This window comes from Rhinolophus ferrumequinum, chromosome 27 (assembly GCF_004115265.2).
Source record: "Rhinolophus ferrumequinum isolate MPI-CBG mRhiFer1 chromosome 27, mRhiFer1_v1.p, whole genome shotgun sequence".
In the NCBI taxonomy this organism is placed as follows: Eukaryota; Metazoa; Chordata; class Mammalia; order Chiroptera; family Rhinolophidae; genus Rhinolophus; species Rhinolophus ferrumequinum.
In genome coordinates, this window is record NC_046310.1 from 18,701,260 (window position 1) to 19,275,652 (window position 574,393).

Genomic DNA, 574,393 nt, shown 5'->3' on the forward strand with positions numbered 1-574,393 from the left:
CCAAGGCTAGACCATCATGAATGGAGTTTGAGATGATTTCCCCCTGGTCCTGGCACTCATTACGGCTTTATTTTCCTATTTCTTTCTGGTTCCTGACAAGTTACAGAAGTAAGATATGAAGGCCATGAAAGGAGTCCAGAGGAGCATAGAAAGATGACAAAGGTTGAAGTGTTTGTCTTCTAGGATCTGGGGTTTCAGGCAGTTGCATGAATTTTGCCAGAAGAGAAGGCTGAAGAGGCACTTAATTACAGTCATTGAGGAGTGATCAGGCTTTGCTCAAACGAGGTGGGACATCTGCTCATCTTATTCATTGAAGCCAGGATAATAGGGAAATGACTTATAATTCAACAAGATGCCAATTAAATAGTACAAAAACCTTCTGGTAATATATATGGGTTTTGAGACTATGGAAAATATGATTGAAGAGGATATATATATGTATATGTATGTATATGTATATGTATGTATGTGTATGTGTGTGTATGTATGTATGTATGTATATATATATATATATATATATATATATATATATATATATATATATATATTCCCAGAAAGCAGTTTCCAGGCTCTCAGCCTCACATGGAAAGGTGGTGGCTCAGCTATTAGATGGCCATCATCTGTAATCAGACAGCCATCTGCTGTGGCTAGGTGGCCATCAGCTGTTACCAGTTAGAAATTAGCCACTAATATAACTGCCGTGGCTATGCTGGTTGGTTAGTTGGTTGGTTGATTGGCAGAAAAGGGGATGGCAGACTGCAGATCGTGTGGCTCCTGTTTCCTGTGTCTCCAACCCAGCCGCCAGCGAGACTATAGTGGTATGACTCCCCTATCTATGGCTCCGTGGGTGTTCCTTTTTGGTCTCACCACATCCTGCGTTCTTGTGCGGGGAGCAGGAGCAGAGACCCTGCATGACTATATATATGTATATTTAGAAAATGTAGACAATGTAGACTTAGAAATGGGGTAAATAAATTCTAGGGGTCTTTTTGATCCTTGGGAAAACATTTATATTGAAGATATCTCATAAAGTTCCTATTATTTCTGTGAGGAAATAATAAAACAGAGCTCTAACTGTTTCAACAACATTCCCCCAGCACACACACACACACACACACACACACACGGACATAGAGAAAGGAAGCTAAACCTAAATCCGAAAGACCAATATTTAGGATTTATCAGTTATGAATGTATTTGTCTAAAGGCACCAGAGAATGCGACTTCGGTGACTAAACAAGTAGGAAGTTTTCACATACAAAGACCATGAAAGTTGCTGTTTATGTTGATTTAATGACTGTGACAATGACAAAACCAGAAACCTCGTGGTTCACTTGCCTTTGTCTTTCGTCCTTTCATCCCATGCTCCTCAGCTTATTGCAAGGTGGCCGCTCCACTCCTTCGCCCACATTCAAGGCTAGGAGGAGAGGGAACAGCAAGGGGATATGCAGGCTGCCGGTTTTCTATTTTGTCAGGAAAGGAAAAGCGCTCCTGAAATCTCACTCAGTGACTTCTGCTGAGGGCGCTGGCACAGATTGCTAGCTGCTTGTCCAGCATTCATTCTCCCACATTCCTCAAGAACAGAACCCAATTTTATTTGTGGCATCACTGTGCTCACCTAAAAGACTTTCCCAGCTTTTCTTGCAGCCAGGGGTTGTCAAGGAGCTGACAGGATGGGGTTGTTGGGTGGGGTTTCCAGGAAAGTTTCTTAGGAACTGGCTGCCAGGTGGCTTTCTTGTCCTCCCTTTCACCCTCCTCTAGTCCCCGAGTCCTGCCTGTAATGTGGCATCATGGCTGGGTCCCCAGAGGACTTCTGCAATCAATTGTAGGCATAGGTGAACCACCTGAGTGGTCCCTTTCATGGTGTTTCGGCAGAACATAGAGAAGAAGAAATGATTCCTGCTGGTACCACATCCCAGATTGATCAAAATGTCACTGTTCTGCCTCATAGCCATCAAATTTAGAAACAAACTATTTCCCAACTTTGAGAATAGTTCATCCAGGAAAAGTCATTTTCTGGCAACCCCATTCTTAGGTTTGTCAAAGACCAGGGGAAAATTCAATGGTTTCTAAGGGAAAGAAGGTATGTGAGGGAAATAATTTTAGACTTAGCCTTTTTAAATAGGTATCGGTTAACTAGAGTCCAAAACTTGTGAGTTTAAACTCAGTGGGGAGAAATTATCCATTAAGTTTGGCACAATGTGTGTACTGTGGCTGTATATCCAAGAAGCCCCCCGTGCATACCATGCTTTTCTCTCAGAGAAAGTAGCATCTGAGGCATTGCTACATTATGCAAAGTTGAGAAATTTGCTAGGTTGACCACTAAGTGACAGGTCTCATCTGAGGTGCTTATTTACTATTCAGCATACTCCATCCATCTTCATTTTAATTTCCTTTTGGAAGCCCCTGGTTCTGGATAGAGGGTGACCTGAGAGTGGGTTCTGCCCAGGAACCTCCACGGTCTCTTTGGGAGATCTTTCAGGGGCATGTCACATGGCTGCTGCCACTCCTCCTTTTATGGAACTGTTTCAACCTATGGAACCCACCTCCTGTGAAACAACATTTCCTCATTCCCATTGTCTCAGCTGGAGTATCACTCACCAGCTTCTGTGGATGTTTTGGAAATTTGGAGCCTAGAAAGGACCATATTTACTGCTGTGTTTCCTCAATATTGCAGGCTCTCGTACATTTCCTTCTGCTCCACCTTTTTCTGCAGGAGTAAGATATAGCTCTGCTGTTTCTCTTCTTTTTCGAACAACTCAGCTGTGTTTATAAGCTTTTAACTTGCTGGGTTTATCCATCATTTAATCTAAAATTTTCAGACCCCTCTTAGCACAGGTAACACCTAAATGCCACCGAGATGGCTATACCTCCTTGAAGTTCATCAGTTACCCTTAAAGTATTTTTTAAAAATTCAGTCTTTGGACAAACTGCAATACATTCAAGGCTACCCATTCATCATTTGCTCTGTAACCCTGAAAGCAGATTGGAATTTGGGCAGCGGATCTAGAACTTTCCACCTAGTCTTAGCATTAATAATTTGAAGTGAAGTCCTCCCTAGTGTCTTAAGCATACCTGGCATGCAGCTGCCTGAAATTTATAAGTTACAATTATTTTCTTCTTCCCAACAACGCCTAAAAGGCCTGGATATGGAGAGATTCTCTTTGTCATAAAGTTGAATCCTTACCTCAGCTATAACTGCTTAGATAACTATGCCTTCTAGTTCAAGGTCAAGCTGTGGAGACTAGCACTCCACTGAGCAGTGTCTTTTTGCTGAGGCTTTTGCACTGTTTTCCAAAGCTCTAGTGCATGAAGCTTTGTTTGTGTAGAGACAGCAGCTCACTGTGGGCAAAGTTGCCATAAGCTCATGTGAACCACTAAGGTGAAAAATCCCATATGGCGGTACCTCAGGCTTTGGTCACAACAGCTAAAAGCTAAATAAATGTGCAGTGGTAAGAAACAGCTTTGTGACTCAGGATAACCTCTCTAAGTCGCCAGGGTCAAAGCTGTGTGCTTCCTGAAGTCTGCACCGAAATTCCCCTGCCCTGGCCTCAACTAATGACTCAGCACATTTTATTGTGGTCTGGGTCTCAGATTTCTGGCCTATGCGATAGCTGTTGTATGTTGTTTATTCCCTCCCTGTCCAAATATTAGACAAATTGAAAAAAATGAAAAAACAATAAAATATGGTATAGACTGAAAGTTTGTGTCCCCCCAAAACGCTTATGTTGAAACCTACTTACTCCCCAGTGTGATGGTATTATATTAGGAAGTGGGGCCTCTGGGAGGTGATTATGTCAGGAAGAGAAGAGAAGGCTATAGGGAGGAGCTGCTATAGCAGAAAGCCACCGCACTCTCAATCCCCTAAGGCTCGACCTCTGGATGGGAGGAATGTCAACTCATTTGTGGACAAGTCGGAAACTGCCACAGGACCTTTCCCATTCAATTTTATGCCCTTCTCTCTCCCCTTACCTTCTCATTGGCAATCCATAATTTATTTCCTGTGTTCTCCATTCCTTACTAAACTGATAAATTTACTGATTTTTAACGAATTCAGTGAACTCTGACAAAGAAATATATTGCTTCTCTAAAGAAAAATATTTTCATTTTAAGGAGCACTTTCAGAACCGAAAAGAATTGCTTATATAGGGTGATTTTCAAGAATGATGCTTGGTGAAGAAATGTTTTTAAAAAGACACTGCTTTTGGTGAATCTGACATCACACAGCATCTGTAACTAACTTTATATAGGTGGATCAAAATATGGGGAGTATGTCCGCAGTAAGCAGATTTATATAAAGTCCTTGGATATCAAGTACAGTTCATCCATTGCTGGACTTAATTGAGATAATTTATTGGTTATTTTAGTGTAGTGACTAATTATCTCAAACAATGTGTGAAATTCTCAAAAATACACATTTTAACTTGAGCAAATATATACTATGTGGTGCTTTCCAGAAGAGAAGACTATAGGACGGGGCTGCTGTAATAGAATGCCATGACGCCCTAAGTCCCCATAGCGGTTCATTTAGGTTGTTTGGTGATCAGAAGCAGAGGAGCCTGAGACTGAGATCATATTCAGTAAAAGAGATAAGATGAAATTTCGGAGAGTGGAAAAAAGCAATTTGTATTTCAATAAGAAATGTGCCTGTAGTTTTTCCATTTAGGGCAATGTATCAGACTAAATACTTTTTTTTTTTTTTTTAGGAAAAAATCTCTCTCTTTCTCCCTGATATATATATATATATATATATATCTATATATATATATATATATATATAGATATATATATATATATATATATCAGGGAGAATATATATCAGGGTTGCTTGATGGGTTGCTTCCATATCTTGGCTATTGTGTAAATAGCACTGCAATGAACATAGGGGTACATATATCTTTTTGAATTAGTGTTTTGGATTTCCTGGGATAAATATCTAGAAGTGGAATGGCTGGGTCATAAGATAGCTCTATTTTTAATTTTTTCCAAACTGTTTTCCTTAGTGGCTAAGGGGTTAATACACAAAATTTATAAAGAACTCATACAACTCAACACCAAAAAATCAAGCAATCCAATTAAAAAATGGGCAGAGGACCTGAATAGACATTTCTCCAAAAGTACATACAGATGGCCAATAGGCATATGAAAAGATGCTCAATATCACTAATCATCAGAGAAATGCAAATTAAAACAACAATGAGATATCACCTCACACCTGTCAGAAAGGCTATTATCAATACATCAACAAACAGCAAATGCTGGTGAGGATGTGGAGTAAAGGGAAGCCTTGTGCACTGTTGGTGGGATTGCAGATTAGTGCAGCCACTGTGGGAAATAGTATGAAGGTTCCTCAAAAAATTTAAAAAATAAATAAATAAATTTTAAAAATCTCCTAATAGAAAACCAATAAAAGTATATAAAACATCTGTTTTGGGGAAATATTTTTTTATTGAGATGATACAGATATTTGTAGAGAAGTGAAAACATCATAAATCCACAGCTCTGAAACTTTTTTTATTGGTATATTGAACATAATAACAATAAGATCAAGAACATCAACTGTATTTTAGAAGCCTGTCTCGTGCTTCTTTCAAGTATTATTGCCTCCAAAGTTCACCACTATTTTGATTTCTATAATTATAGGTTAGTTTTATCTGTGTTCGAACTTCACATACAGAGAATGTTATAATATGAGCCCTATTGTATCTGTATCCTTTTGTCCAACATTCTTTGTGATTTTATCTATGTTGGAAGTATAATGGTAGTTTATTTTCACTGAAGTGAGATGTAATGAATTAATATGTTCCCACTTATTTATTCTTTTTTATTATTATTTTTAGACATGCAGAACAACAGAGTGATCAGACATTTACATAACTCACAAAGTGATTACCCCAACAAGTCTACTACCCACCCAACACCATACATAGCTATTAGAACGTTACTGACTATATTCCCCATGCTGTACTACACATCCCCATGACTATTTTTTTTAATTTATAGTTGACATCTAACTATTTTTTTATACTACTGTTGATAGAAATTTAGATTGCTTTCATTTTATGACAGTGGTTTCCAACTGGGGATAATTTTCTCCCCCAGGGGACATTTGGCAATATCAGGAAGCATTTTGGTTGTTAAAACTGGGGGATGCTACTGACATCTGGTGATTAGATTCCAGGGATGCGCTAACCATTCTACAAAGCACAGAAAAGTCCCCACAACAAAGAGTTATCCAATCCAATATGTCAATAGTGCTGAGATGGAGAAATTCTGGTTTAGCATTAGTGCTGCAGTGCAAGTACGAATTCTGTTGTGTGTGTCTTTTGGTGAATTCATGTATGCATTTCTCTCGGATAAATACCTAGAAATGAAATTCTTGGGTAACAGAGTAGGCACATGTTGAGCTTTAGATTGTGTGACCAAACGGTTTTCAAAATGGATCTTACTGATTTATATTCCCACTACCAGTACCAGAGAGCTCCAGCTGCTTTATGTCCACACTCATATGTTTGGTTTGTTTTTTTCCATCTTTTTAATTTTGGTCATTCTGGTGGTTGTATAGTCATATCTTTCTGTGCTTTTTAAAATTTCCATTTCCGTGATGACTGAAAATTATAAATGCTTTTTCATAAGTTTACTGGCCATTTAATATCCCTTTCTGTGAAGTACCTGTTCAAGAATCTCACCAATTTTCTGAATTGGCAGTTGATGTTTGCTTACTCGTTTGTAGGATTCCTTTATGCATTTCGTGTGTGCATCTAAACCCAGGACTGCTCTTGGGCCCACAACGTGCCCATGTGTATACAACCTGGCAGTGCAGGGCACCACCTTTAGGGTAAGATTTTGACCACTGGGGGATGAGAGTTGATGGACTAATGTTTTCTCTTTGTAGCTCACATCAGACAACATCCTGAAAGCATGTTATATGTTTACTCAGCCAGTGTCATGGAATTGAACAACCAGTTGTCCATATTAGAGGCCAACTCAGTTATTCATCCTTAAATCCAAAGTTAGAAGCATTCTTCCAAGACTTTCTTTGAGCTGTCTTCCCCCCAAATTCATCTTATCTCATTTTTGAATTGCTCTAAATATCACGTAGTATTTTTTTTATGAGCAGCCCAAATTTATTTACTTTTAAATTCCACCATCAACAGGTAACACTGAGTGTACATGTGCCATACTTACAGGTAACACTGAGTGTACATGTGCCATACTTACAGTACTGTGCTAAGCCCTTTATATCTATATCAGCAAAGCCTCACACACACATAAAATAATGACCGTCATTAGCTCTATTTTACAGATGATGAGAATGCCCATAGCACTTTAACAACCGAATCAATTGCATACCTAACACTTGCTGCAACAGAAAATCAAATCCAGATCTTCTTGGTTCAAAAATTGTGTTTGATGAATTGCAACCAGTGCTTCCCTTCAATTGTAGTTCTGAATCCAAGCATGATAAATTTGCTGCTGATATCACGTGACTTAAGTGTATGAAGATGGCCACCATGTTCTTTCTTAAGGCTTCTAGTCAGTGTTTCCATATCGATGATGAGGAAGAGAAGGATAAAGATGATGACGATGAATCACCGAGTCTGATTTCCCTTATAAAATAAAAAGTAGGGAACTCTCTGGGGAAACATGCCATTCACGTCGAGAGGAACAGATGGCTGAAGCGTATAAGAAGCTAGGCAAACACAACCAGGGAACCGGAGCCTGTTCCTAAGCATACAGTGGGCTAATAAAAGAAAACAAACATTTAGTAACCCATGTTGAATGAGATAACAAGAAAAGGAACCACAGCCATAGTAATAGGGCTTTGGGTAAGGCAGGGAAAGCATAAAGGAAATCTTACCCATGTAACAGTGTGGTGAGCTTCCTATTTGTCCGTCCTGAGAATTTTTAACCTCCGCTCTATTTCTGTGATTCACTGCAGGCAGATATTGGAGAGAAAGGACCAGAGGCTTTGGGGCTGTATACTTGGGTTTAATACCAGGGCTTTGCCACTTACCAACTTTGGGGAAGTTGCTTGCTTAATCTTCTCATCTGTAAAATGAGACTGATAAAAACTTGCCTTTCTGGCATCTTGGGAAAGTAAGTGCCTAGGATCGGTTCCTTGGCAAACCTGATAAAATGTTAATTTGCATGCAAGAGTTTTATTGGGCTGCTCTCCGGATCACCCCCTGTGGGGGAGGGAAGGAAACATGACTGGGATGATCAAGAAGCTGACCTGCTGTGTAGTTGCCAAGGAAACCTCAGCTGATCCAGTAGGAATTCTGGAGCTGGGATAGTCCTCCAGAGTTGTCCTGCTTGAGGCAGAGGGTCAAGCCTTTATACCCTTCCCTGAGGACCAGACATTGGACATGGGTTGTTTCCAGGGAGGGTGTATGAACTGGGCTAGATGGTTCTCTTCAGCTTAAGCAGATTCCCTGAGAACTGATACTGTCGAGGGCTGGGGAATGAGTGCTTCAGTTGTGAAGGGGGATCTGGATAGTGCTCCCAGAGTATCCACTAGAGTGGGTTCAGTCCCCATGCCATGATTCAGTAAACACCTCCTCACTTTAACTCCCCTCCCCAGAGGCTCACTGTGCTCTTCTTTAAGATACTGTAATTGGACTTCAAGCTGCCATCATTGAGGTCCACCCCCAGGCTTCGTCTTTGTTACTGGTCCCAGTCCCAGCTTCCTTTCCTGATTGTCATTTCCTGAGGTGACAGAATGCCTTTCAGGCAAGACCCAGCCACTCCATTCAGTGATGATCTTTGCCAGGTTCCTGAGTTACCAGCTTTTCTAGCCCAGGTCCGGGAGCTGTTTACCTTGACGGTCTTTGCACAAGCTGCTCATCTCTGTTTTAGTCCAGAGATTAGCTAGAGCTTAATCTCCAAATGTGAATCTGGCACAAGTTGGACAGCACAGAAAACCGCCACCAGCCAGCCAATCAGGTGGGACTTAACAAACAGGCCCATTGAAAGTATTTGCCTGGAGGGTTGGCCTTTATCCACCTCAGGGTCAGAAGAATGAGTGACCTGGTTGGGAATAACAAGCAAGCTGCCAGATGGTACTCCGCACGCAACCGCAGGTCCGACTGAGTGTTATTCTGCATCTTGTGTGAACCGTTGCAAAGTGTCAGTGCTGATTTTGATTAACGACAACTAATATTTATTGAGCCCTGGCTACGCGTCATGTGCTGGGCTAAGTGTTCCACGTGCATTTTCTCACTGAAACCGCACTGCAACCCCGTGAGGTTCCTGTGGGAAGGGGAGTATTATTTTCTCCATTTTGTAACTGGGGAAACTGAGGCTTAGAAAGAACTTACTTGTGTGGTGAAGGTCCCCGTCTTTTAATCTGTTTTCTTCACCTTTAACGTTATGTTCTTGAATGTGCTCATCATAGTTACTTTGAAACCCTTAACTGCCAATTTACTATCTTGATCCCCTGTAAGTCTGTTTATTGTCCTTTTTTCCTCTCTTGGTTTACAAGCCTATGTTCCTATGTCTTGGCATACTTACTAATTTTTTTTTTAATCGAAAGGTAGACATTGTATATAAAGAATTGTAGAGATAGGCTTCAGTTAATATTTTTCCAGAGAGGCTTTATAGTAATATTTCCCTCTGCTGGGCGTATAGAGAGGGGACTTGTAACTTGACTCCAATCAGACACTGTGCTGAATCAGGCCTCTGTTTCCTTTTTGGCTCTGTCGACATCTGGTTCTACATCTGGTTCATCCCAAATTCTATGACATAGATTTTCAGTGCTTTCCTCTGCGAGCCTGTTATATTCACCGGGGGCCTTCCCCCTAGGAAAACTTGATCTCTAGTACTTATATCAACATCACAGTGAGACTGCAGAAAGCACTGCTGAGAATTTCCGGGGATTTCTACTCAGGTTTGTAGCTTCCCAAGACATTCAGCTTCAGAAATAAGTAAATTCCTAGAGGAATTCAGTTTCAGATTCAATTTTGACTCTTCCCTACTCACTGAAATGTTGCCTCCTCATGTTTCCAATGTTGTCTTTCTAGGCCTGTGAGACTTACATAGCTTTTATGTGATTTCGGTCGTCCAGCTGTGGTCCCTTGCTTGGGAAAAGCCCAAATTATTGGCCTCTTGGCTTGCAGTTAGAACTGACAAATGCCCTTAGTTGCAAAGTTTGTACCAAACTTCAGCTTACCTTTCTGCAGTATTTCACGCTCCAGAAATTTGGCTCCTATAATCTTTTCTCCTGTGTCAGTTGTATCATGCTGTTAAACAGATGTTTTCAAATTTGTGTTGGTGTTTTCTAAACATTTTCCTAGTGACTATGGGTCTGCTGCACGCTACTCTGTCCTACCTGGCAACAGAAATTTGAGTTTCCCTTGCTTGAAGTAGAAAAGGTTGATCTGGGATGTCTTCAAGAAGGCCTCTGCTTTTCCTAAAGATCAGAAAGCAGGGAGATATTTTAACTTAGTGTGAATGTTGAAACAATTGACTTAAAAAGAAAGGAAAGCAATCCCAGATTGAGTTCAGAGAAAACTGTCACGAATGAAAAGAGAATGAAATAGGTAAAGCATGGAATAGATATTAAAATAATTTAAAATGTTATCACATGTAATGAATGACAAACTGTAAAAGGTATCGTACCCCATTCTTTTCACTTATATTATGAAATAGTCTTGAACTATAGTAATAATTGTTGTTTGGATATATGTATAGAATTGCTCAGATGGGTACCACAAAGGGTTAGGTAGTAAAGCCTAATGACGTGATCTTATTGAATTCTTTGGGACTTTTTAGGTAGCAGTAGAACATTACTTTGGAGAAGTGACAAGAATTTAACTAGAGAAGCTTTCTGTTAGAGAGTTCACCAAGGCTTCCTGTTTCTCCATAGGTAACTCCTATGAGGTATTTATCTTATAAATACATTTAATGGTGAATGATGTAAAGGAAAAATCCTGTAATGGTGAAATACCTTACACTTTGTAGTTCTTCAAATTTCTCTAAGTACATCTAAGGCTAGCTCTGCTTATTGGTCATGAAAACTTGTGTTTGTGGTTACACACAGGGGTTGCGATATGGGTCTAGTGCTATGCGTTGTGTCACACCCAATTTCATTTCCTCTAAGTGGAAAGAAGTGAACTGATTTTCCCTTGCTTCTCTTCCAGTCCCCTGCCAACGATGTAACCAATGGAAGCATTCTTATCTGGTTTCTTTTATAAGAAGAGAGTATAGTTCTAAGACACTGAAACAGTTCTTGGTTTGAGGTTGATGTCTGATTGTAACACTATTACCTTGAAAAAAACTAATTTGCAGTTTTTGAGGTACTGAAGTCTATGAATAAATGAGAGAGCTCCTGGAGAGTGAAGAAAAAGTCAGCATGATTGAGGTCCACTTGTGATTATAACCTTTTTTGTTATTGCTAAATGTCTAGAGCTAAAAGTTACTTATAAACGATCTGCATATATAAAATTCATTATCAGCTGTTCAGTAGTATGTCAGATATACAATTTCCATTGGTTGTTTTTTTATGATTTTATAGTAATTAGTTTCGGTGGAATTTGCAGGAAAAAATATGACACAAACCCATTCCTCCTCTAAGGAAAATACCTCAACATGTTCATTCTGTGAAAATATCTTCCTACAACTAGACACCAGGATAAACATTTAAATATTTTTACGGGTTGACTTAAGCTCTAGTACCTTACTTAAAATGGACTTCATGGTAATTTCCTTCCAATCATGTAGTCATCGATAGAATTAAAAAAAAAAAAAATTGGCCGACTACGGACTTAGAAGTCATCTAAAACGCCTGTTCATTTAACAAATAAAGATACTAGGCCCAAAGCAGTGAAACGGACTAACCAGACACACAGCTGGTTGGTGGTTGGTGGAGAGGTTGGAAACAGAAGGGAGAGCTATCCAGTATCTTACTACCTCATCACATGTCCTGTGACACAAGGCCTCTTTCTCACAAGATAGCTACACAAATCTCCACCTCTCACAGTAACCACTTGTTTTTTCCTTATCTTATGTTAGCTTCTTAGAATAATTCTGTCATATGTTCTGGGTAATTCAAGTAAATAAAACCTATATTCAGAAGAATTCCAGAAAATGACAGTTTTTTAAACGTAATGTTCTGAGTATACAATCCACTCTCATGGTTTACAATTAAAAATGTAAAAACCGTTATACTGTGGAAATCCTCTATGCTTCCCTGTCACTCAGCCACTTAATTCACCTCCCCGTGGTCAACCTGTGTTGTTAGATTTTTGTGTAGACTTGCAAATATATTTTATGCACATGCAAGGAAATAAACTTTATTTCTTTTTACCTTTTTTTTTTTTGTAGGAGTGTTTAATGTGATAATAAACAAATCCAAAATGTCAGTGGTATATCCCAAGAAACTTTTGCTCAGGGGTCAGTGGGTCAAGTGTGGCTCTGCTGGGTCCAGCTGGATGTGGCTGGGTTTGAGCCAGGTCTGCTCCACGTGTCTCTCATCGTCGGCCTCTAGTTGAGAGAGCAGCAGCTATCTGGGCTTGTTCTTCTCATTACAGATGGCAGGAGCTCCAGGTCTTGCCAAACTACGAGTATATGATACCTCTCAATCCTTTGCTTGCAAATGACACTTGGTTATTTCTCCTGTCATTGGTTAAAGCAAGCCACATGGTCCAATCCAGAATCACCAGGGTAGAGAAATATATTCCTTACACAAGGTAGTAAGTAGGAGTGAATATTTAATAATTAATTGTTACCCTGGTGTGGGCTTACATGTTATATACTCTGTATTTTTACTTACTCTATCTTGGAGAGATTTGCATATCAGTACGCAAACTTTTTTTATTTTTTTTATTTTTTATACCTACATAGTATTCCATTTATGGGCATCCATAATTTAATTAACTGGTTCTCTATTGATGGGCATTTTGACTATTTCCAGCCTTTTACTGTTACAAACATTATTGCAATGAGTAATCGCAAACATACATCATTTTGCATATGTGCAAGTTCTATCGGCAAGATAAATTCCTTGAAGATGACTTGTTGAGCTCAAAGACAGATATTTAATTCTGGTAAATATTAATATTGGTAAATATTGCAGATTTCCCCTCCACAGACATGTGTATCCATACACATTCCTACCAGCAATATGTGAAAGGACCCGTTTCAATACATTTTTACTAACTCACTATGTTACCAAGCTTTGGAATCCTTTTCAATCTGCTGGAAAATAACAGCTCAGTGTTGCTGTTGTTTTGGTTTTGGTCGTTGTTTTGTTTTAAAATTGACCTTTGAAAGTACACAATTCAGTGAGATTTAGTATATTCACATAGTCACACAAGCATCGTGATTTTAGAACATTTTCATCACCCCGGAAAGGAACTCTGCCCTCATTCACATCAGTCATTCCCCATTCTCCCTGCCCCTACGCTTTGACAACCACTAATGTCCTTTGTGTCTCTATGGATTTGCCTATTTTGGACATTTCAGATGGAATCAGATAACATGTGCCCTTTTGTGGCTGGGTTTTTTCACTTAGTATATCGTATTTGAGGTTCATACATTGAACTCTGTTATAGCATATATCAGTGCATTGTTCCTTTTCATTGCTGAATAAGCCTACATTATATGGACATACTACGTCTTGTTTATCCTGTCACCAGTTGATGGGCATTTGGGTTGTTTCTGTTTTTTTGTTATTGTGAATAATGCTGCTATGAACATTTGCATGTAAGTTACTGTATAGACCTATGGTTTAATTTCTCTTGGGTAAATACCTAGGTGTGATAGTTCCAGTTTAAAAATAGAGTTACCATAAGACAGAGTCTGCCAGGGGTATACAAAGATTCTCATTTTTCTACATCTTTACCAGTACCTGCTATTATACGTCTTCTTTTATTTCAAGCCTCCTAGTGGATGTGAAGTTTGTGGTTGTGGTTTGATTTGCATTTCCCTAATGCTAGTGATGTTGAGCATCTTTCCATGTGCCTATTGGCCATTGGTATGTCTTCTTTGGCAAAAAATCTTTTGCCCCTTTTTAATTGGTTATTTGTCCTTTTATTGTTGAATTCTAGGTTATTTATGTATTCTGAATACTGATCCTTTATTAGATAGATAATATTGAAATATTTTCTTCTATTCTGTGGGTTATCTTTTTACTTTCTTAAGGGTATCCTTCAAAGCACAGAGTTTTTAATTTTCAAGAAGCCTGATATATCAATTTTTGTTGTTGATGCTTGTACTTTTGGTGTCATATCTACAAGGCAATTCTCTAACCCAAGATTATGAAAATTTACTCTTTAAGTTTTTCCTTAGAATTTTAGAGTTCTTACATTTAGGTCTATGATACATTTTGAGTTACTTTTTGCAAATGGTGTGAGTAGAGATCCAACTTCATTCTTTTGTGTATGGATTCTAGTCGCCCCAGCACCATTAGCTGAAGAAGCTATTATTTCTTTGTTGGATAGTCTTGGCATCCTTGTTAAAAATCAATTGGTTATAGGTGCATGGGTTTCATTTGGGACTCTTAATTATATTTCTTCGATCTATGTGTCTTTCCTAATGCTAGTGCCACAGTATTTTGGTTTTCATAGTTTCATTGAGATAGAGAAGTATGACTCCTCCAACTTCGTTTTCCCTTTTCAAGATTGTTTTGGATATTAAGGGCCTCTTGAATTTCAATATGAATTTTAGGATCAGCTTATAAATTTCTCCAAGAAAGGCTGATGAGATTTTGATAGGAATTACACTGAATCCATTGTCAGTGTAGTTTCAAATTGCATTTGTCTTGTGAATTATGTAAGGTATATTTTTCACATTCTTAAGCCTATTTTTATTTTTATTTTCTCAACTGAGAACTCATCATAGACTTGAGTGTCAGGTTCAATTCTGTTCTTGTAGCACTCAAATTATTTGAATACAAGATGAGAGGATGGGCCTGTTTCATAGCTACACTGGAATATAGACTCCTACATACTCTGCCATGTCCCCGCAAAAGGATTAGATGCACTGGTATTGTGATACAGGATGCTTCTGATTTAAACAATAGGACCCACATTTAAATTAACAAGAAAAAAATCTGTTCCGTTTTCCCTGTCCTCAGAAGACAAAATGTTATTTATTATAATGTTCATGGATTAAAAAATATCCCAAAATAACTTTCATCAAAATAGCCAGATAACTCATGCTTGGAAGAAAGTAATTTCACAAGACACATCAATTTATTCTTAATGTATATTTTTTCTATTAGTGTCTTTTTCTTCAGGTGTTTTATTTCCTTGTTCTCCATGGACAGAATTTTGTAGAATTTTTGCCCTCTCTGTGTGTTGAAGGAATTTCCTCTTACTTTTGTGTGTGTTATTTTTCTCTTCTTCTCTTGCCTCGTATGAGTTTATAATAATATATGTTTCTCTTGTACTTTCTAGTTTTCTAATTATAATTTATAGGTTTTAAATTTAGTCCAATCACGCTCCTTGGAAGAAAAAGGCTTAGTGATATAGCTATGTCTTGATTATAGAAACAAATAACTTCCAGATGTGTCAAGTCAAAGCCAGATAATCCAGTGTCACCGTAAGTCACACAGTGATGGAAGGATAGAGAGTATCACCCCACCATATTGACTGAGGGTCAGTGGTCAGTGGGTTTTGCTTTCTATGCTAGGAATGAGATTATAAGTACATGCCTTATAGAGCTTTTATTCCACATATAAAGACCTTTTATTCTATTCCTCTAGAGTGCTGAAAGGGTGCATTTTTCATTCACTCCAAAATGGCTCTCAGTGCCAATGGACATTAATCAATTCTAGATCACTAAAGGGCTCTGCAGATTACTAAATGGCTCTGGCTGTCCTTGATAACACATTATAGAAATGAATAAAGCAGTGGCATTATAATGGAATTAAATTAATGAGAAGGTAAGATGACCATGCGTTTTAAGCAAGTTTTCTTTAAGAACCTACTGCTGTTCCCTTTCAAATCTGCTGTCAGGAGCAGCTAATGTTCTCCATCTTTCCAGGCTCTCTCACCTCTTAATTGTAAGTGGTCCTTTATGGTATCCCATCATTATTTTTGGTGACAGACACAGCTTTTCTAAACATTAACCTAGCCTCCCCTGCCACCTGGTGACAAGGCATAGAAAGAAAAATGAGAATATGTTATAGAATTTAAATGTGGTTAAGCATGGCATTTCCACTCAAGAATGATCTGAGTGGAATTTTGCCTGTATTTAGTTAATTTCTTTAGTGTTCTGAGGTCAATGAATTTTATAAATGCGGCTGTGAATCATCTTTGCATCACTTAGACGTGGTGCTAAGTTCAAAGACTTTTCATGGCACCACTATTAGCAGAGAGCACTGATATTTGCGATTTCCAGTTAACCATGTTTGCTGGCCCTTTTCGCTTTAGTTGTTTTAGAGGACACGATTTTCTTCAGGTATGGCGAAAGCTATTGTATCAGGAAATTGAGGAAAGAAAGGAACTAACCTCACAGTTATTCCCACGTCAAGCTTACTAGGTAGGATTTATTATCTCACCTTTTTCAGATGAGGAAACGGAGGGTTCTGACACAGTAGAAGAGGGCTCTGCATTCTAGTCCAACCCCAAAGCCTGAACTTCCTCTTCCGTACTCACTAACCCACCCTTGTGGAGGCTGCATGAGGGACCTACATTCAGGATACAAAGGAAGTGGGCTAGAGTTTCCCTGGCCTAAGAGACTCTAGTCCCTCCTGTTCCATATAATCACATTTTTATTATGTTCTCTATAAGGTTTTGGGAAATATTTTTCAATTCCTTTACCTTTTCCTGGACAGAGGCTGTTTCTCACACTCCTAGCCAAGTTCACTGGAAATGGGCTTTTTGTCAGAAGAGGCTAAGCATGACTTATGTTGAGTCTATGCTTTCTGATGCTATATTAGCATGGCCAGAAAACGGGAGGAAGAGGAATATAGACATAGCTTAGACCAAAATAGAAAACAACAACAACAACAACACAAAAACAAACTCAGTGTGCCTGGAAATTGATGGCCATATCATGTCACTTTCATTGCTGAGGGGACTCATCAGAGCTGGAATGAAACCTAAAGATCGTCTAGTCGAATCCACCCACTTTTTCAGATGTACAAAATGAGGCCTACTGAGGTCAAATGACTTGCCCAAAGTTATGCATTTGGAATCTCCTAACTTTTAATCCAATGCCCTTTCCATGAGACCATAATTACTTCAAGGCTGTGAAATAGTTGATGGCTTTCTAGTTTCTTTATTTTCAATCTGATGTAATATACATTTTATATATACTACATTTAATTTTCTAACTTGGACTTTTCTTGAGTAAGGAATACATCCTTCATATTTTATGCCCTGAGATTTTGGGATTTGTCTGTTATCATAGCATAGCTTGCCTGTCCTGAATAACATATACGTCTATTGAAAATGATCATACATTATTTTCTCCCTTAATGTATTTACTGGTATTTTACATTAAAAGATTTTCTGATGTTGAGATAGCTAGTCCTTAGATTATGACGTAGCATATAGACATGATGTATTTGATATATACTACATGTAATAAACTATTATTTTTTTACTTCTTGACTCTAGGATCACAAGTGAGATTGGTTTGTCACATGCTTTTCTTGTCCTGTTTTGACATTAGGTTACTAGATTCATACGTTGGCTGATTTTTCTTCTTTTTCTATTCCCTGAAGCAGCTTGTATAAGACACAGATGATCACTCCTTGAGTTTTGAGCAAAGGTGACTGCAATGCAAGATGAACTTGGAGAGATGGTAAGGGTCTTATAGGCCACACAGTAAGAAGTTTGGATTTTATTCTAAGGGAATGAGGAAGCTATTGAAGGATTTAAGCTGCTGAGCATCATCATGATCTGTTACACATTTTATCCCTCTGGCTGTTATCTGGAGGATGCATTAAGGTGGTTAAGAACGGAAGCAGAAAGACTAGGTAGGAGGCTAGTTAAGTCATTTAGGTATGTGATGATGATATGGTGACTTAGACTAGAAGGTGGTAGAAGAGGTGGGAGAATTGAATTATCTTAATATGATACTTATTTTGAGATATATTTATAGGACTTGTTAATGGATTATATAAAAAGAGTAAGGAAAAGGGAGGAATTGCAGCTTACTCAAATGAATCTTAGAATTTTGCTTGTGTAATGGGAAAGAGAATGTCCTACTTACTCAAATGGGGAATTCTGGGAAAGGAATAATTTGGGATGTAGGCTGGGAAACGAGGAGTTCTGTTTTGGAGTTGTTTAAGTAGAACTGTATATTAAGTGACCCAGTGAAGATGTAAAATAAATAGTTAAAAATGTGAGTTTGGACCTCTGGGGAATAAATCGGGACTGGTAATATAAATTGCAGGACTGGTAATATAAAATATAAAAGTCAGGACTGGTAATATCAATTGCAATATGCATCATCAGCATATTGATGGCATTTAAAGCCATTGAACCAGATGAGGTCACCAGAGGACAAAGAAGCATCTGGGGCAGGCAAAGAAGGTGAGCCAGGAAGAAACTTTCTCCAGGGCTCTTGAGTGTTCCTATTTTGGGTCTTGATGAGCCTCCATCTTCTTAGGCTATGACGTTCATTCCGAAACTGGTCAGGCACAGTGCAGATGCTTAATGAATAGAGGATTGAATAACTTGGACAAAATACTGTTATTTCTGGGGTAGATGCTTGGGAATCAGCAGGAGTTCTTGCAGGTAGGTGGCTTCCCAGACCTCCTTCCACCTGCAGTGGCTCAGTGGGGAACTTCAGGTCCTCTTTAAAGGATCTCCTAGCATGAATGCACTGCTTTTGGTCAGGATAGAACAGTGTGTTTGGGAGTCCATCTTGTGCTTCTTTGGAATGGGGAATTAGGTATTTAGATGGTCGAATAGAATCTGGTACATATCGCGTATGAGTCCGAGGAGGGAGGGAGAACCTTAAGTTAGGATGAGTCTGAAGGCCTGTAATGTTGCAGTCCTCACCCAGGGCATGGGTTGCTAATCAGTCATAGTGTTCTTTCTCCTGATGCCTCAAGTATTGTCAACTTTTCTCAACACATGCAACCAAAACAGAAACCTTTTTCACTAATCAAGGAATAGACTCATGCTGGATTTAAGAGCTATGGTGTTTGGGGAGCTCAGTGACAAGTATTTAGTAACCCAAAAGGACCAGAAGAGGTTGCGTGAGGGCCTTGGCCTGTTGAGCTGGGAGGGTTTGGCTCCTGGGTGGCCATAGGCTACACTGAGAAACTTGGAAAAACCTTGTTTTCTAAATATCTAATTAATGGGCTCTACTATTCAAAGCTAAATAACATTCATTTTTATACCTGGAATAACCCATGATGAGAAAGAAAAATAATCCTTTCTAAAAGTCTAATATTTAAAGAGAACTGGAAACACCCTGTGCCAAGTAGATTAAAAGCTTCAGAAGAGATGGTTCAAGTACCATAAGAGGAAAACTTGCACAGCACAGAGAGGAAATTAATTCGGGTTGCTAAGCTCTTTACTGTATTGCTATACAGTCTTTCACTTATAGCATCATTCTTCTTATAATACTCGAAGTTGATGGACATAACTATTGTAGGGTCAAGTTCCTAAATGTTTTTTTTTTTATAAATTACAGAAGTGTATGTATTAAGTAATTTAAGTCAACCTTTCAGTTTCTTCATCTTTTGTTTTTATGTTGCCATTTCTTTTTATAAACAAGTTAGGTTGATAGAAGTTCAGTAGTGCTAATGCTTGGTGAATTGAAAAAGCTAGAAAATATTTATAAGTAGAGGTGATAGAGAATCAAAGAAAAGGAGGATAAGAGAATTACACAGTAAGGTCTTGACCTGGGGTGAGCAGGTGCCCTCTTACATGATAAAATTAGCATCTTCCAAGGACATATGAGCTGCTGACTGGCAGATACATTTAAGACAACTGTGTAGTCAAATCCAACCTCATGACAATAGATAGTAAATGTTTCTGGGTATTCAGCTTTTCTCATAGTCACACTTCAGCGACAACCACTCTACCCAATGTTCAAAGCTCAGTGAGTCCTCTCTCCTGCATGAGGTCTCTCCTGGTACCACCAGAGCCCAAAATGAACTCAACAAAAGAACTGACTTCTGATCTGTCATTTTGATTATTTCATGTCAGTCTTCTCTCAAGGTAGACTAAAATCATTTCACATCCTTCTATGTCATCTAATTTTGTAGTTAAATAATATAGGTGGGAAGTAATTTGTGGTCACCGGGACCAGCATCCTCAATGTAACGATAATCTCTTTAACAACCTCGGAGACTGGGGTCATTTAGCATGGTCTTAGCTCCAGGGACGTGCAACTCACCTCCTTGAAACAGCTGTTCTGAACATCCCTAATTGTTAGAAACTACTTCCTTGTATTGAATTGAAATCTATCTGCCTGAAACTGCTACTTATTAAATTTAAATTTATCTGCTGCTTGAAAGATGGTTTGATTCTGTTTCCACATGAGAGTCCTTTGACATTTTAAGATAATTATCACAAATCACTCAAGCCCTTTCATTCATGGACTAAATATGGATTTCTTCTGGTCATCAGAGTGGCTCCAAGCACCTCTCCATCCTTCCTTCTTTCCTCCAGATTCATTTCGTCAGTCACTCCCTCAGTGAATAGCTACTGTGCTCCTGCTGTGTACCTGGTACTATCCCAGGCTCTGGGTGTGGAACAGGGAGTGATAAGTAGTGAAAACAAGACAAAACCTCAGTGCTCATGGGTCTCAAATAGCAGAGGTGACTGCGAGCGAGTAAAAGAAGGTTGATTCTGGAGGTCTGTGTCCTTGGCAGGTGATATCCAGAACATTCTCGTTGTGTCTGCACGGAGCAGTGCTGTGACAGCCCCAGTTTCTAATCCTTCCATTCATTCTGTCAATATGTCACCACTATATTTCTAACTATGCACTTTGAGATTACATTATCTTTTTTTTTGTCAGAGGTGTGCTTTTTTTGAGCACTACGGAGTTCGCTTTCCGCTGCAAACAAAGCAAACAAATCCAAGTGTCTCTTTTATTTGAACTGATATGCAGTCATATTTTATTCATCCTGTATTTAGTGCTAATCCAACACTCTCACCTAGAGATTAGGCTTAACTTGTATCCGTGCTAAGTTTCATCTTGTTTAGTTCAGTCCATCTGTCTCTTCAGTCTGCCTTGATCTCTTTGGGTCCCACTCCCGTTATTTGGTGCATTAGCGATTCTTCATAGCTTTGTGCCATTTATAAATTTGGAGAGTGTGCTATGTGTGCCTTTACTTGAGTCACTGTACACAAGCTCAATTATAACATGGAAATTCTAAGGTCAGAACTCTGAATCTTTCCTATGGGGTCCTCCTTTCTGGTGTGTCCTGATTAACTAATCGGTGCTCTTTTTGCTGACCTTATTCAGTCTGTTAGGAATCCAATTCGAGCCCCCATCTTACCATCATGTTTGAAAAGCTATTACAAAAAAAACTGTCAGATGCCTTACTGAATAATATATATTGTTCTCCTACAGCCCCCATCTGGCAGTCTAGAGACCGTACAGCGGGATGAGACTAGACTGCATGATATGTGATCGGCTTCTTGTGATAACCACTTTTCTCTTTAAGTTTTCCAAACTCACCATCTTTCTGATTGCTTAAAGCCCAAAGTTCGCTGTCTGGGTAGTAGGTTCTTCACAGTCTGGCCCCAGTTTGTACACCAGCTTCATTTCCACCAACGTCACTCCCTCTCTTTGAAACCAGCTGTACCAAACATTTGTCTATATTCATGTTTCTGAAAGTCAGCACACGTTACCCCACGCATCTGAAATGCTGCTTTGCTGTTCCTCCTCTATGTCTGTTTGGAGGATTCTTACCACTTTTAAAGACCATGCATGATAAAATGTCCTCAACTCTCATCTCTGTGCTTTCCTAACATGTTGTATGCACAAGCACCGAACACATCGCAGTACAGTGATTTACCCATCTCTCTTATCTTCTGCCAGACGCTTGTCTTGGGAAATGTCTCTTCATCAGCAGAGACTAGCAAGATGCCTGGTGTGTTGTATGAACATTTGTTGAACTCTATCATAGAATTTTACTATGGACAGGCTCTGGGTACCGGTTCAGTTTGTACATTCGTCTTCTCCCTTATTTCCGCAGATTGGCTCTATTTTGTTATCATCTTTTCTCTACCATGCCTTAAAAGTTGCTGAGAATTTCATTTCCAAATTCTCTTAGTGGCAGTGACTGGAACCGCCTGGGCTCTGGAGACACTCTTCAAAACAATCGAGTGCCCTTTTACTATTTTTTCCTTATCCCGAGTCTCGGTTGTCTCTTAAGATCAACATCGTATAATGTGAGAAGCATCACATTTGGAATCTAAAGACTGGGGTGTAAGTCCTGGCTTTAACTCTGCTGAGCTGTGTGACCTTGAGAAAATAAATTCATTTTACTGAAGCCCAGTTTCTTCAGTTGTTATTTGAGAGTTATCCCTTCCATTTTTATCATTTTATTACTCTAATCATGTCTTCGATCATTTCCAGTTTGAAGACTGTTCGAGGCTATGAATTTGGAAACCAAATAAGAAATGAGGTTGTCTGTGTTTTTCGACCTTCTGGGGTCTGGACCAAATTGACCCCCATCCAGCTGATTGACCTCTGCTCCCCTACATTCCAACACCAGCTCTGTCCAGATGTGGCCTATTCTTGCCATGCGTAGGCCTCCTGCAGGGGCACTTTCTTTGATCTCTTGTTATGCCATTCTGTTTCTGTCACCTGGTTTTCACTACATTCTAGATACCATACACTGCCTGTTCAATGGACTGTTCTCAATTCCTGTAGCTACAGCTGCCCCTGGTGTCTGACCAGCAGAAATACTTCTCCTTCTGATAGGGGTAATATGATAGCTATAGACTGTCTTTCCAAAGACTTCATTTGCTTTGGAATAAAAAGATTTGCACAATAGAGCAAGAGAAAGCAGATAATATGAGTTTTGCTTTACATTTCAGGAAACTGAGGCTTAGAATGGCCAAGTCACTTGCCCAATGTAAGCTAGATATTAAGTAGTAGAGTCAGAGCTAAAACTCAGATGCTCTGTTTCTTTCTCCTGTCCTGTTCTACTATGCCCAAAGGGCAGGAACAAAGTCGCAACGCTTTCTTATTCCTTCCCAATATTATGCTCATAATATGTGCTCAACTAATTTTCTAAATAATTGAAAAGTGTATAAATGTAAAAATTGTGCCATTTTGGAAATAATCTAGATCAGGATTTAAAGATTTCAACAGGAAGGAGAGAGGAATAAACTTCTGACGAGGAGAAATTTTATTTTTTTATTTTTTTTCTTTGCCGGCCCTCTGACATTGATACAGGAATTCTAATTAGCAGGAAAGTGGTCATAAAATGGACAAAAGTATGGAAAAGTGAAAGAAAATTCATTAATGAGGGTATTGTACTATAAATAATTGAGAATTGACTACACAGAAGGAAGTATTTTTAAAAACCTGTCATTTGGGGTAAGATTTCTCAAACCATTTTGCTTTTTTTCACCCTGCTTATATCAATCGCAAATCAATTATCCCATAAAATGCCAATGTAGTATTGTGAAAAGTGTAATTCCTTCAACATTGTTCTCATCTTTGCACTTGCCCCTGTGTGGCTTACAATTTTTTCAAACAATAAAAGCCTCAAATTAATAAAATGCTTTCCCTTTGAAATTCAAAATGCTTTCTCCATGTTACCATTTAATTAATTCTCAAAGCATTCCTCTCTGAAGTGGGCGTGTGGTGGGAAAAGAAATTATTCTTCCCTTTTATGACACATGGAAACAGATTCGAAGAGCAGATCATTTCCTTGATGCTAATTCAGTTTTGTTCGGAGTTGTAGACTGGGTTATTCTAGTACACCTAGTCTTCAAATGGAATCATGGTCATGGATATTCACTGAGTAAATCAGCTTTTAATTATTGGGTGCCAACCCCACGTCAGATCCTGTTCTAGACCCTGGAGATACAGCAGTGAACAGACGAGGAGAAACCCCTGAGCTCACAGAACCTAATTTCTTCTAGGAGAGACAGCAGCAAACATAGTCCATGAGTAAGTTGTACAGTATGTACGAAGGTGATAAATGTTCTGTAAAGCAAATAAAGCAGTGTAAGAGGAAGGGGAGTGCAGGGAGTACATAATTTTAAATAAGGTATATAGAGAAGTTTGCATTGAGAAGGTGCCGTGTGAGTAAAGAATTGAAGAAAGAAAGGGAGTGAAATCTGAGGGAAGAGCATTCAAAGCAAGGGGAACAGCCAGCACAAATATTCTTAGTGGTTGCATGCCTGGGATGTTTGACGAATCAAGGAGGGCAACGTGCCTGGTGCAGAGAGAGTGAGCAGGAGACCAGCACTAACTGAGGTCAGAAGAGGTAACCTGATGTCAGATGAAGAGGGCCTCACAGGCCTTTTGACGATGTCTTTTACTTTGGAGGATTTTAAGAAAAGAAGTGACATGATTTACGTTTAAAGTGATCACTGGCCTCTGTTTAGAGAATAGACAGAGATGGGAATGGATGGAAGCAGAGAAACCAGTTATAAGGCCATTGCCTTCATTCAGGAGAGATTAAATTGTGACTCAAATCAGGGTGAAAGTGGAGGAAATGGTGCAAAGTGACCAGATTCTGGGTATAGTATTTTGCAGGTAGAGCCAATAAGATCTGCTGATTGGACTGGATGTGAGTTGTGAGAAAAATGGAGGAATTTTATCTTGTGAACTAGACTGGAAACTCCTTGAGGGCAAAAGTCGCCTTTTTTATTTCTTTATGTTCTTTATAGAAATAGGACAACGTTTCACGTGCAATCAATCAGTCAATCAATATCTGTTGAATGAAAGGAGGGAAAAGCAAACCTACCGCAATAGTTCACAATTTGGGGTTCCTGAACTCTTAATGATTTATAAAAATAAACATTATTGTTATGGTTAAAATCATGCCCTCCCTCTTCACCCCTTCCCCCCACCCCCCCCCCAAAAAAAAAGATTATGGCGGAGTCCTAACTCCTTGTACCTTATTTGGAGATAAGGTCTTTATTGAGGTAACTGAGGTAAAATGAGGTCATTAGAGTGTGCCCAGATCCAGTATGGTGTCTTATACAAAGAGGAAATCTGGAGGCAGAGACAAACGTGGAAGATGCTATCTTTGAAGAGACACAGGGAGAGGCGGCCATCTATAAGCCCAGGAGAGCACCCCGGAACACACCCTTCCCTCAGAGCCCTCGGCAGGAACCAGTCCTGCCCACACCTTTTTGGACTTGCAGCCTCCAGAATAGGGAGAGGGCCCATTTCTGTTGTTTAAGCCACTCAGTTTATGATCCTTTGTTGTAGCAAACTAACACAACTATTTTCAGTATTTCAAAAATAGAAATAAAATTTTAATTTTTCCAAGATAAGACTGCTGAAATTAACAGCAACAATAACAAACCTTACACGTCATTGTTTGGGTGGAATTATATTTACTTGGTGGAGTAACAGTTTTTACCTGCTACTGAGTTCTGTCTGGAATGGAAAATGAATGCATTATTACATTTCCAATTTAATTTATTTGACAGAAATATCATAAAATGTAGGGTCCACAAGGAAAATGATTTAAAAAAAGGTTTTGAATGATGACAGCTGAGAATCACATATTTATATATTTTGGGAAAGAAAGAAACAAAAAGAAAATCCCACAATATCCATGCTGTTTTTGCTGTTTACAATACAAAGTCCCCATTACGTAGGAGGAAAGTACAAAAGAAAACAGGTCCAAATCTTATATTCTAAGATCCAGATGAGTTTTGAGAGATGACCTCTGGTCCAATTTCCTCAGTTTATATGTGAAAAATGTGAGTCCTAGAAATGTTAAGGTGATAGACATAATTTTGTTTCCAATACACAGTAACACAAATTCTGAGTTGTCTAATGAGGTTTAACAATAACATTAGAAGAAATGGTGAAATATGCTGTTCCTTGAATCTTTCTCCGGGTATTTGCCTGGTCATAGTAAGTAGACATAAGTAATCTTGAGTCATAACTGCCCAGAGAGAAAGGTGTAGAGTTAGGTATGTGGAGGGATGGCAAGTGGGAAGAGAGATGAGACAGAATAGAATAAGACACATCTTGGTGGGAGACCTGTGGATTTTGTTGAACTCATACTGTTGCTAGGAGTCACTTTTGCATAATTTTTTCATAAGGCTTTGGAGTCACACAGAAGTATGTTTGAATCCAGGCTCTGATGTTTCGAAGGCATGTGACCATAGTAAAGTGTCCTCCCTGGAACATTGGTTTCTTTGTATACTTTGTAGAGTAAATTTGTCAGAAATGGTGAGAAGATTTTTTAATGTGTTTAGAGACAGTAGAAATCCAATAAATGGTGGTCTTAACTACTAGTAATTTTCCTAATGGGGTTCAGAATTTCTTGCTTTTGTGTCTTACCAGAAAGCCTTTCCCTCATCATCTCCACATGCAGATATCCTATCAGTCCTTGAAAAGCCCAGTTTGAATGTCAACGCTTTCCTTCCATCAGTTCACATACTTTCTATCATCCAGTTTTGTACATTCTGTAGTTATCGGTTTCAAGGTTTTATCTCCCTAGCTTGCATTTCTTGTGGAATAGTGGAAAGCATAATGAGGACTGAGATTTGAACGCTACCAGCCACGCAGTCAGGGAGGTAGAACCACTACGAGTATAATGGAGTCAGGGTGTACTAGGGGAATAAGAGCTTACGCAATTGTACGGGAAGTTATTTTCCAGAAGTAGGAATTAAAAAATATGAGAAAAAGCACTGCCAGACGCCCAGAGGCCTTGTGTGGATGGTCAGCTTGAAGCTTACAGGAGAGTCTGGTAAGCCAGGCCCACATGGTGCCGGAGGGGACGATAACAGAAAGCTGGTAGAGAAGTCATTGGAAGCTGTGGTCTTTGCATGGCACTGCCTTTTAGGTCCCCATTAGGGGTTTTGTGAGGAGTGTGGGGCTATTGTTGCTCAGCAGGGCTGAGGATTTGGAAAAAGATCTGGTTGTGGAGTGGGGGAGAGCAAGAACATGCTAGAACTTTCCAGGACTCTGTATCACCACAACAAACTACAAAGACCTTCAGAGAAGAATAAGTGCTGGCGCCCTCTGATTTCCCAATGTTGCACAAATTCCTCCTTTGGCCAGCTCTGCTCACTGGCATACAGGAAAATGTAGTTCCAGCTAATCAAGTTGACACAGCACAATCCACCACAGCCACTGTTGGTTATGTGGGTTGTATTGGGCAGTTTACTTAATTTTCTGATCGACATAAAAGAGATAACAATTATAACAACTTCTGCAGAGTTTTTGTAAGGATTGAATGAGATAATAATGTAAACAATGTATTCCAAAAAATAAAAATTACTTATATTATTGTTATTACACACACCATCATTTAGTTAACTTGTATCTATTGTGGGCCCAAAACTGTACTATGCCTGATAGACGTAGCTGTGAACTAAATAGACAATATCTCTGTTATTATGAAACTGAATCAGACAGCAATCAGATATTCAAATAGAGATATGAAGTAGGCAATTGACAGACTGGATTTCAGGGAATGGGTCTAGGTTAAAGGTATACATTTGAGAGTTACTAGTATTTAAGTATCTTTTAAAGGTAAGAGTCTGAATTAACTCACCTAGAGAGTGCACATAAACTGAAGAGAAAAAGAGGCCCAAAAGTTGAGATTAGAGGTACTCCCAAAATTTAGGGGTGAAAAAGCTAAAGAGAAACAAGCAATGAGGCTGAGAAAGAACAACCAGTAATGTAGAAGAGAAATAATAATGACTAGTGTCCTGGTAGCCAAATGTAGCAGGTTTCCCAGAAGGCGAGGGGCATCAACTTGAACTTCTATTGAAAAGTCAGTTCATCAATAATGAATTCCAACAATAATATTATATATATATATATATATATATATATATACACATATATATGTATATATAGGTATGTATACATTTATAAGAGGCAGAGTACAGCATTGGGAGTGGAGATAGTGGAAATGGGATGGCTCGGTGCGATGTCAGAGAGATAGTGGATGTGGGGGGGTTCCACAGTGTGAGGGATATAAATGATAAACGTCTAAGAAAAAAAAAACAAGTCATAGACACAGACAATAGTTTAGTGGTTACCAGAGGGTAAGGGGGGTGGGGGGTGGGAGATGAGGGTAAAGGGGATCAAATATATGGTGATGGAAGGAGAACTGACTCTGGGTGGTGAACACACAATGTAATTTATAGATGATGTGATACAGAATTGTACACCTGAAATCTATGTAATTTTACTAACAATTGTCACCCCAATAAATTAAAAAAATAAATAAATAAAAAAGAAAAGTCAGTTCATGTGATAACTGAGAATGGACCATTGGTTACCAACATGAAGGTCATTACCAGAATGGAAGAAGTTCAAGATAGAATGAGAAGAGAAGTAGTTTCTGGTGTAAAAGAAAATTTTTGATTGTAAAACAGGGCAGTAATAAATGCAAAGTGTATCAAGGGAAAATTTCTGCACATACATTATCTGTATATAGATATAATATCATATCTATGTGATGGATGGACGGATCCCTGAGCAGCAGGGCATTTTTTTTTTTACACACCATGCATAAAATAGATAAAGTTGGTTCTATTCTTTGCGTTGATCAATGGGAATGATCCTTTAGTGCTGAACTAGGGCAGGGTCCCCTAAGGCATAGAACCTCTCTCTAGAGATGCAAAGAAGAAAACCTGCCTCCTTTAAGCAGTTCCTCCTTAAAAGGAAACGGTCAAACTGAGTGAGCACACTCAGTTATTCTTTCCAAATTCACTAATCCAATGCACAGCAACTTCCCAGGAGTAGACGGTGCAAAGGGGGAGAGAGGGGCTGCAGGAGGAAAGGTCGCTTTTGGCTAGAGCAAGAATGTTAAGGAAATATTCAGAGAAGTTGAAAAAAACAATGGCGATTTTGCTGAAAAAGATGATAATTTCCAGAGCACACAATAGAAATATTTTAGGAATTGGGGAAGAGTGAGAGATGGGTCAGACTAGGGTGTGTGTAAAGGATTTGGGATAGTAATCCTTTCCCTATAGTATTTAGAACCGAGGATAGGTGTTTGGAGTGATACCTGACAGCGTCTGGGCGGGGCTGGGGAAAAGCATTGGTCCAGGGCTCCTGTGTTTGGTTGGAACAGCTGTCCTGTCCAGGGGCAAGTTCTCCTTTGTTTAGACCTGGCGGTTAAAAAGGGACCGGCTTCCTTATCTTCTGTCTTTCCCCGACAACTGGCCCAATTGAGGAAGGAGAACTTCAGATTTTTACAGCTTCCCAACCCCGCCCCGGAAAGCCAGACACAAGCTTCTTTACTGTCACTGGAATAAAACTGATTATTCTCCATCAGGTCATTGTAATCCTTACAGAAGAGTTAGTGGCAGCAGCCTGGAGGATAATTCTGGGGCACCAGCACCCCAGGCCCTCTTTGAAAATCGCTGAAGGATGGGAGTAGTGGGTAAGAGGAAGTTCCTCTGAGCACCTTCTGTCAGAGGGAGAAGCCGGGCATGGGGGACGGCCCTCCCAATTCACAGGTGGCAAGATTTTTCACCTCAAGTCGGCAGCGTCCAAATCATTTCCCGTTTCTCCAACTTGGGAGGACACTGAATGACTCACTTGGTCCTGGCCGTTTCTTTCACTCCCAGGACGTGTCAACATCTCTGCATTCTCGTTATTGAAGTATAACGGTAATCAGTCAACTGCTTCCCTCGAACTGCCAGCGGAGTCATCAGGCACGTGATGAAACCTGCTGGCTGCACTGGGCTCCATCCACCCACCCACCCGCTCCTCCGTCCGTGGCCTTCCTCCCTTCCGGCTCACCCTCTGCCTGAAGCTCGGACCTCCAGGCCTTCAACGGCGCGTACACTTGGGCGGGCGGGCTGGTCCCCGCAGGGGCGAGAGCGTGGGGAGGCCCGGGAGGCCCGGGCAGGGTGGCCGCGCCGAGCCGAGCTCAGCGGAGCCGACACCTTTGGACGCCCCAGTCCCACGTGACTGCCCCCTCCCCCCTCCTCCCAGTCGCGCGCACGGGCTGGGCTTCTCGGCTCCCGCGCGCACTCGGCTGGTCCCAGCGCCCAGAAGGAGAAGCGGAGGAGGGAGCGAGCCGACCAGGCGGCCGGGGGAGCGGGCGCGAGCGGCAGGCTGCCGGAGCCGCCTGTGCACGGCGGCGGCGAGGGTGGCGGTCGTCTGAGCGGCGGAGCCGGAGCGGCGTGGGTTCCGCATCCGCCAAGTGTGATGAAGCTGTCCTGCTCTGCTGCTTGGCTTGCCGCTAGCTGACACCGCCTGCACTCCAGCCTGCCCGGGAAGGGAGAAGCCGTGGGGCCGTGACCTTGGCCAAGGAGGTAAATAGGGGAGGTGGGAGGGGAGGAGGCAGCGCCACCTCAGACCTCCAGGTCCCCGCCCTGCACCCACCCTTTCCCCTGAGCTGCGCGGCCATCCCCAGGAGCCCTGCGCCCCAGCGGAGCTGTGGGCGCTGCGCTCATGCCGCGGTCCACGGTGCTGAAACTGCTGCCCGGTTCTGGCGGCGGCCGCGGCGCGGGGCACAGGCTCGCCTGCCATTTGCTGCTGCCGGGAGAGCCGAGCAAGGCAGCTGGGGCTTGCTTGTTTTCTTCTCTTGGGCTGGTTGCTCTGAGGCTTCTCAGTTAGGTTGCTACCCATGGTGACCAAGGTAATTGCCTGAAGGGTTGAACTCCCACCAGTTCTTGTCGCCGGGATATATTCTGGTGCCTTCTTGCAAAGATTGGGCAGGATTGCGTCCTGACTTCCAAAGCAAAGTAGGGAGAGAGGAGAGGAACCAGTGGCTAGCCGCGCAGGCAGGTGAAAGTAGGAGAAGCTACCCTGGCTCTGTGTGGAAGTCCCAGGGGAATAAAGAGGAAACAAGTGCTGGAGAATGGCGCGAGGAATGGACATCGCTGAGGCGACTGCCTGTAGAGAAACTAGACAGACACCTGGGAAAAAGTGTGCCGCACAGGGTGTCGCCCTATTGGGGAAACATCAAGTGGACACACAAACATTGGGAGAGAAGAGAACTCTCTGTAGTATGAAAATGGTCACCGTGGGGCTTTTTGTCGGGTGAGCACCAAACACTTTTCAACACGAGTATTCAGAAAATCAATTCCCTTTAAAACCAGAGCCAAGTGACTATTTTAACTAAAAGGTTGTCATTTCTTACAGTTCCCTGGGGGTAATATAGGTCTAAATTCATTAAAAAAATAATCTATTCCTGTGCCATTCCCTCCAACCATCCCCAGCGTGTAAGCGTGCTCCACGTGAGGTGGGTGTTAGGGATGGTGAAGGTGAATCGAGAGAGTGAACCCCCTTACCCACTACCATTCGGGTCTCACTGAAGTTCCTCTCACTCTTTGCAGCACAGACTGATAATTCCTGTACCCCAGAGCGAACCAAGTGTGGGTGACATGGCCCAAGGGAATAACTACGGGCAGACCAGCAACGGGGTGGCAGATGAATCACCCAACATGCTGGTGTACAGAAAGGTAAGAATTTCTTCACTTTCTTGGAAAAAGGGGAAACTTCTATCTTCCTTGCTACCACTCCCCCAAATCAAAGTATATGTCAACTTTCTGGCCCGGTGGATTCCCCAAATCACCCATGACTGCACACCTTAGGTGAGGACCATCTGATATTCCCAAGTGTGCACACACAGTGCAGTGGTGAGGCCAGTCAGCTCTGCACTCACGCGTCTCCCTGCTGATTTGACAGAGTTTAATCTGCGGTCAGCCAACAGCCGCACATTGGAGCATCCCACATATTTTGTTTGTTACGCAGGTGATTTTATAGCATCCTTAATCATTTTTAGAAGCTTTACCTTGTACTATCCCTAAGTATTTAGGTTTAATAATAATATAGACGTATAACATTAGAAATGAAAATAGACCACTTTGCAGTTTTGTGGCAAGAGTGAATGTGCCTGTGAATGCCTGGGTGATTTAATGATTTTGCTCCCAACCAAACAATTCTAGGTTTTTTTGTTTTTTGTTTTTGTCTTAGCCTAAATTATTTTTTTACTTTGTGTTACTTTTATAATTCTGCTTATGGGTATTTATGTTCTAGTGCCGTATGTCCATAAAGTAAATCTTTATATTCCAGAGGTTTTTTGTTTTTTGGTGTTTTTTTTTTTTGCCACAAACTGGTCTGGCAGCCTATGCATTTTATAACAAGACTATCAGCAACAAACTTCTAGTATTGAGCCATTGTAATAAAGATACATTTGAATATTGTGCATGCTTCAGAGTAGTTGCTTAGGTAACGTCATTCTGGTTATAATCAACAATATTACTAAAATTGAGGATACTGTATTTTTTATTTAACTTTTGTACCAATCATTTCTATCGCATTTTGTTCTGGTATTACTTTTTCTTTAGCACATTATCTGTGGTGCTTGTCGGGCAAGATTTTTTCAGTTACCATTAGCAATTGTTAAAAGGAAATTGTACCTTGAGACCAAGAAAATTTTTAAAGACTTGGATTAGCGTGACCCCATGGAACAGTCAGGATGAGCTTGCATTTGTTCTTGCAGCTAGAGGATCAGGACTGGTTGTGAACAAAGATGAAAAGCAATGTACCACCTTGATTTGTAATTAATCAAAACTTTCCTCATATGTGGCCCAGGATCTTTAAAAGGAGGTGCTGAATATGTGTGTCAGGGAATGCTGTTATTGCTTTAATGTGAAGATAGATGGGCATCTTGACCCAATACTAGCTGTTTATTTTTCTAGCCTTACAGACAGTACTAAATTATGTACCTGGAATGCAGTTTTATGTGAGTCTGGAACAACACAGTATGATAGGCAAAAAAAAGGAGATGAGTTTTCTATTTTAGTCTTAAAGCATCCCAACTGGATAAAGCAAGAAAATAACCTACTTGAGCCTAAATTTTTTTATTGTTTGGTATGACGGAATTTTGTAATAGGCAAGATGTGAGAATTATAAATTCTATCTTATAGGTGTGTGCAATGTGGAGAGTTGGACTTTTGGATGTAAAATTACAGTAGTCAGCTACTTTTGTTAGGTTAAACACTACATTCTCTCTCTGTTTCCTCATAAAAATGGGCTTGAATTGATCAGACAACTAATTAATCTTGATTAGGAATAAACTTAATACGACATCAGTCTATGTGTGTTATTTAGCCAATTATCATTTGAATAAATGAAAAACAAGGCTAGGAGTTTTAGAAATAGTTATTGGATTATTTAGTGTATCTGACCTTCATGTTGATAATTTTCAATTTATTGTATAAAATGTATAGCAACAAATTGCTATTGGTGATGCTTGTAAATTAATAGACTGTGATGACGTCAGGGAGAGAATGTAATGCCTCATTCTTTTAGACGTTACTATTTTGTTAAGTGTAGAACTGCTTGTGCTACTTATTTTGACCTCCTTTCATTAGCTCTTTGTTTAGGGTTAATGAAACATATAATTTATTTTTAGAAAAGATTTCCTTGATAAATCGTTATTGGAAAAAATAACTCAGTTCAGCAAATGGTACTCATAACGCTTAACTATGGATTGCCTGTTTATCCTTTTACTCTCTAAGCATATACTATTTGTTTTCTTTGTGATATAAGTAATAATGTATGAATAAGTAGCACATAGTTTATATAAAGAAACAGTGTCCTTGGTTATCATTTGCTAGTTACCAAGTCTAAGAGTCCATGTCCATATGCACATGCTATGTGACAAATGGATTTCATGTGACCATTTTGTCTCTGTGTTTTCTATTGTATATCTATCTCATTTCTATCACTCAATATCTTCTCAGTAGAGGCCAAATTTTAATGCAAAGAAGAGCAAAGTAGTGGGAGAGGGGCATAAATTGAATAGATGTATTAGGATAGTTCAACTGCTCCACCTGCATAAAAAAATTAAGCACTATGTTACAAATGCCTATTAATCATGAAGTCAATCCAAGGTTTAGAAAAGAACTTTTAGTCCCATAGTACATTATTCAATAACAGTGGAAAGAATGCATAGAGAAATGGCTGTTTTACTGATTCATAACAATTTTCCACTTCTACTTCACTGTTGAAACAGGTCTTGCAAGTGGCTTCTGAACTGAACAATTTCTCCTCCTCCCACAAGCCACCTCTCATTTACTTCCAGGATTCTGATGATTTACACACTTTAAAGATATGTGTATGCTGTTTCCATTTTACCTTGATAGGCTATGAATGGCACTTAGAACATTCCTAAGAGGGATAGGAAACGGTGAATGGGTACCAAAGTGAAATACACAAAAGAGAGCTGGGATGCGTGTGTTTCTTCTGTTCATCTGATATCTCTTCATTTTGATTATCAACATATGGATTGTATTTCCTCCAAGTAATGGGAAAATTCCAGGTTTTTTTTTTCCATAAAGAATTCCATAGTAAAGTTATGGGAAAATAAAAGTACAACGGGTAGAGCTATAAGACCTTCCAGGCAGAGTGAGTGCCACCATGGTGAAGAGTACAGGGGATAGTAGTGCTGCCTCACAATCGGGATTGGCACCTGCAAGTCCGTCTCAGATGTTTGCCGGTAGCTTTCTGGTTTAATATGAAGAATCTCTGTGGGCTTTATTTGATGTCAGAGGTATATTTAAAAAAATCCGTATGGACAGAATTTGCCTTACTAATTTTCTGATTTACAAGGCTGCTTTTTTTTTTTAAGCAAGTGATTGAGTTAGAGTGGTTATGCCATTTTATGTACCACTTGAGAACACCTTATTTAAAAGCTTGTGAAATACGAGGCTTGACCACTTTTATTCCTGGGATTTCCTAGGCTCCCTTTAGACAGTCCTTGATGAGAATGAAATCCGAAGTAATTAATTTCCTTAAGACTAGACCCACCTAGCTCCAATTCACATTGGATTCAGACTAGCTTCCTGAAATGTTTGTAGAAATGACAATTCAGAATTCAGTTTTGCTTTGGGTTGTGGGCTCAAACACTGCTCTTGTTCTTGGTCTGCTTTGGGCAAATTCCTGGGGGTGGTACTGTCTGAAAAGGACGGCGGACCTACCACCCAGGGTACAGAGAGGCACATTTCAAATTTGCTGTGTGGCCAACAACATACTGTCCACTAGACAGCATACATCACTTTTTGTCCAGAGGCTGACATTTCTGCATTTGAAAAAACAAAATATCTGGGGCACCTTGGGGCCGATATTTTAAATTGGCTGGCATGCTAGCTTCTTATGAGCAAGAATGCTCAAAATGACCAATAACTTTTGATATTACTGCAGCAACCATTTATGCTCCCGCTGTCATAAAAGAAAATGAAAATGTTGTCCTCATTCACTATCTGAGTGGAACGAACATGTTTTTGGGAATAGTGAACCTGTGAAGTTCACTATGCATCTCCCCTCACCTCACCTTTCCCCACCCATTCACTCTCCTCCCCTCTCTCTTCATCTACTGTCTAGTCACTCTCTTTCCATTTGTTTCTTCCTTCTTATTTTATTTTATTTTATTTTATTTTTCAAAAAATACCTAAGAGTGGAGATACAATTTTCCCCTAAGATGCTACTCACTTTAGTTGTAGAAGAGAAAGCTATGTCTTTTGGAGAAGAGAGCGATATCGTCCTTGTTTGAGGACCTGTTATGCACAGCCACTCAGATAGGTGCTTTTAACATTGGCACCATGTATGCCATGGGGTCCAAGTTAGTCTTCAAGGATTAAGACGGCACTATTCTTAAAGAGCCAGGCAGATGGAGCCACTGGCCCTTCTTACATGGACGCCCAATGGGAGCTATCAGTCTAGTAGGAAGATCACTAATGCTGACGGGCTTGACCTAGACATTGTCTTTGAAATCTGTTTCTGAGGTCAGTCTGTTCTGTGAAAATAGACATGCCTGCAAGAAAAGGGAGTGATTTGTTTCATCATTGGAAGAGACTGAGCTGTGGACATTATCGTCTCCTAGTAGTGCATTAGGTGATATTTTTCCACAGAAACTCAGTGCATTTGTTTCTTCAGGATTGTCCAATCTGCTCAATCAAGCGGCTGTCAATATACCCCCTCAAACACCATTATAAAAAATAACGTTTGACATGTTGAGCCTTAGTTCCTTTGATCCATCTGGTTTTAAGGTGTTAGTAGAGCGAAGAATATTTACAGGTGATAACAAGAAAAAATCCCATTAGAAAAGGAAGGAATGTTTGCAAATAGTCTCAAACGCCCGAGCCTTTAGCCTTCAGATTTCTTTTTTTTTTTAATTTTTCAATTACAGTTGACATTCAGTACTGGTTGGTTGTTAATTTGTTGATGTTAGGCATTCTGACAGGTGTGAGATGATAGCTCATTGTGGTTTTAATTTGCATTTCTGTGATGATTAGTGACATTAATCATCCTTTCGTAGGTCTATTGGCCATCTGTGTGTCCTCTTTGGAGAAATGTCTATTCAGGTCCTCTGCCCATTTTTCAATTGGATTGTTTGTTTTTTTAGTGTTGAGTTGTATGAGGGTTTTTTTAAAAAATAAATTTTGGATATTAACCCCTTATTGGATGTATCATTGGCGAACATCTCCTCTTATTTGATAGACTGTCTTTTTGTTTCGTTGTTTTGTTGATGAAAAAACTTTTTAATTTGATGTAGTCCCATTTATTTGTTTTTTTCTTTTGTTTCCCTTGCCTGAGGTGACATAGCAGAAAAAAATATTACTCAGCTCAATATCAGAGAGTTTACTGCTTATGTTTCTTTCTAGGAGTTTTATGGTTTGGGGTCTTACATTTAAGTTTTAATTCATTTTGTGTTTATTCTTGTACTGTGTTTCCCCAAAAATAAGACTGAACCGTAAAATAAGCCCTAGCATGATTTTTCAGGATTACATCCCCTGAACATAAGCCCCAATGTGTTTTTTGGAGCAAAAATTAATATAAGACCCAGTCTTATTTTCGGGGAAACATGGTATATTGTGTAAGAAGATGGTCTAGTTTCAGTTTTTTTTGTGTGTTTCTGTCCAGTTTTCCCAACACCATTTATTGAATAGACTGTCTTTACGCCACTGTGTATTCTTGCCTCCTTTGTCATAGATTAATTGACCATAGGCATGGGTTTATTTCTGGGCTCTCTATTCTGTTCCATTGATCTATGTGTCTTGTTTTTATGCCAGCACCATGCTGTTTTGATTACTACAGCCTTGTAGTATAGCTTGATATCCGGTATCGTGATACCTCCAATTTTGTTCTTTCTCAAGATTGCTGGCACTATTCTGGTTCTTTTGTGATTCCACATAAACTTTAGGATTATTTGTTCCAGTTCTGTGAAAAATACCATTGGTATTTTGATAGGGATTGCTTTGAATCTATAGATTGCTTTGGGTAGTATGGACATTTTAACCATGTTAATTCTTCCTATCCAGGAGCCTGGTATATGCTTCCAATTATTTGTATCTTCTTCAATTTCTTCTTTCAGTGTCTTATAGTTATCCAAGTGTGGGTCTTTTACCTCCTTAGTTAAATTTATTCCTAGGTAATCTTTCTGATGCAATTATAAATGGGATTGTTTTCTTAATTTCTCTTTCTGATAGTTCATTATTAGTGTATAAAAATGCAACTGATTCCTTAATGTTAATTTTGTGTCCTGCTGCTTTCCTCAATTCATTTATCAATTCCAGTAATTTTTTGGTGGAATATTTAGGGTTCTATCTATATAGTGTCATGTCATCTGCAAATAATGACCTTTTTCCTTTCCAATTTGGATGCCTTTATTTTTTGTTTGATTGTTGTGCCTAAGATTTCCTATAGTATGTAGAATAAAAGTGGTGAAAGGACATCCTTTTCTTGTTCCTTATCTTAAGGAAAATGCTTTTAGCTTTTCCCTGTTGAGTATGATGTTAGCTGTGGGTTTGTCATATATAGCTTTTATTATGTTGAGTTCTGTTTCCTCTTTCCCACTTTGCAGAGAGTTTTTATCATAAATGGATGCTCGATTTTTTCAAATGTTTTTTCTGCATCTATTGATTTGATCATATGACTTTTATCCTTCATTTTGTTTATGTGGTATATTATGTTAATTGATTTGTGGATATTGAACCAACCTTGCATCCCAGGAATAAATCCCACTTGATCATGGTATATGATTATTCTAATGTATTTTTTTTGCTAAGTTTAGGTTGCTAATATTTTGTTGGGAATTTTTTGCATCCATTTTCTTCAGGGCTATTGACCTATAAATTTTTTTTTTTTGTTTTTGTGTGTGTGTGTGTGTGTAATGTGTCTTTGTCTGGCTTTGGAATGAGGGTAATAGTGGCCTGAGCTTGGGAGCCTTCCCTCCTCTTGAATTTTCTGGAATAGTTTGAGAAGAATAGGTGTTAATTCCTCTTTGAATGTTTGGTAAAATGCACCTGTGAAGCCATCTGGTCCAGAACTTCTGTTTTTTGGGAGTTTTTTTTTTTGATTACTGATTCAATTTTGTTAGTTGTAATCAGTGTGTTCAGATTTTCTGTATCTTCTTGATTCAGTCTTGAAGACTGAATCAGTCTAGAAAGACTGTATGTTTCTAGGCATTTATCTATTTCTTCCAGAATGTCCTATTTGTTGGAGTATAGTTGTTCGTAGTATTTTCTTAAATATTTTGTATTTCTATAGTGTCAGTTGTCACTTTTTATTTTTCATTTCTGATGTCATTGATTTGGGTCCTCTCTCTTTTTTTTCTTGATAAGTCTAGTTAAAAGTTTGTCAATTTTGTTTGTCATTTTAAAGAACCAGCTCTTGTTTTCATTGATCTTTTGTATTGTTCATTTAGACTCTATTTCAGTTATTTCCACCGTGATCTTTATTATTTCCTTCCTTCTACTCAGTTTAGGTTTTGTTTGTTGTTCTTTTTCTTATTTCTTTCAGTGTAAGTATAGATTGTTATTTGAAATTTTTCTTGTTTCTCGAGGTAGGCCTGTATTTTTATGAATATCTTTCTTAGGACTGCTTTGTATGTGTCCCATAGATTTGGGGTCATTATGTTTTCATTTTAATTTATCTCAAGGTATCTTTTGATTTCTTCCTTGATCTCATTTTTAACCCATTCATTGTTTAGTAGCATGTTATTTAGCTTCCATATGTTTGTGTTTTTCAGTTTTGTTCTTATAATTGATTTCTAGTTTCATACCATTGTGGTCAGAGAAGACATTTGCTATGACTTCAGTCTTCTTAAATTCATTGAGACTTACATTGTGGCCTAACATGTGGTCTTTCCTGGGAAATAGCCCGTGTGCATTTGAAAGAAAATGTATATTCTGCTGCTTCAGGATGAAATGCTCAATTAAGTTCATCTGGTCTAATATGGCATTTAAAGCTACTGTTTTCTTGTTGAGTTTTTGTTGGGATGATCTATCCATTGATGTCAATAATGTATTATAGTTCCCTACTATGATTGTATTCCTGTCAATCTCTCCCTTTGTGTCAGTCAATATTCGCTTTACATATTTAGGTGCTCCTATGTTGCATGCATAAATGTTTACAAGGACTATATACTCTTGTTGGATTGATCCTTTTGTCATTATGTAATGTCCTTCTTTGTCTCTTATTATAGCCTTTGTTTTAAAGTCTATTTTGTCTGAATGAATATTGCTACCCAGCTTTTGTTGTTGTTGTTATTTCCAGTTGCATGCAGTGTCTTTTCCCAGATGTTGTGAGGGCTCTTCTTCCTAGCACTGGTGTTCCAGGCTGGGAGCCTGTTGTGGGGATGGGACCCCTTGCTCCTCATGGGTGACCTCTGCATCTGAGATATTCCTCCTGAACCTGAACTGCCACGTGCAGGTGTGGGGCCAGCCGGTTTTGTGTCTGTGACCCTCCTCTCAGTCTCCATGTGGCTTCTTTATATCCTCATTTATAGGACTTCTGTTCAGCTAGACTGCATATGGTTCTTGAGGTTGATTGTTCTATAATTTACTTGTAATTTTGATGTGGTCATGGGAGGAGGAAAGCACAGCATTTACCTATCCAACCTTCTTGACTGAAACTCTCTCAGAAATCTAAATGAGAGTGTTGGATGGGATGCAGGCATTGGAGAAGGAGAAATGTCTTACCATTTCTGAAAAATTTCAAAATGGAGTGTCTATTGTAAATTGTATTATTTAAAAGCACCTTTCTGGACAAGGGATGTTATCTACTATAAATGTGAATTTAATCTGTCTGAATCGAATGCAGACCTTTTTCCCTTAGTGACACAAATAGTGACGTGTGTTGAGATGGAATAGGACCATCATCTATTATATTTTCACTGAGAAGTATACAGAGACATTTTATGAGTAATAATTTAGTGATGAATTTGGGGTAATAATTAACTTGAGTTCAGAGCAGAAAAGCCTTCCATTGTTGAGTTTTTCCCTCACCAGTTGTTGTTTGTAATTGCTTTTCATGGGAAAGATAAAGATTTGTGGCTTGAATTTTATTTTCTTCATTTTTCACCTCCAACCTACCCAAATCTAATTGATCAGAGGAAAGTGCAGATGTACAGCAAATAAGTTCTATCAGGATTTTATTGCCTTCTTAATAGCCTTGTGGTTCTACCAAATGATGGAAATCAGGGTATTTTTAGGCAGTGTGGGTGATGGAATGTGATCATTGCAGAGAAAATGGAAATATTTTGGATTTGGACAGTTGGTAGTGACTTAATAAATGTTGTCTTCTTGAAAACAAGATTGTGGAAAATAAGTGACACAAATAATTGGCCCTTGCTCCTGCTTTCATAGCAAGTGAAAAGGAAGCACTTAAATGTCAGGGTTACAGAGGCTTCTATCTTACAAAATATCAATCTAATTATAAACTCATTGTAAATGATGAAGTGGGTACCCAGTTCCTTAGGGAAAAAAAAGGTCCTGCTTCTCTCTCTTCCATTGGCCAAGACAATATAAAAATTTAACTTACTCTTTTTTAAATTCCCTTTGTCTTGTGTCTTATTCAAGTAACAAAGTTCTCAGGACGTTGGGACTCTAAAAGGCAATCGTGAACTTCATTCCAGCTCCATTAAAACTGCCACCTGATCTAGGCTGGACAATTATTTTGGGTAAGGGGCCCATCTCTAGACATAAGTTGTTATTTTGTCTTCTGCAAAAATATACAGGAAAATGACAGCTTTGAGATAGTAGCCTAGTTCTTAAGAATAAGTCTAGGAGTCTTCTTATTTTAGGTCTTTTCTAATGATTGGCAAGTTTTCTTAAGGAGTCATTGTGCCGAAGTGGAGAAGCATGTGCACTGCAGCTGGGCAGTTTTGATTTTAATTCTTGGCTCTGCCACTGTTGAGCTGTGCGGTTGTGAGTTAGCAACCTAACTTCTTTCACTTCAGACTCCTTACCTACAAAATGATGGACAATCAAAGTGTTTCCTTCATAGAGCTGTTTGATGATAATCTTAATTAATTTAAATTTAAGTTTAAATAGTCTTATGGGGCTTGTGACTAATGTCTTTCTCACTAGCATCAAACCCAAGAGAAGAGATAAAAGAATATGATGTACTTAGCTTGGCACTTGGCAGACAGTGGTTGCAACAAAGGAGGGCTCAACACATGGTTTTTTAAAAGAATAAAACAGAAGTATGCTTTCAAAGGAAGACGATAGCCTCATAAGGAGATGGTAGATATCATAAATGACATCAACTGTCTACTCAGTTAATTATTTCATCCTACGAAAAATATCAGTGGTCTGAAGAGGGTTGCTTTTCCAAGGTTAGATGATAGAGGCTGTCTTTCAGTAGGACAGAACCTGCATATGCCACGAATATACCAGGGCCTCAGACAACTTGCTGGTAGTGAAAATATTTCAGCTAATTTCTATCTTGTGGCATCTGAGAGCTGCATGTTAGCCATTCCGTGCATACCAAAACTGCAGGAAAACCAGGAGCTTCTAGATAAAAGGGATTTAAAGTAGTTGGAATCTTTGCTGAGAATTTAAACTTGGGGTATAAGGAATCCATTTTTTTTTTTTTAAGCTCACTTCTCTTTCTTATGTCTCCGAGTGTTGAAAGGAAGGCAAACAGCCCACAGGGAAGTAGTAGTGATGGATGGACAGGGCCTTCGAGTGAGAAGAGTTGTGGATTCCAATCTACCCCTGCCCAGCTGTGTGAGCATGGGCAGGGTTCTTAACTTCTCTTAGAGACTACTTTACTGTCATGGAGATGGTGAAATGAAATACAAGTGAAAATGCCTGATTGAGAATGATGGACAAATAATACTTATGGACTCTTTGGGAATTGTGGAAATTACCAAAACTCCTTGCAAGAATAAATTTTGCGAAAATCTTCCTAACAAACCTTCTGCTTGTTGAATGTCCCATCGACGTAGGCCATTCAGAAGTCCAACTGACATGATTTCCCCTGTTTGGTAATTGCTAGACGATGCCAAGAACAATGTAAACGTACACGACCGTTTTTGACCACACAAAGCTTTTGAAGGTCAGACAAACTGGTTTATTGGAATGTTTTTCTCTAGTACAGAAATCTAAGGCAAATTTTCACCCGTAATATTTAAGATGATGTATACCAAAGCGCGTTGAAGAAAATTAAGTACCACATAGAGAGAACACATTATTATTAATATTAGCTCTCGCTGAACTTTTCTAGATGGCATTTCCCCAGGAAACTAACACACACCTTTTGTCACTTGCTCTCACTTTTACAGTTAGTATTTTGTGTTTTGACTTTTGGTTTATTGTTACTTAGAATAGTTGCCATTTATTGTTGTACTTACCCTGAGCCATGTCCTTTGTGTATATTACCTGCTTCCCTTCAATTATGTTTCATGTTGGTCAGTAGCACCGTTTTCCCCGAAAATAAGACCTAGCTGGACAACAATCAGCTCTAATGCGTCTTTTGGAGCAAAAATTAATAGAAGACCCGGTCTTATTTTACTATAATATAAGACCCGGTCTTTAATATAATATAATATAATACCCGGTCTTATATTAATTTTTGCTGCAAAAGACTCATTAGAGCTGGTTGGCTAGGTCTTATTTTCGGGGAAACACAGTATCCTATTTTCCAATAAGAAAGTTGAAACCCATGACTCATGCCAACTGAACGACTGCCCGAGATGGCTCAGGATTAGTGGCAATGCTGGTGAACTCGATGGGGGACATACCTGGCTTTTACTGCTGTGTTCCCAGCACCTGGAAGAATGGCCATAGTAGGTGTCCCTGAACATTGATTGCATGAATGTAGAGGTGGATGAATGAATGAACAAATGAGAGAACGCTTGGTCCAAAGACCTTTCACTGTGTTGCTTCCGGTTAAGTTAGTGAATGTCTGGGACTCAGAATTCAGCTCTGCCCACTACATATACCTTGAGCCTTGGTTATGATCGAGCACTGTGGTAGGTACTGGGGACAGAATTGTAGACAAGGCAAAGAGGGTCTGAGCCCTCATGGAGCCCTTTTACAGTGGCACAGTCAGATGTCAAACAACTTATCGTAGGGTGATTCATGCCAAGAAAAGTGAAGAACTGGGTGATATGAAAATTTATTTATTTTCGAGTCATCTGATTTCTAAAATAAATATTATGTTGATCTGTAGCTTCTATTTGCAGTTCTGAGCGCCTAGCACAGTGCCCAAGGTCTTACAGCCTCCGACACTTAATGAGTGCTCAGTAAGTGAACTAAATCGAGATAAGCTAATGTTGAAAATCCTCAGGGCTTTACTGACACAGGTGAGGCAAAGGTGTTGATCTTATTCCTTAAAAAAAAAAACCAAATGTCTCCTTCCATAGGCCCTTAGTCAGGGACCCCCAATTCTGGCAACTCAGGACCGAAGAGGCTGTCCTTAGCTAGCAAGAAAGGGGAAAGAAACACTCCTGTAATTAGAGAAAGTATTTGTTAAACTTAAGGCTTTGAAATCAGACTCCTGGGTTAAAATTGACTTAATACCTGTGAACTTGAATCAAATTACTTTGCCTCTTTGAGTCTCAGTTTTCTCATCTGTAAAATGGGGATAAGAATAATAATGGGTTATTATGAGGGTTATATAAATAGGGCATGTAAAGTCTGGATAAGTAGGAAACATTCAATATATGTTAACTATTACTTCTGAAAGCCAAGAAAAAAAGGAACTGCATGTCCCTGTAAATGGAAGTGATGATATCTAAGGACCACTTCCCTTTAAAATTTTTCTTTCTTACATATATTTTAGAATTTGCTGCTCTTCATTGGCTCTTGATAATTTTGTTTAGAACTGTTTCATATTGTGAAGGTACCATAAGTAGTATTTAGAAGTGTTTAATTATGGCACAATTCAAACAAATACAAGAGTAAAGAAAATAATATAAAGGCCCTTCATGTACCTATCACATAGTGTCAACAATTATTAACTGTGGGCAAATATTGTTTTATTTATACTTCCCCACTTCTGCCATCCCACAGTTAACTAGTTTGAAGCAAATCTCAGAAAACACATCATTTAAGATATAAATTCTTTAGTATGTTGTACATAGGGTTCTTTTAAGGAAGATAAAGGTAAATGAAATGATAATTTATTACTTGTCTTGGATCCTCAAAATAATGACACCTCATACTCCATGAGCTTTTAAATTTTTTTTCATATTTGCTCAAATGGGTATATCATTCTTTGTACTTCTCTATTTTGTTGTTGTGGTAAAACACACATAACATAAAATGTACCATTTTAAACATTTTTAAGTACACAGCTCAGTGGCAGTAAGTACATTCATATTGTTGTGCAACTCTCAGCACCATCCATCTCCAGAACTTTTTTACCTTCCCAATCTGAAACTCTGCACCCATTAAACAACAATTTCCCATTCTTCTTCCCTCAGCCCTTAGCAACCACCACTCCACTTTCTGCCTCTATGACTTTCACGACTCTGGTTAACTCATATAAGTGGAATGACATAGCATTTGTCTTTTTGTGACTGGCTTATTTCACGGAGGATAATGTCTGCAAGGCTCATCCATGTTATTGCATGTGTCAGAATTTCCTTCCTTTATAAGTTCAAATAATATTCCATTGTTTGTGTGTGTGTATGTGTGTGTGTCCATATATATCTATATCTATATCCATATCTATATATATATCTCTCTATATATGTCTCTCTATATATATATATCACATTTTGTTTATTCGTTCATCCATTAATGGACACTTGGGTTACTCACACCTTTGGCTATTGTGAATACTGCTGCTAAGAACATGGCTATATAAATATCTGTTGAGTCCCTACTTTCAATTTCAGAATTGGAATTGTTAAATGATATGGTAATTGTATTTTTAATCCTTTGAAGAACCTCCATGCCATTTTTCATAGTTGCTATACCATTTTACATTCCCACCAGCCGCGTGCAAGGGTTACAATTCTCCATATCCTCACCAACAGTTGTTATTGTTGATAATAGTTATTCTAATAAAGTACTGTCTCATTGTGGTTTTGATTTGCATTTCTCTAAAGATTGAGCATCTTTTCATGTACTTATTTGCATACCTTCTTGGGAGAAACCATGAGCTTTTAAAGACAGATTAAATTTTTCTCAGGAATGGTTTGGACCTGAGGACTGTATGACCACTTACATTTCTGTCTAACCAAAATTTTATTTTTGTTTTGATTTCTGAGCTATCTTTATAATAATGGCAGATCTTTAAAGTCCTTTCTGTCTTTAGCATCCAGGTTTTTAGTAACAATGAAATCTCAATGCTTTAAAAAATATCCCATACGCTGTCAAAATTAGAAATTAGAAATTCTCTCTCTGAGACTTTTATTTAGTCTCTTTGCCCTTTTATTCCCAATGTGTTCAAGTTTGGACAATAGTAGTGAATATAGAGTATTCACTCTATTCTGCCTGTAAAAAGAGAGATTTGTTTGATTAAAACCAGAAAAGGTACTATCCTTTTAAGTGAGTGTAGAAAGATAAGTTTAAATGAATCTCTCTTTTCCTCTTAAGTCTTGGTTTTATGCAGGTGTTTATTCTTTTCGTAACATTTCTTTCGGCTGATTTGAAGATGCCTTAGCATTAAGACTCAATATTAAGTGTAAGTTATTTGGGATGGGAGTTTTAATGACTTCACTCAGAAGCAGTTTATCTGTTGGAAGAAGATCCCAGCTCTCCCCATTAACTAGCATTGTATTACATACTTAACACTCTTGTGCTGTTCTTACGCTGAAAGTTTATAAGAAACTAATTAATTTACTTGTGCCATATTAATTTGAATCAAAGCTCACTGTCACTTTTTAAAACTGTGGTAAGCTCTCTGTCCTTGATTATTTCTTTTCCTCTTTTTCTGTAGTAATAGCACTCTGCATTTTCGTCTAGGCTCATGGCCCCTGGAATAAAGATAGTATTTCCCAGGCTCCCAAGCCGCTAGACATTACCATGTGATATATTCTGGCCAAAGTGATGTAAACAGAAGAGGTACATAAGGTGTCTTGGAAGTGTCCTTAAAAAAGGGGGATATATACTTTTCTCTTTGTTTTTTTCTCATTTTTGCTGGCTGGAATGCAGTCATTTTGGCCTGGATATGGAAGTTGAGAGTTGGGGATGGCAGAACACCAAAAACAAATGAATCTGGATCCCCGATGATTACAGAGGCAGCATGTTGACCTGACCTTCCTACATAAACTTTTATGTTCGAGAAAAATTAGCTTATTTCTTCTTCTTTTTAAAAAATATGATTTGATTTTTTTAGAGCAGTTGTAGGTTTACAACAAAATTGAGAGGAAGGCACAGACATTTCCTATATACCCCCTACTTTTCCATAATCCCCCCCTTTATCAACATTGCTCACCAGAGTGGTACAGTGTTAACAAGGAATAACCTACACTGACACATCCTAACCACCTACAGTCCATGGTTTACTTTAGGGTTTGTGGTACCTTAGGTGGGTTTGTACAAGTGCATCATGAGATATATCCATCATTATAAAATCATACAGAGTATTTTCACTGCCCTACTTATATCTTTAAGATATTGTAATTTGGGTATTCTGTCACTTAGAACCACATCGAATTCTAACCTGATCAACAACTATATCCAATGCCTTTTATTTTTTATCTAACTCAATAGGACTCAACTTTTATTTAAAACATATGTTTCTTGTTTTATTTTAAAAACAATCGATTTGCTCTCTAGGAATAATTCTAGTTTCTTTTAAACAACTTAATCTAGAATTTCTGACTTTAATTATGCATGCGGTTCAATTTAGTTTAACAAATGTTTATTGGACAATTCTTAGGTGCAAGGTAATTTATTAGAAGTGTCAGGGGACAAAGAATCAGGGATGACAATAATGGGTTCTTTATCAGCACACTGCTAAGATTGGAGGATCAACAGATTTACAACTAACTTTCAGTGTGTATATTCCGTTTTGAAACCTAGCATTTAGCCAGAGGGAGCCATGGCCAATACTGCATTCTTGCATGACTTTCTGCCCTGGCTGTGTGTGTGCTTTATGTTCAGTTGTTACATCATGGTAGCACAACATGTAATGGAGTAGTAAGAAAACTTGTGCATGAACCAATGGGGCTTCCATGTTGTGCTGACATTATTCCTTGATTTACCAATTGTCTCTGGGCTATTTTTTGCTACATAAATATACTGTGTATCATATGTACATAAACACACTGTACATCAAGTGACTATTAAACCTCTCACTGATGAAGTGGGAGGCCTGACAACTCAGAGTGAGAAACAAAATTACTGTGTTTAAAAACAAAGGTGTTATAGGAAAAAGAGGCAGAGGAAATGAAGAATGGATAGAGAAGGGAGAAAAGGGGAGGTGGATATTTTGAGAACCTACCTTACGCCAAGTTTGATTTTCCTAACAGTCCTGTTCTCCCGTTCTCCAAACGGGGGAAATGAGGCCCAGAAAGGAAGAGGGTTTTACCTAAGAGCACACAGATGGAAAATGGTGGTGTTAGGATGTGAAATCGTCTGCTTAACTCCAAATCCTGTGTTTTCCAAACTATACCAGGCTACTTTTACTGGAATATGGAATCTGGCTCCCCTCTGTGGCTTTGTGAACTTGAGGGGATCTGTAAGTTCCCGATCCTCTTTTTCCTCACATATAGAGGTGCTAGGAACAGCCACTTCAGAGGATTCTTGTGACAATTATATATGATAACACATGTGGAAGTGCTTTGCAAATGTTAAAACATGCAAGCGAGAAGGCGTTTTATTTTCCCACCACAAAACTTCCATCTCTTTACATCAAAAATGATTATAAATATCAATGTTTTTTAAGATTACAGGCTTAATAGTTTATATAGTCACAAGTTAAAAAAAGAGAAAGGGGCGGGTTTCTGGGAAGAGGCAAAGCTGTTTGGTTCTAAAGCAAAATGCATCTGTAAGTTAAGAACACTGAAGGAGGAACCATTGATTCCAGCTGCAGACACTGTTGAAAATTAACTGCAAAATCAAACAGATGGCATCTCATTGCATCCCATCTAGGGGGGTTTGGCAGAAGCAACAACATTCTTGCCTGGCTTCTTGTACTTCAGAGACCATCTTTCTCTTTGTTCCCACTTTCCTCCCATTTTCCCACATACCTTGTATGACTAAATGTTTGATATGATGGAGAATGTGGGGTGGGTGTATACTCTGTAAATATAATTCATAGGATACAGAGAGTCATATAAAAATGGGGCTCAAGAAGGCACAGTGCTAAAGGAAGTCTTACAGTGCCTCTGAGACGTTAAGCAGGTACTCTGTATAGCATTTCATTTCTTAGTTCTAGCAGGACAAGTGGTTTTAAAGCTAAATCTGATGTGACTTCAAAATGTTTCAGTCTCTACTCCTCAGGTAATGCTAGTAATGTCAGGACTACTGAGAAAAACTGGTCTGGGATAAGGATCTTGCTACTCGTACTAGGTATTTTTCTCTTGAGATAAAAAAAGGTTGGATGCTGAAAACGAAAAAAAAAAAACAGTATAAAGAAGAACAAAAATCAACCATAGTTCCACTGCTTAGTTCTTTGACATACATGTGTGTATAAATATAAATAAATATATAAATATAAGCCAGCGTAGACAGGTTTTCACATGTCTCCCAAACCCCAGATTCAGTGATGGTGTGTTGGCAGATTGAAATGAGGCGTGGGAGGAGTCTTTACATCAGGGGAACTGGCAAATGCTACAAATCAGAGCTTCTTCACCCTCTTCCCCTGGAACACTGATTGTTACGCATTTACCAGCACCTCTCTCTCTCTCTATCTCTCTTATTTATGTATTTATTTATGTATTTATTTATGTATTTATTTATATATTTATATCTTTTGAGCACTTTAAGAACAGGACCTAGGTCTGATTTCTCTTTGTGACCCTATTAAAACGTAATGCATTGCCTGGTAGGTTTAGTGGATATTTACTACACGTCTGACAGATTAAGGACTACACGAAGGAAGGAAGGGTTAGAATTGTGGCTAAACTTTTTACAACAGATTTAATACGTTTGTTGACTAATGTATAATTAATAAGTAGTTCTGCAAACCAAGACGAAAATGGCAGTTTTGCAGTTTGCCGTGTAACTTGTTGAATTAATAGCAGTCACATTTGCTCCAGTTCCAGGAGCGCTGAACAACCATTTAAGCTCCGGAGAGTAGAAAGTACATGAACTAATCGGAAGTCCCTGGTCCCGACGGCTCGTCAATACTGGCTGTTTGGTTTGGACAATCTGTGTGGGTCTTAATTCCTCAGTGTGAAGCAAGCATGCATTTATGTATGTAGGGGCAGGTATGGTTGATGTAAAGATGATTTCCAAGCAGAGCTAAGTTCTCAAGATACGATTTGGGGTGCTGGAATAACTTCCACGCTCCTCCAGTAACCTAAGAGGTGCTATTCATCTCTCAGCATTACAGACCCTCCCTGACAAGTGAGCTGTCCTTAGTTTCTTGCTGTGCTGTTTAATTTTGCTTGGTGTAGCCCTACTTGTTAGTGGAGATGGGAATAATCAATGTACAGGAAATTAATTGCCCCATGGATATTATTTTTGATTGTTTGGAATATCAGACTGGCAGAACCCAGCACCCTGCCTGCTGATTGTTAATGACTCCTAATATGTCATAATTTAATAATGCTTGTGGAAATAAATGTTTGCTTTCTTTTGTATTTGCATATCTTGAAGAGTCTGCGTAACTTAACGGATGATTCTTGAAATGATTTTCTAACTATAATAGAACTACTGGTGATAACTACTACTTGTAGTTATCCTGTGGGAGGATTATCCTTACTGTGTGTGGCCGATGAGAAACCTCAGTCAAATTGTCTAATCCCCTCACCTTCTCCCTTATCCCCACCAACCCCTCCCATCTAGCAACCCTCATTTTTTTCTCCGTATCTCTGAGACTGTTTCTGATTAGTTTGCTCATTTATTCTATTCTTTCGATTCCACATATAAGTGGGATCATATGGTATTTGTCTTTCTCTGTCTGACTTATTTCACTTAGCATAATACCCTCTAGGTCCATTCATATCATTGGAAATGGTAAGATTTCATTCTTTTATATGGCCGAGTAATACTCCATTGTATAAACATACCACATTTTCTTAATCCAGTCGTCTACCGATGGGCATTTTGGTTGTTTCCATGTCTTGCCTGTTGTGAATAGCACTGCAATAAACATAGGGGTGCATATATTTTTCGAATTAGCATTTTGCAATTCTTTGGATGGATATCTAAGAGTGAAATTGCTGGGTCATAAGGTAGTTCCATTTCCAGTTTTTTGAGATACCTCCATACTGATTTCCATAGTGGCTGCACCCATCGGCAATCCCATCAGCAGTGCACGAGGGGTCTCTTTATTTCACATCCTTGCCAGTACATGTTGTAAAGATTTTGTAGGGTATCCAATGGACACTTGCCTTATTCGGGAGACCATTTCATGAACGGAGTAGATGCCTGATCACTGCACTGTACACCTGAAGCTGAAGCTGAATAATAATGAATATCAACTATAATTTAATATATATATGTGTATGTATATATATATATATATACATACACATATATATATGGTCACAGGATGTGGAGTACAGCATAGGGAATAGAGTCAGTGGAATTCTAATAGCTATACATGATGTCAGAGGGTTAGTAGATTGGGGGAAGAGGGTTATCACTTTGTGAGGGGTCTAAATGTCTAGCTATTACATTGTTTTGCACACCTGAAACTGAAAGAAAAACACCTCAGTCTGACTCAGCCAAGATCATGGATGGCGGGACATGAACCCAGGTTTGGAAACTCATACAGGAATTTGTATTCTCCCAGCCCACATCTTTTCATATATCCCAATCACCTAGATGTCGTTTTGAATACAACTGTTAGAGTGGACTCAAAGTGAAGACCAGGGTGGTCCAAATGGGACATCCAGTCGTCGCTAGATTAGCCATGGCAGATGTTCGCATGTGAAGAAGCAATCTTTGTGACATTACTCTCACCTCAATAACCTCATCTCACCAACTCACTGTTTTTCTATCAACATCAGTAGTCTAGCAGTGAGAGGCAAGTGATGGAAAAGCTGAGGGAGGCAAATGACAATGTTGTAGTAGTCAATGCATTTAAGGAGCGTCTGGGTCTGCCTGTTGATCTGCTCTAGAGAGTTTTTCTAAACTTCAACTACTGAATTTCCTCTCGGAAAAAGACCCTTCCAAACAAAGTAAAACCTTGTATTTGTTATCCTTCCTCCCCAGCCCACCTCACTTCCCCCCGACGTGGGAAGTGAGTTGAGACAGACTGGAAGGCACAGCTTACGAATGAGACATCACTGTTCTCCATTTTGGAATAAAACTCTCCATTTCTTGTAGGAAGCAGTGAAAACAAAAGCTCATGGGGAAACAGAGCTGTGTATTGCATTCCCGTAATGTCAGACACCCTACTCTATGGTTCAGAAGTTGAAATATTATTTTTTCTTACTCCTCTTCATTTCAATGTGGGGGGAGTATTCAGAGGCTTCATTTTGTTGTCATTTAAACTAAACTCTCCAAGGAAGGTCAAGCCATCAAGAAGCAGAAACTTCTGCTTCTCATTTGCTTACAGGTATGAAAATAAGACACGTACATTGCAATTAAGTTTTCAAAACACTGTGCACAATTAATTAGGTTTTCTCTTAAAGGAGAATGTTCCATTGTTTTAGATATTTCGTAGGCGGAGTGTGAACAGCCTGTGGAAGTTGTCTAATTCATTTCTGCCTCCCCAGCTAGTGCCAGAATTTTGTCTCCTTTGTGTCACGTCTCTTAGTTGAAATAAGTCCACGTCCTCAGGAGGAAGTCATGGTCAGATACCTACGTACTATCAATGAGTTTCTTACATTAATAGAAAATCTATTTTTCTGGCACTCTTTCCCATGGTTCTAATTCACATTTCTGGATTTACATAAAATATATCTAAACCCTCTTTCACACAAGAACACTTCACCTGTACAAAGACATCAATCCTGGCTTCCCCCAAGCCTTCTCTTTTCCAGGATTAATGTTTCTGTTTCATTTAGCTTTGTCTTACAGGATGTGGTTTGCAGATCCATTTCCCTACTTGTTGGCTTTCTCTGGACAAACTCTAACAGGCTCATGCCTCAAGTAACTCTAGTCCTATGCTTACAGTTTCCATTACTATACCTCATGTGATTACTTTTTAAAACTGCATGGTATGCTGATAAATGTTTAAAAGTCAGTCCCATAGAAATGTAAGGACTGGAGTGGAGACAGAGGGCGCAGTGGGTGGAAGGGAGGTTCAGCGTGAAAGTAACCCAAGAATAATTTTAGAAACCAGATTGTACTCTCAGTCCATTACAATTTTCACCTTCCTCGGCCAACAAAATCCCTCCTCCATCTGCTCTACTCTCCGAGCATATTATTAATGTTTCTGGTATGACACTGATCATTTTTCCTCTGTACATTACCATAAATCTTTGTGTGTGAATGAATGAATACCAACTTTAGGACTCCCTAAATTTGGATATAGACTGTGGCTCATTTTGTTTCTCTATAAAACATGGCTGGTCAAACTTCTAACTGACTGATAAAATTGCCCTGTGTTCTACCCATAAGCAGTTGTTTATTTACATCTTTCCTGTTAGGAAGACTATAGATTAAGTGAAACTCGTAATAAATGCAGAAATAAACAGCAAAACTGATTGCTAGATTCCAGACCTAAAACTCAGTCTTCCAGTATATAAAAGTGAATAAGTAATAGTAACACTAATGGCAGTAATAAGAATATGAGTAACAACGACGTGATAGTGAACATGTGCTGTTTCTTTGCCATTTGTGAAGCATTGTACTCAGCACTTTGCACATATTATATATTATATTTTAATCTGTAAACTAGTGACAGATTTGGAGAATGTAAGGAATGTGCCAGAGCTGAGCTGCATGTGGCAGAATCAGGATTCAAACCCAGATTTTTTTTTTTAAGCTTGTTCCCGCAACCATATATTATAATGCAATCAATTCAATAGATTCTCAATAAAGTTTCATTAACATTCGTTCACCCTTAAATGAAGCTAAGAGGTATTTCAATTCAATAGTAATCGCAATGGATGAATAACTGACCCAGAATAATACCTTCTTTCTTAAATTGGACTTTTTCTCATTTTTGATAGAGAAGATCTGAAGTTGGCAAGAAAATACTTTGTATATTTAAATTCCTCTTCCGTTGGTTTTTAACATCTGCTGGAGAAAACATTTTTTTTTTTTTAAAGGCAAAAGTCTACTAAAGAAGAACACATTTAATATATGAGTCATGAAAAAGCCAAACTAAACAGCTAGAGATGAAATGATGGACCAATGAAAAACGATGTTTTGGCTGCAAATAGAAACAGGGTTTTATTTTGCTTTATAGTGTGGAAGAATGTGCCTTTAAATTTTAGAGTGAAATAGAGTTTCCATCAGAAAATTCAACCACAGGGGTGGTTGACTAGTGGAGAGGAGGACAGTGGAGCTTATACCACCTGTTTTCTGGACATTCTAATTCTGCTTTCACATGGATGTTTTCAACAGCTCTTTGTTTTACCAAACGCCTTACACTTTTAGAGCATGTTGAGCTTTCACACAAAGGAAGACTCAAAGTATTTTTCAAAAAAGCTACTGTATAGATAGACCCTCTTCAAATTCTACTTTGGTGTTTGATTACTTAAACACGAACACTGGCTTTATGTTTAAATCTGTTAAATAAATTTTATGAAATTCCATCAGATTGGTTCTCCATCATATTGGCTTTTTTTTTTTAATTTGGCAGATTATATGGTATATTCTCTTTCACTCTCAGTTGTGTGACATGTGCAATTCAAAGCTGATCACAGCAGAGGACAGAGTCAGGAGGCTTCACTTTCGTTAGAAACTTGTCACCAAGTTTTCATTTGCTTATGAACCAGTATTTCCTGGTGTACCGCTGTAAAATCTAATTTTAAAACATGATGTATCTTTTGTATCTACATCTCATCCATCAGGAGCACACAAGATACTTTATCAAATGTCTTCCAAGATTTCACTTAAGTTCTTAGAGCTAAAGAATATCTTCCTTTTGTCTAGTACCAACGGCAGCATGACATTGTCCAGAAATGAGGGAGCCCTGGGAACCTACTCTTTAAGTGGTTACTGAAGATTTTTAGCCATTTGATGCTCATATGGAACAATATTAACGGGAACATATAGTATGCTGACATCACTAAGCCCTGTGTGGAAGGTTAGCTCTTTATTGTGTTCCCACCACCATGAAGTCTCCTGTGAACTATTTTGTGGAGAATGATGCTGGAAGGAGACAGGTCTTTCACCATTAGTGATGGGCACCCCATCTGTGAAGACCTCCAAGCAGCTGTAACTGGGTTCCAAAGCCTTTGGACAGTTACAACCCCTTATGCAACCAAGTGTACTTTGCACACCTCCTTGCTTTCATTGGCAGAATGTTTCCCTTCCTTCTCAAATATGCTTTTCTCCCTCGTCTAGGGATATTATCTTTGTATTCTGTCAAGATAAATTTGGAAATGATTCTGTCATTCCCTTGACATCTGTTGATTCCATTGTAACTCAGGAGTGGACCTTAAGTGTCAAAGATTTTGATGTGGATACAGGTTGCATTCAACCCCCTGAGAACATTAGGGGATAAATGACAACCCCAAAGTTAGCCAATGAGGAAGGACAGACTGGTTGCTAGTGACATTTTATAGATAGGCTTTGTATTAAATGTAAACATAGGAAGTACATAACAAAAATAGTTTTTGTCCCTTTATGTTGTTCATAAGCAAAATGAGAACTATTACTGTTTATGGAGATAAATGGTGATGACTTCTATTTCACATTTATCCTTAATTTTTAGATGTGGATTGATGCATAGCAACTCTGGAGGAAGAAAAAAAACATTATATCCCTGGTAGACCAGTTGCCTAAACATCAACTTTGTTTTCAGGGTGTTTCCAGAAAAGAAATCACCCCATTGTAGATTTATTTTGGAATAATTAATGAAAAGATAAGAGCTGTTTCTGAAATATTCATATAGACACCCAAGATTTAATAAACCTGAGTGTTGCAAAAAGACAGCCTAAGGTATTAAAGCATCCCAGACATTAGCCAAACCTGGGAGATGAGAAAGCATGATGGAGTGCTTAGCTGTCAGAGATCAGCTCAGACAGCCAGGATACAAATGGGTTACGGAACATATGAAAATTAGATGTGAGAGCAGGCAAAAGGTTTGAAATTCAGACAGATTAAATCAATATGTCAAAAATCAAATTAAGTTAAACTGCTAGCCATCAGTGCATGGTTATATGAACTCACATTGGCACAATAACTTGTTTTAAAATCTACCAGGACAGATATTAATGCCAGATTAGATGTGGACCCAGGCCTGTAGTTTCTGGTAGTTAAGCAGCTGTATCCTGGCTTGGAGTTGGTGAGTGAGTAGTGGTCTTTTCAGACACCTAAAGAGTGGCAAAATGTTGGGGATACAATGAACCACATAGTTCAACAGTTTTATTGTACATAGGAGGAGACAAATCTGCTTAGAAGCTAAGTGATTTGTCCCAGGTCGCTAGCTAGTTGCAGACCCGAGGTTTGGAACACAGCCACACACCACATATGAAAGGATGTTAACATGAATAGATTGCTGTGAAAAACTAGGGTAGGCTCTTTTATTTACTTTTAACCGCCTGTTAGTGAATCCTTTAGCCACACATAGATTTTAGATTTTTCTGTGGCAGTCCTGACTTCATAAAAATTTTCAAAAGAGCCATTAAATGCAATATCAAATTTAATTTACTACATATACAAACTGTAATCTTTTATACAAATAAATCTCCAAATTCAAATATAATTGTTCAAGCCATGTGTCCTTATTTCTGCTTTGAAAAATGTGGTCACTTTAGCTTTACAATCTGTGCTATAATGTGATAATTATGCCCTAAGAAACCTTTTTCTATCAAAAACCGAGTTATGAATATAATTATTTAATTGGGAAATGATATCAAAGAGTTTTAGATTCCTAATACAGACTTGTTTTCCCTGTAGTAAGTTCAGTAAGAGCTATCAAAATACCTGTAAATATGTAGCCGTAAGACCTAAACACATCTAAGCAAATTTATTCTTGATAACTTCTAACTTTTACTCGAGTAATGGCCTTTTTATTGTTTCCATCACCAGCACTATCATCAGCATAGTGTTCTTTCACATTGTTGTCACTTACCACTGAATGAGACAGCCTCTCAGACAGACGTACGGTGGGGATCTAATTCTTGATGCTCCTAGTTCTGTCATTACAACGATGACTCACATAATGGAACTCACGCAACAGCTGGTGTCCATCTACTTGGTCAAACTTACGCTTCTTCTTGCCTGTAATGTATTATTTAATCAGGAATCCCATAATGAATATGTTTTTACTCTTCAGCTGCTTTGTTCATCTCCTTCAACCTTGTAATACAAATATGTCCATGCCAAGAAGATGAAATCTTATGAAACTTATTTATGATGCTGTATTTTCTATAATCTATTGCATCTTCCCTCAAACGCTAGGATGTCCAGAGGTCATGTCTGTGAACTGCATTCTATAGAATACAAGCGATAGGATGGCAGGTATTATAATGATCTAAATGTATGTATGGCTTGATCCTACCTTTTCTACTAGTATTTTTGCTTCCCTGGGATTTCCTAAGTATTGAGATTTCATGTATCTTTGTAATTGACCATATATATATTTTAAAATAAAACATGATATGAATAATTCAGGTAAGCTTCAAATACATGTTTTTGCAGAACAAGTTGAAGTACCAACAATACATGTATGCAAAATTTGGTAAAGCTGCTATGGGCAGACCTATTGATACATGGAGAAACACTCTTAACAGAAATGAAGAGAGGAGGATGACAGTGGGAGAGTTCTGTACGTTTAATAAACAAGTGTGCAAGTGAGGAAGAGGCCAGATATGTGCAGAGGGCAGACTATGCCCTTACCCGATTCTTTCTGGTGGGTCCTAAGAAGAAAGCAAACCAAGAGTGGTGTTTCTCTGCTCCTCACTCAGAGGTTGATGTAATAACACAACTGGATTGAGGGATTTCTTCTTTTCTTCAATGTTTTCCAATTAGCAGTGAAACCAAAGACGAGGCTCCTGGATACACCTCTGTTTGGTCCAAATCTTAAGGGCAGGAAAATTGCGGTTGCCAGTGCTTTGAACAGTTTCGTGGCTTTCCCAAGGTAGCCAATAGCCCTTGAGGAAACTGACCTTTGCTGGGGGAGGTGGCAAAGGGATTACTTTGTTTTATCAGTATGTTACCCTGCACTGTAGTTAACAGTGTGCCCGCTAGAGTAGAGGGTACATGGGACATAGTGAAAAAAAAAGTAGTGGTTGTTTCATGTCATCCTATTTACCTGGAGAACTGAGAAAATTACATTTTCTTCTTCATCAGTTTACATATATTCCCCTCCCTCCCTCCCTCAATGCTTGTGCTGATTTAAAGAAAAAAGTGATAATAGCTTGTGAGTAGAATGTTCTAAAACACAAGAGACACATGCACACAAATATCAAAAATCCGTGCTTGATGCCTTGGAGTCTGCGAAATGGTCTGTGTGTGAAGGTTCCCTGTGACCCAAATGGAGTGAGAACCTCTCGCCAACAAGCATGTGTTACTTTCCTCTAGTAATGAAGTGAATGTCAAACAAGATTTATTTGGGATCAGGTTCAAGGGCGCACCTGTGATTGGTTGTGGGTTATGCCTACGTGAAAGTGCTTTGAAGCTATTCAGATCCTTTAGTTTTTCTCCTATTTCCAATTCTCTCATTAACAATATAAATCCTCGATATTACTGTCCAATGGTCATTTTGCAATTTTTTATTTACAGCTTGTATGAGTGAGTGTGGTGAGCCATACTGTAGACTTTAATCAAAAAAGCAGTACTTATTGTATGACTTTTTTCCCCTTTTGCCAGTTTTATTGCAATATAATTGACATATGGCATTGGATAAGTTTAAGGTGTGCAAGGATTTGATATATGTATATATTACAAAATGATTTGCACATTAAGTTTAGTTAACATTCATCACCTTACATAGTTACAAAGTTTTATCCTTGTGAAAAGAGTTTTTAAGATCTACTCTCTTAGCAATTTTCAAATATAAAATGCAGTATTGTTAGCAACATGACATCCCCAGAATTCATCCCCTTATAACTAGAAGTTAGTACCTTTTCATCACCTTCACCCAATTCCCCCACCCCCCTCTACCTCATCTCTGACAACCACAAATCCGATCTCTGCTTCGATGAGTTTGGGTTGTTTGTTTTGTTTTGTTTTGTTTTGTTTTGTTAGATTCCACATATAAGTGAGATCACGCGATATTTGTCTTTCTCTGTCTGACCCACTTTGCCTAGCACTGTGCCCTCAAGGACCATCTGTGTCATCGAAAATGGCAGGGCTTTCTTCCCCTCTGTAACTGAACACTGTTCAACCACATACACACACAGCATCTTCCCCATCCATCCATCCACCCACCGTTGAACACTCAGGCTGCCTTCATGTCCTGGGCACCCTAAGCAATGCTGGAGTGAACATGGGGGTGCAGACTTCCTTTGGGAACCTGTTTCCTTTAGGCACACATCAAGAAATGGAACCACTGGACCACATGGCAGCTCCATCCCTAATTCTCCGAGGAACCTCCATACTGTTCTCCACAGTAGCCACATCAGCCCACATTCCCACCGACAGTGCGTAAGCACCCCCACGCCACCAGCACTCGCCATATCCCATCCCTCTAACAGGCGTGAGGTAACATCTTACCACGGACTTCATCTCTACCTCCCTAATAACCAGTGATGCCAAGCACCCTTCTGTCCACCTGATGAAAATCTTCTCTGGAAAAATGCCCAATCATTATTGTATGACTTCTGTGAAACCAGTAGGTACAAGGATCCCCTGCTAGTTAGGATCACAGTGATCACTCACTAAGACTTAATTGGAAAGGGCTACATTTCCCCTTCTCATCTGGTTTCACTTTGGTGTGCACAAGAACCTGGCATTATAATGAGTAGAAATGACACCCTTCTTAGGAAAGTTGGTTACACTGAAAGAGAGAAAATAGTCATTGTGTAAATGATTGGTTTTTTTCTTAGTTACTAGAATTCTTTTAATCTTCTTAGAATCAAGTTATTGATGGGGGCTTATAGACATTAAAGTATATGATATTGAACAGTTTCAAATATGTTCACCAATATTTTCCCCATATCAGTACCTTGTTTATGAACTTTATTATAATTTAAAAATTCCTCTTCATTGAAAATTGTAGCTATATATTTTTAAAATATAGTCATAACTTTATAGTAGAATGCGATGTGTTACAGTAGAAATAAAATTACTCTGGGATCACAGGGAAACTTATTAATTCCGAATATAAGGATAAGATATATTTCATAGAGAAAGAGCTTTTGAGCTGAGCCTTAAGAACGAGGTCACACCTGACCTAGACATATAAGTTAGAAGAGGATTCTAGGCAGGGGAAAAAACAGCGAGAGAAAATGAATAAACATGAGAAAGGGTCATGGAAGTTGGTGGGCAACAGTAGGGGATGGTGCCAGGAGTTGAGATCAGATGGTGAAGGGTTGTAATGATCATTATAACAGAATGTAGCCTCTATTCATTAGACAGTGGTGCTCCATAGCAGAGTTTTTAATTGGGAGTGACTATGATTTAAGAGACTCTTCTGAAGCAATCAAAGGGTGCACATGAGCGAAGGCAGGAGGTTTAATGATGAGGCCTTCATAAAATCCCCAAGAGAGTAACGAGTGCATAAATTACAATATCTGCAGGGAAAATGGAAAAAGGAGTATGGGTTATATACGACATCTAGAATCAATGGGTGGTGGCTGAAAGGCAACTAGAGAATCTAAGTTATAAGGAAAAAAAGTGTTCTAGGTTTCTGCTTCCATATTTGTTTTCTTCCATCCCAAATTGTCTCCAAAACCCTGTCTCTATGTTTAAAATATTAACTATAATAGTCTATCTATTTAAATGAACAAGCTGGTGATAAGTAGCTAGAGAGTTAAATTTAAAACTCATTTATTCCTCTATTAAGCCATTATACCCGTGTGGGAAAGAAAATCATCATCACCTCCATCATCATCATCATCATCATTATCACCATCAAGACTGTGATCATCTAACAATAATTGAACGGTATCTGTGCTAGCCACTGTGCATTCATCATCTCACGGATTGCTCATAGTAGCCCTTTGAGGCACTCTTATTATACCCATTTTACACATGAAATATATGAGACTTAGAGATATTAAGTAACTTAACTTACCTAAGGCCACGTACAGTGGGTAGTAAATGGGGGAGCCAGGCTTTGGGCTCAGGCAGCCCATGCTTTTACATATTACACTGTCTCCCTATGCATCTTTGCCACAGGGGTATCAAGAATAGTTTCAGTTATGTTATGAACTCCTGGAATCTGCCCAAATTATTTGGGCATATCATGACTGTATTGTTTTGGAGTTCGGGTTATAGTTCAGGACTTTGTAATCAAACTGGTTGACTGGAAACAGACTCTCAAAGCATCAGGACCTTGGATAGCTCTTAGGGCTCTTCTTTATTGGTAACTGCTTCTCTTTGGAATCTTCATTTGTCCTTTTTTTACTACTGATTGATCCTCACTCTGTACTTCACCTTTTATACTCGCTTATAACACGAACTGACTCTTCTGATTTTCTAATTCCAAATTTTTGAGATTGGACTCTGATAGCCTCGTTTATCTTTTAATACTTGGGTATAGGTTTGTCACTGCCTATTCTGTACATTCACTGTCCTTGAGTGAGGGCCCAGTTTTTATTCCTATAACTGGACTTAGGGAAAGGAGAATACTGTGACATTAAGGCCTAGGCCTGCCCTTTCAGCAGGGGAGGGGAGGGGAGAAAAAGGGAAAGGATAGGCGGGGAAGGCAGGGTCTGACAGATACCCATTTGGTTTAGAGGATGTAGATGGTGTGTCTTGCAAATGCATGACTACTTAAGTGAAATAAACATCACTGTGTATTAGCCAAAACTTGGTGTATTCATTTGACACTTAATATAGTCACAGAAACATATTATCAGGAAACTTTATCACAGAATCAGATGCTTCACTTTTTATCTCTCTTTTATTTCCAAATGAAATATCAGAGTAGTTTGAAGTATATGAGAATAAATATGATGTTTAAATGATTAAGTTAACTAATTAAATTCTTTGGGTTTTTGTTTGCTACTTTGATAAGATTTACGTATCTTTTTCTTGCTGTCAGAAGAATTTAGAAATTATTTTATTTCCCAGTTCTACCAAATTGATTTGTATCCTTCAGAGTATTCTAAGACTGCCGCATAAAAATTTAAGGTCTGAGCAATATTTGTGACTCATTTGTATTTGTTCCTACCATGGAATTAATGAACTATAATACCTTTATCTTATATTTTATAGAATATTTTTTGCTAGAAAAAGGTAGAACTATTGACAATATGACCACATAGAACTGATACTTAAGGGCTTTATCATGTACTAGCCTAGCATCTTCAATAGAAGTCATATCAGCATTTACCATTTCATGCCATATGGGCCTTAACGTTTTCTGTGGTTGGAGCTTAAAGAATGTCTGAGGGGTTGCTTAGCATCAAGGGCAATGTATGCAGCTAATAATTAAATTCAGGGTGGCAGATAATAGTAAAATGTTTAACTTGCATTTATATAAGTAGGATATTCAAACATCAGTATTTTTTCATTATCTTTTTTTATATGAGACATAAACAAGTGGCAGATAACCTGCTATCTCTATTCACTAAAACAACTGATACCACTTATAGGGTGAATAGAGAGTCAACCAATATCTTACAACATCTGAACTGTCAAATGATGGTAGTGGATATGTGTGATTATGTGAAGAAATGAAATAATCCTGGAATGTCTTCTGAATAATTATTTTAAAAGATCCAGTCATTGACTTATAGTTCTGTAATTGTGCACCTACTATGTGCTAACTGCTATTGGAGATTATAAAAATAAGTAAGATATGGTAGAGGTGGCAAGAGAGATATAAACCAGAAGAGTGAGAATGCAGAGGACAGACATCATTCTCAGATGACATAATTTGGGCAGGTTCCATAGCGGAGGATTTTGAATGAGTTGGGTTTGAACAGGTGAAATGGGAGGAAGGTTAGTCTAGTTGGAAAAACAGTGGGAACAGACATGGAGGTGGGAGAGTTCTCTGAATTCTCAGAGAACACCATAAGGGCTTTTGAAGATAGAGTATAGAATTTGCAAGGGTCATGTGGCTCATTACTAAAGGAGGTAGATTGGAGCCATTTTGCAGAGACTTGACTTTCTTCCACAAATTGTGAGCAAAAGTTGTGTACTTTTAATATATTTTTGAGCTGTGTTTTAAGAAGTCTGGCTCTATGTGTGGAATATACTAGAGAAGACTACTTAGGATTTTGGTTATTAGTTCTAGGTATACTTTATTCTTTAAGGTTGTTCGTAAATATATGATCTGTGTGGTAATTCTCAGACAGATTTGAAGCAACCAAAATCTCCTATCTTCATGTTGTTATGTATAAATGACAATATTCTATGGTTTGAAGTAGCTATTTTAGGAAGAAAAGTTTGAAAGAGCCTGAAGTTGAAGTAGTTAAAAATCTCTCTTGTGACTCTGAATCAAAATGAAGATTTTCAGTATGCTTTTGGAAAGTGAATATGATGTGTTCACCTAATTTTATGTTTGTGGAACCTCATGGAGGCAAAGTAGTTGGCTTTGGTGAAAGGGAGATTGAGTTCAAATTCAGCTTGGACTGAATTGCTTGGAAGCAGAAAGCTATGGAGACAAAAAGATTACTCATGCTTACTAGATTTTTAATATACTTGTAGAGACAAATCGATTATTTCTTTGGAAGATAGGAAGGGCAATAATTTTCAAAGTTCAGATGGCAAAAAGTGCTTCTATTATTCTGTAACAATTTGATCCAGAAGGATTTCTCTCTGTCATGGTGTAATTTTAGGATAAAATTATTATCCCCTCCTCTCAATTTTGGACCTAGAGATTGGTTTTGGGAAATAATAAATGGACACCAGTTTTAAATTTTAATATAATGTGCATAAAATTCCCTTTTCCAGATCTAGATTTCCTGCAGTAAGTGACACTCAACATGTCTCCCAATCCTCCACTGTGAGCTAGTGCTAGTAATGGTGGCTTTTGTTGTTTCCTCTCTATTCAAGTTATATAACATTTGGTGTTTACATTGATTATATCACTCAGGTAATTGTCCAATCCAATCTCTATTTTGCTTTGTGTTGTAGATACAGCTGCATTTTAATTTTATACATTCATGGAAAAAAGAAGGCTTGTTCCCACGCACATACCATCCCTTGTTGCTACTGCTTCAGAAAGTGCATATGTCAGAACAAGGCTCATCACCTTCTACTGTGATTGTAGATTTACCTCCGTCTCCATTAGTCCCTACGTTTGTTGAGAGAAGGGCACTGTCTCTCCTTTCTATATTCCAGGGCCTAACACAGAACTGTGCCATCAATAAATGTTTATTGCCGAAATACTATTAATTAATGGATTGAGCTTACATAAATTACTGTAACCTTTTTTAATATTTTTTTCAGTTAGAGTTGACATACAATGTTATATCGTTTCAGCTGTACAACATACTGATTAGACATTTATATGACTTATGAGGTGATCACCCTGATATATCCAGTACCCATCTGACACCACATCTAGTTATTACAGTATGATTGACTATATTTCCTACAGTATATTTTACATCCCCGGGACTAGTTTGTAACTACCAATTTTACTTTTAATTTCTTCCCCTTTTTTACTCATCTCCCTCACCCATCTTCCACCTGGCAACCAACAGAATATTCTGTGTATCTATGAGTTGTTTCTGTTTTGTTTGTTCATTTATTTTGTTTTCTAGATGCCACATATAAGTGAAATCATATGGTATTCATTTTTCTCTGTCTGACTTATTTCACTTGGCATAGCACCCTCCAGTTTCATCCATGTTGTTGCAGATGGCAAGATTTCATTCATTTTTGTGCTGAGTAATATTCTATTGTATATGTGTACCACTTCTTTATCCATTCACCTATTGATGGTCATTTAGGTTGCTCCCATATGTGTGCTATTGTAAATAATGCTGCAATTAACATATGGATTATATGCCTTTTCGAATTAGTGTTTTGGGTTTCTTCAGATAAATACCCAGAAGTGGAATTACCTGGTCCTTCTTTGTCTCTTGTTGTAGACTTTGTTTTAAAGTCTACTTTGTCTGGTATAAGTATTTTTCATTTCTATTTTCATGGAATATCTTTTTCTATCCCTTTACTTTCTGTCTCTATGTGTCTTTCAATCTGATGTGTGTCTTTTGTAGGCAGCACATGTGAGGGTCTTGTTTTCTTATCCATTCAACCACTCTATGCCTTTTGATTGTTGCATTTAATTCATTTACATTTAAAGCTATTGTTGACAGATATGTAGTTATTGCCATTTTATTATTCATAATTTTGATCTCTTTCTCATCCTCCTCCTCTTCCTCTTCTTCCTCGTCTTCCTCTTCCTCCTCCTCCTCCTTCTTTTTCTTCAAGAAATCTCTTTAACATTTTTTGAAATACTGGTTTGGTGGTGTTGAACTCCTTTAGATTTTTCTTGTCCTGGAAGCTCTTTACTGCCCTTCGATTCTAAATGATAGCTTTGCTAGGTAGAGTAATCTTGATTGTAGGTCCTTACTTTTCATCACTTTGAATATTTTGTGCCAATCCCTTCTTGCCTGCAGAGTTTCTGTTGAGAAATCAACTGACAGTTTTATAGGAGCTCTCTCCCTTGTAGATAAGATAACTAATTGCTTTTCTCTTGATGCTATTAAGATTCTCTCTTTGTCTTTAACCTTTGGCATTTCAATTATGATGTGTCTTAGTGTGGAGCTCTTTGGGTTCATCTTCTTTGGGACTCTCTGTGTTTCCTGGACTTGTGTGTCTATTTCCTTCCCAGCTTAGGGAAGTTTTCTGTCATTATTTCTTCAAACAGGTTTTCAATTTCTTGTTCTCTTTTTCTTCTGGTACCCCGATGATGTGAATGTTGGTACACTTGATGTTCCAGAGACCCCTAAAAATATCCTCCTTTTTTTGGACTTTTTTTTCCTTTTTGCTGTTGTGGTTGGGTGTTTCTTGCTATCTTATCTTATAAAATGCTCATTTGATCCTCTGCTTCATCTAATCTACTGTTGATTCCCTCTAATGAACTCTTCATTTCTGTTATTGTATATGTTTTTTTTTTTCTGATTGATTGTATTTTATGTTTTCTATCTCCATTTTTATGTTTCCTGTCTCTTTGTGAGTTCTTACTAACATTATTTGGCATCCCTATAATGAGTATTTTGAACTCTGCATCTGGTAGATTGCAGGTAGATTTTGTTTAGTTCTTTTTCAGAAGCTTTGTTTTGATCTTTCATTTGGGACATGTTTCTTAGTCTTCTCATTTTGGCTGCCTCCCTGTGTTTGTTTCTATGTATTAGGTAGAACTGCTGTCTCCCGGTCTTGGTGGAATGGCCTTATGTAATAGGTGTCCTGTGGGGCCCAGTGGCACAGTCTCTCTGGCATCCTGAGCTGGTGCTCCAAGTATGTCCTTTGTGTGGGTTGTGTGTGTCCTCCTGTTGTAGTTGAGCCTTGATTGCTATTGGCACGTCAGTGGAAGTGCTTGACCTTCAGGCTTATTGGCTGTGAGAAATGGCCATGACTACAGTGAAGGAACTGTGTACGGGGTTGACCCCACGGAGCAGAATTCACTTAATGGGGCTCTGGTGCCTGCTGAGTCTGTTCTTTGGGTGTGTCATTTGGGGAGGTGATAGGGTGGTGTTCTGATGTCATCTGAAGCTGATCACAAGATGTATTGGTTCTCGGGCCTCTTGGGAGCAGCTCTGATGCAGGCCAAAGTCAGCTGCTGCATGTGCCTTTCATGGGGCCACTTAGTATGAGCTACAAAGTGATCTTCAGATGGTTGCCACTGGTACTGGTATTGGAGGTGGCTGTGAACTGAGGCTGGCTACTACTAGTGATGGGCTTAGGGCTGCTTAGCAAGAGGTATGGGGCATGCTGAGGCCAGATGCTGCTTGTTTGTGGTTTTTGAACCTATGAGTGATTTTAGGAAAGTCTGTAGCATGAGCCAAAACAGGCCATTTGTATGAAAAAGCCACTGGAAATGGCTATGGTGGGCCAGCAAGTTAGCTGAGGTGGGGTCTCAGGGAACCACCAGGGCAGGGGAAACAGTGTTAGTTAGGTTGATGGAGACTCAGATATGGTGCCTGACTGCACATGCAGGTTGGGTGGGGGAGGACTCAATAAAGGAACGATGGATTCTGCCAGCACTTCTGTCTGGGAGAGAACTGCCCCTCCAGCTCTCGCCCTGAAGTTAGATACTTCAGTTCCTCCCCATATGTCTCTGGTGCCTTTTGAGCTGTTGCCCCTGTGCTGGAACTCAGAGCAACTGAGTCCATCAGCAATAAGTCCATGCATGTGCCCTTTAAGAGGAACATCTGGGACTCCAGCAGCCCTCAGTCTCACTCAGCCACAATCTCTGCTGGTTTTCACAGCCAGAAGTTGTGGGGACTTCTCTTCCCAGCACTGGAATCCTGGGCTGAGGTTCTGGGTGTATGGCTAGTACCCCTTGTTCTTTAGGGAGAACCTCCACAGCCGAGATATTGTTTCCAATTTTTAACTACCACACGTGGGTGTGGGACCAGCCTGCTCCATGTCTCTGCCCCCCCACCTGTCTCAGTGTGGCTTCTTCTGTATGTTTAGTTATAGGACTTCTGTTCAGGTTGCCTGCAGGTGCTTCTCAATAATGGCTTTTCTGTAGTTTCGTTGTAATTTTGATGTGGTGGTAGGAGGAGGCAAGCACAATGTTTTCCTACTCTGCCATCATGACCAGAAACTTAATTGTAACTCTTTATAAAATGTCAAAATACCTCCTTGGTTTAACCACTCTTGTCAAAGTGTGAAACACTTATGTGAGAGAAAGAACAAAGATCAACCATTTGTTTAAATTATTGAAATGTCAAAGTTTCTTGTCTATTCATTTGTCTCTTTATTCAGGAAGAGCTATGCTAAGTCATTTGGGAATAACACACTTTTTTCATTTTTTACAGTGTGATAAGTGCTTACAGTTTATGAACGCATACAGGACTTTGTCCAAAAGATGAACATTTATATTGTGCTGGGGAGCTCAAAAAGGTTTCCCAGAGAAGGTGATGTTGAGTTTTGAAGGAAAGCTGGGAGTTAGTTACTTAAAGAACATAAGGAAGAATACTTAAGATATCAGGAGGAGCTTCTGCAAGGGCTCAGAGTTGGAGTCAGTGTGATGCTTCAGTGAACTACAAGTAGTTCAGCATATCTGGGAAAAAGGCTGGGAGAGTAGTTAGATTTTTGGGGACATTTCAAAACTTAAAAAACTTTTTTCAAAATCAAATTTATTGGAGTGACATTGGTTAGTGAAATTACATAGGTTTCGAGTGTACAGTTCTATAATACATCATCTGTATATTTTATTGTGTTCACCACCTAGAGTTTTTTTAAAAAATTGCATTATAAAATATTTTCTTAAGGATATTTAATAAGTGAAATGAGATAGGATTGTGTCCTGTCTCTTTCTTTTCATCTATCCTTATTAAAAATAAATCTTTCTCTAATCCCATAGTGATACATGATAATTATGGAAACTTGCACAACGTAGAAAAAATAAAATAAAATAAAATACTAACTATAATCCCTCCATTCAGAGACACTACTGCCTTTAATATTTTGGTATACTTTCATATATATATATATGTATATATGTATATATATATATTTTTTTGATGTCAACATTTAACAGATACCATTAACAATACTTTTATGTATTTTTGTATTTTTTCTTTTATGTTAGTATTTCATATCTGTTAGGTTTGTGCAAAAGTAATTGAAAAAGGTTAAAAATAATTGAAAAAAAAACCACTATTACTTTTGCACCAACCTAATACATTTCATGGATGTAGAACATGAAAGTAATCATAGTCAAGTAATAAATTATCATTAAATGGCTTTTATTTTAGAAAGGGAGAAGAAGGTTAACATTCATTGAAAACCTACTAGGTTTTTCATATGAAATATTATTAGTCCACCAAGTTAAAGTTGCCAGAGGGATCTAGAGTACAATCTCTAGAAGATAAGACGTGCCTATTATGTGCTATCAGGTCTACATGGATTTCCTGTTGCAGCTTGGTTGTTCACTTAATCACTTTAACAACCTAATGAATCATTTGAAAAATCACAGATGAACCAAATGTCTTACTTGAGGAATAATTTATAGATCAATGCCGTTCATTTGATCATCTGTTTCTACTTCTGTGTTTAAAAAAATTCAAATGCCATTCATTTTAAAGGGTTAAGCCTATGCAGCCTTTTATAAGTGAAGCAGATAATTAAATAACCAAATACTTATTGCTTTATAATGATTAAAAATAACACAAATGTTGATTATCTCTGCTTTTCAAACAGCACTCCCATATTGAAAGTCTGCATGATAGAAGCACTTAAAGCTGGCAAGTGCATCCATGCATCCAAGAATACTTTAAAATGCTGTCAAATATAAAATTCAACTTTTTAAATGGAGAGCTATTTGAGGCCATCCACTTGATACATTCCAAACAAGTCTTATTTTATATTTAATATATATTTATCATTATTTTATTACTAAAATAGAGATACTTCCATTTGTGTTTGATGCTTGGGTTCCAGTATTGACTTAATAATTTTAAGTTTTTGTCCATGTTTATGTCTTTATTTGCCCTTTTCTATCAGAATTATAACTCTGGTTATAAACTCTTGATGGCAAGGGTTATGTCTATAATAAATGGATAAATGTAATATACAAGGAATAAACATTATGCTCACACTCTCCATTGAGAAGGGGAAGTATGTTAGGAGAATCAAGATGATCAGAGATGGCTTTTATGTGGAATGCACAAGAAGGGATTTTATTTATGTAGGAAAACCAAGGCCTTGAAAGGAAATATCAGAAGAGCTGGAGTGGAATATGAATCAGCATTTATTGCCAAATGTTATCTTCTGCTTTAGCAAAGATATGATGATATTATTGTCCTTGTAAGTTATATTCAGGGCCTAAAATATATATCCAACAACTGCAACTGATTAAGTGTCCAAGAAACAAAAGTCTGAAACCTTGATAATCCAAGAAGTTACATCTATAATGTCAACAACTCAGATGTTGATTCCATGACATTTTATAAAGGGTGTGTGTGTATAGCCACCGATGGTCTCTACTCCTCAAACCCTCATCAAACCCCTGAATCCTTGGTGGCTGGAGTGTGGTCCTTAGGGTGGTGGGTTCCTGGGTGAGGTATTAAGAAGCCTGGCTCAGGGTTCAGGGTTTGATTCAGCTGAAGGGTTAATAGCAGCTTCCCTCAGGCACATTGAGAGATATAAGAAAAGACAAAAGCAGAAAATAGGAGGCAGATCTTTTCCCCACATTTGGTTCCAGGTTATCCTAAGAAGTAGCTTACTAGAGACCAAGCTGCAGTGGTGTTCTGGCTCTGACTTGTGTCATTTCATAACAGCCAATCGTTAAATTCTCAGGCAGTCTCTGTGGGTTGTTAAATACAGCCATTATTAAGTATTAAATAACATAAACTTACAATTCAATAAATTGTATTAAAAGGAGGTAGTAAATACTCAAAACTCATCGCTTTCTTATTATTTTCCTACATTTTATTATTATCTGTTCTCTTAAGGTTATTTACATTGTGTAAATAAACTCATCTCTTCTCAACTCTGGGTTCCACGTGATATATTGGAAGCTTGAAATCAGTCACATTGGAAGTATTTACACCACGAAAATCAGCAAACAGTACAAATCAGTGCTTGCTGATTGTTTTATTGACTGTCTAGACTTCAGAAAGTGATGGAGAAACATTAACAATGCAGATATAAACTTAAAAATACATCGTGTCTGTAGCTGTTGTAGGGAGAAAGTTTTCTCCTGATATTTGAAAAGTGTCACCTGAGTCAACAAAAGAAAGTTGCTCACCTCATTGATAAAACCGTAAAGTTTTGGTATTCATCTTCATTATTTTACTTGTCTTATTTGTTAACATAAGCAAAAATATCAAGTAGCATTCATGCCGCATATAGACAATATGTTTATTAGGAAAGGGTATAAGTTGGGATACAATGCCATTTATCTGATCATGGTTAAACTTCACCCCCAGTTGGCTATGATACAGGAGTTGGGCAGAAACTAGTAAAAGCATCCTGTGAGAATCAATTGGCTGTAAGAAGTATTGTATATTTTTTTTTTTTTGGTAAATTGTGTGGTACACGTTCTTTATATCAGTATAATTTATAATACACTTATGTTTATTGAACATACATTTTAATGTCTAGGCACACATACATTTTTTTAGAGGGCCAGGTGTTAATTATTAGCACATCACTGCCAAACTTGAAACCAACAGCAACACCAACTACCCCTTAACCAAGTTTGGGGCTGTTTTTTCGTTTTTTGGTTTTTTTTTAAGGAGGGCACAGCTCACAAGTGGCCCATGTGGGGATCGAACCGGCAACCTTGGTGCTACCAGCACCGTGCTCTAACCAACTGAGCTAACCGGCCACACTGTGGGGCTGTTTTTTGACATTTTGATTATGAGGCTGTGGAAAAGCCCCTTTTCCTCCTTCCTCTTGATGATTAGAAATGTATTTCTTGGACTCAAAGCTTCCTGTCTGTCTAAAATGTTAACATTCTTGAGAGACATGACACGTTTTTCCTTATTAGTCATTTATACCATAGTGTGCTTGGATTTGTTATATTGCTTCATTAATTAGGGAGCCAGGGATATTATTAATAGTAAAAAACCTCAGAATGGGAAGTCAGAGGTCAAAGGTGAGTTTTATCCACTTTACTATTTTGTCCAAGGCCAGCAAAAAATTTAGAATTAGAATTACTTATGAATACTGGTCACAGGAGAGTTTCATGTCTCTTTTGGGATAGTGGTCTGCTTCTCTTATCAGGGTCTTTTCTGGTCAGCTAGTTCTTTTGACATTTCACAGCTCAGAACCAGGAAAATGAATAAAATAGGTATTGTTGAAATGTATTTTAGCTGAAATGATCAAAAATGACTCATGTTAGATAATATATTCAAATCTTTGGTACCATGAGAAAATGAGTCATTTTTGATTATTGATATATTTTTTTAACTCTTGAATTTTTGAAATGTATTTTCTTTTATTCTGGAATTCCAAGGCAGTAAGGTATAACTATTTTCAGACAGCAGAAGGTTACCAAGAGAACTCTGCCAGAGGAAATACAGAACTCAAAAGAACCAGTTTAAGTTAATTATTTCTAAAAGATAGGACGCAAAGTCAAAACATTAAAGTCCCTTGGTAAATGAAATAAAGTGTTTGTAAGACTGACCACTATTCAATTGAACATAATTCAATGTGAGGCATCTCTTTTTAGTCTTAGGTTGAACCTTAGCTACTATTAAGTAGATCTTGATTTCTGGCATCCCCTCCACTTTCCAGCCCCAAACCTGTTGCTGCCATCACCTGTTTCTAAACAAAATGGTACTACCATTGACACCAGTGTTTCAATAAAAAATCCGGAAGCTATTCTTGATTCTATCCTTTTTTTCACCCTATATTCAATCTGTCATGTTCCCCTGGCTCTACCTTTAAAATATATGATGACTCCATTTACACTAAACCGTTCCCACAGCTGCCATTATCATCTCTTGCACAGACTATTGCTACCTATTGTCTATTTATTCTCTGTACTGCAGCCAACTGATCCGTTAAACATTTCAATTAGCTTATGCCACATTGTACTCAAAACCCTCAGTATATGGTAGGTCCTTGCTGGCCTCCAAAGCTCTGTGAGGCCTGAGCCTGGCCATTGTTCTGACCATTTCTCTTACCAAGTTTCCTACCAAGGTCTCTCTCTGGCCCTTTGACACAACTGCGCTGGTCTCTGTACGGGTTTAGAATGCGTCAAGCTCATTCTACCTCAGGCACCTGCTGTTCTTCCATCTGCAACTGTCTTTCCCCAGATATTTGCATGACTTGTGATTCTTCTCAGCTTAAATATCAACTTTCCTGAACCTTCTGTTTAAGGCAGCCGGCTTCCCCACTCCCTGCATCATTTTTGTTGTTGTTGTTGTTTTTTACCCTCCTTTACTCTTTTTCAGCATTAATCATTACCTGATATTATATAACATTACATGTGATTTTTAGTGTTTATTGTCTGCTTTTAAGTGAGGACTTCCCTGACCACCCAATTTAATAATGATCTACCTGTCCGTTTCCCGATAGCCATAATTACCATTAGCTTCTAATCTTATTCATAGCATATATCACCTTCTAACATTATATGTAACATGATATGTAACTTATGTATAATATTGCGCTGTTGGACACTAGAGTGTAAACTCCATGAGAGCTGGTACCTTTGACTGTTTTATTCATGAGTGCATCCCCAGTGCCTAGAATAGTGCCTGTCACATAGTAGGTGCTCAGTGCATAGTTTCTGAATGAATAAAGATCGGCAACAAAACTTTGTTGAGTGATTGGAGAATGAAAGGAAAACCTCTCTATGGTTACTAGTAATCTAGGGATCTTCATTTCCTCATCGAGCGTCCTTTGTGGGTCTCAGAATTAATAATATGTTAAAGAAGTCCTGGTTATGGGGAAGTTCACTATAGAAATCCTTAATTTTAAAGTATCCAATGTCCGTCTGTTTGCTGGTGAGACGGGAGAGGCTGCTGTGTCTGGCCCCTCTGGCGTATCAGGACAAAAAGAATCGGCTGATTTTCTGTTGGTTATCTTGGGGTTTTTCTTCCATTTGGGGGACACATTCCATGACGCAGTGACACTCATTTGAAACTGCAAACTTATTCCAACCCAATTGATATATTAGGGAGCAGTTTGTATATAATGCACATTTCACATTTACGGTGATTTCATTTATGAGCGAATGAAGATCATGGCACCTGGCGGAAGTGAGCCATACAGAAATAGTTAAAGAGCACACTTCTCCAACCTTGACCATCTACCTCACAGTCCAGAACTGTGTTATGAGCCCCCCACCACTGTCCTGTGTTATCACTTAACTGGTTTCAGACAACCCTCTTTCCACAACTTCACCATAACACACAGGTTGTAGCCATCTCCACGCCCGCTTCTATTAGCCAACATTGGGTCTTTCTCAAGATGGAGATTATGTATTTAAGAAATTAACATGTGAAAAACTGCTATTGTTTTTAGTAGAATTGTATCTTTGTTTTTCATGTGTCACAAATCACGTTCTTTAGTGTTGTGCCCCTAACTAGGTCTTTTCCCCATAAACTCGGTGATTTTCATTGCACAGTTTTACATAGTGTGTAATTGCTAGGAATCCCTAAGTTGTGTTATAGCAGACCCAGCTATGTTTAATAATAATATCCTATAAGGGTGTTATACTTTGCAATCTGTAGTTTGCATTTTTATCTAAGTTTTAAAAATATTATAACTGTTCTTCAAGGAAGATATTTTCTAAGTAAAGGATCAAAACATGAAAAAAAATGAGAACCTTGTTGAGGGCCAAAAATTACTCAATGTCAGACCTGTGATCAAACCCAGGCCTCTGTCTCCCAGTGCAATTCTGCCCCACAGACTCTAAGGACTGAGACGAGAGGATGCTGGCTCATTTCTTTATTCTCTGATCACTGCCTTGAAAATATGCATTCCATATTTCTCTGGGAAAAGCATTTCTGATAGCCAAATGTACACCTTGATTAGGCAGTGAAGTTAAAGAAGTCACATAAACATCTTAGATGAAGGATTTTTAAATTGCAGCTAACAACAGATTAAATAGGAAAGAGGACAATCTGATTTAGGCAAGGGAAGCATTTAACAGCTAAGGGAGGATGATTCTCTCATCAGTTACTCCTATAAGCTCCTTTTCATGAACAGTCATTGGCCCCCTAAGAATTTTATAATGCCATGATTTTGTCCTGGATTTTGGTTACCTTCTTGACTATCATGGGTGGTCCGTTGGTAAAAAAGACATATTCTTGGCTTCCTGTGTTATATGACTCTTTTGCCCCTCTCTCTTTCTCTCTCTGTCTCTCTCTCTGTCTCTGTCTCTCTGTCTCTGTCTCTGTCTCTCTCTCTCTCTCTCTCTCTCTCTCTCTCTCTCTCTCTCACACACACACACACACACACACACACACACACACACACACACACACACTGCTTCTTCATCCAGGTCTTAATTTATACTATTTCCTAAGATAAATACACTTAATGGAAAATGGTTGACTAGACGAAATTGGATGGGTTTGCTACCAGGAGTCAATTTCTCAATTGTTAACTTTTTTCGTAAAGGGAAGAATGACTTCAAGCATTGGTCTCTTGTTCTTATTAAAATGAAAGTCCTTTGAAAAATATCTACCTTTTAGACACCAGGAAGAAGAAAACATATTGGCTGGCTTGGAAATATGCTTTATAATAACTTCATAGAATTACTCACAGGATAGCATAAATGGCATTTCGGGGGTGACATGTCTCTTATCTCACTCTGGAATGCAACATATTTTTGTGAGTAGCATTGACCATGGTGTTACAACCCCACTCACTGAAGTTTTTAAGGATACTTATGTCAGTATGACAAATGGATTCTTTTAAATTAAGTTAATAAGAATCTGAACATTGTGTAGTGAGCTGTTAAACAGAGGCAACCATGGTGATTCGTGAGTCTGTGCTATTTCAATTCCCACGTTAAGTGCAATGTTGTAATATGAGATTCATTTGAACATTTGCATTTTGCTTTGCCTCCTATGCCAGAGAATCAAATGTCACAATATGTATCCTTTTCCTAAATTTTCAGTGAACCAGTACTCCTTTATAGGAAAAGACACTGTAAAGCATAACATAACACAGTGATCTTTAGTATTATACATACATTACCACATATAATATTCTAGTAATGCTTTGAAGGATGAGTTTATTGTCTAAATCTTCCATATCCAGTGGCAAATGTCAGATGCCTACAATTTTAATGCCAGATTCCATGGCACTTAAATAATGATTTTTGATAATGAAATTTCTTTACAGTAGCAGCCCGCAGTATAACCAAGGTGACTGAAAGATTTTTGTTCCATACGGACCCCTTAGGTTGTTTATTCTTGTCATTTTCTATTGAGTGCTTTCATACCTTGAATATTACAGGAGAAATTGTCAAAAAGTAAGCAAACGAAGTAAAATGACTGTTTCTAAGCCCCTTGTTTGTCCATTTCCTCACTTATTAGAGACGCTCTGACATCGGTGATGTCTGCCCTTTTTAGAGAGGCTGATGGAGAGTGAAAGGACAAAGGAAACCTGATGCTATAAGAACCAGGCCATGCAATTTAGGTAATTCCAAACATTTTTAGTTTAAAAATCTGCATTAGTTTGCTTTCCCTTAAGCTGTCATCTCACAGGGCAGATGTCTAAAGTGTGATACTTCATCCAGGTGCTTAATACCCATTAGTGTAAAAAGACAATATCGCTTTGTTTTTACCCCCATTTTTCCTAGCAATTGACAAGTTAAACAAAACTGAAATATAAGAATATAGCTGAATTTTAAGCTGATATTTTGGTGGTTCCATGTTAAATACTAAAATGGGATCCCAGCTATTTTTATCCTCAATGGACTGTAGGGATTTGATTGGGAGTTCTGGCTGGCTGTGTTTCTCCATTCTGGTCACTCTGCCCTGGGCTGCAGGCTAAAGAAAGCACTCAATGCCTCCTCGCCCATTCTCCTCCTCTCCCTAGCAACAGCAATGGCGCTGTTTCTAAGTGGCATCATTGTCTGAAACAGCCCTTGAAAAAGAATAAAGATCGCTGTGTTCAAAGTTATTCTTAATTTCCCTTAGGTAAGGCTGTGTGCATCCATATACACATTTTAAGCATAACATCCTAAGAGTGAAATCAACCGTTGGAAAGAGGTGAAAAGCTGAGTCTAAACATGCAGCTGAAATATTCATTGAACACAGTTCCTTATCTATCTGTACTTGAGACCAAGGGAAGGTATGACTTTTGCCAAGGACACCTAGTGCATACTGTGGAGCTTTAGATCAGCCACTCCTCTGGGAAGACATCCTGTCATTCATTCAATAATATAGACTATACATTGATGTGTGTCAGACACCACAGCTGCTGGGAGACTTAGCAGAGACATAAAGCAAACAAGGATCCTGCTCTTACGGAATTTCTATTCCAGGGTAGAGCCATTCATATCTTGATAGAACTCATGAATAGGGTCTAGAAAAAGGCCTGCCATATAATGGCTGATCAATGACCAGCACCTTCCTCCTATCTTTTCCTCACCTAGATTTTAATTTGCTAAAGGAAACCTATGTCTTTGAGTTGGTTTGAGTGAATAACTAAAGCTCTTTTAGCAATTTGTTGAGATCTATTGGTGAGTTAATAGAAATATGTTTGAAAGGCCTCTTCTCCGCCTTTGCTCAATAGGAAGTACCAAGATAATTGATGCACTCAAAACAGTCTGATGTTTATTTTTATACGATATGAATTTGTTATTTATCTCCCTTGACAGTTGGTTACACTGAATTTCCATTAGAATCTCCTTCAGTTTGGCATTATTAATAGGTCAATGAATTTAATGAGTTTTTCTTTAACCACTTTTAAATTCATTAGGATGGAGTAGAGAGAGTGCACTGTTAGGGCCCACTCATAGTATTTTGGGTGTTCTTAAGACCCTCTCTAAATGACTCATTCATTGAATTGCAAATAGAGATTGGACAGGAACAAGAATGTTTTCTATGGTAATATTTATAACGACGCTGAAAAATAATATCTAAACCATGAGAAACACAATAGAATCTTTCAGTAAAAATCTATTCAAGCAAAACACACTCCACAGGTGAACAAATACTCATTTGCCTGCCAACGGCTTTGATTTCATTTTTGTAGCCTTTCTCCCGTACAAACCATCTCATTACCTTCTTGTTAGTGTTCTGTGAAAGAATACACTGGGACAACCAGTCAAATAATATCTGTTTGCTAGTTAACCTCTTCTGTTCCTAACTAGGTGTCCAGATGTGTGTGTGCGTGTGAGTGTGTATGTATGTGTGTGTGTGTGTGTGTGTGTGTGTGTGTGTGAGAGAGAGAGAGAGAGAGAGAGAGAGAGAGAGAGAGAGAGAGAGAGAGAGAGAGAGATGTTTTCTTGGAAAATATATTAATCTATCTTCTCTTTTTTCTGGTATGAGTTCTATGCTCCAAGACCCATAAACCATTTCCAACCTCATTTACATTGGAGAATTATAATGACCTTAGAGAAAGTCGCTTCACCTTTCTACATCTTTTCCTATACACACACACACACACACACACACACACACAAAGAGGGTGGGGAGAGTAAAGTTTTTCAGAAGCCCTTCGAAGCCCTTCCAGTTATAAGATTATTTTATTCCTTTCATAAATGTCTCAGGTAAATGTCTACCCCACGTTCTCTGCACACATCCTCTAATATCCTGACACACTCATTAGAAGCAATGGCCGTGTCTGAACCTGTGAGAATATGGTGATCACTGAGATGGAATTTGATCTAAAAACCCAAGATTGAATATGGCATAAGTTGAGTATCAGTTTTATATTAATAGCTGTTTCTCCAGTTTCGTGCTCTTTTTTTCTAAAATAAGTTAGAGAAAACTAGCCAGTGGGGTTAGAAATGCTGCAAAAATATATACATTTGTAAATTATTTCATTAAAATTTGGAAAAGGAAAGTTGCCAGTGAAAACAGTTTAAAAACTCATAAAAGAATCTACCAGAGGAAACATGAACTGTCTTCAGAGAAATTAGGCAATTGTACCACTCATAAACAGAAGGTCTGAAAATGTTAAAACCTTAAATTAATATACAATATAAAGTTTATTGTAAAATGTGGTTGTTAGATAATGAAGTAACTTTTTTTTAAAAGACCAAGAGCATTACAACAGACTATAAATACAATAATTAGTCATCATGTTTTAATTCATGACATACCTAAATATAGGTAATAATAAAGTATGCAATTAAGTAAACCTTTGACACTATTCCCAAGACCTCAAACCTCACATATTTGCAAATACATGATTTTCTTAGACTTCACTTTTAAAAAATTTTGAAGCTGGCACCATAACTATCTTTAATGTTCACTATTATCGTTCAAAAGTAAATAACTGTATTGTTAAAGTAACTGTATATCTAATAATAAATATACAACTCAGAGCTTTTTAAGGTAGGAAACCTGGATGGTCAGTTTTTCTCTCTTCATACCTTCTCCCAACCCCACCTTACCCTCCTGCTGAGTGATTCCTGCCTCAGCCCACTTTACAAACTTTTAACCATCAGGCACCTCCTGGACCCCTTACAAGTAGCTAGAACCACAACTCCAAGCCGTTGAGAACTTTTGTTGGCTGTACTTCAAGACAGATCTGATGTTTCACTTTCAGGTTACACCCTGGTCTTAGCTATGACTGTGGCTCTGTGGGGTCGGTGAAACACCTGACTCATCTCTCTGCTTCCACACTTGCTTCTACAGGCTTTTCTCTGCACAGCAATCAGAGTGATCCCATTAAAATGTAAATTAAATGAATGGTTGATGAATGGAAATTTCTCCTATAGATGTATTCCAAATAAATAAAGGACAGATAGGTGGTAGGATGTAAAATGTTATTATTTTGAAATGTCATCAATTGGCTATTGCCAGCACAAAATAAGACCTAGCATGCATTACTGTTCCTCCTGATGAAAGTACTTTTTCTACACCTGTGAAGTCGTTTTGTCCAGAAAATGGGCCCTCAATCTCAGTTAGCCCACTTGATTTTACTGCCAATTTACAGGAGACAGAAGAACATCTTAAGTGAAACCACAGTCATGCAACCAGCAAAATCTAGACTGTGGAGAACTCTACAGGATGAACAATCCAGTTCTTCAATAACAACAAAAAGAAATGCAAGGAAAAAAAATAGAGAGATGTTGGAGGTCCTATGGATTAAAAGAGACTTAAGAGATAGAAGCAATCACAAAGTACAGATCTTATTTTGATCTCTACTCAAACATACAAATTGAAAATAATTATAAGTTTACCAAGGAACTATGACTGCTGACTGGACATCTGACGAGACTAATACAGCATTGTTAGTTTTTCAAGCACGAATGAGGGGTGTGTTGGGAAATATTTAATAATTGAATTTCCAGGGATAAAAGCCTTGATTTTAATGTTTGTTGATTTCCATGGTATTCCAGGTCCATTGTCCCCTCCCCACCCATGGCCAATTTCAAGTTATACTGCAATGATGTTAGAAAAAGCTGCCTATATTTTGGAGATCCCAGCTCAGATGCTTATGGTTGAAAAGGCATGATGTCTGAGGTAGGGTGAGGTAGGGAATAAAATGAAAGAGTATTTTAGACTGAGTCATAGATATGCTGGGGTTGTTAGACATTTTCCTCTACTTCACATGTTTTAAATATTCTAAAACAGAAAAGATTTTAAAAAGAATTCATTTCTTCTACTGAAAATCTTCCAGGGACCTCCTATCTGAGTAGAAGCCAAAGTCTTCACTGTGATTTAAAAGGCTACACCTGACCCTCTCCCTTCACTCTGCTTCACTTGTCTGGCCTCCTTGCTGGTCTTTCAATGTGCTAGGCCTGCTCCCACCTCATGGCCTTCGTATTGGCTGCTGTCTCTGCCCAGAATACTTTCCCCAGATGACCACAGAGATCATGCCTTCACTTCCTTCAGGATTTGCTTTGATGCCGTTTTCCTAATAAGGTCCCCTTTTAATGTTCCGTTCTGCCCACAGCCCCTTCCCAGCGCTCCTGACCACCAGCATTTATCATCTAACATACCATATATATATTATGTACATATTGAAATCAATATGAACTTTACTTATTTATGTACTTAGAACAGTGCTTGGAATGCAGTGGTTACTCAAAATGATTCTTTATGGAATGAACGAATGAATGAATGGATGGAGGTGACATCCATGAATATTACAGAATTTTTCTTTTCCTTTGCTTGACACTTCTGAATTATTACCCACACTGACTGCAATATTTAAAACATATTTTTGGAAGATTGAGTTGCTGGAAGCAGTTTTTGATATTGATAAAAAATAGTGCAAATTCTGCTAGATCCTCTTTAAAACATCAATGTAAGTTTATTTCTATACCAGAAATGCAGAGGGAGAAAACTTTTATGAGAATATAATAGGTATCTTTAAAATAAAATCAATAAGCTTCAAGAGGAAAAAGAATGACAGTTTGATTAATTTATTTTCAAAATGGCTTGCCCATTGTTTTACGGAATTCACAATGTTTAGATACGATGCTAATTCTTTTGGATTGTAGCCAGTTTTCTTGAATCGGAGTGTCTTCCTTCCCCCATTTATCCTACAGCATATACTTAGATAACTTAACATGCTTCTTTCCCTAAGAGTTCATTTGAGTGGGTTTGCCTTCATACTCCCTAACCATCATCCCTAAATGTTCAGGGGAACACCTGTGAGAGCTTCAAGGAAGAACAAAAATTGTTACATTTTGGGCTTTCAAGCAAACACTGATAATTCTTTTTTCCTTAAATTAAATTTATTGGGTGACTATGGTTAGTAAAATTATATAGGTTTCAAGTGTACAATTCTGTAATACATCATGTATATATCACATTGCGTGTTCACCACCCAACCAGAGTCAGTTCTCCTTCCATCACTATATTTTTGAACCCCTTTATTTTCTTCTACCATTCCCTCTCCCAGCTTACCCTCTGGTAACCACTAAACTATTGTCTGTTTCTATGTTTTTGTTTCTTTATTTGTTTGTCTTGTTGCTTTGTTGCTTTCAGTTTTATATCCCACACATCAGTGAACTCATATGGTTCTTCACTTTTTCTTTTTTTTTTAAATTAAAATTTATTGGGGTGACAATTGTTAGTAAAGTTACATAGATTTCAGGTGTACAATTCTGTATTACATCATCTATAAATCCCATTGTGTGTTCACCACCCAGAGTCAGTTCTCCTTCCATCACCATATATTTGATCCCCCTTACCCTCATCTCCCACCCCCCACCACCCTTACCCTCTGGTAACCACTAAACTATTGTCTGTGTCTATGAGTTTTTGTTTCTCATTTGTTTGTCTTGTTCTTTTGTTGTTTTTGGTTTATATTCCACATATCAGTGAAATCATATGGTTCTCTGCTTTTTCTGTCTGACTTATTTCGCTTAGCATTATAATCTCAAGATCCATCCATGTTGTCACAAATTGTCCTGTTTCATCTAACTGCCAAATAGTATTCCATTGTGTATATATACCACAACTGCTTTATCCATTCATCTATCGAAGGACATTTTGGTTGTTTCCATGTCTTGGCCACCGTAAATAAAGCTGCAGTGAACATTGGAGCACACTTGTCTTTATGTATAAATGTTTTCAGATTTTTTGGGGTAGATACCCAGGAGAGGGATTGCTGGGTCATATGGTAATTCTATTCGTAATTTTTTGAGGAACCTCCACACTGCCTTCCATAGCGGCTGCACCAGTCTGCATTCCCACCAACAATGTATGAGGGTTCCTTTTTCTCCACAGCCTCTCCAACACTTGTTATTATTTGTCTTGTTGATTATAGCCATTCTAACTGGGGTGAGGTGGTATCTCACTGTGGTTTTTATTTGCCTTTCTCTGATGATTAGTGATGAGCATTTTTTCATATGGCTATTTGCCATTTGTATGTCCTCTTTGGAGAAATGTCTCTTCAGGTCCTCTGCCCATTTTTCAATTGGGTTGTTTTGTTTTTTTGTTGTTGAGTTGCATGAGTTCCTTGTATATTTGCATATTAGCCCCTTATCGAGGCACTGTTTGCAAAAATTTTCTCCCATTCAGTTGGTTACCTCTTTATTTTGTTGATGGTTTCTTTTGCTGTGTAGAAGCTTTTACTTTTGATATAGTCCCATTCATTTATTTTAGCTGTTACGTCCCTTGCCTTTGGAGTCAAATTCATAAAATGCTCTTTGAACCCAAGGTCCATAAGTTTAGTACCTATGTTTTCTTCTATGCAGTTTATTGTGTCAGGTCTTATGCTTAAGTCTTTGATCCATTCTGAATTAATCTTGGTACATGGTGACAGACAGCAGTCCAGTTTCATTCTTTTGCACTTGGCTTTCCAATTCTGCCAGCACCATTTATTGAAGAGGCTGTCTTTTTTCCGTTGTATATTTTTGGCTTCTTTGTCAAAAATTATCTGTCCATATTTATGGGTTTTATTTCTGGGTTCTCAATTCTATTCCATTGGTCTATGTGTCTGTTTTTCTGCCAATACCATGCTGTTTTGATTATTGTTGCCCTGTAGTACAAGCTAAAGTCAGGAAGTGTGATACCTCCAGCATTGTTCTTTTTTCTTAAGATTGCTTTGACTATTCGGGGTCTTTTGTGGTTCCAAACAAATCTGATGATTTTTTTGTTGTTGTTCTTTAAAAAATGCCATTGGGATTTTGATGGGGATTGCATTAAATCTGTATGTTACTTTGGGTTATATGGCCGTTTTAACTATGTTGATTCTTCCAATCCATGAGCATGGAATGTCTTTCTACTTCTTTGTGTCTTCTTCAATTTCTTTTAAAAATGTCTTATAGTTTTCAGCATATAGGTCTTTCACATCCTTGGTTAAGTTTATTCTTAGGTATTTTATTGTTTTTGCTGCAATTGCAAAAGGAATTGTTTTTTGTATTTCTTTTTCTGAGATTTCATTGTTAGTATATAGGAATGCAATGGACTTTTGTACATTGATTTTATAGCTGGCTACTTTACTATGTTCATTGATTTGGTGGAGTCTTTAGGCTTTTCTATATATAGCATAATGTCGTCTGCAAAGAGTGACAATTTAACTTCTTCATTCCCAATTTGGATGCCTTTTATTTATTTCTCTTGCTTGATTGCTCTGGCGAGGACTTCCAACACTGTTGAAAAGCAGAAGTGATGGGGCAGCCCTGTCGTGTTCCTGTACGTAGAGCAAAGGGCTTCAGTTTTTCATTAATTATGAGATTAGCTGAGGATTTGTCATATATGTGGCCTTTATTATTAAGGTGTTTTCCTTCTATACCTATTTTATTAAGTGTTTTAATCATAAATGGATGTTGTATCTTGTCAAATGCTTTTTCTGCATCAATTGATATAATCATATGATTTTTGTCCTTTATTTTGTTTATGTGATGTATCACATTGATGGATCTGTGTATGTTGAATCAATCTTGTGCCCCTGGGATGAACCCTTTGTGGTCGTGATGAATAATCGTTTTTTTTTTCTTTTTTAATTAAAGTTTATTGGAGTGACAATTATTAGTAAAGTTGCATAGATTTCAGGTGTACAATTCTGTGTTACATCATCTATAAATCCCATTGTGTGTTCACCACCCGGAGTCAGTTCTCCTTACATCACCATATATTTGATCCCCTTTACCCTCATCTACCACCCCCCGCCCCCCTTACCCTCTGGTAACCACTAAACTATTGTCTGTGTCTATGAGTTTTTGTTTCTCATTTGTTTATTGAATAATCGTTTTAATGCATTGTTGCATTCGATTTGCTAGAATTTTGTTTAGGATTTTTGCATCTGTATTCATCAGAGATATTGGTCTGTAGTTTTCTTTTTGTGTGTTGTCCTTACCAGGTTTTGGTATCAGGGTAATGTTGGCCTCATAAAATGAGTTAAGGAGTATTGTCTCTTCTTCAGTTTTTTGGAAGAGTTTGAGTAGGATTGGTATTAGATCCTCTTTGAAAGTTTGGTAGAATTCACTAGTGAAGCCATCTGGTCCCAGACTTTTGCTTTTGGGAAGGTTTTGGATGACTGATTCAATTTCATTACTGGTGATCGGTCTGCTTAGATTTTTTAATTCTTCATGGTTCAGCCTAGAAAGGCTGTATGTTTCTAAGAACTTGTCCATTTCTTCTAGGTTATTGAATTTGGAGGCATATAGTCCTTCATAGTATTCTTGGATGATCCTTTGTATTTCTGTGGCATCCGTGATAACGTCCCCTTTTTTATTTCTGATTTTGTTTCTTAGTGTGTTCTCTCTTTTTATCTGAGTGAGTCTAGCCAAGGGTTTCAATTTTGTTAATCTTTTCAAAGAACCAGCTCTTTGTCACATTAATTTTTTATTGTCTTTTTGTTCTCTATTTCATTTAGTTCTGCTCTGATTTTTATTATTTCCTTTCTTCTGCTGACCTTGCGTTTCATTTGTTCTTCTTTCTCTAGTTCTTTAAGGTGTAACGTGAGGTTATTTATTTGGGATTTTTCTTGTTTCTTGAGATAGGCCTGTAATGATATAAATTTCCCTCTTAAAATTGCTTTCAAGGGGGGTGGGGAGGTGGGAGATGAGGGTAAGGGGGATCAAATATATGGTGATGGAAGGAGAACTGGCTCTGGGTGGTGAACACACAATGGGATTTATAGATGATGTAATACAGAATTGTACACCTGAAATCTACATAATTTTACTAACAATTGTCACCCCAATAAATGTTAAAAAAAATCTAAAAATAACACACAAAAAAACTGCTTTCACTGCATCTCAAAAATGTTGGTAGGATGTATTTTCATTGTCCTTTGTTTCTATGTATCTTTTGATCACTCCTCTAATTTCTTTTTTGTCGTTCTTTAAAAGTATGTTGTTTAATCTCCATGTATTTGTGTTTTTTTCTGCTTTCTCTTTGCAGTTGATATCCAATTTCAAAGCCTTGTGATCAGAGAATATGCTTGGTATGATTTCAATCTTTTTAAATTTGCTGAGGTTAGTTTTATGTCCCAATATATGGTCTATCCTTGAGAATGTTCCATGTACACTAGGAAAAAAAATGTATAGTCTGATGTTTTAGAATGAAGTGCTCTATAAATGTCAATTATGTCCATTTCATCTAATGTGTCATTTAGGGCTACTATTTCATTATTTATTTTCTATTTGGATGATCTATCCAAAGCTGTCAATGATGTATTTAGGTCCCCTAGTATAATTGTCTTTTGGTCAATTTCGCCCATGAGTTCTGTTAGTAGTTGCTTGGTATATTTCGGTGCTCCCTGATTGGGGGCATAAATATTGATGACTATTATGTCTTCTTGTTGTATAGTCCCCTTTACCATTATGAAATGTCCATCTTTGTCTCTTGTTATCTTTTTCACCCTGAAGTCTGTTTCATCTGGTATCATTATGGCTACACCTGATTTTCTCTGGATACCATTTGCTTGGAGTGTCAATTTCCACCCTTTCACTTTGAGTCTATGCTTGTCCTTGTAGCTGAGATGTGTCTCTTGGAGACAGCATATGGTTGGGTTTAGTTTTTTGATCCAATCTGCTACTCTGTGCCTTTTTATTGGTGAGTTCAGTCCATTTACATTTAGGGTGATTATTGATATGTGACGATTTCCTATCATTCTATCTTTAGTTTTCTGGTAAGACTGTGTCTCCATTGTTTCTTTGCCTTTTTGTTGTTGCCTATTATTTCTGTGTGGTGGTATTCTATGATGTTTCCCTCTGTGTCTTCTTTTATTACAGTATATATTGCAGTTCTGGATTTTTTTTGAGTAGTCACCCTTAAGTTTATGTAAAAGAATGTTTGATATTTAGAGTATTCCATTTTCTTCAGCATGCCTACTTTCTCCATTCCCATGTTCCGGTTCAGGCCTTTACTCTCCCCCTTTTTGTGTTTTGATTGTCACAAATTGTCCCTGTTGATGGTGGTCGAATAGCCTCCTTTAGTATTTCTTGTAGTGCAGGTCGTGTATTAGAAAATTCCCTCAGCTTCTGTATGTCTGGAAAGATCTATTCCTCCTTCATATCTAAAGGATATCTTTGCTGGGTATATTATGTTTGGCTCATAATTTCTCTATTTCAATAGTTTGAATATTTGGTTCCACTCCGTCCTGGCTTGTAGAGATTCTGCTGAGAAATCTGATGATAATCTAATGGGCTTTCCATTGTAGGTTACCATCTTCTTTTCCCTGGCTGCCTTGAGGATCCTTTCTTTGTCGTTGATTTTTGACAGCTTCAATACAATGTGCTTTGGAGAAGGCCTGTTGGGGTTGAGGTAATTAGGTGTTCTATTTGCTTCTTGGATTTGAGGATCCAGTTCTTTCCACAAGTTTGGGAAGTTCTCATCCACTGTTTGTTTGAATATACTCTCTGTTCCCTTCTTTCTTTCTTCTCCTTCTGGTATGCCCATTATTCTTATATTGCTCTTTCTGATGGAGTCAGAAAGTTCTTGTAGTTCTTTCATTTCTTTTAAGTCTCAAGTCTCTTTCTTCTTCCATCCGTGTCATTTCTAGGTTTCTATCTTCAATGTCACTGATTCTTTCCTCCATCTGGTCAACTCTACTACCAAAGTTGGCTATTTCATTCTTCATTTCTTCTATTGAGTTCTTAATCTCTAGAAATTCTACTTGGTTCTTTTTTAAAATTTCAGTCTCTTTGGTAAAATGTTCATATTGTTCTTTGATTGTTTTTCTGAGTTCATTAAACTGCCTTTCTGTGTTTTCTTACATCTCATTGAGTTTTTCAGAACTGCAATCTTGAATTCTCTGCCATTTAAGTCACATATTTCCATATCTTTAAGTTCATTTTCTGGAGACTTTTTACTTTCTTTCTGAGCTGTCTTGTTGCCTTGGTTATTCATGGCAATTAATGATTTATTGTTTCTCTTCCTACACATCTACTGGAGTGGGTTCTGCAACAAGTTGATAGGAAGAGGTCTTTCTTTTGTTTTCCAGTATGTGTTGGTAGAATGTTTTATTTTTTCTCTGACTCCAGCCTTTTTTTTCTCTTTCACACTGTAGTGTTATGTTTTCTCTGCACTATTCCAGCTTCTCACACTATGGGGGGATTCCCTGGAAGGTGGGCTTCTCCTCTGTTAACAGTTCACCTTGGGAGATGGGCTTCTCCTTTGTTAACAGTTCACTTGGGTCATAGGGCACCACATCCCTGTGGGGATGCGGAGAGCTTTTGAAGTTCCAAAGCTCTTCTGCACCAGATTCAGAGCCCATATGTTTCAGCAGTTCTGCTTACTCCTGCAGGGATCTGCCCAGATAGGTGGGGACAGGGGCAGGGTGAGTTGTGATAGGTGGACCAGAACAATGGCGGTGACCACCACAACAGCCAGTCCTGCCTCCACAGCTCCCTCCCCTTTGCCAGAACTAGTTGGGCTGCGAATCTGTGTCTGCAGACCACAGTTCTGAGAACTGCAAATATTCTGTTCTTTTGATCTGACACTGCTACTGTTCCGCTTCTAGCACTGGGCATGTGGAGGCGGGGCTAGCTCTGAGAGAGTAGGGAGGGGGCGGCTAGTCTCAGTGCCTAAGGCTTCCGTTCTCTGCTCTGCAGTGAGGGCTTAACCCACAGTTTTCAGCCTTCTTCCCTCAGTCTTTGCTCCGAGGTCTCTGCCATGAGTGTTGGGTTCAGGCGTGTTATATGCTGTCTCTTCAGCCCTGTAGGCCATAAATGGAGCCCTAGTAGTCCGAGTTCTTCCCTTTCCCGCAGCTGCGGTAGTTCCAGGATGCAGTGAGCTCGGAGCACTGAGCTAGGTCTGCATCCTGCACGTGTGCAACTCTGTATCCACACTTCTCCCGTCCCTCCTCCCCTGCTTGCGCAATTTACCCACCTTTAAGTGAATTCAGTAGTGAGCCTCTTCATCTTGCCTGTCTGCTGTGCAGGGAGTCCTTTGTGGAGTTATAGTTGTTCAATTTGTTGTAAATTTCAGGGAAGATTTCCAGAGGCTCACCTCACGCTGCCATTTTGATGACATCCGGTTCTCGACTTTTTCTCTCTGACTTATTTTGCTTAACATAATCTCAAACAAAATTAGTTATTTCAGTGATCCAGTAAAAGGAGTGCTTCAGTGTAGAATTTGAGAACCATGGTTAGTTCTTTGCTTAAATCACAGCCATCTGATCATCGAAGGGCATGTTTTCACTCTGTTACACAACATTCAATGGGCTACTTAGGCTTTGGCATATGAAATGACTAAAAAGAAAGGTTTGGAAAATAAGCATATGAAAACATGCTCAACATCATGTGTCATTAGGGAGAGGCAAATTAAAACAGCAATGAAATACCACTGAACCACTATTAGAATGACCCATATCCACAATGCTAACAACACCAAATGCTGGTAGGGATATGGAGCAACAGGAACTCTCTTCATTGCTGGTGAGAATGCAAAATGGTACAGAGATTTTGGAAGACAGTTTGGCAGTTTTTATAAAACTAAACATACTCTTACCATACAATACAGTAATCACTTTCCTTGTTATTTACCCAAATGATTTGAAAACTTCTATCCATACAAACACTTGTGCACAGATATTCACAGCTACTTTATTCATAATTGGCAGAAACTTGGAGGCAACCATGATGTCTTTTAGTAGGTTAATAGATAAACAAACTATGGTAAATCCAGACAATGGAATATTATTTAGCTCTAAAAAGAAATGAGCTATCAAAGACATGGAAGAATGAGCTATCAAAGACATATTACTAAGTGAAGTAAGTCAATCTGAAAAGGCTACATATTATATGATTACAATGATATGACATTCTAGGAAAGGCAAAATGATGGAGACAGTAAAAAGATCAGTGGTTGCTAGGGGTTTGGGGGGAATGATGAATAGATGGGATACAAAAGATTCTTAGGCAGTGAAGCTACTCTATATGATACTGTAATGAATATATGTGTCATTATACAGTTGTCAGGACCCATTTAATGTACACCAAGAGTAAACCCCTAATGTTAACTGTAGACTTGGGTGATAATGATGTGTTAATGTAGGTTCTTTTTAAAATTAATAAATTAACTTATTTTTTACTATTAGTTTCAGGTGTACAAAACAACATAGTGGTTACACACTTAGACCCCTCACAAGGTGATAACCCCACAAAATCTACTACCCCTCTGACACTGTATATAGCTATTACAATACCATTGACTGTATTCCCTCGGCTGTACTTTACATCCTATGACTATATATATTTTTAATTATAGTTGATGTTCAGTAATATTTTATATTAATCTCAGGTGTACAGTGTAGTGGTTAGGCATTGATATAATTTATAAAGCGATCCCCCAATAAGTCTAGTACCCATCTGACGCTATACATGGTTTTTATAATATTATTGACTACATTCTCCATCCTGTACTTCCTATCCCCATGACTATTTTATAACTACCAATTTATACTTCCTAATCCCTTCACATTTCTCACTCAGCTTCACAACCCCCCTCCTACCTAACAATCATCAGTTCTCTGTTTTTTACTCTATGTGCATTTTTGTTTGTTCATTTATGCTGTTCTATAGATTCCACATATGAATGAGCTCATATGGTATTTGTCTTTCTCAGTCTTATTTCACTTAGCATAATATCTTCTAGGTCCATCCATGTTGTTGCAAATGGTAAAATTTCATTCTTCTTTATGGCTGAGCAATACTCCATTGTATAATGTACCACATCTTTATCCATTGATGGGTGTTTTGGTTGTTTCCATATCTTGGTTATTGTGAATAATGCTGCAGTAAAGAGGGGTGCATATATTTTTTTGAATGAATGTTTTGGATTTCTTTGGATAAATACCCAGGAGTGGAATTGCTGGGTCATAAGGTAATTCTATTTTTTATTTTTTGAGAAACCTCCATACTGTTTTCCATAGTGGCTGCACAAGTTTACATTCCTACTGGCAGTGCACAAGGATTCCCTCACTACATCCTCGCCAACAATTGTTGTTTGTTGATTTATTGATTACGGCCATTCTGATAGGTGTGAGCTGATACCTCGTGTTTTTTATTTACATTTCTCTGATGATTAGTAATGTTAAGCATCTTTTTATATTTCTGTTGGTCATCTGTATATTCTCTTTGGAGAACTGAGTATTCAGGTCCTCTGCCCATTTTTTAATTGCATTGTTTGCTTTTTGGTGTTGAGTTGTATGTTTTTTTTGTGTTTTTTTTTTTAAATAAATTTTGGATATTAAACCCTTATCTGATGTATCATTGGCGGATATCTTTTCCCATTCAGTATGATGTCTTTCATTTTGTTTATGGTTTTCTTTGCTGTGGAAAAACTTTTTAGTTTAATGTAGTGCCATTTATTTATTTTTTCATTTGTTTCCCTTGCCTGAGGAGATATATTAGTAAAAATATTGCTAAAGGTAATGTCTGAGAGTTTACTTCCTATATTTTCTTCTAGGAGTTTTATGGTTTTAGTTGTTACATTTAAATCTTTAATCCATTTTGAGTTTATGGTATATGGTATATAGTGTAAGAAGGTGGTCCATCACTTTTTTTTGCATGTATCTGTCCAGTTTACCCAGCACCATTTATTGAATAGACTGTCTTTACCCCAATGCATATTCTTGTTTCCTTTGTCATAGATTAAATGACCATATAAGCCTAGATTTATTTCTGGGTTCTCTATTCTATTCCATTGATCTATGTGTCTGTTTTTTTGCCAGTATCATGCTGTTTTGATTACTATGACCTTATATAGTAATATAGTTTGATATCAGTTAGTTTGGTACCTCCAGCTTTGTTCTTTTTTTTCAGGATTGCCATGAGTATTGAGGATCTTTTATGGTTTCATGTAAATTTTAGGATTTTTGTTCTAGTTCTGTGAAAAATGCCATTGGTATTTTGATAGGGGTTGCATTGAATCTTTAGATTGCTTTTAATAGAATGGACCTTTTAACTATATTAAGTCTTATCCATGAACATGATATATGCTTCTGCTTATTTGTATCTTTTTTAATTTATCGCTTTAATGTCCGATAATTTTCTCAGTATAGGTCTTTTATTTCCTTGGTTAAATTTACTCCTAAGTATTTTTTTTTCAATGCAATTATAAGTGGGATTGTTTTCTCAATTTCTCTTTATGATAGTTCATTATTGGTGTATAAAAATGCAACCGATTTCTTAATATTAATTTTGTATTCTGTTACTTTACTAAATTCATTTATCAGTTCTAATAGTTTTTTGGTGGAATCTTTGGGTTTCTCTCCATATAGTATTATGTCAGCTGCAAATATTGACAATTTTACTTATTCTTTTCCCATTTGGATGCTCTTTCTTTCTTTCTTCTTTTTTTTTTTTTTTTTCTGATTTTTGTGGCTAGGAGTTTCAGTACTATGTTGAATAAAAGTGGTGTCGTTTAAGGCCATTGTTTTCTTGTTGACTTTCTGTCTGGAAGATCCATCCATTGGTGTCGGTGGGGTGGTAAAGTCCCCTACAATGATTGTGTTACTGTTGATCTCTGCCTTCATGTCAGTCAAAATTTGTTTTATATATTTAGGAGCTCCTATGTTGAGTGCATAAATGTTTAGTAGGGTTATGGCCTCTTGTTGGATTGATCCCTTATTCATTATGTAATGTCCTCCTATGTCTCTTATTATAGTCTTCATTTTAAAGTCTATTTTATCTGATATAAGTATTGCTACTCCAAATTTTTTCTCACTTTCATTTGCATGAAATATCTTTTTCCATTCTTTTACTTTTAGTCTGTGTGTGCCTTTCAATCTGAGGTGGATCTCTTGTAGACAGCAAACAGACAAGAAAACAGACAAGAAAACAGTCTTGTTTTCTTATCCAATCAGCTGCCCTATATCTTTTGATTGGAGCATTTAATCCATTTAGATTTAAAGTGATATGGATAGGTATATAGTTATTGCCATTTTATTATTCATATTTTTTATTTTCTTTTGTTTTCCCTCTTCTTTTTAAAGAAGTCCTTTTAACGTTTTTTTGCAATACTGGCTTGGTGGTAGTAAATTCCTTTGCTTTTTCTTGTCTGAGAAGCTGTTTATTTCTCCTCCAAGTTTAACTGATAGCCTTGGTGGGTAGAGTAGTCTTGGTTTTAGGCCCTTGGTCTTTATCACTTTGAATATTTTCCCTTCTGGCCTGCAAAGTTTCTATTGAAAAATCCACTGATAGTCTTATAGGAGCTCTCTTGTAAGTAACTAATTGTCTTTCTCTTGCTGCTTTTAGGATTCTCACTTTGTCTTTAACATTTACCATTTTAGTTATGATGTGTCTTGGTGTGGGCCTGTTTGTGTTCATCTTGTTTGGGACTCTGTTCTTTCTGGGCTTACATGTCTATTTCTTTTGCCAAGTTAAGAAAGTTTTCAGTCATTATTTCTTCAAATAGGTTCTCAATCCCTTGACCCTCTCTTCTTCTTCTGGTACCCCGATGATGTGAATGTTGTTATGCTTGATGTTATCTCACAGGTCCCGTAAACTATCTTTGCTTTTTTTTTTTTTTAAAGATTTTATTGGGGAAGGGGAAGAGGACTTTATTGGGGGAACAGTGTGTACTTCCAGGACTTTTTCCAAGTCCAGTTGTTGTCCTTTTAATCTTAGTTGTGGAGGGCGCAGCTCAGCTCCAGGTCCAGTTGCCGTTGTTAGTTGCAGGGGGTGCAGCCCACCATCCCTTGCCAGAGTCGAACCAGCAACCTTGTGGTTAAGAGGATGCGCTCCAACCAACTGAGCCATCCAGGAGCTCAGCAGCAGCTCAGCTCAAGGTGCCATGTTCAATCTTAGTTGCAGGGGGCAGAGCCCATCATCCCTTGCGGAAGTTGAGGAATTGAACCAGCAACATTGTGGTTAAGAGCCCAATGGCTCACGTGGGAATCGAACTGGCAGCCTTTGGCATTAGGAGCACAGAGCTCCAAACACCTGAGCCACCAGGCTGGACCCCCTTTGTTGTTTTAAAATTCTTTTTCCTTTTTGTTGTTCCTGTTGGGTGGTGTTTTCTGCTACCTTGTCTTCTAAATCGCTGTTTCGATTCTCTGCTTCTCTAATCTGCTGTGATTCCTTCTAGTATATTCTTCATTTCAGTTATTGTATTCTTTATTTTTGACATTTTTAAAAAATGGTTTCTATGTTCCTCTTTATGCTTACTATCTTTTTGTTGAAATTCTTACTAAGTTCCCTCATCATTCTTATAATCGGTATTTTAAACTGTCTCTGGTAGCTCCATTTCATTTATTTCTATTTCTGGAGGTTTCTCCTGTTTGTTTGTTTATTTATTTATTTATTTATTTATTTATTTGGGACATGTTTCTTTGTGTCCTCATTCTGGATGCCTCTCTGTGTTTGCTTCTATGTATTAGGTAGATCTATGTCTCTCAGTCTTTGCAGGGTGGCCTTGTGTCGTATGTGTCCTATGTGGTCCAATGGTGCAGTCTCCTTGATCTCCGGCGCATGTGTTCCAGGAGTGTCCCTTGAGTGTGTTGTGTGTGATCTTCTATTGTAGTTGAGCCTTGACTGCTTTTGGCACATCAGTGGGTAGGATTCATTCCCAGGCTGACTGACTGAGGATTGGCTATGCTCACAGTGTATGAGCTGCCGTGTGGGGGCTGACCCCTCAGAGGGGATTCACCCCCACAGCTCTTGTGCCTGTTGAGATCACCCCTTGGGTGTGCCATTGGTGGTGCTAACCAGATAGTGCTCTAGTGTGGTCTGAAGCTGGTCTCTGGGTATGTTGCTTCTGGTGTCTTTTAGGCGGAACTCCCATGCAGGCCAATTTCAGCCTTGTCTGTGACTGGCCCATTGCTCCTGATAGGAGCCACAAAGCTATATGTGGTTGGCTGCTGCATGTACTGGACCTGGAAGTATGTGTGGGTGGCTTCACTGTTAACCGAGGCCAGCTGCCACCAGCTTAGCAAAAAACCCAGGGCTCCCTAGGCCTATTGCCACCTGCCAGCTGTTTGAAAGGCTCACTCTTGAAAGATCCTCCTTAGGTGCATGGGCTGAGCTGGTTGACTCAGTGCTGAGATTGTCCCAGCAATGTAGGACCAGGTGGGTAGGGTGGGGTCCCAGGAGTTATGAGGCATGGCTGATGGTTTTTACAAAGTTAATGTGGATTCAGTTTTTGTGACAGTGCCAGACCTGTTACCACTTCGCAAAACACCCTTAGAACACTGTAGCCTGCCCTCGCTAGATCTCTGAGAGCTGCCCAAGATAGGCTGTGCTGCACGTTTTGGATCAGTGCTCACCACCAAAATTTCTCTGGGCTGCTACATGCCGTCTGCTGCTGTAAAAGGCTTGTGGGACAGGGCAGCCACCCAGGCACTGAGAGTGCCCCTGACAATACAGCTCCAGGTGAGCAGGGCAGGGTTCCAAGGAGCTACAAAGTGTAACTGGTTGTTTTTACAAAGTTATGCAGTGCTGGTTCTTGTACCAGTTCCAGGCCCATAACCACTTCCCCCAAATGCCCTGAAGACACCACTACCAGTCACCCCATTGCTGCTGGAAAAGGCTTTCATATAGCTTGTGGGGCAGGGCTAGCTGCTCAGTAGTCAAGAGTGTCCCCAGTGATGCAATACTAGCTGTGTGAGTGGGGACCAAGTGCATTACTAAGGTGATGAAGATTTTACTAGACCAATGCCATCTCAGATTTGGCCCTTTGGGGGAGGGCTTCACATAGAAAAGACGGTGCCCTCCTGTAGGTTATACATGAGTCAGGCTCCACACAGGGATAATGGCAGTTACCCTTGCTCAAAGTCACAAAACTCAGCCTTTCACCGTATGTCTCTGGTGTTCCTCAGGTTGTCGCCTCTCCCCCAGAGCCCAGGTGAGTGTTTGCGAGTGAGTGAGTCTGTGTGGGCCCTGTAAGAGGATGTCTGTGTTTCCAGTCGCCTTCCATCTTACCTGGACAGATGGACGGACAGAGTCCTCTCTGATTTTCACTGTCAGATGTTATGGCAACTCCACTTCCTGGCACAGGAGCCCTGGGCTGGGGAACCCAGTGTGGGGCTGGGACCCCTCCCTCTTCAGGGGGTACCTCTCCCACTGACGTGTCCCTCCTGGTGTTCAACCAGTACCAATGGGTTTGGGATCAGCCTATTTCACATCTCCCCCACTTTTACCATTCGCGATGTTGCCTCTTCTTTGTATTCTTAGTTATAGGGGTTCTGTTCAGCTTCTTTTTAGATGATTCTTGAGGTTGATTGTTCTATAATATAGTTGTAATTTTAATGTGATCCTGGGAGGCAGCATGCATAGCTTTTACCTAATCCACCATCTTGGACCTTCTTCTCTGTGTAGGTTCTTTGATTGCAACTAATGTTCCACTCTGGTGGGGGACGTTAACAATGGGGGAGGCTCTTTGTGTGGGGAGGCAGAGGGATATGGGAACTCTGTGTACTTTCAGCTCAATTTTGCTTTGAGCCTAAAACTACTGTAAAAACTAAAGTCCATTAAAAAGAATAAATAAAGGTCTATTAAAAATGGGAGTAGAGTACCTAGGTAATACCTTAATAGGACTAGTTAAGGAATAAAATGAAAGTCGTGTTAATACGTCATTATACCAGGTCTATTGATTTGCAAATATAAGCACAAATCGACTTCAGGAATAAAATTGAAGCTGTATTTTGAAGTTTAGAGTGCTTTAGATCTCACAATCTTTTCTGTTTTCTGCAAAACGATGCTGGATGTGTAGTGATATTGCTTGAAATCATTTCCGGAATATTCCAGTTGCCATAGCAGCCAAAGCTGATGATGGAATTTATATACAAAACCCTCAGAAAACAGATTTGCTAAAAAGTCTTTGGAGTAGCTCAAGATAGTTGGTTTTTTCTTAGCTCACCTTCACAATTTTCTTTGCTTGTAAGTTCTCTGCATTTATTCTAGCAACTAAAATAGTAGTGTTTTTTTGAGCTAAAAATATGTACCTATCATCTACATGACACACATCATGATCAGTGTGGTAACTGGGCAGAATAATTGAAAGACTTTCTTGCAACATATGGAAACTATTAATAAGCCTAGGAGTGTCAGAGGTTAGAAAGGGAAGCTCAAGGGTGTTCAGAACTCTATTAGTTCAGTTTCTTTAGCTCTTATTTCTCTTTAAACATGTTATCATTTCTTAGGGACTGATCCTATATTTAAGCTGGTACACAATCAAATTAAAATTAATGTGGAGTGAGGTGTGCTTTTCATGTCTGCAGAGATCACTGTACCAGCTCTGGACTGCCCTGAACATGCAATTTGCAGACTCTTGAATAAATAAATAAATATATATATATATATATATATATATATATATATATATATATATATATATATATATATATATATTTATAGTTGATTCAATATTGTAGTTGATTCAATATTATTCAGCTTCAGCTTCAGGTGTACAGAGCAGTGGTTAAGCATCTACAACATCCATGAAGTGGTCTCCCTAGTAAGACAAGTGCCCATTTGATACCTTACAAAATCTTTACAACATTACTGATTATATTCCCCAAATTGGCAGACTCTTTATCTGTTGAGTTATGTGATGGCAAACATGTCCCCAGGCTTGGGCACAGCTCAGATTACCTTATTACACTGGTTTCTGTATTTTCTAAAAGATTTTCCTCAAGTCGCCAAAATATTGTGAAAGGAATCAAAACAGTGGACACTAAACACTCCATGATTCTGTGATCTTCTTGAAGATGAGATGATGAGAGTCCTGGGACTGTGAAAGAGCTTGACCTTTACTGATAGCGCCACTACCAATTAACATGGTTTCCCTATTAGCTGGTGCTGCCCAAGTGTTTGTTTAATCTTCGACATAACATAGAAAGGAATAAGCCTTCTTTGAGGAGAATTCTGTGTGAAATGCTTCTTCTGGTCTACTCTCTGTAGGCGTCAGAATTTTCTTTAATGTTGGGTCTTGGTTTCACTTAGGCTAAGCATCTCTTTAATACTGGACCAGGGTATGGGCAACTGTGCTGAGTGCTATAAAGAAGCAGTGAAGGTGCCATCAGGGAATGTATGGAAAAACCTGATTTCGTTGGAGGAGTGACATAGGGAAGGTCTCCCTGAAGTGGAGATGTTTAAACTGGGATCAGAAGAGTTAGTCAGTGTCAATCAGGCAAACCCTGCTTGGACTAACTGACTTTAGTTCAACTTTTCATGCGTAATGTAAATTCCCTTATCAGGGTTTTCAGACAGACTACTTACCTGGCTTGGATCCTCTGCTCGTTTGTAATTAATTCTTTTTGCGACTAGCCACTTAATATAAGTCTTCCCCAGTAATCCACAATCAGGAGATTTTTTTTTTTTTTTTTTTGGTCATCTGGATTTCAGTAATTTTGAATTATTTTGTGATTGCTCTTCTTTGTCCCATTGGATCCTGTCCAGCCAACTTCTCCTGTGAGGGAAGCAAATTAATATACTGATAGCAGATCCAATGGGAAATGAATGAGGCTTGGTTGGCCAGAAAAATTTTTCTGTGCTGCTTCAGTTCCCTTCAATAAATAATTTTGGTGATTTTTCTGATTGACCTTTTTCAAAAAGGTATCAATATATTGATCTGCCATTTATAGGAACAGCACACCTCTCCTTCAGTGTTTGTTTTAGGTCTAGTGGTAATTAAACTTTGCAACGTATTAGAATTGTTCTTTCACCATTTCCTTGGACACCTTCAAATGGAGGTAGGAGCCACTTTTGGCACTGTGATTTTACTTTCTTTCATACTTCATTAAGAAGGATTTCCATTACTTGTACACTTTGAGGAGTTACAGCATTTTTAAAGTGTCCTAAACCTTTCAGGATCAGAACACTTCAAAAATGCTGTAACTCCTTAAATTGACTAGTTATTGAAGCCCAGATTACTGGGGGAGTTGAAGATTTATCAAGTCAAAAGCTATTTATACTCAGAACTGTAATTGTTTCCATATCAAGAATTCAGCCATGCCTTTTACAGACCTCACAGCAGCTCAAGCTTTATCATGTCGTTCTTCCTATTATTAGTCAATTATAGTGTTGGATTTTCACCTGGTGGTAATGCCGCTGGTGACAGGGTCATTCTTATTTGCTAATGAATTCCCAAATTTCTGAAATGAAGTGTTTAGGATTGCAGAGTTTATTATTGATTTTTCTCCCAGTGACGCTGAACAATCAAAACCACATTCAAGCTAGATTGGAGAAAGCGGATTGGTTATGTATTCCTTTACCTCATTACAATAATGCACATCCTCTCCCTACATTGGTAGGGCATTCCTGTTGTATCATCTCTGAATTTAATCCACTCATCACCATAATTCAGTTCTAAAACGGCTGCTCTCCTTGGAGGATTCGTGCTCATAATTTATCTGTCCTCTCCATCCCTCCTTCTACAAATTAATTCCTTAAGCATCCGTTGAGCATGTTTTATGAGCCAGACATTGATTTGGGTTCCAGGGATAAAGCAGTTAATGAAAGACACAGCGATCACTTTCTTGATGTAGTTCACACCCCGAAGTGGGAGGGGTGAGACAATGAATAAGAGAAATCAGTAAAATACACAGCGTTTCAGTTGGGGATGAGGGTCATCCAGGAAAATAAAGGCTCAAAATGGAGTGCTGGTGGGCAATTGAGATTTTATATCAGGTGGCCAGGGGAAGACATGACTGAGCAGCTAACCTATGAGTACAGATGTAAAGGAAGTGAGAAGGCACTATAGGGAGGGAGGAGCATCCAAACAGAAACAGCACCAAGAAGGAAACATCTAGAAGAGAAAGGATGCTTAGCATGGTCAAGGTGATACACCAGAGGGGTTGAAGTGGAAAGACCAGCAGGTAGAGGAAAAGAGGATGAGGTCTAATACGTAGTGACAGGAGTATAGGCCATGCAGGGCTCTGTGGGGTACCCCAAAGGCTTTTGGCTTTTTCTGTGAGGGAGATGGAAAACCCCTGCAGCATTGAGGAGAGGAATGACATGATCTGATTTACATAAGAACAGGTTTACTCTGTGTGGAAAAGAGATGGAAAGGGATTTGGTTGGAAGCAGGGCGACCGGTTAGGAGGTTGTTGCAATAATCCTTGCAGGGGATGATGGTAGTTTGCAGCAGAGTGGAGGTGGTGAGAAGGAGAGTATATTTGTAAAGCAGATCTAATAGAATTTACTGATAGATTGGATGTGGTATGTGAAAGAAAGCAACAAGTCAAAGATGGCCTAAATTTTTTGACCCAAACAACTGGAAGTGTAAAGTTCCTATTAAGAGATATGGGGAAGACTGGAGAAGTGCAGGTTTGGTAGAAGATCAGAAGTTTGAGACAAGGCCTCTTTGTTCCTCCCTTTGTCAATAACTAAGGCTATTTTCAGGCATTCCTAAATCCTGACACACACACGCACACACACACAGGCACACACATACACACAGCGGTATTCCTAAATCCTGACACACACGCATGCACACACTCTTTCTCTTCCTTCTTCCTTTCCTCCGTCCCTCATTCCCCGCTGAAAGTAGCTGGTGGGTTCCCAGTAGTTAGTCTCATTTACTACTGAATAAAAGGACTGGGAGAGGGGAGAAAATAAGTGTAGAAACAGTTGCTTTTTTAACATTTGAATTTTGGATGAAGCCCTGGAGGGCCAGGGACTTGAAGAAAAACATAAATTATATAACAACTCATGTTTCATTTTAAAGTAATATAATAACACAAGGAATGAAATAAAAAAATAGCTTTAGCTGTAGCTGTTCTGATGTGTCAGTATGTGTTTTTCTCTTTAATGTCAGAGTTGAGATCTCAAGCTAGAAGCCATTCCTTTTGGGTTTCACATTTCTGAATCCCCTTATTTCATCCCTAAGCGCTGGGATCCCTTCTGCCTGGTTTTATGTCTTGTTCCCAGGCCTGTCTGATAGGGACCATATTTGCTTGTTCACTACTGTACCCTTAGTACCAAGAAGAGTACCTGTTGAATTTGTTCAATGATATGTCTTCTGCCTTAAAAAGTTTTCTGGTTAAAACAGATAATCCTGTCATTTGTAATTGGGATTCCTTTGCGTGAGAGTTTCATGTTGAGATTGGGCTTCACTGAGAAGGAGTTCACTGAGATATGGGTACATGAGCTCTTTGAATGATAAAAAAATTCTGTGCTGCAAAATTTTCAAGCTGTAAATGGAGTAAATCTTTAAGATTCAGAACTCTCAGAGGTACTAGCCTGTCAATGGTTTGGTAAACTCCACTTTATCTGGTCATGCTTACTTGTTGGAGGAGGCTCAGCTAAAGATGTTAATTTAAGGAAAATTTAAATAAATAATAGTACAAGAGGGTCATAGTTATAGCAAAACTTGTGAAGGTTGGGATGTGTCAGTATGTGTAAGTATGGGAAATAGTTTATTTTTTTTAATTAAAGTTTATTGGGGTGACAATTATTAGTAAAATTACATAGATTTCTGGTGTACAATTCTGTATTACATCATCTATATATCACACACTGTCTGTTCACCACCCAGAGTCAGTTCTCCTTCCATCACCATATATTTGATCCCCTTTACCCTCATCTACCATCCCCTTCCCCTTCCCCTCTGGTAACCGCTAAACTATTGTCTGTGTCTATGAGTTTTTGTTTCTCATTTGTGACAACATGGATGGATCTTGAGATTATAATACTAAGCGAAATAAGTCAGACAAAAAAGGCAGAGAACCATATGATTTCACTGATATGTTGTATATGAACCCAAAACAACAAAAGAACAAGACAAACAAATGGGAAATAGTTTTAATCTAAACATCCAGTTGATGCTTGCAAGTATTCTTGTACATGTCTGCTCGGTGGCTGTCTAATTTATCATGTGTATGTTGCAGGCAAGATTTTGCATGTCACAAGGTCATGTTCAGATAATTGGGATTCAGGAGAGGCCTACACTGCATCAGTGGTATACATTTCAACTGAATATGTTCTAAGAAACATAGTGCTTTGATTTTAAACTCTCAATTACGCTGGACTGCTTCTCAAGCAAGATTTGTTTATTGTTTTAATACTATTATTAACAATAATTAGGTAACATAGACACACATAATTTTAAATATTATCTACTTTGGCTCATGGAAATGAAGAAACGGAGAATCAATTTAGGTGAAAAAGAGAATAGACAAAACAGCTGATCTACGTCCTCATCCCAAGCTGGCCCGTGGGGACCAGGTGTGATAAAAGACCCACCTGGTTTGCTTTTGTAGGGAATTTTAGGTGTGAAAATTTCCTCTTTCATATTAAGAAAAAGAGTCAGTTTGATGAAGGAATGGCTAAAACTGTGACTTAAAAAAAACATCCTACTGGAGTTGGTAAATATATATTTTTAGTCCGAAAATCTAAGAATTAATTTTTCTCTCTCGCCTGCTACCTAAGCACATGGCAGATTTCAGCATTCCTGTAATTATAGATAAATACCCGAAATCAGACAGTGTCCACAGACACCTGCAGCCAGGCTGGGTTTCACACAGCAGTGGCTGAAGGAACAACGTCATTTCCATGCAGGCCACAGGCTGGGGTGTAATCAGTGATGGGCAGAGGTAAGACACAACCAGTGTGCCCTGGTGGCTGTGGCGATGTCCCCAAGCTGGTAGCCTCCAGAGATGAAGATCCCCAGCCCAGGTGGATGAGACAGAAGCGATGTGATGCTTGGGGTGTGGGACTCCAGGTGGGCTTTCAACGTGACAGTTCCTGCAGAGAAATGTCTATTCTAATTACGTAAGACAAGGCGATTTCATTTTTTAATTTTTACTTTAAAAATGCTTGTGTCACTTGAGTTCCTAGTCACCATTTCCAGCAGCCATTTCTCAGGGCTCAGCCTCTTTGAACTTTGTTTACCATGTTTACCATGGAGGATGTTGCGTGGCATTCTCAACTGCTTTTCTATGGTGCTGGAACAAAGGCTTGTCTTTCTGTTTGCTTCTCCTGGCTCTGTCAGCGTGGACTTTTCTTCTCCTACAAAGTGTGGTCCTCCGACATTGTGGCTTATCTTCCCTTTCTGACTCCTCTGCATCCCTTCTCTTTCCTCCTTCCTCTCCAGCACTTCATCTCCTTTGTTTCCTCCTCCTATCTGACCAACTTTTGCGTCTGTATAGAGGATTCCTGAATCCACATCACCAGCCCATGCTTCTCGCTCAAGTTGCAAATTCACATTTCTAAGTCCCACTCAGAATCTTCTCAAGAGACTCTGTGAACACTTCAAACGCAACATGTTCAAAATAAACTCACACTCCTCCCTCAATTTCTGTGAATAATACAGGTCTCTAACTAGTCGCCCAGGGTCAAGTCTCCCAGGCCATCTTCTTCACTTTCCCAGGTCGTTTGCATCCTACCATTGTTTGAGTCTTGGACCGGACACTCATCACCACATCTTCATCTTTGTCCCTGAGACCACTCAGTGCAGCTGGTATTGCCTGACACTTCGACAATTAGAATAGCCTCTCACTTCTAATTGCTTGAAGATACTCCTTGGTGGAGTAATTTCAAAAACACAGCCATTCTTGATATTCAAAATTTGTGCTGTGGACAAAAGAAAAAGTTAGTTTCTAAGGGTGGCATTCAAGGCCCTTTGTGGTATGACTCTTATTTCTATTTCCTGCTTCACCATCACTGTTTCTGCTCACATACCCAGTGCTCCAGCCACTCTCAGGCCTGGGTTGTGTTTCCTTACAACTTGTCTTTGATGATTTGTCCCCTTTGCTTTGAAGACGCTTTCTTTCCATTTCTGTTATGTTTGCATTTGTAAACGCATCTATTTTTCTTAACACATAGCAAGTTTTAAATCATGAAAGTAACCTCACAGAAATGTTAGAACACAAGAGAAAAATATTAGGAAGGAACTGAAATTCTCGCATAGTATCTCAGATGTAAGAACTATTATATCATTTAAGTGTATTTTAATATGTATATGTACAACACATGCAAAGTTTTGCGATATCAATAAACTCTGTAGAGACAAGTTTTACATCAGCTCTTTTCACTTAATATTACATTGTATATATTTCTGGAGCATTAAATGTTACTCGAGAACACATGTGCTAACATCTGCAAAATACTATAGTATGGATGTAGTGTAATTTATTCAAAATCTTCTGGTTTGTGTAGTAAATAATTTTAGAAGTATATTTTTTTCTCTCTGAGTTTTTAGAATGATTCTCCCTATACTGTTTTTAGGACACATAGTTCCTTTCCTCCCTCTTTCCTTCCCTTCTCTCTTTTTCCTTTTATTTCCCTTGGAGTGAAGAGGGTTAGATATAGGTTAGGTGTTTGGTAGCAGGTGAGGTGGCTTGTCCATGGATCCACGCCTCTTGGTTTGAGCACTTAGAGCATCTTCCCAGACACACAGCCTTTGCTGGTGGTGCTGTGCGCAGCTTCCAGCCCTCTGTCTTGCACTGTTTTGTTAGATTAATGGGTTGCTCTTCTATTCGCAGTATTAGTCTCTCTGCTGGACTAAATGGACAAAGTACATGGAAATCCACAGCCCAATAGCCCCTGACAGAGGGCTCTCCTCCAAACTCCACTGCACAAGCCTCCCTGTAGCATTTTGCTTTTTGGGATCATACCCTCTTCTAGGGAGTAATTTATTCCCTAAATGACCCTCTTTATATCCTCCTTCTTTGTTTTGGGGAGTGAGTTTCTGTGAAAAGCTGTAGAAGGTAAGAGGCCAACTTCTGACTCTCTTGGTGGTTGCGCTGTAGAGGGAGGCTCCTAGTACTTTGGCTGGAACGTGCAGAATGCTCTGAGTCAGAAGGAGAAGAATAAAGCATGCCCTGAGCTTCCCTTAGGTTGGCAGTTCTGCCCCATTTTAGGCAGTCAACTATATTGTGCTCCAGGGGTGATCCCCAGTTCGGCTTCACAAATTGGTGACCTGTGGAAATCCCTCCAGGGTTCTTATCAGAGGGCTGTCTGCCTTAACGTCTATCTTTTTCTGTGTTAACATGTATATTTGAGTTTTAGACTTAATAAAAAACTATAAACACATGTGCTCTATAGGCACCCGTCACGGAGGTCCCTACCTGGTCCACAAGGCCCACGACAGACGCATCTCCATGAAGCTGGTCCTTACGTCCAAGGGAACGTGGCACCATCTTGCTCCCTATGTTTTTGAAGCACCTGATTTTTCTGCTCTCAAACTTATTTATCCCATTTGGCATAATCGATGTATATATCATCCCTGTTGCCAGCCTAAGTTCCTTAAGGTTAAGGAAATGCCTTTTACCCTGCCACTTCCCCAAAATAAATCGGTACGGTGGGGCAAGTGGAAACAAAACACGAGGGTTCACTGCATTAGGTCACGTGCATAATATTTTGCTTGTGCTATTTTATTCTGCCGTTATACTCTGGTTAATGGCATACATGCCTGCAGATCTTGTAAGTTCTAATCACACATTGAAATGTAGGATTCCCATCTACAAGTGTTTATCAATGACAAGTTCATAATCCATCTAACCAGTCAATGAGGTATCTAGTGTCATCCCCACTGGCAGTTGAGAAAACTGAGCTTTGTGGGGCTTATGTAATTTATCCAGACTCACACAGCTAGAAGGTGACAAAACTGGTAGCCAAATTCAGATCAAACCAATTATAAAGCCTCTTTGCCATCCTCCTGCACCTCTTCTTTTTGGAAATTTATTCTGAGATGTTCAGTTAATGTGCAAGTGAGTACAGTGTTTATTATTCTAGGGGAGTTCCTTCTCTTTTTTAATTAATCAAGCAACCTCACTTGGAATGAGAATAGGCCAAAATCCCCTTCCTACTTAGCACAAGTGAAAAATGAAACAAATCCTTTTTATTTTGCACTCTGAGATAGTGGGACGAGGACAGAGATATTTGGATCTCATGTCACCATGCTATAGCTATATTTTGGTAAGCTTTTGTTAAAGAAGTTATTCACATATCTTAAAAACTCAATCTGTTAGTGGACCATGTCTGAGGGAAGTTGGCACACATTCTTTGGAATGCCACGTAAGTTTCAAATCATCTAAATCATACCTTTGGCATCAGCTCCTGCTATTTTCTCTCCTGATCATTTTTCCTATAGAGGGGCTGGGTGAGACATTATTACACAGGGGTGAGACATTATTTCTTCTCACAAACGCCTGTACATATGAACCCTACTTTCGAATCTGGCATTTGAGTTTGAATTTGTATGCCTCTATGCAACTAACTAGAATATGAAAGTACTGCGATAGAGAATGCTTTAGCCTTTGCTCAGATTCTAATGCTGTCTCCCCAGTGAGATAAGTGCCACAAGAGAAGATTCCCGCTGAGCTAGACTAAGTGATGGCGCCAAGACCTTCTCCGTCCACTAGGCGGTGCTGCTCTACCTCACCTCCTTGTCCCACTTAGGTAGCAGCAGGCACAGTCAGGCATGCCCTCGGTTCTCCTCCCTGCAAGCACTGATTAATCGAGCCTGTTCCATCTCTCATGTACCTGAGAGAGTGAGGTGATGAAGGCTTCCTCAGCTTGGAATTGGTGCTCAGGAGCCCAGGGCCTTTCTAACGATTCTTTGTGGCCACTCCATAAATATGTGTCCAATGAGTGTTAGGTACGCCTTTTCCTTAAACACCTCGTTAATAGCTACCTTGTTAGAGAATCTGCATCTATAAAGTCGAATGAGAAAACTTCTTCAGGTTACATAGAATCTCGCTGCGGGGAAGGGTCGATGAATGCATTCGTTTTTACTGGAGCACATGGTAGGTGTTCTGATAGAAGCATGGGCCGGCAATTAAGGGAACGTAGACGGAGGACAACTAAATCAGGCTTCTGGATCCAGGTGCGTTTCCCCAGTCATAGGACAAGTGGACTCAACTTTTACGTTCATTTGAGCATTTGCTAAATGAAAAAGGTTTACAGGGCACAAAGAAGGGGAAAAATTATGCTAAGAAAAATACAGAGTTACGGAGATGTGTGTAGGGACCGCAGTTAGTTTGAATTGACTGAGAAGGGGGGTGCATTAGATACTGATGCTTGATAGAGAGGCAGGAGCCAGACCATGAAGGGCTGTGTGCTAAGTATCTCACGGAAAGGCTGACTTGTATTGTCCTGGGCACGGGGGCTGCTCTGAGCCCAGCACCCCCCAGCGGAGGGGAAAATTGGTGTCATGACCTACTTTGCATATTAAACCTTCTCCAACCGAAACAACAGCAAAGAATGGTCTGGGCATGTGCAGAACATCAAGGGATGTGTGCAATGAATAAGCGAATAGATTGCTTTGGTTTGCACTGGCGTTTAGTGTCAGAAGAATTTAGTCACTGGGTGGCATCCTCATGGTAGTTGTGTTCCAGAAAGGCTTATTTCCTGCTGAACAGCTGGAGGGTGCATATGGAGACTCTCCTCTGATCAGATGAGGAACAGCAGTTCCAGAGGTGAAGAGGAGTCCCCTTCCACAAGAGGCTTTGGGCCAGGCACAGTGAAGAGACTCAGGGATTTCCAGAGATGGATTTATTCCTTTACAGGATTTTGCAACTGTTAGGAACCCTCAGTTTGAAAATGAAGGTAGACCTTTGGACTTACCTTACTTCTTGCTAGGTGACAGACAACTTTGATATCTGCAGCAATGCAGATCAGATTCCCATCTGAGGTAACTGGAGATCAGAGAGAAGGTTTCCTTCTTTGACTTCACTGCCCCCACACACTTAAATACATTCAAAACAGAACATTTCATAAGACTCATGTCCTACAGAAGGCCTTCTTGAAGGAAACAGCAGGCATGCCGGTCTCCTCCCCTGCTCAGAAATAGAGAAGCCTGAACCAGATATGTGGGAAAGAACTAGGGCTTTCAGTAGAACCAGACTGAAGTTAAATCCCAAATCGTCTCATCTCTAGCCATGTGATCTCACGCAACTCGCTTTATGTCTCTTAGCCCAGTTTTCACCCATGTAACATGGATACACTACCTACTTCGTGGTTAATGACATATCAAGTGTTTGGCCACATAAAATATGTGTTCTGTCGATATTCACTTTTTTCTCATTGCCAGAGCTTCACAATTTCTATGTTGTGAAATTTTTATTATTTCTCATAAGTTTGTACATCAAGTAAAATATTTATTGATCTGCAATTAGGTGACCCTGATTTTCTAGGAGAGTTTCACTTTCAAACGATTTGTCCTGTGTCATATATCTTGACTTTTTAAATCCGAAAATATGGCCAAACCTGACAGTGATTTCCTTCAAAACAGGGCAGGAACCTGATTTCCAGCAATGCATATGATATTTTTACAGAAGAAGTTCATCTGCTGTGTGTGTATGCAGTCAGCATCTATAGAAATAAGGATAACCAGAAGGATCTTCCTTTTTCTAAGATCACTATATGAGGCAGAACAGTTTGTGGTTATAGAAAAATAAAACTGGGAAAATGGTTCATATGCGTCAGACACCATACTGGTGACCCCATTGCCACTTACCCTTTATGCCCTGAGAGAAGGGTTCTCCTACCTTCATTACGTTCATGGGCGAGACCATCCTTTTATGCTGAGACTCCAGGAAACATCATGACTTTCCTCAGCATTGATCAGTTTAGAATAATTTTGTGATGTCTCCATGTGTCACAGTCCAATGGCTTTTAAAAAAATATATTGTAGTTAATTGTAGTTAAAGCTTTGAGCTTTAAGGCCAGGTTATTTCATCATGGCATGTGGAAATCTACATTGTACAGGCTGCCGTAAAAGCGTGTTCCGATGTGTGGAGTCTTCTGCACTGAAATCTGGATGCCCCTTGTGGGTTGTGGTAGGTGGTGTAGGTCACCAAACAGAATAAGAGGACTGCAAGGGGCATGTTTATGGGACTGTGAAGTGGCTTTAATGTTGTTGCTCTCCTTTGAGCACAGTCGTCTTACTAGAGACTTCCAGAATTTTACAAGAGTCAGGCTGGCAGCAGTAAGTCATAGGGGGCCGGCTCTTATTCAGGGAGCTGAAAAAACCTGAGAGAAGGATCCCAGTTTGGGTTAGATGGAGAGAAGAAGAAGCTCAGAGGTTGAATCAGACTGATTCTTGGTGAGGCAGTTTGATATAATTTCTTGGTGACTGAATGAGCTGGTAGTCTGTGCATTTAGGCTTGCTGACGGGATGACACCACAATCCACCCCTTCGTTCTTTTTTATTATAGTGAGACTTCTTCCTGGTGGTGTTTGGATGGAAGAAAAGAAAGTGACTCATGTACGAAATAATAGGCAACAATTTCACACTCTTTTATTAGAGCTGATGGAGTTAGTGTGATGTGCTAGAATGGAGACTCTGTGTTCTAGTCTTAGTTTCACCACTAAGAAGCAGTGTAACATAGTCCAAGGCACTTAGTTACCTTGTCACCTGTGAAATGATCCCTAAGGCTCTTCCATATCAGTACTGCCATGACTTGAGATGTCAGAGAAGGTCACAGAATTGGAGAGGTTTTGTTAGAAGGATGGAAAGGACTGGGGATGAAAGCAGACAGAAAGGAAGTGACCTAAAGGAGGATATTGGAAAGAATGATTGCCTTGAAGATAGTGCAGCAAGAAGTTGGTAGCAACAAAAAGGTTTGAATTCAAAAGGATGTGATCAATAAAAGGATTATGATTCTATTTGCAGTTATTTTCGGGTTATTAGCTCTCATGATAGACATTTAAAAATAAGGGATGTGATTGATCATTTTTATGCTTATAGACCTGAACCTTTTAAATTTGGTGTATGTTTGTGGGTAAGGTGTGGGGAAAGGATGGGGCATGTAACCCGGAGGACCATGTTATATGGAGGGCACTCCCAGCTATTGTAAAATACTCAAGAATCCAGTCCTACACGGAGGGACCATCAAGACCCAATTGGCGCTTCCTCAGTAGAATGTATTGAGAAGAGTTCTAGTATACCATTTCAAGCACTGAGTCTGGAGCTAAACTTCTTGGGTTTGAAATCTGGCTCTGCCACTAGTATCTGTGTGACATTAGACAGGCTACTTAACCTCTCTGTGACCCAGCTTCCTCAACTGTAAAATGGAGATGATAATAATTCTACTTCAGAGGGTAATCATGAAGATGAAATGAGTAAATGTACAATACTTAGGACAGACTTCTAAGAGGAAGTAGACATACTTTTCCTTATTGGGTCTTTTAAATATAATTAAAACCCCTGGACACTATAGATAAATATCAGAAGACTATGAAAGGAGGAGAGAAGAAGGCAGACTGTCTAGAACTTGAAGACATGAGGAATGAATGATACATTAATGAGTTCTCTGGGTTTTCCTTTTGCCTTATACCGCAGACTTGGAGTCGAAGAAGCCAACAACCCGGAATTGCCAATGTGCACAGACAAAAAAATGGTTCCAACACAAGCCTGATCTCTATGTTTGTGTAGAAAATCTGAAGAAATCTATGAAAAAACTCCTAGAACTGTTAAGTAAGTTCAGCAAGGTCACAAGATACATGACATATATCTAAAAATCAATCATATTTCTACATCATTGCAATGAAAATGTGGATACCAAAATTTAAAATGCAAAACTATTTACGATTGCCAAAGATAAAAATGAAATATTAGGTATAAATCTAACAAAACCCATTTAAGTCTTGAATGCTGAAAACTATCCAATACTGATCAAATACATAAAAAAAAATTCATTTAGTTGAGAGACATACTATGTTCATGAATTGGAAGACTCAACATAGTAATGATATCAGTTCTCCCCGAATTGATACACCGTGTTTCCCCGAAAATAAGACCTGGTATTATATTATATTATTATATTATATTATAGTAAAATAATACTGGGTCTTATATTAATTTTTGCTCCAAAAGACACATTAGAGCTGATTGGTTAGGTCTTATTTTCGGGGAAACACAGTGTAGGTTTAACACAATTCCTATCAAAATCCAAGCAAGATATTTTGTAGATGTAGACAAGTATACTCTAAAATTTAAATGAAATGCAGAGGAATTAAAATAGCTGAAATATTTTCAGAAAATAATAAAGTTGGAAGAATCAGTCTTCTCAATTTCAAGACTTACATAACTATAATAATCAAGACAATGTGGTATTAGCAGGGGGATGTATACATAGATCAATGGAAGAGAATAAGAGTAACCAGAAATAGACCCACAGAAATATGACCAACTGATTTTTGACAAAGGTGTACAAGAAATCCAATGGAGGAAAGATATTTTCAACAAGTAGTATTTGGGCAACTGGACATTCATAAGCAAAAATGTACCTAAACATCTTATCTTTCTCACATCTGATACAAAAACTAAATGTAAGTGGATCATAAACTTAAACATAAACTGTAAAACTACAAAAATATTAGGAAAAACAGGAGAAAACCTTTGTGATATACAGTTATGTAAATAATATCAATATTTGATATCAAAAGCATAATCCATAAAAGGAAAAGTTGATAAAATTTTTATCAATTTTTATCAAAAGGAATAAAAACTTTTGCTCTCTGAAATACCCTTTAAGAGGATACCCTGTTAAGAGGAACACTGGTTGTGACATTGTACAAGATGTTACTGTTAGGACAGATTGGCTAAAAGGTACAAGGCGTCTCCCTGTATTATTTCTTACAACTGCATATCTATTGGCAATTAACTCAAAATAAAGTTTTAATATCAGAAATACCTAGGATATAGGTATGTGGCACATAGCTAAGTGCTCAATAAATATTAGTTACTATTATCTTAGATAAAAGACCATTTCTCCCCTACAACTTCAGCACGGAGTATGTTTACACAGAATACATTTGGTTTCTATGTCCCCTCAAAAAGCAAATATAGAAATAGGAAGAAAATACGAACCAACACCCATTCTTCTCTGTAACTGGGCCCTACCCTTCCTCCTGAGCTCTGAATGGAGCTCTGTTGAATTTTCCTGGATACTGAAGGCAGTTACATTTTTGTCCTAATTCTCTTCCATGTTCTCAAGTGTTTTTCTGCGCTGCTATATTATAGAGAAGTTCTGAGTTCTTACTGCCTTCTGTATTGCCCATGGTTTCCTATGGTCTGTACAAGAGAAGAAACCACCTCGAGTGGGCACTAACAGTGTCCCACTATGGGGACAGTGTGTGTATTGGTGGAGGCCCCCAGGTGAATAGTGTGGGTATGTGTTCTTTTTATGGTGGAGGAAAAGGGAGTGCTGATCCTACTTTTTTTTCTCAGAAAATAAGGAGACTGGAAACAGGAAAGATAAGATCCATTGTCAATGACTAGAAGGAAGGCATCTGCTACCCCAAACCACAGTGTACAAGGAAGGGTGGATGTTTGCACTAAAAGTCAAGGATCCATGTGCAGAGACACTGAGTCAGGATGCTCAAAATCATACTTATAGACAAGCCAACAGAGCACAGATCTTCAAAGTAGGTGAAAGACCTGAGGGACAAAACAATTATCCACTGTGGGGAACAGTGGTGATGAGGTGTGTGGGTTGGTGAAGGAAGGATGAGTAGTGGGTAGAAGAGTGAGAAATAACACCGACGTGCTGTAGTTGGGAGCCGGATGGATGAGTGAGGGGCTGCACTGTGGGCAGCCTGGCAGCTGCAGGAAGAACCCTCCCCCAGCCCTGTGTCACAGGAAACCTCTCCAACAACCTGCAGATACCTGCCCCAGGAAGAACTCACATTGTTCAAAGACAAGTGGTAAATTATGGGGGTGAGGGAGAGGGAGAAGAACCAATAACAGGTTCTATACAAAAGTAACATAGAAAAGATGGGAAAAAACAAATACAAATGGCAGATGGAGAAAGTGCACCTCAAAATTGTTCCCTAAACAGAACAATATTTGTATTTTTTAAAGACAGAAATAACTTCCATAAAACAAAAACCTAAGTCATGCATAAAAGGGGTCGTGGAAGTTGTGGTGAGGCAGTGGAAGAAGGTGAAACATGAGTTGGTCAAGATCAGGAAACAAGTGAAAGAAGAAAAAATAAACTCATGAAATATGAAGGCTTGCTTGGAAGGAACACAAAGGAAATTGGAGATTATTGAAAATATGGTGGTGCAAGATGAAGAAATCTTAGCGGTCTACCGTACATCATGGTGCATATAGTTTACAATACTATGCTATACTGTAATTAAAAGTTTGCTAAAAAGGTAGATCTCCAGTGTTTTCATCATAAAAAAAAAGTTTAAAACGAGGGCAGTAAGAAACTTTTGGAGGTGATGGATATGTTTATATCATAGATCGTGTTGATGTTTTCTTGTCTGTATAGTTATTTCCAAACTCAAAAGTTGTATACCTTAAACACGTACAGCTGTTTATATGTCAACTGTACCTCCATAAAGTGGTTTAAAAATATGGTTAGAAATAAGAATGTGACCGCATCAAGAAAAGTAAGCAAAATGAAGACATGAGCACAGGGTTAAAAAGATTTTAAAAGAAGGTAAATATGAACGACGAACAAAGTGAATCAACATACACACATTTGCTATTCCTGAAGAAGAGAATCAAAAATAAAATGGAAAAAAAATCTAAAGGTGCAATTCAAGAAAACCTTTCATAACCCAAAGAAGCCTTGAAGCCAGCATTCAAGTGCCAAGAAATGTTGACACGTAATAATCAAAGTAGATATGTATCCTAGTAAATTTACTAGACCTCAAATTTGAAAAAAAATAATTCTTTGGGCATAACAAGATGAAAAAGTTGAGCTCAGCCATAGATAGTTCCATAAAATGACCTACAGCAGAAATAGAAGAAACTGGAGCACTGCCCTACACTGCTCTCTCCATCTCCACAAATTGCAGCAGTCTTGTTAATAGCAAAAGAATCAAGAAAAACTAAATGTCTGTCAATAAGGAACTATTTAAACATGTTATGAAATTAAATTATAGTATGTGCATGCAATAAATGATTCTATAGCTATTAAAAGAATACAGCAACACAAACAGTAATAATATGCAATGATTTCCAAGATATATTTTGAGCAAAAACACAGTGAGATGCTACTTTGTATACATTTTAGGACATATTTTTAAAAACTGATAACCAAGATGGTCATTGGGCGGAGGTAAACGGAATCTCTCTCTCTCTCTCTCTCTCTCTCTCTCTCTCTCTCTCTCTCTCTCTCTCTCTCTCTCTCTCTCTCTCTCTCACTGTGTGCATAGACTAGCTGTGAAGGTAAGGAACTGACAAAAGAGAAATAGACTTGTTTATTCAAAGTATCTTTTCTGCTAGAGCCTGAGAATTCACATTAGAGTCACTCCTCAATTTTATTCATTGTCTTTCATTACAAGATGCAAATATTCATAGACCAGGTAGGAAGTTGGGAGAAAGGGACCATTATAATTTTTCTTCAAAATACTTTTATCAGAGAAAATACTCAATAAACACTGACTGTCTGGACATTCAGTAAGCTAAAATGAAGCAACGGAAGAGGATGTTTAAGACAATTCATAGTGTTGCTTGAGTACGCAGATCTTACCATATTGTCAGCATTGGTCCTTAAAACCATTTAGCCAAAGGAAACAGGGAATTGAGCACTTCCAGCACATTTCTTACTCTGCTTTAAGAACTATTTTTCCTTCTGGGCCAGAAAGCTATATCTGTGCCTATGCACAGAATCATATTAACCTTTTAGGCTTTATCAAGAGCTAAATGTACTAATGGGAAGAGTTGCCCCAAGTTAATTGTGTTTAGGCTAAACCTTTTCATAGAATATTTGTGAGGTCCGGAGAATCTTCTGTGTTCTGACCCATTTGGAGTTGATCTTAAAAATCACTTACTTCAATCATTTCCAAGTTGTTTAGCACAAATCTCACTGTAACCTCTGTTCCCACGACCAACACAAAAGTGACGATAGAACAAAGTCTTTAAAATGGGGGAAGGCAGTAAACATAATTGGATCCTCTCAGTATCTCACATACAACCAGCATCGCTATTTCTCAGCCATTAATATGGCAAATTTTGGTCATAATTTAGCCCACACGAGCCTGTACCGGAGATTCAGTAAAAGCTTCAAATGACTGAATCCATTTGAATTATTGGTACTTCTACTAACCAAATAGACATCTCTTTTGCTGATTTTATTTTGTTTCCTACTGTAACTCTGAGAAATGTACATACAATTGATGGTTAAAACTGAGTGAAAAGGAGCAGCTAAAAAAATGCCCCCTGGAATGGCAGGGCTTCGGCTGTGGCTGGTTAAAGGTGTGCACGCACGATTCTCTGCCAGTTGTTGCCAAGTAGGGCTCTGTGAGATCACTGACAGGACTTCCCTGATAACCTTTTATGGATAGATATCCTGCCTGCTCTTACCTCTCCTTTTCCATCTGGGTCCATTAGTTCAGATGTACCAGCTGACCGTAACCGCTGTAAGGGAGAGAAAGATGCTCTCCCGGGTGACTGAGATTTCCTACCACAGCGGGTTTTAAAGAATCAAGTTAACACCTTAAATTACCATAGGATGCAAATCGGAAGTCAGCATACTCCCAAGGCAACCACGTCTGAGAATGTCTCAACAAGTAGCCTGTTTGGGGTGTGTTATAACATGCATTTTTACAGAAGCAAATGGCTCATTGCACATACTGTTCCTCCTAAATAGTACCTTTCCTCAGAAAAATTAGGCAGTTTTATTGACGCGTAATCTGAATTAGCAATGTCTTGTCAGTTCTGCTTCAAAGCATGGTTGCTGGACTATGGGTATTAACGTGTAGCTGTGGCCGCATCTGAAGTGTCTTCCTAAAAATCCACTCTTTTTCCCTAACTAGGGCTGAATGGAGGTCAGCCATATTCAGTGAAGGAGGTCTGAAAACTTGTTCTGCTGAGCCAACCCTGGCTTGCCCATGGTATTTAATACCATAAGTGCACTCAGAGTACACTGATTGTTCTGACCCTTGGTCCTTGTTTCTGTCAGCAACACCGAGTAGCTATCCAGATGCTACAGGAGCATGTCTACTCCGCCAAACTTCCTACGTTAGTACATCAAAGTTATTTGAATAATCAATAAATCCTTTATAACGAAATGTCTTCTCAGTGCTCTGGTTGTGATATGATCTGAAAGCACACATTTAGAAGGGGAGTGGTATAGATAATTCAGTATAATTTCTCAGCTTAATATGAACCAGGGGAAACCTAGACTTGCAATTTTCCATAGTTAATCATGAGCCTGGGAGGAAATGCTAAGTATTACCACAGGGCATTTTCATGGGCAGTAATGAGGTTTTACTTGTAATATAATTGTATTCATTCTAAACCTGGAAAAGTCATGAGTAATAGACCAGTTCAACCCTCCCAATTAAAAAAAATTTTGTTTGTAACTTAATTTCTGTATTTTTCCACTTAAATATATTAGAGTTTACTTTTCCTTTCTCAGTTAATGTCATAATCATATCCACATATAATAAATTACATTGATTTTTCTCCATCTTTAAAATCTATGCAGCTATCCATGTTAAAAATCATCATAAATAATATTCCAAGTACAAAGTTGCTTAGAATGGCAGGATTTCTAAAAATGATTTAAATAATTCTGTTATTTGTATATTTTTGCTTCTTAAAAAAATACAGTGCAAGTCTGGTTTAATTAATCTTTGTCCAGTTACGTGTCTGGTTAATACGACCACTTTGATATTTAATTAATACCACTCTTCTATTTTTACACATTCAACAAATATTTGACTGAGTAGCTACCAAGTACCAGCACCAGCTCAGTTGCTGAAAATATAAAGATGAAAGAGACATGACTATATCCTCCAGTTCTAGATAGACGTAGGAAGTGACAAAAGCTATCACTCCCACTCTAATCTGGACATCAAGCTATATACTACACAGCATTATAGTCTTTCAAACCCACCAGAGTTGAGTATGCAAAGAAAACCAAATTAACTAAATTCCAGAAAGTGACAAGCCACTTCTGTGAGAGAAGAGACCCACAGTTGCTTTCTTTCCTCGTGGATCCGTAGAAGAGGAAAAATCGACCACAGACAAAACCAACCCAACTTTTGACAGTTGCCATGTGAGTTGGCACGAAGGATTAGAATCCCGAGAAACTCCAGACAGAGCTAATCTGTATCCATTGGCTGTCTCTTTCCAGGGACATTCACCAATGTGCAGAGGTACAATGACAAATGACGTAATCAGAACAGGTTTGCTGAACTAATTTACCCCTAAGGTATGAGGGCCTTTTCTTAAACACAAGTCAGAAGGACACCGAAGCCTAGGGGGAAGGCAGGAGAAAGGAGCCAAGTCTCTCTCAGGCATTTTAGGCTTTCACCGAGTACTGCAGCAGTTCTCTGAAGGCTGGGACAGGGAAGGAAAGCAACCCCATTAGAGTAATCAAGGACTCTACAGAATACGAGGCCTTTCAAAGGCTGGGGGTGAGGCAGTAGTGCTAAGAGAGATATCTTGAAGAACACAAAGCTGGAAATGGGACTGGAGAAAAAAAGAGAACTCCTTAGAGACCAGGAAAAAAAAATGCTGGAGGATGGGCTGAAAAGCAGACAGATTTCTCAGAGCTTGGAAATTTGGTGGCTGGGCTGTAAAACAGAATAACATTTTCAGACACTTGCCAATGGCCCAGTCGTGGTGAAGGAAAAGTCCTGATTATGTCTTTAAACTTTTGAAATTGGTGAATAACTGAATTTCACTAAAGCTAAACTAAGCTCAGACTCATCTCAATTACAGATTAGTCTAATTCAGCTCTGAGAGAAGAAGGAGTGTATTCTTTTCTGGGAATTATTATTATTTACTTAAGTATCTAATAGTATTTTACCTACAATGTCTGAACCACAGTAAAAATTCATGAAGTGTGCAAAGAAACAAGGAATGTGACTCAACGTCAAGAGAGGAATGTCAGTGAAATAGACAAAGGGATAGACCCCATGATAAAATTATCAGATAAAATTTTAAAAAGCCTATTATTATATATTAAAGGATCCATGGGAAAGTGGACAATATATGTAAACACATGGAAAATCTCAGCAGAGAGAACTATAAAAAAGAACCAAAAGACCATGCTAGAAACGAAAACTATAAATAAAAAAGATAGAATTAATTGATGATCTTAATAGAAGACAGGACACAGCAGAGAAAAGGATCAGTAAACTTGAACAAGTGAATAGAAATTATCTAAACTTAAAAATAAAGACAAAAATACTGAAAAAAATGAAACAGGCACCATGAAACCTGGGGAAAATACCAAATGGTTTCTTCATAGGTAATTGGAGGCTTTGGGAGGAGACGAGAGAGAAAAAAAATATATGAAGAGATAGTGGCTGAGAATTTTTCAAAATTGATTGAAGACTTCTACCTTGGAAAAAAAGCTAGAATAAGACTGAATATGGATGGGGCTCAGAACTCCTTTTCAGATTGGGTGTTCAAGGAAAGCTTATGTGAGATTCCATAATTTGGGCAGAAATCATAAGCCACAGTAAAATACAGTTACGAGTCCTCTAGAGTGAAGAAACAAGTGCAGAAGCTCTAAATTGGTAGTAATCCTGCTGTGTTTGAGGACAGTAGGAAGCCACTGAAAGGATAGCTGTAAGAAATAATCTGTTAAAGTGAGCAGGAATAATGAGACTGTGTGTGACCTTGAATAGACCATTGCAAGGAGTGTTGGGCAAACCTTGCTGTGGGCAGCCGTTGGAGCTGAATGCATTTAATGGGAATAGTTTGGACTGTAAGAACACTGGGACAGATTTTCACATCTAATTCCTTTTTTTTCCTTTTGAGACATAAATTGTTAATTCAGGAATGATTATTTACTGATCTCTCTAGTCAAGTACATCAGGAAGCTTTGAGGTCATTCTTGGGTAAGGATCATAATACTTTTAAAGGTTATGAAATCTGTTCACAATGTTGGACTTTTTAATGAACATTAGAAGAGACATCTTAGTCAGAAAATTCCCACCAGCAGAAAACACACAGATTCACTTTCCACATAGGTCAGAAGTGACGTGATGGATGTTTCAGCCATTGCGGTGATATTTAAAATAAGAACCATGCAGAAGTCAGAAAGGATGTTCTATGTCTGGGCAGGGAGTTTTATTTCTATGAATGTTGCTTCATAGTCATTCTGAATGTCAGATCTTCTGTATTTCTTATGGCCTAGGGCACTAACCTCCTCTGAAGGGAAAAAAGCAAACTCACTAGAGCACCAATTGGTGCTTATTTCTTTAAACTAAGACAGGCACTTAATATCTGAGTTAGAGGTGCACTTTTCAGGGCCATAAGGATGGAAAAAATTGCTTGAGTTTTTCTCTAAGTCACGGGAGTGTGACTTACATTTTGCCTGTTAAAAAATAAGTTTAAGTAGGTTTAAGTGAAGTTTTGTCCTAGTAGAATTTGCAATGCAAAAACCAAATGGCTCCAAGATTATTAAAAGAGAAGTATTTCTGCACCCCGAGGTGGGTGGAAGGAAGGCATTTCTGTTGCTCCCCGTGTCCAATGTAAAGGATGGTGCTCGTCAGGCCAAGAGCATGGACTTGCTCGTACCATCAACTTTTCTTAGTCCCACGCTCCCCATAGAAGTTGGTCCCATGGGAGAAGGCACACCTTTGTAAAGCTAGGATTAGTGGGAGGAGTCAGGGAGGCAGGGCAGCCATTCATCAATGGAGCCACTGGAGTCAGGCAGCCCTGGGACATCAGGCCTCTGAAAGGGGGCGAGGCTTAGGCCAGTTCTGACGGCAGTGAGGTGCATTAACTAAGATTTCATAATACTCAAGGTCCCTGGGTTTATTTTAAAAACCATGTATCTGCTCCTGTGTGCTATCCAGCTCATTTCACTTGCTGACAAATGTACTGCCAAAAGCCATGACGTTTAGAAAGAAGGAGCTATATTTAATTCAGCTTCATTATGCCTTAAGGTTGCGAACCAATTTGTAGTCCACAGCCCTAAATGGCTAGGGTGATGTACAAAGCAGGATTTGATCTTGTATTGTTCAGGCAGTAAAATTCCACTGGAAAATCCATAAGTCTAATTTGAAAACCTGACAAGACTAATTTGGGATACCTATGATGCATTTAGATGGAAGAAACGTATTTATGGTTCAAAGACTAGAATATCTCCCTCTTGTCCTCAGAACCACTTTTCTATCTGTTTCAATTTCTCTCCTTTTTAATTTCCCTGACTTAACCTTCATTCTTCTCTTTTCCTTGTTTTCTAAATCTGACCGGAAGCTAATATTGACACTCAAGCACAAGGCACATTTCTGGCAGTTATTCTTAGAAAATGCTTTGGAAAATTATGTGATAATTGTATTATCACTCTTACCAGCTTGTAAAATTGATTGTGATAAAAATGTCCAATTCGGTAGAAGGCCTTACTTGAGGGTCCCCTGGAATGGACGTGTGGGTGAACCCAGCCCTCTTTCAGGTTTATTTTTACTTGCTGGCATCCACAACTTTGCTGTGAGTGCCCACCAGGTGGTGTCTACCCACGTTTCTATAAAATGTAGCATTGGACTAGAGTGTCATCTCCACAATCCTCCTCCAGTGCTCATCTTTATTTAAAAAGAAGCCCAAGATTCTGTCAACTCATCCATTTTCCTTAAACTATTAAAACTCATCTCCTGGGAACATGAGATAGTTAATTTGAGTTAGAAAGAGACTGGCATGGAAGATCAGTATCACGCTGTATAATCAGCAACATTTATAGAATAACTACTGAAAAAATTCCTTATATGTTTATCTAAACACGTAAACAGAGAACCAACTTTGTAAAGGAATGGTGCAGCGTTCTGTGATAGTTGAACATGGTGCATTGAATACACGGTTGTTCTCGTTCCCCTTCCAAAAGTCCATGTTGATGCCCGTAAAAGGCATAAAAGACATGGTCAGTAGCAAAGAGGACAGGTGTCAGGAGTGGTCTAGAAATGCCCATATTTTGGGAATATGTACAGAGGTTGTAGGAGTGGAAAGTGATTTTGTAGAGAGAAAGCTGTAACTTACTGCTACAGATGTCTTCCAGCAACACTCCACAGATTCCCAGAAAGGCACATGATTGGAGGCTCAGGTACAACAGATAGCAAGGACAGAGCCTGAGGCAAGATTACAGGAAAATCTGCACATGGAGACTTTAGACCTCCATGTTCCCTCATAGTTTCGGGCAGCCACCCCTACCCTTGCTTCTGTAGGAGCATAGAACTCTGTAACTGGAGAAAATCTGGCCTGAGGGAGCCTGGGAACACTGTACGGCTGTGGTTTTCAAGCAGGGACTATTTTGTGCGCCACCTGCCTCAGGGGCTATTTGTCAATGTCTGGAGAAATTTTGTTTTTCACTACTTGGGGATGCTTCTGGCATCTAGTGGGTAGAGGCCAGGAATCTGCCAATCATCCTGCAATGCACGGGGTGGCCCTCTACAGCAAAGGATTACAGCCCAAGACATCACCAGTGCCAAGGCTGAGAAACCCTGCGCTGGGGTGAGGAGAGGCCCAGGGCTGAGTGTAGGAATTACGCTGGTGTCTGCTTTGAACAGTAGGAGCCCCGGTTCCCTTCCCCAAGCTGCCCTTAGAATGCTGAATGGCAGGCAGGAGCTCAGATGGTTCTTTTTTGCAAGAAAGAAGAAAAAGCCTTTAGAGAGTGATTTTGGGGGCACACTGCCGATCATCCAACATTGAGGTTTCAGCAGCTGACGAGACCACCAATATACACACAGGTCCAATCAGCTTGTTAACATTTCAGTTTTGCATATGAATGACAGGAAATAACTGTAGAAATGTTTTAGAATCAAACATTTTAGAAACATTGCCACAAAGGCAATACGATAATAAACAAACTGAAATTAAAATTTAAAAAGTGTAAACAGAGGAAACAAAAAGTATAGAAAATATCACTTCAATAATACCATAATTAATATCCTTAAAGAGATAATAGAAGATTCAATATATTCTACACTAAGAAGATAAATCAAAGACTAGCAAAGAGAAATCAGAGCATAGGAAAGAGATTTTTGAAATTAGGAATATGTGTGCTAAAACTAAAAGAAGAGGCCGAGAAATTGAAATAGGAGCAAAAATATACAAAAACTGGGCGCTACAAGAAGTGTTAGAGAGAACAGAAATAATAAGGACAAATAAATGAGTGAAAACAGTAATGTGAGAATAATTCCCCAAACCAAACCAAACCAAACCAAAGAATATGAGTTTCCAGAGGGAAGTAGCACCACAAATTGAAAGAAAATTTAAGGCAAATCATTGTGAACTTTTGGAACACCAAAGCGAAAAGTATAGATCCAAACAAAGGATCAGGACTAGGCATGGGATCAAGCTTCTTAGAAGCACCCTGACTCCCTAGAAGTTCCTGGAACAATCCCTCCAGAGTCCTGACGAACAGTGGCTTGAGGTGGTCACAGACATGTAACTAGGATTCTAGCCCCAGTCAGACCCTCCATGGAAAGTGAGGAAGGAATAAAGACATATTTAGATGGGCAAGAATCCCACATCTCCCTTCAATGCATCCCCCCCTTTTTTCTGAGGAAGATACCAGGAAAGGGGGGCGGGGAATGAGAGAAATGGACCTGGGGTCCTGGAAGCAAGTTCCCAACCTCAGGGAGTCTCTGAGGTCAGGTGCAGAGCACCTGTGCTGGGGAGCACCCAGTCCAACCTGGAGAGGAAGGCAGAGGCTGTGAGGTGGAGGTCTCCAGGGAAAGAAAAATGGAACCAAATGATTTCCTGATTTATGGGATTAGTGAAGCACAGGTTTTAACTCAAGATCTGTGGAAGTTTTAGGGAAAGGAAGGAAGCATACCTGTCTTGGTTTTGTTGTATTTTATATCTGAATGGCATTGCTTACATGTTTTAAAATAAAACTGTATTCTTCACTATGTTTCTGAAGTTTCTAACCAATGCTTAGAAAATATTAGGTGTGCAACAAATAAATACTAGTTGAATGAAAGAAACGAAGGAAGGAAGGAAGGAGGAAAGGAAGGAAGGAAGGAAGGAAGGAAGGAAGGAAGGAAGGACGGAAGGAAGGAAGAAAAGAAGAAAGGAAGGAAGAAAGGAAAGAAAGAAAGAAAGAAAGTTTCAGATATGACACAAAGTGTAGAAGGATACAGAAGACCACACAGAAGCTCTGTTTTCTATATTGAGGGAAGATAACATGCAGGTGAAATCATTATGACTCCAAATAAGAAAGCTCAAGAAATGAATGAGTGTTCAACAGTGACAAAGAACTGGATAGAGCTTTTAAATGAAAGGAAACAGAATGGAAGGAATGGAAAGATTTAGCCAATTACAATTCTGGTAAGGTAAGCCTGATAAAAGCCACTTTCAAAAATCAGATAATGGAGTCAGTGTGGGATCTTGACAACACTCCGTTCCCCAATACTAGGGGTTTAGCTATCAGACTTCACAAGGCTTTCCAATTATTCTGAAAATCATGGACACCTGGCATGATGCCAGAGCCATGCATAGAATCTGCAAAATAGTTTTTAAAATAGGTGAATAGCAGTGTTGAAAATTTGGTGTTGATCCTCAGAACTAAAACATGATTTAAATGAGATAGGGGCAGAAGAATGGCAGATGTCAGTGAGGCTCTCAAAACTCTAATAGAGAATTTGAATTTTGTCACAGCTCACAGTTCCCCTTGAGCTATCCACAAACTCCCCTACAGGTCAACTGTATTGCAGCCTCTGGAAACGTGTGTGTGTGTGTGTGTGTATGTGTGTGTGTGTGTGTGAAACCAGTCTGTCTTGTACATTGAAAGGCAGGGAGGAACAAGAGGGAGCTAAATACATATTGCTCTAGGTTACTACTCAGATAACTTGGGGTCGAGGTGACCTGGATGCTAATATTCAATCCACGTAATCAATGTTCTGTTTTTTGCCTGAGACTACGTGTCCATCCCAGGTGTGCCATCGACTCGTTTATACGTGTTTCCCCTGTGCCTCAGTCCTCGTGTGGTAACTGGGCCAAGTCCATTCTTTCTTTTGCTTGTCCAACCCATACAAACCCACAGTGGGGCCCTATCTCCAGCCCCAGCCCCCTGGCTCGGACTGTGTCCTGAGAATACTGTGTTTTCCCGAAAATAAGACCTAGCCAGACAATCAGCTCTAATGCTTCTTTTGGAGCAAAAATTAATATAAGACCCGGTCTTATTTTACTATAAGCCTGGGTCTTTATGATGTAATGTAATATAATGTAATATAATGTAATATAATGTAATGTAATATAATATAATACAATATAATATAATATACCAGGTCTTATATTAATTTTTGCTCCAAAAGACGCATTAGAGCTGATTGTCCGGCTAGGCCTTATTTTCGGGGAAACATGGTAGCTGTTGATCTCGTAGGACCACCTCTGGCTACACCTCCCACAGCAGTTCTCCACCCGCCTACTGAAAACCTGTCTGCATATTCTTGGTCTCTGCTGCCTTCCACTCTCCCGGATGCCCTGTACCCCAGAACCTTCTGGGTACTCACAATCAACTGTGTGCTCTAACTTTGCTCACGAACGCGTCTGTTTCGCTTGCCTTCTCTTAGCTCCACCGGTGAGGGAGAGAATCCCATGTTGTTAGGGTTATGGGGATGGCAGAGCACACAGCATCCGACCCCGGATAAATTAGATCAAAAGCGGTGCATTAAGCACATACCCTCACAGCCTTGTGGAAGAGAACACTGCCCCCCACATGGAGGCTGCACTGTGGGTGCAGAGTGACCGAGTAGGGGACAAGAGGTTAGGGTGACCCCTGGTTTTTATGGGAGGGTGTGACTGGCTTGTTGGAATTCTTCCATGGGCTGGCAGCCTACTGTTCTGGGATAAGCGGGGACCGTGCCTGTTCCCCTTGATAAGGGGACCTTATCTGTGGGAGCATAAGAGGAGGGAGCTTGCAGTTAGGCCATTCCAGGCTCTCCTCATTTTCCCCAGATGTCAAGACACGTATAATATTGGGCCTTAATTGTAGGCCTTAATTTTAGGGTCCTTCCTCTGTTTGTGCTTATGTCCACCTTATTCTTTCTTACCCCTACCATTGCGTTTGCCTTTTCCTCTATAGTGGCGTCATGGGAGAAAATCAGTCCACATCCACTGCTTTGATCTACTTCATTTCATAGCTGAGGGAGCTGAAGCCATGGCATGCTCTGATCCGTCACGTGTGTTAGTTAAGACCAGGAAAAGTATTCTCGAAAGATCACTGTGAAGTTTTACAGTTTTTCCATCAATAAATAGCATTAATGTCATAATATTTTTTAAAAAGACATGTTCTTGAGAGAAATTATCTAGTGTATGGAAATGAAAAGAGTCGTCAAATACAACTTAAAATGGTAATAGCTAAGAAAATAATGCTATTGGATAAATTCTTAAGACTTCTACAAATTTAGAGTGGTGTTCAGTGGCCACTAATAAGCAACCTCGACAACTTTTCGGATTATCTATTATTTCTTATAATTTGGAAAAGAGTGATTTTCTTTCCCCCTATTTACATGCACAGACACAACACTTGTTTGAATTCCTGACAGGAAGCCCTGTGACTTCTGACCTGTTCCTGCAGCATTTTTTCATGGATGTGAGAACATCTAGGCCCGTTTTCCCCTTTCTGTCCCCCAGAGTTCACAATGTCAAGATTTGCAACAATTTGCAACATTTCAGTAAACTCCAAGGGGCAAGCATTTTGGAATCCTATTTGCTGCTGCATCCTTATACCTTGGCACATACGAGGCACCCTATCTATGCATGCTGAGTAATGAGTGAATTAATAAATGGTGTCTATACAAATCCACCTGCTTCCACAAGTCAGCTCCTGGGATAAGGAATGTGGAGCCCACCTACTGCAGGTCTCATCTGTCCATTGTGCACTTGACAGACGGACAGATGGCCAGATGCTCTCACATGTGCTCTTACAAATAAGACAGGGAAGTGCCAGAGGCCAGCTGTGGTGGTTTTACCCCCTCTGCTCTTCCCATGTTCTCTGGAGCCATTCCAGGGCAAATGATAAATTCCTATTTGGAGGAATTGCGGGAAGTGTCCCTAGTACGCGATGTTATTTTAAATAAATTAGACAAATATTGTGATATATTGGTTTTCTTCATGAAATGCGAATAGAAACACCACAAGCAGAGGCGGCCTCATAGATATCAACTCTCTTGAAGAAGTGTGGTATCTCTGTTTAGAAATTGAGAGGTGAAGGCTCAGGGAGGCATCATTTGGGAATAACTGACCCGTAGATTCGAAAGCCTATGATCGTATAACCATGTTGTGACGAACGCCAGCCGCCATGCATGATATGGCCATGGTTCTGAACTACTGATTCAGAGATCAAGCTCATTTTCTCTTCTGCCAGAAATCTGTATTCCTGCAGGGCTGTACATTAAGGACAGGTCAAACAACCTCTCTCTTTAGGCTCATTGAGATGACTGATTGTGCCCGTGAACTTTTGGCAGCTTTTTGTGTTGAAAGGCATTGCTGCCCTGGGTATGATATTATTAAGATGAAATATTCATTTATTTCATTGACAGTGAGATATTTTGCAATTCCCATCCAGAGGCCATAGAATGCCTGGGTCCCCACCAGCTGAAAAGGGATCCAAACTATTTTAAGAATTATAGCAGTGGGACCTTAGCCATTGACACACATATCTCTCCTGTAGCCTCTGCAGTACTTGGGAGCCCTCCAGGGAGGCCTCCTTTCCTCTCCCTTGCCAGACATACTGTGAATCACCAAGACATTGCAAGGGGGCAATGAAGAATTGGGTGGGGTGGAGGGCTCCAGCTATGTAGATGCAGGTCTGAAATTCAGACTTTGAAGATACAAAAAATGTGTCCTAAGGTTGATAATTTTATTTCACTTGAAAACTACTTTTTCCCACCTGTTTTTCATAATGATTGCTATTTTCCCTGACCCACCACGTTGTATGTGTACAATACATATTTATTATTTTCATTTCAATCAGAAAATTACCCTCATCTTTCCATACCATCAAGAATCAGGAAAAACAGCAGTTTTGGTTTCTTGATTTCCTAATCATCATTTTTTTAAATACAGATCTAGTATCACTAGATGAGTATTTTTCTCTTCTTGGTTACAATTAACATCATGGCTACTGGGCCTTATTTAGCATCTGTCTTCTAGGTATAAAGCGGTAGAATAGAATTCTAGAGCTGGAAAAGATTTCACTGACCATCTCAATTGTTGTCCTCATTTTTGAGAGGAGTTATATGAAACTAAAGCAGAAATGAAACTAGAACATAGAGTTTTGAGTCCCAGTTCTGTGCTGTTCCCAAGACACTTTGGGGCTGCTGTTCGCGTGGCATGACTTGAAGAATTCTGGTCGGGCATTCTTTCCCAAACACCAGCTCCCCTGCCTGCCTGTTTTAGCCAACTGTAGATATTTGCTAGAATCACACAAGGAATTAACAAAATGAGACATAGGGTGAAAAAATGGTTTTAGGGGGAAGAGGGCAGCAGGGTGAAGGAAATGGGCATTAGAATGGTTTGTTTCTGACTTTCACAATTGTCTTTCATCTTCCCCAAATACTATCTACCTTATATTACCCTCTATCTTCATATTAGAGAAGAGGAGCCCAAGGTTCAGAGAGGTTAAATGCTTTATTCCAAGGTCTACACACTAGGGAGCAAAACCCTCAAATCCCCCTTCCCCCTCAAATAAACTTTATCACACTTTACCCTTTTGCCTTACCTAAACCTGAGTCGAATATCTTTTGATTTTGAAGCACAAATACTTGGGTTGAATGCCCTGTAATAAAGGAGGTGTGACACTTTGAAGAGAAGTATGGCGTTTTCAGGTAACATAAGTCACTGATATATTCAACCTAAGTGGACAGCAACAGTTAGATAATGTTAAATGATGACTCAAGCATAAAGCAAGTGTTTGGAGCCACCGTGTCTATGCCCAACAGAAACGAAGAGTGGTGCCAAGTAATCATTCCATACCCTCCAATAACATACAGTGTACTTGTGAGAGTTTCCTACAAGAAACTCTACAATGTTTGATAGAACACCCTCTGAGCATTATAGGTGCTCAAAGAAGAGTGAGACCAGCAGAACCACGGTGGTTAGAAGGACTCCATAGTGGAGGTAGGGCTTTCAGTGGAGCAAGCAGTCAGAATTTGGGTGGGTATAGGACAAATCCCATATGAATGGGAGACAGTGTGGTGTAGTTGAAAAAGCATAGGACTGGGAGTGAGATCACTTGCACTCACTCTAGTCTTCACCAATCAACAAATTAATTATGGAATCATGAACCAATACTATAATCTCGACCCTAAATTCCAAAATGATGGACTAAAACTAGATGACCTCTAAGGCTCCTTCAGGGGCTTATATTTTACAATTTTAAACTGGTCTAATTAAGTGGAGTGGTGTCCGTTGGGGCTGGGGCGCTATGTCATGTAATGCAGTGATGCAGACAGACGGGAATGTCGCAAGGACCCAGTGTCCTGCCTGCTTTGTCCTGGACATTTTCACTCTTGGGCATCAGAAACGATTGTTGTTGCTTGTGGATTAATATTGTAGTGATATGTAATCTGTTACCAACTTTCTTCTTTGTGGTTTCTTTTTAGTCCTTATGTTTATCCCATCTTTACACTCACCATTGCAGGCAAATTAGCGGGTCAGCTCCTTGAAAACAGGGCCATGCCTTATTAATACTTGCCTGCTGGTGTCTGCCACACATGTGCTGCTCAATCAATATTCGCCAGGTAGAATTAAACAGAATATTTAAAGTGCTTTTCAACTTCTTGAGAAATGAAAAAACTTTCAGTAGTCCTTAGAATTGATGCTAGAAACTGAGAGGAGAGAGAATAAAGAAGGGAAAAATGATGTTGGTTTTGTGGCCAAAAAAGACAAAAAAGAAAAAAGAAAAAAGATATTGGGGTTCCTGCCTCTATCTCCCTATACTTTTCCTGCTCTGTAACATGGTCCCGTGGTGCAATGAACAGTGCCTACACTCTTGGCGAATCGCCATTCCTATTTACATGTAGAAATAAAGGAATGATGGTATAGATTTAGGCTAATGTCTGTTTTCTTGAAGTCCTGTAGGATAGCACTACAGAAATGTGAATTACCATGTTGCTCAGCAAATTTCATTGACGTAGAAAATTTTCCTTGTATCTTGCTTCTCATAGGTCAGTTGAGTAGACCCCTCCCACCGCCCATTGCATATTTTGCTTGTTAAAATTCAGGCTTCCGTGATGCTCACGGTTTTTAGCCCAAGTCAGTTCAATTAGAACCTCCCACGGCTTGTCTTGTTCCTTGTTAGACCTATAAGTGGTCTGATTTGTGTGACCGTGGTTTTTGCTAATGTAGAGAGACATAGGTTAAGGAGAACTTGTGGCTACCTGGGAAAGAGTGTTGCATTTTATGATTGCTTCATTTTATCTACTTCATTCTGTTCCTTTAAAGACATGACATGCATGCAGGAGTACTGAAAGCCTGCTGCAGCGCTCACTAAGTATTTAAGTAAATTCATTACCTTGGAAAAGTCACCGAAAGCTTTAAACATTATAAACTATGAAATTCAAAAAACTAAATTCTGCCACTAAACTCCTTCGATTACTTCTTGTGTCTAAAACATATAAGACTTTTCGTCTAGGATAGTTTTCGCATTTTTCTCACACCTGCATTCCCCGTCAATTTGTTTTATCTACTTTGTGTGTAAGGCTTTTCCCTCATTTTCCCAGGGGAAATGGGATTCCCTGAGATTATTAAATACTTTAAGTAGCTCTACCTTCAGAAGAAAAGGGAATCCTTTACAGCTTCCATCAATCAAAATCAATGGGATGGAATGAAAAAAAGAAATACATCTCTTGCCAACTCAGTACATGAAAATTATCAGAGATAATCTCATTAGATGATCAATAGACTTTTCTTTAATTGTATCTGAATTTTTTAGGAATTTTAAATTTTGGGGAGATTGGAATCTATGTCTTTAAATATACCACTTAAGCCATTCTACCTGCACAGTGTTAAAGATTGAGAACTTTCAGTCACAGTAAAGGATACAGGTTCTGTCTACTTATTTAATGATCGATCTAGTAGAGTACAAGGTAATTCTAATTCTAGCAGACACTTTTTGCATGAAATCCAGCAAGGCATTTCAGTTCTCTGTGCCTCTGGTTCCTTATCTGTGAGCTATAGCACAACTTTCCTTTCTTTGGTGTGTGCCAGCAAGTGGAGTGAGAGGAGAGTGTTTCCTTATTGTGCACTTACTGAATTCAAAATTGATGTTTTACTTACACTTTGGGCAGGCTTTAATTCCCCAAAGGAAAATGCATTGTTTTCCCTTAAATTGGATTATAAGTATTTTAAAGACAGAGACTTGTACCTTCCCCCATATTACCTAAGACTGTACAGGGTAGCCTCCAAAATTGCAAACTTTTATTGTGTAGATTTGTTTATTTTGGCACAATTTCAGTTGATTGTTTTAGCCTTTTTGGAAAGTTTTCAAAGTTTTCATCAGGAGACAGACAGCAGTCTTAGAACAATAATGTACACATGTATTATTCCATTATCAGTTTAAGAATATTGGGGTCTCACCCTATGAGAAAAGTTTGAGACTGTCCTTGCTATAGACTGAATGTGCCCCTCTGGCATTCATGTTTGCACAGTGGGCCCCCAAATGCTGTTGGCAATTTCTCTTCACTTCCCTCATCCAGTTGAAACATAGGAATTATTGTCATGTTGTTCCCTCAAGTTCAATGCCTATTCACTTTTCTGTCCACCTTTAGAATGCTTTTCGTGGTAGTGTTTCTCGTCATAGGAAGTTACTTCCTGGAATTGTTTTTGGTTCAAGTTGAACAACACTGTGGACAAGTCATGGGCATTGCTACCTGCACCCTGTCTATCACGTGGTGGGAAGTTTTTAGGTGGTGATTAATGCCAGTCTCTCTCTACAAAACCTGGTTTCAGGAATGAAACAGTAGAGATATATTGTCGTTCTCAGGAGAAGCTCAAAATATGTTTGTTTATACGTCATAGATTTGGACACGGCTGATGCAGAACCAGTGCTACTCTGGTGGCAGTGTTTCACGTTTATCACCCAAATGAATTGAAAAACAATAATTGTATAAAGAGGATCAATGACAGATGTTGCTCACTTATTTAGAAAAACAGTAAGAACATTAGTAAACTAGTTCTTAAGATTGTACATCCTCAGGTTTAGACAGGATCTTAACAGTCGTCTTCTGTTCTCCAAAAGGCCTCATTTCTTCAGCTATAAAAGTAATGATGGTGGGATCGTTGGACAGGATGATGTACCAGTTCCGAAATTCTAGGATGTTATGTTATGTTTCAGCACGGAGTTGGTTCTCATCCAGAGTTACTATCTACAGTATTGTTTGTCTTCATGAATTCTCCAGTTAAACTGCATGAACATAGAGACAAGACTGTGTAGAAACTGATTGGATGCTCAGACTAGGAAGAAAAATAATCACTGTAGCGTTCTGTCTCAAGGCTTATTTCTGATTTGGGACACTACACAGGCTTTCCCCAAGTTTCTGGAAAGTCTAGAATTTCAGAGAAGGAACACTGCTAATTTCTCAACAAAACAGTAAATCCCAAGCATAAGACAAGCATGTGCTTCGGAGGTGGCAGAGCAGACTCGACTTTCTGCCCAAGGCCCATGGAAAAGAACCTCTATCTTCCTTAGGAATATACTACACCAGCCTTCTGTCTAGAGAAAGTGAACATGCCATCATATCTACCCTCAGAGGATTTACAATTAATTTATTTGTAGCACTAATTGTGGATGACTGTGTATGTCCGGGAGGTGGGGAAGTACTGGGCTCAGTCAAACTCAGGCAAGAGACAATTAAGTATGATCTCAAAACCTCCTTTCCTTCTGAATTCTGTGTTCCTCATAGAAACGGAGCATCCCATCACAGAATTTCTTTACAGGTTTCTGGGAAGGAGCGCCTAAATGAACTGAGAATCCACTGGACTGTGTGTAACAAATTGCCCAAGTATGAAAACATCACTCTGTGATGTTTCTTGAAGAGAGAAAACCACAGGACATTGTTCAGGGGAGTGTTGGCTCAGGGGCATGATAAGTTCTTGAGAAGTAGGGGCTCTGCCTTCTGGTGTTAAGCTTGCCATCATCTGTTCCAGCTGATTTCATAGTCATCAAGAAAGGTCTGTTTCAACCTATGCTTGTGAACCATAAATCGTGTCTGCAGGGCCATGCTCTGTTGCCTCACCCTGCAAATCTGGGTGTGGCTAGTGAGGCTTCTTTTGCTTTTAACAGAGCCCCCAAATAATTTAACTCTTCCAGTGGCCAAAGAATTGCCTCTCGATGATCTGAATGTTTGGAACTTGAGTATATACATTCTTGAAAAATTCAGGGCCTCCTGCTAACTGGAGAATCCCTCAACTGGGAAAACCTCCTTCACTCCAGGCAAACTTGTATGCTTAACCCTCAAACTACTTCCTTTCTTTACTTTTCCCCTCACAGTCATATACATTCTCTACAGTGAGGGCATAATAGTAAACCATTCTGGCAGAGGTTCTTGTCTTGCTGAGCAACAATGATAAATGCAAGATATGTGAATAATACAGCGTGTCTTTGAAGCCCAAGGCAGTTGTTGAAGGCTCCAAGTACTTCTTCATTAGCATCAAATGTAAAAATTAATTGGACGCAGCCGGGGATTAATTTTTATCTGTGACACTGGTAGTATAGTCTTAGTATCAAATAGTTATTTAATGTCTCCAAAATGCTATAAAAGTGTATAGAAACTTTCAAATGATTCATGATTTGGCACAAAGACAGGGTTTGAAAATGAAGCTGAATAATATTGTATGTCAACTATAATTATATATATATATATATAGTCACGGGATCTGGAGTACAGCACAGGGAATAGAGTCAATGGAATTGTAATAGCTATATATGATATCAGAGGGGTGAAATGTCTAACTATTGCATTGTTTTGTATACCTGAAACTAATTTTTTTTAAAAAGGAAAATGTACTGTAAAGTTGGCTTTAACATTTTTATTTATTAATTTAACATTATTATTTTAAAGAAATAACGGTAGATGGATGTTAGCGTATCAATCAATGACACCTTGAGGGCGGATACTAAGTGTTAGGGATTCAAAAGTGAGCATGGCTAGTCCCTGCCTAGGAGACAGACATGAAAATAACAAAAGCAGCAGAATTGCTCATTATTCAGTGGCCCTTCCAGCTAGCTACAGGGCTCAGACTCCTCATTTGTTGAACTTCCTCATGCTACCAGTATTTCTTGCTTTAAACAAGTTGTTTTTCCCTCTTGAGTTATAGAGTTTTATATTTATTCCTTGACAAATGACAGACACCATCTGACAGATGTGCAAATACTCTGAAACAGCCATTTGTCAAAATGACTAGCGCTATAAAGCCACAGTGCTTACTCCTAGGTACAGACGGATCCTGCAGGAGAGAGGCCTGGAAAACAATGGGAGAGGCAGAAACTGAAGGCAACGCTTGCTCTATCTTCCATGGTGTGTTTCTCAGAACAACATTTATTCTCACATTTTACAGTGCTTTAGTCACTCTATAGGAGGGGAGTGTAAAAAAAATACACACACACACATACACAGTTGGTGACTCCAGGTGTTATTTCAGGTTGTAGGTCAAAAGTAGAAAGGTGTAAATAATCAACTGAACAATTTTAAAAGAAAAAGAACTGTGTTTTTTGCACTGGATGTTTGCGTCCCCCCGAATGTACATGTTAAATCCTAACCCCCAGGGTGATAATACTGGGAGGTGGAACCTTTGGGACATGATTCGGTCATGAGGGTGGAACCTTCCTGAATGGCATTAGTGCTCTTCTGAAGGAGACACCACAGAGCTCCCTCCCCTTTTCCACCAGGTGAGGATACAGGGAGGATACAGCCAGGAAGCTGGCTCTCACCAGACACTGAATCCGCTGGTGCCTTGAACTTGGACTTCCCAGCCTCCAGAGCTGTGAGAAATACATGTCCATTGCGCAGAAGCCACTCAATCTATGGTATTCTGCTATCGCAGCCCAGACAAACTAAGACGGTGCTTGCTTTTGGCTTGTTTCACTAGTGTAAGGTTTAATATACACTTATTTTCCCCTCCAACAAAATTTGTGTGATTTTTTTAAAGTGAATTTTTATTAAATATGAAATAGAAAATGATAGTGTAAATACGTGTGTGCTGTATAGAATAACACTTCAATACACACCTATGAACTTGCCATCAAGATTAAGAAAACAACTTTGAAAGCTTATTACTTTCCCCCTTCATTACAAAGTGTCCCTTCCCTTAAATTTTGTATTTATCATTCATTCCCTAGCACTTCTTTACAGTTTCACCATGTATATTTCCTTTCTGAAACAATGTCGTTGGCATTGCATATCTCTTAATGTAATATTAATAGAATCGTACTCTATTCTTTTTTAAAAATTAACCATTATATTTATGAGTTAATTCATAGATAACTGCCATATACTACCTCATAATTTATTTATGTACAGATACGCCACCAGTTCTTTTTCATCTCAGTTGCTGAACAAAATTTTCCAATGTCTTTCTATCACAAGTAGTGGTACTAGGTGCATCCTTGCATGTGTCTCCTAGTACACGAGTCCAGGAGTTTCTAAGACACCTATCTTGGAAGACATTGCTGGATCATACATTATACTTATATTCAGAAGACACAATATTATTAGTATCTCAATTATCCTCCAAAAGATCTATAGATTTAATGTAATAGCAACAAAAATCCTAGTAAGTGTTTTAGGTAGAAACTGACAAATGGGTGCTAAAATTTATGGACATGTAAAAGTCCTAGAATTGCCAAAACAACGAGGAAAAGGAAGTCAGAGTTGCAGAATGCACACTACTGATTTTAGGACTTATGATAAAGTAAGCCAAACAGCGTGGCTGTTGGTGTGTGAAGATAGACAATTGGATCAATGGGACAGAATGGGAATCTAGAAATAGACCCCATATGTAGGGTCGATGATTTTGAGAAAAATGCTAGGACAATTCAATGGGGGAAGGATAACGGGTAATCTTTTCAACAAATTGTGCTATTAACAATTAGGTAGTCGTAGGCCAAAAAAAAAAAAAAAAAAAAGTGAACCTGCACTTTTTGTACCATCGATAAAACTTAGCTTGATAAATCATATACTAAAAAGTCTAAACCTAAAACTTATAGAGGAAAATCTTAATGTCCTTAATTTTGACAAAGTTATGTTACGTCAGCACAAAAAGCACTAAGTTAGACTTCATGAAAGTTGAAAATGTTTGCTCTGTTAAAGATCCTGTGAAGAGGATGAAAAGACAAGCTTCAGACTAGGAAACATGTTTTTTCAAAATACATGTCCAAAAATGAACTTTTAACTAAACTCTATAAAGAACCCTTACAATTCAATGAATTCTAATTAAAAATAGAAAAAAAAGGTTTGCCCCATTTTTAAAAGGCCAATATAATATCCCCTAAAGAAAGAATGCATATAAGTCAATAATAAGAAAATAATATGATAGAAAAAATGTGGATAACATGTAAATAGACAGCAACAATAAAAATATAAAATGGGCAATAAATTAATATATTTAACCTCATTAATAATTAAAGATGCAAATAAAAGCAGCTCAATATTTTTCATCCACTGGGTTATCAAAAATTAAAATATCTCAGTAAGTTTTGGCTAAGGCCAAATAGTAATCTCAAGTAATTCTGATGGTGTATATTCATAGAATCTTCATGGAAGGCCAAATGCTAAATGTATATGAGTATTCTAACTGCATTTTTTGGACTTGACAATCTTACAATCAGAAAAGAATAGCACATCTATTAAAATATATTTACCATAGCTTTTTTATATTAGTAAAATTGTAGACACAACTTAAATGCCCATTAACTGAGTGCTAGTTAAATAAATTATGATCTATGCATACCATGAACTATGTAGCCAAAAATTGTGATTGTCCAGTTTCTCCCAATTTCATCTATCCATCTATCCATCTGCCCATCCATCCACCTACACATTTCTCTGTGTGTATGTGTGTGTGTATGTGTGTATGTGTGTGTGTGAGCCTAGAATTATGTTGAGTCCTTGATATACAGAAAATTTCCTTCCTGTACTATGTTTCTGCTCAGCTCCATGTTCAGGTTTCCACCTGTGTCAGCTTCAAATTCAAACCAAAATCATATTGCTTCTGTAGTGAATGTAATTTGCGCATAACAATAATGCTGCGACCTTCCACTTGAATTTGCTTAGTCCTAGATTGTTCATATTCTGTCCAGTCAAATCCTGCTCAGCACTGCGCTGGCTTACCTTTGACTTAGTAGCAAGGTATCATGTATACTTCAATAACAGGTAACATGTGTAGTTGAATAAGATAGGAGGTCTTGTCCACAACCAATATATTTATAAACTAGAAATATAAAATCAAGCAATAGACACCATACTCTACATGTGATGGGTGTCCTTACTTCGGGACAAATGACAAGGTATTAACAACAGAAACTGGGAAGCTTAGATGGGTCATTATATATCTATAAATTTGCTCCATGGCTAACTCTACACACCGAGGAGAAATAAAAACCATGAATTGTGAAATTGCATATTGTATAATATTTCTGAATACATTTCACTTTTTATTAGTTTCCACATGAAAAGACAAAGTGAATGATTTCTCCTTAAGTGATTGAATGTGTGCCTTCATGCACTAGTCAGTTTGTTTTGTGGTAGTCATGCATTTAGTTATTCAATTATGTTTCTAAAATGCCAGCAATATAAAATACCTATTAGGGACATCTGTTGTTTTGGGGTGTTTTGCCTGCTTCTCCCCTTTCCTACAGCATCTCAATGGAAGGCAACTCCAGGTACTTGGCTTCATACTAATAAAGGTGGAGGGTCCCAGAGGCATCTTCCACAGTTGGCCCATGAGACCCTTTGTCCATGGACTTAAAATCCTGAGGGATGTATTGGTTGGAATGCTTTGTGGGTGAAAACAAGAGATGAGCCAGCTTCTAGTGGATTAAGCAATAAATATGTGATCTCACCCGAGAGATTGGAGGGAGATAGTTGGTGGGGGAGGACTCAGGTACATCACCTTTCCCTTTAGCTAGCCTCATAGGATTGGCTGTTTGTACTCTAGTTTGTCATCTCATGGTCCCTAAGTACAGACATTATACATTCATGCAGGCACACAAGAGCATATAAAAACAGAAAGTGAGGGCAAGCCAGAAAGCCAGAAACTCTCTCTCTCAAAAAATGAATACTTCCCAGGGCACCCATGAGACTTCCCCTTATGTCTTATTTTCCTACACTGAGTTAAGGGAAATGAGGACAACGGGTAGCTGGCATTCTCAGCCACTATCCTGGGAAGCAGATTCAGTCAGCAAGGAAGAAAGGAAGAGACAAATACACACACACACACACACACACACACACACACACACAGAACGTGCCAAAAAATGTATATACAATTTAAGAAAGGAAAAAACTGTATTAAAATTATGCTGGTGGTAACCACTTTGAGCATCTCCTGTAATTGCAGAAGTCAAATATGACTTGTATTCGTCTTTTGTTATCGGTATATATTGAGTATTACAATTTTAATACAGTTTTTTCTTGTTTTAAAATGTGTATACATTTTCTTGGCACCCTCTGTGTGTGTGTGTGTGTGTGTGTGTGTGTGTGTGTACATGGAATCTTCCACAATGAGAATGAATAAAGAACAGTAAACATTGCTAGAGCTAATTCATTCATTTCATTGGCCACATCAACAATAAACCCTGTAGCTGATATTGCCATGGAAACCTTATAGAGCTGCCTGGTTCCTGTCTGTTCCAAGTTTGTGATCTTGCAAATTCCCAGATTTAAAGTATATTTTCCTTTTTGCTTCGGTTAGCCAGCTTGCACTTCACAGTCAAAGGAAACCTAAACGATGCAAAGAATACCAAGTTTGAAGTCGATCATCTGGGTTCGGACGTCAGCTCTGTCATTTGGTGTTTGTGTGACCTGGAATTAGTAATGCTGCCTCGCTGAACCTCAGCTTTTCATCTGTGGAATCAAATTGTTAAACAGCTTGCATGCAATTGTCACTGACACTTCTGATTTTGTGAGATCTATTATTATGTTCAATTACAGGCCTTCTGTGTCTTGAATATCCATGGAATCATTGAATAAATTTGCTTATATCTACCACACACAAAAATAAACAGTTTATTAGTGCCATGGTAAGTAAATTAGGATAGAAATTAGATTTAAAAATCTGAGAGGCTTCTGAAGGACAAATTGTATACCTAAAATATCAGGATTTTAGTACCTAGGAAATAGATTTGATAATCCTATGTATAGCGTGGGATTAGAAATTGGCATCCCATTGTGTTTTTTATTTGCATTTCTCTGATGATCAGTGATGTACATTTTTTCATATGTCTGTTGGCCATTTGTATGTCCTCGTTGGAGAAATGTCTATTCAGGTCTTCTGCCCATTTTTTAATTGGATTGTTTGTTTTTTGTTGTTGAGTGGTTACCAGAGGGTAAGTGGGGAGGGAGGTGGTAGGTAAGGGTAAATAGGGATCAAATATATGGTGATGGAAAGAGAACTGACTCTGGGTGGTGAACACATAATAGATGATGTATTACAGAATTGTGCACCTGAAATCTATGTAATTTTACTAACAATTGTCACCCCAATAAACTTTAATTAAAAAATATTTTTAAAAAAAAGAAATTGATACCCCTGAAGTTTCCTCCCCACTTTTGCTGCTCCTCTGCAGTAAATCAGCAAGTATCAATCACCTGCAATATGTAGGCACTACACCAGTTACTGAGGCTGTAATAAACTGTGGTGTGTATGTTTGGATTAAGTTTGGCGATAGCTAACGGAGGCCCAGAGAAACCACAGCTTAAGCCAGGGAGAACTGTATGTCCTTCGCATGGGAAGCCCAGGAGTAAGCCATCCAGAGTGGTATATGGAGACCGGCTCTGCTTTGCTGGGTGTGGGCCTCCATTACCAAGGTCACCTCATGGTTAGGATGGCTACTCCAGAATAGCTTCAGCTATCAGGTCTGATTCTAGCTAGCAAGAAGAAAGCCAAAGAGAAAAGATATACATTGGCTGTTTCTTAGGGAAGATCTCTGGGAGCTGCCTTGTGCATGGCTGCGCACTTGCCACAACATAGTCACACTGCTGCATCTAACTGCAAGGGAGGCTGGGACATAGTACTCTTTAGTTTTTTGCTATGTGCGTAGTGAAAACTTAGGGGTTCTGTTACTTTGGAAGGCGAAGGTGGATATTGATGAACAAGTTGTAGGCTTTGCTATACATAGTAGCTCAGTTTCTCAAGAGGTACATGTAAGCATTTAACTAAAATGCAATATAGGAAAAAACAATAATAGGCTTCTATTTTTAGAATCTCAGGAGCACATAAGAAGCTCTCTCTCTCTGTGCATTTCACAGTGGAAGGTGAGTGGGGGGCAGGTAGAGAAAAATCAGGAAAGGCTTGTAAGATAAGGTGATATATAAAGTAGACTTGAGATATAAGTTAAATTTAAGCAAAAAACATAGGGTTGCAGGGTGCTATCAAAAGTTCAGTGCTAAGGAAACAAACACTCTTCGTTATGGATGATAGGAAATGATGTTAAAGTAGCAGGAAGAGATGGTGCCATGGAAGTCTTTTCATACCATCATATGAATTCTGTAAAAAGATTGTAAGACTGTATTCTATAAAAACCAGGGGTCTACAAAACCAATTGTGTTTCTGTATACAGCAATGAACAAATTCAACAATGAAAATAAGAACATAGTTTCATTCATAATAGTGTCAAAAAACCCCAAACACCTAGGAATAGATGTAACAAAACAAAAAAAGCACAAAATGGTCACACTGGAAACTATAAAATATGGGCAAGAGAAATTGAAGATCTAAATAAATGGAGGTAAATTAAATTTTCAGTGATTGGAAGACTCAATATAGTCAAGGTAGTAATTCTCCAATTGATCTATAGATTCAACACAATCTTTATCTAAGTCCCCATAGGCTTTTTTCTTTTTCTTCAGAAACTGATGAGCTAATCCTACAGTTTATATGGAAATGTAAAGGACCCAGAATATCCAAAACAATTTTGAAAGAAGAAATTTGGAGGACTTGCACTACTCAATTCAAAACATATTATGAGCCTACATTGATTAAAGGGTGCAGTGTTGGCTGAAGAATACACATATAGATCAATGGAACAGAACTAAGAGGTCCAAAAATAAATCCTTATATTTATGGTCAATTGATTTTTTTCAACAAAGGTGTCAAGGCAATTAAAGGTGATAAGGACAGTTTTGTTTTTTTTAAACAAATAGTACTGAGACTATTATCCCCATGTAAAGTGGTGAGTTTATATTTTTGCCTTCCATCATGCAAAGATTAACATAAAATAGATCATACAACTAAATATAAGAACTAAAATTATAATGCATGTGAAAGAAAAATTGATAAATTGGATTTTGTCAAAATTAAAAGCTTTTCTTCTTCTAAAGGCACAACTAAGAGACTGAAAAGATGAATCACAGCCTGAGAGAAAATATTTATAAAGCATGTATCTGATAAATACATGTATTCAGAATATATAGAGAAATCTTACAACTCAATACTAAGACCCTTCATTTAAAAAAATGGGAAGAGAGCTGAATAGAAATTTCACCAAAGACCATACATCATATGAATAGCCATTAAGCACATGAAAAGATGCTCAGCATCATTTATAATTTATCATTAAGAAATTACAAATTAAAACCACAATGGGATAGTAGTTCTTACTCACGAGAATGGCCATTATCAAAAAGACAGACAATTACCAGTGTTAGTGAGAATGTGCAGAAAATGAAACCCTCATGGATTACTAGTGGGAAGGTCAAATAATCCAACCACTTTGGAAAACAGTTTGGCATTTTCTGGAAAAGTTACATATGAGCTACAATGCAACTCAACAATTTTACACTTAGGTATTTACCCAAGAGAATTGAAAATATATGTCCACAGAATATGTACCCACATGCTCATAGCAGAATTATTTATAGTAGTTAAAGATGCAAATAATTCAAGTATCCACGGTGAATGACTAAACAAAATGGGGTATATAAATACAGTAGAATATTTATACCAATAAAAAGGACCAAACTATAGATACAAATGACAACATTGTTCTATGTGAAAGAAGGCAGATTTAATAGATTACATTTATGTGAAATGGCCAGAACAGACAAATCTACATAGAGCGAAAGCAGATAGAAGTTTCCTGGGGTGGGGGTTGGAAGCAGGCTTCACTGAAAATGGACACAAAGAATCTTTTAGGGGTTATAGAAATGTTCTAAAACTAGTTTTGTGGTTAGGGTTGCCCAATATTGCAAACTTACTGAAAATCATTGAATTGTACACTTAAAATGGGTGAATTTTATGGTATGTAAATTATACCTCAAAAATGTTCTGAAAACAAAACACAGTGTCCTGAATTAGAGTGGTCTGTGGCCTGAATTAGAGACACAAATCAGAAACCCTGGGAAGACTTAGTAATGTATACCTCCCTCCTCACCACCATTATGGTGGTTCTGATTCTCTATTTGGAGTGGGATTTTAGGCATTTATTTCATGAAAATGCTCCCAAGTGATTTTGATGTGTACCCTTAGATGACACTATAGGAGGGAGACACTGAAGACTTGCAGTCAGGTGAGAGCCACAGTCACATGTATCTTTGGGGTATAGAACAATGGCAGTTTAGTGGAGGATGGATTTGAAGATGACTTGACTGCAAGACAGATGTTAGAAGCTTACTGTACTTGCTCAGGGAAAAAAAAATGATAGGGATCCAAACTGGAGAAAGTTCAAGTGCCTGTTTCCTTATATGGAAAATGGGGATAGTAAACTCACTTTATTAGCCCTTACTTCATAGAGTTGTTGTGAGGATTAGAGGAGTTTTTAGGGGTATGTGTAATGTGCTTGGAACAGCTCCTGGCACAGAGCATTGTATAAGTATTTGCACATATTATGATCATTATGTATCATTAGCAGCAGCTTGCAAGATGCCTAAGGATCAAAAATCTAAATTTGGATGATCAGATGAGAGTGGTAATTATGATTCTATAAGAGAGAAGTGATATTCAGTAGGACAAGGGATCACGATGACACAGGAGAGAAGGGGACAGGCAGAAGGATGGGACTCGGCATACCTCAGTCACTGTGACAGGGGGAACACTGGCATGTGTGTAGGGCAGGTGTGCTTGTCGGTGGGGAGGCAGGGGGGTCTGGTGATGGAAACAGGCTTTTAGCTCTCCCCACACTGGATCTGCTTACCTCGCTGTGCTCTAGGAAGGAGAAAGCAAGTTTGGGGGCCAAAATGGACGTAGTAGTGACCGTGAAGAAGCAATTCAGTGCTAAATAAGTTCTTGTTTCCATATCTTTTCAAATTTTACCTCTGATCATTAATACTTTTATTTGTTCTTAGTACCCTTTCCTGTTCCACTTGATGACTAGTCTGGAAATCAATACTCCTTAAATTCTCCACACTTGCGTCTTTTTCCTTAAGTCAAAACTTTCTCACGTTGTCTTTGATGGAACTAGATCTGAAATGGCTTTTATTTTATGGATTAGTTCATAAAATAAACTGTATGGCTGGGCAAGAGGATGACAAAAATGCCCCTTGAGGCCAGATGGGGAAGACTCTGCCAGTATTTTTGCATTTTATAAAACAAAAGAGCATCTATTTATTTATCCCTTTTGAGGACATAAAACATAACAGGCTGTTTGATGAAAATTGATAGTACCTGCTTTAGTTCTAATGAAAAATTCATTTATTGCCATAATATCTTTATAGACATGAAGTGTCTTCCTCTTAATGATTTTTCTATAACTCTAGTGATAGAATCACATTTTGCTTCATATTAACTCTGGGAAATTGTTGGGGACAAACATAAAGCAGCCTGATCAGGTGACTGTTTATACTAAAGACCAAAAACTATAGCATCTAGGAGCTGACATCTTGGGGAGTTAATAAAATGAGGTCTAATTTCATAAATAATAAAGTTATTGAAGAAATAAAGATAGAACAGAGAGAAATATTCCCTTCCAGAATATAAAGAAGTGAAAATTACCAAGAACAGATAATGTTTGTATAACAAGCTACTTTATATAGTACGGTTGGATTACTATAGGAATTCTAGTTATGCATGATTTTTTTTAAAGATTTTTATTAAAAATATAGTTAACATACTATATAGCCATATCTTGGCGATTGTAAACAATTCTGCAATAAACATATGGATGCACATGTCCCCTTGAAGTAGTGGTTTTGATTTCTTTGGATAAATATCCAGAAGTGGGATTACTGGGTCCTTCTTTGACTCTTGTTAAAGCCTTTGTTTTAAAGAGTGTTTTGTCTGGTATAAGTATGGCCTACCCCAGCTTTTAAAAAACTTTTTTCTTTTCATTTTCATGAAGTATCTTTTCTCATCCCGTTACTTTGCATTTTGTGTGTCTTTCAATCTGAAGTGTGTCTTCTGTAGGCAGCATATGTAAGAGTTTTGTTTTCTTATCCATTCAGCCTTCCTATGTCTTTTGATTGGAGCATTTAATCCATTCACATTGAAAGAAATTGTTGATAGATATGTAGCTATAGCCATTTCATTATTCATAATTTTGACCTTTTTTTCTGTCAAAATTATGAATAAAAAATCCTTCCAAAATTCCTGTAATATTGGTTTGTTGGTGATAAACTCCTTTAGCTTTTTCTTGTCTGGGAAGCTCTTTATCTTCGTTTCTAAATGATGGTCTTGCTGGGTAGAGGACCATTAATTGTAGGTCCTTGCTTTTCATCATGTTGAATATTTTGTGCCAATCCCTCTGGCTTGCAGTTTTTGTTGTGAAATCAGTTGACAATCTTATGGGAGCTCCCTTGTAAGGTACAAGTTGCCTTTCTCTTGCTACTTTTAGGATTCTCTTTTTGTCTTTAATCTTTGCCATTTTAATTATAATGTGGCGTGATGTAGGCCTCTTTGGGTTGATCTTGTTTGGGACTCTGCACTTCCTGGGCTCGTATGTCTATTTCTTTCACCAGGTTAGGAAAGTTTTCAATTATTATTTCATCAAATAGCTTCTCAATCCTTTGTTTTCTCTTGTCTCTGGTACTCCTGTGACACTAATGTTATGCTTGACGTTGTCCCAGAGGTTTCTTAAATTGTCCTCATTTTTATTTTATTTTTTTTTTCTTTTTGCTGTTCTGATTGGGTGTTTTCTGCTACCTTGTTTTCCAAATTGCTGATTCAATCCTCTGCTTCATCTAGTCTGCTGGTGATTCCTTGCAGCACATTCTTCATTTCAGTTAGATAATGAAATGAATAACTTCATTTCAGTTATTCTTCATTTCACTTCATTATTATATTCTTCAAATATGACTGGTTCTTTTTTATGGTTTCTATGTCCTTTTTTATGCTTACTATCTCTTTGTTGAAGTTCTCACTAAGTTCCTTGAGCCTTCCTATAACCACTGTTTTGAACTCTGTATCTGGGGTGTTGCTTGCTTTCATTTCATTTAATTCTTTTTCTGGAGTTTTCTCCTGTTCTTTCATTTAGGACACATTTCTTTGTTTCCTCATTTTGCCTGCCTTTGTTTCTACATATTAGGTACATTTGCTGTATTTCCCAGTCTTGGCTGGGTGGCCTTATGTAGTAGGGCCGAGGCACAGTCTCCCTGGTCACCTGCTCTGGGTGCTCCAGGAGTGTCCCTTGTGTGGATTGTGTGTGACTTCCTGTTATAGTTGAGCCTTGATTGCTATTAGCAGATCAGTGGGTGGGATTGACCCTCAGGCTAATTGGCTGTGGGGTTTTGCCACATCCATAGCTTATAGGCTTCTGTGCAGGGGGCTTACCTCACTGAGTGGGATTTGCCCCAGTGGGCTCTGGTGCCTGTTGAGACTGCCCTTTGGGTGTGCCACTTGTGGGGCTAATTGGGCAGTGCTCTGCTGTGGTCTGAAGCCAACCTCTAAGTATGTTGGTTCTGGGGCCTCTTGGGAGGGACTTTGGTACTGGCCCAGGTTACTCACTGCCTCTGACTGGTAGAAGACTGCCTGGTAGGGGCTACAAAGTGATCTGCATTCTTTTGCTATCTGTGCTAAACCGGGAGGCATGTGGGAGAAGCCATGCTGTGAACTAAGGACATCTGCCACTAGTACTGGGCTGAGGTAGCTCCACAACAAGCCAAGATATTCCGAGGCCTGCTCCCACCTGCTGGCTCCATTAAAGTACAGCCACTGATAGAGCCTGATGAGGCACACATGTTGGGTTAAGCAGGGTCCAAGGGAGTCACTAGAGTGGGAAGAGTTGCGTTTACCGTGTTAGTGAAGATTCTGGTTTGGTGCCAGTGCTGAGCCTAGAGCTACTTCGCAAAAGTCTCAGAGCACACCAAGGCTAGTTGCCACCTGCCTGGGGCCTGCAGACTCTCATAGTTTTCCAATAAACAGTACAATGTGGGTGGGGCTGTCATTTAGCTGAGAAACTGCCTCCAGTGTTGAGGGAGTTGGGTTGGGTGGGGTCCCAGTGAGTCAGCAGGATGGAGTCACCAGGCCAATCAGATTCAGATTTGGCCAGAGGGGGCGGGCTCAACCCAAGAAAGATGGCGCCCGTCTACCAGCTGCCGAGGAGCAGGACCCCTCATAGGGAAAAATTGTGACTGTCCTCCAGCTCTTGCCCCGAGGCAGCACACCTCAGCCTGCCTCCGATGCCTCCAAGTCACCATCCATCCACGCCTCCACTGGAGCCCAAGGTGAGTGCCTGCGAGAGTCTGAGAGTCTGTGCGTGGGCTGTTTAAGGGCATGTCTGCATTTCCTGCAGCCTTCTGTCCTATCTGGATGGTCGGAATCCCCACTTTTTTTCACGGCCAGATGTTGTGGCAGCTCTTCTTCCCAGCACCAGTAACCCAAGCTGCGTAGCTGGTGTGGGGCTTGGGTTCATTGCTCCTCTGAAGGGGAACCTCCATGGCTGAGATATCCCTCCTTATTCTCAACTACCACACAGAGGTTTGGGGCCAGCCTGTTTTGAGTCTCCACCACTCCTACCTGCTTTGATATAGCGTTCTCTTTATCTCCTTAGTTATAAAACTTCTGTTCAGCTAGACTTCACAAGGTTCTCCAGGTTTCTTGTTCTGTAATTTAGTTGTAATTTTAATGTGTTCCTGGAAGGAAGCAGGCACAGTGTTTATCTTTTCGGCCATCTTGAATCTCCCTAGTTATGAGTGATTCTGATGGAGAGATTTTCATTCAAACACAAGGACACATAATTCTCAAGGAATCAGAATAAAACAAATGATATTTGACCCTATGACTTGATTAAGCATAATTTAATTTTAGTTACAGTCTCAGAAACTGCTTAGGCATTGTACAAGTCCTGGGGTTAATATCAGCGCTCACCCGTAGTACAGAATGTGAGTGAAGGGTGGGCCCATATTTTGTGAAGGCTCTAGGGCATGCCCAGAAATACTTTCTAGAAAATGAGTTTGTGTGCCCAAATTAGGTGTGTTTTCTCACTACGTGGACTCACATAAAGTAGGAATTTCCAAGCATGATAAGGCCAACACTTCAGGGAGAAATTCAGCCTAATATTGGAGAAACTGTATAGTACAGTGAAAAAAACTTAAATATGGATGAATGGAGGTTATTGGTTTTGTCAACTGATAAGACTGATGATTTTGTAGCCAAAATTTTGACTCTTGAGCAGCAGCTCTTTACACTGAACTGTAGAGGTAATTTGTTTGCTGTTGTAGATCCACAACAAATATTCTGAAACAATTAACTTCTATGGTTTTTGATGTAGGAGGCCAAAACCCATTGCTCCTCTGTTTGTTCATTATCTCTGTCTTCATAGATAAGTTTCATGAATAGCCCCAGGATTTGAAGTTTTGCATTGGCAAATTTATTTTAAAGTGATTCTGATGATTTCCCAGAAATTTCTCCTGCGCGCTCCCTGTTATGATAATGGTGGGGTTCCGAGACCAGTCAGGTACAATTCTGATAATGAGACACATGTTTTCCTGGGGAGGAAGAAAGAAGGTCGTGGCCTACTACACCGTTTGAAAAAAAGCTCTTTAAATATTTTATTAAACCATCTTTGGTGGAATCCCATTTCTGTCTCTTCAAATATTTAGAGCAGCTCAATTAGCTTTGGAAGGCATTTTCTGAGAGCTTTCAGCCAGCTCCTGGCCAGACAGATGGCATCAGATGACTGTAGTGTGGAGGACGCCTGACCTCCAAATGAGAGTGAGTAGATGTGGAAGCTGCATGCATGAGGATTCTTGGCTAGAACAGAGCTTGCAGCTGCCAAGAATTCAAAGGTCAGAGAAGAGGTTTAGAGATTTCACTACTGTGGGAAGTTTCCCACTGTCTGCTTCCTAAGTTAATTTTCTCAGAAATGTTCTGGCTGCAATGTGCTTGACTACAGCTACAGTATGTGAGGACACAGCCTCTCAGAGCAAGGCCTGATGGAGGAGTCAGGAGACCATCTGTTCTGGCTTTATCAGCAAGTTGAAATGGAGGTAGCAAAGGGAAATGGTATTTGAATGCTTTCTGATTACTGCGCTTGGCGTTTTCCAAACACTGTCTTAGAAAACCTTACTAAGTAGGTATTGGTTTTCTTTTTATCTGTTTAAACGTTTTACTTAGATCCAATTTTAGACTTACAAAAAATAGCAAAAATAGTACAGAAAGTTCCTATTTACCCCTCACACAGCTTCCCTTAATATCAATATCTTACATCATCATAGTTTAATGATCAAAACCAGGAAATTAACATTAGGGCAATTCTATTACACTATAGCCCTCATTCCAATTACAGTGTTTTTTCCACTATTGTCCTTTCTCTTGGTATTCTTCCTTTTTAGATATAAGGACATTGAGGCATTAAGTAAGTTTGCCTAAGGATATAATCAACCAAGGTCTGATTCTAAAGCATGTGATCTTTTTTCTACATCATGTTTGGTCTGCTATTTTGGAAAGAGCTCTGGACGCTGAGATTCTTCAGGAAATATAGGTTATTCTCCTGGATATGCCTTTAACTACGTATCTCCACCCAAGTCATTGTTTTCTGTCTCAGTATCCTCAAACGAATTTTAATGATCAGTTCGCTGCTATGATTGTATAATTCTCTTTATGATCCTGTGATCTAATTGGTTTAATCTTCCTGAACCTTTGGTTTCTCATCTGTTCAATGGGCTCAAGGTCCATAATAACCTTCATAGAAAAAACAAACAAACATTTGTTCTGGCAATTTGTTTCTATGTAACAAACCCCTCTAAGCCTAGTGGCTTTCATTTATATTTATTTTATTTGATTGTGTTCATGGTTTCTGTGAGTCAGGAAATTATACAGAACAGAGTGAGTTGTGGTTTTTTTTGTATGTTTTTTTTCCTGCTTTGTGATGTCTGGGGTCTCAGGTGAAAAGTCTAGGGGGTGGGGAATCACTTCTAAAATAGTTCCTTCATTCTCATTTTTTGGCATCTTGACAGGATTTGGGTGGGAGGCAGGGCTCAGCTGGGACTATGGACTGCAGCATAGTAAGCAGCCTTTCTAGTCTCAGGGTAGTCAGATTGCTTCTTCGGTAGATGGCTTCTCCAGAGCTAGTGTCCCAGGAGAACCAGGCACAAGCTCCATGGCCTTTCTGACATAGCCTGAAGAGTCACTCGGTGTCACATCCACCACGTTGTTGTGGCTACCAGCAAGTCGTAAGTCAGCCCAGATTCAGGGCGAGGCAAATGGGACTTCACCTCTCGAAGGGGGATTAGCAAGGTCACAATGAAGAAGAGCATGTAGGATGGGAGATATTGTAAGGAGCATCTTCGGAAAACACCATCTGCCACCACATTAAAAACATAGTGATGGGGGGTGGGAGATGACGGTAAAGGGGGTCAAATATATGGTGATGGAAGGAGAACTGACTCCGGGTGGTGAACACACATGGGGATTTATAGATGATGTGATACAGAATTGTACACCTGAAATCTATGTAATTTTACTAACGATTGTCACCCCTATAAATTAAAACAAAACAAAACATAAAGATGATAAAGAGTTCCAAGTTAAGTAGATTTCCTCGGGGTACCTGTTTAATCAAATCACTATTGCTTGTTGCCTGTGCCTTTCATTTGATAGATATCTTTTATTGATCCCAAAACTGGCCTTTTGCATAATGAATTCAATAAAACCTTGTCCTGGGCTTTCAGGCTCCACTCCAATTGCCTGCTACCTAACAGACCTTACCTTCTCCCTCTACCCTTGCCACAGGGTTTATTTTACCTGAGATGGATTTCATCCCATTCCAATATGCAGCGCCCTCAGCGGTTGGCACTTGCTGGCTGGGCAGCCGGACCAATCTCCTTCATCTCTGTGACCTCTCCTCTGAGGTGCGAGGCGTTCAGGGTAGATGGTTGGTACTGTTCCCTACAGCATTCATATTCCTCATTGTGAGTGTGTACGTGGATGTATCCTTGTATATGGGTTTTATTTTGTTGTGGCAGACCCCTCCTTACACAACTTTTCCGCAGCTGGTGAATGTGAGTTTTAACATCCTTGGAATTTCTCACCGGAACTAACCTTCGTATTGTCAGTTCACAGTCATTGCTGCACTCAGATTCCCGTCTGCCTTCTGAAAGCGAAAGCCCCACATGTTCTTAAACATTTGAAAGTCCACATAAGTAACATAAGAAGGTCATGGCAATTTTTTATGAAGTCATCTGAGCAAATAAAACCTGTTTTCAATCACAATGTGGTTTCTAAAACTTTTCAAATCTCAGAATTAAAAAAAAAAAAAAAAGCAAAAACAACAACAGCAACAACAAACCCCCCCAAAACTGCATGCAGAATAAATTGTTAATGTCAAGAGTTTGGAAAAGTACTTATTTGCTGTTCCTAACCAGAGTGATGATGGCTTTTAATTCCTGCTTATCCTTCAGTGTTAGCGCAAATGTTCCCTCCTCATGGAAGTAACTAGGTCCAATTTGCCTACATAAATAATTCCTAGGACCTTATTCTTTTCCTTCATAACATCTATCACAATTGTGATTGAATAATAATGGCTGATTATCTTTTGCTTTTGCGTAACTCATTATATTCCTCATACCTAGTACACTGCCTGGCCGCTAATAGCTGCTCAGGAAAAGGTTCACTGGATGAATAAAGAATGGGAAGCATTGTTTCTTAATTAAAGAGTATTGGGGTGACAATAGCTAGTAAAGTTACATAGGTTTCAAGTGTACATTTCCATAACATGTCATCTATATATCACATTGTGTGTGCACCACCCAGAGTCAGTTCTCCTTCTATCACCGTATATTTGATCCCCTTTACCCTCATCTACTACCCCCCTTACCTTATGGTATCCACTAAACTATTGTCTGTGTCTATGAGTTTTGTTTCTTTATTTGTTTGTCTTGTTCCTTTGTTGCTTTCAGTTTTATATCCCACGTATCAGTGAAATCATATGGTTCTTGACATTTTCTGTCTGACTTGTTTCGCTTAGCACGATAATCTCATGCATTCTCAGTCCTTTAGAGTGAGACAGAGCACCCATCTATGAGCCTAACCACCAGATCCTGTGAGACTTACCTTCTCCCGAGCCTGATTGGAGCAAGTGCTCATCACAAGGATACTAGCCTCCACCAGCCCCCTTCAAGGTACCTGCATGTAGTGACAGTAGGAAGCTCATTGTTTCATGGAATGTTTAATATTCCTGGAACATATTTTATTTGTGTTTCTCACCTAGAGTATAAAATGGATTTCCTCATTGTTTCTTTCATTTTCTGAGGGAGCTTCTTTATTTGGCTAATGCCATTCTGTTTGTTTACAAATGAGTGTGTTAAGGAATTTTAAGAGACTTAGGGTGCTCTTAATCCCCCATTCTTGGTTTGAAATCTAGCCACTGGAAACTTTCTACTGGCCCTACTTTTGGGTGTTGCTGCGAATATTCGCGCCCTTGAGGAAGTTTCCAATGTTTCGTTCAATGGATCCACTTTTCTTTACTCTCACTACCATTAAATGGCACTCTTTTCTCAGTGACAGCAAAACAGAGCCAACGTAACATGGGAACTGCAGTTGGGAAGTTGGCATGCACGGTGTTTATGTCTAGCTCAGGCTGGACTGTTACACTGTTGGTATCTGTACCTAACAAGTTAGAAATAACTGAGCTCAAGAAGTATTCATACTTTCACCCTCTCTGTCAACATGAACTTTAAGATGCTAAATAAGTCATATGCTCAAAGAGAAGCGTGGTGGAAATATCATAGTCATGGAAGGCCTGTGAGATCTCTCTAAAAGGCACATCTCAAAATTTTACATCCACAGCCTGTTCATTCATTAATTCATTCACTCAGCCAATATTTGTGGAGCAGATCCTATGTGCCAGGTGCTGGGGATACAGCAGTGAACACGAGACGAATCCTCCCTGCCCTCAGGTGGCCTGCCCCATTTTAGAGAGGAAGCTGAGCATAGAATTTGAAGATTTGTTAAAATTCTTATGATAGATATCAGCGATGCAGTCAGACATATTATACCTTAAGATGGTATATTGGCTACATGTCTTTTTTTTGAGAATTGCATGAGTTATTTGGCTCATTTAAATTCAATTCTTTTACTTTTCCTTGAACTGTAGGGACCTATCTAAAATGTGTCTTTCCCATATTGCACTTTTCCCTCAGTTTTCCCCTATGCTCTGCATGCAGGACCACAAACAACTTTTCTTTTGGTCTAGGTCATTTCCAAATCAAACTTTTATTGAAAACATATGATATGCCTTAGTCATACCGCTTGCTATACTCAGTGGGGGACACAATCGCCGTGGGGAAGATGAGACAAAGCACAGGCAGAAGAAACTAAATGGAATGATTGACCATGGTAGCTTCTAAACAGGAAAGCCATGGGCCTCCATCTTATTTCAGGAAGCATTTTGTCCACTGATAGATTTGTGGCATCTATATTCAAATAAGGTGAATATTTCAGAGTTAATCTCATAGTAAGTCTTCATCAAGCTACAACTGACCAAATTATTGCTGTGAATTTCTCTAACTTTAGTGAGACTGTATATTTTTCAAAATGGCTTTGGAAGTGATATACTATATAGAGTATATGTTTTGCTCACCAGTTATTAGACAAGGCATTTCATAAAACATCTTTCCATGGGAATCCAAGATATCTTAGGATTGGATTGGGCCTTAATTATCTTCTATCTTATTTCCTTCTTGTGCAGAATCACAATTTCAGTATGTACTTGAACATTCCAGTGACGAGACCTCACAAATGTGATAATAGAAACAAAAATACCCAGCATTTTATTGCTTTTACAAAACATATTTTCTCATTAAATTCTCCAAACAACCTTGTTTGTTCTTTTTAGAAGAGCACTAATTATTGGAAAGTCTTCTTTATATCAATCAGAACTTTCCTTTTTTCAACATCTAACTTATGATCCTGATTTAACTCTCTGGTGATAAGCAGAATAAACTTCTTTCATCTAGTGATAAGCATAATTACCTCTTTCACATGACAACTTTTATAATATTTGAAGGCACTGTCATGTTCTCTTTCTCCAGTTATTCTTCCTGTCTACTCATCAAATTAATTTTACCTTTTTTTTTGGTCAAAGTTTAGTCCTCCTATTCTTTTCACCTATTCTTTGGAGGACTTGCTTGCAGACTCTGTAACAACCTCATTATACCTTTCTGAACACAAATTTACTGTCATCACTAAACTGGGTGCTGGGGAAAATGCAATATTCCAGTGTGTTGCGCAGTGATATTCTTCTTTTTCTGGATCAGGACGTTTTCTTTACATTAATGGGAGGTGTTATAGCTTAGAGTTGAGAATAGGAATTATGGAGTCAGCCCGATTATTGGTCAGATTGTAGCTCCACCCCTTAGCTGTACGACCTGGAACAAGTAGCTTCTCAGTTTGAGCTTTGGTAAAACGTGGGCATCATAGTATTTATGAAGCAGTTGTGTTTTGAGATATGTGTATAATCTTCCTATTCTGTTAACAACAACAATAGTAATATAGCTCGAGAACTTTGATGTCGACATGCACTTCATGCTTTTCACTTATATTAAGCTTTTCACTAACTTGATTTCTCTTGCACATTACTTTGAAGTCTGGTCTCTGATGTCCTGTAGACCAGTGGTTCTTCAATTTCTCTGTATTTTATACTCACCTAGGGAACATTTAGAAATTCCAATGCCCAGGCTGTACTCCAGAAAACAATTAACTAATACTTTCAAGGGGTGAAGACTGAGCACCAGTATTTTTTAAAGTTTTAAGATTTTTTTTCTTCTGCAGCCAGCTTTGAGAACCACTGCTATAGAACTTTAGAAGATAAAGGGAGCTTAAATACTGTCTAATTCAACATATGCTATATTAGCTAGATTAAGTAATGCTAACAAACCAACTGTAAAAACCAAACCCAGAAATCTCAGCAGCTGAGAAACACGAAAGTTTATTTCTTACTTACGTCATGTCCGATGTGGATGTTTCTAGTTGTCAGGAGGGCTTCAACACAGGAACACAAACTCCTTCCGTTTTATGTTTCTACTCTCCTCTAATTCTTAGAGTTTTTCCGAAAAGTCATTGTATCAGTCAGGGTTCTCTAGAGAAACAGAACCAATAGTATGTGTACAGACACACACACACACACACACACACACACACACATACAGATTTATATTTATAAAGGGATTTACTTTAAGGAATTGGCTCTCACAATTATGAAGGCTATCAAGTCTAAAATCTTCAGGGTGGGCTGGCAGGCTGGCAACCCAGAGAAGAGCAGATGCTGCAAGTCTGAAGGCCTTCTCTTGCTCATGGCAGGTCACCTTTTGTTTTATTCAGGCCTTCAACTGATTGATGAGGCCTATCCACATTAGGGAGGGCCATCTGCTTTACTCAGGGTGCACTGATTTAAATGTAAATTTCTTCTAAAAACAATTCCCAGAAACATCCAGAGGAATCTGGGCACCTATCTGGGCACCATGGCCCAGCCAAGTTGACACATAAAATTAACTGTCAGAGTCATGCATAAATTGTTTTTATCAACCGGACCTGAATGTGGCATTTATTACAACTGTTCGTATTCCATTGGCTGGAACTCAGTCACATGTCTACATTAAAAGACAAGGGAAGCTAGAAAATGAAGCTCAGGTGTGTGCTCAGTCAGTAAGAGAAGAATTTGGTAAGCATCTAGCTAGTCCATGCCACATCTGCATTTGAGAAATAGAGAAATAAATATTAGCTCTTATTAACTAACAGAGGGTTGTGTTCTTGTTTCTTCTTGAACTGAAGTGCAATCTTATTTTTTTCTCTATATGTTTTTTTAGCTTTTCCCTCTTTCTCCTTTTTATATCAATAGAACCTCAATCCTTAATATACTTCTAAAGAGTATTAACAATATTAATAATATTAACAAATCACGTTGTCACTACAGGAAGAGTCCACCTGCCCCAAGATTAGAACAATCTTCTGATAACCCAGCGGGGTTTATAAATACTGAACCAACCCACATTATTAGAACTTCTCTATCCCAGTCTGTTTTTTAACTTTGGCCCCAATTTGAGAGGTATTTCCCCCATTTCTTATTAAAAAAAAAAAGAAATAAAAAAGGAGGAGAGAGGGAATATGACAGGAAAGAAAAATAATTTTCTTTCAGAAATAGACTCTACTTTCAAAGTTTTGTAACCCTGGCTACACATTAGTAATACCTGGGGAATTTTAAGAGTATTCTGTGTCTGGACGTCAGACATTTTAATTCAATCAATTTGCTATATGTCTCAGGAATTGATATTTTTAAAAAGATTTCTAAGTGAACGTGACCGGGGTAAGAATTATTTCTTTAGGCCAAGAGTTGCTTCTTTGCAAAATTCCTTTATTGGCAGGATTATAATCTGAAATTGCAAATTTGGATATTTATTTCAATATTAAATACTGTAAAGCATATCTAGATAGGTAGATAGACCTAGATAGATATATACTCTTTCCAGTGAGCAATATAACAAAATATAGCAGATCATATAGCAATCAGATGAAAGAAAATTAGATGACAGGAATTCTAAAGTAGAAATTTACTTCTTATTTACAAATCAGGTTAGAAATTAACAAGTATTCTTGGTATGGAATTTAGGGGCTTCTTGTGATATGTATAACAGATAAATGTGCACTGCCATCTAAATGGCAATTTTTGAATCCAGGTGATTTTTATGAGGAAGCACAAAGGAAGCTCCCATCTTCTTTTATTAGCACGACCACTCTAACAGGTGGCTTTGAGATTTAGCTAAACCGAGAATGAAAACAAAGGGCAGTTTTTGACATAATTTAATTTTATTTCTATTTGGCTTTTAAAAAAGGAGTATAATATGAATAAAGATATGTATGTAGCAGGCAAAAGGTGAACAAAACAATTCTCCCCTTATCTGCGTGAAAATTTGCTTTTCACTTATTGTCCTAGCTCTGTTTCCCTGAAACTTATAAAGATGGTTTGGGTCAATTTTGTGAGTAGGCAATATTATAAAATTGTCCCCTGATTGATATCGCACCTTCAGTGGGACACCTATAAATGCCGGATAGGAAACCATAATTTTGGTTTCAGATTGTGACTCGAGTAATCAACACGTCCGTTTTGAGGTTGTTGGAAGCTATGTCCATGAAGTTATTTTAAAAAGATGTGATGTATGTGGTTTATAAGTCAAGATACCTCTCTTACCTGTCAGATGTGAATCTAGTGGCTCTCGAACTCCTACTACAAGGACTCCCCCAGGAAGAGGAACACTTGATGCTTTCCTGCTAGCAAGCTGTGTCTCCTGTCCTATAGCTTCTTAGACTGTGGTTCTCAAAGTGTGGTGCCCCAGGCCAATAGCTTCATTATCCCCAGGAAACTTGTTAAAATTCAGATTCTGGGACGTCACCTCAGGACTATTGAATTAGAAACCCCAGTGGAAGGGAAAGGATAGGGAGCAGGAATCTGTGTCTTAACAATCCCACCAGGTCCTTCTGACGCATGCTCAAGTTTGAGAACGATTTCTCCAAGTGAACTTGATGCCAAGTGTGGCTGGTGGTAGTCTTCTGGGTCTGAGTGTTGAGTTGAACCTACAACGATGATTTTCTCTGGTGGGCATTGTGCGGGAACTCTACTCAAAGGTGAATCAGGGGAATGCACTTGTCTTCCCAATGGATTAGAAGTGGTTTCAGCATTTACTGAGGGCTTAGTTTGGCATGTATTTCACGGATCATAATATAACATAAAGTTCCTATTTGTGGTGAAACTCACTGACAGTCACTTTGACCTATTAAATTCCATTTCCTCTAAAGCAAAAGTTCTCACTTGGACAAGGGGTAGGGATGGAGGGTGAAAAAAGATACTTGAGACTCTTGCAAGAAACACATCTGTTCCCCTGCTCGTTAGAGTCCATAAGAATTTGAGTAAGGAAGAGGACACAAACACCTATTTGTTTGTTTCACCAAGTATTTAATTCTCATGTGAATCTTTCTTTTCATTAATGCCTCAAAAGATAGTAATACACCAGCTAAATGGCTAGCTTTGTTCTTTTGAGTTTTAGAACTTGCAAAATTGATTGAAAACCATCTGAAAGCTTATACTGTAATAGAGAATTCTTTATTATCATTTTCAATATTACCCTCTTGTGTCAAGTTGTAATAACCTTGAATGGCTTGATCTGAAATGACTCTGGTTTAAGGGAAATGTAATTAGCCTAGGCTTAACCCATACATAGTTAAATGAATAATTGGTGCCAATTGTGTGATTAGAAAGCCCTTGAAGTTTAATTGGAGCCTTGATTTTTGCCAGTGAGCCACTTGAAAAGGTAAAAGGAAAATTTAAAAAGTGCATTTAAGATGCTTTTATTGGCATAGTGGACTTTCAGTCTCAGTGGGGTCTCTTGATGATCCCAGTATGGGTTCTTTGAAATCTCCTGCATTACACAGGACTCAGAGGTTTAAGTAACTCCGACTGTATTAGTCTACTCAGGCTGCCATAGCAAAATACTACAGCCTGGGTAACTTCAACAACAAACATTTATTTTCTTATAGTTCTGAGGCTATAAATCCATAACCAAGGTCCCAGCAAATTCGGTTTCCAGGGAGGACTCCCTGGCTGGTAGACAGCCACTTTCTCACTGTGTTCTCACATGTTCTTTCCTTGGTGTGTGCTCATGGGGTTGGAGGAGGAGGAGAGAGAGGTGAGGGGGAGGGAGAGAGAGCTCTTACCGATGTCTCTTCTTATAAAGACACCGATTCTATTGGATCAGGGTTCCACATTTCTGACCTCATTTAACCTTTATTACTTCCTTAGAGGTTCCATTTCCTAATACAACCATACTTGGGGTTAGGGCTTCCACATATGAATTTTGGAGGGCCACAAATATTCATTCTATAACACCAACTCAACTGCAAAAGTCCTAAGGGCAATTAAAAGTTTCAAATAACTAAAGGTTTAGATACATCTATCAGAATTGCTGGATGTAGGCTTGAAAGAAGTTGTCAGGATTCTGTCCTTATCTGTCTCTCAATGTTAATTTTCATTCTCAGGCAGACTCTCTCCAAGAGGTGGCAAAATGGTCACCACCAGTTCTAAGTTTATATTCCACCACCTACCTGTGTGAAAGAAAGTTTCACCTTACCAATTATTTTGTTCAGATTCCAAGGATTGTGTCTCTTTTAGTTTATTTAGGCTATAAGCTCTTTCCCAAAGCAATCACATTGACCAGGAGGCCAATTGTTCAGACCTGGGTTATGTGGCAAAAGCAAGGTTTGGGGCAGACATGTCCAATAGAATGGATAGAGAATAAAGGAGGAGAAGTTACCTAAAAAATCTGTATGCTGTTGGTGAAAGGAGAACTCATTCTTGGCAAGCAGAAATAACATATTCACCACACTTCCTAAAGAATGGACCTTCCCTAGAAAACTGCATCTCTTTTCCCACAAATATGGCTGGTATTGATAGAATTCTATCTTAGTTGGTATGTATTTCTTCTAAAAGTGAGCTGTATTTAAGTGACTTCACAAACACTATATGAAGGCTTAATTATAGTAAGTTATTATCTAATAAGTTGTATTTTAAATTCTAGAATTAAACTAGCAATTATTTCTTTTTTTTTTTTAAAGTTCAGTGAGGCTCCCACTCTTTAAATGACATGGGCCATTACTAGTTTTAATTCGTATAATTCTCTAATCTTCTATTCAAAATTCCTGTGCTAACATTGATGTTTTTTCTTTCAAGTAATTTTGGAAAGAAGTGAAATTCAGTTATCTTATGAATTTAATTTTTCTTTTGTTAGCTTCACTTAATTTATACATTTATAAATTATATAACATTCTATCTTTACAAATAGAGCTAAAAGATTAGGGATTTTAATAATGCCAATTTTCGGAGTTTACTCTTTTTTTTTTCTATTAGGGATTGAAAAGCACATGCTCTTTCTCACTCATATGAGAAATAAAAGGTTCAGACACTGGCTATATACCAACTGATAAGGAATATATAACAATGGTTATGACTGCACTGATATGTATTGGTGAATAGAAGCCATAAATAAGGTATCCTCAAGAAGGAGTTTACAATCCAACCTGGGAGTTTGTCACTCAACAGGAATGCAAAGCCATCTCAATTTTTTGCAATAAAGGGCAAGGTTAGTACTGAAATCATAAACCCTGAAGTGACTCGGGGTAATTATTTACTCTGTGAACTTACACAAGTTGCCAGAAGTTCTGAGCCATGCTACCTCATTTGTAAAATAAAAATAACAGGATCTATCTCATGGGGCTGTTATGAGAATTTATAAAGTTAATGTATATTAAACATTTATAGAAGAAACTGGGTACAGAGTAAATATCACTGGTTATTACCATTTGGAGAGAAGACCATATGGACTGTTTTTAATCTATTTGAAAATAAGTTTGTTCAACATAACACAACACATGTTTAAAAAATCCATCTGATGAAGACACTCTGGTCTTAGTAATGGCAGAAGAGCTTTTGTAAAACTAACCCTTCTGCTGATAAACTCTGGGAACAATGATAAACTCTGGGAAAATTAAAAATAAATTCAAGTCAATGTAAAGCAACCAAAAGCAGACAGAAGTTACAGGGCATCCAACCCTGGAAACGAACTACACTACTGTAGGTTGACATTTTTAAATCTTTTTCCCCACTAATACTTCCCAAATCCCATATCTTGGGTGGCTAGAACTGGGGCACACAGTTGAAATCCTTTTAGCCTGAGGAGTTATAAAACTAAAAGTGTTTGGAATAGCCACCGTAGCTGGAAATTGAAGGAAGAAATAGTAGAAAAGACAGAGAAATAGAAGGAAGAGCTGAAAAATATCACGTAAACTCTCCCAAATCCTCACTTGATCTCCGAACTTCACGTGTGTGTGTGTGGTTTTTTCTTTTTTGCAAATCTCCAAAGAGCTCAAGGGAAAACCACAGCTGGAGGGTGAAAAAGCTTAGCAGATAATTCTGCTTCTTTCCAACGCTAAGAGGTAGAGTTTGAAATTTGAGTCCCATCAAGTTAGAGAATGTTGACAAACATGATGGCCTTTCCATTGGGAACCTATAAGGGCCACCCCTTAAGAATAAAATCTACGTAGCCAGATTGAGCTATTTGGCCTAAGACTAGGCGCATAACCAAAATAGGCATAGCATCATGAAACTGCAATCAACTCTCAAGTTGGTCAAGCTGATTCACCGGTAATTTAACAGCCTGCTAGTACAAAACTCCAAAAGAAGACAACAGGTGTTTTTTCGAGTGAGGCTTGATTTCATCAATCTAGTGGGAGAGACAGGATAACCTGTCCCAGAATATAGCATCACCAGGACTCCTCCGAAAAATCACTAAAAAAGTTGCCAAAATTACTTCCAGCAAAGGGCAGCCCTCAGATCTTCACCAGGGTTGATGCTGTCGGTTTTGACCTTTAGGAGACAGCCAATTTTGGAGAACAATCTAACTTCTTTGGTTGTACACTCACATAAAGCATTAGAACACAATAGGAGTTTAAGGTTTAATAACAATAAAATGAACACCATAATCAAACAGCCCCGTACTTAGCCCAGCAATTCTTACTTTTCTTATCTACTTGATGAAGACGCATCTTGAAAGGTATACTTCAAGGAATGAAATTCTGTAATTTATGCTTTTACCAAGGTTTCTTTTTAAGTTAATGCCAAATAATTCTAACATTGAGCATGTTAAATCTGTTACTTGGAGTATGGATTGAGTTAGGAGTAAACAGACTGCAAGTAGATATTACTATTCCTTATTCATGAAAAGAAGTTTTATTCTAAGTGTTCTTTCTCATTGAGTATTAACAAAAAGGAGAAAAACTGATGTCCTAAACTTTTGAGATACATTTGGCTCTAGTAAGTATTTAGACATATTCATTGCATATCTGGAAGGAGAAATAAGAAAGCATAATTGGTACATTTCCACCTAGAAAAACTGATTTTTTTACCTCTTATTAAGGGATTGTTTCAGTTTCCGTTTTATTACTAATAACTTGAGCCCCTTTAATGCAGAATTAACTCCTTCACCACAAACTTAAGAGTTTATGTTCTTACCTCGTTTATTTATAAAATATATCCTACAGATTTCTGATGATTTTTATTAAAGCTATATGCAGTGAAGAAAATGTTGGCAAAATAAGTAAGTTTAAATGTTTTATGGTAAGATTACTGTGCGAAGTGACAAGTTAGCTGCTGTTTATTGTCTTTATAATACTGAAATTTAATTCAACATTTATAATTTCAAAAAATAAATGAAGACAACAGATTCTAAAATTGTAAAATAAAACATCCATAATATCACGATACAATAAAAAACTACTAGACGTTGTCAAGAAAAAAATAATCTAATAAAAATAGATCTATGAAAAATACTGATACTGGAATTAGCAGACAAATACTTAATTAACTATCATGAGTATATATTGAATCTATAGGAAAAGATAGATACAATAATAAAGAAATGGAGAATTTGAGGAAAGATAAGAAAAATGTAAAAAAGAAACAAACCAAATAGAAATCCAAGAACTGAAAAATACGCAAGCTGAAATTAAAAAAAAAACAACAAAAAACATTGGATGAGACTAACAGCAGACTAGACATAACACAAGAAACAATATATTTGGTGACAAATCAGTAGAAATCATTTAAAATGCATAAAGAGAAAAAAGGTCTTAAAAATGAACAAATTGACAATGATCTGAGGGACAGTATGAAATGGTCTAACACACTTTTAGTCATACAATGTAGAGCAGAGAGAAAATGGAGAAGAAAAATAATTGAAGAAACTTTGGCTGAAATTTTTCCAAATTTGCTCTAAAACAGTAATGCACAGTTCTAAATAAGAATATCAGACAGTGACGATAAAGAAAACCATACGTGGGCACATCTGCTAAAGTCCAAAGGTTAAAAGAAAATCTTAAAGTCAGTCAGAGAAAAAAGAAACATTATATTGGGTAAAAATGATAAGAATTTTTAAAGATAGCTCACATGTTATTAAAAGCAATTGAGGCCAGACAGAAATATAATTTTATCTTTCAAGTGCTGCAAAAAAGCCCTGTCAATCTAGAATTCTATATTAAAGAAAATTATATTTTTTAAAATGAAGGCATAATAAAAAATGAGATAATTTGTTACTGGATGGTCTCCAGTACTGTGTTAAATACAATTCTTTCTTTCGACTGAAGGGAGATGATACCGGATGGAAACTTAGATCTACAGGAAAGAAAGAAAAGCAAAGAATATTGTTGATACATAGATGAATATAAAGACTATTTTATTTTTTAAAATTATTTAAAATCAACTGAATATTTATACTTAAATTCATGACAATGTATTTGGTGTTTATAACATAAATAAGTACACTTTTAAACAAAAGCAAAAGGATTGGAAGGTCTGTAAATGAAATTATACTTTTGAGAGGTTCTTACCTTATGTATCAAATTGTATGATATTAATTCAAGGTAAACTGTGATAAGTTAAGAATGGATATTCTAATCATAATGGCAGCAACTAAAAGACTAGTAAATGAGGAGTACCAAAAAATTCAACAGTGATGTTGAGTGTAACTATGAGAAGGGAAGTAGATGTTTGACTAGTTCTTATACAGACTTCAGTTAAATTTCTCTGCTTCCATTTCTATGACTAACTTTCACTTTCTTCCTGATATATATGGTTCATTTATACATGAGTTGCAACAGCCTGAATCGGATAACTTGATTTGCATTCAGGATTCATTCTGATTTGTATGCAATGAACGTAAAGTAATGATTGCAGCAGAAAGCATTTCAATGCTTTGCCACTGCAAGTGGGATTCACAGTCAATAATGAAACTGCAGTGTCTGATGACCAAGGACAAGCTTGTAAACAAGACATTCTCAATGAATGCTCTTTCCTCAGAAACATTCTAATAGATAAATAACGCAACATCCCAAATGTGTTCCACATTGGCAACCCACAGCATTTTTCTGAAGGTTATTCTCAGGTATATTTCAACAGCAGGCTGGCAATAATTGAGGATAAGTAGAAAAAATAGTAATAATAACACTCAAGTTAATATAAAGATCAGCCCATTTTCTCAGTTACTGAAAAGGGGCTTTGGGAAAAGGTAAAAGACTTGCCTAATAAATGGAGCTGCAACCCACGGAGCACTTGGAGGACATGTTTATTATGAAAGAGACATCTGTGATCTGGGACACAAACCAGCCTGGCAACGGCTTCTGTTTGAGTTGGGGACCTTGGGTAAGTTGGGGAAATTGTGAAGGTCTCAGTTTCTTCAATTGAAGTGAAAGAATGGGTCTGGATGACATCAAAGTTCCCAAGATTCTGAATCAGGTACAACTGAGCTCGTCTTCCTGTGCAGACAACCAGGAGCTTCCTCCACGAAGCCCAGCTTTTCTTCAAACCCCACCCCCCCCACACCCCTGATATCTTCAAATTCAACCCCTTCTTCAAATACTCATTAACAGCAGAGCATTTAACTAAGCGAAAGGCCCTTCTAAGCATGGAACGCTGTGTGACTCCCCAGGTCACATGTCCAGGAAGCCCTTGCTGCTCCCTGGGCTTTGGATATGAACACTTAGCAGTGAGGCAGATTTTCCCAAATGAAAACTGTGCAAATGTTGCCCATTTGATGTTGAAATAGTTATACACCATAACTGTATATACCTGCCTTCTCATAGTACAAATCTGGTATCTGACATGTTAGAGAAACGGTGATAATGGTTAACCATAATTTTTTTTTTGACTGAGTTAACTTAATGACTAGGAATGATACTGATTTTCTAACAGAGTTTGCTTTTAGAGCACTTTAGGATACATAGCAAAAGTGAGTGGAAGATACAGAGATGTCCCATATACCCTACGTACCCACATGCATAGCCTTCTCCGTTCCAGTCTCCCCCACCAGACGGTACATTTGTTACAACTGATACACCTACATGGACACATCATCGTCATGCAAAGTCTATACTTTACATTAGGGTTCATGCTTGTGGCTTTAGACAAATTTATAATAACATGTATCCACCATTATAGTAGCATATAGAGTAGTTTCATTGACCTAAAATCCTCTGTGCTCCACACATTTGTTCCTCCATTCCCCTTAACCCCGGGCAACCACTGCTCTTTTCACTGTCCCATAGTAAAAATGTCATACAGTTGTAATTATACAATATGTAGCTTCTTCAGATTGGCTTTTTTTTTAGCTGAGTAATATGCATTGAAGCATCTTCCATGTGTTTTCCTGACTTGATAGCTCATTTTTTTTTAGCACTGAATAATATTCCATCCTCTGAACATACCACAGTTTATTTATACATTCACCTACTGAGGGATATCACGGTTGCTTCCAAGTTTTGGCAATTATGAATAAAGCTGTTATACACATCAGTGTGTAGGATTTTGTGTGGACATACGTTTTCAATTCCTTTGGACAGATATCAAGGAACTTGATTGCTGGATTACATGGTGAGAGTATATTTAATTTTGCAAGAAACAGTCAAACTATCTTCCAAAGTATCTGTACCATTTTGCATTCCCACCAGCAATGAACAAGAGTTCCTGTTGCTCCACGTCCTCACCTGTATTTGGTGTTGCTAGTTTTCTTGATTTTGGTCATTCTAATAAGTTTACAGTGGTATCTCGTTGTTTTGATTTGCCTTTCCCTGATGATATATATATGTGTATATATATATATTGGGCAATATATTTTCATATGCTTGTTTGCCACCTGCATATCTTCTTTATGAGGTGTTTGTTCAGGTCTTCGGCCCATTTTTTTAATTGGGCTGTTTCCTTATTGTTGAATTTTAAGACTACTTATTTTGGATAACAGTCCTTTATCAGATGTTTCTTTCCCAAATATTCTCCTAGCCGATGGCTTGTCTTTTCATTATCTTGACATTGTTTTGTACATAGTGGAAAATTTTAATTTTAGTGAAGTCCAGCTTATCAATTCTTTTGTTCATGGATTGTGCCTTTGACGTTGTATCTAAAATGTCATTGCCAGACCAAATTTCATCTAGATTTTCTCTTTTGTTATTTTCTAGGAGTTTTATAGTGATACTGGTTTTTTATACTTGTATAACTTGTTACATACACAGAATGCTTTCCACCTAACAGAATTATACTGGATTCTTAGAATCCTGTGAAAAATACAATTATTTTTTGCAGATTAAGCTATGAAGGCACTGAGACAGAAAAATCATTCAAAGACATTTTTTTTAAACTCTTCGTCCAGTTTCCTTTCTGTAAGACTGTGACACCCCATTATTTCACCTCCCTGAATTAAAGCTTGATGGAACATGAAGACACTTTTAATTTAGAAAGTCTAGCATTCATTTGGAAAGTGTGATTCCTTGTAGAAGATTGATTTGACTCTCTTGTGTAAATACTGTGTTTCCCTGAAAATAAGACCTAGCCAGACAAGCAGCTCTAATTTGTCTTTTGGAGCAAAAATTAATATAAGACCCCATCTTATTTTACTAAAATATAAGACTGGGTATAATATAATGTAATGTAATGTAATGTAACATAATGTAATATGGTAATTTATGTGAAGTCTCGTGTGGACAAAATAGAGAAACATTATTCTCTTGTTCTGAGCACTATTCTCCAACAACCTCTAAGATCCCATTAATTTTTTTTAAAAGATTTTATTGAGGAAGGGGAACAGGACTTTATTGGGGAACAGTGTGTACTTCCAGGATTTTTTTTCCAAGTCAAGTTGTTGTCCTTTCAATCTTAGTTGTGGAGGGTGTGGTTCAGCTTCCCACAAGGAATGGTGGGCTGCGCCCCCTGCAACTAGCAACGGCAACTGGACCTGGAGCTGAGCTGCGCCCTCACAGCTGAACCCATTAATATTTTTGGCAATCATATTATACTATTGATTCATTTTAAGTTACTTTATATCTTTGTGCCTCAGTTTCTTCACCTGTAGAATGGGGATGACAATAATTCAAGAGTTTTGTGCAGATTGAATGCATTAATAATGCATTTTAAATGATTAGAGAAGTTTCCAGTACATAGTAAACCCTTGAAATACAAGTATATTAGCTGCTATTATCATGATTATACTATCACTATTATTAATGGTCAACTAAAACTCCTAAGTCTTTTTTTTTAAATTAAGGTTTATTGGATGACAATGGTTAGTAAAGTTACATAGGTTTCAAGTGTCCAATTCTGTAATACATCATCTGTATATCACATTGTGTGTTTACCACCCAGAATCAGTTCTCCTTCCATCGCCGTATGTTTGATCCCTTTTACCCTCGTCTATCACCTTCCTCCCCCCTTATCCTCTGGTAACCACTAAACTATTGTCTATGTCTATGAGTTTTGTTTCTTTTTAAAACTCCTAAGTCTTAAATGTACTGATGTTCAATCACATTCTCTCCATCCTTTCTTGTGGGTTTTTAATTTTATTTTTAAGGTCAGTTTTGAGTTTACTAAATATCTTGTTAAAAACTCATTATGCCACTTTATCTGGACCAAGATGGTCTTATCCAATTCATGCTGTGTTCCTCTAGGCTGTGTGTTATTTCATATGTGATAAGTGTGTCATCTGTGTGCCCCAGGCTGTCAAGTCACTGGTAAAAGTGTCAGATTGGACAATGACTCACGCAGTGCCCTGCCTCGGACCACTGGAGGCATCGCTCTGGGTTGACACTGATTTGATTTGTTTTCTTTGGGGATAGATGTACAACCAGTGAAAAGCCCACCAGAATTTATCATTCAGCCTTATTTTGTGAGAAATAGATTCTGCATCCAAGGCCGTGGTGTTGATGAGGGCAGAATCCCTGCCTTGGAAGGGGCTCCCAGCTTGCAGAGTCCCAACTTTGGCTCCGTGATTTCTTCAGCAAGTTCTTTCAGTACCTGATAATGTACTTAAAACAATCGAGGAACCTGTTCCCTCACCTGACTATCTCTCTGTTTGTTGTGGTTTGTAATCTCTCAAGTTTTCCTCCCCTGTGGGCCAGACAACATAGGCCGATTGTAAAGCACGAGAGTATTGGCTGAAGCACAGCTTCCACAGGGCCGTGAGGACATATGGGGTCCTGTTTCTGATTCTGGCATGGGCTGCAGAGGGACAGATGGATGGAATAGGGAAACCACAGCATACTCTTCACCTGAGATGCTCCTTTTCGTCATGGCAGAGGAAACTACATAGGGACGGAGCCAACTGGGAAGGGCTGAGGATTAAAATTAGACCCGCTCATTGTCACTAAGGCGGCGAATCTGAGGCAGGTGTTGGAAATTCAATCTACTAGGTCACACACACACACACACACACACACACACACACACACACTCAGCGTAGCAGGCAGAAAATGGTGTCCTTCTGTCTTTCGCGATCCAAATCCTGGTGTGGTTTAAGAATGCCTCCTGGTCCATTTTTATGAGTGGTGATTGTCTCAGATGTGGGCATGAGATGCGTGGTGTGGGGCGAAGGCCAGATCAGAAGGATTGTGTCCTAACTCAAATGCAAGAATTATTACTATTTTTATTTTAGAGAAAAAACAAAAGGCAAAGATATTAGGGTTTTTACTCAAAATCCCAAAACAAGGGAAGTAGTTTGCCTTTTAATATTGAGCATTGAGCCATTATTATTATTTTTTTTTTTCAGGTGGGAGCAATTCAGTGAGCCTTCCATTTGGGTATAGTTTATGGACAATTAACTGCTTCTGTATGTGTGTATGTGTTCAAGATCTGGAAGAATAACATATATATATATATATGTTGAATATATATAAATTATATATAAATTGTTAAACATTTTTACTTGAACATTGCACTTGATTATTTTGGTGGATTCAATTAATGAACCCTTTTGAATAAGTCCATCATAACTCTTTGCTATTACCATTTTAATTTCATTCCCAGCTAAAATTTTCTTGCTTGTTCATTTGCTTGTTTGTTCTCTGTCGCCTCCTGCTAAATATGGCTGCATGAAGACAGTGACCTTGTCTGTCTCATATTCCAATGCCTGGAATATGTGGGTGCTTAATAACTGTTATTCCATGAAGGAAAGATCCGATTTTGTAGCCATCTCTATGATATCAGTATGCAAACTATACACACATTTTAAGTGCATGCTCAGTTCTTGACACAGTGGTGGAAAAAAATACACGTTTCTTGATCTTTAGAAGGTTAAGAAAGGAAGAAAGAAAAAAGAGATGGAGGGAGGGAGGAAGAGGGAAGGAAAGAAGGAAAGGACTTAGTCAGCTTGGGTTGACACACTAAAATACCATAGACTAGGGGGCTTAAACAGCAGAAATGTATTTCTCACAGTTTTGGAGGCTGGGAAGTCCAAGATCATCAAAGTCCAAGATCAGGATGCAAGCCAATGAGTTTCCTAATGAGACCTCTTTTTCTGGCTTGAAAATGGCTGCCTTTTGACTGTGTTCTCATATTGCCTTTCCTTTTTTGTGGCATGTGGAAATCTCTCTCTCTTCCTTTTCCTCTAAGGGCATTAATCCCATCATAGGGACTCATCTTCATGACCTCATGTAACCTTAGTCTCAAAGGTCTCATCTTCCTTTACTATCACATTAAGGATTAGGGCTTCAATGTATGATTTGGGGTAGGGTCACACACACAGATATTCAGTCCATAACAGAAGGAGGGAGGGAGGGAGGGAAAGAGGGAAGGAGAGAGAGACAGAGAGAGAGAGAGAGAGAGAGAGAGAGAGAGAGAAATAAGACTGAGCCATGTAATGAGACTGGAGAATAATGGTAAATTGGGTGGTCACATAACTTCTCCAAGGAGGTGATATTTAAGTAAAGAGTGACATGTCGAGGTAAGAAGAGAGTTCCAAGCAGAGTGATAGGTAGTCCAAATGTTCCGAGGAGAAAATGGATCTGTGTATTTGAAGAACTGAAGACCAGTGAGATGAGCACGTATATGAAAAAGATGGTGATGAGGAATAAGGTTGGGTACCTAGATGAGAGTTCCAGAAAGCATAGACTTGTGAGTCAAGGTAAGAAGTTTTGTAATTTATGCTGAGAGCATGGGAAGCCAATGAGAAGTTTTTAGAAGAGGAATGAAACCATCTGACTGGGTTTTTACAAGTTCATACTTTGGGTTATGTGGCAAATGGATTGTAACTGAGTGAGAATGGCGGCAAGACACCAGTTAAGAAGCCATTATATTCATGCCAAAATAATGGCGTGTGGGACCAGCGTGGTTACATTGAAGATGGAAAGAAATAGATTCTAGGTGTGTTTTGGAGGATGAGTCAACTGAATTTGCTAATGGATTGGACATGGGGGCATAAAAGTGAAAAAAGGGAAATAACTGCTTAGCGTTTTGGCTGGAACACCAGCTTCGAAGCTGTGAGAAGTCAGCAGTCTCCATACCTCCTCCAGGCTGTAAACTATCAGGACCCTTTACCTCATGGTACATTCTCGATACCTTATAATGCTTTTTTAGGATCTTCTTCAATTAAGGTCAAGAAAATATTTAAGATAGGAGATTCTATAAATACTGATTTTTTTTCCTCATTAGTTAATGAGTTCATGAATTAGCAAGAAAGTTCAAAACTAATGACTGAAATGAATTTAGGATCCTATCTCTGGATTTTATTATTGATTCTTGAGTTTCATGACCATAGATTAAAAAAAAGATGAACCTGTTAATATTATAATTTTATTTTAGTATATCTATGTGAATATATATATGTATGTATACATATATATGCTATGTGCATATATATGTGGCTATTATATTAAACACAATTCTGGCAGCAAAATATTCAAATATGAATATTAGTGTAAAACATTTGAAAACCCTCAGGTGAACTATTTCATTATTGATGCAGTTTAACTATATTATCTATTTTATAGCTCATGTATTTGTTGCTCTATAAAAAGCCAACTTAAAATATTAGTGAAAACTTCCATTTTCCATCATTAACATTTCTTTTAATAAAGTATGCCAACTGTTATTTTGTTGTTGTTCTTTATTTGTGAGTTCCACAGAGACAGAGACAGATATACTTCTTTTATTATTAATATTTATCATAAGAACTCAGTCAAATTGTTATACAATAAACCCAACTAGGTTGTGGGTGTGTGTGTATGTTTGCACAGTCGAGAGAGTGGATCAACATAAATAATTCAAATTCTCAGATTTCCAAGAGCTTGAAATCTTCTTGGGATATATATATAAACAACCAATTATAGAAATTATTCTGCAAAGTATAAAAGAAAAAATTGAGCTTGGAGTCACTAAGTACTGAACTCTGCTTCTGGTTCCTCCATTTGTTCTGTCTGCTGTAGTAAGAACTGGCTTGAATCATTCAATCCTAATAACCCCCAATTTCTGACTTCTAAAATACAAGGTTGCTATATGAACTATGCTGTATGAAGTGCCTCGTGGAATGCCTGGCACAAATTATACACAAAGTAATTTTGCTGCTAAGTTTTAATGTTTTTTTGTTTGTTTGTTTTGTTTTGTTTTGTTTTTAAAGCTGTGGCTTCTTAAATGGATTGTGAGGATCAGAGAAGGAACTTCAGCTTTCTTTGAAGGCGACATATTGTTTTAGTGAGTAGAAAAGAGGCAGAAAATTAGAAACAAAAGCATGGTATTAAAGTGCAGGAACAGTGACTATTCTAGACTTGAATGCAATTTGTATGAACCTATTTCATGGTGGTTAGTTCTGGAAAGGAGTCAGATTGTCAGTCTAAGGAGTTTGGTCTTATTCTACCTCTTATGTAACATGACTAAAGCAAAGGACTGTCATGGTCCGATATATATTTAGGAAAATAAGTCCATTAGAGAATGGGAGATGAATTGCACAAATGAGACTGATGACTAGCAGGCGAGGCAGAAAAATCTTGGAATAGTGTAGGCAGGAAGTGAAGAAGTGAATTAGAGAAGTGGGGGAGGAACTGAGGAAAGGGGGTATTTCAAAGGACGTTACGATGGTAGAATAAAGGCTTGGGCAAGTAAGCCAGAGAAAATCGATCATTCCAAAATTTCTTACCTGGGTCACAAAGTGGTAATCAAAATAGAGACTGTGAATTTGGGAGAAGGTATTGGGGGGAAAGATGACTTCCTCTTTGTTGATTAATTTGCAGATGTGCTTTATTAATAGGATTTGAAATGCAAATAGCCAGCAGGCAGTTGGAAATCTTGGGGAGAAAAGTCAGGGCTGGGATTTACACTTGAGAGTCATGGCAGTAAAATGATCAGATGAAATGGACGAGGCAAGGAGAATTGAATAAGAAGGTGCAAAGTGGGGAGAGTTGACATCAGGATGGAATCGTGGGCAATGCCCACATTCAAGGGGTGGGCAGAAACTAAGCAATGATCTAGTGTGATTGGATAAGATTCATGAAAGTTCACAGTCATGGAAACCAAAGGAGAGAGGGATGTAGGAAGAAGAATTTTGTTGTCTGCAGTATTGCCCTAGGACTGTGCTGTGACACAGGGGGAGGATGTGTTGCTCTTCGTTTCCAGATGAAGAAAATTATCCCAGAAAGGATGTAGGGAAGAACCTCAAGTCACACAGTGCATTCGTATTAGAGCCAAGGTTAGAACCTGGGTTGCTTGACTCCAACCTGAGTTTGTCCATCTGAAAGATTTTCCAAATGATTAAGTCAGATGAAATTGATCTGAAAGTTAGTTACATTGATGTGTTCAGTTTGTGAAAACCCACTGAGCTTTACATCTGAGAGATATGTAGTTTTCTACTCATGTACATCAGTAAAAAGCTTTATTTGTTTTTTTTAAGGCATGGGAATGAGATAAAAAGAACATCCTGTGGAAAGGGTAGGTAATATTTGAGTAACTCATCAATGTGAGCCTCTTTAAGTTTTGTTATTATTTTCAGTTCTGAATCACCTCTTAAAATAGTTTATTTTAGATTCAGAGTATAACTTATTATCCACACATAAGATTCACTTCTGTGGTTTCCTTAACTGAAGGAACCAAGGCTTTGGAATTATTACTAATAATCTCAATAAAAGCATTCTAAACATTTATTCACTCTTTATACGCAAAGGGTTTTCACATTGTATACTTTTATTCAGTCTTCATACTGACGAAGAGGCAGGCACTTCTGCCACCCACATTTTGCAGATGAAAGAAATGAATCTTAGACATGCTACCTGAGCTGCCTAAGGTCACACAGTTAGAGCTTGAACTCTGACCTGTTCTGTGAGACAGCTTTTCCTTAACGGAGATTCAAAACCTAATTCTGACACTGACTTTGTAGTTTTCAGTGAAAAACAGCATAGCTATGTTTATTGTTAATATGTAAGGGCTAAGAATTATCAAGAGAAACATGGTAGACATCTGTTATTATTTTCATCCTCAGCATCTTTTTCCTTTTCTCTTGGAAACAGTACCCCCTTTTCTTTTTGGGGAGCTAGCCTTCTATCATTCTATTTGGTTCTTGTGAGGTTGCCAGTTATCCACATTTCACCCCTTGCCCCAACTTTAGGAGCGGGATGTGACTTGTGCAGTTTTAACACCTGTTCTCCCAGGGGTTTATATTCTAATGACAGAAGTGACAAGTTCTTTCATTTGGGGAAGCTCATAGGCTGAGACGATGGAAGCCTGAAGTATCTTCAGCCATGCTCAGCCTTCTCCTTTCTTCACTGTTGCAGGAAGCACATCTGCAACAGTAGAGAACCAGGTAAAGACATAAAAGAACAGAAGGGGGGGCGGGGAGAGAGAGAGACAGAGAATGGGGCTATTTAAGCCATAGGCACAGGCATAGGCTTACTTATTCATATTTTTACGTTTTGTTGAGTCGTTTTGGTTAGCTTGTATTTTTCCAGGAATTTGCTCCTTTTATCTAAATTTTTAAATGCTTGGGCACACAGCTGTTCAAAATACCCTCTTCTTATGTTCTCAATGTCTGTATGATTTGTAATAATCTCTCATCTTTTGTTGTTAATAACATCTATTTTTGCCTTTTATTTTTTCATGATCACTATTGACAAATGTTTATTAGCTATATTAGTCTTTTCAAAGAAAACATCTTTTTTGTTATCCTCTCTATTGTTCATTTGATTCAGTTATATTGATTTATACTTTTATGGTATTACTTTTTATTGTTTTATTTTAATGCTTTCTTTGCATTGAATTTGCTTTAAACATTTTTTTTTATGTTGATGTTTAGTCTTTGATTTTCAGCCTTTATTCTGGCTCATATATTTTTTAAAGGATATAAATTTCTCTCTAAGCATGGCTTTATATGAAACCTCATAAATGTTGAGATGTAGGATTTTCATTATTCATTCAAAACTATTTCCTAATCCCCCATGTGATTTCTTCTTTGGCTTATGAGTTGTTAAAAACTACAATCTATTGTACAAGTCCATGGTGTTTTCTAGTTATTTTTTTACCCATTTCTAGCTTTACTCCACTAGGATCAGAAAATATACTCTATAATCTAAAACATTAAAATAATATGTGTCCCATTATATGTTTAATTTAGGTAAATTATGTACTTGGAAAGAATGGTATTTTATAGTTATTGATTACAATGCTCTATATGTGTCAGCTATATCAAATTTGTAATCATGTGTTTTATTATCTTTTCTTTGTTTACTGATTGTTTTTGTTGCCTGGTCAATCATGTACTGAGCTATAGGTACTCTCCCACTATAATTGTGAGTTTATATATATCTCCTTTTACTTTTGACAATTTTATTTTATATAATTTGAGGCTGTTTATTAACTGTGTACAAATTTTAAAATATTTTATCTTTCTTATGGATTGACTCTTTTATCATTGTAAAAAGCCATCTTTATCTCTACTGTGTTTCCCCGAAAATAAGACCTATCCAGACCATCAGCTCTAACGTGTCTTTTGGAGCAAAAATTAATATAAGAGCCAGTCTTATATAATATAAGATAATATGTTATATTATATATTATAGTATATGTAATATAATATATAATTATATATAATCTATATAATGTTATATATAATTATTAACTATATATTATTATTATATATAATTATATAAAATATATAATATATAAAATATTATATAAAATATTATATATAATATTATATATATTATATATAATATAATATTATATTATATAATGTAATATCAGGTCTTATATTATAGTAAAATAAGAACAGGTCTTATATTAATTTTTGCTACAAAAGACACATTAAAGCTGATGGTCCGGCTAGGTCTTATTTTCGGGGCAACACTGTAGCGGTGCCTTTTGCAAATAGTCTACTTTGAGATTAACATAATCACTTTGTTGAGTATTTTTATGGTATATGTATTTCCTATTTTTACTTTCAACTTTAGGATATTCTTATATTTAAGGTGGGTCTCTTGTAAGCAGTAGAATCCAGCCTGAAAGTTTTTGTCTTTAATTGAGTATTTCATCCATTTACATTTAATGTTATAATTGATATATGAAGTTTAAAACCATTTGTTTTCTAGTTAACCCACTCTGTTCTATATGTTCCCTCTCTTTTCTTATATTCCTTTGTATGGATTCAGTATTATTTATTTTTCTATTTCTCACCTATATTAGCTGGTGAGCTATGCATTCTTTTACCACTATTATTACCACTTTTGCCACTATTATTAGTTACCCTAGTTTATAAAATGCATAAATATTACCATTTTTACCACTACCAATTCAATACAAGAGCTATAGTTCCCTTGAATTCCAGTTGCCCACATTCTAAGTTTTGTTCTCATGAACTATAATTTTCTACATATTGAATATTTCACAAGATATTATTGGCATAATAACACACTATTGTTGTTAACACAAGCATTTTGCTTTATACAGTTCACTATTCAGTTACATTTATCCACACACTTATTTTTTACTTTACTTGTCATTTCCTTTCTGCATATCCAAGTTGTCATCTGATATGAATTTTCTTGTTCTTAAAGAAGACCATTTAGTATTTTCTCTGATGTTCATCTGTTGATAGTGCATTCAGTTTTTATTTGTGTGAAAATGTCTTTATTTTGTCATTTTTTGAAATACATTTCAATGGATAGTTTATTACAGATTAGTAGCTTTCCCCATTCCAGCCCCCAGTTCTTTAATAATATCTTTCTATTGTTGTTGACTCCCTTTGTTTCAGTTGAGAAGTCAGCTCTCAGCTCGCAGTTTCATTGTCCCTTACCTTACAGTTAATATGCTTTTGTTCATATATATTCTTTTAAGATTTTCTCTTTGATTTTGGTCTCCAGCAGTTTTGCCATAAAGTACCTAGCTGTGTATTGATTCTGTTTAAGATTCACAACATTTGAAAAATTAGTGATATATTATTTGATCAATTTTTGAAAATTCTGAGAAATTATCTTCCAAGTATCTCTTGTGCCCCATTTTTCTTTCTATTCGTCTATTGATATTTCAATTACATGTATGTTAATATTTTCATTGTACATGTCCCATAAATTTTGCGTGCTATTTTGTTTTTTACATTTTTTTCTCCTTTTGGTTTGAATATTTTCTTCTGACTCATCCTTCAATTCACTGATTTTTTTTCTTCATTCAGTTCTGTATATTCTACTATTGTATCCGTTCATAAAATTCTTAATTTCAGTTCTAGAATTTATATTGCCTTTGTTTTATTAGTTTTTAGCTCTTTGCTGAATTTTATCACCTTATTTAATTCTTGAATCACAGTTATTTTGAGGTTTCTATCAGATAAATACAATAATTGGATTTCTCATGGATATTTTTATATTTTCTGTTTTTTCCGCCTTTTGTTTTTTTGTCAAATCTTTTTAATATCCTGTTACTTTTTTAATTGAGTGTCATATATTGTAGATGAAAACTTACAAGATAGTTTGAAGCTTAAGTGAACGTTCTTTTTCCAAGTAGGAATGAGATTTGCTTCTGGCAAACGGCTTGGTGAGATGGATGCCAATCACTGTAATCCTTTAAGGGATTGAGCTTACCTAAAGGTTTTCTTAAGTTTTTGTTAAGGCTGAATGTGTCCTGTTTATGTTTATTGCCAGGCTGAAGCCCTCTGGGGTCCCTAATGATATCCTATCTTTACCCAAGTCTATTATCCAAAGAAAGCTGTGAACTCAAATTTTTGTTGCTTTTCCCTGTCTATTTTTAAATACTCTGCTCAATCTCTAAGTCTTTCAGCAGTTGCTTTGGGGGTAAATACAAATTAAAACCACAATGATATATTACTACACACCTATCAGCATGATAAAATTAAAAATAGCAACAACACCAATTGCTGGTGAGAATGTGGAGGAACTGAAACACTTGAGTCTTGCTTGCGGTAATGTAAAATTTAGCCATTTTGGAAAGCAGTTTGGCAATTCCCTAAAAACTAAACATGCAGTTATCATACTACTTAATTCTTGTACTCCTGGACATTTATCGCAGAGAAATGATAACACATTCACACAACATCCTTTACTCGACTGTTATAGCAGCTTTATTCATAACAGCTCCAAACGGGAAACAATTCCGATGTCCTTCAAGGGTGATTAGTTAAGCAAATTGTGGTACGTCTATACTGTGGAATACTACTCAGCAATGAAATGAACAAATACTGATACATGCAACACCCTATATGACTCTCCAGAGTTATGCTGAATGAAAAAAAGCCAATTCCAAAAGGTCACATGTGTGATTGCATTTGTATGTTCTTGAAATGACAAAATGATAGAGATGGAGAAAGGATCAGTGGTGGCCAGGACTTAAGGAGGGGATGTGGTGGGAGGCAAAGTGAGTGTGACTATAAAAAGGCAGCATGAGGTGTCTCTGCCGTATCAATGTCAGTATCCTGGTTATGATCTTATACTATAGTTTTGTAAGAGGTTTCCATTGGGGCAGACTGAGTCAAGGGCACATGGGATCTTTCTGCATAATTTCATACAGCTGCATATGAATATACAAGTATCTCAAAATTGAAATCCTGATTGAAATGTAATAATTAAATAATTGTAAGGAAAAAAACGAAACCCATGAATACCTTGAGTGAGACAACCACTTGCTAATTCCCTTAACTTTATCTCATTTCTACTTCATTAATGCAAACCATTTCCTGTTCTTCATGCATGTTATCTCAGCCTGCTCAACAGGATGATGGGCCACTTGATCATGGAAAGCATGTTTTTTATGTGCCTTTTCCGCCAATCTTCCACAACTCGTAGCGTAATACTGAGCATGTGGAAGTGGTCCTCGCTTAAAGTTTTTGGTAGTTGGGTAAGTAATGGAAATAGAAGGTATGATGACAAAACCCTCTTACTTCAGTGAGTTGGAAATGGAACATGAAGAATAATAGAGTAGTTTTGTTTTCTTATTCACCCTGGAGGAGACCTACAAGATAGGTAAGGATTAGATTTGTAGAGCAGGTACATTTTGTAGTTTTCGGTTGATAGTTTGAATTCTGCTGAATTTCTAAACGTTTGAAGTATTTTTTTTTTTATTTCATATACTTTTAAAACATGTATTTGAGGTAGTAATGGAAGGGATTCCCGTTACTTCTCTTTCTAAATAAGTAAACAAATTTATGGCGCCATCAGTTATTTCAGAGGTCGCACAAGTCAGTCTATATTAGTACTAGGGCATTGCCTCAGTTTTCAAAGTCCGCCACCAAGGTGATTCTTACTGTTTCTGTCACTGATTTATAATCTTAAACATGTTTTCTTTGTAAAACTTGTGAGGAGGATTAATAAACTTATGATCATGAGATTCCTAGGATAAAATTTCCATGGATAGAAAGCTGAAAAGCGTATTCTTTTATGATAATGTTACAACACTTTGCAATAAAGAAAAACATCCTTATAACTGAGGTTCCCTTTTAATTCCTGTACATATTTTATGTTTACTAAAATTGAGTACTTTTTTCTGAAAATATATTCAGAAAACTATTTAAAAAGTGGATTGGTTATATAAGTAATTAACATAGTCACTTGTGAAAAACATTCTGCATAATTGTTTTAGGCCTGCTTGTGATTTTGTGAGAGTGAAATAAAAGGACTATAATGGAATTATGGTAAAAATCCAACCCTACAATTATCTTCAGATAACGTTGTAATGTAATCAGTTTGGTAGTAGATCTTTGTTAGTTCATATCCTGTGATCTCACACCAAGTTCAGTAATGGAATTAAACTGAGCAATTCCTTTGTGGGATGAATGGAAACTAGATACTTAAAGGTGAAGCCAGCCATAGGGAATAACTTTCAGGTTCCTTTTTCTTAGAAAGGAGGCAAGATAAATAGCAGTATGTACTTGGTAAGGTTAATTTCTTTAAAAAACACTCTCCATTCCTGAAATAGAGCAATTGCCATGAGGCTGAAAGATGTAATCTTTGGCATTCCATATTATTGAGCTGTACCACATACAGAACTGACAGTGAAAAGAGCCTTCGGTTATTCCAAACAATTAAAATGCTTTCTCTAAAGATCCCTTCTCCCCTGAAATGGTAATATTATATTGGTATTCAATGATTTTTCATCCTGAAGGTAACACTTGAGAGAAAGTATATATAATCTCTAATTTTGAGTTCAAATATTAGCTACTTCACTTATTAGCAATGTAGCCTTGGGCAATTCACTTACCACTCCACACTTAGTTTTCCTCATCTATGAATAGGGAGCTACTGTCTACCTCACAGGATTGTCAGGAGGAGGAAATGAAATGACAATACAGTGCCTCATTTCCAGTAGGATCTTGTAGATGTTGAACCTAAATAGAGATCTTATGTAATACTACAAACTCCCCTATTTATTCTTTATTGTTTCCATCTTCACGGCTTCCCTTTTATCTTTATTAAAACAATAACAATCACAGAGTTTATACTGGGTTCTATCCTCTGTATTATAAATTTCCAATACTTGGAAAACAATTTTATCTCAATTTTCTCCTCTTTAAACTATGCAGTCTCTTCAGCATTATGGAGAAGTCTATGGAATTTGATATTAAGGGAGCTTAAGTATCTACGAGGATAATATGAGTGAATAACAATAGTTAACAAATGGAGTTGACACAAAGACCACAAGATCCATCATCTGTCTGCATTTCTGTTTCTTTCAGTATGGAGTTTATTGTCGTAGTCATTTGCTAATGCTAGATAAGAAGCATGATCAGGAAATGGAATTTGAGGGAAAAGAAGATGAAGAAGAGCCAGAAGAGTCAGGTAAAAATGCTAGGAAAAACCGTCTCCGATGAAGGATCTCGTGATCTGTAGATGACTAGGACTTAATCAAAATTAATAACTTTTCCACTTCAAAAGAAATCTTGAGATTATTACGCTAAGTGAAATAAGTCAGACAGAAAAAGTCGAGAACCATATGATTTCACTGATACATGGTATTTAAAACGGAAAACAACAAAGGAACAAGACAAACAAATGAAGAAACAAAACTCATAGACACAAACAATAGTTTAGTGGTTACCAGAGGCTAAGGGGGGGTGGGAGGTGGTGGTAGATGAGGGTAAAGGGGGTCAAATATATGGTGATGGAAGGAGAACTGACTCTGGGTGGTGAACACACAATGGGATTTATAGATGATGTAATACAGAACTGTACACCTGAAACCTATGTATCTTTCTTAACAATTGTCACCCAATAAACTTTAATTAAAAAACAAATACACAAGAACAACAACAAAGAAAATTATAAGACAAGCTGAAGATTAGGAGAAAATGCATGCAAAACTTACATACCTGATAAAATACTTCTATCTAGAATATATAAAAATTCTTATAACTTAATAAAAAAGGAAAACACCCCCAATAAACTGACAAAAGCTTTGAATAGACAGTTCCACAAAGGCGATTGCAAGTAGCAAATAAGCCTCTGAAAAGATATTTAACATCATTAATCATTAGGAAGATGCAATTAAAAGTACAATGAGATGCCACTATACACGCACTACAATAGCTATAATTAAAAACAAAGACAATAGCAAGTGTTGATGAAAATGTGGAGAGACTGTAACTTTCATTCTTTGCTGGCAGGAATGTAAAATATATAGACACATTGAAAAACAGTTTGTCACATTCTTAAAAAGTTCATCATAAATAACCATATGGTACAGCAATTACACTCCTCGGTATTCTTCTCCCAAGAGTGGAACCTATATCTACACGAAGATTATATGTGAATATTCATGGCAGAATTTTTTTATAAGATCCAAAATTTGGAAACAATTTGAATGTCCATCAGCTGGTAATAGATAAACAAAATGTGATATATTGATGTAATAGATGTTATTTGAAAAAACAAAGAAAGAAACAGTCTACTGATACATGTTACAACATAGGTGAAGCTCAGAAACGTTAGGCAAAATGAAAGAAATAAGACGGCAGATCATATATTGGACTATTTCATTCATATGAAAAATCCAGAAAAGGCAAATTTATAGGCCAGAAAGCACATCAGCTGTTGCCTGGGTGGAGGTGGGGAACAGTAATTGCAAACAAGAACAAGGAAATCTTTGATGGTGTTGGAAACGCTCTAAAACTGGATCATGGTGACGGCTGCACGCTCTCTATATTTTCTATAGATAGGTGAATTGTATGCATGAAGTGAATTTTAAATTACACTTCAATAACACAAAATTTTTTAATATGCTGTCAATTTTTTATTTCACAGATTTTAATGGAGTTTGTCTGAAATGCATGCAGTTGTTCTTATCGTCTTCCTTTCCCCTTACAGAGTAGAATTGCATAATACCTACATTGAACTTATGACTGACTTTGGAACCTGACCGTTGCTAAGATGCAACTCCACTATTTTATTTCATCTCAAAGCAACAGACAAATCGCAAAACATGCATTAAGATTATAGATTGTTTTATTCATTTTTTAACTGAACAGTAAAATTCACCGTTTTCCCATTACACTTCTATGAATTTTGTCAAACATAGAGTCACATAATCACCACCATAATCAAAATATGGAACTGTCCCATCATGCCCCCAAATTCCCTCTTGCTATCCTATTATAGTCGGTACTTCTTTCTCCTCCAAGTCCCTGGAAAACTTTTATCTGTTTTCTGTCCCTATATTTTTGCCTTTTCCAAAATGTCATATAGTATGAAGACTTTTGAATCTGGCCTCTTACACTTGGTATTAACACATTTTAAATTAATCCACTGTGAGCATGTGTCAATATTATATCCATTTTTATTGCTAAATCCCATTCTATTTTATGGATGTATCACAGTTTATTTATTTATCCGATATAGAGTATTTGGGTTGTTTCCAGATTTTTGAAATTATGAATAAATCCTTTATAAACTTTCATGAACAAGTTTTTGGTGAACATAAAATTTCTTGGAGTAGGTAGGTGTGGTTTAATATCTATTGCATAACACCCACTTCTTACCTTTTCAATATTTGTAGGGTCTATAGTGATGGCCCCCTTTTTATCCCTAATACAGGTGATGCGTATCTTCTTTCTTTTTCTCTTCATCAAACTGACTAGAGGTTTATCAATTTTATTGATTTTTTTTTAAGAACCAGCCTTTATTTTTTTCTATTGGTTGCCTGATCTCAGTTTCATTAATTTCTTCTCTGAACTGTTATTTCCTTCCTTCTGTTTATTTTGGGTTTTACTTCCTCTTCTGTAGTTTTTTAAAATGAAAACTTAGATATTCCTTTTTAATTTAGGTATTTAATGCTATGAATTTTCCTCTAAGCAGTGGATGCATTCCACAATGTTTGGTATGTTGTTTTCGTTTTCATTCAGTTCAAAATATTTTCTAATTTTCCTTGTGACTTATTTTTTTGGTTCATGGTTATTTAGAAGCATGTTTTCAAATTTCAAAACATTTGGTGATTTTACAGCTGTCTTCCTGTTATTGAACTGTAGTTTAATTCTGTTATGGTCAAAGGACCGGTATGAGTTTAATTTTATAATTTCTTAGGTTTGTTTTTTGACTCAGAATATGGTTCAGCTTGGTGAATGTCCCAAATGCACTTTAAAAAAATGTGCATTCTGCTGTTTGGTGGAAAGTCCTATAAAGATCAGTTATGTTAAGTTGGCTGGGACAGTTGTTCAGCTCTTATATATCATTACTTATTTTATATTTTTTCTGTTGATTACAAAGAGAGAATTGTTGAAATTTCCAACTATAATTGTAGATTTTTCAATTCTATCAGCTTTTGCTTCATGAAATTTGAAGCTTTGTTTTTAAGTCTTCACAGAGATTTCATATAAAATAGGAGAGCGTTAATCCTACAGACAAGTAAAAACAATGGAAGTCTTTGTTTATTCCTGTTTCAGAAGCTACCATATGACCCAGCAATTCCACTTATGGGTGTTTATTCAAAGAAAATGGAAGTACTAATTCAAAAACATATATATACACCCTATGTTCGTTGTAGCACTATTTACAATAGCCAAGATATGGAACCAACCTAGGTGTCCATCAATAAAACAATAGATAAAGAATATGTGAGACACACACACACACAATGGAATGTTACACAGCAAAAAAAAAAAAATGAAATCTTGCCATTTGTGACGACTTGGATGTACCTAGATGATGATATTATGCTAAGTCAAATAAGTCAGACAAAGAAAGACAAACACCATAAGGTTTCATTTCTACATGGAACCTAAGAAAAAACAGAACAAAAACAGACTCATAGAAACAGAGACCAAAAGGATGGTTACCAGGAGGTGGGGGTAAAAAAGATGAGGGGGAATTTAATCAATAATATTGTAGTAAGTTTGCATGTTGACAGATGATTACTAGAATTAGTGGCGGGATCACATTGTTAAATATAAAAATGTCTACTCACTGTATTGGACAACTGACACTTATATAACCAATATAATGTTTGTATACCAACTATACTTAAATAAAAAAAAGAACTCTGCCAATAAATAAATTAATTAATAAATAAATTAATTAATTAATAAATAAACGCCTTAAAAAAAAAAGGTAGAATCATCTTCGTGCATAAACCACATAGGCACAGTTTTTTTTACTTCTGTCCTTTAGACTAACTTGGTGGTTCTCTAACTTTACAGTTAAAAATCCTACAGAACTATAGACAATTTTATGGCGTGAACGAGTTCAGGAATATACGAAGACAAATTTGACTCTGATGTTTTTTTCTTATGTACTTACTGTGGAGCCCAACCTCATTTAGAAATGCACCTCCGCATGATGTTCTTTCTCCTTTATTCTACTTGGGAATATGCAAATCAAAGATTACTTTGTCAGCAAACTTCTGTGAACTACTTGTTTCCCTGGTGGATGAATCTGACCTCCCGTATCTCTTCACTCGTGTCTCTCTCTATCCGGGCACCTGAAATTCTATTATATTTGCTATATCTATGAGTTGCCTTCCAAGAATAACTTAATCATCTGTTTCTCCACTGCTTCTTATAGCAGCCTGACATGTGGTCAGGTACTTCGGGGTTCTTTTGTTTGTTTGTTTTTGTTTTCGTTTTTCGTTCCTTAAGTAGCTAAAGAAATGAATGTAAATTTCCTGTCTTCAACAAAGTGGCTACGTATTTTGTTTTTCTTGGCTCTTCATCTCACTTAATAATTGGGTAGTCATGGTCCTTAGCAGAATACTTCACTAAATAGATTGTTTGCTAATTGATTAACCAGAGCTGTTTATGCTCTTTGATTGTGTAGATAATCCAATCAGCTGCTAAGTCACATTTGTCATTTCTTAGTTTTTTCTACTATACCCCTCTTTGCATCTCTGTTGATAGATGCAAGTTGCATGGAGATGCCACAGTCTTCCTTATAGTACCAGAAGTCAGCTACTGCAATGGGTCTTCTGCTCCGTCCATCAGCTTCTAGGTAACACTATGGCTTCTTTTACCTGATGTCTCTTTTCTGACAATGATACCACAGATGTGGCAAGTAGTGTTTCGGTGATCTCTAATAGGAAAAAGGGCCCAGCCACCAGACTCAGTTCTGAGTTTGGGTTTCAGGTTTTAGATAAGAAGTTACTCACAAGCACGCGGTAGAAACCCAGTGTTATGAGAGGATTACCAAAATGAAAACGAATGAACAGAGGACCAGAGCATATTTGCATACATGTATCCATTTCTTCGTTCAAAAGGTATTTATGGGAACCTAAATGTGCCAGGTGCTATGTTGGAAACAAAGTTGTTCATCAGACCTGGAAAAACGGCTCAGGAATGGGATGCAAACTCAGATCAGAATAGCAGCAAATGTAGTTCTATGCTGATGCTTGAAAGTGTGAGCTATCATTTAGAAAGCATTCATAGTCATACTAATATTGATGTAACACCAATTACATGCTGAGGGTTACGTTCGCTAAATGCTTTATATGTATCACTTCATTCAGTTCTCTCAACTGTCTTGTGAGGTTTGTATTGTCTTCAGTTTTAGAGTTGAAGAACTTGATCATCAGTCACAGCTGTGATACATGGAGTATGATTTAGTGTTCTTGGGCTGTTGTGGGGCTTACTGAGTTATTTATAACAGGATGGGCCAGGCCGGAAAGGTCCTTATCCTGTCTGCTGAGATGGAGCAGACAGCAGCTGAGGTGAAGCGGCTGTGGGTACTGATGTCAGGGACCCAGTTCAGCAACTTGAAGTGACTTAGTCAAGGTCCCAGAATGATGGCACTGAAGGAGAGTGAGACTTTGCAGCCCTGCTTTTCTTACAACAAAAGGCCATTGGCAGATGCGGGTAAATGGGATCCAATATACGGTGATGGAAAGAGAACTGATTCTGGGTGGTGAACACACAATGTGATATATAGATGCTGTGTTACTGAATTGTACGCTTGAAACCTGTGTAACTTTACTAACCATTGTCACCCCAATAAACTTTAATTTAAAAAAAAAGCCATTGATTGTAGCGCTGTATGTAATATACTAATACTTTTTGGTCTGTTAGGATATAGAGCATTATTTGTTCCCCCACTGTATAGTCTCAGAAAAACTCTTTCAGAATTCTTAGGCTTCTTTTCTATCATTCTTCTTATTCTCCTGCAACATCTTGCCACCATCATTATGGCTTCTGGTAGCAGTTCTGACTTTTCAATCAGCAGCATTTGATCTGCTGTAGGCTAAGAAACAGCAAGATCATAATACTCGCTGGCATTTACTGCACATCAGCTATCTGGAAGGCTCTGAATTAAGTCCTTCATATGCTTTATCTCATTTAAGTCTTATTACTATGGGAGAAGTACGACTTCTTTGTTTGTTTTAACAGATTTTAGTTTTTCAGCAATTTCAGATTCTCGGCACAATTTAGAAAAAAGATTCAGCGATTTCCTACATATCCCCTGCGCCCACACTCGCGTAGCCTCCCCCACCAACAACCTCCCCCACCAGACGGTCCATTTGTTATAGTCAATGACCCTACGTGGACACATCATCACACAAAGTCCACAGTTTACATTAGAGTTCACTCTTAGTGTTATACGTTCTGTGGGTGTGGACAAGTGTGTAATCACATGTACACACAGAGTCTGTGAAAGCTGAATAACTTGCCTAGGATCACACAAAAAGTGAGTGTTGTATGTGTCTGACCCCAGAGCTGGAGAGAGCTCTCGACTGCCCCTCCCGCTGCGGCCCCTTAAGAAGGATGACTGTGGAGAGTTAAACACGTGAAGTTGGTGGCAGAGTCAGGAACCTCCAAGCCCTTTGACTCCTGATCTACTGCTTTTTCTGTAACAACGTTCTGCTTCTCCATTGAGATGTTCTTATAACAGAGTCATTATAGTAGTAGAAACCTTATTCTCTGCTGGGAAACACTGTCCTACACACAATCTCTTCTTTAGAGATTTGTTTCTCAGCGTTACACTTCCTTTGGTTGTCACACAAGCAAGTTGTGTCAAGATGGGTTCCTTATATATGATGCTCTGGGACTAATGATTTTTATTTTAAGGGAGAATCGCGCGCACGCGCGCACACACACACACACACACACACACACACACTTTATGTCACTGCGTTTATCTTTCACTTTCTGTGTTTACCAAAAATTTCACTAAAGATTTTATCCACCTTGTTTATGAGCCATACCAATGGATGGCTGACTGTTAATTATATAGGATCTCATAACATTTTATTACTTTCTTATTATTGCAATGTTAGATTGTTATCTAGCATTTCATATGATGAAAGGTATCTACCCAACTGGAGTTTAGGACCCCTGAAGGGCTGGAAGTGTAGTTTATGTTCCTTTGTATTCCTCATGGAGCCTATTAGCGTGCCTTATGTATGACTGGACATATGTTTTCCAGTTGACCTATCATTAAAACTGAGTTATACTAATAACACACCAAACTTCTTAGAAGTCAACGGGCTGTGATGTCATATCTTTCTGGAATTTGGTGGAGAAATGGACTAACGTGCTTTTTAGATTGATCATAAATCATTAGAATTACTGTGCTGACAAAACTGTGGGTCACACGTTGTCCAGCTGAATCTGTGTGGTAATGAATCAGGTGCTTGTGGAGACTTAACTTGCAGTGATATTATGAATAATGAAAGGCCTTTGGAGTGATTTATCCGTTTAGGAAACTTTACTCGGTTGTGCCTGCCTTGTTCCAGTATGTCAACTGGGAGTGCTAATCACCATTTACTCGCCTTAACCTGCAATGACTCAAAACTTTGATTGATGGATGACTAAATCACCCCATCAACCAAAGGTTTTGAGCATATACAAAATGGTAGACATTTGTTTAATGCTTGGACTTTATCTAGGAGCATATCGGGCTTTTCCTCCTCGTAGAGCGTAGAGTTCGATAGAAGCAGCCAGCGAAGCACCGTGATCGAAGGTAGTTAATGTGTGTCTTCAGGCTGAGCTACAATGTAGTATATACCTTTAGAATTCTACACAGTAAGCACTGAAGATACATAGAACAGTTTGGCTGCACATAAATCTTATGATAGGATATATAACTGATGCACAAGTTGGAAATGGAAATGATAATGAATAAGACGTTTATTTCTATGATTCCAAACATCTGGTACAAATAAACTGGTTAAGTTTTAACTGGATTCTAGTATTAGGTCAGTAAAGCCTAGGAGGTAGTCTGTAGAAACTGTATCAAAGGAATATGATATAGTTGGAGGGGATAGAAACAGCCTTATCTTAGGCAATATATCAGCCTCATTATCCACTGTTGCCCATGTCTTTCTTCTTCAAACACTTTATTTACTTGGTTTCTGTTCCTCATATCGTTGGTGTTCCTCCTACATCATTGGCCCTTGCTGGCTGTTCACCTATCAACCTCCAAATGCTGAACTCCCAGGGTTTGGTCTTGGGCTCTCTTCTCTTCTCTACGTTAGTCTCTCCCTAAATGATCACAGCTATTCCCACAGCTTTGTCCATCCAAATGCTGATAATTCCCAAGTATATATCTCTAACTCTCAACTGTCTCCCAGACGCTTGACTTATGTATCCAACTACCTATTTGACATCTCCGTCTTATTATCAGTAGGCATCTCAAGTGCAGTTCAACTAAATTGAACCTCTGGATTTCCACCCACCTGCACCCGTCTCTTCCTTCCCAGTTTCCAGTCTAAGTAAATGACACATCCATCTGGTCAGCTGCTTAGGCTTCAGAATAAGACCTAGGGCTTGGCTTTGATCACCCTCTTTCTCCCACCATCCCCACCCCATTCCCACCAGGAAGTCTTGTTGACTGTATTTCCAAAATGTATCTTAAATCTACCTCCCCACCGCCACCCTCAGGCCAAGCTATCATTACTTTTCACCTGAAATTCTGCACTAGCTTCTTAAACATTCTGTCTCCATTTTGGCTTTCCTGGAAGCCATTCTGTACTCAGCATTCAGAGTTGTATTTTAATAACTTTATACCACTAATCACATAAACACATTCCCCTGTTTAAACTTCTCCAGTGGCTTCCTATATTTAAAATAAAACACAAATTCATAAATGTAGCCACAGATGATCTGGCCAATATGAACCTCTCCAACCCTATTTCCTGTTGTGTTCCCCACCCCTCTCTATGCTCCAGGCTCACTGGCATTCTTTGTTCTCCTTGAACATGCCGCCAATATTCCTGCTTCAAGACCTTTGTATCTATTTTTCCCTTTATTGAATATCCTCACCTGGCCCATCACACTCTGACTCCTTGTCACTCCATGTCAAACGTGTGTCTTCAGACAGGCCGTCCTCGGCCAGCTCTATGAAGCAGCCGTCCACTCAGTTACTTTATGACATGATCTGATTTTATTTCTTGCACAGCCCATTCCATTCATTAGCTCTCACTACAATATAAGCTCCTTGAGGACGTGCGCTCGTATTGTTCATTGTTCTCTCCGAGCTAGGCAAACAGAGCACACCTCAGGGGCTCAGGAAATACTCCTTGCATGAATCACTTAGCTCTATGCAAGGCCTCAGAGTCCTTTCCAGCTTGGGGAGATGGTGACGTGTCAGCTCTAACCATTGCTTTTTTAGAATTTGACAGGCAGAGATACATAGAGTCCTTTTGCTGGAGAATGCCTCACATCCAGTCTCAGTATTTCTCAGAGGATGGAACCAGCCCAGCAGGCTACCAGAGGAGCCTGCAATAGACTGCATTCTCCTGGGTCTCCCTCAGGCCGTAAGCCTTCAGAGCACAGTCTATTTCTCTTCATGTCGGTGATATTATGATTGGTTATCTCCAAGGCCGACAGTATCTTATAACAGGGAGACCACAGAATGTGTGAGCTTGAGTACCCAAAATGCCGCTCCTTTGTGTCTTCATATACATAAATACAAGCCCCAGTCCCCTGTTTCCTGTCCCATTGGCTGAGAATAAATCTCAGACCCTCACAACTACTGGATTTAGGATCCTCAGCCAATTAGAAAAATTCATCTGAATGGACACTTGAAAGACAGTGATTCCAAAAAAAAAAACCAAGTGTTTTTCTCCGCCCCTTGAAATGAGTGTGTAAACAAGTAAACAACTAATAACACAAGTTTTCTCACTGTGTCCTAGGCAGCTTTATTCTTTCCAAAGCTCAGCTCTATGGCACTACTTATCCCCTCATGAAAACTTTCAAGACTTCCTATTGCTTACATGTCCTCTCTTAGGATAACGCTCAAGGGCTCCTGAGTTCAGCCCGTGACTCCCTTGTACAACCTTGTCTCCCATATTTTTACATCAGAGGGCAGCAGGATAACAAAAAGGAGCTGGGGTCAGGGGTCTCGGCTCTGTCACTTTCTAAGCACCTTGGCCAGTTAACTAGTGAGCCTGAGGTCCTATTTATAAGGTGGCTATAATGATAGTCCTTGTCTTACATTGATAATACCCACCGTATGACAACGGACTAAGTAAGATACTGTATGTAAATCACTTATCATAATTCCTGGTAAAGAATTACTGTTCTTTAGATGTTAGTTGTGCTTATTCGTCCACTATTCCTCTCAGCTAATTGGTCTGTGAAGTTGACCCCATACATTCTTGCATTGATGTGTTTGTTTATGGCTGTTCTTTTTCCCTACAAGGCCCTCTTTCTCTTCCTTTCTATCACCCCGCCACTAAGTAAAATTTAGCCTTCTTAGACATCTGATCTTTCCATGTTTAAAGTAACCGACAGCTTAAGGCTCTCTCTCAACTCTGTCATGGATTCCTCCCACCACATGGCTTGACATATTCCCTTCTGTGAATTCTCATATTTCTCTACTGCCCCCTTATGGTACTTGATGACATTTTGTCTAGTGCTCTGGCATTGAGGCAGATGGCCACTTTCCTTACTAGTCTGCCAGCACTTTGAGGTCTGTGAAAACTCATAAACCTTGGACCAAAGCCTGGTCTGCCCTCTGGAGAGAACTTCTTCCACATTCATGGAGCAGTGAGTGACGAACTGGACACTCACTCAGAGAGCTCATGAGTCCGCACAACACTGGTGATGCCCAAAGCGACTCTGTTGTGACAACTAACTAATCTCCCACCCCTCTTCTATTGTTTGCTTGTAGTGATGGTATAAAAATGCTAGAGGATCTTACAGGAAGTAAGAATGCCTTCTATTCCTTATGTATCTTCCTTCTGGTACTTTCTGTGAATTGTAGTCTAGAAACACATGGGAGACATTTTGCCTCTCAAATACACTGAAAAAGAACGCTATAATTTGCTTTTCAGTTTTCGTAGGACCACAGATCCACCCTTGATAGGAGCACTCTTCCGACTGACCACAAGGGTGTGGGAGAAAGGGAAGGAGTTGCCCCAGTATAACTGCTTTTTTGCTTACTTTTTGAAAATAACTCAAGATTGTGATGTGTTCTAGCTTTGGGTCCACCACTAATTAGATATTTTCGGATATGTAAAATGGAGATTAGTAATAGTTCTACCAAATAGAGTTTTTGAGATTAATTAAATTACTTTATACAAAGCTCTCAGCCCATGTCTGGTGAAGAGGAGGGTTGATTTGAAATCTTAAAAATAAAAGTGTCCCTTGGGTGCGCCATACAATATATTAAGTTCTCAGTATTAATTGCTCATTCTAATTTTGTGGATCTGAACAAATCAATTTTTATCTGGTGTTGGGAACAGAAGATTCAACCTCTGACAAATTTGCATGTTAGGCAAAGTAAAGATTTTCAGTTCTAAAGTTGCCTCTTGCTTTCTGGCTCTGATTCTCACCTATAGAAACCACTTTTGTGGAACGTAATTAAAGTGATGGAATGCTTCCATGCCAGATTTTCAATTTTTTAAAACATGATACCTCAAGGAATGCCCCAAGTTCACCATTTCACCTAAAGATTGGGTCCCGTCTTATTAATTTCTTAGGATGATTAAAAATATTGGGAACTTCTTCAATATAATCATAGGAAAGTTGTGATCTCATGTTTTTCTTGAGCAGACCTCAAGGTGGATAGCAAGTGCTATAAATGCTATCGAACATATGAAGTTAATCCACTTGTGGATGACTTGTATCCCTAAATGGTCAAATTCTCTACATAATGTGGGTGTAAAGATAAAACTGATTCAGGAGCGTGAATGGTATTTTATCACTCATATTTCCTCTGTGATAAATATGAGTAGCTGTTGTGGCTAAATGGCTGAGTGTGTTCTGGAAGGATGGGAATGTGGACGGACCCCTATGGTCCAAGCTGTATGTTTTACTGTAAAACTAGGGGATTCTCCAGCTTGATGGGTGAGAGGGCAGTGTGAGGGGCGGGGGAGGTAAAGCTGGTAATTTTCAGACTATCATAAAAGCAGCTAACCTAAAGCCAAATAACCACTTTTCTCTCAGACCAATCAATCACATTTCCTGTATGCTTTGAAATAAAAACTTTTGGCTATTAAAGTCTTAAAATATGTTTATATACATTATCATATTTGATATTCACAACAACTCTGTGACCTAGGTAAGACAGGCATCTTTATTTATTTATACAGAAAAAGAAACTGAAAGTCAGGCAATCAAAGTATCCAAATTGATAGGAAGAAATGAGCTGGAGTAGAGGTCTATGTGTGGAATCCACAGACTGTGGTTCAAATGCTAGGCCTGCCCCGTATGAATGGTGACATTGCCAAGGGAGTTAAACTTCTGAGTCTCAGCTTATAAATCTGAAAAATGTAGATAATAACAGTCATCATGTATGAGTTAATACAAGGAACATAATTTGGAAGCTGTATTTAAGATACCCGGGTGGTGTAATAACCTCTAAGGAAAAAAAAACGAAATGGCTTATTTATGCTTTCCTATCTCAAACCAAACAGTTATGCCAAGCAATTTCCTTAGCTCCCTTTTGTTGCAAAAAATTAACAGAAAAAGGCCTGATTGCTATATGTATCCTAAAATATGCTTGTCTTTTGTGTTCTTTAAAGGAATATTGCAATTCTGGGGAATAAAACAACAACAACAACAAAAAACAAACCCAACAGTCAGTTACTGGTAAATAATATCCACTGTTTATTTCATTCTCTCTGAACTTTGAAAATAAAATTTCCTTCCCTGCTGATTTTGTCCTTTTCTACTTGACAGAAACAGATGACTCATTTCTCAAGGTTTGAAGATAATAACAATTTAAAGTTTTCAAAGTCACCTACAAATTAACCGACATCAAAATCAAGGCTAACTTTAGACACACACCAGATTTGCTTTGTCCTTGGGTCATCAGATCAAAATCCAGAGAATTCTGTCTAATGTAAGGCCAACTTGCTGTCCACTAATCATTAAACTATGAGTAGTACCTTAATTTTAGTCAGTGAGCTTAAAAAGAGGTACAAATTCCAATAATCATATCCTATTCTTTACCCTCCTCTTTTTGTTAAGCATTAGCTTTCAAGACTGTATTTTTTCTATGAGTGAATGTGATTATTTCAAATCCTGAATATAATCTCTCTCTCTCTCTCTTTTGTTTTACCATTTTATCTATGTAGTTTGTATTTCCTTATCAGTCAGTGTTCGTTCTTCCAAAAGTATAATCAGTGATGCCAGGAAAGACCGTGGAATCTAGATTGCCACCAAAGCTGTGCTTTTTGAAAATAACTTGGCAGACTCAGAAAACAGAAGACAAAACCAACAAGTATCTTGACAGCACAGAAAGGATTGTATAAACAAGAGCAACAATGGCGAAGCAACTTCGAATACACACTGAGTCCTGGGAGACAAATCCTAGTTTGCTGAGGGCTCATCTGAGCATAACCAGTTCAGTTAATCTTTCTTTCCTACAGTTTCCTTTGTTAAATTGTAAGGATAATGCATTTTTTTTTCTGGGTTAAGTGAGATATTTCAACAAGAGCACAAACACTAAATGTGCACAATATCAATAGAAATCTGCAGGAAAAAGGAACATCTCATTGATCCATTTGCTGCATATGCATTAGCGTTGACTTTTTTTCACCTACTGTGTGATTAACAAAACATTACAAAGTTGTTTAAATTAACTAATACTCTGATGAACACATAAAGCTGGAATCCTTTCCATTTCATGTACCTATGTCACTCACGGATTAGGTATAGAAATAATCCACTTCTCAAAATATTCAAGGTATCCCCCACATGTGACTCAATGACAGGTACTAGAAAGTTATTTAAAAACCTGTAGAACTTACTTATTCCTATAAAACTAAATGCTAGAGGATTTCTGACTCATGGTACATGATTGTAGATTTATATCCATTTTTAAAACTTTCTGACATTTTAAATTGTGGGTCGTGCTAATGCTCAATACGTACTCGTATGTGTTCAACGAATGAATAAATGAAAGAATATTTATCAGTGTTACAAGAACTCAGTCGTTGACATGACTTGGATTAAGTATGTTGCAGGTCAGTCATTTGCACAATGGGGATAACGTTTGACTTATGAAATGAGAAAAAACTCTGGAAATTACTACAACTCTATGCAAATGTAACGTGATACTTTAGTTAGTATGGTAACATTTGATTTTTTCCAACGTTAGGACACGTTTGATGAATGAAATTTCAAGGCATCACCTTTTTAGGCAGCATTAAAAAATAACAAATTTGGCAGAAATGTTTCTGAACTATGGTACATGTCTCTCTCCTTTATCAAACAGAAAATAATGAACATAATTTAACTTTGCTTTAATGACTTACGGTTATTATTGCCAAGTGAGCTGCAAAGCAATAATTTTTTTTAATTATTAAAGTTGGTAGGACTGATGGCTCCGACATTAAATGGCTCCAGAGTGCTTTGCTTGTCTAATTGTCTAATTAGGTTATTGCTATCAACTGTAACTTCTCATGATCCTGAAAGGATGACAGTATTGCTCCTGATCTTTAGTTCTCTGCAGGCTTGCGTAAGATAGGATTTACAGGAGAAAGCAGGACTCTACGCCTGTGAAGAGTAATACTGCTTTACCTGAAATGCAAAGTACATGATTCCCCCCAGGCCTGGAACTGGAGTGATCATCTGCGCGGTAATGGCAGCATGACACCTTCCCTATCTCATCGGCAGTCACTTTCTGTTCTATGCTCTGATCTGCATCTGCCCTTTTCACGTCAGCCCGTACTTGTATTTGCGTAATCGCTCTGCCCGCCTGCCTCTTCCTTGACAGCACGGTAAACTTGGGCAGAAAGCAAACTTTCTATTTCCCCCCACGGTGCCTCACATACACAGTAAACTTATAGTAACTTCCTACTTGTAGAAATAAATTTATAAGAGGTTTGCCGGCTTTCTTTGTCTCTGCCTCTCCCCACAGGGCTGATGTGTACCTCTTCGGGAGTGGGGGTGCAAAGTTGTCTAGAACCAAAACATATTACAGGATAATTGTTTCTGATTTTAATATTCAGGGATGATTCATTTTGGTTTCACTTCTAAAATGATATTTAACAAAAAACATTATCTATTTGATACATAAAAGGGAGGGAAGTGAGAAAGAAAGGAATATAAATGAAGTTTATTCATTATATTGAATCTTTGGAAATTAATTGAAAGGAAAAACCTGAGTGGTTCCTGGAATGCCTTGTGCACAAAAATCAAAATGGTGCTCCCGACACACTTTGTGATGAAATTCCAGAAAACCTGTACATGAAAATGTTGCTCTGGTCTTTATTAGTCAGCTACCGTAGTGGTTCTTCTGGGTTGATGAGGCTCTCTGAGAGGAGGGCCACAACTGTCCCCCAGAATCATTGCAGCATTTCATGAGCGATATCACTAAACGACCAGTTGAGATTTGGGTATGTTCTTTATTATTGCAGCTACCTAGTCTCAGCTGAGGTAATGTGAGAAAAAGGCTGGTTGAGAACCATCCAAATCATTGAGGATGTGACTTACACACACACACACACACACACACACACACACACACACACACATGCAGGCGTGTGTATACGCACGTGCGAACATACATAAAAAGGAAACAAACCAATTTCCTATAAAGAAACTACATATATGCATCACACCCACATTTGCTTCTGTTTAATAGGTAAATTCCTCATTCACTAACTAAGAAGTGATCAAGTCATCTTGCATTAGTCATCAGTAAAGTAACAATATGCTATTTTCAGTTAATGCCTAAAGAAGCACAGATATATACACACATACGTACATGTCACTACACATTTAGATGAAAAAGCTTGATTTTTTTCAAGGAGCATAAATGTAAGGAGCATATGCATATATACATATATGTATGTATATATATACACACACACATATGTTGTTTTATGTTTATATTTATATATGGGCATATGTAACATGTGTTATGTGTGTGTATATACTTGTATATGTATAGTTTTCCACAGCTGAAGAACAAATGACCACAAACCTCCTAGTGACTTAAAATAATGCCTATTTATTATCTTACCGTTTCTGTGGCTTAAAAGGTCTGGAGTCTGGGAACAGCATAACCTGGTCCTCTGCTCAGGGGCTCACAAGACTGAAATCAAGATGTCAACAGGCTGTATTGTTACCTGAAGGCTCAACTAGGGAGCGATCCACTTCCAACCTCCTTTAAGTTATTTGCTCAAGTCATTTCCTTTCAGCTGTAGAACTTATGGTGGTTGGCTTCTTCCAAGCCAACCATCGAGAGAGATGTTTGCTGCTTCAAGTCTCTGACGTCTAAATGCTTTCAGAAGGGTCTGATTAGGTCAAGTGTATGCAGGATAATCTCCTTTTTGATTAACTTAGTAAGGACTTTAACTACATCTACAAATTCTCTTAACCTTTGGGATAGAACATAACGTACTCATGAGGAGGGTGTTATTGGGACCACCTAGGGAGTGTCTGTCGTGTATATGAGTATATTCCCCAGAGAAATTTCAATCCTTCAACAAATTTGATGGAAATGTACATCATTAGTATTACCTGTGAGTCATAGATAATATTATTTTATTTTCCCTTCCCTTCAGTCTCCTCATCCAATTTATCAAAAGGTACTAGATTTTATCTCTAAACGTATCCTAAGTTTGTCCGCTTCGCTTCACCTCCACCCCACCATCTTTGGGCAAGCTACCATCTCCCACATGGACTGTACTCCCGTCTCTCATTTCCATCATTCCTCACAGAATGGAACACGTAATGTAAAGCAGGTCCTGTTGTAATCCATGCATGGACCTCTCTCATGGGTTGCTAGTGCATTTAGGGTAAAATCTAAACTTCTTACAATCAAATGCTATATTGGTTAGTATTAGATTATCTCCAAATAACAGAAACCCCAAATCAACAGATGCAGTTTGTTCATCTCCCAAAGATCTTGAGGCATGCTGTCTGAAGGCGCTGTTCCAAGATTTTTTTCAGTTGCCCAACCTCCTTCCAGCCAGCACTAGTGCACCACCCTGGGGTATGGCTCTGCTTCTCTTTATTCAAAATAACATTTGGGTAACAGTAGGACCCAGGAAGGGACAAAACAAAGGGAGAGTCAAAACATATAACATTTATCTGTATGGATGTTTCCTGGATAATGTCACACAACATTTTGTTGATATCAGATAGAACTCGGTCACATGGTCCCACCTAACTGCAAACAAAACTAGACAATGTGATATTTATACTGGGTGGCAATATGCTCAATTGAAAGTTGATGTCTTTATTACCTTAAAAGATGGGGAGAGTAGATACTGGAGGAAATCTAACAAACTTTGCCTCACGGTGCCCCTGGCCACCCAAACATCTGTGTGTGTTCTTTACTTCACACATATTACATTCTCCTTCTCTCCCCAAAGGAGGCAAGCCCAAAATCCTAACCAGTTACTGCATCCAAACCACAGTCCAAGATACCTGGGACATTCTCATGGTTTCAACAGTGTTTTCTTCTTATTTTGGTGACTTATATACTAAAAGACAAGTTATCTGGCCCCAACCCCAACCCCAGCTCACCTCACATGGACCAGTGGCTTAGGAAACCCTACTGAAAACTCTAATTCAGAGAACAGGTGAATGGGAAACAAAGGCCAGGCACTGTTCCATAGAAATGATCACATCCGAATGGTTAGGAATAGGAAAGATTTCTTGCTTGGCAGTAGAGCATCTTTCTTGTTGCGCTAATTCTGCAGGCCCTAGTTCTGTCCTCTGAAAGGGACTCCATCCTTCACTGTGTTTGTGCCTCTGGCTCAGCCTCTAAAAATTGGTCTGAGTGCATTATCACCTATGACCTGATCCTTGGGAGGACATTGGGGGACATGCCTTTCTTAGGACTGCTCAGTTGGTGTTAGTTTTGGGTCCCAGGGTTCTCTTGGAGTCTGAACATCGACACGCTTTTGCAGACTGGGAGTGTAGTTTATTTGGCAATGCCGTCTTTCAAAACCTTAGAAGGCTTCTGATCCATTTATTCTTCACAGTCCCATCTGCAAATAACTACAGCCAAAGGCTCTGTCTAGGCAATTTTTAAATCTCACATTTCTGGCTCCGCCCATCCAGTCTATGTTAACTACACAGTGACTTCCTTGAGACCTTCTGAAACAATAGCTTAAGCTTTTCCCTGTCATCAGGGCTTTTGTAAGACACAATCCCTATTTTTATTTCCTGTTTCAGCTGCACCTTGGAGCTACCCTAGAATAGCTGATTTGATCTCATCTTATTCCATCTCTTTCCATTCTGTGGGCTCCATCCACAAGGGTCTTCTTTCAGTTCTCTGGATATGCAGACCTCTTTTCCTGCTCAGGGTCATTGCCAGTTGCTGCTTCTCCTTGAAATGTTTTTTCCTCACTCATCTTTTTGTTCTTTCTCCCATTCTTCAGCAGCTAACTCCATCTCACTCTGAGTTCCCAAGTTCAAATATCACCGATTAAGAGAGGCTTTTCTATATGTAAATAAATCCCCCATTTTTATTCTCTATTTTGGCTTCTTGTTTCCTTCATGATGTATACCCAATGGATGATTTTAAAATTTGCTTTCTGTATTGGGTGAGTAGTATTCCCCATCCCACCCCACCACCAATTCATGTCCACGCAGAAGCTCAGAATATGACCTTATTTGGAAATAGGATCTTTGTCGATATAATTAGTAAAGGATCTTGAGATGGAATCATCCTGGGTTTAGGGTGAGCCCCAAATCCAGTGACTGATGTCTTTACAATAAAAGGAGAAGACACAGAGGGACACAGAGAAGAAGGCCACGTGAAGACAGAAGCAGAAATGGGAATTATGTTGCCATAAGCCGAGGAATGCCAGAAGCCACCAGGAGCTGGAACAGACAAAGGAGAATTTCCCCCTAGAGCTTTTGGAGGGAGCATGGCCCTGTCCACACTTGATTTCAGACTTCTGGGCTCTGCAAGTGTGAGAGAATAAATTTTTGTTGTTTCAAGCTGCACAGTTTATGGTGATTTGTTACAATAGACCTAGGAAACTAATACACTTCTCTTTTCATTTGATTTCATTTTTTTTAATGACTGTTCTCTAGTATGTTGCTTCTCAGACGAGGCTTGTTAAAACGGATTGCTGGGCTACACCCCAGCATTTCAGTTCCAATAGATCTGAGGTTCTAAGATGGGGCCTGTATTTATATTCCTGACAATTTCTCAGCTGATGCTGATTCTTCAGGACATGGGGTGGGGGGTGGGTATCAAACTCTGAGAACCACTGCTCTCAGGTATGAGCTTTGGAGGGTGGGGCCCGATTTGTTTTTTTTTTTTCAACATTGTGTGTTCAATCCCTGGCATAGAGGCTGACACATGGTATGCAATCATTAAATATTTATTTGTTAAATGAATATTAAATTGGAAGGTTAAGAAAATCATTTTTGTATATGTTACCCATCCAACATTTTCTATTCCCAGAATGAGTGCCGGTTAAATATACATAAATATATAAACCACTGTGTCCAACAATCAAGCGCTACACAAATTTAGTGCCTACCTCGTGCTGTACTATGAATAGCTAGGTCTCCCAGCTCTTGATCAAAATAAGTCCATCAGGTGATGAGACTTTACATATAGAAGGAGCGAGCTCTTTACATGGTGGCAGCTGAAGATTTGAATGGAACAGGATGGAAATTTGACCAATGTAATTGCGTGTGAATAGCGTAGTTCAGTACTGGGGTTATGGGACTGGTCATTTGAGTTAGATGGTTTCCAGTGATGCGAAAGTTATGTAAGACCTTACTGGCAACTCTGAGAACAGTTCTTTACAGTCAGCCTCCTATGACAAAAAGTTTCCTCAATACTAGAAATTATTGATCCCAAGTACATGGGCAAAAACCTGCTTAGTGGGTGTGCTTTGTTTGGCCTGCACAGTGTTTTTTAAATGCGGGAAACTTCACAAACTTCTGATACCTGGCTTCTCAAGAAAAGCCTTTGGCAGCAGTCTGCGAGATCTTATTACCAGCTGTCCCGTTTCGATGGGTCTGGGGCTTCTCAGAGTGACAGTGACCCCACTGCTCATCTACTACCTGGCTTTTGTTCATTCACATCCCTTGGATGGCTCTCTTGTAGATAACTGAGCTTTCAACCTGTCATTGTGTTGTGTAACAGACATTTTAACTAACGTGCTGTGTATCAGGAGCTGAAATTGGATATAAAGAGATGATTAAGAACTCTACTCCTCCAAGTACACATGGTCTATTGGGAGAGACAAGCACTGAAGCAAATCATTATAATGGTGAAAGAGTTATAATAGAGGTTTGCATGAAGTATTATAGGAGTTACTGCTAATTATTGCAAAGAATCAAAAGAGAGAGGGGAAAAAGGCTCCAAAGGGTTTTGTTTTGTTTTATTTTTCTTTCTTTCTGTCTTTCTTTTAAAATTAGTTTCAGGTGTACAAAACAATGTAATGGACATTTATACCCCGCACAAAGTGATAATCTTCCTCCCCCAACCTACTTCCCCTCTGACATGGTATATAGCTGTTTTAATTCTATTGACTCTATTCCCTACGGTGTACTCCACATCCCATGACTATATATATATATATATATATATATATATATATATATATATATATATATATATATATATATATATATATATATATATATATTAAATTATAGTTGGAATTCATTATTACTCAGCTTCAGCTTCAGGTGTACAGTGCAATGGTCTGGCATCTACACAGCCCTGTTGTTCTTTCTCAGATAACATACCGTAGATGTGGGGAAGATTAAAAAAAAAATGCAGAATGATTTTCTACAAAGTGCATGATTTCCACTGGGCTTTCCCTTCGCTGTATATTTTTTCCTTTTTGTATTTTGTTTATTGAAACCATTTAGTTTGTTCTCTTGTCTTGTTTTTATCACTGTGGATAGCAGTATGATAACAAGGCTATTGATTTTTTTTCCTTTCTTCATGGTGTCAAGCACATTATAAAGTATTTCATTTGAGATGACTGATTTTTCAGTGTCACCAGAAACAAAAGATAATAAAAAAATAATCAAAATAAGGACCACCACCACCATCAGTATGCGTTGCATTTCACCAACACTGCTTTGGTTTTAGCTAACTCTGGTCTACAAGACACTCTTCATCAATGACTTGTTTTACTTTTTATCAGAATTGTCATTTTTTATGTCTGAATGTATGAAGCATGATAATTACCTGGGTAATTATGACAGAAGTACTATTTATTGTAGGATTTGGCATAGAAACGTTTGCAGAATGCCTCTTTATAATTCGGCATGGTGTATACTCGTACGCTCCTTCCTACTTGTGACTTTGGCCCAAATAATTTTCATTACTTTCACGGAATATGCACCCAATTATGTGTGTTAATTACTGGTGGAAAAAGAACTATGCCCCAGGACCATCGCCTGGAGAGGAGAGGTTCTCAGGCTGGATATCTATAGATTTTTGTACATGAGACTATTTTGAATCATATAGTGAGATCTACCAACAAAGAATTTTCACCAATTTGAAAGCAAGATATCCAGTGTAATTAGTAGGTCCGGGAATTCCAAGATGTCCTTAAAGTGCCTCTCAGTGTCAGCCATTGGACTTTGTATGACTCTCATGTTTTAACCATATGTCTTCCATTCCTCCCACACTAATACCTCTCTTTCTCTTTACTTCTCTGCAGTCCTATTCCATATTTCCACTTTCTCACAGTATATTCTCTTGCTCAAGGACGCTTAAGTTACCTTTATGTCTCTCTTTTCTCTATAAAAGTAAATATTTTTGTCTCTTATGTAAGAAGGTAGTGATAAGAATTAATCTGATCAAGTTCAAAAATATATTTTATTTTAATTATATAAATTATTATTTATATATTTATTTGTTAAAATATATTTTAACAAATATATTTTATTATCAGGTTGTTGCAACCAAATAAAGACCATCCTTAAAATGTCAAAGAAATATGGCTAACATTTCTTTTTTTTTTTAATTAAAATGTATTGGGGTGACAATAGTTAGTATAGTGGCATAGTTTTCAGGTGTACAGTTTTGTAATACATCATCTATACATCACGTTGTGTGTTCACCACCCAGAGTCCACTAACATTTCTTGAAAGTCAAGCTCTTGAAATATGAAACGTACCAAGCATTATTTTGTGCTTAATATGTTCAGAGAGGTATGAGTTCATTTAGTGTGAAATATTTCTTTAAAAGTTAGTGTCATCTGATGTGTCTGGTTTCTCTGAGAACCTGGAGTGTATCAGTGTGGTAAGGCGATCCTACCGGGCGTTTTGTTAAAAGCCCTCTGTGCTTTTCATGCTTCCACGTTTCCCTGATCCTGTCCTCCCAGGTCAGTGCATAGGATGGATTGTTATGACTAGAAGTGACCACCACGTTTAAATTTTCAACAGACCAGTGTGCTTTGATGTTCTGCTGGCCAATCCACGTGCTGCTGATACCTCAGGCAAACTCTAGAAAGATAATAGGAAAGTAATTGGTAAAAAATAGTTTACCCTCCAGATCACTATTCTAGTGTGTTGGAATAAAACTCCCAATTTGATTTGATTTGTCTTTAAGAGTTTTGAATAAGAGGCACAAGGGAAACTCTCGGGGTTGCCAAGGCCTGTTTCTGTGTTGTTCCCAAGAAGTTGCTGAGCATGATTTCAGTGAGGTCAACCCAGTATGCTCCAGGGACCATCAGCCTGGCCCTACAGACTCAGGGACCTGATTTGGTTAGCACAACTGAGAGTTCACCCATCCCCCAGCATGCAAATACGGATGATCCCAGCTCATAAAACTGGACATAGAGCAGAGTAGAATTTACTAATTTGCAGGCAAAATTGGCAAGAGAGGTGCAAAATCATGTCCTCTAATCAATTCAAACACTCCATACAGGTAAAACCCATAAGAAGCCAAATTACAGATGGAAAGCTGGTTGGTGACCATGTATTTGAAAAGAGGAGTGTTATGCAGTTATCTCCACAAAGCCACATTTAGCTCTCAGACTGAAAGAGTTGAGCTTTATCACCCTTTTTCCACTGAAAGGGTTGGAAGTTCACTACAAAGGCTTACTTCAGGTCCCTTCTTTTCCTGGCTTTCTCTGATTAAGTCCCTGTCTATCCCATTGGCTGTGGTAAGCCACAGTATCTATGCTTTCCTGGCAGAGGAGCCAGTGTGTCCTTAAAGGCACTTTGCATATATCTCTTCCCATCATATAGTTTTCATAGTGGTAAATCCCAAGACAACCTAACTACCATCTTTTACACGTTTTTTGGATATAACATTGTTATTTCCAAGGTACCGACTTTAGGTCTGCATTCTAAACATAAGACGGCTTTAATGAAGGCAGCAATTATCAAAGGACTGGAACCTGTGGTTTAAAATCACTTCTGCACTCCCTTAATTCAAATAACTGCTTTGCCATTTACTGGCTGTGTAAACTTGGCAAAGGAATTTACAACTTTAAGCCTCAGTTTTTCCATCTGTAAAATGGGAATAATAATAATGCCTGTTTAGTAGAGTAGCTATAATTACATGAGGTGATATACACACAATGTTAAATAAATTTCCTGGCATTTATTGAGATAAGCATTAAGTTGAATGTCAGTTATTATGATTAATAATAATATAGTCCATGCCATTTCTGTAAACATTCTTAATCTTGTCTTAAAAACACCATTCAGATTAAGGGGCTTGGCTAGATCTGAATGGAGATTTTGGTTCTGTCAGTGCAGTGAGTTCCCTGTCAGTAGCAGAACTTCCGGGATCCTTCTGATGGCTACTTATGGATGCGTTGATAGCTATATCATGTCTCATGGCTAAATAACGTCAAAAATTATCTTTCAGTTACTCTGATTATCTTCATGTGAAGACACAACCTTGGAATGATGTGGTTTCTATTTTGGAACTTCTACTGAAAGAGGGTGTTTTGTTTTACGAAGATTTCTTCATCATTTCTTCAGATTGTGTGCTATTAATTCATGTCTAACCAAATTCGAAATGCATCATCCACCATATTCCTTCTGATTTCAAACAACTAAATGTGGCAAACAATGCAAGTCCACTTCAGAAAGTCTTATTATAGGCAGCAAGACCTGGATGGTTTGATAAGGACAGGAAAAGAGAAATCATGTTTAAATGAAAACAGCTGGAACTATGCAATAAAATATGCAACTCTTCCATAATTCCAGGGCAGTATAGGTATCAAATTGACTAATCACTATTTGAATTCTGAACTGATTCATTACCAATGTGAAACAGCTCTTATTTTATAGGTATAATTGATAACACGTATGAAGAGCCTATACATAAAACTCACATTGATTTTGTGACTGTGATAGTTATAACGACACTTTCAAATTCGAACACACATTCCACATCCAAGTTCTTGATTGTTACTTATTTCACCTCTTCCACATACCATTCAGGTGATGGGTCACTCATCTTCCCTCATTTGGAAGAACAAAGTAACGTCTATCATTTATCATCTGACATGAGTTTTATATAGAGGGTGAGATCTTATCCAGAGCTCTTTGGAATTTTAGAAGAAAGGTGTTTTGTCGATCTTGCGAGTTGAGTTGTGGTCTGTACCACCAGACGATAAGGCAAGGATGATGGAACATTGGTTTTCCAAAGTCCCCTCCAGGAAAATGCCCAGCCCCAAACATTTCCAGATTGAAATCTTACATCTGAAAGGTTATAAAAGGAAGAGCTAAAATAAGAATCTGGGGTTCATATTACTTGGTAATATGAAGTTTTAAGTGCTCTATTAAGGTATGACAAAATGGCCCTAGGAAAAGATTTTCTTCCTGCCATATTGACTTAGGTACCCTCATTTCCTGTGCCGTTGGCTGAGAACACCTCCTGCCCATCCTTCATCCATCTGGCTGCATGATGTTTGTCCTGCATAGACTTAATATCACCTCCTCTTAAAGATGCTTTCTATAGTCGCCTATTTTCAATCTGACTTAGGTGCCTTTTTTCTATGTTTCCTTCTTTGAGTTCATAATGCTTTGCTCGGTGTTCTTATTAACCAAGCAGAAATACATCACTTCTTTTTCCATTTTTGAGTGTATAATAGATACCCAATATTTTGTTCAATAAGGAATAAATGAATGGATAGATGGAAGGAATGTTAATTATTGCATGTAGGAGTTAGAAAGTTCTTACAATTTAGATTATTCTAGAAGGATGAGTAGGTATCTGTTACTAAAATAAGAAAGCCAAGGGTAGTCTTTATAAAATGAACAGTGTATACAAAGGACATGGGGTTCATGAAAATACAGGGTGAATAGGGGGAAGAGTTAATGTTTTGGTATATAGTGAGGCAAGTGCCCAAGATAGAGTGGAGTCAGGGGGGTGACAGAACCTAATGTTGGATGGTTCAGAAGAGATTAAATTATGCAAGACTTTTAAAGCTGGAATAAGCAAAAATGAAAGCCTTGTGCCCTCTTAGGTAAGCCAGTGATGTAATAAAAATGGATTATATGTTCACAAACAATATAAAAGATAAAATAATTATTCTTTTGTGAACTCTGATTCCGTAAAGTTCAATATACCTTGAAAAATAAGAACAAGCATAAGCTCCTGAGTGTTGTTTTGAGAAATATTGCATAAATAAATTGATGTATGGAGACACAAATAGATGGGTTCATAGACAGATTTGTAACAAAATTATTTTTATGATTTGAAGTGCATATGGGAACCCCAGACATTTCTGTATTTAATTGACCTTTAAGGTGGCCTTTCGGATTGAAATCTCATTTCTAATCTCATATCTTTGACCATATAATTTCAGACATCTGAAGAATAAGTACTGTTGTTTCAAAACCACTGACTCCCAGGAATGAAGTATAACTCTGGAACTGTTAGGGAAAAGACAAAAGATTTTCTACCTTAGTTTGGGAAGCAGATCTAAAGCACGGTTTTTTAAAAAAAGATTTTTATTAAAAATATAGTTAACATATAATATTATATTAGTTTCAGGGATACACCAGTTGTTCAACATTTATATACCTAAAGAAGTGATCACCCTGGTAAGTCCACTAACCATCTGACACCATACCACGTTATCACAATATTGACTATATTCCCCATGCTGTACATTATAGCCCCATGACTTATTTGTTGTATACCTGGAAATTTGGACCTCTTATTCCCCTTCACCTCCCCCCCTTTAAAATTTTTCAATTATAGTTGACATTCAATATTATTTTATATTAATTTCAGGTGTACAGCATAGTGGTTAGACATTTATATAATTTAAAAAGTGATCCCCTGACTAGTCTAGTACCCATTTAGGTAGCATTATACGTAATTATTACCATATCATTGTCTATATTCCCTATGCTTCACTTTACATCGCCATGACTTTTTTGTAACTCTTAAACAATCCTCTTTTTTTTGGATTCTTTTTTTCTTTTTGCTGTTCCAATTGGGTGTTTTCTGCTATGCTGTCTTTCAAATTTCTGATTTGATCCTCTGCTTCATCTAGCCTGCTGGTAATTCCTTGCAGTGCATTCTTCATTTCAGTTATTGTAGTCTTCACTTCTGACTGACTTCACTTCTGACTTCATTTCATTTATGGTAGTCTTCACTTATGTCCTTTTTTATGCTTACTATTTCTTTGTTGAAGTTATCAACCGTTTCTTGAGCAGCCTTATAGACATTGTTTTGAACTCTGTATCTGGTGGGCTGCTTGCCTTCATTTCGTTAGGTTCTTTTTCTGGAGTTTTCTCCTTTTCTTTCATTTGGGAAGTATTTCTTTGTTTCCTCATTTTGGCTGCCTCCCTGCACTTGTTTCTATGTATTAGGTACATTTTTTACATCTCCCAGTCTTGTCCAATTGGCCTTATGTAGTAAGTGCCCTATGGGACCGAGGCGATCTCCCTGGTGACCTGCTCCTGGTGCTCCAGGAGTGTCCCTTGTGTGGGTTGTATGTGCCCTCTTGTTATAGTTGAACCTTGATTGATATTGGCACATCTGTGGGTGGGATTGACCCTTAGGCTGATTCGCTGTGGGGTTTGACCATGTCTACAGCTTATGGGCTGCTGTGTGTGCTTATGGGCTTACCCTACTGAGTGGGATGCACCCCAGGGGGTTCTGGTGCCTGTTGAGACTATCTTTTTAGTGAGCCACTTCTGGGGCTAATTGGGTGGTGCTCTGCTGTGGTCTGAAGCCAACTTCCAAGTATGTTGTTTCTGGGTCCTCTTGGGAGGGTCTCCAGTGCAGCCCTAGGTCACCTACTATCTGTGACCAGCAGGGGACTACCTGTTAGGAGCTACAATATGATCCATGGTTGTCTGCTGTCTGTGTTAAAACTGGATGCATGTGGGAAAGGCCACACTGTGAACCAAGAATGCTTGCCACCAGTACCAGGCCTGTGGTAGCTCTACATAAACCAGGACATTGCAAGGCCTGCTGCCTCCTGCCAGCTCCCTTAAGATTCAGCCACTGATAAAGCCTCATGGAATATGCAAGTTGGGTGAGGCAGGGCCAAGGGAGTCACTAAAGTAGGAACAGCTGTGGTCACTGGATTAATGTAGATTCTGGTTTGGAGTCAGTGCTGAGCCTGGAGCTATTCAGCAAAAGTCTCAGAGCACACAGAGACTCAGAGCAAAAGTCTCTGCCTCGGGCCCACAGACTCTGTTTTCCAAGAAAGAGTGCAATGTGGGCAGGGCCGGCTGCTTGCAGAGAAAAGTACCTCCATCACTGCAGGAGTTGGGTGAGGCAGGGTCTCAGTGAGTCAGCAGGGTGGAGCAGTGGAGCTCACCAGATCAATCAGATTCAGATTTGGCCACATGGGGGCGGGCTTAACACAGGAAAGATGGCGCCTGCTTGCCGGCTGCCGGGAGAAGAAGCCCACACAGAGAAAATGGCAACTGTCCTCCAGCTTTTGCCCCGAGGCCACACACCTCAGTCTGCCTCCCATATGCCTCTGATGCTCCTCCGAGTCAACTGTCCTTCCACTGTCCCTCCACCGGAGCCCAAGGTGAGTGCCTGGGAGTGAGAGAGTCTGTGCGTGGCTGTTTAAGAGAGTGTCTGGGTTTCCTACAGTCTTCTTTCCCACCTAGATGCATTGTTTTTCACAGCCAGTTGTTGTGGGGGCTCCTCTTACCAGCATCAGTACTTCAGGCTAGTGTTGGGGGCTGGGTTCCCTTGTTCCTCTGGAGGAATTTCTGTGGCCAAGATGTCTCTTTATTGTTGAGCACCATACGGAGGTTTCGGGCCAGCCCATTTTGCATCTCTGCCCCTCCTACCAGTCTTGACATGGCTTCTTTATATCCCTAGTTATAAAACTTCTGTTCAGCAAGACTTCAGATGGTTCTCCAGGTTTATTGTTCTATAATTTAGTTGTAATTTTTCCTTCCATGGAAGGAAGCAGGCATAGTGTTTACTCTGCCATCTTGGATCTTTTTCTAAAATACTCTTTACACTAAAACAGGTGTCATAATTGCTGGTTAAACTTCTGTGTTGCTTGCATGTTAAAAGACATATCTATTCATTCTTCTTCAACACCAGAATGGCTTTCATTTATTTGAAAAATATTATTTTTCCAGCTTCATACTTAATGCAGATACTTTGACCTGAAAAGATATGAAGAAAGGTTAGAGTCTGAATTGTGGTCTATAAATCATTGTGTAGTTCTGTGGAAGGTGTTTAATATTTTGTGAGAAGCTAGGTACTTATAGACATGTGTATATGTAGGAAGTCTATGTGAATACTTAAATTGGGGCATTTACCAGTAAGCAGATGTGTGATATTTTGCCCATGGAATCCTAAATCATATGGCTCAGGACTCAGCCAATGTTTTCTGTAAAGGGCCAGATAGTGTAAATGCTTGGCTTTGTGGGCCTTATGATATCTGTCACAACTTCTCTCCTGTGGAATTATAGGGCAAAAGTCGCCATTAGACAATATGTAAATGAATGAGCATGATTGTTTTCTAATAAAACTTTATGGATGCTGAAATTTAAATTTCATATAATTTTTATATCATGAGATATTCTGTTTTTATACTTTTCAACCATTGAAAAACCTAAAAAATTTCCTAGCTCATGAGCCAAACAGGTGTCAAGCCAGATTTGGCCTGTGAGCAATGTTTGCTGACCCCAGACAAACGTGATCATTTCTGCATCCGGAATGGCCATTGGAATCTTTCTGATGGATCTACTTCCAAGCCATATGGATGAGAAACATCGCTTCCTTGGAAACCAGCTTTTACTTAAGTCTTGATGAGAATGATTCTCACCTGAGCTCTTAACTACTTCTTACAGCAGGTGGTTTACCATGTGGAGCAAACCAAGGCACACGCTGTGAATCATGGAGGGAAGGCGGTGTGGGGAATCCCCTCGCTTACTTTCAAAGCTTTCCTAGCCTCAGCTCCTCTCCCTTTTTACTAACTCATGTCAGAGAATCGGAATTTTTGGAAGCTAATGCCAACAGGGCTCCTAGAGATAGGCAGAAGGATGTTCAGCAGGAGCAGAGTGGCACTTGTTTCCAGTTTCCATTTTTGCTGTCTTTTCCGTTCCATTCCGTTCTTTTCCTTTTTTTTTAACAAGAATTACCCGTGGCATAGGAATGCAAGATGCACTGATGGACATGCCAGTCCTAACAGCTGAATGACTTATAGCATGGTAGGGATTTTTAAAATATGTGTGTATACTCACAGATATGTTTGTATATATATACGTAGATATATATATATATATATATATATATATACACACATATATACGTGTGTGTGTGTTTGTGTGTATGCATGCGTGTCCAGGAGGCAGACTGTGTCAGAATTTGGGATATGAGATGCTATTTAAGAAGTATCCTTGAGACCAACATCTGGAAAGGAACAGAAGGAAGCTGGAGGGAGGAGGAGAGGGAGAATCTGGGCTAAACACAGGCCTAGCGGCAGAGACCTCTTGGGGAGCTCTGAAATAAGAATTGCCTTCAGGTTTGTCCCAAGTTAGGCCAGAATAGGCAGGTCTTTATGTCCTCAGGTTGATTGTGTCATTAGATTGTGGGAAGGACATGACCTTGAGTGAGGCAGTAGCTGGGCTATCCCTGAGGTGGCTAACAGCTGAAGGCGGTGTACTGACTGCTCTCTCAAACCTAGGCTACGAGTTCTTCAGTGAAGGCATCTATCTATCTACCCACTACCTGTCTCTCCACCCAGCCATCCATCCATCCGTGTATCACTCCATCTGGAGTGTATGTGTGGGGGGGGGATGTAACTTTAGGAATTCTTCTATTAGAGATCGTAGCACAGCACCTAGCACTTGAAATAATTGTCTGGGAGGATTAAATATGATTGATTTCTGACTACACATCATAAGCCCTGTGGTATTTAGTCACATAGGCAGGACTAAGAAGTAATTGAGGCTTAGAGAAAAGAAGAGGGGACTCAAAAATAAAGGATTTCTGATTCTCAGCTTGTGATCCATTTGGCCTTTTCTAAAAACTAGATAATACCTAAATATTAGATTTGAAGAATCATTCTACATAAAATACAGCATTCATTTGTAAGATTAAGTATCTTCATTTGTGTTTGTTTTTCATGTTCTCAAAATAGAAGGTTACTGGAAATCTCGTTTTGAGGCCGAGGAAACAATTTTACTTTAAACATACATATTTTAAACACTTATTTTAAACATGCTTTATTTCCTAGTTAACTGGGCATTCTAGGCCATTTGCATTATTTTATTGCTAATGAACATAAATTTTGGATAATGTGCTTCTCAGGGCTTTCTGAAAGTTCTCAAATTTCTTGGCCTCTCGTTGGGCCCTGAAGAAGACAAAACATGCCATATTTATTTTTTCCTTCTAACAAAGTAATCAAATAATGCAAATCTTCATTTTATCGTTTGAGGATACATAATTAAAATGATTGTATTGCAATATCAACTGGTTAAGAGTATTTATTTTGTTTTCAGTACTAAGCATGAAATTTGTCTTTTAGAAGTTTATTTTGAGATTAGTGACTTTGTGTTACTGTTCTTTTTTATTGCCTTTATTTTGATTTTCTTTTTTGTATCTGGACAACTCTTATTTAAAAAACATGGCTGCTTGGACAATAATTTTTTTTTGCAAGTTATGTTATTGTTGATTACCTCTCCATTTGGGGTGGTCATTTATTAGGTGTCCCCACGTCCCATCTCTGCCATCACTGACAGTGAAATCAGGTGAGTGACCCTGAGCTGTCTATCACTTTTCTTTCCTCTTTGCCCTTGTCATCCAAAATATCTCCAAGCTCTGCCAACTTTACCTCAGTGTGAGTGTTCCAATTTTGGCACCTGCAATACCTGCCTAAGGCTAAGTGCTAATTATCTCATACCTGAAATATTTTAATGGCTGTTGGCCAGTTTTCCTGGCCGTTTGTAGCAGATTCATTTACAAGAGTGTTCTAATTACTTTACCATCTCTGGAAGCTGCCCTGTTTCTCACTGGCCTTTTCTTAAGGATCCCCTCCCGCCAGCCTGTTATCACTTATGTCCTGCATTCACCTCTTCTCTTCCCCTTGGGCAGCCGGCCTCCTAGGAAGCTATACTGGCTTTCCCTCTGGGTCTGTGCTGCTACTGTTCCCTTCGTCTGAAATTTTTCTTTCCCCATCTTTTCCCTGGGCCTCATTACCTTTCTGCACTTGGGACCCTGCTCAAATACCCTCTTCACAGACCAGAGTTCCCTAACCACCTGTCCAAAAGATAAAGCCCTTTATTCTCTGTCCTCTTGCCCTCCTTTGTTTTTATTCATGGCACTCATTAATATCTAAAAATATTTTATATACTTATCACTTGTTTTTTGTCTGACATTATAATGGCAAATACAAAAGCAGAACCTGTGTCTGTCTCCTTCACTGAGTGTCCCAGGCCCCTACAAGAGGGCATATAGGTCCTTACACTGACCTTCTGAGAAATTATACATTGTAATAAAAATTAAACATTTTTATCATGTATGTGCAAGTGCTTTAGAGAATTTAAAGTATAATCAGTTCAGAACGTCCATCCTTAGTTTTGTGCAGCAGTACTGCACCCTGAAATGCTTCCCACCCTTCTCCCTTCCAAACCATGTTTCTTCCTTCTTTCCAAGCTCAGCTTAAGACTGGGCTTCTCCATTAAACTTTTCTGTTGCTCTTTGGAGGCTGATATATAGTGCCTGCTTTCCTGCCCATATTCTGGACAAACGGAGACACAGAGCAATAAGGCCAAGTGGGTCAAATTACCACCATTGTTACTGATAAAGGCTGCACTGGGGGATGTGGTTTAGATCTGCAGGCAAATGCGTTACCTAGTGCTGAGCACCCAAAGCAGATCCACTCCCCTGCTCAGCCACAGGCAGCAGTGCACTGGGCCAGGCCCCTCCGCTGTTAGCAAAGGCTTCCCTGGACCAGCAGTGCAGCATATTTCCATAACACATTTTCCCTTTAAACCTATTGTGAATCTAACCACTTCTTTGTGTGTGTGCGTGTGAAGCCATCTGATCTTCTATGTGTAATTTCTATAACTCTGTTGTTCACCAAATTGTACAGTACCCCATTATTATGTGTGTTAGAATGTGATGCTCCGGAAACACTCCCTGGTTATTTCAAATTTTAAAGTGGATTGAGCTGAATGGCAGAGAGCTTGAAGGCAGTCAGTGGGTCTCATGGTTCCTGAAGGAATGCAATGCCATCATTGCAGCTGTCACACTTCTGACACTATTCTCAATGATACTACTATTCTGTTATCAGCCTGATAAATGCATATAATTTTTATCTTACAAAATGAACAAAATCCATTCGTGGGTTTTTGTGTAAATCCACAATTCCTGTTCGTTATCAGTTGATGTTTGAGTGACAATTTAATGGGAAACATATCATCTATATCACCCTGAGCTTCAATTATAGAACTCATAGATCTTTATAAACAGAAAGATGCACTAACTTATAGTCCAGGCATATTGAATAAGTGAACTGATCAGCAAATATCAGGAAATAAGACCTTTGTTTCAGTCAAAATAGTTTAAGGTGTGGAAACAAATAACCTCCAAATCTCAGTGACTTAAAACAAAGTTCTCTTCCTTACTCTCATTACATGTTTGCCACATGCACCTGAAGGCATTTCTCATCATCATCACCCATCAGAACAGTGCTGGCTACTGTGCTGGAAGGAAGAGTGGTTTCACACCAGCAAATATGTAAAATGCTTGGTGGAAGTGGCACACCTTTTCCACTCACATCTTATTGGCCAGAGATGGGCGCACAGCACAATTCAACACAGGGGTCTAACTCACATCCTCCTAACGTTTCCCCAGATAGTGGAGAGCCAGATTTACTTGGTGAAAGCATTGGGGATTATGTCAACATTGCTGGTTACACTGAGTCAGAGAGACTAAAACACACTATACTGTGGCTGAAAGCATTTGGAGTGGTCAAGAGGTAATGAAAGAGTTGCATTCAATGACAAAAACAGCAACTGCTAACGGTGAAGTTCTCAATATTTCTGAATAACTTGAAAGAGGCTTTACTAGAGTACCACTGCTCTATCTTCAAGGAATAATAACATTTTCGATACTGATGCAAAAAGACACTACCTGGGATCTATATTTCTCTGTTTTAAAATACACATTGTGAGATTACACATTATACGGTATTATGGTATGATGTTTTATTGATATTTTTAAACTCGGAAGTGTTTTGTTCCAGAGTTAAAAGTTAAATTATCAAGAAAAGTATCAAACATACATGGAATTGATATCCAGCTCTTCACTTCACTTTCTCTTCAGGACCTTGGCCTGTCCTAAGATCCCCTTTTCTCAACTTCCAGTGAGCTAGAGATATGGATACCTCCCTTCCTCATTTTCCATTAAGTCACCCACTAGATTTCTCATTGGAATCAATGCGAATGCTACTTACAGGGCCAAGCATTAAGTCATATAGGCAAATAAGAAGCAAGTGCATGGAATGTTCTAGAATAGCTTTGTTGATGAGGTGAATGTGTAGAGGCATAGTTTGCAAAGGTGGCTCAGTCCCTAGTCTAAGGTAGAGGAAGTTTTATAGACAACCAAATGGCATCCAGAGTTGGTATTCCGTTCACAATCCTACAGATGTTAACGTGAAAACATCTCTCCCTCTGAGACAATTTTTTTTAATATTAATTTAAGATGATTTCTACTTGATATTTTCCTGATTCTTCTAATGAAGATGTTTTATTATAGTGCATTTTCTCACTAATTAGAACAGCATGCCAGTAGATTGGAGTCATCTCATTAGCTGTAATCCAAGTGTCTTGGCAGCCTGGAGTCCATCTCTAAATGGGTTCCTAGTCCACCATCCCCTCTGTCCACTTGACATCTGCCATCTTCAGTGTCCTTGACAGCATAAGTTGCTTCAGTGTCATTGACAGCACCTGCTTTACAGGGCACTGCCAGAATTGTTTGTCAGCTGCCATTTCTTCCTATAGATTTTTAGACAGGAATTAGCCAGGCCTGAGTCCAAGCCCAGGGGACACATATCAAGCTTCCCAATCCTTTCTCTAGGAAAGGTGAGTGACAAACTCCCAGGCACTCCCTATGGGATGGGGCTTATAGCAAAACTTATCAAAACAAACTCTAATCTTCTAATCTACCATTTTGAACTCTCAGTATGAATATCAATTTTATATCCTCAATATGACTGAGAAATTGAGACATAAGTACTTTTTTCCTGACCATCTTGTTTTCAAATCCCGGAAGGTAAGGACTTGGGGCTTCAGGCAAAACTGGCACCGAAATAATTCCATTTTAATATCTATCATACAGACATTTATTCTCAAAGTTCTTGGCAAGTTAATGTAGAGTGAAATCATATGGTTCTTGACTTTTTCTGTCTGGCTTATTTTGCTTAGCGTAACAATTTCAGGATACATCCATGTTGTCGCAAATGGCACTATTTCATTTTATGGCAGAATATTCCATTGTGTATATATACCACATCTTCTTTATCTAATCATCTATCAAAGGACACTTTGGTTGTTTCCATGTCTTGGCCACTGTAAATAAGGCTGCAATGAACATCAGAGCACATATATCTTTACGGATAAATGTTTTCAGATTTTGGGAGTAGATATCCAGGAGAGGGATTGCTGGGTCATATGGTAATTCTATTCTTAATTTTTTGAGGAACCTCCACACTGCCTTCCATAGTGGCTGCACCAATCTGCATTCCCATAAACAGTGTATGAAGGGTTCCTTTTTCTCCACAGCCTCTCCAACACTTGTTATTATTTGTCTTGTTGATGATAGCCATTCTAACGGGTATGAGGTGATATCTCATTGTGGTTTTTATTTGCATTTCTCTGATGATTAGTGATGTTGAACATTTTTTCATATGTCCTGTTGGACATTTGTATGTCCACTATGGAAAAATGTCTATTCAGGTCCTCTGCCCACTTTTTAATTGGATTGTTTGTTTTTTTGCTGTTGAGTTGTGTGAGTTCCTTATATATTTTGGATATTAGCCCTTTATCGGTGGTGGTGTTTGCATAAAATCTTCTCCCATTTGGTTTGTTGCCTCCTTATTTTGTCAATGGTTTCTTTTGCTGTGCAGAAACTTTTTAGTTTGATATAGTCCCATTCATTTATGTGGTATACACAACTGAAAACAAGGGAACCAGACGAACAAATGAAGAAACAAACTCATAGACACAGACAATAGTTTAGTGATTACCAGAGGGTAAAAGGGAGTGGGGGGTAGTAGATGAGGTTAAAAGGGATCAAATATACGGTGATGGAAGGAGAACTGATTCTGGGTGGCGGACACAAATGTGATACATAGATGATGTAATACAGAATTGTACACCTGAAACCTATGTAACTTTACTAACAATGGTCACCCCATTAACTTTTAATTGAAAAAAAAAAAAAGAAAAACATACAGTGAAAACATGCATCTCTATAAATAGGTTAAATATTGCATTAAATGTAATTTTATTGGTCACTATAGTTGCTTATATTTCCAAACAAGTTACAACCATTTCACTCTCTTTCTTCATTTTATAATCCACATTATTTTTTCTTCATATGTATATATATATGTATATACATATATGTTTATATACATATATAGATATATATAGATATATTCACATGAATGTAATTCAAAGACAAGAGAACGCAGCCTCCATATAACATCTGAACATTATACCCTTGGTCTGTGCATTTCCCATGTGCAGGGAGGAGTATAGTGGTTTAGAAGAAATACCCATTGTAAAGCATTTATGGCCATTACACTTGGGCATGGGTATGGGTCTGGTTAACGGAGAATTAACAACTACGGTTGATTAATAGGACGTGGCCTGGCCATTCTGCTCATATATAAAACTTACTCTGGAGAACAGTGCCATGTCAGTATGATAGAGGTGGATAATATGACAAAACAGCAAATCACATCAGTAGTTTCAGTATAAAAAAAAAAAATGCTCACTTTTCCTACTTTTGAAGTTAATTGGTTACATTTTCCACTTTCCACTTCGTTGTTTGCTGTATTTATATCCAAAGTAAACACTTAAGGAATACATTCTACTTTTTGTTCAATTAGAACCACAGATATTTTTGCTAGATGGGACATTAAAGGTCATCAGGCTTAATGAAGAGTTACATTCAATGATAAAAAATAGAAGTTGCTATTTGCAAAGTCCTCTATTTTGTGAATAACTTGAAAGAGCCTTTCCTAGGGTACCACTGCTCTATCTTCAAGGAATAATAACATTTTCAATAATGAGCAAGAAGACATTCCAGTGATGCCCTGTTGGAGCATGGAGGTCTTTCAAATGTCAAAATAGTTGTAGTTTTTATATGTGCAATAAAAGCAAAAATAAACAAGTCGGAATATATCAATCTAAAAAGCTTCTGCATAGCAAAGGAAACAATAAATAGAATGAAAAGGCAAACTAAAGAATGGGAAAAATATTTGCAAATTGTATTTCTGATAAAGGGTTAATATATTCAATATATATATAAGGAACTCCTACAACTCAATAGCAAAAAAAAAAAATCCAATTAAAAAATGGGCAAAGGAAAAATGAACATTTCTCCTAAGAATGGCTCCAAATATGGCTATTTAAGAAAAAAAAAGGAAAGGTACGTTTTGGTAACAATGTGGAGAAAAGGGAATCCTTGTGCATTGTTGGTGGGAATGTGAATTGGTACAGCTGCTATGAAAAATAGTATGGAATTTCCTTAAAAAAATATAACTAGCATATGATCCAGCAATTCCACTTTTGGGTATTTATCCAAAGGAATTGAAATCAGGACGTTGAAGAAATATCTGTACTCCCATTGCAGCGTTATTCACAATAGCCAAGACATGGAAGCAATCTAAATGCCCATCAATAGATGGATAGATAAAGAAAATGTGGTATACACATGCAGTGGAATATTATTCAGACTTAAAAGGAAGGAGATTCTATAATTTGTGATAACATGGATGAACCTGGAGGACATTCTGCTAAGTGAAATAAATCTGACACAGAAGGATAAATACTACATGATACCATCTATCTGAGGAATCTAAAGTAGTCAAATTCACAGAAGCACAGAGTAGAATGGTGGTTACCAGGGGCTGGGGCACGTAGAAGTGAGATGTATTAGTCAAAGGGTACAAAGTCTCAGTTATCCAAGATGAATAAGTCCTGGAGAGATCTATTAAACAGCATAGAGACTATAGTTAACAAAACTTCATTGTATACTTAAAAGTTTGCTAAGAGGGTAGATCTTATGTTAAGTGTTCTTATCACACACACAAAAAGAATCATCTTAAAAAATAAAATAGATTTAGGACAACCTTAAAAAAAGGAATAAAGATAAAATAAAAGCTTTAAAAAAGAAAGTATATAATGAGCAAAAGCCATTGTAAATTCAGTAATGCTTTTAAATGATACTGATTTTCTTAGGCACAAAAATCTACATTCATGTGAAACTTATTATATGTATGTATGTATGTGTATGTGTGTGCACATATGACAAATAGTGTATTCAGTTTTTAATAAGGCTTATAATATATGTGGATTTTCAGATTCTTTACACTAACTCCAGGCTTGACCCATTTGATTAGGAACCACCAACGCTGTCTGTCTTTATGATTTATCAGATGAGGAAAACATCAGGTGAACCGAATATGCCTCCGACCACACATAGTGGAAAGACTGTCATTTAGCATTAATTGTCATTTAGCATTAATATTATTATTTATATTTCAACTAATACTTATCTGAGTCTCTTTTGTGTCAGGCATTGAGCTAAGTGCTGAGAATAAAGTGATGAAACATAGCCCATGAGAAGTTAAGACATACATAGGGAAACAAAAGGGTTTCTAACTTATACTGACCATAATTATCAGTAGAACCTCCTCATTACCACCTGGCTAAATAGAAGTGAAGTCAGTAGAAAATTTGAAATAACTATGTAGTCAAGTAAAGTTGTTCTGCCACTGGGCATGTAGATATAGTTACAGCCTCTGAGGTCTAACATACTTATGAGAACGTAGTAATCACTCAATAAATATTTATTGAATGGACAAATGAATGAATGAGAAGAAAGTAAAGAAGGGACAAAAAATAGTATATATTTTGAGTTCCTATATGGTATTGTGTTGATTCCTTACATATATAACACTTAATCTAGATAGGATACTTAATCTGCCAAAAAAAAAAAAAAAAAGATCAAAATTCTATTATTTTTTGGACTGATTCTCAAAATAAGTTAAAAATACATTTTAGTGGTACCCTGAATAGCAATTACATGTTGAAAATGTATGATTTACTGGTAGTATTGGCAGTGCTGTCTGAATCATTTATGTCTATCATTATTAAACCTTTTTCTCTTTTTCCTTAATCATAAAATAGCCTGCAGGCTTTTTGCTGCTATGGCGGACAGCTGATTTCAAATACAAGGTTATCATCCCTCTGCTGGAAGGGGAGGAGGGTATCTACCAATACATGAAACAAATGGATGAATCTAAAAACCATTACGCTGAGTGAAAAAGTCAGGGATATAATCCCATTTCTAGGAAATGTCCAGAAAGGGCAAATCTATAGAAACCGAATTTTGGAGCATTTTTAATCTTCAGTGATATTTCATTTCTCTTTTCGTCCTCGAGTTGAGTGTTATTGATGATTTTATATCATTTTTTTTATAGGGAAAGGCCTGGAGTTGGTACTTTGCTTATTATCAGGTGCATTTGTTTAGCCCTAAGCTGGATTATGAAGATTTGTGATTTTTTTCAAAAGCATATTTTGATGGTAAAAATCCCATAAAGCGGTTTAAGAGAAATAAATGCAAATAACCCCCAAAGCTTTCGAGGAAATGTAGAAGAAAGATTTATGAAGAGAACTGGAAGCAGTAAGTAGAAAGGGTGGACATGAGTTGTTTTTTATTTTGTTGTTGTTGTTGTTGTTTTGTTTTTTTGAGATGACTTCTTAAAATGGGGGAGGTAGGTCATAAGTAAGATAAGTGAAATAAAGAGGAGGCACAGCCCCTGCAATTATATTAATTATTAAATTCTAAGTATCTATGACTCTACTATCACTGCATCAAGACAAGAGAGGTGGCACTTTTAATAACCAAATTCTACAGAAGCGGGCAGTGTTTGACTGGGGCTCTCCCTCACCATGTCATGCTGTGCTTCATGTGGCCTCCAGACACATGTGAGGTATTTAGCTCCACTTGCCTAGTTGTGTTCAGCCTTTTTTGTGCCATTACCAGAATAATGTCCTACTCTCTGTCCTGTGCTCTCTTCACCTCCTCTCTAATGCCTCCCTCATTATTTTGGTTGACTGTGACACCTCCCCTTTTGGACGCCTGTCTCATTAATTATCTGTGTTATAACTTTGGCTCTTGATTATATTAAATTTAGGGCCTGGCTACATTTTATTTTGTTATTTTCTAATTTCTTGTGTTGATTTGTATTATCTTCTCAAATGATAGCATTCAGGTTTCTCTTGGGTACAGTATAAGCACACTTCTTTGTGACCCGGTGGAAACTGATATGCTGGTAAACCAGTTCTCTGAAGAAAAAAGGCCCTGATTTGTAGCATTTGCCAATTTCTGTGGTATAAGTACCCCCGCCACAGCCAATTTCAAGCTATCAATTACTTACCAACCTCTTACTCGTACACAATTCCTGAAAATTTAACCATCAGCCGCAGCCCACACTGCAAGTAGTACAGGCCATCAGGCCTTGTGAGTCAGCCCTTAATCATAAAAGACACCTTTGTGTATTCATATTCCCTAAAACAACAATAAAAGAAACATAATAAATAAAGATACCAATAACATTCTACGTATGTTAAATAGGCGCAGTGTTTGTAATTCAGCTGTAACTCATTAAAGTTATTTATTTGATGTAGACTCTGTGCCACCGTCTGATTTAAACTCTAGACATGTGACGACCAAGGAAACATAACTGCTCCCCTCAAGGAGCTCATCGTAGGAAAGAGAGAAAAGTGAAAAGAAATGCCAATAAAATACAGTCTTTGCTGGTAGAACACCTGTCCCAGCCGTGGGGGGAGGAGGGCCTAGGATGAGGAAAACCTTCCAAAAGGAATGATCCTTAACAGAGCCCTAAGGGACCATATATCCCTTAGAAACTGCCCTCCTCAGCTAACTGGCCAGCAGTTAAATGTAACAGGCATTGCTTTAAGAATTAGGTCTATAACAGAATTTTATCTTTGCTTTAATGGACATCAAGATGATCCAGGCACCTAATCGACTAGTAGAAGGTTCATCCTCATGCCTTCTTTGAGGCCTTCCTAGTTCTGACATATGAAAATGATTCCTTTTTTATGCAAAGGAAGGAGAAAATAGTCTAGATGCCACAGCATTGGGAAAACTAAGTAAGACTATATGATTCCCATTTGTACTTTTTAAACAAGGGTGTTTATAAATGCACTTGAGCTGGGATGATGGGTAGTCCCCAAACCAACTGAAAACGAAAACAAAGTAGGAAAAAAAACTATCTAATTTTTGTTGTTGTTTTTCTTTAATTGCTTCTCGGCCTTTGGCTAAGATCAAGTGTAAGAGTAGAGAGTACCGGCATTTTCAGGTAATCGCATGGTTTTGTTCCTTCTCCGGCCGAGGTCTCCCAGTTGTAGCTTAATAGGCTTTGTGACTGGCGCTCATTTCCAGATGCCCAGTGTACCACACAGGACACTCACTGTTAAATCGAGCGGTGGCTCTGTGAGAAGGACAGTGCTCTGGAGTGACACACACCTTTACACTATGTCTCCAATTATCTCTTCACCACCAGAACAGGTTTTCCCAAGAAAACTGTCATGAACATCTATGAATAGTGTGGGGACTTAACGTTTACAAAGAAGGACACTTGGACCCTACCTCAGACTTGCTCAGAGTCTGAGAATTGGGCCTTGAAGTCAACATTTTTTATCAAGTTCCTGAAGTGATTATTTACAACATTTAGATCTTAACATAGTATCCTACACTGCAAACTATCAAGAACTTTTTTTTAATTTTATTAAATTTATTGTGGTGACATTGGTTAATAAAATTATATAGGTTTCAAGTGTACAATTCTATAATACATCATCTGTGTATTGCATTGTGTGTTCACCACCCAAAGTCAAGTCTTCTTCCATCATATATTTGACCCCCTTTACCCTTTTTATTTCCCCTTCTACCCTCTTTCCCTCTGATAACCACCATGTTGTGTACGTCTATGAGTTTTTGTTTGTTTGTCTTGTTTTTTCATTTATTGCTTTCAGTTTTATATCCCACATGTGAGTGAAATTATGTGGTTCTAAACTTTTTCTGTTTGACTAATTTTGTTTAGCATGATAGTCTCAGGATCCATCCATGTTGTTGAAAATGGCAGTATTTCATCTTTTCTTATGGCTGAGTAATATTCCTTTGCATATATGTACCACATCTTCTTTATCAAATCATCTATTGAAGGATAGTTTGGTTGTTTCCATGTCTTGGCCACCATGAATAGTGCTGCAATGAACATAGGGGTACCTATAGCTTTATGGATAAATGTTTTCAAATTTTCAGGTAGGTACCCAGAAGAGGGATTGTACAAATTTTCTAAACTTTTATTTTGAAAATTTTACAACATTCAGAAAAGTTGAAAGAAAATACAGTGGATACTTACGTGGTATCTAGATTCAACATTTGTTAAATCCCATGTATTAGTTTCCTATGGCTGCAGAACAAGCCACTAGTCTTAGCAGCTTAAAAAGCACACCTTTATTAGAGCCTAGTCCTGTAAATGAGAGGTTCAAGCGTGCTCAGCTGGATTTTTTGCTCAGGATCTCTTAAGGTTAACCAAGCTGTTGCTCGGCTGCTCTATTATTAGATTTTTAAACAACAAAGATTTATTTCCCATATCTCTGGAGGCTGGGAAGTCCACAATCAAGGGGCGCACATATTTGGTCCCTGGCGAGGATCCTTTTCCTGGCTACACCCTCACATGTCAGAGAAACAAAGAAGTTCTTTTCCTGTTCTCATAAGGGCACTAATCTCATCATGAGGGGCAGCCCCTCGTGACCTCATTTACACTTAATTACTTCCCAAAGGCTCATTTCCAAATACCATCACACTGGGGGGTGGTTACGGCTTCAACGTGTGGATTTGGGGGACATGGAAACATTCAGTACATAATAGTCTCCAAGTTCATTCTGAGGTGTGGCTTGAAGAGCATGAGAATTTCTTCCAAACCTGTAACACAGTGACAGGAACTCGGTCCTGGGATGAAGACAGTAAGGAGCGTGTGTCTGCGTTCATATCAAATGTTTCCTGGTGTGGGAAGCCCTGTTGTGCATAGCTCTGTGCTTTAGAATCATTTCAGATAATCTTACAACCAAATATTAAAGAGTTACAATACATTTTATTTCTTGGTGGTGGTGGTGGAGGTGGTGGTGGTGGTGGTGGTGGTGGTGGTGTGTGTGTGTGTGTGTGTGTGTGTGTGTGTGTGTTCCCTATAATTTTCTCTTGACACCTACCAATAAAGTTAAGAATACGACCCATGTTAAAATATTTTTTTTATTCTGGTAATCAAGATGTTTGTCTTAATTTACCTATTGCTTATGCTGCAGAATATGCCAAGTTATTTTATCTCTGAACATAAGAAAGGAGAAAAGTGCTCAATGGGCAGGGAAAAAAATCAAGTGGCTTCACCTTTTTTCTATAATGCAGTTGTAAATATTTTGCAGGATCTTTGTTGTCTGACAGCTTTTTCGCAACAACCATGGGAAGTTTTGTAGATTTAAACTTGTACGATAAACCATTTCATCCTAAATTCTGTGATAACGTCTTGCTCCTGCAGTGCCTTTAAAGTCTTAAGCAAACTAAAACTTTTATGTTAAAGGACAATTTAAAAGACTCCTTATTTGTAAAGAAAATTGATATCTCTTTTCTCAAAATCTTTTTTGGAAGTTGACCATTTCCAAAAATGGCTTTAATAACAGGTTTTGGCAGGTTTAAAAGCTGCGATGTTAAATTGAAAAGCAAAAATAAATAAAATAAAATAATATTGTCCTTCTTTCCTAAGGTCATTCAGTCTTAGGTTCATTGGGAGATGTTGAAAGACAGTTCATAGAGATGAATTTGGGGAGGGTCTCTAATGAGAAATTTTCATTTTTGTACTTGGCTGCTTTGCTCAGTTGCAAATTAACAAACTATTTACTTCTAATTAGATAAAATAATAAACTCACTGATAGCATTTCATTCTATTTTAAATTTCCTTTTATTGTGGAAAAGTTGGTATACAAGATTACACATATGTTTCAGGTGTACAGTGTTATAATTTGATATTTCTTTTTACTGCATAGTGATCAACACTGTAACTCTACTTATCATCCATCACCATTCAATTGATCCCCTTACCCATTTCGCCCTCCCCCCTACCACCTTCCCTTCTGGTAACCAACAATCAGTTCTCTCTACCTATGAGGGCTTTTGTTTTGTTTTGCTTTGATTTTTATTTTGTTTTTGATTCCACATATGAGTGACATCATACAGTATTTGTCTTTCTCCATCCGACTTATTTTACTTAGCATAATACCCTCAAAATTCATCCATGTTATCACAGATGGCAAGATTTCCTACTTTATTATGGATGAGTAGCATTCCATTAAATGTATATTCCACATCTTTTTTATCTGTCCATCCGTAGTTGGAAGTTTTTTCCATATCTTGGCTATTGTAAATTATGCTTGAATTAGCACAGGGGTGTATATATATTTTCAAATTAGTATTTTTTTTAATTCTTCAGCTAAATACCTAGAAATGGAATCATATAGATAATATGGTAGTTCTATTTTTTTATTTTTTGAGGAATCTTTATATTATTTTCCATAGCAGCTGTACCAGTTTACATTTCCACCAACAGCGAGCGAGGGTTTTCTTTTCCCTACATCTTCAACAACACTTGATATTTCTTGTCTTTTTGATAACAGCCATTCCAAGACATGTGAGGTCATATCTCATTTTGGTTTTAATTTACACTTCCGTAGTAATTAATGGAGTGTAGCACCTTTTCATGTGCCTGTTTCGTCTATATGTCTTCTTTGGAAAAGTGTCTATCCAGATTCTCTGCCCATTTTTAATTGAATTGTTTTGTTTTCATGTTGAATGTGTGAGGGTTTTTTTGATACTTTTTAGATATTAATCCCTTGTCAAATACATGTTTTGCAAAGATCTTCTCCCATTCAGTAGGTTGCCTTTTTTGTTTTGTTGATGGTTTCCTTCACTTTGCAGAAGTTTTAGTGTAATGTAATCCCATTTATTTATTTTTTCTTTTTGCTTTTGTGTCTATTACCTTTGGAGTCATATCCAAAAAAAAGAAAAAAGCCTCTAAGACCGATGTCAAACAGCTTATTACTGCCTTTGTGTTCTTCTAGGAAATTTATGGTTTCAAGTCTTTAATCCATTTTAAGTTCCATTGTATGTATGGTGTAAGATAGTGGTCTAGTTTCATTCTTTTGCCTATGGTTGTCTAATTTTCCCAACCTGCCATGTACCGAAGAGATTGCCCTTCCCCCATTGTAAGTTCTTGGATACTTTGTCATAAATTAATTGAGGAACAGAATTTTAATTTATTTATCTTAAATTATTCTCAATTTAAATCTAAACAGTTACCTGTGACCAGTGGCTATGGTATTGGACAGTACAGAATGAGATGCTTGATTAGATTCAAGATAAACATTTTTGGCAATAATACTTCAGAGATGATGTGGACTTCTTATTGCTTTTCTTTTCTTACTTGCTTCTTATTTATATTCTCTCTCTCTCTCTCTCTCTCTCTCTCTCTCTCTCTGTCTCTCTCTCTTATTGTGAACTCTTGGAAGCTTTTTCAAGCTAGTTTGACTCCTTTGCTATAGTTTAATTAAAAGTAGTTTTGGGCACAACACGTTATCCTAACTTTACCTTGTTCATACCTAGACTTAGAATCTGCTGGTTCTTTATCTGGTGGGGAATGTATTTAGAGACCAGGACTATGGAACTAAATTTGCTACTGTGTTAATGTTTCGAAGCCTTTTCAATAGTAAGAACCATGCGTGTGGGGGGGAGTATGGATGTATTCTTCAGTTTACACTAGTTTTTTTTCAATTAAAATTCAACACTGTAAAAATTGAATGGGAGAAAATTAATATTCTTTTCTTCTTATTTTTTATATTTGTACGTCTTTTTCCATTATCATCATGGTTGTTAATGTCATTGACACATATACTTGGTGTCCCTATTGTACAATATGTACCAAACAGGTATACTAATTCAAAATTAGAATACAAATACCGTGTTTTCCCGAAAATAAGACCTAGCCAGACCATCAGCTCTAATGCATCTTTTGGAGCAAAAATTACTATAAGACCCGGTCTTATATTATAGTAAAATAAGACTCGGTCTTATAGTAATTTTTGCCCCAAAAAACGCATTGGAGCTGATTGTCCGGCTTGGTCTTATTCTTGGGGAAACATGGTATTACTATGAACAATAAACATGCTAATAAAATGTAGGACATATTTTCAGACATTTTTTGCCCTTAGTCTTATGTGTCATTGAAATAAACAAACAACTATAATCAAAACTTATTTGAAATAATTATTCATACTGTGTGTGACCAATTTGTAATATATTAATAATATAATCAATCTCATTTATTTTTATTTATATTCAATTTTATGTAAAAAATAAAGTTTTATTTTGCTTTTTTAATTTAATTACTACTATTATAACTATATCGTTTACTCTTTACCATGTGTATAGACAATATTTTAGTTGGTCTTGCAATTTTTGCAATGCGTTACATTTCTATGATGTATTGCAATGTAATTGTAGTATTTTACTATGTTTTCCAGAGCTTTTTCTGTAGAAAATCCATTCTTATTATTTGTATTATTGACTAATTTAACAATAATACTGATTTTTTTACTTTGAGATTGCTTGTTCTCTGCAAAATTTTGGGCTAACATATCCACCTCAAAAGTGGAAGCATCTCTTCTCACAAATTTGTGCCGTGGGTTCCCATGGTCCCCTGCACTCATGACAGTTGTATTTATTCAATTGTGTGATTATTTTTTCTTTTGATTAAAAAAATATATTGATTGAAAGTTTGCTCCTCATTAAACTTTTTGTAAACTCCATGAGAACAGCGGTCCTTTTCCACCTCCCCCAAAAGCATAGACCTGACCCAGTATATGTGCTCTATAAGGGATTATCGAGCTGATACATGACGGAACATTTGTCTGGGCTCCACTCTACATGTGACCCTCTAACAAAATTCCTATGCATTTATGCAAGTCTATGTGACCGTCTATCAAAATTTCTATGCATTCCTGCTTGAAAAAAATTACTTTTCAATTATCTCCTACTTTTCAGTTATCTCTGTGTATGACATATAAAAGCAAGTATACAATTGTCTGTTATCTTGAGGCTCTCAAAACAGTTTAAATTGTGTTCATGGTCATTTCTCATTAATGAAAAAGTGGCTAGAATCCCTGGCTTGTGAATGGTGACAGTCCTTTGAGAGGTACATATCATTAAATAGACTGCCACTCCTTTCCTTCCTTTTGTTGAATCCAATCCATTACATTTTCTAGTTAGTATGGATGATGGTACCACATTTAATTTGCTGTATTTTTAAGCCTCATCTATACTTAACAGGATATGTAATGTGGTTCAAGCTGATGCAATGAGCCAGACCATTACCAAAGCGCTTTTCATCCTCTGCTTGGTTAATAAATATTTCCTCTGCATTTTATTATGGCACAGCTAACAAAAGGAGCCAAACGCTTTTTTGTTGTTGTTGTTGTTTCTTTTAAAAAAAAAAATCAGTGAAGTAACATTGGATGTTGGACACAATCAGCTCCAGCTTGTATATTTTTATAGTGCTTAGATTTAGAATAGTAAAAAAAGAAAAAGTGCAGGCTGTGATGTCGTGAGAGAAAATTCTGGTAGATCCATAACAGGTTAAGTGTCTTTTCTTTTTCCTTTTTAAATATTTTCCTGCTCTGTTCCCGATTCCCACACATATATCTAAAACGACAATCTCTTCCTCACATTTTACCCATCTTCTAAAACAGTAGTTCTCAAAGTGTGGTCCCCAGACAAGCAACATCAGCCAGCATAGCCTGCAAAATTCTTAAAAGTGCAAAATTTCAGGTCACACTCCAGATGTACTGATTTGGAAAGTCTGGGGGTGGGATCTTGCAATCTCTGTTTCATTGAACAAGTCTTCCAGGTGATTCTGATGTAGGCTCAAGTTTGAGAGCTACTGTTCTACAAAACACTGAAAGAGCATCCTCATTTTGCTCCAAGTGAATGAGCCGAGATTCACATTCCCTTACATTTCCAAATAACCACTTGGCTTCTTTTCCTGTGTGCTGTGTTTATTTTAATGACTCATTCATGAATCTGGAAAGGTGTTTTTATTTTTACGGTACATAGAGTAAAGTCTAAAGTAGAAAAGCATATTTTGCTCAATTTTTTAAAAAAGTGAATTATGTCATTGGCATAAAGATGTCATTCTTCAAATTGGCATTACATAAATCTCTATAATTCAGTTAATGGAGCTTCCTAAATTGCCATCATCACTCTCATGTTACAGCCAGCTCTCAGAGTAGAATTATCCTGGCTTCCTTTGTTTGTTTGTTTCCACTTTGTAATTAAGTCTTTTTTTCCTATTATTTTTCGTTTAACTGCTATTAACACCTATGTCCAAAGACGAATGGGACAAAGGAAGGAGTTGTCACTTTTAGATTATATCTGGAAGGGACAATATAAAACAAATACACCCAATGCAAAACAAACAGTGCTCAAGGAAGTTAAGTGGCTTAAAAATCCAGTTCTTCAATGATTTCACTGAGTATGTTTTGCACTGTTTGTTGTTAGCATTTCTTTTACATAGGTAGGAAAAAGATTTTAGAGTTACTGATTTTTAAGAAATATATATTTTTTGGCATGAAGTCATAACTGAACTTCATCTTTGCATTTTTTTATCTTCTCCCTTCTTATTAACAGACATGAACAATTGAAAGCTTCCTGCATGATTTGTAGAAGTAATTACTTGCTCAAATGTTGCCAGCAGAATAGCAGTTTCATTCCAGGACATTTTTTTGCATGTCAAAATGATTATAGTTCTTAAAAATAGAAATCAACAATGGTCCATAGTACAATGAAAAGCATCCGTACAGAGCTTAGTGGTTTTTGTTGTTGATGTTAATCACTTAAAATGGATAATTAACTCTCAAATTAATCCCTGGAAAATTGAAGGAACATCTGGTGAAGTGCATTATTTTGGATTTTTCATAGACAAGTGGTTACCGAGTGGGTACTTGCTGCGCTAGAAATATTTTAACCTCCACCTCCTTATTTCTTCCTTTTTAAAGTCAGCAAAACAATATTCATTCTAAACAGAAGTGGAATAGCTCCACCCCCCATGACACTGGCAAGCTGAAGACTGCAGTGGCTGGGCCGTGAGACAGCACCTTTCTGACTGGGTTCTTGCCCTGGGTTCACAGAGGTGCGTCAGTGATGACACTAGTCAAACACTTGTGGTTCTAAGATACCCAGAAGAAATCCGGCTGCATCATGAATTTGATACGCTAGTAATTCTTGTGAAGCAATCTTAAAATGATATTAAGAGATCTTTGGTACACGTTGGTTGACTACCCGAGGCATTCTCCCTGCCCCATTGCTAACACACCCCAATTTTACGTAGGCATTCATGCCCCCGCGTGCTTCAGGGCAGTGCAAGGCATGCTTAGAAGAACCAGTGTCGCCTAAGTGACATGTGCCCCACCCTAGACTACTGACTTCTGGGCAGAGCCCAGAAATCTGTGTTTAATAAGCTACGCATCCCTGGTGCACACTCAAGTTTGACAATCACTGCTCCTTTGGGGGTTGATTACATTTATTCCATTCTCTTTGGCAGTGATTGACTTATGAAGCACACGGCCCAGGTAGCCCCATTCTGACTGATTTAACCTAAAGGGGTTTCTTCTGTGTACCTGCTGGGAACACTTTTTTGCTATTTACGGAAGCAAAGGTAAAAGGTGTATTCTCCCCCCGCCCCCTTTTTACTTGTTGTCCACGGACGTCGGTATGTGAAAATGTGATGCCTGGGGATGCCAAAGCCCTTTTGTGACCATGAAGGTTGCATACTGATGACATAAAATGGAAATAAAAAATGAATCTGTTTTAGCAAAATCTGAAGTCACCCAGCCTTGGGACTTCTCATTTTGTAGGATTTTAAAACAAACAAAAAAAAAACTGTAACTGCTTAAAGCATTTTGAGTTCAGTTTTTTGGTGTGTTTGTTTTTGTTTAATTTGCTTGTTTGTTTCTAGTGGTGATGAGCCTCTAAGGTATACTTGAACACACAAAGTCATTAATGACACTTTACAAGGAAAACTTACGGTTGATTTGGATGTTAGTTAAGAGTGGAGGCTGAGGGTAACAACTCACCTCTTTTTATGTCACTTCAGTTTTGAAAATTCTTTTTTTTTGGGGGGGGGAGGGAGGGAGGAAGAGAAAGAGAGGGAGGGAGAGAAAGGAGGAAGGCAGGAAGGAAGGAAGGAAGGAAGGAAGGAAGGAAGGAAGGAAGGAAGGAAGGAAGGAAGGAAGAAAAAGGGAAGTGAATAGTATTAATAAATGGAAATATATTGGATTTAATCTTATGCTTTGGATTCTGCAATGCTGGTTTCTATAGTTAGACAATGTTATCATCCCAACAAAAATCAACTCAGGGTTGCTAAATAAAGGATGCACAATTTGAAAAGAAGAAATAATTATAGCTCACACTTATGTGGTGTTTCTTTGTACCAGGCACTTTCCCAAGCTCTCTAGTGGGTGTATGGGGGACTGGCGGTAGGAGGGTGTAAACTCATGTACCCTCAAAATAGCCCTATGGGGTGGATAATGTTATTTATCATTTCCATTTTTTAGATGCTGAGATTGAGGCACTAAAATGTTGACTAGCTTTCCCAACATCAGAAGCTAAAAAGTAGCAGAGTTGTGATTTTTACCCATAAAGTCTTATTCTAGAGCCTGTGGTGTCTAGAAATATCAGGGTGTCTAAAGCCTACAACATAAGTACAAATGGGAATAGCTGAAGTTTAGCATTTTTGAGAGGAGAAGGAGCAAACCTTGAAAAGTCTTTGTGAGCCAATGTTGTCTTCTAAGCCTAAAAAGGGTTTCTGAGACTCGGGCTCCCAGCTGTGCTTCTCCCCTGTGCCCTCTGCGGGCAAGCTTCGGGGTCATTTTCCCACTTTTATATCTCGGCTCCATCTGCACATTGGCGATAAGGGCCGTTTTTCCTTACTTTGAAGGGAAGCTGTGAGGATTACTGAGATAATGTCTGAAAGCATTTTAGGTTCCTAAGAGGGAATAAGATCTATGCAGTAAAGGCGATTTAATGTATGCCTGTCCTAATCTTTTATAAACTAGATGGAGAGTGTGAAACTCTCTGTCAGTCCCAGGCTGCTTCTGTGCCAGGTCAGTGAAGAAGACCCTACTCAGAGCAATAAATATTCCTGTACCTAATATATTCTAAGCACCTACTATGTGTTTAAATGACTTTAGTTTTGAAAAATGGGAAGATCACTTTATTCTTTTAACAGCTGTCACGAGAACTTTTTTAAAATAGAGAACAGACTTTGTTGGAAAAATTCCTCATTGAACCTACTGGGATAAAAGCTGGAAGCTGGATGTGGGGGACGCGGTTCTGCAGGACAGCAGAGTCAGAACCGCTGGTTTTCCATAGAGGAGAGGAGCACGGGGTCAGTAGATGGGTGTGTGCATCTGAGGTGTCTGGATGATGGGGACGGGAGGGCAGACATGTCGAGAAATTGGATCCTTGCAGTGGGATGTAGCCTCTTCTTGTTATCCCCCAAATATTAAGTAAATTCTAGAAAACCTTGAATTGAAGTAAGGAACATTATTGTGGAGACCTGAGTGAATGGCTGAGTTTCAGCTCAGTGTGATACAGGCCCAGAATAATGACCTTAGGTTTAGATAAAGCTGAGCTAGGAAAGGAACTAGCAGAAATCTCAGAGTGTCTTAAAACTTTACATTGTGCATCGAATGTTCAAAGCCATCCTACATAAACATCAAGGACATAGAATCCCAGCTGACATCGAGGTTCTGGTTCACAGAGCAAAAGAAAAGCAAGCCTGTGCCAAAAACATATTTCAGATCCCAGAAAACATTCTCTGTCTAATATCTTGGGAGAGTGCAATACATTCGTCTCTGAAGAAGGCCTCCCACATCTTTATATAACCCAGTTTCTTCAGGCCTCACCAGTTTAATGGCACAGAGAAAATGAGTTGATCAGTAATAATCCAGTCTCGCTGGCCCTTGCCTCTACCTACAACTCCCTGCCGTTTCCCATCAGTTCTCTCCGAGCACCCCTAGGAGGCCCTGAGGTGTGTTTTGTGTGTTCACAACATCAGGCCAGCTTCCAGGGGGACGTTCATGGTTCTGTTGGGGACCAAATGGTTCTGACCTGTTCATTGAGCATCTTCTGCCACAATTTCGGCCCCACACTTCTCAATCACCATGCTACAGGAAGTTGAGGTCGTTTTCAAAACATTACTGCTGGTTCCTACCTGATGTTACAGCTTAATGGGAGATTATTACTATTATTTTTTTTATGTGTCACCCCCAACCGCCTACCTCAGCCTTTCATAACAGTAAAACAAAAATCTAAAGAGAGAACTAGCTGTCCTCAAAACCTCTCTTCCCGTCTGTGGACTAATGCTTTTATAAAGCTTGGAGGTAAGAAGTACCTTCTCTCCACTTCTAGTTCTTATAAAAGGTGATATTCTCTCAGCACACCCCGTGCTTATCCCCTTCCCTGTACTGACTCTTGGCCTGACAAATTCGTGTGATTGATGTCATCAATTGCTTTTGGAAGAACAGCTGAGCATACTCTGTCCAGCTCTACCTTTCTTCTTTTTCTTGGAGTCAAGATTCTTTGTACAGGAGAACAAGTTCTTTGCTTCTCTAAGGACAAGCTCTTAGAGTCAGGGGGCAGCACAGTGCTTCCATGTCTGGGGGGATAAATCTACCCATTCTGGGGTGAAGTATTACCAAGACTATTTAGAGTCAAACCCTAAAGCCATGTTCTCTTATCTGGCCCCTAAGCCTTAGGTTGATTGTTTTTTTTAAGGCGAACACACTTGCCAGGGCGTGGGGGTTTATTAGAGTGGAGGAAAGGCTGCATTCCCCCTGCTTAGTCCAACCATAACTCTCTGAACCGAGGCAGTTGTTTCAAGGACAGAAGGGAGCAACTGTTTTTGAGAGGCATCGATGAGATAGAATCATTAGAATTTGGAGGTTGAATAGATATGGAAAATGCTAAGGAAGAGGGCACTGTCGAGCCAGACTAGACGTAAGGTCTCAGCTTTAAGGGTATTGCTGAGGTTAAGGGCTGAAAGGTTACAGCAGGACAGGCAGGCCTGATTGAGGCCGGCCATTTTTATGTCCTCTGGGGTTTGTGGGCATTCATGACAGTAGCCACACTGAGTTTCAAGAGGCCTCTGTGATCACACAAAAGCAGGAGTGTTTTTGTTATTATTACTCACTCATTTCAGAGTTATTTATCAAGCATGTAATGTGTACTATATGCTAGGTATTTGGATGGCAGGAAGCAGTAAAAATGCTAAGTAAGAGCTATAAGTCCTAACTAAAGATCACATATTCATTCAATTGTTTGCTCTTGATTCGTTTAGGTTGCCAATAATATGAGTGAAGTGCCAGGTGGTTGAATTATTTTAGCACGAACCCACTGAACAGCTTCTGTGAAGGTGACAACTGTATTTGCACACTTGTAACATGGAATTTACCAAACATGATGCTGTACAGGCTTTTGAAAAAGTCATAAAGGAACCCTAGAACAGAATTTAATCATTACCTTTAGGGAAGGGATTAGCAGTTATAGCACAGGGAAACCAGCATTTAATCTTTCTTCTCTAAATCTCAAAGTTGCAAGTTGATCATGACTTGAAATTTATGGCAGTGTGGTCGTCTAGAAGCTTCCAAACAACTTTTTTTCACCCCGGATTTTTATACCGAAAAGTCAAATCATAGCCTGTCACATTTTATATATGGCTGCACCAATGATAGGGTTTCTTTTCAGACAAATTTTCAAATGACAGTTTTATTGTTGCTGCTTCTTCGGGACTTGCTCTTTGCTATTTTGTCTTTTGTTGTTTTTTTAATTACCCTAACTTAGACCCATACATCCCTCGGGGTCCCTCCAAGTGTTTCCTCCTGAGCATTAGCCCTTGAAATTCTCCTATAAAACAAGGGTCTAGAGCTCCACTATTTTGGAAGTGCTGCACACCAAAATCCTGTCTCAGAGATCTTTGATGCAAAATAGAAAAGTACCATGTTTCCCCTAAAATAAGACCTAACCAGAAAATAAGCATGATTTTTCAGGATGACATCCCCTGAACATAAGCCCTCACGCGTCTTTAGGAACAAACCTCATTATAAGACCTGGTCTTATTTTCGGGGAAACACGGTAAGGTTGCTGGAAGTCTTCCAGTGGAGGCATCTGTTCAGAACACATTTTCACCCAATATTTCACAAACAAATAGGCCACTGAATCGCTTTTCCTGATACCATCTATGAACTGTCCAGATTACTGTTGTTCTGCTCTCCGGGTATCCTTCAGAGTCAGGAGAAACATGGGGCCTCGACAAGGATATTTAATGGAATAAGAAATGCTCTATATAGTGGGATGATAATTGAGACAGTAGTGTTTACGGGGACACATTTTCCGGGGATTAAAGTCCTCTTCTGGGGTCTAAGTATTGGTGTGGTGGTCTCTGCCTCTAGTCTTTTTCCAAAATTCAAACCGTGGTGTGATGCTTTCTTATTTAATCTGACATGTGCCTGACTTACTTGCCTCTGCTTCCATCCTCCACATCCCATTTCCTAGACTATGGACACCACGCTCCACAGCCTGCTGCTCTAGGAGCAGGAATGGCTCCTTTCTCACTCCACGCACTGTCCTTCTTTGCCTCTATCTACAGACCCGGGTTTTTCTAGGTCTGAGGCCAGCTTTGCCCATGAACTAAGCAAGGAAAGGTAAGGAATCCCAGGGGATCTCTGGCCCACTTGCTCATTAATTCAGCAAATATATTTTGGACTTATATATGTGCCAGGTAATATGATTTCTCTTCAAGTTATGCTTTCTACCCATAACAACTTCACAGTCTAATGGAAGAGACAGATAAACAAACTATGAATATAATATCAGGTGATAAGGCCTATGATAGAAGTATATGCAGAGCGAAGGGTGTGGAGGAAGGTATCTCAGCCACAGACACTTGAGCAAGCTCTTATAGGATAAGCCAGGTGTGACCAGACAGACTGGCCCTACCGAGACCCAGAGGGGAGACTCCCCTGGGGAAATTACTGAAAACACCAGCGTAGGAGAACAGGAGGGGATGTGGATTGCATGAAGGTGGAGGGAAGGGCTTCTTATACAAAGCTGAGCACTTTGACATTTATCCCAAAGACAAGCGAGAAACACTGAAGTATTTTTCAACAAGAGAGTCAAATGATAAGATTTTTGAAGGTTTAGCTTTAGTGTAGATTTTCAAAACATACTACTGTCTGACCACAGCATGGAGGAGAGCTTTGAAGAGGTAAAGACTGCATCCACAGCCTGGTGTCTGTCTCTAGGAAAAGCAGTGTGCCATCTTTTGAGTAGCAAGCCGAGCTAGTCTTCTTTTGTATGGAACATCATTGTTATGTGAAAGAATGACTAAAGGGCCAACTCTGTTGTTTCAGACATGGGTACTTGGCAGATTTATTTATTTATTTTTAATGAACAAAATGAGGTTGTCACTTCACAGAAAAACAACTGACAGTATTAACTGCCAATTACAAAGTTCAGGCTTTTGAGTGAAAGTTAGAATTTTGGAAAACTTGTAATTGTCATGGTGCACATGACAGCTTCCTGATATTTAAAGACTTTTCTCATTAGATTAGTGATGATATTAACAAATGTCATTTCTGATATTCGTATTGTATCATGAAATGTGTCAGCATTAGAGAGAGCTGCATAACTCAGGGAACCAGTATTTTCCAAATGACCAAGGTACTATATTCCTGGGTAAAAGATCCATTTGGAGTGCAAAATATACTGATGGATTTTAATGTAATAGAAGATGAAAAGTTCATCTATAAGGTTTTAGAGTTGGCAGCTCCACTAACCGTGAAGAATATTCTACCTGTGTATTTTGGGGTAGTGTCAGAGAAGAGTATCCTCAATTGTCTGAAAAGGCTATTAAATATCTCTTCCTTTTCAAAGTGTTTTCTGTGGGGCCAGATTTATTTCAACCACAGAACATATTGCAACAGATTGAATCGGAATAGATATGAGAACCCAGCTGTTTTCTCCTAAATCAAACATTGAAGAGATTTGCAAAAATGTAAAATAATGCCACTCCTTTCACTAAATATGTTTTGGGAAATATAGTTATTTTTGTGATAAACATTTATTTTGACACATAATAGATTTATTACCATAATTTTAAGGAAATATATATACACACATATATATGTTAGATTGCTTAGTTTTAATTTAGAAAATTGTAAATATTAATAGATATAAGCCATTTGACCAAAAACTTTTTAGGGTTCTCAATAATTTTCAAAAGTGTGAAGTGTTCCTGAGATCAAAAAGTTTGGGGACTATTGGATTAAACAACTCTTTCTAGAAGATAGAAGATTTGGTTTTAAATGAAATGAGATAAGATGGCGGCTACAGGAAGACAGAGAGTTTCTTTTGTTTGTTTAATTTTGGGGGTGGATCTTAAGGATAGAAACTACTCATTTATATTTATTTCCTCATGGAATACATTAGTACTTTATAAACTGCAAGTTAAATTATATTTCATTAGTTGGTTCTAAAAGCAACTGAGAATGTTATAATTAGTACTTTTATTTTGGAATAGGATGGAAAATGCCATACTTCATTACTCATAGTAAGGGTACGTATTTTTTCATAAAACTTTTGTTTCAATTAAATCTATGTTTGTAGGAATACGTATGCTTGTACTGAGTCATAATGAAAAGTGTCTGTCTTAGTGTAGGTTGCTGTAAAAAGTTTGAAAGCCTTTGCAGGAGAGAATTTATAACATTCTTACAAATGATGAAAGGTTTATTAGCCCATCTTCTGCCTGGACTTGACCTCATACTCTTGATTCTTTGCAGCACTGGCTATTGTTCCCAAAACCATTCCCTGATTCCTTAGTCAAGTGCCTTTTTGTCTTTGTTGTGACCTTAGATTAATCTGCTTTGAATTATTTTGCAGCTTTCCTTTCCCTATGGTTTTCCCTCTGTTGTCCCTGTTCTATTTCCAATCACACGTGTGTATGACACTCTTCAACTTTATCCTACAGATTACAACTCCCCAAGTGATCTGTTCTGGTCAAATTAACCTGAAACTTTCTCACTGCTGTGGTTTTGCTTGCATCCCTCTGCTCAGTTTGTCTGATTAGTAATCAGTGTTCAAAACACAACTCAAAAGATCCGTCCTCTGGAAAGTCATTCCTCATGTCCTTTCCTGTCACAAACCACAGACTGCAATAGACATTTAACATTTTGACATGGTAGATGCACAATAAATACCAACCCCTTTAGTGAAGCGTTTAGAAAGAATCATTAAACATTTGTTTCAACGACTGCCATATGGATTGAAAGACGTGGGTTCTGTACAGTTTCAAAAATTCTATAAATTCTAGCAGCAATTCCCAGCAAATGGATGAGGGCAACCAGAAGTGGAAGTGAGAGCATTTCAAAGTCTTAGTTGAAACGCAAGGGATTGTTCTCATTGTACACAATCAAAAAATTTTCAGGGTGGTGTAAGTCTTTTCCCCAAATTTCCCCTGAGAGAAGGCTATGTTCCAGGGACATTTATATTTTATTTGAAGAGAATATTGACATTATTTTTTAGCAGTATATTTCTTTCAAATATCATTTTCTATTGCCATGCTCTGCAGCGTGACTCACTAGAGGGTTTGCTTGTTTCCAACTGCGTAAACTTAAGTCTATCACTTCAATTTTCAGAGGTTTAGTTCTGTCATCTGTAAAAGGGAGTTAATAATAATAATTTAATTATCTATATTACATGGTTGTTAAAGTCAAATTAAAGAATTTATATAAAAGCAGTGTGTAAATTTTATTTTAGTAGTGTATGAACCATTCTCTCTTGCTCATTAAAGAAGGTCAGATCTGATGCCAAAATTATCTGCAGCCGTAGGAGGCCACCGCCAAAACCTGCTAGAAGAGCCCGGTACCTTTTTCTGTGGGAAAATCACATTAACTGAAAAATCAGTATGTTTTCTTAAATATCGTTTGTAGAGGAAGCTTATATTCCTTTTAAAAGACAAGTTGGCGTAATAACTTGATGATCTCTGAACAATGAGTACGTGGGGGTCCAATGTATTTTTTTCATTTGTGTGTCTATTTAAATTTTTCTACAATAACAGTTTAAAAGTTACATGTACAATGCAAATTTTAGACTAGTCTAAGTATAGAGCACATAAGATTTCGTATGATGCCACTTTCTAAGGGCACAGGTTTCCTAGACAGGACACGTTTATTGTCACTCAGGTCAGTCAATACCTCACATCAACTGGAAAGATACCCGGATGGCCCTTTGGAAAGAAGGGATAAGAATGTTTATACTCCCCAGCGAAAACTGAACCAAAACAAGGGACAAGGGCTGGCAAGAAGAAGAGCAAAACTCAGACGAAGTCATACACTATAAGTACACTGGAAGACAATCATTTTTGCCTCACTGGGGCCTGAATCCATTGTCAGTGACGCTGTGAATGACTCTCCATTAGAGAATTCTTGGTATCCAGGGTTCTCAACAACCTCTGGGCTATTTTTGAGTATATTTTATAAATGTTTCTTGTTGGAGTGCCCTTAAATATAATTTCCAGTAAGGATCTTACTTTTTTTTATTTGAAATTCAATATTATTTTGTATTAATTTCAGGTATACCAAATAGTGGTTACACATTTGTATAATTTACGAAGTGATCCCCCTGACTAGTCTAGTGCCCACCTGGCACCATATATGGTTATTACCATATGATTGCCTATATTCCCTGTGCCGTACTTTACATCCCCATGATAATTTCATAATTACCACTTTGTACTTCTTAATCCCTTCACCCAACCCCAAACCCCCTTTCCATCTGGCAACCATCAGCTTGTTCTCTGAATCTATAAATCTGTTTCTGTTTTGTTTGTTCATTTATTTTGTTCTTTAGATTACACATAAGTGAGATTATATGGGATTTGTCTTTCTCTGTCTGACTTATTTCACTTAGCATAATAACTTGCACATCCATCCATGTTGTCACAAATGGTATGATTTTATTCATTTTTATGGCTGAGTAATATTCCATTGTATATATGTACCCCTTCTTCTTTTTCCAGTTGTTTATTGATGTGCACTTAAGTTGTTTCCATAACTTGGCTATTGTAAATAATGCTGCAATGAATACAGGGGTGCATATATCTTTTTGAATTAGTGTTTTGGATTTCTTTGGATAAATACCCAGAAGTGAAATTGCTGAGTCATAACATAGTCCCATTTTAAATGTTTTGAGGAACCTCCAAATTGGTTTCCGTTATGGCTGCACCAATTTGCAATCCCACCAGCACTGCACAAGGATTCCCTTTTCTCCACCTCCTCGCCAACAATTATTTGTTGATTTATTGATAATGGCCATTCTGATAGGTGTGAGGAGATATCTTATGGTTTTTATTTGCATTTCTGTGATCATTAGTGACCTTGAGCATCTTTTCATATATCTATTGTCCATCTGCATGTCCTCTTTGAAGAAATGTCTGTTCAGGTCCTCTGCCCATTTTTAAATTAGATTGTTAGTTTGGTATTAAGTTGCATGAGTTCTTTATAAATTTTGGATATTAATGTTTTATCAGCTGTATCACTGGAGAACATCTTCTCCCTTTTGGGAGTCTGTCTTTTTGTTTTGTTGATGGCTTTTATCACTGTGCAAAAACTTTTTCGTTTGATGTAGTCCCATTTGTTTATTTTTTCTTTTGTTTCCCTTGCCTGAGAATTTATATCAGAAAAAAATATCACTATGAGTGATGTCAGAGAGATTACTGTCTATGTTTTCTTCTAGGAGTTTTATAGTTTCAGTTCTTACATTTAAGCCTTTAATTCATTTTTGGTTTATTCTTATATATGAGGTTTGACAATTAAGTTCGCAAACTTGTTACAATGATGTTGCTAACTTTTTGATATCAGAGGGATTAGTCATTATAAATTTGCACCAACTGGACTAATAGTTAACCAAGTTTACTATTTGGAAGTATTGAAAAGACTGCGTGAAAAAGTTAGGCGACCTGAAGTTTTCTCCAATAATTCATGGCTCTTGCATCACGACAATGCTCCAGCTCACACGGCACTGTCTGTGAGGGAGTTTTTAGCCAGTAAACAAATAACTGTATTGGAACACCCTCTCTACTCACCTGATCTGGCCCCCAATGACTTCTTTCTTTACCCGAAGATAAAGAAAATATTGAAAGGAAGACATTTTGATGACATTCAGGACCTCAAGGGTAATATGTTGACAGCTCTGATGACCGTTCAAGATAAACAGTTCCAAAATTGGTGCTGGCATCAGTGCATAGCTTCCCAAAAGGAGTACTTCGAAGGTGACTATAGTGATATTCAGCATTAAGGTATGTTGCACTTTTTCTAGGATGAGTTCACGAACTTAATTGTCAGAACTTTGTATGATATAAAATGGTGGTCCAGTTTCATTTTTATGGATGTATCTGTCCATTTTTTCAAACACCACTTATTGAATAGACTGTGTTTAAATCATTGTGTGTTCTTGCCTCCTTTGTGATAGATTAATTGACTATATAGGTGTGGGTTTACTTCTGAGCTCTCTATTCTGTTTCATTGATCTATGTGTCTCTGTTTTTAAATCAGTACCATGCTGTTTTGATTGCTTTAGTCTTGTAGTATATTTTGATATCAGGTAGCATGATACCTCCAACTTTGTTCTTTCTCAAGATTGCTGTGGCTATTCAGAGTCTTTCATGGGTTCATAGAAATTTTAGGATTATTTGTTCTAGTGTTTTTGAAAAATGCCATTACTATATCAATATCTATTGCACTGAATCTGAACATTGCTTTGCGTAGTATGGATATTTTAACAATGTGAATTCTTCCTATTCATGTACACCATATATGTTTCTATTTATTTATTTTTCTTCAATCTCTTTCTTAAATATCTTATAATTTTCCAAGTACAGGGCTTTTACCACCTTGGGTAATTTATTCCTAGGTATTTTATTTTCTTTTGATGCATTTGTACATGTGATTGATTTCTTAATTTCTCATTCTAATAGATGGTGATTGTTGTATAAAACTGCTACCAATTTCTGAATATTATTTTTTACTCTGCTAATTTACTGAATTCATTTATCTGCTCTAGTAGTTTTTTTGGTGGAATCTTTAGAATTCTCTGTCTATAGTGTAATGTAATTTACAAATAATGACAGTTTAATTTCTTTCCATTCATTTTGATGCCTTTTATTTTTCTTGTCTGATTGCTGTGGCTAGGACTTCCAATATTATGATTAATAAAACTGGTGAAAGTGGACATCCTTATCTTCTTCTAGATCTTAAGGAAAACACTTTTAGCTCTTTCCACTTGAGTATGATATTAAGTGTGGATTTGTCATATATATCCTTTATTATTTTGAGGTATGTTTCTTCTAGTCCCATTCTGCTGAGAGTTTTTGTCATAAATAGATGCTGAATTTTGTCAAATGCTTTTTCTGCATCTATTGATGTAATCATATGACTTTTATCCTTCATTTTGTTTATGTGGTAATTGACTTGCAGATATTGAACCAACGTTGCATCTCAGGAAAAAAATCCCACTTGATTACGATGTATGATCTTTTTAATGTATTGCTGAATTTGCTTTGCTTATTTTGTTGAGAAATTTTGAAGCTATGTTTGTCATGAATATTGGCCTATAATTTCTTTCTTTTTTCTTTTTTCTTTTTTTTTGTAATTTGTCTGCTTTTGAAATCAGGGAATCAGTTTTTAAATTCTTTTTTTTTTATTTTTGCTGTACTCATTGGCATTTTCTGCTACTTTATCTTCCAGATCACTGAATCGGTCTTCTGCTTCATCTAATTTAATGTTGATTCCTTCCAGTGTATTCTTCATTTCAGTTATGGTATTCCTCATTTCTGACTGGTTCTGTTTTATGATTTCTATTTTTTTTTTATTGCATTCATTGGGGTGACATTGGTTAATAAAATTATATAGGTTTCAAGTGCAAATTCTATAATACATCACCTATATATTGCATTGTGTATTCATCACCCAGTTAAATTTCCTTAAATCACAATATATTTGACCCCCTTTACCCTCCTCTTACTTTTTGTTGAAGTTCTCACTAAGTTCCTTGAGCATCATTAAAATTCACGTTTTATACTCTGTATATGGTAGATTCCTTGCCTCCATTTTGTGTAGTTCTTTTTCAGGAGTTTCTCTCTCTCTCTCTTTCTCTCTCTCTCTCTTTGCTTGTTTGTTTGTGGGTTTTTTTTTTTTTTCCATTTAGAGCATGTTTTGTTGTCTCCTCATTTTGGCTGCCCTCTGTGTTTGTTTCTATGTATTAGGTAAATCTGCTATGTCTCTCTGTCTTGGCATAGTGTCCTTATGTAGTAGATGGCCTGTGGGGCCCAATGGCACAATCTTCATGATCACTTGAGTCTGGTGCTCCAGGAGTGTCCCTTGTGTGAGTTGTGTATGTCTTCCTGCTGTTTTGAGCCTTGATTGCTGTTTGCATGTTAGTGGGTAAGGTTGGCCCTTAGGCTGACTGAATGTGTGTATTGGCCATTCCCATAGCATACAAGCCTGACCCCATGGAGTGTGTTTTGTCCCTGTGGGCTCTCATACATACTGTTGTGGGTGTGCATCTTGTGGAGCTAATCATGTGGTACTCTGTTTTGGTCTGCAACTGGCCACTTTGTGTGTTGGTTCCAGTGTCTCTTAGGAGAGGCTCTATTGCAGTCCAAGTTCAGCCACTGCCTTTGACTAGCCCAGCACTTATGGTAGGAGCTACAAAACAATCTGTAGTTGGTAGCTACCTGTGCTGGGCCTGCAGGTGCATAGAAGAGACCATGTTGTGAACTGAATCTGGCTGCCACTAGTACCTGGCCTGGCACCACTCTGCAAAAGGGCTCCCAAGACCTACTGCAGACTGCTAGCTGCCAATCAGGCTCAGCCACTGAAAGAATTTCATGTGATATACAAGTTAAATAAGGTGGGGTCTCAGGGAGTCACCAGAGTCAGACGAGTGGTTGTCACTAGTTTAATGCAGATTGGATTTGGCTGCATGGGAGAAGGGCTCAACACAGGGAAAATGGCAGCTGTCCCTCCAGCCCTTATGCTGAAGCCACACTACTAAGCTTCTCCCTGTATGTCTCTGGTACCCATCAAGTTGCTGTCCCTCTACTGGAGCCCAGGGTAAGCACCTGTGAGCAAGTGAGTCTGTGCATTGGCCCTTTAAGAGGACAGTTGGGTTTCCATCAGCATTCCTTCTCACCCAGATAGACAGAATCCCCACTTTTTTTCACAACCAGAAGTTGTGGGGATTCCTCTTCCTGGCACTGGTACTCTGGGCTAGGGAGCCCAGTGTGGGGCTGGGACCCTTCGTTCCTCACAATATCTGTCCCAATTCTCAGCCACCACACAATAGTGTGTGCCAGCCGGTTTCGCATGTCTTCCCTTTCTACCAGCCCAAATGTGGCTTTTTCTTTATATCTTCAGTTATAGGTCTTCTGTTCAGCTAGTCTTCAGATGGTTCTCTAGGTTGATTACTCTTTAACTTAGTTATAATTTTGATGTGGTCATGGGAAGAGGCCAGTGCAGCAACCACTTACTCTGCTGTCTTGACTGAACCTCCCTAAAAGACACTCTTATGACCCAGGAAATTCCAACGGATTTAGGAGTTTTATGTCAAGAACTCGAGTCAAATATCAAGTACAATAAAAGATGCTCTTCGTGTTCTTATCACTTAGGACATTACAAAGGTTTTAGGAGTCCTGTGTCAGGAACCAGGGACAGATATATATACATATATATAAATATTTTTTTTTCTATTATTTCACACCTATGGTTTGAAAACATGCTGAACATGCCATTAATGTTCACCTTCCCAAAGGGATCCACGTAAAAATTCATATATGTATAAAATGTGTAGTAAGATTTTTTTCCTCCTGTGTAATTCTAGTCCATCCCAGTTACCTCTTTCTTCCCTTAATGATACCTCCACTCTATGATTCTTTCACCTGAAATCTTTTTTCTGTTGAGACAACTGTGTATTACATAATTTATGCTATGTCTTATTTTCACCTTCTTTTTTGTAAGGGTAGGTAATTGTCAGAGATTAATTCCTATTTTCCTTGCTTTGCGTATATCGTTATTGTTGCCTTGGCAACATATGTATTACACAGCATGTGATACTGTACTTTGTATTAAAGAATGTTGACTTACAAGGAGAAAAATGCTGTGGAATGAAAGATGTTTAAACATGGGGTTAAACATGCATAAAGGACTCTGAGATCTTTCCCAGCCTTTTAGATTAATGGATGCTTCTAGTATTTATGTCTGTTTCCTCAGTATTTTCTATCTACACTTTAGTCACATTCACTGGAAGAAATAAAATACATTTAGGAACTGAGTAAGTTAATAGACATGAATGAAAAAAGAAGAGAATAATTTACCATGTAATCTCACTCATATGTGGAATCTAAAGAACAAAATAAGTGAACAAACAAAACAGAAACAGACTCATAGATGTAGAGAAGAAACATGTTTGCCAGAGGAGAGGGGGTTGGGAAACTGGGTGAAAAAGATGAAGGGAGTAAGAAGTACAAATTGGTAGTTACAGAATAGTCACGGGGATATAAAGTAAAGCATAGGTAGTATAGTTAATAATGTTGCTACAACTACGTATATTGCCAGGTGGGATCACTGCATAAATTATATAAATGTCTAACCACTATGCTATACACCTGAAACTAATATAAAAAAATTATGAATGTCAGCTGTAACTGACAAAAATAAGTAATTTTAAAAAGAATAATTTAATTACAAATTTTATATATACATTCAATCAATCCTATCTTCTTTTCTTAGGGATACAGCTGGGTTTTTAGCATCACATGGTATTATACGTGTGCATAACATTCAAGAAAACACTTAAGAGGTTATAAAAAATAATTTTTGCTCATGAGTCACTGTTATAATGAGGCTCATTTTTGCACCTAAGTGCATGTATTGCAGGGCAAATTAGCCCCCAGAGATCTACCAGTTGAAAAGATCATGTATCTTACAGAATCTGGAGGAGGGGAAACATAGTTGATGTAAGGACTGTTCCTTCAAATGAGTATTAAAAAGGATTCCATAATTATGTTAGACACACATATATGAATACTATAATAATGTTTTATGACATTACTATGTTTGAACTATTTTTAGGGCAGTGCATGTGCTTTGGACAGCAGGAGAACGCAATTAGGTTTTCTACCTAATGTGGTGAAACTTCCCAAGCCAACCATAAATTATGATACTGAGTTTGCCACGACCTTCTGATGTCCATGATTTAATTGTAAGATAATAGGCGTGGGCCACCTAGCAATAAGTAGGGCAAATTCCTTTTTTTTCCCCCCATTTTCTCATGAAATTGTTGAGAATTGTTGTCAGGAAGATGGCAGCCAAGGGTTCTGATTTCTTCGGCATGAGAATTATGTTTTCATAAGAAAAACAAAATCATGGGGGATATAAAAGAAATAGTTATCAGACTACAAGTTATACATTTGTGTGTCTAGGCTTGGACCTAGTTTGCTTAGAGATTTTGTATAAACTAGTCCACCACGCATCCTAATTTTTCTCTGAGAGTAGAATGAGTGAATAGTTGCAAAAAGCCCTGTGTAGAAAGCTTTTATAGATGGATCATCAAGAAGGAGGTGATTTTGCCAATCCCTTATGCAGGTAAAGGGTGAATCAGAAAAGTCAATCTTCCATTCTTTAGAGTTCACTGTTCAGTGGGTTAGAAAGATCAATGTGGCTGTTCAAACGCCTCTGAAAAATAAAATCCATTTTAACTTTGTAGTGCCTTGACTTGCCAACACTAGCAAAGGTACAGTGAAAGGGGAAATTCTTTTCCTGTTGCCTTTCTGAAATTTGGTCATCGATCTCAAAAAGAATTGTAGGAAATTGAAATTTAAAAATCAATCTATGGAATAAGTAAACCAAAGAATGTCACACAGAGAAAAAGGTCAGGCTCAGCAGCAGCAAAAACCAATTTAAAACTTTGAAAAGCATGAAATATAAGGCAAACAGCCAAATCACCAAACCTGTATTGATTTTTAGTGTGTGCATCTGAGGTAGATAAGCCTTCATCATTGGTACGATTATGCTTTTGTCATTTTAAAGTGCTTTTGCCTTACTTTCAGGGTGTAATCCTTTAAAAAAAATTAAATGAGAGTCACAGACAGGGGATTAATTCTTAGACGAAACAGGCAGGATGAATGTAGCCTTAAGAACTAATTACGGTGGTGACTGCAGGTCAATCTTTTGATCACTCCTGGTAAAACAATACTAAAATGGTCTCAGAGACATCTCTGAGCCTCCATTTTACAAAAGAAGTGGCCATAAAGTACATTACTTAAGTAATGTATCTTGGTATCACATCATTAAAAATGTGTGTTTTCAGCCCTTCTGCCAAAGCCCTCATGTTTCCTCTCAGTGGAAGCAGAGCACAGCTACTGCTTGTGACTCCAAAAATAGCAGTCTCTGCACTGACAGTTAGGTCATGTCCAGAACAGCACTCTCAGCCAGGGTTTTCTGAGAATATTAAGCCTTAATTGCCTGAGGGGTCCGTTGTAGGTGATAAATTAACCTCTCTTGTGCATTTGGAATGCCACTAAGTCCTCCACCAACCTTGAGCGAATTGAGAAGATAATCACTAACGTCGTATTCTGAAGGGCTTAATTCTCTTGTGGAATCCCTGTGGAGAAAGAAGGCTGTGCAGTGCATAACTTCATTTGACATTATCCTTTGTATTTTTACAAAAGAAGAGTCCAATACAGGTGAATTTGCACATCAGTAGAACCCCAGAACAAGCCTATTTTCTTCATCCTTGGAAAGGACCTGCCACCTCTGTCTGCTGAGCCCTGCCAAGAATGTTCAGATTCTAGGCCTTAAAGCACACAGGTGGGCAAAGTTCTGCTTGGTGCTTCCGGGTTGGAAATAGTGCCGCACAGGGTGAACACAGACGTCTTGTCTCCCTAACTCAGAAAGTTGGCAATTAATGCTGTGAGAACATGTGCCTCTTACATTTCCTTACTCAGTGCACCGTCCCTTCTGGTCTTGACTGTTTTCTGTATCTGAAACCTCCCTGATAGCGATTGGACTTAGAGAGCTTAATCTCACATTTATAGCTCTAACCAGGCTAAGGGGACACAAAGGACAAAAACTAAATAATAAACAGTATGAGATCAAAAGAACCTGCTCCTTGTTATCTTAACTAATTTTTACTTTACTACCCAATGCGTGATCTTCTGAAATCACGTTTCAAGTCCACTTAAGAAGACCAATGCTCAGTGACTGAAGGGTAATATTTATAGTAATAGTAGTTTTTGGAAGACTCATACACATACGAGTGTATATCATTTGACACTCATTGATCATGAGAGTTAAGTAATATTATCTCCGTTTAATGAATAAAGCCAGAGACTTAAAATAGGTGACTTCCCCAAGATCATTTAAACAATATGTCATCTAGCTGAGTTTTAAACTCGGCCTCATTTCCTTATTTCACATTTGGAGTGACTTGTAAAGCAACCCGTATTGTCTCTAGACACTTTGCTAACTCTGGAGCTTTATATGTTCAAATAAATTGTGAAAGACAGCTTTGGCTGACTTTTTGCCTTCCATCGTTCCTGACATTGTTTCCACGTTGTGCCAAGTGTTGTTATGAAAATTTTGTAATGACACAAGACCGTGTAATAAGAACTTACAAATTATTCTCTTAAGAATCTCTGTAGATTCCTACAGTAGAAATAATGAATAGATGACGATGTCTTGCACTGAATTATGAAACATGGCATCCATATTTCCATGCTTGCTTTTATTAGTTGATTTCTATACTGCTACCTTCCTAATTCTCTAGCCAAAAATATAACAGATGTATGCTGGATGATACGAGAACTTTTTAATTAGGCCGAGAGGGAGAAAGGAGGGAATAACATAAATTCAGGTTTTGATTGCCTTTCTTACTATTTAAGCGTGAATGTTCACCTTCAGTATGGTTATATTTCTGACACTCCTGGTCACAAACATGAATATGTGGATGGGTAGGCTTAAGTTCATTTTATAGTTTGTGGGTAACTCCATGATGAAACCAAGTTATAAGAGATAACTTTTCAAAGTAACAGTTGTAATTAATCCAATGTCACCTGATTTAAATCTCATCTTTCCTTTGTAGCCATTTACATCTCTGTCATTCATAGATTTATCCAAATGTTTTTGAGGCCATTCAGATTTTCTGTAATTGAGTGATGAATTTAATGACTGATAATTTTGACACATTTTTTTCTAAGAGCTCAAAAATATTTCACAGGTGACCTCCTTGTGAGCAGTAGGTATGAATGTTCTTAAACTATAATAGAGAAGATTTAAAAATGTAATGATTCCTGAGAGCAAAGGTACTTCGGAAACAATGCTGACCAGATTTCTCCTGAGGGATAAATCTGAGAGATGAAGAATCATTAGGTAAAAGGGAAAAAATGAAGGGCAGTCACGGAAAGCTGATATAAGCACCTTTTGTTTAAAAAGTTCCCAGAAATGAAATTTGCAACTGTGTAGACTATTTATAGAATCATGAGAGTGTTCTAGGGCTTCAGCAAATGTGGCTTACTCTGAATCACTAAAACAGCATGATGAGAGAGCTTTCTTTCTGCCAATCAGTTAGCCTGTTGATCTGAATCAATTTATGTAGATGACAGAGATGCTATTAGTCTATTGCATAAATTTGTTCTTTTTCTTTGGTTTTCAGTGTAGGAGGCAGAAAGAAGTAAACTTGTATTCCTCTTGTGCCAAGTTGAAGGTTAGAAATAGGGAGAGTTTGTTTCATATGTGTCTGGAAATGCGTCTGTGTTACCCAGTCGCCAGCAATCTTTGTCATTATTAGGTAAGTTGGGCAATACAGAGGGAGGTACTCTGTAAAAACCTATGAGAAAAAATTGGCTTACTTATCATGGAAAGGGAAATGAGATATTCAGGATCAGAATTTATAGATTTATGTACCATGACTATGATAAACAAGGTATTAGTCTAGTCACTGAATTTTGAAACTCTAAGATGATGGTGTGTCTTTTAAACTTAAGTGAGGCAAATATTAAGTAATAGGAACCGTGACTTCAGGTAGCAGGTAATTTACATACAGAATTTATTCCCCAAGCAGCTAGGAAACTCAAACAGCTTCAAAAAGATTTGGATCAATTTATAAACAATAAATACCTAAATGGCAACAAAGTGAAGCTAAGATTTAAATCAAAGGACTAAAACAGAGTAATTCTTACATTTATTGTGAAGCTATTATACTCTGACAATATTGTAAGACCCCTTTCCTTTAGTGAGACTGTGTGAAAATGCCATGTTCAGTAGAGAGGACCTTGGCAGCTCTTGCTGGTCCTTCCTGCTAAATCTCAGAGGATTAGTAAATCCAGGGCATATTCTGCATTCTCTCACCCAAATATATGGATGCCTTTAGATATTTTCTAAGACTTCATTGACAATTCATTTAAGAGAATGACTCCTCTACCTTTGCTAAACCCTGGAGGTTGCTGAATTTCAAGTTAATTTTAGAAGCTGAAATATGAGAAGAGCTTATCTGAAATCATGCACTTGCAGCAATGAGAAAGGTCAGAAGAAAGACTTTTCACTTATCAGGAATTCTAGTCTCTCCAAAAAAGGGGCTGATGATGAGACAGTTGATTCTGTGTACCAGGGTTATAATGAGGTATGACTAATTTAAAAAGAATGGAAACAATTTAGTTCATTAGCTCTGTATTTAAAAGATGGGGGAGGGGAAGGTAATTTCTAAGTGGACCAGTTTAGTTGCTGAAGACCATTGGCAATTGATCAGAATGTTTACATACAGTATATTTTATCAGGCAGTTGGGGATATTTGACCCCAAAATATGTGGCAGCAGATGTTTGAATAAATGACTTAAAGCATAAGACTTTAATCCTATTAAAATGAGAATTCTCAAATAATCCAAAATTTTAATTAAAAAAAAAAAGGTAATACATGCTCATTGTAAAAAAAAAACAATACAAAAATATATAAAGTGAAAAATAGAGGCTTTCCACTACCAATTCCTCATGGTCCATGCACCAGATAGTAAAATAGCAAAGATCTCATTATCAAAACATTTACAATGTAAAGGCAATGACAAATAGGTATAGAATTAACTTACACATAAATCATATAAAGGAAGGTGGGAGTATATATCAAAAAAAGAATTACAAATAAAGTTCGAAAGTAGCTATGATTATATTCAGTTGGGATGAAAGAGATTGGCGAATAGATCAGAAAGGACTTCAGTAAGAAGCTAAACTTTAAAACAATCCTGAAAGGATAGCTGAGTTTTCCCAGATGGATGGAAAAGAGAAGGACACAACTGGCAGAAGGAATAGTATATGAGAAGGTAAAGCAGGGAGCGATTACTGAGCATGTTTGCAGCGTGAGGTATAGTGATGAGAGTGGCAAATGATAAGGCTGGAATGACTGGTGTGGATGGATCTTACTGGTGAAATCTGAACGGTCATTTAACTTACAGAGAATTCATGGGGTTTACAGGGCAATCAAAACATAAACAGGTGAAATATTCGGGCTTGTTCCTGAGTTGATTCTGGGATTCTTCAATTGAGTGGACTGCTGTGGGTGCAAACAGAAACTATTTGATGTGGATGCAAATAGGAGTCCATTACAGAGAGAGAATCAAGTAGACTACACATGAACGAAGTTGAAGACCAAGGTAGAAATGGGATTGAGAATCACTAAAGAGGCAGCTTTCAAAGACATTAAAATAGGATGTGGGGCCAGAAGAAGGACTCTAGTCAAGAGTCTTGCTCATTTCCAACTGGAAGCTAAGGATAGTGACTCATTTAGCCGTTTGCATGTTCTGCATCCTCCCTCCCTTTTCCTCTTTATCCTGCCCACCCTGTAGGATCAGCTTATTCTTATTTTTCCCATGAAGCTTTTTCATAGTATTTTAGGAGGCACTGACAACTGTCCTACTGGAACTCTGATATTAGCCAGTAGGCCCCTTTGGAAAGTTCAACAAGTGACATGTGAGAGGAACAGAACACCCTGAAAACCTGAGTTAACTCCGTCATATATATCTAATACCTTTGACATTTTCTACTTTATGGGCAAATATTACCATGGCCAAAAGGTACACATAAATTAGCCAAGTAGCTTGTTTGATCATGATATTTCCTTATTCTTCCCTTATAGCTGTGAAAATCCCTCCAGTGGATTTGCTTGTCTGTCCCATGGTGCTTCTCCACATCACTTTTTGTCTTCCTTTGGTTTTCTTTCATTTTTCGGTAGCTTCTCTTTCTCTCTCCCCCACCCGTGCTGCACACTGCTTCTCTTACGTTTTTTTTTTTTCCCCTATTACACAACTCTGTTCCTCTGTCTTTCAATAGATTTTTTTCATATTAAATAAAGCCATGGTGAATACCGTTGTCCTGTCTGTCAGCACCCCTTCCACTGCCCTCTCCCCATTCTCCCAGAATTTATAAAGCAGATTTTTGGCCAAAAATCCAGGTGTAGGAATGTGAGGGAGCAGAAATTTCACTTTAGGTTCTTTGACTATAAGCTATAAAGATCAGAAGGTAAGGACAGCCATGTTTCCTGCTCTGTGCTTTGGAGAGCTAAGAGCTCTGGGCCTGAGAGAAAAGGGAGGCAGACACAGGAGAGGAGCCAAGATGAGAGGCAGAGAGATGCCCTGAAGGGCAGCTGTGCCTCTCATATTCTGCTCTTTGAGTTACGTGAAACATCCTTCAATGCTGTCAACATATTTCCTTGTTTGTGACAATTTAAGTTGGGATTCTGTCACTTGAAACCTAAGTAATCCTAACAAATACAAAGAGCATCGATTTTTACTTATCTATTCATTTATTTAAAATAGGAGGGATATTCCTTGAGATGGAGGAGTGCTTTATTAGTGCTTTATTTAAAAACAAATGAAAATAATATCCATAAATCAGAAAAAAAAATCTCTAAAATTGCAAAAGCATACAATCTCTAGTTTTCAAATTAATTATTGCTTTTGTAAAAAATAAATCTGTATTCAAGATGAAGTAGGACAGATTTGCATGTAACTCGATTTTACAAGGTTATGTTATTTAGTCATAAGCACTATAGCGATCATTTCTCCCATTGTTGTAGTTACCACTTAAAATGATTGCCTACAGTAATTGGAAAGTATGTGCATGTAGGGAAAAAAAATCATTCCAATACAGTCTGTCATTTATATTTCTTTTTCTTTCTTTTTTTTTTTTTAATTAAAGTTGATTGGGGTGACAATGGTTAGTAAAGTTACATAGGTTTCAGGTGTACAATTCTGTAATACATCCTCTATATATCACATTGTGTGTTCACCAGCCAGAGTCAGTTTTCCTTCCATCACCATATATATATTTGATCTCTTTTACCCTCGTCAACCACCCTCTCTCCTCCCTTACCCTCTGGTAACCACTAAACTATTGTCTATGTCTATGAGTTTTTGTTTCTTCATTTGTTTCTCTTGTTCCTTTGTTGCTTTCAGTTTTATATCCCACATATCAGTGAAATCATATGGTTCTTGACTTTTTCTGTCTGGCTTATTTCGCTTAGCATTATAATCTCAAGATCCATCCATATTGTCACCAATGGTACTACGGTATTTCATCTTTTCTTATGGCAGGATAGTATTCATTGTGTATATATACCACATCTTCTTTATCCAGTCATCTATCAAAGGACACTTTGGTTGTTTCCATGCCTTGGCCACTGTAAATAAAGCTGCAATAAACATAGGAGAACATATATCTTTACGGATAAATGTTTTCATATTTTTTGGGTAGATACCCAGTAGAGGGACTGCTGAGTCATGTGGTAATTCTATTCGTAATTTTTTTGAGGAACCACCACACTGCCTTCCATAGCGGCTGCACCAGTCTGCATTCCCACCAACAGTGTATGAGGGTTCCTTCTTCTCCACAGCCTCTCCAACACCTGTTATTATTTGTCTTGTTGATGATAGCCATTCTAACTGGTGTGAGGTGATATTTCATGGTGGTTTATATTTGCATTTCTCTGATGATTAGTGATGTTGAGCATTTTTTCATGTGTCTATTGGCCATTTGTATGTCCTCTTTGGAGAAATGTCTATTCAGGTCTTCTGCCCATTTTTTAATTGGATTGTTTGTTTTTTTTGTTGTTGTTGATTTGTATGAGTTCTTCATATATTTTGGATATTAGCCCCTTATCAGAAGCATTGTTTGCAAAAATCTTCTCCCATTTGGTTGGTTGCCTTTTTATTTTGTCAATGGTTTCTTTTGCTGTGCAGAAGCTTTTTAGTTTGATATAGTCCCATTCATTTATTTTACTTTTACTTTTTTAGGTTTTACTTCCTTTGCCTTTGAAGTCAAATTCATAAAATCCTCTTTGAAGCCAAGGTCCATAAGTTTAGTACCTATGTTTTCTTCTATACAGTTTATTGTTTCAAATCTTATGTTTAGGTCTTAGATCCATTTTGAGTTAATTTTGGTACACAGTGACAGTCTGGTTTCATTCTTTTGCACCTGGTTTTCCAATTCTCCTAGAACCATTTATTTAAGAGGCTTTCTTTTCTTCATTGTATGTTTTTGGCTTTTTTGTTGAAAATTATCTGTCCATGTTTTTGTGGACTTATTCCTGGGTTCTCAAATCTATTCCATTGGTCTGTTTGTCTGTTTTTTTTGCCAATACCATACTGTTTTGATTATTGTTGCCCTGTAGTACAAGCTGAAGTCAGGAAGTGTGATGCCTCCAGCATTGTTCCTAAGAAGGATTGCTTTGGCTGTTTGGGGTCTTTTGTGGTTCCAAACAAATATGATGATTTTTGTTTTCTATTTCTTTTAAAAACACCATTGGGATTTTGATGGGGATTGCATTAAATCTGTGTATCACTTTGGATGTCATTTATATTTCTAAATGCCTATGCTTAATCTTGGATTAAAATAAGAAGTTAGAAAGCTTTTTTTTGAACTTTTGATTGATTGACTTTTCTTTCAGAACCACAGAGTACAAAATGTATTTACTTCATACAAATGTTTCATTTACAGTCTGGTTGTCTCTGTAAAATTATTGGCGTAACGAAATCAATATTACTGATATTATGATAAAGTCTGGCAAATACAGCTACAAGTAAATTTAATTAAACTCCCATCATTGTTTAGAACATTAGGGAACTAGAAAGGTTTCAAGGTAGTGATTTTGTTTTCATCAGTATGTAAGAGTTCCCTGTTTGACATGCCCCTCTTGAATAATTTGCTAACTCTCCTCAAAGATGTACCTATGCAATATGCTCTTTCATTCTGTGGAGAGTTTGGATAGAGATTGTTTAACCTGAGCTTATTTGAAATACATCACACATTGAAGTTAGCATCTAAACTAGTTCAATGAAAAGCTAATTATGGATTCCTGGAAAAAGGGTGCCTTTCATCTGAGAGCTTACACATGACGGTGAACTGTCTAGTGACATCTACAAGCAGGAAGACAGCCTCATAAACAGTCACTGATTTATCCTCATGTTTTCAAAGAAGAAATTTCTCTAATAAACAAGTGGAAGAATCTCTGCATTAAAGGAAACAGAAATAATAAGAATGTTTTAGCTTATAATACATTAAGCTCTTCTCTTCCACTGTTTTTGACTCAGCCTGTTAGTTTTCACCAAATGTTAGATTAAAAAACAAAACAGAAACAAAAACAAAAAACATTTCAAATATCTGAAGATGAAATCTTTAATCAATTTAACTTGAACTTTTGCTTTGGATCTCTCAGAAAAATAAAATATGTACCATAAATTAAAATTCAATGTCTCTCTTTTATTTTGAGCTTCCTTTATGGGCCAGCACTTTATATTTTAGCAATACAAAAATGGGTAAGATTGAGATTTCCTTCCTCAAGAAATTCACATCAAAGGGGAAACAGATAGTTACAAGATCATAACAGTAACTGAAATGTGAAGGGTATCAAAAGGGTATACCTTTGTAATAGTGGTATAAAAATTTTTGAACAAGTTGAGCCATAGATATTCTCAAAACTACTTTGCAAGAGACAATTGTTTTACTCTTTTCATACACAGAGAATTGATTTGCAGAGAAAAAAAGATTACTTTTGCAAAAAGTATTTCATCTCAATTCAGTTCTATTTTTTGATTCTCTAATAAACTTCAAGAGGCAAATTCATCAAAAAAGATATGAGAGCAGAGACATTTTCATTCTGTCAAAAATGGATGCAATCTCATTTCCCCCTTTCTTCTAAGTATTATTTTTTTATAGTTCATATAGTGCTTACTTACATGCAAAAATCATTCTTCCTGATAGTTCTTCTGTTCAAATGCCCTATCTTTCAGAGGACAACATAAACTCAGTCTTCTATAAGAAGTCTAAGAGCTTGTATATAGGTATCTCTGTCCACTTTGTGATTGACAATTTATTGCTTCTAATAAATATTTGACATTTGACCACATGTGTTTTTGTCAACTGGATTATAGAAGAATGAAAGGGCCTGTGGCTTACAGTGATGAGGGCAGAAACTTGTAATGATGATAATGATGGCATTGACCATGACAGAATTATGGGAAACATTTAATTAGCATTGTTTCATTAATCATCACTTGTAATAAGATGTACCTATTGGTATTATGGTTATTATTATTAATTAATTTCACCTTACAGATAAAAAAAAAACTGAATCTTAGAGTGATAAAGTAGCTTATCTGTTTCATTCTACTATTTGCATTGAATTTTACATGTGCTCCCAGTTGGAAGCAAATGCATTTGTAAAAGGTCCTGTTGAATTGTATAGTTTCATCTGTTTGTCTCTTGATAGGGAATTAGCTCTTTGAGTTAAGTGATGAGACTTATCCAATTCTGAACACTGATGATGATTTGCAGACTTCAATAATTGTTTAGCTAGGAGAAAATTACAAATCATCTGCTTCTTATTTGAAAGATTAAAAAAAAGACTCAGAGAAAGCTTCGGTCACTTGAGGCATGTCCAACTCTCCTGTTCATAGTCCTGTGTTCTCTTATCCCAGGCTCAGTTTCCTCACCCTCAGAAAAAAGGCTTATGAGATGTAAAACACACTCCAACCCTTTATAACTCAATGGTGTCCTTATGAAGATAGATAGATGTCAGATGATAGATAGGTAGATCTTCTTTTGGGATGCTTGAGATATCTGAATCTTTGGCCTTCAATTGTCCCAAAGAGTTTTAACGTGTATCAGAGTTACTTTTTTTAGTTTCACATCCCTTGCTGTCTAATTTGCTCCATTAGTTTGTCTGCTTCTAGCATTCTCCTTCTCACCCAATTTGCTATTGCTAATAATGAGAAAGCAGATCATCAAGCATGTTAAATGCATGCTTAATATCACAAGAGAGTCTGAGTGAATGCGTAAGGGAACTTCAGTAAATAAGATAGTTGTATTTTTATATGTGGCCTTTGTGACGGATTTTAGCTTCTGAAAATGAGGCTTGTATTTCTTTTTGTCTTTGTTTTTTATTTTGTTTTTTGTTTTGTTTTGTTGTTTTGTTTTTCTCATTCTCGGCCATGGTACGTTTCATGTATAAATCACATCTGAATAAATATAAAATCAGTTGAATACATTTCCACGATCACATTTCCAGTCGAGAACTCAAATCTTAGTTTTACATAGGGTTTTAAATTTTTCCATTGTGAAAATTATGGCTCTGAAAAATTGAAGATTTTAGAAACAAACCAGAGAGGTCACTTTCAATTCCCAGATCCCCAATCTCACTCCTTTGTGATCTAATGAACTGAGAGGTGGTGTGACTTTGCAGAGAAAACACCTCTCTACTCATCATGATGCACCTTAATTCAGCCCCAACCAGAGGTGATTGTTGTCACATCCTGAGGTGCAGAGGCGATTAAGTGGAAGTCAGAGAAGTTCCCATGTCTGTCTAATCCAGCCTGGTTTAAACCATTAAGCTGATAATACCAGGGTTTACAGGCTGATCTGATACTAGGCAAGGGAAAGCAGCTTATTCTTCATTTCTGAACATTGTGTCAGGTGAATGAAGAGCAAACAGTGACAAAATAAAAAGTCATCAGGATACGTCTTTTTTCCTGTACCTGCAGTTAGATGAGATCTTTATTACAGGAAAAGAACTAGGTATCTGGTTATTATCGGGGTCTTTCAGTGGCTTGATAAAACAACAAAAACATAAAACAAACCAATAAAAAACTTTTCTTTTCTCCCTGAATTCTGAACCAATTGAGAATCACAACCAGAGTCAGGCAGATTGGGGTCACAGTATCACCTTGATGGCTGATAAAGCTATTATTGAAGAGTGTTCACTAAGCTTTAATCCTGAAACCCAATTCTGAACAGACTTGCTCATCCACTAGGGCAGGCCTCTTTGTGTCAGCAGCGTTGGATGTGGATTTCCCTGAGATGGGCCCTGCAGACTAATTTCTCATTCCCAACTCTTCTACCTGATAAGTCAGCCCAGCTGCCCTGGAGTGGCGGTAAGAGGCAGGAGAATTAGGAGCTCCAGCCACACGAAAAAGCAACTTGAAGAATGGAGAATAAGCATCCCCAAGTGTCAGAGGTGTGCGTGGACACTTGAAGTTCAATACTCTTTGTCTATCTATGTGCTGTGCTTTATGCATGTTGTTTATTTAACCTTAAAGTAGTTTACCACATCTCAATCCCAACCCAATCTCATGAATGTTGTAAGGAGTTATTATAAATATTATTATCATCATTTTACAGATGAGGAAACTAAGCCTTGGAGAAGTTACTTAAGTTACTCAAATAACATGGGTGATAATGAGAAGAGCTTAGGGTCAAATGCAGAACTATCTTACTCTAAAACCCATCCTTCCCACATCCCGTTATTTCTCTCGCTAGTAAATTCAATAGTACTTACCCAGGCAAATAAGATTTGTTAGTTGAAAACCATTATGAAGCTGCCTTGATGGGAATTTCATAAGTAATTCATTGATATGCATTTTAGATTGTGATTTTTTAACTTTGTCTTTGAAATAATTTTAGACTTCTAGAAAAGATGCAAAACAGTACAGAGAATTCCCATATGCCCTTTAACTCAACTTCCCTTAATGTTAACATCTTATATAATTATAGCATGATTATCAAAAACAGGAAGTTGACATTGGTACAACACTATTAAGTAAACCAAAAACCCAACTCAACTTTTACCATTGTTGTCAATATTAACTGTGAATTTTTTGAGGGCAGGAGCTGTATTATATTTATTTTCATATCCGTAGTGCCCAGTGGTGAGTCTGGTCTAGAGTTAGTGATCAGTAACTGGTTGTGGAATAAGTAAATGAGTGAATAGGAACTGAGTTTCATTGTAAAACTTGTGTATGTTTGTGTGTATATGCATCCCACAGATTTAGAAGCACATAAGAAAAGTCTGAAGCTGTGATTTGAATGAATGTTATTCAGAACTAAGTTCGACAGTAGACTCTGTAAAGCACAGCCCTTTAAAACTACGAAAATATTTTTAAAGCAAAAGCAAATGTACTAACTAGATTGAAAAAAATATATATATACAATGGAATTCGCTAAATGGGCAGAAGGCTATGGTGTTACATTCATTTTTATGTGTGCATGTGTGTGTAGGTGTGTGTGTGTGTGTGTGTGTGTGTGTGTGTGTGTGTGTTTCACATCACACTTCAGTAAATGTCTGAGAAGAAAAGTAGCAGTTGCTGGCAATCAGTCTTGCGTTTCTAAGCAGGTTTTAGAATCTTATCCTAAACCAAAACACAGAAACTATATTGCTTGAAGAGGAAATTCAAACAGATGTTTTTAGGGCTTTTAGTTTCTTTCTTGAACTTATTGATAAGTTCAGTAGAGATAATAATATTAATGAAGTGTGACATTTGCTATGACAATGATTTCTGACAGCTTCAAAAATAAGCACTGTTTTATGTCAAACTTTATAACCAAAGAATGTAAAACCAGAAGGAGAGTATTATTCAAAGCACAAAGTTCATGTTAGTAACTTAATGGACCCTAAAAATGGTCATTTTTCTTGCTGTTTTCTCCATAATCTTTTAAACAAACTGAATATATTAACGTGACAAAGCCTAGAAAGGCAAGAGTATGGCATTATTCTTAGCTGGGCAAAACTGTCATACAAAATTATTATGAGAATTGACTTTTCTCAAAAAGTTCAACTTTTGAAAGGTTTTCATTATCTTGTTGTTATTTAGATGGAAGACGTCATAGCACGCATGCAAGATGAAAAAAATGGAATTCCTATTCGTACTGTCAAAAGCTTTCTCTCCAAGATACCTAGCGTCTTCTCTGGTAAGTTTGCATTCAGTATAGCTCTATTTTGTCCAGAGTCTTTCATAGAACTATTTAAAATCTATTCTAACTGTTCACTATTGAAACCTTCTAACTCATTCTTCAATAACTACTTATAAAATGGTTATGCCATATTCTACATCATGCTGGATACTTGAAATGATAGTAAAACAAAACTGAAAAGCAAAAATCATGACCCGACTCTCAGTTTCAAAGACATAATGAACAAATGTGAAATAACAGAAAACAATATGAAAATAAAAATGTATGAAACAATGTGATGTAGATTATACATAGAAGTTAGGAGGGCAAAAAGAATCAATGAGGAGTCAGGAAAAGGTTCCTGAAAATCAGTGACGAACTGAGTTTGAAAAAGAAGGAGTCTTATCAGCTTCAAGACCACTACCACCACCAGCTGTGTGTGCGGAACTGGGAGTGACCAAATTACAGAAAACAGGGTAAATAGAGAAGAATGAATAGAGTTGAGTCAGATTATGAGGGTCTTTGATAGCCAACCAGAAAAATATAATTCTGATACATGGGGAAATATGGAGACATTTAAAATTTTTTTGCAGAGAATGTTGTGATAAAAGTGTTTAGGTAAAAATTGGCATTCAGGAAAGGCCATTGTCTCTTCCATAGGTATAAGGCTCTTGTAGGAATAGTTTTCATGCCAAGATTCTGATATGTGGTAGGAAGAAATAATGAGGATTTGTGAATGACTGCATATACAAGATAAAAGAGGACACGACCCAATATTTTGTGGTGTTTATTTTTTAATTGGGTGACTGTGAGATAAAGGAATCATTCTCAGAAATAGGGAAACCCCACAAGCTTGATTGAAAGTGACTAGAGAAAACCAAGAGAGAATGTAATAATAGTTAGAACTCTGTGCCCAGGCTCCATGAGGCAGTGAAGGGCCATGCTTGGGGCCTGAGGCATGCTGGGGCCTGGGCTAGCAAGGCTAGGAGATGAGGTGCGGTACGACAAACAAAAGCCGTGTCAGCAAGTGACAAGCGACGAGAGTAAGGAGCATGGTGAGGAACACATGGAGGGGATGTGGTTGACGGGATTCATGAACAGGAGGGGTGATGCTTCCTCATGAACAAGGATCAGAGGAAAACCAGTGATCAGGAGGCCTTCTGCCTTGGTGAGAGGGCAATAATTAGGACCAGAATACAGTGCCAGAGGGGAGCTGAGCACTGCATTGCTCTCAGAAGAGCAGTGGGGAATGCTGACCACAGCCTGGCCCATCAGCTCGCTCCCCTGAGATTCTGAGTTTCCTGAACTTCGGTTAAGTGTGCGTGTGTCTGGCCCTGAGGTGAGGTCAACTTGGGGGCTGGATACGTCCAGGTGCAGAGAGAAGGAAAGGAAGCCTGTCTACCGATTGAGGGAAATGAAACACAAGAGGAACAAGAAGCAGGTGATGAGGCAGAGAGTCCTGGGTTCCTGGTAGCCCTGCGGTCATTGTCCCCATCATCAGAGGTGCAGGGCTGCACGCTGCACACAGTGCCCTGGGGCTCCTTGGCCCATTCAGGCCTCCACACGAAACCATGTTCTCCACTTCCTGTTCCTATTTCAAACTCTTCCTACATCTGGAACAGGTTCAGTGGAGGTTTTTAGGAATGCAAATTTCCAAACTACAGATATTCATATTCATTGGGACTGGAATACAATCAAGGAATGAGTATTTTTAAGCTGATAAAACATATATGTAGGATTGGCATCTGCTAGTCTTAGAACCATGTCAACTATGGTTTCCTTTCCTTTAGGTTTTTTTTTTTTTTTTTTCAGTTCAATGAACACTGACTAAATACCCACTAAGTTCCAGTTACTGTACTGGGTTTCAAGGGCAGATATTTTCATTTTAGTGTGGATTGCATAGACATTGGCACTAAATGTTTGGCTGGTATGATCAACTAAAGTGAGTTCTGTTTGTAGAGGTTAAAAAAGTCAGTTGTGGGAGCAGAACTGTTGAAACACTTTCACATTATAATCGGATCTTCAACCAAGAACCCAAATTTCATGTGCTTACCTTCCAAAAGAAATAATGCTCTGAGGTTTGGGTAGAATAATATAGAAGCCTTCCGAGTAGGCAGAGACATAATTATTTGCATACTTCTTTTCTTGACTTTTGCAAAGTTTCAATCAAGGATATTTACTTCATAACAGCTGGTTGTGAATTACCTCCTTGGACTGAAGAATAAACCTACAAAACACAAGAAAATTGAAGCTTAAGCCACATGGCCACTGTATTCTTCAAAATTAATAGCTACATACCACAAATATTAAACTAAGAAAGCTAAAAGACTAATCTCCCAATTCAGAACTAATAAAATGCATTATTATGTTAATGTGACAAACTCAGGAAATCACAGGTTTAAGCCTTCTTGGCTGAAAAAAGTACATTCTGCCTTCTCGTCTAAGAAGGGAATCAGGCTTCAAGTAAATTCACAGATAAAAGAATAAAAATAAAGGAATAAAAATTTATTATAAGCTAAGAGAAAAGTTAAACGATAAAAATCCTCCACAATTTTTATTTTTCCAGTTATCTATACCAACTTTAAGATGGATATTTTTAAAACAATATTTGTAAATTAGAGCTCCTTTTCCAATCTGCTTTTATTTTTATTTTTTTGCAACAGCAGTAACTCATGACCTTTTAAAGTCTCTCGATTGCTTATGAGAGGATTCATGAAATGCATTTATTCTATAATAATATACTAAGAAAATTTTGCCTTTGAAAATAGACTTAACTTTTTTCCTTTTTTAAAACAATTAGATATGTGTTACCTGTATTTTCCTGTTTTCTCCAATTTTTAGGAAGTTCATTGCTAAATTGAACATTTCATTTCATTCGTATTTGCTCACCTGACTTATCACTGACATATGTACCTTCCTTTTTCTTATATTTGGGTTCTTTTTTTTTTTTTTTTGTCTGTCTTTTATTGCTGCTGTTGTTTTAATTTGGTGTGGAGTAGGGGAGGGGAGAGCACGCGAGGGAGAGAGAGAGAGAGAGAGAGAGAGAGAGAGAGAGAGAGAGAGAGAATAGTACAAATTACTTAGGGGTGTCTACTGTGTTTTAAGGCGTCATTTTGCTAGAATCCTCACCTTTCAAATGGAGCTATATCTTGCCTCTGAACTGAAGCTCTCCATCACACTATAAAATGAAAGCTGAAGTTCAAATATTACTGCATGAGATTTTCATAAAAGTGTTCATGCAATTTTTATGCAGTCATATCCTCATGTTGGAAAAACATAACTATAAAGCTAAAAATCTATTACAGATTTCTCTGCGAGTTTTCTCTGAATGAAACAAGCCCACAGGTCTTATTCTTACATGACAGCTGTTGCTCTAGAATTCATATCCTGTATCTTACAATGTTTATTCATCTTTCATCTGAAAATCTTTGGTAAAGCAAGCTAAGACACTTTTGTATCAGTTAAAAATCCTTTGTATTTAAACCCTAAATGGAAGCAGAATAGAGAAGCAAGTTCTTATGGACCACACAATTCATGAATAAAAGAGAAAATAATTAATTTTCCATTTTTCATGACATTTGATCAATTTCTGATATTATTTTACAACTATAGCGTTTACGTTAGCCACATGCTTATTTGAATGAATTAAAACTGACAACAGAGGTTTTCAGTTGCTTAACAAGATGTTGAAATGTGGGGGGTTGGTGCTTTATATCTAGAAAATATATCACATTATAATAATATTGAATATTATTTAGACGTAGATTTTTTTTTTAATTCACAATCATGGATGCTTTATAACAGGGGTGTCCAAACTGCGGCCCGCGGGCCATCTGCGGTCCGCAATCCATTGATAATTGGCCTGCAGAAAATTCCAAAAATATATTTAGTTTACTTAAATATACCAGGTGAGGCAATACGTACTTCACCTGGAGTGAGTGGCCCAGCTGTTTGTGTATTTTACTGCATATGGCCCTTGGTGAAAAAAATTGAAAAAAGTTTGGACACCCCTGCTTTATAGAGTTTAAATATATAAACACAAAATAAATAGGCTTTAAATCCTTATTAGAGAAAAATTGTTCCTTCAATATTTAATGTTTCAAGAGTTTGAATCAGCCATTGGGATTTTCTTTTTAATAACAAAGGTATTTTTAATAAGGGTTTGTTGTTTTGATTTTATATATTAAAATAACATTACTTACATATTATATATAACAATCACAATAACAATTTTGTGTTATATATGATATCTTTTTTACTTTGGAGGACAATATGAGTAATTTGGGAGCCTTCTATGTAGTTATTGGCTTTTAATATATCAGTTATATTTCTCACAACACTTCAAGGTAATTATTGTTTATCTCTATTTTATAGAGAAGGAAATGGAGGTTCAGACAGTTCAAATTTTTGTTCAATGTTGCACAGCTTACTAATATTCAAACCAAATCGGTCCAATTCAAGAAGATCCCATTCCCTTTTCCCTATCACCCTGGGTTGCCCCCCTCCACCCCCCCAAGTGCTGTCTTTTGTATGTGCCTGTGTTGTTTCATCATAACAAATGAATATTCAGAATCGGAAGGATTCTGACTATTGGGAATTCCTGCATTTGTCTCTCAACAAACCGCCCTCCCCTCCCCTTTCCAGATGGAAACTCTTTGGAGTACTTGTCAAAAAGACCTGAGCTTTGTCTCAGGGTTACCTCTGAGGACTTGTGTGACCTTGAGAAAACAGCTGCAGTTTTTTCACCTCCAAAATTTGGAGGTTAGACATGATGATCTCCAAGTTTCCATATAAATTCTGTAATTCAGAGAACTCAGAAGGGAAAAGTGTGGGAAAAGGATTACTGGAAGAGAACACAATACACTAGACTGTTCACATGATAGCTAGAGTGATAAAGCACCAATGGAAATCTTACTGCATTTTCCTTCCCTCGACGGTGCCATACGTGGCTATAGCTCAAATTACAATCTTTATGCACCTTTCCAACTGTACACCTCCAGTCCAGATCTTTTCGCCGAACTCTAGTGCATTCACTATGTTCAACTCCTTATGCAGTATTTCCACTTGGATGTTCCAAAGGAATTTCAAACTCAACAGGTCCAAAATTAAATACATAATCTTTTCCTCAGCCATTCCCTGTTTTCTGTCTCAGGAAAGATGGCCCATGCCAGAAATGCTGGAGTCACCTTGACCTCTCTTTCTATCGCCCTTTCTTCTCATAGCAATTTCTTTATCACATCTGATCATTGTTTTTTCTTCTGAGCAGCCATCCATCTTTTGGCTTTTGACCATCTACTCTTGTATTGCTGTAGTCCACGCTATCATCTCCATTCAACGGAATTATCGCATCGACTCCTAACTGGTCCCACATCCACTCAGCACTGCATCCTCTCTTTCTCCACAGGGCAGTCACATTGGCACTTTCAAGGTGCAAATCTGATCCATAGAAATGATTTAGTCATTTTAGGATTAAGTCTAAAATCTTTAACAAGACTCCTAGGCAGCAACATAGTTCGATCCCTACCTGCCTGTCCAACCAGTCTCATAGCACGTACCCTCTTGCTCTTTTGGTTCTAGACACACAGGCCACTTTTCGTGCCTGACACTTCGCCTCTTGCCATGGGTGCTTTCCACCACGGTGCTGTTTCCCCTGTCCCCTTTGCTCAGCTTAGACCTACTCATCTCAGGTCTACCCCAGCTTCCTTTCTTCAACACACTCATAAAGCTGCATTTTGTTTCTTTCAGCATACTTTATTCCACTTGGTAGTCATAAACTCATTAGTGGTAGTATTTGATTAATGTCTGTCTTCCAGACAATACTACAAATTACAGCAAAATTCCATATGTAACCCCAGCAACAACAACAGTGTCTAATATAGCAGGGGTTTATTAAATATTTGTTAGATGTGTAATATTAATTACAATTTTAGAGGAAATATTTGCATTCATATGGATGGTGAGAGTATTTATACTACGGTGATCATCTGGCTTTGTCAATATACATAAATTATTTGTATTTTTAAACACCTTTTGTCAAAAAAAATTCTTGCCCCTTGAATTGTGTTCAAGTAAAAAAAAATTCTATTCAATTCAATGAAATGATCTTTGTTTATAATATCAGTCACATGAACAAGAACATAAGCATTAATTCTTTGTTTCTTTAGGGTGGGTAATTAGAGCTGGCTATGTCAAAGTTTCTATAGATTTTTTTTTTAAATAATAGATGAGGTCTTTTTCTCTCTTTTTTTCCCTTCTACAATTATTTTTCAATTACAGTTGACATTCAATATTGTTTTATATTAATTTCAGGTGTACAGCATAGTGGTTAGACATTTACATAATTTAAGAAGTGATCCCCTGACTAGTCTAGTACCTACCTGGCGTTATACATAGTTATTACCATATTGTTGACTATATTCTCTGTGCTTTACATCCCCATGACTATTTTGTAACTACCGATTTTGACTGCCTCTATGTGTTTGTTCCTATGTAATATGTAGATCTGCTATGTCTCAGTAGTCTAGGAAGGATGGCCTTATATAAGAGTTGTCCTGTGGATCATAGTTTCTTTGGTCACCTCAGCTGGTGCTCCAGGAGTGTCCCTTGTGTGAATTGCATGTTCCCTCCTATGCTAGTGGAGCCTTGACTTTTCTTTGCTCATCAGTGCATGGGGTTGACTCTTAGGCTGACTGGCTGTGAGGTCTCACCACACCATGACCGTAGTGGGAGCTGACCTCATGGAGCCAAATTTGCCCCAGTGGGGCTGTGGTATCTGGCAAGAGCACCCTTTGTGTGTGCCATTTGTGGAGCTTATTGGCTGGAGCTCTGTTGTGGTCTGAAGTATATTGGGTATATTGGGTATACCCAATTAGGTATACACTGGGTATATTGGTTCTGGGACCTCTTAGGAGGGTCTCTACTACAGACCAAGGTCAGCTGCTACCCGTGCCCTGTCCAGGGCCACCTGCTATGAGCTACAAAGTGATTCAAGTTTGGCAGTTGCCTATACTGGGCTTAGAGGTGCGTGGCAGAAGCCACACTTTAACCCAAGCCCAGTTGCCACTCTTGCTAGGCCTACAGCCACTCAGCAAAATGCACAGGGCACACTGAGGCCAGCCACTGTCTGGGGCCTGAAGAACTTGGAGAGTTTTTAAGAAAGCTTACAGTGTAGCCACACAGCTGCTGACAGAGCCAAGGGCAGTATGTAAGTTGGGTGGAGCTGAGTCTCATGGAGTTATGAGAGTCAGCTGAGCAGTGTTCACTAGGTTAATGCAGACTCAGATTTTGTGTCTGCTTGCCCCTGCAGACTGTGTAGTGGGAGGGTTCAATGCAGAGACAACAGCAGCCCTTGTTCTGAAGCCAAACAATTCAGTTTATCCCAATATGTTTCTGGCTCCTTCTGAGTTGCTGTCCATTTGCTAGAGCTCAGGGTGAGTGCCTGTTAGCCAGTGAGTCTGTGTGGGAGCCCTTTAAGAGGGCACCGGGTTTCCATCAACTTTCCATCTCACACAGATTGATAGAATCCCTGCAGGTTTTCACAGTCAGATGTTGTGGGGGCTCTTCTTCCCAGCACTGGTGCTCTGGGCTGAGGAGGCCAGTGTGGAGCTGTGACCCTTCACATCACTCCAAGAGGGATGAGATATCTCTCCTGATTCTCAACCACCACATATGGGTATGTGGCCAACCTGTTTCACATCTCCACTCTTCCTACCAGTCTCGATGTGGCTTCTTCTTTATATCCTTAGTTATAGAACATCTATTCAGTTCATTTTCAGGTGGTTCTCTAGGGTGATTGTTTTACAGTTGTAATTTTGATATGGTCATGGGAGAAGATGAGCACAGAATATACCTACTCCACCATCTTGACTGGAACTCTCTTATTTGTTATTAATAAATTATTCATCCCTTAGATGCTTACTGTGTTGTGAACACTTTGTCAGGCCTACAGATACCAAGAAGTAAGACATGGCCTCTGTCCTTGAGGACATCACTCTCTCTAGTGAGGAAATAGATGAATAAATAGGGTGAGATAAGTTCCACGATGGAGGTAAACCCAGAGTGTTCAGGAATGTGTGGAATCTAACCCAGGCTCCTGGAGTCAGAGACATTTCTTTGAGAAGGTGACATTCTAGAGTCATTATAAAGGATGAGCCAGAGTGAGCTAGACAGAAAATGGGAAAGGGTATAGTAAGCTCAGGGAACTTCAAAAATTACAGAGTATCCTTCACACAAAGGTGAGTCATTTGGAGAATTTAGAGAGATCTGCCTAGAAAAAAACGCAGAAGATAAAAGTTAGAATTCAGAGCAATAGTTAGAATCATGAGGAGTTAGATTTTTATTCTGAAAAAAGGTAAGGGGCATTTGACAAATTTTAAGCAGGAAAATGGCATTATAAAAAATTTTTAGTACACCTTTCTCTGGGAAAAACTGTAGAGCAGGAATATTAGTTTGTAGAGAATAGAAACAAGAATGGGAGCCGTGGCTCACAAACTAGAGTGGAGATTATGAAAGTTTGAATCAAGACAGTGCCAGGAAAATTTATTTTAAAAAACAGAACATATAAGAAACTTTAAGGACTTAGAAGTGCCTTCATTACCAATTCAGAGTCAGGATTAAGGGTAGGTGGAAGTGAGAGGGTAAATGAATTAAGGGAGAAGGCACTGCCAACAATTGACAAGGTCAGATTTATGACCTTGATAATGAATGCAAAATGATGCCTTTCACAAATGAACTGAGAAACACAGGGGATTCTCTCTCTCTCTCTCTCTCTCTCTCTCTCTCTCTCTCTCTCTCTCTCTCTGTCTCTTTCTGTCTCTGTCTCTGTCTCTCTCTCTCTCCATGGAGATGATGGAGAGGGGATGACAAGTTTTGAACCTGTTGAATTTCATACATTCATAGCACAACCGGATGAAATGGCCAGCTGAAATGTTGGATATATACAGCTGGAATTCCTGAGTATTCAGCAACACCAAGAGTAGATGAGATCTACTATTGGTAGAATTGTTGGTTAAAAACTTTGTAGATGGGATTCCTTTTGGCGTTATGTGTAGAATGAGAAAATCAGAAGACCAAAGACCGGCCTTTGGGGAACAAAAGCAATTAGGGGGTGAGGAGAATATATGGTTTATTCATGCTTGCTCCTAGGTCTTGATCAGCAGGATTGTTGGGCTAAGTTTACTTGGAGCAGCAAGGGAGGTAGGCTCAAGGTGAACCGTAAAGATCTTGTGTGAGTGGCCCGGAATTACTTACTGTCTGGAGAGCTAGTGCTCAGTGGATAAAGATTCCAGTGGCTGTCTCTGGATCTTAACAGAGAGGATCAATCAACACATGAATCTAAACTCTCCACGAACCTGCTTTATTCAAAATGGATCACACTATGGAAGAGTGTGAAGGGGTCATCATCACTGTATTCATTATATATAAGCTTAAAACTGATGCTTAACCAAACATCAGGTAATAGCTCTAGAAATATCCACCACCACAACCCTACACTCTACAAATTTACCTCGCCCAAAACGAAACAAGTTTACCAGATTTCATGATTCTTTAGGGTATTTGGATGTTCTCAGATTCTGGGCATTCAATATTTTCAGTTATTTGAGATCATGGTGAAGTAAGCCTTCACCTATTGGATGAGTTTCGTTTTCTTCAATGGATTGACTGGGAAATTACTGTGTTTCTGACATAAGCCACAGTAGGAAATAAACCAGAATTCTCTTTACAGTTCTTTGTGAATGGTGTAGGTTTTCATTAAACTTGAATTGTACCATACTTGTGAAGCAGCCCACTGAGATCAGAAAAGTCTGCAGGACTGCCCATGGCAGCTATCAAATAAAATGCTCCTTTTAAATCAGGTTATTTAACATGTTTGAAGATTGGACGTAGTGAACTAATTCTCAGGAGCCAAAAACGCTCGTGCCTGCTCCAAATCACCAAGATCTATAAATAGGGGGATAAATGGTCAGAAATCAATAAGGAGTTCTAATCAGCCATGTCTGTGTTTCATGTATTTCTGTTTTTTGTTTTTGTTTTTGTTTTTGCCTTTTATAAGTTTGAGAAGGTTTTCTATCATAGGAATGTTGATAATTAAAGAGGTGAATCTCTTTGATGCGTTTCTTTTGCAACTTAAAAGTATTCCTCATCTAAATTTGTCACCTATTATTAGCAAGGGCAAAGTTTGTGGTCAAAAGAGAAAGAGTTTACTAACAGTCCTTATGTGTGTGGGTTTGGCTGGCCTTGAGTCTTTTCTTTTCTTTTCTTTTTTAACTACTTTACTGAGGTATGATTAACATAAAAACCTGGTGAGTTTGGAGATAAATATAAACTGGTGAAACCATCATCACTGTCTATGCCATAACTATACCTATCCATCACCTCCTAAATTTTCCTCCCATCCTATTTTTAAAATTTGTTTATTGGGGGGAGAGAACATTTAGCATAAGAGCTACCCTCTTAACAAATTTTGAAGTACGCAATACAATATTATTCACTTTAGGCACTATGTCATACATAGAGCTCTAGGACTTAGTCATCTTATATAACTGAAATTTTGTATCTGACTAATATTTCCCCATTTCCTCCTCTCCCCAGCCCCTGACAACCACTGTTCTACTCTCTGCTTCTGTGAGTTTGACTATTTTAGATTCTTCGTATAGGTGGTGTCATGTGGTATTTGTCCTTCTGTGTCTGGCTTATTTCACTTAGCAGAATGTCCTCTGGGATCACCCATATTGTCGCAAAAGACAGGATTGCCTTCTTTTTCAGGGCTGATTAATATTCTACTAGACTCAAGTCTTAGGCTCAGAAAATCATCTTTAATTCTCTAGAATCCATTCTGACCCTGTTTTTTTTCCCTGTTCTATTCGTCCTCTCAGCAAGTTTGATAATAAATGAAGCCCTGTCTAGTGACATGTTGAGTTACTCCAATGACATAGAAATAGGAATTGTTACGTTTCATATTACTGGCTATGGAATCATTATTCATATTTTATTATTATTTTGGTCCTCTAACAGTATACATAGTTCTCAGTGAGGCCTGTTATTTTCAGCTACGTATATGAAAATTAAGCAGTACACATGAGCTGAAAAATCAAGTTACCTTTAAATTTAATAATTTCATTGTGTCCTGCCTCTTGTCCCATAGTCTTGCCCTAAGGGTTATATGAATATTTATTAGTGTCACAGAGAGATGATCTATGTCGACTTAATCTTACCTTGTGGGTAGCTGCACAGCTAAGGAGAGAAAGGAGCAGACTTGGTCATAGGAACCGGGACAATGCAAGTTTTATGATAATAAGGATACATTTGCATCTAAATGTTTTTGACAACAGCTTTCAAGACGCCTCATGTGACTTAAACCTGACTATGTTTGGAGTCAATTTAAAGATAATACGAATAAATAATGTGGAATATTTTTCTTTTGAGACTCTAAGACTAGGTAATTCTAAGATGCTTCTAAGAGTCTAAGATTCTCCTTTCTGAAACTGATGTCTTATTGTGACATAGTTTCCGTTTACCTTTGGAATGGCTATCATGGATTTTATAGAAATTCAGAAAGAAATAGATTGCTTTTGAAAACAATTCTAAAATATTTTGGCAGAAATTAGGCTTACAATATTTTGGCTTTATAATAGCCCAGAGAAAATTGAAGAATGCAAAAGGGATATTTATGAGCAGTAAATAGGAAAGAAAAAAAGTTTCTTAAAAATATTGGCAGTTCTTAAAGTTCAACTCTGAAAAAATAAATTCTTGGACAAAGACAAGAAATGTTAACTAGATCTGCAAAAGACATGAACATTTGCAAAAAGCCAGTCATTTTTTTTTTTTGGTCATCTTCTTGACACACCTCTCTGACAGTGATAAAGCAACTGGCCATAGTAACTGCACAGTTAAGCAAGCTGGAGAACAAGAGGAAAAACTTAGCCATCATATAATCAAATAGATATTTAAATTCCCTTCACTGTGAGAAATTCTTCTGCCCTTCTTGATTGTCATTCTTTCCTTATTATCAAATAGCGTCATGAAGTGATTAGAAATAGTAAAGAATACTAATCTCAGACACTTGGACTTTCTGATATATGTTCTAGATAATTCTCTTTCTAATAGCTAACTGCCACTGAGAAATTATAAAGTTAACTATTTATTGGGCTGTTAGTGTATTTGTACAGAAACGATTTATTTTAAATTGTGATTGGATCCATTTGCTATGACCAAGATGAAAAGCAAGCTCTTATTTATTTTATTTTCACCAGAATGTTACAAGAAACAGTGAAAATTCAGGGATATCCTAATGCTTTACGCTTTAATTTTAATTTTAGTTTTCTCAAATCATGCAGACTAGGGCCAGGACATGTTTTCTCTTTCATAACTGTAGATGGTGGTGCTGTTTCCCTGTAGTGCTCTCTAAACATCTAAATTTGTCATTATACTTTAAGTGAATATTACTGGGATTGGAGTTGATTTTGTCCTCAAAAGCTCCATTCCAGAGAGGGAAAATTCTATCCAAATACATAAATATTTCTGTCAATGTCTACAAATAATAGTCCTCTCTATGAATTCTGTTGATTTTCTGGAATAGTTCTGTTACCCTATCTTTTACTGTGTACATCATGGCTTCTCCTTATGATGTCTTTTCTAGAGGAAAGACTTCCGAACACAGCCAAATCATTTTATTCTTGTATTGCCGACAGTTCTAAATAAATCTCTGAAGATGAATTGTTCTACTTAGGATTATGAAATGAACTCAAGAGTAAATATTAACAATGGGCAAACTACATAATTTCCTGGACATATGTCACTGTGCCTACAAAATACTGGATTTGTATCTGTAAGGAGCTCTCTAAAGAGACTCCAAGAGCCATGAGGATGAACTTCTATTATAGTCCTGCCATCCTGTCTGGGAATCTGACAGCGTCCACGGTTCAATGTGGGGTGAATGCAGACACATAGTCAAGGTTTTATGAAGAAATATTGAACGTCACTAATATGTAACTTCGTTTTTTGGACTTTCAGAAAAGGGACAATTGATATACTTTAGAATTTCCAAACTGCATTTCTACAAAAAAGGACTATACATGGCACTGTTGGGACTATTCTGACATGCTTAAGGAGAAGTATAAAAAGCAGAAAACAGTGCAGTCATAAACAAACAACTTTCTGGAAATCTGGGGCATCCCAGCGGGTGTTGAATTTTATCTTAGCATTTACATGTTATCTTTATAGGCATCCGGACTCCTGAGATTTACAGATGATGTGAAATTGTACTAAAAAGTGAAAATCCCAGCCAAGAAAGAAAACAAGAAAAATTCAAACATGAAACACCAGGATATGTGAGGTCCAGAAATTTATCAAGAAAGATATTGTTTAGCCAAGTAGAAAGTAACACATTTATAAAAAATTACGCAAAGTTGAGTCCTGGGATGATGAGTTCAGCACTAAGAATTAAGACCCATGAGAGGAACCAGGGAGTCACAATAGTCTAGCCCTTAAAATCACCGCTCTGTTGTGCTCCTTTGGTCAAAACACCGTGAGGTCTCAAGTATGGTGTTGAAACAGAAATATATTTGAAACCAAATGAATATAAGCTCATCAGCAGTAGAACCATTTCGTGCCATTTTTTTTTTTTTTTATCCAACCTCAAGGTCGACTTAACAGAGTTTAAAAAGATTCAGTACAAGGACATCACTTGAAAAGGCAGCTTTTGGACACAGAAGAGACATTAGCACTATATATAGCACAAGTAATTAAAAGGTGGAACTTGTTACCGGTCATATATTAAAAACATAAGCACTAGTTTCAAAAAGAGTTCATTAACTATAGATAATAAATGCACAAGAGATTGAACAAGAAAACAATGCGCTCTTTGGGCTCTGTTCTCATTTTTGCTGTAGACATTACTGGGCAATGCAATATTTCTGTGTGTGGCACACAGAAAATGAGAAATAAATGGACACATTAATATAGTTATCACGATTAACATCATGACTTTTATTACCACCTTAAGATGCTCGGATTAGGCCCAGATCTGGACATTCTTCTCTTCCCTACTAAATAGTGAATCTGTTGAAAGACCAAGGAATTACCTGTGTTGCATGCTCTGTGGCCTCTGGCACCTGATTTTCTTAGTAAGCACTCAGAACGTTTTTGTTGAATTTCTGTTACTTTCATCCAATAGTAATCATCCCCCCACATTTTCAAGGTGCCTTATACCTTTTAACACTCTTTAATGCGTCCTATTCTTTATCCCTCACAACAAATCACTATCTGTATCAAACTGAAATCTTCTAGGGAGATAAAATCTTGGGAATTGCTCTTTGCATATCTTACCATTTGAACTTAAGATCGCTTCATATTTGATATTGATGGTTTCCTTAAATTAATCACATTTTTGACTTTCTTAACTAATTTCTTTTTTATAATGTCAGTACTCAGTGGGTTGTGTCATTTGGGCAATTGCTGAAAGAATAAAATAGTGCAAGTCAGAGGCAACCTTGCACATTTATCGTGGGAGATTTAACCGATGCAGACATATTAAATTTGTATTTTGTGGTTATCTACTGTGGAAATTATTTTTGCACAAATGTTGACTTTTCTTTAAAGCAACAGGCTTGAAAAGCTTAGTTTTGTTCATTGGTGAGTTCTTTTCTAAAATCCTAGAAATAATAGGTTCCTAAAGAGAAGCCCATTACAAGGGAACTTACTCCTTTGAATTAATATGTGTTACATTACATTAACATGTATTAATTCAAAGGAGTAACTTAACATGTATTAATTCTTTTGAGAGGAGATCGAAATTAACCCTAGAAATAGACATTTGGTTAGGATGACACTTAAGTTTAGTTAGGATGACACTGGAGTCTTCATGATCCCCAAGAATAAATAACTCTTGATGACCGAATGGCTAGTCTGGATGTGTTTTTGTGAAATAATGAATTAGTACACAGCACGTTCGAGGTCCATATTGAATCCACCGTTTTGCACTGACTTTTTATCTTGATGACACCATTTGGTTTTCTCTTCATAACTCTCTCTGTCAGAACATATGGACAAGGGCCACAATTCCCACCTTTCAGGAATTCTAGGATAGAAAACTGCTCCGTCCTTTCTCCTATCCATCCTCATCCCAGGCCAGCCTGTATTAATCATTCCTGTCTTTGGATTTTCCTAGCACTATGTTCTTGTAATGGAATGTATTTTCCATGACATTTTTTCCTTAATGGGCATGTGATATGGTTCTTAAGAAAGACTATAAGTACCTGGAGAAGAAGCAGAATCTCTCATTTCCCTTTGTATCCTCTGTAGCACACAGAGTCGGGCACCTGGTAGACACTCAGCAAATGTTAATGACTTCTCATAGGACAACTGATGTCCCGGACATTCAGTTACAGCCACAACGAATTTCACTTCTGAATACACTGGCAGTGGAAAGAGCACACAGTCTAATTATTTGCTCTGTTGGCATCCAACACTGTACGATGCTTTTATCTCAGCTGGGAGCTCTAGAAAGATGGTAACGTTGCTTTGTTGTCTATTACTAGCTTAGATGAGTTTCAAAATGGAGTATCAGGAAATTGAACATAATTTTCAGATTTCTCCAGAGTCCAAAAACACTCTCAGTTTAAGTTTTATTGTTTGGTTTAAAGTTAGTTTTTAGAACATTTGACATTCCCATGTTCAAATGTAAGTATTCTTCAATGCCTGTCTGAAACAGTGAAGAGAGTATACACCAGTGGTAAAGTGACCTGTATTTTCATTCTCTTTCTCGTTTTGCAAAGGACAACAATGTATGTTAAATGACAGCTCTGGCTCTGGTGTACATATGAATATAAGTGTGTTTTGGTCATTACAGCTATCATAGCAACTACTGGCATTCAACAAATATTAGATCTTTACATGTATTATTTTATGTATTAGTGTCCTTCCAAAGATAAGTGAAGGAAAGTTCAGAGACGTTAAATAAGCGATACTGTTATAAGCAGTAAATAAGCAGTAGAGCTGACCTTTGAATCTAGGTTAATCTAGATTCCATTATCTGATTTGATCGTCTGATTCCATAAAATCATTAAAAAGCACAGACCACTGAATTATTGCACATGCGATATATATTACATATACACGTATAATATAAATCATAATTTGATTCCATAAAAATAATCTGAATTCTTTATCCTTCCTTGTTTCGTTGGGTATTTAGCTTGTAAAATACCCCTTCCTATACAGAGAAATCAATCCAGCAAGAAACTTTTGAAGGTGAGGTGACGTGGGTCATAATCAGGTGGCTTTTTTGGTTTTCAAACTTGATTACTTTGTCAGCATCAGTACATTCACCTCAGTACACTGGTGTCTTAGCCACTGAGAAAGTGTTGTGTTTATTTAGGAGACATAAGCAGACAATGAAGAGAAGAAAAGCAGCATACTGCAGTGCTGAAGGAGAGCGGTGTGGTAGAAGGAAACAGAACAAAAACAAATAAAAACAACAAAAATAAACAGAACAATGGCTACAGGGCTAAAGAAAGAACTGTATAGGCATACTTTGGAGATATTGCAGGTTCAGTTCAAACCACTGCAATAAAGCAAGTTGTGCTCCTTTTACTAGTAGAGGGTCTTGCCTTCAATTTGTAAAATATGCAACATATGTGAAGTGAAGCAAAGTGAAGAGCAGTACAGCGAGGTATGCATCTACTTGTGTAAACGTCCATGCAGACTCATCACTGCTGGGAAGGCCCTGGGCCCATTTTCATTTTCCCTTCACTTCCTGCTGTCCCCTTCCAGGGACTCTGAACAGCAGACACAGGAACAAACAACCAAATGTTCCCAGAACCTGGGCCAGATCTTGGCTCGTCCAGGATTCCACAGCGGTACGCCCATTACTTCTCTCCAAATACCACGATTATCATATTACACGATTTTCAAATTTGTTCTTATTATTGATCATCACAGAATGTATTTCTATCCCAATTAGCCATTTTTTTCTCTTTCATTTATTCTTTGGTTCAGATTTCTACTAACTCATGTCATTTGCATAACTGCTCAACCTGTTTCCAGGGAAACAGTTGTGCTTTCTGCATAAATATAAGATTGTGTCCTAAGTCCCCTTTGTCACGTTTTGTTACAAAGAAATAATTTAGGTAGTTGTTTGTTTTTAGAAGTCTTCTTTCAAACATTTTTCTCATGGAAATCATGTACAAAATTATTGTTCTGAGCCAATCCCATTTTTGCTTTCCCTATAAACAGTACTCTACAGAGAAAAGAGAATAGTTGGTTTAAGAGGGTTTGTTTGGACCAGGGAGAGTCAAAAGAAGGAAACTTACAAGGTTGGGGTTTCGGTTTTGTCTCTGTCCTATGATGTGTAATAAATTTAGAGCATGATCTCAGTCTTAAACTGGGGATTTGGGGAATTATTTACAAAGGTCAGATTTCACCATGTGAATAAAAATGACAATTTTGAAAGCTACATTCTTTTATTTGCAGCATTGGAGTTCCTCAGTGAGCAAAGTTTTCCCCTGTGTTTATTGCAGAGTGCCGAATTCTCATGTGAAAGAACCTAATATGCAAAGAATTGTCAAGATGTAAATAAACACAATGGACTTTTAGGGGCACCACATACCAAGTACAAAATGCTCTTCCTTTAAACGGAAACTGTATACTCAGACTACGTCTTAATGAATAGACACTGCATCCAAAGATCACTTTGATGTTATGCTGGGTCTAATTATTATTGATACAAGCCATCATCCTGCAGGGAGTTTAATCTTTAATAATCATTCCAAACTAACTACGTAGTGAGAATGCCAGTATATCGAGCTTCGGATTATCTGTTCAGAGATTGCTCAGTGAGGTATCAAACCAACGAATATTTATTATAGCCATACTAAAGTTCCAAATGTGAGAGCAAAATTTCACATTGGAAATAATGAGGCATGTAAGACAGCATATTGTGAAATGCCGAATTGCTCATGTCTACGGGGATTCAAAGTGGAGGGAACTATTAAGGAAGGCTGGGATGGTCAGGGAAGGAGTCATCAAGGAAACGGAGAAAGATGTGGAGGCAAATGAAGGGCATCCCTGGAGAAGTTCAATCTGAGAAATGTAAAACGCGAATCAAATAGAATCGTTTGTTCCACCCATCAGGGCAGAGACAGATCCCTCATACTGCAGTGGCTTCTCTGTGGTGTCCTACAGCTGCCCTGTGCCCCAGTGTGACCTTATGGTGGTTCGAAGTGTTAAGCCATGGCAAGCTGACACCTGAAAACGGACAACTTCAAATGGATGTGGAGCAGATTTTGCTGGTGGATGTGTCACTCCAATGGCCAACCTCGAAGACACATTCAAAGGAGTTGCACTGAGGATTTTACATGTGTGGAAAGCAGAGCTTGAGTAAACTTGACGTAAAGGATCCCTGGCCACTGGTCACTTTCACCCCACTATTAGTGGTATCTTAAGAGGAAAAACTAATTTGGGAGTTTTTTGGAAGGACAATGTTTATGGCCCATACATCTTTATGAGACCAAGTGCTTCTAGTGACCTTTCTCCCTCAGAATAAATTCCGTTTTTGAAATCTTCCAGGACCCATCTGTGGAAGATACTGAGATTACAGAGGCCTGGATTGCATGTGAAAGGCCTGCTTTTTCTCTTCCTCCCTCTTTTCAAATACTTGGCAATAAGGGGTTAATGAGTCCTAGGTCTACAATGTTAGGTTTTAAAGCTTTTCATACCAGACCTATTTTCCTCTTAGCCTAAGCCTTAGAGAACCCCAAAAGGGAGTTTAAAATACCACTAACATTTTCTTTCAAAAAATTTAAAGAATCATCCTCTTTTGGATGAGAGCAAGGACGTTTTATTTAATATTTGACTTTCCCCCCTTCTCTTTTTGGCAGCCTTCAGCTGCACTAGTCTCATTGAAGTCACTCCAGGCTGAAAGCATTTATGAAAAAATACCAGAAAGCTAAAAATAAGTATTCTACCCTTTCTCTGGAGGTTATTGAATATTTCTCTTAACCTTTCTGGTCAGGTGGCCTTTTAGCAAGAGATGTATGTTAACTGTTGGTGGGGGCAAATGCAATGGGAGATCATTAAATAATTCAAAAATAGCTGTACTCACAACCACGCATCATCACCAAGCAGTCTGGCTGGTTCCAGAACTTAAAGAGTTTTTGAAAATGGTGATACAGCCCAAACTCCAAGGCCAGTACATTTACACTAATTAGTAGTTGGCACCATCTACTTGGATTTCTTTTGGGTAAACACTTCACCCTACTCTCAGTCCATGTGGTTTGAGTGGGGAAACCTATTCCCTGGATCAAGGGTGAGGGGAAGGAATGTGACTCAGGCTTGGCAAATCAGAGATGTGTGGCTGATACTTTTGTTAAAACCATTAGGGAAAGACTCTCGCTTCCTGCACACTGTTAAGCTGGTAGGTGTAAACCTGAAGGTGAAATTTGTCTGAAAGTGAAAATAGTGCAGAAGAGAGCAAAACCATAAAGTAGAGTGAAATTTGGTCCTGATAGCAACTTTTTCAACACCTGGATCCAGCTGTACCTGAAGTTTATCAACTACTGAGCCAATAAACTCCCACCTTATTTAAGTTGGCTTAACCTGGCAATGAGTTCTGAATTATACGTTCTTCTTTATTATCCTCAATCCTCATCTACTTCCAAGGGATTCTTTGCATCTGACACCAAACTTGGTTATTTTGATTCTTTCTCCCCTTTGGATGAAAATTTCCTTTTAAAGTTGCATGTTTTTATTTTGTTTGTTTGAAAAACCAAAATAAAACATTTTTTTTCTCTAAAATTAAAATGAGCTCAGATACAAAGACAATTAATCGTCTGTTTTTTATCACTGAGGTCTATGGCTTAGACTTGACTTGCCACACGGTTACAGAGCTTCAAAGAAGAGAGATGGCATTTCTAAAGGATGTAAAGGGTGAATTGATTCCACAGGGTATTGTCCACTAACTTCCTAATTGTTTGACTGTAATCAGGTTTCTGTGGCTTTTTCTTCCTCCCAGATGCTAGAAACACTGGGTGATGCACACTCTTGTTCCTACTGTAATTTTGCAGGTTCACCACTTTCTGAGAGAATTTCAGCACAATATGGACCACAAGAAGTCAGAGTTGTGTTTTATTTGCCCTCATATCAGTGTCAGTGGTCTTGGTGTTGAATATGTGCTCAGAAAACAGTTGCTGAACCAAACTCGTTGACCTAATTTTGTAGACACAGCGTACGTTTGTTTGTCCTATGTGGCCACCTCTTTAGTGATTTCTCACTGAGCGCTTAATACAGTCAGGTTCTGTGAAACACGTTGATGATACAAAAATGAGGAGGCATATTCTGGACTTTCTCACTTTACATGGAAGACTAACTAACATTGAGTTAGTCTCCTATTTTCCCCAATCCCACAGAAGTGTCAATAAAGGAAGGTTTAAAAGGTGTTAACCCACAATGACAGGAGAACAGACATAAAAGAAGGAAACACTGGGTGACAAATGTGAATAACTTTTTCGGAATAAGGAAAGTGATGGAAGAGACATTAAGTGTCCACACTTAGCAGAGTGGACAGCTATAACCCAGCTTCCAGCAGGGGGCACCAGTGAGAAATGAACCAGTCTGTCCTCCAGGACTCAGTGCTGTGGGAGACTTACTGAAGAAAAGGGCTAACAAGAGATGGAATTATTGAAGCAATGGATCTAGAGCAGCTGAATTCCCTGGTCCCTCCCTGACTCTGTGCAACCTCCCAGTAAAGTCGCAGAGTTTATTGACTGGAAATACTGGGAAGTGCCTGACTTGAAAATCCCAGGTGGAAAAGGCAAATAAGTGCAGGTCTATATTATTGAACTCGGGGATTTTGTCCCCTGTTCCCGAGCCTACCTCCAGGGCACTGACCATCATGTGCACACTTCCCAGCGGAGAGCGTAAGGAGTTCCCCTCTGGAGAAAGTCATTGGCCCCGGAGCAAACACCTTCCCACACTGGTATCTGTTTCCATCGAAAGGGATTTGGAAATATAAGGGAATTCCATATGGGAAGACAGGTACACGCGCACAGCACCTGGAGGAAGGCACTGATTCAGCTTCAGTCATTCAGCAAGTATTTCCTCAGAGCTGACAACAGCCCAGGCTGTATGGAATCAAGGTTACCTGCAGGTAAGAGAGTTTCCGAGACTTACTAGAAAGAGAGGGGTACTCTTTTTCTGAATTTAGAGTGCAAATGATGGAACTGAAAATCTGTCTACCTGCAGATCCCCAATAATTTTAAACTTTGCTATTGTGGGCTTTTCACTTACATATAGTAAAATTTTCATTGGAAAAACAAAATGGTTCTCAGGGTACATAACTCAAAGATAACTTAAGATTTGTATAGCTTTTCCTTCTCTAAAACATTTTTATGCATTGCATTTTTCTTAATATATTTTCTTGAATCACTGTCAGCTTCTTACATTTATGATTATCTGGTCATCTTCTTCTAAGATTTATTTTTTATTTTTATTTTTTTTCGGTCCAGCATTCCATTCCTATTTCATTACTTCTAGTCTGATTACTCCTTGAGATCTTATCCAGTTCTGTATCCCCATACACAGAGATGCTAAAAAAAAAATGCTTGTTATCATTTCTGTATGTCTGTTATTGAGTTTGTTATCTGTTTTTTTGTATGTCTATTATTGAGTAGTCAAGATGCTAAAAAAATGCCTGTAATCATTTTTGTATGTCTGTTATTGAGCTTGTTAACATTTTTTGTATGCCTATTGGGCAGCCAAGTCCCTAATCGGGAGTGTCAGTTCTTAGTGTGGTGTATTAATCATGATTTCATTTTTCGTATTTTCTGATCTTTTGACATCTTGAGATCTTGCTGATTCTGGTCAACACTGCAACTCCCAGGGTTAGCCAGTTTCTAGAGGTAGTAAAGGACTGGACTGTAGGTTCAGCTTTCATAGGCAAATCAACCAGTCCAAAGCCCAGAGCCACCCCACCTCCTCTATCTGGCTGTCACAGAGTTTTACACTGGGCCACAACCCCTTATCTTAACCGTCCCAGGGCCAGGTACCTGCTTACTCCGTCTGGCCTGGCCTTTTCCGTGAAACCACATTGAGGCTCTTGCCCATGTCTCCCTCTCACTCTGTCTCCCTCCTGACGTACCCTGGTGCTTCCCTGTGTGGCCCTCCACGGCATGCCATTCCTCCTGCTGCAGGGAACTGTGGGTAAGAACTTCTTTCACGACCATCATTTCTGTGACTGCGCTTGATACCAAATCTGATTACAACCAAGTCCAAGTACGTTTTAAAACACTTGGCCTGCTCCATGTCCAAGATTTGGCTGGTAAAGAACACAACAGGCCCACGTGTATTCAGAGATTTCCTTTACACAGAGAGCAAAAGTAAAATCGGCACGGTGTCAGTTCCTAATGACCCTGCTCCCACACGACACCACCAAACTAGAGGGACCTGATGACACATGACACAGGTGGTGAGCCACTCTGTAGCTGAGAAGTCAATTCCACAGTGCAGCTGAGTCCAGAGAAGGATGCAGTGGAAAATTCCATGCCTCAGTGGAACCAAGGAGGTGGACAGGAAAGCCTCACAGCAGCCTTCTGCAGGACAGAGATCCTGCAAGAGAGCGGTGCAACAGCCCCTTTCAGCTCTCTACTTTTGCCATGTTCCAGGAAGGACCGCAAAGAATATTCTGCTCAGACATGGTCCAGACTGCAATTGATTAAGCCTTGCCTGCAGGGTCTATGCGGAGACATTGGCGGTCACCAGCTGCTCCATTTACACTTAAGGTCTTCGGGGGATCTCTGCGTAGCATTGTGGTACTTTAAGAAAAGCTTTAGTTTTACCTCTACCCAACTGACCCCATCAGATGTGCTGTATGTTTATCAGATGTATTTCAAAATGTATTTACCTCTGATGTATTTCAAAATGTATCTATAATCAATATTTAGATTGTGGGTCTATACTGAGAGATGTTATAAATACTACCTTCTAGTTCTAGCCATTCCTTAAACTAATAATTACAACTTTTATGCTTTTTGTGTGATTTTAATGCGGTAAGGAACTCTTCAGTAAAAGGAGAACACTAATTCAGTATCACATAGCACTTCATTTTCAAAGTGAAGACCCTCCTTCCTTTCTTCTTCCTTTCTCTTCTCTATCCTTCCCTCCCTCTTTCATTTTTGCCTTCACTGGAGAAGGTGGTGTAGTCCCTTGTTCATCTGTGGATGGAAGGAAGGGCTTGGTAATGTGATTTAATTTACATTAGAGAGTGAGTGAGAGTCAGGATGCAGACGGGCATTCATCCTAGATTTCTTGTTTGGACCTTTGATTATTTGCTCTTTGCATTTGTCTGATGAGTTCAGTCAGATAAGGAAATTAATATGGATGGACCTGGAGAGTGCTATGCTAAGTGAAATAAGTTAGACTGCGAAAGACTAACACTATATGATCTCACTTATATGTGGAATCTAAAGAACAGAATCAATGCACAAAGAAAAAAAGAAGTAGACTCATAGATACAGAGAACAAACTGATGGTGGCTGGAAGGGAGGGAGGTTAAGGGGATGGGTAAGAAAGGTGAAGGGATTAGGGAGTACAAATTAGTGGTCACAAAATTGTCACGGAGATGTGAAATACAATATGGGGGCATAGTCAATAATATTGTAAAAGCTATGTCTAGTGTCAGATGGGTACTGGACTAACTGGGGGGCGTCACTTCATGAGTTATGTAAATGCCTAACCAATGCACTATACACCTGAAATTAATATAAGATGATATTGAATGGCAACTATATTTTAAAAAAATATTGTCACGGGACGTAAAGTACAGTACAGGGAATGTAGTCGATGGTAGTGCAATAGCTATGTATGGTATCAGATGGGTAGTAGGAAAAAACGTACTTGGAAATTTAAGTCGCACAACATGCTTTCATACACACCTAGAATATTCTTAGTAAAATTATACTTTAAAAATAATTTATCCCCTAAGGATTATAAGGTAAGCACAACAGATTTTATCGTCATTTCGTAACAAAGTCTCTGAAGATCAGAGAGCAAATATGTCTTGACCAAAATCACACTGCTAATGATTATGGAATAAGATAGGAACAAAGGCCTGGAATATTGTTATTTAGTTATAATGATCTTTAATTTTTAATTGCATACATGTTCTCTATGGCACTATTATGGCCTGACCTTCACATTTTGAAGGCCTAACCTCCCTAGTACTTCAGAATGTGACTGTATTGGGACACAGGGCCTTTAAAACAGTGATTAGGTTTAAATGAGCCTTTAGGGTGGGCCTTAATCCATTCCTCGTTATGAAAAGAGAAGATTAAGACACAGAGACCAGGAATGGATGAGTACAGAAAAAAGGCCACATGCGGACGCAGTGAGAAGACAGCATCCACAAGCCAAAGAGAGAGGCCCCGGAGAAACCAAACCTGCCAACACCTTGGTCTTGGACTTCCAGCCTCTAAAACTGTGAGAAAATTAATTTCTGTTGTTTAAGCCACCCTGTCTGTGGTATTTTGTTATGACAGTCCTAGCAGAAAACTAATAAAATACAGGCACAAAACAGAAACTGAGGAATTTAATAATTAAATCAGGTTCTATCATTTTCTTAGCCTAAACCAGCCTCTGTTTAGGACCTGTTCCTAACAGAAACCATAGAATGTCTACTAAATTAATCCTATGAAAGGTGAATGGGTCTCTTTTTATATAGGTGATAAGTTTCAAAATATCTGCCAAGGTATGTTAGCTCTGAGAAATACCCTGTAACCTAAAATGTAATCAATCCAGTCCCAAACCACCTACCTACACAGGGAGATAGAAGAGTGTGTTCCTTCAGTTATAAACTAAGGTGAAATTCTGATGGAGATAGGAAAAAATTAAAATTAGTCAAGAATGCTAGGCTTTTATGGACAATGCCTCTTGCCACCAAGATTGCTAGAGAACACATGTTTAGCAAATATCAGAGGGAAAAAAGACAATCAAGCATTTTTTAAATTTGGTTTTCACAAAAAATGTGAACATCATGGAAACACAATATTCTTGGCAAACTTTTTGAGAAGCAGTGGGCACTTTTTGATCCCCTTTATTCATCCCTCTGAGTTATGTAAATAGGGCACGTTCTCTCCCATTTTCTTTTCTGAGCAGAGAGCGTCCCCCGTTGTACCCAGTGGCTAGTTACCCAAACGTGACCTCCTGTTGGGCTGTTCTGTTAATGTTTTCCTGCACTGGCTTGCCAGATTCCCTGCCTAGAATAAATCTTACCCATTCCCAGCCTGCCCTGCTTCTGCTCTGGGTTTGCCCCTGTGCTTGCTCCCCAGTGGGACAGCTCTGCCTCCAGAGTGGTCACCCGCTTTGGCAGGCTCCAGTTGTCCTTCATCAAGCCCTGAAGAGGCATCTTCTCGTGACACGCACAGCTGTGTGGAAAACATCTTTTTCAACTTGGTAAAGTATTTTGTGAGGCCGTCTTTAGGTCAAGGTGAACTTAGAAAGCAATTTTGCAAAGAAGCTAGAAAGCAGTTGCTCGACTAACCTTGGAAACTTCCAATTCCCCAGCTTACCGAAGTGACAGGTCATAAACGAATTGATTTTATTCAGCCGACTCTAATGGCTTCTTGGCTGGAGGCTTTTTACATATCTACCAAGCTGTGGAGAATGTGCTGTCTGTAACAGAATTGCAAATTATCAATAAGCAATTGATCAGTTTATCTGTCATGAAAGTGGCCAGTTCAGCTGCTGGTGGTGAATGGTTTTCTCACATTTCTGGACGTTGAAGTCCCTCTTCATGTGCCCTCGCCAGCTCTCTCCACCTGCTCACCTCACCTTGGGGTCAGGGAGCCGAGGTGAGCAGACAGAACACTGCCCTGCTTCCGATGCCCCTGTATTCTTAGAGACGGAGGATTGGTTCCTGTGCCTCTGAACCTGCCTAACGAGTGCCACTGGACAAAGTGTGTCTGACGCTCAAGTTTCTCATCAGTAAACTGAGGATAATAACACAGTTCTTATAAAGTTACAAACATGAAATGTGTATATATATATATATATATATATATATATATATATATATACTGTATTTATTTACTGGAGATTTTATATATGAATATATATATATATACACATATATAAAATCTCCAGTAAATATAAGGTAAAATCATGATACATAAATTCCTCCTGATACGGTCTGATTTTTTTTTGCCTGTCATTTTCTTTTGCTTCCATGTAATTTTCCAATATTCTGTTCCTATCAAGGGCACTTCTTTTCTTCAAAGTTTCCTGTTTATTAGTTAACTATATTACTGATATTCTGTGCACTTTGCCCACTTCTGGATTCAACTTATATTGCCCAAGCTTACCTAGGAAGGATGCAGTGAATTCACTTCACATATAGTGCTATGTCCATATCCTTACCTCAGAATCATTTTTTTTTCAATCCTTGCCAAATCTGTCACTACATCAGCAATTATATTTTCATTGATTGTCCATATGTTTTAATTATATTTTTTCAGTTACAGTTGACATTCAGTGTTATAGTTTCAGGTGTAGAGCATAGTGGTTAGACACTTATAAGATGTACGCAGTCATCTCCCCAATTCGTCTAGGACCCACCTGGCACTATACACAGTTGTTGCAAGATTATTTACTATATTCCCTATGCGGTACGTTACATCCCTGTGACTATTTTGTAACTACTAATTTGTATTACTTAATTCCTTCCCCTTTTTCACCCAGCTCCCCAAATGAGAATACATTTTTATTGTTTGCAGCCTGGAGTGCTATTCAAAGTATTTAAAGCTGGTCTTGCACAGACACTGAGCACTGGCCTTCTCTGAGGTTCAGCTGTTAGGCTGGGTGGTAGGACAAGGCCCCCCAGGGTGCAGCTATTCAACAACCTGGATAGAAGCATTTCAATGTGCTGATAGCTCCAGTAGCTATATTCACAGCAACGGCACTTTGGATGAACACGTTTCCAGATGTCTCAGAAATAGATCAGCAGAAGCTAAAGTGCGTTTGTGTACATCCCCAGCATCCTTTGCAGCCGTCCTCGTGGAAGCCCGTACCGTTTCAGTAGTACAAGAGCTGCATGTGAAGAACGGAGTAAGAGCAAAAGGTATTATTATACTGTCCCCTCTTCCCCAAAGAGATCTGATGCCATTGTGCAATTTCTCCTCTTCATTAGGGTTTTCATTCATGTAATGTTTTTATTTTTCTCTTATTGACTTTATATAGGGAGGGTTTACCAAGATGTAATGGTTCCACTTGTAATTTGTAGCAAATTTTCACCTCTGACCCTTTATTTCTCCGAGGTATTAGAGTATCTCTGGGGTATTGCAGTATTTCAAAGCACTCACTATTAGGAGCTAATGCTTTTAAATAAGGCATAGGTCAATATTACATCTCTGTAGACATTGCAGGCCTGGGCAAATCAGAGTTACCAATGCATTGCTTACATACCAGTGCACTACTCGTTTGAAAACATCTATATATCTCTGATAATATAAAGAACATGATATTGACCAAAGTTGAAAGAAATATCTCTTTAAACATTTTTTCCCCTTGCCAAGGCCATGCTTTTCTCCACTTTTCATTTCCAACTCCCTCCAGAGTAGAGACGCTTCGTATTGATTAAGAGTATCGACTCTGAAATCATACTCCCTGGTTAAAACCCACCTCTTCCATTCATGAACCTGAACCTGCGACCTTGGACAAGTTATCCATCTCATACTGTGCTTCTGTTTCTTCCTGGGCAAAAAGAGAGTGATGCAGCTTTCAGAATTAAATGAGTTAATACGGGTATGTAACTCATTACTATAGTATCTGGCTGATGGTAAATGCTCAGGAAGTTTTAGCTGTGGTTTTTAGCTATCACGGAGCAGAACAAGGAAAAAAAGCTAGAGGAAATCCATAGTGTCGCTATTTCTTTAGCTTTGGTTCCAATATGAGTCTTTAAAAAACGATTAGATTAACAAATAGTATAGTTAATAACAAGTCGTATTTAATTAGCATATATATGTATAGAACCCCGAAGCTCATAGTAAACTTTATTTTCTCTGGTCTTTATTTTCTACTGATCTACCCACTGACTTAATGCGGTGAATACAGTGTCAGCTTCTTTATTAGCTTCATTCCACTATTGGCTGCAACAACAAAGCTCCGGAGTTGCTGTCAAGTCTTCTTTGTAATTATTCATTTATTTTGCAGATGGTGTTCTTAGAAAAAAGTTATCATTTCTCAGTAGGTTGCATTAAGCTAGGATCATGGAATATAGAGTTATAAGGTTGGTGCAAAAGCAACTGTGGTTTAAAAGGTTAAAAATAATTGCAAAAACCGCAATTACTTATGCACCAACCTAATAAATCAGGTACAATCCTTATACTTAAGGAGTTTCCATCTAGTGGGGAGAGAAAGATACATAATGGTCTCCATAGCACAGTGTCGTTCATGTTACAATAGAAGTAGAAAGGGGACTCAGCTAAATCATGTCCCAACACATAATAGAGATCATTCCTTTAGCGGCATTTCACCAGAAAAAGGGAACGTTAAGGCTTAAAAACACTCAACTGGCAACTTCACACAGCTGATCAGCATTCAAGCCCTTTGGAAAATCCAAAACCCCTGATGCAAAACTATGCAAAGTAGGACACAATGTATTTCAGTCCAGGAAGGAAACATTTATTTTCTTCTCTTTCTACCACAAATGGAAATCTTGCATAAGGTGAGTTATTTGTTTCACTGAACCCAGAAGTTCCTTACCAGCCAGGTTTGTCTGAAGATTCTATCTTATTTCCTCCCACAACTAGGTAAGGGGCAAGCAATTCAGTTTCATCTCGACACCCAGGAAGTCTTGCAATAATTGTCTACATGATACCTCTAAATAGATTTCAGTTTTGGTGTTCTTGTTTCTTGGGCGTTCAAGTACCTTAATTGAAAAGCGTCAGTGAGTGTCTGTAAGTGGGTCTTAGATGTGATGGTGATTACCTGAGCAAGAGAAGAGAATTAGACAGTTGGGCTCTTCTAAAGACATGAGGGTCCTTAGGAAAAAAGAAAGAAGGCTGCAAGAATTATGTATTGAGGGCACAGTGTTGTTAATTGTAAATATTAAATCAGGATCTCACACTGATTTTTTTTTCATTAGTTCCAGGTGTACAAAACAATGCAATAGTTCGACATTTCAACCCTCACAAAGTGATAACACCCCCCCCCAACACAATCTATTGCCCCTCTGACATTGTATATATATCTATTACAATTCCATTGACTCACATTGATTTTTAATAGTAATGAACCTGGAATCTGAGTAGGGAGAAGGAAACAGAAGTGAGCTATTCAGCTAACCACTTAACCACAAGTGTCCTGCAACTCTTTTTGTAGTGATCACCACGGCAATTCTAGTAACCTTCTGTCACCAGTACAAAGTTATTATTATATTATTGGCTATATTCCCTACATTGTACATTACATCCTCATGACTTTCTCATTTTATAACTGGAAATATGTACCTCTTACTCCCCTTCACTTTTTTCACCCATCCCTCTATGCCTCCACTCTGGCAACCAACAATTTGTTCTCTTTATATATGAGTCTGTTTCTATTTTGTTTTCTTGCTCATTTGTTTTGTCTTTCAGAGTCTACAAATAAATCAAGTAATATGGTATTTTTTTTTTGTCTGACTTATTTTACTTAGCATAATACCCTTTAGGTTCACCCTTTCAGTAGGTTACCTTTTCATTTTGTTGATGGTTCCCTTCACTGTGCAAAAGCTTTTTAGTTTAATGTAGACCCATTTGTTTATTTTTTATTTTGTTTCCCTTGGCCAGGGAGACATAGCCCAAAAATATATCGCTAAGGCTGATGTCAAAATGTTTTACTGTGTATGTTTTCTTCTAGGAGTTTTATAGTTTTATATTTTAAGTTTTTAATTCATTTTTAGTTTATTTTTGTGTATGATATAAGATATTGGTTTAGTTTTTTGTTGTTGTTTTTTGTTTTTGTTGTTTTGTTTGTTTGTTTTGCACATATCTGCCCAAGTTTCCCTACACCATTTATTGAAGAGACTCTTGCCTTCTTCATGTAAACCCAAATAAGCATGGGTTTATTTCTGGGTTCTCTATTGGGTTCCATTGATCTACATGTCTGTTTTTGTGTTGGTACCATACTGTTTTGATTACGATAGCTTTGTAGTATAGTTTAAAATTATGGACCATGGTACCTTCAAGTTTGTTCTTTCTCAAGATGGCATTGTCTATTTGGGGTCTTTGGTGGTTCCATATAAATTTCAGGATTATGTGTTCTAGTTCTGTGAAAAATACCATTGCATTTTGATAAGAATTGCATTGAATCTGTAGACTGCTTTGGATCATATGGACATTGTAATGATACTAAATTTTCCAATGCAGGAGCAGAGTATATCTTTCCATTTATTTGTGTCTTCTTCAATTTATTTAATCAATGTCTTATAGTTTTCAGAGTACTGGTCTTTTACCTTCTAGGTTAAATTTATTTCTAAGTATTTATTCTCTTTGATGCAATTGTAAATTGGATTGATTTTTTTTTTTAATTTTTATTTCTCCTTCTAATAGCTTGTTATTGGTGTATAGAAATGTAACAGATTTCTGAATATTCATTTTGTATCCTACAACTTTACTGAACTGATTTTTTAGTTCTAATAGTTTTTTGGTGGAATCTTTATTATTTTCTATATGTAATAAATAATGAATTTTACATTTTCCTTCCATTTTGGATGCTCTTTATTTCTTTTTCTTGTCTCATTGCTGTGGTTAGAATTTCCAATGCTATACTGAATAAGAGTGTTGAGAGTGGGCATTGTCATTTTCCTGATCTTTGAGGAAAAGCTTTCTGCTTTTGACCATTGAATATGTTGTTAGTTGTGAATTTCTCACATATGGCTTTCATTATGTTGAGGTACTGTGTTTCCCCGAAAATAAGACCTAGCCGGACAATCAGCTCTAATGCATCTTTTGGAGCAAAAATTAATATAAGATCCGGTATTATATTATATTATATTATATTATATTATATTATATTATATTAAAGACTCAGTCTTATAATAAAATAAGACTGGGTCTTATATTAATTTTTGTTCCAAAAGATGCACTAGAACTGATTATCCGGCTAGGTCTTATTTTGGGGGAAACACAGAACATTCCCTCTATACCCACTTTTTTGAGACTTTTTATCATAAATGGATATTGAATTTTTGTCAAATGCTTTTTCTGCATCTGTTGAGACGATCATATGATTTTTATTCTTTGTTTTCTTAATATAGTATTCATGTTAATTGATTTGTACATATTGTACCACCCTTGCATTCCTAGAATAAATCACACTTGATTGTTATATCTGATCCTTTTAATGTATTGTTGAATATTGTTTCCTAATATTTTGTTGAGAATGTTTGCATTTATGTTCATCTGGATATTTGACTGTAATTTTCTTTTTTGTAGTGTCTTTGTCTGGTTTTGGGATCAGGATAATGCTGGCCTCATTGATGAGTTTGGAGGCATTCCTTCCTCTTCAATTTTTTGGAATAGGTATTAATTGAGTAAAATAGGTCTTCTTTTTTAAATATTTGGTAGAATTCACCTGTGATGTGTCTGTTCCTGGACTTTTGTTAGTTGGGAGTTTTTCCATTAGTGATTCAAGTTTATTACTAGAACTCAGTGTGTTCAGATATATACATATATCTGTTGAAAAGGAAGGAATGCTTCCAAACTCATTCAATGAGGCCAGCATTATCCTGATCCCAAAACCAAAGATACTACAAGAATGAAAATTGCAGTCAAATATCTAGATAAATATAGATGCAAAAATGTTCAACAAAATATTAGCAAACAATATTCAGTAATACATTAAAAGGATCGTGTGTGTGTGTGTGTGTGTGTGTGTGTGTGTGTGTGTGTGTGTATGTTAGGTCCATGTTATCTAATGTGTCATTTAAGGCCTGTTTCTTTAATGATTTTCTGTCTGGATGATTTATCCATTAGTATAAGTGGGATGTTAAAGTCTCCTACTATTATTGTCTGACCGTTAATCTCCCCATTACATCCGTTAATATTTGCTTTATATATTTAGATGCTCCTATGTTTGGTGCATAGATGATTACAAGTATTATATCCTCATGTTAAATCAATCCCTTTATCATTATATAATGCGTTTCTTTGTCTCTTTTTACAGTCTTTGTTTTAAAGTCTATTTTGTCTGGTATAAGTATTGCTACTTAAGCTTTCTTTTAATTTTAATTTGTGTGAAATACCTTTTTTAAATCTTTCACTTTCAGTCTGCATGTGTTCTTAGATCTGCAGTGAGTCTCTTATAGGCAGCATATGTACGTTTTTTCTTTTTTTGTCCATTTAGCTACCCCAAATCTTTTGATTGGAACATTTAGTCCATTTACATTTAAGTTAATTATAGATACGTATGTTCTTATTGCCATTTTAAAAATGGCTTCCAGTTGTTTTTGTAAATCTTTCCTGTTCCTTTCTTATTCCCTTGCTTTCTTCCTTTGTGATTTGGTGACTTTATTCAATGTTATGTTCAAATCTCTTTTCCATTATTTTTTACATGCAGTTTTGGTCTTTTATGCAGTTTTGGTTTGTGGTTAGCATATATATAACAACCTATGTATATGTCAGTCTATTTTAAGTTGATGATCGCTTAAGTTCAACAGCATTCTAAAAGCATTTTTATTCCCCTCCACTTTTTATGTTTTTGACATCATATTTTACATAATGTGTGTGTGTTTGTATGTATGTGTAACCCTTAACTACTTACTGTAATTACAGATGATTTTACTACTTTTGTCTTTTAACCTTCATGGTAGTTTTATGAATGGTTGATCCACTACGTTTACTGTATGTTTGCCATTATTAATGACATTTTTTCTTTCATATATCTTCTTATTTCTAGTTTTGGCCTTTTCAACTTAAAGAAATGTTTTTATCATTTCTTGTAATGCTTGTTCCATGGTTATGAATTCCCTTAGCATTTGCTTGTCTGGGAAACTCCTTATCTCTCATTTAATTCTGAATGATAACCTTATGGGTAGAGTATTCTTGGTTGTAGGCTTTCCTTTTTATTATCTGAATATATTATGCCACTCTCTTCTGGCATGCAGTTTCCTCTGAAAAGTCAGCAGTTAGTCTTATGGGAGTTACCTTGTACATAACTCTTTGTTTTTCTCTTGCTAGTTTTAAGATTCTCTCTTTACTTTTAACATTTTAATTATGATATGTCTTGGTGTGAATCTCTTAACATTCATCTTGTGTGGGACTCTCTATGCTTCCTGGACTTGGATGTCCGTTTTCCTTGCCCTGTTAGGGAAGTTTTCCGCCATTACCTTCAAATACATTTTCTGTCATTTTTTCTCTCTCTGCTCTTTCTGGGGTCCCTATAACATGAATATTTGTGTGCTCGATATTGTACAAAAGTTCCCTTAAACTATTCTCAGTTTTTAAATTTCTTTTCTCTTTTTGCTGCTCTGATTAGGTGATTCCCTTTACCCTCTCTCCCAGATGGCTGATCTATTCTACACGATCTATTCTGCTTCTGATTCCCTCTAGTATATTTTTCATTTAAGTATTGTATTGGTCAGTTATGGTTGGTTCCTCTTTATATTTTGTATCTCTTTGTTGACACTCTCATTGTGTCGTCCGTTTTTCTTCCGAGTTCAGTGAGCATCTTTATGACCTTTACATTGAACTCTGTCTGATTGATTGCTTATTTCCATTTTGTTTTGTTCTTTTTCTGGCGTTTTATCTTGTTCTTTCATTTGTAGGCTATTCCTTTGTATCCTTATTTTGCCTGGCTCTGCTTTTTTCTATATGTTAGGTAAATCAGCTATGTTTTATGGTCTTCAGAGAGTGGCCTTATGTAGAAGGTGTCCTGTGTGGCCCAATGGCGTAGTCCTCCTTTGTGATTTGGTGACTTTCTTCAGTGTGATGTTTGAATCCAGAGCCAAATGCTCCGGTGGTGATTCCTGTGTAGGCTGCATGCACCCTTTTGTTGTAGTTGGGCCTCAACTGCTTCAGTTGCACTGGCTGGTAGTTATTCCGCAGGCCACTTATCTGTGTGGCTCAGCTACAACTGTTGGGAGCATACTGGTGTGTGGGAACTGGTCCCCTGAGGTGCAAGCTGTATTGGAGGGGCGTTAGTCCTGACTGGAGCCATCTTTCAGTTTTGGAGGACAGAACCACTTGGATGCACTCCAGTGCCAGCCAGGTCTGCCTGCTGGGAGCAGCAGGTCTGAAGCCAGTGTGTGCTAGGGCCACCTACTGGGAGGGAAAGGGCTGAAGCTGCTTAGGAGGGACACTGGTGTGAGTTGAGGCCATTCACAAAGAGTGGCAGGGATGGAGTTACTTGGTAGGGGTCCCTGCCAGGGCAAGCTGATTGGGTGCGGGGGCGGGGGGGCAGTGGTCCAGAGCGAATGCTGGGAATGTTGGGGCAGAGCAAATGATGTTGTAATGGAGAACATCAGAAATAGTGTCTGCCAGTGCCAGTCCAGAAAGATAGAAGGAGTATAAGAAAATGGTGCCTATCAGTGCTCCTGTTTCCAGAGAAGGTTCTAACAGACCATTACCCCTTTGGTACTGGCCCTAAAATTAGTCAATGTATATTTTTCACGTATGACCCAAGTACTTTCAAACTGCTGCCTCAGTGCTAGGACTTCAAGTAAGTGAGTTTGTGTGCAAGCCCTTTAAAAATGTTGTCTTGGATTTCTTTGCCTCTCCCAGACATAAGCCCCACTGGTTTTCAAAGCCAGATGTTATGGGGCTCCTCTTGCTGGTGCAGGTCCCCAGGGCTAGGGAGCCTGAGGTGTGGCTCAGACTCCTTGTTCCTCAGGAGGAACCTCTGCAATTGTAATATTCTTCCTGCTTATGGGTCACTGCACTGGGGTGTGTGTCCTGACTAACCCATATCTCTGTCCTTGCTACCCATGTCCATGTGGCTTTTTCTTTATATCCTTAGTGGTAGAAAAGCTGTTCTGTTAGTCTTCAGGTCATTCTGAGCAATAGTTGTTCTATATGGGGTTGTAGTTTTGGTGTGTCCATAGGAGGAGGTGAGCTCAGGGTCTTTCTACTCCGTCATCCTGACCTCTTTCTCTGAATCTGGATTTTAAATAATCACTTCAAGTCATGAGTGTTTTGTCAAAAGCACTGCCCTGAAAAATGCACAGCCTGCCTCTTAGCTTATTTCCCTCAAGTATCAGTTGCCCGATTTTTACAAGATCTTCTAAGTTCTTCAATACAAGTAAATTTTACTTGGATTGCAAAAGCAACTGCTGATGTCATTTCTTATTACACCATCATTTGTAAATTTCATAAAAACCAGAGTAGTGCCTGGCACATAAAGGGCTTTCAATGATATATGCCAAATTAATGGAAAAAATGAATGAATGAGGAGCATAATTTCAAGGAATTGCTCCATCTTGAAAAATAGGAAAAGACACAATACACAGTCCAATTTAAAAGAAAAACAAATTGAGTCAGGGTGCTAAGACATTATGGAAAGTAAAAGTCATGGATCAACATCTGACTTTTTATACCTATGATTTCTTTTTAATGATGATTTTATTTTGAATATTTACAGTAATTTACAGTGAGATTAATTAACCAGTTTACTGAAACTCAATAAAGCACTAATGTTGAAATCCTATTCTCTACCCATTTGTTATTTCAAGGCGGCTTCTGGAAATAGAGGATGGCATCAAAAGATAGGCAAGGCAGTTGAAAGTAGAAAGTCTTAAATGATTATCATATAAATAAATCATCTACCTTTAAGGAGCACCGGTCCTAAGTTTAAAATAGCTGCTGTGGGGCCTACTGACTAAATCACTTGTCTCCTGCTCCTGCGATTTCCATGCTACGAAGCTGTAATTCTGCTCTGAATCTCTGTGTAGAAGTCTTTAGTTCTCCTGGCAGTTAGAGCCCTAATCCAAGCCAGAAACAAGACTTTTTCTGCCTTTTTACATAGGATTCCATCAAGTGATTGAACATCTACGTTGTATTCACCGTGAACCCCGTAATGGTATGTCTGCTTAGACTGCAGCACTATGGTTCAATGTTAATGATCTCATTTCTTAAGAAATCTATTTTTATTTTTGCTTCGTTTGCATCCCTGTAGTAACTACTACAGTTATACAGTTGGGATAATCCACACTAGGTTTATATAAGTAAAGACCTAGAATTAAAGACCTGCCAGTTCTTTGCTTATTTATTGCAACTAAACATCACATCAAAAAAACAAATGAATAAAAACAAAACGCTACTTTATATTCCTATATAAAGTAGAAATAAATGCCTCTGACTACCTATCACTGATCTATCAGTGTATGAATTCAATGAAGGGGACAATACAACATTTCCCAATCAGATGCTCCATGCAGTAGTGTTGATAAACATATTGTGGGGAGAGAAAAATCTGCCCTACATTCAAATATGCTTGTGAAATAAAGGTTTTAACAAAATAAAATTAGGCTATTTACCGACATGCTACTCTTTGACAGGATAGTGTTCATTTTGCATTTCCAAACCAGCGCTATATAAAGCAGTGTTTCTTAAAGTTATCTCCAAAAAATATAGAGTCCTTTTCCAGAACACCGCAGGATCAGTGGTCCAAGGAATACACTTTAAGAAATATTGCCTTTGCATTCATAGGGGACAAAGAGCGCCTGAGAAAAAAAGTAGACTGCGTTTGTTTATTTTTCTTTTCAGAAAGAGCTGAAAAATATTATCAGCCTCAGGAGACAATTCAGTAACTGCATATTCTGAGGAAAACAACTTTAGTTTTAGGTCATCTATTCTGATATTGCTCCCATATGAAATGCTCTAATTCTTCAAAACTATTAAATTCTGTCAAGAGGTTTAAGTAATCTGTGCCTCTCCTACCTCACTCACTCTGATCAAATTTTTTACCAGTCATCTAACGGTGAGAATTGTGAGGAAGTAAGGCTACATGAAAACTAGGTGATGAATCAAGGAACATTTGGGACTGTACAGTGTGGATATTACAGGACAGTGTGAAACAATGAGAAATGGAATGCATTCAGCTAAGAAGTTTACAGTCTTGGTCAAATTACATCAATTAGGATTAGCCATAAATATCTGTATTCTTTGGATGTGTATTTATGAATATACAATTCTAAACAGTATGAATTGGCCACTTTTCGTTAGAAGGAAGAAAGCCCTTTACACGCATGTTTTTATCCTCTCTGAAAGACTTCTTGTAGGAGATAATTTTAAATAAGGCTTTAAAAGATAGTGATGATGCAAGCTGACATTTGTTTAATGACTGAGAGAGGTGCAGGTAATCATTGAAGGAAATGCAAAAATAGAAACTGTGAGCAAAGTACCCTTACTGGGATGGACAAATGTTCTATGATTCTTGATTGTTGGGACATAGCCAAGCATGGGGCTTGGAGCCAGATATCCCTCAGAGGTAGTCTAGACTGGCAGAGAGGAAAAGTTCAACGTGAAAGGTATATAGATAACAGACAGACAACAGGTGGTCTAGGTTAGCAGGAAGTATTAATTAATTAATATTAGAAGATTTAATTCAAGAGTGATGGGATGATCCCACCGCAGGGATTACCTGTCTCCCCCAGCTTCCCAAGCCTTCAACTGGTTAATTTGTCCCTTAACACCTACCTCAAGCATCACTTCCTCTAAAATGCCTTCTCCTCTCCTGTCTCCTACCTGCCCCTGCTTCCGTTGATTTCATTCCCCTTCTGTATGCTGCCATAGCATCCTGTTTATGTCTCTATCTTAGTGCTTATTAGGAATGGATTAAGGCTTTTAGAGGCCCTTTATATTGGGAGGACAAAACTATTGCATAACATGTGATAAAAATAAAAGTAATATGAAGTAATATAAAGTTAAGGAAGTCCGTAAAGCTCCGACTTTTTCCATTGGTGCCAGTTTCTTTTTATATCAACTATTTCAAACTTCTAAATTTTTTCACAACATCCGTAGTGTCTTGCTATTCTGATAGCCTAAGTATGAGTTTAGTCATCCTGTTGGTGAGTACTTTTTTACTTAAATGACTCATTTGCATGTTTATTTAAACCAATATACAGTGAGCTCTTGAAAGAAAAGTGATTATGACTCATTCATCATTGTATTCCAAGCATGTCTCAATAAATATCTGTTGAACTAGACTTAACTGAACTTTGATAGACAAGAATTTGGTTGCATTAAGTCCAGAATATCAATGAATAGGCTTTAGGGTAACTTCTCAGTCTCTAGCTTTGGGCCATACTCCAGTCCTTAAGAAGGAAATGAGGGTGGGGGGATGGATGTGGTGTAGGAAGGGAAGAAAGGAAATCACTCCCTTTCCTAAAAGACAAGAGGATGAGACAGGTAGTAAGATGTGAACGTGGGGTTCAATATCAAGGCTAGAAAAGCAGCAAGTGTGATTTGATGCTGAGCCTGCAAACGCTAGGACACTGTTCTTTAAATCCATACTACTCCCCACTTCCAGCTTAAGTCAAGAATGGGTTCTAGAAAGTAGGATGCTAGAAATTAGGTTGAAAATATTGGCATGTTGATTGATTGAATTCTTTTCTCAATCATATTCTTTGATTTGTTCAACAACAGCCTACTCTATGTCAAGTTAAGTGCTAAGGAAAGAAAGATTAACATTGACATACAAAATTTATAACATAATCACACAAGTTACCTGGCTTGGTCAAAGTGGTGTTTATAGCAGTTTCTCATTGTAAATGGGTTAGCATTTGCTCTGACTGGTTGGCACTTATATTATTACCAGTTAGTGGATATTTTGAATATCACCTTAATTTATAATAAGTAGTTACAATATAATTACAATACAGATATCTATTTTATAAGGGTCACTTTAGCTGATGTGTAGAGAATAAAGTTTTCCTGAAAAAATTAAGAATAGAACTACCATATGATCCAGCTTGTCCACTTCTGGATATTTATTAGAAGAATATGAAAACACTAATTCAAAAAGATATATATATATATATATATATATATATATATATATATATATATATATATATATATCCCTCCTTATGTTCATTGCAAGATATAGAAACAACCTAAGCATCCATTGATGGATGAGTGGATAAAGAAGATGGTGATCTGCTGGGTGCCAAAAAAATGTATATACGTGACTTGTATTCATCTTTTGTTATCAGTACATGTTATTATAATTTTAATACAGTTTTTTCCCTTTCTTAAAATGTGTATACATTTTTTTTGGCACCCTCTGTATATATATGGAACTACTCAACCATGAGAAAAAGAATCTTGCCATTTGTGACAACATGGATGAAACTTGAGGGTATTATGCTAAGTGAAATAAGTCAGAGAAAGATAAACACTGTATAATTTCATTCATGTGGAATCTAAAACAAAACAAAACAAATTAATGAGCAAACATGCTCATAGATACAGAGAACAAATTGGTAGTTACTATATGGGGAGGTGTGTGGGGGTCAATTGTATGGTGAAGGATGGTAACTAGACTTTTGTTGGCGATCACTTTGTAGTGTCTACAGATAGGTGAACAAGAGTGTGAGTTCTGGAGTCAGACTGTCTAATTCAGACCATCTCCAGAACCTAATTACCTGTGTTATTTATTCTCTCTCTGCCTCCTTTTCATATTGCACCGTCAACCCTGTTGTTCAGAGCTCACTCTCTAACCAACTGAGCCATCTGGCCACCCCTCCAGAAGCTCAGCGGCAGTTCATTGTCTTCAGTCTAGTTGTGGAGGGCACAGCTCACTGGTCAATGTGGGAATCGAACCGGCAGCCCTGTTGTTCAGAGCTTGTGCCCTAACCGACTGAGCCATCCAGCCACTGCACCTCAGAAGGTTTTTCGTGAGGATTCACTGAGGATTAATTTAAAATAGCACTTAGAGTGCAATAAATATCAGTAAATAGTAGGAATTTTTACCTTAACCCCCTCTTATTATAAATGAGAAAACTGAAGCTAAAGAATTTAAGTGGCTTATCTAAATATTTCAGCTACTTCAAATTAGATCTAACTGCATCTCATTTTTGGATCTTACCTACTTTCAGTGAACCATGTTCCATCTACTTTCAATGAAAATTTAGAGAAAACACTTACGGTACATATTGTCCAAAATTATCAATTTGGCCTATTCTCCACAATGAGCCAAAAAAATTACTTAGTGTCTAAACTAATGTTAACTAAATCAGTAATGCCAGAAAAAACAATTCACTGTCTTGGAAGTAAATGACTATAAATAGATTCAGGAGTTATTTTGATCACAGGAATGGTGAGCACATTGGTGTGAACTAGGAAATCAATAGGGAGGAAGGGCTAAAAAAGGTGTCTCCTTATTCTAAGCAGGTAATACACATAATAGTGAATAAAACAGAAATGAATCTATTGTCAGTCTCTTCTAATTTTAAATAAATGGTTTTATGTATGTGTTTGTGCAATTTTAATAATGATTGCCCTGAAATGAAATCACTTTTAAAGCCTTTTAAATGACTAATGATAACTGTTTATCCTTTCCACATAAAGAAAGGAGAAGCAGGACCCCGTAATTAACAGTTTATGTGCTAAAATGAATGGCCTCTTGGACTGCATACAAAGCCAAAAGGAAGGAGGTTTGAATACTAATCTGCCTGCTTCAGCTTATCTCAGTGGAGCCCTGAGAAGCCCAGCAGACGCTGCAGGTCTCCCCATCATTGCTTCCACAGAGAATTGTCTTCAGTGTCCTTTATTCATTCAACAAATATTTATTGAGCACCTATTGTATGCGAGACGATATTCTTTGTGTTAAACATAAACTAGAAAATCTGACAGATGTAATCCCTGAATTCATGGAGGTTAACATTCTAATATAGAGATGCAGAAAATAAAGACACAAGCAAGTAAGTTAATGAAATGAGATGGCTACAGTGTTGCGGGGAAGCTTCCACAGAGGGATGGGACAGCCATGGGGTGGCATAGGGAGGAAGTTACTCTTAGGAAGTAACACGTGGATTGAGGTGAATAATAAGAAAGAACCAGCCACATCAAATGCTAACGATAAATCATTCCAAACAGAAGGAATAAAATGTACACCTGTCTTGAGAAAAGGATGAGCTTACCTGATTGAGAATTTAAACGAAAGTGAGTGAGGCTGTAGCAGTGAACATGGTAGAGTGTTGTGAAAAAAGATTGGAGAGGTGGTTATGAGCCATATCATGAAGGTCAGGGGTTTGTAAACATTAACATAACTTATATTAAGAAATATGTTTTGCTTTGCAAATGCACACATTGCCTACATATGTAAACTTAAAAGGTATAGCAAAAAAAAAAAATACCACTATTACATATGACGCACTCTGGTATTTTTTATTCTGCTCTCTATGTTTTTTTTAATGGATGTCATGATCTGCCGAACAAATATGGATCGTGATTTACTAGAGGGGACTCTTATAGAACATAGAAAGTTTGAATTTTGTTTTATTAGCAATGGACAACCACTGGGATGTTTTAAGTAGAGCACAGATTTAAGTTTTTGAAAAGATAACTGCTTGTTGGACAGTAGGCACGCAAAGTGAAAGCAGGGAGACCAGGTAAGAAGAGGGTGACGGGTTAGACAAAGGTGGGGATGGTAGAAAAGGTGAGAAGTGACTGGATGAATTGGATACAGTTGCCGATGAGTGTGTTGATGAATGGAATATAAACAATGAAGAAAAGAAACAAGAATGACTTCTAGGTTTTGGGCCAGGCACCTGGCTGGAGGTTGGCTCTCTTAATGAATCTGTGGGGTGTTGGCAAAGTAACAGGTCAGAGACTGGAGTTAAAAGTTTTCTTTTATACATGTTATATAGTTTAACCGTCTATTAGACATGGAAGTGGAGCTGTCCAGTAGGTGGGTGGATCTTCAAATGAGTTTCTCAAAGGGAAGGTTGGCATTGGAGATATTAATGCAAATTATTGGTATGATCCATGCAACTGGATGTCTTCACCAGAGGAGACAATGCAGATGGAGATGAGATGAAGACAAAACTCTGGGAAACTCCAGCATCTCAATTCTGACCTAAGAAAGGAGTGACCCAGGAGTTTGGCCAGGTGTGCATTGGAGGCTTTGTATTTTAGACAAAGTTACCCCGCAATCTAACTCCCTCTGCCTCTTCTTTTGCTCACTTCTCTCCCTTTGCTGAACAATCACAACCAAATCCCCATTTAGCACTTAGTGGCACTTTATATTGTTCTGGGATCATTTGTGAATCCTCAGTTTTATGTATTCTCTTCATAACTTTGTTGTAAGTTTAACGATATCAAAGACTGTGTTCTACTTCTTTTATTTCTGTCGTAGCCATTAATTCAATGCATATTTATTGAGCATTATTGCTGTAGGTCAGAGACCATTTCTGAGCCAAGAAGAGTAGACACTTAATATACACATTTTGCATCAAAAACTCACAATGATAACAGTGAGCACCTTATCGCTAGATAAAATCCCGAAGGAAGAATTATTTAAACATATTCCCAGTCGATCCAGAATTAATAGGTGGCCAAAGGGCACATGGTAATATAATGGGAATTTCCTATGTTCTTTGAGACAAATAATGATGGAATTTTTTTCAATTGCCAAAATTAACTTTATAACTTTCCTACTCCCCAGGGAAAACCCTGGGACTTGTCCAACATCTAGGGTCAGTGTAGTCAGTATTCCCTAAAGCAAACTGTGCAGATATCTACCAGGCTGCCGTGGGGAATATCCTGCAGGTAACTGAGCAGAGGTCTGTTTGTCCTACAGGGTGGGTGTCTGTCCAGAATAACCTCGCTATAGATACTTGAGATAAAAGTTGAGATTTTGTTTTGTGTGCCCAAGAAACGAGGAGAGAGGGTCTAAGAACAAGGAAGGCATACTCTTTTTAGTTGGAAAATTTACTCGGACCCAATTTTCACTGAGTTCTGGAAAACCACTTCACTGTACAACATCAATCTTCATTTTATTTCTGAAAGTCTAAATGTATGTCCAGGGGAATTTTCCACGTCATTGCTTTGTGATAATGGATTTCTCTTTCAAAGATCGTATGCCTTTAGAAAGATGCAGTATAAACTTTGAGACACCTGGAATTTAGTCAAATATATGACTATGTAGGTGTCTTTCAAATAAAGCAAAAGATGGTGAGAATTAGTGTGAAAAAAATTGTCTTGTTCTGGCAGACTGATGACATGATTAGGTTATATTTAATTTCAGCTGTACAGCTGCTTTCTACTCATTTTCAGAAATTGGTGTTCTATTAAAAAAGAAGATATTCATACTATGCAATAAAATTCAACTTTTTTGGGCCAATTCTCTTGAGAATTGTTTTGTATCAGGAGAGAGCTATTAATTTAATACTTTTTCTTGGGAATTGCTAAGAATTAGATCAGGTTTATTGTGAGATCCCTAAGGCCAAATCAACTTGGCAAATTCTGAAATAAGGTAGCTGGTTTCCAACTCTGACAAAAAGTCTCAGAAGGAGGAGTAATTTCATTTTTTTTTTTTTTCAATTTTCTATCAATGCCAAATTTGTCCAAATGTTAGTAAATGTTGGCTGGGGATATTTAGATCACCTCATCATAAAAGGGTATAATCCTAGTCCAGATGAATTTGGATCTTATTTACTATTTTTATATTAATGTGTTACCATTACAAAAAAAATAGTCAACCCGTGTATCCTCAAAATGAAAAATAAGAAAAAAGTATGAAGGGTTTCAATGGAAATAACCTGATGAGATAATAAAAACAAGTCTTGTCTTTCTTAAAATGCCTGTTTTCCTTCAGATCCCAACCACTTCAAATTCAAACAAAGGTGCCAATGAAACCAGTAGCTAGAAGGAGCTCACGTTGCCATGACAAGATAACTGCTCGGGGACAGAGGCATCTGCAGTGTCCTGGTCTTATGGCACTGGGGTGTCTCTGAATGGTTCCAGCAGGTCGTCCCCAAAAAAGTCAGAACTGCATCAACGAAACAGGGAATAGCTGGAGCTCTGTGGTGACTTGACTGGTTTGTGTGAATTACTAGAATCTGGTTAAGATAAAAGGAAGGGAAATTAACCTTCCAAGGTAACTTAACACTCACGACAGGAATGATGTTAGGTAGAGATGTGAATATGATTGACACCAGTTCTTTTTGAATTTAAATGATGACTAGCAGTGCTATGAGGACGAAGAGACACCAGAAACACACTGAGAAGAGAGAATCCCAAGTAATCTCAAACTTCGCAATACAAAGAAACATTGTAGAATGGAATGAAACAGATCTGTGTCTGCATCACATCTCTGTACTTCACTAGGTACATGACATTGGACAAGTGACCTAACTTCATTGAGCTTCTGCTCTTGGCTGCTTTTCTGTTGTTCTCTGGTCTTCCTTGGACCAGCAGTTGCTGCCTTTCCCACTTGGCCTCTGGGGGTACCCTCTGATGGAGGGGCCACTTAGACCTCCCCCCTAATATTTGCAAGATATGAGCACAGAGACCCTCATAACCTAGGCTTAAATATTTAAAAGTTATAAATCAAGGTAAGAATGTGTCCAATAATATATCTTCTACTCTCCCATCTTGACAAGTCTACCTTCATAATGACCAGCAAGGCAAGATCCATATTTTCAATTCTTGGACTGCTCAGAGTTCCACAATGGATGGAATGGACGCTGGGAGAGCCAGGCTCTAGGCCCCACTCCCCCACCTTCAGCCTACTCTTGCTTCTCTTCCCACCTCTTTTTTTTTTTTTCCTAAAAACCAAGCACCCTCATAGACAAATGTGTGGAAATTCCGTTCTACATGTCTAAGCTCTATTTATACCATCTCCATTAATAGCCACCCCTTAAGGCTGGTATGTACATATAGGCTGAGTAATCTGCCATCAAGATGGAAAACTTGGGGAAGGAAAATTGGGAAGGCTGGTAGAAGTGGGATCAGGTCTGTTTGGGAAGAATATGGCTGAGAATTGGGGGCACAGGCACCAGGTGAACCCAACCCCTTAACTGTTGGAAACTTTCCCCCTTGTGGGTTTGGAGAGGTGGGCTGCAGCCTGATGAAACTACCAAGGGTCCTTAAAAATAGGGCCTGGTGCTGGGCCCCTCTTGTCCAGGTCTGAGGGAGAATCTCTTGCTGGTCCTAAAATAGATCGTTCAGTTAATATTAAGTGACCCACCTCCAGTACCACAGATCTCAGACTTCTGTCCTAATGGCCTAGAGACAAACCAGAAGCATTGAAGCTACTGAGATGTTCAACAATCTTAGCTTTCACGTGATCAAAGCTTTCTTTCTGTATAACTTCATTGAGCCAAACGTTTTTATTCCCTCCCAAGAATTTCTTACAGTCCGTACCAGTATTCCCTGGTGGGTCTGCCCAACAGTTTTCCAGATGTACGCAGATGGATCATCATCTTACTTATGGCATTCCTCTTTCTTAGTTTTCCTACAACATTGAGATATAACCTATTACAAAACTTGTCCATAGTAAATTGTAATTAATGGAGGGGGAGCCCTGTTTCCTGATCACCCATTATAGAAAGATAGTTGAGACATTTTAATGAAAGGATGAGTACTAAAATGTCTCTTGAGATTTGAGCTGATTAGATAGTCCATTTATTTTCAAATGTGCTACAAAGGTAAAGAAATTTGCAACTGAAAAAACATTTCATTTTAATGCATCTACCGTGCTTCCCTGAAAATAAGTCCTAGCCAAACCATCAGCTCTAATGCATCTTTTGGAGCAAAAATTAATATAAAACCAGGTCTTATTTTAAATAATATAAGACCGGGTATAACATAACATAACATAACATAACTTAACACCGGGTATAATATAATATAACATAATATAATATAATACCGTGTCTATAAGATAATATAATACCAGGTCTTATATTAATTTTTGCTCCGAAAGACTCATTAGAGCTGATAGTCCAGCTAGGTCTTATTTTCAGGGAAATAGGGTACTTGTAAAGTACTTGTAAAGGTGGCCTTATTTGGAAATATGCAGATGTGATCAAGTTAACATGAGATCATTGGGGTGGATCATAATCCAATGTGACAGGTGTCCACATATGAAAGGAGAAGAGACACAAACACAGACACAAGAGGAGAGATCACCATGTAATGACAAAGGCAGAGACAAGCCAAGGAATGCCAAGGACTGTCAGCAAAGCACTAGAAGCCAAGAAGAAGCAAGAAAGGTTCTCCTACAATTTTAGGGGTAGCATGCCCCCTGACACCTTGATATCAGAGTTCCAGCCTACATAGCTATGGCAATACATTTCTCTTGTTTTACGCCACCTTTGTTAAGGCAGCCTTAGAAGGCTGATACGGTGGCTTAGAATGGGATGGCAAAGACAAGAAAACCTGAAGACTTTATACATGCCATCTCCTTAGAGGCATAAGACGTTAACTCAGAGGGGAATGAGGACACCATAGTTCTGCGACAGTAGGTGACTCCGCAGGTGATAGGCTTGTGGTATATCAGACAAAATACTAGATTTCTGGTGTCCTGACCCACAATTATTGTGTACTTTTTCCACTTGAGTAGGTGGCATCTCCACTTAGTAAATGTATTAAATAATCCTGAATGACAAGTACAGAGCTATACAGTTGCAGAAATTTGATAAATGTTATTTGATATGGATGCTTTTTTTTTTTTTTACCCAACAAAATAAGGTGTAAAATTAGTGGCAAACTTTCCAGCCACGTTCAAGATGTTATAATAATTTGGCATTATTTGAAAAATTTAGAAAATAAATTTGCAACAGATTTATTTACTGTCTTCCAGAGTTTGAATAGAAAGAGGGCACCCCGTAGCATTATTAATAATACTGTCACAGTGACACCATGACCTGTGGGTGAGAGGCCAGAAGGCCTTGCCCTCCTGATGAACTTCTCTCTTCAGATTTATACAAACATAAACTGGAGCTGGGGTGAGGGACAGTACGAGGAAGGCAGATTCATTTGCTCCTTAAGAAAATTCTCTAAAACTTTTTAAAAATTTTTAATAATTCTTATGGTAGCATAAGAATTGATAATAAAGTTGCTTTTATATTTTGTTTCTATGACTCATTAAGGTTACCTATGAAGGAAACTAAACGTAGTTTCCAAATTGTTGACTCTCCTTAGGTTATGAACATAAATAGACTTAAAGCAGAGACATGGTAACACCATAGGAACACTTTTTTCTCGAGTCAAAGGAATGTCCTCTAGACTCTTTCCCTCAAACTTGGTGGTTATCCCACACACAGACATACAACATACTACCATGGTGATTTATAGAGATTATTCACAGGTCACTGAAAATTGTAAACAGTTTTTTGATAGAGAAGATTTGAATGGTGCGTAGCTTTCAATGGCTTGACTATTCAAGTGTAATGAGTTAATTTTTTACTTGAGAGTGCTTCTCTTGAATTAAGAGATATGTACTAATGGTGAATTAAGAGATACATACTAATGGTGAGTTCTAATCTGAGTGTAGAATTACCTGTTTGAAGTACATTAGAGAGTATAATAAAAGATATAATTTAAGCATTTGAAGCGTATGCATTGTATTATTATGAAACATGTTTGTCAAACCATGGTGGAAGTCTGAACCCAAGTGAAAGATGGAAAGAAGGAAGAAAGGAAGGAAGGGAGGAAGGGAAAAAAAGCATATCATCTAAAGTTCTGAATGAAAAGATCAAAGATGAGACGAAAATAACCAAAAATTAAAAACTCAAAGTAAAGAAACAACACTACAGAGCTGAGTCAGTGATAGGGAGAGCAAGACTGAAAAATCAGACAGAGAGAGAGAGGGAAGATTGAATGAAACTACAACTGACCCCACTGCAGTTCTAGGAAAAGTTCAGTAAAGCTGGAGATTCTCAAGCTAAAATCACAAAGTGCCCGATGTCTCCCTGGAATGGCTTTTTTTTTTTTTTTAGTAACCCCTTTGTAATCAGGCAGTTGGTAGTAACCCAGAGGAGGTGTTGCCTCAGAGCAAATCTCAAAGGAAGTGGTTCTCTCTATAACATCTATAATATCTCTCTTTGCTCTGACCAATAGATAATCAAGACCATAAACACAGCCTTAAGTCCCTGCAGCCCGCTGAACCAGGCAGATCTAAGATTGACCTTCAGGCTTGGAGCCCATTGGTTGCTCAGAAAATTTGCTGCTGCTGGAATGACCATTGGAGGAACAGCAACATTTCCCCTCCCTCATCCTGTTCCTTCTGAGCTCATTTGGGTATCTAGGAGTAGTAAACTGTGTGAGTTATAACGACACTACTGGTTACTACATATCCCTTTCATGGGGAATCACTAGATTGAAAAGGATAAAGAGGAAGAGAAAAAATTAGTGACTAAAGAGAAGCATAAAAACCTTCTGTTTACAGAGCTGAGGTATAGACCATTGGAAGTTACCTCCCAGGGAGAATTCATCTTTACTCATGGCACCTGGGCACTGAGAGTTCAAAGATCAGTAGAGTGTGGCCTGGCCATGAGTTAAGAGTTGCAGTTTAGTTAGAGAGAGAGACATATGTTCAGATAATTTAAAATCATGTGGTGAGTGCTAAGACCAGAATTATGCAGCGGATATTATGGGAACCCTGAGGAGTTAGCTTAACCCAAGCAGTCAGGGAAAGTTTCTTAGAGGAAAGGACTTCTCAGCTAACTCCTCATGGAGCTCTAGATTTTATTGTTTTCTCAACATTATCTTTTTTATTATTTTTTACTCGATAATTACTGTCTCTGGAAAATATCTTTACATTTTTACCTTTTAAAGCCCAATGCTTCTTTTTTTTTTTTTAAAAAAAAAATATTTTATTGGGGAAGGGGAACAGGACTTTATTGGGGAACAGTGTGTACTTCCAGGACTTTTTTCCAAGTCAAGTCGTTGTCCTTTCAATCTTAGTTGTGGAGGGTACCGTTCAGCTTCAAGTTGTTGTCCTTTCAGTCTTAATTGTGGAGGGCACAGCTCAGCTCCACGTCCAGTTGTCATTGTTAGTTGCAGGGGGCGCAGCCCACCATCCCTTGCAGGAGTCGAACCAGCAACCTTGTGGTTGAGAGGACGCGCTCCAAACAACTGAGCCATCCGGGAGCTCAGCGGCAGCTCAGCTCAAGGTGCCGTGCTCAATCTTAGTTGCAGGGGGCACTGCCCACGATCCCTTGCAGGACTTGAGGAATTGAACTAGCAACCTTGTGGTTGAGAGCCCACTGGCTCATGTGGGAATCGAACCGGCAGCCTTCGGAGTTAGGAGCATGGAGCTTTAATCGCCTGAGCCACTGGGCCGGCCCGGCCCAATGCTTCTTAAGCAGTTTTCTGCAGTGAATTATAAATATTCACTAAAATGTGTTCCAATCCTATTTTGGAGATTGGAAAGCACTGCATGGCTCTCACATTTGCTCACCTTTCCTATAAAGGTATAATTATTGTTAAGTGGACAAACTGAGAGTAGTGAGATCATAAGTAAGAAACTGTTATGAAAAATGAAGTGCTTTAAAAGGTAGCCCCAGCTCTTTAGAGAAGTGATTTTCTGCGAAGTCCATGTGGATAACAATAAAAAATAAGTAAAATGTTTTCTCCCTCCGTAAAGCTTACAACTTGTAAGAGATAAAAGAACATACAAGAAACAATAACATAAAACAAACAAGGGCGCAATTATGAATAAATTTCATTTCAAAAGTTATTGTCAGTCTGTTAGATATAATGTGTTTTCCAATAATGATAGTGCTATTAAGAAAATTCCATTTTTTAGGCCAGCCTGCAAAATTATATAAGTCAGCTTAAATGTAGCACTAATAATCCCAGTCAGTAATTATTCCAAAATCCTCAGGTACTGACTGTAAGGAGTCTGTTGATTTAGGTGCTTGTCAGGGGCATGGCGGAATTAGCGTCAGGAAGAATTTCTCAAAGGAAGCACTGTGGGTTTTAGACTTCCCATCTGTAGGAATGACACTAGATTTATAAAAAGTTCAATTAGCATGAACAATTGAGTTCAGATGAAACAATTAAGGAAAGGAAAGTCAGTGAGAACAATATGCACTGAGGGTGGGGGAGAGAATTTTCTAGAAGTAGTTCAGCTTCTTTAACAACTCCAGGAGTCACTCTTCTTAAAAAGTTTAGGCTTCATTGAAGATTTTCCTCAACTGATCTACTCAGTCGTCTTTCACACTTGTAAAACTTTCTGAGTATTAAGAAATCTCAGAAAAACGTCCAGAAAAAAAATTATAATTTTATACCTATGTCATGTTATCCCTCTCTTAATATGATATGAAACAATCAAAAAATGTAACGCAATACTTTTTTTTTAAATGCACATTCACCCTAAAGGATGCTCTCAATGACAAATCACATCCTTCCAATATCACTAAGCTGCTGAACAATTTGTATTAAACTAAAAGAAAGACATGAGCATTTGAAAGGTATTTTCCATTTGGAGGTATCACTAATGAGATACCAAAATATAGGGTGGCTGAATGGGTAAGGAAACAGGCCCCAACATATGCTGCCTGCAAGAGACTCACTTCAGATCAAAAGACACATGCAGAGTAAAAGTAAAGGGATAGAAAAAGGTACTTCATGAAAATAGAAACAAACGAAGAAAAACTCAAGTAGCAATATGTATACCAGACAATATAGACTTTAAAACAAAGACTATAACAAGAGACAAAGGACCCAGTAGTCCTATTTCGGTATTTATCCGAAGAAAACCAAAATGTTGTCTCGAGGGGACATGTGCATCCATATGTTCATTTTAGCGTTGTTTACAATGGCCAAGATGTAGAGGCAGCCTGGGTGTTCATCAATGGATGAATAAATAGGAGGTGGTACATATATGCAATGGAATATTGCTTGGCCATGGAAGTGAATGGGTTCTTGCCATCTGCAGAGGCATGGATGGACCTGGAGGGTATTGTACTGAATAGAGTATGTCAGACAGAGAGACAGATGCAATGTGAATTTTGCTCATATGTGGACTCTAAGAACAAAATAAACAAATAAAATGGAAACAAACTCATAGATTCAGAGAACAGTTTGATGATTGCCAGATGGGAGCAAGATTGGGAGTGGGTGAAAAATGGGAGGGGATTAAGAAATGACAAATTGGTCATTGCAAAGTAGTTATAGGGATGTAGGGTATAGCGTAAGGAATATAGTCAATAATATTGTAATAACTGTGTATGGTGTTGGATAAATAACTAGAACCAGGTGATAGAAGGGAGAGAGGGTTAGGAGGCAGGGCAAAAAAGGTGAAGGGATTAAGAAATACAAATTGGTAGTTACAAAATAGTCATGGGGATGTAAAGTAAAGCATAGGGAATATAGTCAATACTATGGTAATAACTATGTATAGTGCCAGGTGGGTACTAGACTAGTCAGGGGGATGATTCCTTAAATTATATAACTGTCTAACCACTATGCTGTACACCTGAAATTAATATAAAATAAATATTGAATATTTACTATAATTGAATGTCCACTTTCACCACTTTCATTCAATATAGTATTAAGAAGAAGAAGAAGTAAAACTGTCATTATTTGTAGATGGCATGATACTATATATGTAATTTGCCCTTTATTTTCTGGGAATTTTAAAGACATACAGTTTGACAGAGATGAAGGTACTTAATTGACCTTTTTGAATGATATATCCAAAAACATGTTTGTATTCCAAAATGAGAGTCAATCTTAAAAATATTGCATCTTTGGGCATTATTTTTTATTCATTTACTTATCAAAAAACTCATTGCCCATTTAATCATAAGACAATGGGCTGGGGTGCTTTGAGCGGCATAATGGGGAATCAGGCAGAATATGTCCTTCAATAAGGTCAATAAGTAACTTACATCTATATCACAATGTGGAATGATGTTTTTTTTTCCATTAAAGAATTTTTCCATTGAAGAATTTACAGAGGAAGAGAAAATCTCATTCAAGGGAAGGAGAGCAGGATAATCAGGGACATATTCAAAGGGAAATTGCATTTTTGCTGGGATTTTGACAAAAGGTAACATTGAAATAGTGAATTCATGTAAAGGGTTTGGAATAATGATAGACACAGTAAATATTTAGTAGCTGTCAGTTGTCATGACGATTACCATGACGATGATGATAAAGATGATGATGACAGTGGTGGGCAGTGGTGACGGTGACTGTGATGCTTATGGTGGTGGTGATGAGGGTCTGATGGTGGTCTTGATATTGGCGATGGTGGTCCTGGTGCGAGTGGTGATGATAGCGATGGTGATTTGGCTATAACTTTTAGGGGAAAAAAATAGTACAACCATAGAACTCGCAGTTACTGAGAAACGTCATAGAGAAAGCAGACTACATAATTATTTTGAGTGTATTTTGAATGTTACCCCAGTTCTAAAAACTTTCCTAATCATCCCAACCAGAAATGATGTTCCCTTCTTTGGATTCTTCTTTGAAATGATCTTAGAATATTTTTGTTATTGTTGTTGTTATTGTGTGTGTGTGTTAATATCCTTTATCTGATGCTTGTGCTCCATGATAAATGCACTCTGTGCAGACCTGAAGAAATTCTGCATCCCTGTTTTCCTCCATATTTTACTGGAAATACTAGGTGTGAACTTAGCCATTCCCTGTACATCACCTCACATGATTTCAGAGCAAGTTCCAAGCTACACACTACCTGATGCCTGTATGCTGTGACCTGTTCTTGCTCTTCTAGCGCCCTGCCATCAAACACCACCTCCAAAAGAGATGACGCCTTTCCTCATTGTATCCTGAGACCTACAGCCCCTTTTGCACACTGAGGCCTCAGCATAACATTCTCCCTCAGCCCGTACAGATGCCACAGCATAAAATTCTCCCAGTCCTGCCTGTTCAGTGCTTTCACTCTTAACATAGGGTCTCTTCTACCCTGAGTATCTATTACTATTGATTCTGAGAAGAGCTGGACGGTTAAAAGAAGGGGATAGGATGGATGTCTTTAACCTCCTAACTGAGTATTGCTCCACGCTTTCGAAATCGTTTTCTATCAATACTATAGATGTTTAGGGATTGATCCATCATCGTGCTGGTTTTAATTATGTGCCTCTTGTTCAGTCTATTTAACATACTATGTTGGCTCCCTCACTTTTCCATATGGCCTCAATAAATTCTATCTGAAGGAACAAATCAGAACTCATTTTTCTACTCCATGCATGATACAGCATCAGGCATCAATGAGTAAGTGCTAATTATAAAACTAGTTGCATTCTGTTATGTAACCGACATAATTTTTTAGCAAGAAGCATGACGCTTGGTATTTTAAAAAGTATTTATTGTGGGGTTTTTTTTTTTTTTGGCTTTTTTTTTTTTTTGCGACAAGCTGTGTAACTGTCTCATGACTCTTTATCAATCAAATGGACCTTGTTAGCTCTAATTTACACAGGGACACAGGGACAATAGTGTTGTAACATCTTGTTCTATCACGCTTGTTTCCAAAACAAGCCTTTTGCTTTATTCAATGCTTGATACCTGAAAAAGATACTTGTCTGTCTTCACCTGCCTGGTGATACATGACAGTTACTCTGGCAATAGTAATACAACTGCAGTAAAGATCTAAAGATGTTTTTTAAATTCATACAATGGCTTGACATTTTAAAGTCATTGTGGAACATACAAGCATGTGAATAGGGATTATTTTTCACAAATGTGCAGGCCAAGCTAAGAAAATAATACTTTGAAATTACTAAAGTTGTAGCCAAGGGTGGTGACATGACAAAATGTCTGAATTTAATTCTTAATTTCATTTGTGTCCCTTGGTTCCTTCTTTCTATAAAAAGTGTAATGATTCATTTATACTTACGAGCAAATGTCAAAAACATGGGGAAGATTTTCATGATTTTCTAGATTAACAGTTCCCAGAACAAGTCTGTGAACATGATCCTTTATGAGAAAATTCCTTGTTCAAATAATTGTGGGATATGAAGTATACTATATCCTACTTTTTGGAGTTCACAATGTATATTAGCATTTCTTTTATTTGAAGTTTATTGGGGTGATAATTGTTAATAAAGTTACAGATTTCAGGTGTATAGTTCTGTATTACATCATCTATAAATTCCACCACCCAGAGTCAGTTCTCCTTCCATCACCATATATTTGAACAAGACAAACAGATGAGGGTACATTAGCATATTTAAGGTTCTGAGAAGTTCTGTAGTAAGAATATCTTTTTTTGTATTTCTTAACCCAGCACTTCTAGCACTTTTGAGTAGATGACAGTAAATTCCCTCCGTCCTTTTTTTTTGCAGGCAACCTCAGTTGCAGTTTAGAATGTACTTTAGAAATATGTGCTCTAGATTAAGGATTCCCAGAGGTTTGGATATTAAGAACAAGTAAAATTACATAATATATTAGGGGACTGTCATAGAGTTGCTAACCTTATTTTGCCAAGTAAAAACATAAAAAGAAAACTGTAATCTGATATCACTGTAATTTTTTAAAAGGAATGACATTTTATTACCCCCCAACCCCCCAAAAAATCATTTAGAAAGGGCAGTACAAAATAAACTTTTAAAAATTAAATATATTTAGCTTCATAAAAATTTAATATATCATTTTTATTTTTCTCACTCCATTTTGAACCAACAAGAATTTCATTAGGAGCATATAATACATATCCATTGTTTTCACCTATGGAGCATTCCTTTCTTCTGTAGACATCAGAACCCCCGCTTTTTCATAAGAAGAATCCATTCAATGTGGTTTATTTGGCGATGTTGTGGGGAGCTCTCTGTGCTCCTTGGTCAAAGGGGTAGGGTGTGACTTGCCGCCATCCCCTGATCACAACCTTAGAATGTCAGCTTCTTTAGAGATATGTGCAGAGAATTTTTTAAAGGGGAGCACTTTTGAAATGTTACTTTGGCTGCTATGTGGACAATGGCTTTAGAAGAAAGAGTGGAAACTAGGAGACCCAGTGAGAGGCTCCAAGTAGATTCCAGGGGAGCAATGATGTGACTAAGTTTATCACAAAGGATCTGACAGTGAGTCAGGGTTTGAGATTCTTTTACTGAGAGACCCATAGGAGTTGGTGATGGGAGCAATGAGGAAGAGAGAGATCAAGGAGACTCTAGGCTTGGACAACTGGATGGTTCCATCTACTGAAGTCTGTGTGTGTGTGTATGTGTATGTGTTTAGATATGTGTGTACCAACTTAAATTTATTCCAGTACTCTGGGGGAGAGTAGAACCCAACATCTATCAATCAGTATCAAATGCACCTGTTGTCTCAACAGACTATGACCTGTGAAAGAGAAAGGAAACCACCTCGAAGCCTCAGAGTCAATCCGGTTTTGCCATTGTCTCGATAGAGAAGGAGGTAAAACATGATCCCTAGCTTATTCCTTTAAACAAATTTCCAAACATCAGTGAGAAAGGGACAACCTAAGAAGAGTAAGCTTTACACTCAGCATAATAGTTTAATCAAGTGCTGTTGGACAAACATGGAAGCTGTAATGCATTGTACGTCATTCAAGAAAGCCTTCAGGAGAAAGCTGCAGAATCATCACCAGTACAAGGGAGGTGTCTGTTATTTGTGCCTCTCTGTTTCACATATTGCCACAACCGATTATATTTAAAAATTTGAATACCACCAAAGTGAAATAAAATAAAATGAGGCTAATGCAGTCTTTTTGGCATCTGCTGTTTACATCAGACCCAATGCACATAAGCAACTGTTTCTGTAGAGTATATTTGTATGGTGTATCGATGCTGTGAAATCGGGAGTTTAGGGACAATCTGTCAGTAAGAATACATCGTCCCCTTTAGGTGGAATTATTCAATTTAGCAGTAAATAGATCAGCACGCTGGGAAACCTGACAGTAAGTAAGACCCTGGGATGCAAGATAATTGAGTAATCATGGTGTTTATTCTTGTTCTGATGTTGTAACATTCATCCTGAAGGCTTGAGATACTAAATTTCTTGTTTTGCACAAGCCACTGCACTCAGAATATTCTGCTCAAATGGCAACAACAGACTCTATAGCAGATGTGGGCAAATGCGTTTCCAAAATGTTTGACTTGCCACAATTGTCTTAAACCACAATTCTAACCTCCATGTCAGCTTTTTTTTTTTTAATAAAAAGTTAGTTTGGGGGTATACTTAAAATGAATGAATATAATTACTCTTTCTTTAAACTTTATAAAAGAGCACTGAAAATAAGTGTTGATGTCTGTGCCTGAAACTAAAAGAAATTGGGTGCAATCTATTTTCTTAGATTGTTACTCTTTTTTTGTGGTAATTTTGGGTTAGTGAGAAAATGGTTGGATTTGTGCCACCTTGTAGAACATTATCCTCTAGTTTCTGCTTTTTTTTTTCCCCATTCGAAAACCTCGCCCTACAGCCCCACTGAGTCACCTCCAGAAATCTTCTTATCCCCTGGATTGAAGAGGTAGAGACCTCTTCAATCTTCTCTTCCATCATTCTGAAAGAAAAATCTGTAGCAGCCCAACAGAGCAACTGCTGTCCTACCTGCCCACGGTGGTCAAACCCCTTGCCTGGAACATCCTTTCTTCCTCTCTCCACTTTCCTAATTTCTAGTGTCTTACAGATCACATCTTGTATCCTTTGAAGTTCTTCTTGGCTTTCCCAGCTCATCCTTCCTTTGGCTTTTCTGGATCATAGTTGGGTAGCACTTGATTGTAATTGCCATTTTGTGATGTATCTTGTTATGAATTTGTCGTGTCTCGCTACCCATTTTCTGAGCCCCTCAAAGAGAAGAATGTTGTTGTTGACTCTTTTGTGTCTTTTTACTCATCCCCTCCTTTATCACCTACTCAAAGATATCTGTACTCTCAGCAAAGCTAACCATGCCTGTCTAGGTTCTCACTGGTCTCCACCTTCTTTGCCTGCATCTTACTGGACTTTTATGCATCTTTTGGCTGGAACACTTTCTTTGGTTGGATGCGTACCATGATTTCCTCACCGTCTTCTATCTTATCCTCAATCTCCATTACTGGCTCCAAATCTAATATTGAAGTGACTCCCGTGGCACAGGGCTGTGTACTACGCTATACTTTTCTTCTCTGTGACTACACAACATCTCTAGCTGTATAACAGACATGATCCTGCAACATACCTTTCTAGATACTCAGAGTGCAATCGTATTTATTTCTACAAACTGAGTACGCGATCCAAACTCACTCCTAGCAGACAACTTAATGTATACACTTTCAATTCAATGAGGTAATTTCTTGGCTAAAGGGAAGATTATTAACACCCCAACACACACACACACACACACACACACACACACACACACACACCTCTAGTCATCCCTCTCACTCGCAGCATCCTTTTGGTATTCTACATAGTCCTCTCCAATAGCTCCATCAGGTAACCGAGTTCATTGGAAATGACCCCCATGATAATAATGTTCTTATTACGAACTGTGGTATCCTCCATTCAAAAGCGTTCGCAATTTCCCATTTATGACATGGTTTATCTTTCTGGTTCTCCAGGCACAGATAAAGGAAAAGGGCAACCTTCCTTCCCACAAATTTGGTTTTAGTGATTTACAGTGATACAGAATATATGAAAAGCAATCTGCCCCAGCCCCAGAGCCCTGGGCACTCCAAGTGGTTCATAGGGTGAACCTGGTGTCAGACTGTGGGTTCAAATTTCAGCTTCCTAGCTGCGTGACTTTGGGAAAATGACAGCACGCCTGTTTTACTTCTTTTTGGAGGCTGTAAACCAGGGATAATGATAGTATCTAAAGCAGTGGTGTCCAAATTGCGGCCCACGGGCCAACTGCAGCCCGCAATCCATTTGTAATTGGCCCACAGCAAATTCCAAAAATATATTTAGTTTACTTAAATAAACCAGGTGAGACAATACGTACTTCACCTCGAGTGAGTGGCCCGGCTGTTAGTGTATTTTATCACATATGGCCCTTGGTAAAAAACGTTGAAAAAAAGTTTGGACACCCCTGATCTAAAGGGTCATTGTGAGGATTAAAACGCCTAACACATGTAAGGCCTCTGAATCAGTCATGAGCACTTCGTAAGCATTCAGCAAAGATCACAGAGCACTGTCTAATCACCACTACTACTTACTAACCACTGACCTACGTTCTCCAACCATTGTGGAATTTCACTTTCTTTGAAAGCTGGTATCCTCAACTGCTTGTGTACATCAGGTGATTATAGCATAGGACTATTTGGAAGGAATTAAGAATTCTCTGCTTAAGGTACCTGCCACTTCTAAGGAAGTGGCATAGTGTTATTTGAAAGTGGATTTTAATTATTTAAAAAACGTATTTTTGTCTATTCTTGGAAAACCACCAAAAGTTATAAAAGAATCATAAATTATATACACCAAGAGAGAAAATAAAATAGAATCATATAAAATGCTTAATCTAAACAAAAGGAAACTGTAAAACAGGGGGGAAAAAAGCAAAGAACAAATACAATGAGTAGAAAATGGTACAAAGAGAGTAGATTTTAATCCAAATAATATCAATATCATTTTAATGTCAATAGTATAAAAGTACCACATAAAGGCACAGATTGTGAGATTGGGATAAAAAATTAGACCCAACAATACACGGTCTATAAAACAAAAAACCTACTTTGAATATAAAGACTCACATAAACGCTACATAGCAGGAAAGAAAAAGAGATTCTAGTCCCAATTCTCTTCCTAAATCGAAGTGCATTACAAAGTCACTTAAACTTTCTGGACTTCACCTCCTAATTTATATTTGTTTTCATGTTATGAGTTTGCATGTAAAATTTTTGCTGAGGAATTTAAACTTGGTTTGGTATTAAGTAGGCTCCAGCTCTTCAGAACGTTTCGTACACCATGTCATCCCAATCTGCCTCACACCCTACACGTGATTTCTGCCATAATCTTACGGGGTATGTCTGCCAATTTTAGGTTAATCATTTTTAGGTGAGCATTTACCTAGTAACCTTATAAGTTAAACAAATTCAGATCCAGTTATGGACTGAATAAATGGCTTTACTAAATTACATAATTGTCTTAAAAGTCTGTGAATTTGTTTAAATGGGAGTTAGTGTTGTACAAGACACAGAAGAACTTCGTTGATTTTCAACTTGAACTGACAACTAAAACAAAGGGAGTCAGAACAAGTCAATGTCTTATTCTACTCTGACCTGATTCTTGTAACAGATATTATCTTAGTATTAGTTACCGGAAAGAAAGAAAATACTTGTTCTTAAAAAATAAAATATCTAAATGAAATTATCCCAAATATGTAATTGCCATTTATTTAATTAAATTAATTTGCATAAATTCAGCTGATGGTGATGATAATGTACCAAAATTTTGAGGAAACTAACATGAAAATAATGGAGGTTGCCATTTATTCAGTACTATCAGTCATATAAGATTAATCGTTTAATCTGCAATTTACAAGGCCATAACTTTCTGGGAAGCAAACACAACTGAAACCATGTGCTTAGGTTTTAGTACCTCTATAAAATGAAGCTATGATGGTCAATGAATTAAAGTCTTATATGTTATATTTCTTAATTGTGCAAGTTCACATTAGGGAAATTGAATACATTTTACTTCTCTAGCAACCAAGAAAAAATGATGAAAAGAGTAACTCTGAGAATGAGAAGTTTAATTGACTGATTTTTGCGTTCTACTTTGTCTTCTAAGCTGTAACAGAACAGTGAGCCTGGAAAGTATGGAGCAAAAGTATAATAAAACTTAAAATTTCAAGTAAAATGCAAATGCATTATTAAAAATCATGGCTTTTCCTCAGCTTCTAACATATTGGTTCAGAAGATCTTGAACTTTCTCTGAGAGCCTGGAGATGAAGAATGCAAAATTTTGAAACTATAGCTCTTTAGATTTTGAGGTATCTTGAATTATCAACATGAGAACGTTTTTTAACTCATAATTCAGTGCTCATAAATATATGGGAGAATGAAATGGTCTTCTGATGTCTGGCAATTTTTTTAGTTTTAGCTCACATTATTTACCTATATCCCCGGTGGACGGGATTATATGTCATTTCCATAAAAAGCGTGCCTTTTTTGCCAGCTGTGGAGCCTGCTGTTTTTCTTGTGGGGATCTCATCTCATCTCTCAGTCTGGGGAAAACCTGCTTTTTCTTCAAGGCCAGCTGAAATGCCTTTCCTAATCAGGAGACAAGAATTGTTTATTTCTTCCCAAGATTTTCAGTTATTTTTACCACTCAGATCCATATTCATAACTACTTTCATGCCGTAGTTATTTATGAACATGTTTTATTTCTTTCATATGATTGTAGGCATCTGAGTATCATGGTGCTTCCTGGAAAATAATAAATATTCAAAGAATATTAATGAATAAACAAATGAGTTGAGTAGTTTCCATGTTTAGGAAAGGACTGCGCAGTTACATAGTTGGACGAATAATTTCTGCTGCCTTATTCCTGTGATATCATCACTGCAGTCAAAAGGAATGGAGAGAACTTTCAAAAATTTACTTCTATGGATACCTATATATAAGTAATATAGAGTGCATCTGTCCAATGGATTTAAAATCCTTAAAGTGTTGTATGACCCATTAATGTTTAAAATTTGATATTTAGATAACATGGATAAAAGGCTACTATTATAAATATATTTAGATGCTATCTAGACAGTGATTATTGGACAGTCTCAAGTTTCATATATTGAGGGGTGGGTGTAAACAGAGCATGCTGAAGAAAATAATTGTTGTTTTCTATATTTGGTACCATCATGCAGTCTAGACTTTGCATTTTAAGACTTAAAACTCAATAAGTGTAGCAAATGAAAGATTATGAGAGAAAAGAGAAATTGTTTCACCAAGAAAAGAAGTAAGAAGAAAATTTAGGCTTGGTGATATGAATCTGCTAGTCGATAGCTCAGACTTGTAGAAACAGCGTCTTAAAGTCTTTTCTCTAGAGCAGGCTGATCACTACCATTTCTCAAGTTAATGCCCCGACACTAGTGAGGTTACCTGAGAAGGACATTCTCTTTGTATCTCTCTCTCTCTCACTCCTTGGAATTTTACTGAGAGCAGGACTTAACAAGGCTAGTTACATTATCAGGCGGAAAAGTCCCATTAATATGCCAATTCTCAGAAGTGACATTACCTTGCTTTGTCCCCTCCTGTCATTACATCTTTTACTAATATGGTATGGTAGAGACACTTTAATTACGTCATGTAGGAACTGGATGTAGGTAATGTCTCCATTGTTCCATTTTAAGGTAACAGCTTCTTAAATCCATTGACAAGGGTCATTTCATTTTGCTCTGCATAAGTGAGAAGAGGCTTATTTATTGAGCTGGATTTTCTCACCAGCAGAGAGAAGGCAATAGTCAAGCCTTCTGAGCTGTGAAATGGAAAGTCGTTTTCCTTTCAGATTCCTTCCTAGTGCAGCTATTTAAAATTAGCTACCACAACACAACAACGATGGGCAGAGTATACTTCTTTGTTATTTCAGTATAACCAATCCGAACTTCCTCACGAATCCTTTTTCTATGCATGGATGAAGGGTCAGGAAGGAGGATAGTGAGAGACTGCATATGTGACTTGATCTTTCCTATTACATATAACTAAATCACTTCCTATTTATCCTGTCACTTCCTGCTGACTAACTGTCATTTGGTAAAGTTTCTTCCCAAGTCTCCTTCCCTTCTCCTTGCCTTTTCTTGGATGGCTTTCTGGCGCAGCCGTGTAGGTTACATGACATCATGTCTGCAAAAGGGGCCTTGGACCTCTGACTGACTTCTGGTCCTTGTTTGCTCCTCAGGCTCTCATGCTCCTTCACTGAGGTCTCTTGTCCTACTGTGTCTTCGGGCCTTGCCCTCTGCCCTGGCTGCAGCCACAGTTTTTCAGTCTTGGCACAGCATTTGGTCTATTCTTTGGGCCAAGGAGAAGGGAAGGAGACTTGGGAAGAAACTTGACCCAAGTGACTATCAGTGCAAGGCATTCCTCTCTTCCCATCGCTATCACTGAGTCCATAAGCGGCCACCCCCATCTACAGGTCCCTCATTCCACACTGTAGAGAATCCTCATAGGCAACTTAATTATCATTTGGTATCCATGCCCCAGAAATAGATCTCTTTCACATCTCAGAGGTCCTCCTCGGGCAAACATGGCCAAATGCCGTTGTTTCTCTACTGAGGCTGCTCTGCTTTGGTGTCACCCGTTCATTCCATGAGTCTGGACCCTCTCCCAGTATAACAAGGAAGTGGTACCTGCGTCATTCTGCCTTTCAATCCTCAACTCTATGTGGATTATTCTAGAGTGATGAGTTCTGTTTTTCTGTGGCAGTCTAACAGTATTTTCCACTGAATATTGTAATCCAAGAACTCAAACTATAACAATAAGCAAACTCCTTTCATGTTTTTAGATTAAACCAAAAGGATTATCTCTCCCAGGGAGCATACACTCTCAGCTTTCTTTTACATGCTTTGCTGGAAACCAAACAAACTTTCTTTTTAGATCACTGGAGTTGTGTACTCAGTTGTAGGTGAAACACATAGTTCTGGTTTGAGGCCAAAACAATCTTGTGCTGATTACACGTGATTTACAAAAACCATGCCATTACACAGATTTCCCAGGCATAGCAGGCACATGAACAGAGCAGAAACTCATGTGGGAAGGTGGTGGTGGCAGCATCTCTGATGAAAGGACCAAGCATTTGATGGAGCTGTCACCTTTTCCTCAGGAGCCAGTCTGCACATTTTCCCTGTTATGACATTTACATGCTGAGATTCCCAGATGAGACCCATTGATAGGATCAGCAAGAAACTGGAGCACTGACTAAGAGAGACTGAACTTGAAAGTCACAAAACCACGAGGGGACCGGTCTTATGAATGGTAACTAAATGCGGATGCATGTCTAGAAGAGAAGTTAAGCTTTTGATCTCTGGATTTTAATTTAATTTCTGCCTCTCGGCCTTCTGCTCTGGAGAGGAGAGCAGAATACAATATCCTAAAATGCAGTTGCATTCTTGGCACATTACAGATGATCTGTAATTGTTCCTTTGTAGGTGTTGAACCTGCCCGAGGGAGACCACGCTCAGAGCAGACTTCTCAATTCATTTGAGACGTTCTCCTGATGTGTTTGGGTTAGGAACCGGAATGCATAGCTCATTAAATATTTTCCCTTAAATGTGTATTTTGTTGCAAATGTTAATCTGCTGAGGGGTCCCAATTCTTTTGTTCTACAACAAACTCCCAGACTGTGGTCTGCTATGATCATCAAATATTTATTCACATACCAACAGGGTAATGACCTCAGAGAAAAGCTGCCTTCAGATCCCCAAGTCCAGAATCACACCAAAACTCGTATCCCGTTATTCTGAGCACTACCCAAATGCCATCTCTCTTACTCTACTAGTTTGCTAGGGCTGCTGTAACAAAGTACCACAAACTGGCTGGCTTACACAATAGAAAAGTGTTGTCTCATAGCTCTGCAGGCTGAATGTCTGGGATCAAGGTGTCTGCAGGGTTGGTTTCGGGGAGCCCTCTCTCCTTGGCTTGTAGGTGGTATCTTCTCCCTGTCTTCACAGGTCTGTCCTCTGCATATGTCTGCGTCCTCATTTTCTCTTCTTACAAGGACACCGGTCGTATTAGATAAGGGCCAACCCTAATGACCTTATTTAACCTGACTTACATTTGTAAACATTCCATCTCCATACAGTCACATTCTCAGGTACTGAGAGTTAGGACTTCAACATAGGATTTTGCTCCTAACATTCACTGAACTCCATCCACTTTTACACTTTCGTCTGACCCAATCCTTCTGCTTTCCAGTCACTCCCCATTGCTGGCTCTCCTTCCAACCATTTATAATATGTCTTCCAACGTGCCTGTTCAATGATAAAGGTAACAGAGGTACCCACTTCCCATTGCTGGGTATACTGTCATATGTCAGTCTGTCCCCAGAGTACCAACTGACGGTGCCAGTTCTCACCTCCACGATGACTGGGGAAATCTGTGAATGGTATTTCCCATTGGAACTATAACCTGCAAAGCTATTGAGCAGTCTTGAAATTCAGATCGGTGTAGACTCTTTTACCATAGAGCCGAACGAACCTTCTGTGTTCCTTTTGCTCTTTCTCTGATATCTGGCAGCTTCTTTTCCCAGATTCTCAAACACAAAGCCCCATGAAGTCACTCAGAATTGATTTACATGCCTCAGGGGATTCAGGTCCTTGCTACTCAAGGACCAGCTGCAGCAACATCATACCTGGGGAGCCTGTTAGAAATGCAGACTCTCACAACCCCCCCAACCCCCAGATTAATTAAGTCAGAATCTTTATTTTAAGAGTGTGATTCCTATGCACATTACAATTTGGGAAGTGTTGGTCTAGGTAACTTTCTAGCATCTCCATCATTCAAAAGATGAAAAACTAAAGAGATTTTTTCTCAGTTTCTGACTCTTGCTTATGTATAGAAACTTCCTTATGGGTTCAATTTCTTTGTTTTCCTACTTTTAGAAAAATTTTTGAATTACAGCTGACATTCAATATTATATTAATCTCAGGTGTGCATAGTGGTTTGATATTTATGTAATTTACAAAGCGAATCCCCTAATAAGTCTAGTATCCACCTGATGCCATACGTAGTTATGACATATATCTGACTATATTTCCTGTGCTGTCAGTCTCTTTGTAGAGGTCCTTCTAGGTTCCTGCCCTTACCAGGGATTTGGTCTTCTAAGGACACTGCTTTCTTTGCAGACATATACAGCGGAGGCTGAGCATTTGCCCATGTTTCACACATTTACGTATTTGATGTGGGGCAGAATTTCCCTAACTTTATTATCAATTCAAAACTTTTGGCTCTTTTCTTATTCTTCCAACAATTTTTCTCAACTCCCTAGACCGTAGAATGGCCTTCGGGGCTTATCCTTGTGCTACACACACTGTGAAAACCACCCGCTTTCTCTGTGACCTTGTGCTTGCATAGCTGAGTGCTGCTAGTGAGTCTCACAGCCCAAATCACCACGCTTTCCAACCTCACGGTCCCCGGTACCTGTCAACAGCCCTGTCACTAAGCCCTTGTCAGCAGCCTGTCCCACTTCTCATAGCAGCACTTCTAATTTCTCAGGTCTTTCTTCAAATTCTAAATAATACAATGGTCTCAAAACATTGTCATGCCTCCTGCTTCATAGGAAAGCTTGAGACATGGACATAACATTTCCCACACCTTAAAAATACTTTCATTTGCTAGTCACAGTCTTTCTTTTCACATCAGAAAAGGGTTTTGACTCACTTCCTGTTTAAATCAAATCCCTTGTATTTGGATTCTAATTCTGTCCTGTCTCTCCTAGGACCTTCCTCATCTATAATTCTCTTTCATATGTGTTTTTTATTCCCACCTTCTAACTTTCAAGGGATAGAAATACTATATTCTGTGTTTGTAAAAAGCAGGTGGAAAGTATTTACAGAAAACAAACAAACAAACAAACAAAAAAAACCAAGCACAAAGAGAAGAAAATGTAAGTCCACAATAATAAATCTGTACGAACATGGATAGCATTTTTATTTGCAGTTGACCATAAACTAGAAACAACCCACAGGTCTATAAACAAATTGTGGTATATTCATACAATGGAAATGACTCAACACTTAGAAGGAACACTGATACATGCAATAATATGAATATCAAAAATAGTACATTGAGCAAAATAAGCCAGGCACAAATAAGTATTATTACATCCTGTGAGATTTTGTTTTATAAAGTTCTATGACAGGCAAAACTAAAACGTGGTTATAAAAATGAGAATCCTAGTTTTCTCTCTCAGGTCATGGGGTCGTCTAGACCAAAAGGGATCATGAGGGCATTTACAAAGATGATGGAAATGCGCTGTCCTTGTAAGTGGTACATACATTTGTCAGAACTTATCAAATTTTAAACTGAAAATCTGTGCATTTGGTGTTTATAAATTATGCCTCAGTAAACGTAGGGCTTTGCATTTTCGTTAACTTACCCTTCTGTATTTTGCATTCATTTTTGAGCAACCTCACTGAAGTCATTGAGAAATTTGAGCCAATAGTGAGAGATTGGAACAATCTCCAAGGAGAATGGGACAGGATGCTAACCGTGAACACGAGTGACTGATGAGTCCTCTCTATCCTTCTGTCTCAATCCATGTTAGGTACCCTATGGACTTGTTCCCAGAGAGGACTGTTCTTAGGTCTATCCGAGCACTTACCACATTGCAGGATATTCTCCTGTTTCCTTGCCCCAAGTACCATTCCATGAATTCTTTGAGAATGAGCATCATATTCTTTTTATCTTTTCTCTCCAGTGTGCCACTGTCCCCATCATTGCATGGCAAGTACTCAGGTTGTGGAGTGAACAAATAAATGAATAAGCAAATGGGTGGAAAATGAATTACTGAGTACCAGTAAGAAAGGCTGGGGTAGGAGACTAAATTTATAATGGAAACGTAGAGCTGTGTGGATTCTTCCGGATTTCCAGCCTCGGTATTGGAGTAAAGGCATAGCATCAGCATAGTCCAACTTTCTTCTCTTTCTGCAGCTACCTTCCCTTAGTAGGCAGTGAGCTTCTTCTAGGTAGAATGATGCTTCTCTTTTGTTATTCTCTCACAGTCCCCAAAAAGAGTGCTAAATGACTCTGGTTTAATGAACAGGTGAGTGGATTCCCAGGATGTTTTGCTGGAGGCAGGTGCAGGAGTGGGAGGGAAGCTGTTTCATGAGGCTTTGGAATAGGGTCATGTTTTTTGCAGTAATTACGTTTTGGTGCAAACTCAGAATTTCCAATTAGGATGAAACCCTTTAAGGATTCTGTTATCCTCTTTACTCAAGTTCTTTTTTAAGAGTCAGTTTGCATTCATTAAAGTGCATTCCTATGCTCAGAACACCAGAATATCAGGTTGTACTGACACTTTACTTTACTTTTTTGGGTTATTACAGACAATGATGAAATGAGCATATTTGTGTGTGTGTGTGTGTGTGTGTGTGTGTGTGAGTGCATGGCTTTATGTACATGTATGAATACGTCAATAGAGCAAACTTTTAAAATAGTGGATTTGCTGACCCATCAGGTAAGTGTTAGCTATAATTTTATGAATATTTCAAAATTATCCTGCAAAAAGACTGAACTGACAAGTGTATAAAAATTTGGTTTCTGATCCCTTCCTCAAAATTGTCTATTATGATACTTTTTTTTTTCATTTTGTCAATGTGTCGAGTGAAAATTTTTATGCATATGTTTTAATTAGAATTTATTTAGATACTATTGATCATTTAATATGAACCATTTAATTTTCAGTGAACGTCTTGTTCATATATCTGCCTGCTTTGCTCATGGGTTGCTAGTCTGTCGTTATTTTCTCAAAGTTTTAAATTTATATTCACCCATTCATTCACCAATGATTTATTGAATTATTATTATATGCCAGACACTACTTTAGACACTGAAAATACAGCCATGTCTTCATGGACCTTAAATTCTACTGGAGGTTGAAAAAAACAAACATGAAATCTAGTATCAATAAATATCAAATATAACATCAAGATGAAGGCAATGTGGAAGAAATACTTCCCTTTTCTGATTAAGTACAAAAATTTCACAGTTCTTTCTTTCATTTATTTTTACTTTATTTATATACCTTTTCTTTTTTCTGTGTAGAATTTTTAAATTTATATGAATTCATATTTATCTGTTATTTATCTAATGGCGTCTAGGTTTTGTATTTCCTTAGAAAGCTTTATTCTTACTATTCTATTTCCAAATTAATCTAATTTCCTTCTATTTTATAGCTAATTTCAACTTCTGCCTCTTGTATTTGGCTTGGAGCACTTGTTTTAAATTCCCTCAATTTACTTCTTATTCTTACTTCACAGAAATGTTCTTCCCAAATTGAATGGAAGAGACATTAACGGATTGTTGTTGTTGTTGTTATTGATGTATGGCTATACTATCGTAGGCCCTAGGCTATTCCCTTTCACATGACTAAGCACAAACACACGCAGTCAGAGAATTATTTCTGTAATACTGTAATGTCTGGACCAATACTGTCCAATAGACTTTCTGCAATGATGTACATCTAGATCTACACTGTCCAATACAGTAGCCATTGGCCACATGTGGTTTAAATTGAGCACTTGAATGTGGCTAATGCGACCGACAAGCTGAATTTTAAATTTAATTCCATTTAATTTTAATGGCTCCATGTGGCTAGTGGTTCATGCATTGGACATCAAAGTTCTGGACCATTCAGTGGTGAAAAAATGTTTTCATCTTACCACTTGATTCACAATGAAGGCATAAGCAGGGCAGTTTAAAAAACCTTTCTCCTTTCAGGGAGGAGGATGGGGTAGGGAGGGAGGGAGTAGGGAGGGAGGGGAGGTGAGGGATGGAGGATTGCGGGCGGTGGAGGTAGGAGGGGCTTATTTCGTAGGTGAGCCTTTTGATGTTTTTCTATCTCTCGTTATAGCTGTCTATCTAGCAGCTCTTATCTCTCTCTCTCGATATCTACCTCCATAACTCCCTCCCTCCTCCATCCTCCCTCCCTCCCTCCCTCCCTCCCTCTCCTTCCTTCCTTCCTTCCTTCCTTCCTTCCTTCCTTCCTTCCTTCCTTCCTTCCTTCCTTCTTTCTTTCTTTCTTTCTTTCTTTCTTCTTCTTTTCTCTTCCCACCTTCCTTCCTTTCTTTCCAGCTCTAGTGAGCTTTATACTTATTGAGATATAATTAATGTCTAGTAAACTAGTCTTAAAGTGTAAAATTCTATGGACTTGCATATAAATACATCCCTAAAGCCATCACCACAATTAAGGTAGTAAGCATTTCTATTGCCCCCATAGAGGTTTCTTCATGCCCATTTGAAATCCATCCTCTTGTCTTTTCACCCCACACTATTTTCAGTCACTACGGATCATCTTCTTGTCAATCTAGATTAATTTTCATTTCATATAATTTTGTGTAAATAGAATCATATGGTGTGTACTCTTATTTGTCTATTCTCATTCAGCATAATTATTTTATAAATTAAAATGCTTTGCCTTCTATCACATTAAAATATAATTAAGATGTGATACATATGTATAATGGAATATTGCTTAGTCATAAGAAAAGATGAAATACTGCCATTTGCAACAACATGGATGGATCTGAGATTGTCATGCTATGCTAGGAGAAATAAGTCAGACAGAAAAAGTCAAGACCCATATGACTTCACTCGTGTGGAATATAAAACTGAAAGCAACAAAAGAACAATACAAACAAACAAACAAAAACTCATAGACACAGACAACAGTTTAGTGGTTACCAGAGGGTAAAGGGGAGCAGGGTGGTAGAAGAGGGTAAAGGGGGTCAAATGTATGGTGACAAAGGAAGATTTGACTTTGGTTGTTAAGCACACAATGTATTATAGCATTATACACTTGAAACTGATGTAATTTTACTAACCAATGTCACTCCAATAAACTTAATAATAAAAGCATTTGGGAAAACAAATACATATATATATATATATATAAATTAAAATTTCAATACTTTCTCTATCTTTCCCTTACAAAAAACACAATAAAAATTTTGGAAGTGATTATAAGAATGTGTGAAGCAATTAATGAAACAGTTCCCTGAAAGAGAGTGAGCAAGGCAGGAGCCCATCTGAATTATGATCACTCAGTTGATTCCATTGACAATAGTGTACCAGAAAGTCAAGATGTCAGATGACTTAAACTCTGTTCTTGCCTCCTCTCACCACCGCATCAAAATTACAACTAAACTACAGAACAACCATTACTGAGAATCACCTGAAGTCTAGCCGAACAGCAGTCCTATAACTGAGAATATTCAGAAGAAGCCACCTCAAGACTGGTAGGAGGGGGAAAATGCAGAAGGGGCTTGTCCCCATACCCTTGTGTGCCAGTTACAAATTCGGATGGCCATCTTGGCTGTGGATATGTCCCCTGAGGATGAAGGTGTCCCAACCCCACAGTAGGCTCCCCAGTCCAGGGATTCAGTGCTGGAAAGAGAAGTCCCCACAACTGCTGGCTATGAAAACCAGCGGTGATTGTGCCTGAGTTAGATGGAGGGTGGCTGCAGTCCCAGGCATTCCTCTTAAAGGGCCCATGCCTGGACTTACTCTCTGAGGAACTCACTAGCTCTGAGCTCCAATGCTGGGTCAGCTGTTTGAAAGGCACCAGGGACAGGCAGCGAGGAACTGAATTGTCTGACTACAGGGAAGGTGCTGAAGGGGCAGCTTTCTCCCAGACAGAAGTGCTGGCAGAGACCATTGTTCCTTTACTGAGCTGCATTGCTGGTGGAAATGCAAAATGGTGCAGCCATTTAGTTTCTTACAAAACTAAACCTCCTCTTATCATATAATGAAATGATTGCATTTCTTGGTATTTGCTCAAAGGAGTTGAAAACATGTCCACACAAAACACTGCACATGAGTATTTATTACAGCTTTATTCATAATTACCAAAATTTGGAAGCAACTAAGATGTCTTACATCTTAGTCAGCTTGGGCTTAGTCATTATAAACTGGGTTTATAAACAACAGAAATTTATATTTCACAGTTCTGGAGTCTGTGAGTCTGTGATCGGGGTGCCAGCATGGTTGGTTCTGGTAAAAACCTTCTAGGTTGCAAACTGCTGACTTCTGGTTGTACCCTCACATGGTACAAAGAGAACAGGGGAGTTGTCTGGCCTCTTATTATATTTCCTTTTTGTCCCTAAGCTTTAAAGGTATGACTGATAAATAAAAATTGTATATATTACAGCATGATTTTTCAATTTACATATACATTATGACATGATTACTACAATCAAGTTAATTCATTGCTTCACATCGTTACCTTTCTTTGTTTGTGGTAAGAACACTTAGGATCTACTCTCAGCAAACTTGAATTGAACAATGCAATTATTAGCTATAGTGCCCATGTTGTACGTTAGAGCTCCAGAATTGATTCATCCTACCACTAAAACTTTGTACCGTTTGACCAACATCTGCCCCATTTTCCTTACTCTCTAGTCCCTGGCAACCACTGTTCTATTCTCTGCTTTTATGAGTTTGACGTTTTTAGGTTCACATTGCAAGTGACATCATGCAGTATTTTTCTTTCTGTGTCTGGTTTATTTCACTTAGCATAATGTCATCCAGTTCATCCATGTTGTCACAAATGGCAGAATTTTCTTTTCTTTTCTTTTAAGGCTGAATAATATTATACAACATATATCACATTTGCTTGACCCATTCATCTGTCAATAGACTCTTAGGTTGTTTCCATGTCTTGTCTCTTGTGAATAGCGCTGCAATGAACAAGGGCATGTAGATAACTGCTTTGAGGTACTGATTTCATTTTCTTTCGGTGTATACCCAGAAAAGGAATTGCTGAGTCATATGGTAGGTCCATTTTTAATTTTTTCAGTCATCTCCATACTGTTTTCCCTATTGGCTGTACTAATTTACATTTCCACCAATAGTGCACAAGAGTTCCCTTTTCTCTGCATCCTCATAAGTACTTGCCATATACATATATACTTATATATATATAAGCTATGCTAAAAGGTATGAGGTGATATCTCGTTGTGGTTTTGATTTGTATTTCCCAGATGATTAATGTGATTAAAGATGTTGAGTATCTTTAAATGTATCTGTTGGCATTGGCCATTTGTATGTCTTCTTTAGAAAAATGTGTATTCAGGTCCTTTGGCCATTTTTTAAATCAGGTTTTCATTTTTTTACTATTGAGTTATATGAGTTCCTTATATGTTTTGGATATTAACCCCTTACTGAATATATGGTTTGCAAATATTTTTTTCCAATTCATAGATTGTCTTTTCATTTTGCTGATTGTTTCTTCTTCTGTACAGAAGGTTTTTAGTTTGATATAGTCCCACTTGTTTATTTTTGCTTTCCTGAGCTTTTGGTGTCATATCCAAAAAATTATAGTCAAGGGCAATGTCAAAGAGCTTTTCTCTTATATTTCCTTCTAGGACTTTTATCATTTCAAGTCTTGCATTTAAGTCTTTAATCCTTTTTGAGTTGATGTTTATGTATGATATAAGATAGAAGACTACTTTCATTCTTTTGCATGTGACTATCCAGTTTTTCCAGCAGCATTTATTGAAGTCTGTCTTTTCCTCAGTGTTTATTCTTGGCACCCCCACTCAAACAATGGTATATTATTCAGTGCTAAGAAAGAAATGACTATCAAGCCATGAAAAGACATGAGAGAAACTTAAATGCATATTACTAAGTGAAAGAAGCCAATCTGAAAAGTCTATCTACTGTATAATTCCAATTATACAACATTCTGGAAAAGGTAAAACTATGGAGAGAGTAAAAAGATCAGTTACTAGGGTTTAGAAGGGAGAGTGGGATAAATAAGTGGAACACAGAGGAGGGCAGTGAAATTATTCTGTATATTACTATAATAGTGGATACATGTCATTATAAATTTGTCCAAACTCATAGAATGGACAACACCAAGAGTGAACCCTAATGTAAACTGGGAACTCTGATAACGATGTGTCAACATAGGTTTACCAATTGTCACAAATGCACAACATTAATAAGACATGTTGAGAGATTGTGCATGTGTGAAGACAGGAGTTATATGGGAAGTCTCTGTACCTTTTCAATATTATGTGAACCTAAAACTGTTGTGAAAAAATAAACAGGTTAGCAAACAAGTACTTGCTAAAAAATGCTTAATAAAATTACCAAAAATGTAGCTCTGAGCATATTAACTTTATTGACCAAACGTAGTAAACTGGAAGTACATAAATAAATATCATCTACAACAGGACACATGTATTTATTTATATAATTTTATTGTTGTTTATCAAAATGGAGAATTTCTAGTTTAAAAGGCACTGTTCAAAATTTACTTCATTTTTAACTGTATTTAAGAATCACTATTAAATGTCTATGGTCATTTTGCAAGATGTCCTTGAACCAAAGAAATCAAATGATTCTTAACTTTATAGCATTGAAAGTATAAAGTTTATTTAGGTAGCAGTGACAGTTAAAGAATCCCAATACTATCTCAAAATACACGAAAACTCCAAGGTGTTCAGGACTACTATATTCTGAGTTTGGTCTTTGGGAAATTCACTTTGAATCCTGACTAGTAGTTCTTGACTCTCTACCAGGTACTGTGCTCTAGTCCTTGAGGAGTTTATAGTCTAGTGATCCATATATAGACAACAACTATTCGATGCTATAAGTTGAAATGGAGGAGTAGACACTGTGCTGTGAGATTCAAGAGTGGATATTTTAATTCAGTATAGAAGAGGAGGTGAGGAGGTAATAACCAACACAACTTTCAGGAGAAAGTGACACTTGGGCTGTGTCTTAGATAGAAGAAATAATTCCAACCAGAATAAACAGTCTTTGTAAAAGCATGGAGTATGAAGCATCATTCTACTTATGGTTAAAGAATTTCAAGTTGATTTCAAGTTATAAAGTCCAGAAGAGAGAAGGGTGTGACTTGAGGGGTAGAAAAGAGGCAAACCATGGAAGGCCTGCATGCTGTGCAAGTCCTTTAATCTATCCAGGCACAACAAGGTTAGGGTTATTATTAGTGTTAGTGTTAGGGTTAGGGTTAGGGTTAGGGTTAGGGCTAGAGCTAGGGTTAGGGTTAGGACGTGAGCTAGGGTTAGGGTTAGGGCTAGAGCTAGGGTTAGGGTTAGGGTTACTGAAGACTTTTCATGTAAATATGTATAATGGATTTTTTTTCTTGTTGTAGTTCTGGAATTTTTTATTTATTGAATTTCAAAGCATTTAATATTGAAAGCCAAGGCAGAGATTTTAAAGGAAACCTATGTGAAATACCTAGCGTATCTTGTAACAAAAACTCAGTAGATGTTAATTTACTCTTTCATTCTCTTGTGGCGGTAAACTACACTAGAGGAACTTTTTGTCTATCAATCAACATTTTCTTCATCTCATCTGTGCCTCATAGGGACAATTAGACAATTGGACGTAACCTATGTATAGCTTTAGAAAGATATGTTGAGGACAAGTATCCTAGACATTTCTTCATACAGGAGCAGCTAACATATGGGATAGATTAATTAATTAACCAATCATTTATTATTCATAAATTCCAATATATTAGCTAACTCAAAATTCATAGTTATATCTTCACATTTTACATTTTACTTATCACTTATTTCATTTTTTGGGGAGCCTAAAGAACTGGAGAACCAAAAAAATAAGTGTAATAATTTTTTTCTTAAAGGGATTCTATATTGTGGGAACTAAAAAATAATTAATTATTTTCTTCCCACCTTCAAGTTCTTCTAGCTGGACTAATCATCAAATTGACAAAGACAGATTAAAAGGAGAAGATCAACTTTTTAATACATGTGCATAGGGAATTCACATAGGCATGAAAATTTCAAAACCACTTAGGCAACATTAAGTGTATATGACATTTTGGACAAAGGAGAAAGGAGGGGAGGGGTATTAGCTTTCAAGGGAGAATGGGCAATTTACAGATACTTGAGGAAGAGGGGGACATACATGGCAGGAACATTCTTGCTGGGCAACTAGGAAACAATGGGACACAGTGGGTGGGTATCTAGCTAACAGGAGCCTGTCTGATGTCCTCTTATTTAACATACTTAATTCAAATTAGGCTATGGCAGCATTGTAAGATTCCCTTCCTGAAGCAGGTTTCTCTGAATCTCTTAGGCAAGAAAGGAGGGGTGGGGGTGGTTAAAGGTTATTTCTGAGTGTTTTGTTGTTGTTGTTGTTGGTTGGTTTGTTTTTTAATAAGCAGCTTAAAATTAATATCACAAAAAGCAACATTAGGTGGCAAAATTTTGGTTCCCTTCACTATATCCCAATCCTGAGGACCCACTGCAAACTTATTCTGCTCTTGATTTTTCAGTGCTCTTTATTGCAATAAAGCATGCATCAAGAAACAATTTTTTCACTTCCTTCACCTAATTCTGTGGCATTTCCCACACTTACTCTCAGCGTTTCGTACAAGAGACACAAGTGGTGTTTGTCAGAGCATGATTTGGTAAAAGCTCCTCTGGCTGATACTAATCATCTTGATCTCTGGGAGAGGGTAGGAAACAGTTCTTAGGGTCATCCCAATTTCCTTTTATGCCCTAATTATTGTCGTTTTTGCTTCCTTGCTGTTTTTGCTGCCTATCTTTAAAGCTTCTCAGGCTTTGAAGCAGCACAAAATTCTTGCTTTGTGTGTTAAAAATTCAGACAAATTCCCATGATCTTAGTTAAATATCTGCCGAAAAACAATCAAGGAATTTTACCCCATATCTAACTTATTTGCATTGTGCTTTGCCAGAAAGTAGGGAAATATAATTTTACTCTTTCTGTCTTCAGAGCACAGTGGTAGTAAATGCTATTAATGTTTGGACTGGGGATCCTTTGATTTGCAGATGCAAAAGACCAACATTTTCTGTGTTTCTACTTTTGGGGCAAGGGCCATAGAACTCTGAAGAGCAGAACCTGGAAAGGAAATGTAGTCAACAAGATAATATGCTTTTTGTCATCACATTTACAATACATTTAAATGTCCTCTTTTCTACATTTTAAAAATGTAGACTGAGGCTTAAAATGTGTCTCAGATTTATCAAAAGGAGTAATCTCTGTTTTGATATTACTCTCCCGTTAGTCTCTAGATTTCAGGGGAGTTATCAGCTATGGAAAATTGGAAGAAATATTTTTACATCATACATTTAATCCCATTCCAAACTGTGATCAGAAGGTAATTTTAATGCAATGACAACTGGATAATCTTCTCTAAATATAGTTGACATGTAAAAATCCAGACATAACAAAGTCAATTGGGTGTAAGTTATTAATTTTAAAAAACAAATTCTTTACTTTAAAAAATACACACTCATAAAAACCCACAAATGCATACATACCATGAGGTTCTTTGGAATTCTTTTAGTGCACCTTACATGTAGTTTTACTCACACCCACAAAAATGTATTCACACTCTGCCTTTCAGAAATATAATAATTTCATAGAACGAAACACATTTATATTTATAACAAAGCAGAAGAGCATGCTCATTTCATTCAAAATTTGACATGTTTTTGAGTTCCACGTCTCCTGTGTCTTGTGCTTTTTTTGTTATGAAAATGTAAAAGCTGAAGAACTGGAAGGAAGATGTAGCTTATACCTATTGTTTTGTTTGCCAAGCGCCCATTCTTTCTGGAAACTGTTTCCATGTATGCCTCCCACCAGCACAGCTACGTTAATGCACTCTGGTTTCACATTTCTTGCCACAGTTGATTGATATAGGAATGCGTGCCTTCCCCAAGCTGAGACCCTCCATCAGAAAGGAGGAATTGTGCCGACAAGATTTAGTCTCATACTGCCTGCTGCCTTCAGAGGAGGAGATGTACACCCAGGACCTGTGAGCTTTCACTACCCACTTCATGGATGGGAAGCAGCAAAGGCTATTTTTAGAGAAATATGTCCAGAAAGGAACCAAGATATGAGCAGGAGAGAAGTTTCCGACATTGTAAAGAGTCCTGCTTCTCTTTTCCTTGAAACCCAAATGCATTCCTTTCCTTTGGTTCAAGGTATCTTTTAGTAAATTTCTTCATTTATTTGTTTATTTTTTTATACTTTCCTCAAATATTGTTCTTTGTAATCAAAATCGCTTTCCTACAAGAAATCAAAATTTAGTATATTAATTCTTCTTGGTGTATTAATCTTAGATATTAGTAGTTTTTTATTTGAAAGTATCAATGGAGAGTCCTCAAAAATATTAAAACTAGAACTACCATATGATCCAGCAATTCCACTTCTGGGTAGTTATACAGAGAAATCCAAAACACTAATTTGAAAAGACATATGCACCCCTATGTTCACTGTGGCATTTACAATAGCCAAAATATGGAAGCAATCTAAATGTCCATTGACAGATGAATAGATAAAGATATGTGTGTGTGTGTATAATTCAACCATAAAAAAGAATTAAATCTTGTCATTTGTGACAACATGGATAGACCTTGAGGACATTATGCTAAGGGAATAAGTTAGACAGAGAAAGACAAATACTGTATAATCTCACTTATATGTGGAATCTAAAACAAGCAAACAAAAATCTGAACTCGTAGATATGAAGAACAGATGGGTGTTTGCCAGAGTAGGGGTAAGGGGGCAGCAAAATGTGTGAAGGTAGTCAAACTATACAAACTTTCAGTTATAAAATAAATGTCTTAAGGGTGTAATGTACAGCATAATGACTATAATACTCTACTGTATATTTGAAAGTTGATAAGAAAGTAGCTCTTGAAAGTTCTCATCACAAGAAAAAAAATTTGTAACTATGTATGATAATGGATGTTAACAGGACTTACTGTAGTGATCATTTCACAATATACAGGAATATCAAATCATTATGTTGTTCACCTGAAACTAATATAATGTGTGTCAAATATATCTAAAAACAAGACAGACAAAGAAAGAGAGACAGAGAGAGAGAGAGGGAGGGAGGGAGGGAGGAAGGAAGGAAGGAAGGAAGGAAGGAAACATCAATGCCCTCCATAGCTCACCAGAAACACACCTGTGATTGAACAAATCGAGTTTATCACCCTTCAGTAGGGGACAATGCTCACCCTGGGAACCAAGAGGTGTCTTAGTAACAAAATGCTGAAAATAATATATACAGCATTTGAACATGGAATGCCTTATTGAATGAATCTTCAGACCTGACAATCGTTTTCCAGTTGCATTTAAGATGGGGCAGGATGCGTCAACAAGCGAGAACACAAGTAATCATTAGAAACAAATCATTATTCTGAGATATCATGTTTCCCTGAAAATAAGACCTAGCCGGACCATCAGCTCTAATGCGTCTTTTGGAGAAAAATTAATATAAGACCCAGTCTTATTTTACTGTAAGACCGGGTATAATATAATATAATATAATAATATAATATAATATACTACCGGGTCTTATATTAATTTTTATTCCAAATGACGCATTAGAGCTGATTGTCCGGCTAGGTCTTATTTTCAGGGAAACACGGTAGTAGCAATTATTTTAAAGATTAAGGAAAGTTTGGTTAATTCTTTCAGCTTTACAAAATGGTACAAGGCTAGCTTCAAAAAAAATCTTTGTTTTCAAATATAATAGAAATTTGTCAGTTTTTAAAATTAAACTGAGTGGAAATTAGTTTTGCATGAAGAGTTTTAAAAATTATGACAATTAGAGATACACTGGGGTTTCATAAAATGCTGGATGGGAATTACTGTTGCAGCTGATTTTTCGGTGTGTTGAATCCTTTGTGCATAGAGTATATGTTTATCAACATCGAGCCATACCTCCAATAAATATTTAATGGTGGTATGTGTTTAGCACTTGGAAGAGAATGGAGGGGAATATTATGAGTAAGATGTTTCTCCCTCAAGAGACTCACAGAAGAGTGACTCTGCTTCACTCCACATTCTTCCCTCTGTGTCCCCAAAATTTCAGGTCTACAGCCTGACTTCCATAGAAACTCAATAAATGTTCCTTATTCCTATTTAATGATGATGATGACAAATATTTAGTGTGCCTGTTTCAAGGAACTAAGAATAATGTTGGAAAAAAATATTGTCCGGATATGCAGATATAATGTCTTATTTTTAGCTCGAGATCTTAAGGACAGTTATCCCCTCCAAAACATGATACTATGTTATTTGCTAATAAAATATATTCATATTGCCAACACTGAGGTTTCAGTGAGATATTTGGGCATTGCAGAATCTACTCATTTTCCTGAAAGAACTGTATTTTAATGTTTAATGTCTTGCTTCAGGAATATTTGGGCTCCTTCCATTGTGATTCGGAGGTAGAGTTTTCATTAATAACTTTAGCAGAAATTACAAAAAGAGTTTAGTTTTGTAAAGGATACAAACCAAAATTGTAACATTTTGGTTGCTTGCAAAGTCTTCATATATCATATTTATAAAAAATTTCATGGTGTGTGTGTGTGTGTGTGTGTGTGTGTGTGTGTACCTCAAATTCAGGTTCAGGGTATGGATAGCTGTAGTCGACACTTGTAGCTAAGGGTGTGCTGTAATCTGTAAAGGGAACATGGACTGCAGTGGAAGTGATACAGGCTCAGAACAGAACCTACTCCAGGTCTCGTCCCTCCACAGAGGGGCAGACTGAGGAAACCCCTTTACTACGCAGGGCCATACCACAGATGAGGAAATGATATTGATGTCTCAGTGTCTTTTATTTATTTGCTTTAATTATAGATGGAGTGGTGAAGTGATAGCCTTGGAAGGGGAAAATTGTCCTTGTGAAGGTTGATTACAGTAGCTGGAAATTACACGCCAGTCAAACAGTATTTGTGTGGCAGATGCCATCCTTCTGTAAACTCTCCTAGGGAAAGATAGAGAAAGGGCTATCTTGCTGTTCATTCCTCCCTTCTTTTAACATTTACTGATCACTTTTTACATGTCAGGCACTGGTTTGTGTGTTTGGAATCCAAGGAGGAATAACACACACCCCTGCCTTCAGGGAACTTATTCATGCAGCTCTGTTGCAGCCTACTATGTATGCACCACTCTTTTCATACATAATTTTGTCATTTTATGCAGAAGTGAGAAAGCCACATTTAATAGAAATGACCATCCCAGGTATATCAACTCTTCTTCCTATAACTCTCATTTCTGCTCTTATTTTCACCCTTCAGTTCATCTGCAATGCCGCTGAACTGGAAACCTTGAGTTCCTTTTTTAATTCTCCCACTGACCCAAATCCTGAAACAAGTCCCAAATTCTGTTTTAATTCGCCCGTACACTGAACTAGTTCAGGGCCTTATCCTCTCAGTCCTGGATCACAACCAGTAGAAATGTTGGACAGCCTGCTTTCTTTCTGAATGGTCTAAGGCGCACCACACACACTGCCAGTCAATGTCCTTCAGCTTTGTCATCTCATCTACTGTTCACAGATAATTGCTGGTCTCTTACTCTGCTTAATTTACAGGAGAAGGAAAAAAAAAAGCGACCTTCCAAATTCTTTAGCTTGGAATTCAAGACCTGCTGAACGCAGTGTGAACTTTTCTATTAGATTCAAGTTCCTATTACTCCCAGCACCTACTAGTATATAGAAAATGTGTAATTAGTGGTTTTTATTGACTGTTAGCCACAGTTTAACTTTGGCATAGGTCCCTTCAGCAACTAACTTTCTGTCTTGTTCATTTACCAATATCTACCTCAAGCATTACATTTTATGTAGACTCACCCTCATTTTTTCCATATGGAGTGAAAGACATAGTCACTCATGTATTTTTATTCATCACACATTATTAAGCTCTTCCCATGCTCCAAATAGATGAAGATAACTATGATACCCCGCTTCAAGTTTCTCACTCTAGAGCTTTAAGCAAGTAAACAGTTGCAACGTTGTGTGATCAACACTGTGGTACAAAGCCGCACAGATTCCAGTGAGGTTCCGTGGAGCGTGTTATAAACTTAGTAGACAAAGTTGAGGGTCAAGGGAAGTTTGGTTGTGTCGATGAATCTTGAGTGTTTTGAAACTAGTGGAAGGACATTTCAGTCAAAGAGAGAAGTACTTTAAAGACACAGAGAGTTGAAACACACAGGAGTGTTCAAACACTGACAAGCAATGTGGCTTGGCTTAAGAATAGATACAGGATGAGGTGGAGCAACCAGAAATGAGAGACTATACAGAGACTGTTTTATAAAGTATTAGTTATGCCATGCTAAGAATTGCGCTTGACACAAAGTGGGCATTCAATAAACATTTATTCAACGAACAAATGAACAAATCACTTTATCCACTACTGGTGTATTAAATCTTCATGTTTAGATATTTCATATTTAGTAATTTCCTGGTTTGCACCTTAGCCCATTGAGGAAAAGCTATATATTCACACTATGTTTTCACTACTCCATATATGGCTGATCTTTAATCTGTGACTGTAACAATTAGAAACATTGCTACTAATATGAGTGCTAAAAGTTGAGAGTTCTTAAAGTTAACATATATAAACAAATGTTCACATAAATTTGTGTTTTTCTTTTTTCTTTTTCTAGGGTCAGACATTGTTCAGTGGTTAATAAAGAACTTAACTATAGAAGATCCAGGTAAATAAATCATTTTCCCATTGATAGAATTATGTTCTTTGTGGTTTTTAAGAAATATGTTTTCTCAGGGCTAATCTGACAATGAAACAAACCTGAAAAATTATAGTTAGACTTAACTATGCTTTTAGCATTTATGCAAATTTTATGATGGTCAACATATATTCTTCTAAAACTTAGTGTATATTTATAATTTTTCACATATTTAATATTCCGTTTTATAAAATTTGATTCAGGTGATTTACGATTGTTAGAATGCATGGTCTCTAAACATGTTCATAAATAATTGAACTTATAATTTATAGCAAGTGATTATGAAGTAATGAAATTTCCCTTCATAAAACACATAAAAGTAAATCTCATTAATTTGTAATTTTGTCTTAACTCCATTTTTGCATGCGGTTTGAAAACAATGTTATTTGTAATTCTGATTTTCTATCATGCCTCCGTGATTTTCTTTAATGCTCTTATTTAAATCATGGATCCATTCACTGTGGTGGCCATTATGTCTATTTTTGCAGTACTGAGCCAATTTCCAGACTTTGAGAACAGTACTACATTGCCTAGAACAAATCCCTGCATATTTAAAGCATTTAATGACTTTTACATAATATCTTGTAGGAGCCTTTGCATGTGGCAAACAATTCACATCACTGAAATGAAAATATGATGTATTTTGTTTAGAGAACATAATGAGAAAACAAAACAACCCCCAAAATATTAGAATTACAGTGACTGAGTATGACATGGCAGAGAAAGAGGGCAATGCAATAACTACACAACCCACCGTCCCTCTGATTAGAAGAGAATTCAGCATGGCTTTCGCTCCCACCTCTGGTGCTTACCACGTCAGAGTGGTTTAAAAATAACTGTACATGAAGATGCAAAGTTTTATCATAAAATGTAGCTCCAATTCTATACGTAAATGCCAGTATACATCCCCTACTTTTTTGGTCCATGAGCATTTAAAATACTTACCCTAACAGGTTAAATGGGATTAAAACAATTAAAAAAAGGTGAAGGAGCTGTTGTCAGCCTCATATTATTACTAAGTGAAAAGAGGAGATAATTTTTGGGAAAGGAAGGCACATTCTCACCTAGTTTACATTTTAGCTTCACTTTAGCGGCATGCCTGACTTTATAAACTGTAGCGCCAGACAAAAGACCCCAGTACAAAAAACAGATCAGCACGGTCATTGATAACCAGGAAACTACTGATTTTCAAAGAAGATTATTGCTCAAAGGGTGAAGTGGATTCAAAGAGTATTTTTATTTGTAAGCCACGACTGAAAGTGTACTTCAGTGAGTATGAGCAGCAGGGAACATACACAGATATAATAAGCTAGTACGAAACAGTTGCTTATAATTTGTATGTGTGATATCATTATAGCTATAACGTGTAAAAAACTGATTTTATTTGCTTGCTTAATAGTTTAAGGATGTTTGAAAGCTTCATTTGAAGGTATATGAGAGGATAAAATCAATCACACATATTTCTTTTGTCATATTTATGACAGGTTGAAAAATTTGGTTTGGGTTTGTTGATTTTTTTTTTTTTTTTAATGAACTAATTCAACCTCTACAGATTGAAAGGCTGTGTACTAGACTTTAAGACAACTAAGAAGCATTGATCATTGTTCTGAAGATATAACAGATTTTGTACATGATGATGAATCAATCTGGCATCATGATTCTAATTAAATACGTTCAAGAACATAGGTGACGTTATGAAAGTTACTTTTATGGCTGCCTATATGAAATTAATCAAACCGTTTTGGAATTGCTCATACAGAGAGACTAAATAGTTATTATAATGTCTGGTCTAATTTTAACCCTATACATTCTCTGAAAATATTTAAAAATAAGAGAGAAACCCATGCCAGACTTCTATCTTGTGGTGGCTGAGTGATTGTTTAAAGACCTCTGGGGATTATTTGAAGCTGTAGATAACAATAATTTGTTGAAAGAGGATTTGTGGCAAGTTGGAAGAGACTAATGACGGGGTATAGGAGCAAGTGCTGATGAGTCATTTGGAGACAGGGGAGAGGGTTGCATGATCTTTAGGGTTTTATCCAAGACCAAGGAGTCCATATTGTTGGTACACTTAATGTTCAATATTTCATTAATGAATACTTAATAGATTTTAATTTCCATTACAGCAATTCAATGGACATTTGGCTGAATAGTTTCTAGAGATTTGGTACTATTAGACAATTGGTTGTAATGTATTACTCATTTAAAATAGAGCTATATTTGAACTTTTCATTCAAATTTAGGATTATTTTTAGTTATGTTTACATCCACATATGTACAATTACATATTCATATAATACACACAAGATTAGTCTAAAATTTTTGTTTGCTTGTACCTCTTGGGTCCGTTTTCACAATTTATATTTTTCTAGGAAAAATTCATTTCTTGATTGTCTCATTCATACTTGCATTCATTTAACACTCCTTTTCTGAATTTCTGCTATGGGACAGGCACTGGGAATACAGGATGAACACTCCCTCCTTGAATGACTTGATTGTCTTTGGCTTCCAGGGTAGGACCCTCATGGCTCTTCTTTGTCACTTCCCACATTGTTCGGCCCGTCTTCTATGATGGCTCTCCACTCCCCACCTAATCTGTAAATGTTGGAATGTCCAGATTTCTGTCCTCGGTGCCTTTCTTTTCTTCATATACACACTGCTGCCGAGTGACATATGCTGAGGACTCCTAAGTTTATAGCTTTCATGTTTTTCCCCTTCCTAGATCCCTGTAATGTCTTCCCTCTCTTTGAAAGTCAAAATATAGGTACATAATTGTTAGGGGTTTATACTTTTTGGGTTTTGTTTTTGTTGTTATTTGTTTTTGGTGTATTTGTATTATCTGTTGAATCATTTAAGTCTGTTGATGAGTATGGCGCTCTATACTCATCTATCTGATGCCTACGTCACCTCTATCCTGAAGGGTCAGTCTCAACATGACCAAAATAGAACCCTAATTTACCTCCCTCAAACCTGCTCCTCAGATCAATTACAGGCTTGAGTCTTCTATCCAAGAACATGCTGTGTCTTTCCATTTGGTCAAGTTTGCTTTGTGGTCTTTTAAGGTTTCCTTGTATAGGTTTTGTATATTTCTTATTAAGCGTGTTCCTAGTTATTTTATTTTGTGTTACTATGTGGGTTTTCCTTTCCATTATATCTAATTTGGTTTGGGTTATTGTGTGTATATGTGAAAAGTATTGATTTGCGTATGCTAATTTTATGTCACTATTTTACTAAATTTTGTTTTTGTTAGTCTTTTTAACTAATATATTGTGAAGCTAGAATGCTTCTTCCAGAAATTTATCAGGATTGTATGTTGGTGTTCAGTTCCTGAGCCCTTGCACATGTTAACAACTCAGCTAGATATAAAAATAGATGAGACAAACTTTCCTCTTTAAAACACTGTAGATATTGATTCATTGCTTTCATATATTCAATATAGGAGCATACATATATATGAAATTTTCCATATATATATGTAATGTTTCATATACATGTTTTTCCCTTGCCTACATTCCTGTAATGTCTTTCCTGTCTTTGAAATTCAAAACATAGGTACATAATTGCTAGGAGTTTATACTTTTCTTTTTTTTATGTATTTGTATTATCTGTTGAATCATTTAAGTCTGTTGATTCAGGTTTTCTTAAGTTGAAGAAAAAGAATTTCCTGTTCTATTACTTAAGCCTCATTTTCTAAAATGGATATAATATTTGTACCTACTACTTAGTGCTTTCCTGAAATTTAAGAATATATATATATATGTTATTACTGTACCTATTACATAATAATTGCTCAGAAAGTATTAATAATTACAGTTTTTAATTAATTTTTGTTGTTTAATTATTTTTCTGTTTATTTGTTCTGGTTTATTCTTTGAAATGACATTTAGTAGTATGTTTTATTTCATTTTACACCCCAATTATCATTTTGTTTTTTTAATTCTTTTCTTAGCTATTTTCCTTCTCCATCTAGGTAAACTTATTAAGCTTGTATATTAGAGCATCCATTCTAATTCCCTTCACTGGCAATTAAGTTCCTTATGGCTGTTAATAGAGAATAAATATATTATTGCATTTTTAATTATCATCATTTTTCTTATTTTCTCCAGTTCTCTATATCTGCCCTTTAGCAAGTTCCCTTCCAGTCATAGCATGCTGTTTTATGAGTCATCTTTCATCTCTTCTTTTATTACATCAATCTCGTTTATTTTTTATATTTTAATTGCACAAAAAAATATACAGTCATAAGTTTACTTCATATCATTTTATGTCATAGGAACATTTGTAGTTTTATGAATTGTTTCCCGATTTATTCTCCTCAAACCTAAAGGCTTCTACACAGGACTGATATTTGGTTATTGACAAGGTGGGTGGATTGTCCCTAGATAATTCAATACCATAATTTCTCTTTTTGGAAGCTGGAACTACTGTGCTTCTAATATTAATTTGCATTATTAGATTAGTTTTTTGTTTGTTTGTTTGTTAACAGACTGAGTATATTGGGGAATGAGCAGGAACTGTGAGCAATCCCAAGCCTCAGGACTTCGTCGTGATACCATACTGACTCTGAGTGTGATGAACCCATGTGCCTGGGCCGCATTTCCACCCTGTATTCTGCTGTGTCAGTTGCCCAGCTGCATGCGAGCTGAGGCCATGCCTGATTTCTCTGGCGTTTGTCCTCCACAGTGTAGAGAGAAGCTGTTCACGGTTGCACTGTTTCTGTTGGTACAGCCCCACCTTACTTAGCTGCTTTTGGATGCTGTTGATTAACTTCAGTGCACAGAATCTAAACGAGTTTGCTGCCTTCTCTTCTGTGTTCTCACCTTCCCACCACAGGAGGTTTTAAGAAGACTTCCAGAGTCTTCTCTACTTAGCCCTGTGGTGCTTTCTCAGGAGGGTGTTATAATATGATCCGATATATACTATATTGTTAGACTATTGGAGGCATGTGCTTTGGCACCCTTCCCGAATTTTTAATGCTGATGTAGGTTTCTATTTGTGTGTTTTTATTTTGTGGTTGTTTTTCAATTGATAATTGTAAACTGCTTATGTTGCCATGGTGCCAGAAGTTAATAGTTTCATTAACACCTTTCAACTAGAATATTATCTATCATCTATCTATCTATCTATGTATGTATCTATCATCTATCTCTATCAATCTATTCTCTATCTATCAATCTATTATCTAGCTATCTATCTATCATCTATGTGCAAATGAAAAACAGAATGAATTGCATTAGTCTTACAGTTAGAGCTTAACTGATAGATTCGATAAGGCGGTACTTTGATTTCATAGAAAAATTGATGCACGTCAGTTGTTGGACACCGGCAGGGAAATGAGAGGAAGAATTTAGTTGGTGAACATCTATCCACATTGTTATCCACTGGGAAGCATGTCGTCCACCACCAATGTCTTCATTTGGTCATTCACTCAGTTGCTTTTGTTTCTCGTTCCCATTTAAAGGGCCTTTTCCTGTGTATCTACACCCTGCTTTGACCAGGTTCAGTTTGGGGACACCACAAGTAATCCTGTCTCAAACTGGGAAAGTGTGCTATGCTTCTTTAGACCCTATGGTGCTTTACTTCCTTACTCTCAGTTGTGTGAGAGTAATTCTGCTGCCTTTCTGTTATTCTGAGGTATGGGATTCTTTGAGGCTCTTCAGAGCCCTTTCTGCCTGGACGCACCACATAGTCCTTGCAATCTGATCCACCTAGGTCCCCAGGTCTTTATTTGGGAAACAAGGAACAGGTAGTCTCTACTCTTGGAGGCAGTATTTTTTGCTTGTTTTTTTCTCTTTGCTTGAAGTAGTATTTTATCATACCAATTGACTTTTTCTGTGTAACAAACCACCCTCAAAACGTAGTGGCTTAAAACAGACAATGATTCTATTTAGCTCATGATTCTATGGATCAACTGATCATTTCTGGCTTGGTTCTGCCTGGCTGATTTCTGCTGGACTCTCTGTTGGTAGGCTGTCAGCTATGTACATCTCATTCTCTCATCCTTCAGCCTGCTAGCACAGGCTTCTTACCCTGGTGTATTTAGGGTTCCAAACACAACACAAGTTTCTTCTTATGTCACATTTACTATTATTACAGCTGCCAAGGCAAATACCATGGCCAAGTTCAGAGCTACTCTATGGAGGGACTAGCTAAGACCATGGATGTAGATGGATGAGAACATATTGGGGCCATTACTGCAACAATGTTTAATATATACATATATACATATATATATATTTTTTTCTTTTTCCTCCTCTGCCTTTCAAATCTTCCCTTCCATGATATGTCTTACTATCTTTTGGCTTGAGTTTGCAAAATTCATCCTCCAGAACCTGTTTATATTTTTCTTAGTAAGTATGCTTTATGTCTAATACCATGCCATATTAATTATGGATGATATTTTGGGCAAATCTGAAAGGTTTAATAAGGTTTGCATTCTTTACAGAATGATTGACAGATATCAATAAGGACTTGACATCACTCTGCTCAATTATAATCCTGCCTGCCTGCCTCTCACTGGAAGGTCACCCTTGCCATGCTCTTGAAGTGAGGTTGACCAAGGTGAGAGGTGAGAGGTGCCTCAAGACTCTCAGTCTTATTAATAGCTATGATTTGAGATGATTCTCACTATGGTTTCCGGATATCAAAGCATGTTATGTCTTTCTGTGTTCCCTGAGGGTTTGGTCCACCTTTCTCCTTCTTGCTATCAGCCCATGGTTCTTGAGACCCCAGTATTCCTTGAGAGGCATCCTGGCATTGAAGATGGATCATGGACTGTGCAGGCAGACTTGAGCTCAAATACTGATTCAAATACTTACTGACTATGGGAAATTGGGCGTGTTACTTGATTGATTTCTCTCTTTTTACCCCTTTATTAGCAAAATGCTTTTAATATTATTTTTTTGTGAAGCCTAAGTGACTCAACATGAAAGTGTGCCAGAATCTTGGTTTTATTTTTAATTAGGCTAGATTTGTCAAACTCTGAACATTTGCAAGCACTTTTAACTACATTGAATCCTTTAAAAATGCATGCAGTTTTTATACTAGCATTCAAATTCAACCTATTTCATGAAGCCTTCTCTCCATAAGTTAGCTCTCTTTGTCTGTTCTTGACCATAAATATTTACCAAGAATATTTACATTTGATACTACTCAATTTGTTGCTGAATTTTATTATCTTTTATTCGATATTCACGTGTTGATCTTATTGCTTCCATTGAATCTGAACAACATAATGGCAGAGGACACAAATCTTCTCCAGCCATTGACTAAAGTGCCAAGGTCAACCCGTTTTCAATAATCACTTGATTTTTTACTAATGGGAATCCACTGAAGTGATACGTTACGGTAACCAATGGTTCAGTATGTACTTTCCTAAATAGATGGGGGAAAATGAGCAGAAAGAAATTTAAAATGAATTGTTCTTCATATAAATAAAATCCAGTGTAAAAGGAATGGCTTAAAGTGCAAGTAGAAGAATAAGATTGGGGATAAATATGGATTCATCCAAGATAAAAAATTAATTTTGAAGAGTTGTAAAAATTTCTTCCTCTAGAAGTAGTATTTTTTGTAAAAGTACCTGTGAAAATTGAGATGCAGACAAGTCAATCAGATGTTTTGCTTACACATCATCAAACTAGATTGAATATCTTGTCACTGGATTAATTAAATCAACCCATTATGCTCACCACTATACAGAGTCTGTCATTCGCCTTCCAATCTCGCCACAAGTTTTATGGAGAAAGTATCTAAATTCTGTTAACAGATATCATAAAACTCTGCTACAAATGACCTAGTATTGCATGGCTTTGGCTAGTCTGCCAGTGAAATCATAGCCTGAGGAACATGAGGATATATCAGAATTGAGAAAGCATAGAATGTCTTGTTATCCTTGATAATGTTTTGTACTTGCAAAGCATTTTATGCTGTTCCAAATCATTTTACATAGATAATTTCATTTGATTACCATAACAATATCATGAGTAGCCAGGCAGACATTTTGTTCATTTTACATGAAATGTCAACTGAGAAAACTTATGAATGCCCAGAGTCACAACAAAACCTGTTCAAAGAAATAAAACCTTCATCTCCCAGACTCTAGCCTGTGTGCCCACTCTTTTCTGCACAAATTATTTCAGACCTAGTGCCTGCTTTTCCATAAGGGGTAGAATCGAGAGAGGAACCTGCACCCACCAGACCAGATGGCCCATTATGGAATGTCTTTTAGAATAAAGTAATTGATTACCTTGGATTTGGTGTTATATTTACCCATTGCATCCTGGGCATATCCTTTGTTAGAGCTGTTTTCCATATATTTCAACTCATCTGTATTACAGGCAAAAATAAAAAGAGATCTTTTTTGTAGGCTCTTCAAGTTGTTTCAAACAACAGTTTTACTTGGGTGGAAGGAAGATAGAAGCATTTAAAACACTCTTGCCAATAATCAAGACCCTTCTGAGCCTATAAAAATACGTATTTTATGATTCATTCTGCTATCATGTCAGTATGAAGTAAATAAAAGCGACCCCTTTATTATTTACTATTCCCCTGATAGTAGTGAGCCATTACATGACAATTTTCTGGGTTTCGAAGGCATCATTTAACACTCTGGTGATAATATGCAGGAAATCATAGATTGGAGGCATCCCATACACCTCTAACAAAGTTGATTAGTTTTATTTGGTTCAAGATAATAGGTATCACTCAAGCACACATCTTGCAAATGTGCATTTTCTGTTATAAATACAGCTTAAAGGGAAAAGAAATTAATAAAGTCCTCACATCTTTGAGCATCTGCTCCTAACTCATTTTCCTGCTACTGTTGCCAGAGCTCTGTAGTTATGTACACAGGAAATATTATATGATGTTCTAATTATTTTCCTGTGAGATGAGCAAGGCCATACTTTCCTCTATGTATTCATTTCAGTGTGTTATTAGCTTTTCCTCAGAAGAGAGAAATCATTCCTTTGGCATATATTATATATTAGTATGTATATTAGTACCCCAGGTGTTTTTTTTTGAAAAGTCATGGTATTTTGTGCATTTGATATTATCAGGAACCTCTTTTTTGGTGGCCTTTGCCCCTTGGGAATACTCTAGCAAGAAAATGAAAAGTCTATAAATGTTTACTCTAGATATCTCTCATGCAAAGTAACCAACACCGACGGGTACATTCCAATACACCCAGCCTGCTGGGATCAACTGTCTCATTTAATGTATTATTTCCTACACTTCTTTCTCTCCCCTCCATTGGTTTGTTTAGGTTTTGTATTTGCATTGAAGTTCCATACTTCATAGTGGAATAAGTGACTGCTGTTTTCCTTTGACTAATACTATAATTATGCAGTCGCTTTACACAGTTAAAACTCAAAACCCAGAATGTACTGAAAAGTCTTCATGAAGTGCATAAATCAAAGTTTTTGTTGCCAGAATAAGGGTTGTTACGACCAGCATATCTGTCACGTTTTAGCCACAGGCAGGCCATGTTTCCTGTTGAATGAGGCTTTTCGGCTTCTGACTGCCTTCATCTCTCACCTCGAGTACTATAGTGCAAAAACAGTAGAAAAGAGCTATAATACATTAACATTAATTAATTGGGTGCCCCCAGGGACCATGCTGGGTGTCTTCCTCTGATTCTTGTAAATAGGAAGGAGACATGAGAGCCCCAATATACTGAAAACCAACTGTATGCCAAGCACTATGTTGAGAACTTGATATGTCATTCAGTTTTCAAGAAAAAAGAGAGGAACTTCATGAAGTGGATAGTAGATCAGAAAATTAAGAGATAGAACCACTATTCAAAACCAGATACATTTGCTATCAAAATATGAATACTTTCAGATCAATTCAAAGAGTATCAATTTCACGTTACGAATGGTCGGTGAGAGCAAAGATGAGTTGTGGAGCTGGGATTCATGCCTGATGTGTCAGATGGGATGCAACAGAAGGAATTTGTTAGAGATCCAAGAGGTGCCCCCTGGCAATGCCACTTTCCTCTTTTGGTTGGTGCTGGCCAGCAGATGCATCTGTAAATACCATTCCCAGAGTTTTGTGATCTCTCTCATTCTATGTGATTGGATGAATTTCTGTATGTTATTTAATTAGACTTGCCAACTATTAAGGAAAATACTAAAAGCAGCTGGGAATCTAATTGGAATTGTTGTCTTTTCTATTGTAAAACTTGAACTAGCATAATGATGCCAGGGTTTAATATACTGTTAAAGTTTTTAAACTATACTTAGGAACATTTCCTGTCATAGCAGAGCTTGCTATTTCTATCCTATTCACTAGAACAAGCAAAAATAAAGACTACTCCTTAGACCAAATGGAAAAGCACAATTGCCCTGAAGAATTGTCGAATTCTTCTGTGGCTGGTTTACTTATTTGTTTTTTTCTTCTTTTTAGGTCTTCATTTTCTATTTTATTAACTTTTTTGTGTATATATGTTCCTTTTATAAGCCAGCTTGAATTTTTTCGGGGGAGGGAAAGGAATGGAAAGCAGGGAGAAAAGTAGGAAGGAAGGAAGGAGTTATAAAGAAGGGAAGAAAAGTAGAAAAGATTTGGCTAATAAGGCTGAGAGCATAGGATATCATATGAAACTATGCCTATTCATCACGATTGGCCACTTACAAAAGGACAGGGAAATGTAAGTGATTACATATGTTAGCCCCCGGAAGCCATAAACAATTGTGTAAGATCTGTCTGAAAAGTTGGGCCTCTTTATCTTTTATGAAAGATAGCAGAGTATTTTTTATTTCGCACTGAAGAATGAATTAGATTTTTGCCCGTCTGTATATGAGTTGAGAACAATGCTAGTTGTTCTATTTCTGTGTCACATTTCATGAAGCTTTTCCTTTTATTACAACTAAGAATGATAGGAAATGCTAGCTATAGTACTACAGAAAACAAGGTAAGAGTGCTGATAGAAGCTTTGTAATCTAAATATGGTCCTACTATGGCCCAAATGTACTCATCATTTCACTTACCATTGGGTTGCAAACCACACATAGAGATTACTTCTTTCACAATAAAAAGATTACCCGTTTGTAAAATAATGAGTGTAAGAAACTCAGTGTAACCTATAATATGATTTTTAAATTTTGAAAAATGTCCCATAAGCAAGGGAGACTTCATGTCTAATAAAACTAAAATGCTTTTAAAATTTTGCATTTTTATATGCTTATTCAAGTGATTGAGGCATCTTGAATTATCCAGAATTCCTTTTTCCCGCTGTGTTCACTAGTACTTGTGCTTTGAGACCCGTTAGATTATATCGTACACGCCACGTGGGACTCTGATTATGTCTATTTGCATGAGACACCTGCTCAGGTTGGGGTTTGTGTCCTTTTCTATAAATAACTGCACTTTTGATTCAGTTTTTAGAAGGAGGTCTGCCAGGCTTCACTAACACTTTGATGCTACTGAATGGCCATGGAAAGAGTAAGTGTCACATTCAGACTCTCGAGGGTTACTTGTCTATTTCAACAGACATGACATCGATTCTTCTTCTGCTGAGGTTCATCCATGATAATGTCAGTGGTCTGGGTAGTTGTGGGTTTCTGTGTGAGCAGTGGTGTGTCCACTGCTCCCTTCTGCTCCTGGCACCGTCACTGGTGAACTTGGCTTTCACTAAATGATCCGATAGGTCTTTCTTGGGTATTTCCTCAAGTGTCCCCTAGTAACTGCTTGTTAGGTGGTTCAACAGGCCTTGCTTAGGGATTAAAGTCATATTTCATATGAAGTGCCTTGTAACGCACATCTTTCTCTGAAAACGTTTTGAATTAGAAACACGTCAATATAAATCCACCATAAGTAATTTGGGAAGTATGGGAAACAATAATGAGAAGAGTGAGAAGCACTCCTAAAAAGCACCCTGAGATAGCCACGGCTAAAACTGTGGCACATTGTCCAGTCTTCTTTGAAGGCGTGAACTCTCAGTAGCTTTATTATTAGAATAAGTCCCACTTCATGTTTTCCCTTCCTCATATCTGATAGTTTTCATGGGCCACTAATGAACTACTATCATATGTCCCTATGCCCCCTCCTGTTTGTGAGGCCCACATCCCTGACGTAGCCTCCATTGCCCTTCTGAGATTGCTGTGTCCTGGCAAAATGACCTTCTGCTACCATCGCTTTGACTTCAGCCAACGGCACCACTCCGACTTAGAGTATTATGAAGCCTGTCCCTTTTCACAGACTTCCCCTTTCTTCTCCCAGACTCTAACTGTTCGCAAGATGTTTTTGAGCTTCAGGAACAATAGAAGGAAAATACATCACAGAGAGTAACTATCACACCTTCACAAACCAGATCTGTTCTTGAGTCCCTTGGAAGCCATTTCTTTGTTGTTCTCCCCGTGTCTGGGGACAGTGGCCAACAGCCCGAACACTGAAAAATCTTTCAGGCCTATTCAGGCCCAGAGTCTGGGCTAAATTTATTCAATGAGAAAAGGGTAAATTTTTCCTTCATCCTACTCTTGTTCACAGTTTCTGAATTCTCATATCTGACTCTATGATTGACCTCTTCCTCAGACATTTTAGGATTGACCTTTTCCAAAGGCATGTTGACATAATACCACCCTTGTTGACAGAGGTGTAGACTGTCGTCCATTGTTACTTGCTGGTTTTCCTTCAGGACATTTCTTGAATCAGAGGCACATAGTCACTAGAATATGAGCTTCATAAGTAGAAGGAGTCTGTGTCCTTTGCTCTGTCTCTGGCATCTTTAGTGTGCCTAGCATCTATTGGGTGTTCACTAAATATTACTGAGTTCACTAAATATTATTATACTTAACAAAGAAAATATTAACCTAAAATTGGCTGTTTTTATCTTTCTTATTTCCTTTAATGCTGTATAAGGTACAGTTTCATATTCATGGTTCAAGTTCCAGATCCTAGATTCCCAGGTCCCTTCGTGGCACAGAAAGTGTTTAGTTGTAGAACACAAAATGAAACGCAGGATTACCAGTCTATAGGTTTCAAATAATCTCTAATTAAAGGCAAAGATAGATGTTATCTAACTGCAGGAAAATATATAAAATGTCCTGAAACAGCCTAATAAAGTTGTTTTTATTCAGTGGAGAAATGAGTTTTATGAGTTCATTACAAACAAAACATGATTTATTGGTTGAAATATTGTAGCACTCTGGAAAACCCAAGCAAGAGTTTATAGCAAGGACATAAGAAGTCTCATAAATATAAAATGACAAATTCGTCAGTTGTAAATTTATCTTTAGGCCTAAAATAACATCGTATTAAGTGAAATAACAGCTTTAGGTTATACTTATTTTTTCCTTGAGAGTTTTTCAAAAATTTTAAAGCCATTGCAAAGTATCCTGATACCCTGCAGATACTCTATCTTTTTAAACATGTTTCAAGGTCAGACCATTTGCTTCCAGCGTAGAAAAGTAGCAGTTGTAGATATTTCTTTTCCTGTAGTTGAGAGTAAGTGAGTAGGTCAGCTTTTCTGGAATATCAGATTTATGCTGGAGAACAGTAGAAAATAAGACAAGTATGGTGGCTATTTGGATCACACAAAGCCCCAAATTGCTCTTCTGATATATTTCCACTCAGTCTGTCAGTCTAGTGTGCAACAAACAGCCATTAAGGAAGAAGACTGTCTTGTTTCTCTACAATAGGCAAATCTGCATTGCCTTGCCTTTTTATAAACATTCACCCTAAGTATTATTAATAATTTCCAGCCTCAACCATGCCCCCAAATTTCATAAATATGCCTAACTAACAGATGTGCAATGGCAGTGTAATACATTTTTGGTCACTGATACTGTACCGTAAACAGGAACAAATTTTTCAAAGTATGAAAGACTTTCTAATCCAATGTCTTAACCTGCTTTTGAGCACACTCACACTGTTCCACCAACCCCTTTACAAGAGGAAGAGGCGCAAACAGTCAATCATACAAGCCTGGCCCCTGAGAAGGAGGAACTCACAGCAGCAGCTGCTCACACCTGCCATGCTCATGATCCATCTGCCAGTCCTGCCGATTCCGTCACATGTTCACTCACTCTAAGAAACCCTGGGAACATGGCTTGTAGGGGCTGCCCCTAAAAGTTCAATGAGGTTGTGTTGGTGGGAACACTTCTGTAACTAGTAACGGAAATGAGTCATCTTAGCGAACAGTGGATTTCAGGCCCACGGTGTCACAGAAAAAGGTGCAACCAAATTCGCAGTGATGTGAACATTTTAAAAAGAAAGAATGGGACAGAAAGATAGTTATTGTTTAGATTGTATTGTACAAGTGATGCAAAATTCTCTCATCATCTTAAGCAAGACCTCTGTGGAATGTTATCTTCTGTGAGTAATGAGGGCAGGAGAAGCCTGGGAGAGAGTTCATTGAAAAGTACAGAGGTTATTGAAGAGTTGGGGAATAAACGTATGGGAATAATAAAATAATAAATGTTTTATTGGAGATGCAAAGAAAGGAGGATAATTCAGTGCTTTAATCTTTTCAACTCTGAATTGTTTTATGTGATGGTGACTGATTAGATGTTCTGGAAGAGGACAGAACCACGTTTTAGACAGCAGATGACATACAAGGCCACAGAGCAAGTGTCTGGAAGGGAAAATTATTTAAAGTTGATATGGTGTCAGGAAAGGCAAAGGGCTGCTTTTCCCAAGAACTTTAGAAACAGATTCAGTATTTCTTCATCTCTGATGTGCAAGCGGTAAACAGAGTGATATATTTTCTCAGGCTAAAGTGAAATGCCTTCTTGGTCGGTCTTCAAGTAAACAATCTGAAAATTCTTCTGCCGTGTGATGCGGTGATAAAATAGTAACAAGAGAAACCGAATTTGCAGATCGGACCATTCAATGCATTTTAATAAATCCTAATGTGCACAGAAAAATGTGCCCATTTCTGCATTGGAGGTTCAGTGGTGATTACTACACTAATGAATGAGTGGCTACCTCTCTCTCAGGCAAGACAGACATTGGAGAAATCATTATATCCACAGCAAAACAATCAGCACAAATGATCTCAAGTTCCTCTAAACTTGTCTTTCCAATGGATCCACCAAGAGAGTGTCTGTGTTGGGTCAGTCTCACTATGTTCCTGTTTCCATCTGAATTGTGCACATGATATTAAAAAACTACGTGGGAAAAAAAAGAGAAATCACTCAATGCTATAAATTATTGCTACCAAGATGTCATGATTTCTACCCCCAATCAAGCCTTCAAGAACATTTTTCTCCTATTCATAGTCATATTTCTTATTCAGTGAGAGTGATTATTTCAAGTCTTCATATCCCATCAGTCTCCTATTATGCTTATTCTCTATCATCCTCTATGAGTCCGTAACTTTTCAAAGAAAATATAAATCAAAGAGGAAATTTCTCAACTTTGTAACTCCCTCTGCCTCCCCCAAACACCCTATCTACACCCATTCTTGCCTCTCCCATCTGCACTAGGCTTCTCTGGGCTTATAATCGTATCCTATTATCACATCACTTCAGGGTTCTTGTTGTATGCTTTATGTTTCTTTTTTCTATCCTAACTACCATATATTTATTGGTTTATTCACCACAGTGCTCTCCCATCATAAAATATTCCTATGTAGATCTATGGTACACTTTATGCTCCTGTAGCTCTGCTGTTTTTACAAACTCAGTTGCACTTGCTGTCCCTAATTTCTCTCTCTAATTAATTTCTCAATTCACCAAAATCTTGCTTGTATCTTCCACTTACAAACTGAAGCTTTATTCACTATGGTCAATAATATTCTTCTTGTAACTAAATTTGATTATCACTTCGCAGACCTTAATTTGACCTCATTGCAGCATTTTTTTATTCCTTCTTATCTTTCATTATTCCATTCTCTGGTTTGCACCAACTTAATAGCCTCCACGGATTCCTCTATTTGCCTTTTAACTGTCAGAGTTTTGGAGACCCAAACATGGACTTTCTTATTTATTGGCTCTACACAGTCCGGGTATTTCTGAATTTTATTTACTATTGGTGTAATAACTGCTTACAAATGCACACCTAGAATCCCTTCTGAGCTCCTGACCTATAATTACAACTGTAGATCTTCATTGCATTTTTAACAGGTATCTCATATATTCAACACATTTAAAATTGTCCTTGTCATTTTATCCCCAAATTGTCCTTGTCATTTTATCCCCATTTTATCCCCAAAAGTAGAGACTTTTCCTCCTAAGGGTCTCTCAGATCTGTCCATTTAGCTCCATCCCCACTCCTCTCTCCTCTTTCCAGCCACGGTCGCATCTCTCTGGGAACTACCGGAATCTTCCAGCTCGTATCCATTCTTCCCTTGTCCCGCAACCATATATCCATTTCACTGCATCTAAAATGATCTTTCCAGAAATCAGATGTAAGCATGAACCTTCTAAATTTCAGCAACTCTAATAGATCCCCCATTGCCCTTGGAATAAAATTCAAACATTTTTAGCTTGAATATAAAACCTTTTTTGATGTAGCCATTTTTATCATTGCATCTGCTCAGATCCCAACTCTTCGCCCCATGTTGGACCTTCCAGCCACTGGATTGCTCTTTGTTAAATGACATTATATTCTTGAACACAACAAGCATTTGCCTGTGCTTTCTTTTCTTGGAATATCTTCTTTGCTTCATAGCTCCTGTTTTCTCTTTAGGATTTGAGTTATGTATCAACTCCTCCAGGAAAAGTTTCCAAGTTCCCAAGATTCATTGGATGGGTGTCCTTTTAATGTGTCCCTGGAACATACTATGCTTACCCCACTGAAATTCTTCTTACATCATGTGGTTGAGCGGCCATTTATTTGCCTGTTTTACCTATTAAGTAGATCATGCACTCCAGAGGACAGGGCTGGTACCTTGTTTAGTACTTTTCCCAATGTACTGAATAAGTGAATGAAGAGTATACATTTGGTAACCAAAGCTTTGAAATTACATAAGCTTGTCAAAGAAGAAAGAATATAGAAAGAGTAAAGGAAAACAGGAGTCAGCAAAGATAGAATTCAAGAGACTACCTCACAGTAGAGATTGGGAGGAGAAAGGCAGAGAAGAAGAGTTTGGGAGCCAGACGGAATGACAGCAAGGTAGATAAAGTGATGGAAGTCAAAAGAAGGTTCCAGGAAGAGAGATTCATCAGTAGCTTGTTAAGGAGAGAAAACGGAAGGTGTCAGAGGAAGCTGTGGGACTTTTGTACGAAGAAGCCATTGATGACCCTTTTGTGAGAGTGTATTCAATAGAGTTTTCAGTGCAGGAGACAGGGTGCAGGGAGCTAAGGAAAGAGTTGTAAGTAGGAAGTGGGGGACACAAGTGAGTAATACTGTTTCATGAAGATTGACCTTAAATGGAAGGGGAATAAATTATAATAGAGTAGTACTTGGGAAAGTAACAAAACAATGTTTTGGCACCTCAATAGTTTGAACAGTTTTAATTTGAAGTACATGAAAATACACATTAGCATAATAATAGTAAATTTCTAAAGACGCTACTTAAAGATAAAGTGAACTCTGAATTTATAACAGATTTTTTTTATAATGCAGTTATAAAATAATGATGTTATTCATCTATAGAGTATATAAACCTGGCACTCATGTGTTGATATTACTATTGTACTATCTCAAAGAAAGAAGGAGGTGGCAGAGGAGATTAAAAAGGGAAGCAAACTATTTCTGTGAAACTTTCATTTCTCTGATACAGTATGTTTCCCTACCATTGCATAATTGTTAACGGAAAGATACAGTGTTTTTAAAAATTCTTTGATGAGCAGTATTTTTCTATCAACTCTGCTCTCTTTATGTTCAAATTGATTACACTTACGTGCACTATTTTATTACTACAGCTATTTTAATCAATAAAATCTAAGTGATTCAAATAATTAATTGTCTTATTAATTATTTGAATAAAAAACTTATGGAGGCAGCCATTTGTTATTCATAGCTTTTGTCTTTTTTCTCCCAATTTCAAAGTTTCTCTTAACACTCAAATTCAAATTCTGAACATGCTCAAGTATTAATATAATTAAAATGGATTCTACCATCCCACATATCTTTATTCATGACTGCACTTCATATACTATTTCAGTCAGATAGTTTTGCAATTAAACTGAAGTTCATTAATAACATTTTTTCATGTGAAGGAAAGATATTTACATTTTTTCAGCATCGTTAGGTCTCAAGCTCTGTTGCTTTTATAAATAAAGTCTTCTCATACAGAGTTCAATTCAGTTAGTTTCCTCTAAAACCACTGGGAAAGTTTCAGCTTAGGAATTTTAGCATGGCTCCCTGTAGGCAAAATTAAAGGATTATGCTTAGGTTCATTTCTATCAGCTATGGAAGGATGGATTCGGTCTCCTGAGTCTCATCTCAAATACTATTAGTCTGCTGAGCTTTTTAGTTGATTATTTAAAGTTGGATTTCTGAAAAAGAAAGAAATTGATGTCTTAACCATTTTGCATTCCAAATGTATCTAAGCATGTACTTGAATTTTAAAATATGGACTAGCAGGTTGAAATAAGTTTTGTGCTAATCCTAGGTGTTCATTAAAAAGAGAGGATGACAGTTGATGTTTCTTATCCTCTATTGTTTTAGACGTTTAATAAATCTTCAAGGCTTCTTATGGTAAACAGTGTGATTTTTGATGCAAAATAACAAATTTGAAATCTTTACTTACAAATTACATACTTTCCTCTTATTTATTCTTGGAGCTACAATTGGATGTGTGGCTTAAATCAAGATATTGACTCTTTTAATTCAGTCTGTCAAAAGTAGTAAAAATTCAGGCTTTAATCATATCTAGGAGCAAAGCAAAGTGGGCCTTTTTATAAGCATCGAAGAAACACTCCAACATAAATATTTTCTTTTTTAAAGTTAAATTCACTTTCCCTGACTTTATTTTCAATACAAATGATATATTCCACAAGTACCAGGGGCAAAGTGCATGACCAGGGAAATAAAAAGGGCTTAAGCAGAGTTCCTGTCATTCAGGATACGTATGAAATGATTGGAGAGACTAATACCAGAACACAATTAGTTACAGTTAAAGATGTCAGGCCTTGGGGACTCCTTGGAAGGAGAGCTGGCTCCTGTGGGAATCAAAAAGGATTCATGGGGGGAGAGTGTATTTGAGTGTTCCCAGGGGATTGCCTAGACGTTCATCTATCTGGTGAAGAAAAGCAAAAAGGAGGCTTTCTGGAAATAGATGCTAAAACAAAACAAATAAAAAAATACAGGACAGTACCAGTGCGCTCTAGATCACTAAGTGATCCAGGTTGACGAGAAGAATGAACTAGGAAATGGGATGTAAAGACAGGGTGTGGGCTGGATGAGTTCCGAGGTACAACGTTGCAGAAGAGAAATGAAAGTTGTCCTGTAGGACACCATTAGGGAGTAAGTTGGGCGATGGGCAGAAGGTGGAACCTTTGATCCATTTAACTTGGAAAGTAACAAGACCCACATTTGTTTGTTTCTACTGTGTTCCAGATATAGTGTCATCTATTTCAGCTGCCTTATCTTTAATCCTTACAACAAGCACAAGGTTAGACTTTGTTCTTTAAAAGATCAAAGGACAACATTGTGGAGAATAGATTAGAAGGCAGCCAGGCTGGAAGGCCTTTGGGGAGGTGACCGAAGCATCTTTTATCTCTCCTTTTCTATTGACTTCATTCTGCGTGCTCGAAAGCAATTTCAACTTCCCATGGTATTGAATAACACTCACATTGATTGCTGTCTTCACTTTCTCTCTCTCCCAGTTTCTTTTGTTATTAATATTTTGCATTCGTGTGATACGTTTGTCACAACTAATGAACTAATATTGATACATTAATTACTGAAGTCCTACTTTATTCAGATTTTCTTTGTTTTTATCTAATGTCCTTTTTTCTGTGCCAGAGTCCCATTCAAGATACCACATTACATTTAGTTGTCACATCTCTGTAACTTGCTCTAAACTGTGAGAGTTTCCTTGTTTTGGTGACTTTGACAGTTTTGAGATGTAGTGGTAAGATATTTTGTCAAATATCCCTGAATTGGGATTTGTTTGATGTGTTTTCTCACGATGAAACAGGGGTTATGAGTTTGTGGGAGAAAGATTACAAACGTAAAGTGTCATTTTCATCACATCAGGCAACCATTGATCTGTTTACCATCTTTATTGTTTTGTCTTTCCCAGAATGTCATGTGAATGGAGCAATACAGTCTATAGCCTTTGTAGACTTGCTTCTTTAAGTTAGCAATATGTATGTAATGGTATACAGTATATACTTATCACTGATAATGGATAAAGGGATCTTTCCCCTTCTTTTGCATATTGTGCTCTTTGAAAAAAAGTTGTTAAATGTAGACTGAATTGAAAGAGTAGGAAGTTATGCTCCACCTCACTCAAAGGTGAAGTATATACATAAACTACTTAGAATTTATTGGCAAAGGAGATCTGTCTATTCTCTCCATTTATTTCAGCATTAACTTATAACAGCATGAACCTACAAATACTTTTTTATATTTTTGGATATACTCATAGTCTAATACTACTTAATTTATTTTATTGCAAAAATTGTTCCATCTTTGACAATTGGAACTCTTTCAGTTGATTCTTGTGTCCCTTTGGCATACTCTGACTGTGGGAGTTTTGGTTAGTTTAGCTGGTGTGGTCTTTCTGTTTGTTTGTTTTCCTTTTTAGCTTTAGTTTTGTTTTTAGCCCTTTTTTACCTTTTTGATAGGTACTCTAGGCTCATCTTCTATATTTCCTGCCCCAGTCCTAGTTTCAGCCATTTCTCCAAGGAGCTTTAGTTCCTTTGACTGGACAAAGGTATTAGAAACCAAGATCTAGATGTGCTCGTTGTTACTGAGTGTAGTTTTATTTTTTGTATATTTTTTTAGGTCCTCTCCATTGACAAAGTAAGAAAATACATGTGTGTACTAACCCATGTATTTATAAAAATTTTTACAGGTAGCATCTGTATCTGTATTGAAGCAAAGATAGTAAATATTGATGTTTCCAACTCTAATCCATTATCCATTTTTGGTAGATTGTGTCTTTCAAGTAATTGATTTATTTTACCTCAGTAATCAAACTTGTGGGTATAGTATTGTTTATAGTGTTCCTTGATTATTTTTTAACGTCCATGACTCAGTGATGATGGCTTCTCTCATTTCTAATATTGGTAATTTTGTCTTCTTTCCTTCTTTTTTTTCATGGCTAGAAGTTTATCAAGTTCATCGATCTTTTTCAATAACCAGATTTTGGTTTTGTTGATCTTTTTCTCTATCGTTTTCCTGTTTTCAATTTCATTGATTTCTGTTACAATTTTATTATTTTTCTCTGCTTGTTTTAGGTTTAAATTGCTCTTCTTTCTCTAGTATCCCTTGATGCTAACATGTAATCTTAAATTATTACATATTTCTCTTTTTCATGCATTTAGTGATATAAAGCAGTGTCTTTCTTACAGCTCATATATTTTGATAAATTGTATTCACATATTCATTTCGTTAAAATATTTCTCTTCACACTTTTTCTTTGACCTATGGGTTACTAAGAAATGTGTTGCGTAATTTCAAGCTATTTAGATCCTTTTCAGCTATCTTTTATTGATTTCTAGTTTAATCCCATTTTAACCTGAGAATATACTTTGTATGATTTCTATACTTTTAAATTTCTTATGTTGTGTTTGTAGCCCACAATGTGGTCAATTTTGGTGAATATTCCGTGTGTGCTATAAAATAATGTGTATTTTACTTTCATTGAATAGAATATTATATAAATGTGAATTAGATCAAGTGATTGATTGTGTTCTTTAAGTCACCTGTATTCTTACTGATTTTCTACCTGTTTGATCTGTCAATTACTGAAAGAGTGGTATTGAAGTTTCCAACTATAATAATAGGTTTCTGTATTTCAGCTTTCAGTTCTATCAGTTTTTTCCTTACATATTTTGACACTGCTGTTAAGTGCATACACATTTGGGATTGTTATGTCTTCTTGGAGAATTGACCTCTTTTTGATTGCACAATGCCTTCCATTATCCCTGATAGTATTGCTTTTTATAAAGTTTACCTTGGCTGAAATTAACAAAGCATATATATATATATATATATATATATATATATATATATATATATATATATATATATAAAACTATATCAAAAATTTTTGATTAGTGGGAACATGTTATTTGTTCTTTTTCCTACTTTTAAAGACATATTTGAGTCTTTATATTTAAGATGGGTTTCTTATAGACAATATATGTATAGTTGAGTCTTGTGTTTTTTATTTGTTTGTTTTTGTTTTTTGTTTTTTAATGCTCTCTGACAATCTTTTTCTAACTGGTATACTTAAACCATTATATTGAAAGTGATTATTTACAAATATTCATTACTATATACCATGTTCATATCTGTTTTGTATCAATTGCATCTGTTCTTTGTTTCTTTTTTCCTACTCTTCTGCCTTCTCTAGTTTTAAATGAGCATTTTATATGATTCAATTTTATATTCTCTCTTAACATATTCATTATATTTATTTTTAGATTCTTTTTTAGTGGTTAACCTAGAGTTTACAATGTATACTTTAACCAATCTAATTCCATTTTAAAATAATGCTATACAGATTCATATGTCATGAACCTACCTTATAACTGTATTCTCAATTCTTCTTTCCCTTCCTTTATAACATAGTAGCTTCGTTCATTTTACTTATTCCTATGGTATAATCACTTAATACATTGTTACTGTAATTAATTTGAACGATTATTTCAGACACATTAAATTATGAATAAGAAAAATAAAAGATTTTATTTCACTGTCGTTTATTCATTGCCTGATGCTCTCCCTTTATGTATATCCAAGTTAAGACATATATTATTTTCTTCTCTCTGAAGAACTTTTATAAATATTTCTAGCAGTTGAGTTCCACTGGCAATGTTTTCCCTCAGTGTTTGTTTTTCTGAGAAAATGTGCATTTCTCCTTTACTTTTAAATGAATTTTACTGGATGCAGAATTCTAAATTGGTAGAGTGTTGTTTTCTTTCAATCCTTTAAATATTTCCCTCCATTCTCTTTTTGCCTACTTGGTTTCTGATGAGAAGCCCACTGTAATCCATATCCTTGTTTCTCAATAGGTAAGTGGGAATTTTTGTTTTAGTTTTCTGGCTTCTTGTAAGATATTTTCTTTTTCTTTGGTCTTCTGCAATTAGAGTATGTATGCATAGGTTTAGAGTTTTTGGCATTTGTCCTTTTTAGTATTCTCTGAGTTTCTTGGATTTAGGGTTCATGTCTGTCATTAAGTTTGGAAAGTTTTTGGCCATTGTTATTTCAATATTTCTTCTCCTATACTCTTTCTTCTCCTCTTAGTATTCCAGTTATACACATGCCAAACCTTTTAATATTGTCCCACAGTTTTGGATGCTCTGCTCTATTCATGGTTTGGGGGTTTGTTTGCTTGCTTGTTTTTTCTCTTTGAATTTCAGTTTGGAAGGTTTCTATTGATCTGTCTTCGAGCTCACTGATTCTTTCCTCAGCCTTTCGCAGTTTACTGATGAGTCCATTAAGGCATTCTTCATTTCTGTTACATTTTTGATTTCCAACATTTCCTTTTGATTCTTTCTTAGGTTCTCTCTGCTTACATTACCCATGTATTCTTGTATGTTTTCCACATTTTACATTAGAGCCCTTAACATAATAATCATAGTTATTTTAAATTCAATGTCTGATATTTCCAACTTCTGTGTCACACCTGAGTTTGGTTCTGATGAATGTTTTGTCTTTTCACATTGTTTTTTCTTGCCTTTTTGCATGCCTTGCAATTTTTTTAATGAAAGCTGCACATCTTACATCAGGTAATAGGTACTGAGGCCTTCAGTGTACTTATTTATGATAATCTGGTGAGTAGTTGGGCTGTGTTAATCTAGCAAGTAGCTATCATTGATACAGGCTTTAAATTCCTCTAGTGCTTTTGGTTTTGTCCCTATTCTTCACTTTGGGCTTCTTTGACTACTTCACCTCAGACAGTGTCTGTGTTTTACATCTCTTTAGAGTGCCTGGAGGCTTGGGTGTGGTGGTAAGGTATTGGGGAGTAAGAGAATTCTATACTTTTTCAACTAAATCTCAGTGTGTTAAGAGGCCTGTCTCTTGGAGTTGTGACCTTCACAAATGTTCTCCAGTGGTATTCAGTATGTTTCTGTTTCCCTTGGTTAGGTGATGTAGGAAGTTTAGAGGGGGCTAGAGTGGGAGGAATGCCCTTTACCATTGGGGATAAGTATTTTCCCCTAGAGTATAGGCCTGTGCTATGGATAAGGCCCTGGCCATATATTACAATGATTACATTCCCTCCTCCTTCCAGAGCCAGGAGGAGTCTTTCTTGGGCCTTCACCATGGGAATATGGTGGGATTCCTAGAAGCATAGCTGTAAACGTTTGAGGCCCTACAACGATGAAAAGCCACTGGTGTTCCTTACTCTCATGCTAGTCCACACTTAACCTCAAGCTTTTTGTCGAAACTGCTATTTTAGTATTCCTATCAGTTTATGTATCCAACAGCTCTGCTCTAAGTATATCTTGGCTGTATCTCTGAATGAGACTGACTCTGCAGCATTTGGGGTGGAAGTTTGTCCTACAACTTCAGTTTTCTGATTAGTTCAAGAAAAGTAGTTGATTTTCAAATTATTCACTTTTCCTTTATTGTAAGGATGACAATGACAACTTTTAGTCTCTTTACATGTCTCAGTTGAAAGTAGAAATCATTGTTAGTTCTTTTTAAGCATGGTATTTTCCACTGCATTGTCTCTTGAGGATAGAGGTAGAGAGAATGTCATATTCACTTTTGTATCCATGGGATGTAGTTAAGTATGTGAAACCAATTGGACACGGAGTCTATTAAATGGATGGATGAATGAAGATATGAAAACTCATAAAATAAATTGCTGAAGCCTGGAATGAATCAATAATTGAGCAAAGCACTTAGGGGAAATAAGAAGGGATTATAGTTGTGTTAATTATTCTGTAAGATAAGACTAGAAAAGAAATTGAGAATGAAGGATGAGAAGAATTGAAAGGTAGAGCATTGTTTAGGAGAGCTGGACAGAAATTGAAGGACTTCAGTCTTCACTACTTTCATCCTAGTATCCTTCAATGTCTATTCTAACCCACCTTTTCTTAAAGCCTTCACATCCAACTCTGGATGTCCTTTTTCTTTTTTTTCCCACTCATGCTATATATAAAATGATGATTGGTTTTAGCTCAAATTCAATGTAATGTAGCACAATTAAAATTCAAGCAAGATGCCATTTTTTCCAGCAAATGAAGAATAAGGAAATAAATAATAATATGAATGGTTAACTAACAGGTTTAAAGAGATGCCAGCACATTTATAAATTAATTTTATAATATATAGCAACACTTTTAAAATATATGTAACTTTTGACTCCATTGCTTTATTTCTAAGAATAGTTCTACGAAATAATGTAAGATTTATATATTCGTGTTTGCTAATGTAATTTTATTTACTTGTAATATTCTAGAAAGTTAAGGCACTGATAAAAGAGCAGATCAAAAATAAATAAACAAACAATGGAGCTTCATTGGAGAAGATAATAATAAATAACAAATAGGTAAATATGTAATATAGTAAAGGGTAGTGAGTGCTATGAAGAGAATCAAAGCAAGGTAAAAGGGATATAGAGTATGAATTCTATTTTATACTCTGTAGTCACGTGTGGTATCTCTGATGTGTTGACTTTGACTAGAGATCAACTAAAGGAAGAAAGTGGGATGGTCAGCCCTCTGTAGAAAGAGCACTGAGCATTCCAGGCAGAGAGAACAGCAAGTGCAAAGCCTCAAGCTATCCACATGCTTAGTATGTTTGAGAAAACTCAAGGGAGGCTGTGTGCCAGAGCAGGATATGTGAAGAGGAGGATAATAAGGGAGGAAGGCAGGGAAGCAACTGGTGGCCAGATCATGTAGGACCTTATAGGCCAAAGTGAGGAATTTGAACTCTATTCTGAGACATATGAAAAATTACTGAAGGATTTTAGTGAGAGTGACATGATTTGATTTACATTTTAAAATAACCACTGTGGCAAAGAGCAAGGTATGAATAGAAACAAATTTGAATGGAGTTCAAGTGATTTAGCCAAGAGATGATAAAACTTTCGACTGAGGTGGTGGTGGAGGAAGTGGGTGTTAAGGAGGCAGATTTTAGATTCGTAAAATAGAATCATCAGAATCTGCGCCTGGACTGAATATGGTAAATGGGAGAAACATAAACATCAAAGATAACCCAAGTTTTTTGGCCTGAGAAGCTGAATGATAATCACTGATGTTAACTGAAATGGGAAAGACTATGAGAAGAATGGGTTTGAGATGAAAGTCAACGACTCAGTTTTGACAAGATAAATTTGAGATGCTTATTTGATATTCGAGTGGAGGTGTCACATAGACTGTTGCAAATACTATGTAGGAATTCAGAGGAGAAGTTAATCTCTAGCTATGTGTAATGACTGTGTTTTAAGAATGTTAATTAAATAGGTGTTTACGATAGTGAGAATTATGAAAATTTAAATATCCAGAACTGGAGGATTGCTAATATGCAGAAGGGCCAGGCAGTCTGGTTCAAAGTCTGTGCATATAATCACTGCTCCATAAACTGTTGTGCTTCCTCTAATAGGGGCAAGTGTGGACGTGTTGTCCCCAAAGATTACGAACCAATTAATGGTCATTTTTTTTTTTATCATTCATCTCCTGTACAGCATCAGATCTTGATATCCTACACTGAATTTCTTGACTTGAATTCTGGCAATAGAGCTGTCTACTCTACAAACTTTATTAGAAGAATCTTACAAAACCATATATTTTTAGAGGCTAATTGATATTAATCCCTTAAAAACATCTGGTGTTTCAATTTCGGCTTATTGCACAAAAATACAGAAAATTTTTTGGAGGAGTGTAAATCTATTTATGAGTTCATCTGTATTTTGTTATGGTTTCTGAACCTCCGTTATTGTTACTGTTATACAGTAGTCACAATTTTGAGTGCGGTATTTAAAATTAATATCAAACTTGTGATGGAAGGTTGCAGTGATTTTAAAATAGCAAAAAAAAAAAACTTATTTTAATATGTTTAATTTAATAAATTTACCCCTCGAGTGTCCAGACTTTGTTCCTTGCAAGAAATCATCTTTATTGATTAGATGAATGGCATGTATTGTCTATTAGAAACAAATATTTCTAGAAGTCGCTGTTTCCTGGTTAGCTGGTTTCCAACACATGCATATAGACACAGGCAAGAATAGAAAACAAGTACATGTACTTACGCAAACTGGGATTTTAAAGAAAGAACACCATGCTGTAAAGATTGTTGAAACAGTTGCAGACATCGGTCTTGATGTCCTACATTCCTCCCTCACTTGAAGCATTGATTTCTGTAAAATACAGGTAAAAGGAAATTACATCTGGCTTTGTTTAGAAATTTCATAAAAAACTGTGACTGCTTTTGTGATCAAGACTATGGCTTTAAAATTACTCTTATACTTCAACACAGTTTAAATATCATTAAGGAAAAGTGATTCTAAAAAGAGGTACCCATTAGCAGTTATTTTCATAAGACTGTGTTGCTTATTCTTTAGGAGTGACATTTGATTTTCAAACCTAATGCATTCATGGTATGTTATTAGCTATTCCCATATGATGTGTGCATTTTTTCAACTAGCTTTTGAAAATATATGAATGGGACACACATATTAATCTAGTTCCTATTTATTTGAAATAAGTATTACGTTTACTCTGAGCACACAAAACTCTAGGGTTACCATGGCAACCCTAGATCACCATGAAGATTGAGTTTCAGGCAACTGAAATTCAAACTAACTGTTGTATTTCATATTATACTTTTTGTTGTTGTTGTTGGAATATTGGGGCATGAACATGGCAAGAGTATCTGAGGCAGAAACAAAAATCAATTTTCCTTTCACATGAAGAAGCAAAACAAGGATTATAGGCTCTATGTCACAACTTCCAGCTTGAGTGTTGCTTGCGCACCATGCCGTAGAAGCAGAGTAGGGAAGGGTTTGGTGATTCAGCCGAGCATTTACAGATACTGGCCCTAAGGTCCAGAGAAATGAGATGACTCACTCAAGATGTGCAGCTGCAGAACTAAACTAGTATTAGACTTCAAATCCCATGACGTGCAGTTGAATATGTTATTCCATGACGTACGCAGGTCCTTGTTCAGTAGCATATGCTGTCTCTGATTTCAAACAACATGTACTATGGAAACCCCTATCCATTAAAGTTAACTCAGTGCCCTACCTTCCTTCCAACTCATTCAGTGAGACTAACTGGTGGGAATTTTGCTGCGCTGAATTTTAGAGGGAGTGCTGCTTTCTACTATAATGTATTATTGCCTCAGTTCTTGGGGTTGTTGTAGTTTCCTTACACTGTTCTCGGATGAACCCAATGCGATTTTTCTCTTATACGAATACTATTCTACGCATTTATCTCACATATAAATCTTGCTGAAGTACGGCTCATTTTGTACAATGACGGAACTGCTAGTTATACAGATGGATATACAGACAGAAAGGAACCTCCCGATATCATATAGTTATATAACATAGATTTTAAACCAGCGCTCCACATTCATATTGCATAGGTCTCTCTTTTTTTAACTTCTATAGTATTCTCCATATTTTAAAAATTACTTAACGTGTCGTACTTGCTGATATTAGGCAACTAGACTGTTCTATCCTGTGTGTGTTATAAAGGCCATTGATTTATAATCATGTTACGCTCAGTGCCAATTTTTTAATTGGTTTATTTTATTTTAGTCCTGGGCAAGTATTATGCTTCCCTAAGAATTCATCTCCATTCTGACTCCTGTCACTGTGCTTTTGCTGTCACTGTTATTTCTCAGCATTGTCAGGCTAAGTGTGACCTTGCAACAGCTCCCACCCCTCTCCTGAACCCGGAGGGTTCTCACTGACCTCTGGCATTTTCATGTTTTAGATTATAAACCCAGGGAGCAGAATATACTGGCTTTGGGAATCTTTTCCTATGATTGGGATAGCAAATCGTTGGGCTTTGGGCAGTGTTCTTTGCCACCCAGGGGGAAGTGTAGGTGTATTCCTGAGCAGAGTCATCTTGTGCACGCAGAAGACGCCAGTTTGACAACCTGGACGACCTTAAATAGTGTTGAACTGGAAGTGTTTTACCTGACCTGCAAGCTGAGATTAGCTCCAGCTACTAGTTTCCCCATTGCCTATTGTGCTTGACTAAGTGCTACGGAATGTGATCTTTCACGAGCATCCGCTCACTGATGATAACTCACGTTTTTTGGAGCATTTTTACGTGGCAGGCCTTATTTTACGGGCACTGCACATGTTATCTCAAATGATCCTCACCACAGACCTTTGACATGAGTATCTTATCAGCCTCGTTTTACAGAGGAGGACACAGGCCCAGGGAATATACGTCATCTGTGCAGGTCACAAGGGTAGCAAATGAGGGGGTTGGGATTTGAACCCCGGCAACAGGCTGGCACAGCCTGGCTGCTTCCCCCCTGTACTCTGTCTGCTCCTTCATTTGGAAATATCATTTATTTGTATTAATTGCTTGGTTCATTCCTCAAAGTTGGTTTAAATGATGCTTCTGTTTTTATGTCTTCTTAATAAAATATATTTTACCTTATCTATATCACTGTATTATTCACCTCCAAATCCTGATTTGTGATTGCTCTAATAAAAATCAGCAGTAGTTGATTTTTCTCTGTGGAAATCATGTTGAAGATAAAAAGAGGAAAGCCCAAATATTTATTTCTTTCACTAACTCCTGCTATTGAGAAAAAGAGACGTACCTCAGAAATTCCTAAATATAATGATAGTTCACTTTTATTTGGCCTTGTTGGAGAATAAAATGTTCTGCATTTTATGTGATTTTTCCACATGACTTACCTTTCCAAGTGCCAATTCTAAAAAAAAAAAGTATGGTATTTTTAAGTATTTCTAAAATGAGCCCTTCCCTGTCTTCTTAAACAGAAAATAACAAGTTCAACAAAAATCTTTCCTTTATGACTCAGAATCATCATGATGAATGCCTATTTTAGTATTTAGTAACTTACCTCTGTCTACTTTTTAGCTTTTCTCTTTTCTTGGTAACTTACCATCAGCTGTCATTTTCTCTTTTTTTCTGTTTTGATTGGATTTAGTTCTAAAATACTTCTCCCCATACACTAATCATATTTACTACATCTAGTATGCCTTGTGCTGATAATGCAACAATCACATTTGCTAATACATACACATAAAAGTAAATAATTCATGACAGGAATAAAAAATAGAGGATTTAGTGAGTATTTTATTACTATTTTCTTGACTCACAGGCATTTTCCCATCAGTTCAAAATTATGGCCTGTACTTGGGAGGGACTGAAGTTGCCAGGAGTTGGGACCTCTGGACAAGGAAAATATTACTGAGTTTTGAAAATATGTTGTAAATGTAGAAAGTATTTCTATGTATAGAAATATAGAACTGAATACACAAGCCTCCTTTATAACATGCTTTTAATCCTATTAACTTTCTGAAGTAGTTGTGACCCAAAGGCAAATTATGTGGTGTAGAATTACTTTTGCTTTTAAAGGAATTTGATAATTCCATTGCTTCAGGGGTAGGGCCAAGTGATGAACGCATCAGGCTTAACAAAACTGCACGAGACTGGTCACATAGTAACAGTTGTTTGGAAACGGGATTTTATTTCTCAGTTTGTTCATGGTTTAAATATCCAAATGAAAAATAAACTGACATCTTAGGGTAGGCTTGTTGTTGAAGTTTATTTAGCTGTGTGGGTGATGCGAATAACACATGTACAAGATTAATTAGTGATTATTTTGCCGAGAAGCATAGTGTTGCGGGGCCATCTGGTGTGCCATTATTGGGAAGGCGATCTTGATGGATTACTCATTAAACTTTCAACACTTTGTTCCAAGACTGTCAGTGGTCCTCCGGATTCTTATTAGATGAAAACTGTGCTGAGATTCAGGAGCAGCAGGACCATCAGGAAGTGTAACTTCATGTTTATCACAGACAATAAACAATTCGACCTTGACAACATGACCTCAAGTCCACGCTAAGAACCTTCAGTGACAATTATGCCATTTACGCGTAGATCACTATTATCTTTCTCATAATAAGATACCTACAACAGTTCCACCTCAAAAGCTTATGAAAGTGTTTTGAAAAGATGATGAACATTCACATAATCTTGGAAGAGATGCGCAAGCTCCTCATCATCACAACATAAAATACCTGGTTGAACATTTTTCATGCAGAACTGTGTTTTTCATATTCTTTCTGTGTCTTTGGATCATAAATGTATGTATTCACTCATTCAGCGTATATTGATTCAGTAGTTACTTTTGCTGTTGCTATTCTAAACTTACAGTCTTAAACGAAGCAGAAAATTTACCCCAACTCCCTATTTCTTTATCTGTGCATTTCTTCTGTCCTGGTGCCATGTTCTCTGAGGCCTTGTGATGGAGCAAATTATGTTGTATAGAATTCCAGAGCATGTAACTTCTATAATCTCAATCTCTCTAGGTTACTATTTGACCAATGACCTCAAAATCATTTTATAAGCTTTGCTAGAAGTTGAGTCCTCATAATATTAAGTTAAATGGTTTCATTTGATGTCTACATTTGAAATGTGTGTGACCCATATAGAAACTGAGTTTTGATCTTATTGATACCCCCACAAATATACACCTACTGAATCAAAGCATTTTAAAAATTTGTCAAAACCAGTTATTCCTATTAATAAAATAATAGAGCATGACTATATCTTGGTAGAGTAGTAAAATAAGGATCAATAAAAATGATCAGTATTCAAATTTAAAGAAGGTAGAAGTTACTAATGGATTCACTCTATTATTCTAATCAGCAAACATTTATGCAAATGTAATTATGGTAGTGCTACATGAAGAAAACCTGCCGAATACACCTAGTCCTCTAGAAAGGTATGATCTATCACAGAGTTAGTATCTAAAATGCATGAAGGTAAGAACATGCTTATGTTCATTTGCTTCTGATTTTCTTGTCTGCAGTTTACCTATATTTACTTTCACTACATTTTTCTAATCCTCATCAACACGTTAGCACTCAACATTTTTGTTATTGTCTTTTTGTTTTATTTTGGTCACACTCTTTCCTATGCTTAGAGTTCAGAAGCTCTTTACTATTTATCTCTGGACATCACAGTTTTCCTCTCTGGACATCCACAGTCTTGTATCTATACTCTGCAAATTTCTTCATGTGCCATAACTCAATTTCTCTTTCTAGAAAATAGTGATGATAATATTTTCTTAGGCCACAGATTGCTGGGAATAAAATGAATAAAGAAGGCGGTGATAAGATACTAGGTGGGCCACCTAATTTCGAAATCCTAAAATGGATATAATACATTGCTCTCCCAAGTGCTACCTGACCAGAGCTCAGAAAAAGACCAAGGCTGTAAGCACCCACTCACTATTGTGGGCCAGGAATCCTCAGAGATCCTCTAGCCATTTTAATTTTATAGCTAATCCACAAAAAAGGAGGTACAAATGACTAATGCTACTTAGGACTGTCAGCTTCCTTCACTCAACGTAATCAAAGGCAAAATAATGAAAGTGGATTTCTTGAAAGTACTTTGGAGACAAGTAAAAATCATTCAGTATGTAAATAATGAAGCACAATAACTGTCATCTACTGAGTATCTTCTATGCACAAGGTACCATCCAACTTCTTCATGTGTATCCTTGTTTGATTCTTATACTACCCTGCAAGGGGAATTTGTTAACCTTTATGAATAGATGGGCAAGGTACAGAGAATTTAAGTAACAAAAGCTAGTGGGTATCTCCAAAGTATTTTGTCTTCCTACAACATCACACTAGCTCCTGAATTTTAATAAGAATCTCAGAATATGTGAGTATATAGTTTTAGGCAGCACAGGCTTTGAGAAGTCTTTGACTTTGAATTAAAAGTGTGTGCAAAATGATGAAAATTGTGTGTATATATATATTTTTTTCATCATTCATATATATGTATATATATATATGTATATATATATATACATATGTATAATATTTTTTCATTTAAAAAACCCTCTTTTGTAGAAAAAGATCATTCTGTGCAGGAACAGACTTGAAAGACTTGAATTGTCTCATTACAGGGCAAGGGATGGAGGGGTAGCTTTTTTCCAGACAGAAGTGCTAGAAGATACCATTGTTCCTTTGTTGAGCCCTCCCTCCACACAGCCTGCAGGCACAGATGGATGCCAAGTATGAGCCTCCATCAACATGGCTAATGTTGATCCTGCCCTGGTGATTCCCTGAGACCCTACCCAATACAACTTGCAGGACCAACCAAGCTGCTTCCAGGGGCTTTTCTATGCAATTGCCCTGTCTTGGCCTGTGCTAGGGATGTTTCTAAAAATCTCTCAAAGGTTCACAAAACCCAAACAAGAAGCATCTGGCCTCGGTGTGTCCTGTATCTCTTGCTAAGTGGCCCCAAGCATGGCACTAGTGGCAGCAAGATTTGTTTTGCAGCTTAGTCTCTGGCAGGAGCTTTCAAGCCCTGAACAAGTGGCAACCATCTGCAGATGGTTGTATCTCATACACCCATCTCATACTTTGTATCACTTTGTACCTCATACTAGGTGGTCCCAGGCAGGGCATAGGCAGTGCCATTATATATGTTATGGGGCCCAGTGGCATAGTCTCCTTGGTCACATTAGCTGGGTGCTCTAGGGTATCCCTTGTGTGGGTTGTGTGTGCCCTCCTGTTGTGGTTGAGCCTTGATTGCTATTGGCACGTCAGTGGGAGGGATTAAACCTCTGGCTGATTGGCTGTGAAGAATGGCCATGATTACAATAGAGGAACTGTGTGCATGGCTGAGCTCATGAACCAGGATTCACTTTAGTGAGGCTATTATGCCTGTCGAGTCTGCCCTTTGGGTATGTCATTTGTGGAGGTGGTTAGATTGTGCTCTGGCCGTGGCTCTTCTTAGTCTGCACCAGAGCTCCTCTCAAGAGGCCCTAAAACCAACAAACCTAGTGGCATCTTAGTGACTCAGGACTGGCTGGATTGTCACAGCTCCCCATCATTGATGGCTGGAGTTATAGATAGATCCACATAGTCCTGCCACTGCTGTGAGAATCCTAGGGTTAAAGAACCATTTTAGCTACTTGTATAAGAAACTGAAATAAATCATAAATAAATTGTGTAAAAAGATACACAAACATAGATACGTCCAACATTTTGGGTTTACTATATCCATATATGCTTATATTAGACTAAAAATGTTTTGGATAGTTTTATATTTTCTAGACTTCAAGTTAGCAAACTTATGTTCCTGCACAAATGCAGTGATAACTCTATTAATCAAAAATTTTAATCCTTTTGTTGGAAGAAATCGTTGGCTGCTATAGATGGAGTATGACTATTACAGTATTATGTCCCAACTATTTCCCATCCTTTTGGGTAAATATAATGTTTTCGTTGTACAGTAAACCTCTTCTTAGTCCATATCTTGAATACTGTATATAGAATAGTAAAAGCTAGAGCAGTTAGAATGATCACAGGACTGTAGGCTTACTCAGTGGAGCATAAATGGTTCTAGATGGCTTAACATTCCCTGTTAGCATCACATAATAATGGTTCGTGTCACTAGAAGAATCGCGATGGTATTTGAAATTTATCACACAGGCCGGGGACAGTGAAAGTGGCAACACATTTAAAAGTTTAAAGTGCTATATAAATGCCGAATAAAATTGTTTGTGGATATGAGGGTGAACATGAAGACAGAGCAAAATATGTTCCATCTATAAAATGAAGGAGTCAGATTCTATGATTTCAGAATAGTATTCCAGGTTCAATATTCCATAACTTTATGTTTTCGTGGGCTGGTCATCACAGGGTGAAGTTAATCACTGCACAGTCACTAGCAGAAACCAGAGACATCTCTGTACCTTGTTAAAAGAGATGAACAAAGAAGAAAAAGTACAAAACAGGTTTTTCAGGATGTCGAGAATTTGGATGAAAGAATGTGTTCAAAAGAATGTGCTCAAAAGAATTTGGATGAAAGAACGTACACAAGCCTACACTCCTGTAAATTAATAATTTAAAAAGTTTTCTTTGTTTGTTTTCATAAAACAGTGGAGGCACTCCATTTGGGAACATTAATGGCTGCTCACGGCTACTTCTTTCCAATCTCAGATCATGTCCTCACACTCAAGGATGATGGCACCTTTTACCGGTTTCAAGTAAGTTTAATGAAAATATTCTTTAGCAATAAAATAGAAGACTGTATTTTGTTTGTTAATTGTTGGTATAGAAAATTTGAGAATTATGACTTATTTGACTTAAGCTAGTTAGAATCTAATGGTTAAATTTAAGACATAAAAACAATAAACAAAGACGGAGTGTGCTCAGTAAGATGATTTATGAAAGATAAATTGTGTCATGATTTATTTTTTATATAAAAGGTTTAAGAGAAATTCAGGGAGTTTCTTACTGGAATTCATGAAGATAGGAGAGTTCTTTATCAGTAGATCACATTAAGCTACTAGGAAGGAAATTGAGAGATGTAACTAAATTTATTATACTCTGGACCCCACCTGTGATCCAGAATCATCTTTAGTCCAAGTAAACTCTTAAAGAATGCTTGAAGCTCCAGGATATAATTTAGCTAATTATACAAGCCCTCTGCGAGCTGGTATCTGAGGACCTTGTATAAGTCTCTGAGAACTGATACGCGTGATGCTTTACATGTGTATACTCATCTGAGACAGGATACCACAGATAACTTGCAAACCAACAAGAGTCAGTCTAGGTCATTTTCAAATAAGACAGTATTATTCTGTCAGGAAAGGACTGTGGACTCTTATTTCAGTCATTGAGCATGCAATTGACACTTGAGTTCACAGTGTTTTATTTCAAGAGTATTCTACATTTCATTAGATAGATTGTGGTTCATTAATAACTGACTAGTAGATTCTAGCCTATAAACATAGGGCACATAAAATGCCAGAGTTCAAATGCCAGCTTAATTCCTATCGGGATTTTTAGAGGATTCTCTCCGTTGTCCACCTATCAAATATTGGGGAATTCTTCTCGATTGTTCTGAATATTATTAGATGCTCTGTATCTAAATCAATGATTGTTCAGGAAGTTGGGTGCCTAAGAACTTGCTTGGGGAAATTGAGAACAAAGAGGGGATATGTTTTTAAAAAGTGTTCTCAAATATCATTGTCCCCTTTAGAACACTCTTAGTGCTACTTCCTTTGGACTCTTGTATCCAAGGCAAATAATCATAGGACTTTTTGGACTGAATAGCTAGGGGATAAAAGTCTCCTAAAACTGTGATACTGACTTAAGTATTCAAGGTCTTTAAAGTACTTAAATTACTTAGTTTTAAAAGGCTTTAAAAGAGTAGAACATTATACAGATAAAGTTCAAGTAATGGTAGCTTAAAACAGCTTATTAAGTTAGAGTAGCTAGTGTTCCTAAGGTTAACATTTTAATAAATAAAATTATTCGTGATTAGCAAACGAGTTATTTAAGCATTACTAGTACTGTTTGATTTTTAAAGGAGTTAATTTTCTATTGCAGGATTACATTTTCCATATATTTTATTTTCTCATAAAATTCTCGTAGACTATAAGTAAACTTTGTAAACACAATTCTGAATGAAAGGGTTTTTTTCATGTCTAAATATAAACTTTTATCCAGCTTCACAATTCTACAAGTAAAATTGTGCATGCATAAAAGAACATACCTATAAGGGAGGCATTGAATAGTCTATCTCTTGAGAATTATCTAATTCAAAATTTTTTTTTAAACTAGCTCAGACAAGGCCAAAAGTTAGTGATGATGACTTGAATTAGCGTAATTTGTGAACTTTAACTCTGCTCTTGTGATTCTCAGACTGAAATTAGTAGGCAGACAAGGTTTAAATGTCTTTGTCTTGCTCACGGGTCAAAAATGAGCAAAGCTGAGAATGGACAACCATTCATTCTGGAGAAAAGGAGAGACTTTTTAAAGGGCTTTAGAACAAAGTAAGTGAATGGGTTCAAATGAGAAATGAATTACATCACTACTAGATATCGATAGAAGGTCATCAAGTTCAATGTGCCTAGATGGATGATAGATAAATAATCTTTTAAATTACACTAATTAATGCTAAATAGTAAATAGTAACTATTTTAACAATACATCCACATTTAAAATATGATCTATATATGACATATTTGTAAGTCTAATAATCATAGAATCTTAAAACCAGAATTAAAAAAAAACACACAAAAATCAAGAAAAATTGAATTCCTGCTGTAATATCTACCAAGGCATTAGTCAGTCTATATTTAAACAGTTCTAATAATAGAACACACGTATTGTTCAAGGTGTTTACTTCCATTTTTGTGTTGGTTCCAAGAAGCAGAAAGTTCTTTATTATGTTGAACAGAAATTCAAATCCGTGGAAGGATTTTAAAAATCACTAATTAAAATGGAAAACTTGCAATATCTTGTTTACAATTTTTCCACTGAATGATTGACATTTTAGCCATCATTAGAAATCTGAACAAGCTTCAGGGCATGAGTTTGAGATAAACAGAACTCTTAATTTAATTTCAGTGGCATGCAACAATATGTAAATTTGTCTCAATTTTTAGTACATTTTTAATCATGTGATTTTTGTATTAATGTAAACTCACAATTATCTAATTACCCTCTCTTAGCTAATTGGAATTGAGATCTGACATGATTTTCCAGGTCCCTGTCATGACTTTCACCATATTAATATATGTGCCAAAGATTATTGAGCAATGATTGGACAGTTTGGGATCAGTTTTATCATAGCTAAAGAAGCCAACACCGAAAAGCAGAGAAACTCATATATTAAAATATCTTGAAGTCTATGTGAACTGTAAAAATATATTTTTTGATTCCAGAAACTATAAGAGTTTGCTATTTGTCAAATTGCCTTTTACTATAAATCAAAATATTTTTCCTAGGAAAAATCTTGCAATATTAGTGAAGAATGTTGGTTTAATGACATTTCCATATATTACAGAATAAAATAGCATCATTCTTTTATTTTTACATTCAGGAATTTCTCACTAAAGTAAATGATAAAAGAATAAAGAAAAAATCATAAGAATGTAGCAAGAACATTTTTTTGTAGTTTGAAAGGGGAAAAAGTATATATCTGACCAATCTGACTAGAATAAGTATTTTAAATGTAAGATAAATAGATGTGCATGTGTGTCTGTGTGTGCTTGCACGCATGTGTGTGCATACAGTCATGCACATGGACACACACACACACAGACACACTCACACACACAACTCCCCAAACAAACAAGCAACCAAAAGGGAATAATGGACTCTATGAGAAGTATCTCAAAAACTAGCAGCCCACATGAAAGCAAGATTTTAATTGCTTTGTCCCCCAATGTTTTTTCTAGAATCCTTATCCAATTTTATTTCTAAGGAATCAAATCCTCAAAGATTCATCTCCCACAGGACACAGGATCAAGTGGGATTCGCATGAGAAGCGGGGGCGGGGGGCAGTATAAAGCCTTGATATCCTCCTTGTCTACTGGTTCAACCTTTTATCCCCCTAAATTTCTGTTGCCATTTTGTTCACAAGTGTACAGAACTAATGTTAGTAGCGTTCTTTATGATGCTGCATCAAATGCTAAGAATGACTAGAGAGGAAATCAGAATTCCCTGTGAGTCTTGAACAGCTTGGAAAGGCTGTCCACAGGAAGAAACACTTGTCCCAATTATCTTTTACCCTTTCTTGAGAATCCCGTTTCTATAAGGTAGAATCATCAAGCAGTAAATCAGTCATTACCCCAGATATGCTCGTTACACGTAGATTATTTATATAATTAACTAAAAAATGTAATTAAGTCCACACGGTTGATGTCTGCAGTCACTGTTCCACTGAGTCCTGGGGTCATTGTCATCCCAGAAAACAGGGTTTGATGGAGTAAACAGATGACTATTGAATGTCCTCACAGTCCAGAGCCAAGCACATCCAGCTAACAGAGATAGAAAAGCCATCGTAGAAAATATAAAATATCAATGATCACAATAGAGTTTTCCTGATCAGACATTTTATTCAGAGGTTCATCAGAATCAGATTCCTGTTTATTGTTAATCACATCAATCAGCTAAGACATTATTAGTTAAAAAAATGACCTCTGGTTTGTACAGTTTAAAAAATTTAGAGCAATAAGTGTCTTTATATAGAAATTGTTTTTGAAAGTGAGGAGAAAATGTTGTTTAAATCTGGTTGGCTAATGTTAAGAGTTGCATTATATAATAAATAGAGCCACGCAAATAATTGCTGGACCTAAGGGAAAGATTTTGATGGTTGCGCTTTTGGATCTGTCGAAGGTGATGCTGAAATACACTAATCATAGAAAACAATTTGTTATATTTAAACATGTTTTATCCTGAGTCTTCCTGAATATCATACTCTGCTTTCAGTCTTTGTGGATTCAGGCTTTTTGTTTTAATAGTGCAATCAGACCTTTTATGTATATGTCAGTTGGCATAAAACTGCAGCAAACGTAGGACATTTGAAATACCCACAGGTGCTGCACAGATCTGGAGGGTGAATAATTGCACAGCCAATGCGTGTACAAGAAAAACTTCGCTGTGCCTCTCTCTCTGAGTACGTGTTCTGTCTTACAAACGTATCTTTAGTGAACTATTCTAGATAATTGCTAAATATAAGCACAGCTCATAAACCCAAAACACTTTTAATGGTTTATGTGTCTAACCTGGGTTCTACTTCTTTTCATTCCACAGACACCATATTTTTGGCCATCAAATTGTTGGGAGCCAGAAAACACAGACTATGGTCAGTGCGATATCTCATTTCATTTTTGGCAGTCAGTATGCCTAGATGTATATGGGCTTGTATTTTATTGTTTTGTCATTGAGGAAAAAAAAGCTACAATTCTCAGTATGGGATTAATATCTCTAACATTGAATTTATGAATGGCCTTTTTTTTTTTGGAAAGTCACCAAACCTGGTGGTAACTTTTTCCATGGTAGGGTGTCCACTGAGACTATTAAAGGATAGGTTTTCTTCTGAATAGGTTAAAGAGCCATAAACACGCTTTTAAAAAGGTTGTTATTATTTTTCCATAGCACCTTGGTGCTCTAGAAAGAGTAACAAAAAAGCTCAGAGACCCAGAGTTCTACTTTACCTCTCCCACCAGCTATGTGAATTGGGGTATGTCCATTGACTTTCTGAGGCTTAATTTTTCTCCTATTATATCAGGAATCCTACGATTCTATAAGGGGAAGTTTGTGTTAAATATGGAGAGGTCAATTACAAACAAAAGAAAAATTACAAAAGAAAATTTAATAGCAATGAATCAAGTTCAGTGAACTTAGAATGAACTTGATTCAACAATCGTGATTTCCATTAAGCTTTTCAAGGAAATAGACTTCTAATAAGTTTTCATCTTCTTACATCTTCCTGAAGTGACAAGCGTTCAAAGATAAGATTGCATGGGTTTTTAAATCTAATTTCTACAAATATTTATTGAGGATTATTTCCCTATGCCAGGTGCTATAATAGGTGCTGGGATACCGGAGGTAACCTTGGCTTCATCTACATGGTTGGGTAGACAAATGGTTGCATGACATGGTTGCAGACTAAATGAGGAAAGAGAATTGCAGAGCAGGAGTTGCTGTGGAGTGCCAAGTAAATATAACAGTGGTGTGTGCAAAATTACATGGAAGTGTAACAGAATGAGAGATTAACTTTAGTTGGGGAATTCCAGAGTAATTTCACAAAAGAACAGAGCATTTGAAGTTGTATTTTAAAAGAGGATGGGAGATTTTTCAAGAGACAGGGCAGAGAAAGCATTTGAGGCAGAGGGACGACATATGTACGTAAAGGCAGTGAGAGGATTAGAGCAATCCAGCTTTGTTTGATATTGCTCTGGGAGAGACATCATTGTAAGAAAACTATAGGAAAATCCATGGCACACCAATGGAGGTTTTTTTTTTCCTCTGTGTCGTTTCAGAAACTTGAATTTGTAGTTCCTCTAAGAGCGGTCAGTGCCAGTAAAAGCTTCAAACTAACATATTTCATGGAAAATAATCTAAAAATCAGAATACTGATAAATTAATAGAGAGAATAGATGATTTCTTTCCAGTAGTGGTAATACTGATTTCTTCATTCAGAAACTTACATTCCTCAAAACTAAGGCTCTTGGCGAAAGAAGTTATTTAAAAACAAACAAACAAGGCACTGCCTGTTTCTGGATCTGAGTTGGCAAACTCCTGGAGCATTTTGTCCAACTTGCAATGATGCCTGGGGATTGTTTCACTAAAGGATATAAAATTCTAGTGGAGGGAACACTTGGACAGCTGAGAAGGAGATTATGGAAAAGTCCCAGATGTTAGAGACAGACAGACCTGCCCTCGAATACTGTTAAAACCACATACCAACTGTGTGACTTTAGGAAAAGCATGCAACATCTATGAGCCTCCGTCTGCTCACTTTTCAAGCAGAAATAATATTGAATTTCTAAAGCTGTCGAAAGACTCCAAATTAATATGCCTAAGAAAACGGGTATTGCTCCTCTCATACTCAATAAATCAAAATCATTTTGAGCTCATCATCAACTGCCTCACAGATACACTACCTCTGTTACTCATAGAAAAGCAAATTCTTATTCTCAGTGTTTCTCTCTATCCATCTTTTGTGTTTTTCATAAATATGTTAGTGTTCACAATTACAGCTCATGCTTCATCACAGCAGATTTATGTTTCAATGCAGAGCCTGAGGAAATGGCATGGCCTACACAGAGGGGCATTTACAGAACATCCCTCAAAGTAGGTTGTTCAGCTTTACATTACCTCTTACCAGTGTCCATTTCAAAGGGAGTCATCTAAACTTTCTCCCCAAACCTAGAGTGCCGGCAATTTGTTAACTAACTATAGACATAGTCTTTAACTATTATATTTTGGTTTTCTCCTTGAAGAAACATATACCTGTTTGTGTCTAGCTTGCTTAGATTATATACAAGCGAAAAATAAAATAATTATTTAGTAAGAGATTATGGGGAGAAAAAGAGGAAGAAAATTGGCAATGATCTCAGACACTCTACTAGTTCTGTAGACAGTGAACTTCATTTGTGATTTTTCTCTTTAGGTACAAATAAATCGTAGCAATCTGAATTATCCAAACTTGAATTTCCTACCTCCATTTGGTTAAGCACCCTGTTATACAAAGCACACGCCTGCTTATAAAGAAAATATTAATGGCATGATGTAGTTATGCATGAGGTCCGAAGCATAGTGATTGCTTAGGCTATCTTTTCTAAGACAACTTTGGGGCAGACAGGAGTTTATTGCCTGAAGCAGGTTTAAAGAGTGGTTTCTTTTACTCTGTTAGCATCCTAACCTCTGTTTCCATTACCAGTTAGAACTTACTAGGTAGGTCCTACAGAAAACAAACTTTACAGCTCAGTTTATGTGGAGAAACACTTTTTACGGTCATCTTGGTCTTATAGAAAAATAGAATATGTTGATCACATTCAAACTAAGACAAACCAGTATGGACTATATCTCTATGGACATCATTCTTTGAAAATTAAATTGGGTACAATTTTTGATATTTTTTCACCCAAGTACAAGAAACGTTCCTCCATCTCACTCAGCCACAATCTCCACTGGTTTTCACAGCCAGAAGTTATGAGGAGTTCTGGGCTGGGCAGTCTGGGGTGGGGCTGAGACCCCTTGCTCTTGGGTTGGGGAGGGGATAGAAACTCTGCAGCTGAGCTATCGCTCCCGATTTTTAAACACCACACGTGGGTGTAGTAGGACCAGTCCTTCAGCGTCCCCTCCTGCCAGTTTTGATTGGGCTTCTTTTGTATATCCCTTTTAATATACTCTTAAATTCAATTTGCTGATCCTTTGTTGAGGATTTTTGCATCTTTCGTCATCAAGGATATTGGCCTGTAATTTTCTTTACTTGTGGTATCTTTGTCTGTTTTTTGGTATCAGGGTAAAGCTGACCTTGTAAAACGAGTATGGAAGTATTTCTCCCTCTTTGATTTTTTCGAAGAGTTGAGAAGGATGGTATTCATTCTCCTATCAATGTTTGGTAGAATTCACCATTGAAGCCATCTGATGCTGGGCTTTTGTTTATTGGGAGGTTTTTTAAATTAGTAATCAGTCTTTCCAGATTTTCTGTACCTCCATGATTCGGTCTTGGTAGGTTGTATGTTTCTAGGAGTTTATCCATTTCTTCTAGCTTTCCAGTTTTTTTGGTATATAATTGTTCGTAATAGTCTGTTATGAGGGGACAGAGGTTAGAGCAACAGGACGACCAGTGCGTCGCTAACAGATGTTGAGTTTCTTGCCCAGGACGAATCAGGGACAAGCAGAGAATTCCTGGCTCCGACAGGAAGCCAGTGCGTCTCCATCTAGAGCAGGCTGATTTTTAACAGGCAATACAGTTTGAAATGACATTTTCCCACCCATTCATGCTATACTTTAGGGGTGAATTTCAAGTATTCTTATTATGGCACATTAAGGTAGGGTAAAAGTCTCTACGGCTCCATTATCTTACCCTAAGTAAGTTTTAGGTAGCAAAAAGTAAAAAATAAAGTGGCACAATATAGGCAAAATTGTGTAATAGGGGTGAGAATATATAAGGGAAACAGATCTATCTTGTTCAGAAAAAGAGGTATGGATAATTCCTGTGAACTGAAATGTGTGTGTGTTGTTTGCTTGTGAAATTATCGGAAGCTTATACTCTAGGAATGCCATTGATGCGTGTATGCATCATGAAACACCATGAGATTTAACCCAGCAATTCATAAGAAACTAGGTTGAGGATTATGTAAAATAAAAGGTAGTTTTAATTTAAAGTCATGAACATCAGTCACTGAAAATCATGACCAACTCAGAACACTGAGGATGCAGTAGTAACAACATATCTTCCTGGAAAATGATAAAATATCCTCCTGGAAATCCCAATTATCTATGGATATGTGCGTTCAAAACTTTGTGACATTGCCAAGTATTATATAATGTGACATTAAGACTTGGTAGCAAATTCTGAATTAGAGGTCTCCATAATTTCTATTAACAGGAAGAATATTTGTTTCTTTGTAAGTTTTACTAAAGAAAAATGATGGTGGCAATGATAAAAACAACAACAACAAAAAATGTTCTGACTCCCTTGGAGACCTTTTGAAGAATAAATAGTGAAAGGGAAAATTAAACTGTAAAAAAATGACCATTGGGGACATCATTTTTGGCATGCATTTTATGAAGTAGCAATATTGTTTCATGAAGACTCAATTTGCTCAAGTCTGGCAATTAAAGCTGACCAGAGTGTCTTGGTTAATAAGTCTATCAACAAGAGAGGCGTTATTTTTTCATTGTTTTCACATTGAGTGGCATGGGGAAAACAGATTTCACTCATTTATTAAAAGACAAGATTCAGTTTTTGGTCTTACTTTGAAATTTTCTCAACCTGGGAACTTAGACGTGGTGTCTTTACACCCTGGATGGTAAATATTCAAAATTGTGTGATTCTGTTGTTAAGCTAACAGAAGCTTTTTGTGCCATAGTGCTGAAACAAAACTACTTCTACGCCTAAGCGATTTGCCCTACTCCCCCAAAATTTCCTTTAATTAAAACCTGCTTAAAGGAAGATTTGCACAGCTGATTTATAATATCCTTGAGTGAAGCAGGGGTGGGAGGATTACAATATTTTGCTTCTAAATTCTCTTAACAGAGGGTTTAAGATTTATACTGCTTTAAATCACACTAGACAAAGGCCGTCCTTCAAGAGGAAAGTCAAACAAGACAGTAAACTTGAGGACCCCATCCAGGCTTTGGATCTTCTGTAAGCATAGCAATTGCACGTGCTAAAAGTCTCCTCTGCCTCAAATTGTCAACGTCAGTGTTAAACCATGACTTCCTCCAGTCATGAAATGTCAGAGCTGGAGGGAACCTGAGAGATTACCCCATTCAGATCTCTGCTAAAGATAAGGCAGCTGAGTTCCAGAGAGTGGCAGGACTTGCCAAGCCAAGGTCACACTTCTTATTATTGGCCAAGTTGAGAGCACACTAAAATGGTATGCAGGCAGGAAAACCCTTGAATCCCTACTTAGCAGAGTACTCAATGAAGACTTTCAATAACTTACTCTGAAATGATTGCACCTTCTCTGGGGCTATTAAGTATACCAAATGTTCTCTGCCATTGTATTTCTATCAAATTCAGGCAAGCTGCATATTCGGTGATTCACCTGGGCTATGCTTTAGTGCTAAATTTGAAGCATCAGGTTCTTGTTAAAGAAGTTTCTCTTTAAGCCAAGAGGTATTTTTCTAAGCCTTCCCAGTCTCCTGCTGTTACGTTCAGATTTCTCTGTAAAGCTTTAGCCAGCTCCCACCTGTTATAATAATAAAAGTAACAGTGATAATACATTGTACTCCCGGGTCACTGCACTATTTGTCAAGTTCCAATACTATACCCCAGGGTGATTCCATGGAATGAGGAGCAAAGAGCAAAGCTTGCAAAGCCTTCTTAAACATATTTCTGTTTTAGATATATTGTGCCAGCTGGAGAAGAACAATGCCTCTACTTAAGATATAGCAGGACCTAGAATTTCTCTGCCCAACTGCCTATTACGACTCTCAGTTCAAACCACCAAATGAAATATCTTATAGCTAAAATATACTGAGAATGGCTTCTGGGAATGGAATCACCAGGACACTACTTAGCGATTGCTGAGTATACTTTGGAGATAAAATCCTGTTCAAATGCTGGTGCAGTTCAAATGCTGGTGACCCTGAGAGGTCACATAATGAGCTCCATGGCAGTCTGACCAAAGCACAGGTAAACGATACACAAAGAGTTATCAAACTGAATCGTTCCATAGCCTCTTTCCAAAGTGACCAGCACAGCTTTGGGGTGAACTTTATAGACGTTTGCTTAGGGATCCTGGTCTCTATCTGGCATTTCTGTGCCTCAGACCACTACAGTGAGTGGAGCATAAGCACGGAGGACTTTCCTACTGAAATCTGTGCCACTATATGGGTTGCAGCACTATGACAGGTGTCAGAGGGGCACTGGGAAATCAGCAGCGCAAAATTCAAAGTCCCAACTGACGTTTTCACTGATTAATTTTATTTCATACCTGACATGACCAATTCTATCAATGAACTTCAACAAATCCTAACTAAATATCTTAGTGTGTAAGGCGTTGTGTTCATGCAATATCCCTGGTCCTCGTCAGTTTACAGTCAAGAAGAGGGAACAGGCAGGGTCCAAAAATGAACGTTACGCTTCACCGTTTCTCCAACATCACCTTTTCCTGACCTTCAGCTCTTTGTCTAAGACATATATCAGCTCAGGACTTAAAGTCCACACCTCAGCACTTCTACCAAACACCCTGAATGCATTGCAGTTTGCTTGCCATTCTTTGTGCATGATGCACCGGGAAGGGTATGAGTTTTGGGATCAGACAAACTGTTTCATGTCCTGACTCAGCATTTAATAGCTGTGACCTTGTATCAAGGACTTAACGTTTTCAAGCTTCAGAGTCCTCATCAGTAAAATGGGATCTCAAAATCAAATCCCATTTTATAACCAACAGAGTATCAATCATAAATTGTTACTCAAACAATAGTTCCCTCCCTTCCTCTTTCTGGACATTCCCCTAAACTTCTTCTTTTTGATGTTCTTATTCTCTCCTTTGAAGATTTTGCAAAATCTTAGTTGGCAACAAAGGACTTGTGTGTAGTCTCATTACATTTGACATATATCATGTTAATGGAGCAGACAGAGAAGAAAATGAGGGTTGCTTTCTCAGTTATTGCTGGATTCATGAACATAACATTTTTTTTCTTACTTTCTAAAAAAAATGTGGCAAGCACCAATTAACATAGAATGCTGTGGTAAGAGTTTTAAGTGAAATTTGATTTGCAAATCACATTATTCTTGTCTTGAAATATCATTGGTTTCCTTGGAAACTTTAAATTGATTTTAAAGTGTGCATTCTAAGTTTTAAGGTTCATAACCATAGTGACATGGATCATTTTAGTACCCCATGGTCTGCAATTCTTTTGCCCTCTGAACCAACAAAAGTATTAACTACTGGTAATCTTTAATAATAGGCACCCTGTTATACTGTAGTATCATTTATAATGTTTGTATATTTAGCAATGTGTAAAAGATTTCAAATAATGTGCATCATGAACTAAAGCTGGAAAGAATCTGAATTGTATTTTATTCAATATTTTAAAAAATATATTCTAAGGCTAATATTTCACATTATCCAGCTTCATTGGATAATGAGCATTATTCTGTCAGGCAATGCACGTGAATTTCTCTTGCCAAACCCCAAGAGAAAGAACAACTTCAATTACCCAACTAACCCATAATAGAGAACACATTTTATTTTAAAGCAGGTTTTATAACATTTAGATTCCTATTGCTCAGTCTGTCTGAGCAATTAGAAAGTGACAGGATTTAGAGAGAGACAGAGATAGAAAGAGAGAGAAAAAATAGATGACATCCTTTTGTAAAACTACAAGTGAAAAGCATGTATTTCAATAAAAATACTCAAGTTGGGACTCTAAATATTTAGACTTGTTCCAAAATTCCAGAAGAAACTTATTGTATACTCATGTGTCACATATGGATATATATCTGTATATTGAAGAGGAGCTGTGGACCACACAGTAGGTTGTTATTTCTTACTTTTAGTTCACATGTTAGTTATTATACTAACAAAAATTCAATGGATTCCATTGTCTTCTCCACCCTGACCCCGCCCCCCGCCGCCTCCCAAAGAGAGGGAATAACCTATGTTTATTGGACATAGGTTTATTTTTTTCTTGGAAATTAGACCAAGAAAAAAAGAATGAGAGACAGGAAGCAATGATGACAAAAGAAATTGATAAATGCCTAAATAAGCACTGATTATTTTTAAAATGATAATTTTAGAATATAAATCAAAGAAGAATTAAAATGACAGACAACAATATATCAGCTATGAAAAACTTCCGTATGTCATATGTTTGGTAATTTAAGATCACACTTCAAATTAATATGCTCAGGGAGGAAATCACAATGGAAATTACAAAATAGGACTGTGTTACATTTTCCCATGGAAGTATTTGCTGACTTTTCAAGGTGTTCAGGGACTATATTTCCTCAACTATTTTTTGTGTAGTCTTTGTAAGTATCATGAAGATTTACCTATTAAGAAAAAGCTTTTATATTAAGAAAAAATTTTGCAGTAAGATTTCACTTTTTAAAAATTATAATTTACAAAATTTCTCAATATGCTTGTTATTTTCATGAACTATAGATTAATGATAATTGTAAAAAATATTGAAATCAGAAGAAATTTTTATAGGAACCTTATGATTGTAAGAAATTTTTAAATTTCAATTAATTTACAAGTATATTGTTGTTACAGGGAAGAATAATGAGTGATCCTTAGGATAAATACTGTAGGGACAGTGTAATTGATACATGAGCCCAAGAAGAAGAAACAATAATGCAAATTTCTCTCACAGAGGAGTTAATTTACATAATTTCTTTGATATCTAGAACACATTGAGTACATTTAAAACAAAGGTTTAATAATTTCATTTTAAAATGTGGATACTTACAACATTCCAGAATTGCATGATTTGACAATATTTAAATTTATGTTGAAAAATTTTAGAGTCCACATAAAAATATGTTTTTCTGTTTTTTGTTTGTTTGTTTTTTTTTGGAGGTGAGTGCATGAGCGAAAGCATTTAAAGATCACTCTTCTATAGAGGACATTCTTGAAATAAGGTTGAATAGAACACATTTCACATAGAAGGATATTAAGACCTATTCCAAAAAAATTTCCAGAGAAGTATGGTTAAATATTTATTTTCATATACAATGGGAGAAATATGTGTTATTTTAACATAAGCTAAACAAGGAAAGAAAAAGGAATTCAATTCCTAAATGTCTATCTGCTGTTTTACCTGGAAGCTAGAGCTTATGTCTTAAGTATTTCTTTTATTATTTTTCTTTTTCTTTTTTCTTTAATTAAGGTTTATTGGGGTGACAATTGTTAGTAAAGTTATATAGGTTTCAGGTATACAATTCTGTAATACATCATCTATACATCACATTGTGTGTTCACCACCCAGAGTCAGTTCTCCTTCCATCACCATATATTTGATCCCTTTTACCCTCATCTACCACCAAGAGTAGGTAAAGGATTTCTTTATGTGTAACTATTTATCATAATGGATTTATGCCCATAGTGCAAAGGATAAGAAAATCAAAGAAAAACTGAGTGACATAGAAAGTTCATGGTTAGATTAGTACTAATTGTCCTTTAAGACTCAGCAAATATATCACCAGTTCAGAAAAGCCTGCTTTGACCTTCCCTCCGCCCAGATTAGAGGTGGTCTGCTGTCTGGGTCAGTCGCTGTCCTTTTCACTGGATTGAGAGCCACTTGAAGGGTTGAGAACTAAATGCAATTTAATTTTGTATTCCCTGTGCCTAGGGCAGTATATGGAACTTCAGTAGGTGTTCAATAAAGATTTATTGAGTGAATGGATGAATAAATAAATAGTCTTGATTCTTAGAATTTATTATGTGGTCCAGTGGCATAATACTTAGTTCTAAATACAACCATCTACGCTCAAATTTGGTAGTAAGAAAAAGCTATAGGGTTGAGAACAGCACCATTTGAGATGACCATTTCTGAATTTCAACGAGGAGCTTTGTGCTTGTCCCTTAAGGCTCTTCGCTTCGGAAAATAATACTGAACACTTACTTTCATAGCTTGAAATTACAGTCAAGCAGGCATACAAATGTAACCGTGGCCCTAAAACCTCTAGAGAGATTTGAAGGTACATGATTATAAGATGTCATAAATCTATCAAATTTAGAATTCTTGGTTTTAATTCCGTATTTTAAATGGACATATAATTGCTGTGAGCCTCAAAAGAAAATGGAAGCCAAGTATATGAGATAAACATAAGATATGCTACAGGAACCATTTACATATAATTATATGATGCATTATACATACTCTAATTTAATAAACTTATATGAGCACTAAATAAGGAGGCAGTCTGAGGAAATTTTACCACAAACAACCACCCCCAGGGGCAATCCCTTGCTGGGTGATGATAAGATCCTCTCATCCCTTTGGAGTCTCTGGGATACTCTAGGAACTTGTCCTAAAGCTTCTGCTTGAGCCTGGCTCTTTTATTGGCTAGCTCTGAGCACTTTAGCTAAACTCTTTTCCATCTTGAGTCTTACGTTTTGTATCTAATAAAAAAAAATAGTAAAAAATAAAAAATAGTTTTTTAACTCATTTTTGCTGTCAGATTTGAAGGAGATAACATATATGAAAGTGAATTGTACACTAAATTAGCTGGAATGTAATTGTGATTATTCTCTTAATCTACGAAATGTTTAGCAAAGTATTAAAAATAATTATTGTTTACCTACATATGTCTCTTCCCAATTTAACATAAGGAACTAGGAGACTAAGAACATTGATTGAATTATTTATCTCTGTATCTTAGTACCTAGAGTGTTACTTGGCACAGTGAATGAATTAATGAACAAATGAATGCATTTAACTTAATGTAAAATCTCATTCTACACTTGAAAAAATGCATCCATTGTGATTTATTACTTAATATATTTTGGCTACCCATAGCTTAAAGAAATGCATCTATTACCAAGAGATTCTGTACATAAATTGATTTGCTAACATAAATGTTGATTGTTATAAAAAATGAAGTTATTGCTGAGGTTATGAAGCCAAATACCAATTTATTTCTAAAACTCATATGCTCTTTTGTATCTGATATAACACTTAGAATTATAATCAGTCTTGACTAAAGAGCTGATAATTCCCCTGCAGATACATTTAATTTTACATTTTAATAATATATTGTAAGTTTCCAAAAGGTTTCACATTGATCATTTCTTTCAATTTTCACAAACACCCTGTGAAGTCATAAAAAAAAAAAATACATTCACATTCTCATTTCTCAGGAATCTGGCTCAGAGGACAGATGACTGTAAGTCACCCAACCACGAACAATCATTAGTTTACTGACTTTTGAAAATGATTGCTCATTTGTTCATCTGTGGAAGCTCTGACTTTTACGCATTGTATGTTTTCTTGGGTTTGTGGAAAATTTTGATTCACTTATTTCTTTATAATCTTAACTAGAATAATTCTAAGCCCATTTATAGACCTGAAATGCTGTTCTGGTCACAAATCACTTTCCCTAATATCCTTTAAGAAATCAAGAAAGCATGCTTGGAACCTCTGGGGAAGTTCCAAAGGAAAGGCACCTATTAGAGACTCCAAAGGAAAGGAAAGGTATACAATAAACAGGTAAAGTTGAAGGGTAAAAATTAAAGGTAAACAGTTGTTAGACGTTAACCAAGCAGGTTCCTTAAATATTTATGCAAAGTTCTATCTCACTCTCATCCTTTTTTTAATGCATCAATAAGGCTACATTAATATTCTTTCCTTGTACTACCCTGAATATCCTAGGTCTCTTATTTCAGTAGGCAGATGAATGAAACTGCTCTCCAAGTTACTTTCCCTTTCAGAATATGCCCTTCATTCACTTTGTTCTATTTTTCCAAAGAAAATGGTTCTTCCCAGATAATTTGTTTCAAATTTCAGCTCAGCTGCTTATTAGCTGTGTACTTGAAATGTTATATAAAGTATCTCAATGTCCTCATCTGTAAAACAGATAATAATACATCCACCTCCTAGTCTTGTTTGGAGGAGTAACTGGCTAATTTAGATAGCATTAAAACAGTGCCTGGCACATAGCAAGTGGTAGATAAGTATTAACTTATTATTTCATTATCATGTTTGTTATCCTTGTTATTATCTTCAAGCTATTATTAATATCATCATTATCTTCTAAAAAGAAGAGAAAAGACCTCAGAGGTCATCATCATTCTGTCAGCCAGAAACCACTGTTTCGTTTTATGAAATCTACTTGATGCAGAGCTTAGAAGAGGGCTGCCCAGGGGGCAGGCAGACCACAAATCTGCAAAGCAGCTTTTGTTTTGGCAAATAGGAGAAGTGAAGAAATAAGAGATGGAAACTTTGAGAAGGAATTAAACACACGTTAGCCAAAGTTGCTTTTAAAATCAGCTCTTTCTACTCTATCGACTGCTTCCCTAAGCTGCCCCCAACCTCCAGACCCAGGGCTATTTTCAGATTTGCCATCATCTAAGGATGTTCTGTGCTCAAGTTTCCAAATCACCATGAGTCATATCAGATTGCTCTCTATTTAGGTAAATAACAGAAACCAGGTGGGTGATTTTGGAGCAAAACAGAATGTATTTCCACCATCATTAAGATAGCAACTATGTTGGGGTGGCCAGTTAGCTCAGTTGGTTAGACCATGGTGCTAATAACACCAAGGTTGCTGTTCGATCCCCACATGGGCCACTGTGAGCTGCGCCCTCTGTAATAAAATAAATAAATAAAATAAAATGAGGGACACTTGAAAAAGAAAAAAAAAACATAGCAACTATGTTCTGTTGTTTTCTATTGTATTATTATTATCAAACATTATGCTATCCACTCTTTTGTAATCCATTTGCCTCATATAAGCTTGAGTAATTTTTTAAATGTAAGTCACATCATGTCACACTTCTCACACCCCTCAATAGTTCCCATTACACTAGGAACCACACCTCAGGCCATGGCCGGATCTCCCAAGTCTCCTGGGACCACTTCCGTTCCCCCGCCCCCCTCCTCTCCAGGCTCTGGCAGCCCTGCTGGTCTCCTCCTGATCCTGACCTTTTCCTTGTACATAACCTGTTCATTTCCTGCACAGGGTAGTGATTTGCTTTTTCTACTGCACACCCTTTGGGCTCTCCTAGGATATGTGTGAATTCAACTTTCCACATTGATGAGCAGAGGTCAGACAGTAGGCATATAATGTGAGTCAACGGTCCAGAGTGATCTAGCCAGTAATGTAGGATGCCAATCTCATCCTTCTTCTGGTTGTATTATTATTCCATAACATTCTACCTATGTCTTTCTCCTTTTATCTGAGAAAGCAAGACAAGAGAGTGGGGAGAAAGCAAGTTTATGTATCCAAAAATACCATTCATGACTGGTTGAATCCAGATTCAATGAACACAGATTAGTCATTCATTTGAAAGCAGCACAGCCCTTTGGAACTGTCTAATATTAGGTTTCTATTCCTACTGGATGACCTATTGGGGTACTCTTGGAAAAGGTGCTGGTCCTCAGAACCTATTGCTTTGTTTGATAAATTTAAATAAGAAAGAGAAAAATTCAGAACACTTGATGAAGTATTATGGGGAAATTTACTTGATAGTTAATATTTTAATTAAAACAGTGGTTCAGGAATGTCATGATAAAAGATAAATTTCTTGTTGTGCTACTTTTAAAAATAGATATAGTATTGGTTTAAAATCTACTAAATACTATAAGCAAAAGAGGTAATAATATTATACATGGAAAAACAAAAAGTTAAGAGTTACTGTGCCTAACTAGCAGAGCCTCTGAGACTTTTGTACATATCTTTGTTATTATAGAAAATATCCACTTTAATCACTGCCAGTTATAAAAATAGTCACTGGGATATAAAGTACAGCATAGGAAATGTAGTCAATAATATTGTAATAAATAACTGTGTGTGGTGTCAGATGGGTGCTCACTTCATAAGGTACATAAACGCCTAATCACTATGTTGCACACCTGAAACTAATATAATATTGTATGTCAACTGTAATTGAAAAATAAAAATAAATAAAAGTTATAAAGTTTCAAAAATAAAATAGATTTAAAAAATAAAGAAAAGAAAGCAAAACTAGAATAGAATGAATGAATCATTAAGACAGTCTGGAAATTAGAGGATGGTGCCACACATCATTCCTTTGAAAGATGTACTTTTTCTGTAATCAATAAAATTTACCCATATGGAAAGAAGATGGTGATATCAGACTGATAGTTTCTTTTCTCAAAAATTAAAAGATCTTTACAGAGTTGGATGAAATTCCGACGAACCCCATTAAAGATCCACAATATTGATACATGATAGCTAGAGACATGAGTAAGTCTTGGGAGGGCAGAGAAAGGCTTGCTCCATCTTGGATCAAGGTTTCTTAGGCATAAATCCAGCACCAGAAGAGACAGTGTGATGCTTTGTCTGAGGTTTTGTCTCTGACCTAGATTTCATAAAGCAGCACAAACTCTCTCAGACATTTGGAGAGCAAGCTTAAGAATAGAGGGGAGAATAGTTTGATATCAGGTAGTGTGCTACCTCCAAATTTGTTCTTTTTTCTCAAGATTGCTGTAGATATTCAGAATTTTTTGTGTGGAATCTTAGAAACAAAATATACTAGCAAATAAAACAGAATCAGACTCATAGATACAGAGAACAAACTGATGGTTGCCAGGTGAGTGGCGCGTTGGGGGGTAGGTGAAAAAGGTGAAGGGATTAAGAAGTCCAAATTGCCAGTTAGAAAAATAATCGCAGGGATATATGGTACAGGAGAGGGACTACAGTCAATCAGGACAGGGTGCCAGGTGAGTACTAGATAAATCAGGGGGATCACTTCATCAGTTATATAAACGTCTAACCACTATGCTATACATCGGAAACTAATGTAGTATTGAATGTCAACTGTAATTGAAAAGTAAAATTAAAAAAACAAAGAAGAGAGGCGAGACGCTGGGATAAGAGCAATATGGCGTCCTGGAAGGATTGTCGCCACTGGCCAACAGCTGGAATGGAAATGCAGGGTTATCAGCCTTGGTCTCCAGCTCAACGTCACCACTGCAGTGGCCTCACCCCAAAATGAGTGAACACCCGCCAAAGGAAAACAGAAATAAGAAGCGCACCCCCCGTGAGTAATATCCCTCCCTTTTGAAGGATCTGGGCTGTAATAGAATCCTTTTAGCACATTTGGGTTTTCAGAAAAAGTACACAAAGTTTTCTTATTTAATTTTCCAAGAGAACAGCATTTTCTACATTCCCTCGGTGATCAAAATAATTGTGATAAAAATAGCTTCCAAATGGAATGTGAATACTATAATTAATTTTTAAAAACTATAACAGAGCATTCAATAAATTCTAGTCACTAAATAACTAGGAAGACAGAAGGGAGTGAAGATATATTAATTTTATCATCATTTGTGGAGAAAAGCATTAGGCAGTGTTTAATTTCTGAGGTTAAAATTCAAGAAATATATATTCAAACATTTATTTAAATATATAAAAATGGCCACTAGTTGAACAGTAACAAGTTTTATTACTTCTAAATTATTAAAGTAGAAATTAAAGAAAACTCACTCTACAACAAAAGGTAGAAAACAAAGGAAATGCAATCATACAGAGAAAAAGAAAGGAGGAAAGGAATACCAAACGTAACTATTACAAAGATAAATATAAATATAGAAATATGTCTGTAAAATCTAACGGTATCTGTCTGCAAGGAAAACAAGGAAAACAAACTCTTTCAGTTATAATAAATGGTGAGGCAGTATATACCAAACAAATAAGGTAAGAAATGAAATTAGGGGGTGAAACATAGATCAAGTGAAAAATAATCCAGGATAAAAAGTATTAAAAATGGAGCCAAATCACTGAAGGGAGAAATCCATAGAAATCTTTACATTAAAATCTATGTCATGAAAACTGTTGGAAATATAAGAAAACAGATATAGAAACATAATGAAAAGTGTTGGACTATAACACTCCACTCTCAAGCTAGAGTGGCAAAAATTCAAGTCTGGCATTAAGTTAGGTTATTCATACATTGCTGGGAAGATATGAGTAGAAGCTTGGCAATGTCTTCTAACATTTAAACTGTGTCTGTCACACAAACCCCTAATAGCAATTCCAGAAATACATGCTAATTGAAACCCTCATTGAATCGTTATTTGTAATACCGTGTTTCCCCGAAAATAAGACTGGGTCTTATATTAAGGTTTGCTCCAAAAGACGCATTAGGGCATATGTTCATGGGATGTCCTCCTGAAAAAAAATCATACTAGGGCTTATTTTCCAGTTAGGTCTTATTTTCGGGGAAACACAGTAATATATAAATGGGTCTTATGCCTAACAAGAAGTCAAATTCCCTTGGAGAAAACTTAGCAAAGTCATAAAAAGCTAATTCACAAAAGAAAAAAAAAATCAAATGGTCAATAAATACTCATTAATGTTTTCACTCAACAAATAAGTTTTAGGCATCTGCTTTGTGCTAAGTACTGTTCTAGGCATGAACATACACTGGTGAACAAAACCGGCAAAAATTTCTGTGCTGTTGAAGCTAACATTCTAGTGGGAGTAGCAGGGCGAGATGACTAGTTACTAAGCTAACTACAGGAGTGAATATGTGAATTGCATACATACTAGGAGGTGAAATGCTATACAAAGGAAGACAATGGGAAAGGGGCTGGGGGATGGGTGGGAGATGTCCCTGAAAGAATGCCAGTTCAGCTCTGAGGGCAGAGCCAGAGCTTTCCAGAAAGGGAAAGGAGCAAAGGTCTGAAAGGGACCTTTAGCTGGAGGGAGGTGAGATGGGAAGCAGTTCAAAAAAAGAAGAGATTGAACATAGTGACAATCTGATTTATTTCTTAACAGAATAGCTGATTGCTTTGCTGAAAATAGATTCTCCAGAGTTGGAGAGGGTAGACCATGAGTATGTCTGAACTTTGTGGTATTCAGTTATAATGTTCAAAATGCCTGAAAGTTTCATCTCCCAGACTCAGTAATAACACTTCTAGAAAACTAACAATTGCTAAAAAAGAAAGATAAATACATACACACATACATACATGTATACACGCACACATATATGTTTGCAGAAGTATTAGTATATGATCGCAAAATGATGGATATAATTCGAGTGGCCAACAATAAGGGCTCATTTAAATAAATTACCATGCATCTCAGCACTGGATTATCATAAGATAATTTTTAAAAATATTAGAGAACAGCACTTACTGATATGAAAAGTTACAATATGACATCAAAGGAAAAAATCGGATAGCATATGTGGTATAGTTTGAGCATATTTTAAATCTATATATGCAATAGATTCTTGATATAAATACAGATATTCATGTGTATATTAGTGGATGTATATAGAAAGGACAAATCCAGATTATACACCAAAATAGTGACAGAAGTGAGATTATAATCTAAGAAGTGATTTTTTTACTTTAATATCTATATTTTTTTGCACTGTCTGAACATTTACAATGAAGGGTTAAGGATTTTAAAAAATTAAATTATTTCAACTTTGAAGTAAAAAATTTGTCCACACTATTTTGAATGGCAACGTAGTATCGCATTGAACAAATATGCATGATTTCCATGCCCATTCCCCATTGTGTTTCTATATTCCATATCTTGGATGCTTAAGTCTCTGTGCTTTTGTGTTATTTCCTTGGGTTATATTCTCAGGAAGAGCAACTACTGGAACAATGGCCATGAATGTTTTATTACTCATTGTCCAAACCCTTTCTAAGATTTCCCTGTTTATATGCCCTCCCATACTAGGTTATTCCTACTCTGTAACTTCTTTGCTGTCTTGATGCGTGGAAAGTGGGTTTTGTAACAGGATGTTAAACTGGAAATCCATCCAAAGTGTGAAGTGGATCAAGAGCAGATGTGAAAGTGCTATGCTAGGCTGACATACAGATTATCACAGTAGCTGCTGTTGGCTCACACTGACAGCTGTAAAGATAAGATGTTGGCTGAAGAGTGGTTTTAGAGCTGTTAGGACATTGAGAGTCATGGCCCCCAACAGCTGGGTGTGGGAGGAGTGGGGGGAGGGGAGGTGCTCCTCCCATTGAGCCCAGTGACAGAGACCTCAAAGGGCTTCTGACAGCATTTGACACCTACTCCTGGGGACAGAAGGGACCCTGAGCTTCCAGGCCTCGTAATTACCACGGGCAAGAGATGGGCTGTGTAGCTATGGATGGAGGAGTTGAAGAGGACATGGCTATGTTCTGTGGCCTTCTGTCAGGGCGAAAAGTGCATGAATGTTTCTCTCAGTCATGATCCAAGCCATGTGTGAGAGACAGTACTGTCTCCGAGGGCAGCCTGGAGGGACAAACAGCTTTCTAGAGAGAGGCAAGACTATATAGCCCAAGGGCTGTGGCACTGATCGGTCCCAACAAGGACAGTGCAGGTGAGGGATCCCCAGCAATGGGGAAAGAGAGGTTCTCCAAGGCATCCACACAAGTACCCTGAGAAACACAATAAGCTTTAAGCCTCTGCCAAGTAGAGAATGACAACATGGTGATCAACTAGGCACGTCAGCACTCACCTCTCCTCTCCCTCATTCCATTAGATGCCTTGGTTCGCAGTACTTGGTTGGGGACACAGAAGAAAACAGGGGAGAAAGAAGCCACTCCCACTTCTTTGACCCACAGAAGCTGGGGGAAAGGAAAAGACCTCAAGACTTTAAACCAAGCTCGGTGTTTCGACTATTACTTAGGATAGACATTCTTGTTAATCAATTGGGACTCAGAATTTCTCAAGAGTGACAAACAAGATGGTGGCAGCTGCTTGAGTTTTTATTCAGAGAGAAGGGGTAAAAATCAAACCACAAAGTAAACATTAAAAGATAAAACTATACATTGTGTTACTTTGGTTATAAGTTGGGTATTTTTACAATATTTATTTGACAATTGTATGTGTAGTCTTTACGAATTATATTTATAGCTTGTCCATATTTCGATGTTGGGATCTTGGTGATTTTCTCGCTGACCTCTGGGACACAACTCTGTATCCTACTGTTATGAACATCAGTGTTTGTGTAACAGACTACCTTCCAGAGCTTTCTGAAATTAAATTGAAAAAAAAAATAATGCTAGCCTTCACTTTCTTTTCAGTTAGACACGTGATCCAGAAATTTTGAGTTTCCACCTAAATCTAAGTCGCATTCAAGCCAAATTCCATAGCTATTTTAGCTACATAGCTATTTTAGCTGAAGTAGCACTTGAGGCCTTCTCAAACTTCTTCCCCTTAGTGACATAACCTCTTATTAAATTATGTGTATGTTTGACCCTTGTCTCATTATAGTCTCCCAGGAAACTACTGCGCAGAGATATATTTAATCTTGAAATTGAAATTAAACCCTTGATAATGGAAAACATTTTAATTAGAACTCCAGAAATGGCTTTTTTTAGTTGATATTTTCAATATTTTGGCAGTGCATTAAAAATTCAAGGGTTCTGTTAAAAATGACTCACACTTTATACCTGGGCCATTATGCCATATAGAGCACTTTTGGTGCCTAAATAATTAGGGATCAGGACAAAAACACTTAACCTGAGCCATAGTTTCAACTATGCCTAACTACACTCGTTTTTCTGTCGTTGATAAATGGGGCAATTTCCTGGATTTGAAACCCTCTTTCATCTACTTGGACCTCCCTCCTTATCCACATCCTGCCCAATGTCGATACTCTCTACTAATAAAGAGTAAAAGTGTCAACTGTACCTGTCAACATACTGCACTAGTGAGTTTGGGCCCCTCCAGTCATGACCATATCCACAGTGCTACCCACTCTGCTCTCCCAGCCTTTCTCTTCTTTCTCTTTACCAAAGAGACTGTTAGAAATCACTTGAGTTAATCTGACTTCTAAATAACTCCTTCTGAAAAGATTCTACTCATTCATTTATTCATTCTTTCACTCATTCAACAAATACATGTGAAACAGCTACCTTATACCTGAGGCTACCTGTCCACAACTTTGTTTCCCAGGAATTTAGAGAAAAATGCATTCTAGGACACCTGTATGAAATAATGCATAACTTCTTACTGATGAGCCATCTAAAAAATACCACCCTCCTTTTGCTTTTTGTCCATTAGTTTAGAAATCAAGGGGTCTTACCATGTTTCCCCGAAAATAAGACCCAACTGGAAAATAAGCCCTAGCATGATTTTTCAGGATGACATCCCCTGAACTTAAGCCCTAATGTGTCCTTTGGAGCAAAACTTAATATAAGACCTGGTCTTATTTTCGGGGAAACATGGTATTTTGAAAAGACCAAAGATTAAATAACCAGAATCAATAAAGCAAGTAGAGGATTGCTTTATCTTATATTAGGGAAAATGACAAAAATATTCTGGTAATCAGGACTGTACCACAGGGCTCTGATATTATTATGAGAGTCTTGATATTATTATGAGAGTCACTGATAATTCTGAAATAAATGAAGAAATTGTACTGCTTGATGACCATGCTGTTGTCGTCATCCTCTCTTGTTCGGTCATCCATCCTGTAAATCTTCTGCCCAGATGGGCTTTCCCTGGCACCCGAGGAGACTGAGTTTCCAGGAAAATGGAATTAATAGGTAGTTGTATTGTAGTTAGGTAAGATGATATACTCTCTTCTCTTCTAGTGACTAAACGATTGATGGCAGGCCCTTAAGAAGTGATGCAAAGAAGATGCCAAGAAACCTTCAGTTTACATTAATAGATTCTTTCACTTGAGAGTAGGATACCGAAGTAATTGAATGTGCCAACAATGATTTCCAATCCAGACAATTTCTTTTTACAAAATGGTGTTATATGTATATCTGGATGTTTAAGTTTATTTGATGTCTTCTTAACAACAATTGTTTTATTTTTCAATTAGAGTTGACATACATTATTATTTTCTGGTGTACAACATAGTTATTAGACATTTATATAACTTACAAGGTGATTACCATTACCATGATAAGTCTAGAACCCATCTGAAAACATATATAGTTATTATAATATTATTGACTATATTCCTTATGTTGTACTTTATATTCCTATGACTATTTTGTAGCTACCAATCTGTACTTAATCCCTTCTCCTTTTACACCCATCACCCCAACCTGCTTCCCATCTGGCAACCATCAAAATGTTCTCTGTATCTATGAGTTTGTTTCTGTTTTGTTTGTTCATTTATTTTTTTCTTTAAATTCCACATATAAGTGAAATAAGATCACACTTGTCTTTCACTGTCTGACTTATTCCACTCAGCATAAGACCCTAGGTCCATCCATGTTTTTGCAGATGGCAAGACTTTTATACCCGAGTATTATTCCATTGTATATATGTACCACCTCTACTTCATCCATTGATGGATGCTCAGGTTGTCTCCATATCTTGGCAATTGTAAATAATGCTGCGATGAACATATGGTGTCCCTTCAAGATAGTATTTTGGGTTTCTTCAGATAAAAATCCAGTAGTGGGATTACTGGGTCCTTCTTTGTCTCTTGTTATAGCCTTTATTTTAAAGTCTAGTTTGTCTGGTATAAGTATTGCTACACCAGATTTTTAATTTTTTGTTTCCATTTTCATGAAATATCTTTTTCCATCCCTTTACTTTCAGTCTGTGTGTATCTTTCAATCTGAAGCAAGTCCCTTGTAAGCAGCATATGTAAGGATCTTGTTTTCTTATCCATTCAGCCACCCTGTCTTTTGACTGGTGCATTTAATTCATTTACATTGAAAGTAATTGTTGATAGATATGTAGCTACTGGCATTTTATTATTCATATGTTTTTTCTTCTTCTTTTTAAAGAAGTCCCTCTAACAGTCCTTGTAATACTGGTTTGGTGTTGATGAACTCCTTTAGTTTTTTCTTGTCTGGGAAGCTCTTTATCTGTCTTTGATTCTAAATGATAGCTGGGTAGAGTAATTTTGGTTGTAGGTTGTTGCTTTTCATCGCTTTGAATATTTTGTGCCAGTCCCTTCTGGCCTGCAATATTTCTGTTGAGAAATCAGCTGACAATCTTATGCAAGCTCCCTTTTAGGTAAATAACTGCTTTTCTCTTGCTGCTTTTAAGGTTTGTCTTTAAACTCTCTTTGTCTTTAAACTTTGGCATTTTAATTATGACGTGTCTTGGTGTGGGGTCTTTGGGTTCATCTTCTTCGGGAGTCTCTACAGTTCCTGAGCTTATATGTCTATTTGCTTCACCAGGTTAGGGAAGTTTTGTGTCATTATTAGTCATATAGTCTAATAGTCAAATAGTCTGTCAATTCTCTGCTCACTGTCTTCTCCTTCTGGGACCCCAATGACGCGAATGTTGTTACACTTGATGCTTTCCCAGAGGTCTCTTAAACTGTCCTCGCTTATTTTGGATTCTTTTTTCTTCTTGCTGTTCTGATTGTACCTTAACTTTTAAATTGCTGATTTGATCCTCTTCTTCATCTAATGTACTGTTGATTCTCTCTAATATATTCTTTATTTTAGTTATTGTATTCTTCATTTCTGACTGGTGCTTTTCTATGTTTTCTATCTTCATTTTTATTTTTAAATCTCTTTGTTGAAGTTCTTACTGAGTTCATCTACTCTGCCCCTGAGCTCATTGAGCATCCTTATAACCAGTGTTTTGAACTCTGTGTCTGGTTGATTTTTGTCTCCATTTTGTTTAGTTCTTTTCCTGGAGCTTTGTTCTGTCCTTTCATTTGGGAAATGCTTCTTTGTCTCCCCAATTTGACTGTCTTCCTGTGTTTATTTCTATGTATTATATGGAGCATCAATGTCTCCCAGTCTTAATAGTGTGATCTTATGCAATAAGTGTCCTGTGGGACCCAGTGGCACAGTCTCCCTGGCCATCTGAGTTGGGTGCTTCAGGGATGTCCCTTGTATGTGTTGTGTGTGCCCTCCTATTGTGTGCCCTCCAGCCTTGGTTGCTGTTTGCAAATGAAATGGAGGGATTGACTCTCAGGCTGATTGATTTTGAGGACTGACCATGACTACAGTGGAGGAGCTATTGTGCAGGGACTGACCTTACTGAACAAGATTCACTTTAACAGGGCTCTGGTGCCTGTCCAGTCTGTCCTTTGGGTGTGTCACCCACAAAGGCAGCTGGGTGGTGCTTAGTCCAAAGCTGGCCACTGAGCAGGCTGGCGCTGATGCTTCCTGGGAGGGGCCCCACTGCAGGCCAAGTTTAGCCACAGCCTGTGCCCTGCCCTGGGCCACCTGGAATGAACCACATAGCAATCCACAGATGTCAGCTACCCATGCTGGGCTAGGAGGTTCCTAGGAGAGGCCAAGCTAAAAATCGAGGCTGGCTGCCTCAAATGCTGGGCCTAGGGCTGCTCAACAAGAGATGTGGGGCCCACTGAGACCAGATGCCTCATGTTTGGGTTTTGTGAACCTTTGAGAGATTTTAGAATGGTCCTCAGCATGAGCCAAGGCAGACCATTTGTTTGGAAAAGCTACTGGAAGCAGCTTGGGTGGGCCTGCAGTGGCTAGGTTACATTCTCTCAGTATCACCAGGGAAAAGCACACGGTATTAGCCAGGTTGATGGAGACTCTGACATGGCAGCCACCTGCATCTATAGACTGGGTGCAGGGAGGGCTCAACAAAGAAACAATGGATTCTTCCAGCACTTCTGTCTGGGAGGAAGCTGCCCCTCCAGTACTTGCCTTGAAGCCAGACAATTCAGATCCTCTCATATATCCCTTGAACCTTTTAAGCAGCTACTCCAGCACTAGAGCCCAGGGCGAGTGAATCCATCAGGAAGTGAATCTGTATGCAGGCCCTTTAAGGAGAATGCCTGGGACTACAGCTGCCATCCTTCTCACTCATCCACAATCTCTGTGGGTTTTCACAGCCAGAAGTTGTGGGGACTTGTCTTCCTGGCACTGGAATCCCTGGCTGGAGACCCTGGTTTGGGGCTGGGACCCAATGCTCCTGAGAGGGGACCTCTGCAGCCAAGATATCCCTCCCAATTTTTAAACACCACATGCAGGTGTGGGACCAGCCTGTTCTGTGTCTTCACTCTTAGCAGTCTCGACGTGGCTTTTTCTGTGTATCTGTAGTTGTAGGGCTTCTGTTCAGATAGACTTCATGTGATTCTCAATGATGGTTGTTCTGTAGTTTAGTTGTAATTTTGTTGTGGCCCTAAGAGGAGGCAAGCACAGCATGTACCTAATCCACCATCTTGACTGGAAATCTCATCTGTCTTATTTAAAAGGGTTTATTTTTTCTCCTTATTTTTGAAGGAAGCTAAAATTGTGACAATTATTAAATAAAAATAAAGAAATGTTTCCCAAGTTTCTAAACATGTTTAATTATTTATAGCACCATAAATACCACTATGTAACAGTAATAATGTTACAAATTATTTATTTTTGTCTAAAAAAGATAAATAAAGAAAATTACAACTTCAACTTGGGGAAAATGGTGACAAAGACCAATATGTCTTGATTTGTAATGCTATATTTTTATTTTTATGCCTCACTGTTAATAAGTTGGCAAGAAATTATTGTTTTTGTTTTTTTCCTTTCAGCGGTTTACCTCTGCAAGAGAACAATGCAGAACAAGGCCAGGCTGGAGCTAGCAGACTATGAAGCTGTAAGTGTTAGGACTTTCTGGTGAACAAAGTCATAAAATGAACAGGAATAAGGCCCATGGTCATTTCTGGGTGCTCTATTAACTTTCTACATTCGTGAATGTAGAAAGGATTTTAAGGATCAGAAATGTTTAAAATGTAGAAACAATGTTTGAAATGTAGAAATGTTTAAGGATCAGATTTCCAAGGGATCAGGTAGCATAATGATGTAATAAATCTCTGACAGAATTGTACACTTGAAACCTATGTAACATTACTAGCTATTGTCACCCCAATAAACTTTAATTAAAAAAAAAATCTCTGCTTGCTTGATTTCATCATTCTCATTGAAGATGGTGAAATTCTAAATATACAAACTCAGAGTAGAAGGGCGAAGCATATCTTATTTGCAAAAATTAACTTAAGTGTAAACACTTTAGATATATACCTACATATAGTGGAGATATACAAACTGAGAGAATTAAAGAACACTTATACTGGCAAAATTTTGCAAAGCTTCCAGGTTGGTCACCATCAGCAGATAAAATTAATCTGATGTAATTTGTTCAGACAATTGCTATGTTGTGATTTACTGAATTTGAAACCCTGTCTAGAAATGGGCACTAAGCTGCCAAGGGTTCACATTGTTGTCAAGAATTGGCTAAACTGATTGAATCAGAGTAAAAACATGTTACTTTTCCTCTTCCTCAGGGAAGTGGGCACAGGAAAATCCAATGGATTATTCTTGAGCACTTTTTTAATAAAACGTAATTTTAGTATTTTGGACTTTTAGTGGTGTGCCCTACAGTCACTTATTCATAAAAATTACTATTTGTAATAGGATTCCCTGTTTTCTCTATGACTATTAATATGAAGATTGGCTGCATCCGTGAGAATGACTTATCACTGAGAGCCAGAGTATACTTACTACTTTGGAAATTCTGTATTTGTTCTCTTGATAAAACCATATGGTAGATAAACTAGAAGGGAGTAGTGAGGATGAACACAGGAATGTCTTCACCTGTGGTTGATTTTTCAGGAGAGCCTGGCCAGACTGCAGAGAGCATTTGCCCGGAAGTGGGAGTTCATTTTTATGCAAGCAGAAGCACAAGCAAAGTGAGTCCTTGTGAGTCTTTTGGAAGATTTGTTCAAGTTTTGGCCTTGTTTTCACAGAGGCACTACAATTAACACAACTTATTATTCTTTGTTACAATGTTGACAGAGTGGACAAGAAGAGAGACAAGATTGAAAGGAAGATCCTTGACAGCCAAGAGAGGGCATTCTGGGACGTGCACCGACCTGTGGTAAGCAAACGTGCCAACATGGTCTCGAATTCATAATCTCAGCTTTGGAAAGGGAGGGATGCCCGAGGAAGTAAGAGAAGAATGTGGTAAGCCCATCATTTATCCCAGAGCCCTGGTTAATTACTTAAGAAAAGATTGCCACTTTTGTGTAAGATGATCGGAATTCAGTACTGTAATATTTAATTTATAAGACCATGACTTTGCTTGCTTACTCACTCTCAGCATTTGAGATACTTGATACTTTTATACACTTGAAAGAAGACCGGGATAAAGAGGTTTTGCGTGGCTTACTATGTACATTTTTCTGTATTTATAGTAAAAGTATCAATCAAAATGTTCCTTCCCTAATTTTTCTTTTTAAAAACCTATTAACAACCTGCTTTGGATGTCAACTTTCATTGATAAGCATTTTAGATGGCTCAGACTCAAATCAGTTTGTACATTTAATGATGTAGCTGGTCTTTGGCTCTACATGCAATAACTTAGCTGGTTTTCGTACACAACAGTGTTCAACCATGTGTCTTAGTGTAGCAAATAATGAATGACCTTGAGTAATACCAGAAAACTTTGTGTGAGAAATTAAACAATGAGCGTGCATAAGACAGCATGTCTAATCTCCTATATATTTCTTTCTATTTTGACACTGTGTCTTCATCTTCTATATATTTCTTTACACCGTCAAGGCATTAGAGAATAATATTTACATAGGTATTATTAGAATAGTTGCACAGCATCAGACAAATCAAGATTGAGGAGAATACCTTAAAATTGTTCTCTCAACTACCTTCAGGTTCTGAGACCAAAATACATCTGTCTTTCAAAAGTTTGTTTTCATATATACGTACTCCAGTTTCAGATAGCAATGTAATTCTTTGATTCTTTATTGAGTTTTTCCCTCTTTTGAATTTGTAAAAGATTAGAATTGAGATTTAACTGGCTTTCCTACTCAAAAGTCAGCTTCAGTTTTATTGCAAACGGTGAAAAGGGATTATGTAAGTATTGCAAGGCTATAAAGTAGGATTTTTGCTTGTTTGTTTGTTTAAAGCAATCTCTAGAAATTGGTCAACACATCGTCTCCATATTGATCTGCTTTATGCGCCTGCACCTCTAGCGGCCCATCTCCAGCCTCCTGGTTTGATGGCCTGCATTCTCCTGGCAACCTAAGAAAACTCACTTCATGCCAGCTCCCCTGCACTGCCCACATCCATTCCATTGCAAACACTCATGCTCTCAGAGCGTGTACAGTAAATCCTCATTTAACGTCATGGATAGGTTCTGTGACTCTAAGCAAGACGATGTATGACAAAGCCAATTTTACCATAGTCGAATGGATAGAAACAAGCATTGGGTTCCTAGGGCACCTCCTCAATGTTCTCATGAAATGGTGTTGAACAAACGATGTTATTTAAGGATCTCCTGTAAAATTGCTCCCACCTCAGGACACTCCCCTGCTCCATTGCCTAAGAATTTCTCAGCCAGTGTCTTGCTCTCCATGTGCCCTGCCAGGGAAGGATCTGTTCACAGTTGTGTTTTCTCTGACCACTGAGAGTCAGGTTCTCATGCTCCGTGCCTCCCCACGGCAGGGAGTACATACGAGTAATCTCCCGGGGGATCCCTTGCTGGGCCTCTGACTAGAAAGTCATCCCAAGTGACACCTGGAGGCAGAAACCACCCGGGAGCCTTTGGCTGCATTTCCCTGATTCAACTGTAGACACTTAAGAGTGAAATGGGCGTGTTTTTGCAATGGTCATTGCTTCTTCTCTAAAGGAAAAAAATAACAGAGCTTCACGTTTTCTGTGTAGCTTCACTCACCTACCCTCATCCAACACTACCTTTAACTAATTTTTTTCTTACATTACAACTGTGTGTCCCATTGGCCTTTTTAAAAAAAAAAAAAAAAAGTTAACAATTTTGAAGTGGCCCCAAGTGCGTGTGATGTGCTGACACTTGTCTACAGGTCACATCAGCCATCCAGGCGCTGCCTTGTATTTTGTTTTTAGGGTTCTGGGCCGTTAGTGAGGGTTAATTCACAAAGATGATGCAGGCAGGAAGGTTAGCAGAAATTCACTCCTAAAAGAGCTGTTATTGGCTGTTTCCTCAGCAAATTTCGTAAGCTATCTCTCTCTTCATTGGCTATAATATTAACTAAGCAATGACAAGAAGAGCTCTCTGAAATAAATATTCCTCAAAAAAAAAAGTGGTAGAGAGAGAAACAACAATATGTGATAATTTCTGAAGATGGCTACACTTCTGTGCTTATCCCTAGAAATTAATTCTGCAGCTATTGTCACGAACACTAAATCTATAGATTTAGAGCTGAAATCTTGTATCTCATAGTTGAAGTTTTACAGCTATTCCTATAGCTGAGTTTCTGCCGGTTCTGACTGTGGCAGACCCTGGTGGTAGTCATCTTGTCAAATTTAAATGTCTTCCAAACAGGATCAGTGAAACCAAATTTTGCATACTGACACCAAAATATTTTCACCTGAGCAACCTAAACTCCTAGCATACCTATGTGTAGGAAAATACCAGACAAGCTCTCTGAGAGGTTTAATGCAGGATTTGTGGGGCCTACCATTGCACATCACACCTCAGTATATGGGAGACTGGCCAGTGTGTCCTCTTCCATTTATAATCATGTTGGCCAATGACCCAGCAGCCAAAGGGAATGGAGAGACCTGTGGCAGAATGGGAAATACAGGAGCTTTGGAATCAGGTAGACATGAGTCCATCATTTACTGTGTTTCCCCAAAATAAGACCGGGTCTTATATTAATTTTTGCTCCATTACGGCTTATTTTCAGGGGATGTCTTATTTTCACATGTACAAAAATCTGCATTTATTTAATTACAGTCATGTCTTCTTCTTCTGGTACATCGTCATAACGTACTAAATGTGTCCATCTGGCTGAGATCTTAACCGGGGCTTATTTTCGGGGTAGGTCGTATTTTTGAGGGAACACAGTATTAGGCCCATCTTGGAAAACTATTTACCTTTTCTGAGACTTGGAAGCCTCATTTATAAGGTGGAAATATACCTACCTTGCAATGTCGATGTGAATATTAAATGAGGTCATATTAAAGATAGCCGGCATATCATTGGACCTGTGGAAGACAATAAACGTTCACCTTCCTTTGTGAGGAGATGCAGAGAGGAACATGAAAAAGGATAGCACAAGCAGAACTGAGCAGCAGTCCGTCATGCGAACGCAATACCTCTGCATCGTCGTTTTCACCAATGTCCACCCATCTAACAGAATACGATCAAGGAGAATCAGACCTTCCCTTTAGTTCCTAGGTCCCAACCAGAATCCTTTCTGAGACCACTCCCCTAGCAGTCTCCTGCCCTTTCACCCTCATCATTCCGTTTGTATATACAATACATGAGGTGGGCTGACCTTGACGTCACTCTGAGGTTGTCGCCATGGCGTTGACTGCTTCTCACCTTCCGCTAGGGACATGTTTTCCTCACCACTGGTCCACATGGTGGTTGGTGCTCATTGACAGCAGTTATTGATGTTGAGGCAGCTAATCTCTGGGCTCTCTCTCTTAGCATCTATCTCTTGTTTTTGAACTCTTTGTTTCCCTTACACTTCCATTTTTATTCCGGCCTTTCTTCAGTCTCCTACCTTTAGTCAATACAAGAAGTACAACAACGTGATCTTCCTTAACGTTTATCATCCAGTCTGATTTTATGAGTCTGGAATGAGCCTGATTTTGTTAACTTTCCTTTTCAAGGGATTATTTCCTACCCACTTGTGGAACTTCTTGAACTGTATGGGGTGTAGCCTTTGTCCACCAAATTTTAATTTAAGTGTGTCAGTACTGTAGCCATCTGCCACTGCAACAACTAATCACTATTTCTATCAAAAGCCATATCTAACCTCATGAAACAGAGTAAAACTCAGCATGTCACCCTACCTGCAATATGTATCATTACGTAATAATACCATTAATTCTGTATCCGTATGTGCCAGGCACTCTACTAAGTCAGAGCATAAAACACAGTCCTTGATTTTTTAAAACTTACGTCCAGTGAAAGCATTTTATGAACATGATCACTAACCCAGATAAGTATGACTGCACCACCTGTTTTCTGGGGCAAAATACAAATGCTCACGGTATGAGGTCTGACAATTAAGTTCTCAAACTTGTTGCAATGATGTTGCTAACCTTTTTTTGATATCAGAGGGATTATTCATTATGAATTTGTACCAACTGGGCAAACAGTTAACCAAATTTACTATTTGGAAGTGCTGAAAAGGCTGCATGAAAAAGTTAGATGAAAACGACCTGAACTTTTTGCCAACAATTCATGACTCTTGCATCACGACAATGTACCAGTTCACATGGCACTGTCTGTGAGGGAGTTTTTAGCCAGTAAACAAATAACTGTATTGGAATATCCTCCCTACTCACCTGATCTGGCCCCCAATGACTTCTTTCTTTACCCAAAGATAAAAGAAATATTGAAAGGAAGACATTGTGATGACATTCAGGACATCAAGATAATATGATGACAATTCTGATGGCTATTCCAGAAAAAGAGTTCCAAAATTCCTTTGAAGGGTGGACTAGGCGCTGGTGTTGGTGCATAGCTTCCCAAGGGGAGTTCTTTGAAGGTGATCGTAATGATATTCAGCATGAGGTATGCAGCACTTTTCTAGGATGAGTTCGCAAACTTAGTTGTCAGACCTTTATATTGACATGACTTGCCCATCGACACACAGCTAGCAGTGGCAGAGCCAGGCCTGGAACCAATGTATATCCTACCGTATCGTCTAATTCACTAAGGAAAGGGGAGTAGTGTGGCTCCAGTCAAATAAAACAGCTGCAGCAAAAGTAAGAGCCTAACTACACACATCCGTCTGCAAAAAGAAGGGGTAAATAGACAGCGATGTTCCACATGTGACATAGCTATGTTTCTAGTGTCTTATTATAGGTACATTTTACTTGTGTATTTTACTCATGGATTTGAATATGTTTCTTTAATTTCTTTTGCTGTTTTCAAAAGCCCAGAGTTCAGGGCATTTTTCAGCTCTTGTAGGCTGTGCATCCCTGATCTAGGGGAACCCAACTACCACATGCAGAACACCCCAGTCAGGGATGGTACACAATATGCACAATAAAGGTCAAATTCCAACAGTGTTGCCCTAATAAATACTCTCTCTTATACTCGGATAGAATAATCTTGTGCCACGTATGTGCTTTTTACTTAAGAAGCATCTAAAAGTTTTATAAAGAAATAAATATATATCTAATTTATATAAATTATTAGTACATGAAAGAAATCAGAAAAAGCACCATTATTTTTATTTTGGTTTTGAAAAAGACTAATTATAACAATAAGAACTAACCCACTAAAAGTTTTAACTCTAGAAATTGATATTCCCCTTAACATTAAAAGTTCTTTATTTGTTAAGGGGAATATCTATATCTATATCTTTCCATTTATATCTATCTATCTATCTATCTATCTATCTATCTATCTATCTATATATATATATATATATATATATATATATATTTTGCCAAACCCAGAAAATGGAGTTATCCTAACAGTACTTATTTGTTGAATATTTATTTAATTTCATTTTTTTCTTGTACTCTCCTACAATTAAAACCTTTCGAAAAAAAAGAGAACAGTTAATCCTTATAAAGCTTTTATTAACTTAAGTAAAGATATATTACATTTTGTTTGGTTTGCTTTGGTTTGATCTGGTTTGACTCTGTCATTTATTTAATCAAAAATAGGTTAAAACTAGCCAGAAATGTAGCGGGGGAAAGGAAATTTCAAAAAGCAACTGAGAATCTTTATACTTTAAAAGATTTTAATATAAAATATTACATGATGTGAATTTATGCTTAGAACTGTAGAAAAATGTGTAATATGATTTTTACTTTTTAAAAACCACGAGCTCACTTAAAGCAGTATAATTGTTCTATTGCACACACTACCTTTATGAAGTAAATTGAGCTTCTCTAAGCATGTTCATGTTTACTCCAGAAAAAAAAGGGGTGTGTGTGGGGGGGCAGGCGAGTCATAATATTGAGGCTCTCAGTTGTCAAGGACTTCAGATAGAATTGCCAAAAACTACTCGAGACAATAATGGGAGCAATACACTAAATTGTAGTAAATGTCAATAATAATTTGGGATTAGGGTTGATTTGTGTATTTAATGTTTCAGTATTTTTATGAAGCCTCTTCCAGGGCTAATGCATTAATTAACCTTGTATTAATATAAAATTAACTTGTATTAATAGAATTTTACTAGTTAATTTGAAGTAAAATTTCTGCTATCATAGTGCTAAAGGGACTTAAATTTGGAGTTCTGTGCCCAGTTCTAAAAACTACATTTTTTAAATGTGCCTGAAGCTTAGTTACGAGGTAAACAGTAAAGGGACAAAGTCAAAAACAAAATGACAACAAAAATTGGTGAAATTATTAAAGAGATTAGTGATGCTGAAGATGAGAGGTCCCATGAAAAGGTGTCTTCATATTTTGAGATGTTATTAGGTAAAGTTGGAATGAGACTTATTCTTATGAGAGCTGACAATTAAGTTCGCGAACTCATCCTAGAAAAAGTGCTACATCCCTCATTGCTGAATATCACTACGGTCACCTTCGAAGAAGGTGGGAAGCTATGCACTGATGCCAGCACCTAGTCCACCCCTCAAAGCAATTTTGGAACTCTTTCTAGAGTGGTCATCAGAGCTGTCGTAATATTACCCTTGATGTCCTAAATGTCATTTCAATATTTCCTTGCTCTTTGGGTAAAGAAAGAAGTCATTGGGGGCCAGATCAGGTGAGTAGGGAGGGTGTTCCAATACAGTTATTTGTTTCCTGGCTGAAAACTCCCTCACAGACAGTGCCGTGTGAGCTGGTGCATGGTCTTGATTCAAGCCGTGAATTGTTGGCGAAAAGTTCAGGTCGTTTTCATCTAACTTTTTCACACAGCCTTTTCAGCACTTCCAAATAATAAACTAGGTTAACTATTTATCCAGTTGGTACAAATTCGTAATGAATAATTCCTCTGATATCAGAAAAAGTTAGCAACATCATTGCAATAAGTTCACGAATTTGTCTCGCCTCATATCCACAAGATAAGATATTATATAACCATTCAAAATGAGTGTTTCAAAGAACTTTAAAGATATGGAGAAAAACTATGCTGAAATATGAAATGAAATTCTCTGCATATAAAGTTACATGTACAATGATACCAATTTTGTTAAAAAAATATGGGGACTGTAGTCGATAATATTGTGATAACTTTGCACGGTGACAGATGGTTACTAGACTTAGTGTGAGGATCCCATCCTAAGGTCTATAAATGTCAACTCACTATACATACACCTGAAACTAATACAATATTGTATGCCAACCGTACTTTAGTAAAGCATAAGAAATATAGATACCTAGAGAAACAATTAGGAGAGGATATGCCAAATGTTGATTACAATTATTCTGGGATATTTGCTACCATAGATAATCTTAATTTTCTACAAGGAGTTTGCATGACACCTATACTCTGAAAAAGTATACACTATAAAATATTCTTAGAATTATTAGACTGACCCATAACATCCGGGCCAAGGGAAGTCAGGTTTCTGCCATGCTTTGAAATAGTGAGAACACAACCTGGAGTGTGTATGGTATCTCACCTGTGGCACTGCGTTCAGGGACTATTAAAATGCTGCCATCTTTTGAGCAGCGTGAGCAGAATAATGTGTGTGGGCGTGGAGAGAGGTGGTCAGATGTATGAGATGAAGTGAGAGGATCTGAGAAATTAAGTTTAGGACAGAGAAGCCAGATGCTACTACTTATCTGTTTTAAATATATAAGCAGCTGTCATTAGAAGGAGGAGAAGTAGCCCACTTTGCTCTGGATAAAAGGAAGTAGATTTTTTTTTTTTAATGAAGAATGATTTCATCCTTTTAATTGTTCAGTGGATGGCATCACAGAACAGAGAGAGCTCTGTTTTCTGAACAGTCCAGGGTTGTGTCATAAGGGTCACCTCTCCTGGGTCGTTGCTTGGACCTCCCTCCACACCTAAGATTCAGTGAGTGCTTCTCATCAGATGGTACAATCGGAGAGTTACTGATTACAGGACTTCAGACTGAAATCTGAGTGCGTAATATTCCAACCAACTTAGTGAAAAGAAAGGATACATAATTCTTTTGTATCAATTCAAATTTTAAGTTTAGTGTGTTACAGATTATACATGATAGTAAACTCACTACAAATAAGGGAACAAGAGAGGAACAAGAGCTTGAGGTTTAAATTCTTTTTCCTTGGTTGTTCCTTGGTTGTACATTTTCCCCATGACCAATGTCTATCATTTGCCTGTGAAAATAATTATCTGCATCTCTTTTAGCCAATGATGTGGTATTTAGTAAGACTAGGGTGCGATTTTCACACATGTGAAAGCAATCACGTAAATTGTCTCTACCCAATTCGGCCTCATAGACAGAGATATGACGTTTCTCTGAAGTAATTCCAGAAAGCTTAGATACATTCTCACAGAGAACATGACTGGATTTTTAATATGTTCCATAATGAGCATGGATTTTCATATATTTTCCATTTCTAAAATAGCGTGCTTTGAAATTTGATATATATCGACTGCTCCCTTTCTTTTTAGTTCAAAAATGGAATCAATTTTTTGCGAGTAATACTCTGTTTTTCCGGCTGTTGTTATTGTGAACAGTGGTGTTAAGTTGTTAAATATTTCCATTATTGGCTTCATTAATTCAAATATTGGTAATGTTGATAGTTTTTTGTGTTAATCTGGACCAATAAGTTGAATCTTACATTTGAGAGAGTGCTATCATCATAAAAAGAATACCATTTTTGCTATAATTATTTTATGTTATTGATGTAAGTAACATCCAGACCTGTAGAGAATTTTTATAAGAGTTTATTTGAACCAAACTGATAACATATGTGGGGGAGCAAGATCTCAAATGCTCCAGAAAATAAATTTTGCAGCTTCTTGTTATTCATTTGAAATTAAGGAGGGAAGGTAAGGAAGAGGACATGGAGGTGGGAAAAAGCAGGGAGGGGATTGGATTACAGGACAGTTAATGAGATTATATGCTGTTTTGAGGGTGGTTATAGCTTATTTCAAAGGTGTGTTAACCTAGATGCACAGAAACAATGGACCAGGCTTGCTTAAGGCAAAGAGTAACCTTTTTCTAAAGAAGTTATATTCCTGGATGGTGTTGAGGAGATTAAACGGGGGTGACTATCCCCCACGCCCTGCCCCATTAGGAATTGATGAATTTCACTCTGATCGTAAATCATAAAAGGGGTTACTTTCCGTAGAACCCCTTTTTCATCCACAATATTGATAACATGTTTAATTATCTTGAGAAAAAAAATTCCTCCAAATATTTCTGCATTCCACCACAGTAATTTCTGCTAAGACTATTCTTTAATTGTAACTTGGATACATTCTCCAAGGTAAATAATATTTTCTTCAGGAGGAAATATATTTAGTATTTTTTTGTCCAAGAAAACCAGGTCTAGAGACCTCTTAAAACACGCAAGTCGTTATATTATCTTATTTATTCATACGATGTCCTACATTTTATCTCTTCATTTTAAAATACCTAAAAATGTGCTAGAAAAGATTTACCTGATTGTGTGGTTGTTACCCTCACAACCTTCCTTAATGCTTCCTATTTCGCCACCCTGACAAGGGTAATTATAGACTTGCAGTCCCCGTGACCGAAAACTGGTCTTTTCCTTCATCAAGTCTCAAGTTTCTGAAAAGTGGCACTTAAAGCAACAAAACCCTTCAGGGATCCCTGAGGCTGAATGGTTGTTTCCATGCCTTAGACATGGGAAAAGTGTGTTTATATTGATGATTTCCTTTGTGTCCTGGGTAGTTCTTTAGTTTCTTTTGAGGGACGAGAATGAGATCCTGCATCCTTGGGTGTTGCAGCTCCCTTCTCACTGAGCAGAGGCAGCACTGGGAGAACCATTACCTCTGAAGGAAGATGGGCAGTAGATAGTTACAGCTCAGAGAGCAGTCCTCTTAACAAACATGCGCAGTATTGTTCTCTTCTCCTCTTTACAGATAAGGAATCTCAGGCACAGGACATTTAACTTACTCATGGGAAACACCCAGGGAAAAATGAGTAACTTCCCGAGGGAGCTCAAAATTCAGGATTAAATACTATCTTACTTGGGAAGGGAGAGAGGGATGTAGGCCTCTTGAGGGAAAGTAAATGATTTATATGAAAGCGGAGTGGGCTTTTAGAAGAATAGATGAGAGATATAATTGTTTGTGACAAAGTTTGTTTAGGAGTGGTGACTTCTGGTCTCCTCTCTGTGATAAGAGTTTGTCTTCAACTCCCTATGGTGCCGGGTGGCTCCTAGACTAATGGGAGGGAATTGATGACAAGTTTCTTTTGGAAGACCTGTCTTTAGGCAGGTAAGAGGAGTCTAGAGAAAGCTGTGAAGTGCTTACAGCTCAAAATAATCAACAAGGAAAAGCAACATGTTTTGGAGTGGCATCTTCTACTGCCCTTCACTCTGTTGGGTTGGCATTAATTTTAGCCCAATTTCACAGATAAGGCAAGTGAAGTTCAGAGAGATGGCATTTTGGTCTGTTTTCCTCTCGTTTAGGAGGTGCCAGGAATGAACCCGGGTCTTCTTAATTGCACCACAGTGCTCTCTCCTGCAACTCAGCTGCCACTCAGAGCCAGGCTCTGAGGTTAACATGACAGTTCATGAAGGAAAGCAATTAGGGTGAGAGAGTTAGGACTTATAATAAACCAAGGAAGAGGAAAAACATTATTTGTTCAATGAAATAAACTTAAAGGCACAGTACAGTAAGTCTTTTTAAGGCATATGCCCATCTAGAAATCTCACACCAGGTAATTATAATGGAAAACTTCAGGGCGAAGGAAAAAAGAGAGAATAAGGAGTATCATTATTAGATAGTAGAGAGTCCCAGCAGAGTGAGGAAGTGGACGATGAGATAACACAGATAAAATGGGACAAAAACATCATCCACGTTGAAGATCTCACCTGTATTAAGATGTTTTGATTTTAGTGTTGTTTTAATGTCTGTCAAGACTAGTTCCTCCAACCCCCACTCCACTTCTTACTTGTTGCTCTTGATTTTATATTTTTCCTAGTTATTTTAGCATATGACCTTTGTAACCAATTGTTTAGCTTCAGAAACAAACAAACAAACAAACAAACAAACAAACACCTTTTGGCATTTTAATTGAACTTGTTAAATTTATATAAAATGTGAAAAAAACTAACTTCTATATGAAGTCGTGTCATCCTATCCATTGATTCATATCTACTTTTGTGTCTTTCAGGAGCACCTTAAATTTTTTTCATGCAGCTTGTACACATTTCTTGTTAGGTTTCTTTCTTCTTTCAGGGGAGCACAGATTCAGGAAGAAACGCAAGTTATGTCCTGATTACAGGATGAAAACAAGGGGATTTTATGAGAAAAGGAAGGGATAATTACATAAATAAAAGAAAAGGAATTTCTGTTGGTGCTAACAGGCTGAGATACCCTTTAGCTATGATGGCTGGTGACCTATTCTGTCATCTGAAAGCATCCATAATCATCAGTCCTTGTGGTCAGAATGTCTGATTTTTCTGTTAGCTTTACAAACAGTTGTTTAGAAGACAATCTTGGTTTGGCCCCGTCCAAAGGTTGCTTTGTCTATTTCAAACATTCCTAGGTTCAAAGAGCAAGAAGTGCAGCAGTTTGTCTGGAATGGCTGCTGTGGCTCCATTTTAAAGTGGCTCCACTTATACCAACTTTTTACACTTTGATCTTTAGCTTAATAGAACATTGCTGCGTTCTCATGTCTGCTTCTCTTATGAATCCATTTCTACATCACACGTGTAATTTCTGGGAAACTCTATTGTATACCCTTGAGCAAATGACAGTGAAAAAGACAAATAATGTCACAGCATTTTCATCAAAATTATTCGATCTTGTAGTGCACTGGAGATAGAACTACTGGTATAGTGTTGATTTTTGTTTTGTTTTCTTAAGTAGACATGGTTGATGAATTTTTTCTAAAGCTCTTTATGTTGTTTTCTCCTTACATGTATTAATAATATATGAGTTCTATTAATGGATGTCCTAATGTTGAATGACCCTTGAAAACTCAGAATAAACTCAAGTTGTTCATGAGGTTTTGTTTTATTAATGTGATATTGGATTTTGTTTTTATTTATTTATTTATTTATTTAGGATTTTGACATAGACATTCAAAAGAGGGACTGGCTAGGCTAGTATTAGACTTCCTTTCTACGTCTGTAACAAAATCTTTACTGTAAAGAATGGCAATGGTATTAATGTGGGCATCCTTGTCCACTATTTAGAAATGCCTAATGCAGAATTCCTTTATTTCTCTGATGTAGAGCCCTGTAAATAAGAAAGGGGTAAGGTAAAGCAACATTTTACCGTGAGCTCAATGTCCATTACATAAAACTCGACAGAGAAAAACATCATGCTTTCACTTCTATTCCCATTCCTCTCACCATGCCTAAGCTCTACACCCTCTGGCTTCTCTCCATTTGTATTTTCTCTGTCTCAACTGCTGAGGGCTTGAAGGGAAACTAGCACAGCCACACAATTTGATGTAGTGCATCCAGAAAGCAACGTTAGCTGAAAAGACTTGAGTCAAATACAGTCATACCCCTGATTTGCAGTTTCACTTTCTGCAGTTTCAGTTACTCACAGTCAATCACAGTCTAAAAATATTAAATAGAAAATTCCAGAAATAAACAATTCATAAGTTTTAAATTGTGTGTCATTCCAAGTAGCATTATGAAATCTTGTGCTGTCTCACTCCATCCTGACCCGGGCATGAATCATCCTTTTGTTCAGCATTCCCACCTCACTTCATTTAATCATGTAGGCATTGCGTCATCTCACATCATCACAAGAAAAAGAGAGAGTAAAGAATAATGAAACATTTTGAGAGAGAGAGCCCACATTTATATAATTACAGAATATAATTATAATTGTTCTATTTTATTAACAGTTACTGTTGTTAATCTCTTACTGTGCCTAATTAATACAGTAAACTTTAACCTAGGTAAAAACATAACAGGAAAAAACATAGTATATATAGGACTCAGTTCTATCAGGGTTTCAGGCATCCACTGGGGTTCAGGAATGTATCCCGCATAGATGGGGAACGACTATATCATCTTAATGCCTAGGTGTGTGATTTTACTAAATGTCTTCAAGTTTCAGGCCCCTCACTTATTAAATGTGGGTGATAATATCTACGCCATAGGTCCATTGAGAATACATTGAGATAATATATGTAAATTGCTTATAGGTACCTGACACATAGTGATTGTTCAGTAATTGGTAATTAAAGTGACTTTAGCAATCATGCTTTCAAAAGGAGACGACAACGTAAGGAGTAAGGTAAGGGAGTGCAGAAAAGTTGGCAGATAGCTTTGCCTAGGTATTATCAGGGAATACTTTCGGGAATCAGGAACTCTGGACTTGAGGTTTGAAACTTATGTGTAGTAGTATCTATTTCAGCATAACAAATTACCCCCAAATTTAGCAGCATAAAATAACAAACATTTATTATTCATGCATAGCTTCTGGGGGTCAGGAATCCGGGAGGTGCTTCCCTGGCTTAGGGTCTCTCGTGAGGCAGCAGTCAAGCTACTGGCCTGGGCTGCTGTTGTCTGAAGGGGCTGGAGAATCTGCTTCCGTCACGTGGTGGTTGGGAGGAGGTTTCCATCCCTGACCACACAGACCTCTACATAAGGACACTCAAGGCATCACTTCCCCCATGACACCCCAAGGTAAAAAGAGCCCCGAGTCAGAAATTGTAGTCCTTCGTAGCCTAACCTCAGAACTCTCACTTCTCCCACAGTCTATTGTTCACACAGACCAACTCTGGCACAGTGTGGGGACTCTACAGGGTGTGAATACTCAGAGGAGAAGATCGTTAGAGACCATATTGGTGGATGACGACCACAGTAGAATTTGGGCAATGGAAGGAATTTGGAAATCAGTTGAAAAGAGGAAACTAGACCATGAATAAACCCTGGCGGGAATAAAATCTCTGTTGCGTGGGTCACCCATGCAAATGCGAATGGAAACTCCTTACCAAAAACCAACCTCTAAGCAGAAGGAGGAGACACAGAGCTCCAGATCAATGAGGGGAGGGCTGACCTTACACACTTCTCACAATTGTGCCAGGTGATTTCCTTACCAAATCCCTAGAGGAAGAGGACAAAGGACTAAGTCCTAAACTAAAGAATGCCTCTCCCTCCCCCTATTAACATCTAGGCAAGTTATTTAAACTTCCTCAGCGTTAATTTCCAAATATTTAAGACAGAGCTAACGATTCTTCTGACAATATTAAGTAACATTTTAGAGAGAAATAATGAAATCACCTTCTCCATAAATGGTTTTTATGACTGGCAATGAGAGGACAGGTGTGAGGTAGTAACTGTCCCCTAGAAGAGTACAAAGACCAGGCCTCACGTGCTCCTCTTTCTATTCAACCCAGTCTCAGGCACGTAGTAGACCCTTGATGGATGTATTTTGAATTCAGGAGAGACTTGATAATACCTGTTCTCCCTCTTCCCTGAATACAGTCTTTTGGATGACACGAAACACACTGGCTTAGCTTTAAAAAGCACACAGGCTCTGATATTTGGACCAACCAAGGCACCAGGGACCAGATTTGAGCCAACAGAACTTTGTCAGCTATCACGAGGTTCATGGATGGCTGGAATTGTTCCTGCTCTCCGGGTACTTACTGGGCCCGCTCTGTTCAGATGTATATCATTCAGCTGAAACACCTGTGAAATGCATGCCACATGGGTCCTCTCTATAAAATGTAAGAGAACAATACGTGGGGATTACTGCTGAGGATAGCAGGGACATTGATTAGAATGCTTAAGGCAGTTTCCAGTTACAAAACCTTTTACATTTATTAGGTCACTTACTCTTTACTGAGACCTTGGAGGGTGGGTAATGATTGTCGTTAATTTATAAGCAAGATAGAGGAGTTGACTTTTGTTGATTATACAGCTAAGAGTCAAATTCTTACTTTTGACCAAAAACCTGGCATTTACCCCACAGTCCCATGCTATCTCTATTAAAGAGTATGCAATCTTTTTTTTTCAATTTGTAATGCACAGCAGGATATTTTATTGCGTAAAGGCCAGATTTGTGCACAACTAGGTTGTGTGTGTGTGTGTGAAATTATTTTGTAGGGGTAGAACACTTTTCCCTTCTTGCCTTCTAGGTTCTTTGGCTGGTCTAATAATTAAATTGACATAGGCAGATTAACAGGAAAAAAAATTCTATGCAAATGGGAGCCCCATAAAAATATGAGTCTCCGCAGCAGTCAGGTAAATGAAGGGGATAAGGGATGTGGGGTCTCAAAGTGGGGGGAGACAATTTACAGGAAGCTAGAAGAGCAGATGTTTGATGAACAAATATTTGCCATGCTATGCAAGGAAGGCTGTTGGATATTAAAAAATAAGTTATTTTTGGTAATAGATTTCTTTCTGGTTCAGGTCCCTGATTTAAGTTCTTTGCGGCAGTGAAGGGGGAAGTAAAAAGTTCTTCCTGAGTCTGCTGGGCTTCAATTGTCTTCAGCTCTAAACAATCTACACTCCCAAGTGGTACAATCTGAGGTAGCGAATTCTGCTCCCTCTCAATTTAAACTTTTCATGTGTTAGATGTCTACAGTACCTTGCACATCTGCGTTATCACTGAAGCAAGCAAAAGGCAGTATATATGTCCATTGTCACAGCATTTCTGAGAGGCGGCTAAATATTGTCAGCCATGCTAGGCTGCTGGGAAGGAGTCACAATGTGGAATGTGCCATGTGAGTTCAACAAGTGTGAAACCTAGAAATCCCCATGTCTGATTCTGGGCTTGAACCAGCAGATATGGTATTCTATAGACGGGGGTTCTGGGGGGCTTGCCTGTAATTTTATACTGCATGCATAATTTGCTTGCATAATTTTATGGGCTCATTTGGAATTTGTCCACTGGAAAAATTGAATCAACTAGGTATTCCATCACCAAAAAGGATCTATTCAGGAAAAAGAACGCATTTCAATCCAGTACTTAGAGCACAGAATGAATTTCCAGTTCCTAGTCTTTATGCCATCCCTCCCTTAGAACTCCAGATAAATGTTTGATGTCACCTACTCTGACCCACTTAATTAGTTTGTATAATATTTATGTCCTGATAAGTTTTCCAAAAGATATGATGAGAATCTGTCTACATTTCATTTGTTAGCTTTTATACTTCCTACCTCACATATCCAAAAATCTAATTCTACTGAAAACTCAACCAAGAAATAAACTCCAAAAATCTAAGCCAAAGTAGTTGTTAAAACTCCCACATTCTTTGTGTGTCTTGTTCCTTTGATGCTTTCAGTTTTATTTCCCACATATGAGTGAAGTCATATGGTTCTTGACTTTTTCTGTCTGACTTATTTTGCTTAGCATGATAATCTCAAGGTCCATCCGTGTTGCTACACACTTAATTCCCGTGCTTTGTTTGATGAGACACTGTGTTAAAGTGGTATTTGTCTGGTTTCCTGACTGCTGTCAGAACCCAAGTGACAAATTAGAGGATGATGGTCTGGAGCTGGAAACAAGGACACCAAGAGAAGCAAAAAGTGAACACTGACAGGGAGAAGTCCGAGACACTCTTAAAAATGGCATCAAATGACATAAAAAAGCTCAAAAAACATTAAGAGTTAGAGCAATCTAGCCTCATAGGCATTGCTGTCTTAAGGGTGGCAAAAATAAGTGTAGTTCCAAGTAATGACCTTGAATCAACAAGAAAAGATTGCATTGTTTTGGAAATAATTGTGTAAGAATGCAGGGATGTTTTTCCTAATGGTAGGAATAAAATTAAGTTTTGGCTCTTAGAGATTACATACACAATCTGAAAAATAACTTTCTTTGAAGCCCTCTTTTATGACACCACTCAATAAAGTACTTATTTTTTTCTGCTTTTGGAAACCAAGTTTCATGTAATAGAGGGTGTCTTTGAAATGCATCTTCTTTATAGAGGTCTTGCTAAGCTTACGTGTGTTTCAGGCAGCCTTTCTCTGTGTGTCTGGTCTGTAAAGAGAAGTAAACTTCTTTTCTGTTTAGAAACATATGACTTAGGAGCTTCCTGTATCCTTTGTAATTCAAGGCTATTGAATTTAGGCTGCTATTGTAATTCAAGGGTAATTCCAATATATGATAATTTTCATGAACTTGCCATATTTAGCTGTCTCATTGTTATGTATTATAACAATTATTGTAAGCCTTTTGAATTTACTGTGAGTTATTTATACCCTTAGGAAATTTATTTGGTTCTGGTCTCCCCTTACGGGGCACCATTACATCATGAGTACTAACAAAAATAATATCTACAAAACTAAAGATTGGTTTCACCAGTTCAGTAACTAATCGATTTTCTGGCACTCAATTTTTACACTGGGGAAATTTTTGTTGCCATTAGAGAGCTGGTCTAGGTTTCATTCCTTCATTCCTGCATTCAACAAACACCGTAAGTGTTAAAATCAAAAACTTTAAAGCATTTGATGGTAATTAAGCCCATGAACCAGGAATCCCAAAATTCTGTATTGCTATTCACCCTCTCATGAATGAGCTCCTAGAGGAGCAACAATATAATGTGAACCAAAATGTCACTCCCCTGATGGTTATGAAATTACCTTGGATGCCACCCCAGAACCCTACAGTACAGGGCAAATTTCGTGTGTGTCTTAAATCTAAGGGTTTTTTTTTTTATCCCCCAATTGAAAATCTTTGCATATCCTCAAATTTCAACCAGCATTTTGTATGGAATAAAAATAGAAAGGGAGAGAGATCAATGGCTCGTGCGAATGGCAGGCTGAGTGTAATAAGTACACGTCTGCCTCAGGCCTTAGTCTCTCCCTCAAGGATCTCTTTTACTCAAGGTAAGTATGACAACTCAATCTCTACCCAGTGTTTTTTTTTTTCTTTTTTTCTTTTTAAACAAAGCAATTCTAGCTGGGAATATTTTAAGTATTTTAAAAGTGAACATGAAACACGAGAGCAATGTCAGCAATCACAAAAACGCTACAGGCAAACTTATTTATTCGAGTCCTCTTGGTAGCTTGCTGAGAACTGTGGCAGTCTGTTTGTACTTGTGTCTGCATGACAACTGCTAGTCTACAAAAGGGGATGCACAGACATTTCCTAGATGTTAAATGGAAGTGATCTGATTTCAACCAGAGCAGGTTAGGAGAATGAGGTAGGACTCACCGGAGAAGACTTTTAGGAAAGTGTAGCAGAGGCTCTGAGTACCAGACTCTCAGTCATTGACCATCAGGTATTAATGTTGTACGTTCAGCAATATGCTCCATATTTCCAACGATGATGCTAAAGGAAGGGCGATCCTTGTACACACATTGATGTTGGCAATGTTCTAAGTCATGAATCTTGATAGTGACTGTGTAAAGAGCTGCATTCCAGCTGGAGAACTCAGTAAATACTAAAATTGTATGTCAATACAATCCAGGACTCATCCTCGATTTCTGTCTTTGTTCACATTTATTTCTTTCCCAAGTCTTCCTCATTTCAGTAAATGACACCACCTTACCCATTTGCCAATCACTAGTTGACTATTCTCTTTCCCTTGGCATGCTCTTTGACCCAATCCATCAGTAAGTTTAATTGATTCTAACTTCAAAATGTGTCCCAAATACAATATTTCTCTTCATCTCTAATGCTGATGTGCAGATTCTGTCACCATCATCTCTTGCTTACATTATTGCAACAATCTAACTGGTCACCTTGTTTCCATTTTTGCCCTGACCCCACGGTGATAATCCACTCCCAAAGTACTCATTAGTCCTGAGTTGTTTTTATTTTATTTTTCAGTAGACTTCATTTTTCAGAGCAATTTCTGGTTCACAGCAAAACTGAGCAGAAAGTACAGCTAGTTCCCATGTGCCCTCTGCCTCCACACGTGCACAACCTCTCCCACTGTCCACTACGGCACCAGAGTAGTTGCAATCAATGGACCTACATTGACAGATCATTATCACTCAGAGGCCACAGTTTACATGAGGGTTCACTCTTTGCATTGTACATTCTATGGGTTCAGACAAGTGGATAATGGCGTGTTTCCATTATTATAGCATCCACATACTTATCCACATATATTGTATCCACATACATTGCTCCACTTGCTCTCTAGTGTCTGGTGTTCTCAGTGTTCTGGATGTTGGCTATTCTAGTAGGTATGTAGTGGAATTTCATCAATGTTTTAATTTGCAGTTCTCTAATGAGACATGATGTTGGACATCTTTTCATATACTTATTTGCCATATGTATATCTTCTTCACTGAGTTATCTGTTCAGATCTTTTACCCATTTTTTAAATTGGGTTGTTCATTTTCTTATTGTTGAGTTTTAAGAGAGTTTTGTATATTTTGGATAACAGTTCTTTATTAGATGTGTCATTTACAAATGTTTTTTTTCCCAGTCTGTGGCTTGTCTTCTCATTCTCTTAACAGTACCTTTCAGAGAGCAGAAGTTTTTAATTTTAATGAAGAGCAACTTATCAATTATCTCTTTCATGGATTGTGCTTTGGGTGTGGTATCTAAAAAGCCATCACCAAACCAAAGGTCACCTACATTTTCTCCTCTGTTATCTTCTAAGAGTTTTTTTAGTTTAGCATTTTACATTTAGATCTATGATCCATTTTAAATTAATTTTTGAGAAGGGCATAGTGAGTTGTTTTTGTTTTTATTTTAAATATAAATCATACCAAGTCATGTCCCTACTTAAAACACTCCAATGACTTTCACTTATGTTTAGAATTAAACCAATGTCCTGTTGAACCAATAATTACATATATATTCAAAAACCTTAATTTCCCAGAAACATGCCTTTTCAAAATATTTCCAAGAATATGCATATATCTTACTATCAGCTCTATTTGCCACTTCATTCTTAAATCTTCATTCGTTTGTCACTTAGGACATTTTTGTACGCAGTTACACATCAGCTATGGTGATTGAATTTAAGGAGAGTTGTTCTCCATTACTGACTCTTAGTTCTGCTCTTCAGTGAAGGGTCCTTAAATTATCCCACGTTTTCCTAAACATAAGTGTGCCTTCTGCTACAACAAATAAGAATGAAGTATGTCATGAGAGGAATGAAATGGTATTTAGATTCCTTTAAATAAAGTATCATCACACCAAAAATTCCAGCTTCTGCTTTGCAACTCATTAAGACACTTACGTGAATGCTATGGCAGTAATATTTCTCAATAATATTCACCTTTTGCTCTTTTAGGAATGAATTCCAAGGCATCAAATTCTACTTTTTAAATAAATAGTGTTATTGTATTGTTACAACACAGCTTAATTCTGTTGAAAATAAATTCACCTTTAACTCACTAGACATAACTTATGAGTTTTTTGTAGGCCAATGTAAATACCACTTTATTATTCCTCAAATCCAATACTATGTACTTAATATTATGTCTGGCAAATAGTACATATTTGAACATTTTTATTGAGTGCCTATTGGTAATGGTAACATTATTTTTAGCTTATTGGGAAGGTATGTTTAATAGTCAGAAAACCAATTTATGTATAATATTCATGTGGGTCTGGTGCCAGCTAGTGGTACATATTATATATGCTTCTGAAAGATAACTGACTTTTTTAAATAACCAAGGGCAACATGATCCTACTGAGACCTAAAGTGCTTACAAACAAAAATTTTAAAAATATTTATCTACCATGTTGGTGAGAACCAACAGAATACACATGAGCATGGATGTATAAGGTGTTCTGTCGTCAGGTGATGCCCTGTGCCACTGTCTATCCAGTCCTATGCCCCCCACATTGTGACAATTCACGTGTCTGTCATCTTCATTATATTCGGAGATTATTGAGGTATGGACCGTGCCTTCATTTCTGTATCTCGTTGTTTATACAAACTCTGACACTTAAACACAGAAAGAAATATTTCTTGAATACATCTAAACAATTCAAAAAAGTATTGCCCTATTTTGTTAACCATAGAGCCTGATTTCTGAAAGCAGTTATTTCATGGGTCATCAAAACTAGATCAGGAACTGACTTGTTCAGAAATATAGTAGACACTTTTGGGCATCTAAGCCTTTTTAATCTTCAGGAGTCCCCTATTTAAATTAGAGATCAATGATCTGTTTAACTATTAGTCCCAAGGGGTTCTTTAGAAATGAAAGGGCGCTGGAAGGTCACTGAGACATGCTGCCAGTTTATTATGTTAACCATTTAGCCAGTAGCAACAAATTTTGAACTGGCAGATTTTATTTGCCTGAGATGGGAGCAGAGCTATGGAACATTATCTCAGGGTTCCATCTCTAATAATGTTTACTTTTAGGATTGATACTTTCTTATTAATTTGCTCATTAATGGTGTTAATAATTGGTTCAAATAGAATTTTACGTAGATGTCTGCTAATAGCTCATTCGTTAAATGGCCATAATCTTGAACTTTGAGGGTGAAAATTGTAGTTCTCTTTGGGGCTGCAGTCAGATATGTCCATATGAGGGATAAAAATAACTAACTAACTAACTAACTAACTAGCTGACTAACTAACTAACTAACTAACTAAATAAATAAATAAATAAATCCTTTCCACTTCATGCCTGCAGTGGTTGACACAATTTCTGAGACCATTTGTCAGTGATCCCACCTGGTATGAAGTAAGATGGATTTAGAAGTTCATCTTATTACAGAATGAGCTTTCAAGTTCAATTAGTTCATACTCTTCAGATGTATTAAAAAGAATACATTTTCTGTATTTTCTGTAATTGGTCTAGTTTCCTCAGAAGACCATGTAAAGGATAGGTTTCAATGTGTGTGCTCTGCATGATACAATTCTATCATGTTAACTCAGTCACTTCATGTAGACTGAGTCACAAGTAACTCAGTCACTTTGGGATAAATGATCACACTTCTGGATCTCTTCTTTCTTTCCCTATCGCTATGCAAGATTGTTTTTGGATAGGCGTTTGGGACATAAAGGGGCTTCCGTCTCATCTTCTGGTACTTACTGCAGGAGTGTGTGCTCCTTCCTTATCCACATCCTCCAGGCATTTGCTCCCAGCATAAAATCCTTGCACACTGCGGCCTTTGTCCCAACCTCAGGCTCCCATCCACCCGCTACTCTTCTCAGAACTTCTGTGCCCATTACTTCCGGGACATGTGACATATTCTGGACCCCTTGCCTGCTGCACGTGAGCCTTGGGATCTTTTATCTCAGCCTCATCTTTCTTGCCAACTCCTGCCCGACGGAAAGGATTTGTGTTGGATGTGATCACATGTGGGGCTAACGGGGGGAGGGGACTTGCTACCCCACCCCCACATTCACAGGCTCCCTTATACTTGTCTGAACATTTCTACCACTCATCTTGGGGTTTCTCCTTCAGAGGAGAAAAATAGGACACCTGTTGAGCTCTACATCTTTATTTCTCTTTTTCTCCAGGTGATGGAAGAACATGCCTTCCTTTTTATATATATCTTTATTATTCCCACCCCTTATCAAATAGAAGAAAAATCTCTATAATCTATCTTGTCATGCTTGGCTCTGGATATATTGATAAGAACTTAAAGAATTTCAGTGTCTCCCCTTCCTAACAGACTTAGGCGTGGAAGGCTGCAAGGAAATATATATTGAATAGGAAATGAAAAGACATTGCTTTAATATTTTCAAAACATTATCTTTGTTACATCTAGATCAATGGTTGTAGATCCTGGCTGGTTATTAAAATCACTGAGGGTCCTTTTAAAAATATTGGTGCCTAGACCAGCCACAGAAAAATTAAGTCAGAATATCGGATGTTGATCAATCTGCAGCTGGGATAGTTTATGTAAATTGCTCAGTATCAATTAGTAAATACAGCCAATCCAGGTGGGTGCTCTCTCATCCTCCTACACTGCCAAGCTGACTGTGGTGTTAAACCAACTATTTCTTTTCCTAAAGTGATAAAGGGGATCAAATATATGGTTATAGAAAGAGAACTGACTCTGGGTGGTGAACACACAATATGATATATACTGTAGATGATGTAATACAGAATTGTACACCTGAAGTCTATGTAACTTGACTAACAGTTGTCACCCTAATAAACTTTCATTAAAAAATAAAAAAATAAAATAAAAAAAGTACGCAAACCAAATTTACAATTTCTGTAATGTTATAGTGCAGTGTGTGTGTGTGTGTGTGTGTGTGTGTGTGTGTGTGTGTGAAGTATATACATTTCACATGCAGCCTATGTAGAAAACAAATCAAGAAAATTTGCTTTTCTCGTGCTCTTTTTTGTTCCTTACAATATTACGGTGGAGTTTTGTCACAATGGCTGTGATACTAGGAGAGGGTTCTTTACGGAAATGTCTTCCGTCCTCATTATAGAGGGAGCGAAAACCCTTGTTTGCCAGTGGAGAACAGCTTATTTCTCGAATCACAACAGCGCTGCCTTTTTGTTCTTCCCTACTAACTCCATCACAACTGCACGAAAGCCTTTTTCCACATTTGTAGTTTCTCCGGAGTCACTTTCAAGGATATCTGATGTTTAAATGATCTTGGAATCTGGGGGGATGGGAGAATAGAGTAATTGAGCAGAGACACACAAAACAATACTTTTTACTAGTACCAGGGATGCCTACGTCTTGTCCAAAACTTGAAAATAAATAGAATCCGTGTTTTCTTCTGCTTACTCCCATCAGTTCTAAAGGAAAAGCAATATGTAAGGACCTTTCTAGACATAAGGTCCTCATCTCCTTTCTGCTCTGTTTCCTGATTCATAGTCCTGTCCTCTCCCACCTCCTCACTCTCTTCCTCTCCTTTTCTTCCTCTTCCTTTCTACTTCCCACTCTCCTTACCTCTTCTCTCTCTTTTCTAACTCCCTCGCTCCACCTCTCTCCTCCTCCAAACATAAAGAAGCTTTACAGTTCGCCATTTCTGTGTCACAGAGCATAAATCCAGCCAAATGATACCCCCGAGGTTGTCCAGAAGACCAGGAGCGGGCTGCCCACACTCTTCCTCCAACAACACCCCCCCCCCCCGCCCCCCCCCCCCGCCCCATTTAAATAGGTTTCAACTGCGTGAGGGAAAGGAAAAAGAAAGTTGGAGATTTCTCTTTTAACCACAGCCTCCTTTGCACATTGTCTATGGAAAACAAATATTCCCAGTCACCGGATTTCATGAATCTATATTATAAACAAATTTATTCCGGGATTTGAGCTGCTCACCTGATTGTAGTTTTCTAACCTGGGGAGCAAGCAACCATCCAATTACAGTGTCTCCTCATCTGGCTGGTACACTGAGTGAGGTTGTGTGCAGGTACCACCTGGGGCTAATGCCCCATTTGGCCTTTGCATACCCTTGTTCTAAACCTGTCCGGTTTTGCAGCTATCAATGTCCACACTCACTTGCACATGCAAACTCACGTGCTTCTTTTTCCTGTTTCCCTGAGAGCTCATTGAGAACGGTATCTGAAGGGCATGTGAGCAGTAAAGAGTGTCACGTATTTTGTATAGACTGCTGCTGATAGGAATGATTGTGGCCATGTAGAGAGCGGCCAGTGGCCGTGTCGTCACGGCCTTTCCTCAGGTTCTGGAGAGCAAGTCATGAATGCGCTGATCAAAAACTTCACATCCCAAGATTCCTTTGTCTCTCTGTTTTTCCATTTCCAGCCTGGCTGTGTAAATACCACCGAAGTGGACATTAAGAAGTCATCCAGAATGAGAAATCCACACAAAACACGGAAGGTAAAAATCAGTGTTGGTTGGATGGTGCTTAGTAATGAGCTTTGCACGGTTTAGAGGACATTAGTCCTAAACATCTTTTGTCCCATTTCATAGAGTATCTTCAAGTATTTTCCCTGCTCTTCCTTGTGGTTTGGCTAGAGGAAAATCTGGGAGTTTAAACCCTGGTCTTCTGTCAGTCCTTCCCTTCTCTCCTGGAGAAATAGCCCCGTCCAAATGCATGCAGGTGACTGACAGGACTGGCTCTGACAGGAAGGGACTAAGGATGCTGAGGAACCCTCTTCTCTCCATCCGAGACAAGAGTCATCAGCACAGGAAGACATCTTTCAGAGTCCAGCAGATGAGTGAAAGTAGATGGAGACTATCTGAGAAAAAGTGATGCTAATGACAGAAAAACATTTTTAGGTGAAAGTCTGAGGGAGAAGAAACATTGTAAAGAGGTGTAATTATAGATCTTACATGAGGACCTCCTTTTAACATCACAATTTAGTGACAAAACCATAAAACAGTGATTGGGTGCCACGTGTCTGTTATATGAGAGAGTGCATAACAAACAAAACAGCTCTCCAGAATTTAATGACATTTTCAATAATTTTTGAAGACACATAGCAGTAGTACCTACATATTTATAAAAGTAATACATACACTTAGAAGTCATTTTTATCATTCCATTAAAAAATTGCTTGATGCACATAAGAACTTTTGGCTGTAGCAATCACTCTGAGGACACAGTCCAAGGTTGGCACCACTGGATTAAAGCCATTTCCTGTGGCTTTTTCCTTAGGTAACCATAGCATTTCCCGGGTAGTGTCCCTGAAGTAGGCATAAAACATTTATTTTGTAATCTTAGTATCGTGTCTTTCTTCTTCCTCCCTAGAAACATATGTACCATTTCAAAGTCCCCAAAGTGTTCAAATAACCGTTTCTTTCTTTTAAGGCAGTTTACCTTGATGTAGGCTAAAGAAGCTATAGGAAAAGTGCCACAAAACCCATTTGGATGTGCTACTCAAAAGTATTGCCCCTAGGAACTCTGAGAGAAAAAGGCCAAGCCAGACCAAGCAGGCCCATGGCGTTCTCTCTCATGACAGGCCCTGCTCGTTCCTTTCAGCCTCTGCTCGCAGCACAGCATTGGGGACCAACATTGTGGAACAGCATCCAAATGTAATCACTTCTCCAAAAGTGCATTAAGCTACCGCTTACTACTTTCTAGATTTTAAAGAGTTACTCCTGTAATATCTTCTTGTGTCAAGTTTCCCCAACAGCCACCGACTGAGGTGTGCTCTGATTCAGAAGAAAAAATAGATGGATTAACGCGATAGAACGTAAACGTAATAAAGCAATCATTCACACTCTCTTTTTAACACTATTCTCAATACTGATACCTTACCAATAGTTCACATGGCAATCCTTCTTTTAGAAAATTTCAAAAGCAATAATTGACAGTGCTGCTCTTCGTATACCACCAGGCCTCATTTAATACTGGGAAAACACAAGGCATAGCAAGGAAAAATGCTGCAATGAGATGGAATCCTTGAGCTCTGTTTGTCTCAGCTGCGGTGTAATTTCCTGTGAATTAGTAATGGCAGAACACAGCACTAAAGTCCCCAGAGAAAAACTAAAGTTCTGAAGAATGCTCAGCACGTAGCATGCATGCCCTTGGGTTTAACAGTTTGAGAATATTGTCTTTCTCACCTTTTGATAAATATAGCTTCCCATAGTCAGAAGTGTTAAATGTGCTAGAATCTACACAAACAATGTTATTCTACATAGAAGACTATGGGGCTCTGTGCCACATACTGGTTGTCTTTTAGAATTATCACCACGGCTACTTTAGCTCATCTTTGGCTAGGAAGTCGAATGATCCATTCAATCAGGTGTTTAATAAATCTCTACTTGAAGCCATGCAAGTACTCATCTTTAGGTATTTAGCAGTCAGTGGGACAGGCCTGACCTTGCTCCCATGACACATGATCTAAGTAGAATGCATACACTAAACAAGCAGACAAACAAATGTCTGTACATATATAATTATATAATTTCATTAAGTGTTATACATGTATATGAGTCTACTCAGGCTGTCATAACAAAATACCACACACTGGGTGGCTTAAATAATAGGGATTTATTTTCTCACAGTTCTGAAGACTAGAAATCCAAGGTTAAGGTGCTGGCCAGGGTGGTTCCTGGTGAGGGCTCTCTTCCAGGCTTGCAGACAGCCATCTTCTAGCTATGTCCTCATATAGCAGAGGTCAGGATAGGAGAGAACAAGCACGTGGATGCTCTGGTGTCTCATCCTCATGGATTAAGGCCCCACCCAATGACCTCACCTAACCTTTATTACCTTTTTATAGACTCCCATCTCCAAATCAAGTCACTTTGGGGAGTAGGGCTTCAACATAGGATTTTCAGAGAGAGACACAACTCATTCCATAACATGTTATCAAGGGAATTTAAATCATTTGTGATTCTAAATTGCCACAACACTTTTTAAGTAATTTGACAATAAGTAGCTACCTGTTCCATCTTCCTCTGAGGGTTTCACAGCTTTGTCCCAGACAGAGAGAGAAGACAGTTCTGTGGGATTGCGAGCCCCAGACAGAAATGGCAGAGGCCAGCCTACCACCTCTGGAAACGGCCTTTGTCTTCGCTGTGAATTGGTCTGTGACCTTTGCTCCTTCTCTTAGCTCTATGATCACCTCTGTCTTATGTTGCTGCTGGTGAGGAAATGGAACCCCTGGGTCCTACTTCATCTTTAAAAACAGATACCGCCCTTAGCACAGAGAGTTGTTACTCATTTCTCTGGGATTCAGCTGTAATGATATTTCTTGACTATATGTATATAACAAGAATAAAGAGCCCAGTAAACCCCTAACACAATAGTCTAGCATACGTACCAAGGAATGCAGGGTTTGGAGTGTTATATTTAATTGTTGAATTCAAACATATGAAGAGAAGACTCAGCTGTATATCTGATTTGAGATATTTTTAAGTATTTGGGATTAGTGAATTTTTAAATGTATCTTTTTAAATTTGTCTCTACTAAAATACGAAGTAAGAGGTAGTATGTAATCTCCCTCCAGTCTCTAGGAAGGAATGGTAATGTAGCATAATCAGAGAGAAATGAACCTAAGATAAGCAAAATTTAAGGAACACTGTGTGCCTGATAGTCTTCAGACTGCTTCTAAAATTTTAACTATATTAACTATATTAGTCTGTGTATTAGCCAGTGTTCTCCAGAGAAACAGAACCAAAGGAATGGGGACACAGAGATAGATAGAGAAAGAGATAGAAATAGAGATAAAGATAGAGTGAGAGAGAGAGAGAGAGAGAGAGAGATTTTAAGGAATTGACTCGGTGACTGTAGAGGCTTGGAGAGCCCCAAGCCCAATAGGGTAGACCAGCAGGCTAGAGATTAGAGGCTAGAGAACCAGGCAATAATTGCAATCTGCTAACAGAATTCCCTCTTACTTGGAGGTCTGTCTTTTTGTTCAATTCAAGTCTTCAACTGATTGGATGAGGGCCACCACACTATGGAGGGTAATCTGATTTACTCAAAGATACCCATTTAAATTTTAATCTCATCCAAAAGAAACATTGTCACAGAAACACCTAGAATAATATTTGATCAAATATTAGCACTGTGGGCCAGCCAAGTGGATACATACAATTAATCATCACAGGCTATTATTCCTTCTATACGATAATACCTACAGAGATCCTAGAACATAAAACCTGAGGACCATGACAAAAGCATTTGTGCATATGTGACTGACCCACATTTCAGTTTGCTTCCTGTAACTTCAGAACCCATATTTCAAAGCAGCAGTATATGTTTCTTGTTCTTGTCTCGCTTTCTTTTTTCTGTCACCTTCATTTGGACATTATGGCACCTAATATTTTAGTTAACAGCTAATATGTACATCCTAGAAGAACAGTTATATTCTTCTGTTCATATTAGTTGTCTATTTTTTCTCCTATGAATACAGTGATTATAGCTGTTTATACATAAAAAGAATGGCATTTCCTATTTCTATATGCAAAATGTGTAATTTTAAATTTCAATGTGTTAGATAAAAGGATAAACTACTCATGCCGTGTTTACCTGAAAATAAGACCTAACCGGAAAGTAAGCCCTAGCATGATTTTTCAGAATGACATCCCCTGAACATAAGCTCTAATGCATCTTTTGATATAATACAATCTTATTTTCAGGGAAACACGGTCGGTATCTTAGAGTAAAACAAAAGTGTTCCAAGTAAGGAGTACAGAAAGTTACAGGAAACAGAAATTCTGCACAAACCAGCCTGAATAAAGAAGGAAGTATTCTAGGATCTTGAGAGTCGGCAGTGGCGGAGCTGGCCCTGGGTGTTCCGGATTCAGGGCCTTGAACGTTGTCCGGTTTCTCTGTCACTCTCTCCCCGGTCTCCTTTCTCTGTTCTCTCGCTTGCCCTGCTGCCTGGCTTCTCCTCAGGCATTGGACATGGTCACAATCCATTCTCTAGCTGAGCTGAGCAATCCAGTGGGGAGAGAAATATTCCCCCACCATCACCAGTTAGAAAAATCCCAGGGATCACACTCCACATACAAAGGCATAAGAGCTTCTGGCACTCTTTAGTTTCTATTTTAAAGCCCCCTCTGCCTGCCAAAAATAAAAATATAGGGGTGAATTTTTCTTAGATCTCTTCTAAAATGCGAAGTGAAATCATATGAACAGATTTATGTAGAAAGTCAAATCTGTTTCATTTAATGAATAACTTATCCAGTATTCATTTGGATGGTACAATATTTCCCTGAAAATAAGACCTAGCCGGATCATCAGCTCTAATGCATCTGGAGCAAACATTAATATAAGTCTGGGTATTATATTATATTATATTTTAAGACTGGGTCTTATATTATATCATATAAGACCTGGTATTATATGACATTATATTATATTATTCCCGGTATTATATTATACCTAGTATTTTATATATTATATTATATTATATTATATTATATTATATTATTATATATATATAAAACCTGGTCTTGGGGTGGCCGGATGGCTCAGTTGGTTAGAGCGTGAGCTCTGAACAACAGAGTTGCGGGTTCGATTCCCACATGGGCCAGTGAGCTGCGCCCTCCACAACTAGATTGAAGGACAGCTACTTGGAGATGATGGGCCCTGGAGAAACACACAATTCCCCAATAAATTAAAAAAAAAAAAAAAAAGACCTGGTCTTATGTTATATTAAAATAAGACTGGATCTTATATTAGTTTTTGCTCCAAAAGACGCATTAGAGCTAATGGTCTGGCTAGGCCTTATTTTTGGGAAACACAGTACTACATATGAAAAGTCCTGATCTAGGCACCATGAGGAATAATAGGATGGGTTGATCAAGACAAAGCATCTTGATTTAGTAACTATTTTGGCTATTAAAACTCAAAATGGAGCCCAGTGAGTTAATTTGATTTTCCCCCAGCTGCAAATACTGATATTTAGACAATTTCATTCCTTCTCCTCTCTAGCCCTACGTGTTGCTAGTTCTAGTCCACCAACCCTTTGCCAACATTTTAATACATTTTCTTATTCTAAAAAAGTCCTTCACATTTCAAATAATCCTCATAATTTGTCTGCCAAAATAAGGTCAATTTTCTTAACTCCTTTGTTCATCAAATAAGCTTTGTACATACAATCGCACTATTCAGGGTTATTTTCACTCTGGCCAAGAATCAAAGCTATCAGTGGTCCCCAGAAAATGAACAGCACCCTGATTGGTAAAGGAGAGAATTCCTGATGTTTACTTGCATAGAAGACATTAAATGAAAACTCCAGAGTCACCTCAGAGCCAGTAGCTAGGATGCTGGAAGACTGCTTTGAGGGACACCTACCGCCCAGTGGTTTGGGTCTTATATGGAACTTCACAAACACCATGTGAAATGCTTACATGTTGAAGTCATCATAGACATGTAGAGACAGAAAACAACTTGTGGGTCATTTTACTTCTAGAACACCATAAATTGTGGTATTTTTCTAGTGCTTTTTATTTATTATTTTTAATCCTAACCAAAAAACTTACTGTTAAAACTGTTAGCTATCCTGTTTTATAAGCATTTTTTACATGAACTATAGATTTCTATGAAAGAACTCAAAGTAATTAAACCAAGGTAAACAAAAATGGAAAGTTCAAGCCTTAGGGTCGTTTTTAATTCTTCTTATGAAAAATGAATGTGACATACCTGAAAAAAATAGCAAACGTTGTAAAGTGCAGTTATTGCATAATTGGTGATCTTTTAGTTGCCTAATTAAAAACAAAAATCCACCTCAACTGTTATTTCAGAGTTCAGAAGGTTGTCTTATTTAATCATGTTCAAGTGCAATTAGTAATAGTTCATGGAGGCCTTTTCTGCTTCAGCGGAAATTAAGTCTCCTTGGACTCCAGGCCCTATGCACTTGTTATTTTCTTTTCTAATACTTATCACATTTTTAGTCCCATAGTTGTGTGATTGCGTAACTTGTATCCCCTCCACTAGATCATGAGTTCCAATGAGGAGGAAGCATATCTATCTTTGTTTACTTCTATTAGGTTGGTGCAAAAGTAATTGCGGTTCCAAAGTTTAAAAACAATTGCAAAAACTGCAATTACTTTGGCACCAATCTAATAGATCCCTAATGCATAACACCAGCTATATCCAGCATATAGTAAATGTTGAATGAATGAATGAATGAATGAATGAAAGGACAAAGTTCAATTCATTCAATTCTGTCCTATTAATAACTAATTCACAGCATTCATACTATTCTTTGGCTTTAGGAATTGGGTTCCAGGAGGTTGGGGCTAGAGCAAGAGAGGGGAGAACAGAGGACCTACCAAAGATAGTCTGAGCTGGATGATTCGGATAGGTTAAACCCAAGTCAAAATCTGTTAAAGAAGGGAGAAGAGCAAGATAATGGAGAGACATACTGGAAAAATCAAGTCCAAGTGGTCAGTGTATAGAACTAACAGGTTAACCCTAAGAAGAGAGAGAGTCCACGTGAAAACAGGTCAGAAACAAACACATTTCAATTTAGAGATACCGGAAAGGTTGGTAATGGTTCTGAAAATTTGCTCATTAAATGTATGGATCTACTCTCTTCTGATTTCAAGAGTTTCTTTTCACACTTGCCTAGTAACTTTAATATTTTGGGCTCATCCAGTTTTAGTATGTCCTCATCCTTTATCTTCAAGTCCAAAGAAAAAGTGCTCTCAGCGCCCCCAATCCCGAATTTGATGAGCATGCTTACCGTGTTCTCTCCATATAAACAATTGTTTGGGCAAAGTTAATAATCTATTCAAAGTTAACAATCTTTTTCAAAGAGCCATGCTTCTATGTTACATTCAAATGACATTTATGATAGCAGTGCCTTTTGCGTTTTGAGGAGAAGCTTAATCAAATAGGTAGCAAAGTTACCTTACTGAATATATAATGCAAAATGGTATTTTGTCCTAACATATTTCTTTTTAAATTTTACACAGTCTGTCTATGGTTTACAAAATGATATTAGAAGCCACAGTCCTACCCACACGCCCACACCAGAAACTAAACCTCCAACAGAAGATGAGTTACAGCAACAGGTGGGTCAACCTCTAAAGTTACCTGTTAATGGTTTACAGAGTAGCAGCTATAAAAACCAGATGTGAATGTGAATCTGTGGTATTTTAAAAGATTACTTGTATTGTCTGTTTCATGGAGAAAATTTGCTGTGAAAAGGTAATGAAATTGTCTCATTTTAAGATACGTAGTCAAAACTTTTCCATATTCAATTCCCCAATTCCTAAAAGTCGCATACACTAATTTATAGATGCCTCCATTATCAAGAGTTACTTTGCACCCCAGAACTCTTAACGGATGAGAAGCTAAGAAGTTGGCGATATTGAGTCATATGTTTTCCATGTCCAATCATGTGGCGTGCTCTTCACACAAGAGTGCCTATTCTTGTTCCTACAGTACGGATCTGTGTATCTATAAGCCTCTTGAAGTTCTCCCTTGTCAACACTGGGTCATGCTATATGTCACTTCTTCTTTTACCAGTTGATTAATACTTTTGTCTCCAAGTAACATTGCAAACAAAGCAAACACCGGTGTCTCATATCAAATGATAATTAATCTCTTGGTTAGTTCAGTCATGAGGCTTTTACTCCTTTTTGATTCTTTTCCCTTATATTTGATTGCAATATGATTTATCAATAGTGTAATACATACTTTTTCTAGTATATTTATAATCATCATAAAGGAAAAATAATTCAGAGAGTTTTAAATTAAAGTTTTCCATGTGTGATTATGTCCATGTGAGTGTGTGTCTTGCAATGTTGATAAAACTATTCTCAAAATGCACATTGCTGCTGCTTTGTTAGAATAGTATTAAGAAGAAAGATTTATTTTGAAATTACAATAACAACAATGCATTTATTTTCTGACTTTAAGGGGTAAATATGATTCTGATTTGGTTATTCACCAGAAATAAATGTTTAAAATCTCTTTAACATTTTTTAAATAAAGTTACATTTTGTTAAAGCAGACAGAATGTTCAAATTCATTGCTATTCTAAAGTGATATTGGATATGTTTACATTCAAACAGGTTTGAGTTTTTAACTCTTTCATAGCCCTTTCATTTGATTGTTTTTACAGACATTGAAATTTTACTGACTTAGAACATATTCTTGGTTGGAATTGCTCAATCTACCAGAAATCAGAGTTGAAAATTGTGAGAATGTTACTACTTATGTGACTACTTCTTTAACTCTCTTTTCAGATAAAATATTGGCAAATACAGTTAGATAGACATCGGTTAAAAATGTCAAAAGTTGCTGATAGGTAAGTATTTCCAGATGTCCATATAAATTTTAAAGTTTCATAGGACAATTAAATGTGTTAAAAATTGTAAGGGAATTATTACTGGGAAAGGAGCTGAGAAAAATAACTGGAACCCTATAAGAAATGTTATTTTGTTTTTCATTTTCACACATAGAAAACGTTCAAATAACTGTTTTGCTGTAGTTTAAATAACAGAATGATCATTTTTGTCTTACTCTCTAGAGCTCCAATCCTTGTGCAACCAGAATCAGATATAGAAGATAATTCTAAGGAGTTGAATCTTTTCACTCCTGCTGAGAGAAATGATACTTTCAACGTATGAAGTTACCTTTTGGCAACTCAGAGCCTTTCTATAAATTCATAATAACATTCACACTACTGAGTTATTGCATGACTTCAGAGCCTTTCTATAAATTCATAATAACATTCACACTACTGAGTTATTGCATGACTTCAGAATTTGAATTAAACTCAAATTTTAGGTATTTTCCATTTCTTCGTTTCGTTTCTAAATCTGTTCTTAATGGCATTCATGTTCTTTACTTTGAGACATTGTCAAGTCCTTCTTCAACTTCTTTCCTCTCCTCCCTCTCTCTCTCTCTCTCTCTCTCTCTCTCTCCTCTCTCTCCTCTCCTCCCTCTCTCTCGCTCTCGTCCTCTCATCTCTCCTCTCCTCTCCCGTCACCCCTCTCATCCTCATCTCTCTCTCCTCTCTCTCTCTCTCTCTCTCTCTCTCTCTCGTTTACTTTTAAATACAGACTTAAAACAATGTTTTTGGCCAGTGATTCCATTTTCACCTAATTCCTACAAATACTTTTGACAAAAATTCCTTCTTAACCTCTTTTCCAAGTTGGCTAAAATCAGTTCAGCTGTGGGTAGACTGGTTGACCAAGGATTGGAACTGACCTTTAGGATGTCACACACTGAACTCTTTCCTTTTGCTTCATTTTGATGGAGGGATATTGACTCATATGGCTTAGGCTTGTGGAAAGATGGAATCCTTAGCCACATTTGTCTCCCAAGAAGCACAAGACGTTATTGACATGTGAAAACTGCCATTGGATTTCATTCTATAAGCAAGCAAGGATTCCTTGGCCTGATAGTTTTGTATTGTGTCCCTTACTTTGGGCTGGATATAACCTTAACCAGAAAACTAAGGAAAATGGAAATGTTTCTTCTCTCTAGTCTGCTAAGTTACACGGAACAGTATTTAGAATATGACCCGTTTCTTGTGCCACCTGACCCTTCTAACCCATGGCTATCTGATGATACTACTTTCTGGGAACTTGAAGCAAGGTAAGTGGCATTTTCTCTTCCCTTTGAATGTTTCACTTATTTCAAGGTCGGGGTGAAATGGGAAGACTACTATAGCTGATTAATCATTAAGGTGATTTTACTGTGTCTCATAATAAAGTTCGTATTCAAAGTAATAGTTTTTGAACCTTAGATATTTGTACTTGTATGAATATTTGCATTTCCTGAAGGACTGGCACAAAATTACAGATGTAAGGCTTTTAAGATAAACTAGTCAGAGCTGGGATTTTCAGTTCTTTAAATTTAGGTCATTGTTGTTAGCTTCCTTGAAAATCACACATTGTCACAAAGGCCTATGCATTCAAGTAAAATGAATGCTAAATCCATACTTTCTGAAGGCCAGTACAAGTATGCTATTATACATTCAATTTTAAAACAAAATGGCCTTACCATAAACACTCTAAGAAAAACTGACAAGAGACTGACTTAAGAAAACCCAAGCACAATGTAAGACTCCCCAGTTTCTTTCATGAGGTAGAGAAATTTATATTATCAATCTTGACAGAGTCAAACAAAGATCATTGCATATCACTCTGCAGACTGATATCCTGTGGTCTGTGGCACTGCTCTAGGTTGGATTTATGGACCTTCTCTTTGTTTTGTTTACACCCAGTGGTTCTGAAATGCTTGACAAGTGCACGACTGTTTATCTATGAGTTCTAGGTGTGGAAGCTGGAACCCCAAAATATTGTTACTCTGCCAGGATTAGGATACACATTTCATTGACAGCAAAGTCATAAACTAGGATTTAGGACTTTTGGTTCCCAAGCATTTTCTTCCAGTGACACTGCATTTTGTGGTGGCTAAGAAATTGGGCTCTGGGGTCAGAATGTCTGCAATATTACCTCTTATTACCTGTCTGACTCTGGCAAGTTATAACCCTCATTTGTGCCTGGATTTCTTCATCTATAAAATGAGAATTATAATAGTACCTACCTCAGAAAGTTGCTGAACAAAACTAAGGAAGTCCACCTAGAGCACTTTGTACCTGATGCTCAATAAACATTAGACTTTATTATTGATGCCTAACTTAAACCTCACTATAATTTCATGCAGAGTCATCAATCAGATTGTTTTTCCTGAAAGTTAAAGATGAGATCTTAAAGGTATATATGATTCTTAGGGGAAATGTAATAGCTGAAAATAGTGCTTGTAATGAAAGGAATATATTTGTTTTGTTTTATCTCCTATAGCAAAGAACCAAGCCAGCAGAGGGTAAAACGATGGGGTTTTGGCATGGATGAAGCCCTGAAAGACCCAGTTGGGAGAGAACAGTTTCTTAAATTTCTAGAGTCAGAATTCAGCTCAGAAAACTTAAGGTAAGACATGTTCTATAGATCTTATGCTATAAGCCAGAGGTAGCTGCCTGTAATATGTCTGGTTATTTAAGATTTAATAGGCTTACTACTCTCCCACCAAGATTACGATGACAATATGAACCCACTGAATTTCTGCCACTTGATGGAGGAAAGAAAAAGGGTAACCCAGGCAAAGTCAGCCCAACCTTACACATTCCTTGTAATGGTTTATTTGTACAGTGTCTCCTGATCTATTTATTACATAAATTGTGGTTCATTTGAAATGGACTCCATAAAGAAGTGTTAATACCTAGACTAATGTTTGGCAAAGTGGAAAATGGCCAACAATATTTCTGTAGTTAAATTAAAATATCACCTATTTATCAATATTGGTCTTCTTTGCGTATCATTTCCCAAGTAAGAGGTAGACAAAGAGATGGGGTGCCTGTATCAAGTAACTTGAGGCACAACTAGGGGGGCAGCTCATTTACTTTGCACATTAAAACACAGCCAGCCTCCGGGCCATTGAGAGCAACACTACCTTAAGCTGTCAGTGAGACGGGGTACGCATTCGCCCATCTGTTGTAAACATCATCCTTCCATATTGTTGAAATTTTTCTAACTTGAAAGACACCTGGAAATTAAATTTTTTAATGTGAGACACTGAACTATATTTTAATGGCTCTGTTTAAGATCCCTGAAGTGAGTGATAACTTTCCACTACATGAAACTGTTTCTCCATGAGCTGTTTCATTCATTATTCTTTTGAAACATGATACCCTAATTTACTTACCCCATGACACATGCAGTCCTGTGAAATTCATTTACTGAAAGGTCTCAGTATTCATTTATTTTCATTGGAACTAAGCAGTGCCAGGCATTGTCACATTCTTTTCAGGGGATTTAGCAAATACCAATAACAAAACATTTGGAAATATGTAGGCCTTTGACAGATGTCCCATGGATTAGCATGATGACCACAGAATATGATCGCATTTGTGTGCCCGTCATGGATTGTTGGGATGCAACTTCCTATTTTCTTTCAAGTTTATGAGAACCCTTCTCAAGTTTATGAGATCAACAGTTGCTGAGAATTTTTATTGGGCCTATTAAATAACAGTTGATATATTAAGGTCACATCATCAATTACTGAGTAAGAATGTATGAAAACATAGCAGAGGTAAAGGATATCTTTAGCATTTTAATGGATGGAGAAGTAGAGTTTCCTCTAATTGTCTAAGTTTTTTGGGAAAAAATGCTGACGTTATGGGTATCGTGATGAAGAAATAAACAAGTTATGAGCCTCACCAGTATCACCTAAATAAATAAAAATGGTTCCTGATCTCATTAAAATTATAGCCTACTGGTGAATATGGAGAAGAAAACAGATCATAGCCCAAAGCGATGGGTGTTTAGATTAGAGAAGGACAGAGGGATAGCTAATCCAGAGTTGGGGATCAGCAAAGGCATCCTTGGGGAAATGGCCTCTAGGCTGTGATCTGGACGACAAGGAGGTAACCAGGCAAAAAAAGGAAAAAGGAAGAAGCTTTGGGGCAACGGGAATAGCATATGTAAACTTTGTTTCATGAATTAATTGAATCACTGCTGATTCCTTAGTTCAAGCTTTCACTGTTTTTAATCTCAATAATTCTATACCACACTGGGTTCCCTGCTAAGTAATTACATATAAAAATATTATATATTTTGTATCTATATGTGGTGTATATATATATATATATATATATATATATATATATATATATATTTGTGTGTCTATCATATTCCTATTATGTTTCCCTACTAAATTTATATAGATAGATGATGATAGATATCTATATAGATAGATAATAGATAGATAGATAGATGATAAATAGATAGAGATAAAATTCTTGAACACATATTACATGCCATAATATGCTTTCTACCCACTACTTTTGTAAGTATGCCTGTGGTATTATCACATATATAACCATCACAACAAAAAAAATGAAATTTAAGTATTCTCACCCCATTGTACAGAGAAGCAAAATATGTTTGGGGGAGCTTGATTTAACCATGTTGTTCAAGTCAGATTGCAATAATTGCGCCCTAGGCTTTCTATAAACCAATACTAAGTTCCTATCCACTGCTCTCCAAATCTGAGCCCCACTGCTCGTGCCTCAGTGTCTGGTCCCACAGCCTGAGGGAGACAAAATAGTAAACTGCCAGGGCTAACTGCGCTTAGATCAATCTCAGTGCGTCTTATCTAAGCCACATACCGCTAAGCACCTGTTATTTATGGAAGTGTGGCCGGCCCACATATGAGCATTTTCCTCAAGTATTAGCACATAAAAAAAGCCCAGAAATACTGCTTCTCGATAACTACTTATTCCTCGGATGCAACCTATGCTCTCCTTGGGTCTCTGTTTTGTTCCTTCCTTTTTTAAGTTGAAGTACGTAGCATAGAGTAAATATTAAGTAACTGTGGTAACATGAGTTTTATTTTTGAGCTCCAGAAAATGCATCATGCACTTCAAAAGTGCCCTTTACATAATTTATCCTATGTAATCACACGGAAACGTGCTGAGATCGGCATTATCACCCCATTTTACGGTTGAAGAAATCGAGGCTCAAAGACATTAAGATGCTTGCTCACATTCCAGCTACTGTTTAACACAGAGAGTGCCCTTTCCATTCTACTAAGTCATGACGATGATTACAGCAGTAACACTGAGGATAAAAGAGGCTATGGTACACTTAGGGAGACATTCGAGGGATGGTTATAAGCACATCACCTGCTGCAAATTATCTGGGGGCAAACCCAGCTATGTCACTCATGCTGAGCAACCTTAAATAAGTGACCTTATCTTCATATCCTCAGTGTCCTCTTCTCTGAAGTGGGGGACAATAGTGGCACATCCTCTAGAGAGTTGTGGGGACTGCATGAGTTCACAGAGTTAAGTCACCGAGAATAGCATTTGCACCTACACCTCAGTGTAGGTGTTGTCATTCTTACCTCTTCAACCCTTTGGTGTTTTATCCGTATGTCCAAGTCCATTTAAGATGTCACCACGTCTGTAGCAGTTTCCTGGAACTCCCTTTTACAGCCCTGTGCTCACCCAGCAGGGGGGCTCCTTCATGCCCCGCTTCCCAGACTGTACCCTGAGAGCCTGTCATGTACTTCCTGGTACTGACGCCACCTAAACGGTTCCTTTTTCCTCTACGAGTTCTTTGAGGACAGATTCTTTCTCTTGATGTGTGCCCAGTGTGCTGGAAAGAACTTGAATGAGCCGTGGTTATAACACTCACGCTCCCTCAGATTGCATATTCCTGTTCGACTGCGGTGCTGAGGTCTGTATTTGAGGAGGAAATGATCTCAAGCCTTCCCTTCTGAAAACAGAAGTGGGAGTTTCATGCTGAAGGCACGGTGTAAATGGGAGTATCTACTGTTACCTGGGAAAACGAGACCTCGAATGTAAAGTCACTAGAATGGGTAGTATTTGATATTCGAATTCTAGCTCCGCTGCGTATTTCTGACCTTTCATTAATGCCCACATTAAAACGTAACTGTTATGACGGACTGCTCATGACCTTCTCTTAAGACTATATCTGGAGTGGCCTCTGTCCCTCTGTCTTTCCATCTCATGGTTACACCTACCACTAGGGCGATGGCAGTTCCTGTTGAGGAGAACACAGACTTCGTAGTTCCTCTTTCAAGTATATTTTATATTAACAAATTATGACATACATATTCATCTGATTATCTTTATTTCTAGATCTAATGAAAAAGATATAGAGAAAATTTAAAGAGATAAGATCCTTTAATACAACGTGACCCTTATTTTTGGACTTTCTATTTGCTCTTATCAACCCAAACATTTATTTCCTTGTATGATATGTATTCTATAAAGAAGTATGTAAAATATATTTCTATATTTAGAAGTAAGTCAATATGTATTTATTTTTCCAGAGCTCCCAAAGTGCCGTGAAGCCTCTGCAAATTTAAGCCTTTCAAACAATTGCATGTGAAAGCTTACTGCTTCTGTCATTCCATAACTCTGAATTAAGTAGTCTAAAATTAGTTACTTGCCCTGATTTCTCGAGGTAGGGCCTGTTCTGATCTTTGTCCAGACCTCTTTAAATTCCAGTAAAGCTTCACTTTAATTCCCTTGCCAGGTAGAGCAGAAAATCCTCTTCGAACTAACCCTCATTGCTCAAATGGACGAAAGAGACAAAGAATACAGTGTAATGCACACGTTATCCGCCAATCGTATGCTGTGTGTCACCCACCCACACTTCCCTTCCTCCCTAATAAATGGTTCTTTCTTATGACTACTTTGCATCAATACAATGAAGATCGCATAGAATCAGGGCTCTGGCAGATATGCTTTTAACATCAAACACTTAAAAGAGATTGTTTTCAATATTACCTTCTGAAAAATGTTAAACCTTTGAATACAACTAATAAAACAACTCAGTAAAGGCCTGCTATAGGAAGCCTTCAAAGCGAGTTCATTATTATGCATCATTGTGAATTGTAAGATCACTCAAAATTATACGAATTTTCAGACTGAGATGTTGCAGTAAATGCTGGTGTCACATTTTGCATAGGTTCTGGCTAGCAGTGGAGGACCTGAAAAAAAGACCTATTAGAGAAGTCCCTTCCCGAGTGCAGGAAATATGGCAAGAATTTCTGGCTCCAGGAGCCCCCAGTGCCATTAACTTGGATTCTAAGAGCTATGACAAAACGACCCAGAATGTGAAGGAGCCTGGACGATACACATTCGAAGATGCTCAGGTTGGTACAGGGGTGAGAATCACATTATATCACAAATATGCTACTGAGAACTTGACATTGAGATGCTTTCATTTTATTTCCATTTAATTGACAGTATTGTCTAATACCAGGGGTGCCCAAAAAATGTATACACATGACTTGTATTCACCTTTTATTATCAGTATATATTGATTATTACAATTTTAATACAGTTTTTTTTCTTTCTTAAAATGTGTATACATTTTTTGGCACCCTCTCTATTTCAGTTTAGGTAATTGTATGTAAAATGACTCTAATTGATCTAGAAAAGAACAGTGACACTTTAGAGTAACGTGTTTTTAAAGCCTAGGAATGTTTTGTAAATTTGTGTGTTTTTATGTGAAAATTTGTTGAAGGGTAGTACTTGAAATATTTGAAAACTTTTGGTTTATTTCTACTCTTTTGTCACCCAATATGTGAGTAAGCATTTATCTAATGATGGCCCCACCTCAGTAACACATAGTTGAAATCTTTAAAGTATCTTCCCATATGGAGATTCTAACATTCTGACATTGCTAAATTATTCAATATTACAATAGTCAAACTAACTAAATGAGCTTAAAGTTAAGTCAAACTCAAACCAGTTTGCTCTGATGATAAAATTAAATACTTAAGCACTTATTCAAGCACTTATTATTTTTCCAAGAAAAAATTTTAGTGTGCAAAAAGAAAAAAAAAAGGAAATTGATATTAAGATATTAACTTCCTAAGACAAATTTTCAGTGTTTTTCTCCAACTGGATGTAATTGCCTCGTTAGGAACAATTTGAATCTTCACTTTCTCTAAAAAAATATTATTATGCTCAAGAAGAAAAATAAACTTGTAGTGAGAGGATATTATTTCCTAATGATGTGTTGGAATTGGCTTTTAAATCAGAACATGCATACTTCATAATTTCTTAAACAATTTTGAGAAAAGAATATTAACTCTCCAAAGTATCTTGTATTTTAAACAACAGTGTTATTAAAATAAAATATAGAAGATGAAGAATGAGATGCTCAAATGCCCTTTTTAGTCTCAATAGAAAACACATTTCTCCTTGGCTTTGGTTTAAGGAAACAAGCCACTGTGTAGAAAACTAACACAGGTTCAAAGACCTCACCAAATGCCCATTCTCCTTAGCTCTGCCATGGTCTTTTGTATGGAAATAATTACATTCTACGGAGATACCTGAGAGAGAGCAGGATAAAAATTCTGGCCATATTGGTTACTCCTCTGCTTATTTATCTTTCTTTCACTTCAAGATAAAATTTCAAACATTTTTCTAGAGCCAATAATGTGTAAAATGTTGGGAATGAGCTTCCTGACCTGAGGCTTCTCTTTCAATTAAGCTCAGATGTTTAACTCCAGTTTATTTGTGTTTTTTTTTTTTTTTTTTTTACCATATCTTCAAATATATTATAGAAATTCCTTGCCATCGTTTGAGAAGAGACACAATGTATGGTTAATAAAGCAGATTCAGGAACTAAGTGGCCTGGATTCTTATCTGAGCTCTGCTCTGTGACCTCTTGCAAGTACTTCACTTCTCTGTGCCTCAGTTTCTTCATATTTAAAATGGATATGAGAATAGTTACCAACCTTGTGGAAGTTTTGTGACGATTAAATGTACTAATATAGGCATGCACTTAGAAGTGTGCCTGGATACTCAAGTCTATTTCACCACTTACTATGCACAACCCCATATTCTTCGAAACACTGAGCTTCCTTTATTTCTCACCGCAACCCTACTTTATACATCAGAAAATTAAGGCTCACAAATATGAACCAATTGGTCTCAACTTGTACTTTGTAACTGATAGACCTTGAGCAAGCTAGTATCTGGATCCCAGAGTACTTGACTCCAAAGCAAGAAACTGCTCTACTTTTCCACCAACAATCTCTGTCTGATCAGTTCCAAATTATCATACTCTTGGGGATGAAACGTGGACTAGGTGTTGAGATTTAATCTCGAATGTTTTGAAGTGTATTCAGAATAACTCCAAATTATTGTCGGTGTGAACCCGAGTCATTTCTAAAAATATGTATTTTCTCTAAAAAAGTAGAGATTGGCACATCCAGATACTCTCCGATTGTGCAAAACTCTACTGCTCACTGCTACTTCACTAGACTGGAAAGACCAAGGAGCATTTACATTCCCTTGGCTGCAGTAAGCCAGAGAAGCTCCCTAAATTGGGCCAACAATACTGAATTGGATAAATACATTTTTTTCTTGACTTCTTTTTCCACCAATATTTATCAAATATAGAACATTCCAGGCTAATTAGGATTAAATTATTATTTACCTAATTTGTCACCAAATGAATAAAAAAAGCACACAAATTGGGAGACATAGCCAATAAATATCACAAAATTGATTTTTGGACTTGTGCTCTGGCTCAAAGTGATGTGGATGACCATTTTCCATATAATTTGCACCACAGAGAGATCGGCACACCATATGGGCAGTCCGCACCCTCCAGGGACATGTGATGCCAAGGCATCTAGGAGAATTACTCAATCATATCATTCACTTTGGGCCTGAAGTAATTTTAAGAGATAGCAGATTCATTTATATTCTCAAATGATATGTAAATCAACAACTTGATTTGAAATCACTTTATGACATTCTGTCACCCAAAGTCCATTTTTTTAAACAACTGGATATGATTTACATTATTTGCAGCTCCTAAACCAGTTTAATCCTTGATCCATGAATAAACTAATAAATGTGAAGATCAAAGTGTGCTGGACACATAAGCTATTCCACCAACATCACTATTATTATTTCTAGCTCCTTCCAGATTTTTTTTGAACAGTATGTTGTATTCTTATCACAGTATCTGATTTTTTTTCTGAGAAATAATAAACACCTCAACCATTATTTCTTTTTAGGAGCACATTTACAAATTGATGAAAAGTGATTCATACCCACGTTTTATAAGATCCAGTGCCTATCAGGAGCTTCTACAGGCAAAGAAAAAGGTATTGGTTCTCTGTGACATTTGATGTTGTTCTCAGTCATAATGATTTGGAATAGTTACCTCCCCGGGGCCCAGGGTATTGGACAAATGGTAAGTGAACACACTCCGAAACCCTCCCCCAAACCTTTGCATTTTATAAGAGTCATTTAAGTTGTTTGTGTTTCTGTTTGTCGATTGCTTATTTCTTTTTTGATCATTTCTGTAGATGTTCATGCTTTATACAGCTTTTTAGAAGTTCTTTTCATGTTTCATGCTAGTCTTCTATATGCCACATTCAAGGCAATCAAAAATTACAATAAAAAAAGGAAAAGAACAATGTCATTAAGTAAAATACTTGAAGAAGGTGGTTTTTTGTCCAGTAAACTAGAATGTGTGTTTTAGGTGACATACGCCATAAGTGAAAATACTCATTTTTTTTTTCAAGGAGAGTTGGCAAAGTGTAGTAATGTTTGTTTCTAAATATTTTTCACTTGGTATATAGCCTGAGTCCCTTGGTATTCCCATAATAAATTTTACACACTAAGGTGGTAGCCAAGAACATTTTAGCAAAGTTGCAGTAGGCTTCATTATTCAATTAATGTTTATAATCAAAGTCTCTTTATCAGTAGCACCTTATGTCATCAATATAACAAAGAGGGTATGGAAAATCTGGATATAAACATCAACATTACTCACTATTTCTTGATGTTAAAAGCCTTTGTAACTTCTTGAAATTCTGAGCTGAAATAGTAATTTTGTATAATTCATGATCATCATTTAGGCTAACGGGATTTTTCGAAGTGCATTCATTGCCTTTACAACTGGAAATAGATACTCTGTAGATGCAATGTCCAATACTGTAGCCATTAACAAGGGGTTATTTAAACTTAAATTAATTAAGATTACATAAGATTCTAGCGAAATTTGAAATTCTCAGTGGTCACAGCCAAAGGCTGCTGAAATATTAGACAGCATAGAATGAAATTTCCATTCTTTCAGAACGTTCTTTTGTATAGCAATGTTTTACAAAATTAATTGTTATCAACAAAATCCAGGCCTGATAGAAAATTATGAGGAAATTCTGAAGATAGGATACTAGATCTTCAAATATTTAGACTGAAAATGTCAGCATAAAACCTTCACATATCTACTTCATTTTAGTGTCAGTTCATTTTGCTTTGTTTGCACAAGAAGAGTTTTGGTGTTAAAAATAAAATCCCTAATAAAAAGAGAGCCCGTGTCCTGTGACAAGAGGCTTTCCTTGGTGGTTCTCCAAGCCCAGGCTCTGTGATTTAGAACATGATCTGGTCTTGCATCATTTCATCATCCTGTCTTTTTCTGCTCTGTTTTCCTTGCTTCCTTTTTTTTTTTCTTTTTCTTTTATGCTCCCTATTTCCCTTTGCCCCACCCCACCCCACACATGTAAGTCGGGACACTCAATGGATCGCAGAACATCCTTTGAGAAATTTGCACAGAACGTGGTAAGTTCTAGTTTTTAAGGAATAACAAATCATTAAGTTCAGTTAAGAGATTTTCCCAATTTCTAACCCCATCGCCCACCTTGAATCCTTTGAGGTAGCAGCAAAGGTATTGCCTTTGTTTGAATTCAGAACTTCGTTCCTCCTTATCTTTCTGTCTCAGCCCTTTCTAGAGTGGATAAAGAAGTCATGCATAAAAACTACATGTATTAAACTAAGGTTTGGAAAGAAGTGTATATTATATACATACAACGAAATAATTATTTTTTTATATTTTTATTTTTATTCAATGTATCCCTTTCTTTATTAAAGATAGTTCATGTGTTTCTATGCTCTTTCCCGTAGCTCTTCCTAAGGCTTAAAAGATTAAGAGCAATGAGGGTTCCATGCTTTCTCCTTCTGCACGGAGAAAATGACCTAATAAGCAGGTTAAAGCCAAAGACTTGGTATGAATCGTGGTGGGGGACAAGATATGCCCCACCAAAAACCCCACTACCATGCCTCTCTTAGTCTTTATGTTTCAGGAAGCTGTTAAAAATTGTTGCATAAATCATTTAGGCAACCAGTCGTTTTTCTACCACTGTTTTCTTAGTATCGTGCCATGTGTTTTGGTGATATATTTGTTTGTGGGATTCTTTCTTTTTGAATTTTCTTGGTATTGTGCCAGTGCCTTTGGAACTTTCTGACATTGTGTAAGCTCCAACTAAAGCCTTCACACATTTATTTTTATAGGGCAGAAACCTCCCTATTTTCCCATGCCATAAAAACTGTACACCAACCCTGAGGGGCAGCACTAACCTGTTATGAAAAGAGGTAGAAAAATCTTGGTTTCTACTCAGTTTGTCTGCATCGTCTGTTGAGTTGTGTGGTTAGCTCCATGCTGCTGCTGCTGTGTGTGTGTGTGTGTGTGTGTGTGTGTGTGTGCGCACGCCCTGTGGCTTTTGCTGTGATGGCTAGTTAAGTGGAGTTGTGTGTGTTAAAATGTAAGCAAACTGAATTCAACAAAGATATGGTTTTTGTTTTTAGTTTCCGTCAAAGATCTTTGTGGTGGGGAATGTTAATTCTATTTATGAATGGCCAGTTGTGACTGTGTACAGAGTAGTTGAAAAACTTTAAAAAGCAGTATATACCTTGAACATTCAATGTGATTGCACAAATTAAAGCGATGGAAAATGAAGGACTCTGGGAATTAATCACACTATTAATCAAAATTTTGGCTGGCTCTCTGTGACCTTTAATTTTTAATAAAATTTTCCTGATGATGCCTCATAAGTTACCACGGGAAGATAAAGACAATGTAAAAGAAATGTCTCAAGATTTCAGTGGAGAAAGTGGCACGGTGCTCTGGGTATTGTTTAAGAATTGCTTCAAATTCATCCTTTTCTAATATAATGCTGACAGAATATTGTTCTTGAGATTGGAATGGAAATTTCTGTGATAGAATTAAAAATAATAATGCAGCGTAAGGAAGATGAAAAGGGGAAGCAAAATGGTTCTCTTTCCTCCAACACCATCCCCAACTCTGACAAATTTCCCCAACTCTTAAAATAGTACCATATTTGTATGTTTTTTTTTGTTTTTTTAGATTCCACATATAAGTGAAATCATATGGTATTTGTCTTTCTCTGTTTGACTTATTTCACTTAGCATAATACCCTCTAGGTTCGCCCAGGGGGTCAAAAATGGCAAGATTTCATTTTTTTATCCCACATCTTCTTTATCCAATCACCTATCAATGGGCACCTCGGTAGCTTCCATATCTTAGCTGTTGTAAATAATGCTGCAGTGAATATAGGAGTGCACATGTCTTTTCAAATTAGTGTTTTCAATTTTAAGGGAGTGGAGGGGAGTGGATGGAAAAGGTGAAAGAGAATAAGAGGTACAAACTTTCAGTTAAAAAATAAGTAAGTCAATGGTATGTACCGTATAGCACAGAGAATAGAGTCAATACTACCGTGATAACTACGTACAGTGACAGCTGGTTACTAACTTATTGTGGTGATCACATTGTAAGGTACATAAATGTAGAATCACTGTGTTATACACCTGAAACTAATATACCATTGTATGGCACCTCTAATTTTAAAAAACTGCACCACATTGTCACACACTGCAAACTTCAAGAAGGGCTCAATAAGAAATAAAGGGAACAGAGGCTTAATCATGTACACTGTCCATCAAAATTTACACCTCATGCGCCAACTACATTCCTGACATTGTTCTATGTCTTGGGAACATATAGAAGGTGTATACTTTATTTGCTGAAATGCTTAATGGTATAAACAAAATGTTATGATGTAGAGGAGAAAGGTAAACAATTTCTACTTGGTATTAGGGTAGTGAGGGAGAATGGACAATGAGAATTCTCAGAGGAAGTTACAATTAACTGGATAAATAGGATTTCACTAGGGCAACATGGTCAATCATCGTTTGAAGGAGAGAAGGGGAAATTGAAGAAATTTCCTGGAATTACTGAAGAAAGACAAGTTGAGTAACTGATACGCACACATCTACTGGGGGGGGGGGGTGCCAAAAAATGTACACACATGGCTTGTATTCCTCTTTTGTTATTGGTATACATCAAGAATTACAATTTTAGTAGCTTTTTTCTTTCTTAAAGTGTGTATACATATTTTTGGCACCTTCTATATATACACACAACATACTAATTTTCAGATAACCTCCAGAAGCAATTGTTTAGGGTTAATTCTTTTTCATCCAGGAAAAGTAATATTTTTTTATTGAATATTTTGTTTGGGTGATACTCTAAATGGAGTTAGGAAATTAGGAAGGCTCTCTGATTTCCTCAATAGATTACAAATGATTATATTTATTTTATTAGTCATGAGAAGTAAATTTCTATCTGGAAAATTATGTATACACAAAAATAAAAATGAATATAGTATATGCTTCATTAAATCTTATGGTGGTTAGCTTCCATTAAATTTCACTTCGATTCTCATTTCTTATTTTTCCTTGTTTCAGTGTTTCTACATGTTATGATTACTTTTAGGGTTGGCAGTTGTGTTAGGCATCCTAAGTACTTACATAACACATTTTGTGGGATACCTTTATAGGATCAATAAAATAATTTAACACAAGGTAAAGAATTTTATTATAATCATATAGACATAATGGAGGAAAGAGGGAGTTTAAATCAACATTTTAAAGGAGTCCCATGTGCAGGTTGTTCTGGTACAGACAGGGAGACTACAAGATGGACAGTAACCAAGAAAGAAATGGAATAGGGAAAATACAGGTCAACAAGTGTGTAGACTGTGAAAGGGACTGGAAAAAGTAAGATGACAACACTAACAACTTGCAGTCATTGAGTGTCTGCCATGTACCAGGCCCTGCATTAGGCACTTTATATTATCTGTTTTAATTTAATCTGCCCCTGCAAATCAGGTATTATTATATTCATTATTCTACCCATTTTACAGGTGAGAAATCTGAAGGATCAGAGGTGATACATAATTTGCCCAGAATCACACCGTTTATTAGAGAGATGGCACTGACCGAAAATTTATTTTGTTCCCAAATTCTTTCTCTTCTCACTAATCATCTTGCTCCTTGATATTTTCCCACATGGTAAAAGATAAATAAATCAAATCCTGCCACCTGATGATTTGCTCCTCTGGAGTCTGAGTCCATTTTTAATTAGCGTGTATTTGTAGATGTTTATTTACGTATTCCAGCATATTTTTATAACCCAGCTTATAAAAATAACATCACTGTTTTGTTTCACACAAGAGTCAAAAATGTTTTGCTAGACAGATCTTCCCAATACCAGTGGAACTTCTTCTGTTGGTTACTGTGACTAATAAACTCTTTGTCACTTTAGAGAATAATTGTAATAAACGCTAACAGTTGCATCACACTTTCCAATGCTCCAAAGACATTCATTCCTTGTTCTTTGTTTTGTTGTTATTTACATGCACAGCGATGTTGGGAGGTGATCCCGCAGGTGTCACCACTCTTTCACACAGGAGCAAACTGAGGAATAATAAGGGGAGGTCACTTCACCAATATCACGATTGTCTAGTGTTAAAATCAGGACTGGAAGGAAGACCTTTGGAAGCAAAGTTTTCCAACTTTAAATCCATTACTCTATCAATGACTCATTTTCTTTCCATTATGCCCAACACTAGAGGGATAAGAATAACTTACATTTTTGTGTTAAGCCTTCACCTTGGCTTGTTGTCTCAAGAAATCTCATTTCCTATGATTTACTCTTTCATTACTTTATTTTCCTTGCCATCAAAGGAGTCTCTTAAGGTGTTTCCAGGGTTGCTATGTTCTCTCATACCTTTAAATGTTATTAGGTTGACTTCATTCTCTTGTGACAAAGTTCATATGCTGTTCTGATTGTAAGAGTTTTTTTCTTCCTCTGTCTCCATCATCAAATCTGACACCATTTCTCCAACCATTAAATCACCATAGCATCTATCCAACACACAAACCTTAAGGGAGAACAGATAGGAAATAAGGGGAAAAACAGGGTAAGAGGATTGATCAATCGCTCCTTCAATCAAAAGTCAGAAATCAATGCCAAATGTATTCCTTACTTCCTCTCCTTAGTTTGTAGAAGTAGAAATTAAATCAGCCTGTCTCTGGGTTGGAAAAGTAGAAATGAAAATTAGAGAATGTTAATGGAGAAAAAAAGAAAATTAACCTATCTCAATAAAATTATCTGTATAGCCTTTAAAAGAAACAGCAGAAAAGATATAATGACCACCTTGAGTATCCCATCCCCTCTATCTGGTGCACTTAGGCTTATAAGGAGACTGCAACAAATTACCAGAGGAAGTTGTGGAAACCCTGTGAGAGAATTTTAACAAAAGGACTGAGTCGGCTCTGAAATCAGTTGATCTTTTGGGATCAAATCTGTATTTAACTCTGTAGCTCATTAATATCCATATTGGTAAGAACACATGTAAATATGAATCCTATTACTTGTTTGGAGTGTTAAAAGGGAGAACCATAGAATTCTTAGTTCTTTTCAAATGTTCCTTTTGGTTAAATCTAATTAAATTCTTTAAGCCCGTCATGGAGTTGCTGACTAATACACCTCATGCAGATTTTATATAAGCAGCAAAATGTGGTTAAAAAAAAAAAAAAGCCCAGGCCTCGACGCTTGATGTGTTAATATTTAGAATTAAAACCTAGTCCCATGCTTTCTTGCCGCATTAATTTTTAGAAATAGGTTAAACTGCTGAACTTCATTTCTTCATCTGCAATCTCTCTATCCAGAAATAGCTCCACTTTGCATATATATATATATATATATATATATATATGTAAAATGAGATTATGCTTTAAATATATTTTTGAAATATACTTTATTTACATAAATTGCATCATAAATATCTTCCAGGTCATTTCATGTTTTTCTGTATTACTCTGCTTATTGACTACACAAAATTCCTCTGAATGGAAATGTCCATAATGTATTTCCCAGTCCTCTGTTGATGGGCATGTAGGTTATTTATTTATTTATTGCCATTATAGATCAAAGTGTGATAAACATCCTTAAAGTTAACTGTTGACTTTTTTTCTTGTAATATATTCATAAACAATTGAATTGCTTGGTTACATGGAATGAAAAATTATAAAAGCAGGGGTGTCTATCTATTTTCTCTCTCTTATCTTTACTTTTCCTCTAACGCAAGAGCATCACTTGTGTTACACATTAATAATAGGCCTCCCTTACCAATTGGTTCTCACTCTGTCAAGAACTGCAGTCACTTTCACTGTCGCCTTACACCGTTGTTTCAAGACTGTGCATTATTCCCAGTCCCTGGTCAAATGATTGTTTAACTTGGTTTTGATTCAATGCAAAATGTAGCATGAGTTTTCGCTCTATACCCTAACAACCACCGAGATTGTACACTGAATGTTTCTTCTCCACGCAGCATAACCTATAAATAGTATAGATCCCAGGTTTGGGAAATATCTCCAGACCAGCTCTGGAGCAACGCTAAGAGCAGGGCAATGCAAGGTCAAATCTGCTCATGGGGACGCCTCAGCTGCTCATTTGGTCTGGACATTGGTTCCCCTTAGGACCAAGCCACGGCACTCCTGGCTGGGCGCTGTAGACTGCTGTTGGGGCTTACAGGAAGTTAGTGTAGACAAGCTCTGTAGGTAAGGATCCCGGAGCACCTCAAAAGAAACTTGATAAACTTGTTTGTTCACCATGAATAATACCAATAGAGAACACCGACCTAGTGATGTAGGATCTGCTCATTTTTATTATTGTTCTCATATACTGTTTTACTAGTTCTCATTCATTCAACACACATTAAGTTTTGTCGTTGTGACAGGTTATATGCTACTCCTACTTGGTGAACAAGACTGCCTGTCCTTACTTTTATATCCCTGGATATCATGTTCTTCCACAATAAAATAGAGACAAACTTTAGAGTATTCAGAAAAGTCATTTTCTAGACTGATTGATACTAATGAAGTTGCAGTAGAATCCGACCTCCGTGGAGTTAGTGAGGTCCTCGCTTTATGTAAACATTCCTGTAGTGAAACAGACCATCCACCTTCACTTCAGAATGTTTCTTTTTTGTTTGTTTTGTTTGTTTGTTTTAAGGAGGGCACAGCTTACAGTGGCCCACACAAGGATCGAACCGGCAACCTTGGTGTTATTAGCACCATGCTCTAACCAACTGAGCTAACCAGCCGCCCCTTCAGAATGTTCTTTTACAAGCAGATCAGGAACTGTGAGAAGGAAGGTTTGGTTTCATATCTTTGTACCTGTGAGTTTACCTTAAGGAGGACTTTGTACACATTCTTTCCTGGTTGACGGCTCTAGATTTTATTGTTGAGATTACAGGTCTATTCGTATAGATAAACGATGTTAGAGAATTCTCAGAGCACCTTCAGTAAATATAATTTATAAACCGGTCATTGGGTTTTCCCACCACAGATAATACCAGTAAACACATAAAGAGAGTCTGGTCAGGGAAGAACCATTTTTTCCTCTTGTTTCTCTTATGGACCTGAAACTCATCTCATTTTTCATTTTGTTGTTGGCATACATGGCTATCCATCTTGTTTTATTAAAACTGAAACTGCTCATAGTGATAAGTTGCCCGAGAAAACAATTTCAGGTTCCCTGCAGCATGATGTAAATCGATTGGTGTGAAATGTATCAGACTACATAGCCTATTTCGTTTGGACACTATATCTTTATTTTTTCCTAGTAGCATCATTAGTTCTTAAATTGCCACTCAAGTTCTATAGGCTGTGAATTGCATAGTGGATTTTGGTCAGAGAGCATCCAGTACAATCCTGGGGGTTCCTAAGGAATGTTCCAAGGTTACTGAGTGGACAGGTCCCAGTGGGAAACGTCCCCTTCATGGCTCATATGCCAGAGGCAGATGTTTGAATAGCATTTCCCAAAGTACTGTTCTCCTATACCTGAGGCTTTAGGTTTACACCAGTGGCTAGGGGGCCCCAGCCACCTATGCACCTGGAGACCATCTTAAGAACTCTGTGTAACAAGTTAATAACCCAATAGTACCCATGGATCTATCCAAGCACTACCGGATTCTTTTATCTAACAACAACAAGAAACATAGTTAGAGAGCACCTAGTATGAGTCAGTCGCTTTGCTCCCTGTCTGAGAATACATAGATAATGAGACATAGCCACTACTCAAAGGAAGCTCGTAGTTTATAAGAGGACAGATATGAACAAAAATAACTAATTTGGGGATGCCACTAATTTGGGGATGTGCACCCAAGTTGGCTCATTCTTCTCATGAGAGTTAACTGCTTAACGAACAGAACTAGCTTCCTACTAGCTTATTCGTGTAAATCATAGCAGTATGTTTTAAAGCAGCACAGAATTGGCAACAGAGTTAAGACCTAAGCAAGAGTTTGCCTACTAAATCGCTGGGCAGCTGGCCCTGAAGGGCAGAGAGAACAAACGTAGAACCAGGAAGAGGGACTGAGGATTTCACAGACTCAGTTGAATTCCACATAAGGACTGTCATGGAGGTTTCCAGTTAGAGCAGCATCATACAGAAAATGGTTATCAAGAAGATAGCTTGTGTTCTGGATTTATACAATGGGCCATCTTCATCCATGCAGCAGATGGGGGTGGAGGCCAAGTTAAGAGAATCTAGAGATAGGAGGACATCTATGCAGGATCAGCAGCTACTGCGTTAATTCACATTTAATAATAAAAACAAGACCCTGGGGCAGTGAAATAGAGGAAGTGAAGGAAGAAGAGTAAAACTTTTAGCACCAGTTAGTTTACAGGTAGGCTAGAACAAGTTTGAGCCAAGTTTACTGAAAGAATTGACAGTAGAAAAATAAACTTCAAACTGTCTTAATCAGAATTATGTAATATTTAATAAGAATAAATATAATTATATAATTATATACTAATAATTATATAATTTAGTAAGAATTATATAATATTTAATACATTATTTTACATTATCACTTTGATTTTATTTGAAGATATGTGAACTTGAAGTATTACTCAAATGGTACCTGAATCTTATATTAAGGTACAAAATTGTAGCTGATAAAGCAAGAAGATTTGGAAAGTTTGTGTGTGCTTATATAGTTAGCATTACAATGTTTGACAAGTATTTGCAGCCAGTCACCTCTAAAACTCAGCATCAATCTCAATTACCTCATTGAGTTTAAATGGAATTGAAAAGAATCACTACATCGAATTGAATAGAATTTCATCAACAGTCTAAGGGCAATATGTTTGCTTATTCTTTTTATAAATTTGTTTTACATAGCTAGGACAAATATGAATGGAACTTAAATTGATCAAGAGTGGGCTCATTGTGATGTCTAAATTTAATTTCCATTAAAAGTAGATTCATATGTTAACTCTTTCTAAGTATGAGGCCACTTACTAGACAGTCCTGTATCATCACCAAAGCCATCTATTTCTTGTTTTCCCTTTCCTAGTCTAAAGCCATATGATGTACCATCACATGTGTTCAGCAGCGTTCCTTTATGAAACCTTTTTCAGAAAAGAAGCCATTTTTATAGTGATGATAACAGTGGGTGTCATTTTTACTTTATTTATTTTTACCATAATTTATGCTAATACTTAGAGGCAATCACTCTAAAACAGGCAATTTAAAATAGCTAAACAATAGACATCACCATGTAAATTGCATACATGTTTATAGATGTATATATATTAGGTTTATATCTACAGACACCCTGCTGCATTTTCTTAGACATTTGGTGCGCACGATGTGGCAAGCTTGGATTGGCCAAAATCCCATATTCTCTGCATTATGCATCACTTTTTGACAGCTAATTTTGACATTGTTTCCAATGATGAGGATCCACGAGTAATAAGAGCAAACATTGGACCATCCTAAATACAGTAATTACACCTGTCATTCAACCAGAAGAGACCATTATTAAAATAGCCTTGTGACAGTTGTGGAAAATTAAAGAAAAAAAAACCTTTGTAACCTGCACTGATTATTATTTCTGAAGAAGAAAAGTTCAGCTGTTTTTTTTTTTTTTGGAGAGGGATTATCAAGTCATTCTGATTAACTTACTTCGGTATTAAAATTTTTTTCCATCCATTTCATCAGCAATAATAAATATATATGTGTATATATATATATATATATATATATATATATATATACCCAAATGACATGGCTGAGTTACAAAGGAGAATAACAAGCACACATTATCAAGATTGTTCACTTGAAATATACATATTAATATTTTGGAGGAACATATTTATAATACCAGAAAGAAAAAAACTATTAAGAAGTCTTAATCTTTTCTGTTTTAACAGTTAAGTCCTCAAGGTACTTCGGGGAGATATTGAAACTGATGAATTGTTTTGGAACCTCAGAATTAAAAAGGAATTTAGAGGCCTCAGATCCCCAAGGCTCAATCCCCAGCTCATTCCATAAATATCTTCTGTAGACTCACTGATAAGTGGGCATTCAGCATTTGCTGACTCATAAGTTCCAGAGATATGGTACCCTTAGATGGCAGAGGTGGTCTATTCCATCCTTTAGAAATGTTCTCCTTATTTTCAGCATAAGCTACTTTTCTTTAGCTTTCAAGTATTCATCTTAGTTCTGTCTTTTGGAGCCAGGCAAAATAATGTAAAAATATCTCTGGATCTAGACAATTGTTAAATTACTGGAAGGTGTGATTATATCAACTCCTCAATTTTTCTTTTTATTTCCTTTAGTTAAAATCTCTAGTTTGCTGTTCTTCTGTGTGGTTCAACTACTCATATCCCATATCTCAATATCACCAGGGACTTGGAAAAATGCAGACTCTGTGACCTCATCCCAGACAAACTGAGTTAGAATCCCTCTTTCTTCCCCTCCCCCTCTTATTCTCTTCCCCTCACCCCTTTTTCTCTGATTTGCATTGTTTACAAGCACCTGTGAGCAATTGAGTTTAAGAATCATGATCAAGGTAGATAGAAGCTTTCTACCCGATCTCTCCTTACCAAAGATCAGTGGTTCTCACTTCAGCTACAGGAGAGTCACCTAGAAGTCGCCTTATAACAGACGGCTAGACCTCATCCCTCAGACAGTCTACTGAAGTAGTTTTCTGGTAAGACTGAAGAACTTTCGTTTATAACCAATTCTCAAGTCATGCTGATATTACTGGTTTTGAGACCACACTTTGAAAACTGCCCTAGACTAACCAATTCCCTCCAGTCTCTCCACTGATAGATGCCAAGGGCACACCTAAGGTCACAGCTGAGAGACTACTCTTCAGGGGTACCCACACATTTTTGCAGCCACCAGTTGAAGTATATAGTTAGGAGTGTTCCCATAGCTGTTTATCATAATTGAATTGATAGTAATTACATAATTTATTTAACATTATATAAGCAGCTGAAATTTCAGTATGAAAAGAAAAAGAGGTTTCTCTGAAAACTAAGCTGACTATTTAACAAGACTTTATAAAGATGTCTTGAAAATGCAATGGCAAAATGGGTTTCTCACGTTTTCTCCCTTAATGATTTTATGTTCTGTTGCCATCTTGGCTGCTCACCTCCTGTCTTTGCTCCAGTCCTTCAAAAGAATAACTGAGCACAATACTTGAGAAGTGACCCAACCATCATAGATGGGGAAAATCATCTTCCCAACAGGAAAGAAAATAAGAAAGAGAGAGCATATCATATAACATGTACAATCCAGCCTGAAAATTGAATCTACTTCTCCACTTCAGCTCCCCGTCCCAGCAGCCATGTCCAAATGTAATCATTTGGGGCTTAAAATTAAAAAAAAAAAAAAAAAACCCGACAAAAACAAGAACAAAGTAGGATTTTTTTTTTTTCCCTCATGAGGACAGATTACATCTTCCCAACGGTGGCCATTGCTGATTTGGGGATTATTGTTTCTTTATTCAGGTTAATGTAAGTTTGGTTCTTTGTCCTTCTTTCCATGAAATGTTATCTTGTGAGTTAGAGCTTTACATAATTTTTGGAGCACCTCTTGTTACCCAGTCTTTTAAACAAGATTACCAAATTTTCATCAGACTGCATTTTATCAGAGTTCCATCAGTTTGATCATGTAAATTACTAACTAAAATGCCACGAAGAACAGGGAAGAAGGTGGAACTCCGCTATTCCAGTAACTGGCACACCTTGAAGGTAGTTGTTTATTTAGTTATAAACCTTACCTGCTACATGTCTTCCTTAGTTCAAGAAACTTTGTTTAAAGCAACCTCCTATTCTCAAGTCCGGTAAATGCTTTTTTAAAAATGAGTGAATGATCATGTACGTGAAAGAAATCTAATAGAGTTTACATGGGGAATTCTTTGCAAACAAATTGTCAGAAAAGCAATATGCCATTAGAAAAATGAGTACAAGACTTGAACAGTTTTAACAGAAGAAATAGTCAATAAACATACGAGAAAACCAAAGAATCTATTTTTATTAGTAGCCGAGCATAATTCAAAAAACAACAAAATAACTTTTTTTCTACAAATAGGTTAGTTTTTAAAATGAAAACATCTGGTGTTAAAAAGGGGGTAAGAAAATCAGACTGTCAAAAGCTTAAAAAATCTCTTCTCGTTTTCAATCAATAATTCAACTTCTAATAATGCAATCCTAAGAAAACCCAGATGTTCACACACATACAAGAATATTCATTGTATCCTGTAACTGCCAAATATATAACACAGTCTGAATATACATCAATTGTGAATTTATTGAATACATCAAGGTATATCTACCTGATGCAGTAATTAAAAATCAGATTTTGGAGTAGTGGCTTTCATTTTTATTTTCTTTGCCACCCACACTGGACATAGTAATATATATGTACTTGTGTGTGTGCGTATGTACACATTGTTGCAGTTACTATATAAACTGTACTTGTGTAGTTTTATGTATGTGTAGAACTAAAATAACATTTCAAACACAATGTGTTTATTATGTGCAACACATTCTGATATATTCCAATCTATTCTATAATATTTAATGTTTTAATGTTAGTAGCTTCTTTCTTACCCACTAAATGATGAATTGGAATAAAACATTAGTTTAGAAGAAATTAATATGGATAATTGACTAAAATATAATCATTTAAATATATACGTTACTCATAATATCCATAACATACAGTATAATTTCAGTTTTGTAAAAAAATAAAATGTAAAAAAACATACTTTTGTATAAAAACGTAGAAAGATATATTAGTATTTGAATAACTGTATTTGAGGTAATGTTTACTTCTTCTTTACATTTTTCTGTGTTTTCCTCATTTTCTCTAGCGGACATACTCTACTTTTATTTTAGGAAAATACTTTTAGCTTAAGAAATGAAAGGATTTGGCTTTACTTGTTCTTTCTTAATCCACAAAGAAAGCTAGTAATTAGTATTTAAATGTAAATGTGTTCATAAACCATCTCTTTTTAGTACATAATAGAATTTTTTCAGTGTTCAACACTAAATACACCAGCCCAAACTAACTACATAATCCTTTCTTCCTTCTTTCCTTCCTTCCTTGCTTCCTTCCTTCTTTCCATCTACCTTTCCTTTTTTCCTTCCAAATCTCAACAACTTGAGCTTACCTTTAACTTGCTAGGAACTCACACTCTTCACAATTTTCCTAAAATAATTCACTGTTTCAGTAAACTCACCTGCAAGTCTACCTAGGAGAATTGGTTTCATTTAAAGTAGGGAAGATCTTTCTAAACACCTGGCTTAGCTTCAGTTCCTTCTTAACACCTTTCCAATTAGCTTTCTTGATGGGGACAACCAGGGCAAAATAAGAGTTGAAAAGACCCAGATTCTGTCAGTTAATTAGTGAATATTTATGGCGTACCAGGGTCCCCCCGTCCTCGCCCCTATCGTGCTTCTCCTCCAAGTTGAAAGTTCTTTATCCCAAGACATGTGAATCTTGTTACTCTCCTTTCCAGAAGTTTATTCCTAAAATGTGATTTCCAGCCAAGGAACTTAACTCATGCAAAGACTCAAGTACACATTTGGGGACTTCTTTAATATTAACCTTGTTTAATAGGTGTCAATGGCTTCACCAGCCAGGTGACTTAGAGAATTACACAAATCAGCATGTAAATTCTCTAGGGCTTATTCTAAGAGCAAGAAAAAGAGTCCAGACAGGGGGAAGACAGAAGAGCTCTGGGGACAGTTAGCGGAATTCATCAAAGACATGGGGGACAAACTCATCTTTGTAGAATGGGTGGGATCTGAACAGGTAGGTAGCTGCATGGATAGGTGACCGGAGCTGAGAGAGGAACAGGTGGATAGGCCTGCCAAAGAACCCTTTTGTGGACTGACAGTAGGCAGGTTGAAAGGCCAGCCAAGCCAGATTATGAAGGATTTTAAAATCCAGGCAGACACTTGTATTGATAAGTGAAACAAGGGCATTCTTCAACGTGAGTAGAAGAACATGTTGATAACATCCTTTAGTTCAGGCTCTCATAGAGCATACCCTGTCTCGGGTCCATCTCATCACCACCAAATGGTCAGCTCTTTATTACATCGCTGTGGAGCTGAGCATCTGTGCAGTCGACTGGGTCACGTACACCAGGGGAAAGTCAACGACAAGATTTGCCCTTTCTTGTTTCTATTCTTTCCCCGTTGCCTTTGGAGCCTGTTGGAGACATTCTAGAATGTACTTCTGAATCTACAGCAACATCTGGTAGAAAGTAGAAGGCAATGGCAGGAAACAAACAAGTAGGAATGGTAAGAGAATACAAGAGCTGAGATTAACATGTTTTTTAAAAAATCCAAACAATGCTGACAATTCCCTACTCTTCTCTTCAAGCTCTTCCATGGCTATCTTCTAAAAATCTGTTTCTTTGTTTCTCCTTGGTCTGTTTAATGTCCTATAGAGTGGGAAAGATGGCTATTTATTTTTACGACAGTAATAAAACAAGTGGCTTAGTCACCCAAGTAGTTTCTCTCTTCTTCCTCTATGGATTAGTGTCTGCACAACTTCCTCTTACTACTTTAAGACAGAGAAATATTTTTATAATCAGGTGAAATGTGTCACTACTGATAGTTAACTTGGAAAAGCTAAGAACAAACACATAGGTTGTTTTATGTGGGGGGCTTATTTTTCGCATTATAACAAAATCTCTATGCAGCATTTAAGATGGGAAGGAGTTTGGTGGAGGTGAAGTTTTGTTGTGAGACACTAGAAAACGCCTCTTTGCTAATGTGGTAACTGTATTGTAGATTATAAAGACACTCTGTATTCTCTTAGGTACCAGCTAAAGTCTGAAGTTTATTCTGTCTGGGAATTACCTGTGCGTCTTCATCTGGCATATTGTCCACTAACCAGATATAGTATTACAACATCGCATAGGATCTTGAGTTTTTGTTTTGTTCTGACTTTTTGTCTTTGTCTTTCTCTACAGATTTCTGTTTCCAGTGTAATCTATTTCCTTTAGAATCTGTCGAGAAAGGGTATAAATCACGTAACAAATGTGTAGTCATTTGATTAAAAATAAGCATCATTCATACAGAATTCAGTTGTAAACAGTTTGATAAAAATTGCTATTGGTAAGCGTTTTTTAGCCTTTTTCATTTCCATAATTAAGACGTTAGAACTTAGCTATAAACATTTCTCAGATTCTTCAACTTAGAAATATTATGAAAAGATAAATTGTCAGGGGCTGATTCCATATAGAACCCAAGGAACTGCAGTGAAAAGGATTGTTACAAAATGACTCAGGTGCAAATACACTCTTTCCTACCTAAGAGAAAGATCAATGTTCTTTTTAATTTAAGGTTTTTCCCACAGAGTGAGCGTCCACTATTTCTTTGGGCAGCAGAGTAGCACCTACGCTTTTTCCTTTCCAGAACGTAACCAAGGCAGGACACACCCAGGGTTTACACACAGATCCACATGCTCAGAACTTCAAATCTCCAGGATACCTTGCTCGTCCATGCTATTTACTGCAGCCCCAGAGCAGGGCTCTTGAGTCTTTTTTACTGTTAGTTATTCCCAAATTTGCCTTTTAGTTGTCTCAGTACACAAAACAAATAGCCTCGTTACACATTCGGTAAGTCCATATCACACAAAATGTTTTATTGGGTGACTATTTTAAGATGCATGCATAAGTTTGTCCATTTCTGTGCATCTGTTTTTCTATTATCACAAAAATCCCAGGTTTGCTATAGGCCTGTATTTCTCTGTGGGCTTCCATGAAAGAGTGGTTTTTAATTATTTCCTGGGACAACACCCTAGCAAGCTAATCTTGTACCACACTCCCTTTTTCTTAAGGAAGCCCTTACCGGGCCAAGTACTAATAGCTTCAAGCATATTTGGGAGGAAAAAAATAGAAAGAGAATCATGTTACTATTTATTACATTTACAAAGATGACAGTAGTTTCCACAGTCCAAATAAAACATGATTATTATATCTAAATTTCAAATGGCTTTCTATCTCAATGTAATGATTTCATTCTTTTCCCCAACTGTTTGAACCAAATTCCATTAATCTGTAGTTTTAAAAGAAACAGTTTTACATTAATATCTTGCCCTTCCTCCTGTACCGTGTAAGAGTTCACTCTTATGCCTTAACGAATATGTAGTTCTCTCCATCCCACAAATGGCATTAGAAACAGCAAATACTTTTTAAAAATACATTACTCAGCTTCAGAATGAATATATGTGCACATTACTAGCACAAGAGAATACAGTAGTAAACATAGGAAATAGTATAGTCTTCAAGTACAGAAAACTAGTTTTTTTTTTATTCCAATATCGTTTGCTTAACTGACTGCCCAGGTTTGGGATGGAAAAGCAATGGAATTTCAGCTTCAATTCATTAGCCATTCTCCGCCCTTCTCTGAGTCAAAATAGTGAATTTGGGTCTAGGTGTCCTAATGAGAAAGCCTGTAACAGCACTAATAATAGTGGTAATAATAGAATGAGATGATAGGTAATATAAACAGAGCACATAGAATGTTCCAAGAATGGTTTTAAGCAATATACTTGTATTACTCTTCAGCAAAAGCTTTTAAAGTGGATGCTAGTATTATCCCCATTTTATGGATGAGGAAAAAAACACATAGAAATGGTGTCAAGGAGAAACAAAACATTTTGTTTATTAGGTCAACATATAACACAAAGTAGGGTGTATTGTTAACACTATGCTTTTACTGTTATTGTTTTGCCCTCCACAACGTGGTTAAAGCTAAATGAGAAAGACCTTTGCTAAACTTTGTCATCCTTTACTATTAGTTACTGAAAGCTAAGTTCTGAATCCTTTTCCCAAAATTAAAAGAAAACGGTGCTTGGTTTTCACTGCCACTGCCTAAGGCAACAACAGGGCTTTGCCAATTATTGTGCAACATGTAAAGAAAGCTTGATTCTTGAATTATTAATCATTTCTTAAGCATCTGGTCCTTTTCCCACAATGTGGCCCTGAGTGATGATTTCTCTCCCGGCACCATATCACCCATTTATTAAACTCTGAGCCACATTAGGTAGTAAGTCAAAACTGACTAACTTAGTACCAAAATATTATGTTTCTTAAAAAATATTTTGATTTTCCCTTATTGTTTTAACCTCTGAGAAGTACAGGTTCCATTCAATAAGTGGGACGTCTATGTTTATACTAAAATATATACAATAAGAGATGAAACGGAAATCACCAATTGACAATCTGCTATTCTGAGCAGGAATTTTAAATTTCTTACCTCTCCAGAGTACTTGTAATTAACAGGGACAGGTTTGGCTTTCAAGATTTCCCCCTAAAATGAATATGTATTCTAGGCATTAACACAATATGTGGAATCAGTGTATATGGGATTTTTCTGGGGTTGGAGTTGGAGGAAATCAGGTGGGAAAGGACAAGGAGATGTCTACAGTTTGAAGTAGGGAGCAAACAGACTTTTATCTTCGGATATGTAATTGGCACGTTTCTCTCCATTACTATATAGGATAAGGGACAGACTCCATCTTGAGTTTCCACCAATCGCACCCTCAAAAATTCATTTTATTTAATTAAATTATATCTTTGCATATCTACATATTTATAAATGCAACACTAGTTCCAGCAGTTGAACAAGAGCACATTCACATGGCTGTCTTTCAGAGCAGCTTACTAAGTTTTGTTGTGACATGTTTATAACCAGTTGCTAACCTAGGTGTCGCATCATTGCTAAGCCTCGATGGAACGTGTATGGACATGTTTTATTTGCTAATCTGTGCTGTGAACCCATCAGTCTGTTTGCAGTGGGGAGGAAGTGGGCAAGAGGGGTGGGAGAGGGTGGAAGGAGGGAGGATCATTTTGTTTGATGTGTTGGGGGCGAGTGGGGGGGGAGGGAAGTTGGTCATGAAGTTGGAACTGAGATGTCCCTAAAGGGTTCTGTTTTCACCCTTGCACAAAAATCAGCTGCAATAAATAGATGTCACTCAAAAGCAGGTTTTCAGTGATCATACTGTTTTCTTTTCTTTTTTTTTATCCTTCTTTATATTTTTTCTCAGGGGAAATCTCTCACGTCAAAGAGGTTAACAAGCCTTGTTCAGTCTTACTAAAAGGATCAACTTGCAGCATGGAAACAGACTGAGTCGTTGCATATACTTTGTAGCCCTTTGTGGTTCCCTGGAGCAGAGGACATTAAACCAAGATGTTGCATGAGCAAAGGACCTGAATTGTTCTTTCTTTGTGTGCATTAAGACATTGCCATCTCCAAGGGATTCTACCATCTCAATGCCTCCATTTCAAACGTTGTCTGCTTACTTCCTTGTACTACTCTGGATCTGTGTCTTTTCCTTTTTATCAAGGTCAAGTGAAGTAAACCTTTTATTTTTTTTTCCCTTTCTCTCCCTTTTCCGAAAGCTTCTGCTAGACACGCAGTTCACTGAAATTTCAGTCAGTCACAAACTGGAAGAATTGTAAAAGAAAAAAAAAAGCATATATTAATAAGTATACATATGGCTTCACATTTATTAAACAATAATTTAGCACAGAAAGTTTCATTTCACCAATATATTCACAGTCAGAAACAAGCTCATATCTTCGTCCGTTGTCTGTACATTCTCAGTTAATGTTTCTTGCATTTATTTTTATACCATATTTAAATAAGAAACACCTTTTACTCCAAATGTATTAAAGTTGATTCCTTCTCTGTAAATTTGTGTATGTTTATATTGTTGGTTTACCTTTCATTAAAAGATGCAGAATCTCTTTCTTTTGTAACTTTTGACTTCCGTGATAACTGAAAACAAAAATGCTGAGAAAGCATTGACAAATCTAGAGTTGCAATTTAAACTATCATCCTGAAAGTTTATTTCAGGGTTTCAAGACAAGTTTGGATGGTTCAGCAGCCAGGAACAGATTGAAAATGTTTCTTTTGTGGGCTAACCCAAGACCAGGGAGGTCATTTTTCTTGTGTTGTGAAAAAACAACACAAATTGGCCTTCCATACTTTCAGAGCTATTTACAGGTCTTTCTGCTTCATTATGAATGGGCATCATGAATATTCTATTAGAATTAGGTCTGAGTGTGCCTTTCCAACTCAAGAATAATTTTTGTTTTAAGTATGATTCTAAAAATTTCTTAGGTCAGTAGCTCTTAACTGTTTGGCGGTTACAAATTCCTTTGAGAACATGATGGTAATTATTAACATTTAATGAGTGTTACCTGCTACTGTATTATGGGCTTCAAATGCCCGTAAAATTCTCACATTGAATCTTCACAGCAGCCCTATAAGATCATTTCTGCAATTTTGAGAATAATAAAGGAGAGAGAAGTAACGGGTTCAAAGTCACACACAAGTGGTGAGTTGGGATACAAATCCAGTCCGATTTCAGAGCCCACTATACCACACTGATCCATATGTCACACAACTTCTTTTGGTAAAAGTTAAGTGAAAATCCATATATAATCTCACATAGGAAACATTGGCACTGAATTGTGGGACATTCACAGAATACCTTCTGAAACTCATCTATGGACCCCAGGTAAGAAACCGGACTCCCTTTAATGTTGGACGTTGGATCACTGACACAAAGGCTTGCCCAGCCAGGAGATGGGCCTTACCTGTTTGTGTTTGCATCCACCAAGGTACTGCAGTCTCTGGTTATTAAAAAGAGTGTGCAACTAAAGACATTTATGAAAGAGGTCTTCCAGAACTGCTTCCGAAAGTGGCAAGAACGATGGGATAAGTGTGTTCGAAGCAAAGGGGGAGTATTTTGAGGGGTATTAATGGCAATGTGTCTTTTACTGTAATACATTTTTTTATTTAAACATTCACCGTATTTGTTGATCACACCTCGTATTCTGAATCCTCCTCTCACTCCAACAGAAATGGTTTTAAAAGATCAAAATTGACAAACCCATTGCTGCTTATGAAAATAAGAAAGGGAGTTACCTCCTGCAAGAAAATAACCAAAGGAAACGTGTTAATTGTCAAAAATTAAAATCACTTGGCACCAGAGAACTGGACACAGATCTAAGCAGAAGGTGCAGGAACAGGGACCAGGATTTCTGAGCTCTCCATGGCTAGAGACCCAAGTCACACTACCTTCTGGGAGCTCAACACTCTCCCATGAACAGACTGGGGCAGCTTTGCACACTTCCCAAGATTACGAGAACTAAACCATTTCCAGTGTCATCCCCCATACATGTGGGATGAGTGGTGTCCTGCCGTCAGCATATACAAGGCAGCAAACACTTCACACATGCAACAGTGTTCCCTGAGTATAAAATCCATCCTGGCCTGGAGCTGTGAAACAGGCCATGGTTTTCCATGAGAGAAAAACATGGAAGAAATGTGTAGAATGTGAGCTTACAAACAAGAGTCATAAAAATACTTAAGAAGATAAACATTGTGAATGATGTAGCAAATGGAAGAGCTTATGCCAAAGGAAGTCGACAAGATCAACCCAAAAAGTATCTCAAAATAAGTATTTTTAAATCCTTAAAATGATAAATTATGTAAACATGAATCAAGAAGAGATAGGATAATTTTGTTTCATTCACACCTACCAGATACATAGTGAAACTTCAGAACATTAATGATAGAATATAGAAAAAATATCCCTGAAGTTACCAGGAAGAAAAGAAACATAAGTCTCACTGACATGATATTTATCTTTAAAAATGTGGAATGTCAGGAGTTAGTAGAGGGAAACTCTGATTTTATGTTATTTTTATTAATTTTTATTTTTTTATTATTCTTAATATTTTTTTTATCATTTTATTTGAATAGGTTTAAAAGGTTGAACTCAGGGAGAGTAAGGTGAGGTCTGAACATTGTAGTGAAGAATTTCCTTCCTTCCTTTCTTTCTTTTTTTTTTTTGTTTGGTTTATTTCTCTGCTTGTTTTCTTCCTCCTTTCCATTTATTTCTGATTTTAGAATTCAATATCTAACTAAAGAATCATCCAAGTGTAAGTGTCAGTTGCCAACAACTACAGACAGGCCATATTTTACTTTGCCTCAGATTTCATTGACAAAACCAGCAAAGAATGGACTCTATCAAGAGAAAAAAAGAAGTCTAAAGAATATATGTGGAAAATGAATTACTAGTAAGCAAATAAATTGGTAAAAAAAAAAATAGTAAACTAATGTGTATTTTCTACAAAAACATCATCACAAAACTGAATATTTTGTGTTACAACCTGGGAAATAAACTTGGAAGTCGAAGGTAGGAGAGAGTAGAAGGAAATAAAATATTTCAACTTTTTCGTCTTATTTGTGAGACTTGAAGTACAGATTACCTTTAGATTTAGCTAGAAAATATACATTTTAAATTTTCATTAACCGTATATTTATAGAATATAGAATATGAATATAGAAATGAAAAATGTAACTTCTGAAACACATTAAGGGGTAATGAAAAAAAATTGATCTACACAATTGGATATAAGAAAGAAGGGGAACCAGAGCGAATTAAATGGCAAACACAAAATAATATGGAAGAAATAAACTCAAATATATTAGCAATTAAAATGTAGACAATGATTTTAAATCAACTCTTAAAAAATTCTCTGATTAGACTAAAACTACATCAGGACCTAGTTTATGAGAGATACCTAAAACAATACTACCCCATAATAATGGAACATAAGAATTTTGGGAAAAGATATAGAAGACAAATATTGACCGAAATAAAGTTTGTATATCTATTCAAAACACAATTCAATCTGAAAAACATAAACTGAAGTCAAGAGAAAAATTATATGGGTAAAACGACCAAAAATCTATCAAGAATTTAAAACAATCCTAAGTCTATATTCACCTAATGATAGAAACTCAAAATACAAACAAAGCTGCCAAATTTGACAAGTGCATAACCATAATGGGAAATTAAGATACCACTTTCAAAAACTAGTGCAAAACTTGTAGTTGACATTCATTATTGTTCAGCTTCAGCTTCAGGGGTACAGTGCAGTGATCAGGCATCTACATCTTTCCTGTTGAGACAGTGTGAGGGATATAAATTATAAATGTCTAACTATTACATTGTTTTGTGCACCTGAAACTAATATAAATAAATAAATAAATAAATAAATAAATAAATAAATAAATAAATAAATAAATCCCCCCAAAAAAACGAGTGCAAAACTTATTAAAGATATAGAATATTTGAATAATATAATTAACAAGATATATGTGCACATATCTTGCATTTGCATATATGCATTTGCACACAAACACACACAACAGAGAGAATGTACTTTGTTTTCAAACACTCACAAAGCATTTAGAAATACTGACCAGATAATATATGCAGAATAAGCTCAATAAATTATAAAACCAGTATCATACAGATTATTTTATTTGCCAAGATACAATAAAAATAGAAATGAGCAATACAATGATAAATAAATAACCTTTCTCCAACACAAATAGAATCTGAAAAGCAAGCTGTTATAATATTTATGAGTTAAAAGGAAATTTAAATGATAATAGTGGGAAAAATAAATCTATCTGATCAATAAACCAAAGCTCTTACTCTAAAAAGACAAATAAAATAGATAAGATCTCAAGAGTCCTCATGAAAATAAAAGATGTGGCAAGAAATAAATAACATTTAAATTAAAGAACCTGTCAAATGTTCTTTTCTCCTTCCTCTTCCTTTTCCTTTCCTTCTGCCACAATCAAAGCACAGGCCGTTAAGTGGGGCCGAGCCAGATGGATATCTGCACAGTGTGCTAGGGGAGGTCCCAGAGGCTCAGCATGAGGTTTCAGAGACCAAGCAAGATGAGGATGACCCCACAGGGCGGGCAGCCTGATATAGCCTACTGAAGGCGGGCAGGGTAAGGAGAGTGTCCTCAATTAAGACTCCAGCAACAACACCCAAGGGACAGCCAGGATGTCAGGAACCAAGCCGAGAGATAAGGGAACCCCCAGTGCCTGGGGGGGACAGATTTTGGAGTCTGAGGACAAGGAAGCAGGCCTCTATACTGAGGGCATCCCAGAGGAGGACCTGCAGGATGTCAGAGGACACCCACCTGTGCCACCTGTGGGGTAGGGGGGAATTGGTCCAGCAGCGTAGGATGCGAGAATCCCCATAGGCCGAAGAGGCATCCTTGTAGGGAGGAAGTGGTGTCAGTTGCAGCCAAGAGCAGGACATTAGAACCTGAGCAGGGTAAGGAGGGTGTGTGTTCACAGGAAGCCAGCACAGAATGTCAGAGCCAGAGAAAGTTGAGGAGGGTGTCTATCTAGGAGGAAGTCCCACAATGGAATCTAGAGGCCTGAACATGTTAAAGATAGTGTCCAAACAGTGAGTGGACTAGTGTGGGATGTTGGAGCCCAAGAGGTGAGAAAAGGGCTAGCATGCAGGGAATAACTCAGCCAAAGAAGGGTGTGCATGCAGTGGGAGGAGAAGGAGGTGGGTTTTGTAGCCCAAAAGAGAAAGGCAACCTTACACAGGTCTGGCGTGAGGAGTGGGGCAGGGGAAGGGGCATGGTGGTGAAGATGGTCACTGGCAGGAACCTTCTCACTCTTGGAGAAGGGGTTCAGAAATATGGAAAGGGAGAAAACTAGAAAGAACCCTAAGATGTTTGATCAGCACTAGCGATATCAGTATGAACTCACTGTTTTCAACATATAGCAGGGAAAACAGAAAATCCCAGGGCTGGGGAAGGGAATGTGAAAGTGAAAGATGAGGCTAGAATATCTGGCTGGACCAGAAAGGAAGGAAGGACACAGAGAATGATGGGGCCATGACAAACGACATAGAAGTCAGCTTGAAAAAGCTCCCACTGGCCAGTTTGAGCAACAAAATAAGCAATGATAACAGATTACGTAATGAATAAATAATTAGTGAATTAAAATAGTAATCCTTGAATCTGAATTGTTTGGAATGAACAAATGAATGAATGAATGAAAGAATGAAAGAAAAGTTTGATAAGGATGGGATATTTACGTAGTTTCAGAATAACTTCTCATAAAATTATATTCATTACAAAACGGAAGTGAGTCACTTTCCAATGGAGAAACCCAGTGACCTGGTGACACTGCTTTAATCAAATGCCAGAATGGCTCAAATCAAAGTCAAGTCTCCACTTTTTAGCACGCAATCAGAATAAGACAGCACCATTTCAGTGACATCCCTGCACAACCTGAATCTAGTCAGGTGGAAGCATTAAACTCAAATTTAGGAACATTCTACAAATTACTGACTTGTAATGGTCAAAATTGTCAGGGTCAAAGAAAGTCAAGGGAAACCTAAGGAACTGTTCCAAATTGAAGGAGACCAAGGCAACAGAGCTAAGTGCAATGTATAGTTCTGGACTGGATCCTTTTGCTTTTAAGCACATACATGGGCCACTGGCAAAGCTTGAACTGGCTTTGTAAAATAGATTTTAATAATAAATCAGTGATAATTTCTTTTTTTTTTTAATTTATTGGGGTGACAATTGTTAGTAAAACTACATAGATTTCAGGTGTGCAATTCTGTATCACATCATCCATAAATCACACTGTGTGTTCACCACCCAGAGTCAGCTCCCCTTCCATCACCATACATTTGATCCCTCTCACCCTCATCCCCCACCCCCCAACCCCCTTACGCTCTGGTAACCACCAAATTACGTTCCCCAGATTAATTTTCAAACCCGTGGCCATCCTGTGGTCACCAACTGCCCTCCAATCCCCTCACCCTCCCCCCCACCCCCCACCCCTCCCGCCCATCTAGCAACCCTCAGTTTTTCCTCTTTGTCTCCAAAACTGTTTCTGATTAGTTCATTCACTTATTCTTTTCTTTAGAATCCGCAAATAAGTGAGATCATATGGTACTTATCTTTCTCTGTCTCACTTATTTCGCTTAACATAATGTTCTCTAGGTCCATCCATGTTGTTGCAAATGGTAAGATTTCTTTCTTCTTTATGGCTGCGTAATACTCCATTGTATAAATGTACCACAGTTTCTTAATCCAGTCATCTACCGATGGGCATTTTGATTGTTTCCATGTCCTAGCTATTGTGTATAGTGCTGCAATAAACATAGGAGTGCATAAAGATTTTTGAATTGAAGTTTTGGGTTTCTCCGGATAGATACCTAGGAGTGGAATTACTGGATCATAGGGTAGTTCCATTTTCAGATTTTTGAGATACCTCCATACTGTTTTCCATAGTGGCTGCACCAATCTGCAATCCCACCAACAGTGCACAAGCGTTCCCTTTTCTCCACATCCGCACCAGCTCTTGTTGTTTGTTGATTTATTGATGATAGCCATTTTCATGGGGGTGAGGTGTTATCTCATTGTGGTTTTTATTTGCATTTCTCTGATGGTTAGTGAGGTTGAGCATTTCTTCATATGTCTGTTTGCCATCTGTATATCCTTTTTAGAAAAATGTCTCTTCAAGTCCTCTGCCCATTTTTTAATTGGATCGTTTGTTTTTCTGGAGTTGAGTTGAGTGAGTTTTTCATAGATCTGTGATATTAATCCCTTATCAGATATATCATTGGCAAATATCTTTTCCCATTCAGTAGGATCCCTTCTTGTTTTATTGATGGTTTCCTTTGCTGTGAAAAAACTTTTTAGTTTGATATAATCCCACATGTTTATTTTTTCTCTTACTTCTCTAGAGCGAGGGTATATATCAGTAAAAATCTTACTCCGGGTAATGTCTGAGAAGTTTCTTCCTATATTTTCTTCTAGGTATTTTATGGTTTCAGATCTTACATTTAAGTCTTTAAGCCATTTTGAATTTATTTTTGTATATGGTGTAAGGAGGTGGTCCAGCTTCATTTTTTTGCATGTGTCTGTCCAGGTTTCCCAGCACAGTGATAATTTCTTAATATTGATGTTTGGATTGGTGGGATGAGGAAGAATGTTCTTGTTTGTAGGAAATATGTACTAAAGTATTTGGGGGTCATGAGGTATCATGTCAGCAACTTCATCGCAAATGATTCTGGGGGGTGGAGTTTTTTGCAACAGTTTGAAATTGTTTCAAAAGTAAAAATGAAGGAAAACATAATTGTTTCAAAAGCGATAAGTAAAGCTTGGGGTTTTTTGGGGGGGGGCGGAAAGGGATTTTTCCCCCCAGGAAACATAAAGGGAGTCCCTGAATAACTTTACTCCAACACATGGAGGAAATGAATACATTTCTAGAATACAATTTAGAGCATTTAGGTAGGTCATATGACTCCAACTCTCTTATAACGGAACATTAGAAATGCTGGAAAACATTATTAGAAATTATTTTAAGTGTATGGCTGAGTTCACAAGAAGGCAGATTATCCTCAGAGGAGGAAGAAAGTAGAAATACAAAATTGGGACGGACTGTAAGCATAAGAAAATTCCCAAATGTCAATGTGCAAACTGTTAGAACTCAGAAGAGATTTCAGCAAGTATCTCATATATACATCATATACATTGCTGATGGAAGGATCCACATATAAAACACAACATATCCTAAATAATAGCAATGACCAATGAGAAGGAATGAGATAAACTATTCCTTTCAAAATAATTTTTTAAAATTACATAGTTAAGAATAGTGTTAGCAACAGTGGATGAACTTCATAAAATAATATATTTTTTTGAAGAACATAAGGTAACACCTAAGTAAATGGTGAATGGGAGTTTTCAATATTATACTCACATCTATTCTTTGCAAACTAATTTATAAATTCAGTGCAATCTCAATCAAAATCTATTTGAGAATTATTTGAAGAGCTTTTCAAATTAATTTTAAATTTATATAGAAGCATAAATGTGCATGAATAAATGAGACATAAAATGAACAAGGGAAGGCCACTCAATCTAACATTTAGCAAGAAGCTCTATAATTATGGTAATTTTAGAATAGCAAAATTGGCCCAGGAATAGATCGATAGGTAGATGTAACAGAAAAGAGCCTCTTTCTATTATAGACAGAAGCATATATGGAAGAATTGTTGTGAGATGGGGGAGCGTCATGAATCAGTGGGAGAAAATTTGGACTATTAAACACATGTTGTTGAAACAATTACGTATCTATGGAAAAAATAAAAGCATGAAATAAAAAAGGAAGTCCAAAATGATCAATAATATAAATATAAAAAAGTAAAGTATTTGAGTCAGAGAGAAGACTAACTTTATGAACTTAGATTAGAAATATATTAATTTAATTAGCCCCAAGTAAGAAAAATAAAACAAAAACGTTAATGAATGTGGCTACATCAAAATTTAAAACTTATACTTGACCAGAAATATTATATGCATAATACAACATACAAGAAAAATAATACATATAACAAAGAATTATTTTTAAAGAAGTGATACCAAGAGAACTCCCAAATTCAAGAAAACAAGACAAACAACAGAAAACTTGTGCAAAATGTATCAACAGGCAATTCACAGAATCCTAATAACCAATGAACATATGAAAAGATGATCAAAGTCACCTGTAATCAGGAAAGTGTAAATGGAAATAATGATATGCTATTTTTTATCCGTCAGATAGGCCAACATTTTAAAATCCAACCGTATTGACAGATGCAATGTGATTTCACTTATAAGTGGAATCTAAAGAACAACATAAACAAAATGAAACCAACTATAGACACAGAGAACAGTTTGATGGTTGCCAGATGGACGGGGTGAGGGAGTAAAAAGGGGGAAGGGATTAAGAAGTACAAATTTGTTGTTACACAGTAGCCAGGGAGATGTAGGGTATAGCACAAGGAATATAGTCGATAATATTGTAATAACTATGTATGGTGTCAGATGGGTTTTAGATTTATTGAGATGATAGATGGACGGGGGGTTGGGGGGCAGAGTGAAAAAGGTGAAGGGATTAAGAAGTACAAATTGGTAGTTACAAAATAGTCACGGTGATATAAAGCAAAGCATAGGGAATATAGTCAATAATATGGTAATAGCTATATATAGTGCCAGGTGGGTACTAGACTAGCCAGTGGAATCACTTCTTAAATTAAATAAATATCTAACCACTATGCTGTACACCTGAAATTAATGTAAAATAATATTGAATCTCAGCTGTAATTGAAAAATTTAAAAAGGGGGGAAAGGTGAAGGGGAATAATTTGTTTTCCAGATGTAAAACAAATAAGTCATGAGGATATAATGTACAGCATAGGAAATATAGTCAATAATATTGTGATAGCATGGTATGATGTCAGATGGTTGCTGGACTTATCAAAGTGATCACTTCTCTAAATACATAAATGTTGAATAACTCTGGGGTGTACACCTGAAACTAATACAATATTATATGTTAGCTATATTTTAATAAAAATCTTAAAAAATAATATAAAAAATTAAATTAAATTAAACAGTATTAAATATTGATGAGGGTATGAAAAAATCAAGTTCTCAGACACTTTACTGATGTAAAAATCATAACAACCATCTGGAAGGAAATTTGGTTTTACCTATTAAATGTGAAACCATACATACCCAATTTGTCAGTAATTCTATTTTCAGGTCTCTGTGTTTCAGGTCTCTGCATATGGATAAGGAGACAGATACAAAGGTAAGTATTGCACCTTGCGATACTATAATATAATAAAGATATTATAAAAAACAAAAGAAAAAGAAAGAGAAAAGTAACCATGTAATGCAATAGGGGAATAATGAAACTAAGTACCATAAACTATTAATATTATTCAGTTTTAATAAGACTGGATTATATCTGTGTTTAGCAATATAGATAGTTCTCAAAAATAATGTTGAATAAAACTGAAGTGTTAAATGATGTCTACAACTACTTTATGTTAAAAAATCAGGAAACTAATATTTTCCGTGTGTGTGTGTGTGTGTGTGTGTGTGTGTGTGTGTGTGTGTGTATGTAAAAGTACATAGAAAAGCTCTAATAATAGTGATTGTATTGACTTGGGGGTTGAGGCAGCATACGTCACAGTAGAGGTCAAGATCAAGATGGAAATTTATTTCTAAATGTAACATTATAATTTTTAAAGAAATGATCATACGTTCATGTATAACTTGTGTACTTTTTAAAAACCTTAGGGGAAAAGGCCAAAACAGATATGCTTAAAAGTGAACAATGGCTAATTCCAACAGGTAAACATGTGGATGAGTTCTCTTTTCTGACTTCAACATGCACATATTCTCTTTTTCCTATTCCAAGAAAAGAGAAGTTGCTCATACTGAAAATACAGAGTTACTGCCTGTTAATTTGGTTTCAAATAATTATATAAATTCTTTCAAGCCCTGAGAGGTTAAAACTTCTAAGTCCTGCCCTAAGTAAAAAGTCTGAATTACCAAAAGGTTCCATTTCCCTGGGACCTTTCTTTCCTGGCATGTTTCCACTACAGACCAATTTGAGCACGCATGTGAAAAGTATCTGAATAGGTGGCATTTCAGATGAGTTATAAGAATGAAAAGGCAAAATTCTGTATTATTACTAATAAATGTAATTCATCACCTGATGCAAAATCGTGCATGGTATTTTGAGGATTGGGGAAGAATAGAAGCAATTATCTACTTAATGTATTCTCTGTAGAGGAGCAAATTAAACTAGAAGAGGTAAGGGCAGATTGTGGCCTGAAGTTTTTTTACTCCAGTTACACGTATGCCTGGCACTTGAGTACTTACTACAGTGAGTCTTTGTGCAGTCTAATGCCCATTTTGCTCTTGGCTTCTGGCTCTGAAGGAATAATGACAAACTGATTGTGGAACCAACAGAGCTTCCTGCAGGCTTCACTAGGCTCGGGACAGCCAAATGCAGACTAGTCTCAGGGATGCCATTTCAACCGAAAGTGAGTTACAACCCTTTCAGTCTCTTGGAGTTCTTGCCTGAAATTTAAAGCCCATCACCCTGAATTCTGAACTCCCTAATTACTGAGTAAGGAAACAATAGCCTAAATATTTAAAGTCCCAGATCTGTGTGAGTGGATTTTGGCTCCAAGGACTAAAAACACTGCATATGTGACTGATATGTCTGCAGCATTTATGATATGACAACAAACTGGCTATGAGCTGAAGGTTCTGACCATCTGACACCTTTACCTGTTTCCACTGTGGATATGATGCCCAGTCAACTAAGTAAATTGAACAAACAAGAAGACGTGATGCTGGCAAATATCGATCTTACGGGTTTCTTAGGCATATCTTACTAATACAACATCTATAGGGGAGAAAAATATGCATTCTTTCTATATTGTTCCTTTACCAGCACACCAGAAACACCAGAAAAGTGTTTTCTTGGTTACTTTCTGGAGTTTTGAGAACTAGAGTGAAATACATAGATAGAATCATCAGAATAATATTACCTTTTAAGTGGCAATGTTACAGCAGTATTGAAATGTACTATGTGGAGTGCCATAGGGTAATAGTTATCACTAGACTCTGAAATGCACTATAAGTTTGAATATGATGGTCCAAAAATAAGAGTCAATTATATCTTTAATTCATAGCTTCTAGACATACGGGTCTGACGATTTTGTTTGCGAACTTGTTGCAACAATGTTGCTAACTTTTTTGATACCAGAGGGATTATTCATTATGAATTTGTACGAACTGGACAAACACTTAACCAAGTTTACTATTTGGAAATGCTGAAAAGGTTGTGTGAAAAAGTTAGACCACCTGAACTTTTCTCCAACAATTCATGCTCTTGCATCACAACAATGCACCAGCTCACAGGGCACTGTCTGTAAGGGAGTTTTTAACTAGTAAACCAATAACTATTGGAAAACCCTCCCTACTCACCTGATCTGGCCCACAATGACTTCTTTCTTTACCCGAAAAGGAAGGAAATATTGAAAGGAAGACATTTTTATGACATTCAGGACATCAAGCGTAATACAACGACAGCTCTGATGGCCATTCCAGAAAAAGAGTTCCAAAATTGCTTTGAAGGTGGACTAAGCGCTGGCATCAGTGCATAGCTTCCCAAGGGGAGTACTTCGAATGTAAATCGTAATATTCAGCAATGAGGTATGTAGCACTTTTTCTAGGATGAGCTCACAAACTTAATTGTCAGACCACATATGTATGGAAAAGAATGAAGTAAAATGAATAATTTTCTCATCAAATTTATTTGCTTTCTTGGTATGCCCACTTTTAGACACTAGGAACCTACATAATTTATAAAACACAATCTTCTTCTTCTCATGTGCCTTGGCAAGTTTATTCATACCCCATAGGTCTCTCTTCTGTCGGTCATTCTCCTTCTTTTACTCTTTCCTCGGTCGTGTTACAGCTTGTTCCCATCATTGTGTTCAGACAACGCTAAGATGACTTCTGACCTAGACATTGGAGTTGCTAACAAAGGCCCTTCGTGATGCCAGACTCACGTGCCCACTGCCCAGCTTCAGGGTCTCAGTGCAATTAAATGAAAAGAAGAGCCCTTTTAATCCAAGAGTCTCAATGTCTAAATCATACTTTGGCAACTGTTTTTTTCTTTTTATGTCATGTAGAGATTTTCTTTGAGCTGCACCTTTTGCTTGGCACAGTTATCAGGCCACTCTCAAAGCCTGGTCTTTCATTACCGTGTGGTTTTCTTAGGGCCTGGCATTTGTCTTCACCCTTCAGTATAACTTTAGTCAACGGATGAGTGTGTGTCAGCCGTTCCATTAAGACAGCAGGATCTATCCTTAAAATTTTATCTTTGAACAAAACAATTTATACTGGCATGACACATTGACTCGCAAACCCAAATAAAATTGATCCACATATTGAAACATTCTAAACCAGTAGAAACATGACCGTCATAAAACAGTTGTCAAAGTCACTGAAAACGTCTTAAAAGGGGGAAAAAACAAATATCGTTTCTGAGTCCTAAGGGTGGGGAAAAAAAAAAAAAGTACCTTGTTAACTATTTAACAAGTCTGACATCTAGTGGTCAACTGGTATCTCTACGGTAGATGAAGTAGATCTGTTCAAGTTAATTGTGATGAAGTGTCACGAGAACATTAAAAGAATAGCTCACTCAGTGCGACGGGGTTAAACGGTGAAGAATAGAAAATTATAAGAGTCACTCAGATGTTTGTTATACCTGTTGATGAGCAGATAACCTAAGTGATGGTGGACTCAAAGACGTGATTTTTCAGGCAGTCACTTCACATGAAGAAGAGGGACGGAGAAAGGAGAATGTGCACGCGGTAGTGTATGTTTCTTGCTAATAATCTTAAGACGAACTATTTCACATGATACTGTATGACAGGTCTTACACTAAATGCTTCAAACACCAGTGTCTTCTCAGCAACCTTGAAAAAGAAGTATAATACTTACAGGTGATAAAATTGAGAGGCGAAGTGATTTGCTGACTTGCCCGAATTCTTATAACACAAGTTAGTACAGCCAAATCGCCATCTGAAATCCTTTGCTTTCCAGGTAGTCTATAATAGCCCAGCACACCATAGCAGGCAGAGGGAGAGGGTAAAAGCAATTGTTCTCTCTCATTGTGGGGTAATAATATATAACAATATTATTAAGTATCAATATTGTTAATTGATATGATTAAAAATAAATAATAATAAATTATTTTCCATTAGTTGAAGACAACTAAAAAAAAAACACACAACTTGCCTTAATAGAATTCTTGATTTTATTTGCTGTTCAATTAACATGTGTTTGAATTATTTTCTTAATATTTTTATTTGAACTTTTATTCCCAAATTTTATTGAGATATAATTGACATATTATTGTCTCTGAATGTTAGATCTCAGAGACCTTGACTTACAGACAGAGCCATGTCTGCAAGAAAGCAACAAAATATCTGTTGGCCTGCACCTGCAGACAGAGCCAAACTTGGCGATAATAGAAAACGTCACAAAACAGCTACTGGCTTACAGGCAGTCAGCAATTTCTGTTCAAACAATGCTACCCTGTCAGCACCGCCCCTATAAAACCCTCCTCACCCCTTCCCTCGGGGCTGCAAGTCTCCTTTAGACAAGCAGCCTGTGCTGTAGCAATCTTTGTTCAGCCAGACAGACTTTCTCTTAATAACACAGACTTCCCTAAACTTTCTTAACTTGCCTGACTATGTGCGTTCCTTTACTGGCCGACCTATCACATGGAACATTGGGTTAGTTTTAGGTACACAACAGGATGTTTTGATATGTTGCAAAATGATTACCACAATGAGTTTAGTTAACATGCATTATGAATTATATTAGAATCTCTTTGTTTTTTGTTTTCCTTTAGGACATCATAATTTCCATCTGGAGACTGCATTAGAATAGAAAGGACAATCAAAGAAATCCTGACTCCCTCCACATCCCCATTTTTTTGACCAGGGAGCAAATTTCAAGACACAGATTGCTTGTCATTTGAAGTCTCAGGGCTGTAAGCACCGCTGGACCTTAAATTGCTTTGCAGGCTGAGCTCTGAGTCACTCTAAAAGACCTCTGACATTGTTCAGTTTGTAGCTGATACTTTCTGGAAGGACTCCCCTGAATCCCTACGATGTGTAAGAACCTCCCAGAAGGTCCTCCCAGATCCCTCATCTGAACCAGAAATCCCTAGTCTACATTAGCCGGAGTGTGGCTCCCAGCGGTAACATGATCCAAAAAGACACTGATTAGATGACCTGGAGCATGTTCACAAGTGTGATAACAAGAGAGGGCTGGGTGGTGACGTGGAGGAGGGGCCCAGGAGTAGGGGCCAAAAGCTCATTTAGCTGTGGCACTGTCACTGCTTACTGCAGTCATTGGTTGTTTAACGATGGGCCGCTTGCCGAGGACAGATATGCCAGAGCAGGAAATGAGCAGGCCTGGGATCAGAACAGGGAGAAACTTTCTCTCTTGTCTCAGGCCAGGATGTTGCCTCACGCGAGAGGCTGACTGAGCACGGGCCAGCCGCCTGACTCCTGGACAGGGCCTCGTGGACAATGACCGTGAAGCCTGTGTGCGCAAAGAGCTGTGTGACTAAAAGCTCTGAGTGGAGAAGCCCAAGCCTGTGCCCAGCCAGCAATACTGGAGGAGTTTACAGGCTGAGGAATTGTTGCTGACCCAGCAGTCCTGGCCCAGGGTCACTGCTTGCAGCTGCAGGCAGACCTCTACACCACTGCGATGACAAACTTTGATGGCATTCTACTTAGGTCACCTGCAGGCTAACCCAGGGGGCAGGGACTGCACCAGGCTACCCGAAGTAGTTTCAACAGCAAGACTGAGTGGCAGCAACAGCCACAACAGTAAAAACACCAACACTGCTCTGATGACATAGGTGATATCTAAGACTGACCCCGGGGATTGAGAAATACCCATGAGGCTTTTGTTCAGACGATCACAGCAAGGTGTGGCTCTTAAGAAGAAGAAAGGCATTCTCAAAACAGGATAGCAGCTAAGGCACATTTCGTTTGAATATATATAAATAGATGTGGCTTCATTTTACACCTAAAGTAGGGGAAGCAGGATTATAGTGAGAATCCCATTATGTGCCCATTAAAAATCCTAAATTACTTTGACAGACCACCTCTCCAAACTTTCTGTGTGCACGTGCTCACTCAGAAGAGCTACAACTGACAAGGTGCTTTCAATTCTAGTTACCATGTAACTTCCAGCTGTTGGGGGTGGTAGAAATTACACCCCAGGGCCTGAAGGCTTTCACTTTAATAATAATTTATAAGGCAGGAGGGTAAAAATATAAAATATATTTCTCTAGACGTATTTGTCTTTCTTGGCATTTTTAAAAAATGGTTTTCATTCTTTCAAAGCATCAAGGATCTACCTTTATTCTTGAAGTGTGTACCTCTGACCCTGGCCTGTGCCCCGACTAACTATTGAAAAAAGATACTTTGAAGAAAGTAAGATAAAGTGAAAAATTCCTCTGTGGTGTAATCAATATTGTTTAAATTTACAGTGACGGTGCACTGTAAACGAGATGGTCTGGATCTTTGCACATGCTCATGTGCCATCCCTCCTGCTCCCTACCTAGTTTTCCTCTTTTCTACTTAACACTCGTGTCTCGAATTTATGTTTAGTTCACTTCGTGATTCCTTTTATAAGTTCTAAGTCCTTTCAATTCCCTATTTTTGCTGTCTAGTATTTAAATTGTGTAGGAGCAAGATAGTCTGAATCTGAATTCTAAGAAACCAAATACACAATTGAGTCCATGCAAATTAGTGAATAAGCTTATACTGAACTTGGCCTCCCCCATGTCTCTTCATTTCATTTCTAAGTGATCTCATCAAGTTTCCTGGTTTTAACTTAAAATGTATGTGCCGATGTCACCCAAATGTATAATCTCCTGGCCGACTCCAGCACCCCCTTACCACATCCTATGTACAAACCTCAGTCTCCCACATCCATGTGGATGTGGAACGTATCCAAACCCCAAACTCTTGATTCCCACAGGTCAAGGGCTGCACCGTGACCCCCCCTTGTGACCTTGCATGTATCCAAATAAGCCATGTAGGCAAAGGCTTGAACCACAGATAATTAGGCCTTGGCAGAACACCTGTGATTCCCCCAAAACACAAGATGACAGGAGGCTTCTGAGTTGTGGCTACAAGGCCATCCCTCAGTGGCCTGCCCATCACCCCTGGACAATGAGTCAATGTCTCATTGCCTCCCAGGTTCTGATGAGATACGGAGCATTCTGCCCAGTCAACCTGAGAACAGAGCTGCAGACTATACAACCGCTTTGCTTCAATAAAGATTTGGCTCCTCAGCAAAGAGCTGTCCCACATCTGCACTGCCATCATCCAGCCGCTTTGGTTTCCACATCATTTTGGTGTGAAGGATAAGGCTCACTGAGAACTGGCACCTTTCACTCATTCTTCTTTTCACTATCTATGTAACTGATAAAATGTCGAAATCTAGAAGTGTACTTTTACCAGTAGGATCAGTCAAATCCAGGCCTTGGCCTTGGCTTGTCTTGTGTGTGTGACATTGACAATTCCCACCCCACCCTGGCCTACTTCCTTGCTCTGCAATCTTCTCCACCTCAATAAATGGCAACTCCAGCATTCAAGTTTCCCAAGCCCCAAAGTTTGGAGTCATCTTTGGTTCCTCTCTTTCCCTTGGAGTCCACTTTCCTAATATCCTAGATCCTATTGACTCAAATTGCAAAATATACCCAGAATCTCACCATTTCTCACGGTCTCCAAAACAACCAATGCAAGTCACCAGCTTCTCTCACCAGGATTATTTACTGCATTAACCTCCTACATGGTCTCTCTGCTCACTCCTGTTCCCCTTCAGTCTCCTCTCCACACAGCGTTCAGGATGTTTCTTTTAAACGATAAAATAAGTCAGAGCCATCTTTGCCCTGTTCAGAACTCCCCACCTTCCTATCCCATCCCCTAAAAGTCTTTCCATGATTTGACTCCATCCTCCATGATCTGACCTCCCACTACAACCACCCGCTGCTCCTCACCATTCTCTACCTCCTCTGCCCTCCCTCCTGCACCCACTCTGTCCTGCTTCCAGATCCTCAGACAATGTGTTTCCACCTTAGGACTGTTGTTCTGTAGTTCCCTCTGCCTGGAACATTTGCCCTCAGATATTAGCATGGCCAAGCCCTCCACTCTCTTCATGCTTCTGTTCAAATATCCCCTACCAGTGAGGTCTTCCTCGTTCACTCCACAGCAAGCACCTGACCTCTACCCCGTGCATTTCTTTTCTTTCTTACACTGTCTTATTTTTTTCCACTGGATCTATACCCTCCTGTCACGCAGGGCAGCCTGCAGGGTCTCAGTTCCCACTCCCCACATAAGAATGCAGGACATGGTGAGGCCAAAAAGGAACACCCACGGAGCCATAGATAGGGGAGTCATACCACTATATTCTCGCTGGCGGCTGGATTGGAGAAAAGGGAAACAGGAGCACACAATTCTCAACCCTCACTGCTCCACTTGCAGGCTCAGCCACCATCTCCTTGCCAGCCCCCATTTGCTGCTAGCTTAGCCACGGCAGTTATATTAGTGGCCAATGGCTCACTGGTTACAGCTGATGGCCAACTAGCCACAGCTGATGGCCATGTGATCACAGTCGATGGCCATTTACTACCTGAGCCAGCACCTTTCTATGTGAGGCCGAGAGCCTGGCAACTGCGTTTTGGGGCTCTGTCCCCACACCTCCGATATAGGATTTATTTATTATTTAATTATTTATTGTCTGGCTCTTTCAAATAGAGCATAAGACCCAGGAGGCCAAAGAATTTTTCTGCTCTGTTCTCCACTGTATCTCCAGGACCTAAAACAGTGGCTGGCAGTTAAGTGGGTGCTCAGTTAATATTTACTGAATGAATGATTGAGCCATAAAAAACGTGAATAAATTCTTTAATGAAATAACAACGGACTCAATCTTTATAGAGTTTATACTGTAGATGTGTGAAAGTGAATCCGTCTGTTCATGGTCGTGACTGAATCTTCCCACTTTGAAAGGATAATATCTCAAAGCTTCATTGCTGTAACTTTTATATTGATATTTAACTCAGTTAACATTTGGTAGGCCTATGATAGCATGTCAATCCCTGATCTCAGGAAGTCCTAATCTATTAGGGTAAACAGACCCAGGCACTAATAATTCTATTTTTAATTTATTCAACAAGCATGTGAAGCTTTCCCATTAGAGGGGGAATATTAACCTTATCATCTAGAGTAAGTGCTGGCACATGCTGATCTCAGTAAATAGTAGCTGATATCGTTATTATTTAGGATCAGAGGACCAGCCAATTGTTCTGAAAGATGAGAAAAGAACACCTGTGTGACCTTTTAACCAGTCTTCATGGGCAAAGCAGAGACTTGACAGTGGAAAGGAGGGGAAGGCTTTGCAGTTTTAGAGCACCCCGCTGCCTAAAGACGTCAGGTATACAGAAACAGGGCAAATAACTGCCCAAGTTTGGGGATAAATGGAAGTGGGAGATCAGGAAAAAATCTTGAATGTTTGGCAATTTTTTAATGTCTTTTCTTTAAGAAAAGTAGGATTTATGGATTGCTGTGGTTTTAAAAAAAATCATACATGCAACAAATAAGGGTAAAATTATGTCAATGGAGAATCTGTGTTGTTCACATGACAAAAGTTCCTACTGAGTGAGAAAATGTCATCTTTCTTTAATTCCATTTCCCTTGAAAATAGTGGTTTTAATTAAATGAGGGGGGAAGGACTTAAGCTTCAGGAAATAGGATTTTGTTTTTAGAAAATGAAAATATACAACGTAGTTTGGTAAAATTAAACCATTACCAGATTCTTATTTTTTTTCATGAAACATTTGATAGTTAATTTAATTGGCCATTTCATGTATTCCTTTTATAAAAACCATTATGTGGTACACCATTCATAACTTTGGAAGGGAAATATAAATAGCATTTAATCCTAAGCAAAATTAAACAAGCATAATTTCATTTGGAAATAAATACTTAAGAAAACTTACAAATGTTCAAAAAAGTAAAATCTGTTAGAGTCTGACAAAATTGTCTGTGGCAAAATGGCAGCTCCAGGAAGAAAGACCATCGGCTGTCAAACTAGAAAAATACAATTAAACAATAGACATTTCCCTGAGAAGAGAAAAGCATTAGTTGTGAAGGAGTGAGAGAAAACAAATTATGTTATATTAATAACAGAAAAGACAGATCCCTTTGTAAAAGATGCTGTCACCAGTCAGAGGCATGTCTTTGTAAACAGCCTGTTTCTTCCAGTACAGATTTGCAAAACATCACAATTGAGATCATCGAATCTCTATTGGTTGCCTTGGGAAAAGAAATGGAGGTCATTCCCCAACCTAGCAAACCAGCCCTCTTCTCCTTCCTTAACTTCCACGTAGGAGAATGGGACTTATTGAAAATGTATCAGATAAGGATTTCATAGGCCTTTGGATGTCCTGGAATTCATCCTACTGAGCTGAGATGTACTGTTAAGTGGCCTCACATATTTCACTACTTCTCTTAAGAACACATTCTAATACTTTCCAACTCTTAATATCAACAGCTCTTCTGAAATATTTATCATGATCTGGGGCTGCAAGTAAATCATTTCTTCACACTCAGACATGAGGAAAATAAAAACAAAACCTTTCACAGCCTCTGCCAATTCTATACCTTCACGTATGTTACTTGACTTTCCTCTTTCGTGGTTTCCATGGAAGTGCCATATCCAACTTTCCCTAAATCTTCGTCATCATCATTGATCTCCTCTGAACTGATTGTAATCCACTTTGTAAAAATTAAGGCACTTTTTTATTGTATACTGCACTAAAGAAACATAGGAAAGTCTAAGCTGCTTAACATCAGCTCTTACACTCATCCAGAGCTGGGGAGCATCTGAAGTAGGGACTCCTGAAATGATTCATTCCAAATACACTCAGAAGAGCAAAAAGTAAATCTTTCCGTACCCTAAAATACAATTAAATGCTCATGATTTATTTACCAAGACAAAGCTGTTTGAATGTGGGTTCAGGAACAGACAATGGCTCTTGATTCTAAGCAATCAAGGATATGTCTTTGGGTACTCTTGTGACCCCACATGTGTGTGTGAATGCATGTTTGTGTGCTGCTACGAGAGCTCCAAAGTCCTGCTGAGGGCCAAACGATTCTTACGAAACAATATTTTGATGAGTTAACTGTAAATGAATCAGAAACATACGGATTAAATTTGCTTTAATGCACATGGATTTAAAAATTAAAAGAAAAAATGCTTGGCAGAGGCAATTTTGGCTTTTGCCAACCCCAAAGCTTTGGAAAAAGAGTTGGAGATGTTCAATGATCCAACTCGGGGAAATGTGGCCCACTGCCCCCACTCTCTTTTATAAAAATCTTTATTTGTTCACACACATGCTATCAGAAAAGTCCATGAAGACGTTTCTATTGGAGGTAATGCCTGGTTCTAAACAAGACTTTGTGAGAAAATCCTCTGTTTATCTGTGAACTTGCCGTGAATTTGCATTTATGGGGCATCATTTATTCGAGAATCTTCTGCAGAAGGTGTAGTCTTCCTTAGCCCTCAGGGGAGAAAGAGCAGCGTCAGCTTCTGCCTGTGGGTGTCTGTCTCTACATCATAAATATATTTCCAAAAGGTTCTCAATGGGAACTATCTTCTCTTAAGTTTTTCCAGATGTTGTTCTTAGTAGGGATGACTGTTCTGACTGAGTGTCTTCTAAATCCTGCTGGGTAATTCTGCACATGGTCATGGTTAACAAAAGCGTGTGACGAATCCCAGATGTGGAAGTAATCAAAGTGATCCACAGATCTAAGGCGGTACTCTGGGGAACAAATGAGGGCTGTCGGGAGGTCAGAACAATTAACGAGGGTCATAGCGAAAGGTTTGGGAGTCATGGGGTAGGGGAGAGCATGAGCAGGCTGTTTGGGGGGGAAAGAATGTGAATTCTTCATATTCCAGACTTAACCTTTCTGTCAAGGAGAAGAGGAATAGGTAAAGGAGAAGGAATATTAAAAAAAAAGCTTATAATTTAGTTATTATTATGTGGGTACATACCTTTCTATATGTATTATGAAAGCAAGATGGCTAATTTTCTGTCCCCAATCCATAAAGCAGTGCTTGATATGATAGTTTGGTTGAAAACCGCTAGATCACAGTTTAGAGATATATAGAATAGCAAGACCCAAAAGAAACATAGAAATTAAAAAAAAAAAAATCTGGCTTATATATTGCAGAGAAAATCCCAGCAAGAACATCTAGATAGTGTGGGATGACAGAGAGTAGATTTGGAAAAGGAAAACCCTACAACAACAACTATTTGTGGAAACACAAATTTGTTTTTGGCACAATTTTTTTTTTTCACTTGCAAAATGAAGATAATGCTACATCTTTCAGAGGTTTGAATGAGAAAAAAAAAGAAGGTCTATTCCACGTTTACTTGGCAAGAAGTGCTAGATTATAATTCATTCAGGGAATTTTACTAGGGAGAAATGAAGTTGTCATGAGTATTTTATTTAATTTATCCTTCTTAAAGAAATATATCATGCTTTTTTATTGCATAGATAGTACACAATGTCACATATTCATTTCAAATCAAGCCATATAGAAGTACATAATGTATACCTAAGAGAATCCCCGTTCAGCTTTCTAATTCTTCTCTTTTACCTCTCAGGTAAGCAAAACTAGTGGATTGGTATACATCCTTCCATGTTTTTTCTATATTTATGCAAATACATTCATGTATAGAGTTTTTAAAAATGAAAATAAGGTCAAGATATATATAATCCTACAACTTGCTTTTCTTTTCTTTAACATAGTGGGAGTAAAAAACATTTTAATTTATTCTAATTTTTAAGAATGATACATTATTTGTGATCATAGATACAAACATCTGAATTTAATACTTTAATAATAGTACAAGTGTAATTTAATAAAAATGCAATGGTGATTATAATATTTATGGTTCAATATTATTAATATATTACTATTTCATCACATCAATAGATCAAAGCAGACAAACCATATGGTCACTTTGAAAGATGGCAAAAATTATTTTGATAAAATTTAGCATTAATTTACAATTTTAAAATATATCTTTATGAGCCATGAAGGGAAGGATAGTTTCTTAACATGAAAAAGCATATATGTAACAAATAATAGGCAACATCATAGTAAGTGTCAAAAACAATAAAGCTGACCTAAAAATATAAGGAAAAATATAACTTTTGCTATTACTACTTTAATATTTTTTAATGTACTCTACAATAAGATGAGAAAATGAAAATATTCATCCATAAAAGGATATGAAATGTAACAGAACATCCAAGAAAATCAATTGAAAAACTATTATAATAAATAATAGAAAGTTCAGTAAACTGGCTGATTACAAAAAATATACAAAAATCTCGATATTTTCTTTATAGCTGCTACAATTTTAAAATAGAATATATAAAAGAAGGTGCTGCAATTCACAACAGTATCAAACCATACAAAATTCTTTTGAATAAACATAATAAAAATATATGAAACTTTTATAAATAAAACATAAAACATTACCAAAAGACTAAAAGTTGATTTTAATAAACTAAGAGACATGCTATGTATTAGATGGGATGAATTAATATTGAAAATGTGTTGGTTGTTCCCTAATCAATCTATAAATTACTACAAATACAATTAATTAAAAAAATACAATTATTTTAAAATTCTAAATTGCTTTTAAAACTTAACTTTCCCAAAGCTCTAGAAGAATAAATTACTGAAGATAATGAAGACAACTTTAGAAAAGGAAAATTGGTATTTATTAAAAAACAAGATTATCAAAATTATAATTATCAAAACAGCATTCAATACTGGATATCTCAGAAACAAAGCCATGCTTATTTAATATTAGGCTAAATGGCCCTTCTAATCAGTAAAAAAAATAATAATAATATGGATTATTCCACAGTGTATAATTACTGGTTAACTATCAGAAGGAAGAAAAGGAGATGGATGGAAGGAAGGAAGGAAGGAAGGAAGGAAAGAAGGAAGGAAGGAAGGAAGGAGAGAAGGAAAGAAAGAAGAAAAGAAGGAGAAAAAGAGGGAAGGGAGAGAAGGAGAAAGAAAAATAAGAGAGAGAAAGATAGGAAGAAAGAAAACGTTTGGCTTTAACGCCAACCACAAAGTAAATTGCAGATGCATTAATGTTTTCAATATAAAAATGAAAATTAAAGAGCATTGGTGGAAATATACAATGGTAATTTTTTTTTAATATTTGGGGCTGAAAAACTTTCTTAATATGAATCAATGAAGGAAAAGATTGATGAATTTAGCTAAATGAAATTTTCAAGCTTCCTACGGTATATAGAGAAAAACACACCACAAATAAATATTTGCAGCAAGAATGACAGCTGGTGAATTTCATTGCCACTTCCCTTCTTGAACTCTAGGATCTCATCATAGTAAATCTTTTCCCTCCTGAAAGTGGTTCACATTCTGTCACTTCTAGGCATCTACAAAGTTTGTTCTCTCTTCTGATAAGAAATTATCATAACCTTTCTGAAGGATGCTCTTTCAGTATGTATCACAGTGTTTTATACAGTTCTTGTCCCAAAAATCTCCCTTTCTAAGAAAAGAATATTATAGACACACTAAAAGATTTATTTATAAAAATACACATTGCCACTATGCTGAAAAAGTCTAGTGCTCAACACTAGGGGATTATGTGTTTTCTTTTTACTTGTGCACATTCATAGAATACATTATGCTGTCATTTTAAATGATGCTTCCTGTTTTTGTAAATAAAGTTTGCTTGGAATGACACCAAGATCAGTCATTTACATACCGCCTGAGGTTGTTTTCTCTCAACAACAGCCTAGTTGAATAGTTGTGGCACAGACTTTGTGGCCCAAAAAGTGAAAAATGTTCACTGTTTGAGCCTTTACAGGAAACGTTTGCTGACGATGTTATGGTAGAATATTCAATCTGTCACCAGGGAAATGTTCCTAACTTATTATTAAAGTTAAGGCAGAAATCAAAATAGAAAGAAGCATAATGTATATTTAAATGTATATTAAATATACACGTTCTATTTGGCTGCTATTTAACTATTATCTGAAATATATCTATATTTTATATCAAAAGTTTATCAACATAAAATGTTATTTCAAGATGTTGGGATTACCCTGCGTCTTTTCTTTTTCATTCTCTAGTTTATCCAAACTTTCTATAATGAATATATATTATTTTGTAAGGTAGTGAAATATATTAATAAATGTTATTTAAAAATAAACTGTCCATGTTATATGAGAACACCAGTCCTCCAAGTTACATTTTTATTTGGATTTAATTGCAACCCAAACCCCAATTTTCAGAATTTATGCAAACCTTACCTCTAATCCAGGTACACACACACACATACACACACACACACACACACACACACACACACTTTTGTGATGAGCATCAATCTTTTCTTTTTTGGGGGGAGGGGGGCTCAGAGGGCATGAGAAACTTCCTGTTTTTTTTCTCAATTTAATTTTTGCTGCGTTCCTCTTCCCCACCCCAAGGGAAAAAATATTGGTTTTCTTCAGGTTTGTGGACTCTGTTCACGTACCTTTGGGAAAGCAAATTGCTGCATTTCTGGGGTTAGTTTGGTGACATAAGTCAAAAAGTTGTTCCACAGAGTTGATGGGGAAGAAGAAGAAAAGCCTCTGTATATTTGCCAGGGTAACAGGTAGGCCCACAGACCTTGGGGGCTTCATCTTCCATATTCCATAATTACTTTTGCCTTGGAGCCATTAAACGGAAGCACACGCCTCATAACTAATTCTATCCTCAAAATCTCAAGAAGGCTATTTGTACGTAGCTTGCTTCCTCTTGTTACCCAGAAAGGGAGGGGTTAAAGAATCTACCTCATGGCTATTAAATACTTCGTAAGTAAATACTGAATTGAGTCCCTAAAAATAAGCTCCTTTCTCCCCTAGAAACTGAAGTGCTGTAGTTTTGAAATGTATTACTGTTTTATATTTGCATAAAAATCTTACCTCCCAAAGCAGTCTGCATTTCTGAAACTCTTTTTTTGAAATGCCAAGTTGAATTTGGCATCTATTTAATAACATGCAGAGACAGCAAAGAATAATAATAATTATGGGTCTGGCCCCACAGCAGAATGTGAGATGAGGAAAAATTCTAGCCTTTTCTTAACCTCAGGAAAACAGAATTAAATCCTCATTAGAGTCAGGGAATGAGTGCAAGTCTGACCTTTCCTGGTTACTTTCCCGGTACCTCCATCTATACCTGGCTGGAGGGAAGCATTCCAGGGAACGAAACATCGATTTGAAGGATCCCAGAACATTGGAGCTGAAAAGGACACTAACATGAGCTCTGATCCCATGTTTTCAGAAGAGGAAATCGATACCGAGAAGTGACGTCATTGTTTGAGACCACCCAACGAACAGGTGGCCTACTGAGCTCTTGAACACAGGTCTCCATAGTTCTCTATTTACTGCATCTTCAACGGCCTTCTCCTCTCCGCTCTGGTTCACCCCTACGCTGTGTTCCTGCCAGAGTAATTGCAGTGTGCCAGACAGTGCTAACCTGGCAGCCTTCCTCTCGTTGAAATTCGCACCACAGCACTATGACGTACTTACTTCTTTCACAGATGAGGACACTAATCCTTGGAGAAATGTTGTAATTTAGACACAATCTGGAAGCAAGTTCTGTTTAATCCCCAAACTGATTATCCCAACTGTTCCAACTGGCTGCAAGAAATTCTATCACGCGTCCTCTCCCACTCACCTGTTAGTTATCCATTGGGTTATCTGGAGTACTTTGTTTTGTTTGGTTTAAGGTACATAAGATCACACATCCCACGCTATAGAAGAAAACTTACATCCTATCTTTTTTTGCCTTCTTTTGTCTACACAATACGTAAGGAATGTGGCAATATTTCCACCCATACCTAGGGAGTGACTAAACATATATATATATATGTGTATATATATATATATATATATATATATATATATATATATATATATGCTGTTCAGTTTCTCAAAGCTGTCTTTTACTAAGTACCTACTACGTATCAAGAAATTTAAAAATACTATATCTAATATGCACAGCAACCTTGAAAATTAGAGATGACATCATTTGCTTCTTTTGTCTTCTCTCCCCCAAAATATGGAGCTCAGTTACAAGTGCCTCATAGAGGTTCAATATCACATAATGGCTTTAATGAAATTGGCATTAGTTTCCCTGGAGACCATAGAGCATTTGCATAACTTTCAAATCCCTGAATCCCACCATTAATCACTGGCTTCAGTGTCTGCAGAAGGGGAGAAAAAAAGCCCGGCCCCAAAGTGCAAAGTGCCATCTCCAAGCAGCAGGGGGCCAGCTCCACCAGCTCCACGTTGTTTAGCAGGCTTTGGAATCTCGTCATCCGTCACAGTGGAGCCAGCACTCTTCCTCCTCCAGGTCTGAAATATGTGGCTTCCCCTCGCGTGCACTGATCTCCTACACAGAGGCAGCTCTGCTTCTGACAGCCTCCCCTTGGAAATAGACAGGCTTGGAGCCTGCCTGCTGTGTTTGGAATTGATGTGACTCCAACCCTTAAACCACGTCTTTTATAGCCAGCTTTAGAGAGAGGAGTGAATAGGAGAGTGGGGGAGGAAGCAAGGACAAGAGGGGGAAAAAGACATGTTGAAAGGTGCGAAAGACGTAAATAACTCTGTTTAGAAAGGCTTTGGGGGACGCTATTTCTTTGTTAACTTTGAAACACGAAGGCAGAAGGCTCTGAGGGTGCCCAGCCCCTATGGAATGGAGGTCTATTGCCCTGTTCATTCTCTCTGGTCTTTTGCTCAAGGCAGTGAGGACTCAGAGCTTCTGTCAGCCTTATTGTGTCACAAGGAAACAATGTGCCCTGGGACATTTACAGACCTACAGAACTTAAAAGGATTTTTGTTTTTCTCTGGGAAGATACTTTCTCCATTCTGGGAAGCATGATATTTCCAGAGAGCTGAGATCATCGGTTGCTGTGTTTTGCTGCTGTTATTGGTAGTTTAGCTTTAATAAAGCGTGTCTTCATTCCGACTCCATCACCCTCTTTCTATTCCACAAGATGATTCGGTACACACAGTCCATGGTGATTTACTGGACATTGTACAGTGTGAAAGAAAATGAACATAGTCTCATTCAATGGAAACCAAGCAAATAATGCATGTAAAAGCAATTAACAGTGACTGGCACTTAGTTTTTCAAGATAGGTTATGGAATCCCTTCCCACTATGGCGATAGCAATAGCTTAAGACAGGGCACCAATATTGAAACAGATGAGATCACTATAAACTCTATGAACAGATCACTAAGCAAAATAAATGAATGTTACACTTAAATTGTATCTAAGCAAAAGAACATTTTATGGAAAGAAAAAAAAGGCTAACGTGAAACATGATGAGATTGTGTCTAGTCCATTCAAGCTGCTATAACAGAATGTGACAGACTGAGAGCTTTAGAAACAGAAATTATTGCTCACAGTTCATGAGGCTGAAAAGTCCAAGACCATGGCACTGGCTGATTCAGTGTCTGGTGAGGAGCTGCCTCCTGCTACATAGACGCTGTCTTCTCACTGTGTCCTCACATGGCAGCAGAGTCAAGGGAGATTTCTGGAGTCTCTTTCAGATCGCCATTGATCCCACTCATGAGGGCTCCACCCTTATGACCCAATCACATCCCAAAGGCCCCACCTCCAAATACCATCATATTGGGGATTGGTTTTCAACATACAAAATTTGCGGGACCCAAACAGTCAGCCTATAGCAGATTGCATGACAGTAAGTAATCACTTGTACTTTATCTAACCTGAACATTTCCTGGAGAAGGTTTAGATTCAGAAGGTGTTTGGGAAATGAAAGGAAGTGATAAAGCAAGCTTGGAATGGGAAACAAATAAATAGCACCTTATACCGAGGTCCATTAGTGTGGACCATGAGCTTTTGGAGGACCAAGGAAAGCATGAGAGAGAGGACTTTTTTCAAAGAAGATGCTATTTCTTCCTTTAGTTCTCCAGAAGAATTAAGAACCTACCGGTGAGAAATTATGATGACTTCAAGATGATACTGGTACATAAGTTAAACAGTACAGACTGCAAATAGATTGACGAATTGATCTGATTTGGAAGATGGCAGTGCGTTTTGCTACTAGAGTAGACTCTCTCTGTGTACAAGATAATGCTTTGCCTCCCAGTGAAAGTCAAGTTCACGTTGACACAATTTTCTGACATCATCCAGAGATGATCAGCATCCAATTTCTTCAGAAACGGGTTAGAAAATTTACATCCAGTAGATTTTCCTTGATCAAAATCACCAAAGTTGGCTGTGTAAAGATGCTTAGCACATCGTCAGCTGGCACCATGCTTGACTTCCTTTCAATTCTACAGTGAGCACAGTCCCTCAAAAGTTCCCGTGCTTGCCCTTTGTGTGAGGAGACATCTCTAGGATTCCTCAAAAGCCCTGAAGGGTTGGAGAATGCTGGAGGTAGAGCAAAGAGTGACACGTGGGGCAGAAGACTCCAGATCAGGGGACATGATGGAGGGGTGCAGGATGGAAAGCAAGAGGGAGGAACACGGCAGGGAGCGAGGGTGTGGTGAGGGTATGTGATCATAAAAACTACCTCAGAGCTATTGGAGGTGGAATCTCTGCTCCAAAATACTACAACATGGAAAAAGTTCCCAGTGCTAAGAGCTCTGGCTATTATCTCAACATTCATGAATTACTCGTAATTTCTTCTAGGAATTGAATGAATTCATCTGCTACTCAATATTCTTATTGTGCACTTTGTGCTCTCCTTTCAACTGATTTGTCTTATAAAACTTGCTCTAGAGAATGGTAGAGAAAGGGAGGTGAGAAAAACAAGATTAGTCTGTATTGGTATTTGCTCAGTGAAGTTTGACAATAATGGAAAATAAGGGCTTTGGAGCTCTCAGCTGAACCAGAATCAATCAACCAATTGACACTGAGAATGTATACTATATATGTATTTAGTACTATTTAGTACTACTTAGTACTATTTAGTACTACTTAGTACTATTTAGTACTACTTAGTACTATTTAGTACTACTTAGTACTATTTAGTACTACTTAGTACTATTTAGTACTACTTAGTACTATTTAGTACTACTTAGTACTATTTAGTACTACTTAGTACTATTTAGTACTAAGGAAAGAAACTATTTCAAAATCAACAGGGCTCTTAAAACCTAACAAGGCTGACAAACATGGAAGCGTAAATGACTGAAAGAGAGGAAAAAGTATTGGCATTGAGTAAAACATAAGAGAAACAATTGCAAAAGAAGTAAGAGAAAGAAAGCCACCAGAACCAGCTCATAGGGAAGTCTCTGGGCAGAGGCAGTGCAGGGCTGAGCTGGATGGTACGGGTGGTTCAGGGAAAGGCATGAATAAGACTGCAGGTGGTGTGTCCTGGATTTGTAGAAGAGCATGGCATGGGGTCTGCATGGAAGAGTGAAGGTGCCCAACAGCATGGGATTCGACTATGAAGAATCTACATCCAAACTTGATGCAATCAAAGTAGGAAGACATGCTGCGTTGTTGATTAATCCAAGTAAGAAGGGAAGTGAAGAAAGGCAGGAGGTAAGACTCCAGAGTAGAATGGAAAGGCAATAATTTAGGCATGAAATGATAAAGGTCTGTCACTATGTAAATATGTAGTAATAACTGTGGAGAAAAAGCTTTAGTTTTTAAAGAAAACAGCTAGTACACTGGATTTATTTTGTGAAATGGAAATTCTAATAGCATCTAAATATTATTTCTTTTAAATCTGGGATTTGGTCATGCCTGTATCTTAATCATGCAAAACATTTGATTGGTCGACTAAGCTTCGGGACGGTTATTGTTATTTTTGTATCCAGTAATTCATTTTAAAACTTGTCAGTAAAATTTCTGTGTTTTGTTGCTTCTGGTTTAATGGGAAAGAATGTGCTATTTAATTTTCCACAGTAGGAAGGATAAAAAGAGAGACAAGAGAGACTGATAGTTGTTTATTTTAAATTCTGAAGTTTAGAAAACTGAGGCTGATCAGTGTTCTCAGTAAAAGCCTGTCTAGAAAGAAATGGAATGGAAATTTTGTCTTTTGAAAGTTATCTCTGCTTTTTGTTCATTTCATTCAGGACATCATCGAGGGGAGCTTTTCTTAAATAAATGTCTGTTCTAAGGATAGAAAAAACTTCCCCAAAAAGAAGAAACACCTTCTCCCAGATAACTTCTGCCTTCCGGAAATTGCTTTACTCCTTCACTCAGGGGATTTTACAATCCTGCGAATATAATTCATTTTAGCTTTGGAATCTGCTACTCAGTCTATGACAACCAGCCCTCCATGACAAATGTCAACATCTCTCAGCCAGGCTTTCACCAAAGACTTTCAACCCACAGAATTGACCTTGAATGGGACTCCTGAATCCACAAAGGGGATGAAATAGGATTTTTGTGTAATTGGCCAGGGAGAGGGGAAGAGGCTGTTCTCAGAACTTGTTGCCACGGATTTTTAAGGGCTGATCTATCATCTTTAGATTTAAATCCAAACATGTGTATGTGCTTGGTGATTCAGTATTGTTAGTAAGTATCTCCACCCTAGAAAGTTGCAATGACTTTCCAGGGATTAAGGTCAGGACATTTTTCACTGAAAGTCCATCGGTATGGTATTGTTACATTCCACAAGACTTTAACCAACAGTAAGAAGGCAAAGAAAGATCTAGATTTAGGGCATGTGGGTTTAGTCTTTTTCATTTTGTCTGCTAAGAAGTGTGTCTACTAACCCAAAATGCCTCTTATTTGACCATTCACTCAACAGCCACCCCTCTGTCTTCATCTCTCCCCTTTTTCTTCCTGGTGCTTATTGATTCTTGTCTCATTCTGATATTCTGTACAGCAGCCTGAGCAAACTAATGAAAACAGAGTTCCAAGAAGAAAAGTTTAAGAAGGATGATGAGCTCTTGTAAAGATCCAGGATGGAGACGTATAGCTCATGTTGATCTGGTGTGATCAGAGTGCAGAATGCTCAGAAGGGATAGGCTGATTATGAGAAAGGAGAGGCAAGTTCTAGGAAGACTGGGAAAGATCTTACATACTATGCTGAGAACCTCATTCTACAGGCAATGAGGGAGCTATGACATGATTTCCGCCAGATATCCAGATACTTTTGTGACTAAAAATTCCAACATCTGCCAAGATGTATAGGCAATATATACAACTTTCTTTCTTCCTTCCCTTCCCTTCCCTTCCTTTCCTTTCCTTTTCTCTTCCTTCCTTCCTCCTTCCCTCCCTCCCTCCCTCCCTCCCTTCCTTCCTTCCTTCCTTCCTTCTTTCCTTCTTTTCCTTCCTTCCTTCCTTCCTTCCTTCTTTCCTTCCTTTCCTTCTTTCCTTCCTTCCTTCCTTCCTTCCTTCCTTCCTTCCTTCCTTCCTTCCTTCTTTCCTTTCTTTCTGCCTGGTTTGGGTAGTAACAATGCCTCTTGTCAGTCCCTTCAATTTTTTCTACATTCGTGTTTAAAGAAGCTTTATTGAGTAAAGTCTGTTTTTATCCAGGCCTATTGCAACTTGGCCCTTTGTATCAACGTGGAAGTTCCTTGGGATTCTCCAGGACTTCTGAAAGTTCAGCCTTCTCTTCTTTAGTGTGTTGGTTGCAAGGCAGCATGCCAGATCTGACCTCAAACTAAATTTAGAAAGTGATAAACTGACCATGAGGGGCTGATATGAAATTTGCTTAGGTTGGAAGTCAAATAAAAATGCACATATGTAGATTTACAGTCATAACATGTCCAAATAAATTAACATGAATTCTGTGAGATGAACATTTCCCTTGCCACAAAAGTATGAAGTGTGTGATTACATAAAAGTGAGGTGATTTAACCATGTCTCTATGTGTAAGATCACCTAGCTCATCACCCTCACAACACTGCTAGATGGATCCAATGATTTAAAAAAAAATGGAAAATTTCCTTGTGATACCTACCACTATCAATTTTTTTCTTCAGATTTTATTCAATTATTTACCCATTCATTTACTAATTTACACATAAAACTAATACATATTAATGGTTAACCATCTTCCAGGTTGATGTGTTAGATGCTGGGGTTTCAGCACTGAGCAAGTCACAGAATCTTATAATTGGACAGGGAAGTTCTACACTGAAAAGGTCATTATAAGTATGATGTGCATTACGAGAGCTTCCGGGTTGGTGAACACATGGAGATTTGAGGAGAGTGGCAAGTCTGGAGAGGGCCTGGAGGCTCTGCACCTTTTTCCCATTCCTTGGTCTCTGCATCTCTTTCCTCTAACTGTTCCTGAGTTAGATCCTTTTATAATAAACTGGTGATTTGGTAAGTAAAACGTTTCTTGATCTGTAGTCAGAATCACAGGTGACAATCTGGGTGTGCAACTGGAGTCAGAAGTGTCTGCTGGTTGGAGGAGAGAGGGGGCAATCTTGCAGGACTGAGTCCTTAATCTGGTGGAATCTGATGCTATCTCTGGATGTATATTGTCAGAATCGAGTTCAATTGAGCATACCCAGCTGGTATCCAGAGCATTGTTTGGTGGTGTGGGGAGAAAAAAATCCACATATCGGAACTGGGGGCAGAATGGTAATCCCTTATTCTATCCTGACCTATCCTTATCCTATCCAAGATGCACACAAGCATCAATCACATCTGGCTTCCCGAGTGACTTGAGTCAAAGTACAAAGGGTGGGGTGGTAGGTTAGCTCAGTTGGTTACAGCATGGTGCTAATAACACCAAGCTTCCAGTTCGATCCCTGCATGGGCTACTGTGAGCTGTGCCCTCCTTAAAAAATAAATGAATAAATAGATAAATAGATAGATAGATAGATAGATAGATAGATAGATAGATAGATAGATAGATAGATAGATAAAAAATGAAGCACAAAGCGCAGGGCAAAATCACACAGATTCTAAAACCCATCTGCTCACTCACTGCATTTGCAATGGCGGGGGGTGGGTGGGGGGTGGATAAATAAATAAATAATAAATGAAAGAACAGACAGTAGAACTGCTTTGTGGCAAAGCAAAAATAAAAGTTCACTGCACAAGTTACTCCACCTTTTTGGAACTCAATGCAAAGGAGCAAAGTGATGTAGAAAAATATGCAGAAAATAATCACTTTCAGCAACTTTGGGTAGCCTGAGAGCTTTTTGGAGTGTCATAAAAGTGCAAGAGTCAGACCAGCCTGACATTCAAAATTAAGAGATGTGACAACTTGAGCTGTGGGAAAAATAACCACGGGAGCTTAGGAGGCAAGCTGGGTATGTTTAGTGTTTACCAAAGTTGCCCAAACCAAGAACTAAGGACAGTTCTTAGAGATTCAGGGTCAAAAAAAGAAAGAAAGAAAGAAAAAATAGAATGGTGTGTATTTCTAAGGAATCAGGGTTCTAAGGAAGCATAAAGCAGGTGGTCCTCACCTAGCTGAAGGGGATCAGAAAAGCCTTCCTGGATAAAGGATATTTAGACTTAGACTTGAAAGATGAGTGGAATTAGGTAAGACGCTATGAAGAGTCTGGCACGAATGTCCTCCTAGGAGTCTACCATTAGTCAATGTGCTTTCTGACATCACGTAAGAAAGTTTCAAAGGATTGCCCTTTGGAGCAGTCATCTATCTCTGTATCTTAACAGTGATAGGTTCATTGAGTGATTTAACTGAGTCTGGTGATTAAATATTGAGTGGAGAAGGCAATGGGATTCCAATAGCTGACACACTTGGCTCCTTCCCAACTTTATGTCTATGAAGAGTGATAAACTCAGGAAAGGCCACGTCAGGGAAAATGCTGGCATCTCATCGGAACAGTCAAGGACTTTTGAAATCATTGGCAACTATGTTAAATTCGAACATGCGGACTTAATGTAAACTAATGACATCCAAATTATCAAACTAAAGTTTAAAAATTGGTGAAGCTCTGACCTCAAGAAAGTCAAACATCAAATAATGACAGTGTTTGTTGATGACAACACTGTGACCAACTTTTGCCCCAGGTATACCAGGTAATCTAGATAACCTCTAAAAAAATAACATTTGACAGTCTAAGTCATTTTTTTTTAATCTTTTAATTTTGATTTCAAGACAGTTTATGATGTTAATAACAACATGTTTAAAAAATTGTTTTTATCTCTAATTCTTGTTCTTAACTGGCTTTCACTGGTTTTCATGTTCCTATCCGATTACTCTCTTCCAGTGATTTTTCTTCCATGAGTCCCATTTTCACTGGCTTTATTCCATTTCTCTTAGACATGCTTTGTCCTCTCATACAGCCGGGCTGCTTTGCAGTCTTGTGTTTATGAGTATGCATTTCCTTCCTTCCTTTCATTTGCCATGCATATCCTGCTTTTTTATGAATGTTCCCGTGATTCTGATTTTGCTCTATTATTTCTTTCCATATTTTCTGGGTTTTTGGTTCTTCATTTGCATTTCCTTCATGCTAGCTTGTTTGTTTGCTTTTACTTTTTTGGCACATATCAGTATTTTTTCTATTTTCTCTCCCTGCCCCATATGCTACTTTATACATTCAAATAAACTAATAGCTGTACCACTGGAAGAGAAAATACCAACACTGCCATAATTTAAGGCTGCTTAGAAACCATTGAGCTTTGCTGACCAGTGGTTACTGGTCCATTTTCACATTCAATAATTTATATTTCAATATTATATGTATTTGTAAATACATGTAAATAATAAACATTTTCACACACCTATTATGTAGGAGGAAATTTATAGATTTCGCCTTAGCCATTATCTCTATGAATACTTACAACAGGATCCGTGGTAAATAGTCATTATCCTCACAGGAACTACAGCACAGAGAGGTTAAAGAACATTCTCCAGAAAAACAGTCTCCTACGTGGCAAAGCCAGAATTCAAACCATGGTTTTCTGCCTTTAAGTCCAACTGTCTTCCTATCTCTGTTACTATGACTTATACTGTTATCAGTGTTATGCTTAACTATCATTCAAGTAATAGATGAGGAAATGCTTCCTATAAGTGAAAAAAATGCTAAATAAATACTAGCAATAATATCAACTACTTGCTGTAGAAAAATTCTCTCTTCTTTGACTTGCAATTGATGGTATGAACATAAAGCGTGCATGTGGGGGAGAGGAACAGGGCGGAGTCCTCAGTCTGTATTTCCTCAATGTTCCTCAAAGGGAACAGGATGAAGAAGGCTCCCATAACTCTGAATGTCACTCATCCTTTCAGTGCTGCACATTTTTTGTGTTTTTTAAGATCTCTGTAGGTGAGCGTTTCAGGCATAATGTCCCAGAAGCTACGTATTTGGTGCACATGCACTTTTCCTATATTTTTGATACTACACCCTCTTATTCTGGACTAAGTACTTTCTTAGATCTATTTGTTTGGCTCCCTACCCCTTAGAGGAGCCATACTAGCTTGTCGCATGAAATTCAATCCTGCTCTCCTACTGCTTAACTTGAGTCCTTTCCCCCCCTGAAATATCTTCTAAGGCCACCACACCTCAAACTCTTAACTTAGTGTGGTTCCACAAAGTTGGACGTAAAAGCAAGAAATGTGGTAGAAAACAAGTATGCAGTGAAGATTTTTTTAGAGTAGGTACTGTGTCTTAAATCACATCATCATCACAATTGCAGTGAATTGAGGGGGGTGGCACCTAACCTATGCTGATCACTTTGTATATATTACCTTTCATCCTTACTGTATGTGTGAAACATTGGTATTATTAAACATTTTGTCAATGAGAAAACAAAGTCAACCACCTGGTACCTGGCAGAACCAAGTTTCGAGGGCAGGTTTCAACCGATGAGCAAGAGTCATCTCTTTGTCTCCATTCAAGTGGCTCGGTCCCGCCCCATCACACCCACCATTCCCTTTCTCCTCTGTCCTGTGAGAAGTGCCAGACTCAGGTCAGGTCATATATTATTACACAGACACCCCACCAGTCCATACACACCTGTAGTGTCCTAATCTGATTCCATCTTCTATCTTCTCCAACCCCCAAATCTTTCCTTAGCCCCTTGTGAAACTCCCCAATATCCTCAAACTCTTATAGGAACTTGAACTCTTATCTTCACTTTCTAGCACCAACCAAAGCCTTCTTATCCCTTGAGATCCCTGCTTCCTGCGTGGCCTTTCCAAGAGGAAGCTCTTTTTCCTCCCACACTGTTTTGAAATATAGGTTTTACTATAATTCAAGTATGTGAAGCCAATAGACCAGGATGTCACTTCCATTGAAAAGATAGTTTGTTACTCATAGTTTCCAAGAGGAGGGGACACACCACATCTTGGGGTGGGAGGGAGGGAGGGGGTGGGGGGAAGGAGGGGTGTGACACATAGGGAAGTACCAGGGTCAGTCAGGAGGCAGAGAAAAGTGAGAGGAAAACATGGCAAGAACCTTTGCTGTGGTTTCTATATGAAGGAACAGGCGAGGCAGGCAAGCAGGCTTTAGATCGGCTAGTTTCAATAATTACAGCATGCTCTGGGGTGTAGTAACGGCTCTGAGTTGTCTGGAACCTGGCCCTGGGGTGATTAAAGCAGGAGAATATTGGCCTGGAGTATAAGAGCCAGATAGGGGATGTGGGCTCTGGATTTGTGAGTTTGCATATAAAAGTCACATTCTTGGCCAAGTTGTTTGCTGTCTCTAAGAAATGGATAGCACTGGGAAGGGCAGTCTCTCCCTAGTCAGTGAGACCCCCAATGCCAGACCATCAAGAATACAGAAAATAAGAAAACATAGTTAAAACACACACTTCCAGATCATTTAGGTCCTAGAGGTGTGCTAGGCTTTCTTGTTTCCCACTGATGCTTCTAAACAATCTCTTCTTCATTCTTCAATGCCTCTGGATGCCTTGAAACATAGGTGATCAGAAGTTTCTGCCCGTTACTTCTCTTGGTGCTAACATTTGTCAACCTCTTGGCTAGTTACTCTCAGTATTGATGAAAGGTTTGCCAGATCAGTTCACCCAAAGTTTGAGTTGCATAAGAGTCAAAATATGCCGTTTGGAAGATGGTATTTTCACTTCATGCAAAAATACTTTTGGGAGGTAATTTTTGTAGAATACAGAATATGTAATTAATTAGCTTTATTCCTAAATCAGAAAAATAAGGCACATATGTGTCTTCTGCTGTGATGGCTAAACCCTCTAATTTTACAATATATTTCAGTTCCACAATTCTAAATATCCTCACATAATAAAAATAGTCATAATAAATATTGTAGCTGTCAAAGAGGTAAAAAAATTAATATACCGATTTTATGAAACATGAAACATCCCATTATTTTTAAGAGTTTTGGAATGCTGCTATTTGTTTTGGCCTGATTCTAGGAGAAGCATATTTTTAGTTCTTATTTTTTGCTCAGGATTTTAATAAAAGTAAGTTTAATAACTTACTTTAATTTAGCAATCAATAAATCAGATGGATGGAGAAATTGATAGATAGAAATGTGATAAAGCAAATGGATTAAAATGTTTAGTGTAAAGTATAGGTGGTGAGTATATGAGTGTTCATTGTACAATTATTTGAGCATCTCTATTTATTTAACATTTTCATGATAAAATATGAAAAGTCAAATTCCAATCAAGTTGATCAACATGATACGCTTGATTGTCAGCTGCAGTTTTTAGTTCTCTGCTGATTATGCCTCGTTCAGATGTCATGGAATTAATTGTTTAACCAAAAGTTATGGATGACTGAACCTTGAGAGAATGTGCTTTCTGGTCAATAGAAATAAAACTTAATGATATTGACCCTTGGTTGATATGGCTTTATAATTGCCAGAGTTTTAAAGGGAATAATCTGCCCTAAGGCTTATGACAAAGGAGAAAGAATCATTTATTTGGAATTCATTATATGTTAGATCCTGTGTTCGTGGCTTTGTGTACATTCCCTTATTTATTATACACAGCAATAGAGTTAGGTAAAGGGCTCACTATTTTATAGATGAGTGATTTGTGGCTCAGAAATGTTAAGTTATCCAAGATCACATGGTCAGGTAGTGGCAGAGGTGGGCTTAAACTCAGGTTTGTTTGACTCAAAGTTGTACTCTTGAAAAATACGTTCACGCTTTGAGAGCCATATTAAATACTCACGTCACTTGTACAGAATCTTAAAGCTATTGGAATCCTCAGAAATTATCTATCACCAGCCCCTTTGCTTTACAGAAGAGGAAATAACGTACAATCAGGTTAAGTAATGTATTCAGTCATACAGTTTTTTAGTGGCAGAGCTAGGAAAGATCTAACTGGCCATGCCATTGTATCACAATATTATCTTAATAGTAAATGCAAAACTAGAGGTATAAATTAAATTCATCTGATTTTTTTAAGTGCTACATTGAGTCTAAAATTAGCAAACTTTGTGTAATATGGGATGCCTTGAATTTTTATATCCATTTCAATTGCTGGTTTAGATCACTAACCTGGAAAATATTTAGCCTCATTTCTGCAAGTACAATTCCATAACCTAACTTTGTTGCTGGCATTATTCCACTGAGGGATAGATAGAGAAAAAGCAAGTAAATAATGCTTTTCCCCCATATTATGGCTCTGCTATTTAAACACAGTTGAAAGTATGTCATAAAAAATAGTGTCAATAATATATTTAAAGTTTTCATGGGAATTATAATTTCACTTGATCTTAGCCAAAAGGACAAAAAGTGATGGGAATTATAATTTCAAATGGAAAAATTCAAATAAAGTAGAAATTGACAATATTGCAACTTCATGGTAAGTATGTTACCAGAACCTAAATGTTTTACAGAGCAATTCTGATATGTGTTTGAATACATTAGTATTGATGGTAAGCCCACTAAACACTAAACCGAAATCCTATAAATATTAATTGATGTTCTGTCACGAAGACCTCTTAATAAATGTGATATATTGACAGTTTTGAAAAGATCAGGATAAAGGATAAGGAAACTCATAGAGACAACCAGAAAGAAACGGAATCAGTCAACTCCGTCTTACTTGTTTACAGGTACCAGAGCTCCTTACTGCTGAACATAATTCTGTATGACAGAGAGTTAATAAAAAGCATACCGCACAGAGGAGTGACATTTCCCTCAGGATCCAGTAACATTTACTCAGCACCAAGCCTGGTGAAATGGAAAAGGAAATCAAGGAGGATAAAATGGGCTTCCAATAGGTGGGGCCAAGTGATAGGTCTTATCACCTAAGAGGTTTACAGAGAGCCATGTATCCATAGCTCCATGCTAGTTTATGGGCACATTTAGAAGCGTAATGAATACTGTCTATTTATTCCTTCTTCTGGACTCCCAACTATCTAAACTTTAAGATTTGTTGCCTTGTGCTGTGTTCACATGTTTACATACCTATTCTGATAGTGAGGACCATGTCTGATTTGAGTGAGAGTATGTCCTACATTAATTGCTTGGGTTCTAGGGTAAGACTGAGTTCAAATCCTCCTCTGTCATTTCCTAAATTGTGACATTGGCCAATGCACATGACTGCTCTCTTCCTATTTCCACATCTTTATGTAGCTAAGTAATTGTTAACAGGATTAATAAGTTAATATATGTATAACATTTAGAAGAGTGCTTGGCACATAGTAACATGTAAGCTCTCAGTAAAGGTAAGCTGTTATAATTATTAATTTTATGTCTCCATAAATGAAAATTAATAGCATAATAATAATGTTTATTATTTTTAATTTAATTTGATTCAATTAAAACTACAATTTTTAATGAATGATCACATGTATTCACACTCCTCAGAAATACTACTTAAAGGATAAACCAAGGCAGAGCTATAATAAATATCACATTGCAAACACACAGCTAGCAACATGAAAAATACATTGAATTTTCAGAGCATGAGGAAATTTTAGTGCTAGTTCTAAACAGATAAAGAATCTGTTTATTTTGCATATAAGTCTTTTAACGTTTATAAGTCTTTCTCCTCCCTCTGCAAAATAAAGATATTAGACGACATTATCCTTTCTTACTTAAAGATTCTATGACTCTAAGAAAGAAGATAAAAATATAGTAGTAACTGTTTTTGGGTGCCAATGTGACACATACCATCTACATGAGGATTTGACACGTACCTTTACTGTCCTCTCTTTGCAATTCATGTGTTTGAACCTTTTCTGCCATCTAGTTTGAGATCAGAAACTGTTAGTTTATTTATTCAATGACTTTATAACTATCTGCTGTGTGCAAGGCAATAGAACCTGAAAATTCACAGTGATGAAAGCATAGCCTGTCTCTTCCATAAGATTTCAGTTTAATATATGAGAGTCATGTATCAACAAAAAGTTCAACAAGTATTATATATCCACAGTAGAAGTCTGCATGGAGTACAATCAAAGCACGAAAGAATGAAGCTGTTTGTGCTTCGAGATGGCAGTAGTAAGAAAAAGTTTCACAAAGGAAGTACGCACTGTGTACTTTTTCATTCTGTTTCCATCAGTGCCCATTACAGTGTCCAACACTCCCCACCCCCAGCTTTACTGAGATATAATTGACATATAACGTTGTGTAAGTTTAAGGTATACGGATACACTCATGTATTGCAAAATGATTATTACCATAGCTGCCATCTCCGTCACACCACATCATCACTGTTCTTTGTGGTGAGAATGTTAATGACACTTTTAATACAAGCAAAAAACCCAATAAGCACTTTTAAAAGATTGTCTTTAAAGATATAGATTATTGGGTACATTTGGACATGAGGTTCATTACACATTCCCAAGCCTTTTATTACTAGATGCACACATCACAGGAGCCTGTCAATCACAGGATAATTTTCTCATTTCCACTCTATAACACTGCCTATTAGATTTCACAAAGGGGTCAATAGCTCAAGTTACTGGGATCTTGTCCTCAACTTCCCTGACATTGACAAGCTACCAACTAAACTATCAGAGGGTAGATCTGCGTTAGCAACATACAATGAAACAAATATTTTATGCCATCCTATGAAAGACTGAGAATGGAAAAAAGAAATCTTCCTCACCATCAATTAAACATGTAATTTTAAGTATGGTATGATTCTTTAAAAGGTTACGACACTTCAGAAGGATATATTACTCAATACTGGGTAATGCAGAGGCTGTTAACGCAACCTTAAAAATCATATGTATCATTATTTCTCAAAGGCCGAATGTTACCAGTACATAGTTATTCTCTTCAATTTATTCTACAGTCTCTATTATAGTATTTGTATGGGATAGTATTTTATGAAATAAAACTATTTTTTTACCTTATGAAACAGTGTTAGGAAGTGACAAATCCTATGCTGTGGAAGGCAAAATTGAGATTTTCTATATAAATCATTAACAAACTCATCATTATGGAAATAATAAATGGACAGACAAAAAAAAGTACGTTCCAAGTTGGAACACCAACATATTCTGGCCCAAGCTCAAATGCATCCCTATGGTGTGCAGTTAGAGTAAACAAAATGGAGTCTTCCTTTTGAATTTCCAGTATTAATAGACGGCAGGAAAAAAAAAAGTGAAAATACTATTGCGGGAAATAAGGGAGAGATTGGAGTTTTCTAGAGACCAGCAGCAGGACTACATTTAGGAAACTGGATTTGGAATAAGCCGAGGAGGGGAATTTCCACATCCAGAACTTAGCAGATCATCAGCGAACGCAGACACAATTTTATCTGTTTCACTTGGGAGTTGGTACTGGAAGACACAGTATAGTGGGCATCTGGAAGTTAGTTCAACAGAAGGACATGGGATCATTTAAGGAGTTGGATTTACGAAGAAAATAAAGTGATTGGGCTGTTGGAAGGGAGGAAGAATGATGTAATGCCTTTTCAGGAATAAAAGTCTTTATCATCTTTAGATGTGTATCTTCTAGATTTACTCCCAGAATCTTACTCACCAGTAATTCTTTACCGTATATTTTAATTCATGGTTTATTGAGAAGTTCAAATGAGCAGACTTTTAATATGATTGATGGACTCTATTGTCAACTATATAAGTAAGATACCTTAAATTCCATGGGACCTAATGTATACTTGTTTGCACATTCCCTTTCTTTCTCCCTCCATAGTCATAATATGGAAGAAATAACCACATTTTAATGTCAAGAACAACACATTGTAAGTCCTGAAAAATCACTGTGGCTCATTTGCAATGGAAAAGACGCCTGCTTTTGTGATATAATGAATCCATGGCTACACGATTGTGGGAATTTCCTGGGTGGTGAGGATGCTCCTTATCTCTTGCTTCCCCCTCCCTTTTTCCATTCCTTCTCCTTTGCTGCTAGAGCCGTGGTTGGGTGCTTGCTAGCAACAGTGAGTACAGCAGATGGCAGCAAGCAGCTGCTACACTTTGCAAACCTTGGTCAGCAACTCATTTCCAAGCCTGGTGGAATGGAAGCATTAGTAGTTAGATTTGTGTTCACCAACTCATATGCTGCGTCTACCTTTATGCCCTTCTCAGTGATAAAGAAACATCTCATTTCCCAGAAACACAGCAAACTGGTAGCAGGAGGTTGAGAGAAATGTCTGGGCTTGGCTGTACAGACTGAACTGGACTTGAGCCTGAGGTGACCTAGCAAGGCGGGGCACTGATGTCGTGGCACATCTTCCTTGGCTTCCACGGGCTGTTGAGCAATTCCTTGGGCCCACATCTGTGAACGCTATTCGTATGCCAAACAAGACCTCGCAGCATCATTTCATCAACTTTGCAAAGAGTTCGCTGGAAGCTGCAGGTAGTAAAAAAGACTTGAGAGCCCGCTGCATTTCAACCCAGAAGCCAAGAGATAAACCTGGATTTTACTAATTCGGCCTTCGCAGACCACATCAGAGCTGTCAAAAGGCTATGAACTATTCTAAGCTCCTGCCTCTAAACTTGCCCTGTTTAGTTCAGCTTAGAAGCCTGGAATTTGTGAAAGTAAACAACTCTTATCCCGTGGATAAACTGGATAATGCAATTTAAAATACAGATGTATGTTCTTCAGACAGACAAACAAAACTGCCCTGACATGAACGGGGCCATTTATCTATGTTGAAGCCGGTAAGCTATTAGCACTGTCAGTGATATGGGGATTTGGGGATTTGCTTAGGTTTGGATCCCATGTGACCAATCAGGAAAACGGGGTGTGAGATGAGACAGTTGCTTTTATCTTTTGGGATTATTAAATAACTAGTATCCTTTCACCTCTGTGCTAAAATCTGGAAGGAAATTTGTTCTTTTGTGCTTGCCGTAATGTAACAGAATGATAGCCTGCTTTATTCTTCATAACCAGCAAGTAGTTACTTTTCCTGATCATTCAATTTTGTGATCAGATATTAATTACAAAGCTGGGTTATCTAAGGTTAAATTTTTCATGAGGCCAGTTCTGTAAGAAATTAGGACAAGGGGTCCAACACTTTCACTTCTTGAGTTCAAGATTATTAAAATCACTTCATTACTGAATGAAAATGGGAGGATAAAAGCAGAGAAGGATTTTTTAGAATCTATCAGCATAAAATCCCCGGAGAACATACAGTAACCTGTACTTGCTTCTAGCTGAGGCGTTGACTTGGAGTTCAGACTTTTGTATACAGTTAGCCTCGACTATTCTTAGCTATCTATTCTCAGAAACGGGCAACCATTCCATCAAAAAACCCAGCCTACGAACTTGCAAATATTGGGTTCAAAGAACAAACAGTGACTAGAGGAAAATTGGTTTTGAGGAAATCACTCTCGAAACTTGAAGCAGAGTTAAGGCATTCACTGCCTCTTGATGTTTTAGCAAAACATCATTACCAGGATGAGCCCTGTGCCTCTATCTCTGGGTTCCCTACAGATAAACATTAACTGGTTAGGAAGGAGAGTATTCTTAGTTAAATGATTGCTGTCCATCTGCCCTAATATACAAATTATGAAATAATACTCATCTATATTTTTGCCACTTCAAAATGTGAATCTACTGACCAAAAAGAAAAAAAAAAATCCAAGTCAGCAAGAGATGTTCCCTAATAGTCTTTCGCAATGTTTTAAAAGCATTCTGAAATATCTAACTTTCTAACTTTGAATTTTATCCCAGTTCAATATCGTCTGGCCCAGCAATTGACAAATCTCCCTCCGAGGATCTGGTGGGAAAGCTATGCGTGGCCCTGGCTGGTATCTTTCTCTGAATTAAGTATAAAGTTGGTTAAAATTGCCAGGGTATTGTGGTCTGTGATCTAAGCAAAGCAGGGGAATAGATGAAGGGGACTGCCTCTTTCTTTAGTAAATGGAATATAGCAATTTCACGTTCTGACATCCTAAACACCTCTCTGGAGCTGGAGAGCAAATTCTCTATAGACTTGGAAGTTTCATTGAAGTGAATTATGACAGCAAAAAATACCCCTTAAGATAAGCCCAAAACTACCATTGTGTATGAAAATGGGAGGATAAAAGCAGAGAAGGATTTTTTAGAATCTATCAGCATAAAATCCCCAGAGAACATACAGTTTATATGAATTCCTCTGAGCTAGGGAAGCTGAGAATATTTAAGAGAAAAGGGGGAAAAAAACGACTTTTTAAAAAAGCTTCCCAGAAACAGATAAGAGTTAACAATAACAACAACAAAAAAAAATGTAACAACTAGGGTGGGCAGTCACTGCTCTGCCAGCCCTAAAAGTGTAAGATGAGAGGCCAAACACAGATTTCTGCTTTTTTGAAAGTCACCCAGACATAGACAAGAATAAAATAAAATAAAAAACACACAAAAGATAGAACAATATGATCCTTTTACTCTGAATCGTTTAGAAAATAAAAAGACATGATGGCAGCTTAGGCAAGCTAGAGAGGCCTAAAACTTCAATACTTTATTATAAAACCCAGAGACTTGGTGTTTTTGAAGTGGTTCTTAACCTTTGGGGAGCATGGGATTGCTCTGAGAAGCTGAAGAAAGCTATGCATCTTCTTCACAGAAATATAAACATGCGCATATATACATGACCTTACATTCAGTTTATGACATTTCACTGGAAATATAATTCTTTTGCATCTACTGGTTAATAACTCCAGCACAGAGCAGAATTTTTTTTTTTTTGTGATGAGTTTTGCTAATCCTTTAGAAGGTACAGTGTGGCAAGGCTGTTAGTGAGTGACGGTGATGAGCTGTGTCCTACAGAAATAATAGTGGTGGATCATTTCCTCCTTCCCTGCCTCAAAGAAAAGCTAGTTAAGTAAAATAAGAGATGACAATGGCATACCAAGAAGTGGGGAATTCCAAATACTCTTCAGTGTAAACTGACTGTGGGGACAGAACCAGGAGTGCAGCTTCCGGGCTCTCGGCCTCACGTGGAAAGGTGCTGGCTCAGGTAGTAAATGGCCATCAACTGTGATTGGATGGCCATCAGCTGTGGCTTGTTGGCCGTCAGCTGTAACCAGTGAGCCATTGGCCACTAATATAACTGCCGTGGCTACGCTAGCAGCAAATGGGGGCTGGCAAGGGCAGAGTGTGGGTTGCGGATTGCAGAGAGGCAGATGCCGCCAGCGAGAATAATAGTGGTGTGACTCCCCTATCTATGGCTCCGTGGGTGTTCCTTTTTGGCCTCACCATGTCCTGCGTTCTTATGTGGGGAGCAGGCGCTGAGACCCTGCGTGCCACCCGGCATGACACTGACACTCAGGCATAGGGGCATTTCTCTTCTATTGCTACTTTTTGCTAACATTTGTTTGAATCATTAAGATCTCTAAGAGGCAATATACGATGGTGTCACTCTTTTGCCTTTTACCTAAGACAGTCACCTGCCATGTCATGAAACAATGTCTCCCAGACACTAAAATACTATTTTCTCAATCATGGTTTGCAGTGGGAGTGGTCTAGTTGTCTGGTCACAATCCAGAGGCAGGAGGGGTGGGGGAAAGCCCTTTTGAAGCCAGTGAGTTCCAGTCATTCTAAGATTATAATCGGAAGGGAAAGAGCACAGTACTTACTACTGTCATTCAGAGAAAAAAAGGAAGACGTGCACATCACAGACAGGAAATCAGTGAACAAGAGGCAAAGATACCGAAACTTCACTCGGCAAATGGGAAACATATGTGGTGCCTAGAGCACAGATCCATCCAGTTTTTCCTAGTTGCGAATTTCATGGCAAAGCAGCAAAAGCCTCAAGAACCACTTCGTTTCTAATTGAATGACTGCTCGGCATCACTTTTCTGTTTTTCTGCTATGACGTGCCCTTATTTAAAGCCAGAACACAGAGATCAGTCAAAACCTCCCAACAGAAAGGTAGGGGGCTGACTTTGGAGCTACAGCGACAAATATGTCTGTGCTGACAGCAGCCGCTAAAGCCGTGGAAATATAAAAGAGTTGAAGCCTCATCTCTCTTACTCATAGAGTTCTTCTTGACATATTGGGTTCTCAGTAGAGAGCAGGGGGAAATCTCCTAAAATGACCTGCTTAATGAATTTAATACCAGCGGTCCTATTCTCCAAGCTTCTTTACCCTAAATAGCTAAATAATAGTCAAATAGAAACACTGCTGAGTGATCCTACCATCTCGTTTTCTCACCCTGACCAAATGGGGCTGTTTGACACAAGAATTGACACCGAGTCTGAACGTTTACCATTTGTAGATTGATGAATAGATTCAGAACAGCTAACATAGCAGAAATGTGAGAATGGCATTTTGTGGGCACAGATTTCATGTTAAAACTAAACCCAAAGAGTTGTGTCTGTTTCCTTAACACTTTGTCCAGTTAAAACGAAGGACAAAGGCTAATTACAGGGGAGCTTGATAGGTTTGGAGAGCTGATATTTGATGTAACCTGTAAAAAATAAAAGCACTCTTTTGTTTGGCTGGAAATTAAAGAAAGTGTGGCCTTCAGACCAGTGTAATATTCATTGTGACAGCCAACTGAGGCTTTTCCCAAAAGAGTACACCTGTTTTATTTCTTTCTTTCTTTTCTCCTGGTACCAGCTAAAAATTATAATACATTTAAAATTATGAAAAAATTCCATCTATCATAAGACGTATAAATGGCCCCAGTGCAAGGTGCTTGATCTGAATTGCAAGTATCTATACCATCAGAATAAATAATTTTTTCATTGTTTCATTCCAAAGTAAAACAAGGGCATCTTATTTTAGCTCTGAACGTCCTTTGTACTTTATAAGGAGAGAGGACTCCTGGTCCCTGCCTTATTTTGAAAGCACAGAAGTGATCAGCACTTAAGAAACAGAGTCCTTCCGTTGCTTGTGAAAACTGCAATAAAACTGTGATCTGCTTTTTTGAAAGGTGAATGACATATTCAGGTATCAACCAATGATGCCCTTGATTTCAAAGGGGAGTGATGTGTTTAATGATAAAAGACACTTCTTGTAATTCTCGTGTCTTCTAGTGAAGCTGTGAGCATGAATAACTTGTTTTTTTGATACAGTCCCATATGTTAATTGTTGCTGGCACTTACCTCAGTGTTCAGTTCCACACAATAGTCATTACCAACACCTGAGTTACCCTACCTATGGAGATAGAGTACATGGGGGAGCAAAATTGCATTCACATTCATCATCATTTCAGTTATCTCTAGGAATAAAGGATCAGATTTTTATGTTCAGACTCTAATTAAGAAATGCATCTAGAGAATATTTTGTAACTATAAAAGCATTCTATTAATCATATTAAGTGATGATTAAAGAATGAATTGTGCTTTTTTAGTTAAGGCGCTGGCCCTTAATTAACAGGGCTATCGTATTGGAAAATAAAAATCACACCATTTGCAGTTGCATGAAAGAGGAAATGTCACTGGTTACTCCTTATATGAAAATTTATATATATATATATATATATCACATAAATTTATATCACATAAAATTTTATCATATACAATTATATCACATGTATATTGTATTCCTGCACTACTCATATTTTAATGAAAGTTTTTTGTAAAAATATAAAACACACAAAATGCACAAATATTAATGACTTTTTCAGAGTGAATCCACTTGTGAAATCACCACCCAGATCGACATAAAATATTAACTATAACCCAGATACTTCCCTCTTGTATGTTCACCATTACTATGTTACAGAAAAAGAGGACACCTGTTTTATTTCTTTCATACATTAGTTTTGCCTCTTTTAAAACTTTGTATAAATAAGTCATTCTTTCACTTAATACTATGTCTTTAAATTTGATGATCTTGTGTGTGAAAGTCATACGTTCTTTTTCATTACTGTAGAGTATTCCATTTTATGAATATAACACAATTTGTAGGTTCTTTGTTTTTGTTCTCATTCTGAACCTCTTTTGTACCTAAGAGTAGGATTATTGTGTCATAGTATATCCATATGTCCAGGCTTGGTAGATACTGTCAAAGCATTTTCCAAAGTGACCCTACCAATTTATATTTATTCTCTTGAGCAGATGTGATATTTCCAGTTGTTCCATATTCTTACCAATGCTTGGTGAGTATTTTTATTTTAGCCACTCTTGCAGGTTTGTAGTAAGCTTGCATCGTGGTTTCCATTTGCTTCTCTCTGATGAGTAATAATGCATGAAACTTTTTCAAAATGGTTCATGTGGATATCCTCTTTTGTGAAGAGGCTGTTAAAAACTTTTCCCGTTTTTCTATCAGGTGGTCTGTGTTTTTCTTATTTCTTTGTTAAAGTTCATTATATAGTCTACATATGAATCCTTTCTATGTATTATAAATACCTTCTCCCACACTGAGGCTTCCCTTTAAACTTTCTCAGGGGTATCTGCTAATGAATAGAAGTTATTAATTTTAACAAAGTCCAATCTATCAATCCTTTATAGTTATTGATATTCAAGCAATCTTTCTCTATTACCAAAGTTTGTCTTTGATCCACTTGGATGTGACTTTTGTATTGTGTGAGATCAGAATAAAATAGATGTCTGATTTATTCAGCAGCATGTATTTAGAAAACGATTTTTTCCCTCCTGCATTGCAGTAGCACTTTGGTAAATTAGCTGACCATATACGAGCAAATGTGTTTACATCAGTGTCACCTATATAATTCTACCTATATCACACTATTTTAATTACTATAGCTGTAAAATCATTCTTTATATCTGTTGGTACAAGTCCTTCAATTGTGGGTGTTATTTTTTTGTTTTATTTTTCCTTCAAAACTGACTGAACTATCCTCATCCTTTTCATTTTGGTATTAACTTTAAAGTCGGTTTGTCGTTTTCCAAACGTGAAAAAAACAAGTGCAGAAATTTTGCATAGATTGTATTCAGTCTATATATGAATTTGGGATCAGTTTATAGTTTTATAATATGGGCATGATTTATCCCTCCATTTGCTTTGGTCTTTCAAATGTTCTGTCAATAACATGTCACAATTTTACACATAGAAGACTCGTTTATCTTCAATTTTATTCTTAATTGCTAAGAAATGTTAAATTTACAAAATGTTTTCTTGAATCTATTGAGATGATGGTTTGTTGTTGTTGCTTTTTCTCCTTTATTCTATTAATGATTGCATTATGTTATTTTCTGAATATTTGAGAATCTTGAACTACTGGAGTCAACTCAACTTTGTCATGATCTATTATCCAGAAATATGTTACTGGAATCAACTTACCATTACTTTGTTTTTCATCTGTACTCATGGGAGAGACTTCCTTTCACTTTCTTTTCTTGTTTTGGTAAGAAAAGTAAGGTTATGCTGGTCTCTGAAAGTGAGTTTGGAAGTGTCCCCACATTTTCTATGTTCTGGAGGAATTTCTGAAACACTAGCATTATTTCTTCCTTAAATGTTAGAAGAATTTACCATGAGGACATCTGAGTCTTGAGTTTTGTGGGGTGTTTGTTTGTTTTTACATGTTGTGTGTAGAAAGGTTCATAATTACAGATTCAATTTTTTATTAGGTAGTAAACTGTTCAGAATTTCTGTTTCTTCTATTTTGGTTTTAGCAAATTGTCCTTTTTGTTTGAAGCATTTTGTCCATTTCACCATAACTCTCCAAATTTTGTCATAAGTTGCTCATTATATCCTTTTATTAACCTTTTTAATATCTGTGGAAATCTACGGTTATGCTGGTAATTTTTTTTTCTTTTTTGATGATATCAATCCTCCTAGTACTTTATCTACCTTATCAGGTTTTTCAAAGAATGAACTTTTGGTTTTCTAGGATATCTTGGCTTTATAATATTTCTCTATATTATATTTGCTATTTCAGTGATATCTGCCATTAGCTTTATTATTTAATTTCTTATTCTTGTTTTGGGTTGAATTTGCTATCCTTTTCCTTGTCTATTTGATGGACACTTAGATTAATTGCTCTTAGCATTTCTTCTGTTTCTACATATTCATTTATATTTTCCTCTAGGCCCTGCTTAACAGCATTCCACAAGGTATGTATTATTTTTCATTCTCTTGCACTTCAAAATATCTTCTTACTTACTGATGTTCTAATTGGGTCAGTTAGAAATGTACTGCCTAATTTCCAAATATTTATGGGTTTTTTTAGTTCCCCCCAGAGGACTCAACTCAAGGCTTTGAGAAGGTTCTATAGCTCCTCCTCCCTGGTGTACCCTGTCTTTCCAACACCGCGAGACTGCCAACATCTCCACCTAGCTTGTGAACTTCCCAGAAGTTTCTTGCCCCATTCTTGCATATATCAAGCATCAAACAAAAACTTGAGGAAAAATTTCATACGGAATTTTAGAGTCAAGTGTCTGAAGTTCCACTTCCTCCTGTCTAGGATCTGACTGTGTAAGAAGCAGATGCCTTGGAAGCATTAATCTCTGCTCTCCATCTCTCCAGCCCAGAGAAACTGCTGCAACGCAAGCCGTGTACTCTGCATTGCATTTGGCCTCTAGTTCATGTGCTGCCAATGGCATATGCTCCAAACAGAAAAAGCAAAGGCAAGTGTGGTGCTCAGCGCAAGGTGCTCTTGTCTCTGGGATTTGGGCCTCTCAAGTCCTGGCCGCCTTAGTTACTTTCAGATGTCTTCAAACAGCTGTTTTTATATTTTATCTAGCTTTTGTATTAGCTCCCACTGAGAGGTTTAGTCTCATAGAGGCTACTTCACCATGGCCAGAGACAGATCCCTTCCACCAGCATTTTAACATATCAAAGTGTGATAGATTTGATTATTGTTCAAAACGTTCTACTCCCCCTGCTAACCCTTTGGGAGAAATAGTCTTCCCTTCCACTAGCCTTGGGTTTGGTCTTGTGACACTCTTTGGCTATTGGGATATGAGCAGGCATGATGCAAGCAGAGGCTTTAGATACACTTGCTCGATGCAGCAAGCCCTCTCGATCTCTGATGCCATCAGAAGAACGTGCCTAGTTAATCCACTGAGCTTCCTGGCCAATGCATAGAGCTGCAGCTAAAATCAGAGCTGCCCAGCTGTGCCCCAACTAGATCGAGAAATCCAAGCTACCACCACCCCAGAGATTCAAGAATTAGCTCAGTCACAAACAGCAGAGCCACCCCAGCCAACTAGCACATCCTTAGGGATAAATTATTATGGTTGTTAAGATACTGCTTTAGGGGATGCATGTTACGCAATGGTATTTTGGCAATACCAAAATACTAACTGATACATAGTAACTTCCATGTAAGTCGTTTCTGATTTCCTTTCCTCCCACTTAAGGCAGAATCAGTTTCCTGTGAACATGACCGTGCTGTCACATTTGAAAGTGGGACAGTAGGATCAGGGTACATCAAGTTTGATAACTCCATACCCATTTTAATACTCTCTCTCAATACTGAAAAGCATTATTTAATTTTTTGGCAGCATGGATTTTAAAGATACAAATTTACAGATTTTTTAAAATTGAGATATGATTGACAAAACAGTGTGTAAGTTTAAGGTGTACATGTGTTGGTTTGCTACATTTATATATTGCAAAATGATTATTACAGTAGTGTTAGTTAACACCTTTCTCATGTCACATATTTATCATTTCTTTTCTGTGTGGGGAACAATTAAGATCTAGTCTCTTAGTAACTTTGAAGTTTATAATACAGTGTTGTGGACTCCAATCACCAGACTGTGTATTAGATCTCCAGGACTTAATTTATCTACTAGTTGTAAATCTGTATCCTTAAACAATATCTCCCCAGTTCCCCCACTCCCCAGTCCCTGGGAACCATTCTAATCTCTTATTTTACAAGTTTACCAGTTTTTTTTTGGATTCCAAATATAAACTAACGCAGAAATTTTTGAAGTGTTTATCATTTTTTTTGCAATAACAGGAAAGAGATTCAATGTATAATTTTTTTAGTTCTAAACAACAGAAAATAAAAGAGTTGGACAAATCATCAGGACAATCTTTATTGTTGCTAACTTTTAAATCTGATGAGAAATGTTATTGTTCTAAAACGGTATGGAAATTGTTATTCCACATGCACAGAGATTAGTTACATTAACACAAGCCCACGGGTCTGGAAAAAAGCAAGCCAAAAATTTGGATCTATTCTCATGGCTTATATTGTGTCTGAGAATTGCTTGAATTATCTTGAAACATCCAATTGTTTCTAATAAGTGCAGATAGTGAACTGCCTTTAAGCCAGTGAAACCACAGTGCACCATTGGCATGGATCTGATTATGTGAAAAAAAAAAGTCATATTATCACTGGTAGGGACTTCAACTGGGAAAGACTGAATGGTACCACAAATATCACAACAATCTCCATTTGAAGGCTCAGGGTGCTGATCATTCCTGAGAAAGATTATTACTAACAATCGCCTCAGTATTCCTCAATGGAATCTAGTGCTTTTGCCAAAGCACAGAATTTGAAATGCAAAACAGTGGGCCATAGGAATCTTAAAACAGTGAACTTATGAAAAAAAAAAATTCAAACAATAAAACACAGGCCTACATCATATTGTTTGTTTGTTTGAAGTGACTAAACATTTAATAAATTATCAATTTGTTTAAAATGTTTTTGTTACAAGTAATGAATAGGACTTTAAAAGCAAATTGTTAACCATTTACTACTAGGAACTCAGAAGAAATAAGCCATTATGTATTCACCCTGGGTCCAAATACATTGCAATATAGGGTAAAATGTCAAATATAAGAAAAGTCTCCTTGCCCTTGTCTTTAGGTTGAAGACCTGAAACAGGGCTGGAAATCACATTTCTTTACCTCAGTCAACTTCTTAATATCCCTCCTTGTGAATTTTCTTAAAAACTTTTTTCTATTTTTTTGATATAAATATAATACATGTTTATTATAGAAAACTATAAAAAAAGTAAAAATAACCTGTAGTTTTATCATTTAAGTATCTGGGTATGTAGTTGGTGTGTACATAATTTTAAAATAAAATTGAGTTTATAATATGTATACAGATTTGTGACCTGATTTTCACACTTACTATATAATGAACGTATTCGTATGTGATTTAACATTTTCTGTTGTGTTTTTTTTAATGCTTTCTTACTGTTTCCTTTATGTGTGTGTATGTGTCTTTTGCAACAAAGACTGTTTGTTTTTGTGGGGGTTTTGTTGTTGTTATTTTTTGGGTTTTTTTTTTGTCTTGTCCATAGATTCTGTTTATAATAACCCCAAAGTCGCTAAGGGCAGATTATTTTTTAAATTATTATTTTACAAGGTATTTTCTTTCAAAAATATTAATGACATAATTTTGATTTTAACTAAATATACAATCATTTAGACTTAAATTGTTTTTAAATACATACTTCAAAATCTTTTAAACCCTGATATTTCTATGTTTTGAATTCTTCATCATTTTCTAGTATTCTCTATATATACCTGTGGTATATTCGAGAATGTATTTCTGGTTTCCTCCCACATAAAAGGCAATTTGACTTATAAAAAAATTCTCAATCACAACGTTTTCAAATCCAACATTTAAAAGTTCCTCCACTGCATAGAGAAGTTTGAGGTCAGTCTGATACATGTACTTTTCAAGGTAAACATTTATACTTGCTACCTGAATACTTATAATTTTTTTCTTTCTCATTATTATTTTGAAACAATTTGCCTTAATTTGTCTAGTGTGTTTCTCTTATGGTTTATTTTTTTTCTAGAAATGTTGTCAGCGTTTCAGTCTACATATACCGATTTTTAATTAGGTCAGATGTTTTCCTCAAATGCTTGTTTTTGTGTTTTTTTTTTGCAAAATCTCAGATCATCTCCCTGTTTTCTGCTTCACAACATCTTCTCTCATCATTTTCATATATTTTATCTTTCTCTGCCTTCTGGAAGGGAAAGAGGTTGTCTTCTACATCACTCTTTTTTTTTCCTGGAATATTCTTTCTATTTTCATATGTCCAATGTGAATTGTAATCCATAATTGAACCATTCGTTTCCTGCCTCCTTTCTCTTCCCCAGCCTACGTTTTAATCTTACCCAGCATGTGTTTATTTCAAATCACTCTCTCCTTATGGTTTTCTGCTTCTGTTACACAAGGCATTGTCTTCTAACTTCTTACCAAACTATTCAGCAGTTTTCCAAAACCTTCTCCTGGACTTGGAGGAAAGCATAGTCAGAGGTTTGCTCTTTTATTTACATTCTTCAAGATGCTGGTAGTTGTGTTCCCTTGCCTTCTAGTATTTTATTACATTCCTCCTCCTTTTTCCTTCATCATAGAATGACAGATCTCGCCATTCCAAACTCAGCAGCTTGCCCGGGCTACTCTTGCCTCATTCTACTCAAGTCGACTCTGGTTGAATCCACTTTTCTTATTTATCAAGGGAAGGGGCAGGGGTGGGGTGTTGATGTGCAAAGCCCCTTAACCAATTGCAAAAATCTGGAAAGCTTTCTTTCATCTAGCTTCACTCAGCTGACATGAGGCTGGATTTTCTATCTCACTGCCTGGCGACTTGAGAGTAAACGAAGTTCTTGACAAATGTAATTCTCAGCAAGTACACCTGTCAGTCAGCCTTTCCCTCTGTCTACATTATGCGCTTCTCTTGTGAATAATTCCCCATGAAGGCAGGAATATACCACTGTCTCCTCTCTCTTCCTCTTCCTATCTCTTCATTTCCGGACTGCATCTCTGACTGTGGGCAGGAAAAGAACTGACGGAAAAAGCACTGTGAGTACAAACGTGCCTTCCAAAACAAAACACAGGCACGTTGTCTAGTTTTCTGTTTGTTAACCTGAATTAGGGGTACACAGGTGGGGAAAGATGAAGTGTTTCCCCACCTAATTTCAGACAGGCCGGCTCGTTCTGTTTGGTGGAATAACAATGACATCTGCCTTTTTTTATTTAGGCATTTTTAATAAATTGAATGTAGTTAACCTTTCAGGTAGCAGAAATTTCACCCAGGTTGATCTATTTTCGTACGCTGGTTTTCCTGTCTTCTTTGGTGTCTTGGAGAGAGGCTCATTAGGAGAGGCTGGATTAGAAGCTGCTAACAGTATGTCCTGTTACCCGAAGGCCTCTCTTCCTTCCTTTAAGTGTGAAGCTCTTTCCTTATGGCTGCCCTGACAGTGCCATGGCTGAGGTCTGAAGCACGAATCTTTGAGCAATGCAAAATTGGAGATGATATGACCAACCTCACTATGAGATTTTTAGGCCAGCCTCCCACTCTAAAAGAAGTCACCTCACAGTCTGGCCATTGAATATCAGATAACGCATACCGCTCTGATGGACACTTCATCTCCTCTTCATTCCTAAATGGGGATCAACCGCATTTGCTATTGATATCTCTTAGATATGAGTATATGTCATGGAATCGCTGGAATTTTTTGTTGTTTTTTTTAAAAAATAATTTTTATTTTTCAATTACAATTGATTTACAATATTATATTGGTTTCAGGTGTACAACACAGTGATTAGACATTTATGTAATTTACAAAGTGATCACCCCAATAAAACCAATACCCACCTCACACCATACATACTTGTTACAATTCTACTGACTATATTCTCCATGCTGGTTTTGTTTTGTAGTTCTGGTTTTGTGTTGGTGAACTCGTTTAGCTTTTTCTTGTCTGGAAAGCTCTTTATCTGCCCTTCAATTCTAAATGATAGCTTTGCTGGGTAGAGTAATGTTGGTTGGAGGTCCTTGTTATTCATCATTTTGTGCCAATCCCATCTGGCCTGCTAAGTTTCTGTTAAGAAATCACCTGACAGTTTTGTGGGATCTCCCATGTAGGTATCTGCCTTTCTCTTGCTGTTTTAAAGATTCTCTCTTTGTCTTTAAACTTTGGCATTTTAATTATGATGGTCTTGGTGTGGGCTTCTTTTGCTTCATCTTGTTTTGGACTCTGTATGCTTCCTGGACTTGTATGTCTATTTCCTTTGCCAGGATACAGGCGTTTTCCATCATTATTTCAAATAGGTTTTCAATTCCTCGCTTTCTCTCTTTTCCTTCTGGTACCCCTATGATGTGAATGTTACTATGCTTGATGTTGTCCCAGAAGAACCCTTAACCTATTCTCATTTTTTTGGATTCTTTTTTCTCTTTGCTATTCTGATTGGGTGTTTTCTGCCACCTTGCTACCTTGTTTTCTAAATCATTGATTTGATCCTCTGCTTCATCTAATCTGCTTGTAGTATATTCTTCATTTCAGTTATTGTATTCTTTTTCTTTCAGTGGTTCTTTTTGATGTTTTCTATCTCCATTTTTATGTTTCCTATCTCTTTGTTAAAGTTCTCACTGAGATCATTGAGCATTCTTATAACTAATGTCTTTGAACTCGGCATCTGGTAGATTGCTTGTCTTTGTTTTGTTTAGTTCTTTTTCTAGAGCTTTTTTCTATTCTTTCATTTAGGACACATTTCTTTGTCTCCCCATTTTGGTGGCCTCCCTATGATTGTTTCCATGTATGAGCTAGAACTGCTTTGTGTCCTAGTCTTAGTAGAGTGGCCTTATGTAGTAGGTGTCCTGCAGAGTCTGTTGGCACAGTCTTCCATATCACCTGAGCCGGGTGCTCAAGGTGCATCCCTTGTGGAGGTTGTGTGTGCCCTTTTATTATAGTTGAGCCTTGGTTCCTATTTGCATGTCAGCGAGAGGGGTTGACCTCTGGCTGATTGGTTGTGAAGACTGGCCATGACTATAGTGGAGGAACTGTGTGTAGGGGCTGACCCTACAGAGCAGGATTCACTTTAGCAGGGTTTTTGTTCCTGCCCAGTCTGCACTTTGGGTGTATTGTCTGCAGAGGCAGCCAGATGGTTCTTTAGTTCAGTCCAAAGCCAGCCACCAGGCATGTCAGCTTCACAGCCTCCTGGGTGGGGCCCAACATAGGCCAAGTTCAGCTGCAGACTGTGCCCTGCCCAGGGCCACCTGGAACGAGTCACAAAGGAACAATGGCCTCTACGAGCACTTCTTTCTGGGAGAAAGCTACCACTCCTACTCTCATCCTGAAGTCAATTTAGTTCCTCCCCATATGTCCCTAACACCTTTCAAGCTACTGCTGCAGTATTGGATCTCAGAGCAAGTGAGTCTGTCAGCAAGTAAATCTGACAGCAGGCCCTTTAAGAGGAAGCCCTGGGACTCCAGCCACTCTCCATTCACTCAGCCACAATCTCCAGTGGTTTTCACACCCAGAAGATATGGGATTTCTCTTCCCAGCACTAGAGTCCTGGGTCACGGGAGACTGGCGTGGGGCTGGAGCATCTCGTTCCTCTGGCAGGGAGACTCCTGGAGGTGGGCTATCCCTCCCAATTTTTTCCCCAAAACATGGATTGTGGTGCCTGCCTATTCTGCATCTCTGTCCCTCTTACCAGTCTCAAGGTGGCTTCTCCTGTATATCCTTAGTCATAGAATTTCTGTTCAGATAGTCCTCAGAGGATTCTCAATGATGGTTGTTCTGTAGTTTAGTTGTATTTTTGATGTGGTCATGAATGGAGACAACCTTAGCATTTACCTAATTAGCATCTTGACTGGAACTTTAGAATCTTTATTATGTGTTATCTATAAAACATTCCATTATGTCAAACAACATCTGTTTGCTTGTGAGTTGAAACTGATAGCAAATAGTTTCATTGTTTATGATGGAGTATTCATATGAATAGAAAACAATTTATTTGCTGAGTGTATTAATTTTACTCTTATAGTAGTAATAACTATCATTTAATGAATAACCATCACATTACTTCAAGAAGCATTTAATATCTAAATTGATTAAAATACAGAAATATAATTAAGCCTCCATTGTTCTGATAAACATTTATATAAAATATAAATTTTTTATATTAATAAACATAAATGTTTTATATTTATTAATAAATAAATAAATAAATGTAAAATTAAGATTTCAGGAATCTGAATTCCATGAAACAGGATGTAAATTTCTATGTGTATGTGAGTTTTTCTATCGAGAGAGCCCAGAGTTTTCAGCAGATTCTCAAAGGAATTTATGAGGAAAAGAAAGTTAAAAATCACTTTTAAGAGCTTAAAAAAATATATTTTGATAGCAAGGATTTCTTTTTTTTCTATTTTGAAATGATGCACATGATGCTGATGAAATAATAATTAAACTGTTATCAGGAAGGCTAGGAGGCTCATTTTAGGAAAACATCTCACATTATCACTAACAATCTCTGGGACCTGAGGTATGTCCTTTAATAAATTCCCAGGACTTCAGTTTCCTTATTTGTAAAATGAGGAGTTTGGACTAGATGGATGAATTCTAAGATTTCTCCCAGCTGTGAATTTCTAAGACTAATCATGAAGATTCATATATAAACCTTTTTTAAAATAAACAAACAAGTAATGTGGTTAGAAAACTCTTACAACAAAAATCAAATATGATTTTTTAACATAATCAATGAAATATTTAAACAGGAAACTAAACTCTTTATTTTTTTTATTTATTTTTATTTTATTTTATTGGGGAATATTGGGGAACAGTGTGATTCTCCAGGGCTTATCAGCTCCTAGTCACTGTCCTTCAATCTAGTTGTGGAGGGCACAGCTCAGCTCCAAGTCCATTTGCTATTTTTCTCAACCTTTAGTTGCAGGGGATGCAGTCCACCATTCCATGGTGGGAATTGAACTGGCAACATTGTTGAGAGCTTGCACTCTAACAACTGAGCCATCTGGCCGCCCCTCCAGAAGTTCAGTGGCAGCTCATTGTCTTCAATCTAGTTGTGGAGGGCGCAGCTCACTGACCCATGTGGGAATCAAACCGGCAACCCTGTTGTTCAGAGTTCAGACTCTAACCAACTGAGCCATCCGGCTGCCCACGATAAACTCTTTGTGAGTTCTCAGAATCCCATACAATAAGTTGTTTTTCAACTTCAAGTCTCTTGAAAGGTAGACATTTGATTTCAGATGAGATTACCTGATCAGTTTTTATATTCTATTACTTAAAAACTTTTCTGTTGTAATGCTTTGCATAATGTTCAAGAAGTTTAATGAGGAAAAGCAAACATGGTTGTCACCTATTGAGATGGAATAAGCAAACTAAGGATTAAAAAATCGGATAAACACAAGTGCTCATATAATCTAAACATGTGGTCAAAAGAAAAGAAAAACAACTCTATCTCTTCTAAAATACTTGTTATAACGTAGCAGCAGGACAATTAAAATGTGGTTGGAAATGAGTGGTATATAATCACTATGAAGAGGAAAGAGAGAAGCTGGCTGAGAAATATTGGACAAGTTTAAATACCACAGGGGATTCTTGTTTATTTGCTCTAAGAAGCAGTCCAGGCACTTTCTTAGCCAGCACCCTAGGATAAGCCTATAAATATTTACTATCTTCTTGGCTTAACCACTGGACAAGTGACTGAAAATTACTCACTTTTTTGACTGGAGCTGGGACCACACAGCTGGCATTGTCAGGCCATTCTGAATAATTGATCATATCATGAAGAGCTATTTTTAAAAATCTAGTGGATTTTTCTGTCTGTAGGTCTTTGTTCCATGTGTAATGATAGGCTCAAAATGGATTGCGTTGGATATGAGAACAGAGGTGTTGGTGGCTCTTTATATATACAGTAAATACTCTAATTATTTTCTTTAATGTGGAATAATTATGCTAAACAGTCCTGCCACAGATGTGCTTGAGATTGGATCCAAGATGGTGGCATAGGTAAATACTGTGCTTGCCTCTTCCTATGACCACCACATTAAAATTAAAATTAAATTATAGAATAATCAATCTGAAGTCTAGCTGAACAGAAGTCCTAAAACTAACGATATGAAGAAGCCACGTTGAGAGTGATAGGAGGTGAGGAAACACGGAATTGGCCGGCCCCACACCTGCGTGTGGCAGTTGAGAATGGGGAGGGATGTCTTAGCTGTGGAGGTCCTTCATGATGAGCGAGGGGTCCAGCCCCACAATGGGCTCCCCAGCCTGAAGTACTGGTGCCAAGAAGAGGAGCCCCCTCAACATCTGTGTGTGAAAAACAGTGAGGATTCTATCCATCCAGCTGAGAGCAAAGGCTGCAGAAAACCCAGATGTCCTCCTAAAGGGCCTGTGCACAGACTCCCTTGCTCACAGGCACTCACCCTGGGCTCTGGAGGAGGGACAGTTACTCAGGTAGAGACAAAGACATATAGGGGAGACTGAGTTGTGTGGCTACAGGGCGAGGACTGGAGGGATAGTCGACATTTTCCCTGTGTAGAATCCTTCTTTCATGCAGCCCACAGGCATGCATCTTTCCTGTGTCAAACCCTCCCCCACACAGTCAAATCTGAATCTGCATTGGCCTGGTGAGCTATACTCCCTCCACCCTGGTGACTCCCTGGGACCTGGCCTCACCCAAATCACACAGCACTGAATGCACTTTCTCCATGAGCAGCCAGCTGTTTCTTGAACAACTCTCAGGGATTTGAGGGCCCCAGTCAGGCGGCAGCTGGCCTCAGTGTGCTCTGAGACTTTTGCTGAGTAACTCTAGGCTCAGCACTTGCACCAAACCTGAATCTACATTAACTCGTTGAACTCGTCTACATTACTCATCTCACCCTGGTACTCTCTTACAGGCTTTTTGACTTGCAGCATTTTCTTCTGATTCTTAGAGTTTTCATTTCTCTGCTTACATTACACATCTATTCTTACATGTTGTCTACTCTTTCCATTAGAGCCCTTAGCATATTAATCATAGTTATTTTTAATTCCTGGACTGATCATTCCAAATCTGTGCCATATTTGAGTCTTGTTCTGATGCTTGCTTTGTCTCTAAAGACTGTTTTTTTGCCTTTTATCATGTCTTGTAATATATCTTTCTTTTTTATTGAAAGCTGAACATATTACATCTGGCAAGAGGAACAGAAGTAGATAAGTCTTTAGTGTGAGGTTTTATTTGATTTTGTTTTTCTTTTGACTAGGAGTTATTCTGTGTTTAGTGTTTGCTATAGCTCTGGTGTCAGAGTCTAAAATTTCTTCTAGTGCCATTGTTTTTGTCTCCTCTGTTGGCTTTGAGTGTTTCTAGAAACTTTTGAAATAGGGTCTGAAACTTGCAATTATTTTAGCTGTAACCCTCTGTCATTACAGTGGAGCCCTAGTGAAGTGGAAATAAGGTGTGCTGGAGGGAAAATGTCCTATAGGCCTATAATTAGGTTTTAATCTTTTAGTGAGTCTGAGTTGGCTATTTCCCCTCCCCCAAAAATGAAGTTTAATGGGCGCTAGAATTAGAAATTTTCATTTTTTTCAGGTCACTTAGGTTTTGATAAGAACCCTGATTAGTTAGGCTCTGGTATAATTGTTTCCCTTCAGGGCAGCCTCTTTTTCAGGAGAACTGAAGATTCTGGTCATTTTTCAAAATGTTTACTTTTCTTCTTCTCCTACTGGAAGTAGGAGATGATTTCTTTTCTCAGATCTTGGCAAAGAATTTGGTAGGGCTTCTTAAGGTAAAACACAAAAGAGTGGGCCCCCCACCCCAAGACAGGTCCCAGTGATATTTTTACCCCTCAAGCTAATCTATATTGAGCATCCAGCATCATCAATTGTAGTTTTAGTATTCCTGCCGATACTGGATCCAGCATGGCACTGGCACAAAAACAGACACATAAATCAATGGAACTGAATAGAGACCCCAGAAATAAACCCACGCCTCTATGGTCAATTAATCTATAACAAAGGAGGCAAGAATATACAATGGGGTAAACACAGTCTATGCAATAAATGATGATGTTGGGAAAACTGGACAGCTACATGAAAAGAAATGAAACTAGACCACTTTCTTACACCATACGAGTATATAAGAATGAACCAAAGTAGATTAAACTTAAATGTAAAACCTAGAGTCATGAAACTCCTAGAAGAAAACATAGGTGGTAAACTCTCTGGCATTGCTTTAAGTAATATTTTTGTTGATACATATCCCTAGGCAAGGGAAACAAAAGAGGAAACAAAACAGAAACAAATGAGACTATATCAAACTAAAAAGTTTTTGCACAGCAAAGCAAACCATCAACAAAATGAAAAGAAACCCTACTGATTGGGAGAAGTTATTTGTTTGCCAGTCATATATCTGATAAGGGGTTAATATCTACAATCTTTAAAGAACTCATAAATTAACACCAAAAAACCCAAACAATCTAATTTAAAAACAAAAGAAAATGTGAACAGACATGTCTTCAAAGAGGACATACAGATGGACAACATACAATGAAAAGATGCTCAATGTCACTAATCATCAATGAAATGCAAATTAAAAGGACAATGAGATATCACCTCACACTGTCAAAATGGCTATCGTCAATAAACCAACAAACAACTGTTGGTGAGAATGTGGAGGAAAGAGAACCTTTGTGCATTGTTGGTGTGATTGCAAACTGCTACAGCCACTATAGAAAACAGTATGGAGGTTCCTCAAAAAATTAAAAATATAACTACCTTATGACCCAGCAATTCCGCTTGGGGTAGTCATATGAAGAAATCCAAAACACTAATTTGAAAACATATATGCATCCCTGTGTCCATTGCAGCATTATTTACAATAGCCAAGATATGGAAGCAACCTAGTTACCTAGCAATACGTACATATGTACAATGGAATATCACTCATCCATAAAAAAGAATGAAATCTTGCCACTTGTGACAACATAGATGGACCAAGAGGATATTATGCTAAGTGAAATAAGTCTGACAGAGAAAGACAAATACCATATAATTTCACTTATATGTGGAATTTAAACAACAATATAAATGAACAAAGAAAACAAATAGACTCATAGATACAGAGAACAAACTGATAGTTGCCAGATAGAATGCAGTGTGGGGCTGGGTGGAAAAGGTGAAGGGAGTAAGAAATACAAATTAGTAGTTATAAAATGTTCACAGGAGTGTAAAATACAGCATGGGGAATATAGTCAATGATATTGTAATAAATACATGGTGCCAGGTGGGTACCAGACTAATCGGGGGATCACTTTGTAATTTATATAAATAACCACTATGCTGTGCACATAAAACTAATATAAAATACTATTGAATATCAATTGTAATTGAAAACTTTTAAAAAATGGTTGGTTAATTAATTAAAAAAAAAAATGTGAGGCATGAAATTAAGCATCCAACCAGAGAGCTAGCAACCTTTAGGCTGACTCCTGGCAGATATAGAGAAATTCACCTGGTGGAGAGGCAGAGAGAAGATTGTGGCCATTCCAGGTCTCAGAAATGTGCTATTTTTTTTAAAACTAATTATATTATATGATATTTGTTGTGGTATATTTTTTTCAGATTAACCTTGTGAGCAAAACATGAGAAATGTATATTTAAAAAGGTCATGGAAATTTTTTACAAAAGGAAAAGAGATATTCCATCATTAAAAGCAAAAATTATGCCTCAGTCATCTCTGTTTTTCCATGTTCTACCTGAAATAGTGCCTTAGTAGTTACTGTGCTTGTAAATTAATGTATGGTTGAAAAAAAACAGGGCATATATAAAGTAATTATTCATATCTACTAAAAAGAATGATCCATTATCAAATCTTCTCCAAAATTATCCTTGAGTTATTGGTTGTCAGATAATACTGATTTAAAAAATCTGGGTGTCTGAATATGTAAATTATTTACGCAAATAAATGATTTCTATTTTCTTTAAAATAACCAGAGTTTTTTGAGTTCAGGGGAATAATACTTGCAACATGAGCTGAAATTTTTTTTTTTCCTATATCTAGATTGCTTGGAAAAACAAAACAATTTGAGACTTGCGAACTTTCAGATGTGGGAAGGTTCACCCTTATCTAATTGAAAGCATTTATTAATCTTACTATAACATGGCGTGGAGTAGTTTGGTTGATTGATGAGATTAAGAGCTACTAAGGAAGGAATTGGAAAGATAAAGATAAGCCTGAAAGGGAAAGTGAGACGAGAAAGTCTAGGGGAGAAAAGAAAGCTTCGGCTGTGAACTGAAACAGGAAGCCATACTCTCCACTGCAGGGTTAGATGCCATCTAGTCTTTTTAAAAAAAGGTTTTCTGAGAATGAGTGTGTCTTCCTTTAAGGAACTATTTCAACCTTGTAACTTAGGTCAATTTATATTTTAAACAGGCAAACAAAAACTCCAAAAGTGCATTCACTGGCTGGTATCTTGATTGAACTCCTTTTAGCTCCGAGTTGTTGCCATTGCTTGTCCCGCCTCCTGCAAGTAACAGTCAATCCACATTGTGTCACTTTTTAAACGTCCATCTATTCAGGGTGTTTTTGGGTTATATGTCTCATGAGTATGAATCGAGGGAAAATGCATAAATATCAAGTGTGAGCCTTTAGACCCAATGATAATAAATACCTTATGGTTTGGCTAATGAATTTTGAACAGTACTGCTGAATCAGCAATACCAATGTCTCTCAAGATTCTCTCTCTCCCTTCCCTCTTTCCCTCCTCCCTTCCTCTGTCTCCTTAATTATAAAATAAACATTTTCTGGAAATTACAGAGGCTTTACCTAGACCCTATATGATTCACTCTTTGAATGATTGCTATGTCCAGAAATGTCCTTATAAGCAGGCAAAAGAGAGAAGATCTGTGAAGGAAAATTTTAGGAATATTTCACATTCTTACTGCCTCTGGTAGCCAGCTTTCGGACGATCCAATGACCCCTGCCTCCTGATATTCACAACCTGTGTAGGTCTCTTCCACATTGTACTAGGGTTGGTCTGTGTGTCCAATTGAATACAGCAAAAATAATGGTATGGCACTTCTGAAAGTAAATTGTAAAGGACATGGTGACTTCATCTAGATTGTTCTGTCTCCTTCTCTAGAGTGAGTGTCTGGATCACTCACTGTAGAGAACACCAGCTGCCCTAACATGCAGACCCCTATGGAGAGGCCCATGTAGAGACAAGCTAAGGCCTCTTGCCAACAACCACATGAGTGGGTGCCCCAGCCCTACCAAAGGGGATGCCCCAGCTCTACCAAAGCCCTCAGTTTACCGCAGCCCCAGCTGACATCTTGACTACAACTTCATGAGAGACCCTGAGCCAGAACCATTCAACTAAGCCACTCCTGGATTCCTGACTCTCAGAAACTATACGAGATAATAAATGTCTGTTGCTTTAAGCCTCTAAATTTTGAAGTAATTTTTTCTGAAGCAACAGATGACTATATACTACCCATGATTTAATTAATTGATTCAACAGGTATCTGCTGACATCTATCGTCTTTCAATCTCTATGATATGCACTTCAGAGACATAATTAAACAAGGTCTCTGCCCTCAAGGAGCTGATAGAATCATTTGGAATGTGGATGCACAAATAGTTTTAATTCAGGTTAATGAGTGCAATGAAAAGTTACATAAGAATGCACACAAAAAGAGGGATGTAATCTACCCAGCAGAGTTTGGTAAAGTTTCATAGAATTGTTATACTTGAATTGTGTCTTGAAGAACAAGTAAAAGTTAGCCAATAGGGAAAGAAAATGCATTCCAAAAAAGGAGCAGAAATGGGCCAAAAGTGGAATTCATGAGATAGCATCGTGTATTCAGGGATCTGGAATCAGTCTGATGCTGCTGGAATGGAACATTGGAAGCAAACAATGGCAAGAAGTGTATGTAGTGAGGGGGGCGACACAAGATTACAAAGAGTCCTTCATGCCTTATTAGAAACTGGGAGTTTATCCTACAGGTCTGAAGGACCTATATTTAGTGTGTGTTTTTTTTAAACGTATTTGTATTTGTAAACAAAACTTTTAAACAAAAGCAAAAACATAATTATCATTTATATTTGGTGATGGAATAAATGAAGGATGGATTTGGGTACCAAAGAGCTGGGAACAAGTACATTGGTGGAGAAGGTGGTCTCGCAGTTGTCATATAAGAGATGACAGGGGCCTGAATTCGGCATTGGTGGCAGGGATGTAGAGGAAGACTGGATGATGGTTTGGAGAGAAGCAAAAGAGCAAAAGACAATGCCGAACTCCATAACTGGCTGATGTGATGAAATGTGGTACCACCATAAGACAAAATATATGCAGAGGAAGAAAAAAATTATAGGAACAATTTATGATTCAACTTGGAATATGCTGAGATTGAAATTGCTTCCCCTTTATGCGAAAAATCATATAATTGGTAACAATGTCTTTGTGTACAATTTAAATCCCAATATTCTTAATAGGGAGGTATAATATACCAGTCCATACCATGAGGCAGTGATGTGTAGAGTACAGAAAATCAGAAAAACTGCATACATTTGAACGACACGCTGCCATTAATAGGAAGAAACTGGACCTCACGTAAATCCTGGAGATCTTTGGGGCTAAGGGGTCAGGGCAAAGGTGTGGTGATTCAGTGGCAACTGGGGAATAAGAGAGAAATGATATTACATGTAGTAAGCCTTTGGTTTCAAATCTTTGGTTTCAAACAAAACCTGCCTGAATCAAGTTTCTTTTTCAAACATGATATTATCAAGAGTAATAGTATTATTTCAAATGTTGTGTCTAGAATTTTGTTTTAAAATAAGATTATATTGGCCATTGAAAGCATAGACTGGGTTGCCATCTGTTTCATCCTCCAGTATCTTCTGGGTATTTGCCTTCCTAGAGAAAGCGAATGATTTGGGATTTGGGGAAGAATATACAATGGGGCATGTTAAAAGATGGCAGCGTAACCTAGTTCCTTCTCTTCTCATTTGGGGAAGATGTTGCAATAGGAGAAAGAAAATGTGAGAAAAAGAAAGATGTTAATATTTTTTAGCACTTACCATATGTCAGGCTTTGCTAGGTGTTTTCACTATATTGTCATTTAATCCTCATACACTGGTAAGGTGCATGTTATTAATCCTGTGATAGAAATCAGGAAACAGGGTTTTGGAGAAGTTAAGTGATTTGCCTAAAACAGCACAGGACACTGCTTTCAAAATAAAATGTTCTCCCCTTAATAAGGCAATAGACAATGCTAATTGCATGGACAAGGTATCCTTTCAGCTGATAAAAACACATTCTCACATCATGACTGGAAGTGAGCTGTACTCCAACAATGCATGTGGAAAGGACAAAACAGACCTAGGGAAGTAAATAAGAGCAAAGCTTTCTCTTCCTAGTCTCAACAAATGAATAATCCCTTCTTTTAGAATTGAAGTCATGACTTTTAGAAACATTCTAAATGGAAATATCCTCATTGTCCTTTTGAATTAGAAGTCTAATGCTTGTTTATGTAGAGGAAGAGAGAGAGACAGAAACAGAGAGAGAAATGAATAAGGAGAAAGTACAGTACCTTTGTAGTCCCATGATACCCAGAAATGAACAATGTTAAAATTTGTACATATTTGTATGAACGTTTTTCTAGGCAAATGTGTGTGTGTGTGTGTGTGTGTGTGTGTATGTATACACACACACACAAGATTTTTCTACAAAGACTTCAATCTGTTTTTCTCTTTCATTTAACAATATATTGTGTAAACATGTCAAGATGCACAAATCTACCCAATTATTTGTAACAGCTTCACTGTATTCTATTATTCAGAAATGGTTGCCAAACTTAAATAGCATTTCGAGAGCAAAAGAAAGCTAATAAAAAGTGTAGCAACATGCAAATCTGCAATTACGCTACAGCTAGTTGGCTCAAGAACCAGACACTTTCCGATGAGCTTTTACTGGAGGAGAAAAAAACAGCTAAAAACCGTAACTGGACCACCAACCCCTGAAGTTAGAACTCGTCCCTGAGATGCTCCTCAACCTGGTGACCCCTTTCATTGCACTCTCACCCTGATGGCCTGTTACCTCATGCAGCTCTACTTCCCAGCTGTACCTCTGGGGGTGTGCCCTTCATAGACATGCCCACCAGAAGGTCTCACCCACTCCCAGTGTCCCAGCTTCTCTATTCTGGGGCTCATTTTCTCAATCCACTGTGCCTTCACCCACCAGGAGCATCTTACAGAGTACTGCCTACATAAGCACGCTGATTCTGATGAAAATCCAATTGGCGACCATAGTGAAACAATTGTTTATTTATCTGTTCTGGTTGTGCGATACAGTCCCTACTTTAGAAAATGATCTCTGATATCTTTAGCACAACTCTAGGGCCACCAAAAGAGAATTTTTCACAAAGTACTGATTTTTTACATCTGACCATCCTAAATAAATCTTGCACATTTGTTAAAAATAGCATTTAGCCATTTGCAAGATAAATGGTAACAGAAGGAGAGAGAGAGAGGGAGGGAAAGAGAGAGGGAAGGAGGAAAGGAGGGAGGGAGGGAGAAAGGAAAGAAGGAAGGAAGGAAAAGAGAAAAATAGAGCTATATGGAATGTTATTTATATACATCAGGAATCTGCAAACTATGAACCATGGTCCAAATCTGGTCCACTGCCTGTTTTTATAAGTAAAGTTTTATTGGAACACAACCACACACATTCACTTATGTATTGTCTTTGGTTGCTTTCACTCTATAATGTCAGAGTTGTGGAGCTGCTGCTAAAAGCCTAAAATATTTACTCTCTGGCCCTTTACTACATGAAACGTTTGCCAATCTCTGATATAGATCAATATTTAATAATGACTTTTATTAATTTGATGTGTCATTTCTCCTAGAGTTGCAGTTTTTTTTGTAGAGCCAGTGCTTTAGTTCAATGAAATACTCCTCGTGGTAAGAATTCTTAGGAGAGTAACTAACTGTATAGTGAGACAGGTCTCTCTTTGGGAAGCGACAAGTGTTTCCCTGTCCCCTCCTATGACATCACTCTACAGGGTCCTTGTATACTTTCTCACCTTCATTCATCCTTAGCACCACAGTACCCTTGGAAAGAGCCACAACATACAACTCCGGAAGTTCTCTGCCTACCAGAAAGGAAGAAAAAAAGTTTTAAAGAACAAATTAAAAAGAAAATGTGGGTGGAGGACAGATGACTTACTGGTATTTCCTCCACCCTTCCTGTCTCCTGTCCCTATTTTGATCACCAGTGAGAAGCCTGAGGTGTGGGAGGAGCCGGCAGCAAAAGCCTGAGTGCCTGCAGATGTGGGTGTGTGTCTGTGAGAGCAAGACTGTTGGAGAAAGGCCGTGCGCTCAAAGGAGAGAGAATGTCTCCGGGGACTGAGAGCATCTGTAGGAAATTACAAACTTGAGATCATGTGTATTTAAGAGTGAGAAACTCCGGATGTAAGAGACTTTGACAGAATGAGTGATAGAGATGTGTGTGCACCCAGGACAGTGAGCGTGTGAGAGAGGGAATAAGGCAAGGATGAATACATGTCACAGAGCGGCACCATATGTGTGACCAAAGAAGACACGAGGAAAATAAGTGCAAGAAATGAGAAGAGAGAAAAGGCATGAATGAGACTGAGATTCTTTCCAGCAAGAGAGAATTTGTATGTATATACATGATGTCACTTTAGTGTCACATTCCATGTCAATTCAATGCCGCTGACAAGAAATTCATTCTGAATTCAACATAACTCCTCTGGACTGGAAAGAATAATAGAAGTGGATGACAAGAGGGTTAACTAAATCCTGGTGTTTTAATGAATTGAGGTGCTTTAAATAATGTCTGCAGGAAAAGCGTATTAAAGACAAAAATAAAAATCACTTCACAAAGTATATGGTCTTTTAGCATTTTGTTGAGAATTCTATTCCACCAATTATCACGTATTGTAATTTTTGACTTACCACTTAGTTCACTGATCTATGTTCCAGCCCATAGTGAGTCTCCTGTACAATGTTTGGTGCAGTTATAATCATTGTCTATTTGCTGAATTCATTAATTAGTAAGTAAGTGAAATAGGTTAATTTTTGACTGAAAATTACAATTCCAGCCTCCAGTCATCAGGTGATGAAAAGACAGCTGCTCCTCGTTCCTTTAAGACTCCAGTACTTCCTCCTGTAATGAGCACAGGAGAAATTGCAAGAATCGTTGTTATCATCACTGCAAATGAAAAGCAATGACAAGCACACAGTCTTCACGGCAATGGTTTTGAACATGACTCTCAGAACAGCAAAATATTAGAACTGGCTCATGGTTACCCAGGTCCCAGGTTACAAAAAAATAAATAAATAAAAATTAAAGAAAAATCTCTGTTGGGACCTGGATATCAACACACCTGAGAGAAAAGTATGACTGGAGTTGGGGTTGGCTTAGATAAGGCACAACGGAGCTGACTATCACCCAAGGGCAGCCAAAACTGAGCATTTACTTTTGCTGGATCTAAGAGACAGATAACACTTCCAGTAGCTTGGAATATTCACCAGAGAAGAATAGACATATCCTGCTCAGAGGACAGTTATAACATAAAAACCATCTGAGCAATTAGATTTGGGTATAGACAGTGAACTTAGAGAGGGCTGTGCATATGTCCTAATTTCCTCAGGATAACCCCGGCTTATTCTGTCATCCTGGTGTAATTCTTCCTTTTTACTCGAGAAAGTAAATTATACAATAAACCTGCTCATAAATTTTGTAGTGCTCATTTTATAGGTGAAGAACTTGTGGCCTGGAACAATGAAGAGGTATGCCCAAAGTCACACAGCTAATAGAGTTGGAGGCACATTAACTGACATGTCTTAAATGAGAAGAATGCTTTTCATGCCAAATAGTGGTATAACCTTTCCTTTCTGCGAAAATCTCAAGAGAAAGCTTTTATTTCCCTATCATGAAATTCTGAAACTACTTGAGCAAAAGCTTAAGGAAAACACTTAAAAGAAAGAGTATTCAGTTGCCTGAAGCTTGGCCTAAAGGATTTCTTTATTCATAAAGGAAATGCATATATCTGAGAGGAAACATTCTGATTTGACCATGATATTGGCCTCATCTCAAGTAAAATCTGTATTCATGGTCATCCTGAGGGTGCTGAATTTCAGCTTGGTGTTCCAGCCTGGATTGATGCTGCTCCTGGCAGGAGAGCAGAAATGAATGTTCTGGCAAAAACATTTCATGTATCTGTGTTAGTGTATTGAATGTTTATGGACATTTACAAATATATATTTGTTGTTTAAAACTATTTCTTGCTGCATAATATTTTAAGCCCAAAACAATTTATGACAGAGGTCAAATTTTGGAGGTCAGGGAAAGTCTCCAGTAATCCTGCAATACTGACCAAAAAGCTTTTGGATCATTTCATAAACACACAGATTAGTGAAATATGTGTGGCCCTTATGTCAGAGGACTATTTCATTATGCACTGGCAGATTTTCTTACTTCAAGCTTCTCACAAGAATACCGACTAATCTCTCCACTTGATGATCTAGTTTGCTGCAATTTTCTAGTTTTCATATGTAGCAAATTCATAGGCTTAAAGAAAATTTTAAAAATACAATAATAATTCTTAAAAGTTTTTATTAAATTTATTGGGGTGACATTGGTTAGTAAAATTTTATAGATTTCAAGTGTACAGTTCTGTAATACATCGTCTATATATATTGCATTGTGTGTTCACTACCCAGAGTCAGGTCTCCTTCCATCTCCATATATTTGACCCCCTTTACCCTCTTCTACCACCCTCTTTCCCCCCTTACCTTCTGGTAACCATTAAACTGTTGTCTGTATCTATGAGTTTTTGTTTGTTTGTCTTGTTTGTTGCTTTCAGTTTTACATCCAGTTCTTCACATATGAGTGAAGTCATATTGTTCTCGATGTTTTCTGTCTGACTATTTTCTCTTAGCACGATAATCTCAAGATTCATCCATGTTGTCACAAATGGCAGTATTTCACCTTTTTATGGCCGAGAAATATTCCATTGTATATATGTACCACATCTTCTTTATCCAATCATCTATTGAAGGATACTTTGGTATTTCCCACGTGTTGGCCACAGTGAATAATGCTGCAATGAACATAGGGGTACATATATCTTTACAGAATAATGTTTTCAGATTTTATGGGTAAATACCCAGAAGAGGAATTGCTGAATCATATGGTAATTCTATCCTTGAGCATTTTTTCATATATCTGTTGGCTGTTTGTTTGTTTTCTTGGAAGAAATATCTTTTCAGGTCTTCTGCCCATTTTTAAACTGGATTGCTTGGTTTTGTTGTTGTTGTTGAGTCCTATGAATTCTTTTTATATTTTGGATACTAGCCCTTTATCAGAGGTGCTGTTTGCAAATATCTTCTCCCATTTGGTTGGTTGCCTCTGTTTTGTTGATGGTTTATTTTGCTCTGCAGAAGCTTTTTAGTTTGATATAGTCCCATTCATTTATGTTTGCTTTTACTTCCCCTGCCTTTGACGCCAAATTTATAAAATCCTCTGGTCCTGGACTTTTGCTTCTGGGAAAGTTTTGGATGATTGTTTCAATTTCCTTACTGTCAATCAATCTATTTAGATTTCCCAGTTCTTCATGATTCAGTGTAGGAAGGTTATATACTTGTAAGTACTTATCTATTTCTTCTACATTATTGAATTTGATGGCATATAGTCTTTGGTGGCTGATAATTTCTCTTTCAATAGTTTGAATATTTGATTCCACTCCCTCTTGGCTTGTAGAGTTTCTACTCTTTGTTGCATTATTTTTTCTATTGTCTTTTTGTTCTCTATTTCATTTAATTTTGCTCTAATTTTTATTATTTTCTTCCTTCTGCTGACTTTGGTTTCATTTGTTCTTCTTTTTCTAGTTTTTAAGATGTAATGTTAGGTGGTGTATTTGGGATTTTTCTTGTTTCTTGAGATAGGCCTGTGATGACATAAATTTCCCTCTTAATACTGTTTTTGCAGTACCCCAATAATTTTAATGTAATGTATTTTCATTTGTTTCTATGTATCTTTTGATCTCTTCTTTTATTTCTTCTTTGACCCAGTCACTCATTAGTAGCACGTTGTTTAATCTCCACATATTTTGCAGTTGATCTCCAATTTCAAAGCCTTGTGGTTCAAGTTTGTGCTTGGTATGATTTCAGTCTTCTTAAATTTGTTGAGGCTAGTTTTGCATCCCAACATATGGTCTATCCTTGAGAATGTTCCATATATACTAGAAAAGAATGCATAGTCTGGTGTTCTGGGATGAAGGCTCTGTAAATGTGAATTATGTCTATTTGGTCTAATGTGTCATTTAAGGCTGATATTCCCTTATTGATTTTCTGTTTGGATGATCTATCCATGGCTGTCAATGGCATATTTAGGCTCCCAACTATAATTATGTTTTTGTCAGTTTCTCCCTTTAGTTCTGTTAGTAGCTGCTTTTTACATTTTGTTGTTCCCTGATTGGGAGCATATATGTTGATAAGTATTATGTCTTCTTGTTGTATTGTCCCCTTTATCATGTCCATCTTTGTCTCTTGTTACCTCTTTTATCCTGCAGTCTGTTTTATCAGATGTAAGTATGGCTACACCTGATTTTCTCTGGATGCCATTTGCTTTGATTATCATTTTCCAGCCTTTCATTTTGAGTCTATATTTGTCCATAATGCTGAGATGTGTCTCTTGGAGGCATCATATGGTTGGGTTTTGTTTCTGATCCAGTCTGCCACTCTGTGCCTTTTTATTGGTGAGTACAGTCAATTCACATTTAGGGTGATAATTGATATATGAGAATTTCCTGTAGTCATTTTATCTTCTGTTTTCTGGTAACTTAGTGTCTCCTTTGTTTCTTTGCCTTTGGGTTTCTGTCTGTTAGTTTAGTTTGGTGGTATTCTATTATTTTTTTCCCTCTGTTTCCTCTTTTTTTATGTTATGTATTTCAGTTCTGGATTTTTAGATTGCTCTTTCTGATGGAATCAGATTGTTCTTGTAAAGTTTCTTTCATTTCATTTAACTCTGAAGTCTCTGTCTTCTTCCTTCTGTGTCATTTCCAAATTTCTATCTTTGATTTCACTAATTCTTTCCTCCATCTGGTCAGCTCCATTTCCTAAGCTCACTCTTTCATTCTTCAGCTGTTTTATTGAGTTCTTCAGCTCCAGAATTTCTATTTGGTTCCTTTTAAAAATGTCGACCTCTTTGGTAAAGTATTCGTTTTGTTCATTGATTGTATTTCAGAGTTTATTAAACTGCCTATCTGAGTTTTCTTGCATCTTGTTGAGTTTTTTTCAGAAATGCAATCTTGAATTCTCTGTCATTTAAATCACATATTTCCATGCTTTCATGTTTATTTCCTGGAAATTTTTCATTTTCTTTCTAAACTACTTTGTCACCGTGGTTAATCATGCTAATGGATGGATTCTTTCTCATCCTGGGCATCTACAGGAATGAATTCTGCAGCAGGTTGATATGAGGAAGTCTTTCTTTTGTTTTCCAGTAGGTAGCGCTGGAGCATTATATTTTCTCTTGCCCTGTTCTGGCTTCTCACAGTGGAAGATTTCCTGGGCAGATGGTCATCTCCTCTGTGACTAGGTTGTCTCAGTCTCAGAGCACCCATCACCTGGGAGGATGTGGTGGGTGGTGAAATCCCAGTGCTGCCCCTGCCACCAGATGTAGAGCTGTGTGCCTCAGCAGCCCTGGGTGCCCCTGTTGGGGTCAGATATGAAAGTTGGGGTGGGCTGGGCTGTGAGAGGCTGCTGGTGTGTTTGCGTCTTTGTTCTCCTCCGAGTAATGGTAACTGCCAGACCACAGCTTCCTTGCTCCTATATTTCCTCGCTTGTTCACTGGAATTAGCCGCAGTGTATGTCTGCCACTCAGGAAATGTCGCTCCAGTTTTCAGGGCTGCAGATATGCTGCTCTTCAATCTGACACAGCTATAGTTTCTTCTGGGGTCCGCTGCTAGCTCTGGGAGGGTGTGGTGGAGGCAAGCTCTGCTAAGGTGAGGGAAGGTGGCCAGGCTTCATGGCTTTGTTTTCTGCCTGATAGTGAGGGCTGTTAAACTGCAGTTGCCATACTTCTGTGTTGGGTCTTTGTCCTGAAGTCTCTGCCCCATCATTGTGTTCAGCCTTATTACATGCTGATCACTGAGGCAGCATTGCTCAAGGCCACACATAGTGCACCTGCAGTGTCAATCCTCTCCTCTCCCGGAGTTCAGTGTGCTCCCGGCTGTGTTTGCAGCCCTCATCTCTGCACTTTTCCTTTCCCTCCTCCCATTTGCCCCAATTCACCCATCTTCAGATGTTTCAATGTGCGGATCCCTCAGACATGTTGGCGTGTTGCATAGGGAGTCCTTTGTTGAATTATAGCTGTTCAACTTGTTGTAACTTCAAGGGGGAAAAAAGTCAAGGGGGACCCCTCACACTGCCATATTTCTGATGTCACTCAATAAAATTTCATAATTTAATAAATATGTATCTTACAAAGACCCAAACACTGGGCCTCTTATTTCAGATGTCTTCCCTCCCTTGACTTTGTCTGTGATCTTATCCAGTAGTGTTCATAGCTCTAGAAATAGGAGACCAGGAGATTTCCCTCAATTAGGCCTTTACTTCCATTTACAGTTTAATTACATCTGAATACATAGCAGTCCCATGATGTTACTTACCAACTTGAAGGCTTCTCTTTTATGAATCTAATGGCTCATCTATAGAAAAGTTTGCAGCACAGACTCTGTTCTTAGATAGAGTAGATGAAAAGTCAATCCCAAACTTGGGGGTTCCAATCTCTTAACTGTGTGTTGTTTATCAAAACTTCTGAAATCAAGGTGTTGGCAGCGCCATGCTCCCTTGGACATCTCTCAGGGATGATTCTTCCTTATCTCTTCTAGATTCTAGTTGTCCCAGACATTCCTGAACTGTGGAAGCAGAACTCCAATCTCTGACTCATATAGCTGTATTTCTTCAGTGTTTATGTTTGTGTCCAAATTTCCCTCTTTTCATAAGGCTAGCACTCATACTGGATTAAAGGTCCACTGTAATGACCTCATTTTAATTTGATTTCATCTGAAAAGACCCTATTTCAAAATAAGGTCACATTTTATAGATGTCCAAGTTTTGAACTTCTAAATATCTTTTTAGGAGAGCTCCAGTCAAAATGGTGGAGTAGGTAGAACTGTGCTTGCCTCTCTCCATGCCCACATTAAAATTACAACTCAATTATAAAACAATCAACCTGAAGAACCATCTGAAGACTAGATGAACAGAAGTTTTATAATTTAGGATATAAAGAAGAAGCCACATCGAGACTGGTAGGAGGGGCAGAGACAAAAAATGGGCTGGCCCTACACCCACTTGTGGCAGTTGAGAATTGAGAGGGATATCTCAGCTGTAAAGGTCCCCCTTGAGGAATGAGGGATCCCAGTCTGGGAACCAGTGCTGAGAAGAGGAGTCCCCACAACATCTAGCTATGAAAATCAGCAGGGATTCCACCCATCTGGGTAAGACAGAAGACTGCTGGAAACCCAGGCATCCTGTTAAAGACTCTCTCATTCCCAGGCACCCACACTTGGCTCCAGCAGAGGGACAAAGGCTTGGGGAGGTGCCAGAGACATACAGGAAAAGACTGAGTTGTGTGGCTTCAAGGCAAATGCTGGAAGGATAGCTGCTATTTCCCCTGTGTATTCCTACATAGCTGGTAGACAGGCACCATCATTCCTTTGTTGAGCCCTCCCTCCACGTGGCCTAATCTAAATCTTCATTAGCCTGGTGAACTCTGCTTGCTCCACCCTGGTAATTCCTGAGATACTGCCCTACCCAACTCACATACCATCAGAGCCTCCTTGGGCAGCAAGCTGCAGCCTTGGCCTGCACTGCAGTCTTTTATTAAAAATTCTCAAAGGTCCACAGGCCCCAGGTGGGCAGCGGCTGGGCCTTGGTGTTCTCTGTGCCTTTTGCTGAGTGTCCCCAGGCTCAAAATTGGTGCCATATCTGAATCTGCATTAACATGGTGAACACAACTCACCTCACCCTGGTGACTCCCTGATACCCACGTCGCCTAACTTGAGTACTGCCTAAGGCTCTTTCAGTGGCTGAGACTGACAGACAGCTAGTTGCAACAAACCTCAGTGGTGCCCTGTATCTTTTGCTGAGCTGCCCTAGGCACAGTATGGTGGCATCAAGCTTCGGTTCAGTGTGGCCTCTCCTACAAACCTTCAGGTCTAGCAAAGGCAGCTACAAACTATGGATCACTTTGTATCTCCTACCAAGTAACCACAGGCTGGTCACAGGCAGGGGCTGACCCTAGCTTATGCTGCAGACCCTCCCAACTCCAAGATACCGACATCGCCTAACTTGAGTACTGCCTAAGGCTCTTTCGGTGGCTGAGACTTACTGACAGACAGCTAGTTGCAACAAACCTCAGTGGTGCCCTGTATCTTTTGCTGAGCTGCCCTAGGCCCAGTATAGTGGCATCCAGCTTCGGTTCAGTGTGGCCTCTCCTACACACCTTCAGGTTTAGCAAAGGCAGCTATGAACTGTGGATCACTTTGTATCTCCTACCAAGTAACCCCAGGCTGGTCACAGGCAGGGGCTGACCCTAGCTTATACTGCAGACCCACCCAGTGGCCGGCTTAGAACACAGCAAACCAATACTCAATTAGCCCCACAAGCAGAAAACTGATGGGTGGTCTCAGCAGGCACCAGAGCCCCCTGGGGAAAATCTGTTCCATGGGGTGAGTCCTGACACAGGAGTTAGTACACTGTGGTTGGGGCCAGTCCTTACAGCTAGTCGGCCTGAGGGTAATTCCCACCCACTGACATGCCAACAGCAATCAAGGCTGAACTACAACAGGCATGTACAACCCACACACAGGACACTTCTGGAACACCCAGTTCAGGCAATCAGGGACACTGTGTCACTGGGCCCCCAGAACACCTACCACACAATGCCACCCTACCAAGATGGGGAGGTTTACCTAATACACAGAAACAAACACAAAGAGGCGCCAAAATGAGGAGATAAAGAAACATGTCTCAAATAAAAGAACAGGAGAAAAATTCAGAAAAAGAACTCAACAGAATGGAGGCAAGCAATCTACCAGACTCAGAGTTCAAAACAATGGTTATAAGGATACTCAAGGAACTTAGTGAGAACTTCAACAAAGAGATAGTAAGCATACAAAAGCACATAGAAACCATAAAAAAGAACCAGGCAGAAATGAAGAAATCATTACAAACATATTACATGAATGAAGCAGAGGATCAAATCAGCAATTTGTATGAAAGGTAGCAGAAAACACCCAATCAAAAAGTCAAAAAGAAAAAAAAGAATTGTTAAAAATAAGGATTGTTTAAGGGACCTCTGGAGCAACCTCAAGCAAACCAATATTCACTTCATAAAAGTACCAGAAGGTAAAGAGACACAGCAATGGATTAAAAGCTTATTTGAAGTAATAATGACTGAAAACTTCCCTAAAATGGCAAACAAAATACACATACAAGCCCAGGAAGTACAGAGAGTCCCAAACAAGATGAACCCAAAGAGGGCCACCCAATGACACATCATAATTAAAATGCCAAAGGTTAAAGACAGACTGAATCTTAAAAGCAGCAAGAGAAAAACAATTAGTTACAATCAAGGAAGCTCCCATAAAATTGTCAACTGATTTCTCAACAAAAACTTTGCAGGCCAGAGGGATTGGCATGAAATATTTAAAGTGATGAAAAGTAAAGTACTACAACCAAGATTACTCTACCAGCAAGGCTATCTTTTAAAATTGAAGGAGAGATAAACAGCTCTCTAGAAAAGAAAAAGCTAACCAAGTTCATCATCACCAAGCCAGTATTACAAGAAATGTTAAAGGGATTTCCTGAAGAGGAAAACGTTGGGGGAGGGGAAGGAACATAAATATGAATAATAAAATGACAATAACTACATACCTATCAATAGTCACTTTAAATGTAAATTGATTAAATGCTCCAATCAAAAGACAGAGTGTGGCTAAATGGATAAGAAAACAGACCTACACATACACTGTCTAAAAGAGACTCACTTCAGACAAAAAACAAACACAAACTGAAAGTAACAAGACGGAAAGAGATTTTTCACGCAAATGGAAATTTTAAAAAAGCTTGAGTAGCAATACTTGTATCAGACCAAGAAGACTTTAAAACAAAGTCTATGTAATAAGAGACAAAAGCGACATTTCATAATCATAAACAGAATAACGCAACAAGAGGATATAACCCTTGTAAACATTTATGCACTAAACATAGAAGCACCTAAATATATAAAACAAATATTGATGGACAGAAAGAGAGAGCTTGGCAGTAATATAGTCATAGAAGAGGACTTTAACACCCCATTGACATCAATGGATAGATCTTCCATAGTGAAAATCAACAAGGAAATAGTAGCCTTCAATGACACATTACACCATATGGATTTAACTAATATTTTTAGAGCATTTCACCCCAAAGCAGAAGAATATACGTTCTTTTTAAGTGCACATGGAACATTTTCCAAAATAGACCATGTATCAGGCCACAAAACAAGTCTCAGCAAATTTTTAAAAATCAAATCATGTCAAGCATCTTTTCCAACTATGATAATATGAAACTAGAAATCAATTACAAGAAAAACATACTAGAAATCAATTACAAGAAAAAACTAGAAATCAATTACAAGAAAAAAATGCATAGTACGTTATTTAGCCTCCATTTGTTTTAGAAAAACACACAAACAAATGGAGGCTAAATAACATGTTATGAAACAATAAATGGGTTAACAGTGAGATCAAGGAAGAAATCAAAAGATACATTGAGACAAATGAAAATGAAAATACAATTACTCACTATATATGGGACACAGCAAGAGCATTCTTAAGAGGAAAATTTATAGCAATACAGGCCTACCTCAAAAATCAAGAAAAATCTGAAATATACAGTATATCTTTGCACCTAAAAGAACTAGAAAAAGAACAGCAAACAAAGCCCAAATTGAGTAGACAACGGGAAATAATAAAGATCATACAGAAAATAAATGACAGTCTAAAAAATCAAACACACAAACAAAAAAACCAAAATGTCAATGAAACAAGGAACCAGTTCTTTGAAAGATGAAAAGAAAAAAAAAAAAAGATAAACCTTTAACCAGACTCATCAAGAAGAAAAGCGAGAGGACCCAAGTAAATAGTGACAACTGAAATTGCAGATATACAAAGGATTATAAAAAAAAATACTACAAATAGTTATATGCCAACAAATTGGACAGTCTGGAACAAATGGATAAATTGCTAGAAACATTCAATCTTCCAAGACTGAATCAAGAAGAAACAGGAAATGTGAACAGACCGATTACTACTAACAAAATCAAATCAGTAATCAGAAAACTTCCAAGAAACAAAAGTCCTGGTACAGAAGGATTCACAGGTGAATTTTACCAAACATTCAAAGAAGAATTAACATATATTCTTTTCAACTGATTCCAAGAAATTCAAGAAGAATGAAGGCTTCCAAGCTCATTTCACAAGGCCACCATTACCCTACTTGCAAAACAAGTAAAAGATATTACAAAAAAAAAAAAATGTTAGCCCAATATCCCTGATGAACAATGAACATAGATGCAAAAATCCTCCACATAATATTAGCAAACTGACTTCAGCAATATATTAAAAAGATCATGCACTATGATCAAATGGGATTTACTCCTGGGATGCAAGATTGGTTCAATGTCCACAAATCAATTAATGTGGTACACGATATAAACAAAACAAAAGATTAAAAACATATGGTCATATCAATAGACGCAGAAAAAGCATGTGACAAAATCCAGCATCTATTTATGATAAAAACTCTCAGCGAAGTGGGAAAGTAAGAAACATACCTCAACATCATAAAGGCTATATATGACAAATCCACAGCTAACATCATACTCAACAGTGAAAAGCTACAAGCATTTTTCTTAAGAGGAGGAGCAAGACAAGGATGCCTCCTTTCACTCAATATAGTAGTAGAAGTCATGGCTACAACAATCAGACACAAAAAAGAAATAAAGTGCATCCAAATTGGAAAGGAAGTAAAACTGTCATTATTTGCAGATGACATGATACTAAATAGAGAACTCTGAAGATTCCACCAAAAAAAATATTAGAACTAATAAATGAATTTAGTAAAGTAGCAGGATAAAAATTTAATATTCAGAAAAATAGGTTGCATTTTTATACACCAATAACAAACGATCAGAAAGAGAAATTAAGGAAACAATCCCATTTACAATTGCATCAAAAAATACCTAGGAATGATTTTAACCAAGAAGGTAAAAGACCTATACTCGGAAAATTATAAGACATTGAAGAAATAAATTGAAGAAGATAGAAATAAATGGAAGCATATATTGTGCTCATGGATAGGAAGAACTAACATTGTTAAAATGTCCACATTAACCAAAGCAATCTATAGATTCAATGCAATCTTTATCAAAATACGAATGGCACTTTTCACAGAACTAGAACAAATTTTTGAATTTGTATGGAACCCCAAAAGCCACCACAATCTTGAGAAAGAAAGACAAATTTGGAGGGATCACACTTCCTTATATCAAACTACACACAAGGCTATAATAATGAAAATGAGATAGTTACTGGCAAAAAAACCCATACATATATCAATGGAACCAAATAGAAAGAAACCCATGCCTATATGGTTGATTAATCTCTGATAAAGGTGTCAAGAATATACAATGGGGTAAATATAGCTTAATCAATAAATGATGTGGGAATACTGGGCAGATACATGCAAACAAATGAAACTAGATCACCTTCTTATCTCATATAGAAGAATAAACTCAAAATGGATTAAAGACTTAAATGTAAGGCCCAAAACCATAGAAGTCCAGAAGAAAACATAGGCAATAAACTCTTTGACATTGCTCTTAGTAATATTTTTTTCTGATGGTGAATCAAAAGAAAAATGAGTCTACATTAAACTAAAAAGTTGTACAGCAAAAGAAATCATCAACAAAATGTAAAGAAAATATTCTCCATTGATACATCTGATAAGGGGGTAATATCCAAAATTTGTAAAGAACTCATGTATTTTAACACCAAAAAAATAATTGCGTTAAAAAATAGGTAGAGGACCTGAATAGGCATTTTTTTCCAAAAAGGACATTCAGATGACCAATAGATATGAAAAAAATGCTCAAAGTCTGTCATCATCAGAGAAATACAAATTAAAACCACAATGAGATATCACCTCACACTTGTGAGAATGGCTATCATCACTAAATCAATATATAATGAGTATTGGCAAAGATGTGGAGAAAAGGGAACCCTGTGCACTGTTGGTGGGATTGCAAACTGGTGCAGCCACTGTAGGAAACAGTATAAATGTCACTTTTTTGAGAGATGTAAATGTCTAATCATTATGTTGTATTGTACACCTGAAACTTAATTAAAAAAAAAAGGCATCAGAAAAAGAAAACAGTATGGAGATTCCTCAAAAAATTAAATATAGAACTACCTTATGACCCAGCAATTCCACTTCTGGGTATTTATCTGAAGAAATCCAAAACACTATTTCAAAAAGGTGTATGAACCCCTATGTTCATTGCAGCATTATTTACAATAGCCAAGATATGGCAGCAACCAAAGTACCCATTAAAAGATCATTGAATAAAGAATAAGTGGTACATATATACAATGGAATATCACTCAGCCATAAAAAGAATGAAACCTTACCACTTGCGACAACAAGGATGGATCTAGAGGGTGTTACACTAAGTGAAATAAGTCAGACAGGGAATGACAAACATCACATTAAATGATCTCACTTGTATGTGGACTCTAAAGAACAGAATAAACAAGCAAACTAAACAACAGCAGATTCATAGATACAGAAAACGAACTGTTGGTTGCTAAAAGGGAGGGGTATTGGGGAGCTGGGTGGAAAAGGTGAAGGGATTAAGTACAAATTGGTAGTTACCAAATAATCAATGGGATGTAAAGTACAGCATAGGGAATATAGTCAATAATATCACAATAACTATGGATGGTATCAGATGGAAGCTAGACTTACTGGGGGCACTTTTCATCCCTCTTATTCTTGCCAGTAAACAGTCATTCTTAACTCCTACAAGTATATTCTTCATATTTTCAATCTCTGTTTTCTTAACTCTTCTGTGATGATCTACTCTTAATTATCCATTTTGTCACTTCCTTTCTCTTGATTCACATGACACCACCCTGGTTTGGGCTTCATCACTTCTTATATGATAGTCACGTAGCTATCTCATCTCCATTCCAGTCCGTCCTGGAGATCACTACAATTTCTGCTTTGATTGGGTTACATACTAGATAAAATACCTTCAATGATTCTCCATTGCCTACAGGATGAAAATAAAATAAACAGACACATGAATGAGTGAATTAATTTATGAAAGAATAAAACTCTTAGCGTGCTTCAATAAACTGTGGCCGTTATTGCAACTGTTCAGAAACTCTTCATGTTTCTCCCATTCATGTGTTTGGACTAGGGTAGTCATGTGACTGAAGCCAAGTAAATTAGAGCTCAGTCCCTTTGTTTCTTGATTCAGAGCTGGAAACGGGGCAGTTTTTCCCTCTAAAAGCCCAGGAATAGAGGAGTGTGTAGTTGGGACTGCAGGTGTCCATGGTTTTCAACTATAATCTGCAGAGATTTGTATAATAGGAGAGAATGCAACTAAACAAGGGAAGAAAGTAAAGAAAGAGGATGAGGATTTGGAGTCCTAATGCCACTAAATCCATGTTCTACTCCCTCTTCTGGTTACTGTACTCTTTGCTTAATTCTTTGAAGTTTCCAAGCTAAATGAACACCCTCCTACACATACACCTTATTTTCCTGAAGTTTGGAGTTTTGTTTCTTTTTTGTTTACCTGAAGGGTTCTAAGTTATTTATTTATTTATTTATTTATTTATTTATTTATTTATTATTTATTTATTTATAAACTAATGAATCCTGATTAATACAACTTCCATTCTTCACTTTTCTACTGACTCTTGTCCACTTTGCAAATATTCCTCCTATGCCTTCCCAACATACTCTACTCTGGATAAACAGGCCTGCTTGTATCCTTGAGCCATTCTTATAGTCTGCCAGCTCTGTTTGTTCTTTGTTGATCTACATTCTATGAGTGTTCTTCCACCATACTTCTTGTATGCCCCCAACAAAAATCCTGCCCATACTTTAAGAGTAAGTTCAAATTTCACCACTTCTGATGCCTTTCCAGCTCACTTGATCCAGATAAGTACTTTCTGTTGAATTCCACAGCCTATATAATTTCTGCATTGGTTTGCATTTTGGATAACTGTATATAACTGAACTCTTATTCATCCAGAGCATTGTGGGATCTCTTTGCATTTTCCAAAATTCTTATCAAAGTTCTGGGCACAGAAATGCTCAATGCACATTTGTTGAACAAATACCCCTGCAGGCATAAGTGATTGTTTTTTTTCAGGAACCAAATGAATCTTTTCAACATGAACATATTTTATGAAAGATGACCTGCTTCTAGAAATGAGAAAAATATCTGTGAAATCTTTTGAAAATTCAACCATAAGCACTACCTTTGCACCTTACACACACACACAGGTGAACACAGGGACACAAATAACACTTCCCTTCTGAGGATAATGAGCTTGCTCGCCTAATAAAGAGTACACATGAATTTTGGAAAACTGCCATATTTCCATGGGAAAATGTGTAATATTTTTAAATTAAAAATTGTACTTAAATATATTAAGTATATGTGATAATACACATATAGTTTAAGGCATCTTACCAGACAATTGGAAGCAACCAACCCACAAGCACGCATTAAGATAGAAAGACTTCAACTTTGTAGATAGACAGGCACACCGCAGGCTCTTTTTATACCAGGCACATCCATTTCGGGATTTTTTTAATGTGCTTCCAAAAGTAATTTCTAGAATCCTTTGGGAATCGTTTTGGCTTTCCTGTTGTTCAAGTGCATCCACATAGTTCTAACACCTCATGCAAAATATGAACACCATGCTGGCATGTCCACATGGCCATGAGTTTGGGAGCAGTTTTCCTGCTTTGATGGTGGAGGTAAAATTAAGGAAACAGACTATTGGCAGAGAGAAGGCAAAGCAATGCATAGGGCAGTTGCCACAGCTGGTCAGTTAAAAAAAAAAAAAAGTCCATGGGGATAAGACTGGATTATAGCTGGCCTTTTGTCACTTAATGTGATATGTCTGGATGGTATGCCATCCAATACTCTCTCTCCAAGTTCACGGACATGCTGACAATGTGTTGTCCCAGACCTGGTAAGGGAAAACTCTGGGCCTTACCCCAAACCCATTGCATACTTTCCATTTTTTTCAAAAAAGCAGCCAAACCCATTTTCCAACAGGAACACTTCAAAGCAATTGCTGATTCATCAAACTGTTCGTTCAGCAAACATTTATTGAGCACCTATTGAGCCAGCTGTCATGAGAGATCCTCAAGGAAATTAATTGAAATGAGATATGGCCTCTGCTCTCCAAACTTGTTCATAGCCTGACACGGCAGAGGGACATAAAGGAACAATTAATAAAAATACATCAACAACATAGCGATAATAATATCAGTCAAGACAGTGGATAGAAATTACTGAAAATGTGACACGTGCCAGGCATACTGCTAACCTCATCTATACATTATTTAATTCTTACAACACCCTCTGAGTTTGATTATTATTCGGACTTAACAGATGTGGGAATTGAGGCTTGAAGTAGTTCAGCAACTCACTGAAAATCACAGACAGTTAATTCTAGACCCAGGATTTGATTTCAAGTTGATCTGCCTCTAGGACTTATGATCTAAATTACCAGGTCAAAGGCAGCACAGAAGAAAACGGCTGTTGACTCTCCAGCTCATGGAAATGAGAGGGAATTTGCTTGTAGAATCAGACAGATCCAGGGTAGGGTAAATGATGTGACCCTCCTTCTGAGGAGCCAGTTGGGGTGAGCACCTTATCAAACCACACTGTCTGCAAGCCGTGTGAGTCCTTAGGTCAGCACGGGCCGGCCTCACACGGTCAGTCTGTCTCTGTGATAACATGGATCGCGTTGTCCAAGTCCCAGAGGCCACAGTTAGCCACAGCTCACCTCCTCCTACTTCTATCCATCAACAATGCAGAGATATGGAGTGAAGAAGGGAGCGGCTGTTTTTGAATTTAATACTTATATATAGGAGTCTACAGAATACACACAAACCTTGGATTATCTCCATAACCAAAGTGGCAGAATAATTTTGCAAATATTTTCCTGGTATTTTGTACATAAGCCCTTAGTCCTCTGTATCTTTTTGACTTTAGGCCTCCAAATTGACTCTCTGTTTAGTTTTCAATCCCCTGTTAAAAGTTCACTTCTTTTAAAAACTCTTCTATGGTACACAGCAAGAGAAACCCTCTCAAAAAAGATGGCTTTCACACACCTGGAAAATGAAGGGAGAGATAAAGGAAGTGAAAAAAGAAAAACAAAAAAATCTGTTTTCACAAATACCCATGCTGCATTTCAGATGTTTAATTTCAACATTTGTTGTTAAAAAAAGAAAAAAATACTTAATGACAACCAGGTCTCTATTTGTGGCTCGAAAGCCAGGGGACATTAGGCAAGTCATTTAACTTGTCTGAATATCAATGGATTTATCTGAAAATTTATCTGATCCATCCTGTCTCTCTTACGTTTGAAAATCAAGTTTAACAATGTATGTGAAGTGCTTTAAAAAAATGCATTTAATGCTTGGTGTACTCATTTTCTCATGCTGCATATGCCACAAACACAGCAGTTAAATACAAGGCCCATAATATTAGCTCTCCACTCTGTAGGTCCAAAGTTCAAATGGGCTTGTCTGGGTATTATGTGCAAGATATCACAAGGCCAAAATCAAGGTGTTGGTTGAGTTGGGAGGCAGGAGGAAAGAATCCATTGCCAAGCTCATTCAAAGTTTCGCAGAATTCAGGTCCTTGTAATTTTCATGCAGGAGTCCCTGTTTCCTTGCTGGCTGCCAGCTAAGGACCGTTCTTAGTTCCATGAAACTTTCTATATCCCTTCTCATGTGGCTTCCTGCATCTTCAAAGTCAGCCGTGAGTGTTGAGTCCTCACACCTGGAATCTCTCTGATTTCTTCTTCTGCCTTCTTTTCTGTTCGCCTCTTCTACCATCAGCCAGAGAAACCTTTCTGCTTTCAAAGCCTGCATAGCACCCAAGGAAGTGAATGGTCTGGGTGGGGATACAGAAGGACTGAGGATGCACATGTTCTGTTTCAAGTTTCCAGACTGAAACCTTGGTCTTGAAGCATTGCCTTGATATTGACTTCACATTTCATCACTTTCTTCCCACCCAGATGCTAAAGACTGGAAAGCAGGCCTGCTGTTGACACTGTCCAGTCTCACACATCCGCCATTTTCAGAGTTTTCCTCATTAGAATCCATGAGAAGAAATACAATTTTTTTAAGTTATATTTATAATACATAAACATAATTTGCATAGAAATTGTATATATATAATTACATACAAACCGGAAACAGAAGTTTCACATGAGAAAATTTATCTTATGTGTGCTTTGATATTATCTGCTTACTTTTCTCTTCTTCTGTTTTGTCCTATTTCATTTTTTTTTAATTGTGCTGGTCACAACCCATTAAATTGATTTAATGACTCACTAGTGAGTCAGGGCACAGAATTTGAAAAACATTGCTCTCAATATAGAGAATGAGAGAAATATGGTGGCAGCAGTTGTCTCTCTAAATTAATGAATAAGATGATCTTAGTTAGGAAAACACGTTTTCTGAGTCTGGGGCCCAGTTGTAAACGTTTCTATCCCTTATTCGTTGCCTTTCTCCTTCATTAGCTCTCAAATAGAACTATCATTTGGGGGAATTTTGCCCAAAAGGTGATCTCCAGCTAGAATTTTCATTTTGAGGTAGAATAAAGGTGTTAGGATTTTAGATTGAAAGCCTGGGAGTGAGAGAGAGATTTAGGGAGCTGTATGGAAACTTCCAATAGGCTTCAACTGTTCTTTGTAATGTGTGATGGCATGTGGATTGTGGGTATATGCTTATTCATTATACTGTTCTCTATATTTTTATATGCCAGAATTGTTTCATAATAATGAAACACAAATGTCAAAAACAGGAAAGACATATCTAACTTATTCATGTAATAAAAATGAACTATAAAGACGGCTGACACATCTGAAAAAGAATTTTATACGTGACATATAAAGTTGAAAACTTAAGACTCAAACTCCAGTTGCTTTACGTGAGCTAGAGCTTATTTCTCAGCTATTTTCCCCACTTTCATTCTCATCCTCCTCCAAGACTTAGACTATTAATAGCAGCTAATATTTATTGAGTACATATTATAAACCACAGACTATACAACTGGTGTTACCTGTATGTTCTTCCTTAATCCTTACAACAACCTTTAAGAGAAGACGCTGCTACTATCACCTCTTTGCAGATAAGAAAAATATGGTTAGGAAAGTTAGTAACCTGTACCAAGTTACAAACCCAATAAGGGACAAAGCCACATGAATAAAATTCAAGTCCCTTAAACTCCAAAGTCTACTGCTTCACAGAAGACAATGATGAAAGAAGTGATATACCGTTTACTTTAATCCCTGTTTGGAATAGATCACCTGTTCAGAGTAAGTACATTATACCATTAGAATATTTCACCCCAATCACTAAAGAGTAGGACAGAGATAGCTGTGTTGATAGCTACTCAAGACTTGATGAGGGAAAAGTCCAGAAAACAGAGTAGTTGGGGAAATTTGGCATCTTCTAGGCAATCTGCAAGACAGAGACAGTTTGTGAATAAGCCACACATGGCCACCCTTGCCACATCATTCAGGCACATGTGTGGGACAGCCTGCTGTAACAGCAGCCATGGGACCTAAACTGGAGGATTTGAGTCCCAGGCTTTACAAGGAATTGGTGGATATTTGATGCAAGCACACAGGAGCAAGCTTTCCTCTTGGGACAGGCCTACCCTTTTGTGTTTTTATTATTCAACTACTATTGTAAAAACACCTACTTCTCTGCCTTTCTGCCCTAATGAAATAAGAGCACTATTCAATCCAACATCCCAATACCAAAAGCTGTAAGAATTGTTCCTGTATATGAAGAAGCATTCAAGCTGAGATGACATTAAAAACAGAGGTACTGAGGAGCAGAGGAGAATCAAATATGCAAGAACGTTGGTTTAGAACTTGGAATTCTTTGCCACTTATTTATGTGAGCTCGAGCAAACCAAGTCATGACTTGAGTTTCTGAGTTCATCCTCTGACAGGAAATTTTTCTCTTAGTTCTTTAATGTGCTTTAAAATTCGCCTCCCTAAAGGATAATACATAAAGTTTTTCCATCAAAAATACCTATTATGAGCTGAATTGCACTGCTTGCCTCCCTTCAAATTTTAATGTTGAAGTCCCAACCCTAAGTACTTCAGAATATGACTATATTTAGAGACAGGGTCTTTAAAGAGGTAATTAAGTTAAAATGAAGTCATCAGGGTGGGCTCTAATCCAGTCTGTCCTTATCAGAAGAGGAGATTAAGACACAGAGACACATAGAGGAAAACCCACGTGAAGACACAAGAAGATGGCCATTTACAAGCTAAGGAGAGGGGCCTCCGGAGAAACCCTGCTGACACTTTCATCATGGACTTTCAGCCTCCAGAACTGTGAGAAAATACAGTTCTATTGTTTGAGCCACGCATTCTGTGGTACTTTGTTATGGTAACCTTAACAAACTAATGCAAAACTTTACACAAATTAAGAAGTTGGTGTAACCGTGACCAGGGTGGGGCCTACTTTAAGGGCATGGAGCTGAATAAGAGTCACAAACCCCTTTGTATGTTGCTGTGTGCCAAGTGCTGTTCTGAGCGCTCAGCATAGATTAGATCATTTCACCCTCACAAGTGAATCCTGTAGCTACGATTATTACCCTCATTTTGCAAACAAGAAACGAGATAGTCAAAGAGTTTGGAACACTTGCTCAGAATCACAAAACTAGTAAGTGGTAGAGCTGAGATTTGAGTCCAGAGGCTGTGCTCTTCACCAGCAGAAGGTTCTTCAGAACCTGCAAGAAAGGAGTACAACCGTCTCAAAAGGACAGCCTGCTTCTACTTCCGCTCCTTCTTCTTGCCCTTCATACTTATTGAACCTCCTTTTAGATATCGTCACCTCACTAAAGCTACTCTCTCAAGGGTCAGACATACCCTCGTAATCTCAAAATATTGGATAAGGTCAGTTGGTGTTTGGTATCCATTCTTTTCCCCCTCTCAATCTCCCCACTCAGTATTGAAAAGGATGAAAAGATAAAAACTAGAATTACCAGACTCCACTGTGGTCAGAGTTTCAGGTGTGAGTTAGGTTCTGCCAAGGAGATTCACTACTATTAGATTTGAAAGGCTGACGTGAGGCAGAAGCCACCTGCAGAAGTGGACAAAGGTGTGCAAGCAATTCCATGTTTAGCCTGATGGGAGGAGGATGGGAGCAGGAATAGGAACAGAACCATGCTGACCACTGGATTTCCACTAGGATCATGTGAATTTGAAACCAATGGCCCAGCTCGTGATTTTCCCTCTTCCTTCCCTATCAACAATTTCATAAGGACCGAATTTCCTATAATAAATCCCTTTTAGTTTGACATACACAAATAATGTCTATTTTCTGCAGTAAAATCTTATTCATATACATAGAATCCAGCAGATCCTTCTCTGTCCTCATTACACTTGATTTCTACATGTAGCATTTAGGATGCATGACCTCCTCATCCTGTTGGTACTTACTCTTTCCCAGTTTTTGGTATATTTTATTTTGCTTCATTTTTTTCTGACACAGCATTCTCCCAGTCTCCTTCTTTGTCTTTATTTGTGTTTATCTCATTTTGGGGGTTCACTTCTTACTTCCATCCCTTAAGTGTTATCAACCAAGACTCTGACTTTGATTATCTTCTCTTTCTCTACACCTTCTCTCTTTTGGTCACATCTTCTCCCGTGGCTTCATTTACAACTTTTAATTAGATAGTTTTCAAGTGTCACCTAAACTCCAGAGTCAAGTATTTTATAACTGCTTGAACCTCCTCATATATACCTACTGTCACCTGAGACCCAACTGAACTCAACACTTAGCTTTTCCTGCCTCACTTCAGCGTTCCCATCAATCTTGCTCCTCTCAGCCTCCGGCCATTTTCAGTAATAACATCACCATTTATTTCCATCATGTGCATTCAAAATGCTCTTTGGCCCCCTGTTTCTCTTATTTACTCTTTCCAAATTATAAGATAGAGCTTTATTTCTCCTCTTTTTTATTTACATTATTCTATTGACATAGTTTAGGCCTTTATTAACTTATTTAGCATCTAACGTGTTATCCTTCCTCTCGGATTTATTTTTCATTCATTGAACAAACTTTTATGCCACACCCACTGTATGCAAAGCACTTGAGAAGTAAAAAGTGGCTATATAAGGTCACTGCCAAAAAGACTGCATATTGCATCTATGTGTAATACCCTCATTTATGTGGATATTTAACCGCAACATGAAGTAAATTGACATAAGAGTGATGTGAACACACTACAATGGGACAGGCTCTAGCGCAGTAAGTAACTCAAACTTCGATGACAGAAAAGGATTAACAGAGGAAATGATACTGGTACAGGCCTTGTTGAATGAGAAGGATTTAGGCAGGGGAAAAACCGGAAGGAGGGCATACCTGTGCTGAAGGAAGAGGATGAAGAAAGAGCAGAAGCTATATGTATGACTGTGAGGAGATCAAATTGTTTGGAGGCGGGCTAAGACAGGATGTATGTGCGTAGTGTCAGGAAAGAAGACTGGAAAAGTAAATTAAGGTCATACTGAGAAGAACCTTGAGATTACAGAAATTCATACCTCATCTTACAGGCAATGAGAAATTCATTCAATTATTTTAAGCCATAACAATGGCATTTTTATATTTGGTTTTTAAAAGCTTCATCAGAGAGCATTCTGGAATCTATGGTTTTATACCTGGATTCCACCAATTCTAAATAAGATAATTGACGCCAATAATGAAATACAAATTTAAATTGCATAGATGACGACATGCATTTTTATGAAAAGTGTGACATTGCCCAATAAAATGTAAGGTGAGCCACACACATAATTTTAATTTTCTAGTAGCCACATAAAAAATAAACAGGTAAAATTGATTTTAATTAAAAAATAATTTATGTAACCAAATATATCCAAAATATTATCATTTCAACACATAGTTGACATAAAAAATGAATAATTATATTATTTACATCTTTTTATCATATGAAGTCTTTGAAATCAGGTGCATATCTTACACTTCAGCACATCTCATATTGGATTAGCTACAATTCAAGTGCTCTATAGCCACATATGTCTAATGGCTACCATACTGGAGAGGGTAGGTCTATATATTTTAATTAAATCTCAAAGTGGTCCTTGGCCTACCAGAAGATTAAAAACTACTTGTGGACAAAGAGGGGGCTGCACACTACACCTGACAAGCTCAGGGGAGGCCCACATGATGGGCCTTACAAACCCAGAGATCGAAGTAACCACACGGTGTAGTCTGAACATAAAAATTCTTCACTAAAAGTGGGTCATGGTGGGTAGTCACATCGTAGGCCTGTATCTTCCTTGACAAAGGTCCATCTTTAACTTTGAAATTGTCTATTATCTTTGTGCATCTAAGGTAACGTACCTTTGAAATGTCAGAGTAATCTTTTTTTCAGACCCCTCGAATGGACAACCAGCAGCACTAGCGCAAGAGACCATATTGCTGTCTTGTTCCCTGAATACCATCTCTCTGTTCTGTAAATGTTAATTACTAACTATCCTGTACCCACCAGTGTCTCTCCATTTTACTTTTTATCCAATCCCAGAGATTTCCCCACTTAGCTTTCTCCCACCTCCCTAATCTACCACCAGTTAATTTCATGCATCTCCACCTTTGATTCTAATGATTCTAATGTATAAAATAAGCTGCAAAACTGCCATTCTCTGCAGCGTTTTCTCAATCGTACAGATTTTGCTTCCCGGCAATTGTTGTCAATTTGGCTCAGATAAACTCTAAGACTCGTTCTTTGACATACTGAAATGGGAGAGAGGAGTGGCAGAAAGGAAGACATTTCAAAAATTCATGAAAGATATAAAGAAGGTCTGAGCTAGAGCAAGAAGATTCTAGAGCTTCACAATAAGGCATGGTCATCAGTTATTCAAGAAGATAGGTTGAGGTAGAAGGAGAAGGCAAAGATGACTTGAGGGTTTCCAGTTTAAGTGACTGGATTTTGGGAGATGCCATCCACTTCGCTCCCCTGATACGTTCTCTACAACTTTGTTAGAATTATCTTCCAAATACAAAATGTGATTCTACCATACTTTTACACTAGCCTCAGCTACCTCATTCTCCTGGTTCCCACCAACGGGCTGCTCCAAGCTCCCTGGCTCTCCATGCCTGGGCCTCATTCCTTTGGCTTCTCACCCTCCAACCCTGCCTGGGCAAGGTCCTATTGCCAGAGCTTCCTGTACCTCCACTTGCTCTCAGCCATGTCAGCTTCACACTAACAGGATAAGAATAACTCTAGGAATTTGTCTGTTTTCCTAAGTCCACCAGGAGTAAACACAGTTTCCCTCTGCCTCAGAGGATTTAGTGCTGGAAGGGAATTGTGGTGTCTGCTCAGGATCCCTTCCGGGGGACACTGAACTATTTTTAATTCCATTGCTTTTCCTCAGACTGTCCTATCTTTCACCCGCTCTGAGAATGTTTTCCTCTTCTTCAGCTGGATAAACTTCTTACATTTTCATGCATTATTGCAATTGTATTCTTTATAGCTAAGGTTACTGTAAGTCTCTGTTTATCTGGGGACAATCCAGGTGTAGGCCTGTTGTTCTAGAATAATTAATGGTGCCTACTTTCACAATCAAAAATGTCCTCTCTGGAAGATTGAAGGTCAATTTTGAAACTCAAAAGCTCAACACTAAATAAATTCTTTCTCTCCTTATCCTATTACAACCCTACTCTAAGGCACAGGTGGCTCATACAGAATGAGTATGCGGAGGAGCGCACACTACATTTCAAAATACTCTCTAACTGTAGAAAAATGGTTCCCTGTCACAGTTAACGAATATGTATATTAAACTGATAGCCCACTCCATACTGAATGGAGAAACCCTGGAGTTTCTACTTATTGTCATTAAAATCAAGAGGAAAACATCTCAATCTGTTGACTAACATCAATGTTCCTGTGGAAGTCCCCATAGCCAATAGGATTGGAATCAGTATTTTGTTAGTTAATCCCTGTTAACAGTTGACTAACATAGGGAAATAGGCAGATGATTTATATAAAATATAAAATTACATATTATATATATATATATATATATATGCATCTGACGTATACAAAAACTAATCTAATGTAAATAAGAGATGAAGTATTAATTATTCACTAACAGGATCATCATCTTACATTATGTAATGAAATACATTTGACCTATGTTCAATATTCTTAATATCATTTACAATTAACATATTAATAAATTACTGTTCTTAAATTAAAATTTTAAATTTTACAATTCAAATGACAAATAGAAGAAAATAGGCCAAATTTGACTTTATCCCTGGATGGAAAATAGCTTTCAAATTGGAAAACAATGAAAGAAATAACAGATAAATACAGAGGGTGCAAAAAAAAGGTATACACATCTTAAGAAAGGAAAAAACTGTATTAAAATTGAAATACTCAATATATACCAATAACAAAAGATGAACAGAAGTCATGTGTATACATTTTTTTGGCACCCTGGTATATTGCTGCAGTGACAACACACATTTTAAAACTTATATGCTGTATTTTCTAAATAGCCTAGGTATATGTATAGGGAAGCAACATACTGGGAAATATTTATGATAAATAAGGTAAAAGGTTAATATCATTATTATATAGTTACTAAGATCTTAAAAGTTAAAGGAATAGAACATATACAAATATTTCAGAGAATAGCAAACACAGACGGCTAAAATAAACTTTGGAGAATAGACTTCTACAATGCACATGAAAACAACTCACTTAGGGTGGTTTGCCCAAGGTCTTCCCATCGGTGTGTGTAAGAGGGCACATCTGAACCCAGGCAGCCAACCGCATACCCACCGTGCTCCATTGACTCTCAGATGGCAAGACTGAATAGCAGGTGACAATTGTAAGCAAATAAATTGGTAACACACATTGGTAATTTAACACACACACACACACACACACACACACCCCTAATTGTCCTGTCATTCCCATTAGAAACAGGAAAACAACAAACAAACAAATAACCAATTCCAATTTGGACAAATGAGAAAAACAGTTACTTCAATGAATGATGCTGCTAAAAAGAAACTGGCACTCTCCTATACTATGAAATATCAGTGTGTGGAAAGAAATTTTCAAGCAATTTGGTGTGTATGAATAGTCTTTAACAGTAGTATTATGTACCATAGACATTCCTTGAATTTATCACATGTTTCTGAAAACCCACTCCAATGCCAAACATGTGAAAGCTGACCAGTAGAAAAATAAGTTTTAAGGGCAGTTGTTCTCAAATTTTAAACTGGCTAAGAGTCTCCTGAGGAATTTATTTAAATGCCATGTCTGGATCCAACCCTTATCCTGGTCCAGGCAGAGGAATTTACATTCTTGAAAGTACCTCGGGTTATTCTGATGCAAACAGTTCACAGGCCACATATTAAGAAATAGTTGTAAGGGGAAAAGTTTCTATTACCAAATTTCTAAAAACCGTTATAATATCCCTAATTTCAACTCACTTTTTAGACACTTTTACAATCTATTTTTAACATTTCATACATTTCTTAATTTCTTTTTTTCATCATTGAACACACAATCAAGTAACTGAAGGGTGGTGAGGGTCAAATTGAGGGAAAATTTTTGCCACTTAGGCTCTGATGAATAATTTCCATTTTTCTACCTCCCATATCAGTATTCGTTTTGTTCATTGTCCATTTATTTTGTAAAATAAGTAGGATAAATACTATAAAATATTTAAATTATTTACAAACACTTCCTGTCATAGAGTCAAAATGAAAGTTCCCATAGAAATGTGCTGCGGCCTGGAAAATATTTGAAATTTCTTTCCTGAGCAAAGAAAATGTGAAGTGATGCAACCATTCAGGATTGCAAAGGACTGAGGCGCTCAGGCTTATGTGATTTATTATGAATAACTTGGGGGTTCACATTAAGCTTGGCTCTATCTGAAATCCTTTCTAAGGGGTGTTGATCACCAATAAATAGTGACCAAGCCAACAAATAGGTAAGTGTTAAAGAAGATATTGCTAGAACTGAAGAGGTTGAAATGTTTGTCAGTTGATGTATGATATTCCAAGTTTAGCATGTAATAAGTGGTTAAAGGTGTCAATGAGAAAATTTGTGTTATTTAAAAGTTGAATGTACAAAAATCAAGAACTGCCAATCATAATTTATCTTTTAAAATATCCAGAATATACAGATATTTTATATACTGGCTGCACCAATTTGCAATTCCACCAACAGGCATAAAAACAGACACATAGATCAATGGAACAGAACAGAGAGCCCAGAAATAAACCCATGTCTATACGGTAACTTAATCTATGACAAAGGTAGCAAGCACATACAGTGGGGTAAAGACAGTCTATTCAATAAATGGTGCTGGTAAAACTGGTCAAATACATGAGAAAAATGAAACTGGACTACTTTCTTATACCATACACAAAAATAACTCAAAATGGATTAAAGACTAAAACGTAAGACTCAAAAACCATAAATCTCCTAGAAGAAAACATAGGCCGTAAACTCTAACATTGCTCTTAGTGATATTTTTTTTTCTGATGTAGCTTGTCAGACAAGGGAAACAAAAGAAAAATAAATAAGTGGGACTACATCAAACTAAAAAGGTTTTACACCGCAAAGGAAACCTTCAACACACGAAAGACTGCCTACTGAATGGGGAGAAAGTGTTCGCCAATGATACATCCATTAAAGGGTTATATCCAAAATTTATTAAAACTCATACAATTCAACACCAGGAAAAAACACACACACACACAAAAATAACAACAGTCCAATTCGAAAATGGGCAGAGGACCTGAAAAGACATTTCTCCAAAGGGCATATACACATGGCCAATAGACACATGTAAAGATGCCCAAACATCACTAATCAGATAAATGCAAATTAAAACTGCAAGGAGATATCTCCTCACACTTGTCAAAATGGTTATCATCAATAAATCAATAAAAAGCAAGTTTTTTGTGAGGATGCAGAGAAGAGGAACACTTGTACACTATAGGTGGAATTGCAAATTGGTGCAGCCACTGTGGAAAATGTTTTGGAAGTTTCTCAAAAAGTTAAAACTGTCTTGTGGTGAAGCAATTTCACTTCTGGGTATTTATCTGAAGAAATCCAAAACGCTAATTAGAACATATGCATCCCTATGTTCACTATCTACAATAGCCAAGATATGGAATCAACCCAATTGGCCATCAATAGATGATGGATAAAGTCATTGTGGTACATATATACAATGGAATGTTACTCGGCCATAAAAAGAATGAAATCTTACCATTTGTGACAACATGGATGGAACTAGAGGGTGTTATGCTAAGTGAAATAAGTCAGACAGAGAAAGACAAATATATTATGTCACTTATATTTGGAATCTAAAGAATAAAACAAAGGAAGAAACAAGGAAAAAACGACTCACAAATACAGAAAATAAAACTATAGTTGCGAGAGGAGTGGGGATTGGGAAGCTGAGTGAAAAAGTTGAAGGGATTAAGAAATACAAATTGATAGTTACAAAATAATTATGGGGATGTAAAGTATAGCATAGAGAATATAGTCAATAATGTTTTAACAAGTATGTGTAGTGCCTGGGGTGTACTAGACTTATCGGGGAGGTCACTTCTTAAATTACATAAATGTCTAACCACTATGCTGTACACCTGAAATTAATATGAAATAACACTGAATGTCAACTGTAACTGAAAAAAATAAAGCAATATTTTTTAAAAGTGAGTGATGAGATTATAACAGATATACAGTCTCTTAACTGTGTATTTATATGCTGTACCATGCTTTACAATCAGAATATCAGAATGCATTACTTTTTTTATTAAAGTATAGTTGGCATAGGATATCATATTAGTTTCAGGTATACAACATAGAGAATCTACATTTATATATCTTATGACGTGACTAGCACACAAAGTCTGGTACCATCTGTCACCGTACAGTCATCACCCTTTCTCTAGGTGGAACAACCATATGTGTTCACACAGTAGTGCCTCACTAGTTCTGTGCTTTCTCCAGACAGGGCAGCCCTGCGTGCTGGTACCGCAGTGCTTTGTCAGTTGCACAGTCTCTCTGGGTGGGGGAGCCCTGTAAGCTCACACAGCCAGTGGGTGTACATTGCGGCACCATGCCTACCCGCTGGATCAATCTCGATGTCGGTGCACTTGCTGTGGCATCCTCCTGTTCCTGCTGGAGTTATCTCAGGGGAGGGGTGATTGGGGATGCACTCCAGCGGGTTGGCCAGAGCACGTGGATGGAGCTCCTGCCTGGTATCCAAGGGCAGGGGAAGTGTAAACAATGGTTTTTCACCAGCTCCTCTGATCCTGGAGTGCTCCCTCAGCTCCCAGAGAGCTCTCCCAGTTTCCCAACCTTCTCTATGTGGTCTCTCTTTCTCTCCTGTTGTTACGAAAGCTATTGCATTGGCCTCAGTTGTCTCTCAGGAGGAATTGCTCTAAATATAGGTGTGCATTTGAGGTGGTCTTGGGAGGGGCAAGGTCTGCTTCCTTCTATGCCACCGTCTTGGACCCATCCCTGAATTACTGTTCTTAAGAAAAAATGTTGATTGTAAAATAAAAAACATGAATTCTGAAATATGGAAGATACAAAATAATATTCTGTATCTTCAATTTACAGGGTGTGGAAGCCTCTGTTGCTTTACCTGTAAAACGAGAAGAAGGACAGCTAAATTAAAGTGCCATCGGTAGGTTTGAATGAGTTAACCCATTGAAAGCGCATCAGGCTCAATTGACCTTTAAGAGACGTTAATCTTTTTCTCTTAATTTAGTCCGATTCAAGTGAAGATTTGGAGAGGAGTTATTTGGTTATGCAGCCATTCAAGAAGAGAGCGGGGCCCCAAGGTACTTGGGCCTGTAATGTGATTTATATAAATGCCTTGGGGTCTTACACTAAGCTCAGGTCTGTATTGCACTTTCCCTAGGGGTGATTGCCAATACATACAGGCATAACACATACACACATCACACATACATACATACATACATGCATACATACATACATACATATGAATTTAAATGGAAGGAACTGCTTGATACAAAAGCACAGAATAGACCCCAACTTCAGAGTTATTCCCAAGGACACTGGAAGCTTATACTGGGTTTGATTTCTTTACCCACACACGGTCTAATTCTGTTGTCTGAGTTAGAGATCAAGGTTACTTATCAATTTAGTAACTTTATTAACTCCTAATATGCTGACACTTGGGTGTAGAGGTTTAAGTAATATTTTCTTATGGTGAGCCACATGCATTTCTTCAATATTCATGAATTTCTGAATTCATGACACAAACAGAACCTAATCCTATTGTTACCAAATCCCCATAGATCTGTCACTCCACGACCCTGGCTATGAAATAACTCTTGACGATGAAGTCCCTACAAAGGCACCAGCTGGGGAGAAGCCTGTCACCCTGGCTTTTCTAACAGGACAGCCCTGTAGTCCTTATGGGGCTGAGCTCGTTCTGAGGCTGGCCAGCTGTCCCCATGTCACTGATCCCACAGGGAGATATGTCACCTTCGGAAGTTCGTGTAGGGCAGCCTAAGATTCACATTAATACAAGACAGAGGTCAAATGCTGTTCTGTACTAACTTTTGTTCCTTTCCAAATATATCAGGAACGTTTGCCTTGAGTCCTTTCAGACGGCAGGAATGCGTGTGGGGGAGAACAGAAGGAACAGTGAGGATTGTTTTGTTTTAATTTTGGCTCTGGATTGGATAGGGGTGACCCGATCTACTTTGTAAATAACCTGGACCAGAGTTTAAGAGATAATAACATTGCCTATTGACATTCTTAACAGAAATTAATTAAAAATTAAAACTTCTGATTATCTATAAGCATAACTGGTAAAAAATAATCTCAAAGTATTGATATTCTTCCTGCTTCTCTAGAAATTGCTTTAAAATGTAATCAGTCGGTGTTCTACAGCAGTCAGGCAATATTTTTATTACATAGAATATGCTAGAAGATGGAGAGGAGTAGTATTTCATACTACAATGGCACAAGCAACATTTTGTTCATGTAAGACAGTTTATTTGTACATCTACTTCCAAGAACTCTGCTGGATACCAAAGTGGTACCATTAGAAAATTACCTGTTCAAACATCCCTAGAGGAAGCATCACTGATATCCTTATTTTACAGATGAGGAAACTGAGACAGAGAGAGATTTCCAGAATACCTTTGACTTAATTGTGAAGCTAATCTCCCACCCACTGCGGTACCAATGCTGTTTTCCAGGGAGCTTACAATCAAGTGGGAGCAAGGACCTACGTTCACCAAGAATAACAAGACAAAGGGAGACTTTCCATAATGAGGATTGTAAAAGGAGGGAGTGCCTAACCTACTGCAAAGAGGGAAAGGCAAAGGAGAAGATGGCAGAAGGCTGAGCCTAGAAAGAATGGCATGAGTTTTCAAAGTGGAAAACTACTTCAGAAAAAAGGAATTGCCTATGGAAACCACGGAGGCATAAATACGTAACGGTGTGTGCCACTGGTCAATATTTTGCTGACATTATGGTTAATTCTTACACAAAGTTGGATGATAAACATTAATATTTCTATCGTACAGATGTGGAAACTGACTTCTGGAAGAAGGCTGATAAAAATTAGAGCCTCCCTCTGCTACAGTCCTTCCTAGGAGGGAGCATAAGTCTGTTTAGAGAAAAGGGGTGAAGTAAGTCGTATCTAGAGGGCCCACAGGTCTGGAGGTTCAGTCAGCATGGGCTTTTCCACTGTTCCACACCTCCACAATTGTCAACCCATGTGTCCTCTGTGGCCATACATCGGGAAATAAACTTTAGCAACAATCACTGTATATGAGCCTTATATCAAGAAAGACTATGGCACTGGGGTGAGGAAAGTTTGAGCATGGAAAAGAGAACTAGGCACCAAACCTGAAACATTTTTTGTTTGTTTTTAATGGAAATTTCATTGCATAGCATTCACAGTAGTATAATATCCAGCCTAAGTAAAACAAGTGAGCATTTGTTTATTGACAAACATGGTGGATGTTATCTGTGCAGAAGAGTTCTAATCTGTGAAAAGTGACCTTAGCAACGTATGGTATTAGCTTATATTATGTTCTGTTACAGTCACTTAAATGACCACAGAACCTTAGTGACTTATGACAGCTAAAGTTTATCTCTCACCCTCATCTCTGTGTCTGCTTCACGCCATTCTCATTCAGGGATCCAAGAACCTTGCTGGTCTCCGGGAAAATGAGAAGGAGAGGAAATGATGGACCATGTGATAGCTCTTAAAGCTTTGTTTTGAAACTAACTTTTGGACGTATTCTAATAGCCAGAGCAGCCAAACTGCCAAGCCTCAATCAGGAGAGAGGGCATATATAATCTTCTCTTAGGAATGGGTCCTGTAGGTCAGGGAAACACATATTTTGAAGAATACAATCAACCGCTATCAACCACTAAATTCAAACAGCATTTCTGCTGGACAAAACAAATGGGAACCCCTTCTTTAGAATTATATTTCAAGCCAGTGTATAATCCACATAAGGAAATCATCCTTCCATTAACAAACTAAGTAATCAATCAGTTAATTTTGTATAAATTCATTTGTAACATAAGTTATTCAACTCACCTATACTGAGTGCCAGCAACATACCAGCTGTAGTGGTAGGCAATGGATAGAGAAAGTCAAGAGACTCATCATACTACGTTGCCTTAATCGGTTCTAAAATAAAAATAGGCAGCTTGATCTTTCCCCATAAGGCATAGCTCAGAAGGATTTGGGATTATTTCTAAAAATCAAATCAGGAAACTACACTGTGGATCCTGAAATCAATCCCAGAGAGGATACCCCTCAATTCATCTTGAATAGTATAGACTCTTTCTTCCCCATTCAAATGCTCACTAGTGAACTTCAACAGGCCCTGCTTTCCTGTTGAGATACATATAAAATGCCTACTCTATTGAACTTGGATTCCTTATCTTATTGAAGATCAGTATTAAGTATTTCCTCTGGACCAAGCACTGAATAATCCCTGTGAAGAAAAATCTAATTTAATACTCCTAGAACTCTACATTGTAGGTACACACATACACACATATATACAGACATATACATATACATACATATATGTGTGTGTGTATATGTATGTGTGTGTATATATATATATATACATATATACACACACACACACATATATGCACACACACACACACACACACACACACACACACACTGGGGGTGCCAAAAATGTGTATACACATTTTAAGAGATTTTATCTTAAAATGTGTATACATTTTTTGGCACACTGTGTGTGTGTGTGTGTGTGTGTGTGTGTGTGTGTGTTTACTGTATTTCCCTGAAAATAAGACCTAGCTGGACAATCAATTCTAATGTGTCTTTTAGAGCAAAAATTAATATAAGACCCGGTATTATATTATATTATAATATATTATATTATAAAGACCTGGTCATATACATATATATATATATATATATATATATATATATATATATATATACACACACACACACACACACACACATATATGTGTATATATATGAAAACTGAAACCCAATAAGAAAAGCAGAATTACCCAAACAGTAAATGATTCAGGATTCAAACCCAGTGTTGACTTCAAAGTCTATGCACCAAACGACAGGGCAATAATATCCATCATCTAAAACTCAGCCTGAGTTTCAGCTTCTAACTTCTCATATTATGGGAAATGCTCCCAAATTCCACTTTTCCTCATTCAGTCTCCTTTTCAAGGAGGAGAAATTCATACAATTTACCCCAAGCCTTGGGAGATTTAAGTTTAAGAATGCACAAAGAAACAAGAGAAAAATAAGTAGAGGCCGTGGAAGCTAAGAAACTTTGAGCAACTGGACCTCATCGTGTCTTGCATTAGAACTTCATAGATGATCTTTCTAAGCATGACCATAACTAGGATATTCTATGTTCTCTGAATTTCTGACTCTTTAGTCTTATGCCATTGCTATTAACTGCCAACTGTAAGATATATGATAGATAGATAGATGCATAGATAGATAGATAGATAGATAGATAGATAGATAGATAGATAGATAGATAGATAGATAGATAGATAGATGATAGATAGATAGATCAATCTAGTTCAAGAGTCTCAAAAGAGGAAATCTAAGTGGTAGCCAACCACTATCATTTCTGCATGGGTGGGAAATTGGCTGCCCTTGAGCCCAGTCTAGTCTGATATTTGTAACCATGGGGGCAGAGGAGTATGATACATCTACACCCCTCTATGGAACTCTTTATGTCTGCTTCCTTAGCAAGTCGGGGAAAGAGCTGTGGGAGTGGTAGTCACCATAATAGGTCTGTCCTAGCCATTATCTCAGCTATATTTGTCATTACTAAATCTTATTTTAACCATCTTCTATATTCACTGTCTCCTATATCATAAGCATATTTAGGTCAAAGGTGGTTCTATCTTCCTTTCATTCTGATTCTGCCCTCTTCACCTCTTCCCATCCACATCTCAGAATCAGAGTACAGGGCAGAGGCCTTGCTGACATCTAACAAGCATGAACTAATGAATCAAAAAAACCCACAGCCACCTGATCCCTGGGTCTTAAGGGAAAATAAAGGACTTCAGCTGAATATGTGGTCATTCCCTTTCCTATTAATTTCCCAAGCTCCTCTGTGGGTTATGCTCTCTGCTCCACTGGCATGACACAAACATGACAGATGGCACTCTCATGCCCAAGGAGTTCATTCTGCAACGCAGTAAGGGCTATATTTTTTGTTTTAAAACGCTTATAAATCACTGTTATGCACTTTGAACAGGGATATTGTGACCCGAGAGAGATAAATGCTATTCTACACATGAAAACAGTAGACATTTGTGGATGGTACGAGTATAGATTCATATATATCAGTGAATCATCAATACATATTTCATTTGGAGATTTTGATGTAAGTACACAGCATTAATAAACAGAATGTCTGGCTTTGTAGAAAAGAAAAATTTTTATCTGATGGAATAATATATATTTAAATTGAAATTGTAAGTTTTCATGTATCAAAATCATTTTAATAATTTAAAATTTAAACTGCTATGATAATCTAAGGAAAATTATTATAGCTACAATAAGACTAAGCAAGCATTTATGGATTTATCGATAAGTTGATAGGTTAAAAGAAAGCCACTAAGATAAATCTGGAGATAACCTGGAAAAAAAAAATCAGCATTATAATGGCATCAGCCTACGTTGTAAAGAAAATAAATAAACAGGTATAGAAAAGATCAAGAATGTGATGCTTATAACACTAGAAATGCAATTAGCCTTCAATATACTGGTTTTGTGGACTTCTGGTAACTTTGAATAGCAGAAAAATAATTCTCACCTTTTTATTCTTCTATATTTTGAAAAGGTTTTCCGTATTACAAATGATACATATTCACCATAGAACGTGTGTATGTGTCTGTGTGTGTGTGTGTGTGTGTCAAAATAAGGTAAAATGACCATCTATAATCATCTTTAGTCCAGAAATATACTTAGGTTACATCCATAACATTTTTTTTTTACTTAATAAACATATCATGAAAATCATTGAATGAAATTACAAATTCTTTTGCAATATTTTAAAGGTCTACAATAACATCAAAGATGCTGTCCAGCTGGAATAAACCTTGGGTCATCTAGTCTGGCCTTTTAGCAATGCTTTAATAATCCCTTTAGAAGGTTGTGGGCCCTCTTCTTGACCACTTCAGTGACTGGGAAATCATCAATTGGCCAGGACATGTTTTCAATTGCTCAAATGCTCGAATTATGAGAAGTCCTCCCCTATCCTGAGTTTTGTCCTCCTCCTTTAACGTCTCCCAGAAGAGCAATGGGTTTGGCATTCAGTTCAAGGTTTTCCCATCCTTTAGCACCATAACCATAACTAAATCATGTAATTTTGCTATACAAACTTTATCTATATAATTAGGCTGATAACCCTTATCTTACATCCCTCATAGTGTTGTTTAAAGATTCAAGTAAGAAAATGACAATACATTTGAAGCATATATAGATGGTAAACATATTTCTTCTTCCACATGTACTATTTGAAAAGTGTTAGAATCTTCATCCCAAGTCCCTTCTCCAAGACAAACTGCCCAATTCTCTCCATCATCTCTTATAAATTATAATACCCAGAATTACTGTCTTATCAACTCCTTTGGATACACACCCATTTGTGAATGTTTCCTGTAAAATGTGCCACACTAAACTAAACCTGATGATACTGATTTGGCTGAATGAGTGGGACATAAAACAGGATTATTATGCCATTGATTTGCATGTCAGTCCACTATTGTGCATGCTGAGATGGAACGTTTTTCTTATTACCACTGCCTATATCGTTTGTAAAGGGCTATCTGAACTGCAGCAGTTGAGATATGTCTTTGAAAAAAATCTTTAAAAAGTAGCAAGATGATCAAAAGGATAAATGTAGAAGAATAAATTCTAATGATTTGTTTTCTCCTAATCACACAACTGATTGGCTATGAGGTGTCCTCTTAATCTTCCAGTTTTGCTCTTCATTAACTGAAGGAGAGAGGGCTTGAATTATTACCTAAAATGAAGTTTAAGATTTATCTGTGACTTTAAGTTATCCATGATTTTATTTCCAGTATTTCCAGGGACATAAAGAGTTATAATGAGCCCCCCAAATAAGCAGAAAATATGACTACCTGTTTGTTTTCCTCAGTCACTTCTTTTTTTTCTAGAAAGGCAATTCTAAGGAAGTACAAATTACTGGCAATTATTACTTA

General features: G+C 37.6%; 1 protein-coding gene across 6 annotated transcripts; it reads left to right on the plus strand.

Moving 5' to 3' along the window:
• Nucleotides 1-30,034: 30,034 nt before the first annotated feature.
• RGS7 (regulator of G protein signaling 7) lies at nt 30,035-467,735 on the plus strand. Of its 6 annotated transcripts, XM_033099767.1 has the most exons (19): nt 30,070-30,353; nt 31,380-31,505; nt 256,863-256,959; nt 337,889-337,939; nt 361,012-361,044; nt 373,101-373,207; nt 377,769-377,820; nt 402,272-402,336; nt 403,353-403,429; nt 403,536-403,617; nt 428,354-428,428; nt 435,926-436,024; nt 437,204-437,265; nt 438,450-438,560; nt 439,772-439,897; nt 444,467-444,653; nt 447,543-447,632; nt 449,821-449,901; nt 467,039-467,735. In XM_033099767.1, exons 2-18 carry the CDS (start codon nt 31,428-31,430, stop codon nt 449,893-449,895), a joined length of 1,467 nt encoding a protein of 488 aa, XP_032955658.1. In that variant the 5' UTR covers nt 30,070-30,353; nt 31,380-31,427; the 3' UTR covers nt 449,896-449,901; nt 467,039-467,735. The 6 variants fall into 6 exon arrangements, with proteins under 6 accessions (XP_032955661.1, XP_032955662.1, XP_032955663.1 ...); XM_033099770.1 differs by lacking the exon at nt 361,012-361,044 and having other exon boundaries at nt 30,035-30,353; nt 467,039-467,206; XM_033099768.1 differs by lacking the exon at nt 361,012-361,044 and having other exon boundaries at nt 373,074-373,207.
• Nucleotides 467,736-574,393: the final 106,658 nt, after the last annotated feature.

Coding starts and splice junctions, on each gene's coding strand:
- RGS7 (XM_033099767.1), top strand. CDS start 31,428: ATGGCCCAAGGGAATAACTACGGGCAGACCAGCAACGGGGTGGCAGAT. Junction 403,618..428,353: donor GGGACGTGCACCGACCTGTG/GTAAGCAAACGT, acceptor TTCCATTTCCAG/CCTGGCTGTGTAAATACCAC. Junction 438,561..439,771: donor TTCTGGGAACTTGAAGCAAG/GTAAGTGGCATT, acceptor TATCTCCTATAG/CAAAGAACCAAGCCAGCAGA.